Source organism: Pleurodeles waltl, chromosome 8 (genome assembly GCF_031143425.1).
Source record: "Pleurodeles waltl isolate 20211129_DDA chromosome 8, aPleWal1.hap1.20221129, whole genome shotgun sequence".
NCBI classification, from domain to species: Eukaryota; Metazoa; Chordata; class Amphibia; order Caudata; family Salamandridae; genus Pleurodeles; species Pleurodeles waltl.
In genome coordinates, this window is record NC_090447.1 from 566,286,775 (window position 1) to 566,863,490 (window position 576,716).

A 576,716-nucleotide genomic window follows, 5' to 3' on the forward strand; every position below is an offset into this window, starting at 1 on the left:
ACATCAGCCATACACAATGGCATGGGGTATGATTCCGGTAGGCATACACTGACATACATTGGGTGGGGACTCAAGCTCACCTATAAGCCACAATCTGTGCCTCTGTAATAGTGCCATCACCTGTGGAATGCTGCTATTCCTCAAGACATAGGTATTATGCACAGATAGATCCAGGATACTTGGCAGTGACGTGGGAGATGTACTGGTCAGCAAAGCACACCATCTGGACATTGAGAGAGTGGAAACTCATCCTACTCCTGTACACCTGCACATTTGCCCTGGGAGGGACTAAGGCAATATGCGTCCCGTCAATGGCCCCAATCATATATGGTATGTGTCCCATTGTCTAGCCTTCACAGTGGGCACATCTTCACTCTGGGGGAATGAGATGTAGCTGCACATGTGTTTGAGCATGGCAGCCAAAACCCTTCTAAGCACAATCGAGAACATTAGCTGTGACATTCCTGCAGCCAAGCCCACAGTCACCTGGAAAGAACAAGTTGCCAAGAATTGAAGCACTGACAGTACCTGCACAAGACAGAGAATTACTGTGGTGCAACTGATAGAAGGTAGCAGATCAGGCTCCAATTGTGCACACAGCTCTGTGATTGTGGCCCTGTCCAGACGATAGGTGTGTATGATGTGCCGGTCATCCAGTGTAGCCAAGTCCACAAGGAGTCTGTGCACATGTGCTTGCCTCCTCCTCCTCCTCCTATTCCTCCACAGTGGTTGGTATCTAAGTGAGCCAAAAGTAAAATGAGTTTGACAACAGGACCTATGGACACACAGCATCATAGTACATGTAGCATGTATGTATGTAGGACACTAGAATTGTCTAGGTGTGTACATTTGACATCAATGACACACATATGAATTCTAAACATGAGAACTAGCAGTAGGAAATAGCAACTGCCTGTCCTGTATGCAGGGACAGGTGGAAGTGACCTCACTCCGCCGGCATTAGGCATCATAGCGGAAGGCGGTTTGCTCCACCGTGCAATTCCGCATTGGCTAACATGGGACTCTATGGAGTACAGGAACCAATGGTGATCAATGCTGGCAGAGGCGGTGTTCACTGCCGCAGATGTGACCACCATTTTCTTTCTACCACTTCACTTGATTCCTGACTTTCCACTCAACGACATCACCTTTGCATGTGCTGCTGTGACCTGTGTCTGGAACCTGCCATGGCCTGTGCTACAGGGGCAAGGGCCCCAGCCTTCACATCGGCAGAGACTCATGGATGGGATCTTACCCCTGTATGGGAAGTTGTATGGGCCTCCGGACCAACAGGTGAGTACATCATGGGTATGTTGTATGCAACATGGCTGCATGTAGATGTATGTGTGTGCTAGCAGTTTGTCATCTGGGAGTATGGCTGCAGACAATGTGAATGCAGACGTACGGGTCATGCGTGTGCTTGAATAGGCAAAATGCAGTATGTAGGCCATTTGTGTGACAGGCTGGATTGCATGGTTCATGGTGCTGTTCTGTCTGTTTCCTCTGCAGGTCAGTGCCCATCAGAAGAAGGGGTTGTGGTGTGCCATCGCCAAGAACTTGCGGAGCCTGGGAAACCATAGCCTGCAGATCACCCACTGCAGGAAACGGTAGGAGGACCCACGAAGATGGGTCCAGAAGACTGCAGAGGCCAAGATGGGGGTGGCCTCCCAACGAGGGAGGGGTGCCCATTGGAGCCAGACTCCCCCTAATGACCCACATACTGCCAGTGGCCAATCCTGAGTTGGATGGGTACTTGAGGGCAGCATGGCAGCCACTAGGGGGTGAGTACAGACTGTGTGGTATTTTGTATTTGTTGCCTGCCATGGAGTTTGGGTGCAAGGTTCTAGTCAGTGGATAACCCAATATGTCTGTTTGGACATTGCTATGTGGTCCTGCTTAGTTATGTAGGGTGGTATTCATTTTTGGGATTGCTAGGTAGCTTGCATGCCCTTTCAGACAGGGCTTAGTTGGTCCCAGTAGGAGTGCAGATGGTAGTGTTTGGGTTCCTTCCTGCGGTAGTACCTAGGCAATGGTTTGTCACTGTGGTCTATTCTGCGCACTGTAAGTCTCAGGGAGTGATTGTGATGAGTATGCCATCTGTGTTGTTGTTGCTGTAATTGACCCTGTGCTCCCTTTCTTCCCCCCTCTCCTTCTGTCATCCTGTCCATGTGTGCATTAGCATCATCTGGTGAAGGAGCAGGGGCACCGGCAAGTGAGGGAGCTGCAGCCCACAGGACCCAGGAGGCAGAGTCCACTGACACCAAAGGGACCAGTGTGTTGGAGGGTGAGGGGAGCACCACAGGGGAGAGTGGTGCTGATAAAACTGACTCTGATTCCTCCTCCGATGGAAGCTTCCCCAACCTCCGTACCAGCACCGCCCTCCCAGTAGCCCCCCACCCAGTTGCCCATGCCCGCTCACCCAGCAGGGTGAGCGTCTCCTTCGCCCCAGGCACCTCAGGCCCTGCCCCAGTCAGCCCTGCTGCCCTCAGTAAGGAGGCTGCTGACCACCGGAGATCCATCTATGTAGGGCAGTCAACCATAGTGAATACCATCCAGGGGCTGGCATCCCAGATGCAGCAATGCAATGCCTACCTGGAGGGCATTCATGGTGGCTTGGCAGCATTACAGAGATCGTTTCAGGCTGTGGCCTTCTCTCTGACGGCAGCCAATGTCCCTGTTTCTTCCATCCCCCCTCCAACTACCTCTTCCCAGTCCCTGTCTACTCTTCCTCAGCCCATCCCACTCACACATTCTGAAAAGCATGCTCCCTCCCACAACAGACAGGACTCACACAGACAGACACAGCACCACATTTCACTCCACAAGCACACACACAGCCAACACACAGAGATGCACACAACAGCCACTGCCTTCACTGCCTCGCCATCCTCCTCCTCCCTCACAGTCAAATCAGCACTCACACCTGCATGCACTGCATTAACTGTCCCAGATCCTGCCACCTATACAGCCTTGCCCACAGTCACCACAACAGCAGACCTGCAGACCTGCACCCTACACACCACATGCACAATTATCACCACCTCATGCAGCACATCCAACTCACTTGCAGACACCACGTCAAAATACATCCACACATCCTGTTTGTCCTCCCCCACCCTGTCTGCTCCCCTTCAAAGACACATAAACACTCCCACTCACTCCCACAGCCATCCACCTCACACATGCACACTGTCCATGCACCTGCAACCAAATCTAGCACACTTCCTCCTCCAACAACCACTCTCTCTACCTCCAATCCGATTCCTTCTCCCACAACCCATACCATTGGTCTTAAGAAGTTTTTCCTTTCCTGTCTTGACCTCTTCCCTCCCCCACCCCACCCCATCCTGCCTGTAAGAGAAAAGTCCCACCTCCCCAGCCCAGTACCTCCAGCACCAAGTCGACTTCTGTTCCTCCCCCTGAGAGCACTCCTGCCACTAAGGTGCAAAAGAGTGGCACTCTGGTCCCTGGGCCAAGGCCACACCTCCACCCCCAAAACAGAAGGGCAAGGACCCATCCCCTCCCAAACCCAAGCCGAAGAACCCCACTCCCTGGAAGAACCTCCCACCCCCCTGCCCCCTGAGGTGCCTGCCTACCATCCTACTGATTGATGCCCCTGCCCAGTGGAGTGACTGGGCTGTCAGGAGTCAAGTTGGGCCTTGGACGTTGTCCTGTGGCCATTTGCGTACTTTGGACTTGCCATGGCCCTGCATGTAAATATGTTATTTATTATTTATTTGAATTTATGCTTGTTATCCAACATGATTACAGTGGTTAGACCAGAGGTATGTGTCATAGCTTTCTTTGCTCCTGGGTTCTGTTGCTGTTGATTTACTCTGCAAATAGTTCAGAGTGTGTGGCATGTGTGTATGGTGTGTGTTGTGCATGTCTGTGTCAATCTCCCCTCCCTTCCTTGTGTGCTAGGCGGCTGTCTATAGGAGGGATCACTGCCATGGTCATAATTTGGTGGTCATTACCGCCAGCCTGGCAATGGTTCTACTGCCATTGCTGGCATGGCAGTCATCTGACCTCCAATATCATAATGAGGGCCTATATGTATTAGAATGGCTGTAGTCCGTCTTCAGCATCTTTCAGGATCTTCAAACCAGTGCGGGCAGCGGCCCTCTTGGGAGGGAGGGTACTGCAGTGTGCTGGCTGCTTAAATGCAGCTCCTCATAGACATGCCTCTGGCTCTAAAAATGCGTAACTAATACATTTTACGGCGTGTTTCGGACATGAGCACTAAAATGAAATAGTCTACTCCCTGAAGCCTGGTACTTGATAGGGCATTTTCATTTCCCATAAAGAATTACAAATGTTCATTTTTTATTTGTTCATCTTAAAACACTAAAAAAAAGATACTATAAAAGTATTTACCAGTCATAGTTACCATATCAATACTTTCAAATCATGGTATAGTAATTTTGTGAAGACCCTAACAAAAAAAAGTCTAGAAGTTGAGCCTTGGGTGTATAAAGTGAGTGTAATACAGTATATAAACATTTGAATCTCTTAAATTATGAAGAATCAAGATTCTGTTGTGCCACTTACAATATGCTTCGGAAATCACCTATAAATAGTGCAGTTCATTATCAATATTTAGTTCTGGTTCCACTGCTTTCAAGTTCATAATCCAAAGCACTTCATGAGGTTTCAATTTAAGTTTTGGATTCACCCACTGGAGTGAACCAGTCTTGTTTCTAATCCATGAAACTGAAAATTCTAATGCATATCCTCTGCCCAATATTCAAGAATATGCATTGCAATGGGATTTTTAAGCTATCTCTGCCTGACTGTTCACAGGTGTTCCAGAATTCTGTCTCACAAAGGTCTAAATGTACTGCCAATATACGTCCTCTGACACTTACAAATCAGAAAATATCCTACAAAATTTGATCCACAATTAATGCTACCCATCATCTCATAAGTGGACTATTACTACAAAAAAGGTTTTTACCTTGTTTACCACTAGTCTGCGGATGGAACAATTCCACACTTCAAGAAACCTTTTGTTATTGTGGACTACCACGACATGATGGCCCTGGAGCTAATGGTATTTCTTATTGTGGGCTCTTTAAGGTGTGTTGGAAAGTGGTTTATTAGTAGGTGCAGGTAGGCACCTAGAGTTAGTAATAACACCACAATCACAAATAAGATCCATCCAGAGTCTCAAAAAATTAATCCTTTTTCAACCCTTAGTAGCTTGGCTAAGGAGCAGTCAGGCTTAACTTAGAAGACAGGGGTTAAGCATTTAATATCAACAAGACAATAAAAAGGTAAGACACAACACATAATAAAAATCAAACACCAATTTATAAAAATAGAGAATATCTTTAAAATGGCACTAAAACTGCAAAAATCAAATGTAGGGAACCAGAGTAATTAATTACTAAAGATTAAATATAACATTGTGCTTTCTAGCATTAAAAAGTGAAAGCCGGGGCTATCTGGCAGCGCTGCAACGGGACCAAGTCAAAGATATAGGCCGACCGCAGTGGAGCGCGGGTTGGATACAGTGAGTGGTTGGGGCCAGACAAGTTTTTACCTTCATTCACTTTTTTGGAGCCTTTCCTCTTGACGTCAAGTGAGTCTCCTTGGCAGGCAGGGTTTCAGGTCGACGAGAGCAGATTGCTTCAGCGTGAGGCCTCGTGATTCCTGGAGGTTTTGGTTCTCACCGTCGATGGCCAAGAGCTCCAGAGCTTTCAGCAGTGCAAATCTGAATTTCAGACCGAGTCATAGTTTGTGTCACCAACTTGTCTCTCAACCTATGGAGCTTTTTACCAAAAATTCTCCAAATGGTTCCAAACTTCTGGATCTTCTTTGAGAAGCACCTTTTAGGGTTCCAGAGCCTATGAGTTGCTACTGAGAGAGCTCGGACAACAATTCCCACAATGCACCTGGGTAAATACTTAAAAGACCAGTTGAGCTGGTCAGCTGGGCTTGTCCTTGCAGGAGTTGATGTAGGTGACTCATGGTAGCTCTTTTATACATGTTGCTTTCAGGGATTCCACTCCTTAATCCTTTTGAAGCCAGACAAAGTCATCTTTTATTAAATCCAAAGTGTGCATCAGGTGCATTCCTTATGAGTTCAGTCCTCGTGGGGTGCAGATTGGGGGTTCAGCAGGGCAGTCCTTCTTCTCTTCTTCTCTTGATATTTCTAGGCAGGGATCAGAGGCGCTGAACAGCTCTTCCCTATTTATCCAGGTATCTGGGCTGGCAAGCAGGGGACAACCCTGAACAATGGGGTACAGAGAACCACCCTCTGTAAGTACCACTTCCTGAGAAATGTGGCACATTTATTCCCAGAAAGCACTGTTTCTCCAAAATCCAAAATGGAGAACATCTTTCCTGGGCGTTCAGGTCTAGCTAGCCCAACCCACAGGGGTGGCTACATTTTAACTGGACTCCTCTTCTAGCCCCTCTTCTAATCTAATCAGAGAGGCTCCCATCTGACTGGGAGTGCAGGAAGTGGGGGTGGGCCTGGGTCCTGCACTATCTGTCCTTCTCCCCTTGAAGGCCTGTTTGGCTAGCCATGCCCCTTCCTGTCCTGCTATCTGCAGCAGTAGATCTCCTTCCACCAGTTGTTCTTTTGTCTCACCTAGGCCACTTCACACTTCATCAGAGCAGCTTAACGCAGGCTGTGAAAGGCTGACCAATCAGAACAGGCTGTCACAGGGCTGAATTTAGTTAACTTTAAAGAAATAGTTCTTAAACTACTTTCTTGCAATAGTTGTAAAAAATCTAACCTTGGGAAGTTGTTGGATTTATTGTAACTATCATTTTGACACTTTGATAACAAAATGTTATTAACTTCGAACCACCAAATAAAGTGCATTTACATATCCATTTCACAGTCACAGTGTAACATGCTACAACCAAGACATATCTTCATTCCATGGTATGTTTTCCACCTCCCCCATATATTTTGTATTTTTATTGACATCCATGGGCAGTGTAAACAGATTTGAGCCCACTAATTCACTCCACTGCAGTGTAATGTCTCTTTTAGTCACCAATGTGGCTACACCGAGGAACATGCAGTCAGCCCTAGAGCATCCTCATAGATCCACCTCAGGAGTCAGATCAAGATCTCTCTCAAGGACCTCAGAGAGTTCACTGCCCAATTGATGGCAATAGGCAGAAAGGACTGGGCAAGCCCAGGCAAGATGGAAGAAATCTGCTAGCACAGCCGTGCAAAAAAAACAGCTCAGACGGGGGAGCTTACAAGCCTGATTCAGGGGTGTCGAGGTAAGGTAAGTCACATGCAAATAATTTGGTTGGATTGATTTAAGGCAAGTGGAGATAGCCAGCATGCACCGGGTCAATCAGGCCAACCTCTACCCCACTTCACCAAGTTCGTCAACTCACCCCTCCCATTGGATTTGGAGTTTCTTAAGGTCATGTGGAGCATTTGGGATGAGTGAATGGTTAACCTGGAAAATTGGTCCTTTGCCTATGGAAGTGTAGATAATCCTAAATTTATAAAATACTCTTCAGTTATGACACCTTATAAAGACATATCTATTGGAAGATACAATTGGTAAATATTTTTCACAATAAAAAAAAAAACAAAGAATTTTCTCAGCCATCTTGGTCTCTTAAAGAAAACTGTTATGTACAAATAGCTTAGGTCACCCATCTCCACAACAAAGCCTATTCATAAAGAAGTAAAATTCAGATTAGTTAAGCAATATTTGAGCTTCCAGTACAGGTCAAGCGGTTAAAAAGAATAAAATAATATAGCTTTCTTTGTTGAAGTTTACGTCATGCAAAGGCCATGCAAAAGTCACAATGGAAACATTTCTGTTGAGTTAAGACTGATTAGAATTTGTCAAAGTTAGCAATAAAGCAAGTCAAGCGATTGTGGGCCAGGCAAAGTTTACAAAGGAAAGTCCACATTTAAAATGTGGCATTTCATGACAAGTCGTCAATTAAATGGATTTTATTTTTAATTAAAGCTCTTGTAACTTTTTGATTTGATGGTTTGGAACCATCACAAAATTGTGTTCACATATTTATTTGTCAGAGTTCACTTTCATATCCTTCTTCAGTATCTCTTCTTTTCATTTAAAGGGTTTCCTTTCTTTTATTCTCTTATATTCTTCATTAACTCTTTCGCTCAATTGCAAATCTTTCTTCATTTTTTAATTCATGTCTCTACCTCTCTTCTTTATTAACATCATTTTTATTGCCCTATATAATGCTAGTCGAGAAAGGAAGCAAGATACTAATATTAATCCAGGAACTCATATTGTTTTAAGAATCCTTCCTCCTATTGCCTTAAGCCAACCGGCTACTGTGGTAAATCCTATCGCAAAACTTTGAACTCCAGTGTTAGTTTCTAGAGGTTGAAGATCAAGCTTTAGATCAGAAATATTCTTTGCATACTCTACTATCGTTTTAAAATTGTGATGTAGATATATGCACCAATTATCAATTTTCAGCCTCTTGCAGACTCCACCTTTCTCAGCTACTAAGATAAAGAATTCTTAAAGATTGAACCATAGATCCAATTCCTACAAGCTCCTTGCTTTCTCCTAATTAAGCTCCAGAAGTTACTAATCTATGAAGTAGTGTTAAAAGCTTTCTGATTTTCCCATCATTAAAGACCACTCTTACAGCAGATATAATTGTTCCAAGTATGTGTCCAACTAATTGGTTTCCCTCAGTCACACTTCCTGTATATCTTTAATGTGCAGGTGTCATTGTTAATGGATCCAAGCTCTAAATGTGATACATTTTTGGAAAAAGTAAACCTAAATAGCAAATACCTTCCCAGAAAGCAGGCAATCTAAAGTATGCATTCTCTCCAAATATAAAGTACAATACAGCTATCGTAGGATCATCTTCTTGCCATGTTCCTCCAGACAATTCAAACATATGTTTGGAATTACGATTTCCTACTGGTGTCTTTCTCCCACTAATTCTCATTTTACACACACATACTTTCACTTTGTGAAGATTCGTCAAACGATACCAAAGGTATAGGCAAGACAAAAAAACTATTTTTCTATAGAAACATGGTCCTAACTATAACTACCTAATGGTGACCGCCACTAGGTAATATATATATGTGTGTGTGTGTGTGTGCGTATACATGTGTGTATGTGTGTGTGTGTTTGTGTATATATACACACACACATATATTTATATATATATAAATATATATATATATATATATATATATATATATACCCATATGCAAAGGTTACAGAGAAGTTATAGTTAGGTTCAGATATATTACACACAAAAACATAAAAGTTCAGTGATTATAGTTCTACTTAACTCAGCAACAATAACTTATGCCCTTAGGTAACTATAACTTGTGCCCTGGCCCTGCACAGTTTTCTCATCAATACTTTTTAGCAAATGTTGCAGTGATATTATCAATGATGTCATGACTCATGTAATATGTGGTGTAATTAGCAGTGCATGGCGAAGGCACAAGTTATTGTTACTTTAGGGCATGAGTTATAGTTTCTTGAGATAAATAGAACTATAACTGTTGAATTTCTATGGATTTGTGTGTGGAAAATCTGAACCTAACCGTAACGTCCCTGTAATCTTTGGCTTTTACCAACTTTCATGTGGTTTCTTCAATTCTATTTCTTAACTATAATATCCCTATCATCTTTGTTTTTTCTGTGAATTTCAAGGACTTTTTAACATAAAATAATATTAATTTACCATAAGTTAATCCAACTGCCCTTGTGCAGTGCCTTCAGCTGTGTGCAGCGTGAGGTTGGCTGGAGGGCATGCTCTGCAGCTAAGCCCTTTGCCCAACTCCGCATGCAACTAACTCCATGCTGTGGGACGATAAGTGGGTGTGTGTAGTTGTGTGGGTGTATAAGTGTGTGTGTGAGTTTATGAATGTGTGTGTGAGTGGCTGTGTTGGTGTGTGAGTGGTTTTGTGGGTTTCGTAGTAGTGTGTCAGTGACTGTATGGGTGTGTGAATGGGGTATCAGTGGTGGTGTGTGATTGGATGTGTAAGTGGCTGTATAGTCTGTAAGTGGGTGTGTAAGTGGCTGTATGGTTGTGTACATGGTGTGGGAGAGTGTGAGTGGTTGTGTGAGCCTCTGTGTGAGTGGCTGTGTGGGTCTGTGAACAGGTATGCGAGTGGCTGTGTGGGTCTGTGATTGGTTCTTTGGGTGTGTACATAGGTGTGTGTGGGGGGTTATATAAATGAGTATGTAGTGGGTGTGTGAGGTGCATGTGTGACTGAATGGACATGTGAGTGGGTCTGTGAGTCTGTGTGTGGGTGGATCTATGGATGTGTACATTGGTGTGTGAGTAGTTTTCTTGGTCTCTGAGTGTGTGTGTGAGTGACTGTATGGGTGTTTGAGTGGGTGTGTGAGTGGGGTTCTGGGTATTCGAGTGAGTATGTGAGTGGCTGTATGGGTGCTTGTGTGTGGGTATGTGAGTATATGCAGAATGTGTGTATAATTGGCCCTGTGGGTCTGTGAGTGGCTGCATGGGGGTGTACGTGGGTGTGTGAGTGGGTGTGTGAGTGCATGTGTGACTGCGTGATTCTGTGAGTGGGTGTGTGGGTCTGTGAGTGGGTGTGTTAGTAGCTGTATGGGTGTGTGTGTGTGTGAGTGCCTCTGTAGGTCTGTGTGTGGGTATATGAGTGGTTTTCTGGGTGTCTGAGTGGGTGGGTGTGAGTGGCAGTATGGGTGTGTGAGGGCCTGATTGGGTATGTGAATGGGTGCATCAGGGTGTTAGTGGATCTGCAAAGAGGTGCATCAGGGGTTGAGAGGCTCTGTGAATGGATGCATCAGGGTGTGACTGGATCTGCGAATGTGTGCATTAGGGTGTTACTGGCTCTTCGAAAAGGTGGATCAAGGGGTGATTAGGTCTGTGAATGGGTGCTTTACAGTATGATTGAATCTGGGAATGGGTGCCTGAGGTTGTCACTCGGGAGTGCGCATGGGTGCATCAAGGTATGATTGGTTCTGTGAATGGGTATGTTAGGGTGTGATTCTATCTGCAAATGGCTGCATCAGAGTGTTAGTGACTCTGTGAGTGGGTGTCTCAGAGTGTGAATGGATCAGCAAATGGCTGTATCAGGGTATGAATAGATCTCCAATGTATGCATCTGGGGGTGAATGGGTCACTGAATGGGTAAATTAAGTTGTCACTGGGTATGAGAATGGGTGTGCGAATGTTTAACTGGGTCTGTGAATGGGTGCACAATGGTGTGAGTGGGTTTGTGAATGGGGACATGAGAGTGTAAGAGGGTCTGCAAATGGGTGCATCAGGCTATGATTGAGTTTCTGAATGGGTGTGTAAGGCTTTGACAGGCTCTGCAAATCTGAGCGTCACAGCATGAGTGGGTCTTTGAATGGGTGCATTAGGGTTTAACAAGGTCTCTCAATGGGTGCATCACTTTATAACTGGGACTGCGAATGGTAACGTCAGGATGTGACTATGATCTGCAAAAAGGAGCATCAAGGTGTGACTTAATCTCTCAGTGGGTGCATATGGGTCTGAATGGGTCTAAGACTGAGTGCATTAATGTACCATTAGATATGTGACTGGATGCATAAGTTTCTCTATGCTAGCATGACTAAATTAATTATTGCCTAAGGGGCAAAGTTAAGGAAAGTGGCACTGTACCTACTGAAGCACCACTTTACTTGCACCCCTTAGTGCCCCCTACTGCCACCATGTGAGCACCGTATCTAAGATATAGTACACCATGGTGTGTGATTGGATCTATGGGTGTGTACTTGGGTGTGTGAGTAGTTTTCTTCGTCTCTGAGTGTGTGTGTGAGTGACTGTGTGGGTGTTTGTGTGGGTGTGTGAGTGGGGTTCTGTGTCTCTGGGTGGGTATGTGAGTGGCTGTATGTGTGCTTGTGTGTGGGTGTGTGAGTATATGGAGAATGTGTGTGTAATTGGCTGTGTGGGTCTGTGAGTGGCTGTGTGGGTGTGTGAGTGGGTGTGTAAGTGATTTTGTGAGTGTGTGATGGGTGTGTGAGTGCATGTGTGACTATGTGATTCTGTGAGTGGGTGTGTGAGTCTGTGAGAGAGTGTGTTAGTAGGTGTATGGGTGTGGTGTGGGTGTGTGCACGGATGTGTGAGTACCTCTATAGGTCTGTGAGTGGGTGTGTGAGTGTTTTTCTGGGTCTCTATGTGGGTGGGTGTGAGTTGCAGTATGGGTGTGTGAGTGGTGTTCTGAGTCTCTGATTGGGTGTGTGAGTGGGTGTATGAGTGTGTTCATAGATTTATGAGTATGTGAAGAGTGTGTGGGTGTGTGTGAGAGGATGTGTGTATCTGTGAGTGGTTGTGTGAGTGGGTGTGAGGGTCTGTGAGTAGATGTAATGGTGTGTGTGTCAGTGTGTGAGTGGGTGTGTAAGTGAGCATGTGGTAGGTGTGTGAGTACATGTGTGGCTGACTGTGTGGGTCTGTGATTAGGTATGTGAGTGGCTGTGTGAGTCTGTAAGTAGGTGTGTGAGTGACTATATGGGTGTGAATGCAGATGTGTGTGAGTGGGGATGCAAGTACCTCTGTTGGTCTGTGAATGTGTGGGTTAGTAGGTATCTGGGTCTGCAAGTGAATGTGGGAGTTGTATGTGTGTGTGAGTGGGTGTCTGAGTGCCTGTGTGGGTCTGTGAGTGGGTGTGAAAGTCGTTTTGTGGTTCTGGGGTTGGGTGTGTGAGTATCTGTATGAGTGTGTAAGTGGGTATCTGTTGAGTGGGTGTGTGAGTGGCTATTTGGGTGTGGCTATGTAGGTCTGTGGCTGGGTGCACTGGTGGTTCCTTGGGTCTGTGAGGGAGGTTACAAGTGTGTGAGTGGGTATATGAGTGGCTCTGTGGGTCTGTGGGTAGGTGTGCAAGTGGTTTTGCAGGTCTGTGAGTGGGTGTGTAAGTCACTTTATGGGTGTGTGAGTAGGTGTGGTAGTGTTTTTGGGTCTATGAGTGGATGGGTGAGTGTGTGAATTGGTTAGTGGGTCAGTGAGAGGGTGTATTTTTTTAAATTGATATCTGGATCCTTGCATGCCTCAAAAACAAATTTGGGAAATTTCTTGCCATGAGGTGTCCCTCAGAGACACCTCCAACACACCCAGAGGGTAAGGATACCTCTAACCCGACCTCTTCTATCACCAAGTCCTAATACACAAAATGGTAGCCACAATTTTCCTCTCAAGTTGTGGCCAGCTAATCATGGCATTGCTGTTGGCATGTAGATCCACAGATCCCCACAGATGAATTTGCAGTTGATCTGCGCCTCTAGATATACATAATTTTTTGACTTTAAGATCTCTAAAACCACCAAACAGATTTACACCAAGTTACAAAAAGCAGCTTTTCTGGACAAAGATTTAGCTTTCTTCCAAATTTAGTGTAATTCCATTAGCGGTTCAGCCTATAGTTGTGTCTAAAATCCCTATTAGAAATTGCATGGGAAAAACACATTTTGGGGCCCCTCCTTTTTCTCAGCCCTCACTTAGCAGATCACCCCGAAAAAAGTACAGATAGCAGCTAAAGTGACTGCCAAACTAGTTTTGAAAAAATTTTGAACATTTGTCAAACGGTGTCAAAGTTATGAGCAACAAAAAAAAAACTTTTCCTATGGAAATTAGGTCCTAACTATAAGTACCTAATGGTGACAGTATGTGTGTGAGTGTGTGTGTGTATGTAACTCTGTAGTTATAAGTAGGGTTAAAGAGATAGGGATTTTGTAGATTTTTGTCCCTCAATAACTTTTCACCTGTTTGATGAATCTCTGCAAACCTTTGCTGATCTGTTACACCTGTTACATTGCCGGTTGATTAAAAGTTTTGGGGTGTTTGTTCTAGGGGTGCCAAGAAAAAAAGGGGGATCCTAAAATACACTTGAAATCCAATGCATTTTACATGGAATTTTGTATTTCACATAGCAGTAAAATGGCTGGTCGAATTGTAATGACATTTCACAGTAATATACATTACACTATTAAGATGATTCTTTTTGCTATTGCAAGTGATGTTATGACGTGGTTATGAAGTTAAATGGGCCAATAACTTAGTGATATCTTGTTGCACAATATTACAAAAAGTAACAAGGAAGTCCAAAAAATTAACTAGTCTGCTTATGTAAACTTTCAGATTTACTACATGAACAATTTAAAAACCCATTTATGGTCATATGCTAATATAATCCTATAAACAAATACATAACAAATAGAATAAATCTTAATCTACTTAAGTTTTCTTGGCATGTTCTCTGGCTCACCAAATAAAACTGGCCCAACAAGCCAAACAAAGGCTATCTTTCTTATGCACTCCTGTGCAACACAGTGGAAGGGAGACCTAGCAGTGTGCCACACAAACTCCTATTTGGAGGACATGATAATTGTCCATTAGGAAAAAATGATAACCTCAATTTCTTTAACAAATACATTAATTACCTTTCATTCACTTTGGCCTTCACATGTAGCAGAGTCGCAGTATAAGTACAAGGCAGACAAAAAATAAACCAGACTGCATATGTAAAGTTTCTGATTTTCTATATGAACAACTGAAAGACCATTTATGGTCACATGATAATGGAAACCTATAAACAAGTACATAACAGATAGAATAAATCTTCATCTACATGAGTTTTATTTGCATGCTTTCTAACTAAACAAGCCAAACAAAACTATCTTTCTTATGCATCCCCATACAACAAAATGAAAAATTGCCCTAGCAGTGAGCCACACAAACTACTATTTGGAGGACATAATAATTGGCCATAAGAAAAAATGTAGTAATCCTAATTTGTATAACAGCTAGATCTATGACAAGTGTCACAACATGCAACAACATCTGTTGTATCTTTCTTCCACCTGGGACAACAGAGGTTTTGCTGGATTAGGTCAAGTGTTTTAGTTCTCCCTGGATGTTCTGATAGAGATGAGTTGTGACACCATTGCAGCATGGGTTGTTGAATTTCTTTAGTGGGGATTAGCAAGGTATGTCCCTGGAATTGTAATCCTTCCTGGATGGATAGAGTTGCCCAGGTAATGCACAGGAAGTCAGATTTTCATGGATACACAGGTTCTTATTTTATCAAGTTAAACTGTCCACCTTTGTGACCCCGTATGATAGCTTCACTGAAAATTATCATAGGAGGATAATTAGAGTTTGTTGGAGTGGGAGTGTGTTTTTTTACCTAATTTCAAGATAAGGAATCATCTTTTTTATTCTTAACCCCCCAAAATTGCCTAGCACTGGTACAAGCTCAAACTTTAGTCTTCGTACTCGAGACGCTAGCGGCTGATGCATGGGAGAACACAGATGAACACTCAGCCGCACGTTGGCAGCAAGGGTAGGGGCCAGCACCAATCATCATATCGTCAGACCATCGGACCGTCGGAGCAGCTGGGCAGGAGGGCAGGAGGGGGCTGGAGCTTTGGGGTTGGCATTGGACGGCCCCCAGCCCTGGCCCAGCGCCTTAGCTCGGCTGGCTCCAGCCCGCTTCCAGCCCCCCTTCCAAACCCTGGTCACCGGTCTCCTGCAGGACGTTCGCGGGGACGATGGGGCAGAGTTGAGGTCAGTCAGGGGTGCAGTGGATTGCCCCTACTTCCAGCCCACCCAAACTCCCACAAGTGAGCAGTGGTGCACCTGCCTGCCTGCCTCACTGACCACTCCCAGGCTGGAGCCTGCCCACACATTAGCCCACACATCAGCACACCCCTGCAGTCCTCCCCCACTTTTCAACCAACCCTAACTACACCAGACCTCATGCTTACCTACCACCTCCTGGCTATTTACATGGACCTTTGGACCTTGGCTCAACTCTGATGCTAGTTGGCTTGTTTGGTCCCCACTGACTTCATCAGCCTTCTTCAGTGCCAGCCAGCCTCAGCCAGCCCCAGCTCCAGCCCCAGTGCGCTCGTGCCCCTCCCACCCCCTGGCAAGCAAAGGGGAGCCAGGGAAGTGAAGCGGCGCTGGAACAGCCCCGACCAACTGAGAAGCTCACAGGACGTGCCAGTGCACCAAAGGCACTCTAGGGCAACCATAGGGAAGCTCAGAAGATGTCCTAGTGCCCCACCAGGAGGAGAGGCAGCGCTAGGTGCTGCCTGGAACATAAAGGTACACCCGCATCACAATCATAGCAGTATCTGGGAATAGCCCAGACCCTCGCACCCTGGTTCAACACTGTCTCCACTTAGCTTGTTAGCTTGATGGCCCCCACTGAACTCATCAGCCTTCGCCTTTGCCAGTGCCAGCCCCAGCCAGCCCCAGTGCGCTCGTGCCACTCCCACCCCCTCGCGAGGTAAAAGGGGTACCAGTGAGGTGAGACGGCGCGGGAACAGCCCGGACCAACCGGAAGCTGAGACCACAACCACAGAGGCAGCATTTGGGTAGGCTGTACAAAACTGACTTAACCATCTAGTCCCACCAAGCACCTACCTGCAGAGTACCTACTGAGCAGAAGTAACGGAACTTGGAGGCCACAGTCAAAGGTGAAGCAGGAGGGTCTGGGTGGCTTTAGGTCCCCCATAAGTAGGTTGAGCCCCATGCCATGGAAACAGCCAAACTAGGCCTTGGTGCAGCTTGTGACTGGGGGCTCCCCCCCCCCTCTGAGGCTCTCCTCCTCTTCCAATCAACTTTTTCAAAACCTGAAAGGGCGCCAGTTGAACCCTAGAGTCGGGCAATGCAATCTGGCATGAGATCTGGCAAGAACCAACCACTAATTGTTAACAAGCCATGGAAGAAGCCCCCTGTTCTTAGTGAGAGACCACCAGTGAACCACACCACTGAGTTGAAACCTCTGCAGGTGCCAAAATCAAAGCTGTTCCCTTTCCTGAAGGACCCAATGGCTGCAATATATACAAATTCAGACGACACTTACTCCCATCCCAGCCCTATCATTTCAATCAAGAGGAGCTCTGCACCAGAAGTAAGTGGTGTCCGCACCCCACATCAAATGACAGTGTCTACGTTGAAATTTACAAAATGACTAGAAGCCAAACAAGTCCTAAAACTCACCCCGCTCAGTCACGGCACTCCGGTCTTCGCAAAAACCATAGAAACGGTAGCCCAGATCCACCGGTCCTACGCAACTATAAATGACAACCTTCATCTACTGTCATCAACTCACGCTCTGGCACAAACCCCCCATAGCAATCAACCCTTCAGTGGATAACTTAGTAAAGCAGCTTGTGCTCAGCCTCCACACAGACAAACTTTGGTCCTCATCTCTCTCCATCTAAAACAATGCTGAGTTGCTACAGGCATTATAAGTCAAAACCATCCACATTGAGAATGCCAGCACCCTAATCCACCTGGGATGCCATGCTCCACCTGTCACTACTCACACATCGGCGCTTCAACATCAGCGCACGTGAATTCAAAATATCTCCATCATCCCCTGTACGAACCAAAGGGGATCACATGCTGGAAACCTCTCCGGCCAGTCACATGCCGTCACCCATCAATACAATGTCTCCCACAACCTACAATCTAAGGCAGGGCACACCAAGACAAGACAGCAGTGACCCAGACCTACCAGTCTTTCAGCAAACCTCTTCTCCTCTACGGATGCACAACCAAATAACAGGAAAAGCCTCAACACGGTCACTTGATCAAGTAGATAATCAAAAGCCAACCAACCCATTGTGGTGGGACTTTCTACTCGCAGCCTTACAATCATCTATTGAAGTCCAAAACTTTCAGTGGGACAAACTGGATACACAGATCAGCATTACTGTTAGACCTGACAGCCTTAGGGTGGTCATCCCTAACTTTTTGCCTGCCTTCCTCCACTTTTTAGATACTGTTTTTGCTGGTTTTAAGACTCTGCTCACTTTACCACTGCTAACCAGTGCTAAAGTGCATATGCTCTCTCCCTTTAAACATGGTAACACTGGATCATACCCAATTGGACTATTTAATTATTTATAAGTCCCTAGTAGAGTGCACTATATGTGCCAGGGCCTGTAGATTAAATGCTACTAGTGGGCCTGAAGCACTGATTGTGCCACCCACTGAAGTAGCCCCTTAACATTGTCTCAGGCCTGCCATTGCAAGGCCTGTTTGTGCAGTGTCACTGCTAATTCAACTTGGCATTTAAAAGTACTTGCCAAGCCTAAAACTCCCCTTTTTCTACATATAAGACACCCCTAATGTATGCCCTAGGCAACCCATAGGACAGGGTGTTTTGTAGGCAAAAGGCAGGACATGTACCAATGTAGTTTACATGTCCTGGTAGTGTAAAACTCCTAAATTAGTTTTCACACTGCTGTGAGGCCTGCTCCCTTCATAGGCTAACATTGGGGCTGCCCTCATACATTGTTTGAGTGGTAGTTGCTGATCTGAAAGGCGTAGGAAGGTCATATTCAGTATGGCCAGAATGGTGATATAAAATCCTGTTGACTGTTGAAGTTGGATTTAATATACCTATTTTAGAAATGTCACTTTTAGAAGGTGAGCATTTCTCTGCACTTAAATCTTTCTGTGCCTTACAATCCACGTCTGGCTGGGTTTAGTTGACAGCTCCCTTGTGTATTCACTCAGACACACCCCAAACATAGGATACTCAACCTCACTTGCATACATCTGCATTTTGAATAGGTCTTCCTGGGCTTGGAGGGTGGAGGGCCTGCTCTCACACAAAGGACTGCCACACCCCCTACTGGGAACCTGGCAGATAGGATTGAACTGAAAGGGGACCTTGTACACTACTAAGCCAGTCTTTGAAGTCTCCCCCACTTCAAAGGCACATTTGGATATTTGAACAGGGCCTCTGCCCCTACCAACTCAGACACTTCCTGGAGACGAAACTTGAACCAGAACCTGCATCCTGCCAAGAAGAACTGCCTGGCTGCCCAAAGGTTTCACATGTCTGCTTTCTGTGAAGGACTGCTGCCTTGCTGTTGGCCTGTTGCCTTGCTGCTCTCTGGCTGTGGTGAAGAAGTGCTTTCCAAGGGCTTGGATAGAGCTTGCCTCCTGTTCTTTGAAGTCTCAGGACCAAAAAGACTTCATCTCTGCAAGAAGGACTCCTTGTGTGGTAAAATTCGACACACAGCCTGACAGAAATCACGCACTGCCTGCACCGCAGTGAAAATTTCACCGCACGCCGAACCGGAACGACACAGCCCAACTTTGCAACGAGATGATCAACGCAGCACCAGCGTAGCGACCGGAAAGTCAGCGCACGGCCCACTGGATCGACGCACAGCCGAGCCGGAATGATGCAGCCCAACTTCCAGAGAGAAATTGATGCAGCGCATGCCGTAAGATAGTAAATTCAACGCAACGCCAAGCGATCAACGCAGCTCCTGTGACTTTGTCCTGCCAGTGCAGAAAATCCACCCATCATCCCCCGGACGTCTGAAAACCCCGCAACCTGAAGAGGATCCATTACTAAGCACCGGAAATCGACGCACAGCCGCCCCTGCGTGAAAATTAAACAATGCATCGGTGTGTACGGCCCGAGAATTCGACGCACACCTCTTTGTTTCCATGCATCTCCTCCTCTGCGGTTCTTTTCGGATATTTTTCACGCAAACCAGGTACTTTGTGCTTGAAAGAGACTTTTGTTTGCTTTTAAAAGATTTTAAAAGACTTAAGACACTTTGGTGGTCATTCTAACCCTGGCGGTAAAAACCGCCAGGGCGAATGACTACGGGAGCACCGCCAACAGCCTGGCGGTGCCCCTTAGGGCATTCTGACCGCGGCGCTTTGGCCACGGTCAGTGCAGGAAAACCGGCGGTCTCCCGCCGGTTTTCCGCTGCCCGTCAGAATCCTCCAAGGCGGCGCAGCATGCTGCGCCGCCTTGGGGATTCTGACACCCCCTACCGCCATCCTGTTCCTGGCGGTTCGCCCGCCAGGAACAGGATGGCGGTAGGGGGTGTCGCGGGGCCCCTGGGGGCCCCTGCAGTGCCCATGCCAATGGCATGGGCACTGCAGGGGCCCCCGTAAGAGGGCCCCGCTTGTATTTCACTGTCTGCATAGCAGACAGTGAAATACGCGACGGGTGCAGTAGCACCCGTCGCACCTTCCCACTCCGCCGGCTCGATTACGAGCCGGCTTCATGGTGGGAAGGTCGTTTTCCCCTGGGCTGGCGGGCGGCCTTTCGGCGGCCGCCCGCCAGCCCAGGGGAAAACTCAAAATACCCGCCGCGGTCTTCCGACCGCGGTACGGTATTTTGGCGGCTCCCGCCGGGCGCGCGGTGACCGCGTCCGGCGGGAGTCAGAATGACCCCCTTTATATCACTTTTCAGTGACATCTCAACATATACTTATTGCATTTTAATTGTTTTGACCTGCATCTTATCAGATAAATATTATATATTTTTCTAAACACTGTGTAGTGTATTTTTGTGGTGCTATATGGTGTTATTGTATGATTTATTGCACAAATACTTTACACATTGCCTTCTAAGTAAAGCCTGATTGCTCAGTGCCCAGCTACCAGAGGGTGGGCACAGGATAATTTTGATTGTGTGGGACTTACGCTGACTAGAGTGAGAGTCCTTGCTTGGACAGGGGGTAACCTGACTGACAACCAAAGACCTTATTTCTAACAATTATGAACCTAATTACTGAGCGAACTGTGGGAATAAACCAGAAAATGGATATCATCACTTCTCTAATAGTGAAACTAGCAGCAGGCCCTACACCAAACCAAGAGCGTTGTGCCTGCAGACAAATCGTTGCAACCTGCCAGGAATCAAGAAGCAATACTGTCACCCCCTACTGCAAGCCACACCCTAAAACTGGGTACGACCCCTAGCCAACATGAGCCGACCTGTGAACACACCCAGACCACTCCTCAGACTAACCCTGTATCGTAGCTATGCCTTAGGGAAACAGTACCAGACGGGCTTACCTGGCCTAGCAATGAAACAGCACACCCAAAACTAACAAAAAGACAATGTAAACACTTAAGAAAAGCCAGGAGAAGCAATCCGACCATTTTGACAGTCTATACAAAAAAATATTCCCAATCTTTGCTAAACAATCTACCAACGCAGTCCCAAAGATGGCAGACAAAAACACCAGACCACAGCAGCCTATCCATTCAGGCTGATTCATCCCTGCCATCCTCTATGGTAGATGACACTGCCCTCTCCAAAATGACCCACCTAAAGTACCAGAACAAGCCCCAAGAGTGGAGTTTATCAGGCCTGCTAATGGATCAAAATCTATTGACAGCCCACTTCCAACCCCGGGCCCCTCTTCCTGAATCACAAGCCACATCCTCAAATCATAGGATTAGAGCCCCAGACACCACTGATAAGCAACCGCTCCTCACGGTAAAAGGGCTTGACCCCTTCACGCTCTCACTCAGCCCATGGTCCCCCAACAGTATCCAACCATCGGCAGCCTACAGCTGGGTCAAGATTTGCGGCAGCATCAAACTTCACCTCTATCCACCGACCAGGTGCGACGCAACGCACCTATAACAATACCACACAGCCCACTCCCCCGGCAAGGACATGCGACTGTCAAACTCACGCTAGACCAAAAACCCCCAACACACTGGCTCTAGGCCACACACCCGCCCCCCAGCCGCCAAACCGTTAACCTAGAAGCCCAAAGAACCAAGACAGTTAAACAAGCACCCGGCCTCCCCTCAAAAATCAGGCTGACAGTAAACACAGGCCCCCAAGGCCACTCAGTCATGGTAAAACCAACTACTCCATTAAGACGAGGGCCACTCATGCACATCCCCCCACCGGACTCAAAACCTGCCATTTCGAGCTCCAGAAAAATCCAACAGCGCGTGCAATTCAGAAGGCTCCAAACCCCACCCATATTCTCCCGCGTGCCACAGAATTCCTACCACGGTATTTGCACACAACACATCGCCTCGACAATCAGAGCTAGCAATGAAAGAAGAACTCCCCCTCAAGTTGTGATTCCTACCACACTACACCCCCGGGGGAACCACGACATTCTGAACACAGGAAACATCATGAGGCTCCTAAAAGCAGCTCAGCACCCTGTCGTCCGCGGATTTAATATCTGTTGAATTCCAACCTGAAAAGGACAACAACCAAGCAGAAGCCACCTTAACAACCTGGGAAACAAGAGAAATGCCCTCGGAATCTCCTTCTCCTCCTCTGGTAATCAATTCACTCACCTGACTCAAATCCAAAATTCAAGCATCGGAGTCAGTTGGGAGTCACTGTCAACGCCCCACGCCTCGCATGAGAATCACACCCATTACGGGCAGGTCCAGTTCAGAAACATCTAAAATTGCTATCCTGAAACATAGCAGGAACTCAGTCATTGCTGGAAACAGGCTCCTCACCAATAGCCTGGCATAATATGGACGGAATCGCACTTCAGGAAACCTGGTCACAATAGGTCCTCCCACTATCATGTTTCACGTCTTTCCAAATAAATGTAGTCAAGCACAAGCTGCACGGTAGACCAAGTAGTGGCCTAGCAGTGTTCCTCTCATTAACCCTGAAAATAGATATAGAGGTGCTGCCACATGAACTCAAAGACTGCTAATTGCTCAACCTCAGCAATTGGAACTCCTGTGGTAGCACTCCGGTGTTACTGATTAACACCTACGTTCATCCCGCCTCCGCTCGCAAATGTGCTGCAATAACCAGCTTAACTGCCATCATCAGGTACTATTGCCAGTCCCATCCTGACTAGGACATCATCCCGACAGGAGGCCGCCGCCCGCCACGCGGTTACCGCCATATGGCTGCTCCGCGGTCAAAAGACCGCGGCGGCCATTCTGGCTTTCCCGCTGGGCCGGCGGGCGACCGCCAAAAGAGCACCCGCCGGCCCAGCGGGAAAGGCCCTGCAACAAGGAAGCCGGCTCCGAATGGAGCCGGCGGAGTTGCAGGGGTGCGACGGGTGCAGTTGCACCCATCGCGATTTTCACTGTCTGCTAAGCAGACAGTGAAAATCTTTATGGGGCCCTGTTAGGGGGCCCCTGCACTGCCCATGCCAGTGGCATGGGCAGTGCAGGGGCCCCCAGGGGCCCCACGACACCCGTTCCCGTCATCCTGTTCCTGGTGGTAAAAACCGCCAGAAACAGGATGGCGGGAAGGGGGTCGGAATCTCCATGGCGGCGCTGCTTGCAGCGCTGCCATGGAGATTCAGCCCATGCAGGGGAAATCTGGCGGGAAAACCGCCAGATCCCCTTTTCTGACCGCGGCTTTACCGCCGCGGTCAGAATGGGCTGGGAAGCACCGCCAGCCTGTTGGCGGTGCTTCCGTGGTCCCCGGCCCTGGCGGTCTTGGACCGCCAGGGTCGGAATGACCCCCTTTATCTTGAACTTACTTAAGGCTCAAGAGAGAGACGAGATACCAAGCTCCGGCAACTCCTACTGGAACGTCTTAACACAGGTGTCATCAACCTTCACTGGTTGTGACCAGCAGGGAGCACAACTGGTGACATCAGTAGAATATCTCAAACTTAGGGTATTAAACAGGAGATTCGCTGGTGACTCTCCACAAAGTTACACCTTTCATGCCCCTCCTCACGGTCCATCCTACACTACACCCTAGTCACGTTACCTCTGATCCCTTTGGTACAATAATTTCAAATAAAATACACCACTTCCAGTGATCACTCGTACCAAATATTGACCTTAAGGTCCTCTTTACCTGTACACGAACCTGCCCCGGCACAAATAGGGCAAACAAAGTCAACAAGCCTGAAGAGACTGCGTTGGTCATCTGCCACAATAGGAGACTTATCTTTAGCTGCAAAACTACAGATGTTGGAGAGCCTCAAAACCCACAAATACATAGTGGATGTTTGGGAGGACCTCCGAGTAAAAATACTGGACCAGCACTCTCATCACAAACCATCTGCACCATTTTGCTGAATTCCCCTGGCCCGCCTTTCAAAACAAGCCCAGTCTTGAAAAAGGAAGCTTGCTAGACTACTGAATGCCCGCACAGGCAAATGGCTACTCTGGGAACAACTGAAGAACCACAAGAAAGAGTACAAAAGGCAATTACAGAAAGAGAAGGCCGAACAAAAGAGCTCCCTCTGGCTAAAAATAACACATGCTGCAAAAGGGAAAAAAAACAGGGAATTCAGGGGTATTATTAATGACCTAAACACGCGAGGGTGTTCAACCAGCAACTCTAGCATCCTGGAAAATAATTGGGTGGGTCACCTTAATACAATCTTCACAGCAAAGCCCAACACCTGTGGAAATACCCCGCAACTGCCAGCATTGTCCCCCACCACTGGAAGCATTTCACTGGACGATGGGGAAATGACTGACCTCACTCAGTCGATCGATAAGACACACCGAGTACTCCTAAAAGCCTGTCAGGAAGGAGCACCTGGGCAAAATGGCATTCCACAAGCCATCTTTATGGAGGAAGTAGTCTTCTGGTCTGAAGTGCTAACCCCATTATACCAGGAAGCAAGCTTAGGAGGAGATGTTCCTGAGAGTGAGCAAGGCTACATAATCAACCCAATCTTTAAGGGTGGCAATAGAGACAATCCGGCGACTATAAGTAAATTGCTCTCATGGATGTTGAGGCAAAGAACTACGCCTCCCTGCTCCTAGCTGAATTAACAACATGGTCTGAAAAACATAAAATCATAAAATCATCCCACTCAACCACACAGACTTCAGAAAAGGAGTGGGTACTAGGACGAACATCCTAGCTACCTCCCTCCTGATAGAACAGAACAAATGGTGGCACAGGAAACTACATCTTGGTTTCATAGACTTCAAGGTCCCCTTCGACCGTGTGAACCGTTGTTACTCTGGAGCAAGCTAAAGCAACGGGGCCCTCTGGACTCCCCCCTCAACGCAATGGGTACATCAGGGATGACACAAGGCTCTCAAGAAAAATACCCACAACCCTTGGCCTAAAACAAGGCTGCGTACTCGCCCCATACCTGTTCAATCTATTCATGGCTGATCAGACTCCAGCTCTGGATGCTGGCAACACTCACCCCCCCCCCCACTTGGGTGGTCTCCCACTGTCACAACTACTCTATGTGGACAACTTGGTATCATTCAACTGTACCAAAGTTGGGCTACAAAGATCTCTAAACATCCTTGCAGACTACGTCCATTCCAACCAGCTGGAGATCAACGTTGCAAAATCAAAAATAATGCGTGTTGGCTGCAAACCTACCACCAAATCTAGGACGGCCTTAATCAATGTCTTACTAGAGTTGGTGACGTACTACAAGTATTTTGGAGTAATTTAGACACCCAGGGCTCCTTTCACAAACAGAAGAAAAACATTGCACAAAGAGGTCCAGCACTAATCTATACCTTCACCTTACTGGCTAAACTACTACACGGACTGTCACTTCATCCACTGCTAACAGTCATTTCATCCAAACTGATTCCCACCCTAACCTATGCAAGATTTGGAATGCATGGTCAAGATGTGCCCCAGATAGATAAAGTACAGCTCAAAGTATTCAGGCGAGTCCTCAAACTACCAAATTCTGCAACACTGGCACAGCCCTGCCTCGAATTCGGACTTGTTCGGCAAGACCTAGCCGCAAAAGGGGAGGTAGTTAAAACCCGGTGTAAAATCAGTCACTCAGCAGACAGTCTGAGCAAGGCCCTCTTCCAGGCCCTGCAACATGACCAGCACTCAGCCTACCATAAGTATCAACAATCCTCAATCGTCGATTTACAACTTAAGGATTTGTGGGAGGCTGCTCCGACATATAATGCCAGAGGGGCTACCGAGGCCACCAAATTCCTATGAATTATAAAGGACAAAGGTAAATTTAGTGCCCGGGCATATGCATGGATGATCATAAAATACTACACCAAACATGAACCGGCTGTCTACCTCTCTACAACATTCGCACCACACATAAAACATAATCTTATGACAATGCGACTAGGCAACCTGTCAACCCTGCCAATGCCCCGTCCTGGAAGAACACTACCTCGCAGCAGTGCAGGGACTGTGCTCACTAGAAGGAAGCCCTAATACATATAGGCCCTCATTACAACCCTGGCGGTAAATGCCACCTACCACCGTGCTGACGGCCGCCAACATACCGTGACCACGACGGTAATCTGCCACGGGTATTATGAGCCACACATAGAAATCCACCACTATACAGACACCCACACAAGTCCGCCAGAGCAATAGTCAGGGATAAACTGGCGATAGCAAAACCCACACAGTTACGCCAACAGGAATACACCTGCAGAATCACGACCCACGAATCACCGCAGCAGTCTTTCAAATCCGGTAAACCATTGGCGGTACATGCCGCCACGCTCAAAATACACACACTCTTACAAAACTACACCACATTGGACAATTCAAACTACACACACCTGACGCACATACACACACCACACCCACACCACACCCACACCCCCAATCCAATATAAAACACACACCCACATCACCCACAACCCCTTACAGCGAAAAAAAAAGATAGCAAGCAGAGAGAGACAAGCAAGGAGCACCCACTCAATCAGAGGCACAGAACGCCATCACCCATACACCATTCACGCACATCACAGCATACACCACAACACGTCACCCAACATATCACCCCACACATCCTCACACAGATCACTCGCACCACATCCATGGCACCCCAAAGACACCCCAGGTTTCCTGAGGAGGAGCTAAGGGTCATGGTGGAGGAAATCATCCAGGTAGAGCCACAGTTATTCGGATCACAGGTGCAGCAGACGTCCATTGCAAGGAAGATGGAGCTATGGCGGAGAATTGTGGACAGGGTCAACGCCGTGGGACAGCACTCAAGAACCAGGGATGACATCAGGAAGAGGTGGAAAAACCTACAGGGGAAGGTGCGTTCCATGCTGGCAAGACACCAGATTGCTGTATAGAGGACTGGCGGCGGACCCCCACCTCCTACACCACAATTAACAACATGGGAGGAGCAAGTCTTGGCGATCATGCATCTTGACGGCCTTGCAGGAGTAGCAGGAGGACTGGGCTCTGGTAAGTTAAATCTGAACTACTTCATCCCCCCACCCTACCTGCATGCCATCACAAACTCCTACCCTTACCGTTACCCTCATCAATCCAACACCTCACATATACCCCACCATCACAACCCACACATCCCAATACCAAGTCCTGCATGCCACAACAATGCATGGACCCCATCACAGACATGCATGGACACACATCACCCCAGCATGCAGAGTAGAAAGACTCACCTAGCCCACAAAATCACCACTCACACAAGGGCAAGCCGACAGGGACATCACAATCATAGATGGAAACACACCCATGCACAATATGGCCCACGCAGATACATTAACAATGCATTTGCATCCCAACAGGAGCCTTACTCAACATCACCGGAGAGGAGGTGCCAGCTACATCTAGTCACCCCCTGAAGAGGCCCATAGTGATGACAGCAGCTCTGCATGCCTGGATCTGGGTGACCAACCTGGTCCGTCATGGGCCGCTGGACAGTCGGTTCCCCTGCCACATTCCCAACCCACCACAGACCCTCCCCCTTCAGGAAACACCAGCACAGCACCCACCTAGCGGGCCCATGCCACTGTCCCCAGGACACGTAAATCAGCAGTGTGTCCACCACTACAGGGGCCCCAGGCAACCCCACAAACCCAGGACGATCAGGGACCTGGGGTCAGTGGCAGTGGGCACACGGTTCAGGGGATTGAGGCACAGGACAACAGGGAAGCTGGGAGGACTGCTGTGCGACAGGGGAAGGCCAGGCCCAGGAAACATACTATTCACAAGGCACTCTTAAACATCCTGGGAGCAAACCACCATTCCCAGGAGGACATGGGCCAGATACTGGCCAAGTTGCAGGAGACCCAGCAGTTGCAGGAGAGACAGTACCTGGGGATCAGGGATGACCTAACAAAAATATACACCATCCAGGTCACCATTGCAGGGGTGCTGGCTGACATGGGCAAGACCATGAGGGAGGCAGTTGCACAACAAAGGGCGCCTGACACTAGCCAAACCGAGGAACAGCCTTCCACCTCCGCCGGCGCTAGTGGACAGGAGGCCCTGCCACAGGACCTACAGGCCACCAGCACCCCACCCTCTGCAGAAGGAGAACCACCCCGCAAACGGTCCCTGTGATCCAGGCAGAAGACAGAGAACATTGCCAAGACCCCGGCCAGGGAATAGGACTATCCTGATAGTCACCCTTCTGTCCCACTCTGTTACCCTGTCCACTTTGAACTGCCATTGCTCACCTTTCTATGCCCCCTTGGACAATGCACCTGTGATACCAAGAGACTAGACTCTACCCTGGACTTTCCTCCACCATCACCCCAGCCCCTTGCACATACCACTATACTCATTAGCACCTAAATAAACAACCTTGAAACAAATACCAACCTGGAATCAGTCTAATGATTCACAAATGTATTAGTACACCATTATCAAAGCATTGCAACATATATGTACAGTGAAATATACTACAGGATAACCTTTGGTGGGCAGCAGTACATATAGCAGGAGCCAGAATGGGGCACACAGATCTGGAAATAGAGAATCCAAAGGGAACAGTCAGTGGCCATAGACATAGGGTAAGAGGTTGCCTTGTACAATGTCCAACAGATTACTGAAATGGTAAGTGAAGTTACAGTCTGTTACCTGTGTGTCACTGGAAGTGCTGCTGTATTATATTTGTTCTGTTGTCCACATCTTTTTCCTCTGTCTCCTCTTCCTCACTGTCCACAGGCTCCACTGCTGCCACCAGACCATCTCCAGGCACATCCTCCTGCAGAAAAGTCACCTGGCGTCTCAAGGCCAGGTTGTGCAACATGCAGCATGCAACGATGATCTAGCACACCTTCTTGGGTGAGTAGTACGGGGAGCCACCTGTCAGATGGAGGCAGCGGAACTTGGTCTTCAGGAGGCCAAAGGTTCTTTCTATAATCCTCCCTGTATGCCCATGTGCCTCATTATAACGTTCCTCTGCCATTGTCCTGGCATTCCTCACTTGAGTCAGTAGCCATGAGAGGTTGGGGTAACCAGAGTCACCTGTAAATATAGGGTGACAACAATTAGACACACACTAACACTTAGGGGCAATCCCATACCCAGACATCAACATACTGGGTGGGGACCTTTAGCTCACCTGTTAGCCACACCCGGTGCTTCTGGAGTTGGCCCATCACATATGGGATGATGCTATTCCTTAATATAAAGGCGTCATACACAGACCCAGGATATTTGGCATTCACATTGGAGATGGTCTGGTCCACCAAACACACCATCTGCACATTCAACGAGTGATAGCTTTTTCTATTCCTGTAAACCTGTTCATTTCTCCGGGTGGGGGGGGACAAATGCTACATGTGTACCATCAGTGGCACCAATGATGTTGGGGATATGTCCCAGGGCATAAAAGTCAGCCTTCACTGTGGTCAAATCCTCCACCTGGGGGAACACGATGTAGCTCCGTATGTGTTTCATCAGGGCAGACAGCACTCTGGTCAGCACGTTGGAGAACATTGGCTGAGACATCCCTTATGCCATGGCCACTGTTGTTAGGAAGGAACCACTTGCCAGGAAATGGAGCACTGACAGGACCTGCATTAGAGGGGGGATTCCTGTGGGCTGGTGGATAGCTAACATGAAGTCTGGCTCCAATTGGACACACAGTTCTTGGATTGTGGCACAATCAAGTCTGTATGTGATGATAATATGTCTGTCCTCCATTGTCGCAAGGTCCGCCAGGGGTCTGTACACCGAGGGATGCCGCCATCTCATATTCTGCCTCAGCGGTTGAAGCCTATAGAAGAGAACGGTGAGCAGAGGGTCATATTTTCACATCTATTGCACTAATGTTGAATTATTTACTTTACAGAAGCAGTATGTGAACTTGAGAGTCAGTTGATGTGCCAATGTCTGCTGTGACGCAGTTAGGTGCCATGCCCTGTGCCCCCCTGAAATGGCGGCTGCCTGACCTCCAAGGAAGGACAAGTGGAAATGAGGTAATTGCACTGGCATTTTGCGCCGTCGCGGTAGGCAGTCGATGACCATTGCGCAACTTCATATTGGTTATTATTGGGCCCTATGGGTTTCAGAAGCCAATATTGATGTACGCCAGCTGTGACGGAACGCACCGCCACTGACGTAACCGCCATTTTCTAACTATTCACTCACTTGACGTTCAACAGGAGAGGACCTACACTGCAAGTGCTGCTGTGACCTGTGACTGGAAGGGACAACAGCTCATGTGTCTGGGGAAAGGGCCCTTGCCTTCACTGCAAAGGAGTTGGAGAAACTGGTGGATGGGGTCCAACCCCAGCACACATTACTCTACGGTCCTCCAGACAAACAGGTGAGTACACTGTGAGCATGATGCGTGGGCCATGAATGTATGGAGTGCTGTGGATGTAAGCCACATGTTGGGGGTACTGAGGCTTCCTGGCCAGAGTGCAGCATGTAAGGTGGTCAGTGTATGTGCATCAGGGCTTGGGTGGGAACTGGTGGGCAATGAGTATGATGGTCCAGACGGGTAAGTAATTTCCTTTTCTGCTGTCTTTTCCCTCCAGGTCAGCGCCCACCAGAAAAAGGGTATTTGGTGTGCCATCACCAAGGAGGTGAGGACCCTGGGAGTCTTTCACAGGCGGAGCACCCACTGCCACAAGAGATGGGAGGACCTGTGCCGCTGGTGAAGGAAGACGGCGGAGGCCCAGCTTGTGCTGGCCTCCCAATGTGGAAGGGGTGCCCATCGCACCATGACCCTCCTGATGTTCCGCATCTTGGCAGTGGCCTATCCTAAGTGGGATGGGCGCTTGAGGGCATTACAGCAGCCACAAGTTGGTGAGTACAGATTCAGAAAGCAGACTTTGCGCGCAATAGGAGGTACTTTTGTGGGGGATGTGGGCTGTGGGTGCCCGTAGGGCAGGGCGATCATGGCAGCGTAGGTCCCTTGTTGGGCAGGCTCTGGAGCACTCCTACCCCAATGGTGTAAGTGGCCACCTACTACTAGGCAGGGTCCTGTAGGTTTCTGGTGTGCAGATGCTGGCGTAAGCCATTGTACCCCATGGGCTGGTGACTGCTTCAGTAAATGGTTGGGTATGACCTAGTGCATAGGGCTGATCCCTGTGTGTAGTGTACGCCAACAGTGGTGTTGTTGCTGGCATTGACCAAGTGTATTCTCTGTCTTCCCCCCCTTTTTGTTTTGTCACCCTGTCCTTTTGTGCATTAGCATCATCTGGCGAAGGAGCAGAGGCACCGGCGACGGAAGGAGCTGCATCCCACATGGGCCTGGAGGCCGAAACCACCGAGGGTGAGGGCACCAGTGGGACGGAGGGCGAGGGGAGCACCACGACGGGGACAGGAGAGAAGACCACAGATAGCGAATCCTCAACCGATGTCAGCTCCCTGGTGATGGCGGACACCTCTGTGCCCACCACAACAACAGGTACAGCCGCTACCCCCCCTACCAGCACCGCCCTCCCAGCAGCCCTTCAGCATGTTTCCCGTGCCCGCTCACCCAGGAGGGTGGGAATCTCCTTCGCCCCAGGCACCTCAGGCCCTGTCCCAGTCAGCCCTGCTACCCTCAGTGAGGAGGCTATTGACCTCCTGAGATCCCTCACTGTTGGGCAGTCAACCATTCTGAATGCCATCCAGGGTGTTAAGAGGCATTTGCAACTTGAGAGACTGTGGCCTTGCACTCCCCAGGACATTGCTGTGGGCAACCCACCCACTTGAGAGACTGTGGCTTTCCACTCCCCAGGACCAACAGTGGGCAACCCACCCACGTGAGAGACTGTGGCTTTCCACTCCCCAAGACCAAGCAGTGGGCAACCCACCCACTAGAGAGACTGCGGCTTTGCACTCCCCAGGACCAAGCAGTGGGCAAACCACCCACTAGAGAGACTGTGGCTTTGCACTCCCCAGGCCATCGCTGTGGGCATTGAGCCCCGTCCAGGAGCAGTGGCGTAGTACCATCTTCCTGCTGAGGTACCCCCACTTCCTCGTCCCCCTGAGGTGCCTGTGTTTTTTCGACCTGATGCTGCTGCAGTGTTCTCTCCGTATTGAGGCAGGAGTCAAGTGTGGGCTTGGCCCATGATTTTTTGCCCAGAGGGCCATGGACATTTGCAAAGGACAGTGTACAGCCTTCTGTACATATTGTAAATATTTGTATATACTGTTTTTCTATTTGTTAAGTATATCTGCCTATTTCTAATATATCACTGATTTAACTATATTCCTTTTGTCCTTGCGTTCTTCCAGGGGATAACGGTTGTAAATGTAATATTGAGGCATGTGTTTGTGTGTATGGTGTTGTGGGTGGGGGTGGGGGTGTTTGGTGTTGCGTGTGTGTGTGTCACTCTCTTTTTCCTCCCCCCTCCCCTGTGTGCTAGGTGCCGTACTCACTGTGGTCATTGCACTGCCTCTTTTGATATTCCTTGTGTATGAGGAGGTACACCAGCATCGGCAGGACCTGCAGCTCGGGCTCCATGGCGTCCTGGTTCTTCATTGATTGTCGGAAGGTGAGTGGTTCCCTTCCAAATACTGTTTCCGCCGTGCTTGTGATGGCATTGTTACCGCCCTGGAAAAGCTCTCGGATTGGCAGGTTGTAATAGGGTGGGCAGTACATTGTCTTCCGCCTGTCTGTTGGCGGTGACCACTGTGGTGTTTGTTGCTACCGCCGTGGCGGTCGGAGTGTTAAAGTAGCTATCTGTGTTGGCGATTTCTACTGTGGTCGTGATCCAATTTTTTTACCGCCAGCCTGTTGAAGGTATTACCGCCACTTTAACACCAACCGCCAGGGTTGTAATGAGGGCCATAGTCTGCATAGTCGGGCGTGCTAGAACTCCGAAAGAGATTTCTCAAGAGGCTGTTCATTGACAGAGCTATCAGGTCCTGCAGGGGAGCCATTGTAGCTTGCTTTAATCCGCCTGACCCCCAGTTAAACTGCAACCTCGTCAAGTTCCTGAAACACTTAACGCAACAGTTCCCCTCACCTAAACTGTAAGCTAATCAAGTAGCCTCTAACGGCATTCCTTCCCCCACCTCAACCGAACCATCCTTTAATGATTTTTTGTTAATTTTAACCTTCAAATTCTCAACAGTCTTCTAATGTTTTTAACAAGATTTTTTACTGTAACTCTAATCCTTCTTCTTTTTCTTAGATAGTTTTTTACCATGTACCTTGGCAAAATTGTTATGGTTTTTATCAACTGAAACAATAAATGTATCATTATATTGTTCTCAACCCCAAACTCAGCAAAGAACACTGTCCATCATAATTTCCTGGGGGATAAATGCCTTAGCACACCTTAGAAATTGGAGATTTTGGTGGTCGGGTATACAGTGATGAGAAAACATGGTCGCAAGAGGTAAAGGCACAATTTTTGGAATGCTAGCCCCATGGCCAGCAATTACATCTCTGTGGCTGTATAGTTTTATTTGCTAGGAAGGAATTTTTTGTGATGCATCAGGATGGGTTAGGACTGGAGCAGAAGTGAATTCTCTTTTCAGTTTAACAAAGGCTTTTTTCAGTATCATTGGTCCAGCTAAACTTGACATTCTCTTTAACAGTTAGTCACTGGGGAGATCTTGGCTGAAAATTGATCTATAAATTACCTATAAAAAGTAGATAATTATAAGACACCTTGAATGTCTTTTTCATTTTGATGTCGTGGTAGATTCTGAAGGATTGAATCTTGCATTCTCCCATTGTGATTCCCTGAGGTGATAAAATGAACCCTAGGAACTATTTTTGTGTAGAGTAGAGCTCAGGTTTAGTCAGTTACAAAGTAACCCATGATGACATAATGCTTTTAAAACAGTTTCAAAGTGTTTCACATGTTCCTTGAAAGAGTTGGAAACAAGAACAATATTGTTGATGTATAAAATGACAAATGTATTGAGGAATTCATGAAGGACATTAAGACCCTGATTTATACTTTTTTTGTGCTGCATTACTGTCATTTATTGAGGCAAAAGCGGCACAAATTTACAATATACAATTGTATTTTGTAAGTTTGCGCCAATTTTGCGTCAAAAAATGACGATAATGCAGCGCAAAAAAAGTATAAATCAGGGCCTAAATTTCCTCTTGCTCTAGAGTCTACCATGATAACTGCTTCAGCAAACCTCTGTGGGATCCAAAGGGCACCATTGTTTGTTAAATGTTGTACTGAGATTTGTAAGGTATTAGCGAGTAAGTGTTCAGGAGATGGGCTTAAATTGGTGTTTTTCTTGAGCCTCTCAGTTTCCCTTGTTCTAATCAAAAGTGCTGGGGGTTTTAGGACTCATGTTTTTTTACTTGGCTAAGCATTCTTGAATAAAATGACCCATTTTTCCACAATATAGGAATTGCTTATGTTTGAGGCATGGATCTTTCTCCTTCTTGTTTAAGGGACCAACATTCTGCATATTTTTGTAGGTTCTATTGAATCAGCTAGGGTAGATATTTCATTCCAAGGTCTGGAAAAGTGACTAACATCTAGTTTTTACTTACTGTCTTTCTAAAAGACATCAGATAAGCCAGAGGAATGGTTTGAATGATTATGTCAGCACAGGTTGTGGGTTGTGAATATTTCAGGCTATCATATCTTTTAGGTCATCCCTAAGTCCCTGGTAATATAAGGAAACACTTTGACACCAGCATTTGCATTGCTGGGGCTAAGACTACATGCTACATAATTTCCTGAGGCCGGGACTGTTTAAAGGTAGCCGAGGGCTCCCGCAGCTTGGGATGCACTTTGACACCAACCCCTGTTTTGCTGCTTGATGGGGGCTAGGACTGCATACACCATAGCTCCCTAAGGCTAGGAGGGCTTTAAAGGCAACCAGGGACACCTGCAGCATGGGCCCAGGTACATGTCTGGGTGAAGACGAAGCCAAGAGCAGGTCTGTCTGTGCCCATCCACACACTGACAAGTCAGGCCCTCTCTCTTTCACCTCTGCCAGGACACTGTAGCTAATGCAATTTTCTCAAGTGAGCACCTACTAAATTAATTATTAGATCACTAGGGGTAACATAAAGTGACCAGTACAGTAACTGCCCTCTGAAGAGTAACAACAACTGACGGAATGCTGGAAACGGTAGCGGGGGTAATAACCAGTTAAATTGCCTTGACTGAAAGGTGACTGTCATATGACAGCAGCTCAATGGACTCAAGCACCAACAATGCACATGTGGCTTGCTGTGGTCCTGGCATCAGCAATATTGTAGCTTAGGAGCAAATGTTCTCAGAAAGTGGTGACAAAAATTCTGTTGGTACATTTGGTGCTACCAACAGTTTGAGTGTTTCCCCGGGGTCAATAACAGCTCAGTCACCCGGGGAGCCCACAATTGAGCAGGATAAAGAAACATTGCAGCCACACACATTATCAGCCTCAGGCAGAGTATTTAGTATAGATGATCCTGCACCACTTCATATTTCATCATTTGAGTATTATTGTAGCAAATGTTCTGATATACTGCAGGCACAACTTCACCCACTCCTGGACTCATTAAATCGCATTGAAAGCCAGCTAGATAAATTGCACACGGCTCAGCCCAGAGAGTATCGCTCTCCTCCAGCTTTGAGCGTCTGCACACACTGTACTTTAAATGCGTATAACCCTGTAGTGCATGTGGCCACACCTGAAATCTGTGGGAGTATTACTGCTTTAGCTGGCACAATAAACTTTGAACCAACTCCCATGGTTAAGGCCAGTGATTCTACAGAGAAAACTATCTGACAGATCTTAGTGAGAATTGAGAACAAGCTGAAAGTCATCATTGTCAGAACTCAACAACTGCTCATATACAAGGAGGTCCATTCTCCCTGAATCAGACAGTTATGAACCGGCAACCTGCCTCCAGGCCATACGTGGTGGCATTAGCAAAGGTGCCCCCCACCCTCATGTTTGAACCAAACCGAGTCCAGGTTCCAGTTACACAATTAAGTGTTTCACTGGCTTTTTATGAGCACAGGTGATTTGATGTGGTGGATTAAACTAATATTTTAATGGGTCAAAGGGTGGGTTGGTTTGATGCCTCCAAAAAATATTGTTGGGGACTTTATCATAGTGAATTTTAAAAACCTAATGATTAATAGTAACATATTGCAGCCTGGAGCTAGACTTCACCAAGGTTTCCCCCCTATTCTTGGTTTTTTTCCATAAGCCACTGGTGCCTTTCCCACATCATGGCTCCCCACCAATTCCAGAAAGAAGGAATATATATGCTGACTTAGATGATCTTTCGTCTATTGATTTGAGTTCGACCCAACAACGTGGCCAACCCATGTTGTCCCAGAGACTGAGCAACCCATTCATGCCCTTTGAAGCCCAAAACTGAACTCTGAAGATCTTAATTTTCTGTTTACTATCAGGGTCTTAGCTGGAACATAGCAGGCTTTCCCTCCAAAAAGTCCTTGCCAGACTGGCAATCTTTTTGTAAAAGACAATGGGGGTGATTCTGACCCCGGCGGTCACGGACCGCCGGGGCCAGGGTCGGCGGGAGCACCGCCAACAGGCTGGCGGTGCCCCGCAGGGAATTCTGACCGCGGCGGTTTGGCCGCGGTCAGAAAGGGAAAACCGGCGGTCTCCCGCCGGTTTTCCGCTGCCCTATTGAATCCTCCATGGCGACGCAGCTTGCTGCGCCGCCATGGGGATTCTGACACCCCGTACCGCCATCCTGTTCCTGGCGGTTCTCCCGCCAGGAACAGGATGGCGGTATGGGGTGTCGTGGGGCCCCTGGGGGCCCCTGCAGTGCCCATGCCAATGGCATGGGCACTGCAGGGGCCCCCGTAAGAGGGCCCCAAAAAGAATTTCAGTGTCTGCTTTGCAGACACTGAAATTCGCGACGGGTGCAACTGCACCCGTCGCACCTTCCCACTCCGCCGGCTCAATTCTGAGCCGGCGTCCTCGTGGGAAGGGTTTTTTGCACTGGGCTGGCGGGCGGCCTTTTGGCGGTCGCCCGCCAGCCCAGTGCAAAAGCCAAAATACCCTCAGCGGTCTTTCGTCCGCGGAGCAGTATTTTGGAGGGGGGAAGTCTGGCGGGCGGCCTTCGCCGCCCGCCAGACTCAGAATGACCCCCAATATCTTTTTCAAGAAACCCCGTCCCCCGATATTGTGACATATAGTGGTTATAAATGTTTTTGCAAGCTAGCCTTACAATCCAGGCAAGGGCATATCTCAAGGGGCTTGTCAATCTAGACAACTTGCAGCTTAAAATAAAAGCCCAGTTTGTCGTAGCATCTTGCCTGGACTTTCAAATTGGAGGTGTAAGGGGGGATTTTAATTTTTGTATCCATTTGATTAACTTTTATAACAATTATATCTTAGAGACACCATATACCAAATAATGCATTTTATTTGATTTTATTATTTATCAAGTCACAGTGTTGCAATCAGGCCAGGAAATGTAGTTGGTATTAGCAAATGATTTTAATGGTAGACTAGGTGGTGTGTAGCAGAGTCAGCGCCAGAGCCCCATATGGGCTGTACTGATCAGAGAGGCACTGAATTGTCTTTCTTCATTGAATCCCATGACTTGGGTAATGTTATAGATTTAGCAGGGTCTAGCTCAAATATCCTACTTCCATTTGGGGCAGGGGTTGTGCCTCATTGATTGACTATGTGTCAACGCACGACGCTGTTGCTAGTGAGGAGGAGGGGCTGACCCAGGGCCGGGAGCCCTTTAAATCTTACAACTGCGCTCCCGCTCGCGGGACGTACACAACGCACGACGCTGTTGCTGGTGAGGAGGAGGGGCTGACCCAGGGCCGGGAGCCCTTTAAATCTTACAACTGCGCTCCCGCTCGCGGGACGCGCACAACGCACGACGCTGTTGCTGGTGAGGAGGAGGGGCTGACCCAGGGCCGGGAGCCCTTTAAATCTTACAACTGCGCTCCCGCTCGCAGGAGGCGCACAACGCACGACGCTGTTGCTGGTGAGGAGGAGGGGCTGACCCAGGGCCGGGAGTCCTTTAAATTTTACAACTGCGCTCCCGCTCACGGGACGTGCGCAGGACGCACCCGGGCGAAACCCGGGCCAAGGGCGGGCCCGTCCTTGCCCGTCATTGCCAGGAAGAGGCAGGGCAGGGCCCCCCTATATCCCTCTATAGACTTTGGATTAGGCAACCCATAGGCGTCTGGTTGCCTGAAGATACTGTGGGGCAGCTGTGATCGGAGCCGGAGCTGCAAGAGGAGGGGCTGCCACAGGAGACTCTTGCGCTCCCGCTCTTCGGGCCTCCCCCCTGAGTTCCACGGTTCAGGAAGTCCCCGAGTAACCGGCACCCAAGTAAGACTTGCTAATCAAGCAGTTTTTTATTTATATATCTTATACAGCCATACTCTGTTTGTGCACTACTCTCATCGGATTGGATTGGGCCAAATTTTGGTGTTTTGCCCACTATTATTCGAAAGACGATGGGTAAAAGGAAGAACACCACACTTGGGGCTGAAGGACACATGCTGCGCCCGTTCAATCGTCAATAACTAGCTATTTATCCTCAGTTATTGGGGCCATTGAAACTGAAATTGTTCAAGTAGAAGAAAGAATTGGGGTGGTCAATAATTTGACTCAAAGAGCCTTTTTAGAACCTACGACTCATACACAGTCTGTAAACTCTTTAATTACCCCCAATAATTCTGATTCGCTTCTGTCTGAAGACAATGTTAATGTCTTGCACTCCTTACAGTTCTCTAATGTAGTTAACACTGAACATTTAGCTGACATTCCCCCTCCCCCCAAAAAAGGGAAAGCTGGGGGACACCGCAAATGTACTAAGTTGCTAAAACAATCATCGAAGGCTAAGGGACCTATTTCTCCATCATTGGTCGCTCCGGCTGAACTTCTTTCTAAGACAAATCTATCATTTGGTGAATTTGGCTCAGATTGTAGGAATTTAAGAGATAACCATTTGACTAATTTGGACTTAATCCTCAAACCCCTTTTTGTGGCTTTAGAGGAGAAATTAACATTACTAATCAATTCTAAATTTGAGCAGCTACAAGAATCTGTTTTCACATTTTTGTCTCAGCAGTTTACTATAAAAACTGGTACAAATTCTACTTCTTCTACTCGGAAATTGGCGTCTGATTCCAAACCCTCAGAGCAGGCTAATTGTTCAACGAATCATAATCAACTTTTGTCTTACTGCATATCCACTTGTGGCTCTCATGATGATCCATCAATCAATCCCTTGCCCACTTTGACTGGTGGTGTGACTGCCTTATTGAAGCCTGATACAGTTTTCAAGCCTAGACCTTTTTCCAGCACAAAGGAGGTTTTACAGCTTCCACCGGATAGCTTGCCTTATGTTTTAGTTCTAGCTAACGTGCCCCGTCTTGATCGTACCCAGAAGGAAGATACTCATGCTCTAATAAGGAAGTGTGCACACTGGATGAGCCGAAAACTTAGATATCAAGATGATCTAAATAATAGAATAATTATGGCAAGAAGGGTGAAGTGGGTAGGTTTGTCTAAAAAAGTACATGAAGGTGATTGTATAGTGATCAATTTTGCAAATTCTCACTTTGTTAACTATTTGCTGGCGACTCTACCATTGTGTTCGAAAGGGGATGGTGGGATCAAAATTTATTAATTAAACTTTTTTTATGGGCCGACCACTCTATCACTTCCTTTTATGAAGGTTTCCCACGGCCAAAATATAGTTCTGCCAAAGGTACCTTCATGGAACCCCACCGTCGATCCTCAGGGCAACCAAAATCAGTCCTCCCTTGATGCAATTGATTGACAAATGGAGGGGTTGGGGCTTCTAAATGAAACTATACAGGAAAACGAGTTGGTTGGAGGGCATACACTTTTGGAATTGCCTACAGGGTCTGATGAGCCAGTTAGCTTATCACAGAATATAACAGATACGGCCATAATTAAGGGGCCTGGGATAATGTCCCAGCAAAGTAATGACCTTTTATCCTTAATTAGTTGGAACATTGCTGGGCGACGTTCTAAAGTTGAAAACTTAGAATGGTTGGAGTTTGTATCCACATTTGATATCATTTGCCTTCAAGAAACTTGGCATACGGCACCCTTTTATTTAGATGGCTACTATTCTGTGTCCCAGCCAGCCCTTCCATCTAGAGCGGGCAGAGCAAGTGGCGGGCTCCTGGTACTTGTGTCATTATTACTTCCAAAAATCGAGGTTTCCCTGATTTGGTCCTCTGCTTTTTTCTTGGTGGTTTTATTATCAATGACCGGGCGGAAAGACATCTTACTCTTAAATTTGTATAATAACATTTCTAGTACCGCCCTTCCAGGAAGCCTCTAAGAGCTTACAGATTTGTTAGACTCTGCTGGAAAACTCCAGGACAGGGAATTTGATATGATTTGGGTTGGAGATTTTAACTTTCAATTGTGCAATCATGAATTACTTCTTCTGTGTGGTGTCTTCTCAGAAGGCAGAGAGTCACTCACTCATTTTATCCACTCTAATTCAGGTAATGCCTTGAATACCCTTATTTATAAATTTGATCTCGCTTTTGCAAGGGATATGACAAACAGTCGGACAAGGGAAATACCTACCTATACAGGGAGCACGAATGGCAGCATTATTGATTTTATCCTTATCTGTCCTTCACTTTCACGTTCAATGGTGGATTTTAAAATTAAATCTCACTGTGCCAGTGACCATAATCCCTTGAGCATAAAATTAGCTTTTAAAACTAGGGAAATTTTACCTAGGATAGTACATAAAGGTAAAGAGGTATCTAAAAGAAATTCTGGCCCCCGTATGAGATGGGAGAGAGTAAACCCAAACACTTTTCATGAGGTCCTCATAATTCAAAATAAGGTCCACATTAATACTTGTTTGTCCCTGCAATCCACCTGCGACCATTTTATAACTGCTTTTGAGTCTTTAAGCTGTGCCATTTCTGAGGCACTGAAGTATGCCCAATATCCCAAAGGCGTAAAACCTCAACAGTGGTTTAATTCGGCCTGTACGGCTACCCATAGAGATCTAAAGACAGCTATTAAAACTATTCCATTCAGCCGCGATTTAGTTAAACTGGCTAGGGGCCGATACAAGTCAGTTCTTGAGGAAAGAAAGAATGAAATACGCACTAGCGCTTGGGAAGATCTCATGGCAGCCACAGAACTGCGGGACCCTTCTCAATTTTGGAAGGTGGTTAATCATCCATATTTCTCAGGGCAGGTAAATAGGGAGGACGACTGTCTGATACCTGAGGAGGTCTGGGTAGAACATTTTTCAACTGTATTTCAGTCCGTAAATAATCCTAATTATGGTGAGGTGGCATGTGCCCTCCCAACGTTTGGCCAGTCCCATTCCAATTAAGAGTGGTATTTTACTTGAGGCATATGAGATCAGTGCAGCAATAAATAAAATGAAAATAAGGAAAGCCCCCGGCCCCAATGGGGTTCCAGTGGACTTATTTAAATCTCTACCTGATTTGTGGGTCCCACTAATCACAAATGTTTTGAATAGTGCTATTCAAAGTGCTATTCCTTCCTCATGGTTAATGGCAATACTTGTCCCGATATTTAAAAAAGGGTAATAGGCTTGACCCCTTTTGCTATAGACCTATCTCTCTCATTGAGTCCACGGCAAAGATTCTGGGGAGTGTCATTTTGACCCGGCTTGAGGAGTGGGTTGCAAGGACAAACATTCTATCGCCAATTCAATATGGGTTTAGGCCTGGATTAGGCACAGTGGATCAGGCCCTAAATTTACATCTTATTCTTAGCAAATATGTTATTGCAAAAAGGGAATCTATCCACTTAGCCTTTATAGATCTGTCCAGTGCATTTGATATGGTGAACAGAGCAAAATTGTGGGAAATAATGGACACAATGGGGATCGAGCAAGATCTGTTGGATTTGATTAAACGCTTATACTCTGACCTTACTATTATAATTCAGTTTGGACAACATGGCGAAAGATCCCATCCCCTTGCATCCAATCGGGGTGTCAGACAGGGCTGCACTTTGGCACCTTTTTTATTTCTGTTGTTCATAAATGGCTTATATAGTTATTTAGCCCAAAATGGTAAGGATTTCCCAAGGATGAGTTTTAGACAATTGCCGATTTTATTATATGCCGACGACGCCGTTTTAATTGCTCGTACGGCCAATGGCCTACAGACTCTTTTGAATCTTTTTCTAATGCATATAGAAGAGCTTGATTTGAAAGTTAATTTTAAAAAGTCACATGTTATGGTTTGCGGTCCTAAAAACACATGCACTAAGGCCCTCATTCTGACCCTGGCGGTCTTTGACCGCCAGGGCGGAGGACCGCGGGAGCACCGCCGACAGGCCGGCGGTGCTCCAATGGGGATTCCGACCGCGGCGGTAAAGCCGCGGTCGGACCGGCACCACTGGCGGGCTCCCGCCAGTGTACCGCCGCCCCATTGAATCCTCCACGGCGGCGCAGCTTGCTGCACCGCCGCGGGGATTCCGACCCCCCCTACCGCCATCCAGATCCCAGCGGTCCGACCGCTGGGATCCGGATGGCGGTAGGGGGGGTCGCGGGGCCCCTGGGGGCCCCTGCAGTGCCCATGCCACTGGCATGGGCATTGCAGGGGCCCCCGTAAGAGGGCCCCTACATGTATTTCACTGTCTGCTGCGCAGACAGTGAAATACGCGACGGGTGCAACTGCACCCGTCGCACAGCTTCCACTCCGCCGGCTCGATTCCGAGCCGGCTTCATCGTGGAAGCCTCTTTCCCGCTGGGCTGGCGGGCGGTCTGAAGGCGACCGCCCGCCAGCCCAGCGGGAAAGTCAGAATTACCGCCGCGGTCTTTCGACCGCGGAACGGTAATCTGACGGCGGGACTTTGGCGGGCGGCCTCCGCCGCCCGCCAAGGTCAGAATGAGGGCCTAAATGTTTTATAATGGGGGGAAACGCTTTAACAAAGGTAAAAGATTTTTGTTATCTAGGTCTGTACTTAAGTACCACTCTGTCATGGAAATTTCATTTGAATTTTAAGCTCCAACAACTGAAAAGAAATGTTGAAGCAATCTTCCGCTTTGCCCGTAGATTAGGGCATAGACCGGTTCATCAGATTATTACGCTCTATAAATCCAAATGTGTTTCGGCGGCGACTTACGGGAGTGGCCTCTGGGGATATACCAGTTCAAGTGTATTACAACTGGCAGAGAATACATTTCTCCATCGGCTACTCATGGTACCCAAGAACGTAGCAAACATTATATGCCATGAGGAGTTGGGAATCCGTTACATTACAGACTTGATAGATATTGCCCCACTTCTGTTATGGATAAATGTATGGTTAAATCCGACGGCATTCTAACACATGATTGTATGAAAGACTGTATTTCGTTAGCAAACTCTAACAAAATTCCATGGTTAAATTCTGTTCACAATGGCTTTCGAAACTTGGATTTGGAGTTTATGTATTTTAAACCAGAGCTCTTGCCCGCCAATGCAAAGAAATTGTTAAACTTAGACACAAAGAGCACGTTATGAACCTTAGATCAAGTGGCAGAGAAATTGAGTTCTTTTAATTCATATGTACAAATTTCATTTTCAGATTTATTAGAACCTTATTTTGTTTGGTTCCCGATCCCTTCTTTATATTCTTTACTTGCACTTTTTAGATTTAACTTGATCCATTTTAGAGTGGCGTTTCCGACAAAATGCGTGTGGGAATAAATATTACCGCCATGCCCTTGTGATAATTTTTCAAAACAAAGTACTTGTCATTTTATTTTATTTTGTACACTCTACTCAGCTCCTAGGGAAACTTTTTTATTACCTATTTTGCGTAATTTGCACACCCTTTCTTATAAAGAAGGATTGATTGGCATTCAAAGCCTTTCATCCAAACAAATGTGCAGCTCTATTTTAAGTTTTATTAAATACGCTATCACCATTAGGAACCGATATAAATCAGTAACGTGACTATTTATTAAGGGAATCTAGATATCATTTTACTGTTGTATATGATTTTATAAGTATTTATCATTTTATATTGATTAGTAGGCTTAAGTGGTAAACTTAGATTTTATAGACTTGCAGATCAAAGAGACTTGCCTTTGAACTATGTAATAAGTACTGTATTTTATGATGATTTATATGCATGTATGTGTACTTTTATGGCAATATGCTGAATAAAGTTATTTTGACTGACTGACTGACTGACTGACTATGGCCCTCATTCTAAGTCTGGCGGGCGGCGGAGGCCGCCCGCCATACTTCCCTCCTCCAAAATACCGCTCCGCGGTCCAGAAACCGCGGAGGGTATTCCAAGTTTTCCCCTGGGCTGGCGGGCGGCCGCCAAAAGGCCGCCCGCCAGCCCAGGGGAAAACAACCTTCCCACGATGAAGCCGGCTCGTAATCGAGCCGGCGGAGTGGGAAGGTGCGACGGGTGCTACTGCACCCGTCGCGTATTTCACTGTCTGCTATGCAGACAGTGAAATACTAGCGGGGCCCTCTTACGGGGGCCCCTGCAGTGCCCATGCCATTGGCATGGGCACTGCAGGGGCCCCCAGGGGCCCCGCGACACCCCCTACCGCCATCCTGTTCCTGGCGGGCGAACCGCCAGGAACAGGATGGCGGTAGGGGGTGTCAGAATCCCCAAGGCGGCGCAGCATGCTGTGCCGCCTTGGAGGATTCATTTGGGCAGCGGGAAACTGGCGGGAGACCGCCAGTTGTCCCGGTCCGACCGCGGCGTTACCGCCGCGGTCGGAATGCCCAAGGGAGCACCGCCGGCCTGTCGGCGGTGCTCCCGCCCCCGTTGGCCCTGGCGGTTCTGTACCGCCAGGGTCATAATGAGGCCCTATGTGTTTATGTCCAGAGGTCTGAGTAACACTTTTGAAAGAGGTGCAATATTAAAATCAATTTCTTGAGACCACAACCCTTCAGCAGTAGTTTTCTCACTGCCAACATTGTGGGAAGAAAATGTAAGCCCAGATATAGCAGTCCATTGCCCTCTACAAATTGTCTCTAGTTAGTCTGGTGCCTCTAAAATCCCAGTCACTGTCATGACTCACTTATCAAACATAACTATAAAGTATTACTGAACTGTTTTTTGGACACAGGCAATGGATTTGTTACACACTCATTTGTCACCCTTTGTGAGTTTATTAAAAGTGCTCTCTCTAATCCTGTTAGGATCAACCGAATGACACCTAGATGCTTTGACAATTATTGTTCAATCGCTAACAGGCAATTGTGTATGGCTCTCAATGCTGATCCTGTTAACCCTGCTGAAATAGCTGTTCTTTGCAGATAGTATCACAAAGCCATAAAAACAAATATAGACGGAAGTAATCACTCAGCATTTGGAAAAAATGTTTGTGCCACCAATAGTAAAGATTCAATACCCTTCTAGGTAACTGTAATCTCTCTGTGTACCTTAAATTGTCTAATGTTACCCTTTAGCAGCCATATCTCTAGTGCCACTTTTCTGGAATTTATGCCCTGAATTCAATGGCTCACGAATCTTCCCAGCAAATACTAAATTAAGCTTGTCATTTAATCTAAGTGAGTTTGTGGTGTCCATTTGGCACAGTACTAGTGGGGAGGCCCCAGGCCCAGATTGAGACTCAGTGGACTTGGTCAAATGTAATCCTGATCTCTTGGTGCTCTCCCTGAGAAATGTTTTCAATAATCTGATAACATAAGGATGCACTTTGACACCAACTCCTGCTTTGCTGCTTGCTGGGGCTAGGACTACATGTTACATACCTCTCTGAGGTCACGAGTGCTTTCAAGGCAGCCAAGTGCTTCCACAGCGTGGGACGCACTTTGACACCAACCCTTGTTTTGCTGCTTGCTGGGGGCTAGGACTAGATGCCCCATAACTCCCTGAGTCTGGGAGGGCCTCAAAAGCAACCAGGGACTCCTGCAGCATGGGAAATGAGCAGGACAGGCCACTGCACAATTCCGGCTGAAGAGCGAATCAAGAGCAGGCCCGTCTGCACCCATTCGAGCACTCCCAAGACAGGCCCTCTGTCTTTCACCTATGCAGGACGCTGTGACTAACACGATTTTCCCAGGTGAGCACCCACTAAATTGATTGTTAGATTACTATGGGTTAACATAACATGACCAGTGCAGTAACTGGCCTAAGAAAAGTAACAACAATTGACAGAATGCTGGAAAGGTAGGAGGGGGTAATAACTTCTGAAATTGGCTTGACTGAATGGCAATTGTCATTTAACAGTGACTCAGTGCACTCAAGTACAAACAATGCACTTGTGGGTCGCGGTGGTCCTGGCATCAGCGGTAGTGTCACCGAGAACCAAATGTTCTCAGAAAGCGGTGACAACAACTTTGTTGGTGCACTGGGTGTTACCAACAGTTTGAGTGTTTCTCCGAGGTCAGTAGCAGCTCAGCCACCCAGTGAGCTTGCAATTGAGCAGAAAATGGAACATTTAAGCCACCCACGTTAATAGCCTTAGGAGGTGTATTTAATATTGTTTATCCTGCACCATTTCATACTCTATAATTTGAGAAATATTGTAGCAAATTTTCTGATGTTCTGCCGGCACAGCTTCACCCACTACTGGACTGCCGAAATTGCATTAAAAGCCAACTTAATAAATTACACACAGCTCTGTCCAGAGAGTATCACTCTCCTCCAGCTTTGAGCATCTGCGCACACTGTAATTTGAACGCGTATAACCCTGTGGCGTGGATGGCTGCATCTGAAATCTGCTGGAGTAATACTGCTTTAGGAGGCACAATAAATGCGGATCCAACCCCCATGGTTAAGGCCAGTGTTTCCACAGTCAAAACTACCCAACAGATCTTTAGTGAGAGTTGTGAACAATTTAAAACCCAGCATTATCAGAACTCATTAACAGCTCATACACAAGGTGTCCGTTCTCTCTGAAACAGACAGTTATGAACCTGCCCCCAGCATGCATCTGGTGTTATTAGCGGGGGTGTCCCCCTTACATCAGTATCAAACTGGGTCCTGCCTCTAGTGACTAAATTAAGTTGTCCACTAGCTTTATGAGCACAGGAGATTCAATCTGGTTGATTGAAATAATATTTTAATGGTGCAAAGGGTGGATTGGCTTGATGCCTCAAAAGAATATTATGAGGAACTGTATCATAGACAATTTTAAAAACCTAATGATTATTAGGAACATATTGCAGCACCAAGAAAGACTGGAGCTAGACGTTTACCAAGGTTTCCATCCTATTCTTGTTTGTTTTTTCCATAAGCCACTGGTGCCTTTCCCCATTCATGGCTGCCCACCAATTCCAGAGGGAAGGAATCAATTTGCTGTCTTAGATGATCTTTCATCTATTGATTTGACTTTCCTGCACCCACGGGGCCAACTCCTTAGGTCCCAGAGATTGAGCAACCCATTAATTTCCCTGGAAGCCCACAACTGAACTCTAGAGACATTATTTATCTGTCTACTATAAATGTCCTTGCCAGATTGGCAATCTTTATAAGAGGCACTGAAATTATTGTTGTCAAAGAAACTTAGTCCCCGATATTGTGATATATAGTGGGTATTAATGCTTTTGTAGACCAGCCTTACCGTTTGGGAAAGGGCATACCTCTGGAGATTTGTCAAATTGGACCAACTTGCATCTTAAAATAAAAGCCCAGCTTGTAGTATCCTCTTGCTAGGATTTTCAAGTTGTAGCTGTAAGGGGGAATTTGAATTTTTGTATGCGTTTGATTAATTTTTAGAACATAATTTCTTGGAGACAACTAACACCAAATATCCTATTTTATTTGATTTTATGCCTATGCCTAATTTTGATAACTGGCAAATGCACCACTGCTAAGCACTCTCCACTATATCTTGCACTTATGGGCTTGTCCACAGCCTTTGACTGTGTAAATGTCTAAGCTGTAGACGTTTCTTTTAGAGATGGGCTAGGATGAAGAACTTGTACACTTTTTGTCTACTCTACACATGGATATGAGTGACAAATTGGATACGGGGTTAGTGGGGAATTAACCAGAGAATTTAAGGTTTCCTGATACGTCCGGCAGGGGTGTGTGCATTAGCACCTCTGCTATCTATGTTTTATATATTAATAAGCCAAGCCACTATTTAAGTGAAGCCTGTTTAGACATTCCCAAGATTGATGGAGCACCAGAGCCAACTTTACCTTACACTGGTGATGCAGTTTTGCTGGTCTGTACACCAAGGGGTTTATGCTCATTAGTTTCTGCATTCACCGAGTTTGTGACAAATTTAGAACTTAGAATTAATTTTGCAATGTCTTTTTGGGACATGTGGCCCAAAAAGACCTAAAGTCTCCTCAAATTCAGCGGGTAATAAGCATTTGGATAACACCAGTAGTTTTCATAACTTGGGTATCATCTTTGATTCCTCTGTTTTTTGGGCCGCTAATATTGCATCTCAATTGCTGACATTTTATGGGAAGTTGGGTCACTCCTCTGCATTACACATTTATCAGGAGGGAGTTTTCTTTTGCTATTCATGAAAATAAAAAATAAAAAAAAACAATGGGCCTGATTACAACTTTGGCAGGGGGGGTTAATCCGTCACAAATGTGACGGATATCCCGCCCGCCATATTACGAGTCCATTATATCCTATGGAACTCATAATACGGTGGGCGGGATATCCGTCACATTTGGGACAGATTAACCCCCTCCGTCAAAGTTGTAATCCGGCCCAATGTGTCTTAATCATTACATATGGAGCCAAAATCTGGGGTATAGCAAATAGTGCTGTCATCCAGATGGAAGAGAACCAGGTTTGCAGAAAGAATCTGCCATCCCGACTTCCCCTTATTATATATTTTATGAGGAGCTTGGACTCAATTATATAGAAGATTACATTACATTTAGGCCTATTTCTCTATGGATCTCTGGCTGAATAAGGAAGCTGTGTTAAACCAACTTTTCATCAATGATTATCTATCACGTGTCAAGGGCCTTAGCATTACCTGGCTTGTCCGTGTTAAGGAAAACTGTTATGGTTTGGGTAAACTACAATTATTTGTTGACCCTAGTTCTTGTGGGGTATGGATTAAACGATGTTAAGAGGACAGATGTTAACCAGCGCACAGGCTCTGAGATTATCCATTGAAGGCAATCAACCCTCAGTATCCGCCTATCTATATTTGAGGCCATCCCATGTTTTAGAGGATTATTGGGTTTATTCTTATGACAGATGGGAGTGGTCACTTTTATTTCATTTCAGAACTGGTACTGTTGTGGACCTTATGTGTTTTCTGCCTGGCCACCTCAACAAGGCTAAGGCATATCTGTGCAATGGCATGTCTGCTCAGTCTCTGCTACATCTTTTCTTTTTCTACAAGTTCTACCTTAAATTCACTAGGCAGATTCTAATTCCATATATTAAGAAGTATAATATATGACAATGTAGACTAGCTCTGTATTATCTTTGACAGCAGACAGGTGGCAAATCATGAGTATTGTTATTACATTGAATCTTTTCTAAACGTTGCCATTGATTCAAGTAGCACCATGTACTTTGACTGATTATTTTATATAGCTGAGATGTTGTATTGATGTAATGATTTATTGTTTTTGTAATCAAGATTTGTATTTCTTGCATAGACTTAATGGTGCTTTTTGTATCTGAATAAAGTATTTATGATGATATAAGGATGATCTTTTCATTTTTGGTCAGTTTGTTTCAGATATTAGGCAGCTTAATTGTGTTAGGCAAGTAACAAACTCTTTGGACTTAATTCCAGGAGTTCCCTATCAGCTGAATGGGCATCCACACTGCAATTGAACACCTTCTCAAATTCCTTTTTAAAGTGATGCCAGCTATAGATGGTGGGATCATCAGAATTTAGGAGGGCAATGGCCCAATTGGATGCATCGCCAGCCAGCAATGAGATAATAATGCCTATTCTGGATTGGGCATCAGGGAACTTGATTTGTTTCACCATGTAATGTAATTGTTCCTTATTAGAAAGGCTCTCTGGTGGGGCCAAGTGGAACATAGAGACAGTTACAGATCAGTAGTGGGTTGAGCTGTGGAAGTCAAGAGTGTCTGTGCATGCCCAATCCTTCTTGTTGGAGCTGGTAAGTGGCCTTGGAGTTGTGCTATCTGTCTAGTGCTACAGCTTCCAGCAGGGCTGCTGTGAGATCCTTCTGCATGTTAGCAATCACTCTACTTAAGTACTCCAGAGTGACATTTTTGGTGATGCTGCTCAAGAGGAATTTTTTTCTTTGTGGGCTTGTTATTCCATCAGGGTTTGTCAGACTTCCTCAGGAGCAGCACCTTCAAAAGCCCTTCGTCTGTCAGCACCAACTCTGCTACTTAAAAGTTCAGAGTCTCTGAGTGGCCAGGCAAGGGAAGGGAAATCAGTGAGGGAGCTGCAGAGAAGGAGACCTGAAATTAGATAGTATAGTTTATTTGCCCAATGCTATCATTTCCTTAGTGACACTGAATCTAGACACCCTATAGAGATACCCCCTTCCCTGACATGAAAAGATTTTTGGTTTTTCTTTTGTAAAATCGTGGACATCTCTGAATCCTTTTTAACCCTTCTCCAGATCAGGTTCACTCTTTTCAGACTAGGACATTCCAATGTCTTTCTAAGTCTTTTTTCAAAATCACTGTAAGTGCTTCCCAACAAAATATATTTAAAAAGAAAATCAAAAGTCTTGAGCCTGCTTTTTTCAGAACACTCATGTTTTGTTTACTGCCCTGTGAATTTCTTGCAAATAGGCATCTCTTCATCACAAAACATTTTGCCTTTTAAGGATCTGGAGGAGGCTTCCTCACAATCCCACTGTCTGTGCAACATCAACTCAAATCTCTTTAACGCAATATTCTTCAACTGAGAATTTATAGATAAGGGGAATATTTGCAAGGAGATTGCTCCGCCGTGCCGTAATTATTTTTGATGCTCCAGCAGTACAGTCAGTACTCTATATTTACAAGGTGATGCATTTAGGCCAATGCACCACTTTTTGTAGGCTTGTGTCGTAATGTACCTGCACCTGAACTGGCTGCACCTCACAGATCTAAAAAAATGCACAGAAGGCATTCTTTAATAAAAAATTAAAATTGACACAGTGATATTTACGAGTTTAGCTAAAAGGGATGCATCATTGGCAAGCAACAAGTAGAGCCTGAAATGCATCAAAATATCTGCGCTTTGGCAACCCAGGCTTAAGAAATGAAACATTGGCTCTGGTACATTAAAGAACAGACGTAAAGCACTTCCGCAAGCTCAACCACATCATGGAGGTGCTAATACTTCAACAGGTAGTGAGGAGACCAAAACCACCCCCCACCATCATGTAAGCAATGCAGGAGAAGGGAGCATGTGTCTCACCAGAGGACTATCCTTGTTGGCCCTTCGAGCGGAGGAGGTCATCACTTACTACAGACTCAGGTGGGAGTCCATCACACGACGACTGAATCAGATTGCACTAAGGCTGCAGGCAACATCTCAGAGTTCCAACAACATTCCTCTGCAGGTCAAGCTGATGGCAGCCCTCCACATGCTGGCATCTAGGTCATGCCAGACCACCACAGCCAGACTTCCAGGAATCCCAGGTATCTTTTTTGGTCTTTCTACCCACCGTCCTTGATGCAGTCATCAGCCTGACATCCTAGTACCTCATGTTCCTCAAAACACAACAACAACAGCTGGACACAAAGTAAGGCGTTTATGCCATTGCTGGCTTTCTACATGTCTTTGGGAGACTATGGATTGTAGACATGTGCACCTGGTTCCTCCTGCTGCAATATCACGCCTGTTCTGATATCAAAAGCACACATACTCCATCAACATCCAAGCAATTGTGGACTTTCTGGGGATGTTTGCTAATGTGCTGGACAAATATTCTAGAAGTACTTATGAGGCATACATCTTCAGGCACTCCATCATCAAGGAGCACTTCCAGACTGGGAGATTTGGGAATGGCCTACTGGTTGGTAAGTACATCTGAAGTACATAACAGACCTATGAACAGTAAATAATGTATGCCAAAATAACCATCTCTGTGTTTTCCGACTGAGATAGTGCATATGTAGCAGGGATGAGTTTCACACTTGCACCATATATCTTGGCACATGTGCAACGCAAAACCCACACGTCAAACATTTTAAACATTGCAAAGCTACTGTGTCTGCCTTTATATGGTGTAAAGATCCACAGCATTGCAACACTAGGCAAAGGCAGTGTAGTGTCATTAGGTGTAAGGATGGGCTTCCATGGCTGTTGTTTGTGTGTCTACATGCAACTCTAATGGTCAATGAGGCATGTCATGTATACAACGCCAAGTAAACTGTGAATGTATCAAATCAATTGCTCTTCTCAGGTCATGTATCCGATGGAGAAAAATATTAAGTCATCCAACATACTGTTATCTTGCCTCCTATGTGTGAAACATTCTGTGGCACACAGACATATACCATCAGTTTCCCAAGGATTCAGGCTGCGCAGGAAGGCTGTCCCTCACACACAAAGTAACTCACACATGAAATGCAGCCATACAAACACCATGTTGCAAGTGTCCCTGTCTCTCTGCTTTGCAGCCTATTGTGTGCCAGTTCAGATTTAAAAATCAGGAATGTGCTGTAAGTCCAGAATAACATCCTTCACTGCCCTTTCTAAGTAACGCAGTACTGTGCTTATAAGTGATTTTGTGGAGCGTAGAGTGCCACATAAATATCCGGGACCTTGTGTCCTGTCCACATAGAGGGCCCAATGCACTGCCATGATGTTTCAAATTGACATACTCTAGTTAATCTATCAAAGGCAGTAGCTACAGAACATCAGTGTCTACTAATGTGTTGTTTCACTCTCTATGAATGAATGGGACCACATCGCCTGCACGGATTAACAAATTATGAAACAAACATGTGCTAGTCTAGAAAAGCCTATATGAATGACAAGTCAACACAATAGAGAAGTGTGAGATAAGTGTCTCCTCAATGGCATACCTACTCTCTGTATCAGGCACAACTAATTATTTTCAGGGGAATGAGAACATGTAATTGTGTTAATTAGTAACTGTGTCACACATGCCAGTATACTGGTATGTTTATTAAAGTGTAAGGAACAACACAGGTACAATGCTTTTGATTTGCCATGTGTGCCATGCAATGTCAGTGTAAGACCCAGACATTGGAAAATGTCCATACTGAATCACAAAGTGACATCAATAGTACCAACAATGTATTGTGTACAGGCCTGTGGTAGACAGATATGAGTTACAACATCAGTGTGTACCACATAGATATGGCACACATTGCATATCTATGTACCAATCCTAATATAACATGACATATTGACTCATGAAAAGCAGCTGCTGAAGGCTGACAGCAAATCTCACAGCTAACAGCGGAACGTGTTTCAAATGCATCACATGTACTCACCCAAATCACTTGGTAGAGTAAGTGAACAACTTAAATGCTTTGTCATTGACAGGTAGTGCAGCAACAACATCAGTGGTTCCACAGGGACATGTGTGAGTGTGAAACAGGTTGCTACTGGCACAGCCTATCTAGGGATAACCAAAAGCTCAAATTTAGGAACCAACATACTGTCACGTGCAGTGGCAATGGATCTTTCAAAACATCAATCGAAACTAAACTACAGCCCAAGTGTTATTGTCCGATTGTGGCAGTGTCAAAAGTAGGAGGGCATGCATGACTTTTGATGTGACAAAGAGAACTTGAAGAGGCTCTTGGAATAATGTGCAAATCTATATGTCAACAATATTGTCAAATGCTGGTAGAAATGTGTATGAATTATTCAGTACACATGACAGACATATTTGAATATGGGTGTATCAATCACCATAATCACTGACTGATTCTTTTTTTTGTAATTTCAGCTGACCAAGAATATTGTCTGCAGGCATGGTTCATGACCCCATTTGGACACCCCGAGAGAGAGGCTGAACACAACTTCAACGAGGCAGTGGTCAAGACCAGGGGTAATCTTGGGTGGTCTTTCAGGGTCCTGAAGCCTCTCATCAGGTGCTTAGATGTCTCCTGTGGGAGATTGCTATAGCCCCCCTATAGTGTGCAAAAAGATACTAGTCTGTTGTAATGTCCACAACATGTATGAGAGAACAAATTTCCCATGGAAGGTAGCCTCTGAGGAACAAAAAGCACAGGATGAGGGTAGAGGCAAAAATGTCCCAACAATTGCGGGTACCCGGTGACCCAATCACATTATCCAGAATGTTTTCACATAAATGTATGTACATTTATGGCCATAAACATATTGTTGTAAATAACCTTTTGTTTGAAATTGGGTCTCTAGTTGGCATAGGTATGTACCCTGTCCAAGTAGGGACCGCAATCCTAGTCAGGGTAAGGCACAACACATACTAAATTATCCTGTACTCACCCTCTGGTAGCTTGGCACAGAGCAGGCAGGCTTAACTTAGAAGGCAATGTGTAAAGTATTTGTGCAATAACTCATAAAGTAACACAGTGAAAATGCCACACAAATACACCACACCAGTTGAGAGAAAGTACATCGTCTTTATCTGAACAAATAACATCAAAACGATCAAGATCTAATGTACACAAGCAGAGTTGTCACTTTTAGGGAGAGTCAAATAGTCTTAATCTGCAGAAATCTGTGGATGCGTTGGTTTTAGCACAAAATGCCCGTTGTGCATCAAAAATAATGATGCAGAGGGCCACAGATGAAGAGGAGCATTGAAAAACAAAGTAATGCATTGAGCTTTATGGTGCAGTAGAAGCGATGCGTCGATTTTTTACATGTGGCCAGGTGATTCGTCAATTCTTTCCATGCTGCAAGGTGATGCATCGATTTTCCATCACACAGCCTTGAACCTCACTGTGATGCGGAGGTTAGTTTGACACCCACAGGCAAAGAGTCAGAAACCCAGATGTGCTGTGTAGACGAGACAGGCGGTGCAGTGATTTCCCACCTGAGAGACAGGTGCTATGTCAAATTTGGCAGTTGTTGCTTCAATTTTCCAACACTCAGGATTTGGTCCTTGCTGGCCCTGAGACTTCAGAAACAGGAGGAAAGCTCAATCCAAACCCTTGGAGAGCACTTTAGGAGGAAGGCAGAATCCTTCCAGCAGAGCCAGAAGCAGCTTGAAGTGGTGGAAACCTCAAAGAGTAGATTTGAAGTAAACAAGGACCTCTTTGAACCCGGCCTGTTTACCACCATCACTGTGGGGGGTTAGCAGTCCTTTGTGTGCTGTCAGACCACTGACCTTTGAAGTGCAAGTGACAACCCCTCCACCATTCCTGCCCAGGAAGACCTATTCAGCATGCAGATGTGGCTGAGTGTCCTGTGTTTATCGCTGTCTATGAAATGTACAAGGGAAGCGGTCAACTAGCCCAGCCCAGACATGGATTGGAGACAGGCTGTAAGGCACAAAAGGCAGTGAGTACAGTGAAATACCCACTTTCTAAAAGTTGCATTTCTAAAATAGTAATGGTAAATACAACTTCACCAGTAAGCAGGATTTTTCATTACCATTCTGGCCATACCAAACATGACAAAGCCACTCCTTTCAGATCAGAATCTACCACTTAAAATCAAATAAAGGCATTTCCAATACCTCCATATGTGAGGAGTAGGCCTTGCAGTAGTGAAAAAACAACTTTGTGAGTTTTTCAGTACCAGGATATGTAAAACTCACAAGTATTTGTCTTGCCTTTTACTTACATAGCACCCTGCCCTAGGGGTTGCCTAGTGCCTACCTTGGTTGGTGACATATATAGAAAAATAGGTTTTTAAGGCTTGGCAAGTAGGTGTAAATGCGAAGTTGAAGTGGCAGTGAAACTGCACACACAGGCCTTGCAATGGCAGGCCTGAGACATGGTTAATGGCCTATTTATATGGGTGGCACAATTAGTGCTGCAGGCCTACTAGTAGCATTTAATTTGCAGGCCCTGGGCACATCTTGTGCACTTTATGAGGGACTTATATGTAAATTAAATGTGCCAATTGGGTAGGAGCTAATCCTATCTGTTAGACATGGCATCTTTGGCCTGGTCTCCCCTAATTTTCTGCATCTGGTTCCCAGGTGGACTCTGTTTTTGTTACTCTGGGCACTTTACCACTGCTATCCAGTGTAAAGTGCAAGTGCTCCTTTGTAAAATGTATGTGTAATTGACTTTCCATTATTGGCATATTCAGTTTACTAGTAAGTCCCTAAGAAAAACGAATCCCAAACATGGTTGGAATGTGTTGATTCTTTTTGCAGGTCACTGGATGGTGGGGTGAAGGGCAGTAAGGTGACAACATATGAGGGGCTTTACAGTCTAATTGCTTGGGAGCACTTGTACAGTTTATGTTTTCCAGAGCTGCACCAGCAACTAATTGACAGCAAGCTGACTGACCCCAGGAAGCTTGCGCAGGAAGTGGACCACTAGGAGAGCACCAGGGTCCAAAAGAGGCACGGGGGAGATCACACCAAGGATGGGGAGGGTCACTATCAGAAGAAGGGGGGCATGGAGGGTCAACAGGGGGAGGTCTCTAAAGGGACCCAACCTAGTTCCCAGGGAAAGGATTTCCATCACCCCTGTGAAAAGAAGCAATGGTTCTCCAAAGGAAAACCTGTGGAAGGAGTTCCCCCACATAAGTGTTATGCATGTGACCAGCTGGGTCGTGTAAGGGGGAACCCCAAATGTCCCAAGAGTACACCGGCACCCAGTGGTGCGCAGTCCCAGGGTTTGGCTAGTGTAGCGCTTGGGGAGGAGTTGGTTCCAGGTGGGTGGGAGCCAGCTGAGATTACCTTTGTCTCACTAGGGGACAGTGAGATGGTGCAGAGAACCCTAGTGCCTGAGGACACTAAAAAGTACAGGCAGTGGGTGACCATCAATGGACAAAGGGTGGTGGCTCTGAGAGACACAGAGCCAGTGTGACCATAGTGAGGAGTCACCTGGTCTGAAGAGCAGATAGATCCCCGTGTACTTCACCAAGTAGTTGCCATGGACAACTCAGAGCGCAGGTGCAGAGTGGCGCAGGTTCCCTTTGAATGTGGTGGTCTCAGGTTCCTTGAATGTAGCTGTGAGTCCAGCCATGACTGTGGATTGTTTGCTTGGCAATGACCTGGAGGATTCCCCTTGGAAGGAGGTGGAATACAGGTCACACTTGGAGATGTTGGATACACTACCATGTTTTTTAGCACTGGTCAGCAGTGGTAAAGTGTGCAAAGTCCTAAAATCAGCAAAAACAGTGTCAGAAAAATGGAGGGAGGCAGGCAAAAGTTGGGGGATGACCAACCTACGGCTGTCAGGTCTAACACCTTCCAAAATGTAAATACATGGATTAATACTTCATTTGTTTGCGCAGTTTCATTTCACAGTCACTGTAAACATCAAAACACTCACATCTTACCAAATAGAGTTTGTCCCCTCGGAAAGGTCTGTAGCTAGGTGTTAGACTCACCTCAGGACAACATCATGAAGACTTAACATGTGTGCATATCAACAACATGTGCCAAACATGTGCTTTTGGAAGACATATGCCAATCAAAGGTAGCAATGTGGAACAGTGTGCACATGATGTGGCTATGTGTTTTGCTACAGTGTACTAACCGTCAGACATCCTACCACATTCCAAAGGGAGTGTTGATATAAACAGTGTGCATTGACTGAGAGTGTGTATTGTATTTCTTGACATTTTTTCCTGCCTGACACTTGTGGAGGCCAGTATAGTGACCTTATTGTCCTATGGCTGTGAACAGAGGGCCATATTATGTGCATGGGTACACAGTGCAACTCAGATAGTCTCCCTATGTTAGATCAATGTTTGAAAGCACATTGCAAAATCACTTCAGTATCTTACATAACACATATAAATGTTAAGTCTTGAGCTGTGCCGGTGCTGGGTTGGCTACCTAGGCCCAATGCAGGCACACTTACCCCATTAGGCAGGGGTTCAAATGGCACATGCAAGAATAGTTGGGACCATGCTGGTGTGTCCTACTGTTAAACAAACAATGCTGTCAGTCCCACTTCTACAGCTGAATGTGCTGATAAAAACTGGACACAAAGAAAATCAAAGACCAAAAAAGGTGTCAAGGTATAACTGTATGCAATAACATTTCTGTCAAGGTAGCATGTACTGATGCATTCCAGGTTAGAGTGGCATTATCTCTCAGTAAATGCACATATGACCATCTGGTGTGAATGGATATGCACATTCTAAATTCACATAATCCCTCTCTGGTGCCAAATAATTTGATGCATAGAAATGGTAAACATATTACAACTCGGGAGTCATCGCACTTGTTTGGCCTACTCAAGCTAGCCTTGTGATAGTTAAACTATAGCCAACATTTTTAGCAAACACTGTTCCACAGGTTTATTGTGCATGTCTCACACATATTGTACCAGACACCAAGCCTAAATAGCAGATGTGTGTGTACCACAACGTTATATAGTGGTTGTTTAAGTCTGATAAATGATGTTTGCCACACAATAACAGGTGTCATATTGGCCTAGCCACATACCTTTCATATTTATACAGTCAGACTGCTAGCTGGATGAAATATACACTGCAGACTTGCTGAAACAGCCAGTGTTTAATGTTTGCTGAGTGTGTATTGTGTCTGTAACACATCCTCTGGCAGGAATGCAGACAGATAGTGTGGTTTTCTACTGGGTGCATAATCATGTATAGCAATAGGTGTTTAATCTGCATAGGACTGCAATATATGTGAAAGAAAAAATGCTGACTATGCAGCTACCTAAGTTCAACCAATCATAATACAAACTGTAATACATATAAATAACGTAAAGGTCTGCACAATTCATAATATGCACGTGTATGTCACATAAATATATTGTCAGTCATAATGTCCGCACCAAGAATGCAACGAGTCACACATATGTGCACTTTTAACATAGACATGCAACACATCCCAAGTCTTCAAGCACGATGAGCAAGAAAAGTGAGCTCTGGGAGTGTTTACCTGCATTGCACAATTCACCACAGTGTATCAACACAATAGGCTAGTTCTGTTGATCAAAACACACGCATTGGCCATTGGCTCTACACATTGCACCCGGAGCGGCAGACAGAAGTCACACATCAATTCCAATGTGTCAAAAACACAGCATTGTCCATTGGCATGCATTGTGCGTTAATCACACATTGGCTGTATCTCTACTGATGTGACAGAAAAAATGACACATTCATAGAAAACATCTAGTATACACTCAGGAAATGACACAATGGCTCTACCATGCTGCAAACTAGGAAGAGTGAAGTTACTGTCACTTTCTCGTACAGTCTTTTTGTCTGTGCTAGCTGTTGGAGGTGTTTGATGTGTACTCCTGTTCTAAAACATTAATGTTGGTCTTGTCAGTGTTTGTGCTATCCCTGTTGTGTTTAAAATGTATTTGTGTATTGTATTTGTCTTCTGTATTGTTCATGTCACTGTATTGTTGGGTACAAGTCCCTTTAGGGGGTTGGAGTTTTATGGGTAGGGATAAAGGGTTAGTTTTAGTTTAGTTACTGTTAAGGGTGTAGAGTTTAGTTAGGGAAATGTCAGGGAAGGGCAGAACCAAGAACCTGGCCAAGGATAATTTTGGGGGCCTGCTTTATCTGCTGGTATGTCCCCAACATGATATCAATGAGCGTTTGAGTCAGTCAAGGGTACCCTACCAGAGAGCAAAAGGAGAGGTAGGAGAAAGCCCAGTACCGCATGAGAGATGTTTTTGGAGTAGACCGCACTGTCCACTAGTTGAAGCATAGCTGGGCAAATGTGGTGAGCCGTGAGGCTGATCTGATTGATCATCTTTGATCAGAAGTTGATTACCCCATTAGTAAATACATATTCCATAAGCTTGTACCTGTATGTCTTTAACAAAAATCTGGTATTGATTCTTTTACTGGAAGGATCATATATTTTCAGGGGTATAATGTAACAATACAGGCTATGTCAGTTAAATGCAAAAACCACGCACCAGGGGACAGTTCACAGTGGCCTAACAATAGCCCCAACATGCCATACAGTACATGGGAGGCCCAGAGGTACCAGAGGGCCCACATGGCACTGTGCAGGCAGTATTGTCCCCTCACATGCCTTCTCTTTACTGGCTCCAGACCATGGAGGCCATCCACTATGTATATTCCAGGGGAGCACACTCACATTCCATCACACCACAGGCTGGACATGGGTGTTTGGTTCACCCCAATTAATTTCACAAACAAGTAATTGAAAAAATGCTCACAATTTACAAATGAGCCTATACAGGGCGTGAAAGGTTAATGTATATTTACCCTGCACTTGTAACAAGAAAGGAGCTAAGTAAAGAAGAACAATAAGTATGTTGACTGCCTGATGTGTGTTGCATTGTCCAGGGCACATATAGAGTTGAGAATTCCCCAGTGAAATTATTACCTTGCAGAGTGTGGTTTGTTAAATTTGACTGTTCATATAGCCATCAAAGCCATGCACCCCTGCACTATGTAGAAAGGAAGGATGGTTTTGCACATAGTCTGTACTCTTTACACCAGAGACGTGATTTGTTTGCTATTATATTCAAACACTGCAACATGGCATACATATGTTCATCATTAAACCATGCCAACTTTGCCATATGCTACATGTCCAACGTGCAGACAATACCAGACATTTGTGAAGTCAATGCACTGTTCTTTATGTATACACAGTGTACATGTTCAATATTCACAGAGCTAGTTACCATGTTTTTGTCTCGTAGGTGGACCTGCACCATAGACACATGCTGAGGTGGACACCTTCAGCGATCCTAATACAACCCGGGAGTATCACCTGAATGTTTTTACTGATCTGTAAAGATTGTGTGTGGTATCTGATATTGGTAACATTAATATGTGAAGGGGTATTTTCATTCAGCTGTAAACAAGGATCCTTACATGTAAAATGACAAAGGAAGTAGTACAAAGTGGCACGTGCAATAGATAGGGAAAATGTCAATGTGCATGTATTGTCAATGTATGCATGGGCTCACATGATTGATGGCTCATAATCTGCTGTGTTATTTTTGGCCAGCCACAGTGTGGATGCTTATGGCACATGTACCACCACCAGCCTCTATACTTACAGATCGTCATCAGTTAAATTTCCTAGCACCCATACCATTGACAGAAAGTAACAAATATTTCCCAAAAATCTGTGACAGAAAAGTTGCTTGAGATAGGCTTAGGTTTTTGCCAAAGTCCAAATTTGAACATGACACACGTGGGGGTGGGATGTAACACATATCCCACACAACATTGCCAAAAGTCAACATTAGATGTGTATGGAAAACTATACACAGTGAACATCTTTTCAAATTTAATAGTCCTACTATTGTGCGCTCACATCATACTATGCCCGTACATTCAGGTTATGTTTCTCATTGCTGCCACAAATGAAACACTGTGAAAAATGCAAGACATGATCAGACATTCATGCCATTAAAAAAAAAAATATATTATGGGATCCATACATGCACCAGTAGCTAGGCGTTTCGCCAAAATAATGAATCAGGTAAACTTGTGTGACCAGGTGAGCAGGCTAGACATAACTCAACAATATTCCTTCCTAGGAATAGATGCTGCATATGTATTTGTGATGGGGCAAAGTTAACATGTATAATTTATTAGTGCCATCCAATTGGACAAATGTCATATCTCTGTGTGTTGCTGTGAGTGTACAATGTCCATAGTAATCACCATTTAGGCACTATTTAGCATGATGTATGGCAACTGTAATCCAGCCTCTGGGTACCTGAGTATTCCTCTTAGTACTACATATCATTGTCGTGTGACATGGGATGACAGGAGAGCATTTTCTAAAAATATCATGGTGGTTTTAAGGATGTAGGAGAGAAACTCTATTTGATCATGGCTTTGGACTGTTCATCTTCAGTCTGATGCTCATTGCCGGTGTTGTTGTCCACATGGCAATGTATGGACATTTCGCCTGGCCGGTCCTGACAGGATGTGAAGAATACTACCTCAGTGCAGACAGAATAGGTATATGTAGGTGTGGCACATGTCACCGGTCCACACAAGGGAATGCAGTTAAATGCCTACTCATAGCCTCGTATTCCCAATGTCCTATATTAGACACATTATAATACCTTTGTAGTGATTTTTGTTCAAAAGAGGCAATGTGTTAAGAACCACAAGCATGTCTCCACTTTGTTGTCAGCATACAATTAATTACACAGTTCACCTAATGGTGGTATTAGCCCTACTGGCTCCCACCAAACCTGTTACCCTTGATTCATAGTTGGAGAATACCTGCAAAATATAGCACAAGGTACTTATAAATACGTAACATACAGATTGCATGCACAGACTCATTACAAATATATGGTTTTAGGTGATGTGCATCGAGGAAAGAATCCTTGCTGACATGTATGGACAGACACTAGGATATGCAATGGTCCCCATGGTATTGCATGAAATTTGTTATGTGAGCTATGTATTAGGGTTCTTGGTATTTCCATGTGTCAATTTTGGAGAAGTGTCCAAAAGATCTGTTTAATGGGAGGTAGCTAGCCACCCTACATCTATGCGTAACTACCTGGCACAGAATCAGACTATGTAGCAAGGTGTGTGGTCTTGTGTATTTGACATATCAGTTAACCAATGCAGAAGCACAATACCCATACTTACTAGACATTACTCTTTTCATATAGCGTATTGAACATAGAATTTACCTTGTTGCATGCTGCATAACAAACCCCAGGGAGTCCCTAGGTTGACCACACGTACCATTCATTGTGTACACTACAATATAGTTCCTAATCAGTCTCAATATTATGTTCATTTGTGTGGACACTGTCATTTCATATACCTACAATGTCAGCACCTGAGTACATATGCATTGCTATATTAAGAGACGTATATGTATCCAATGAAGATTCGTAATTTCTCATTCAGTAAAAGTTGTTTTAGCTGGAAATGCCACGTGGTGTTTGAAAAAAAATGAAGCCTATTATTGATGACAGCATGTACAAGTTAAGCATTGTCTGATACACATTTCTTTCCTCTCCACCAGAAAACATGACTGTTGAACAAGAGAAGGCCTTCCTAATCATATTGGAGTGGTACTGCTACATCAGGCACGTTGCCAGGCCCTACAGGTGCATGTGGAGAGTATACATGGAAGGGAAGGCAGCCAGGACCAGGAAGGCTGGAAATCAAGGCCAACAAGGACTGGCTAGGGGAAGCACCAGCCAGGATGTGGACATGCACCATGGTGGAAGACCAGTGGCAGTTCTGTCCACATAAACACCTCAGCCAGCCCAGGCACCCCAACCCTTGACCACAACCCCGGGAGAGAGAGCTGACTTTGAGACCCAGGCCCAGAAAGACCTTGTGGACCTCAAGCAGAGAATGGCTGGTATTGAGGTTGAACTTGCAAATATGCATCAGATGATGCAAACATTCTAGCAGTCTGTAGACCATATTGGTGCCCAGATATAGCCCTCGCTATGATAATTAGCCTTTCCCCATTTTTTCAATGTTGGTTTTACAGATTAGTATTTTAGCATAGGTTAAGATAGATTTTAGCATAGGGATAGATTTGGCTAGTATTAGTCATTTTAAGATGTGATTATTGAGTTCTTGTTAGGTGGGGATATAGATGGATAGGTTTTTTAGAATGTGGGGTTGTTGTTTAGGATATAGTTATTAAATGTTTAGCTAGTTTGTGTATAGGTGTGATTTATGTTTGTGTTGTGTGACTTTTTCAAGGGGGTTGGGGGTGGATGTTTAACATGTCTGTTAAGGTTAGGTAGTTTAAGATAGAGTTAAGTTAAGGTAGTCTAGGTTAGTTAGCCTAGGTACGTTTAGTCGTAGTTTAGATATGATAAGTTAGTTAGTATAGGGCAGAAAGTTTTAAATTTGCGTATTTTATAATAATTTGAATAAACAATGTTTTCCACTTCCATGACTGCTTAACGATTTACTTCACATGAGTTGTCATAAATGCTTAGGTTGTTTTAAGCACATGCTGCAGGATTTCCATGCAGTGTTTGTATATATGTGTAACTTGTGAGAGGCCTATGGTCAAGAGTCTGCCTTTTTTTCAATTAAGGGATCTTCAAACATGATGGTGCACAGTATGTGACCTTCTTGCTGTGAATGGACACATAGCACAAAACAGGTAGTCACCTACAGTTGCAATTTGTGTGTAAGTTATGCTACATGTATTTTATGGATGATTGTCCACCCAGAACCAAAAATCAAGGATGTGTAGGTTCACACACTGATACCAGTCTCTTACACACGCACCCTTGCACCATTTTACTGTCACATCAGTGTTGTTTGCTGGCTAGTATCCATGGAAGTGGCCTCCACCTTCCTAGAAATTCAAACACCCTTCCCATTGTGCATTTACTAATTGTGGTGCTTCATGCTTGTAAACTTGGGGAACTACTTGCTAGTTTAGATGAACATAGGGCTCATGTTACCTATTCCCCTTGTCATATGTAGATTTTCCATGGGTCTATGACATACAATTCCCTTTAGATAGTAGGAAGTGTATTTTGGGTCAGCACATCCACCATGTTCTACTTAGTCCAATCAGCAACAAACATACAACACACAGGTTAAAGATAGTGCATTTATTTGAAGGTGTGTAAATAGTGTGAATCATAGCATTAGGTTCTTATTTCAAAACACCAACATTATTTGAGAAGTAAAGGATGTCCAGACAGAGTCCACAGGAGATACATGTCATGTGTAAAAGAGAGGAGTATTCCAATGAGGAGGAGATCAAAATTGCCATTAGAGAAGGTAGACCTTATTGAGTGTGCACAAGTGGATAAGACTAACAGGTGGACAAACACAAAGGAGATAGTACCAAATGACAAAGACAAGGGCATGTTAATCAACACAGGTCCAATGGGAGAATCTGCCCAAAAGGCTCAAACAAATCTTACTGGTCATTTCTCCTCCAGAAATTGGTAAAGTCAACATCTTCCTCCTCTGATGTGTGTTGTGCTTTACCTGAGGGTGATGGTATTTGTACAGAAGGCATCTGAGACACACACACATCAAGGGCTGAAGATTTGACTCCCCTGTCACCAGACACATTTGTCAGTGCCAACAGCACAGTTCTGAGAAGGGTCTGCTGGCTTGTCAGCACAGCAACAATGTTGCAGTGAAAGGCACCCATTGTTGCCATACAGGAGTCCTGCTTCCACTCCATAGATTTGAGGTTAGTGCGTGTAGCCCACAGATGAGTGGCAACCTCACTGTTGTCAAATTGGCAGAGCTTTTGTTGTTGTCTCTGCTTCATGACATTAGCAATGTCAGTCAGGGACTAAACTAATCACTGAAGTGGAGTGTGGGTGCCTCTTATTGCCTCAGAGTTGCCCTTATTGGGACTGATGCACCTACAGACTCCGTGTAGGGTGCTCGCAATAGTCTCCATCCCTGCCTGTACCTAATCTGCTATCTGCCACTGGACTCCTACCACTTGCATTGAAACCCTAACTGGGTGCCCTAGGAGTCCAGAGCTGGCCTGGGGCTTGCAGATGGGGTTGGTCCAGTCTTAGGTGATCCCTCTGAAGACCCATTGATGCTGTCAGCCCCGCCTACAACTGGAGAAGGTGAGACAATATAGTCAAGGATTTGCTGAAATGTGTCCTTATCCCTGGGGAGCAGGATGTCATTGGCAGCAGGTTGTTTAGCCAAGAGAGGCAGCTAGTTAGGAGGATAGTTTCTCCCTCTGCAATAAAAGGGAGTTATGTCAATGGTGATCTTTGCTAGATGTTGACATATATATTCTGGGTGATTACAGGATGTATCCTCATTCACTTTAACTTCAAAATTGATGTGTAGTACCTATGTGACTTGAATGTATTGAGGCCAAGTGTTACTGTAGTTGCCTTTCAGACAGCAGCATCTGTGCATTGTTCACACACCACTGTGTGAATGGTGATTATTTGTGTCATACCACATATTGCAACACAGTTACACAGTTTGCTGCTCTGCTAGTGTGGGTAAGTTGAGGTAAGAACAACATCTGCCTTGAAGATTGACATTCTTTTTTTATGATGGCTATACTTAATGTGTTTTCATGTATTGACAGCACTACTGTGAGCACTGCAGCAAGTCACCAGGGTGCCATGCATTCCCTCTGGCCCCTACTCAAGGCACAGCATCTGTGAAAGTGAAGTAGGTTTGGTGATGTATTTAATTGGATCCTGCTGTCAACCTTACACACATTACATTACAACAGTCTACCTTGTTGTGCTGTCTTGCATGCACATTGTGAATTCATGTGGGCAAGAATCATATTGATCATGCATTCACACTACTCAACACAGCTGGAAAGCTTGCTACACTGCAGGAATATGTAAGTGCATGCCCTACCACGGTTGTGCTATCTTCGAAAACAGTGGCCAGTGTGTGCTAACTCCGAGGGTATAGGCCCAGTCAAACTAGGTAGGTTGCGGGCACTGATGCTCACCCCATTTCATCATTGCCAGATTTGGTTATCTGCAGAGTATCACACATTGTTTGACTCTGCTCCACTTACTTATACGTGTACATGGCATCTCTGGCAATTCTCACTTAGGTTCAGGGACTCCACTTACTGTCACACACAGATATAAGCCTGATCATACATTGACTCTCTTATGACGTCGAACCCTACAATAAGATTCACCACTTCCAATTTCCCAAAATGGCTGCCTGTATTCGAGGGATATGTATCAAACTGTATCCACACATAATAGTAGTTTTTATATCCTTTGACACGTACCTACCCTGCTAAGCCACACAACTAGATCCATACTTCTCAGCCTACAACAATCATAGAATCATGCACATGGTCGTGGTAACCTGGATCATGCAGTTACTTCAAAGTTCCTTTTTTCACATCCTCCTGCTTTCACATATGTAGGCTGATACGAGATTTGTTCTTCCGTCTCCCTCATGACAAATCTTACATCTTCCATCTGGTCCACATAACATGTAACTGCAACAGAATTATTAATTAGGCTACTTTGCAGTCCACATGCCATTTCTCACCTCCTTGCTGTGCAATGTGCCTCCATTATAACACAATGCCAGTTCAATGTGCTCAGCCACACCTACATTGAACAGCACTACCAGAGGCCCACTAGTCTCACACACCATCTATTGTTTGAACAAAAACACATGATCACATGTTATACATCACTTGCATGCCAATAAGTTTTTTGTATGTAACAGGAGTTTTGGTGTTGGTTACCATGGCAGGCTACACTTGTGTGCTTACACCCCACACATCAGGGCAGATGTGTACAATGTGGTTTCATACTAGTGACTATGGATGTGGCTCTTCACATGCTCCTATGTGGTGGTACTTTACATGCCCAACACACGACTCCCATCTCAGGTGAGGAGTTTATCCTCCGACAACCTAATTCCACTAGATTGCTTTGCATTCCAGATTTTGATGCATAGATCCAAGAAGAAAAAAAAACACTAGCCTCATGGTGCAAGCGGCATGCTTTATCCAAGTCAGGGTGTTCAGGGTTCCTGTATCCTGCCATATTGTGTTGTTCCAGTCTAGGTAGCATATTTATAAACCCCATGCACCCCCAGTGTGTCAGTTGTTTTGATGCTCCAGTGCCCCTAGCACCCACTGTGCATCAATTTTTTTGATGCTCCAGTAGCGCAGAGTACATAACCATATCTACGAGGACATTGCCTCATAGATATGGGGTAAAGCAAGGCAGCGCTAGTTGCTGCGTTGCCTCACTCTGCATCGGGGGGCATTTCATGGGTGTTGTGGTGGGTTTTCCCATGCAACATCAATGGGTTTTGACACATTCCCAGATTTACAAGGACATGTAAATCTGTGAAGGCATCAAAACCGTACACCTCCCCAGGGGAAGCATAACGAAGAGACGTATTTTCATTTCACCTCATTTCCTACACTTTCCATGTATGCTGCATTCTTTTGCACACATATTCAGAGAAAAATGCCTCCATGAATTGTTGTTGTGCAGGAAGGTGTCCCTTCCTGCCCAAACACACTCCTGCATGTAACACAGGCACCTTTGCACCATGATGCAAGGGTGTCTGCATTGGCCCTTGGGAGCCAATTGTGCCCCAGCACTAGGGCAAGGGCCAAAATGCACTATACTATGTAAGTACAATGAATTCCTTCCCTTTCACTGCAGCACAGGGCAGGACCACATTGTTGTGAATATGCCTACAGACCTTTTGTTTGGTATCGTGGTACTTGTGGTCTTGCTCACTAATGTTATACAATGCCCAACTGGTCCCATTATACAAAGGTAGACCTGGACTGGTGCTGTACATCACACATGGACTGAACTAACTTGAGAGAGATGGACTGGGCTGCGCAACATGTGACAGGTTGCCACTTACCCTGTAGGTCTTGTTAGATCTCATAGGTTGCATTGTCGGGTCCTTCCACTCCTGTGACTAGCTTTGCTGAGATGACTGCTTCCATCTGCTCCTCCAAGGACGTCAGCTCCTCCGGGACCTCGGGTCCTCCTCCTCCAGTCTACATGGCTGCCTTCAGGTTGCTCACCAGTTTCTCTTTGGTCCTGCACTTGTAATCGTGCCAGCAGTTCTTGCAAGCTGTCACTGTCCTTTTGACTTGCCCTACACTGTTGATTTTATCCACTATGGACTTCCAAAGAAAATGGGATCTTCCTTCCCTAATGGCAATAATTTTGAGGTGACAGAGAGTTGATGTTCATACTTTTTCACCTCTGTTATGAGTATTTGATCCTCCTCATCACTCAAATTACTCTTTCTTTTCCCCTGGACTTCTGTCTGGACATCCTGGCAGGTGCTGGAGTTTTTGTAAATGTTGCCCTGTCTGCGGGTGTCTGCTCTATTTCTCCCAGTAGACGTATGGAGAAAAGTATTTTTTTGTGAAATGAGTTACTTTTTGTAGGATTTCTGATGCATTACACACTCAACAGTGATGCAAGGCTGATTTGCCTTGCTTTACGATCTGCAAAGCAGTGATGCGTCACTTTTGCAGCACATGAGCCAGATTTTTCTAAGACATCCCTCCCATGGATGTGTAATTTTTTTTACGCACCATGGGACCTAATGAATGATGGACTGTCTCGACAATAGGACGCATTCTTGGTGTTAGGAACTGTCATTCTGAAGCAAAAGTCTTTCTGATGCATCGCTGTGGTGATGCAGCAATGCATCAGTTCTTGTAAATATGCCCCAAGGTCTTACCAGAGTTCTGTCAGGAAGATGGCTAGTTTTGTTCTTACTGTGGATTAAGTGAGGGGCTGTGGAATTTCCAAACCCTTGAGGTTCCAGGAGATTCTGGAGGATCTGCTATCTTTTTCAGTATCGAACAAGCTGGAATAACAAGCCTCATTTCATATAGGACTTCTCCTTATGTAGGAGCTTACAGTCCATGATGCCCACTGTGGTTTGTCTTTTGTGAGCTCACATGACATCTGTGAAATCTCACCTCCCACAAGAGTACCTCTCAAATAAATAGTAAATGATTAGGTGCATAGGACATAACAATGTGAACACTCCATTTATGTTAAACATCAGGAACGGCACCCCAGAACCTGAGAGACATATTGACACTGTCTGACACTACATATTTTGAGGTGAGAGGGGAAATGAGTGATGAGCGAGAGCTGCACTTTTTCCTTATGCTGCATCTGTTGCATCCTGAAAACAACTTTGCAGATTTCTATTTGGGACTTGAAAGGACCAAGAACTAATAAATTACCATCAGGTGATACTAGTCCCCATGACAATCAATTATCTTGAAGGCACACGCAAGCACCATACTTATAGGTAACCTACTCACATCCTCAACTGCAGCAAACTCATGTACATCACACTCATGAGCTCATAAAGCCATTAGACTGCACGTCACTGTGTGTGCAATAGCTCATATTTCTCCATAAACCATAGAGGAAACATCTTAGACAAGCGGATTTTAGATTAAATATTCATCTTCCAACTTTACAAACATTTCATACGTACTTTTCTCCAGAGGCTCCTGAACACACCACTGTAACTAAAAATGTAATTTCAGTGGCGGCCTTATGATCATCTATAAGTCCTCCGGAGAATCCACAACTTCAAATACACTACAATTAACTCCATTCACCTCTTTAACTGCCACTTCCCCCTTTTAGCTTTGCAGATGCCAATCTTACACCTGATTCACTGAGTATATGGTTCGGGTTGAATCTTAAATGTGGAAATCATGGACCTGATCCAATAACCACTCAAAAATCTATTACTGGAAAAACGCAACTTCTCAATACATGTTGTTAACAAGATCATGAAGGAAGAGATATTTCATCTACTCAGCAATTAGCATCACCCCAATGACCAAAACTTTATGAAAGCCAATAACTTCACCATGGGCTTCACCACCATAACGTCCTAAAACCTCATCAAATTATTTTCCACAGATCTTGCAGAACTTGCAAGATCTACCTTCCACTGATCAGAGGCAGAAACAATATGTTTATTTATTTTTAAAACCAGAAAAATAACGAAAAATGTTGCTTCTTATGAGTGATTCTCCATGCTATCTTCTGTGAATTCTGGGACAACAGCTGAGTGGACAGACAGCATGGGAAGTTAAAAAAACAGGTTGAGATGTCCCTAAATACAGGCATGCGTTAAAATATATTTGTACTATAATGCTGGTATTTACCTGTAAATGTAGTGGTTTTCTGTATTTGGCTGCTTAATTTCCTAAAATGTGACACGCATCAAAGTATTACCACATGCTTATCAGTTAAATAAATGTGGAAATATATCATTTTGTGACTCTATTTGTTCTCAAAACACAAAAAAATATGGATGAATACCAATAAGAAGGCTAAAAAATAAATATGGATAAATACAGACGGAAATGCTAAAATAATAAATATCATGAAACCAGGAACCCCAATCATAACCAACCAAAAGCAAAAAAACAAGAGAAAAGCTCTTGTGAGACTGTTCACATCAATTGTATTTAACATAACTTCATCACTCTGGTGACCCAAATTGACTTCATAACTTGGTCTCACCACTACCTCATTTAGTTAGTCAGCTCATAAAAACCAATATTAAAACTTACACCCCTTAAGCACTGTTTTGTGAATCCAAAACCCTTTCACACCATGGCAAACTCAAGAACTCACCAACTGCAAATGAGCAATCCATCTGCAAGAAAATAAATAATGCAAAACCCAACTCAAATGTAACCTGACAATCTTGAAGCTTTGCCACTTATAAGAAGTCAATTGTTGCATTTCACAGCTATCTTCACAGCCATCAACCATGTATGAATCTCATCCCAGATTTCCAATGAGCATTCATCCAACAGGTACACTGCTGTCAACCAACTGCACCATTCAAGCTACCACTGTCATTCCTACCCATTGGCAGAGCATACCGTAGTAGGCTTTCTTCAACATGTACCAATACAGCCATTGTTTATATTTGCACTTCACTAAGCACCCTTACATCTTTCAGTCCATCATCATGAAATCCATCTACAGAGAAATGCCTGCACTCATTCTCAGGACTATCAACTCATTCCTTCCACAAGACATTTGCTATTTAATGAAAGTTGTACATTTCTCACTTGTCAAAAAAGCAATCCAGTACCCTAATGTGTTTCTCAGAAAGAGTTTTGAAATAATCAAGATAGCAGTTTCTACCCTACTCCACATTTACATTAATTTTGTACCATCTGACTACCAGTCTGGCTCAAACCGTGCAGGGGTAATGATTCAGAAACCACCGGATTGGTATTACCCTTCTAATCACAGGCATTGGTCCATGACATATGGTTCTTCTGGATATTTTTACCATTTTCAATAATGTTGAACATCAGGCACTTACTAGCCTCATGACAATACATATATGATTCAATAATCTATGACTTCAATTGGCCTGGGCAGTAGCTCTCCAACCAGTAAGAATTCATCCAGATAGACAGACCTCTGATGACACAAAACTCCACCTGAATGCATCAGAAGCAAGGACTTTGATTAATTGAACATTTCCCTCTCGGTCATCCAAAACTGGTATCAAATGCTTAGGTAAAGCTGAACTCAACAGAAACCTTCTAGCCTACATTGCCAACAGCACCAAGAACCCTAATCCAGGACTTTTTCTTCTGCATAAAGCTGGATGGATCTATACTCAGACTTTCTGAAATAGCAAAGTGGTAGGCTTCATTACTGAAAATAATCACTTGTTTTGAGCCTACAGTGTTGGAAAAGCTTGATCAGCCTGCTACAAAGAATTACATACCCTCCGAGTGAATCAATACCTTTTTGTAGTAAACGTATAGATCACCTTTGAGACCCCGGTCGTTTCCAATCTCTATGATGGCAATAGCCTACCTGCTGGCTTTTATTGGTCCCGCTGAAAAAAATCCTGAATACTACTGTTTGAATATTCAAAGCACTAAACAATTGCTAATAATTCAACCCTCTAACAAGAATTTATGTCCCCTCCGGAGGTCTGTGTTAACTTCAGGTTCTGCTGCGTTTACCAGTAGGGCATCTTACTAACCACAGAGGGTAACCCAAGAAAATGCAGTTAAAGAAGTAATATAAAATAGCCTGTTGGTTATTCCTTTAACCACATTGAATCACAATATTATTTCACAAATGGAATTATATGCCAAATTATGTCCTTCTCAAAAATAAACGAAATCCAGGCCAGAGCATCATTGTCTAAATTTGTTTAATGGGAAATCTATTATCTTCTATTTCTTTCTTAATCACGAGCACTTGATCTGATTTACTTTGCTCTGTCCTTTTTTTTGTTTTGTTTTGGTGATACGATGGGGGACTGTATAGATTGTATATATATGAAGAAAGAATATATGTTGTATTTGTAATAAAGGATGTTCTCCTTAATTAATGAATGGTAATGCTGTATGGTTGGGTATGAGGGGTGAGGTGATTGTGTTTGCAATCAGTTCCAAGGGGTTTAATGTTGTTTTACCAGTAGAGCAGCAGAACTCGCCAAGCGAGACACCTGATGAAACACATTAACCCAGGACACTGTCAGGCCTAAAATGTGAAAAGGAAAAAAAAAACACCCAGGAATGTGAACATCCCATTTACAATACAGGTTCACTCATTCTTCTTAACTTCAAAGAGGACCTAAGAATTTATATACTCGAGGAACCCTGTCTGTCACCAACTATACTCTCAGCTTCTTTGCCCACCGGGTTGAACGATAAGGAATAATCTCCACCCCCTCATCAAATTTTCATACATGTTCTTGAATAGTTCTCTTCCTTCGATGCTATGTAAAGTACAGCATGCTGATCTTGTTTTATATGATTTCCTATACATGCATTCTTGCATACATCTAGCTCCAGAGTGCTTTCCACTTGTGGCACACTTCTGAGATCACACAGTATCCTTCGGACACCTCACACTTGCCGTATTTATACTTTTTTTGCGCCGCATTTGCGTCGTTTTTTGACGCAAAAACGGCGCAAACTTGCAAAATACCATTGTATTTTGTAGGTTTACGCCGTTTTGCGTCAAAAAGCGGCGCAAATGCGGCGCTAAAAAAAGTATAAATACGGGAAAGCCATGAAGTTTGCAAAAATCCCAACTTGTTCTTTTTATCTTAAATCTTTGTTAAAATCCTTTTGGTCCCTCTCAGACACCTGAAAAGATGGTTTCCTGAAAAGGTGTTAGTACTGGAGCGTGCATTGCTTATGATCCACTTGAAAATGTAAGACCTTAACTTGACATTAAAGGAACATTTTTCTGTAGATCTTTAAGTAGAATGCCAATTATCGATGCTGATAAATTATAGAAGAAACGAGATATCATTTAACCAGAGAAAGAGTAAATAGCCCAGGTATTTGATTTTTTTTTTATAGTGTTTTACTTCAGAGCTGACTGAGCTCAAATAGGTAGTTTAACTCAAATCCACATAATTCATGCCGTTCTGACACATATCAAGGGGGGAATCAAACTCTGATCCAGAAGAGGCCCCTTAAGGTGAACCTACAGTTTACCAATTAATAGTGACCTGTAGTAAAGCCAAGCCAGCACGCTTAAGGCTTCAAAATTCGTCAAACGCCGTCTTGATGGTAAGGATCAGATAAATTCGCGCGCTTTGTTGAAAAAAAAAACACCTCATGCAAGGTCTCACCACACAGTGTATTCATTACACAGTTAGGAATTCTCAGAACGCAGCGAGCAGGGTATTAGCTAAATCTGTAGGCCTAACACTTTGATCCCACTTCAGCTAAGGTTTCAAAAAAATATAACCTCACGCTGCAATAAAAAGAGCAGGCAGGATTCATTACGTTTTCAGGATTTGAAAGTTTTGTACAGTTGCTATTAAATATAATAGACTATATATGAGTATCTGCTGGTACCTCAGGAAAAGTAATTAACCTCTGAATGTTTTGGAGCTTCATTAAAATGCACGAGTGTCTCAGACAGTATTCCGTAGAAAGTGTTCCCTCAACCAGCGTAACAAGCAAGGCTACTTTGAGATAATTTGTATTGCTATACTCCAGCCTCGTGACCAATGTTATTAAACAACAAAATGAGAAATTAAATATGTATAAGATTCATTTTGTCTAACACAGCGCGGGAAATCACACTGTAACATCCTATTGCCCTAAGCTCTGCTGGAGGGCAATGCCAAAATAAATACATTCAGTAATAAAAACGAGGAGGCTCGCACTTCCTGAAGGCGGTGGTAATGGTGATCATTTTCAATAGTTTTAATGTCATTTTAAAGGATGGATAAGTACAGTCCTGTGTTTTTATGTCAGAATGCTCTAAAACCTTTTGTTAGTTACAATGGAGGCATGTCACTAATTTGTTTTTATAACTTTGAAGTTGCCTTACACTTTTTTCCTGCTAACGTTTTTCCTTGTTCGGTGGTTTACTCACTCCTTTTTGTGTAGGAGCAATAAAGGACAACCCTGCCCCAAGAGTGTGGGGAGGAAACAGTGGATGTGCTCCTGCAGCAGGAGGAGAATTTAAGCTCACTCCAAGCAGGAGCACATTTACTGTTGCTGGATCCCACCCGCACCCAGGATGGGTGCTGGCTGGGGAATCAGCAGGACTGCGGGTCTCTCTCCATGCCCCTTGGTGATGAAAAGCTGCAGGTGCCCTGGGTGGGACCGGGACACCAAGAAAAAAAGCAAAAACGATAAAAATTGCAGGGTAGCACAGAAGTGGTTCCACAAACTGTCATACAAAAAAATAGGCTATGGATGCCAGAGTTTGGACCGGGGCATCCATATAATAAAAAACATAAGGTGAATCAACACTGAAGTGGGATCTCTGAGGGGCCAAGAAATAAAAAACTAAAGTAAAAAAATGTCTGTGGGCTCCCCGAGCCACCCCTCCCCCCCCCAAAAAAAAAGAGTAAGTCCCCTTCAGCCCCTAACAAAAAAAAAACTGTGGATGTCCTGGGTGTGACTGGTGCACCCACAAATTAAAATAATAATAAAAAATACAATAGGGAAAGAATGCATTATTTTTCACTGCTCCCGGGAAGGAGTGCCTTTAAATGGCCTTTGTGGGATAATTTAAATATATTTTGGTGCATGGTGGTGCCCCAGTCAGTGTAGGGACACCACCAGCATATTTCTAAATCTTGTGGGGGCTGGATATAGTATGGCAGCACCCGGAAATACCTAAAAATTAACTCGACATTTTTTGGGGTCTATAGAACATGACTCCATGAACATTTTATGATATTTTTAAGCATTTCGAGAGCTGGAGCTTCTGCTCTTCAGCTTTGGAATGCAGGGACCCCTTGTGGTTGATCCTATGGCTGTAATATGTGCTGTAAGGAGTGTAAAATAAATAATTTGACACTTGTTTAATTTTAATGGTGGTTTGACTACAATTGCTTAATTTAAATGTTTATTGACAGACATTGCAATGACCACTTGACACAAACCAATAGTTCTGGCTTTTATACGTAAACAAAAGCCCCAGCAATTCATTGAAAAAAACAAAGGTTGAAGTGACAATTATAGCAAGGTATTCAAACAAACTTTAGAAATTCACTGACAAAACCAATATAGTTAGGTGACAATATCTGTTGCAACTTCATATTTTAAACTAAAAAAAAAGAAATTCCCCATTTGTAGTTAACTGAAACTATAACTCGAGCCCTGAAGAAAGTATAAATTGAGCTCTGTAATAACTATAACTCATGCCCTAGTGACACACTGCTTACACCCTCACATATTAGATCACTCATGACATGCTCAATTACAACATCAATAACATCACTAGTGACATCGAAATTACCCCTGTTGGACCTAGACGTCTCTGCATGGTCACTCCCAAACCTTTTTCACTTTTCCACTGGTAACCAGGGGTAAAGTGGATGTGCTCTCTCCTTTGACCATGTGAACATTGGCTTCTACCCAATTCATACATTTGATTACTTATACGTTCCTAGTTAAGCTGTACTACATGTACCTACAACCTTTAATTAAATGCTACTAATGGGCCTGCAGCATTCATTGGGCCACCCAGTTAAGAGGCCCTTTGCCTACCATTGTAGCTTGTAGTGCAGTTTTAAAACTGCTAATTCAATCTGGCAAAATAGACCTTTTGCCAAGCCTACATTTCTTTGTTTAATACATATAAGTCAACCCTTAAGTAGGCCATAAATAGCCTATAGGGCAGACTGAATTGTATTTAATGGATATGCAAGACACATATGCTTTTCCATTTTACATGTCCTGGTAGTAAAAACTCCAAAATCAGTTTTTCACTACTACAGGGTCTACCTCTCCAATAGAATAACTTTGTGTTCCCTTATTACATTTAATAAGTGCTAACTTTTCATTGAAAACAAGTATCAATATGTCTGGTCTCAAATGAATTGCAATTTGAAATCCGCTTCAACTGTAAAGTCAGATTATAAGGGACAATTCTGAAAATGCCACTTTTAGAAAGTTGGCATTTTCTTGTCTTAAGCATTTGGCCCCTGCAGCCTGTGTCCTGGGTCATATGATTGTGAATAGCTTGGTAGATTGGCCTTTGTGTATTACATCCAGACAGTGAGTCAAAGGGGGTCTACGTGTTGGCAGGATGGGCCATCCTTCTGGGATGGGTGGGGAGAGCTATTCCCTGCTCCACATACATTTTAAAGGGCTACCTCCAGCACACTCACACCAGAACGTCACACCAGTCATTGTTACCCTAAGTCACTTGAAGTCTGGCAGGGTAAGAAAAACACTTTCCAGACCCAGATGCAGGGTTAGCCCAGAAGTATCTTCCACTTCAAAGGCTGACACCAGGCATAATTATTGGTCTCACAGACCAACTCTTCAGTTTACTCCTGTACCTGTCGAACACCCTCAGAAAGACTGGCTTGTACTTCAGAGGACTTCCCTGATGCCTGAGGCCTGATTCATACCTATTGCTACCAGAGGACTGCCTTGTTGCTTGATGTTTGCCTTGTACCCTCAGAGGGCTGCCCTACTGATTGAAGCATGCCTTGGTATTTCATTCCAGGACTACCACAGTGCCCTGGAAGGCTAGTTGGCTGGCTTCCTGTGTGAGCTACAGGGACATAAAAAGCTACAGACTTCTTGAAACCGGCCAGGCCCCTCAAGTTGTGCTCAGCCAGTCCTGGACTCTTGGAAGTGATACTAAAGGAGCCCCTCATGCCAAAACGTGAAACTTGGGGGCTTAGAACATTTTACACTAAAATGGGGCATAAGAAATGACAGGAGAACGGGGCCAATCTGCTTGCTAATCCACCAGTTGACCTGACCTTGGGGTAGCTCCCGCTATGTTCTTCTCTGCAGCAGCAAATCCTGTACTGCAGCAGAAACTATAGCCTGCATTGAGGGGCCTTTAGGGGCTCTCATTGGCTACAGCCTGCAGCTTAATTCCACTGGAGAGTTAGGATTTCCAAAATAGTAGCAAAGTCCAAATATAGAAATATTCACTGGAACTCTGTCCTGCAGTTCCCCTGTGATGACGCTTCCTCCTCAGAAACCACCAGCTGCCTTTCCCTGCTGAACTTCACCTTCTCAGAAACTTTTCTTTGACATTTCGTCTTAGCTAGAACGTATGCTGAGACAGGGCTCCATCACGGTAAGCTGTAACTTTTGACTTTTCTCCGGTCTTGAACATGTGGTTGGCGCTTTGATCTTTTGGGCACTTTTTTCTTTTAAAACTTTAAAAATTCATAACTTTAGTTCTACTGATTGGATTAATTCCATTTGGGTGTCATTTTAGTTATTAAATGTTCTCTACTTTTCTAAATTGGTTTGGGATTTTTCTTGTGTTCTGTTTTTACTTTTTTACTATTTGGGTTTTGCATAAATAATTTACACATTGCCTTTAAGTAAAGCCTGACTGCCATTGTGCCAAGCTACCAGAGAGGTAAGCACAGGTTATGTAGTGTCTTTTGGTGTTCACTCTGACAAAGATTGTGGTTGTTGCTTGATAACGGCCTCACCTCCTCAATCAAAATGACAGTTTCCTACATTATTTATGACAACATTGCGCATGGCGGGGCCACAAGTTATAGTTACTTCAAGCCTTGAGTTAAAGTTACTTCAGTTAATGATATCTGGGGAATTTCAGTGTTTTTTTGTTTACATTATTTTTAGAGCGCACTACTCACCCATAGAGTCTCAAGGCGCTGAGGGGTGTGTCCTCAGAGATCAGTTGTAAAGCCAGGTCTTAGGTCCTTCCTGAACTGAGGCAGCGATGGCGTCTGTCTGAGGTGAGAAGGTAAGGTGTTCCAACCTTTTGCTGCCTGGTATGAGAAAGATCTTCCTCCAGCCGAGGACTTCTTTATGAGGGTTGGCAAGTGACTTCTGGGACAAGCTGAGAGGTCTGGAAGGGGAGTACCACATGAGTACCAGGTGATGCTGTGGTTGAGGTAGCTGGGTCACCTGTCATGGAGGGCTCTGTAGGCATATACGAGGAGATTGAAGTGGATCCTCTTCTCGAGGGTAAGCCAGTGGAGGTTTTTCAGGTGTTCTGTGATGTGTTCTCGGGCATATTTAAGATGAGTCTGGTGGCGGCATTCTGAATTTGTTGCATCTTGTTCAGGTTCTTCTTTGGGGTTCCGGCATAGAGGGCATTGCTGTAGTCCAGTCTGCTCATGATTAGGCTGTGTGTCATAGTTCCTACGGCAGTCGATTGGTATCCTCTGAAGATCTTCTGTAGGAGTCGGAGGACGTGGAAGTAGGTGGAGGCAACAGAGTTGACCTGTCTGGTTATGGTGAGCATTAAATCGAGGATGATGCTGAGGTTTTGTGCATGATCTGTAGGGGTTAGGGGGCCTGCTGAGTGTTGAGGGCCACTAGGAGTCATACCAGGCTGATGAGGAGGGTCCCAGGATGAGGATCTCTGTTTTGACGGGGTTCAGCTTAAGGCAGCTCTCTCTCATCCAGGTGCCGACTGCTTTTATTCCATCCCTGAAGTTCTTCTTGGCTGTGGAGGGGTTTTTGGTCAGGGAAATGATCAGCTGGGTGTCATCAGCTTAGGAGACGATATTCATACCATAGTTCTTGACCATGGGGGCGAGTGGGATCATGTAGATGTTGAACAGCGAGGGGCTCAGTGATGATCCTTAGGGTGCTACACAGCTGGTTTCAGTGGGTTCTGACATGTGTGACGGAAGTCTGACTTTTTGTGTTCTGCCTGTCAGGAAGGAATGTATCCATCGAAGAGCTTTGTCATGAATGCCTGCTGCGTGGAGTCTCATGCATAGTGTGCGGTGAGACACTGTATCAAAGATCGCTGAAAGATAAAGTGGGATGAGGGCTGCTGTTTGTCTGAGGTTGAGGAGCGAGCGGATGTCATCTATGGCATCGAGCAGGGCAGTTTCGGTACTGTGGTTAGTTCTGAATCCTGACGGGAGATGTCCAGGATGTTGTTGTCCTCGATGCATTGGCATAGCTGAGTGTTGATTGCTTTCTCGGCGACCTTAGCTGGGAAAGGCAGCCGGGAGATGGGATGGTAGTTCTTGAGGTCCGTTGAGTCGGCTGTAGGTACCTTCAGAAGTGGGCCGATCTAAGCATGCTTCCAGTCTTCTGGGTAGGTTGCGGACTGTAAGAAGCAGTTGACGGTGTTGCAGAGTTCAGGCATGATTGAGTCACTTGCCTTGTTTAAGATGTAGTGTGGTCAGGGGATGGTCAGGGCTCCAGTGTGGATTCGGCTCATGATGGAGTGGGTCTTGTCCATCACGAGGGGGGGTCCAGGTGTGCAGGAGTCACAGGGGTTCAGAGGATCTTGGCAGGGGTGTTTGCTGGTGATCTCAGAGTCTTGGGGTCCGAAACTGTCATAGATGTCTTTGATCTTTGATGGAAGAAGGTGGCCAGTCTGTTGCAAAGATCCTGAGATGAAGGGATGTTAGTGGTCTCCGCTTGTGGTTGGGCAAATTCTTTGATGACATTGAAGAGTTCTTTAGTGTTGTGTGTGGTAGAGTTGATGAGGTCCTGTAGGGCGGATTTCCTGGTGGACCTGATACGGATGTGGTGGATTTGAAGGTTGCAAGGTCTTCCGGCGATTTGCAGTTCCTCCACTTCTTCTCCAGCCTCCTGAATAAATGATTTGATTCCTGGAGTGCTGGGGTAAACCAACTGCCTTTTTTAGAGGAGTGTTTCCCCGTGGTCATCTGGAGAGGAGCTGGGTGTCGGCACAGTCGGTGATCCATTTGTGGAGGTTGCAAGCTGAGATGTTGGCATCTGTTGTGTTGGGGGGTGGTGAGTTGCTGAGGGTGTTGAGGAGTTGCTCCTCTGAGGTCTGGTTCCATTTTCTGTAGGCTGGGCACATTGAGTGAGAATGCGTTGTGGGCGTGGAGATGGAAAAGTGGGTGCAGTGGTGGTTGGTCCAGTGTAGCTGGGTTGAGTGGACAATAGTGACATTGCAGATGGTGGAGAAAATAGAGTTGAGAGTGTTTCCGGTAGTATGTGTTGGTGAGGTGACCAGTTATTTGAGGCCGATTATGTCTAGATTCTCAAGTAGTGTTGGGGTGTTGTGGTCACTGAGATTGTTGAAGTGGAAGCTGAGGTCACCGAGGAGAATGTAGTTGCTGGAGGCAAGTGCATGGGCGGGCTATAAAGTTGACAATAGTGTTGCTGAACACTGGGCGTGGCCCGGGTGGTCTCATGGGTGGTGTGCACTTGGAAGTTGAGGTGCTCCATGATGGGGGTGAATTCCTGTGTGTTGATCGGCAGTCGGAGGGTGGTCTTGAGGGCGATAGCTATGCCACTTCCTTTTCTGGATGGGTGGTCCTTGCATACCAACTTGTAGTCTCTGGGGATGGAGACAGCGACGTCCAGTCCAGATGTTGTGTTAGTCCATGTCTCAGTGAATAAAGCTTGGTGAGTGGTGTCTATCCGTCCCAAATCTCCATGGCATGTTTGTGTAGGGAGTAGATTCTGAGGAGGATACACTTAAGGTGGTCTGGAGGCAGTTCTGGCACCGTGAGGTCTGGAGTTTGGCATGCAGGGAAAGTGAACTAGAAGAGGTGGCAGGAGAAAGGTCAGTGGGTGTCCTTGGGGGAAGCAGGGTGACAGGTGCTCTGACATCCAGGGTTCAGTGTGTGGGGGGTCCCTATGTCATATCGGTGGGTTGTGTGAGATCCATGGTCCATGGTGCTGGGCACGGTCTGGGCACAGACGGGCGCAGACAGGTTTGCCATCGGAGTGTCCACTGTTTGGCCACACAGTGGCCACCCTTAAGACGGGGAGATGGAATTGGGCAGCTGGGAGCCCAGAGGGTGGGAATCACTATGGCGACAGGGCCACAGGTTCAGCAGTGGCAGGGAGTGGGGAAAGAACAGGAGCAGAGAAAGAGTAAAAGGAGAGAAAAAGAGAGAAAAAAGGGCAAGTACAGAAAAAAGAATGAAAGAGATAGAAGGCAGGCAGACCTGACAGATGCAGATAGACACTAGCCCACCAGGGATGAGGCATAGGAAGGAGCTTGCAGGTGGAGGCGGGACTTGAACATAGAGCCGACAGGCTCTGTGAGGAGACAGCAGCAACAATGGCCATGCATGAGGGAGCGACAGACACTGGCCGAAAGGTCAGTGGACTCACCCCTCACTGCGCAGCGGCCACCCTTAAGAAGGAACTGGTGAGTGAAGGTTAGAAAATCATTTTTTGATTTTTTGTGTTCGTGGCAGAAGCTATGCTTAATTAGTTACAATGACAAGGCAAATGTCTTTAATAGCTTGAAATATTATTCATTGTTAGCTTTCCTCAAACCAAATATTTGTATTGCCTATAATTCCCAAAGAATTTAAATTTAGTTTTTCAAACTTTTGTTCAAAATTGATTGATTGTTTGCTGGTGTTAGTTGTAATAAGTATCCAAACACAATGACATGTTTGCATCCAAACAGCTCATCATATTTTTAAGTACTTTTGGCATGTATCAGTACTTAACTTTAAGTACTCGGTTTGTTATCAAGCTCCACATGTAGTAACAGTGGATTATGTAAAGTAATTCCTTTTAATGATTTGTGCTGCTAAGCCAGTAGGAACAATAACTACACAAAAGATAAGAGCTAGTAACTTTATATACCTAAACAGTAATTACTTTAAAAATAAAATTGTTCCCTGTGCCTACTTGTCCACTAACATATTGTAAAGTAGATTCATATGTAGTAGATTCACACATTACGTTTTCATGTTGAAGTCCATGATCAACTGATTCTGAAATTCTGGTAACACAAAGGGATTTTTTTTAACATTAAGTATATCTTCATAGCATTGAAGGGGACCAATAAGTTCTTATTCGTGCCATGGTTTTAGTAGTTGATGAAGTGCTAAATAGTCAAATTTGTAGTTTTCTCCTATGTCACAACATAATTTACAATGATCAATAAGAACACATTTTCTAGGGTGTATTAAACAACCATTGGTACCTTCTATTCGAAATTTTCCAGTGCTGATGTCTCCTGTCTCATTGTTTCTATATAAACATAACTGATCAAGTTCATAGAGGCATAGTTTTTCGAGCAATGGAGTCTGGTTGGGTAGTATGTGTCCAACATAATTTCAAAATATCCTTGTTTGTGGGATCAAAATGTGCAAAGGATTCAATTTCAGATAGGATTTTCAGCACTCTGCGACGTGGTAATGAAAAGATTAAACTAAGCCCCATGATTGCCTTTGGTTTACCATATAAGCCTAGGGAACCTAAGCAATCAAATGCTTCATAACAACTAACCTTGTGGTCGAAAGAACATTTGTAGACTACATCTGTAAAATCTTTTACTTCAGGAATGTTCAGCACATATTTCTTTCCGTAGTTCCCTCATATCTGTTATTTCTGCCTTTGCAATGTAGGAAGTAATATAGTGTTAACTGTTTTTGAGTTATCAGCAAAAAATTGTATATCCATGTTAGCATACCACAAATGTAGAATTAATGGGTTGCACTCACCGATCCGTTGTGATGTTAGTGATCTTCCAAGATTGTGCTTGTTCTACAGTGATTTGGTGGTAACTACAAGTCTTACAAGTGACATTAAATTGTTGAGTCTTCCTTTTTTGTACAATTGGTTTGTGGAAATCCAAAGCAACATTTTAAGTAGTATTTACATTTTCATAAATATTTTCATAAAAAGTATTTACCAGACTTATGTGATTGTAAGCAAAAAACTTGCTCACATAATTTCTTGATGTTTATTGGGATGTCACAAGTCACATAATGCTCAATAAAATGTAGAACTGGATCACAAGAGTTGTATTCAAACTTAGGTGCATCTTTGATTGTCAGAAGCATATGATTGTTTGTTGCGCTCGTGCTTGATACCCCTTTTGCCATAACCTCTGAAAGGATTATTCTTTTTGTTGGCTAAATAGTGAAGCATAGTTTGACATTTGTGATTGAAATATCTACAGACACTGGCAGGATTCAAAGAACATATTTCTTCATGTGTTTTGCAGTTAATGTCCAGAATATTAGCATTAGCTTGGAGAAGAAATTGATACAAATTGTCCCATCCATAATGAGCACAGCTTAAAGTTGTAAATCAAGAAGTGGGTCCTAAATTTCTGAACATACATTTCACTTCTCTGTGTCTTCGAAACCAGTTTTTATTTGCCCCCATTGACATGCCATAATGTTAAGTTATTGTTAATATTTTATACTTTGCTCAATTAAAATATAACCATAAAACATATATATATTATCAACTAAAACCATAACACTGTATACAATACAATGAAAAAAGTTAATGTAAATTAAAGAAAAACCGTAAAAACATACAAGCATATATAAAAACACATGTCCAAAAAACTTTGGTGAGCACATAGGGGCATATTTATACTCCGTTTGCGCCGAACTTGCTTTGTTTTTTTCGATGCAAATTCGACGCAAAACTAACTCCATATTTATACTTTGGCGTTAGATGCGTCTAGCGCCAAAGTTCATGGAGTTAGCGTCATTTTTTTGCGTGAACACCTTCCTTGCGTTAATGATATGCAAGGCAGGCGTTCCCGTCTTAAAAAATGACTCCGATGCTATTGCGTCGGATTTATACTCCTGGGCAAAAATGACGCCCGGGAGTGGGCGGGTCTAAAAAACCCACATTAGCGCCGGATTTTAGCGCCTGGGTCAGGGCAGGCGTTAAGGGACCTGTGGGCTCAGAATGAGCCCAGAGGTGCCCTCCCCTGCCCCCAGGGACCCCCCCTGCCACCCTTGCCCACCCCAGGAGGACACCCAAGGCTGGAGGGACCCACCCCAGGGACATTAAGGTAAGTCCAGGTAGGTATTTTTTTAAAAAAAATGTTGTGGCATAGGGGGGCCTGATTTGTGCCCCCCTACATGCCACTATGCCCAATGACCATGCCCAGGGGACAGAAGTCCCCTGGGCATGGCCATTGGGCAAGGGGGCATGACTCCTGTCTTTGCTAAGACAGGAGTCATTTCAATGGGGGATGGGCGTCGTAAAAAAATTGCGCAAATCGGGTTGAGGCGATTTTTTTGCCTCAGCCTGACTTGCACCATTTCTGGACGCCCATACGCCATTTTCCCCCTACGCCGGCGCTGCCTGGTGTACGTTGTTTTTTTTAACGCACACCAGACAGCGCCGGCGGCTAACGCCGGCTAACGTCATTCAATAAATACGGCGCCCGCATGGTGCTTCAGAATGGCGTTAGCCGGCGCAAATTTTTTTGACGCAAAACTGCGTTGGCGCAGTTTTGCGTCAAAAAGTATAAATATGGGCCATAGTGTGAAGTCCAACCTACATTTGGGGCTTTACAACAGAAATTGCAATACAGATTTCAACATAAAATAAAACCTCAAATATTCCAGGCAGTGTAAAAACCTCATCTTAGTCCACTATGCTCTTTCTAAAAAACAATGAAATGATGCCTGCTAAAAGACCACAACACATAGAGGTCTGAGGGGCATCACCGGAAAAATGGCTGTAGATGGGCAAAACATTTTATTCAGCCTGTCAAACCACCACCTCAGGCTCATGGTAGAATAAAATCCACACTTCCCAAAGCTTAATTTCACTGCTCAAAAGTTGTCTATGCACACGGAAGTATATACATCCTTGAGCATTAGAAGGTGTAGCATAGTCACCCTCACTTTTAATTTTAAATCTTTTAAAAAAGGCATTATAAATATGTTTCTAGGCCAGATAAAATACAAACAAAAGAATGAAAAATTTACAATAGTCTGGGGTGATAATTTATCACACTCACAGGGGCCCAGAGAACCCTGAGCAAACCAGCACTTAGGGAAGCTGATTATTTGTACAAACATATTCAACCTAAACCTTGTTAATAACTGATGGCCATATCCAATAGTCACCCATGTCAGATATAATTCAGTTGAAGGTACAGTTTTTATTAAACAGTAGGCATATGCAGCAGTTTTCTGTAGTTCGTTACCTTCCCATAAAGCAGCAACGAGAATGTCAAAATTATTTTTCATCCACTCGTAGCCTGATTTATTAATCTTTTCAGGGCATTAATATAAGTCTGGGTGATCCAAAATAGTGGGTTCAGATTATATATTCAGAGCCATGAAATTGCTCTAACATTATCCAGGGTAGGACAATCCCTAATAATCGCTCTGTTCAGAGTTGACTTGCTCTTATACCATGCAGATATTCACCATAGCAATGATTTTAATGCAATGGTATCCAAGATATATGCAAAATCAAACTCTTCATGAACAACAAAGATAGAAATACTTTGTGGGACAGCCAGTAAATGTCTGGCAAACATGTTCTCTTCAACTTGGATAACACTACAAACCTGAAACCCCCAGATATCACTACCATAAGATGTAATGGGCACACATTTACCATTATAAACTTGGAGAAGGACTGTAATTAGCCTACCACTACATATGATTTTGTGAGATTAATGGAAAGATCTACATGATGCATGAAATCTGCAACAGTGTCAAGTAATTGTTGCCTTCCCATGGCCATCCTCGACATGAGTATGGCATCACCTGCATAAAGCAACACTGGTGTCGGGCAAGGGGCACACATGATGAATATCACATTTCTTGTCCTTCAGTACCAATTCTAGGTGGTTGATATGAATATTGCCTGATTCCATGGGTTACTGGAAAAGATCTAGTACAACAACCATCCCGTCCATACCTGACAGACGTATACCTGTCCCTATGTTGGTCCACCAAAAAGGACACCTGTGTAGGATCTACTCAATTGACAACAGCATGGCCCAACGTTTTGTACAGTTTACCCAGTCAAATGCTGAGGTAAGGTCCATACAACTCAAGAAAATGGTGCCTTTCTTAGCCACAGTATAGGTTGAGGCACTTAAGCCTTAACATCTTGGATCGGCTTGTTCACCCTGTTTAAAAATGGGAACAATAATGGATTGGACCCACAAACTGGGGGAACCTAATATCACAGCAGTATTTAATACCTTAGATAGCAGGGAAGCCAAAATAAGGGGATCACTCCTTATCACTGCTGAAAACATCTGCTAGAACTCAGTGAGGACCCGGGGACTTATTTGCAGATTCTCTCATGATGGATTTGAATTTCTCAACTGTTCTACCATGGTGGAATGTGATGGAGAATCTGTCCATAGCTCAAGTGAGTATATATGAGAGAAATGGTCAAACTATTTATCTTCTGCTATCACTGAGGTCAGATTTGGAACATCCTAAGCTATTAGCAATGCATGATTAAGAACCTTTCAAAAGGTGGCACTATCGTTAATAGAGCAGGCACTCAATAACTGGTCCCATCCTTCATTCTTAAGGGACTCTTTTATTTCTTAATGGCCTTTTAAAAAGACTGTGTACAAGTTTCACTTCCTCTTTATTCCTGTGTGAACATTTGAGGGCCTCCATTAGATCACATTGGGCCTTGAAGCTAGCTTGGTCAAACCAGCGTTCTATTCTGGTAACAGTATGGCCTCTACTATTAACAGTGAGGGTGTCTCTCACACTGACAGAGAGTACAGAAAAGGCATTTAAGAAATTTTTGGGCTCAGAGTGAATGCTTAGATAGCATTAAATCTTGCTGCTCCTTTGACAAAATAAATGTCCACAAAACTCCTCTGGTATCACTTTTATACATTGTAGGCACCTACCGTGATCTGTAGGAGCTAGTTATTTAGCGACAGGGGCCTGCAGAGACAGTTTCTGTGGTGTATACTTTAGCAACAATACCAGTGGACTGCGGTCGCTCCATCAGACCATCAAATCCTATAGTCAATTAAAAAGTAAAATAGGAATGAGGAGATTAAAATGCAATCCACAATTGTTTTACATCCCCAACTGACATAACTTGGATCCCTAAGGAGCTTGGTATGACCAGGTTTAGAGACTGAATTAAAAAGTCTGTCTGTTCCCCTTGGGCAGTGTTTTCAAAATGAACTCTTGAGAGTCCACCCCTAAGGTGATATCCTGAAAAATCTGACAAATCTTTTGACAAAGATAAATATTAAAGTCACCCATTGCCACTACTGAAATACAAGGGGTGGGACATGAGCTGGACCCTAGAGAATGTGTCTTAAATTTCTCAATGACCATACTCATTGAGGCAATAACATTGGAGTGAGGAGATTGGTCATTTGTATTATAAGTGATTAAAATCAGAAGATGTGTTTTATTAGGGAAGGTGAGAAAGACCACTTCTAAATTTGAAGAGTTTGTCTCCAGCTCTTCCATCAGATAATTTATGGTCAGTGTCTACCTCAGCAGACAAAATGGACAAAGCCATGTAGGAAGTGTGTGTTTCTGAATGACCTAGTTTCTTGAAAGGCACATATGCTGTTTGCCAAATGAAATCTAGCCAGTTCTGATCATTGACCTCCTCCTAAGCCCTCCTATGACAAAAAACTAAGCTGATCAAAATCAGCCCCTATAAAGGGAGGACCAACCCTCGTGCAAGATATTAACAACATTGCAATTAATTGGGTTTAGTCAATCCACCTCCTTAAGCATATTAAGAACATTAACTCTATTTGAAAGGGGGAGGAGAGTGACAATTTCCTTGACAGGCCTAGAGTAGACTCCATGATGTCTTTGGTTTAGCAATGGTGGAATAAGCCTTGATGGGTTTAGATTATGCACAGAGCCCGGTCTATAGAAAAATCCCAATTGGAATAACCCAATACTCACAAAGGAGACAAGAATTCTACCTGCAGCCCGACTTTTGCTAAAATTAATCATTACACAGTCACCATAGAAAGATTTGGGGTTGCGCCCATTTCACCTTACTCTGCACACCGTATTGATTTGGGTATGGATGCTTACGTCAGACCCTGCCCTTGTAGTCAGCCAATGTGTCACTTTATATCTTCACTGTGCATAATATATACTGACTTTTGACTTAAGCAGAGGCACATTTACCAAAACAGCCACATAGGGTGTACAACGGGGTAGGAGATCCAATTGGTCAGCATTGGGTGAGTGTGCACGTTAGCCCGATTGAGAAAATCACAGATTGGCCCAAACGTAGAGTATCTGGGGCAGAGGTACAAATCCGGGGCAGATTCATGAGTGAGGAATGCTTTAACCTTTGTTACTGTCTGTAAATTAACAGGTGTAGCATTCTTCGCTACACCAGCACTCCCATGACCTGAATAGTTATTATCAATGATATCTCTAGATAAGGGAGTTGGTGGGAGTGAAAGTCAAATGGCTAATCCCTGTAGCACAGTTACCCTGAGATACTCTAACCAGGTTAGGTAGACTGGAAAGGCAAATGGGCTGTTCTAGCTGACAAACTGGATGACTGCAAATCTGGTGTGACAGAGGTTTCTTAGTCAAACTACTATTGGATTAAAAAGAAAAGAATTCACTTCATGTTCAGAACAAAATTAGTGTCTTTTATGATGTTAAATTCCTTCCTCAAGCTACCAACAATAGCTTTAATATTGACCAAATATGAAGTATTTGATACTAGATCGGAGATAGAATCCCGTTCCATTACTCTGTGTTAGCGAGGTGTGACAATTAGAAGAAATTACAGAAGTTAAATTAGTAAGTTGATCGGCCATTGAAGCTTCCAGTTGTGGCTGACCATTAGTAGAAGCTACCTGTGCAACATGTGGAAAAATAGAAGTCAAGGCGCTTACCTCCTCTGCTTTATGTAGGTTTGCAGAGGAGGAAGTTGTGGCACTAGGATGAACAACATTGAATTCCTTTTGTAAAATTGGGTTATCTTAGTTTTTAAACCCTTTGGAGCCTGCACTACAGGAGAGTTTCACCCTTTATTGATGATATCCTCTACTTCCACTATTAAAATGCTGATGTCCTGTAAAGTGCAATTTTCAGCCACAGTTCTCAGAGCGGTCTTAGGCTCCTTCCTAACACCTGAAGGATGTTTGTTTGCCGCTTATCTTGCCCATAATAAAATCCTGTCTTTGAAAACTGTGAGGTAAAGGCAAAATTAGCCACAGTCTATGTTGAAACTTAGCACGTTTAAAAGAAGAGCAGAGGGGCACTCTTTAAGGCCAATAACATAGCTTAGGTAACAGGCCCACCAAACGTCCTACTAACAATAACCAAACATTGTCCGGCACAGGACCAAGGTGTGGGCCCTGCCTTGCCTCTTCCTGCCAGTGATGGGCAAGTATGGGCCCACCCTTGGCCCTGGTATCGCCAAGGCGCAGCCTGCATGTATCCCACATAGCGGGGTATATAAGTGCTTAATAATGCTGAAGGTGTCAGGCTCCTCCTCCCCTCCTTGAAGCCTGGTGGGGACACTCTCAAGTGTGGTGGTTTCTGGGGCTTGGAGTCCCCCCCAGCATAGTAATGTTATCCCATGCAGCGGGAAAACCACTAAAGGTTCTTCAATTTTGCATTCAATTCCAAGAGTGGTTATGTTTTTGTTGAAATCTAATGGGAAAAAATGACTTTTCCTTTCAGTGCGCATACTAATTCATGTAGTTGAGATTTTAGCTACTTTCTAACTGTGGTTTGAAAAAGATGCATTGTTTGAGTTAAAATGCTCTGATATAATACCAGTTGGATTAATTTGTTATGAATTCCACGTGAAGACATAAAGTTATGGTCTTGCTTATCAAGGAAATAGTTGCAGATTATGTAGATTACAGAGGCCCTCATTATAACCCTGGCAGTCGATGATAAAGTGGCGGTAATACCGCCAACAGGCCGGCAGTAATAACTGTGAAATTATGACCACGGCGGTAACAGCTCAGACAGACAGCCACTTTGACACACCGACTGCCAGGGCAGAATCAACAGGCACCACGGCGGTAACCGCCTACAGTCAGGCGGAAGACAATATTCCGCCCACTGTATTATGATACACCAATCTGCCACCTTTTCTGGGGCGGTACCAACAACATCAAAAGCCTGGCAGAAACACTGCACAGAAGGGAAACCACTCACCTGTAGAGACTCTGGGAAGAGCCACGCCGCCATGGAGCCCCAGTTGCATGTCTTCCCCATGCTCTTCTATGTGTTGCTCCACTACGAACACCAAAAACGGAGAAGATGACCACGGTGAGTTCTGCAGCCTATCACACAGGGGATGGTGGTATAAGAAGAAAGTGACACACACACGCAACGCCCCCACCGCCAATACCATACACACAAGCAAATGCAGTAAAATAACACATTGACACCATACCCCTCAGGAATAATGCAAGGTCAACTACAATAGAGTAAAAAGAGTGTAATAAGATAAATATAGCTGTAAAACATGCATCCAAATCAAAAAGTATATATATTTTACAAATCAAGGGACACTGCCCAGTCTTCAATGTTCCTGGGCCACAGGGCTACATCACAAAGTCCAAGGCCCCACCTCACTCCTGCAACAACACGGAGAGAGCAGTGCAGGGGCATCAGGTTGAAAATAGCCAGGTACCTCAGGGGGATGGGGAACGGGGGGCACCTCAGCTGGAAGATGGTACAACTCCTCCACTGGTCCTGGAGGGTGCAACATGCCCATTGTTCTGTCCTGGGGAGTGCAAGGCCACAGTCTCTCAAGTGTGTGACGTGCCCACTGGCTCTGGAGGGGGCAACATACCCTGTGCCTTGTCCTGGGGAGTGCAAGGCCACAGTCTCTCAAGTGGTGACTTGCCCACTGGCTCTGGAGGGGGCAACATGCCCACTGCTCTGTCCTGGGGAGTGCAAGGCCACAGTCTCTCAAGTGGGTGACTTACCCACTGGCTCTGGAGGGGGCAACCTGCCCTGTGCTTGATCCTGGGGAGTGCAAGGCCACAGTCTCTCAAGTGGGGACTTGCCCACTGCTTGGTCCTGGGGAGTGCAAGGCCACATTCTCTCAAGTGGGTGACTTGCCCACTGGCTCTAGAGGGGGCAACATGCCCTGTGAGCTTCATCCTGGGGAGGATGGGGTGAGTGGATGGCTTCTCCACTAGTTCATGAGGGGCCATCGTGCACAGTGAGCTTCATCCTGGGAAAGATGGGGTGAGTGGATGGCTTCTCCACTGGTTCTGGAGGGGGCATCGTGCCCAGTTATCTTCAACCTGGGCAGGATGGGGTGAGTAGATGGCTTCTCCACTGGCTCTGGAGGGGGCATCGTGCCCAGTGAGCTTCATTTTGTGGAGGATCGGGTGAGTGGATAGCTTCTCCACTGGTTCTGGATGGGGCAGTGTGCCCTGTGATGCAGGCCTTTGGGGAGTGCAAGGTCACAGTCGCTCAGCTGGGTGTCATACCCACAAGATTTGCTGGGGCCAGGCCGCACAACAGTCCATGGATGCCGGACTACACACTGTCCGCCGGCGGTGACGGCTGTTCAGTGGTGGCAGCGGTGGTGGTGCTGTTGCTGCTGGTAGTGGTGGGGGGAGGCTCCAGCCCATCCCCTGCAGCCTCGGACAGCTGCCCACTGGGGCAGGTGATGGTGATGTTAGTGGTGGGGGGAGACTCCAGCCCATCCCTAGCAGCCTCGTATGGCTGCCCTCTGGGGGAGGTAGTGGTGCTGGTGGCAGTGCTGCTGGTGGAGTTGGTAATGGTGGGGGGAGGCTCCAGCCCATCCCCTGCAGCCTTGGAGGGCTTCACCACCATGGTTGGTGGTGGGGGCTCTGACTGAGTTCCAGCACCAGGCTCCTTGCCCTTCCTTCCTGCAGCTGGGGCTGGCTCCTTGCCCTTCCTTCCTGTATCTGGGTCTGGCTCCTTGCCCTTCCATGAAGCACTTGGGGCACACACCCTTTCAGTCTGGCTGCTGGTGGCCGGGATCCTTTCCCACTAGGAGTTGCAGGGGACACTACTGCGCCTATGGACTAAGGTGCTTGCCTGGGTTATTGACCACCCTCGCCTGACGTGAGGGATGGGGGAGGGCTTGGGAAGAGGTCAATGGTGGCGAGGAAAAGCTTCTTAGGGACATTGGGGTGGGAAGAGGGAGATGGTTTGGGAGTGGAGGAAGAGGGAGTGGTGGTAGGAGGTGTCAGTCTGCTGTGTTTGGGTGCATGAGCATGGGCTCGATGCTGTCGTGAGGTGGATGGCTGTTGGGTGTCTGAGTGCTTGCATTTGCCTACTTTGGGAGTAGGGGCACAGACACAGTAGGAGAGGACTCGAGGGACATGTGCATGGATATGGGGGTGGTGACGTTACTGGGAGGTAGGTGGACAACGAGGAGGAGGGGGCGATAGTATGGGCAGTGGATGGTGGTATGTCTGCTTCTGGATGGTGTTTGTGTGAGTGCCTGTGGGATGAAGTGTGGTGCTTGTGTTTGCCATGTCCACCCTTGTGTGTTGTCCGGGGTGTCTGCTCGTCTGACTGTGTGCTTAGGATAGGTTGGGGTTGAGGGGAATGGGATTGGGAAGAGGATGTTTTGAGGGGGAGGGTGGAAACAGGGACAATGGCTGCCATGAGAGAGGAGGCCAGAGCATGGATTGATCTCTGTTGAGCCACCAAGCCAGTGTGAATGACCTCCAGAAATACATTGGACTGTTGCATTTGGGCTGCCAGCCTCTAGATGGCATTCACAATGGTTGACTGCCCAACAGAGATGAATCACAGGAGGTCAATAGCCTCCTCAGTCAGGGCAGCAGGGCTTACTGGGGCAGAGCCTGAGGTGCCTGGGGCAAAGGAGATGCCCACCCTCCTAGGTGAGTGGGCTGCTGGAAGGGCGGTGCTGGTACGGGAGTGGCGGCTGTACCTGTAGCTGGGGTTGGGCATGGAGGTGTCCTCCACCACCAGGGAGCTTCCATCGGAGGAGGTATCTGTGTCCGAACTGTCCCCTCCAGTCTCCGCCGTGGTGCTCCCCTCGCCCTCTGTCCCTCATGTGCCCTTACCGTCGGTGAATTCGGCCTCCTGGGTCCTGTGGGATGGACCTCCCTCCGTTGCCGGTGCCTCTGCTCCTCCGCCAGATGATGCTAATACACATAAGGACAGGGTGACAAAACAAAAAGGGGGGGAAGAGACAAAGGATACACTGGGTCAATAGCAGCACCAACACCACCGTTGGAGTACACAACTCACTCACCACAGGGATCAGCCCTACGCATTAGGCAATGCACTACTAGTCACAATGCTAGTCACCAGCCCATGGATAAGGACACAAATTGCAGCATACCTGAGACCCACAGACCCCTGCCCAGTAGTGGATGCCTACTAGCTTGGTTGGAGGACTTTCACATCAGAACCCTGCCCCACATGGGACCTACTCTGCAATGCCAGGCTGGCCTAGGGGCACCCACAGGGCCTACACACTCCACTGGTTCTGGATGGGGCAGTGTGCCCTGTGATGCAGGCCTTTGGGGAGTGCAAGGTCACAGTCTCTCAGCTGGGTGTCATACCCACAAGGTTTGCTGGGGCCAGGCCGCACAACAGTCCATGGATGCCGGACTACACACTGTCCGCCGGTGGTGACGGCTGTTCAGTGGTGGCAGCGGTGGTGGTGCTGTTGCTGCTGGTAGTGGTGGGGGGAGGCTCCAGCCCATCCCCTGCAGCCTCGGACAGCTGCCCACTGGGGCAGGTGATGGTGATGTTAGTGGTGGGGGGAGACTCCAGCCCATCCCTAGCAGCCTCGTATGGCTGCCCTCTGGGGGAGGTAGTGGTGCTGGTGGCAGTGCTGCTGGTGGAGTTGGTAATGGTGGGGGGAGGCTCCAGCCCATCCCCTGCAGCCTTGGAGGGCTTCACCACCATGGTTGGTGGTGGGGGCTCTGACTGAGTTCCAGCACCAGGCCCCTTGCCCTTCCTTCCTGCAGCTGGGGCTGGCTCCTTGCCCTTCCTTCCTGCAGCTGGGACTGGCTCCTTGCCCTTCCTTCCTGTATCTGGGTCTGGCTCCTTGCCCTTCCATGAAGCACTTGGGGCACACACCCTTTCAGTCTGGCTGCTGGTGGCCGGGATCCTTTCCCACTAGGAGTTGCAGGGGACACTACTGCGCCTATGGACTAAGGTGCTTGCCTGGGTTATTGACCACCCTCGCCTGACGTGAGGGATGGGGGAGGGCTTGGGAAGAGGTAAATGGTGGCGAGGAAAAGCTTCTTAGGGACATTGGGGTGGGAAGAGGGAGATGGTTTGGGAGTGGAGGAAGAGGGAGTGGTGGTACGAGGTGTCAGTCTGCTGTGTTTGGGTGCATGAGCATGGGCTCGATGCTGTCGTGAGGTGGATGGCTGTTGGGTGTCTGAGTGCTTGCATTTGCCTACTTTGGGAGTAGGGGCACAGACACAGTAGGAGAGGACTCGAGGGACATGTGCATGGATATGGGGGTGGTGACGTTACTGGGAGGTAGGTGGACAACGAGGAGGAGGGGGCGATAGTATGGGCAGTGGATGGTGGTATGTCTGCTTCTGGATGGTGTTTGTGTGAGTGCCTGTGGGATGAAGTGTGGTGCTTGTGTTTGCCATGTCCACCCTTGTGTGTTGTCCGGGGTGTCTGCTCGTCTGACTGTGTGCTTAGGATAGGTTGGGGTTGAGGGGAATGGGATTGGGAAGAGGATGTTTTGAGGGGGAGGGTGGAAACAGGGACAATGGCTGCCATGAGAGAGGAGGCCAGAGCATGGATTGATCTCTGTTGAGCCACCAAGCCAGTGTGAATGACCTCCAGAAATACATTGGACTGTTGCATTTGGGCTGCCAGCCTCTAGATGGCATTCACAATGGTTGACTGCCCAACAGAGATGAATCACAGGAGGTCAATAGCCTCCTCAGTCAGGGCAGCAGGGCTTACTGGGGCAGAGCCTGAGGTGCCTGGGGCAAAGGAGATGCCCACCCTCCTAGGTGAGTGGGCTGCTGGAAGGGCGGTGCTGGTATGGGAGTGGCGACTGTACCTGTAGCTGGGGTGGGCATGGAGGTGTCCTCCACCACCAGGGAGCTTCCATCGGAGGAGGTATCTGTGTCCGAACTGTCCCCTCCAGTCTCCGCCGTGGTGCTCCCCTCGCCCTCTGTCCCTCATGTGCCCTTACCGTCGGTGAATTCGGCCTCCTGGGTCCTTTGGGATGGACCTCCCTCCGTTGCCGGTGCCTCTGCTCCTCCGCCAGATGATGCTAATACACATAAGGACAGGGTGACAAAACAAAAAGGGGGGGAAGAGACAAAGGATACACTGGGTCAATAGCAGCACCAACACCACCGTTGGAGTACACAACTCACTCACCACAGGGATCAGCCCTACGCATTAGGCAATGCACTAATAGTCACAATGCTAGTCACCAGCCCATGGATAAGGACACAAATTGCAGCATACCTGAGACCCACAGACCCCTGCCCAGTAGTGGATGCCTACTAGCTTGGTTGGAGGACTTTCACATCAGAACCCTGCCCCACATGGGACCTACTCTGCAATGCCAGGCTGGCCTAGGGGCACCCACAGGGCCTACACACCCACCCCAATACTACCCCACCTGGTTTAAGTTGTAATGTAGGGCACTGTACTCACCCCCTTGTTGCTGCTGTGTTGCCCCCAAGTGCCCATCCAGCTCCAGGTAGGCCACCACCAGTATGAGGGCCATCAGGGGGGTTAGGGTTCGATGGGCACCCCCTTCCTCGTTGGGAAGCCATCCCCAGCTGGGCCTCCGTCGTCTTCTGTGCCCAGCATCTCAGGTCCTCCCACCATTTGCGAAAGTGGGTGCTCCGCCTGCCGTAGACCCCCAGGGTCCGCACGTCCTTGGCAATGGCACTCCATATACCCTTCTTTTGATGGATGCTGACCTGCAGGGAAAGAGACACAGGGAAAGGTATTAGTCCGACAGTCCTGGCTGTTACACTTATGGCCCACCATGCCCCTTCCTATCCCTATTAGCACAGACATGGCCCATCATACATGCTGCATGCTGCCCAGGGCCCATCTACCAACTCCCCCCTACATGAGGCCTTCACACACAGCACTCTATGCACTCACGCCCCATTCATCGTATTCACGGTGTACTCACCTGTTGGTCTGGAGGCCCATACAGCAGTCGGTACTAGGATAGGACCCCATCCACTAGTCGCTCCAACTCCGCCAAGGTGGAGGCAGGTGTCCTTTCCCCAGTAACACGAACCATGGTCGGTTCCAGACACAGGTCACAGCAGCACATGAAATCTAGGTCCTCTCCTGTTGAAGATCAGTTAGTAAGTGAGTCAACAGATAGAAAATGGTGGTCACATCCGCGGCGGTGCGTACCATCACTGCCAGCATACATCACCATTGGCCACTGTACCCCATAGGGCCCAATTATAACCAAAGATGAGTTGCATGGCGGTTCTCAACCACCTCCCGCAACGTCGCACAACGTCAGCGGAATTACCTCATTTCCACCTATCCCTTCACACAGGACAGGCGGATGCCATTTCAGGGGAGTTTGCAGGCCATGGATCCTAACTGCGTCACAGTACACAAATTTACATTTTGCACATATCCCACCAAAATAATGTTACAGTCACAACATGCATTGAACTGTAGTGGTTAGAATGTACAGATAATGACCAGACGGTCATTCTTTTGCCCCATAGATTGCAACCACTGCAGATGAATAGGAGATGGAGACATCCCCCAGTGTACAGACCCCTGGTGGACTTGGCAACAATGGAGGACCTGCACATAATCCTTACCTATATACTTGACAGAGCCACAATCACTGAGCTGTGTCCAATTGGAGCCTGACCTAATATCTGCTATCCATCACCCCACCGGGGTCCCCCCTCTTGTGCAAGTCCTATCAGTGCTCTATTTCCTGGCAACTGGTTCTTTTCAAGTGACAGTGGGCTTGGCAGCAGGAATGTCACTGCCAATGTTCTCAATAGTGCTGACCAGAGTGTTGGCTGCCCCGATTAAACACATGTGCAGCTACATCGTTTTCCCCCAGGTGGAGGATTTGGCCACAGTGAAAGCTGACTTCTATGCATGGGACATATCTGCGGCCTCATTGGGGCAATAGATGGAACACATCTTGCATTGCCCCCTCCCCGATCAAATGAACAGGTGTTCAGAAATCAAAAAAGGTTTCACTCCATGAATGTCCAGTTGGTGTGCCTGGCGGACCAGTACATCTCCCACGTCAATGCTAAGTATCCTGGCTCTGTGCATGATGCCTTTATCCTGAGGAATAGCAGCATCCCTAGTATGATGGCCCAACTCCAGAGGCACAGGGTGTGGCTAATAGGTAAGCCCTGGTTCCCACCCAGTGGATGTTGGTGTATGGGTATGTTGTGGGCCCTAAGGGTGAGTGTGTGGCTAACAGTTGTCACATGATATTTGCAGGTGACTCTGGTTACCCCAACCTCTCATGACTAATGACCCCTGTGAGGAATGCCAGGACAAGGGCAGAGGAATGTTACAATGAGGCACATGGGCAAACAAGGACTATAAAGAGGACCTTCGGCCTCCTGAAGGCCAGATTTCGGTGCCTCCATCTAACACCCAAGAAGGTCTACCTGATCATCGTGGCATGCTGTATGCTGCACAACCTTGCCTTTTCGCTCCATATGCCTTTTCTGCAGGAGGAGGAGGCTGGAGGTGGCCGTGTGGCAGCAGTGGACCCTGTGGACAGTGAAGATGAGGAGCTAGAGGATGAGGATGAGGACAACAGAAGTGCAGTTATTCGTCAATACTTCCAATGGTGTCACACATGTGATTTCTCAAACAACCTAAAGAATGCTCTTGGAGGTTAGAAGTTGTCCGAAACTGCAAGCCTTAAAAAAGGCTTGTAAGTGGCTTGAATGCTTGTGGTGGAGAAGTTATGGGGTGGAAGGCAGAATCCACTGTCTAAGGGCCCTGAAAGAGTATTACAAACATATTAGAGTTTCCCGTAGCCTCTTTCACATCCAAAAAATTAATCAAGCACACAATCTGGTTGTGAGATCTTCTATATAGTACAATCATTACCCTCATTGGAGTGTGTCTCTCCCCCCAACATCCCATCACAAGAGAACTGCAACCAAATTGCACAATTTTTGCAGATAAAGTGGCCAAGATCTACCCCTCCTTCCCACAGGAATGTAGGGAAGCAGAATGTTGGGGCTCATGGTTTGCCTCCAGAGAGGTGGATGGGTGCCTCTCTAAGTTCAAAACTATGTCTGTGTCAGACCTATGGCGCATCCTGCCTAAGGTAAAGTCAGGGGGACCTTTGGTTCTGGCTCCCCCCAGGATCCTGGCAAGCAGCATAGATGTAATTGCTCCAGGCCTCCATGACCTAGTTAATCTGTTTTTTTTTACACTGGAAAGATTCCTTCAAAGTGAAAACATGCCACTGTGGTCCCACTGCTGAAGAAACCTTAATTAGGTTCTTCCAAACTAGAAAATGTTAGGCTCATCTCTTTTCTTCCTTTCTTTGCCAAGATTGCAGAACAATTTGTCAATCAGCAATTTGTACATTTTATTGAGACAAACAATCTTCTACACAAAACTCAGACAGGCTTCAGCACATATCATAGCACAGAGTCTTTGCTTCTGTTAGCATCTGAGTCTCTCTGACATTTTGCAGATGAAGGTAACTCCACAGTGTTGATTATGCTTGACTTAAGCTCAGCATTTAATACAGTCTCACACGGTTTGTTACTGGAGAGATTATGGTCCTCTTGGATAGGGGGATCAGTGCTGAGATGGCTAGCCCTCCTTCCTAATGAGCCACACTTTTCAAAAACCATACACCTCAAAGATCTTCCTGTTGCAGCAGGGGGCTTGAGGAATATCAGCCGAAAAGAAATCTTAGATCTGTTGATGCAGCCCTGAAAGCACTGCCCAGAAAAAGGAAGGCACAGATAGGTGGTCATTCAATCAAATTCTCAGCCCCCAACTTATGGAACTCTATGTCCCTTGCCCTGAGACACAAGAAACAGGAAGCCATGTTCTGAAAGATGCTAAAAACTTGGCTCTTCCAGGCAAAGGATGTGTAGAGTTATGAGGCGTGGTCTGTGTTGAGGAATCTTTTAGCGTGGGGGCACTCTGGTCTGGAGTGACCAGGTGTTCTATAAACCTCTTAACATAACATAACAAATGCACAGATGTCTTAGTTTTGGAGAAGTTTGATTTTTCAAGTAGTGATGCCATTTTATAGGTCATTAGAAACATCCTTAGCTTCATAATTAATGTGCCTCTGATATTACAAATAGAAGTGCAATTCCATTCATTCATATGTGGATTTCTGTGTTTTCTTTAGCAAATCTTCACTACATATTTTGTCTTTGACTTTTTTTTCTTTACCTACTACAGTTTCTTGTAAGACTTTATAACACTGACCCTCATGTGTTACTGTAAGCACACAATTATTCTGTTGATGGTAACTGTCTCCAGTAAAGTATGGGTCAGTGCTTTACATATGTCTCCTTATACTCTGAAAAATGTTACAGAGGTTTAGTCTTGTTAGCTGTTTCTTCTGTAGATGAAGGGCCTCGTTTACAAGGCTCTATCAGCACACTACGCCACCAGAGCATAATTTTCTTTATGCTCCAATGGCACAGTGTGTCCACCCATATTTACAAGGCCATGCAAAGCCAACTTGCGTGGCTTTCATGGCCTTGTAAATATAGGTTTCTTTCACGCATAAAATTGCATAAAATTGCATAAAAGGGGTGTTCCACAGGCTTTGCTGAGGGTGTTCCCACACAACAACCACAGTATGCTAAGGAATGTGATGCATTTCCAGATTTACATGTCAGATTTCTATGTCACCTTAGAGGTGCCCTATAAGTGACACAACAGAGAGAAATATCTTTATTTTTTCCTGTTGTTTCCTCTTTCTATATGTGCTGCATCCTGCAGCACTCATAGAAAGAGGAAAACACCTCTCTTGATTGTTTTTGTGAAGGAAGGGGCTCATTCCTGCACAAAAATGTCATCCCCACAGCGCAGGCATCCTTGCACAATGGTGAAAGGGTGCATGCATTGGCACTAATCAGCAATTTGTGTACCAGTGCATATCATGTAGATATGGCACATTTATGCCCTTTCCTGGTGGCAGAGCAAGACACTTGCTGCACCGCCCTGTGCCACAGCTTGTAAATATTTATAGGTTGAACTTAAAAAGTCTAGGGCTTTGATGTGATTCATTATAAAAATTGAGTTTTCTTTCACATGAAATGCATTTTCAACAATTTGTTGAACATATTCTTTTTGTAAGAGTGTCTTAGTCTTTTTCCTTATGAAAGGAATTGAATGCAGCTGATTTCCGAGGACATACGTTTTACAATGCTTTGCATATATTTTTTGAATAGGCAGAATTTTGTGTCTTGGAATAGCTAACTGTTAAGGGTGGTACCTTTGCTATTTGTCTCGCAATAACCTTTTTACTTTTAAGGGTAGGGTATGTAGAAACATTAGACAAATTGTTAGTACCTACCTGTACGATTGATTGTTTTTCTGTATGTGCCCTCCTTCTGTCTGTTCAATTATTGTTTCTCTTCTCTCTGAAGTACAATTTAATTTTTGCTTTTCTAGGTTTTGTTTTGAAGGCATTTGTGTTCAATATGGGCAAATCCATTTTTAAAAAGATATAAAGAAGCAATGATGACACTAGTAATTGTCTTAATAATAGGCCTGCATTTTTTTGGAAACAGTAGTCCATAAAGAAATGCACCTGAGACATAATTTACAATCTCTCTGTAATGTATGTAAAGACAAAGTAGTGTTGTACTGCTTTCCAACAGTCCAATTCCATAATGTTTTACTTATTAATTGTATTTCTTATCTATTTTTCTTTGGGGCATATTCTCATGGATCAGAAAGGTGATGTGTGTTTCAAATGCCCTTGTAATATTTGCTAAACATCACTGCTACAGACTAGTTTGTTGTCGTAGCTCATTTTGTTTTTGGTAGTATTGTACTGCATTAGTAGCCAGAACTGTATTTCAGACAGTATTTGCCCTCCTGTCTTTTCAAAGCTAAAACCTTGGCCTGCCAAACATATTTAAATAAGTTTAGTAAAAGAAAAACAAAAAGGCTCTTTTAAGAAGCACCCTATATTATGCTTAATTGTATTTTGTCACACCTAAATACTTTTCTTTTATATCACTAGGTACCATGGTACCTTTCTAAAAACTTTCACAAGAGTACTACAGTACATCACAAATTTTGTTTAAAAAAAATTATAAAATTACCTTTACCTGCCTATAAATTGTTTGCTAAATTGACTTGTGTATTTGCATACATTACCTAAACAGTGATAATCTATATTTCACATAAAAATGCGGAACAAAGGCACAGTGCAGTCTAAACAATACAGTAGCCTTTTTCACTTTGCAAGGGCTTTCATTAACCAATTATATTCTGTTACATCACTGCCAGGTACCGCAGAATTCTGTGAAAGTATTGCAGTATACTGTGGTCCAATATATCAATAGGATTTTGTCCTTTTGACTTAAATACTGAAGTACCAATTTACATGTACTACCAAAAATTAATATTTTCATACCATAATCTATATTCCTGCCAAATTTCATCAAAATCCATTCAGACATTTTCATGCTACATCCGTCTGAAAGGTCTACAGAAAATGCATTGTGGAAAATGTGTTTTAAATTCAAATATCAAAGCAAACTTCAAACCCATAATGGTCTCAAGACGCAAGAGGAGGGGTTAGTACTCTGAACTTCAGTTGAAGGTCCAGGCTTTAAGGTCCTTCCTGAATTGAGTCAGCAATGGTGACTGCCTGAGATGCAGGGTACCCCAGCTCTTTGCTGCCAGGTAGGCAAAAGATCTTCCACCTGCCAAGGCCTTCCTTTTGTGGGGTACAGTGGCTAGTGCTTGTTGAGCAGAGCCAAGAGGACTGATGGGGGAGAAGGAAGTAATTATTTTCTCAATAGGAAGCCAGAGGAGGTCTTTTAGGTGGTTGGAGATATGTTTGTCATGGGGAATGTCCAGGATAAGTCTGACAGAGGAAGTTTAGATATGCTATAATTTCTTCAGGTTCTTTTGGGTGGTACCAGGGCAGAGGGTATTGTCATAGTTGACTATGCTAGTGAACAGAGCATGGGTTAAGGTTTTGCGGCAGTCCTTTGTGATCCATTTGTAGATCATCTGGGAGAAGTTGGAGTGTGTGAAAGCAGGAGGATGCGACTGAGTTGACCTGGTTGGTCATGGTGAGTGATGACTCTATGATGAAGCTGAGGTTGCAAGCGTGGTTAGTTGGGATAGGGGGTTGCCGAGGGTCGATGACCACCAGGAATCATCCAAGACTGAAGTGGATGTTCCCAGGATGAGGATCTTGGTCTTGTCGGAGTTGAGCTTGAGGTAGGTGTCCTTCATCCTGGCGGTGACGGCTTCCATCCAATTGTGGGAATTTTTCTTCGCAGTAGTGGGGTTTTCAGCCAGTGAGATGATCAGCTGGGTATCGTATGTTTTGTGCCCCCCCTTTTTCTTTGCACTCATGAAAGCTGGTGTCATCAGTGTATGTAAAAAAATTGAATATGCCTGCAAAGGTTTGTGGAGACACTTCAAACGCTAGCAAAACTATTAGCAATCAAATATCTGAGGTATTCCTATCTATCAGGATCCTAGCTACAACATATATATATATATACCTACATATATATCCATATAAGTGAACAAGACTGTGATAGTCGAAACGCGTTGGTGATGAACATGGTTGTTCTGAAGAAGAATAAATATTGATACCTATTCAATACCACATAAGGTGCACACCAGGATAGATTTACTGTGGGGTACTCAGGAAATCTGCACAATAACCAGCAGGATTGAATACCTAGCTAAGACACTATCGGACCATTCACCGCTTAAAATAACTCTGGACTGGGGAGGAAGCGCCAAGCGATCCCAACATGGAGGCTACAAGTGGAAGCCCTACATGACCCAGCATTCACAGACACACTGAGAACAGCACTAAAACAGTACTGGGAATTAAACACTGGCACCACAAATTTAAGAGCAGTGGAGTGGGACGCACACAAGGTAGTGATAAGTGGTCACTGTATCTCTACTACATGGGGGGTGAGACGTACACTCCATGCAGAGGTCAGTAAGCTGGAGAAGAAACTAAGAGCACTAGAAAATGCAGTAGCCCGCAACGAAACACCATACACGACATTAAAAGATGCACACACAGACTACGCTACCGCCAACACCACATTACGCCTCCACGATTACAAATACCACTTGACCCGTCTACAAATGGAAGGCGACAGATCGGGTAGGCTACACGCATGGCTCCTGTGTGAGGACCGGTAGCACCCCCCAATCGGAGCAATAGGGATAGGCACAGGCGTACTGGCAACCACACAGGAAGAAATAAACGATGCGTTCAGGGAATATTATACAAAATTATACGCTAAACGTACATCATGCATTTCCCAACAACTCAGGTCCTTCCAGGCGGACTCCTCCCTGCCCCAACTTACACAAACTGACAGAGAGATACTAGAGGCACACCTGTCATTAGTAGAACTCAACAAGGCCCTTGAACAACTACCTAGGAATAAAGCTCAAGGTGCGGACGGCCTGCCATCAGAATACTATTCTACCTTTGCGACACACCTTAACGCACATCTCCTGAAAGTGTTTGAAGAGGCAGGGGTCAACGGGACTCTACCCCCCACAATGAGGGGGGCAATGATAGTGGTCCTCCTGAAGCAGGGGCATGACCCCACTGACGTTAAATCCTACAGACCCCCGCCATTGCTAAACCTAGACTGTAAAATACTTGGTAAAATTCTGGCCAATAGGTTAGCTCCCTACATGCACATTCTGGTACACGAAGACCAGAACGGCTTCATCCCAAAGCGCAACACCTTCCTCAACATTCGGAGGCTGCTAAGCGTAATGGGCGACACTCCCCTGAACGCATCTGAGGAAGCAGTGATTTCACTTGACATCGAAAAAGCGTTCGATACACTAGAATGGGATTATCTGTTTGCCACCATGCAGCTAATGGGTATTGGCCCAAAATTTACACGCTGGGTACACATACTGTACACTGACCCACAGGCCAGGGTGAAAACAGGTGGAGTCATATCAGGGAGCTTCTCCATCAGCAGGGGTACAAGACAGTGATGCCCCCTATCCCCCCTCTTGTTCGCCCTAGCGATGGAACCACTGGCCGCACGCGTTCGTGCAAAAAAAGAAGAATGGGGAGTAGCAAGGAGCAGCACCTTCCACGCCATATCACTGTACTCAGACGATGCCTTGATATACATACGCAGCGGGGAGGAGGTGTTGCCCCCGGTGATGTCGCTGCTGTCTGAGTTTGGAGGGATCTCCGGCCTAGTAGTCAACTGGGGAAAATCCTGTATATTACCGCTAGCCAGTTGGCCCTCAGTGAAACAAGAGAATGCCCCGTCAGGCCACCTAAAATGGTGCTTCGACACATTCAAATACCTAGGGGTCAACATCTACCACAGAGCAGAAGACCTCAGGGATGGTAATCTGGGGAGAGCGGTGACCTCTATGAAGGGCTCAATGCGATTCTGGAATAAACTACCACTTTCACCATTGGGCAAGGTCGCCTTAGCAAACATGCTGATACTACCTAGATTGTTGTATCACTTTGCGGCCTTGCCAATCATTATTCCCAAAAGCTTTTTCAACAGCCTGAACACTATCCTATTGCAACTTGTGAGGGGAGAGGGCAGAAGGCGGTCACACTCACCACGCTACATTATCCGGTGGCTGCGGGAGGGCTGGGCGCTCCAAACTTTGAGCTCTATTCCGCGGCCGCACAGTTGCAGTGGATATTGAATTGGATCCATAGACCCAGCTCAGCGGAATCTATTTGGCTGAAATCCCGACTTCAGGGAGTCCCCCTGCTCGTATGGCTTACGAACAAGCAAACCAAAAGCACATGCAAAAACCCACTGATGGCAGCGGCACACGCATGCTGGAAGAGGTATATTCAAAAAGACGCAAAAGAACTTCCATACTCACCGCTTCTGCCGCTAGAACGGCTTCCCGGGTGGGCGGAAACTGGATCACATTCGCTCACAACCTGGATAGATGCGGGCATAAACACAGTGGGAGACTGCTTCGAGGAAGGAAAATTAATGTCCTTTGAATCCATGCAGGCCCTCACAGAGGTCAGCCCAGGGCAATTCCTGGCCTACCACGCTATATGCCATGCCATTAGAAAAACATGGGCGTCTGGAGATCTAGAGCCAGACACCTCAGCTACCCTGCATCATATGCTGAGCTGCGATATCCAAGCAAAAGCAGTCTCAAATTCATATAAACTTCTGAACAAGCCTCCGGAATCCAATTTGCAAAAAGCTTAGGAGAGGTGGAACGCCGTACTGCCTACCCCGATCTCAAGGGCAGAATGGCCAAAAGCCCTGAGCCACACCTGTGAGGTCTCAAGAAACCCCAGATTCCGATACACACAGTTTAATTACATACATCAGACATATTTGGCGCGAGCCAGGATCAAACGTATGTTTCCCGGGACGGACCCGGCCTGCCCTAGATGCAAAGCAGCAGTAGCACAGTTTTACCACATGGTCTGGGAGTGCCCGCGAATACAAGGGGAATGGGCTGGGGTGGTTAAAGCATTAACAGAAATGACGGGTCTCGACCTGGACGCGAGTCCCAAGTCCTGCCTACTTGGCCTCAGGACAAGGACGAAAAAAAACAACACTTACACAGGTTTGTAGACCTAGCTTATGCAATGTACAAAAGACTGATAGCCATGAACTGGAAGGCCCCCAATGCACACGACCTGAAAGCCTGGCTCACCCTCACGCTGCGTGCTGAGTACCAGGTACTAATGAACCTAGCGCGAGGGGGACTGCCACAAGCGGGCTGCGAAACTTGGAGCACGTTAGTTTCTAGGCTAGAGGCAAAAAACGATGAAAGACCCCCTTGAACTGTGGACAGCCGCGATCACCTAGACGGTCGCGGGCTCGGATCCGGCTACAATGCAGCACTCTGTCAGGGGATGCACACACACTTGTCAACAACGCCTCGACCTTACTGATAATATACCAAATCCCCAAGCGCACACACGCCAAGTAGTACCCACAGGCCAGTACGCCTAATCAATAGACACCAGCACCCCGGCGTTCCGCGCCCCCCCCCCCCCCTTTTCCTACTCCCCCCTACCCCCCCACGCGAAGATTGGGGCCCCATCTTAAGCGTCGTTGGAGCCCCCCCACAATAGAAAGCGCCAAGCACTCGCGTCGGCAAGACCCAAAAATACTGATTAGATTGTGCAGACCTGGAAGTGTACGAATGTCATCAGTTGTTTGTTAACCTTAATCTGTGAGAACCTAATGATTTACTGAAACCATTAACATCCTGTCATTGACAACACCTGTATGTAATATAATGTATGGTTCTCTTGAAAAATCAATAAAAACATGTTAAAAAATAAATAAATAAATAAATATTGATACAAAGTCTTTTGGAGTGCTGAAAATTACTTTTGGAAGGATATATATATATATATATATATATATATATATGTATATATATATATATATATATATATATATATATATATATTCACTTAAAAAAACAAAGAAAATTACTTTATTTGAAAAAACCATAGAAATTCACTGAAAAAACCCAAAGGTTATACGGACGTTTTAGTTAGAAAATACAATGTAAAAAACATAGATTACAGGGACCTTATAGTTCGGCTCCCATTTTAAATGTACAAAACCATAGAAATGCATCTTTTGTAGTTAGAGTTATCTCAAGTAACTATAACTTATTCCCTAAGGTAACTATAACTCATGCCCCCAGCTATGCACAGTGGGGATTGACCTCAGGGACATGCCAGCTGCAGCGACTGGCCTGTTGCCAGTCCCTCAAACAAACCCATATAACAACTCAATCCTGCAGGCCCCTTTCAGGCTGATATCAGCACTGGGGACCCCATCCCCTTGGGCCTAGCGTAAACATTAATTTTAGGGATGGGCACCATACGACATAGCAGGAGCTGGCCCTGGGGATGACATTCTCAAACGCCATCAGTGGCTCCTTGAGGGGAGCCACGCATCCCCCTTCCAATGAACTTAGCCCCAGGGAGCTGGTGGTCCCCGGGGCTGTAGAGGGTTAGATTCAGACACACTTTCTATTTTTTACAGTTGCCCCAGGGAGGTGGTGGCCCCTGGGGCTGCAGGGGGGCATGCAGCCCCCCTTGCACAGAAAATCATCATAGTACTAAAGAAGTGAGGGTCCCCATGACTGCTGGGCCACACCACCCCCTGCACCAAATTTAGTAAGTGTCCCAGATTGCCCTCCCGGATGAGTTTTCATTTGTGCCCTGGGGAGGTGTCAGGCCTGAGGCTGCAGAGTGGCCAGGAGACCTCCCTGCATTACTTTTTCATACTGCCCCGGAAAGCAGGGGGGCCACTGGCCAGAGTAGGGGCCCGGAGGCCACCCATTTAAAAAAAAAAAAACAATGCCCTAGGGACCCGACACACCAGGGTCTAATTAAGAAACAAAAACAGGAGGCCACATTTGTTTTTTTAAAAATAATTTTCCAACATATTTGCTTTCTTGCTCTGGTTGGGTCCTTGTGTGGCCCCCAGCACCAGAAATAAGGGATCAGGGTGTCTCTACCCTGGCACCATTTTCTTTTTTTACACTTTTTATGAGATTCGTCTCAAGCTGAGCCCCAAGATGGCTGCCAATACTTCCTGGTATGAAGTGTTGGCAACCAATCAGAGCTATGCATTTCCCTGAACAAGCTTGTCTGTTTTTTGGCAAATCACTGTGAAGGATCTACGTCCCTAGATTTACACATTTATTTTCCCTTTAGTTTCTCAAAAACTACTGAACAGATTTACACTAAATGAGTGAAAGCATAATCTGTGTACTGAAAGCAGGCTTTCTGCCAAATTTGGAGTAATTCTTTCCAGCAGTTCGGTCTGTAGTCATGTCTAAAGGTCCTTTTGGAATTAACGTGGGAAAGGCAACTTTTTGACCTCCTCCGTTTTTTACTCCCACTCTTTGACAGATCACCCCAAAACTTACTGTGCACAACAAGAATCACCAGGCCACTTTCATTGGGAGAATTCGTGCAGTTTCGTCAACCGGTTTCAAAGATAAAGGCAAGTCAAAAAACGCTTTTCCTATGGAAACATGGTCATAACTATAACTACTTAGTGACAATCACCATTAGGTTTGATATATATATATATATATATATATATATATATATATAGCTCAGAAATACGTAGCTCCCAAATGAGTAGAGATTTTTCTGCCATTCTGAATTAATAAATGCACGCTGAGAAATATGAGCTGTGGTTCATCGCCTACTATTCAAGATATGTTGAGTGAGTAGGCACTGAGTTTGCTGGAATATTTGGGGTTCGCCACCCCACCAGGAGTTCACCGCATTCAAAGTGGCTATGATACGGCGAAGCTAGACGGAGTTGCAATATTTGGATATCGCCAGCCCGCACCCATGACGCTTCATTTGCAAATTGAGAAACGCTGAAGGCATTGCAGTATTGACAGAGGCACGTCGATAATTGGTGAGTGCAGATCCGAGGTCAGAGGACGCCGGACTGCATTCAGGTCATTTTGTGAGGTGAGTGTGGCCTTGATATTAGAGTCATAATTACTGCTTGGATTCCAGACAAATAAGGAAGCAAGTGGTGTGGCAAGCGGCAAATGACTTCTGTGTTTTGAAGTCAGAGGTTACATTGTTTTGCATTACAAGTTAACTAATACAGATTACATCAGAGATCAAATGGCAGCTTTGAGAGAAAATAAAAGGACTGAAGCAGTGAGAAAATGATTTGTAAACTCAATTAATAAGCATTTATCTGATGTGGGAATTGGTCAAAAGGAGGAATTGGCTAAAAAACAATTATGGGACAATTTATGGAAGATATCTAAACGGGAACGGGCGAAATGGTGGGAAGCCACCACACTTCAGAAGTATGTAGAGTGTAATAGAATTCCCAGAGGACTAAGGATTTTTACTTTACCTAATACAGCTAATGCTGATCCTGACATGATTGAAGAATGGATGACTAATAATCATAACTGTGCTGTGGTGATGTTAAAGATATTAATAAAGTACGCTCGGAAAGAAGTGGAGAAATTAGCACAACAAATAGACAAATGTATGGAGATGTTAAAAGACAAGTGCACTCCTGATGAATTTGAGAAAGAAACAACAAGATTGAATGAACGCTTAAATAAATTGGAAGGGGAAATCCTGGCTAAAAAACAATGCAAATTTCATAGAGATGAAGTTGATTATGAGATGGGTCGAATTTTGACCTTTGGGTGGAAATTTGACCATTTAAGGAGTAGCAGTATGTTACAAGATGTGAGGCAGCCAATAACTCAAAAGCACATTATAACAACTGATGTCTCACAGGTAGCAATCAGTGGAACATAAATACAAGAAGGACCTACTGGGAGTTACACAGGTGAAAGTGATGTTTCCAATCAATCTGATGTGGAATCAGTAAAATCCAAAATTTTAAAGGAATTCAACCTTAGTGCGCAAGGGAGAATGAAAACCCAAAGAGTTCAATGAGCGCAAGGTTACAAAGGTTGAGGAAGAGGAGGAAGAGGAGGCAGCAAAAGAGATGGAAAGAAACAAGGAGATATTGAGAATTCTATGGGCAATCGCACAAGGGGGCAGAATGCATCCAGTCAAGGAACAGATTGACAGTAGTTAATTTATCAGATATAGTCCTGACTAAAAACCAAGAAGAAGTCTTGTCTCTGGGCCTTTCGTTTTGTCCAACAGCATCTTTTGACTATACACATAGTAGAATTGATTTATTTCACTTTGTGAGAAAATTGAAGTTAAGATACTGGCTTGCCACTAAGTCACCGAGAGAGTTGGTAAACCGCAATAGTTCTCGTCAAATTTATTATTACGTGATTTAGATGTGTTACAAACAATGGGAGAGTTGGTGGGTGACTGTGGGTGGGCTGAGGACCCTGTTAAGAACCTTTATAGTGAAGGCCTGAGGACAGACTTACGGTGTGTAACAGCACGCAATTTTAGACCAAAATCGACTTTTGTCCTCAGGTATAAAAGGATCTATTTATACTTTTGAAAAATGTATGTTACAAGAATTTCATAGGAGTGACAAAAAGAAGTAATTCACACATATCAATTTAAAAAAGGATCAAATACAAGCTATTAATGAGTTAAAGAGCAAGCGGAATATTGTTATAAAACAATCAGATAAAGGAGGCAATGTGGTAATCTGGCCCCTAGATAAGTATTTACAGGAAGGTTTAAGGCAATTAAATGACCTTAGTCAATACGAGGTAACAACTAGACAGAAATTTGTGCAAGCTAGATTATAAGGAACATTTATATAACTATATGCTTGGAAAGAGGAGGCATTAATTGATAATGATGAATATTCCTTTCTAAAATGTGATTCTCCAAAATTACCAGTACTCTAGTTACTGCCAAAATTACATAAAGTTCCCATTAATCCACCAGGGAGACAGATTGTCTCATCAAGAGATAGTGCTCTAGAGAATACTTCTAGATATGTAGATTACTTTCTTTGCCCATTTGTACAGTCTTTACCATCATATATCCGGGATACAAGTGATTTGTTTACCAGAATTGATGGCATAACATGGGAAAGGCAATATTTATTAGTGTGTTTGGATGTAGAGAGCCTATATACTTCTATTCCACATGAGTTTGGCATCATAACCAGCAAACATTTTTTGAGAGCCAGATCATTATCTTATTTACAACCCACTGAAATTATACTGAGTATGATGAACATCTGCTTGACTAATAATTTCTTCATTTTTAACAGGAAGATCTATAGACAAACCCAAGGGACAGCAATGGGAACCTGTTTCGCTCCCATCTATGCAGGTTTGTACCTAGGCTGGTGGGAGGAACAAGTGCTGTATAACATCCGTCAATTTGACGAATATGTTGTCCTTTGGGTACGCTTTATTGATGATATCTTCTGCATATGGGATGGTAGTGAGGCGCACACCTTGGCATTCATTAAAGTGTTGAATGAAAATCATTTAAATTTAAGATTTACAGCCCATATTCATGCTTCTCAGATATAATACTTTGTTCTAAAACTAGAAGTTCGGGGTTCCAACTTGGTGAGTGCATGGTTTCGTAAAAAAACAGCAGGCAACAGCTTATTATATGCAAAAAGTTGTCATCCAAAAAAGCTCATAGAAAGTATTCCATATGGTGAGCTACTTAGAGCAAGAAGAAACTGCAGTGAGGATGAGGAATTCCTTCGGGAAATGGAAGCCATGAGAAGCAGGTTTTTGGAAAGAGGTTATTCTGGTAAAACTATTGATAGTGCTTGTAAAAAGGTGTTATCAATTAACCGAGAGGAAGCGTTAATTCCCCATTGGAGAAAGAGCACCGATACTCAACAACCTGTTAGATTTATTACTAATTTTCATAATCAATCATGGGAAGTAAGATGATGTCTGAATAAATATTGGAAAGTATTAAGAATAGATGAACAAGTCAGGAATTTTGTTGAGGAAAAACCACAAATTACCTTTAAAAGGAGTTCTTCATTGAAAGATCAATTATGTGTTAATTTGGTACAGTCTCCAGCAAGGAATCCACAAACATCCATACAGCGTTTTTTTACCTGTGGCACATGTAAAGCTTGTAAATTTAGCATCAGTTGTTGGGAGGTATTGTTGCCCAAAGAAATGAAACCTTTTATAATAAAGAAACATTTAACGTGTAACACAGAATTTTCAGTATATGCATTGTATTGTCCATGCAATAAATTTTACATCTGCAGTACAATCCATAAAGCAAAAAAATGGATATTAGAACATTTTAGAGCAGTCAAAAATGAGGACAAACAATATCCGGTAGCAAGACATTTTGTAAGCCATCATCAAAAGAATACAAATTTGTTGAAATTCTGTGTATTGGACAGCATCCCTGTGAACATAAGAGGGGACGATAGAGAACAAGAACTACAAAGGTTGGAATCTAAATTGATGATAAAATTTAGGACTCTTCCACCGAAAGGATTGAATATGGATGAAGAACTTTCAGTACATTTGGGTTGACATATCAATATATAGTGAAAGTAGTTTAATTGTTAAGCAAATAATAATCAATTTGATTTTCTATCTTAAGTTCCATGTCCATTTCGCACAAGGTTTATGATTGGCATTAATGTTATATACATTATTGCTATTACAATGTATACTGCATCACAATATATACCTAGGGGCTTGATTTAGATATTGGGAATTGGGTTACTCCTTCACAACGGGTGATGGATAATTTATCTACCCAAATCAAAATCCCATAGAATATAATGGGATTTAAATTTTGGTAGCCGGATTATCCGTCATCATTAGACAGAGTAACCAATCAGTTAATATCTAAATCAGGCCCTAAATATTTTAACAAATATAATTTTAACTACAGAGAATTCCATTTACACCTCATAATCTATATTCCTGCCACATTACATCTGCATCCATTCACGCCTGTTTTAATTATCACACTTCAATCTATGCCTCTTCACTCTATGCCACTCCACTCTACACCACTCCACTTAATTTTATTACAATCTATGCCACTCAACTATATGTAACTCCATTATAGCCCTTTCCATCCTATGCTAATCTATTATATGCTACTCCACTCTACCGTACTCCACTGAATGGCACTCCACTCCAGACCATTCCACTGTATGCTATATCACTCCATTCTATGACAATCGTGTTTAGCCACTCCACTGTATACCCATCCTCTTGATCACACTCCTCTGTACACTACTCCCTGTATATAACTCCACCCTACAACAATACACTGTTATTCCACTCTGTGCCACTCCACTATACACCACTTCAGTGTACACCACTGCATTGGATGGTATTCAACTGTAAGCCACTCCACTCTACGCATGTCCATTCTCCACTAGTCCATTGTATGACATTCAACTCTACGCTACTCCAACTACTCTTTTCCAGTATATGGGCCTCCACTCTATGTTACTACACTGTGTGCCACTACACTCAATGTAATTCCACTCTAAAATGCTCTAATATATGCTACTCCACTGTATGCCTCTCAACTATACGCTACTCCACTCTGTGCCACTCCACTATATGCTATTACACTACACACCACTAGAGTTATCCCACTATACTGTACCCCACTGTACTCTACAACAACCCACTGTATGTCTCTCTACTCTATGACACTCTACTCTACACCATTCCATTCTATGCAACTCCACTCTATGCCACTCCTCTCTACCATGCTCCAGTATATGGTATTCCACTGTATGCCACTAAAACTGTACCTTACTCTACTCTATGCCACTCCACTCTATGCTATTCCTCCCTCTGCAACTCCACTCTACACCACTCCACTCTGTGCCACTCCACTCTACCCCACTCCAATGTATGCTATTCAACTGTACGCTACCCACTTTAGACAGTCCACTATGTTATTCCTCTGTATGCCATTACTCTGTACCTCCCTCCAATTTACACCATTCCAGGGTACACCACTCCATGCTATCCACTGCATGCCACTCCACTCTATGTCACTCCAGTGTACGCTATTTCACTGTATAATACTCCACTCTGCCACATGTCACTCTATGCCAATGCAATCTACACCACTCTACTGGACGCTTTTCCACTGTATGGCACTCTACTCTACACCACTCCAGTCTACTCCATTCCACTATACACTACTACACTGCACACTTGTCCACTGAGTGAACCTCCAATCTGTGATATTTTACTCTATGTCACTCCACTCTGTGCCTCTCCACTGTATACCAATCTGCTATATGCTTTTCCACTGTACATCACTTCCCTATATGCCACTCCATGACATGCCACTCTACACCACTCCACTCTACTTCATTCCTCAGTACGCTCTTCCACTTTATCCCATTCTACTCCATGGTATTCCACTTTACACCAATCCACTCTGTACCACACCAGTGTACGGCACTACACTCTAAACCATGCCAATGTATGAAACGCCACTGTACTCTACTACTCTCTATGCTACTCCACTTTATGCTTCTCAACGCAACTCCACTCTATGCCACTACATTCTATACCACTCTACTGTACACCACTCCTGTATGCTCTTCTACACTAAGCCACTCCATGCCATTCCACTCTATGCCACTCTACCCTGCACCACTACACTCCATGCTAATTCACTCTTTGCTACTCGACTGTACCACACTCCATTGTATGCCATTCCACTCTATATCACTCCACTGTATACACTTTACACCACTTCATACTAGGTCAATCCAATCAAGCTACTCTGCTGTATGCCCTTTCACTCTGCGCTACTCCATTTTATGCCACTCCCTTGTATGCTATTTCACTACATACAACTCCACTCTGTGACATTCCACTCTATGCTACTTCAGTGTACACCACAATACTGTATGCTTTTCCACTATACACCATTGCACTTTACATCCCTCCACTTTATGCCACTCCACCATACACCACTCCACTCAATAATAATGCACTTCTTTGGAATGTTTTGTGGAGATTCTTCAAACGGAGTCAAAGTTATTAGCAACACAAAAATGCACTTCCTATGGATATGCAGTCCTATCTATAGCTACCCAGTGGTGAGCGCCACTACGTTATATATATGTATATGTTAAAAACTATAACTCATAACCTATAGATACTTAATGGCACAAGTTATAGTTTCTTCAGATAAGTATAACTATCAGTATAATTATAACTACTGAATTTCTATGGTTTTGTATGGGTAAAACCTCAAACTAACTACAATGCCCCATAATCTTTGCTTTTCTCAGCAAATTTCTATTTTTTTTAAGTAAAGTGATATCAAGTTACTGCATCACCAGCGGCCAACGCCCACATGCACCCAACCCAACACCACACACAGTCTTTGGTCTTGTACAGCTGGTTTTGGTGTGTTATTGTTTTTTTATTCGTTTTTTCCATGATCCATGGATCCTTCGCAGGTTTTCACTTTGGAGGGTTGTACTGAGCAGTGCAGGGGATCCACAGATCCACAATTTGACTGCATTTGTTTTTTTCATGAGAGATCCCTCAGGGACCCCTCCATCCTTCTTATGAGGTCAAGATACCTCTAATCTGAACCCTTAAATATGTTTTTCAATGATTTTTGCTTGCAGAGCACAATGTGACAAACAAAATGGTGGATGCAATTTTCTTCTCTGGTTGGGGCCAGCCAATCAGGGCCTTGCTTTTCCACAGGGTCCACGGATCCCCCACAGGTGGATTAACAAAGGATATGCATCCCTAGATATACACATTTCTTTTTTTATTTAATTAATCTAAAACTAATGAATGGATTTACACCAAATCACAAAATGATATGTTTCTGGACCAAGGCCTAGCACTCTCCCAAATTTGGTGGGATGCCATTCTGCAGTTCAGGCTGTAATCGTATTCAAAATACCGACAGGAATTCGCCTAGGGAAAAGCCACTTGGGGATCCCTTTTCCTCGATCCCCACTTGATAACTCACCACAAAATCTTCAAGATGGCAGCTGAACTAATCAGCGTACTGCTTTTGAAAATTTCATGAAGATTCGTCAAACAGCACCAAAGTTACTGCAAAAAAAACCTGCTTTTGTCTATGAGAGTTCCATCCTAGAACTACCAGTAGTTTTTGTTATTTGTCTCTCATACATGGGAACTATGCCTCCCTGTTTATGTTTGCTTCTTGATTTGCTGTTTTTTTAATTAAGGTACATTACTTCTTGGGATGGATCACTTTGGACAAAAAAGCAAAAATGGGTCACTTAGCCATAGATATTTATTATGTATTGTTAAGGTTCAATGATGCATGTTTGGTGACGGTTGTGAGTTGAATTTTAATGGCTTTATATTACAGTATGTACACATTATTATGAAATTGTACAGAGAACATAATGGTAACTTGCCCATCATTTATTCATTGAAAATATGTTGTTTGTTTGTGCATATTTTAGCCTCAAATGACTTAGGAGAGTATGCATTGTTATACATTAATTTACATAGTAGCAACTGTTTTCTTACATGAGACTGTTTTCCCCCAGTTGACAGAATGGATAGTTTGTTTTCTCTTTTCTTTATGCACCTACAATTTTAAGGCGAGTGGCATGTTCCTTAAAACATGGCTGTGATGAAAATTGGATAAATTGACGCACACTCCCAATAAAATAAATTAGGTCCTCATTAGGACCTTGGCGGCAAAAGCTGCCTACCGCCATGGCGTCAACCGCCAACATACCATTGCTGCGGCTACCGACCGTCCATGGCATTATGACCATAGATGGAATACCGCCAGAAGGCTAGCGGTATTCCGTCTATGGTCATGGCGGCGGACGGCGGTAAGGTGGCCAGCAAAACACCGCCTACTGTATCATGTTCCATGATACGGCCTGGCGGTGTTTTGCTGGCAGCAGCGCCGCGTCCCGTCTCCTGCCAAAGGACCCCCTACAAGCAAGCAAGTCGGGTTCTCTGACAGGAGAGGGGGTAAGGGGGTGTTGTGTGCATGAGTGGGGGTGTGTGTGACTGTGTGTGAATGCGTGCATGTGTGTGTAATGCGTGTGTGCATGAGTGGGTGTGAGTGTACGTGCATGTTGTGTTGTGAGATTGAGTGTGTGCCTGGATATATATTCGTGCATGTTGCTGTGAGTGTGTATGAATGTATGAGTGCGTGGGTGAATGTGTGTATGTGTGTGTATATGGGTGTGTATGTATGTGCGTGTATGTTTGTAAATGTGCGGGGGTCGGAGGAGGGAGGGGGAGGGTGGGGAGGAGACCCCTATCAGTGCCAGGGAAGGAATCAGTGGCTGTACAGAAACCACTGAAACCATAGCGGTGGATGGGGTCATAATGCCATGGGAGGCCTAGTGACGTCCGCCAGGCTGGAGACTGAAGTCTGAGGTCGGTGTGGTACATTGCCGCTTTGGGCAATGTCATAATAGTGAAGGTAGGTACCGCCAGCCTGTTGGAGGCAATACCTCCACTATACCACCGACCACCGGGGTCGTAATGACCCCCATAGTTTCTTAAATTCACTTGTCCTGGAGTGCTCTTTAAGTTTCCATATATGAGTGAAGCTGTTGCTTTGTAATATTGGTTGGTTTCCAGCTTCCCGCATAGCGCACAGGCCTCGTTTGGTAGATGTGACCGGCCTCAGCTGTAGTTTGTATTTTGATATATATATCTATATGAATAATTATAATGCGGGTGTCGTTCACCCCCTCCGCTGCCCCGGTGATCACCGCCTCCTCAGGGCATGAGTAATTATAATGTGGGTGCTCCATGCCCCCCTCTGCCCCAGGGATCACCACTTCCCCAGGGTATGTGTAACTATTCTGCAGGGTGGTGCATCCCCTGCTGCCCTGGGATCACCACCTCCCTGGGGCAAATAGTTAAGTAAAGAAAGGGGGTCTGTTTCAGACCCCCTTAGCCCCGAGGCTCACCACCTCCCTGGGGCTTCCTTCACATTGGAGGGGGGGCCACATTGCCCCACTCAAGGAGCCACTGATGGCCTTGGGGGCCGCCAGCCCCCAGGGCTGGCTCCTGCTATGTCCCGGGTTGACCATCCCCGGGACATAGCTATTTGCTCTGGCTTGGCTGCAGCTATGCAGCTGCAGCCAAGTCACAGAAAAAACTTTGGGTTTTGACAGCGGGACCTGTCAAGCAGGTCCCGCCGTCAAACTCCAAAGCTTTCATCTCTGTCCCCTGCACGTGTGCAGGGAACAGAGATGAAATGCTTCAGCACGCAGGGAGCTGCTGTTAAAGCATCTCCCTCTTTGCCAAAGCAATAACACACCACAAGGGAGACTTGAGGCTTCCCTCGCAGTGCCAGACAGCTTGTAAAAGGCATTTTGTAACTTAAAAAACAAATAAATAAGTTCATTTGTAGGGACTGTGGAGGAGCCCTTGAAGGCCACGAAAGCTCATAAAGGAAAAATGAAACCTATAGCTCAGTGTGAATGTCGAAGCCCTTCACACTAAACCCTCAGGGTTCAAGTCCAGCCTGATGCACTTCTCTCCTTTAAAAAAAAAAAAAGTACAAATTATTTTAATTTTTAAATAAGAGAGACACATTTTTTATTTAAAATTGTACAAAAATATCTCATTCTTAATATATCATACATCAAAGCCTAAAATACTCTCTATGACTCTCCCTCTTACTTTCTTTCTCTCTCTTTTGCTCTTTCAATCAATTTGACCCACTCACACACCTACTCAGACATGTATACACCCACTCACAGACCCACTCAGACACTCACATGCCCACTCACAGATCCACTCAGAGCCTCGTACACCCACTCACAGCCCCAGTCGCACACTCACACACCCACTCACAGACCCACTGGGACAGTTAAGCACCCACCCCCAAACCCACTCAGATTCTCACAAACCTACTGACATTGTCATGCACCCACTCACAGACCCACGCACACACTGACTCATCCACTAAAACATTCTTGCACCCACAGAGACACTCTCACAGCCACTTTCACATCTAAATACACTCTCTCATGCCAATTCTGACACCCAGAGTGGCCACTGCAATTTTCCACCATGCATGGCCAAAGGGCCATGCACAACATAGGGTTGGGTGGTTAGTAGGGGTTGGCTGCAGGGTCTAGCTGTGGGCCAGGTCTCACAGGCAAACTCTGCTGTGCTTGGCCGATGGCAGTGCATGGTGCAAGGTTGGGTGATTATAGGGGATTGCCTTAATTAATTTCAGGCACTCGTCCAGCTAATATCTCACAACTAGTATGCTGTGCAATTCATATTCCTTATTTATTATTTACACTCATTAATTCTTCACACATCTTCTGAAGTACAAATTACAATATTTTGATGTAGATATTCTCTCCTATAATATCGTCAGCAACTTTGATCCTATTACAATTATTGTTCTGGTCCTTTAATAGTCCATATAAAACAGTTTCATAGTGTTCACAAAGATCCTTAAAGTTTCCCTTGAACAAGCGTACTCGCAGGAAGAATGCTGCTGATTACAGGGTATTTTTGGAGGTGTTCACCCTGTTCAGTGCACCGTCTGGGCTAGTAGTTTGGCTGATCAAGGGCAGGTAGTGCCATTTACTCTATGAAAACTTCCTATTTTTTATTAGAGATTATATGGGTTGGCCTCAGGACCCAAGGCCCTGCGCGGTCGTGGTTGGTTAACATATAGTACTAAACATTAATATATGATAAGAAAAAACAAAGGTTACAGGGACATTATAGTTTGGAAATGGTAGTAAAAAAGACATAGGAATTCACTTTAAAAGCAAATGTTACAAGGACGTTATGGTTAGGCTCACATTTTGAACATATGAAACCATAAAAATTCACCAGTTATAGTTATCTCAAGTAACTATATCTCATGCCCTAAGGTAACTATAACTCACGCCCTCGCCATGCGCTACTAATGACCCCACAAATTACAGCACTCATACTATCTCTGATAACAGAATTGATAATATCAATGTAATATTTGCAGTAAAAATTTTCACGAAAAGACTGTGCATGGAGGAGGTGCAAGACCTTATGTTTAGAAATACCTTTAATATATCAAGAATATCGTAATTGATTCCAAAGTTCCCTCTCGCATGCTCTCACATGCACTTCAAAATATAAAACTAGGTCCTCCAGTCTTAGCAGGCTATTCCCTTATGCACACACAAATAATTTAAACCAACCTGAATCACTTGCTCTATTAAACCATTTGGTTAGGCAGTATAGCCATCTGATGCAGTTTGTTATGTGTACGTGAACGAGTGCCTCAGCAAAGGCTCTTCAAGCTGGGCTGGTCCTGCAATTATTCCAATTAATATTAATGACATTATGGGCAAAATCCCTACAGATCAGGATGAAATTCTGTTTTAGATTAGACAAAAAACAAAGCAGCTTGAAGCAGTATTTCCCCTTGTTCACTAAGTATGGCACAAATACTCAGATCTCTTCTTCTGAACAAGTTGTTGGAGAACTCTTCTCTACAGTGCAGTAGAAGTCACACAAGTTTGTCATATTCAAGAGTTTCTGGTGGCAAGACCAAATAATGTCTATATGCCGGTTAAAACTCCAGATCAGTGGCTACACCCTCCTGATAGACTTTTATAAATTGAGGGTGACATACTGTGCACTATTAAAGTAATTTTCTGGTCAAATTTAACTAATAAATATGACACTCTTTTGGCTGAGGTAAATTGGCTGACAGAGTTTGTTAGGAAAGTCCCACAAGGGGAGGATGTAATCCTACCTTCCCTTTCTGTTTTTGTTCCTGAAGAAGCTAAAGAAGCACATACTTCAGAATGGGCTCTGCACAGGCCCCAGCATTATATCGCAATCAGGCAGGTTGGGATTAAGACTCACTTTATAATGTTATTCCTAAAAGGTCCAGCACACAAGTGCAACAGCAATATCTTACTAAACATAAATCAAAACATCCTGGTAGGGAGATTCTATTACAATTAGAATATCAAGGTATGACTGAAACTCGTGTCTCCCCTACGAATAATCAATTATTCCCTTTGATTAAGCCTGATCATTCCTAACGTATAGTCTTGGACTATAGACATTTCAACAGTCACACAGACGTTTGCTATACCACATTTTCATAGCATGGCCTTAATAAATAACATTGCCCGTAAACAACTACATTGGACATTTCCAATGGCTTTTTCTGTCACTGTATAGCACCTAAAAATCACAATTAAACAGCATTCACAGTGCTAGGAATTCAATGAAAGTTCTGTAGGTTCCCATAAGGGTGTAAGACCAGTACGGGCTAAAACTGCCTTTCTCAGTGTCCTGATTTTGGGAAATGATTTATCAGATGAAGGTAGAAGCCTGGCATCACATTTGTTAGTGACATTTACTCTTTTGAAACCCCCAAATACCTTAAAAAAGCTTAAATCACTTTTGGGCTTTCTAAATGTTGGAAGAACAAACATACTGGATTACGTCCAGCAGGTTAAACCGTTGCATGGTTTAATTTACCCTGATTTTTTCTAATAACCATTGCATTACTGAACATTCTACTTTTCTCGGAAACTTACAAACAGAAATGCTTGAGTCTCCACACGTACATATTAGTGTTAATACTACAAATGTAGTGATCAGCATAACGGTGGGTCTAATGGTTACACATATGTTTTATTTAATGAAGGTGAAACAGTGCCGATTTATTCTAAATTGAATTTATATTCCAATGTGGAAATGCGTTTTGCATCGACAGAAAACTTTTGACTGCAGTTCAAACAACTATTCTAAAGGAATGTCCATTTGCTCAGTAGAAATGCATAATTGTAATGTCTCCTGTTCGGACCTTAGGGGCTATCACTAAGGCCAGCGTTCTTAACGAGAAAGCATTACATTCGAGATGGATCGAGTGGGTAACTTCCTTAATTACTGATTTAGAATATGTTTTTCCCCCAATATTGAGAACACAGGTAGATCTCCAGTATAAATAAGAATTCCCAGTCCCTGGTGAAAATCTGCCTCTAGATCAGTATACTTACATTATCTATACTGCTGCTTCAGCCCAGTCCATGGCTGGTACTAAGCATTAGTACTAGGCTGCATGCACTGCAGTAAAAGCTATCATGAAAGTTAGTGTATTTCAGTCACAGAAAGTATTTACAGAAATTTTGGGTGACTGTACCACTCAGCTAGCTGAGGTGAAAGCTTTGGTTCTGGCACTTCAGAATACTGATCCAAAATTCTCCACACTTATATTGTGTGATTCCTATTACTGCATCCAGTCCTTTAATGATAATTTACCTTATTGGCGCTTGAATGGATTCAGAGATTCTAAAGGTAACACTATCAAGCATAGCCTTCTCTGGGGGAAGGTGGCAGGTCTGAAAGATGGTTTGCCATGGACTCAGGTAATTCAAAGACTAAGTCATCAGCATGTTTGCATACACATTACAGGCAATTTGATAGCTGATGAATCTAGTAAGGCAGCTTTTTAGACTGTAATAGTAGCTGCGAATACTCTTTCACTTAGGAGGATAGATGTTGACATCATGGCTACTGTCACAGCTTCAGCTAGTTCTGAGCCCATACCTAAAGTCTATTCAGCAAACAACTCCTATCTTTTGAGTCCTCAAAATATTCCCTTTGCCTGCATTCCTGGTGTGGGTGATAGAGTGATACCCAACTGGGACCTCTGGTTAGAGTTAATAATAGCTGCTCATTAGGGATTGGCGTCTTCCCATGGCTGGTTATAGTGTCTTTATTTCAGAAATGCTACTGGTGGCAAGGTCTTTATAAACCGACTACAAATGTGTCCTTTGTTGTGACATTCCTCAACAAATTATAAGCTCTACAGTTGCATGCTCACCACAGACACGTCCTTAAGTTTCAAATAAGCTGTTACATTGTGTCTATTTAGATCATTGTGGACTACTCCATGTGGATGGTAAATTTTAATTTATCTTATTAGCTTTTGATTCTTTTTATCAATTTCTATGGGTGTGGCCACAGTGCTTGTCTGGCACTGAACTGTTATTAAAGATTTGCAAATCTTTATTGGTACATACGCACTGGTGGCATTCCACATGGAACAGGGACCAGCTTTTGCCTCTAAGACTTAACGGGATACTATGGACACCCTGGGTGTTGCTGTTCATTATTCCACCCCCTAGCATCCTCAGGGAAATTTGACAGTTGAACAGATAAATTGTGACCTAAAGCAGTCCTTAACCACTAGAGTTTTAGGATTGGGTCGTAGATGAATCCATAACCTGTATGGAGTCCAGATAGCGTTAAGCATTCTGGCTAGGCAGTCGTTGGGTGATCAGACCCCCTATGAAGTGCTATTTAGGGTCCAGATGTATGTTCCAGATCATGGTGACACTGGCATATTGGTGGCAGATGCACCCTTTGACATCAATGAACATTTTGCTGTCTTACAGGAATTACAAGACTTCTGAGATGAGCAGTCAAATGTATATTCTAAACATTCTGCCATTGATAAAGTGAAGAAGCAACCAGCAGCTTTTGGATATATACCTAAAGTGTTTGATCTAGTCCAAGAGAAGACTGCATAAAAAAGAGTTTGGCCCATCCTACAGTGCTCCGGTGACTGTCCCTGCTGTTCAAGGTACGTGAATGGTGATTCTACCTCTGCTTGCTGGTTGTAAACAGAAGCAACAAGTTTCCATTGATGTGATCAAGTTATAGGATATGGCCAGTTTTCCACAGGAGGTCAAAAGAGTATCTTCCCTACAGTAAATCCTTCTGAATACATTAAGTAGTCCTGATCTTTCTACTACCCGGCTAGGGACATCAGATGTTTTACTTTCAATGGTACCTGTTACTGATACCAACACAGGATGTGTTCCTAATGTGAGTTTGCCATTTTCTACTGCTGCTCCTGGTGCTGGTGATGAAATTGAATGCTATCAACTACCTTTGGAGGTGCCTACATACTCTATTTTGCCTAATGAGGTTAATGTTTTCACTCAGGATGCCTCAGGTTACTTTATTGACATTGATAATTTTTCTCCAAGTTCTTTGCATACCTCCTTGCGTGATATGCGTGCACTATTCTTTTGGCTGAAACAGACTTAACTGATTCCTCCATGGTCCTACCTTTGGATTTTTCCTTAATTATTTTTTCTCCTATTCTGGATTTGATTTCTTACAATTTTCTTTCTGCCTTTAAATGGACACTATCTCTGTGATCACTGTTCTCCAGAATTGGTAGCTGAGATGCTTACATCCCATACTTCTTCACATAGGATCCAAAGAGAGTTGCGTTTGTGAACTTAACAGCATTTCCTGTCAAAGAAGGTATAATTTGGAATACAGTTGTTGCAAATTCCATATGTCTTTAAAATTGCTATGGATGATGTTATTATCATAGGTACCATTTCTGATGAATGGGAATTTGACTGTCTGAATAGGAATTGTACACCGTATTTGAAAATGAGGATTTGCATTTGAATTCTGCAAAATATGATAAAATGTGTTGCTACCTGTATTATGCACATCGCTATTTACACAGACCCAGTTCTCCACTTGCTAGGAAGCATATAACATTGGGGCAGCAGGTGCTGTACAATAAAAATTAATCAAAGAATGTGTTACTACCATTGGTATAAATATAATGTGCTCACTTACTGCATATTCTAGTCTCTCCTCCTCTAATAAACCTTTAAGTGCCATCTTTGGGGACAGAGGAATGTCCAAATTCATTATCATTCCTACTTTCATGAACACCCCTTTCAAAAGATCTTGAGAAGATAGCACAGTAAAAACATATATAGTAAACCACCCCTCTTCTTGATCACAACTTGGGGAGTTATTAGAGGCTGGAGGAAAAACAATGTTTAAAAAAATGAGGATTGAAATACAACATCCAGCTGGCCGTATGGAGGAAATTAGCCCCTCAGAGACTAAAGTAACTAAACTCAAAGTATTTTCCCCATCGTTTTTTTTGTCTTAACTCCTGTATCCTATTTCAATTTTGCACTCAACTTGCCAATTATCTCCACTGAGCCAATGTGCAACTTTCCACAACGATTGCTCAGAGATGTATTCACCACCTCATCGCTAAACATTTGCCTGACTAAAACTCGAGAAGCGTCAATCTTCCCCAAGGATCATCCCTCAGCTCTATGCTTTTTAACGCATATGTGACCTGGTAACAAACATTGTCAGATCCCACGGCTTCAACATAATCTCCTACGTAGATGACACCCAACTCATCCTCTTGCTTACTGACGACCAGACCACCACTAAAACTAACTTCCACAGGTGCATGAAAAGCATCGCAGACTGGTGCTTGTCCCTGCTGTTCAATGTACTTGAACTAGAATGAAAGAAAACTGCCTGCAGCTAAACACAGACAAGACAGAAGTTCTGATCTGTGGCAAGACCAGCAACATATGGAACGACTCCTGGTGGCCTTCACAACTAGGACCTGCACCCACTCCCTCTGAACATGCCAGAAACCTTGGTATCATCATTGATCAGGCTCATCATGGAATCACAGATTAACACTGTCTCCTCGGCCTTCTTCTTCACTCTGCACATGCTATGTAAGATCTTCAAGCGGCTGCCCACGTGCATGAGAAGCATCATGACACAGTTGACTGGACTATAGTAATGCCCTCTTCGCAGGAATCATCTTGCAACTCCCACAAAGACTTCAGACCATACAGAATGCTACAGTCTGACTCACTCTTGTCCTTCCCCAATGATCATATCACACCACACCTCAGGCAACTCCACTGGCTCCCCATGGAAAAGAGGTGTGTAATCAAGCTGCTGACACATGTACACAAAGCTCTACACAACTAAGGACCACCTACTTTAACCACTGCCTGAACTTTTACCAACCGTCAAGAAGACTATGCTCTGCCTCAGAAATGCTTGCCCAGATACCACATATTCTCCAACATAGAAGTGCAGGATGTAGTTTCTTCCATACAGCAGCAAAAACCTGGAACAGCCTCAACACGCATCTCCAAACTATCACCTCTCCTCCATTATTCTGCAAAGCCCTCAAGACCTAGCTATATGAATGAGCCACTGAGAACTACAAGCTAATGTATACCATTGAGGGGGATTAGCTGCACTTTACAAATCATGTTTAACTGATATGATTAATTGAATCTCCGGCCCGACAGATTGCAACAAATAGACTTCATTTGAATGTATAAAAAATGTGTGAACATTTGTGAGGGTTTGTGCCTGAAAACTGGACTTGTGGGGGTTAGAATACTTTTCTGATATACAAATCACCTACTTTGTGGACCGATAAATCTGCCCATTTTCTTATAATCTCATTGGTCAAACTGGGAGAAAGAAACTTGCAATATCCCAATTGGGTCTCTGCATTTACTCTAGGGATTGCATGTTTTCAAAATAATTTATCCTTTAAATGGCCCATGAGGTCTAAAAATCTATATCTGACTATTTTTGGTGATAGGGGGATTACACTGGGCCAACCTACCCTAACCAACTTCCAATCTCTTCAACATTAGTTGTAAAAGCACATTATTAAACACAGAGGTACGCGCAGAGAATCTACAGAGTTGCAGAGCAAATTAAGCCATATAACATTTTTGAAAATCCGGAAGACCTATGCCACCCTCACACATATACAATTGCAAAACTCAGATTTTGACCAGAGGCAGTTTCTGGTTCCATATAAAAAATGATATTACTTGCTCTAGTCTTTAAAAAAAAGAGCTTCCAACTTACAGAGGACTGCTAAAAATAAAAATAAGGGTAGATGACATCTTAATAATGCAATACAGCCCACAAACAACAGGGTTAAGCTTTCCCAGACCTCGTAATTTTAGTCATCATAAGCTTAAAATTATTTTTAAACATTTCCATCTGTTCCACCGAATAGTAGACCCGCAGATAACTTTTTGGGCCTAAACTATATTTTGCCCTGAAGGTCGGAAGAAAATCTCTATCATGGTATTAAAAAGGAGACACTCTGATTTTGTCTTGTTAATTTTATAGCCCACCCCCCACATTCATAAAAGTAGTTATCACATGCAAATCACTCTTGATACTATCCAAAGTTGGGGCTATTAAAAGAGCCAAATCATCTGCATATAATTTAATTTTTGACTCAGAAGGTAGCGGCAGGACTATAGCTGAGGTGGAGCAAACATATTGTGCCAATGGCTCAATAAAATGGGCAAACAGCAAGGGGGAGAGGTTACATCCTTGCTGAGGGCCACATTTGAAACTAATCTGCCCTACAGGGGAATAATTAAGAACTAGGGGCCAGATGTACGAAAAAACCAAATTGCGATTTGCAATTTGCGAGTCTCTGCGACTCGCAAATTGCAAGTCGCAATTTGGGATGCAGAAAGGTGTCTCAGACACCTTCTGCAAGTCGCTATGGGGTCGCAAAGACCCACCTCATTAATATTAATGAGGTGGGTCTCAAATTGCGGCCCCATAGCGACTGTGGGCACTCGCTAACATGGAGGCCTGCTGACGTCAGCAGGCCTCCATGTTAGCGACCTGCTGCTCAATAAAGCAGGTTTTTTTTTTTTTTAAATGTAGCCCGTTTTCCCTAAGGGAAAACGAGCTGCATTTTAAAAAAATCCGAAACCTTTTGTTTCGGTTTTTTCAGGGCAGGGAGTGGTCCCTTGGACCACTCCCTGCCCTGAAAAACTATTTTTGGGTGCAATCACAAACTGGAAGGGGTCCCATGGGGACCTCTTCCAATTTGCGATTGTGTTACCATCCACTTGAAGTGGATGGTAACTGCGATGCCATTTGCGACCGCATATGCGGTCGCAAATGGTATTGCATACCATTGCGAGTCGCAAATAGGAAGGGAACACCCCTTCCTATTTGCGAGTCGCACATGCATATTGCGAGTCGGTAACGACTCGCAATATGCATTTGTGCATTGCAAACCCACGTTTGCGAGTCGCAGACGGCGATTTTCGCCGTTTGCGACTCGCAAAAGGGTTGCTACATCTGGCCCTAACTGAGCTAAGGCTTCTTGATACAATAGTCCTTGTAAACTTAATAGGAAACCGAAATTCATCTAAAATTTTGAAAAAACATCTCCAGTCAATAAGGTCGAAAGGCTCCTCTGCATCAATCAACAAGGTAGCATTGGCCGTTACCATATTGATGAATTCATTCGTAAAGTGTGTATTATTATAAAGACTTTACCCACTGATAAAACCATTCTGGTTACTAGCTATGAAAAGGGAGCAATCTTATCAATCCTATTAGCGTAGATTTTTGTTTACATTTTATAGTCATAATTAAATATGGTTATTCGTCTATGTAGTGGTTCCCAACCTGTGGTCTGGGGACCCCTGGGGGGTCCATGAAACCCACTCATGGGGTCCATGACTGCTTAGAAAATTAAATAATATTAACTGAATAGGTCCCCAGCTTTCGGTAATGATTCAGTTGGGGGTCCCTGGAGTTGAATTGATTCAGTGGGGGTCCTCGAGTTCCAGTAATGATAAAGTGGGAGTCCACAGAAGTCAAAAGGTTGGGAACCACTGGTCAATGCAATCCTGGACCTGTTGGTGATTTGCCAGTGTCAAAATATTCACCAGGAGCCCCCTACAGAAAGAATCCTGGACCCATCCAACTTGTAACAAATGGTTAAAAAAATAGCTAAAGGAGATCTAAGAGTCACAGCAAAAATCTTTTCAAATTTGGGGCCAAATCGATCTTCCCCTGAGATTTTACCATTAGGGCGTTCCTTTAAGGTGTCTTCCACCTTCACCTTTGTTATTGATCTCAATAAGATTGAGGTCACTTCTTCCATCAAGGGAGGCACTTGCACATCCCAAGAAACTGCCACCCACAGTTCAAGTGAATGGCATCCTGTTTGTTCACCTTCATAAAATCTAGAATAGTCAAGGAAGACGCATTTGATTCAGTATATTGTCAAGCCTGGGCAACTCATATTTAAGAGATCAGATTTTGGTTAGTCTTCTCTTTAGCCCACTGAGTTAAAAAGTGACCTGTAGATTCCCCTTCCTCATACACCTATTGTTGGAAGGTCCCATCTTTGACTTTTTCACTTTGGAGATAGTAACCCCTGATTTTCTCCTTGGCATTACAACACCTCTCATATATGACTTCAAAACTGTCCAGTCCTAATGCCTGATGAGCCTTATCAACTTCCTCCTTTAGGGCATTCAACTCCTCTCTCCATTTCTTCCCCTTACATGCACATAAGGAAATCATTACCCACCCCCTTTATGGTGCATTTAAATGCCTTCCAAACCACTGAAATTTTGGCAGAAAGCTCGTTGGTGGTAAAAATGTTATTTATTTCCAAATTGATGACAGCAATAACCTCTGGTTCTCCACAATTGTTTTATCCATCACTCTCCTCTGAATATTTGGGGATAGAGGGAATCACACTTTAAAAGCTCCTCTGATGAGTCATCATTCTGCTAGCATAATGGGAGATATCCAGGATTGAGAGAACAGGGTTCATAAAAACAAAACTATCCTAGAAGCAGATTTCTACTGCTTTGAGTAAAAAGTATATCGCCTTCCTGTCTCATTCTTTCTCCTCCACATATCCTTCAGTCCCAAAAGGAAGGCAGAGATCTTTGAAAATGTTATCTGTTCTTTTCTTCCCATGCTGCCACCACGGATTTAAGGAGTCCAAGCTTACACTTGGGACATAATTAAAATCTCCCCCAATCAAAATATCTCATTGTAAAGTTCTTAGTGCCCATCCTAGTTTTTGTAGATGACTTAGATCATCACTTATTGGACCATAATAAGAAACTAGATTAATGTTCCTGCCAATAATCTCTGTAAGAATGTATATCTATTATCCTTCCTCATCTTCAATTGGGGGGGAACATTTTCTTTCAGGTCCCTTTCCTGAGCTGAATAGCCACCCCCCTTTGTGCAGTCATGGGCTAAACGTCCTACATCAGGTAAATATGACCTCTTTCTTCACCTCACTGTTTAGTCTGTTGCCATTGCGGGTAATTACAGACAAGCTTCCCATTATAACACTTGTCGACTATCAGGGTGTGTTTGGCCTTTTGCCGTTCTGTTGAGTCATTCATCCTATAGCTCTTCTGATCCCTTATATTTTTGATCATCAATAACTTTCCAGCAAAAAAAACAGCATCCTTCCTTTTCAAACCCACTTACCTTCCCCACAACTTTCCCTGTGAGTACCTATCACCCCCTTCCTACCCCTTCCTGATATGCCCTACCTAGTGCTCCCTTTAGTCCTGCCTCTTCCAGTGACTCTCGTGACTCATCTTCTCCTGTCCCATCACCCCCATGAAGTGCCCTGTCCCTGACTGCAAGGCACTCAACCCTCCTGCATATAATAGGTGCTATAATTTTGACACCGATGGAACTCCTATGGCGTCTTCAGCTTGCTCCCCTCCCCTCTATTTCATTTCATTTTATCTAAAATTCCATAAAGGTAATGGCACCTCATCTGCCCTCCCACAAAATGTTTAACCTTGCAGGTTAGATCAGCTGGGTTTGCATTCCTTAAGCGTTAAAGTCACTTAGCCTTTATTTGAATTCCCATTACTTACAGGAAGTTTCAAAGGACATATCAGGGTACTATTAGAAGGAAAGTCTTGCTCCACATGTGTAGACTTAAGCTGAAGAAGCCTTCTGCAAGACTCGCTCATGTATCCTGTGATCTAGAAATGTAATAACATTGTCCAAGGCCTATTTCAGTCACTCGATGGCATACCAAGAGGTACTCTATGTGCTCTAGTGATTGACAAGTCTAAAGCTGGTTAATTGAGTACAGAGTCAGGTTTGTGGCTGTCTCTACCATTTCTGAGTATGCTTTCCAGTTCTCAGGCACTCCATCTACATGCAGGTTGGACCTGCAAGAATGAGTCTCTTAATCTTCTAGCTTCACATTCATGCTCTGCATTTCCTCCAGTATTGTTTGGATCCATTTATCCTGTTTGAAGGCCATATCCTCCAGATCTGACACCATATGCTCGGCTGTTTTTTGGCAGGTGCCTAAATACGAGATTCTGTGTTCCACAGCCTCTAGCCTTGCTTCAAATTTACTTACACGATCAAGCTTGGGATATTTTAATATTCTGTACTTATCTCAAAAACAAATGGGGCAGGGCTACAATTCTTTTCTCTTCCTGTACTCCTGAATCTTCAAAACTACCATATTGTGAAAGCCTGAGGAGTGGGAAGAGGTAGTGGTGACAGTGGTGACAGTGCTAGTCTGTTTGGCTCAATTATCTACATTAGAAGTTGTAGACATATTAGTCTGCTGTGCACTACTCACCCTCCCCTCCTCTGTGATTTTAGTCTGATGTTGACTATAGCGAGTGGAGGGAGGTTTCTTTCCTTCTTCAGAGCTAACTCATTGCTATTAGACTTGAGCTAATCCTGTTTTGACTTTTCAGCATAGGACCCCTGAGCAGGATGAGATTGTTGTAGTGGGTATAATGCAAGTCCCTTCCCCCTGCATCAGCTTTTGAAAAAGTGTGTTTTGAATCGCTGTCTACAGGACAGGCAGCCTAGCTTTATGATTTTCCTTAGAGGAGAACAGTGAGAAGTCACTCTTGGTATCACTCTTGGTATCATGCAGAATTTGGTTCTCCCTCCCTGTCCACTGTGCATCTCTATCATTGAGCAGATCCCCCTTTTCCAATGCCTCGGTGTTAATTTCTGCATTTTTATGTGCCCCAGCAAGAGGCTGAAGAACATCCAATGCCACGTGTGCCAGTTGCTGAATGTCAGTCTTCTCTATTAAAGTTTGCCTCTCTCCTTTTCTCCCCTTATCTGGATTCCTATTGCCAGTCTCCATCATCTTTGAATCCACAGAACGGTGCAGTTTAATATTTCCTGCAAACATTGAGACCTGATTGCCTGACTGATTTACCTCCAGCACATATTGACTTTTCACTTTGGAAAGGGAGCCGGCTTGATATGGCTTCATTTTTTCATGGAGGGCATCCTCGTCAGCGCATCTACCACTCACTCTGCTCGAACTTAAGATAATGATGATTATATTAGGCTGCTTTATGTGACTTCTATATTGGATCAAAGCTGAGTAAGTCTCCCTTAGCTGCTGTTGACTCCTTAGGAGATAGGGAAATAAATAAACAGGTTGAGCAGGTGCAAGTGTTCACATGCAGCCACAATATTTACAACAGAGGGATAAACCAGAAAAGCATCCAAACTGGACCTGCAAAAAAATCTGAAGCCCAAAAATCCAGTAGCAGTAACAGTCCTGCTATCTGGTCCATCTATGAATAATTTTTAAACACTTAAAGTCAGGCAAATCTCACACTTGAACAATTCTCTCATAGCTTTTTAACAATAAAAAAAAAAGTGTGAGCAAGGGTTTTCCTTCTGCTGCGCTGCTGTCTGCAATTACTGTTCAATTCACCCTCTCTTCTTCACTCGTCTTCCCTCTCTAGCTGGTCTTCAGTTGCCACAGCCATTACTAACTTCTAACAGCACCGCCATGTCTGTCTACCATGTCCTTTGCCAACTTCCACCTCTTCCCCACCAGCTGATTGTTGAACTTCAAGTTGTGTATCTAGCCGCTGAGTCTGTTGAGTACTTCCATACTGCTTATCTTCTCATTGGCATACAACCTCTCTAAACACCAGTTGGGCTGCCACTGCTGCCAATGATACTACTGCCAATGCTGTGGCTGGCGCCCAGTTCGACATAGCGACAGACACTGTTATTCCTCATCTGCGAAGAGAAACACGCACACTGGAGCCTCCATGAAGGGAGTCTATTCAGGTGCACAGCCTGCTGAGAGCTTCACAGCCTGTCTGGAGCTATAATAATTTACAGGTACTGCGTAACTTATAAATCAAAGGTATGAATAGTTTAGAATTCTAAAGTTTGTGTAGTTTAAGTTTGGCTCATAGGTATAGAATAAATGAACTCACATTAATTTAAAGGTAGTGCGTACATTTAAAATTTAAGGTTTAACTATAATGTTAGAATGTGTAATATTTGGGTATTTTAAATTTTTGCTTGGATAGAAAGAATAAATAATTTTTTTAACTATATACAAAGGGCAAAGTAATAGCAAGTTGTAGTAAAGAGATACAATTTCTCAATCACAACTTTAACACCATCAATGTTTTCATTTGAGATGTCATCAATGATGTCAGAAATGATGTCATAGAAAATGTCATGTGTGACGTCTTATGTGAGGTCATAAGCAGTGCATAGTGGGGACAGAAGGTATAATTAGTGCTGCTAACCATAGCAGCTTAATTTCTGTGTTTTATCTTATTTCAAAACGTTAATGTTGTCCCTGGGAAATTCACCTAACTATGTTACTTTAATCTTTGTTTTTTCAGTAAATTTGTACGTGTTTTTTTAAACAAAAACAGATCCTTGTATTACACTTAACTCTAATGTTATTTAAATATTTGTTTTTTTCAGTGAATTTCTTTTTTATGAGTGTGTATATAACAGAATGACTGTATAATAAATCACCTGTGCACAGATTATTTTGAATCAGATTTTTTTTTAATTGTAACATAACAGGAACTTTTTACAGTTTGTAGAACGTTTCTAAAAAATGATTAAGTATTAAACAGATTAATATTGCACTATTTCAGTAGACATGTATTTTCTCAGTTCTTGTAATTCTCATATTTAGGCACATTATCATCAATCTATTTTTGAGGTGTCATAACTCTCAGGAAAGGCTTGCAAGCCACTCACAGAACAATCATGAGATCATAGAGTTCTAAATTTTATTGCAATGTATTGTACGTAGATTTTTATCATGTTTCCAGTTATCATTTAGTGCTAATCTATAATAGAATAGTCATTAAAATATGGTGGGTTATTTATTTATTTTTTTAAAAAGGTTATAGCTCTTACAAGGCGCTCACAGTAGCCAGTCGCACAAACCCCTGCATGGACCCTGAGGGGGCTGTACTTCCTGTTTGGCTCTCGCAAACCACTCGCAAGATCGTATATTTGGAACTAAGAACCTGATTTAAGAAAAATGACACACAACTGCACTAGCACAGTTGTGCATTTAAAATATTACCGCAGGCCATCACCATTCCTTTCGCCAACCATGCGCTGTATTTAAAAAATGACACACCATGGCGCTAAGGAAAGGTTAGTGTACCAAAATTACGCTAACCATTGCGACATGCTGGAAAGAAAAATTACGCTAATGCTGTAAAAGTGGCGTTAGAACGTTTTGTGGCATTTGTTTTACACTAAACATGTTAGCCATATTTGACAGCACTAGCGTGAAAAAAATATGCGAGAGCAAGAAAAGAATATGGAGAAAAGATGGAGAATGCAGACCAGGAGCGTCCCCAGAGAGATCCCAATGAGCCTAGTACCAGCCAGGAGGGAACAGCAAGTCCCAGGAGAAAGAGAAGGAGAACAAGAAGTGGAAGTATTGCTTTAGTGAGGAGGAGAATGACATCTTGAGCAGAGAGGTGACAGAGCACTAACAACAGCTTTTCGTCACCTCCAAATTGCCAATAGGTGGGAGAGAGGCTAAATGGCAGGCAATAGTAGATAAAGTCAACAGCCTGGGAGAAGTGAAGAGGACTGTCACTTACTGTGGCTTAACACCAGCACGTAAATATAGCCCCTACACACGCAGCACCTTTCCTGGAAGGGGTGTGCAATCAATGTGGCTGTGACTGTGCCACAACAACACCCATTGCATATTGTTGCCTCAGATTCAAGACTACGTGTTAACCTGAGGCTGTGCCTAAAGTCAATACCACCCCAGGGGTGATGTTAAGATGGGGAAACAAGGAGAAATGCTTTCCTTCCTCCTCATGTCATTGCCCTTCTTATGTGTGCTGCATCTTGCAGCACACATAGAAATGCCAAATTACCATAATAGATTGTTTATGTGAAGGAAGGGACAACTTTCTGCACATTAACAATCTATCCCCTCAACGAAGGCACCCTTGCACTATAGTGCAAGGATGCCTGCATTGGTGTAGGGAGCTTAATTCTGTGCAGACTCAGGGGGAAACGCAGGGTTGTCTCATATTCCTAAAAGTACGGCCCATCCCTGCATTTCAAAAGTGGAGCACTGTGGTGCACTATCCCATTGCAGAGGATGACGTCTTACCTCCTGCTGACCTGTCTGTCCTGGATTTCACAGATGACATGGACGATCAGCTGCCGACATTCAATGAAGAGACTCTCCAGGATGTCCTGGGTTCCTTCCAGACACCACCTCCAGTAACAGGGAGGACACACAGCAATGCAGGGTCTCCACATGAACCACCCAACTACCAACACACAGCACCAACCGGTCCTGCCACAGCCCTGGACTCTGCGGACACAGACACCACCTTTCAGAGGATAGTGGTAGGAGTCCAGTGGGAGCTGGCCAAGAAGGTGTGGGTTGGGATGGAGGCCATGGCAGGCAGCCTAGAGGGCATGCAGAAATTCCTCAGTCCGAATAAGAACAACTCGGCTGCCATCAGAGGCACCCACTCCCCACTATGTGGACTCTAGAAGTCCCTGGCTGACATAGCTGCTGTCATGAGGCAAATGCATCAACAATTGCCCTCCCAAAGTGACAGCCGCATGATAGATAACAGGCTGGGGGTTATACAAAATGCCCTGGACTCCATGCAACGGGACGTGGCCTCCTTCAGGGAAAACATGGCTGCCTACCACACTAATGTAGCTGCTGTGTTGAAAAATCAGCAGTTCCTCCTTGCTGCAATGATGCCTTATGTGTTCCCACAAATGGCAACTGCGGGACCTTCGATTCCACAGCTCTACCCCCTGATATGTGTGTGGCCCCCTTAAATTCAACAGCTGCACCACCCATGGCACAGGAGGCACCACATACATCAGAGGATGAAGATGTGGAAAGAACAAGATTCACACGTAAAACCACCCGGTAGCACCAGTCGGTGCCACATGGACAGTATCGCCTTAGTTCTGTGCTTACGATCATCATGCCAGTGTTGTGACAGCTAGCAACGTGCCCTCTTCACTCAATTACTTTTGACATATGCTATGGACTCAATTCCTACCTATTGTCAATTTGGACATCTCCTCACTAATGCACACTTTTCCTACCCATGTCTCATGACATGGCCTTCACCCTTGGACTCTGAATGTACATCAAATGACTCAGGATATCTCATGGGGGGTCAGCAAACTGGGCATTGTACTGCATTGGAAAATAAACTTGCACATGTAAATAAATCACCATAATCACATGTATCAAGTCTGTGTTGTGTGAAGCAATGTCAATGAGAAAAGAACTAAAAGACCTGTGTGGCTTACTGTCAGACATAAAAGCCCATTCTAGGACTCAAACATGATAAAGCTGACCAATAGTGTTGTGGACTACAAACACCGTACTGAGCCTTACAAGCATGTATTGAACATATTTCCATGCAAGTTGACATAAGGCATGAATGGTTCAGATTTCAAGTGTCAGGAAATTTCCCTGACAAATGTACTAATACAACTAATATGTGAGGAACTGAAAAGCATATTTAAATCTGTGACAGGAAGCTGTCAGTTTGTCAGTTTAAATACCACAAAAAAGGTGGAGTATAATGTGCAAAACTTTTCTAAAAAAGACAGTGACAGATCTTAGCAATGACAATTTATGTAGCATCATTATATGTCAAATATATTGTATCCATACACAATCAGAGTGTCAGAAACTGTGCTGAAAACTGTCTTGAGTAGCTGATGTCATAGGGCTGCCAATTAGGTAGGGCCTTGGACACTGGGGATACACATAGTTATACATGTAAATTAATACTGAATGCTGACTCTAAGGCAGTTCCCCAACTTGGCCAGTGCAGACATGAGAACACCCAGTCAATCATCATGGACATCTAATTGACTGAAATATAACAGGATTTAGTGGTCCCAAAAATACAAGCTATTAAAATCCTAACCTACTCACTAACCTACACTAAGCTAATCTATATTAATTTATCTTATCTTAATCGTACAGCTATGTATCCTGTTCTAAACTTAACTTATACACATAATGCACTCAATAAACATTGCCTCCTACCCCCTTATAAGATAATAGACGTGTAGGACAACATGAACTAATCCTATGTTCTAAACAAAAATATATTTTTCGTATTTTTAAAAACATATATATATATTATTTTTTTTTGGCACATATACCCCTACACATAACCCCCACCCAACTACACCAAAACAAAAAACAATACTTAAATCCCTCCCACCAAACTATACTAACTATATCCTACAACTGACCTACACTATCCAACCTAACCTATGTCTAAGCCCCTTAAACCCACTAAAACTTTGAATGATGCACAAGGGAAGGGAAGGCCCAGGTTGTCAAGCACTAAGCCAACAACAAGGGTAAGACCCAAAACCATACAAATCTACCTAGCAAGCATCTACTGTATTTGGTACATGTCACAGGGATATAGGATATCCAGAGTTGCACACTAGGGCCAAAATGTAGGAGGGTCTAGGATCTCCTTCCACCACATTGCCGTCATAAGCAATACGACTCAAATAAGACACAACAAGGCCAAATGGTCAGCAGAATCTCAACAAAGTTGTGCAATACCTGCATTTTGCCAATTTTTCACCCTTTGCCCCACATTAGGCCTGTGCCAGGCATGATGTATGCAAGGTATGTGTTACCCAGTAGGGTGACTGCCAAAATGCAATCTAAGAGATTCAACTGCCTCAGTTTTTATTCATAGTTTTAATGCCAGCTCAGAGCTGGAACTAAAAGGGGGCACACCATTGGTCACAATAGTCCCCTACGTACAGTCTGGGGTTAGCATAAGATTCTCTTGCACTAACCATGAATGGTGCATCATGTCCATCAAGATGTTAACAACATTTGGCACATACCCAGCACCATGGTGTGCTGTATATCATATACAGCACACACATAGCAGTGGATATGGGGGAGCTAAGGACCGTAAGAGAAGTGGTGCAGCCCTGGGTGCAGTGCCAGTTTATCTGTATCTGCCTCTATTGTACACAAACTTGATACACCTCCTAACTACCAGGTACACACTTACCATGCACATTTCATACACACCTGATGTGATAGTGCTTGCTAATGATGACTAAAACCTGTTGTTTCATCTGCACACATCTTGTTCGCCACAATCGATGGACTTGTCCCACATCCATCTAGAGAAGAGCGCAAATCTCAATGTGTTCTCAACTGATTGTCAATCTCAACAGAGCTCCTTGTACTTCCGGTGCCTTCCTTCATTATTGAAGAGAAGTGAAGCACTAGGAGTGCAAGTGTCTCCTTGCAAAAGGCCCTTGGAGAGCTGTACCCAGGTACATAAATTTTACCATGTACTGACTAAATTTGTGCAACGTGTGGAACATAGTGCTGGAGCAGTTGCTGTGAAACCATATGTTTGCTACATTCATGCATTGCAGAGAGCCAGCACCTCTGCCACATATCAAGTCTGACATCAGTGTGCTTGTGGACATACAAAACATTTCCTGAGACCCACTAATCTATGACTTCACACGTTGGCACCTGTGCAACATTCTATAAATTCCACATCCTCAGCATACCATCAGATATGATGTTGATACCTAAGGATAGATGATGTTGAAATTGAGGCACATGATATGTGTACATGGCTTGATACACATCAAAACCTCTCAGACACAACACTGTATGTACATATGTGGCATACAAGGTGACACTTATTGGTTGAATCAGGGTCTTGAAAAGTGGAAACCTCTCCTATGGTGTAGTTTGGAGGTCCGCATGCAAGACATGACAGGAAAACATAGCTTGAAGATTTGTGAACAAAGATTAACATAAACAACTGTTGCACATTACACTAGTTTAGCTGAGTGACCTAGTCAACTTGGCCCCAATTTTACCGCCGGCTAACGCCATTCCAAAACACCATGCGGGCGCCTTATTTAATGAATGACGTTAGCCAGCGCTGCGGACTAGTGTGCGTCAAAATAAATGACTCACACCAGGCTGCGCCGGCCTAGGGGAAAATGGAGCTTGGGCATCAAAAAATGGGGCAAGTCAGGTCTGAGGCAAAATTCAGGCCTCAACCCGATTTGCGCCATTTTTTTTTACGCCCAACCCCCATTGAAATGACTCCTGTCTTAGCAAAGACAGGAGTCATGCCCCCTTGCCCAATGGCCATGCCCAGGGGACTTATGTCCCCTGGGCATGGTCATTGGGCATAGTGGCATGTAGGGGGGCACAAATCAGGCCCCCCATGCCACAAAAAAAATACAGAAAAAGAAACTTACCTGAACTTACCATAACTTCCCTGGGATGGGTCCCTCCATCCTTGGCTGTCCTCCTGGGGTGGGCAAGGGTGGCAGGGGGTGTCCCTGGGGGCATGGGAGGGCACCTCTGGGCTCCTTCTGAGCCCACAGGTCCCTTAACGCCTGCCCTGACCCAGGCGTTAAAAAACGGCGCCCATCAAGCTGGGCGCCGTTTTTTAAGGCCTGCCCCCTCCTGTGCGTCAAAATGACGTCACAGTATAAATAAGGCGCACAGGCCTTAAAGTCATTTTTTGGAAGGGAACGCCTACCTTGCATATAATTAACGCAAGGCTGGTTCCCCCTTCCAAAAAATGACGCACATGGTGGAACTTTGACGCCCGCTGGGTCGGACGTCAAAGTATAAATATGGGGCAGGGTTTGCGCCGATAGTGCGTCAAGAATTTTGACGCACATTCGGCGCAAAGAGAGTATAAATATGCCCCTTAGTGTTCGGAATGACCTACTGCTATCAACAACATGTCAGTCACACAGACATAGGTAGCACCAAAAAATATATATATTAATGTGACTCACCCATACATATATGTCTCTGATTCATACATCACACTTAATGGGGGACAGGACACTGTTAATTGTGCAACACTTAGGGGCAGATAGCAGGGAAGTTTTGCTGGACCCAGTGCAGTGCCACTTTCCTTGTGCCCCTTAGCACTCCCTACTGCCACCATGTGTGTGCCATGTCTTAGATACAGCGCACGCATGCTGGTGGTGGGGGGGTGCTAAGAGGTGCACGGAAAGTGGCGCTGCACTGGGTGTAGCAAACACTTTCCTTTCATCTGCCCCTTGATGTCCTCACCTTTCTCATGAAATGCTATCTTTTTCCTTATGCCCTACTGTCATACACATGCAAAGGTGGATGTAGCAATGTTACAGGATTACTTACCAACAGATCTGCCAACCCGAACCACCAGGTGATCAAGGAGATTGCCTTCCCTGTCAGTGAGGTCTGCCCACCGGTGCTTGATCTGGTGGTCTGTGTGATCCACTTTGAAGATCCTGCCCAGCTGGAACAGGACCTTCCCCCAACAAAGCTTCCTGGTCTCTGTAGGATAGCCCATGATCACAGGGCCACCCATTCTCAACATGTTGGAGAGGTAGTGGCACACTAACCAAATGAACCGTCACAGTTCATCAGGACTCATGCGCTGGGCTGTTTCCTTGCCAGACATTCTGCTGTCTCCCTCCGCAGCAACCAATGTCTCAAAAAAATATAAAATGAGCCCACCTAACCCCAAATACGCCAATAAACTACACCACCCTAAGACGAACACCTGACAATATTAATGCAATGACAGGACAATTACACTACTCAAAATCACAAATACAACAAAAAGGACTGAATAGCAACAGGACAGAGCACAGAACTCTCACTAACCACCACTCCTCAACCAGCTCCACACAACCTCACTCATCCACAGACAGAATAGACTGTAAACTAAAAGTGAAAGTAAATTCACTTAAATATGTGTGCAGCAAGGAAGTGCTGTTACATCACATCCGGGGTGTCTGCATTGTGTTTCCTCATATGCGCCTTTTTTTGACCCATGATAATCATGCATGGATTTTTACCACGAAGGCTGATGAGGCCTGTTGGATTGCAATTGGCACGCAGAGGCGAGGTGTAATTTTTCAGGTTGAGCACAGAAAGCGCTCTGTCCCTATTGTAATTTCTCTACGGGCTTGCAACCAAACCCATGTCACGCCCATAAGTTTGATTGGTTCATGGGCTTTCATTTTAAAATTTGCTTAATTTGACAAGTGAAAGGCATGCATACTTCATGCCTTTTCCGGAGTTTAGCCCTCCTCAAGCGTACCGGCCAACTACTGAAAACATACGAAGCTTTATGTTTTCTGTCTGGTTTCTGGACTAATTGTTCCTCTTTATTTCATAGGCAGTGTGATCTCGCTGGGCAGTTATGGCGTGCTTTGCATAACATCGACCCTGTTACATAGATAATTGCACTTTTGCTGGTAACATGGATAATTGCACATTTGCCCAGACATTTCACAGCAAGCAAATTTCTGTTTCCTTTTACTTCGCACTTATGTCGGCCGTTGGCTCAGTTATGTGAAACTGTTTATCTTTTCATTTTCTATTTATGTGGCAAGAAAAGTCTGGTTAGGAGTTGAAGGAGGCTGGACTGGCTTGTAGTGAGTACCAAGGGGTACTTGCACCTTGCACCAGGCCCAGTTATCCCTTATTAGTGTATAGGGTGTCTAGCAGCTTAGGCTGATAGATAATGGTAGCTTAGCAGAGCAGCTTAGGCTGAACTAGGAGACGTGTGAAGCTACTACAGTACCACTTAGTGTCATATGCACAATATCATAAGAAAACACAATACACAGTTATACTAAAAATAAAGGTACTTTATTTTTATGACAATATGCCAAAGTATCTTAGAGTGTACCCTCAGTGAGAGGATAGGAAATATACACAAGATATATATACACAATAGCAAAAATATGCAGTATAGTCTTAGAAAACAGTGCAAACAATGTATAGTTACAATAGGATGCAATGGGGAAACATAGGGATAGGGGCAACACAAACCATATACTCCAAAAGTGGAATGCGAACCACAAATGGACCCCAAACCTATGTGACCTTGTAGAGGGTCGCTGGGACTATTAGAAAATAGTGAGAGTTAGAAAAATAACCCTCCCCAAGACCCTGAAAAGTGAGTGCAAAGTGCACTAAAGTTCCCCTAAGGACAAAGAAGTCGTGTGAGAGGAATAATGCAGGAAAGACACAAACCAGCAATGCAACAACTGTGGATTTCCAATCTAGGGTACCTGTGGAACAAGGGGACCAAGTCCAAAAGTCACAAGCAAGTCGGAGATGGGCAGATGCCCAGGAAATGCCAGCTGCGGGTGCAAAGAAGCTTCGACTGGACAGAAGAAGCTGAGGTTTCTGCAGGAACGAAAAGGGCTAGAGACTTTCCCTTTGGTGGACGGATCCCTCTTGCCTTGGAGAGTTGTGTAGAAGTGTTTTCTCGTCGGAAGGACGCCAACAAACCTTGCTATACGCAAATCGTGCGTTTGGCGTTTTTGGACGCTGCTGGGGCCCAGGAGGGACCAGGAGGTCGCAAATTGGACCTGAAGAGAGAGGGGACGTCGAGCAAAACAAAGAGCCCTCACTGAAGCAGGTAGTACCCGGAGAAGTGCCAGAAACAGGCACTACGAGGATGCGTGAAACGGTGCTCGCCGAAGTTGCACAAAGGAGTCCCACGTCGCCGGAGACCAACTTAGAAAGTCGTGCAATGCAGGTTAGAGTGCCGTGGACCCAGGCTTGGCTGTGCACAAAGGATTTCCACCGGAAGTGCACAGGAGCCGGAGTAGCTGCAAAGTCGCGGTTCCCAGCAATGCAGCCCAGCGAGGTGAGGCAAGGACTTACCTCCACCAAACTTGGACTGAAGAGTCACTGGACTGTGGGGGTCACTTGGACAGAGTCGCTGGATTCGAGGGACCTCGCTCGTCGTGCTGAGAGGAGACCCAAGGGACCGGTAATGCAGCTTTTTGGTGCCTGCGGTTGCAGGGGGAAGATTCCGTCGACCCACGGGAGATTTCTTCGGAGCTTCTGATGCAGAGAGGAGGCAGGCTACCCCCACAGCATGCACAAGCAGGAAAACAGTCGAGAAGGTGGCAGGATCAGCGTTACAGAGTTGCAGTAGTCGTCTTTGCTACTATGTTGCAGGTTTGCAGGCTTCCAGCGCGGTCAGCGGTCGTTTCCCTATCAGAAGGTGAAGAGAGAGATGCAGAGGAACTCGGATGAGCTCTTGCATTCGTTATCTAAAGTTTCCCCAGAGACAGAGACCCTAAATAGCCAGAAAAGAGGGTTTGGCTACCTAGGAGAGAGGAAAGGCTACCAACACCTGAAGGAGCCTATCACAAGGAGTCTCTGACGTCACCTGGTGGCACTGGCCACTCAGAGCAGTCCAGTGTGCCAGCAGCACCTCTGTTTCCAAGATGGCAGAGGTCTGGAGCACACTGGAGGAGCTCTGGACACCTCCCAGGGGAGGTGCAGGTCAGGGGAGTGGTCACTCCCCTTTCCTTTGTCCAGTTTCGCGCCAGAGCAGGGGCTAAGGGGTCCCTGAACCGGTGTAGACTGGCTTATGCAGAATTGGGCACATCTGTGCCCAACAAAGCATTTCCAGAGGCTGGGGGAGGCTACTCCTCCCCTGCCTTCACACCATTTTCCAAAGGGAGAGGGTGTCACACCCTCTCTCAGAGGAAGTTCTTTGTTCTGCCATCCTGGGCCAGGCCTGGCTGGACCCCAGGAGGGCAGCTGCCTGTCTGAGGGGTTGGCAGCAGCAGCAGCTGCAGTGAAACCCCAGGAAGGGCAGTTTGGCAGTACCAGGGTCTGTGCTACAGGCCACTGGGATCATGGGATTGTGCCAACTATGCCAGGATGGTATAGAGGGGGCAATTCCATGATCATAGACATGTTACATGGCAATATTCGGAGTTACCATGGTGAAGCTACATATAGGTAGTGACCTATATGTAGTACACGCGTGTAATGGTGTCCCTGCACTCACAAAGTTCAGGGAATTGGCTCTGAACAATGTGGGGGCACCTTGGCTAGTGCCAGGGTGCCCTCACACTAAGTAACTTTGCACCTAACCTTTACCAGGTAAAGGTTAGACATATAGGTGACTTATAAGTTACTTAAGTGCAGTGTAAAATGGCTGTGAAATAACGTGGACGTTATTTCACTCAGGCTGCAGTGGCAGGCCTGTGTAAGAATTGTCAGAGCTCCCTATGGGTGGCAAAAGAAATGCTGCAGCCCATAGGGATCTCCTGGAACCCCAATACCCTGGGTACCTCAGTACCATATACTAGGGAATTATAAGGGTGTTCCAGTAAGCCAATGTAAATTGGTAAAAATGGTCACTAGCCTGTTAGTGACAATTTGGAAAGAAATGAGAGAGCATAACCACTGAGGTTCTGATTAGCAGAGCCTCAGTGAGACAGTTAGTCACTACACAGGTAACACATTCAGGCACACTTATGAGCACTGGGGCCCTGGGTTACCAGGGTCCCAGTGACACATACAACTAAAACAACATATATACAGTGAAAAATGGGGGTAACATGCCAGGCAAGATGGTACTTTTTTACACAACCCCCCCCCAAACGAAGGAAAATAAGACTAGCCATGACCTGATGAGTCTTCATTGTCTAGGTGGAAATATCTGGAGAGTCCATCTGCATTGGAGTGGCTACTCCCAGGTCTATGTTCCACTGTATAGTCCATTCCCTGTAGGGATATGGACCACCTCAACAATTTAGGATTTTCACCTTTCATTTGTTTTAGCCAAAGTAGAGGTTTGTGGTCTGTCTGAACAATGAAGTGAGTGCCAATCAACTTCTTCAGAGCCCAGACCACAGCAAAGGCCTCCCTCTCAATGGCAGACCAACGCTTTTCTCTAGGGGTCAACCTCCTACTAATAAAAGCAACAGGTTGATCCTGGCCCTCAGAATTAAGTTGTGATAGGACTGCCCCTACTCCTAATTCAGATGCATCAGTTTGGACATAGAATTTTTTAGAGTAACAAGGGCTTTTCAGGACAGGTGCAGAGCACATGGCCTGCTTCAGCTCCTCAAAAGCTTTCTGACAGTTTGCTGTCCATAATACCTTTTTAGGCATTTTCTTGGATGTGAGGTCATTAAGAGGGGCTGCAATGGAGCCATAGTTCTTAATGAACCTCCTGTAATACCCAGTGAGGCCTAGGAAGGCTCTCACCTGAGTCTGAGTGGTAGGGGGAACCCAATCAATAATAGTTTGGATTTTCCCCTGAAGTGGTGCAATCTGTTCCCCACCAACAAGGTGTCCCAGATAAACCACCTTACCCTGCCCTATCTGGCACTTTGAAGCCTTGATAGTGAGGCCTGCCTTTTGCAGAGCCTCCAAAACTTTCCATAGGTGGACCAGGTGATCATCCCAGCTGGAGCTAAAGACAGCTATATCGTCCAAATATGCTGCACTGAAAGCTTCCAGCCCTTGCAGGACTGTGTTCACCAACCTCTGAAAAGTGGCAGGTGCATTTTTCAAACCAAAAGGCATTACAGTAAACTGGTAATGTCCTCCAATGGTAGAAAATGCAGTCTTAGGTTTAGCATCTTCTGACAATTTGATCTGCCAATACCCTGCAGTCAAATCAAAAGTGCTTAGATACTTGGCAGATGCCAGTGTATCTATAAGCTCATCTGCCCTGGGTATAGGGTGAGCATCAGTTTTGGTTACCAAGTTGAGACCTCTATAGTCTACACAAAACCGCATTTCTTTCTTTCCATCTTTAGAATTGGGTTTTGGTACCAGTACCACAGGAGAAGCCCATGGACTGTCAGAGTGCTCAACCACTCCTAGTTCCAACATTTTCTGAACTTCTTGCTTTATGCAGTCCCTGACATGGTCAGGCTGCCTATAGATCTTACTTTTGACAGGTAAACTGTCTCCAGTATCTATAGTGTGCTCACACCAAGAAGTGGTGCCTGGCACAGTAGAGAAGAGTTCTGAAAATTGTCCTAGGAGATTTATGCAATGGTCTTTCTGCTCAGCAGTAAGACAATCTGCCAAAACTACACCTTCCACAAGAGCATCTTGTTCTGTGGAAGAGAAGAGATCAGGTAGAGGATCACTGTCTTCTTCCTGTCCCTCATCAGTTGCCATGAGCAGGGTGAGATCAGCCCTGTCATAGTAGGGTTTCAGGCGGTTGACATGGAGCACCCTAAGGGGACTCCTGGCAGTGCCTAAGTCAACCAAGTAGGTGACTTCACCCTTCTTTTCAACAATTGTGTGTGGTCCACTCCATTTATCTTGGAGTGCTCTTGGGGCCACAGGCTCCAAGACCCACACTTTCTGCCCTGGTTGGTACTGAACCAAAACAGCCTTCTGATCATGCCATTGCTTCTGGAGCTCTTGGCTGGCCTGAAGGTTTTTACTGGCCTTTTTCATGTACTCAGCCATCCTTGATCTGAGGCCAAGTACATAATCCACAATATCCTGCTTAGGAGCTTTTAAAGGTTGTTCCCAACCCTCCTTTACAAGTGTGAGTGGACCCCTAACAGGGTGTCCAAAAAGAAGTTCAAAGGGGCTGAAGCCCACTCCTTTCTGGGGTACCTCCCTGTAGGCAAAAAGGAGGCATGGTAGAAGGATATCCCATCTCCTGCGGAGTTTTTCAGGGAGACCCATAATCATGCCTTTGAGAGTTTTATTAAATCTCTCCACCAGTCCATTTGTTTGTGGATGATAGGGTGTTGTGAACTTGTACGTTACACCACACTCCTTCCACATGGCCTTTAAGTATGCAGACATGAAATTGCTTCCCCTGTCTGATACCACTTCCTTTGGGAAGCCCACTCTGGAAAATATTCCCAGGAGGGCCTTTGCCACTGCAGGAGCTGTAGTGGTCCTTAAAGGAATAGCTTCAGGATATCTTGTGGCATGGTCCACTACCACCAAGATAAACCTATTGCCTGAAGCGGTAGGAGGGTCAAGGGGGCCAACTATGTCAACCCCTACCCTTTCAAAGGGAACCCCAACCACAGGCAGTGGGATAAGGGGTGCCTTTGGAGTGCCACCTGTCTTGCCACTGGCTTGACAGGTTTCACAGGACTTACAAAATTCCTTTGTGTCTTCAGACATCCTAGGCCAATGAAACAATGGTACCAATCTGTCCCAAGTTTTCATTTGACCCAGGTGCCCAGCTAGGGGAATGTCATGTGCCAGTGTTAGGAGGAACTTTCTGTACTCCTGAGGAATCACTACTCTCCTGGCAGCTCCAGGTTTAGGATCCCTATGCTCAGTGTACAAGAGGTTGTCCTCCCAGTAAACTCTGTGAGAGTCACTGACATCCCCATTAGCCTGTTTGACAGCTTGCTGTCTGAGACCCTCTAATGTGGGACAGGTTTGCTGTGCCACACTCAGCCCCTCTCTGGCAGGCCCCCCTTCACCCAAAAGCTCAGCAGTGTCTGCTTCCAGCTCCTCTGGTGTAGGTTCTGCACAGGGAGGGAATTCTTCTTCCTCAGAAGTAGAATCCACTGTAGAGGGAGGGATAGTAGGAAGTGGTTTGCTTCTACTAGCCCTAGCTTTAGGGAGCACTTGGTCCATTGTTCCAGGATCCAAGCTTCCCTGTCCTTTTTGCTTTTTGGCCTGAGCCCTTGTCAAAGCAAAAATATGCCCTGGGATGCCCAGCATTGCTGCATGGGCCTCCAACTCCACATCTGACCAAGCTGATGTCTCCAAATCATTCCCTAATAGACAGTCTACAGGTAAATCTGAAGCTACCACAACTTTCTTTGGACCAGATACCCCCCCCAGTTGAGATTTACAACAGCCATGGGGTGGCTTTGTGTTATGTTGTGAGCATCGGTTACTTGGTACTGGTGTCCAAGTATGTGTTGTTCAGGGTGCACCAGTTTCTCAATCACCATTGTGACACTGGCACCTGTGTCCCTGTAGGCCTGGACCTCAACACCATTTATTAGGGTTAGTTGCTTGTACTTCTCCAAGTTATGGGGGCAAGCAACCAAAGTGGCTAAATCAATAGCCCCTTCAGAGACTAAAGTAGCCTCTGTGGTCTCCCTAATCAGACCAACCCCAACTAAATTACCAAAAGTGAGCCCAGCTACTCCCTTGGATTGGCTATTAGTAGGTTTGCTCCCACCACCACTGCTATTAGTAGGGACACTAGGTGTAGCAGTAGGGGTTGTAGTGGTAGGAGCTGTGGTGCCTTTCTTTGGACAACTGGGATCTGTTGTCCAATGGCCTTTTATTTTACATAAATAGCACCATGGTTTCTTTTCCTTGTTCTGATTAAAGGAGGATTTGGACCCACCACCCCCACCAGAGTGTTTTTGTGGGCCTGATGAAGACTCATTTTTAGATTTGTCCCCACCCTTGTCTGAAGACTTACCATCCTTCTTTTTGTTGCCATCTTTGTCACCCCCTGTATGAACTTTTCTGTTCACTCTTGTTCTGACCCATTTGTCTGCCTTCTTTCCCAATTCTTGGGGAGAGGTCAGATCAGAGTCCACCAAGTACTGGTGCAACAAATCAGACACACAATTATTAAGAATATGCTCTCTCAGGATCAAGTTATACAGGCTGTCATAATCAGTAACTTTACTGCCAAATTAACCACTCCTCCAAGGCCTTCACTGCCTGGTCAATGAAATCAACCCAGTCTTGTGAAGACTCCTTTTTGGTCTCTCTGAACTTTATCCTGTACTGTTCAGTGGTTAAGCCATAACCATCCAGGAGTGCATTCTTAAGAACTTGGAAATTATTAGCATCATTTTCTTTCACAGTAAGGAGCCTATCCCTACCTTTTCCACTAAATGATAGCCATAGGATAGCAGCCCACTGCCTTTGAGGGACATCCTGTACAACACAGGCCCTCTCAAGTGCAGCAAACCACTTGTTAATGTCATCCCCCTCCTTATAAGGGGGAACTATCTTGTGCAGATTCCTGGAATCATGCTCTTTTGCAGGATGACTTTGGGGAATACTGCTGCTGCCACCATGGGTATCTAAACCCAACTTCTGTCTTTCCTTCTCTAATTCAAAAGACTGTCTATCCAAATCCAGCTGTTGCTTTTTAAGCTTCAGTCTGGTTTGTTCCACCCTCAACTTATTGAGTTCCCTCTCTAACATTCTGTCATCAGGGTTGGTGGGAGGGACATTTCTAGAAACAGAGCTATGATGGGAATGAACAGAAGGAGACCTGTCCCTTACAGAAGCCAACTTAACAGCTTGGTTTACAGAAACATTACTACCAGTATGGTGAGAATACATGCTTTTGCTATGATGTGAGACAACACTATTTCTATGGTGTGGCTCATCATCATTACCATCTATGCTAGATTGTCTAGTAATGGGCAGGCTAGGAAGTTTCTTTCCTGAATCTTTTCCTGGGGGAGTCCCTGAATCAGATTGGGAACTATTAGGTACTTTTTCAACATATGGGGCACCTATGGCCTTATCCTGTTCTCTAAGCATGTTAATTAACAGTTCCAAGGCAGGATTCTTCCCTACACTCAAACCTCTCTCTATACAGAGACTCCTTGCTCTTTTCCAGCTAAGGTTGTCATATGCAAGTTTGGACAGATCAACACTTTGGCCTGTGCCAGACATTTTTTAGAGAGAGTTAAAGTGATAGAGAAAGAGACAAAAGTTTTCAGAACTTTTTGGAAAGACAGAAAAAAAAACTTTTTAAACTTTTAAGAACTTTTTGAAAGTTTAGGAGTACTTTTCAACACTTTAGAAAAGAGTGAAAAGAGGAAATGCAAAACTTTTTGGCTATGTGTATATACACTGACCTTGTTTTGTATATTTTTCTCTTATGAAAAGTACAATGACAAGAGTGGTAAGTAGTCTCAAGCACTTATCCCACCACTGCACAACCAATGTAGGAGGCTGGACTGGCTTGTAGTGAGTACCAAGGGGTACTTGCACCTTGCACCAGGCCCAGTTATCCCTTATTAGTGTATAGGGTGTCTAGCAGCTTAGGCTGATAGATAATGGTAGCTTAGCAGAGCAGCTTAGGCTGAACTAGGAGACGTGTGAAGCTACTACAGTACCACTTAGTGTCATATGCACAATATCATAAGAAAACACAATACACAGTTATACTAAAAATAAAGGTACTTTATTTTTATGACAATATGCCAAAGTATCTTAGAGTGTACCCTCAGTGAGAGGATAGGAAATATACACAAGATATATATACACAATAGCAAAAATATGCAGTATAGTCTTAGAAAACAGTGCAAACAATGTATAGTTACAATAGGATGCAATGGGGAAACATAGGAATAGGGGCAACACAAACCATATACTCCAAAAGTGGAATGCGAACCACGAATGGACCCCAAACCTATGTGACCTTGTAGAGGGTCGCTGGGACTATTAGAAAATAGTGAGAGTTAGAAAAATAACCCTCCCCAAGACCCTGAAAAGTGAGTGCAAAGTGCACTAAAGTTCCCCTAAAGACAAAGAAGTCGTGTTAGAGGAATAATGCAGGAAAGACACAAACCAGCAATGCAACAACTGTGGATTTCCAATCTAGGGTACCTGTGGAACAAGGGGAATAAGTCCAAAAGTCACAAGCAAGTCGGAGATGGGCAGATGCCCAGGAAATGCCAGCTGCGGGTGCAAAGAAGCTTCGACTGGACAGAAGAAGCTGAGGTTTCTGCAGGAACGAAAAGGGCTAGAGACTTCCCCTTTGGTGGACGGATCCCTCTCGCCTTGGAAAGTCGTGTAGAAGTGTTTTCCCGCCGGAAGGACGCCAACAAGCCTTGCTACACGCAAATCGTGCGTTTGGCGTTTTTGGACGCTGCTGGGGCCCAGGAGGGACCAGGAGGTCGCAAATTGGACCTGAAGAGAGAGGGGACGTCGAGCAAAACAAAGAGCCCTCACTGAAGCAGGTAGTACCCGGAGAAGTGCCAGAAACAGGCACTACGAGGATGCGTGAAACGGTGCTCGCCGAAGTTGCACAAAGGAGTCCCACGTCGCCGGAGACCAACTTAGAAAGTCGTGCAATGCAGGTTAGAGTGCCGTGGACCCAGGCTTGGCTGTGCACAAAGGATTTCTGCCGGAAGTGCACAGGGGCCGGAGTAGCTGCAAAGTCGCGGTTCCCAGCAATGCAGCCCAGCGAGGTGAGGCAAGGACTTACCTCCACCAAACTTGGACTGAAGAGTCACTGGACTGTGGGGGTCACTTGGACAGAGACGCTGGATTCGAGGGACCTCGCTCGTCGTGCTGAGAGGAGACCCAAGGGACCGGTAATGCAGCTTTTTGGTGCCTGCGGTTGCAGGGGGAAGATTCCGTCGACCCACGGGAGATTTCTTCGGAGCTTCTGGTGCAGAGAGGAGGCAGGCTACCCCCACAGCATGCACAAGCAGGAAAACAGTCGAGAAGGCGGCAGGATCAGCGTTACAGAGTTGCAGTAGTCGTCTTTGCTACTATGTTGCAGGTTTGCAGGCTTCCAGCGCGGTCAGCGGTCGTTTCCTTATCAGAAGGTGAAGAGAGAGATGCAGAGGAACTCGGATGAGCTCTTGCATTCGTTATCTAAAGTTTCCCCAGAGACAGAGACCCTAAATAGCCAGAAAAGAGGGTTTGGCTACCTAGGAGAGAGGAAAGGCTACCAACACCTGAAGGAGCCTATCACAAGGAGTCTCTGACGTCACCTGGTGGCACTGGCCACTCAGAGCAGTCCAGTGTGCCAGCAGCACCTCTGTTTCCAAGATGGCAGAGGTCTGGAGCACACTGGAGGAGCTCTGGACACCTCCCAGGGGAGGTGCAGGTCAGGGGAGTGGTCACTCCCCTTTCCTTTGTCCAGTTTCGCGCCAGAGCAGGGGCTAAGGGGTCCCTGAACCAGTGTAGACTGGCTTATGCAGAATTGGGCACATCTGTGCCCAACAAAGCATTTCCAGAGGCTGGGGGAGGCTACTCCTCCCCTGCCTTCACACCATTTTCCAAAGGGAGAGGGTGTCACACCCTCCGTCAGAGGAAGTTCTTTGTTCTGCCATCCTGGGCCAGGCCTGGCTGGACCCCAGGAGGGCAGCTGCCTGTCTGAGGGGTTGGCAGCAGCAGCAGCTGCAGTGAAACCCCAGGAAGGGCAGTTTGGCAGTACCAGGGTCTGTGCTACAGGCCACTGGGATCATGGGATTGTGCCAACTATGCCAGGATGGTATAGAGGGGGCAATTCCATGATCATAGACATGTTACATGGCCATATTCGGAGTTACCATGGTGAAGCTACATATAGGTAGTGACCTATATGTAGTGCACGCGTGTAATGGTGTCCCCGCACTCACAAAGTTCAGGGAATTGGCTCTGAACAATGTGGGGGCACCTTGGCTAGTGCCAGGGTGCCCTCACACTAAGTAACTTTGCACCTAACCTTTACCAGGTAAAGGTTAGACATATAGGTGACTTATAAGTTACTTAAGTGCAGTGTAAAATGGCTGTGAAATAACGTGGACGTTATTTCACTCAGGCTGCAGTGGCAGGCCTGTGTAAGAATTGTCAGAGCTCCCTATGGGTGGCAAAAGAAATGCTGCAGCCCATAGGGATCTCCTGGAACCCCAATACCCTGGGTACCTCAGTACCATATACTAGGGAATTATAAGGGTGTTCCATTAAGCCAATGTAAATTGGTAAAAATGGTCACTAGCCTGTTAGTGACAATTTGGAAAGAAATGAGAGAGCATAACCACTGAGGTTCTGATTAGCAGAGCCTCAGTGAGACAGTTAGTCACTACACAGGTAACACATTCAGGCACACTTATGAGCACTGGGGCCCTGGGTTACCAGGGTCCCAGTGACACATACAACTAAAACAACATATATACAGTGAAAAATGGGGGTAACATGCCAGGCAAGATGGTACTTTCCTACAGGAGTTTACAATGCTAATAGCTCTAACTTGAGCTAACGGGAGGCCCGTTGCATTGCAAATGCTTATTTTAATTTACGATGTTTGTAGGACAATGGTATTTTTCAATTTTTTTGATGCATACCGGGCATGCGTGGATTTGTGAGGGAAGGCTGAGACACCAAGTCAATTCAGATGCGCAAGGTCCCAGGGGTCATTTTAGTCATTTATGCTGTATGGAGATGTACCATTTGCATTAACATTTCTGACGCATAACGTCCATGCGTGAATTTAGGTGGAAAGGCTGACAGTGCATCCACATTTTTTGTTACAGGGACTATGCATCTATGTATTTTGTCTGGTATGGCTACATGTGTGTGTGTGTAGGAGGCTGGCCTGGCTTGTAGTGGGTACCAAGGGGTACCTACACTCTGTACCAGGTCAAGTTATCCCTTATTAGTGTAGAAGAGGTGTTTCTAGCTGCTTAGGCTGATAGAAGGTAGCTATAGCAGAGCAGCTTAGGCTGAACTAGGAGACATGCAAAGCTCCTACTATACCACTGGTGTCATATGCACAATATCATAAGAAAACACAATACACAGATATACTAAAAATAAAGGTACTTTATTTTTATGGCAATATGCCAAAAGTATCTCAGTGAGTACCCTCAGTATGTGGATGCCAAATATACACAAGATATATGTACACAATACCAAAAATATGCAGTAATAGCAAAAGGAAGTAATGCAAGCAATGTAAAGTTACAGTAGATTGCAATAGGAGCACATAGGTATAGGGGCAACACAAACCATATACTCCAAAAGTGGAACGCAAACCACGAATGGACCCCAAACCTATGTGAGCTTGTAGAGGGTCGCTGGGACTGTCAGAAAACAGTGAGGGTTAGAAAAATAGCCCACCCCAAGACCCTGAAAAGTAGGTGTAAAATGTACCTATACCCCCCAGAGAGCACAGAAGTCGTGTTAGGGGGTTTCTGCACCAGACCAACACCAGCAAAGCAACAACAGCGGATTTCCAGACCTGAGTACCTGTGAAACAAGGGGACTAAGTCCAAGAGTCGCGACAATGTCGAGAGTGGGCAGATGCCCAGGAAATGCCAGCTGAGAGTGCAAAGAAGCTGCCACCGGATGGTAGAAGCTGTGGATTCTGCAAGGACGAAGAGGACTAGGAGCTTCCCCTTTTGAGGATGGATGTCCCACGTCGTGAAGAAGCTTGCAGAGGTGTTCCCACGCAGAAAGACAGCAAACAAGCCTTGCTAGCTGCAGGGGTCGAGGTAAGGGTTTTTGGATGCTGCTGTGGCCCAGGAGGGACAAGGATGTCGCCACTTGGATGAGGAGACAGAGGGGGCGCCCAGCAAGTCAGGGAGCCCTCACAGAAGCAGGCAGCACCCGCAGAAGTACCAGAGCAGGCACTTGGAAGAGGAGTGAACCGGAGTCCACCCGAAGACACAAAAGGGAGTCCCACGACGCCGGAGGACAACTCAGAAGGTTGTGCACTGCAGGTTAGAGTGTTGGGAACCCAGGATTGGCTGTGCATGAAGGAAATCCTGGAAGAGTGCACAGGAGCAGGAGCAGGAGCAGCTGCAAATCACGCGGTACCCAGCAATGCAGTCTAGCGTGGGGAGGCAAGGACTTACCTCCACCAACTTTAGAGTCACTGGACTGTGGGAGTCACTTGGACAGAGTTGCTGAGTTCCAGGGACCACGCTCGTCATGCTGAGAGGGGACCCAGAGGACCGGTGATGCAGTCTTTTGTTGCCTGCGGTTGCAGGGGGAAGATTCCGTTGACCCACAGGAGATTTCTTCAGAGCTCCTGGTGCAAGAAGGAGGCAGGCTACCCCCAGAGCATGCACCACCAGGAAACAGTCGAGAAGGCGACAGGATAAGCAATACAAGGTTGCAGTAGTCGCCTTTGCTACTTTGTTGCGGTTTTGCAGGCGTCCTGAGCAGTCAGCGGTCGATCCTTTGGCAGAAGGTGAAGAGAGAGATGCAGAGGAACTCTGGTGAGCTCTTGCATTCGGTATCTGAAGAATTCGCCAAAGCAGAGACAATAAATAGCCAGAAAAGGAGGTTTGGCTACTTAGGAAGGAGGATAGGTTAGTAACACAGGTAAGAGCCTATCAGAAGGAGTCTCCGATGTCACCTGCTGGCCCTGGCCACTCAGAGCAGTCCAGTGTGCCAGCACACCTCTGCATCCAAGATGGCAGAGGTCTGGGGCACGCTGGAGGAGCTCTGGGAACCTCCCCTGGGAGGTGCAGGTCAGGGGAGTGGTCACTCCCCTTTCCTTTGTCCAGTTTCGTGCCAGAGCAGGGCTGGGGGATCCCTGAACCGGTGTAAACTGGCTTATGCAGAGATGGGCACCATTTGTGCCCATCAAAGCATTTCCAGAGGCTGGGGGAGGCTACTCCTCCCCAGCCCTGACACCTTTTTCGAAAGGGAGAGGGTGTAACACCCTCTCTATGAGGAAGTCCTTCGTTCTGCCTTCCTGGGCCAGGCCTGGCTGGACCCCAGGATGGCAGAAACCTGTCTGAGGGGTTGGCAGCAGCTGCAGTGAAACCCCAGGAAAGGTAGTTTGGCAGTACCCGGGTCTGTGCTAGAGACTCGGGGGATCATGGAATTGTCTCCCCAATGCCAGAATGGCATTGGGGTGACAATTCCATGATCTTAGACATGTTACGTGGCCATGTTCGGAGTTACCATTGTGACGCTATACATAGGTAGTGACCTATGTATAGTGTACGCGCGAAATGGTGTCCCCGCACTCACAAAGTCCGGGGAATTTGCCCTGAACGATGTGGGGGCACCTTGGCTAGTGCCAGGGTGCCCACACACTAAGTAACTTTGCACCCAACCTTCAGCAGGTGAAGGTTAGACATATAGGTGACTTATAAGTTACTTAAGTGCAGTGGTAAATGGCTGTGAAATAACGTGGACGTTATTTCACTCAGGCTGCAGTGGCAGGCCTGTGTAAGAATTGTCAGAGCTCCCTATGGGTGGTAAAAGAAATACTGCAGCCCATAGGGATCTCCTGGAACCCCAATACCCTGGCTACCTCAGTACCATATACTAGGGAATTATAAGGGTGTTCCAGTATGCCAATGTGAATTGGTGAAATTGGTCACTAGCCTGTTAGTGACAATTTGGAAAGCAGAGAGAGCCTAACCACTGAGGTTCTGGTTAGCAGAGCCTCAGTGAGACAGTTAGTCATCACACAGGGAACACATACAGGGCACACTTATGAGCACTGGGGCCCTGGCTGGCAGGGTCCCAGTGACACATACACTAAAACAACATATATACAGTGAAATATGGGGGTAACATGCCAGGCAAGATGGTACTTTCCTACAGTGTGCATGTGCATTTTATTATGTATGCGTGTGTGATGCATGTGAGGACTGATACATTGTGCAAATGTGCCCGTGTATGAAGATTCTTAGCCACATACATATCTACACATGTGCACTGAGTGTAGATATGGGATGCTATTCATGTTGTTGGTCTACCACATTGTCATGTTAGAATTCTTTCTGTACGTTACTATACCCAACCTAAGATGGGAAGGTCCATGTGCAATGCATGTTCCCCTTAACAAATCTTTCGCTAAGGATTCTGTCGACTAAGGCCGGCATAAGATCATGTCAGCCATTTCAATGTGAGTGCACATATGTGCACACTCAGGTGTGTTGTATGGAGCAGAGTTAATGATGCAGAGTAACACATGTAACGTATGGTTCCTGATGCATGTAAAATGTTAGTGTGCTGACATGTGTCATTGTAGCTAAATATATGTGACATGTACTATGTGTGATAATATAGATGTGCTGCATGATACAGTGGTCTATTTAGGGATTGGACACATACCAAATCTTGTATACAGCTATCTTACATGTAGGCCCTTGTTCCAAAGCTGTGTACTCATATCTGTGTAACACATGCTTCATAATGGGGGGACATTTGTACTGGTCATGATCAGTTTTAAGTAATCATTGGACATGTACACTTATAATGATGTTAATTGTACAAATTTGTCCATTTGCAAATTGACAACAACAAGCCTGGTCCACATAGATGGGACATGTGTGGATACATTTAGGCATGTTGAGTTAAAAACATAAATTTTCTAAGTTCAAATACTCAAACATATATGATGTTGGCAGATTGATGAAATTGAATACAGTCTGTACGGCATGGGTGCTCTCATGCAGTGATGGCACCCTAGTCATCAATTTGCAGTTTGAATGGCCATATAGGGCCATTGTTACAAGTATGACTACTGGTTGACTGTGGTCACCTCAGCTCAATTCACTGTGTCAAGGATCAATGTAGCCTGCTCAGGATTTTGAGTGGGCATTGGTTAGTGATCTCACATCCTCATAATGGATCATCTGCACTGCAATACACAGTTCCTTGCAGTCATACACCTCCACATTTGTGATCCCATGGCCAAGTATGTGTAGTTGCCTTTGAGGGATTTTATGTCAGACTTGCCCTATCATATACTGGGAAATGGCAGCTTGTTTGTTTAGGAGATGACTCATCAGTTCCCATTGTTTCACATGATTTGACAAGAATCGGTGTGGTTATTCTTTGGATGCCTGGTTAGGCCACTAATATTTTTTGAACAGTGTCTTGTCTGTAGAACTAGGGTACAGATACTGTCCTCCCTGGGCTTCCCATCTTTGTGGATGACTACTATGGAAGCCTGGCACTGGTCTAACAGTAGTACTCACCCTTTTTGGCTCTTCTCATACATCTGCTTCAGATATGAATCAAGCTAAGTGACTGTCAACCTATATGGTTTCATTGTTACCCCGTTGGGTCCTGATGCTTTGATGGGCTTCACATCCCTGATGCCTCTTACAATTGTCTCCAGGGAAATTGCTTCTTCTAAGACTTCCTTATCCTCTGTTGCAAGGCTTGGGTGAGACATGTCACCCAGGAGCTCGCATGCTTTGTTTTTGGTGGCAGAATACCTTGCATAATCGATTTTTACACAGTAGTGACCAGACATTTGGGCTACGGTTTGTCCACTACTAGCAAGTTACCCTGACTCCTTCTGGATCCCAGGTACCCATCTACCCACTGCCTCATACCTGTCCAGCCAGGCCAACATTTTTCCTGTTGTGTTTCCCATTACATTGATGTTGTGCTGTGTTGCTCTGTGGTATATATTTGCAGCTTCCTGGGCCAAGTCTCAGTAATGATTTTGCTTCAGTGCTAGAATGTGGCCTCCCTCTCATCCTTCCTCATCAGGTATGCCAGCCTCAGGGGACAAAAAGTAATGTTCAAATGTTTAGTTGATTTCCTTGCGCCATCATGGTGAGACCCACCCCCTTGCCTACTAGCACATAGGCCACCTACAATGTGAGTGGAGAATCAACTGATTTGCTGTTTCCCTGTAAAGGATGGTCTTTTGTGTCTAACATCTATTCTCAACTTTTTGGCTCTTTACAGTACCAAGGCCTCAATATGATGCAGGTAGTTTTTGTCTTCTCTGCCCTATCCTACACCAGCAATGGGGGAGAATAGTTAGAAATACCCCTGGTAAAGTTAGTGACCTCACTGACTTTTAACAGCTGGTGAGTTGGCATGAGAAAGTGATCAATTCAGGAAATACTATCATGCACCCCCATGTATAAAGATGAAGTACTGGCTTGCTGGGTTAAGGGTAAACCATACATATGCCAGTCCCTGGGCAGTGAGAAAGTCTGCTAATGATCGTTTTGACTGTGTCCAGGGGCCTGGGGGGACATCACTCGGCATTGCGTTGAGCTCCCCTCACATGATCACTTTCCCAACTGGAAGACTGTGTAGCAGAGTGGTCAGGGCTGGTAGGACGGAGCCGTTAAATCATGTTGTGATATCTACTGAAGATATGTTTAAGATGCCCCCTCCCAGGTCCCAGAGACATTCACATAGGGGCCCAGCGGATCGGGCCATATTTGACAAGTTACCAGGGGCAGCGTTCTCCTCACAAACATTGATACTCCTCTAGAGGTGGTGGTATGGTCCACATTAGCAGCCTTATTATTTCCCCAATGGTGAAGGGCATTACAGCTATAGTCTAGGAGGTGATTCTCTTGTAGGAGAACCATCTGAGGGGAATCTGTTATGATGACTGGGGCACCACTCCCAGTTTGACTTTGTCGGTTTGCCCATTGACATTCCAGGATACTATCCTTAGGATTAACGTTCAGTTCAGTTCAGCTTTATTTCGGCAAAAATACCATAAAAGCATGTTTGCTTGGATTCTTAAGTTTAAAAAAAACATTTAAGAAGATCAGTTACATTCAAATGCATCTTAATAAAACTCAGATCCAAAAAACTCCAAATCTCCCCAAAACCATGTGATGCCAGATATCAGTAATGTAAATAGTATAAAAGTTTATGATACACATCGCCATAAAAATATTAATACATAACTATGAATATAAATCTTTGTGCAGAGAGCAATAATGACATATAAATTCACATGATGTATAAAGTACTTTGTGTCCTTTTCCCATCTGCACAAATACGATTCCCATTCTATTGTCTCGCTAAAAATTGCAAATAATTACATCTATCAAATAAGTTCTCTTATTCCCTAGAACTGTGTGTGTGCCAAGAATAATATCCATAGTAAAATAGTAAAATGAACATATTAATATTGGACATCCTACTGTATGGTTAAAGGAACACACACATGGGGTGCCAGCCCTAAGCTGTTTGGGGTTTGAAATGTGAGAGTGATTATCCTGTGTATGTCTCAGCAATGATGACAGGTGGTATGTATCTTGCTTGAACATCCCCTACAACAACTATCCAATCAACCCTCTGCAATCATCAGTCCCCCCTCCCTCCTACACTGCGCTGCAGATTCCTAACTAGCCACCTCCCCAAATGTGCATAGTGACTGTTGGCCCAAACAAACATGCTGCTAACTAATATGCATCACTACCGCCTTCTGACCCCCCACCCAGCCCCTTACTGAAATATCTTTACCAAGTTGGTGTCTCATTGCTCTGTATCAATCTTGCTGCCAGTTTCCAATTTAGGACCATTGCAGCCTGCTCCAGCCCATCCACAAGACACTTTGGGTGCATATTCAGTGCCACATTTACGATCCTACAAGTCCCTCTCATCTCCACATGGGTCACAAGATCTGATTGGGTGATCTGGACGATGCCCCAGGCTAGGCATTATGGCCCTCATTACAACCCTGGCGGTCGATGGTAAAGTGGTGGTAACACCGCCAACAGGCCGGCAGTAAAAAAAATGGAATCATGACCACGGTGGAAACCGCCAACACAGACAGCCACTTTAACACTCTGACCGCCACGGCGGAAGACAATGTACCGCCCACTGTATTATGAGAGGGTAATCCGCCACCTTTTCCCGGGTGGTACCAACGCCATCAAAAGCACAGCGGAAACAGTGTTCTGAAGGGAATCGACTCACCTTTCAACACTCAAGGAAGAACCAGGAGACCATGGAGCCAGAGCTGCACGTCTCTCCCATGCCGGTTATCTGCTCATATACCAGGAGTACCAACGCCTGCGATGATGACCACTGTGAGTACTGCACCTAGCACACAGGGGAGGGTGGGAGGAAAAAGATAGCGACACACACATGCAACACGCAACACCCCCACCCGAGCCTCACCCCCAACACCATACACACAAACAGAGGCAATAACATTACATATTCACCCCTCAACCCTCAGGAATAACGGAAGGACAAAAGGAATTGAGTCAAATAAGTGTTATATTAGAAATAGTTATAAATTTGTTTAGAACGCAAAAACAGTACTTACAAAATATACAATATTTACAAAAGGTGGTATAATGTCCACTCAAAATGTCCGTGGCCCACTGGGCCAAAGCACACAGGCCAAGCCCACACTTGACTCCTGTCTCAATGTGGAGAGAACACTGCAGGGGCATCAGGTCGAAAACAGACAAGCACCTCAGGGGGACGGGGAAGGGGGGGCACCTTAGCTGGAACATGGGACAACGCCACTGCTCCTGGAGGGGTCTCCATGCCCAATACTTGCTCATGGGGAGTGGAAGGCCACAGTCTCTCAAGTGCATGGTTTGCCCATTGCGTGGTCCTGGAGACTGCAAAGCCACAGTCTCTCAAGTGGGTGGTTTGCCCACTGCTTGGTCCTGGGGAGTGCAAAGCCATAGAGGGTCATTCTGACCCTGGCGGCCGGTGGCCGCCAGGGCCACCGACCACGGGAGCACCGCCGACAGGCTGGCGGTGCTCCAATGAGCATTCTGACCGCGGCGGTTTAGCCGCGGTCAGAAGCGGAAAGTCAGCGGTCTCCCGCTGACTTTCCGCTGCTCATTGGAATCCTCCATGGCTGCGGAGCGCGCTCCGCAGCCATGAGGATTCTGACCCCCCCTACCGCCATCCAGTTCATGGCGGGAAAGCCGCCATGAACAGGATGGCGGTAGGGGGGGTCGCGGGGCCCCTGGGGGCCCCTGCCGTGCCCATGCCAATGGCATGGGCACGGCAGGGGCCCCCGTAAGAGGGCCCCAAAATGTATTTCACTGTCTGCCTTGCAGACAGTGAAATACGCGACGGGTGCAGTAGCACCCGTCGCACCTTCCCACTCCGCCGGCTCGATTACGAGCCGGCATCCTCGTGGGAAGGTCGTTTTCCCCTGGGCTGGCGGGCGGTTTAACTGGAACCGCCCGCCAGCCCAGGGGAAAACTCGTAATACCCGCCGCGGTCTTTTGACCGCGGCGCGGTAATTTGGAGGGCGGGATCCTGGCGGGCGGCCTCCGCCGCCCGCCAGGGTCATAATGAGGCCCATAGTCTCTTAAGTCAGTGGCTCCTACACTGGTTCTGGAGGGGGCTTTGTGCCCAGTGTGCTTCATCCTGCCAAGGATAGGGTGAGTGGATGCCTTCTTCCACTGGTTCTGGAGGGGGCTTTGTGCCCAGTGTGCTTCATCCTGCCAAGGATAGGGTGAGTGGATGCCTTCTTCCACTGGTTCTGGGGGGGGCTTGGTGCCCAGTGTGCTTCATCCTGCCAAGGATAGGGTGAGTGGATATCTTCGTCCACTGGTTCTCGAGGGGGCTTTGTGCCCAGTGATGCAGGACTTGGGGTGTGCCAGGTCACAGTCCCCCATCTGGGTGTCAGAGCCACGAGATTTGTAGTGGCTGTATTGCTACATGCACTGCGTGCAAGGTAAACAGTGGTGCAGGGTGTGGACCATTGGCCTCTGCTTCCATTGGCTTTCGCTTCCATTTTGGTTCACGACTCCATTTTGTCGAGTCTGGTTCTGTGCGTAAAGCACTGTTCTGTGTTTTTCCACAAGCTTCGGCAAGCTACAGGGTGGGGTGTTTTTCTGCTCAACTTTGCTGCATCTGCCTGATACGAAGGGCGCTATTTACATTCCACGAGCTATCAGTTAGGACAACAGGGGGATGCGCCTGTACTCAAGGAGGAATGCAAACTTCACCTTGGAGCCCTCTCCTGGGAACTTGGCCCGTTCTGAGGAGGCGTCTCGAAGGGTGAACAAGGTACCGCCGATTGCACAATTTGTAAAGGAGGGGGTCTTTTTCTAGAAAAGACTCCTGGGCGTTAGTAAATACTATAAAGGTTGGGGGCCTGGATGGACTGGTTTAGGAACTCTCTTCTGGGTTGGACGCAACGCCAGGAGGACTGATTGTCCCGAAAGAGGCTCCCTGTGCCAGCTGATTTGGGTTCCCCGGCTTTGTGTACGGCGGAGGGATGCAGACGCTCTTTTCGGTGAAGCTTTTCAATTTATAAGCATTGAAGTATATTGTGTGTGCGTGCGTAATATGCACTTATTCTTGCAGTCATTTTCATGCTATTAAGCATTGAAGTATATTGTGTGCTATTCTTCATGATATCACAGAGTGTTTATATTCTCACCATTATTCTCATGTTATTCTCTTGATATATATATATATATTAGTGTGGTTAGTTTTGCCATATGAGAACTTGCCCCTTAAATAAACTTGATTATTTTACTCACTAAGGTGTCTGAGAGTGATTGCTTTATATTGTGCCTTAAAATATCCTGAAGTGTATAGTTTTGATATTCTGAAGAGTAAAGCAACACAAATTTGCGTAGTCGTTTGCAGGATTCGAAAAATAAAAAAAAGGAAAATGCTTAATAAGATCAAAGCGAGCTCAAAAGCAAGTTCTCATGTAGCAAATCCGGACATAGAAATACCGGGGTGGGAAACTGCCCCGTATAAACTTTTAGCTCAGGAATGGTCACTTTGTGCTGGTTTGTGTGAAAATTGGAATGCGTGTATGTTAAATGCAGAACCTGAAGATGTTCTTACATGTTTACAAAAAGTGTCAATTGACAAGGGAAGGGAGATTTGTGCGTTGGGGAGGCGAGGCTGGATCTTGCTTTCTGCGTACCGAAAGTTGTATGAAAAATGTTTACAGTTACAAAAAGACCACGAGCAGCTGGAGAAGGAGTTATTAGGAGCCCGAAATTCCTCTACCATGCTAGCTTGTCAAAATAAATTATTAAGTGATAAGCTTGAAATGTACCAGTTGGTTGCAGAGAGAACGGCCGTTAGAGTCGCTCAATATAAACACAAGAAACGAAGAGGGAAAGTTAATAAAAAGAAGGTGCATTTAGCTATCTCTCAGGCAGGATTAGCCTTTGACCCTGAATTTTGGGATGGAGACATCTGGGATACGTCTGATTTTTCAGATGAGTCCGGGGGTGATAACTGTCAAGATGTTAGTCAGGAAAAGACAGAGCGCAGGAATGTTGTCTGTGCGCAGCCCATATATCGGGGAAAGTTACAGCATAGCCCAGCTAACCCTGGAGGGGTGATGTTGGATGCCCTGGAGGATTATACACAGCAAGAACTAAGTGATGTGATAGACAGATTGCGACAGAGGTCTGGGGAAACATTGCTTACGTGGATGGTGCGGGTGCATGATATGGGGGGTCAGGGGGTCCAATTGGATCACGGCGACGCCCCGAGGCTTTGTATGTTAAGTACAGACCCGGTTATCCAAAATGAGTTTAGAACTTATCCAGGGAATGGTCCCATGACCAATTTGTTAGAGTTAGCTGCTCAAGGGTGTGCTCAGAAGTATCCAACCGAGTCAGACTGGCCGCCTAATGATAAACTTTGGTATACTTTGAGAGATGCAGTACAGAGATTGAAGGAAGAAGGGATGAAAACAGCTATCTTTATGGGTAATGCTCATGATTTGATGAATGGAATTTTAAGTGTGTCTGTGCGAAACCGGTTGATTAGGGCCGCTCCTCCTGCATATAAGCATGTCATCATGACTTTGTTAATCAATCAGACGGGTAACCCATTGTCCCAGGTGGTAGAAGCGGTGCGTGAGTTAAGTGATTTAGGAGAATGGGCTAAGCCAGAGAGGAATTCACGGTCTGAGAATCGTACTGATAACAACAGGGTGACAAGGCGGGACATGTTTCAGGCCTTGCTGCGAGATGGGGTGACCAGGGATGAAATTGATGGGATAACCACCAAGGACATGTGGGAAATGTACCGCAAACGCGGCTTGGATAAAAAGGAGGGGAGCAGGAAAGGGAACAAGAAGGATAACAAAGTGGTGAACCAGAGAAAGGCAGGAGGGGAGGAGCGTGAGGGTGAAAAGGGAGAGAGAGGGAGAGAGCCCCACAGTAGAGAGAGATCCCCAGATGATGGAGATTGGGAGGAAGAGCACCGAAGCTCAGAGGGAACCCGGAGCAGGGAGAGAGACCGGGAACTGCGAGGTTCTGGGAAAACTCGAGGAAGAGAGTGGGAGAGGGAGCTGGTAAGCTCAGAGAGGTTGCGAAGCAGAGACAGGGAGGAGGAGTTCCCTGAGAATTACCGCAAACTGTATCCAGATCTGACTTGGGCAGACTCTGATGTGCGCAGAGTGAAAATCGATTAGGAAACATGTCAAACTCTGGTGCAGGGATGGGCTCGCAAAGATAACAGACCTCATGTCAAAGTAGAAATTTATTGGAAACGTGGAAATGTTCAAAAAGTTCGAGCCCTCGTTGACACCGGAGCGGAGGCCTCTTTGATTCATTGCAACCCAAGAAAATTCAGGGGACAGTACTTCACCATCACGGGATTGGGCGGAAAAGAAACCCCGGCAGTGCAGATAGTGGTTCCCATGAAAATAGGGGCACTTCCAAAGAGAGAATACACTGTCTTGATTGTGCCCATTCCCGAGTACATTATTGGAATTGACATTTTGAAAGGGATGACCCTACATTTGGAAGATGGATGTTATCAATTTGGTTCCAAAAGATTTATATCAATAGCCGCCGCAAGGGTGGGGCTGTTGAAGGTTCCTCCGGTAACACTTCCCCAAGCTACTAAGGTGATTCAGATGAAACAGTACAGAATACCGGGAGGACATGAGGAGATTAGCCAGACTATACATGACTTACTGGAGGCCGGGGTAATAGTTCCCATCACCACTGCGAGGAATAATGCCCTCTGGCCTGTTCGTAAAAGTGATAACAGTTGGAGGATTTGCATTGATTATCGCCAATTGAATAAACATACACCTCCTCTGACTGCAGCGGTCCCAGACACGATTACCTTGATTGAGAACATACAGAAACACAGTGGGACTTGGTATGCCACCATTGACATTGCCAATGCATTCTTTACGATACCAATAGCTACTGAGAGCCAGCCTCAGCTGTCATTCCAGTGGGCGGGCGTCAGTACACCTTCTGTAGATTGCCCATGGGGTATTTACACAGCCCCACTATCTGCCACCGGCTGGTGGCAGAGCATTTGGATGAAGTACCAGTGGTTCCCGGAGTGCAAATCTCTCATTATATAGATGACGTGATGATGCAGGGAGAAACACAAGAACAGGTGCAGATTCAGCTAGACAGGGTGGTGGAACATTTGCAGAATAAAGGGTGGGAGATTAACCCAGAGAAAGTGCAGGGACCGTCTGAAATTTTTGGGCATTCAGTGGAATCAGGGACACAGAGAAGTGTTGCCAAAAGTGAAACAAAAGATTAAGGAATTTGCAGTGCCGCGAAATCGGAAGGAAGCCCAGAGTTTTATTGGACTATTCGGGTATTGGAGACAGCATATACCCCATTTGTCTCAGATTTTGGCCCCATTGTACAAAGTTACCCGAAAGAAGAATGCGTTTGAATGGGGAGAGCAGGAGCAGCGCGCGTTTGAATTGGCGAAAGACGCCATTCAGCATGCTTTGGATTTGTGGCCGATTCGGGAGGGAGACATTGAGTTGAATGTGACAGTCCAGGGGCAGCATGCCAATTGGAGTTTATGGCAAAAACAAGGAAGAAAGAGGGTGCCCCTGGGATTTTGGACAAAGAAGTTACCCGAGGCAGGAGAGCGGTATACTCCCTTTGAATAGCAGCTGCTGGCCTGCTATTGGGCCCTGGTTGATATTGAGCAAATTACACTGGGACACAATGTGATTTTAAGACCTGAAATTCCCATCATGCAGTGGGTGATGAGTTCCCCTAAGACTCATAGAATTGGACATGCACAGGAAGCCAGCATTATAAAATGGAAATGGTATGTCCAGGACAGGGCACGAGCGGGTCCAAAAGGAACTGCCGTTTTGCATGAGCAGGTAGCGCAGGCTCCAGTGGAGAATTCTGAAATGTTGCATGATGTACCTTCAGTGTGTGAATCCCCAGTAGGGTGGGGCCAGCCGTTCTCAGACTTGTCTGCAGATGACAAAAAACATGTGTGTTTCACAGATGGCTCAGCAAAATATGTTGGAGCGAAAAGGCACTGGAAGGCAGTGTCCTATAATCCTGTCACAAAGAAGCTTTTGACAACTACAGGACAGGGAAGAAGTAGACAGTTTGCAGAGCTTTATGCTGTGTATCAGGCTTTAAAACAAGAGCTACCCGGAAAATGTCACATTTATACAGATTCCTGGTCTACCGCCAATGGGTTAGCTACTTGGCTTCCCACGTGGCATGCACATCAGTACAAAATCCATAACAAAGAGGTATGGGGGAAGGAGTTATGGCAGGAGATCTGGGAAATGTTACCTCAAAGCACTGTGACTGTCTATCATGTGGACGCTCACTGTCCAACTGATTCATTAGACCGATGGTTCAATTGTCTTGCAGACGATCAAGCCAAGATTCAAGAGGCTGAAGTGGAGGCGCAGAATTCCGATTTGGTGGGAATGGTTAAATGGGCACACCAGAAATGCGGACATCTTGGAGAAAAGGCTACTCACAGGTGGGCCGAGATTAGAGGGATGCATCTTCCCCTAGATTTGATTAAAACAGCAATCATTGAATGTCCCATTTGTCAGCATGCACAGCACAGACCGGTCCCACAGGTGGTGAGAGGCCAGCTAGGCAGAGGTAAATTGCCAGGGCAGATATGGCAGATTGATTACATTGGACCAATGCCAGTGAGCAGAGGGTGTCAGTATGCCTGCACCGTGGTAGACACTTACTCTGGTTATCTCATAGCCTTTCCCTGCAAGCGCGCAACCCAGCAGAGCACCCTGAAAACATTAGATCTGTTGATTCTGTACTATGGGGTGCCACTCCAGATTCAAAGTGACAACGCCAGCCACTTCAAGGGCAGACTAGTGCAGGACTATTGTGCACAACACAATATTGAGTGGATTTTTCACATACCTTACTACCCACAAGCAGCGGGACTGATTGAGAGAATGAATGGGTTGTTGAAAGAACAATTGCGTAAACTGTCTGATGGGACACTGAAGGGGTGGAGGGATAATTTGTACGATGCTTTGCAAATTTTGAACAACCGACCCCTTACAAATGCCGAGACACCTCTCATGAGAATGCTCACACCTGCTTTACAGATTAATCCGTTTACAGCGAGCAATACCATTGTGTATTGGGAAACAGCTCCAGGAGCTTTGGCCCCATATCGAGCTACACCAGAATCTGCAGGACTTGACTTGCATGCTTTACACATGCATCGATTGAAGCCTAGAGACATCACTCTGATTGAAACTGGGGTGGGAATTCAGATTCCCCCTGAGCATTACGGTCTGATCGCCCCTCGATCTGGGCTTGCCCTGAGAGGCATCCAAGTCTTAGGAGGCGTGATAGATGCAGACTACCAAGGCGAGTTAAAAGTAATTCTCTTGAACAGTGGTGACGCAGACCTAGTGGTGCAACCTGGTGATCGCGTTGCCCAAATTGTCATCATGCCGGTTTATGGAGGTGTTGTTAAGAAGGGGAGCACCCCAGCTCTTCTCACTGTAAGAGGCAAAGGAGGGTTCGCATCTACTGACAAGAACCCAGGGGCCAAAGTGTGGATTGAATCCCCAAATAACCCTCCTCAACCCGCTGATGTCATCGCCACTGGACCAGACAATGTCCTGGTAGTTATGCGACCTGGTCAAGACAAATGGGAACATGTTCCCGCTGACAAATGCTATTTGCGAGAATGATAATACGTGTTTTGTCCTTTGTTCTTTTCAGATCATCCTGTGGAGTGCCTGTGCCATGAGTGTGGTGTATGGAGCTCGTTCAGGAGACTCCACCGGGGAGCGGGAGGGGCTCATAGCCCAAAAATTCAACCGTCAGCCGCAGATGCCGACGCTACTGCATCAACCGAACAATGTTTGGATTCATCTAGCGCAGGAAATGCTGAATATATCTCACTTCTGTATGAGTAACATGCAAAGCGTTCAAGATCTGATTACCACTTGTCTAGTGGCAGTGCCCACTCCTGCTGCTGTATTATTGCACATCTTTAACAATACAAACCAGGATGGAATGGTGGATGTGAGTGACGTTCACTCCCATCTGTCACTCTATGAGTACTGCCGTCATTGCCCGGAGGTGGGCAGGCGGTTGTGGAGGAACATGACATCTATACTCACGTTTAACATCTCAAATGGGGATGTGTGCTATTCGTTGACCTGTGATCCTATGAAAATAGGTAAATGTGCTCAGCTCAAATTGGAGAAAAGAGACAAAAACTTAACTGCTGCACAACGGACGTTGTGCCACTCATGGAATGACCTGACCTGTTTGAATGTAAATAATTCGATGTTTTGCCAGCATGTGGTGCCTGCTGCCAGCCACATTCAAAATGTTAAGATGCCTAAAGGTTGGCTCTTTTCTTGTGGTAACCTTTCTTTTACTTATATTCCAGCCAATCTAACTGGAGGGCCTTGTGCCTGGTCACGCTTAGGCTTTCTCATGTTTCCTATGGATACTGCTCTACACCCTCGCTATACCAGAGACACTATTCAATTACCTACAGACTGTGATTCTGAAATTTCATTGCTTTCTAAAACAGAATATGTTAGTTTAGCTGGTTCTATCGTAGGGGTGCAAAGGAATCGCAGTATATAATACCAGAGTTATTAATAAACTTGCATGTTTAGTAGTCAAGAATATTAATTATACATCAGCTGCTTTAGCTGAGCTGTTATTAGATGTACAGGGAACCAGAAAAGCTGCTTTGCAGAATCGCGCTGCTATTGATTATTTACTGCTTAAACACAACCATGGTTGCAGTGATTTTGAAGGGTTGTGTTGCTTCAATTTATCCGACCACTCCATATCAATCAACTCCCATATAGAGGCCCTGCATAAGTTAGTGAAGGGGGTGCAGCAGGATGTTGACAAGGGGTGGTGGGATTGGGCTTTTGGATGGCTGCCTAATTTAGGCCAACTGCGTTATATCCTTGGTGTAATCATTATCATAACAGTTATTTTAATTTCGTTATGTTGTTGTATTCAGTGTGTGCCTAACCTTCTATCTCAGTGTCGCCCAAGAGCATTGCCATTTCAGCTTATAGGATATACTTAGTTGTAAGTTGGCCAAATGGTCCAAGGGTGGAAATGTATTGCTACATGCACTGCGTGCAAGGTAAACAGTGGTGCAGGGTGTGGACCATTGGCCTCTGCTTCCATTGGCCTTTGCTTCCATTTTGGTTCACGACTCCATTTTGTCGAGTCTGGTTCTGTGCGTAAGGCACTGTTCTTTGTTTTTCCACAAGCTTCGGCAAGCTACAGGGTGGGGTGTTTTTCTGCTCAACTTCGCTCCATCTGCCTGATACGAAGGGCGCTATTTACATTCCACGAGCTATCAGTTAGGACAACAGGGGGATGCCCCTGTACTCAAGGAGGAATGCAAACTTCACCTTGGAGCCCTCTCCTGGGAACTTGGCCCGTTCTGAGGAGACGTCTCGAAGGGTGAACAAGGTACCGCCGATTGCACAATTTGTAAAGGAGGGGGTCTTTTTCTAGAAAAGACTCCTGGGCGTTAGTAAATACTATAAAGGTTGGGGGCCTGGATGTACTGGTTTAGGAACTCTCTTCTGGGTTGGACGCAACGCCAGGAGGACTGATTGTCCCGAAAGAGGCTCCCTGTGCCAGCTGATTTGGGTTCCCCGGCTTTGTGTAAGGCGGTGGGATGCAGACGCTCTTTTCAGTGAAGCTTTTCAATTTATAAGCATTGAAGTATATTGTGTGCGCGTGCGTAATATGCACTTATTCTTGCAGTCATTTTCATGCTATTAAGCATTGAAGTATATTGTGTGCGCGTGTATTATATGCACTTACTCTTGCAGTTATTTTCATGCTATTCTTCATGATATCACAGAGTGCTTATATTCTCACCATTATTCTCATGTTATTCTCTTGATATATATATATATATTAGTGTGGTTAGTTTTGCCATATGAGAACTTGCCCCTTAAATAAACTTGATTATTTTACTCACTAAGGTGTCTGAGAGTGATTGCTTTACATTGTGCCTTAAAATATCCTGAAGTGCATAGTTTTGATATTCTGAAGAGTAAAGCAACACAGTGGTCAGGATGCATGATACTCCATGGAGGCAGGACTACAGTCCATCCGCCGGCGGCTATGGCTGCACAGTGGTGGTAGTGCCAGTGCTGGCGAGGGTTCTGCTAGTGGTGGGCGGAGGCTCCAGCCCTTCCCCTGGAGCCTCGGACGGCTGCCCACTGGGGCTGCTGCTGGCAGTGGTGCTACTTTCAGCGATGCAGGTGGCAGTGCTTGCGGTGGTGATGGTGGTGGAGCTGGCGGCGGTGCAGATGCCGTGCTGAAAGTGGTGAGGGGAGGCTCCAGCCCTTCCCCTGCAGCCTCAGACTGCTGCCCACTGGGGCTGCTGCTGCTGACAGTAGTGTTACTTTCAGCTGTACTGGTGGCGGTGCTTGTGGTGGTGCAGATGGTGGTGCAGGTGGTGGTGCAGGTGGCAGTGCAGGTGGTGGTGCTTGCGGCGGTGTTTGCGGCAGTGCAGGTGGTGGTTCTGGCCACTGTGCAGGTGGCGGTGCTGGCGGTTGTGCTGGTAGCCACCAGGCCTTCACCTGCAGGCTCGGAAGGCTGAAGTGCCATGGCTGGTGTTCTCTGCCCCTTCCTGCCCTTGGCAGATGGTGGTGTCACCTTGGGTCTGGCAGCTGAAGTCTTTGACGTGGCCGTGATTGGTGGTTGTGGCTCCTTCTCCTTGCTGGATGCTGTCCCATTCTTGACCTTGCCATTTGGCAGAATCTTCTTGGCCTTGGCATGGGTTGGTGGCACACTTGCTGGCATGACGGGTGCCCCCTTACAGCCTCTGACAGCTGCATAAACCACAGCGGACGTGGACTTGGTGGTTGAGGTGCTGGGTTGGGTTCTGGCCACCCTGACCTGAGGTGAAGGACGGGGGGAGGGGTAGGGAACAGGTCAATGTTGGCTAGGAAAAGCTTCTTAGGGACATTGGGGAGGGAAGAGGTTGAAGGTTTGGGAGTGAAGGAAGAGGGAGTGGTTGTAGGAGTTGTCAGTCTAGTGTGTTTGGGTACAGGTGCAGGAGCATGAGCTGGATGCTGTTGTGATGTGGATGGCTGTTGGATGGGTGTGTGCTTGCGTTTGTGTACTTTGGGAGGAGGGGTCACAAACACAGTGGGAGAGGACACAGGGGACATGTGCATGGATGTAGGGGTGGTGACTACCAGTGAGGGGTGTGTAGCGATAGGCGTGCTGGTGATGGAGGTAGTGGATAAGGATGTAGTGCATGCAGATGTGAGTGGAGACGCTACTGGGAGGGAGGTGGAGCGGGGGGGACACAGTGGAGGCAGTGGATGTTGGTGTGTCTGCATGGGGATGGTGCGTGTGTGAGTGCCTGTGAGATGAAGTGTGGTGCTTGTGTTTGCCTGTTGATTTGGGTGATTGCTGGTCTGAAGGTGTGCTTGGATAGGCTGGGGTTGAGGGGATTGGGACTGGGTAGAGGAAGTTGGAGGGGGGAGGTTGGAGACAGGAACAATGGCTGCCATCAGTGCGGAGGCCAGAGCCTGAAATACTCTCTGTTGGGCCGTCACGTCAGAGTGAATCCCCTCCAGGTATGCATTTGTTTGTTGCAAATGCCTCTCGACACCCTGGATGGCATTCAGTATGGTTGACTGCCCAACAGTGAGGGATCTCAGGAGGTCAATAGCCTCCTCACTGAGAGCAGCAGGGCTGACTGGGGCAGGGCCTGAGGTGCCTGGGACGAAGGAGATGCCCACCCTCCTGGGTGAGTGGGCACGGGAAACACGCTGAGGGGCTGCTGGGAGGACGGTGCTGGTACGGGGGTGGCGGCTGCACCTGTTGTTGGGGTGGGCACAGAGGTGTCCGCCACTGCCAGGGAGCTTCCATCGGAGGATGAGTCGCTGTCTGTAGTGTCCCCTCCTGTCTCCATCGTGGTGCTCCCCTCGCCCTCCATCACACTGGTGCCCTCACTGTCGGTGGATTCGGCCTCCAGGCCCATGTGGGATGCAGCTCCCTCCGTTGCTGGTGCCTCTGCTCCTCCACCAGATGATGCTAATGCACTTAAGGACAGGGTGACAAAACAAAAAGGGGGGGAGAGACAGAGGATACACTTGGTCAATGCTAGCAACACCACTACTGTTGGCATACACAACACACAGGGAGCAGCCCCATGCACTAGGCCATGCACTACCAGTTACACAGCTAGTCACCAGCCCATGGGGTACAATGCCTAACTCCATTAGCTGCACACCTGAAACCCACAGGACCCTGCCCCGTACTAGATGGCCACTAACACTGTTGGGGTTGGAGTGCTTCAGAGCCTGCCCAACAAGGGACCTACACTGCCATGTTCGCTCCTGGCCTAGGCACACCCATAGCCCACATCCCCCACCCAGGTAAAACCTTAACACGCACAAAGTCAGGAATCTGAATCTGTACTCACCACCCTGTGGCTGCTGTGATGCCTTCAAGCGCCCATCCAACTCCGGATAGGCCACCGCAAGGTTGCGGAACATCAGGGGGATCAGGGCACGACGGGCACCCCTTCCTTGTTGGTAGGCCAGCCCCAGCTGGGCCTCTGCCATCTTCCTTGCCCAGCGGCGCAGGTCCTCCCACCGTTTGCAGCAGTGGGTGCTCCGCTTGTCAAAGACCCCCAGGGTCCGCACCTCCTTGACGATGGCATGCCAAATACCCTTTTTCTGATGAGCTCTGACCTGCAGGGAAAAGACAGCAGAAAAAGGATTAGTCATACCGTCTGGACCGTCATACTCATGGCCCACCATACCCCTCCCATCCCCGTACTCACAGATATTGACCACAATAAATGCAGCACTCTGCCCAGGACCCCTCAGCCCCCTCCCACATAAGGCTGACACACACAGCACTCCAAACATTCATGGCCCACGCATCATGCTCACAGTGTACCCACCTGTTTGTCTGGAGGACCATAGAGTAAAGTGTACTGGGGTAGGACCCCATCCACCAGTCTCTCCAATTCTTCCAAAGTGAAGGCAGGGGCCCTTTCCCAGACACTCGAGCCATTGTCACCTCCAGACACAGGTCATAGCAACACCTGCAGTGAAGGTCCTCTCCTGTTGAAGGTCAGGTAGCAAGTGAGTGAAAAGATAGAAAATGGCGGTCACATCCGCGGCGGTGCGTACCGTCACTGTCAGCTTGCATCGCCTTTGGCTCCTGGAACCCATAGGGCCCCATGTAAACCAATGCGAAGTAGCGCGGCGGTCGTCAACCGCCGACCGCTACAGCACACAACGCCAGCGGAATTATCTCATTTCCTCTTGTTTCTCCACACAGGTCAGGCAGCCACCATTTCAGGGGGGCACTGGGCATGGCACCTAACTGCATCACAACAGACAGTGGCACATCAGCTGACTCTCAAATTCACATACTGTTTCTGTAAAGGAAGAGATGCATCATTAGAATCACAGTTTTTCTCCCTAGACTTCAACCGAGGAGGAGGAATATGAGATGGAGACATCCTCCTGTGTACAGACCCCTGGTGGTCCTGCCAACAATGAAAGACAGACACATTATCCTAACCTAAAGACTTGATAGGGCCACAATCCAAGAACTGTGTGCCCAATTGGAGCCAAACCTGATTTTGGCTATCTGCCAGCCCACAGGTATCCCCCCTCTAGTGCAGGTCCTGTCAGTGCTCCATTTCCTGGCAAATGGTTCCTTCCAAGCAACAGTGGCCATGGCATCAGGGATGTCACAGCCTATGTTCTCAAACGTGTTGACCAGAGTGTTGTCTGTCCTGCTGAAACACATGCGCAACTACATCGTATTCCCCCAGGTGGAGGATTCGGCCACAGTGAAAGCTGACTTCTATGCCCTGGGACATATCCCCAACATCATTGGTGCCATTGATGGTATACATATAGCATTGTCCGCCCCAGGAGGAATGAACAAGTGTTCAGGAATAGAAAAAGCTTTCACTCTCTGAATGTGCAGATGGTGTGTTTGGCGGACCAGTGCATCTCCCATGTGAATGCCAAGTATCCTGGCTCTGTGCATGATGCCTTTATCTTGAGGAATAGCAGCATTCCATATGTGAGTGTATGTCTAACAGGTATCCCTCGAATATTTGTAGGTGACTCTGGTTACCCCAACCTCTCATGGCTACTGACCCCGTGAGGAATCCCTGGACAAGGGCAGAGGAACGTTACAATGAGGCACATGGGCGAACAAGGAGGATCATTGAAAGAACCTTTGGCCTCCTGAAGGCCAGGTTCCGGTGCCTCCATCTGATAGGTGGATCCCTGCACTACTCACCCATGAAGGTCTGCCAGATCATCGTTACATGTTGCACAACCTGGCCTTGAGACGCCAGGTGCCTTTTCTGCAGGAAGTTGAGCCTGGAGATGGTCTTGTGGCAGCGGTGGAGCCAGTGGACAGAGAGGTGGAGGGGGATGTGCAATGGGCTGGGATGATGGTGGAGGAATGTCCAGATAGAGTCCAGTCTCTTTGTATCACAGGTGCATTGTCCAACGGGGCATAGGAAGTGGAGCAATGGCAGTTCAAGGTGGACAGGGTGACAGAGTAAGACACAAGGGTGACATTCCGGGGAGTCTTATTTCCTGGCGGGGTTCTTGGCAATGTTCTCTGGCTTCTGCCTGGATCACAGGGACCTTTTGCGTGGTGGTCCTCCTTCTGCAGGGGGTGGGGTGCTGGTGGCCTGTTTGTCCTGTGGCAGGGCCTCCTGCCCACTTGTGCCGGCAGAGGTGGAGGGTTGTTCTTTGGTGTTGCTAGTGTCAGGGGCCCATTGATGTGCTACTGCCTCCCTCATGGTGTTGTCCATGTCAGCCAGCACGCCTGCAATGGTGTCCAGAATGGTGTGGATGTGTTTGAGGTCCTCCCTGATCCCCAGGTACGGTCCCTCCTGCAGCTGCTTCGTCTTCTGCAACGTGACCAGTATCTGGCCCAAGGTCTCCTGGGAATGTTTGTATGCTCACATGATCCCTGCAAGTGCCTCGTGGGGAGTGTATTCCCTGGGCCTGTCCTCCCCCTGGTGCACAGCAGTCCTCCCAATTTCCCTGTTGTCCTGTGCCTCTTTCCCCTGATCTGTGTGCCCACTGACACTGACCCCAGGTCCCTGATTGTCTTGGGTTTGTCTTGGGTTTGTGGGGTTGCCTGGGGTCCCTGTAGTGGTGGACACTCTGCTGATTGACATGTCCTGGGACAGAGGTATGGGCCCGCTGGGTGGGTGCTGTGCTGGTGTTTCCTGAGGGGGGAGGGTCTGTGGTGGTTTGGGACTGTGGCAGGATAACCGACTGTCCAGAGGTCCCTGATGGGCCAGGTTGGTCATCGTGATCCAGGCGTGCAGAGCTGCTGTCATCACTGTGGGCCTCTTCTGGGGCAGGGGACTAGATGTTGGTGGCACCTCCTCCCCGGTGACGTTGAGAGGGGTCCTCTGGGGATGTAAATGCAGTGTTATTTTATCTGCATGTGCCATCTTGTGCATGGGTGTGTTTCCCTGTATGGTTGCGATTGTCCTGTCAGCTTTGCCTTGTGTGAGTGGTGATTTTGTGGGCTAGTGATTCTCTCTAATGTGCATGCTTTAGTGATGGGTGTCCATGCAGGTCTGTGATGGGTGTCCATGCATTGGTGTGGCATGCAGGGCTTGGTTTTGTGATGGGTGGATTGTGATAGTGGAGTATATGTGAGGTGGTGGAGTGATGGGGGTGAGGGTAAGGGTAGGAGTCTGTGATGGCATGCAGGTAGTGTGGGGAATTTAATAGTAAAGATTTGACTTACCATAGTCCATTCCTCCTGCTACTCCTGCGAGGCCCTCAGTATGCATGATCACCAAGACTTGCTCCTTCCATGTTGTTAGTTGTGGGGGAGGAGGTGGGGGTCCACTGCCAGTCCTCTGTGGTGTCTTGCAACCACGGAATGCACCTTCCCCTGTAAGTCGTTCCACCTCTTCCTGATGTCATCCCTTGTTCTGGGGTGCTGTCCCACGGCGTTGACCCTATCCACGACTCTCCGCCATAGCTCCATCTTCCTTGCAATGGACGTCTGCTGCACCTGTGATCCGAATAGCTCTGGCTCTACCCAGATGATTTCCTCCACCATGACCCTTAGCTCCTCCTCTGAAAACCTGAGGTGTCTTTGGGGTGCCATGGATGTGGTGTGAGTGGTATGTGTGAGGGTGTGTGGGGTGCTGTGTTGGGGTGTGTGCTATGAGATGTGTGGATGGTGTATTTGTGATGGTGTTCTGTGGCTCAGATTGAGTGGGTGCTCCTGGCTTGTCTCTCTCTCAGTTGACAATCTTTTTTTTTTGTGAACAGTGTTGTGGGTAATAGTGTGTGTGTGTGTTTTATAGTGGTGTGGGTGTGGTGTGTGTATGTGTGTCAGGTATGTGTTGTTTGAATTGTCCAATGTTAGTGTGTGTGTATTTTGAGCGCCGTGGTGTGTACCTCCAATGGTTTACCGCAGTTGAAAGACTTGTGTGTGTGTCTGTATAGTGGCGGATTTCTATGTGTGGGTCATAATACCCGTAGCAGTATACCGCCATGGTCACGGTATGTTGGCGGCCGTCAGCACGGCAGTAGGTGGCATTTACTGCCAATGTTGTAATGAGGGCCTATATGTTTTGACATGCACCTCCACTTCAAGTGTTTCACTATACTCCTTTGCCATGCCGCCACCCCGGCGCCACTCAGAGGGCAGTTGCAGTGTCTTTACCCTCCTGGCAGCTGACATTCAATCCAGCAAATCACAACCAGCTTCTGGGCTTGCTAAAAGTGAGTTTTGCATGCTGCGACTAAAGAAAGGCCAGAAAGGCATTGTATACTTATACTCCTGTTCCCTCAGAGCCTTCTTCAGTTAGAGGACACTGTGATGCAGCCTCTGGATCAAAAGACAGAAATTGTGGACAAAGGTAACTCAAGCTTTACCTGTATGCAAGGGAGGGGCACTGCAAGCTGCTTAGTAATTCATGTCCCGTATCGGATGTTTATGAGTCTTGCTATGATGGGCCAAGGGTGTGCTCAGGGCTTTCATGGTGCACCTGGGATGCGTTGGGCTCCCTCCACTGAAAAGATTTTTGGGAGTTCACCTGTTTGCATCTGTATCAGGATGAGATCTTCCACAAACATGTCCATGGCTAGACCCTCGGTATTTTTAGGTACCACTAGTTTCAATAGATCATTTTAGCAGGACCAGCCCTACAAGTCTTCCAACTTCTCACACAACTGTTGAACTGTGGCTTCACATCATTTTTCATATATGGCCAAATGCTTACATTTGCTTTCCACAAGCTATGTAACATTCACAATGAGTATATTTTGGTACTGTGACTACTCATGTCAATTTTGAGTAGAGGGAATGACATAATAAAGCTTTCTATGTCATTCTTCACACATACAATTTGGCAAGGGTCTGTGATGTGTTAGTACTTTGCTTGACTTACATGCATATTCTGAGATAATTGGGTGTAATACACCTAGACATCTGTGTGTATTGGTCCCCGTATGTCAATCTCTTGCTAATACATGCGAGTGGCACTGAGAAGTTTGTTCTTAGTACTCACGTGCGATGTTGTCATTCAGACTTAGCTAGGTTACCTAGCAGACACAAACCTGCCATTGTAGGTACTTGCTAGCTTTTTCCTACCTAGTCCATACTACAGAACAGCAGTCTTCATGTATATTTCCTGGATTGTTACAGGCATATGTCAAGGCAGCACACTTGTGTGATATGTGTGTGACAATGTAAATTGTATTAGCTCGAGACAATGCCTATTTTCCATCAACACATTCATGGTGGTGAAATATTTAGGAGATGTTTATTGTTCCTGCCCATGAGGCAGATTAAAGTAAAGAGGTGCAGGAACCAGTGCAGGGCCACTTTTCTTTCCACCCTTAGCAGCCCCCTACAACAACCATGTGTGTGCCGTATTTTACAGACTCCACAACATAGGGCAGGGTAGGGGACAATAGCATGTGAGGCACTTGATGCACTTGATGTAGTGTTCAGGCTCTGAGATAAGATTTAGGCCCTAACCATGAACAGTACTCAGGGTCCCACTAGTACCAATGGTGTGCCCCCTTTAAACAACTGCTCTGAGCAGGTGTCAACAGTAGCAGCAATATATGGCACATTAGTTTTTGTTAGATTCCACAGTACCATTTTTGTTCCCCCCACCAGCTGTACATCCCCTGTGTATAATTAATGCTTGTCGCAGGCATTTTGTGGCACAAGGTCTTACAAAGTGGCACAATGCCTGACTTGTGCCACTATGAGTTTCTGCTGCTTAGACATTTGCATCATTGGTCCACATTAGCATAAGATGTTTGACAATAATATACAAGGATACACTAGGTCCTCTTAAATCAGAGCCTATGTCCCAAAGTTGTTTACAAACTGATGTGGTGTAGTCATGCTCTCTGAGACATGTGCATGTTACAATTGGTATGTGATGGTGTCGAAGAGTATGCTATGTACCTTCTGAGTGTTTGTGATTTTATTTGATTATCTACATGGCAATTCTTGGAGTACAGTTCTATGTGAAAATGTTTTGCACTATTAGTTCTCTTCTGCGTACTCCAGCAGCAGTATTTTGTTGTTCCCCCTCCTCTAGTTGCACACCATTGTTGTCATCCTCCTCATTGGGGACATCTACTTGGTCATCCCAGAGGACATGTGTGCGTTCATAAATGTTGTGCAAAATGGCACACACAAGAATGATTTTTCACTCAAGGGGTGGTGCATATAACTGTCCTCATCCTGTAAGATATAGGCACCTGAACCTTGATTTCAGGATACCAAATGTCCTCTCCACAACATTTCTGGTCCTTATGTGGGCTTAATTGTAGGCCCACTGTGCTGGATACCGTAACCTTGTTCAGCTGCAAAGGAATGTGAGAACATGTATCAGTTATGCACATTAGTCAATTGCTAAGTGCCATGGTCCATATTTATTTTGAATGGAGTGGTGTATTAGACTGATATCTATTACTGTGTGTATTCCTGTTTGGATGTATGGTTGCATTGGTCTGTGGTGGTGCACTTTCAGGCCATGGATTGTGGCTCAGGTACATGGTGATTGTAATTTGAACTTTTGTCTGACAGTTCACCCATGTTAAATGTGTGCCGTGTTCTCTATATTTGAGCCACGGGATCAAAATTACAAGGCCCTGGAATCTCCTTGCACCACATTAGCCTCATTTTTGTAGGCACTATTGTGGGCCAACTAGGCAAATAATCGCAGTGCCATGTTTAGAAAGTACCACTACCCATGCTGTGCAACACTTAGGTGGTCATTATGACATTGGTGGTGACTGTTAAAGTGGCGGTAATACCACCACCAGGCTGGCGATAATTACTGCCAAATTATGACCATGGCAGTGAGAACTCCTATAGACAGCGAATGTATCAGACCATCCGCCAGGGCATTAAAACCACGCACCATGGCGGTAGCCATCAACAGCCAGGTGGAAGACAAGGTACCTCCCACCATATTATGACACAGCACAACGCCATGATTTCCGGGGTTGTACCAACGCCATCAAAAGCCTGGCGGAAACACATCACAGAAGCCCAAAGAATCACCAACAAAGACACAGAGAAGCTCAACACTGCCATGGAATTGGAACTTCATGTCTTCCCAAAGCTCTTGTACGCCATGCTCCACCTGGAACACCAATGCTGACGAAGACGACAACGGTGAGTACAGCTGCCTAGCACACAAGGAAGGAAGGGAGCAAAAGGAGAGTGACACATACACACATGACACACACCATTCACACACACACACACACCATACACACAACCAGCTGCAGATGTAAACCAATGGCACATGACACATGGCATAATAATACAAGGACTAGAGGTCGGCAGTACGGAAATTGTAATTGCAAGGCAAAAGCCACTATATGAACCAATTTTAGAACAGAGATACAGAAACAATTGTCCAGAAAGGGGCAAGGCCCAGTCCAAAGTCCAGAAGGCTCACATGGCCACAGGGCACAGTCCAAGCCCCAACTTGATCCAGACTACTACGCACAAAACTGTGCAGGGGTAACATCACAGAAGAGGACAGGCACCTCAGGGGGAAGGGGGTGGGGGGCACCTCAGCTGAAGTTGGGAACTTGCCCACTGGTTCAGGAGGGGGCTCCATGCCCATTTCCCAATGCTGGGGAGTGCAAGGTTACAGTCTTTGAGGTGGGGAACTTACCCACTGGTTCAAGAGGGGGCTCCAAGCCCATTTCCCAATACTGGGGAGTGCAAGGTTACAGTCTCTGAGGATGGGAACTTGCCCAATGATCATGGAGGGGGCTCCATGCCCATTTCCCAATGCTGGGGAGTGCAAGGTCACAGTCTCTGAGGTGGGGAACTTGCCCACTGGCTCAGGAGGGGGCTCCATGCCCATTTCCCAATGCTGGGGAGCGCAAGGTCACCGTCTCTGAGGTTGGGAACTTGCCCACTGATCCTGGAGGGGGCTCCTTGTACAACAGTACCTGGAGGGTGGCCTACATGCCCTCTGCTGGAGGTGAGGGCTGCTGTGTCTCAGCTGGAGGTGAGGACTACATTGTCTCTGTTACAGGAGGAGTCTCCTCAGCAGCCTCTGCTGGAGGTGAGGGCTTTTTGCCTGTCATTTGTGGTTGAGTGGGAAACTTTTCTTGCATTGGTGGTTGAGTGGGAACCTTTTCTTGCATTGGTGGTTGAGTGGTAACCTTACCCCTCTTGGCTGGTGAAGTGGGATCCTTCCCTTTCCTGGATGGTGGAGTGAGATCCTTCCCTTTCCTGGCTGGTGGAGTGGGATCCTTCCCTTTCCTGGCTGGTGCAGTGGGATCCTTCCCTTTCCTGGCTGGTGGAGTGGGATCCTTCCCTTTCCTTGCTGATGGAGTGGGTTCCTTCATTGTCTTGCCTCCACGACTAGGAGGTGCCTCCACTGTCCTTGTGGACTGTTTGGCTGAGGTGCTGGGCTGGGTCATTGGGACCCTGCTCTTACAGGCAGGACGGGGGTAGGGGCAGGGAACAGGTCAAGACGTGCAAGGAAAAGCTTCTTTGGGGTATAGGGGCCAGATGTGAGAGGAGGGATGGGAGCAGGTTGAGGGAGTGGTTGTTGGAAGAGTACGTCTGCTGGACTTGGGTGCAGGTGCAGGGGCAGTGTGCTGATGTAAGGTGGATGGCTGTTGGGTGTCTGAGTGCCTGCGTTTGTGTCCTTTAGGAAGGAGGACAGACAAGGTGAGAGGGGACACAGGGGACGCATGGATGGGTGTTGTGGAGGTGTCTACTAGCGAGGTGTGTGTGCTGCTTGGGTTGGTGATGCTGGTGGTGGCTTTTGAAGCAGTGCATGCAAGTGTGAGTGTGGACGTGACTGTGAAGGAGGTGGAGAAGGAGGAGGAGGGGAAGACAGTGGAGGCAGTGGATGTGGATGTGTGTGCAACTGTCTAGTGTTTGTGTGAATGCTTGTGGACTGAAGTGTGGTGCGTGTATTTGACTGTGCAACTCTTCTGTGATGTCTTGTGTGCATGCTCGTCTGAATGTGTACATTGGATGGGTTGGGGTTGAGGAGAGTGAGACTGGAAAGTGGTAGTTGGAGGGGGGACGGTAGAAACAGGGACAATGGCTGCCATCAGAAGGGAGGCCAGAGACTGACTCGATCTACGTTGGGCCACCAATCCACTGTGAATGCCCTCCAGGAATGTATTGCATTGCTGCATCTGGGATGACAGCCCCTGGATGGCATTCACAATGGTTGACTGCCCTACAGAGATGGATCTCAGGAGGTCAATAGCCTCCTCACTCAGGGCAGCATGGCTCACTGGGGCAGGGCCTGAGGTGCCTGGGGCGAAGGGGATGCCCACCCTCCTGGGTGAGTGGGCACCGGCAACTCCGTGAGGGGCTACTAGGAGGGTGGTGCTGGTACGGGCAGTGGCGGCTGTACCTGCAGCTGGGGTGGTCACCGAGCTGTCTGCCACCACCAGGTAGCTTCCATCGGAGGAGGTATCTGAGTCAGTATTGTTACCACCTGTCACCGCCGTGGTGCTCCCGTCGCCCCCCATCCCACTGGTTCCCTCAGAGTTGGTGGACTCTGCCTCCTGGGTCCTGTGGGATGCAGCTCCCTCTGTCACTGGTGCCCCTGCTCCTCTGCCAGATGATGCTAATGCACAAATGAACAGGATGACAGAAGGAGAAAGGGGGGAAGGAGAGAAAGGGAGTACTGGGTCAATTACAGCGTTAACACAACAATTGGCATACACAGTACCGTCACACACAGGGATCAGCAATGAGCACTGTGCATTGCACTGGCATTCAATTGGCTAGATGCCACAGCAAGATGAGGGCAAACCACTGCTAACTGCACCCCTCCTGGGACCCACAAAGCTCTGACTGACATGGAATACAACCAAGCTAGGTTACCTGCATTTGCCCTACACCCATTACCCTTGAGCTGGATCACGCTGCAAACTCTGACCTGGCATTTGAGGGGCACCCACTAACTCACACCCACCACCCAGATCCCATGCCACCTACCAATTATTGTTGTAACGCCCACTGTACTAACCCCCTTTGGCTGCTGTCATGTCCTCAAGTGCCCATCCTGCCTTGGTTAGGCCACCACCAGTATGCAGTCCCTCAGTGAGGTCAGGTTCCGATGGGCACCCCTTCTTTGTTGGGAGGCCATCCCCAGCTGGGCCTCTGTGGTTTTCCGTGCCCAGCGTCTCAGGTTCTCCCACCGTTTCCTGCAGCTTGTTCTCTGCCTGCTGTAGACCCCCAGGGTCTGCACGTCCTTGGCGATGGCACACCACAATCCCTTTTTTTGATGGGAGGTGACCTGCAGAGGTAATACAGATAGGAGGACAGCATGTCACACAAATGGCCCACAAATCCCGTTTCCAACTCCATTAGCACACACATCGCCATGTACACTACCAGCAGACACCCCCGAAAATGACACAATGCCTGCACACACACCTCCATGTAATTTTCCCACATGCTTCGAGCCCAAGGTGTACTCACCTGTTGGTCTGGAGGCCCATACAGCTGTCCATACTTTTGTAGAATCACATCAGACAAGTGCTCCAACTCCTCCGAAGTGAAGGCATGGGCCCTTTCCCCAGTCACACGGGCCATGGTAGGTTCCAGACACAGGTCACAGCAGCACACGCACTGTAGGTGTTCTGCTGTGGAAAGTCCGGAATCAAGTGAGGTCATAGACAAAAAATGGCAGTCACGTCCGCAGCAGTGTACACCGTCACCGCTGATACCCATTGGCCACTTTACCCCATAGAGCCCCATATTAGCCACTGAGGAATTGCACTGCCAACATGATGGCAAACGTCAGCGGAGTTACCTCACTTCCACCTGTCCATAGATTCAGGACAGGCGGTTGCCATTTCATGGTGGTGGAGTACATACAGATCTTCCATAACTGCGTCATTGCCGAAAATTGCACCTACATTGCCATTCCCATCTATCACATCATATTAATGCCGTATGAACACTGGGGTGGTGGTTCCATTGTTCAAATAGTGATGGCCTAATCACTCTTGTGTCCCTTAGATACCTACCACTGCGGATGACTAGTAGGAGGAGACAAACCCCGTGTACAGACCTCTTGTGGACTATACTGGAGGACAGGCACATTAGATTCACCTATAGACTGGACAGGACCACAATCACAGACCTGTGTGCCCAATTAGAGCCTGACCTGATATGAGCTATCTGTCATCCCACTGGGATCCTCCCTCTTGTGCAGGTTCTATCAGTGCTCCATTTCCTGGCAACTGTTAATTCCAAGTGACAGTGGGCTTGGCAGCAAGAATGTCACAGCCAATGTTCTCAATCGTGCTGGCAAGGGTATTGTCTGCCTTGGTGAAACACATGTGCGGCTACAATTCTTTTGGCCACTGTGAAGGCAAGTTTCTATGCAATGGGACATATACCCAATATTGTTGGGGCGATTGACGGTACACATATTGCTTTTGTTCCCCCCGCTTGAATGAACAGGTGTTCAGGAATCGGAAGAGTTTCCACTCACAGAATGTGCAAATGGTGTGCTGTCAGACGATTATATGACGGAACACCGAATTAAAAACAACTACTAACCTTAACAACGAGGTCGGAACACCGACCTCGTCCTTACTACTAATGATTTTACCACAAATGCCTTAACAACGATATTTAGTTGTAAAGGCATTCCTGATAAAATCATTAGCAATAGGCGCCATTCACCCTACATCCCTCATCCCACCCCCCCAACCCCACCCCAAAACCTAAAACCCGCTGACCCCCCACCCACTCCCCAAAACCAAAAACGCCCCACCCCCCAACCCCACCCTAAAACCTAAAACCCCCTGACCCCCCACCCACTCCCCAAAACCAAAAACGCCCCACCCCAAAACCTAAAACCCCCTGACCCCCCACCCACTCCCCAAAACCAAAAACGCCCTACCCCCCAACCCCACCCCAAAACCTAAAAAACCCTGACCCCCCACCCCAAAACCAAAAATGCCCCACCCCCCCAACCCCACCCCAAAACCTAAAACCACCTGACCCCCCACCTCCACCCCAAAACCTAAACCCACCACTTACCTTCGCCAACTCCCTTCTTTGTACCTTAACCACGCATGTTCGTTGTTCAGAACATACGTAGTTAAGGCACAAAAATACGAAGTCGTGGTTAAAAAAAGCGTTGTTACGCTTTCGTTAACCACGACTTTCGTAATTAAAAAGTCGTAAAAAAGGATGTTTCCCCTGTCAGACCAGTACATCACATCTGCCACGTCGCTGCCAAGTATCCTGGGTCGGTGCATGATGCCTTCGTTCTGAGGAATAGCAGCATCCCAAATATGATGGCCCAAATACAGAGGCACAGGGTGTGGCTAATAGGTGAGCCAGAGTCCCCAGCCGCTGTATGACAGTGAATGCCTTCAAGTGTTATCCCCAGAGGATTGTGTAAGGCTAAAGTTTGTCCCTCACTATTTGCAGATGACTCTGGCTACTCAAACCTAACGTGGCTCCTGACCCCTGTGAGGAATGCCAGGACAGGGGCTGAGAATGCTTATAATGATGCACATGAGCGAACCAGGAGAATAATCGAGAGGACCTTCGGCCGCCTGAAGGCCAGGTTCAGATGCCTGCATCGAACAGGTGGATCCCTGTGCTACTCACCCAAGAAGGTCTGCTAGATAGTAGTGGCATGCTGCATGTTGCACAACCTGGCCCTCAGACGACATGTGCCTTTTCTGCAGGAGGAGGGGACTGGAGATGCCCCTGTGGCAGCAGTGGACCCTGAGAACAGTGAGGATGAGGAGGCAGAGGATGAGGATGTGGACAACAGAACATCAGTTATACGTCAATACTTCTAATGACACACAAGTGAGACAGTGCAACTGACCATTACTCTGACCATTGATGTTTTCTCTGTGGCTGTAGCATGAAGACATTCACTTCCTTTGCATCTCAACTTACTGTCAACTATGGCTTGTCCTTTTACAGATTTTGGTGATATGACAACGGTGTCCTGATGTGTTTACTGCAGACAGCTACGGGTCATTATTTATACGTTACCACAGTGTCCAGATCATTTGACCCTCCCCACTCCGCCTTCCGCACCACCTCCTTGCCCGTTCCCCCTTTGCTTTTGTCCCCGCTGCTGCGTCCCTTGCGGCCCCTCCCGCCTCTCCCCTCCCTTCTCTCACTGTTTTTCGTTCCCTTTCCCGCCGCTGCGTCCCCTGCGGCCCCTCCCGCCTCCCCCCTCCTTCTCTCACCGTTTTTCGTTCCTTTGTCCCTGCCGCTGCATCCCTTGCGGCCCCTCCCGCCTCCCCCCTCCTTCTCTCACTGTTTTTCGTTCCTTTGTCCCCGCCGCTGCGTCTCTTGCGGCCTCTCCCGCCTCCCCCTCCTTCTCTCACTGTTTTTCGTTCCCTTTCCCGCCGCTGCATCCCTTGCGGCCCCACCCGCCTCCCCCTCCTTCTTTCACCGTTTTTCATTCCTTTGTCCCCGCCGCTGCGTCCCTTGCGGCCCCTCCCACCTCCCCCCTCCTTCTCTCACCGTTTTTCATTCCTTTGTCCCTGGCGCTGCGTCCGTTGCGGCCCCTCCCGCCTCCCCCCTCCTTTTCTCACCGTTTTTCGTTCCTTTGTCCCCGCTGCTGCGTCCCTTGCGGCCCCTCCCGCCTCCCCCCTCCTTCTCTCACCGTTTTTTGTTCCCTTTCCCGCCGCAGCGTCCCTTGCGGCCCCTCCCGCCTCCCCCCCTTCTCTCACCGTTTTTCGTTCCTTTGTCCCTGCTGCTGCGTCCCTTGCGGCCCCTCCCGCCTCCCCCTCCTTCTCTCACCATTTTTTGTTCCTTTGTCCCCACCGCTGCGTCCCTTGCGGCCCCTCCCACCTCCCCTCTCCTTCTCTCACTGTTTTTCGTTCCCTTTCCTGCCGCTGCGTCCCCTGCGGCACCACCCCCCCAGCCCTCTCATAGGACAAGCCCTGCCGCCTCCCAGCTGCCATTCCCACCCTCCCCTCCTCTTATGGCAGCCGCAGCGCGGCCGCACAGCGGGCACGTGCAGTGGCCATGCCGCTGGCGCGCCAAAGGTGTGCCAAAGGCAAGCCCGTCTGTCCCTGTCCACGCCTCGATCTCGCCCATCGCCACCCCCCTTGGTCCGCAAGACCCCTGCACCTCCAGACACCGCTATACGGCCGACCAACTCAACGCTCCAATCCCGGCCGCATCACAGCATGCTCCCAGTCCTCACCAAGGAACACCCACGGACCCTTTGCATGCCGCACCTGCAGATTCACCTGCAACAGAACAACGAAATCAACAAAGACCGAAACAAATCACCTCCACTGCATACTCCTCAACACCCGCTCCGCACGCAAGCACGCCATTGAGCTCTGGGACCTGCTCGACTCCACCGCCCCAGATGTAGCCTTCCTGACCGAAACCTGGTGGAGCGACTCCTCGGCACCCGACATCGCAATAGACATCCCGGACGGCCACAAGATCATCCGTAGGGACCGCAACCACGGAATCGGAGGAGGCATAGCCATCGCCCACAAATCCTCCCTCAAGGTCGACACCCACACTGACGACTCCCTCAAGACCGCCGAACACCTACACTTCCGCATCCACACCGACCCCAACACCACTCTCAGAGGAATGCTCATCTACAGACCCCCGGACCACGAGCACCATTCAGCGAATCCCTCGCCGACCTCACCAGCACCCACGCACTCAACGGGGACCTAAATTTACACCTGGAGAACAACAACAACACCAACTCCACTACTCTGATCGACAACCTCACCAACCACGGCCTCAGACAACTCATCAACACACCAACCCACATCGCCGGCCATACGCTTGATCCCATCTTCTCCTCAAGCGCCCACGTCACCTTCAACCATACCACCGTACTCCACTGGACCGACCACCACTGCATCCACTTCACCTACAAGAAACATACTGAGCACCATCGCACCCAACAACCACCCCGCCGATGCTGGAGCAAAGTTGCGGAAGACCAGCTTACCAACGTCCTCGCCCAGAACCCACCCCCCGACTCCACCGACCCAGACACCGCCACCCACAACCTCACCCTGTGGATCAACGACTGCGCCAACACCCTCGCGCCACTCAAAAAACCCACTGACAACCAAGCCAGAAGAAAAGCCACCTGGTTCAACGACGAGCTCCTAAACTCCAAACGTGACTGCCGGAAGCTAAAAAAGGAATGGCTCCTCAAACGCACACCTGACAGCCTCACAGCCCACAAGGACGCCACCCGCAAGCACCACCAACTCATCAGACAAGCCAAACGATCCCACTTCAAAGACTGCCTGGACAACAACGCTCACGACAGCAAAGAGCTCTTCAGCATCGTGAAAGAACTCTCCAACCCCAGCGCCAACGTCAATGACATCCCTCCATCCCAAGAACTCTGCAATGCACTGTCCACCTTCTTCCACCGGAAGATCACCGACATCCACGACATCTTCTACGCCACTCCCACGCCAGACTCCACCCCCGAACACTCCACCTGTGCAAACCACCTGACCTCCTGGACCAACGTGAACGACACAGAGACACGCAAGATCATGAACTCCATCCACTCAGGATCTCTGTCAGACCCCTGCCCCCACCACGTATACAACAAAGCCGACTCCACTATCGCCCCCCAACTACGGAAGGTCATCAACATCTCCTTCGAAACAGCGACTTTCCCTGAAAAATTGAAACACAGCAAAATCTGCGCCCTCCTCAAGAAGCCCAAAGCAGACCCCAACGACCTCAAGAACTTCCGACCCATCTCCCTGCTCCCTTTCCCAGCAAAGGTGATTGAAAAAATCGTCAACACACAACTAACCAGCCACCTCGAAGACAATGGCATCCTAGACCCCTCCCAGTCCGGCTTCAGACGAAACCACAGCACTGAAACCTCCTTTCTCACCGCCACAGACGACATCAGACGCCAAATGGACAATGGCGAAGCATCAGCCCTCATCCTCCTGGACCTATCTGCCGCCTTCGACACAGTCTGCCAACGCACCCTGAAATCACGCCTCCACGAAACCGGAATTCAAATAAAAGCCCTCGACTGGATCGTCTCATTCCTCTCCGGTAGAACCCAGAGAGTCCGCCTCTCCCCCTTCCGCTCCAAAGCCACCGACATCATCTGCGGCGTCCCATAAGGCTCATCCCTCAGCCCGACGCTGTTCAACATCTACATGGCCCCCCTCGCACAAGTGGCCCGACAACACAACCTCAACATTCTCACCTACGCCGACGACACCCAGCTCATCCTCTCACTCACCAAAGACCCACGCTCCACCAAAACCAACCTCCACACGGGAATGAAATCCATTGCCGAATGGATGAGAAACAGCCGTCTGAAATTGAACTCGGACAAGACGGAGGTCCTCATCCTCGGACCCACCCCCTCTGCCTGGGACGACTCCTGGCGGCCCACCGCACTAGGAACCCCACCGACACCATCCGACCATGCTCGCAACCTGGGCTTCATCCTCGACTCCTCCCAACACACTCCGCATGCTCCGCAGAATCTTCAAGTGGATCCTGACAGAAACAAGAACAGTGACACAGGCCTTCGTCAGCAGCAGGCAACGCACTCTACACAGGCATCCCAGCAAAAGACATACTACACCTCCAACGCATCCAAAATGCCTCGGCCCGGCTGATCCTCAACGTACCCCGCCACAGCCACATCTCCCACCACCTGAGAAACCTTCACTGGCTCCCCGTGGATAAAAGGATCACTTTCAAGCTTCTTACCCACGCTCACAAAGCGCTCCACAACAGCGGACCAGCCTACCTAAACAACAGACTCAGCTTCTACACCCCCACCCGTCAGCTCCGCTCCACTAACCTCGCCCTCGCCGTCGTCCTCCGCATCCGAAGAAAGACCTCCGGCAGCAGATCCTTCTCATACCTCGCCGCCAAAACCAGGAACACCCTCCCCACCAACCTGCAACAGACTCAAGACCTACTCACCTTCAGAAGACTCCTCAAGACCTGGCTCTTCGACCAGTAACAACAGCTCCCCCCCAGTGCCTTGAAACCCTCACGGGTACGTAGTGCGCTTTATAAATCCAATGATTGATTGATTTGCACTAGATGCAACTGTTCCCATCAATGCACATTTTCAACACATAAAACGGTGTCAGTCAAATTGTGTTCAAGGGTATTTATTGTAGTACAAATAATTGACTGTAAAGTGCAATGGAATGGGGTGATGGTAGAAGAAAGTCCAGAGTTTTGTTCCAGTCTGTGGCACAGGTCCAGTGTACAAGGGATCATGGGAAGGGGAGCAAAGGCAGTTCAAAGTGGACAAGGTGACAGGGTGGGACACAAGGGGGACAATCAGGAGAGTCTCATTTCCTGGAAGTGGTCTTGGTATTGGCAAGTGTTGCTGGCTTCTGTCTGGGTTGCAGGGAACGTTTGCGGGGCGTTTCACCTTCTGCAGGGGGAGGGGTGCTGGTGGCCTGTGGGTCCTGTGGCAGGGACTCCTGCCCATTAGCTGCAGCAGAAGGGGAGGGCTGGTCAATAGACGGGCTAGTGTTAGGGGCCCGCTGTTGTGCTGACCATTCCCTCATCATGTAGGCCATGTCTGCCAGTACCCCTGCTTTGGAGATCATGGTGGTGTTGAGATCCTGCAAGTCCTCCCTGATCTCCTGATGGTGTTCCTCCTGCAACCACCTGTTCTCCTGCATGTTGTTAAGGATCTAGCCCATCATGTCCTGGGATTGGTGGTAGGCCCCCAGGATATTGGTGAGTGCCTCCTGGAGAGTCGGTTCCCTGGGACTGTCCTCCCCCTGGCACACAGCGATCCTCCCAGTGTCCCTGTTGCCCTGTGTCCTCTGAATGGTGTGCTACTGACCCCAGGGCCCTGATTGTCTTGGGCGTGAGGTGTGGACTGGAGTCCCTGAACAGGTGGGCACACTGCTGATTGACGTATCCTGGGGACAGAGGTGTGGGTATGCTGGGTGGGTGCTGTAGTGTTAATTACTGTTGGGGGGAGGCACTGTGGTTGACTGGGACTGGGCTGGGGAGACCGACTGACCAGTGGTCCCTGATGGGCCAGGTAGTTCAACCAGATCCTGTAGTCCAGAGTTACGGTCATCACTGAGGATATCTTATGTTGGCGGACTGGTTATTCGTGGCACCTCCTCTCCGCTGATATTGGCTGGGGCACCTGTGGGGATGTATTATGCTTCATGTCTGTGACTATTTGAACATCCCTAGCTTCCCCTCTATTGTTGATGTTGCCTTGCCATCTTTGTTTGTCTATGGTGTTGTATTGTGGGATTGTAAGCTCTCCATGCTGTGCATGCTTTTGTGATGGGTTTCCATGCAAGGCTGGGAGTGCTGTCCATGCGTTGGTATGGCATGCATGGCTTGGCATTATGGGTTAGTCATATGTGTAGGGGCAGTGTGTGGGATGGAGTGAAGTGATGGGAGTGAGGGTGAGGCAGTGTGATAGCATGCAGGTATGGGGGGTGATAAGTAGTCCGGCAACTCCAGTGAGTCCCTCAGGATACAGTAATGCCAAGACTTGCTCCTCCCATGCTTTGAGCTGTGGGGGAGGAGGTGGGGTTCCACTGCCAGTCCTCTGTTTGACGAGTGGGTGCCTTGCTGCCACAGAGCATACCTTCCCCCGTAGGTCATACCACATCTTCCTGATGTCGTCCCTTGTTTTTGGAGGCTGTCCCACGGCGTTCACCCAGTCCACAATTCTTCGCCATAGCTCCATCTTCCTGGCAATGGACATTTTGCTGTACCTGTGCTTCAAACAGCTGGGGCTCTACCTTGACTATTTCCTCCACCATGACCCACAACTCCTCATCTGTGAAACAGTGGTGTCTTTGTGGGTACATTGGTGTTCTGTGGTGTGTGTAAGTGTGTGGGTGTTGGGTACTGTGGTTGGGTGTATGAAGTGGGGTGCGTGAGGGATGTATGGGTGCATGTGGTGTGTGTGTCCAGTTGTTGCAATGGTCTTGATGTCCGTGACCAAGCATTACAATTTTAATGCTAATCAGACTCAGCATCATTTTTTTGGAGTCGTCCTTTGCTGGCTTCGTTTTTCCATCAGGTTGTAAATTTGGTGCTAGCGGCCAAGCATAATTTTTCAGGAGGGATTGCCTACCTTGCATATCATTGTCATTAAACAACGCAAGGTGAGGTGGCGCTTCCAAAACATTATGCTAAGCTCTAGCATCAAAATCTAAATATCCCATTAAATTAGCACAGCTTTTGAGTAAAGAAAATGGCACAACCGCTGTACTAACTTTTCTTCAATCTGGTCCTAAGTTCATAACAGTGTTTTCTTGTAATTCCAAACACAGTCAGACATTAGAGATATTCATTAACTTAGAAAAAGTGATTATGTTTTGTTCCTATCATGATATAAAGCAAGTATTTTTTATGGTCTTGCAAGTCACTTGCGAGACACTTGTGAGAGGTGCTTAAGAGCAAACACACCCCAAGGAAGGATTGCGATTGATTCATATGGATGTCTATATTTAGAAAAATGAGAATACATCGTTTTTGCTTTATTTCTCTATTAGATTTTTGGCAAGGGAAAAGATTTCTGGCTAGCCCTCTTTACCTGTCTGACTTCCAACATAAATATGTCTTCATCATATTCTGATGAGTAGCTGGGGGCAGTTTCACCAGTTCAGCCATTGCATCCTCCAAAGGAAGCCTTTGAGTGGTAGTTCTTCAACATATGATCAGGTGGCACAAAAGTTTCTGTGAAGTACATCTCCTGTAAACTTTGCAAGAAGTAGTTAAACCAGGGTAGCAGAAATAAACAGAATAAACAGTATAAAGGCATGTAGGGGCACCCCACATCTATGTGTCCATACACGCTCTCTCAAGCAGAGTTAGCTCATTCAGTGAAACTAGACAACTCTCCAGGAGCTTTCACATCATTTGTTCCTGGAGATACCGTGCCAGCGCAGGTACTAAGTGCAGAGGCAGACACTAACCCTGCCTATCTAAGTAAAGCACAATTTTGCTGCTTGTGTAAAAAGATCATTTTTGTATGAGAGCCATCAGGTCTGCACAGGACAAGCTTGTCCAAGATCACAAATGCTCCCCTAGGCAGTAATTTGTCTGTTTTTTAATAGATTTTTCTAAATGTTTCTCCTTTTGTTGCTGTTGTTTGTTCCCATCCCAAGCCGCATGTTTTTGCACTACACTATTAAAGAATTTTTAAATACAAACAAAATGTAAACATTTTTAGAAAACACAAAAAAATGAAATTTGTTGGAAACTGTTGACAAAAACGGATTTTGTCTGAGCTACCCCATAGTTTCATGATCTATGTTGTTTGTATTATGCTTTTTTCCCTTCTTAAAAACTCTCACGAGACTCTTGCAAGAGCCAGAAAAGCACATCATAAGCCTCTAGCAGAAAGTTGCAAGAGCTCAAGTTAGCCAGGTACACAGTCCCTTGCAGTCCGAGAGTCCAGTACTTCCTTGTTTGCCCTTGCGAGCCTCTCGTGAGAGTGTACTTTTTATAACTAAGTTTTCATTTTTCACTGAACATATCCTGATGTAATATGTATGATTTATACACACCAGAGCACTAAGGTGCTCATTTTGATATTGGCGGTAAAAAAGGCCTACCGCTGTGGTGACGGCCTCCAAAATACCGCCACTGCGGCTACCATCCGTCAGCCATATTATGGGCACTGCCGGACTTCCGCCTCAAGAAGGGCGGAAATCTGGCAGTGTTCATGGTGGTGGGCATTGGTAAGCTGGCGCTGCTACCACCAGCACCGCCATGCCAGCAGAACTCCGCCAGCTGCACTATGACAATTCATACGGCCTGGCAGTGTTCTGCTGGCAGGGCGCTGCTGGTGGTAGCAGTGCCCCTTCCCATTTCCTGCCAGAAGGCCTCCTCAACAAAGGTGTTAGGCTTCCGACGGTGAAGGGGGTGAGAGTTTGAGGGGTGCTGTTTGAGTGTCTGCATGAATGTGTGAGTGAGTGTTTGAATGCATCTGTGTGTGTTGTGTTGTTTGCGTAGTTGTATGTGTGTGAGTGAATTAATGCGTGTAAGAAAGGTGAAGTGAGTGCGTGTCTGCATGTCAGAGTTATTGTGTGTACGATTGTGTGCGAGCATGTCTGTAAGTATGCATGTATGAATGCGTGTATGCCAGTGTGAGTGATTGGGTGTGAGTGTGAGTGATTGGGTGTATTCGTTGTGCGTGTCTGTGGGATGGGGTATAGGGTGGGGGTAGGGGGTGAGTGAGAAGATCGGAGGGGGTGAGGGTGTGTGTTTGGAATGGGGTGGGGGGTGAGTGAGAGGATCGGAAGGGGTGGGGGTGTTTGGATCAGGGGTTGGAGGGTGTATTTGAATGTCGAGGGTGGGGGAATTAGTGTGTGTAGGGGGTGGAGGGGCTTTGGATGGAGGGGGCGTCTGGTGTGTGTTGAGGGTGGGGGAGCCACCTACCGGTGACAGGGACGGAATTCCCTGTCACTGGTAGGGCCTACCGCCATGGTTTTCGTGGCTTAGCTAACGCCACGAAAACCATGGTGCTAGACAGGCTTATATTGCCGCTGGCGGTACTGTGTCAGCCACCGGGCTGGAGATTGACTTCTCCAGCCCGGCAGCTGATACCGCCATGGCGGTATGAGTGGAGAAGTGTCGGGTTGGCTGCAGCCAACCCACCATTCTCATAATGTGGTGGTATGTACGGCCAGCTTGTTGGCAGTACTACCACCACATTAACACTCACCACCGGGGTCATAATGACCCCCTAACAGTGAGTTTATTTTAATGAAATACAATTCATCATATGATTGTAGAGAAAAATAAATCACTTAGATTTATTTTAAAAAAATAGGTTTTGTGTGCATGAGACCAACATTAGTACATAGCACGCATTGCTACTCATTTATTTTTTTAAGTCCATTTATTAATAATAGAATTTTTTTTATCATTATACAGTTGTCATCCTTGGTAGGCCACATAACAGCAATGAATATGAACTTTAATGATTTTTCTCTGTTTATATCTATATAGAAGTTTGTAAATATGATTTACTCCAGAACTTTGGATGTGGAAAGATAAAATAGGAATTTGGAAGTTCCATGGGTACCTACGCTTAACTGTAAGAGAAACATCATCACATTCAGTTCAGCTAGTTGAATTCTTAAGGTAGACGGTGTGGTGACCAGAGTTAACTGAGTGTCCATCATGCAAAAACATAACCAGAGCAGTGTATGTTTTCTTTTGAATTGATATCTGACCAGCTTTAAAGTTGGTTATATCAGTACTGATTTTGCTACTATCAACTCTGTCTTCTTGTAGCATGAGAATGAGATATTTTGAACTATGTCTTATAACTAATTTAGACAACAGTGCTGATGTGGGGACTGAACAGAAGTTCTTCTGTAGAGCTTTTACAGATAGTTTTTCAAACGCCACTGACTTGTAACCTGGTACTGTAATTACTGATTGAATGTCTGTTCTGCCTGAATAGCGTCAACTGACACATTCATGGTTCTATGAATAGTTTGTTGTAAAGAAGTCAATAATTGCAGTGCCCTTATTTTCTGACACATTTAGCATTACCTCTTAAAACGTTGATGCATCTTGTTGCACATTCAAAGTGAACTCTGTAACACCATTACAGTGATCAGTCATATTATGTATAAATAAATACAGTTGAGTTATATGTGTACTTTGAGTATGTACTAAATCAAACAGAGTTGTTAAAGCTCGACATGAAGGTTTCTCTTTGTTTTGCACAATGTTTTCAACCACCAGCTGTAGGTGGGTTGGAACATTAAGTAATTCAGTACAGTAACATGAAAATCCTGAAGTGTTAGAAAATGGAAAACCTATTACATTTCTGACTTCATTATTTTTTAGCTTTTTCAAAGTCTTTGTGGATGTTTTACTTAGTTTTGAAGCTTTTGAGAAATCTACAATTTCGAACTTTTTTGATTTCTATAACTTAGATGCTTGTCAACAATGAGATATCAACTGAGATGAAGAGCATAGACCCTTGATAACGATTGTACTCTATCATACATGATGAGTCAGCATTGACTTCACTCTCATCAGTAACGAGAAGGTGCAACCCTGACAATTACCACACCCATGATAAAGCAGCATAAGATATTCACCAAAGACTGTGTAACCTATATTTATCATAGCTGCATCCAAACGTAATCCTTAAGATTAGTGAATGAGCGCAGCAAATGCCAAACTCGGAGGAAACTGTTGTCTTTTTACATACAGACCCTTTACCAGAAGAAACCTGGCAGTGTACCTTCCTATTAATGTTTCCTTCCTCAATGTGACCAAATTTTATCAGAATAAATTAATATTTTGTTCTGTTTGGTATTATAATGACATGTATCACATTCCCCATTGAATCATTCACTTATCCCTCCTCAACATTCCGATTTCATCGCAAAATTATTTTGCAGTTTTTACAGAGGTTTAGAGTATTTTCTAAACCAGCAGTATGTGAAGCTGTTTCCTCTAGTGACTCCAGTTTCTTTACCACTAATTGACATATGGTAAGTTTAACCTTGATGTTCCGTTTTCTTCTTACTAGTAAGAGACCCGATCTCCTATTTTTCTAACTGAAGCATTTCCAAGTTAAATTGTGCACACTCGTCCAATGTTGGCATTAGTCACAAAATCTGTTTCTGAGTTTTCAGAATGTGTTGGATTATAGACGCTGGTGATTTCCAGTATGGTAATAGAGATCTATCTTATCACAAAGCAGTGTTAGAGGAATATAAAGACCTGCAGGGATTGGTTCCCCATCAATTACTATTTACCGCTATAATCCTCCAGGTCTGTCACAGAAGGAAAGAAAGCAGAGCAAAGAACAGAAAGGCAGGGGTCCTATTAAAATTTTTCAAGGAAGATTTCCCTCACCCAACCAAAGGTGGCATGCTTTATCATTGGGAACCTCCTTGCACCATGATGTCTAGTTACAGTGTGGACTACAACCGCCTCACTAAGAGGGAGGAGCTCCACAGATGTTTTAGAGGTAGGATCAGCCTAAAATGATGAGCAGAATGTGGTGAAGAAGGCAGAGTGTGAAAAAAAAAGAAAGTGAAGTAAAACTGACTCCAGAGTATGCTGGTAGCATCTCCGGGCCAGGGTTAAAAACTAGGACAGTTTCAGGAGAGAGGGGTTATTTTTCTTATAGGTGTAAACAGTCAAAATTGTTTTTATTAATGACAACATAGCCTCATAGCAGGAAAACGCTTTGTTGGAAAATGGGTTATTGGTAAGGGCAGGTAGGTACCTACACCTAGCAACAAGCCACTAACCTCCACTTAGGTCCAGTTAGGTCTCAGTAAATTAACCCCAGCTCAACCCTTGGTAGCTTGGCAACGAGCGTCAAGGCTTAACTTAGGAGACAGTGTGTAAAGCATTCAAATATCACAAAACAGTAATTAAATAAAACACAGGAAACAGTTTAAAAATCCAAAACCAATTTATACAAATAGTTTATATTTTTATCTTTAAAATGACACCAAAACGAATAATATCGGATAAAGGGAACCGGAGATATGAATTTTTAAAGAATTATTATTTTTCTAGCGCTTAGAAACAAAAAGCGCCAATCGGGTCATCTGGTTGCACCTCGACCGGGGCAAAGTCAAAGTTTCAGGCCGACCGCGAAAGAGCCCTACTCGGCTACAGGTCGCGGGAGGCCTCGGTTAAAAAGTTACCTTCTGACTTAGGGGGTCATTCCGACCAGGGATGCGGGAGCACCGCCAACAGGCTGGCAGTGCTCCTCAGGACATTCTGACCGCGGCGGTTCAGCCGCGGTCAGAACAGGAAAACCGGCGGTCTCCCGCCGGTTTTCCGCTGTCCTGCAGAATCCAAGCTGCGCCGCCATGGGGATTCTGACATCCCATACCGCCATCCTGTTCCTGGCGGGTCGCCTGCCAGGAACAGGATGGCGGTATGGAGTGTTGTGGGGCCCCTGGGGGCCCCTGCAGTGCCCATGCCAATGGCATGGGCACTGCAGGGGCCCCCGTAAGAGGGCCCCACTTTGTATTTCAGTGTCTGCTTTGCAGACACTGAAATACGCGACGGCTGCCACTGCACCCGTCGCACATACCCACTCCGCCGGCTCCATTCGGAGCCGGCTTCCTCGTGGGGAGGGGTTTCCCGCTGGGCTGGCGGGCGGCCTTCTGGCGTTCGCCCGCCAGCCCAGCGGGAAAGCCAGAATGGCCTCCGCGGTCTTTCGACCGCGGAGCGGCCATATGGCGGCTCCCTCCAGGCGGGCGGCTCCCGCCGCCCGCGGGGGTCAGAATGACCCCCTTAGTCTTTATTTTGAAGATTTTCTTCAGCGGGACGAACCTGCCAGTCCTATCCGACCTCCTGGAGCCCTTCTCCGGATACGCGATGCTGGATTCCTCGGTGGAGATTTTTACCTTCGGACTTAGTCGTTTTTTCGAGGTGAAAATCCTTCGACCGGGGTAAACCTGGATCTTGATCCGCCGTCCATGGAGCCCTTCTCGGATACGATGGCTGGGAGGTCCCGGTCAACTTGTTACCTTCCGACTTAGTCTCTTTTTCTGAGATTTTTCTTTACCGGGACGAACCACCAAATCAGGCCGGGTCGCAGTTGAGGCAAGCCGGCTAGAATTTCCGCAGCGGGTCGGTCCCTCTATGGAGCTTTTTTACAAAAATTCTCAAATCTTCTCCAAACTTCTGGGGCTTCACCCAGATGTTCTTTTAAGGTTCTTTTGGGGTCCACAGCTCACCTCAAGGGTCCAGAAGTTCTGAGATGGTCATTGGGGGTGCGGACTACCACTCCCAGAATGCACCTGGCGCAAACTCCTTTTTGGCCACTGGACAGTGGTCAGCTGGTCACTTTCTTCAGGAGTTGGTGCAGGGGACTCTGGATAGCAATTTTTCACCTGTAGCAAACAGGGAGTCCCTCCTTGAACCAGTAGAAGCCAGGCAAAGTCCTTCTTGTGGTGAAGCCCAAGTGTGCAGCTGGTGCAGTCCTTCTGAGTGCAGGTTCCAGGTGCAGGCCAGGGATCCAGCAGGGCAGTCCTTCTTCTCCTTTAGTTCTTTTCTTGTTGAAATCTGGTGGGGATCTGAGGTGTCAGTGCAGGTCTTCCAGTTTTATCCTTGCTCCTGGGTGAAAAGCAGGGGGGTCCTGGTTCTCCAATCAGGTACAGGGTCGTCCCCCTGTGATGACCACTTCCTGGGAAGTGTGGCAAAAATCCATCCCAGAAGGCAACATTCTCTAAAAATCCAACATGGCTGAATCTGATTTTTGGAGGTTACATCTGGCTGAGCCCACCCACTGGTGTGGCTAAAAATCATAAACACACCCCTCTACTGCCCTCTCCTAATCTAATCAAGGGGGCACCTAGTTGTCTGGGGTTGCAGGATGTGGGGGTGTTGCTGGTTGCTCCAAATGTCTTTCTCTGCCTTTGAAGACCAGTTTGGCAGCCCTCCCCCTTCCTGCCTCACCATCTGCTGAGGGGAGATTCTCTCCCACAAGCACATTCCTTTGTGTGAAGCCAGGCCACTTCACACCTCATCAAGGCAGCATGGCTAAGCTGCTGCAGGCTGGCCAATCAGAGCACAGCAGCAAAAACAATGCAGGGCTGAAATTGGCAACCTTTTTAGGTAAAGTCTAAAACTTTTTACCTGAACAAGTTATATTAAATCCAACAACTGGAAGTTGTGGGATTTATTACAACAATTAATTTGATACCAAATTCTTGGTAAGCATCTTTTAAGGAGACTTTAAAATTTAAAACAAAGTCTCCCCATTCTAGCCTATGAAGGCCATTTACTACAATGAGGGAAAAACGAATTTGGCTGTTTTTACCTCACCAGGGCTTATAAAACTATTTTTATAAAGTCCCTGCTTATAGTTACATGGCACCCAGCCCTAGGGGCACATAGGGCACACCTTAGGGGTGACTTATATGTAAAAATAGGGTAGTTTAAGACTTTGGAACTACTTTTAATTCCAAAGTCGAATTTGCATATAACTTTAATTTAAAAGCAGCCAGCAAGGCAGGCCTGCCTTTAAGATGACACTGGGTACCTCAGCAGTGCACCTATGGGTGCACTACCTATGCTGTGGTCCCTAAACCTACATGCCCTATCATATACTAGGGACTTATAGGTAGGTTAACTTAGCCAATTATAATTAGCCTAATTTGCATATTGATTTTACACAGAGCACAGGCCCTGGGACTGGTTAGCAGTACCCAGGGCACCATCAGAGTCAGGAAAACACCAGCATAAAGTGGAAAATAGGGGCAAAAAGTTAGGGGGCCTCTGCAATCAGCCCTGTTTTCTCACACGCTTTACAAAACAAAATGGCCTCTCTTCTGAGACCTCTGCACATGTTAAATGTTACGTGCAAAACACTCGTCTATAACTTAAACAGTAACAGAAACCACTTTTCTAACAAAATGACCTCTCTACTGAAACCTCTTCACATATTAAATGCTGCCTGCAAAACAGTTTTGTTAGAAAGACATCCCTCTACAGAGACTTTTCTGTCAGAGAACCGCATGTATAATTGTTTATGAAACAGAAGCCTCTATAATTGCAGCACAGGACACAATAAATGACAATTGGATAAAACCTTCAATGCAAATTATTCCCCTTCACGTATGAATGCTTCAGGTTAATGTTAACATTCACTCTGTACAAAACACCTTTGTGTAGGGTTAAACCTCAGCGATAAACACTTTAGAAAGTAATTCATTCCTTGTGCAAACATATTTTCTTTGAGTGAGTACTATTTATGATTCAATTCACTCAGTCTACTCTCTGTAGTGCAAAAACACTCTAGCATATGTTTAACGTTGTTTAGCACACTATATTTTCAACTACCTTAAAATTAAGTTATATCTTGAAGGTAGCTGAATACAGCATCCACTTTCAATCAAAAGTCAAATGACCTCTGCTGAGAACAAGTCAAAGAGATTACAATTGCTTCATCTCCAGACCACCAAGAACAATCTCAGGTGTCTGTAGTTATGGAACACATATAGTACAGTTATCTAGCCAACAGAGTGTTTGTAGAGTGAGTTCCAAACTTTATACGACAACCACAGTGGACTTCGATGGAGTGTTTCTGATGCCAAGAGATGCTGGCTTAATGATGCTCAATGGATATTCCTGATGCTGTGCAGTCTATGTGGTTGAATTACGATTGAGTCCTCCGTTTAAATGTGAGTTCGGATTACACCAGCCATGGATCTCAGGGTCCCATGAAATCCTCTTTGTAATGGTCCAAGTGCAGCTGATGTAGACCTTTTGTTTTTGCATCACAACCGTCATGGTACAAACCCTTGGAACACGCTAATGTCCCTTGGGGTGAACAAATCTGGTCACAATCAACACCCACGGGTCCAACAGACTCAGGTGCAACTTCTAGTTCTTTCCAAATTGTCCACTGAAGTGCCCAGCACCCAGTAGCAGCAAAAAATCTATAGAGGCTTCCAGAGTTGAGGTTTGGGCTCTTCCAGCTTTAATGTCTACATTGTCATTGTGGGCATTGTGGGGGACCTGCCAACTGACCCTTTCAGTCTCCGCTTTGGATTGAGGATCAACTTTTCCCTGAGCCAGGCATGAAGAACAAGGTCCAAAGTGCAGCAGGTGCAATCGCTCCAGTGTTGGCCTTCCAACGGGTATAAGGTGATCTTCTTCTCATCCGTGGTTCAGTACCAGCAAGTACTGAAGTCTTGGGTGCCAGATGTGCCGATTATATCCCATTAAAGTGCCCCGAGGGGACAATGCAGTCACTAGCCAATGGGCTTGAAGGTTCCCTCTGATCTGCTGACACTGTTCCATAGATGTGTGTCATATCCCATATTGCACCCTGCATGTCACAAACAACATGACGGAAGTCTTCCTCTAGTGTAAGGACCTTGGTAGCCCACTCCTAGGGGTTCTGACTACCATGGGCTGGACGCCCATGGAAAACTGGTTCTGAAACCCTTCCTTGGCCCTGGCTCTACACTGTCTAGGGCAAACAAAAGGTTTCCTGCGTGGAAGTGTGGTCACAGTGGCACTTCAAAGGTGGCATCACCTTTGATGCCTGTCTTTTGGGCTAACACCCTTGCAGCCCATCCTGTGGGAGGTCACACCTACAGTTTAGCAACAGCCTTCGTTCCTGCTCTGGGAGACTTTCACCTAGTGCCCTGGGAGGACAGGACTCTGTCTCAGCCCCAGTGCCTATGTAAAGTCACTTGATCAGCTGGATCAAATGTGAGGCATTTTTTGCAAAAGTGTCCAGCATTAACATTTGCATTAATGTCAACTTCACCACTGAGTCACATATAACATCCCCTTTAATTTTATACCTTACTTGCCATAGTTAGGTAGCCTCTGTCAGGAATTAGACACATGGGGGTGCCAACCATCAACCCTTCAATTACCTTATAAGGCTACCTAGCTGTCCTCAGCAAACCCCAACACTTTAGGGTTTTGCTGTACAGACATGCTAAAAACGCATGTCATCTTACCAATATACAGCTTCTTACCATTGAGCTTCATAGGTCTACCTTAGAGGAGACTGATATATATAGTTAAGGGATTAATGCACTTTGACATTAGGGGTAATGGCAAAGTTGTGTGTGCTGTGCATGCACAGCTTCTTCACTCCGCAATGGCAGCTGAAAATCATGTTCACACTTTGTCACACAAAGTGTGGCACAACCAGTGCTACAGCTCTTGTGTGCCCATCTTACCTATCTTGTCTGTCTTACAGGCCCTGGATACCTGAATACCATATAATAGTTACTTATAAGTAAGTCAGTTTATGCCAATTGGGGGCACAAAATTAAATGTACCACTTTGAAAAGGAAAGAACACTGTCCCTCAGGTCTGGACAGCAGGCCTCATTGCACTCTCAACGTCAGAATGTAATAGTCCTTAATGGGGCAAATAATGGGGGACACCTTCTAACAACACTCTTTTCTCTCCTTGTACAATTCAACTTGTAGAAAAAGGCTGTGTGCACCTCTTGCAAGAGTCTCAAGGGATCTTGTGAGGCCCCCTAACATCAAGCTTCACCTGCAGAAGCTTGTAAATTACTCTTTAGAGTCTTTTGTGGGATCAGACCAAAACTCGAAACTCACCCAATAGAAAAGCCAATACTGTTATTCAAGTAACATGTTCACCATATAAACAACAGTTGGTCACAACCTAACCTACTACTGTAACTGCCAAAAATCTACTAGTTACATTTATAATTTTGCCACCCTCCTATTATTCTCTCCTGACATAACTCTATCTTGCTCCTGGAGCTTACTCATCCTGCTGACCACTCTTTTTGTCACTGATATTTCCACACTGCACCATGGTTTGCCTCTAAATTTTGGGTCACAGCTTCACCCGCAGAGCTAGCGTAAATGCTGTTAAGTGTGGTATTGACAAGAATCTTGGATTTCCAAACTTGGGGCCCGATTTAGATTGGCAGTCACACCACCTTATCGCATCAATGGGAATCAGAAAGGGATCTTAACCCCCAAACAGCTATAGTACAGAGTAAAGTATGCAAACAGGAAGAAACAATATTCCTCAAAGGAGCGCTCCGCACTGAAAACTTAAAGCGATTGAAATTGAGCTCTCACTCAGTTAAAGCCCAAGCAGAAGAATCGGTCACTGCCCTGGAAAGCATGGCCAGTGAATCCACAAACGTGATCTTGGTGTGGGAGTCATTTAAACAAATCTTACTTGTTAAGGTTCTGCAAAAGGAATGAATAAGGGAGCACATCTGGGGCACCGTAACTACATATCTATGCCACAAGCAGTATGGATGGGGAGATCAGTGGTAGGCAGGCTTTTGAGACATCTGCGGAAAAATTTGGAAGATGAAAAACTCCAAAAAAAAACTCCAGAAGGAAAGGAAAAACCTAAAAAGGGAAATCTGGTCCCTTAAAAAATTAAAGCAGGAAACTCTATGGGCTAAACTGCAGCACGCATTGGCATCCCCGGATTCAAGATACTTCTGGAGATTGGTTAACAACATTGAAAAATGCCCAAGGGCTGCCAATAACGCAAACATGAGCGAGGCATCATAGGTGGGATACTTGAAATCCCATTTTAAAGAAACACCTCTGGCAGACGTTGGCCCAGCTCAATGGGAGAAGAGCGCCACCGGTCCCAAGGCCCAGAAGTCTATTATGTTTACTTCTTTTGAAATAACTAAGATTATTGAAAAATCACACTCCGACTGCGCCCCTGGACCTATTGGGTTACCTCAAGCCTTGTTCAAACAGGTAACGACAAGACGGGCGGCCTTTTTTGCAGCAATGCTCTTTCACATCTTGTGAACAGTAACTGTAAAGGAGAGCTGGAAGGGCTCTGTTAGACTTTCCATCCTTGGTGTGGTTTCCCCTAATTGTTTGCCTCTGTTTCCCAGGTTGTTGATGTGTGCTGGACTCTGTTTTTGCTGTTTGTGCTACTTTGGGCACTTTACCACCACTATCTAGTGATAAAGTGCAAGTGCTCCTGTACAAAATGTGTATGTAATTGGTTATCCATGATTGGCATATGTGATTTACTGGTAAGTCCCTAGTACAGTGCACTAGAGGTGCCCAGGGCCTGTGAGTCAAATGCTACTAGTGAGCCTGCAGCACTGGTTGTGCCACCCACATTGGTAGCTCTATAAAAATGGCTCAGATCTGCCACTGCAGTGTCTGTGTGTGCAGTTTTAAACTGCCAGTTCGACTTGGCAAGTGTACCCACTTGCCAGGCCAAAACCTTCCCTTTTCTTACATGTACGACACCCCTAAGGTAGGCCCTAGGTAGCATTTTTTTGCTTAAACCATTCTGTGACTCTGTCTGTTTGTGGGTTCCCTGTCTGGGTCAGTTTGACAGTTGGGCTGTTTGCACCTCTCTCTAGACAGTGACACAAAGGGACCTGGGGTACAGTCTGCATTTCCTGATGAGCCATCTGTGCTCAGAGGGAGGGCAGGAGTGGTCACTTACACCTGAAAGGCCTGTGTCTGCCCTCACACAATGCAGTCTCCAAACCCCTGGTGTGTGTCTGGGGCCTGACCTGGGCAAGGCAGGATTTCACAAACAAGAGAGACTTTTCTTTGAAGTAAGCCTACTTCAAAGGCCAAAAAGGGAATAAGAAGGGCACCCAAAACCACAGACTTTAGATCACTTCCGGACATCAAGAGGAACCTATGCCTGGAGAGGAGCTGAAGAGCTGAGGAGAAGTGCTGCCCTGCCTGAGACTGTGCTTTTTGAAGCTATCCTGCAGTTGCTGCTTCTGCCTGTGCAAGAGGACAAAGACTGGACTTTGTGTGCCTTCCTGCTTGTGAAGAAATCTTCAAGGGCTTGTCCTGAGCTCGCCTCCTGTTGTTGAAGTCCCAGGGACATCAAAGACTTCTCCTGCAGGCACCTGGACTCTCTGCTGAGACTCCTGCCCTGCCCAGTGGTACCCTATCCAGTTCCTGGGGCCTTGGAAGGTGAAGCTGGCAGACCAAGACTGAAAATCCACGCACAGACCACCGTGAGGGGAAATATTTGAAGCACCTTCTGAGCCGCGGCTGAAAAACGACACGCCGCTGGCTTCACGGCAGAAATCGATACGCCGCTGGCTTCGCGGCAGAAATCGATACGCCGCTGGCTTCGCAGCAGAAATCGATGCTCTACTGGCATGGCGGCTGGAAAATCCATGCACGGAGCGGGAAGAATGATGCTTACACCTTCTGACGGAGGCTGTTAACGTCGCAACCCACATTGCGCGGTTTTGCTGAGACCATGCAGCAGGATTTTCTACGCAAACCTTGCTGGGGTGTGGAAAAATGATGCAACACCTGCCCAGACCTGAGTGCTGCCTGGATCGACGCATCGCTCCCCTGCGGAGAAGAAAAACGGTGCACGCCGACCCGACCGGAGAAGGAGAAACGATGTCCGAGCTTGCTTGCAGGTGAGAAATCGACGCCTCGCTTACCTTTTTCGATGCACATTTGCCTGTGTGGATTGTTTTGAAGCGACCCAGGTACATTTTCACGCTAACAGCGTTAGCGTTGTGTTTAAAAGAACATGAAGACTATTTTTGCTTTTTAATCAATACCTTGACTTGTGTGTGTTGGATTTTTGTCGTTTTGGTCTTGTTTGGTTCAGATAAATATTTTCTATTTTTCTAAACCTGTGTTGTGTCATTTTGTAGTGTTTTAGTTGAGTTACTGTATGTGTTGGTACAAATACTTTACACCTAGCACTCTGAAGTTAAGCCTGCCTGCTCGTGCCAAGCTACCAGGGGGGTGAGCGGGGGGGTAGCTGAGGGTGATTCTCCTTTATCCTGACTTGAGTGAAGGTCCTTGCTTGGACAGGGGGTAACCTGGTTGCCAACCAAAGACCCCATTTCTAACAGGCTCAATAATTCATCCTATTTTCAAAGGAGGGAAGGCCTCCCTACCATCCAATTATCGACTAAGTGCCCTTCTGGATGTGGACCTCAAATATTTTTCTATAGGCCTTTTGCAGCATCTAGAATCGCGGGCTGTGGATAATGGCAGGCTTCCCATTAAGCAGACCGGCTTTATTAAGAAACAGGGTACCTTAACCAACCTTATAGCACTGAGTTTGATAATCAATAGAGCAAAGGCCACAGGGGAGCCTGTTTATATGTGTTTTGTAGATTTTAAAGCTGCATTTCACTGTGTTTTCGTGATAAACTGTGGGCAAAATTACAGCAATGGGGTTTGCCGCCAAACCTATTGAATGCCATCATTATGCTCTAATCTGACACATGGGTAAAAATTAAGCTTGGGGATGGTCCCTCTTTATCTAGGCCTGCGAAGTCTACAAACCGTTTGAAGTAGGGCTGGGTGGTGGCAACACTTCTTTTTAACCCCTATATAGCAGACCTATCCTTAGTATTAGATAATCAGCCAGCTCACCCCCCTCCTCTTGGTGGTCACCAATTATCCAACTTACTTTATGCAGAATACCTGTTGCTCTTAGCAACACTAGAGTAGGTTTACAGAGACTTTTGAATAGTTCAGTAGGGTATACGCAGGCTAACGACCTGGAAAAAAATCTAAGTAAACTAAAATATTCACCCTTCACCTTCTTCACAACATAAGTGGTACTTGAACGGACAGACTATTGAGAAAGTGCAACCTATACATATTTGGGGATTAGGATTGACTCAGGATGTTTGTTTGCAGGTCATAAGGAGGTAATAAGGGAGAAGCAGCACCCCCCCCCCGAGGCCTGATGTAGCCAGAGCTGGGGGGCAGGTTTTCAGGGTGGTAGCAGGGGGCAGGAGGTGGTAGGGGGGTGTGGAACAGGCCAGGAACTACCAGTATACTCTCAGGAGTGGGGTGAGAGCGCTGCACATTGCTCCCCCCAACACTTCCATCTCTGTCTGCTGTGCTCCTTCCTGGGTTCTTATCCAAGTTCACTTACTACTTGTCCCACCTCGCCCCTCCCCTGCCTCACCCCAGCTGGACTCAGCTGGTACGTCAGCACCATACTTCCAGCACTTCAGGTGGCGTGCTTGTGCCCCTCAACTATCGCCATTGTTTATCCAGTGTTAGCCTAGTGCCAGCCTAGTGCTAGCTACAACTCATAGGCGCTGTACAGTTATAGCCTACAGCCTGCAGCATACAGCTATAGCCTACAGCCCACAGCCTACAGTCGATTGTGTGGAGGAGAGGCGGAACCCTGAACACAAGCTGGCCTGCTGCACCAAGTATTTGTAGCCCTCCGGGCAGCATGCTCGTGCCCCTCCACTGCCCCCACTTCCTCCATTATTCATCCAGTGCCAGCCTAGTGCTATCTACAGCTTATAGGCACTTATAGGTGTGGAGGAGAGGCAGCGCCCAGAATATATAACTAGATTGGACAAAGCACCCGGTCCACCAAGCACCTGGAGCACAGGTGCAACACACACAGCGGGACGAGTTGGAAGGCTGTCCAGTGGGTTAAAGGTATCCACTCCATTTTAGTCGGACATTGTTGCCATCACTGCCCACTGGATTAGGAATATCCCCTTACTTTCATCCCTTTTTTATTTGACTCCACTGTAGTGTGGATGTTATCAGAACCAAGTGAATCAATAGCATCACTAGCAGAAGGGGTAGTGTCTCACTCAGCATATGAGTCTGGTACAGGTGGTAGGACGAGCACAGTGGCTGTAGGTAGCCGCTGCTGATTGTTGAGCCCTGCGGGTTCACAGAAGTGGCCCAACTTGGTATTGGTGCAGCTTGTGAACTCGTTAGCGTGACCCGCTTGTTCCCGCATCTAGAGTGAACCCCTGAGACTTCTGCCTTCTTCAAGTAAGCCGGGAAACCTTGTTAGTAAGGTTGCAGAATCTAATCACCGCATTACATCAAGAGCTAGTGCCAAGTAGCACGTCAAATAGTGAACCGTTGATTGTTGGAGAAATAAGGACTAACTTGAACAAATCCCACCATTGATTGCTGTCCCTTTCATTGTTAATAAGTAAGCTAGTATAATGCGTTCCGGCAAGCTTCTGGTGGATCCCGATGGTGGGAGACCGAGACCCCAAAAAAGAGCAAGACATTGCCACACAGTGAGATCCCCAGTAGTATGTTTATATACCTCTGGAATTAAAGGGATACAGTCCACTGAACAGGGGAAACCCAATTCAGAATCATCTTTAATGCCATCAGCAAAAAAAGTGGAGTACAAAATCACAGACTTTTTTACTACTGGGCGTTCAGATTCGCAGGAAAATAAAGTATCGACAGAGCTAGCAGATGCGTTAGCAGTTGTCGTAACCGGGATCAATTCTGAGAAAGATCTCCTTCCAGGAGATCATTCTTTCACTCCGGAAGAGCCTGAAAGGTGGGACTTTAGTAAGGAGAGATCAAAAGTCGAAACTGACGGACCAGATTGTTCAGGGTAAATTCTAGACCTGGATTTCAGTATCTGGGAGGATCCACCTCCAAGCCCTCAGATAAGGAAGGAGTCGGACTTGCCGGCCTTGGGTAGGTTTTCTGACCATCCCCTGATAGAACTAGTCGATATGGACTCCCTTGAGGGTGATACTAGTACGGTACAAGGGAAAACTGTTCCTCCTCATGATTCCAGCCAAAAGCACGAAGAAGACATTTTGCGTACCACCATTTCCCTTAGTCCATTTCAGGATAGTACCAGCAATTCCCAATCACAATCGGACGTTCCAGTCAACACGTGGGGCTCACTCCTGTTGACATTGGACGTCATGGCAACCACAATAAAGCATCAGGCAGACAAGCAAGATATTCAAGTCGACTTACTCAACATCATGGCTAAATATATCAGAGGTATTGATTCAAAGCTACAAGCCCTCAATGATTTGATCCAGAGAGCTCAAAAACAGAATTATGTACAACAAATAGTGTTTGGCAGTGCTGTCTCAGGGAATAATCCTCAAATCATTGTCCCCATATTAAATGATATATTAGTGGAAGTCAGAGCGCAGGCCCTAAGTACAAGGGAAAGACTCCATGTTTTAGAACTTGACGAATCAGGAAAACGTGAAGAATAAAACAGTGCCATGGAAAATCTGTCAAAGAGAACTCTTCAGTGCATCTTCCCCACAAGCTACAACACAAATAGTGTCCGGAAACTCACTTAGCAGTTTACAGGAAGGGGTCCACCACATAGGGAGCCAATGGAAGTTTTTAAGTACTATTGGGAAAGTTGAGGTGAATGCTTCCTATAGTGCCTCACAAAGCCCAGTACATTTAGGGTCAAAAAGGGAAAAGAAGAAGAAACAGAAAGCAAGGAAAAAAGTAAGATCAGTTCACCAGAAAAGTATTTGTCATTTTTTTACGCATCATAAGCAGCAAGCCGTTAGGAATGCTAATGCTAATACTTTATTGCCATTTGACATCAAACTATCCACAACGGTTGAGGAATGTCCTAGTTCAGACCCAGATTCACAAAGTGCTTCTGTACCCCCAGCCACAACTGTGGAGGAATGTTCTAGTTCAGGCCCTAATTCTCAAAGTGCCTCTGTACCTCCAGCAACAGAGGGCCAAAGATACAAGGAACAAAGCCCTCTCTTCAGTCAATCAATGGCAGGAAAAAATAATATGGCAAAAGTGTCATATTCAATTAGTAAGTCGATCAATAAAAGACCAGGGTATGTACGCCAGTGAATTCTTCATTAGTCACGGAGTCTCATGACATAGTGGATTATCAGCATTTAATAACAGAGAATATCAATCAGGATTATGAGAAGGTAGGGAATGCCCAAAGATGGAATGAAAGGAGTTCATCCAGCCCGAGCACGCAGTCAAACTATCTGCTGCTGCATCGACCGGATACAGGTTTTAAGCGCTCGATCCAGAGCAATGAAGCATTTACAAATGTCTCATTGGCGGCGACGCACATAGAGGCGCATAAACTACTTCTCATTCCCCATTTTAAATCAGAGGGAAATTTTGACACCCTGAATAGAGGAAACTGATCAGGTAAATAAGAGGCCTATCCCAGATCACCTTGGTGGATCTGCTCTCTGTTGAATTTAAAATCCATCCACTTGGGAGTGATCGAGAGGCCACACTCACCACTTGGTCTACAGCAGGCCATGTGCAGCAACTAATATCATACTCCAACACCTTTTTATCATGGGGCAAAGAACTATGCCAAATAGACCGTCCTCGCTACCCAGGTCTATTGCGGGCCCCCAGGAGCTGTCATAAATAAGTGTTAAGAGGGGCGATATGGGCAGACACAATCCCATTGGCAAGGGGAAACTTAGCAGTTGTGAAACTTGATGGCAATACAGGAATAGGCCACATATTTGGGGTCTCCAAAGAATCTCTCCCTTCTATTTTGCAAAAATGTCCCTGACAGCAGTCAAAAAGTCAGGAACCAGGGTGCAGTCAGACCATATGTCAAAATGTGTTCATGGAACATCCATAGCATTCAAACGCTTTTACATGATCAAAAAGTACAGTCCTTTTTCCAGGAATACAATATTATCCTACGCCAAGAAACTTGGTACACAGAGCTGATTGCGGTGTCCAGGTACAACGCCTCAAACATTTCAGCAAGATCCAATAGCAAATATGGCCATGCAAAGGGAGGCTTGGTGAACCTGATTCCCACGTCCCTCATATACCACAAAACCTCAATCGATATAGAGTCAAACTAGATCCAGGCAACTAAGATCACATTAGGCAGACCACAGTGCAGCCAACTAGATCTAATCCTCATAAATGTGTACATTCACCAGAAAAAAGTTCTTAAGGTGGGGAAATTGGAAACTCTGGGTGAGTTTGTCAAAACAATATTGAGACAATACCAGGAGTCCACACTCATCATTAGTGGAGATTTCAATCATAATCTATTGCCCCCAAAAGGAAGAAATGCAAAGAACCAAGGTGCAAGCACCCACAGACATCGGTTAGAGAAACTAGGTCCATCCTTACTAAATGGAAACAGCGAAAAGGACTTTCCGGCTTCTATTACCTTTGTAAGTGGGAAAAAAAAGTTCAACAATCGATTACTCCTTCATAAATTCCTCTGCTAGGGCCCTGGTAAGGAATTTTCAAATTAAATGCAGAGCGGAAAACGATCACTTTCCACAAACATTGAAACTAGCATGTAAACCTGTGTTGCTACAGCCCTTGAATGATTTAATTAAGGAATCTAGCATATGACAAAATCCCCAGACCATGAGGAAGCAGTAGTGCTCTCCTGGATGGCAAGATGGCATTCAACAGTATAGAATGGCCGTATCTATTTGTGGTGCTGGCTAGGATGGGATTCGGCCCCAGGTACTGCAAATGAATACAACTCCTATACCAGTCCCCCCTGGTGAGAGTGATCGTGAATGGGGCACTTTCCTGCCCATTTGCTCTACACAGGGGTAAGAGGCAGGGGTGCCCCCTGCCCCCCATGATTTTTGCATTGGCACCGGAGCTCCTGGCAGCTTTGATACAGCTAAAAAGGGATGGGAGGAACAAATCTCCCTGTACGCAGATGATACGCAGACGATATATCCTGATGTACATTACACAAAACCTGGCACCACAGTGGATAGGCTACTTCACATCTTTCAAATCTTTGGTAGCTACTCTGAGTACCAGATTAACTGGGACATGTCCTTGGTCTATCCTCTGACAGGGGCACCCTTGTGTTGCCCCTGTGGTGCATTGCCCCAGTGGCGACGGAGGTGTTCCGATATCTTGGAATGTACGTCACACGCAATGTGACTAGATTGATAGAATTAAACTTGATTTCGCAGCTGCTACAACTCCTGGCTGATGTCTTCCATTGGAGGGGACTCCTGGTGTCCCTGATGGGACGTGGTGTGCTCACCAAGATGATGGCTCTTCCACGGCTACTATATGGTCTCCAAAATACCCCTTACAGGGTGCCATCTGGGGTGTTTCACAAAATTAATAGTGAGTTAAGGAAACTTCTGTAGGACGGGGGTTAGTTCGTGTACCTCTCTGGCTAAACGCCAAAGGAGTGTGTATGAAGGAGGACTGGCAGTCCCGGACATACAAACTTACTATTGGGCATCACAGCTGTGCATGATTAATGACTGGGTGTTCGTGGCAGGAGATGAACCTGCATTATGTGTGAACAGAGAGGCAATGGTAGACTGGGGTTACCCAGCACTATTATACTGCGGACAGAGGTTGGACAAGCTGCTGTTCCATACACAGTAGGTGGTGAGAGCATGGAGGAAGGCCAAAAGATTTGTGGGCTAAGAGGCTAAGCTTACAAACTGAACCCTAATTTGGGACAGTAAATTGCTGCAAGAGGTCAGGAAACTCAAAGGATTCAGGAAATGGGAGCTGATTGGGATAGAACACCTTGGGGATGTATGAGGGGAGGGGTACTACTGGCTTTTGAGGACCTGGAGAGGGAGTGCAAGATGGGACAGTCTGAACCCTATGGATTCTTACAGCTTGGGTACGCGTTGTGCAGGCAGATACTGGAAGGGAAACAGCTGCCAGAGTCGTCTCCACTGGAGGATAGACTGCTGTCAGAACCCATGATGAATAAGGCCCTCTCCCTGACGTACAGGAAAATTATGAACAACTCCCAGACCCTAAGAGGACATTGCTGGCGGCGACCTCAGAACAATCAAAGATGAGGATTGGGCGGAGGTGGTTCAGAGCCCCTAGGAGGTAGCTTTAAGGATCCACTTTCGACTCATACAACTTAGGGTCTACACAGAGCATATTATTCTAGATTGATGTTTCATAGAATGGAATGTAGCAACTCCAACCTGTGTATACAGGGCTGCGGGGAAGTAGGATCCTTTTTTCATATCTTATGAGAATGTCTGGTGGTTCAGGGGTTCTGGGGAAAGGTGGTAGAAATCATGAGTAAAGTAACTTGGCTGCACATACCACTGGAGGTGAGATGGCTGATCCTGGGCATTATGGGGGACGAGGGATGGCCCAGGTATATGAAGATCTGGTTGCAACTGGCAGCCGGGGTTGCCAAGCAAAATATTACAAGGGGGTGGAGGGCAAGTGATCCCTCTGGGATATCGGACTGGGAACGGGACCTGGACTGGTGCCAGCAAGCTGAACAGGTGGTTTACAAAAGCAGGGGCTGCATGAAGAAATATGAGGAAAAATAGTCTAAGTGGGTTTCCTACAGAGACACGGTGGGATATGCAGGGATGGAGCGTGAGTGAGGGTGGGGTAGCAAGGAAGGGTCTGTAGTGTTAGACATATGGGAAGGTGAACATAAGGTGGTCACGTAAAGCTGGCTATTTTATTGATGCTATTGTGTACCTCGCACATGATGTTTTTGAATGTGATCATGACATGTGTCAAGAATGTACGCTGAGCACGGTTTGAAATAAAAAGATGTTTAAAAAAAAAATGAAAGTGGATTATCTGGCAACCTGGAACGAATGTAGGGCCCTTAAGGCAAGGGAGATGACATGTAGGAGTAGTCTGGCAATTGAGTTTTGAATGCGTTGTAGTTTTTATAGTAGTTAGAGAGGATCCATGGTAGAGGAAATTGGCCTGATCCAGTTTAAATAGTAAAAGAAAGATAGTAGCCTGCACCTTGTGTGGAAATCCCAGGTGGGGAAAGATGCATTGCAGAGTTTTCATGGTGATAAAGCTTGATCTTGCTAACTTGTCCACTCCTTTGAACATTCATTGTTAACTTAGAGTCCATGGTAATTCCAAGGTTTCTTACTTCCTTAGATACTTTAGGAGGTGTCCCAAGCTATCAGGTCAGGTGCAGAGTGGGTCATAATTGTTCCAATCACCACATGTGAGTATTTCATTTTTGAAAGCATTCAGTATGAGTTGGCTCCATGTCACCCACTGATCAACGACTCTGAACAAACTGAAGATCTGAGAGTTTCCAATGTCTTTGGCGCATTCCAGTTTAAGGAGTATTTGTGTGACATCTGCATAATTGTAGCATGTGAGTTGAAAATCATTGATCAATGCTGGTAATTATATCATATAGATGTTGAAAAGCATGGGAGAGATGATTGAGCCATGAGGGATCCCTGCTTTTGTGAAGTAGGGTTTAGATGAGAAAGGGGAGTATGGATGACATTGGTTCTGTTCTGTAGGTAGGATGAGATCCAGTTGAGAGCAGTCCCCTCTATGCAAGCTTCAAAGAGTCTTTGTTTTAGGGTGTCATGATCAATTGTGTCGAAGACAGCTGAGAGATCCACGAGAAGTAGTGCGGCATCTCCTCTGTGGTCTATTGTGTTTTTAAGATCACCCCAGATGGTGATGAGGGCAGATTCAGTGCCTCTTCCTGTGCGGAATCCAGTTTGGTAGTCTGAAAGTATGAAGTTATTTTCAATAAATTGTGACAAATGGGTGAAAACTGCTCTTTCTACCAGTTTGCCCAGGAAAGGTCTATTTGTAATAGGTCTATAGTTGTTGGGGTCATACGGGTCTAGGTTTGTTTTCTTTAATAATGGGTGTATGTATGTCTTTTTAAGGTCTTCAGGAACAATTCCCATAGTTAAAGGATTATTGGTGATTCTTGTTACTGGTGTGGCAGCAGAGGTAGATAAAAGAATGTTATTGAAGATGTGTGGTTGACAAGGGTCAGAAGGGCAGCCGGAGAGCCTGCTTGCTTTGACCAGATCCATAAATTCACTTTGTGATATTTGTTTGAAAAATTGCACATGCTGGATTGGTTGACTCTTGGAGGGGATTTTTGGAAACAGGTTGGTGCTGGTGGTTTTCATTTGTTTTTATACAGGAGTCCAATGTGTTTGCCTTGGTTGTGTAATGATTTGCCACATTGTGTAATCTTGAGTAATGGGATGAGTTCCTTTCATGCATTTAGGTTTTCAAAATTCGTTGAGAATTTTATAAAATTCTTTATTTGGAGATATTGTTTTTTTTTATTCTGTCTGAGTAGTACCTTTTTTAGCTTTTTTTGATTAATGATTTGTAGATTCTGTTAAGTTTGCATAGCTGAAGTTTGTCTTCAATGCTGTTTGTGTTGAGTCAGGTTCGTTGCAGCCTTCTGATTAACTGTTTTATCTTTTTTAGTTCTGTATTTCTTCAAGGTGCTTGTTTTCTTTTGCCCTGTTTTGTTTTACTGAGTGATATTAGGATATTGAAATTGTCCTGTAGCCACTCATTAAGTTTGTCAACAGTATGTATCATGTCTAGATCTGTGTAGGCTGGTAATTGTGTTTCTAAGTATTCAAAATTGAGTTTGTTCAATGGTTGATAGGTGGATGTATGTAAGGTGGTCTTAGATGTGTTGATTTGTGCTGTTTTAGATTAGAAAGTAACCGGATGGTAGTCTGACCATGTGAATGGTGTGATGCTTTGAATGGTAACAAGTTCTGGGTTTATGACATCTAGGATGTATCTAACAATGTGTATGGGATTGTGTACAATATGATGTAGGTTTAATTTGGCTGGGCAAGTGATGATAGCTTCTTGGTGGGGCATACTGGGTTTGTCAAACCAAATGATGAGGTCCCAAGAATGCATAGTTTAGAGTATAGTGTTATAAGGTTTGAATCTGTCTCTAGAAATGTGTCTGGGAATATTGAATTGGTATGTAGTATTCTGTAAAGGAGGAGAAAGTTACAGGAGGAAGTTGGTGTAGAGTTGCATCTAGTGATGAGGGCCTCACAACCTTGTATGGAGATGCTGTCTGTTTTGCTGAGATTTATTGCTTGTTTGAATATAACAGCTAGTCCACCTCCTCTTTTACTTATACAGTTTTTTGTGATGGTTTAATAGCGTGGCGAAACGGTTTCATGCAACACTGGGGCCATGTCATCTCCCAATCTTGATTCAGTTATGAAGCGTAAGTCAGGTTGCATGTCAGTGAGTGGGTCGTAGATGTGGTGCTTGTTTTGAGAGAGCTATTGAGTATTTATGAGTAGGCAGTTTAGAGATTGTGTATTGGTGGTGCTGTAATTTTGTTTGATAGAAGAGTGATCAGTTTATTTTGAACTTACAGTAAGTGTGTTATAACCACTGATATTAACTGTATGAGGATCATAATAGTGTTTTTATCTATATTGTGTTACTCATCCAGCAGGCTTAGACAGGATGACAGACATATGTAGTAGTAGTAGTATGTATGGAAACACTGTCCTCTCCACTAACACCTATCTCCTGGACAACATGGATGTGCAGTACAGTCTAGACAAGGAGTGGGCTCTCCTAATAAATGCTCAAAGAAAAGGGGTGGCCCAACCCTTGGGACCAGGGCAAGACAATATATAAAGGAAAGCAATGGTCCCTGTGGAGGAAGTATAAACCTCAAACTTACGTGGCAACCATACAAAAACCATCAATAAATTAGTTTACTCAGGAATCAATACAAGATTTTTTTAGTTCATGTTAAAAACACATATGTTTAAAGATATCATTTCTTTAATGTAACATGTTATTTCAGCACAAGGTGCTTCAAAGACTAATATGGTACAGTGAAGTTCGAAAAGGGTGAATTTGAGGTGCGCAAATGCTACACAGAAACCATACATACAAGTGATTGATATGGATACATTCGGTGGTACAGGCCACTCTATCTCAGAGTGTCATAATACAAATCAAATTGAAAGACTGTTCTGTATTACAGTTGTTGATGTTTCAACCACATAGACATTATTCACATAAGGATAATCATCAGGATGGAAAAGATTTAATGGAAGTACCTGAAAGGGAAACAATCACATTTCCATACATTGTACTATAAATGAGAGCTTGACTGTCATTCGGTTTATATATTCATACTTTAAATATACCAAAAGGTTGTGGTAATGGCTAGCACAAATAAATCCTGTGGCGATGTGGGGAATAACTCATGATTATGGTCACTGGCGCCTGCTAAACCAATGTTAAACTGTTTCTCGGATAAACTGATAATAGGTCAGTAATCATGAGTCAAAAACTAGTGTTAAATTGTTTTGGCAATACTTTAAAGGAACTCACCAAAAAGGAGTAATTAATTAGACCAACCCAAAGACCGTCAAAGTGAGTTTAGGAACTCATCAAGGGAAAAATCCTTCGTTGAAAGTTGAAAACAGGAAACAATTTTAAAGGATTTATGAACGGTGGCGCTGCACCTAGTGCAGTGCCACATTTCTTGCACCCCTTAGTGCCCCCCCAACGCCACCATGTGTGCGCTGTATGTAATATAAGGTGTACCATGGCGGTAGTTAGGGAACTAGTGGCAGAAATTTTGATGCTAGTTCGGCACTTTGCAGGATGAGTGTAAAAAAATGTAAAGCTAATTCTGCAAAGCACCCAGAGGCCATGCACAATTGTTTTGCACACCTAACGGGGGAACGCCCCTTTTGCATACATTATGCCTGACGCAGTCCAATTTGTAAATGTGGTGTGGCGTTTTTTGGCATCTAACACCACATTGGCATAAAAAATTACGCTAATGTGTCATTAGACGGTGCTAGGCCCTCTTAAATCTGGGAAAATGTATCTGCATTCAGGGAAAGACAAAGGAACAATGATAAGAAAATTCAGGCAAAAATGGGCATCACTCACCAGGTTAACAAAAAGACACTATCATGTAATTTGTGTTACTGTGAAGAAAAATACAAGCAGAAAATCAGTGATAGTTTTAAGTATGTGAATATCTGTGATAATTCAAGCCATAATGGCAGACTGCCATCACGTGGAAGCAGATTAAGCTTACTTCAGAACGCGCCCTGCTTGGCTGTCTTGAGTCTTGTCTTTGAGCGTGCGACTGCACTTGAAATGCTTCAAATATCACGTTCCAGAGGGAAGATGTGCAAATGGACTAATAAACTCAACAGCTTGTTTCACAACTCCCCACTGTTGGGAAAATTTAATGCAATTAAAGCTACATTAAAAACAATAAGAGTGATAATTAGTTAGATGCAATGTTAGAAGCGTTAATCCATTTACAGTAAAGGAATACAATAGAAATAGCAAAGATCCTCATGTGTTATTCCATTTAAATTGAAATATACAACACACTAGTGAGTATCCTGTCTGCTCGGAAAGATGTCTTTAACAGGACAACTGGTGTGCATATTTGAATGTGAGGACATACCCATCTCTCCCTCACAAATTTCCCTATGATGACAAGCATGTATAGTAGGGTGTAGATAGAGTCCTACCAGTCTTTTTAAATGTATCTCTAAACTCATAAGCATAAATAGTAACATTCGAAAAATAACTGCCCACTCCAACACATTTAGGAGTGCATTGCATAGTATGGAAATGTGCTGCCTCTGTGTCAAGACCTCTCTCTTGTATGACATATCTTTATACTACAGTGTGGACAAGAAGTGATCTCTCTACTGAGACCATTATCAAGTCTCTGTAGCATAAAATATTTACATAGAACCGTAGAGATACATATACATGCAGGAGCACTTCTGTAGTCCCTCAATATGAAGCTGCCAGTTTTAGTCAACATTACTATTAATCAAAACAATCAATAGTAACGTTAAACTTTCATGTGACTCTGATGAGCAACCACCAATGCCTCCAAACTTTTTACTTCATTTCTTTAATGTATTTTAATTAGGGTAGGCCTTCTTTCCTTCCTCTCGTTCAGCCACCTTACCCTGTCACAGAATCTTTAGTTTCTCATTTTTGTGTATATCAGACTAGGCGGCAACGTAGCCTCAGCAAAGCTCCTCATCTCAAAACTTTGTAAAATCTTTCTCTACAGTTTTTTAAAAAGAGTTCACAAAGCATAGCTTGTGTAGAGTTAGCTTATGCTACTGAAGTAGATACCTCTTCAGGTGCTTCCATGTCCTTTGAACCAACATACACTGTGCCTGACGAAGTACTTATTGGTGAACAATGCAAATATCCTACTTATCTTAACAAGCCTCTTTTTTGCTACTTACAGAAGCAGATAATTATTTCCTCAAAGACAAGTAGACCTACACTGGAGAAGTTTCTTTAAGATCATAAATGTCCTCCTGTGCCATACACACATTATTACTTCTCCAAATATTAGTGTTGTCTCATGACTTTTCACAGAGTTATCATCTCCTGTTTTTTTAAAGGTGAACAAATCTTATTTTTCTCCACCATGTATTTTCTCACATGGTGGTTTTCTTTTTCACAACTTCTGTTTTCCACTTTCCTCCTAAAAAGACAAAGGGGGTCATTATGGACACAGCGGTTAACATCGCTGTGTTCATGCTGGCGGTCTTTCTATTGACCGCCAGCCCCCCTGGGATCCCTCCGGATGTATTATGAACATTCAGCTGGGCCGGCCGCCGGCCCAGCAGAATGCCTGGCCGGGACATTGCCAGTGGCTCCACATGGAGCCGCTGTCAATGCCTCTGTGCGGCGAGTGCAGCTGCACCCGTCGCGCAGATCACTGCCCGTAAATCGGGCAGTGACCTGCGTGATGGAGCACTGCACAGGGGCCCCTGCACTGCCCATGCCCCAGGGGGGGGCCCAGAGCAGCCCTTCCACCAGCCTTTCCGTGGCGGGGAAACCCGCCAAGGAAAGGCTGGTGGAATTGGGATCATTATTCAAGGGGCAGCAGCGCTGCCCTGTCGGATAATGATGCTGTCCACCGTCATGCTGCCTTTCGGAGGCAGCCTGGTGGTGGGTGTGGGCCGCCGATCCTGACCCTCCATGTCTTCATTTTGTGGCGGCCTGGGCCACCATGCCGGATGGCGGGATTTCCCACCACCGCAGGCATGGCGGCCCAGACCGCCTAGTTCATAATGAGGGCTAAAATAATCAAAACATTTAAAGTTACATACTAGGCAATGAATGATACCAGTGATTCTTCAGTCTGGCAATATATATTAGCACAGCACTCTTTATGTGTTTTCCTCTGTTACATCCTTAGTTCAACACCTTTTATACGTCCATAGACACACTCTCATATATGTTGCATTTAAATTCTTGTGATTCATTTAGAAGCATCACTATGCAAATTTACTTCAGACTTTCAGATGAGTGTTACTTCTTCTTGCAGGATCCGAATTTTAAAGACATTTACACATCATATTCTTTTAGTTATTAGTCCATCCACTAATTTCAGGTACAATTATTTGCGAAACATTTTTGTAGACATATAGAGTGTTTTGCTCATATATGTACTGTCTGACATTTACTGGCCTGTGTTTCACCAGGTTCCAGCCTTACACATCTTGGCAAAAGGTTTGCTTTAGTGTTCAAGCACCGTATTTGGCATTAACATACAATGTTAAATTGTAAGGGATGTGCAACTGAGGAATCACTGTTGCCATTTTATGTTTGAAGATTCTTCACTCTGGGCTTGATTAAGATCCCGGCAGATGGAATACTCCATCACAAATGTGAGGGATATCTAGTCTGCCATATTATGATCTCTCTGGGATAATATGGGATCATAATACAGCAGACGGGATTTCCATCACATGTGTGACAGATTATTTCACTCCACCAAGATCTTAATCAGGCCCTCTATTCTGTAAAATGACATTTTCACTCACAATCACATATTTATATCTAGTACACTACTAGTCTGGTATTCCTTTCTCCTGAGAAATTCCACACCCTCACTCAGTGCATTATTTTCACAAATAAATTATAACATGGCATCAAACTTGATTTCATAAATGTTAATAAAGTGAAAAATTCCTTTATAAACATGCTTTTGCTAACACTGAGCACAGCGTTTCACTATAGAAATAGCATTATCACAAGTGAAATATCTCGTAGGGCTCATGTGTGTATACAGTGTTATTCATAAAAACAGGGCTTCTATTAACACATTTCATGCTTCTATTAACACATTTCATGTTCTTTGTTTTATATTTTGAGAAAGTCTACCTCTTTACCTTGCAAGTACATACAGTTTGAACACAATCTGCAATGCTTGCTGATATGTCTATACATTCTAATGTATACCTCTCAAAACTTACATTAAAAGCCTACACCTCTAACAGCTGTTAACCCAGAAAACCTTCCATAGAATAAGTTTATCAACAGTAGTACAACAGTAGTGCACTTACTTCTCAACAAAGTTCAAAAAGTATATTATTAAATACCCGAACTTGGAGCTCTTTCTTAAATGTGGCTAAGGACACCACTCTCTTCAAATTTCAAGTTAAGTCACATTTGCTGAACACAGCTCGAAGAGACTGCTTTCTCTTCCAAAATAATGAGGACAATTTGAGCTAGTTTGGGTCCTGCACCCACTCACAACACAACTTTTTTCACCCATGTAAGAAGAATGTTAACTATTGGTTGAGCCTTGGCCTTTTTTCCTACTTCTCCCCACGCAATCTTACAATACTCTTGCAGGATCGTAAATCACCTTGTGGCAGGCCAAGTAATTTTCCATGCTGGTCTCATGAGACACTCGCAAGACTATAAAACATCTTTTCGCAGGCTCCGAAATTTTCCATACCAGTCTTGCGGGATCGAAAGATCCCCAGCCAGCAAGCTTCACTCTTTGAAGTTTGCACACTGCTCTTGTGAGACTCTTGTGGGATCACAACAGAAATTTAGGGAAATAGTAGTAGAAGGAAGGGACTAGCCTCTCTACTGAGAACCCTCTCATTGATAATGGGTGCCTACACTAGGGTGTAAGAAGGGTGTATTGGAGCGACTTCTCTCTCCTTTCAGACCTCTCTATTAGATGATGTGTGTGTTTAGTAGGGTATGAGGGGTAAAAGGCCTCTCATTTCAGTCCTCTCTCTCAAAGAACAGTTGTGTGTAGTAGTCTGTTGGGAGGAACTATTATCTCCTGTCAGACCTCTCTCTCAGATGTGCATAGTGGGGGGTGTGCATGAACTGGTCTTTCCTTCAGAACTCTCTGTTAGCTGAAGGGTATGCATAGTAGTGTTTATGGAGTGAAAGCCTCTCCTTTCAGACCTCTCTCTCAGATGACTGGTGTGCGTAGTAGGGTGTGTGGATGGACTGGCTTCTCCTCTCACACCTCTCACTTAGATGATGGGTGTGTATAGTAGCGTGTGAGGAGTGACAGGCCTCTCCTGTCAGACCATTCTGTCAGATGACAGGTGTGTGTATTAGAATACGTGGATGGACTGGCCTCTCCTTTCACACCTTTCTCCCAGATGATGGCCATGCGTATAAGTATGTGGGGAGGGACTGCCCTCTACTGTCACATTTCTTGCAGATGACAGGTGTGCATAGTAGAGTATGGAAAATGACAGGCCTCGCATTTCAGAACTCTCTCTTAGATGATGGGTGTGCATAGTAGAGTGTGTGGATGGACTGCTGTCAACTTTCAGACTTCTCTCTAAGATGACGGGTATGCATAGTAGTGTGTGAGGAGGGACTGCCTTCTCCTGTCAGACCTCTCTCTCAGATGACAGGTGTGCATAGTAGGATATGTGGGTGGACTGGACTCTCTTTTCACACCTCTCTCCCAGATGATGGCCATGCGTATAAGTATGTGGGGAGGGACTGCCCTTTCCTGTCACATTTCTCTCAGATGACAGGTGTGCATAGTAGACTATAGAGAATGGCAGGCCTCACATTTCAGAACTCTCTCTCAGATGACAGGTGTGCATAGTAGAGTGTATGGATAGACTGCTGTCTACTTTCAGACCTCTCTCTCAGATGACGGGTGTGCATAGTAGTGTGTGAGGAACGACTGTCTTCTCCTGTCAGACCTCTCTCTCAGATGACAGGTATGCATAGTGTCAGCGAGACCGGATCCTCGGGGTTTGCGCCTGTTCCCAATATGTCCACCTCTTGGCAGCTCCAAACTCTACTACCCATTATAGCACAGAGTTAAAGAATGGCCAAGCGGGGATGGGGTTTAGGTTGGGAACAGTGGGGAAGGAGACCTGCGGAAACAAGAGTTAAGAACACTATAGCAAAGTTATTCACATTAATCTTCATGAACTTTGTTATAATTATCTATACTCTGATAACATGAGAGATCAAGAGTTTTTCAATAACATGACTTTTTAGTTCTGGATACCTAGAAGTAAAAGAAGGATTACGCAGACTTTCATATAAGTGTTTCCAGAATAACATCTTATGCACTGAACATGGAACTCTCTCAAGTTAGTTCTTGGAATAGCAACTACTTCATAACAAGAATCAATCAACATATTAATTCCCAAAAAAAGGAACTGCGAAAGACTCATCAATGATACTGTAAAATCACACTCTGTTTTGATTTGAGTTTCAGGATTCAATTGCCCACAAATTATTATGCATCTTATTGCCAAACTGTACACCAAGATTCCAATACATGAAATGATCGCGCGACTCTGCCGATCTGAACTTCAAGGGTTAATTGCCAAGAATGAACGGCGCACACTGCTGCCGATTCAACCATCAAGAATCAAATGTCAGGGAATGATCGCGCACTCTGCCGATCTGAACTGCAAGGATTAATTGCCAAGAATGAATTGCGCACACTGCTGCCGATTCAACCATTAAGATTCAAATGCCAGGAAATGAGCGCGCACCCTGCCGGTCTGAACTGCAAGGGTTAATTGCCAAGAATGAATTGCGCACACTGCTGCTGATTTAACCATCAAGATTCAAATGCCAGGAAATGATTGCGCACTCTGCCGATCTGAACTGCAAGGGTTAATTACCAAGAATGAATCATGCTCACTGCTGTCGATTCAACCATCAAGATTCAAATGCCAGGAAATTATTGCGCACTCTGCCAATCTGAACTGCAAGGGTTAATTGCCAAGAATAAATTGCGCTCACTGCTGCCAATTCAACCATCATGATTCAAATGGCAGGAAATGATCGCGCACTCTGCCGATCTGAACTGCAAGCGCCAATTGCCAAGAAACAATCGCACACGCAATTTAATCAAAAGACCAAAACTCAAAAATCTCTGGAAACGGAGTCGGGGGCCTACCCCGACCTCTGCCTTACCACCCTGCTTGAGGATCACCAAGGTAATGAGGACAGGGCCTGGAAATGTCCAAGTAGGCCTCCGGAACAGGAGCCCTGGAAAATGCTGCTGCTATGCACCGGGACCTCTGAATAGTGAGCACGTGGAGTTGGTCTGGGTTCCTTAATAGACTCAAGCCCCGCCCACCTGCCACACCCAGCCACACCCAGCCAGGTTGCAGGAAAGGCTTGAAAATGAACAATACATTGCAAACAGTATTAAAGACATTTCAAGATAAATACCTGCAATGCAAAAGGTTAATATGTAATATCAGCACACAATGCATGAATTATAACATTGCACAAAGTTTGCCTCGTTGCATTATGTTGCCCGTAGAGCGCGCAGTGTCCTGGTGTTGACACATAGTAGGGTATGTGGGTGGACTGTCTTCTCTTTTCAGAACTCTCAGAGTATGGGTGAGCAGAGTAGTGTGTGGAAATGGACTGCATTCTTCTGTCAGACCTCTCTCTTAGATGACAGGTGTGCATAGTTGGGAGTGTGGATAGACTGGCCTCTCCTTCAATACCTCTTGCTTAGATGGCAGGTGTGTACAGTAGTGTGTGGAAAGTGACACACCACTCTTGCCAGACCTCTCTTTCAGATGATTTGTGTGCATAGTAGAGTGTGTGGATGGACTGGCCTCTCCTTTTATACCTCTTTCTCAGATGACGAGTGTGCGTAGTAGTATTTGGAGATGGACTGCCCCCTCGAGGCAGACATCTCTCTCAGATGACAAGTGTGCATAGTAGAGTGTGTTATTGGACTGGCCTCTACCTTCAGACCTCTCTCTCAGATGACAGATGTGTGTAGTAGTGTGTGAGGAGGGGCTGCCCTCTCCTGTCAGATGTTTCTCTCTCAGATGATGGGTCTACGTATTAGTGTGTGGGGAGGGACTGCCCTATCCTTTCAGAGCTCTCAGGTGACAGATGTGTGTGGAAATGTGTGGGGAGGGACAGCCCTCTCCTGTTGGACCTCTTTCTTTCTAAAATGACAGGTGTGTGTAATAGGGTGTGTGGATGGAGTGGCCTCTCCTTTCAGACCTCTCTCTCAGAAGACAGATGTGCATAATAGTGTGTGGGGAGGGACTGCCCTCTCCTGTTAGACGTCTCTGTCAGATGACGGATGAGTGTAGTAGGGTGTTTGGATGGACTGCCCTTTCTTATCAGGCCTCTCTCTCAGATGATGGGTGAACCTAGCAGTGCGTGGGGAGTGACAGACCTGTCCTATCAGACCTCTCTCCAAGATGACAGGTGTACATAGTAATGTGTGGGAGGTGACTACCCTCTTTTGTCAGATGTCTATCAGATGATGTTTGTGCACTAGGGAGAGTAGAATGTCTGCCCTCTGCTTTCATACCGCTCTCTCAGATCACGGGTGTGCGTAGTAAGGTGTGTGGATGGATGGGCCTCTCCTTTAATACCTCGCTCTCTAATGATGGGTGTGCACAGAAGTGTGTGGGAAAGGACTGCCCTCTCCTTTCAGACCTTTCCCCACAGATGACAGGTGTGTAAAGCAGGGTGTATGGATGTACTGCCCTCTCATTTTCAGACCACTCTTTCAGATGAGGGGATTGTGTGTAGTAGAGTGTGAGGAATCAAATTCCATTCCTGTCAGATCTCTCTCTGAGATAACAGATATGAATAGTAGGGTATGGGGTGGCACTAGCCGCTCCTTTGAGACCTCTCTCTGAGATGATGGGTGTGCATAGCAGTATGTGATGAGGGACTGCCCTCTCCTGTCACACCTGTCTCTCAGATGATGGGTGTTATAAGAAAGGGCCTCTTTTTGCATGTTGGTCCCCTACTTTTACCTGGATAATTATGTGGTTTTATAATTGTAAGTGCACTGGCCCCTGCTAAATAGGGATCCAGGGCCAGATCTCTTTCCCTAAAACTGTACTATGTATTGGCATTTCAGCCCCCTTTTAAGTGCCTAGTAAATGGTACCACTGGTACCCAAGGCATGGGTACTGATGAGGGCCCCAGAGCTGTAGCACCAATTGTGCTACTCTAAGAGGCCCTACCCCAGCCTCATGCAGACTGCCATTGCAAGTGCACTGCAAGGTGTATTAAAAAAGTTGCAGGTTCAACATGGCACTCACCAACATTGCCCTGTTCACTAACACTGCATGCACTATAGGTAAGTCCTCTGGGAGTCCGTACAGCCCTAAGGCAGGGTGCACTGTAATGCATGTGAGGGCATATGTTTGCATGGGCAGATGTACCTCTAATATGTCTTTACAAACCCTTGAGACATAGTAAGTGTGTAGGGAAGAAATGGCAAATACACATGCTGGACACTGGTCATTACGAGTTCCCCAGCTATGTGATGGACTCTCTGAATACAGGGTTGTTTGTGTCAACATCAGAACAGTGCGCGCTCTACGGGCGACGATAATGCAAAAACCCAGCCTTTATGCAAGAGCATAATTCATGCATTGTGTTCACATGCAGTTTGTTAACCTTTTGCATTGCAAACTTTAACCTTGAAAAACACTATTAATGATGTTTGCAATAACTGTTCAATAGCAAGGTATTGCTGCAGACGTATTGAGTGTGTTAGGGTGTGGTCCCTTTCTAGGACCTTCTAGAAAATTTCTCTGCAGCATGACTGGGTGTGCTCTGTGGGCTGGGCCAGACTCTATATAAGGGAGCCAGCCCAGCTCCACGTGCTCACTATTCAGAGGTCCCGGTACAGAGCAGCAGCAATTTCCTGAGCTCCTGTTCCGGAGGCCTACCTTGAAGTTCCAGGCCTGCACGGCATTATCTTGGTAATCCTGAAGCAGGGTGGTAAGAATTGTCAAGCTTGGCCCCTGACCCCGCTCTAAAAAGTCCTTTGAATTTTTGGGCCTATTCTTGAAAATTTCAGGGTACGTGAAGCATTGCTCTGATGTTAATCTTGGTGTTCGGATCGGCAAAAGTTTGCACAATCATTTCATGGCATTTGCATACTCTTGTTAGAATCGGCTGTGTGCGATTAATTTCCTGCATGACAGTCTTGGTGTTCGAATCAGCAAAGGTTTGCGCAATCGTTTCATGGCATTTACATACTCTTGTTAGAATCGGCTGTGTGCGCAATTCATTTCCTGCATGACAATCTTGGTGTTCGGATCGGCAAAGGTTTGCGCGATCAATTCATGGCATTTACATATTCCTGTTGGAATCGACTGTGTGCGCAATTCATTTCCTGCATGACAATCTTGGTGTTCGGATCGGCAAAGGTTAGCGCGATCATTTCATGGCATTTGTATACTCTTGTTAGAATCGGCTGTGCATGCGATTCATTTCCTGCATGACAAACTTGGGGTTCAGATTGGCAAAGGCTTGCGCGATCATTTCAAAGCATTTACCTCTTCCCTCTCTACTGAGAACCCTCTCATTGATAATGGGTGCCTACACTAGGGTGTAAGAAGGGTGTATTGGAGCGACTTCTCTCTCCTTTCAGACCTCTCTATTAGATGATGTGTGTGTTTAGTAGGGTATGAGGGGTAAAAGGCCTCTCATTTCAGTCCCCTCTCTCAAAGAACAGGTGTGTGTAGTAGTCTGTTGGGAGGAACTACTATCTTCTGTCAGACCTCTCTCTCAGATGTGCATAGTGGGGTGTGTACATTAACTGGCCTTTCCTTCAGAACTCTCCATTAGATGAAGGGTATGCATAGTAGTGTGTATGGAATGAAAGCTTCTCCTTTCAGACCTCTCTCTCAGATGACTCGGTGCGTAGTATGGTGTGTGGATGGACTGGCTTCTCCTCTCACACCTCTCACTTAGATGATGGGTGTGTATAGTAGCGTGTGAGGAGTGACAGGCCTCTCCTGTCAGACCATTCTGTCAGATGACAGGTGTGCATATTAGAATATGTGGATGGACTGGCCTCTCCTTTCACACCTTTCTCCCAGACGATGGCCTTGCGTATAAGCATGTGGGGAGGGACTGCCCTCTCCTGTCACATTTCTCGCAGATGACAGGTGTGCATAGTAGAGTATGGAAAATGACAGGCCTCGCATTTCAGAACTCTCTGTTAGATGATGGGTGTGCATAGTAGAGTGTGTGGATGGACTGCTGTCTACTTTCAGACTTCTCTCTAAGATGACGGGTGTGCATAGTAGTGTGTGAGGAGGAACTGCCTTCTCCTGTCAGACCTCTCTCTCAGATGACAGGTGTGTATAGTAGGATATGTGGGTGGACTGGCCTCTCTTTTCACACCTCTCTCCCAGATGATGGCCATGCGTATAAGTATGTGGGGAGGGACTGCCCTTTCCTGTCACATTTCTCTCAGATGACAGGTGTGCATAGTAGACTATAGAGAATGGCAGGTCTCACATTTCAGAACTCTCTCTCAGTTGATGGGTGTGCATAGTAGAGTATATGGATGGACTGCTGTCTACTTTCAGACTTCTCTCTCAGATGACGGGTGTGCATATTAGTGTGTGAGGAGCGACTGTCTTCTCCTGTCAGACCTCTCTCTCAGATGACAGGTATGCATAGTGTCAGCGAGACCGGATCCTCGGGGTTTGCGCCTGTTCCCAATATGTCCACCTCTTGGCAGCTCCAAACTCTACTAGCCGTTATAGCACAGAGTTAAAGAATGGCCAAGCAGGGGCTGGGGTTTTGGTTGGGAACAGTGGGGAAGGAGACCTGTGGAAACAAGAGTTAAGAACACAATAGCAAAGTTATTCACATTAATCTTCATGAACTTTGTTATAATTATCTATACTCTGATAACATGAGAAATCAAGAGTTTTTCAATAACATGACTTTTTAGTTCTGGATACCTAGAAGTAAAAGAAGGATTACGCAGACTTTCATATAAGCGTTTCCAGAATAACATCTTATGCACTGAACATGGAACTCTCTCAAGTTAGTTCTTAGAATAGCAACTACTGCATAACAAGAATCAATTAACATATTAATTCCCAAAACATGAACTGCGAAAGACTCATGAATGATACTGCAAAATCACACTCTGTTTTGATTTGAGTTTCAGAATTCAATTGCCCACAAATTACTATGCATCTTATTGCCAAACTGTACATCAAGATTCCAATACTTGAAATGATCGCACAACTCTGCCGATCTGAACTTCAAGGGTTAATTGCCAAGAAGGAACGGCGCACACTGCTGCCGATTCAACCATCAAGATTCAAATGTCAGGGAATGATCACGCACTCTGCCGATCTGAACTGCAAGGATTAATTGCCAAGAATGAATCGCGCACACTGCTGCCGATTCAACCATCAAGATTCAAATGCCAGGAAATGATCGCACCCTCTGCCGATCTGAACTGCAAGGGTTAATTGCCAAGAATGAATCGCACACACTGCTGCTGATTCAACCATTAAGATTCAAATGCCAGGAAATGAGCACGCACTCTGCCGATCTGAACTGCAAGGGTTAATTGCCAAGAATGAATCGCACACACTGCTGCTGATTCAACCATCAAGATTCAAATGCCAGGAAATGATTGCGCACTCTGCCGATCCGAACTGCAAGGGTTAACTACCAAGAATGAATCATGCTCACTGCTGTCGATTCAACCATCAAGATTCAAATGCCAGGAAATTATTGCGGACTCTGCCGATCTGAACTGCAAGGGTTAATTGCCAAGAATAAATTGCGCTCACTGCTGCCAATTCAACCATCAAGATTCAAATGCCAGGAAATAATCGCGCACTCTGCCGGTCTGAACTGCAAGTGCCAATTGCCAAGAAACAATCGCACACGCAATTTAATCAAAAGACCAAAACTCACAAATCTCTGGAAACGGAGTCGGGGGGCCTACCCTGACCTCCGCCTTATCATCCTGCTTGAGGATCACCAAGGTAATGAGGACAGGGCCTGGAAATGTCCAAGTAGGCCTCCGGAACAGGAGCCCTGGAAAATGCTGCTGCTCTGCACCGGGACCTCTGAATAGTGAGCACGTGGAGTTGGGCTGGGTTCCTTAATAGACTCAAGCCCCGCCCACCTGCCACACCCAGCCACACCCAGCCATGTTGCAGGAAAGGCTTGAAAATGAACAATACATTGCAAACAGTATTAAAGACATTTCAAGATAAATACCTGCAATGCAAAAGGTTAATATGTAATATCAGCACACAATGCATGAATTATAACATTGCACAAAGTTTGCTTCTTTGCATTATGTTGCCCGTAGAGCGCGCACTGTCCTGGTGTTGACACATAGTAGGGAATGTGGGTGGACTGCCTTCTCTTTTCAGAGCTCTCAGAGGATGGGTGTGCAGAGTAGTGTGTGGAAATGGACTGCATTCTTCTGTCAGACCTCTCTCTCAGATGACAGGTGTGCATAGTTGGGAGTGTGGATGGACTGGCCTCTCCTTCAATACCTCTTGCTTAGATGGCAGGTGTGTATAGTAGTGTGTGGAGAGTGACACACCGCACTTGCCAGACCTCTCTTTCAGATGATTTGTGTGCATAGTAGAGTGTGTGGATGGACTGGCCTCTCCTTTCATACCTCTTTCTCAGATGATGAGTGTGTGTAGTAGTATTTGGAGATGGACTGCCCCCTCGAGGCAGACATCTCTCTCAGATGACAAGTGTGCATAGTAGAGTGTGTTATTGGACTGGCCTCTACCTTCAGACCTCTCTCTCAGATGGCAGATGTGTGTAGTAGTGTGTGAGGAGGGGCTGCCCTCTCCTGTCAGATGTTTCTCTCTCAGATGATGGGTCTCCGTATTAGTGTGTGGGGAGGGACTGCCCTCTCCTTTCAGAACTCTCAGATGACAGATGGGTGTGGAAATGTGTGGGGAGGGACAGCCCTCTCCTGTTGGACTTCTTTCTTTCTAAAATGACAGGTGTGTGTAATAGGGTGTGTGGATGGAGTGGCCTTTCCTTGCAGACCTCTCTCTCAGAAGACAGATGTGCATAATAGTGTGTGGGGAGGGACTGCCCTCTCCTGTCAGACGCCTCTGTCAGATGATGGATGTGTGTAGTAGGGTGTTTGGATGGACTGCCCTTTCTTATCAGGCCTCTCTCTCAGATGATGGGTGCACCTAGCAGTGCGTGGGGAGTGACATACCTGTCCTATCAGACCTCTCTCCAAGATGACAGGTGTACATAGTAATGTGTGGGAGGTGACTGCCCTCTTTTGTCAGATGTCTATCAGATGATGTTTGTGCACTAGGGAGATTAAAATGTCTGCCCTCTGCTTTCATACCTCTCTCTCAGATCACGGGTGTGCGTAGTAAGGTGTGTGGATGGATGGGCCTCTCCTTTAATACATCTCTCTCTAATGATGGGTGTGCATAGAAGTGTGTGGGAAAGGACTGCCCTCTCCTTTCAGACCTTTCCCCACAGATGACAGGTGTGTAAAGCAGGGTGTATGGATGTACTGCCCTCTCATTTTCAGACCACTCTTTCAGATGAGGGGGTTGTGTGTAGTAGTGTGTGAGGAATGACATTCCATTCCTGTCAGATCTCTCTCTGAGATAACAGATATGAATAGTAGGGTATGGGGTGGCACTAGCCGCTCCTTTGAGACCTCTCTCTGAGATGATGGGTGTGCATAGTAGTATGTGATGAGGGACTGTCCTCTCCTGTCACACCTCTCTCTGATGATGGGTGTGCATAGAAGTGTGTGGGAAAGGACTGCCCTCTCCTTTCAGACCTTTCCCCACAGATGACAGGTGTGTGAAGCAGGGCGTATGGATGTACTGCCCTCTCATTTCAGACCACTCTTTCATATGAAAGGGTTGTGTGTAGTAGTGTGTGAGGAATGACATTCCTTTCCTGTCAGAACTCTCTCTGAGATGACAGGCATGCATAGTAGGTTATGGGGTGGGACTAGCTGCTCCTTTGAGACCTCTCTCTGAGATGATGGGTGTGCATAGAAGTATGTGATGAGGGACTGCCTTCTCCTGTCACACGTGTCTCTCAGATGATGGGTGTTGTAAGAAAGGGCCTCTTTTTGCATGTTAGTCCCCTACTTTTACCTGGATAATTATATGTTTTTTTTAATTGTAAGTGCACTGGCCCCTGCTAAATAGGTATCCAGGGCCAGATCTCTTTCCCTAAAACTGTACTATGTATTGGCATTTCAGCCCCTTGTGAGTGCCTAGTAAATGGTACCACTGGTACCCAAGGCATGGGTACTGAAGAGGGCCCCAGAGCTGTAGCACCAATTGTGCTACTCTAAGAGGCCTTACCCCAGCCTCATGCAGACTGCCATTGCAAGTGCACTGCAAGGTGTATTACAAAAGTTGCAAGTTCAACATGGCACTCACCAACACTGCCCTGTTCACTAACACTGCATGCACTATAGGTAAGTCCTCTGGGAGTCCGTACAGCCCTAAGGCAGGGTGCACTATAATGCATGTGAGGGCATATGTTTGCATGGGCAGATATACCTCTAATATATCTTTACAAACCCTTGAGACATAGTAAGTGTGTAGGGAAGAAATGGCAAATACACATGCTGGACACTGGTCATTACGAGTTCCCCAGCTATGTGATGGACTCTCTGAATACAGGGTTGTTTGTGTCAACATCAGAACAGTGCGCGCTCTACGGGCGACGATAATGCAAAAACCCAGCCTTTATGCAAGAGCATAATTCATGCATTGTGTTCACATGCAGTTTGTTAACCTTTTGCATTGCAGACTTTAAGCTTGAAAAAACTATTAATTATGTTTGCAATAACTGTTCAATAGCAAGGTATTGCTGCAGACTTATTGAGTGTGTTAGGGTGTGGTCCCTTTCTAGGACCTTCTAGAAGTTTTCTCTGCAGCATGACTGGGTGTGCTCTGTGGGCTGGGCCAGACTCTATATAAGGGAGCCAGCCCAGCTCCACATGCTCACTATTCAGAGGTCCCGGTACAGAGCAGCAGCAATTTCCTGAGCTCCTGTTCCAGAGGCCTACCTTGAAGTTCCAGGCCTGCACAGCATTATCTTGGTGATCCTGGAGCAGGGTGGTAAGAATGGTCGGGCTGGGCCCCCGACCCCGCTCTAAAAAGACCCTTGAATTTTTGGGCCTATTCTTGAAAATTTCAGAGTACGCGAAGCATTGCTCTGATGTTAATCTTGGTGTTCAGATCGGCAAAGGTTTGCACAATCATTTCATGGCATTTGCATACTCTTGTTAGAATCGGCTGTGTGCGATTCATTTCCTGCATGACAGTCTTGGTGTTCGGATTGGCAAAGGTTTGCGCAATCGTTTCATGGCATTTACATACTCTTGTTAGAATCGGCTGTGTGCGATTCATTTCCTGCATGACTGTCTTGGTGTTCGGATTGGCAAAGGTTTGCGCAATCGTTTCATGGCATTTACATACTCTTGTTAGAATCAGCTGTGTGCGCAATTCATTTCCTGCATGACAATCTTGGTGTTCGGATCGGCAAAGGTTTGTGCAATCATTTCATGGCATTTACATAATCCTGTTGGAATCGACTGTGTGCGCAATTCATTTCCTGCATGACAATCTTGGTGTTCGGATCGGCAAAGGTTAGCGCGATCATTTCATGGCATTTGCATATTCCTGTTGGAATTGACAGTGTGCGCGATTCATTTCCCACACGTTAGACTTGGTGTTCAGATCGGCAAAGGCTTGCACGATCATTTCAAGACATTTACATATTCCTGTTGGAACCAGCAGAGTGCACAATGCATTTCCCTCATGTAAAACTTGATTCCCAGATCGTTAACAGTGTGTGCAATCACTTCATCGCCATACAAAAAACTTTGAAATTTAATGTTATTTAATGTGCACATATTTATTTTGTGAAGATGACAAATCCTAAATGTGATGCTCTTTGTGCATATTAAGTTCCTAGTGTTTTTCAGGGATGGTTTTCAGACAGCCTTTAGTCCTTATGTTGAAAAGGCAGTGTTTGTTCTGAAGCAGTATTCTAGAAGGTTCTTGTATTTCTAGACATTATGTGACATGTTATGAAAAGCTTTTATGAAACATTGCATTAATCATCCTTGATTTATTCCAGGTATCCAGAGTTCTTGAGGTCTAGTTAAAGTCACTTCTTAGAGTATCCATGGTAACAGTAAGACAATACTAAGAACCATAATCTAGTGAAAGTCAATGTGATTTTATTATGATGTTGTGTTGTTTAACCTTTTTCTTCCTACAGGTCTCCTTCCCAGCTGTTCCCTACCTAATCCCCTTTTCCCCACTTGGACTCTCTTAGACTCTGTGACATTCTAATCAGAGTAATGGAGCTGTCTTGTGGTGGTCATGTTGGGAACGTGTGCAGACCTGAGGATTTGGTGACTCTGAAAGTTTGGTATCAAACACCTCAGAATAATAAATACACACTGTTGCCAGTGTTGGCTTTATTATAACATGTACCTAAAGGGCACCTTTGAGGTGACCCCTGAAAAAGCCCTGGCAAGGTTGCTGTCTGGATTTTACCAGCCTGACACCACCAGACACAGATCTGGACTCCTGGGGTGAGGGCCTTTTGCTCTCAGGAGCCAGAACACAAAGACTTTCCTGGGTGGAGGTGTTACATCTTCTCCCCCAGATAGGCACACAGGCCAGGCCATCAGCTTCAAAGGCTCTACCACCTTTGAAATCTGACCTTCGACTCTGCTGTGAGCAGCAGATGGCAGCCCCGTCGTTTTCCCCCACTTTGAGTACGAAAACCACTGGGAACACCTAGTCAGATTAGGAGGAGAGGACCCCATCAGCCTGTACCCCACCCCAGGTGTGGTAGGCGAGATGACCACTCCATTTACTATTCCTCCATCTTAGATGGCAGGAAAATAGCCTATCAGAGTTAGGGATGTGACCTGTTCCCACAGGAAGTGGTCACATAGTGTGTGTAGCCACTCTAAGGTAAGTGGTCCATTGGCCACTAAAAGGTACTCCCCTAAATGCCCACTAAGTACAGTATTTTGTGGGCATCCCTAGACCTGCAGATCAGATTTGATGGACACAGGAAGACCAGCGTCAAAGAAGACCCAAGGCTCAAGAAATCCTACTGCAGGAAGAAAAAGGTACCAAACCCTGGCTGTTGCACCCAGGACTCAACAATTGCCGCTGAGAGGTTGACTGCACATTGGACACACTCTAAGAAGCCCCAGAAGTCCTCCAATCTTTTCAAACTTTTAAAGAACTTACTTTGGCCCCCAAACTGATACTTCTATAGAGGCATCTACCAAATACAGTAATCTGTTAGCTGCACATTTTCAGGACAAAATCATTAAGATATATTCTGCATTTCCCCCTTCTTCACTATTAGAACCCCTGGATTGTCAGTCCATCAATCCTTTTCTCTCAGGGGTTTCATTGACTGCCTTCCAACCTCTTATAGACGCCTTGGTCACTAACTTTCTTCTTCATATTATATCAGGAGTAGTTTGGCATCCTTGCAGTAGCCTGCTACTTACCTCCTCAATAGGCTGCCTGATATTCCACCTCCGGGGGACCCTCCATGCAAAATGCCAACACTGGGGCACCCCTAATGCTGAGAAGTATGGGCAGGAACCTGTGCTGGCAAGCCCTGCTCCGGCAAACCACAGCGGACACCATGAGGTACCTTCCCAATATTGCAAGCGGCAGCTGTGCCCTGTCGCCATCCATGGATCCCCAGAATCTAGGGAGGCTACTCCAGACTGATGGTATGGGGCAGTGCAGGAGGATTATTGTAGGTATGTCAGTGACTGTGGGAGCTCGCTCACGATGCGGTTACCATGTTCGGCTGCTAGGTCACGTGCCATCATTATATAGCTTTTTACTTCATTTCCAGAACACCTCTAATTTTTCACAGGAATCACTAATGGCAGCCATTTCATTTAGAAAATTCCAACAGCCAGTCAATCAAAATGGGGCTCACGGGAAAAACAGGCCTTTCGAACAATCACAGGGCTCCATTTTTTACTTTGAGCTCCTGTGTAGCGCCTTTTTTAGCGGAGATTTGCAAATGGTGCCAAAGTTCTAGAAAAAACACTTTGATGTCATCAGTTATATCATCAATAATATCACTTGAGAAGTCATCAATGATGCCATACATGATGTCATAGAGCATGTCATGAGTGATGTAATATGTGAGATCATAAGCAGTGCATAGCGGAGGAGCAAGTTTAAGTTAGCTATGTTATCTATAGCTGGTGAAAGTCTGTTTATTTTAGTTTAAAACATTAACTTTGTCACCTATGTTCCCTTTTGGCTGCGTGCGCGCGTGCAGCCTTGCCGCTCCATGCACCCAGGCTGTCTCTGGGAGTGCCCTGGCCACTTCCAGGACCAAAAGACATAGTAAAAAGACATTTCTTCGACGTGCAGCAGGTGTAAAAATCCTGTTTTGTGTGTGGCAGGCTGCATTGTAGGAGGCCCAGGAGGTGCACCAAAGACAAAGGGCTGCTACTTCCATTAATTCAATAATGGAGCTTTCAGGTTGCCGATCCGGGGCAGTGTGAAATAAACGCCTTGAACTTTATTTTGTTTAATGACTTGGCAAATACTTTTTTTACTGAGCCTCCCTTTCATTTATTATCACACACTAGAGCTCCTTCAAATAGGTGAATTCAGGATGCCTCTGGTGCAGGGCTGGTTTTAGGGTTGTGCTCTGTGTTCAACAGTAAAAGTGTTGAGATAACTGGTGATTAATAGGCCTGCTAGAGAGAGATCGGAGTTTTGTCTAGAGGCAGTTTTGACATCTAAGGTAGTGCTGAGGGTTAATATGCCTGCTGCAAAGAAAGTGCACCATTCAAACAGAACTGCATTTATGTGGATAGCTAAGTGAGTTACTGCTTTCATCACAGAGATTCTTTTACTACTTGAAATTCATAATTTACAATCCTAATATAGCACAGTGACCTGTGAATTGTTACCAAAGCTGCTTGTAAACTGCTAGGTAACCCCTTTCTCCCACAGCCAGCAGCATCTAGCTCATAGACTATCTTCCCTCCACTCCATGGAGTCGTCTTACTTAAGGGCATCATAGAAGGGGCAGGGAGAGGATACATGTGTGTGGTCTTGGGAAGAGTTTCAGTGTCTTGTGGCAGCACCAAACCCGCAGAGGGCAGGTTGAGGAGAACTCTATTTTTGGAATAGTGAGCCGGATTAAGGAGAATATTGGGCTTGGTTTGTAAGGTAAGTCTTTCATCCGAGGTCAATAGATTGAGCACCAATGATTTGGGTAACAGTTCCTCAAGGTATGGCATTTGGCTGTACGCTTCTGTTAGTGCAAATGAGAATGAGAAGCCTGGCATACAATAATCCTTACTCATGTGAAATAGAGTTCAAATAATCAGTATGCTCTCACTAGAGGGCAGGAGCCAGCACAGGAGGTAGAGTTTGGAAGGCTGAGGGTCAGAGAGGGTGATGTAAGCACAGGGGTATGATGGACTTATAGATTGGCTTGCAGGGATTGCGGGGAAGAAGCATGTCAGTACTGGGGAGAACTCGGAGTGAATTCGGACATCAGCATTGGGCTCTGGACAGCCCAGTGAAGGAACCTTAGCATAACTGGATAGAGTTAGAACTCTGTGAAGAGGGGGGGCTCAGCACATGGGACTTGAAGGCTGATTTGCACTCCTGCACACATGTTCCATCTGGTGGAATGCAGGGCATGCATATGCGCACAGTGAGGGTTACTTGGATAGAGGTACCGTCCGAGGCCTGGTACAGGCTTAGGTTACCCACAGATGCATTGTGGCAACAGGAGCCAGCTTGCAACCTAGGCCCCATATACTTACAATGGTTGGAGGCTGGGAAAATGGGGTGAGGAGGTGTAAGAGTCTGGACTATGCCACGTAAGAGCCAGCGGCTACTCAGAATGGGGGAGGTGATCAGTGACGAGGGTTCTCACCTTGAGTGCACAGGCCAGATGTTCATTTACTGGGTTTGTGGAAAAGCTTGCCTTAAGGAAGGAAAAATAGGACAAGGGGACAGAGTGGAAATTAATAGAGAAGGTGAAAAGGCAATGGAAATGAAGAAAAACAGAAAGTTGGAATGTAGTAGAGCTGGATTGAAAGATATTGGGAGGAGGAGTGGGCAACTATTGAGGAGTGATATTGAAGAAGGAAATAAAGGAGGGACACAGAAGGGTACAGTGAGAATGGGATATGGAGTAGAGAGAATAAAAACAGGAAATTCCCAATGTTGGAAAATGGACAAAGAATGTAGGAAGGACAGAATTAGGATAAAGATGGGAGAGTGAAGAAAAGGAGAAAAGATAGGACCGGGGACTGGAAAAAAAGAAAAGGTGCAGGATAGGAAAGCAGAATAATAGGAAGGCCATAAAAAATAGAAAGTTGGGGGAGGTAAGAAGATTTGGAGAAGAGGATAAAGGAAACAGGGATTTGGATGTAGAGGCAAAAGGGGGCATGTGTGGAGAGGATGACCTATGGGATTGAGACAGTAAAAAGGAAGTTCTGAATAAGCAAGAATAGCTGAGAAAAAGAAAGGGCTGTGAAACATAGAAATGAGAGAAAAGGGAAATAAGAAGGAAGGACGATAAGAACAAACAAAAGGTGATAGGTAACCAGAGGGGAGGCAAAAGATTAAAAGGGACATTTATAAGACTATAAGGGCAACACCCGCGCACTAGTTCAATAGGTTAATCTCATATGTAATGAAATTCGTTAGTACAGTAGTTTAGTGGTTTAGTGGTTTTGCACAAGGTTGCTGCTTAGGAGCTTTCATCCAAGGGGGCATTTTGTAGTTGTGTTCTTCTAGTGTAACAAATGGAAAACTTGAATAAAACAGATTTTCAAAAAAAGGAGATAGGTAAACAAAGATGACAACCAAGGACATCAGAGTTTGGGGAAGAGAGGATGGTAAGATGTAGACTAGAAGAGAGAGGAGGCAGGTTGAGGGAGACATAGAGGAGAGTGGAAAGGGAGAAAGAAAAGTAGGGAAGATAAGGAGGCGCAAGGAGACAAGACAAAAACTTTAGAAAAAGAGAGAAACAAGGTAAGGACAAGCGAGAGAGAAGTGGATAGAGATAAGAAAATTTGCAAGGAGGAGATGAGATTCATGACAATAGTGAAGAGACAAGAATCGTACGTAGAACGATTAGGGACACAAGATTCAGGGGGTCATTCCGACCCCGGCGGTGAAGGACCGCCGGGGCCGGGGATGTGGGAGCACCGCCAACAGGCTGGCGTTCCCCCCAGGGCATTCTGACCGCGGCGGTTTGGCCACGGTCAGACAAGGAAAACCGGCGGTCTCCCGCCGGTTTTCCGCTGCCCTGGGAATCCCCCATGGCGGCGCAGCTTGCTGCGCCGCCATGGGGGATTCTGACACCCCATACCGCCATCCTGTTTGTCGCCCGCCAGGAACAGGATGGCGGTATGGGGTGTTGTGGGGCCCCTGGGGGCCCCTGCAGTGCCCATGCCAATGGCATGGGCACTGCAGGGGCCCCCGTAAGAGGGCCCCACTTTGTATTTCAGTGTCTGCTTTGCAGACACTGAAATACGCGACGGGTGCCACTGCACCCGTCGCACATACCCACTCCGCCGGCTCCATTCGGAGCTGGCTTCCTCGTGGGGAGGGGCTTCCCGCTGGGCTGGCGGGCGGCCTTCTGGCGGTCGCCCGCCAGCCCAGCGGGAAAGCCAGAATGTCCTCCGCGGTCTTTCGACCGCGGAGCGGCCACATGGCGGCTCCCTCCACGCAGGCGGCGACCGCCGCCCGCGGGGGTCAGAATGACCCCCTCAGTGTCACTGGTGCTCAGAGGTGCAAGGCTCTCACTGTGACCCTGTAATGGGTCTCTTTTAATACCAAGCCAAAGGTGAGAGTAGGTAAATTTTTGTCTGGTTTAAATGAAGGATGATGGTACTCTTGCTGTGCCACCGAATTCGGTAGCTTGCAAGCTGCACATGCTTACATATTAAGTTGTTGCTTGTCTTCAGTGCACACTGCCTTGACTGTAGTGTACGAAGCGCCTTTATTTCCGCACATATAGGAAACAAATTAGAGGGAACATTGTTTGTCACTGACATTTTCACCTGACTATAATGTTACTTTTACCTTTGTTTTTTCACTGAAGTCCTAAGGTCTTTTTTTAACACAAAACTAGAAGTTTTCATGATACATATGTATAGCATTTCTTTGAACTTTTTTATGCAAAGTCAATCCCCCACCGACCCCGTCCCCAAGCCTTATTAAGCCCCGGAAACCCCAACCCCTGTGGTCAAATATAATAAAAATAGGGGATGGGGTTCCATGCAGCCCACTTCCCCTAGCTTCATGAGGCCCTGAAGATGCCACCTCAATAAAAAAATGTTAAAGGGGGCCATATGTTCCTTCTCCCCGAGCTATCAAAGGCCCTGGGGACCCCGTACCTGGGCCATTTTTTGTTTAAAAGGGGAGGGGTTATATGGTCCCCCTTTCTGAGTCTTTTTGGCCCTGTGATCCTATCCCATGGCCATATTTAATAAAAAGGGGACAGTGTAGGAAAATACCATCTTGCCTGGCATGTTACCCCCAATTTTTACTTGTATGTATGTTTGTTTTTGCCTGTGTCACTGGGATCCTGCTAGCCAGGACCCCAGTGCTCATAAAGTGTGCCCTGTATGTGTTCCCTGTGTGGTGCCTAACTGTATCACTGAGGCTCTTCTAACCAGAACCTCAGTGTTTATGCTCTCTCTGCTTTTAAAATTGTCACTGCAGGCTAGTGACTAATTTTACCAATTCTGATTGGCACACTAGAACACCCTTATAATTCCCTAGTATATGGTACCTAGGTACCCGGGGAATTGGTGTTCCAGGAGATCGCTATGGGCTGCAGCATTTCTTTTGCCACCCATAGGGAGCTCAGACAAATCTTACACAGGGCTGCCACTGCAGCCTGAGTGAAATAACGTCCACATTATTTCACAGCCATTTTACACTGCACTTAAGTAACTTATAATTCACCTATATGTCTAACCCTCACTTAGTGAAGGTTAGGTTCAAAGTTACTAAGTGTGAGGGCACCCTGGCACTAGCCAAGGTGCCCCCACATTAATCAGGGCAATTTTCCCGGACTTTGTGAGTGCGGGGACACCATTACATGCATGAACTACATATAGGTCAATACCTATGTGTAGCTTCACAATGGTAACTCCGAACATGGCCATGTAACATGTCTAGGATCATGGAATTGTCACCCAATACCATTCTGATATTGGGGGGACAATTCCATGCATCCCCAGGGCTCCAACATGGACCCCGAGTACTGTCAAACTAGGTCTCTGGGGTTTTCTATGCAGCTACCGCTGCTGCCAACCCTCAGACTGCTTTCTGCCCTCCTGGGGTCTGGGCAGCCCATTCCCAGGAGGGCAGAACAAAGGATTTCCTCTGAGAGAGAGTGTTACACAATCTCCCTTTGGAAATAGGTGTTAAGGGCTGGAGAGGAGTAGCCTCCCCCAGCCTCTGGAAATACTTTGTAGGGCATAGATGGTGCCCTCCTTGCATAAGCCAGTCTACACCAGTTCAGGGAGCCCCCAGCCCCTGCTCTGGCACGAAACTGGACAAAGGAAAGGGGAGTGACCCCTCCCCTGTCCCTCACCACCCCAGGGGTGGTGCCCAGAGCTCCTCCAGTATGTCCCAGACCTCTGCCATCTTGAATGCAGAGGTGTGAGGGCACAATGGAGACCTCTGAGTGGCCAGTGACAGCAGGTGACATCAGAGACCCCTCCTGTTAGGCTCTTACCTGGTTAGGTAGCCAATCCTCCTCCTCTGAGGGCTATTTACGGTCTCTCCTGTGGGTTTCTCGTCAGATAACGAATGCAAGAGCTCACCAGAGTTCCTCTGCACTTCTCTCTTTGACTTCTGCCAAGGATTGACTGCTGACTGCTCCATGACGCCTGCAAAACAGCAACAAAGTAGCAAGAAGACTACCAGAAACATTGTAGCGCCTAATACTGCTGGCTTTCTCAACTGTTTCCTGGTGGTGCATGCTCTGAGGGCTGTCTGCCTTCACCCTGCACTGGAAGCCAAGAAGAAATATCCTGTGGGTCGACGGAATCTTCCCCCTGCTAACACAGGCACCAAACTTCTGCATCACCGGTCCTCTGGGTCCCCTCTCATCCTGACGAGCTTGGTCCCTGGAACACAGGAGCTGGATTTAAGTGTCCCCGACAGTCCAATGGCTCTTCTGTCCAAATTTGGAGGAGGTAAGTCCTTGCCTCCCCACGCCAGACAGTAATCCTGTGTACTGCGTTAACAGCACCTGCTCGGGCTCCTGTGCACTTTTGCAAGACTTCCTTCATGCACAGCACAGCCCAGGTCCCCAGCACTCCGTCCTGCATTGCCCATCTCGCTGAATTGGACTCCGGCTTCGTGGGACCCTCTTTTGTTGTTCTGAGTCGACTGTTGTCCTCAGATCTTTTAAGTGCCTGTTCAGGTGCTTCTGGGGGTGCTGCCTGCTTCTGTGTGGGCTCTTTGTATTGCTGAGCAACCCCTCTGTCTCCTCCTCCAAGGGTCGACCTTGTGGCCCTTCCTGGGCCCTGGCAGCACCCAAAATCCTCATCCACGACTCTTTCAGCTAGCAAGGCTTGTTTGCAGTCTTTCTGTGTGGAAACAACTCTGCATCCTCCAGCACGCCGTGTGACATCTTCTGACCAAAGGAGAAGTTCCTGGCACCTTTTGTTGTAGCAGAATGTTTGGCTTCTTCCACACAGAGGCAGCCCTTTTGCACCTTCATCCGGGGTTTAGTGGGCTCCTGCCCCCATGGACATTTGCGTGACTCTTGGACTTGGCCCCCTTCATTTACAGGTCCTCAGGTCCAGGAATCCGTCTTCAGTGCTTTGCAGTCAGTTGTTGTCTTTGCAGAATCCCCTATCTCGACTTTATTGTCTTTCTGGGGTAGTAGGGTAACATTACTCCTACTTTTCAGGGTCTTGGGGTGGGGTATCTTGGACACCCTTAGCATTTCCTTACACTCCCAGTGACCCTCTACACACTACACTAGGCCTGGGGTCCATTTGTGGTTCACATTCCACTTTTGGAGCATATGGTTTGTGTTGCCCCTAGGCCTCTTGTCTCCTATTGCATTCTATTGTGTTCTACAGTGTTTGCACTACTTTTCTAATTGTTTACTTACCTGATTTTAGTTTGTGTGTATAATTTGTGTATATTACTTACCTCCTAAGGGAGTATATCCTCTGAGATACGTTTGCCATATTGTCACTAAAATAAAGTACCTTTATTTTTGGTAACTCTGAGTATTTAGTTTCTTATGATATACACTGAGTGATACACGTGGTAAAGTAGGAGCTTTGCATGTCTCCTAGTTCAGCCTAAGCTGCCCTGTTATAGCTACCTCTATCAGCCTAAGCTGCTAGAACACTACTAATCTACTAATAAGGGACAACTGGACCTGGCACAAAGTGCACGTACCACAAGGTACCCACTATAAGCCAGGCCAGCCTCCTACATTGGTGGTGCAGCAGTGGGATAAGTACTTGTAACTGCTTTACCACTTTGTCATTGCTGCTTTTCATAAGAAAAACATATTCCAAATAATTCAGAATATACACAGTAACCTAAACAGTTTAACTTATCTTCTCTAAAACTTTCTAAAACGTTTCTGAAAAGTTTCTGAAATTTTCAAAAGTTTTCAATTTGAAAAAGTTTTTCTCTCTTTTTTAAAAAGTTTTTAAAACTTTTTTCTCTCTCTGTCCTAAACCTTTTCTGTCATGTCTGCAGTAGAGCGTACTCCCACAGTTGTCCAGGCAACATATGGGAATCTAAACTTTAAGAGTTTGAGGGGTCTCTGCATTGAAAGAGGTTTACCAATTGGTAAGAATCCTACAAAAGATCTTCTCCTTAGCCTTCTCCTAGAAAGTGACCAGAACCAGTCTGGCCCATCCCAGGATCAGGAGGCAGAGGAGGGGGGTACCCAGCCAGACTCAGAGGAGTCCGCTGAGGAAGCTGGGGAGGGTTCTTTCAAGGACCTGTCAGCTAACAGACCATCTAGTGACACTGGTAGTGGGAGGGGGTCACACACTAGTAGGGTACCTTTCACTCCTAAAGGCCAGGTTACTAGAGTCCAGTCAGTTAGGGACAGGTCCAACTCTGCCAATTCCCACATTTCTTCTGTGTCTTACAATTCCCAAGCCTCCCACCCTGAGGATAACTTAATGAAAAGGGACATTAGAAAGCTCAGGTTGGAAGAGGCCAGGCTGAAGCTTAAACAGCAGCAGCTGGCCTTAGACAGGGAATCTCTGGATGTGGAAAGGGAAAGACAGAGGTTGGAGTTAGTTCCCCATAGGGGCAGCAGCAGTGTTTTTAATAGCAATCTTGTTAGAGAGCAAGATTCCAAAACCCTGCATAAGATAGTCCCCCCTTACAAGGAAGGGGATGACACTAACAAGTGGTTTGCTACACTTGAGAGGGCCTGTATGGTACAGTTGGTCCCTCAAAGGCAGTGGGCTGCTATCTTGTGGCTATCTTTCACTGGTAAGGGTAGGGATAGGCTCCTTACAGTCAGGGAAAGTGATGCTAATAACTACAAAGTTTTGAAGGATGCAATCTTGGATGGATTTGGCTTAACCACTGAACAATACAGGATTAAGTTCAGAGACACCAGAAAAGAGTTCTCTCAAGACTGGACAGACTTTGTAGACTGTTCAGTGAAGGCCTTGGAGGGTTGGTTACATGGCAGTAAGGTGACTGACTATGAAAGCCTATATAATCTAATCTGAGATAGCATATTTTGAACAATTGTGTGTCTGATTTGTTGCTCCAGTACTTGGTAGACTCACATCTGACCTCTCCCCAAGAATTGGGAAAGAAGGCAGTCAAATGGTTCAGAACAAGAGTGAACAGAAAAGTTCATACAGGGGGTGACAAGGATGGCAAGAAGAAGGATGGTAAGTCTTCTGACAAGGGTGGGGACAAAGATAAAAAACATTCTGAGTCTTCATCAGGCCCACAAAAATCCTCTGAGGGTGGCGGGTCCAAATCCTCTTCTCACAATCAGAAAAAGCCATGGTGTTATTTATGTAAAGTAAAAGGCCACTAGGCAAGTGATTCCACTTGTCCAAAGAAAAACACCAAGGCTCCGACTATCACCACCCCAACTGCAACCTCTAGTGCCCCTAGTAATAGCAGTGGTGGTGGGAAGTCTACTACAAATAGCCAATCCAAGGGTGTAGGTGGGCTCACTATTGGCAGGGTAGTTGGGGTTGGTCTTGTTAGGGAGACCACAGAGGCTGTTTTAGTCTCTGATGGTGGCATTGACTTTGCCACCTTGGTTGCTTGTCCCCTTAATATGGGTAAGTACAGGCAACTAACTCCCTAATTAATGGTGTTGAGGTTGAGGCCTACAGGGACACAGGAGCCAGTGTAACTATGGTTATAGAGGAACTGGTTCACCCTGATCAACACCTACTTGGTCAGCAGTACCAAGTGACTGATGTTCAAAATAACACACTTAGCCACCCCATGGCTGTTGTGAATCTCAACTGGGGGGGTTACTGGTCCAAAGAAAGTTGTGGTAGCCACTGAATTACCTGTAGATTGCTTACTAGGCAATGATTTGGAGACATCAGCTTGGGCTGAAGTGGAGTTGGAGGCTCATGCAGCAATGCTGGGCATTCCTGGGCATAATTTTGCTTTAACAAGGGCGCAGGCCAAAAAGCAAAAAGGACAGTGAAACTTGGATCCTGGAACAATCGACCAAGTGTTCCCAAAAACAAGGGGTAGGAAGGATAAATCATTGCCCACTATCCCTCCCTCACCAGAAGATTCCTCTTTTGAGGAAGAGTAATCCTCTCCCTGTGCAGAACCTACACCAGATGAGCTGGCAGCAGACACTGCTGAGCTTTTGGGTGCAGGGGGCCTGCTAGGGAAGAGCTGAGTGTGGCACAGCAAACCTGTCCCACACTAGAGGGTTTGAGATAGCAAGCTGTCAAACAGCAGAATGGGGATGTCAGTGATAGCCATAAGGTGTATTTGGAAGACAACCTCTTGTATACTGAATCAAGGAAACCTAAACCTTGAGCTGCCAGGAGACTGGTCATCCCTTTGCAATACAGAGAGTTTCGTCTTACCTTGGCACATGACATTCCTTTGGCTGGGCATTTGGGCCAAAGTAAAACTTGGGACAGACGTGTTCCCCTGTTTTACTGGTCTCATATGTCAGAGGACACCAAAGAGTTTTGTTGTTCTTGTGTGACCTGGAAAGCCAGTGCAAGACTGGTGGCACTCCAAAGGCCCCCTTAATTCCACTTCCTGTGGTTGAGGTACCGTTTGAAAGGATAGGGGTTGACATAGTTGGCCCCTTGGCCCTCCAACGGCTTCAGGCAATAGGTTTATCCTTGTGGTAGTGGACCATGCCACCAGGTACCCTGAAGCCATCCCCATAAGGACCACTACAGCTCCTGCAGTGGCAAAGGCCCTCCTGGGAATTTTTTCCAGGGTGGGTTTCCCTAAGGAAGTGGTGTCAGACAGAGGTAGTAACTTCATGTCTGCATACCTCAAAGCAATGTGGAAGGAGTGTGGTGTAACATACAAGTTCACTACTCCTTATCATCCACAAATTGTCTGGTTGAGAAGTTGAATAAAACTCTCAAAGGTATGATAATGAGACTCCCTGAAAAACTCAGAAGGAGATGGGATGTCCTGTTACCTTGCCTCCTTCTTGCTTACAGGGAGGTACCCCAAAAAGGAATGGGCTTTAGCCCCTTTTAACTCCTCTTTGGGCACCCTGTAAGAGGTCCCCTTGCACTTGTGAAGGAGGTTTGGGAACAACCTTTAAAAGCTCCTAAGCAAGACATTGTGGATTATGTACTTGGCCTAAGATCAAGAATGGCTGAGTACATGAAAAAGGCCAGTAAAAACCTTCAGACCAGCCAGGAGCTGCAAAAGCAAAGGCATGACCAGAAGGCTGTCCTGACCCAGTACCACCAAGGACAGAAGGTGTGGGTATTGGACCCTGTGGCCCCAAGAGCACTCCAGGACAAATGGAGTGGACCTCATATAATTGTTGAGAAAAAGGGTGAGGTTACCTACTTGGTAGACCTGGGCACTGCCAGGAGTCCCCTTAGGGTGCTCCATGTCAACCACCTAAAACCCTACTGTGACAGGGCTGATCTCACTCTGCTCATGGCAACTGATGAGGGACAGGAAGAAGAAAGTGACCTTCTCCCTGATCTCTTCTCCACCACTGAAGCTGATGGCTTAGTGGAGGGAGTAGTGCTGGCAGATTGCCTTACTGCTGAGCAGAAAGATAACTGTGTAAATATTTTAAGTCAGTTTTCCGAACCCTCTCACTGATACCAGGTATCACTACTTGGTGTGAGCATACAATCAATACTGGAGACAGTTTACCTGTCAAAAGTAAGATTTATATAGGCAGCCTGACCATGTCAGGGACTGCATTAAACAAGAGGTTCAGAAAATGTTAGACTTAGGAGTGATTGAGCCTTCAGAAAGCCCATGGGCTAGCCCAGTGGTGCTTGTTCCTAAACCTCACAGTAAGGATGGTAAAAGAGAAATGAGGTTTTGTGTTGACTATAGAGGGCTCAACCAAGTAACCAAGACAGATGCTAACCCTATACCCAGGGCAGATGAGCTGATAGATACACTGCCTTCTGTCAAGTATTTAAGCACTTTTGATTTAACTGCAGGGTATTGGCAGAGTAAGTTATCAGAAGATGCTAAACCCAAAACTGCATTTTCAACCAATGGAGGGCACTATCAATTCACTGTGATGCCCTTTGGTCTGAAGAATGCACCTGCCACTTTTCAAAGGTTTGTGCACAAAGTCCTGCAAGGGTTGGAAGCTTTTAGTGCAGCATATCTGGATGATATAGCTGTCTTTAGCTCCACCTGGGTTGATCACCTGGTCCCCCTGTGGAAAGTTTTGGAGGCCCTGCAAAAGGCAGGCCTCGCTATCAAGGCCTCAATGTGCTAGATAGGGAGGGGAAAGTGGTTTATCGGGGCCACCTGGTAGTTGGGGAACAGATTGCACCGCTGCAGGGGAAGATCCAGACCATTATGGAATGGACTCCCCCTACAACTCAAACCCAGTTGAGAGCCTTTTTAGGCCTCACAGGGTACTACAGGAGGTTTAATAAGAATTATGGCTCCATTGTAGCTCCTCTTAATGACCTCACTAGTAAGAAGATGCCTAAAAAGCTATTGTGGACAGCCAGCTGTCAAAAATCTTTTGATGAGATCAAACAGGCCGTGTGCTCTGCACCTGTCCTAAAAAGCCCTTGCTACTCCAAAAAGTTCATAGTCCAGACTGATGCTTCTGAATTGGGGGTTGGGGCAGTGGTATCATAGCTTAATACTGAGGGCCAGGATCAACTTGTTGCTTTTACCAGCAGGTGGTTTACACATAGAGAAAAGTGTTGGTCTGCCATAGAGAGGGTGGCCTTTGCTGTGGTCTGGGCACTGAAAAAGTTGAGACCATACCTGTTTGGTACTCAATTTATTGTTCAGACAGACCATAAACCTCTGCTTTGGCTAAAACAAATGAAAGGTGAAAACCCTCAATTGTTGAGGTGGTCCATCTCTCTACAGGGAATAGACTATAGAGTGGAACGTAGACCTGGGAGTACCCACTCCAGTGCAGATGGACTCTCCAGATATTTCCACTTAGACAATGAAGACTCATCTGGGCAAGGTTAGCCTTATTGTCCCTCGTTGGGGGAGGGGGGGTTGTGTAGGAAAGTACCATCTTGCCTGGCATGTTACCCCCAATTTTTACTTGTATGTATGTTTGTTTTTGCCTGTGTCACTGGGATCCTGCTAGCCAGGACCCCAGTGCTCATAATGTGTTCCCTGTGTGGTGCCTAACTGTATCACTGAGGCTCTGCTAACCAGAAACTCAGTGTTTATGCTCTCTCTGCTTTTAAAATTGTCTTGTAAGGGGAAGAGGGGTCATGTAGCCCCTTCTCTTTGAGCTTCATTAGACCCTGGGAGCACCATCACCTTGGGACATATTTATTTCAATGGGAGGGAGACAAGTGGCTCCCTCCCTGAGCCTCATTATGCCCTAGGGACCCCAACCACCAGGGATGTATTTGTTGTAAAGGGGACAGGGCCAGCGTCACCCTTTCCTGACTCGTCATAGTCCTTGGGGTCCCCATCCCGTGGTACAGTAACTTATTGTAAAGGGGAGGGGGCCACGCAGCCCCCTCCCGAAGCCTCATTAGGCAAGGGTACCCAACACCAGAGTGGTATTTTTAAAAGGAAAGCGGCTGCACTGCCCCCCTTCTCTGACCTATTGCGGCTCCGGGGACCACAACCCCGGGGGTCTCCATTTTAAATACGGGGGTACCCTGATGTCCATCCAGGGCACCCACCATGCACACATTGGATGCTTCAGGAGGTGACCCAGGGCTCCTGTTGGCAAAGCCGGTTCCCCGTATGGTGCAGGAGCCAGCATGCTTCAGTTTATAGGGAGCAGTCATTTATGCTGTTCCTCTTAGGAGAGAGCAATCTGTTGGTCTGTTTCTCTGCCAAAATCAGGGCAGGCAGGGAAACAAAATACATGAATACAACACCCTCCCGCCACTAAATGCATTAGACACCGGGGGAAGGAGTCCTCATGGCAAACATGGCTCGGAGAGGCAGCTGCATGTCTCCTTTCCTAAAAAATGAAACTTGTCCATAGGTAATGAGGTCTCTGGGGGCTGGAAATGGCTCAGGTAAGCCCCCTCCCCTTAATGACAAGATTGGGCCCCAGAGGATGGGGTCTCTGGGAGAGGGCCACATGCCCCTTCCCCTAAGGGGTTCCCCCTTCCATGGGGTTTAGTGGGGCTGGGTATCCCAACCCTGCCCTGTTGCATTTTTTTTTTTTTACTTCAGGACAGGGGACTAAGGCCCTCATTTGGACCTCAGCGGTCTTTTTGCAATACCGCCGAGGTTCCGCCGGGCCGAAGACCGCCAGTGCAGGCGGACTCCCACCAACCGTATTATGACTGCTAGCGGCCCTCCGCCCTTTTTCAGACGGAGAGCCACCAGCAGCCATACTGGTAGTCGGTGCTGAAGTGGAGGCTGCTCCACCTCCACCACCATGTCATCAGAATACCGCCCACCGAATCACAACCCAAGTTTCGGCGTGGCGGTGTTCTGGTGAGGGGGTACTGGCAGCGGAGCAGCCCCCATGGATCCCGTTCCCTCCCAGAGGATCACCAGAACAGGTAAGGTGATCGTCCGCTTGGGGAGGGGGGTGGGTGGGTGTTGTGTGCGTGCATGGGGGTGTGCTTGTGAGTGTGTAGAGGGGTTGTGTGAGTGTGTGTATGCATGCAGTGGGTGTATTGTGTGTATGGGAAATGTGACGAATATGTCTATGTGCATGTATGTGTGTATGTGTGCATGTATGTGTATGAGTGGTGTGAGCGTGCGTGTAGGGGGCGTGGTGTGTGTGTGTATCTGGTGGGGGGCGGGGGGTCCTACCACCTTTTGGGGTTGGTAGGGGGGTCGTGGGTGATGGGGGAGGACTCAGGGGAGGAGGAGACCCTGATAGTGCCTACCGTCATGGATTTTGTGGCGGTACAAAACCCCATGAAATCCCTGGCAGTATGCGAGGTCCTGATACTGCCGGCGGTCTAGTGACGGCCGCCGGGATGGAGACCGAAGTCTCCAGCCAAGCGGTCGTTACCACCCTGGTGGTCAGAGTGTAGAAGTGGTGGTTTGGCATGGCGGTAACCACCATGGCTGCAATTCCATTTTTTTCTGCCAGCCTTTTGGCGGTATTGCCGCCACTTTTACTCCGACCTCCAGTGTTGTAATGAGGGCCTAAGTCCCCAAATCCTGTAAGGGCTGACAGCAACATTTTTCTTATGTTGCTGGCAGCCAATCAGAGTCACACTTCTATATGAGCAAGATGACCTAAGGGTAAAAAAAGCTCCTTGGGCCAATCAAAACACTTTAATGTTAAATTAGTTTACATGCAAGACTCTAGAGACACTCTTGCAGACCAAACTGTCCAGATATGTAATTATTTTAAAACCTTAATTTCTCAAGAACTACAAAACAGTTCACACTAAATTACAAAAAATGTCAATGTCCTTACCAAGATATAGCTTCTAGACAAATTTGGTGTAATCCTGTTCAGCAGTTTTTGTGGTAGAGCTTCTAGAAGAAGTCTATGATAAATGTATGTGGATTTTGTGTTTTGGGACCCCATTTTTTCAATGTACCAGAAAGATTCTAGATTTCCTCTTTCTAAGGAGTGTAAAAAATAAACATGTTCTCTCCGCTTGTCATTGTAAGCTAGAAAAATAGAGCAGAAGAAAGAAAAAACAATGTTCTACTGAGCTTGACTGTAATAACTTTTAATGGTCAATTTCTGGCATCTTTTCTTTATAATCGGTTACCGGGTGCTGCATTAGTCACCAATTATGAAGAAATTAGAGACTGATGTTTATACAGGAATTAGAGAATCCAATGTAATCCAGTAATCATTCTGTAGCCATAGTTAGGATTCCCAGAGATAGAAATTCCTCTAATTTATGCTTGCTGGTAACTTTGGCCTGTTTGACGAATCTCCACAAAGCTTTACTGACGTACTTCTCTTTTTACATTGGAAGATGATGCAAAGTTTTCTTATTATTAGTTAAGGGGGTGCAAACAAAAAAGGGTGTGCCAACACACATCTTTGAACCAATGTGTTTTTTCATAGACTTTTTAGACAGGCAGAGCACATAGATGGACAGTCTGATTTTTATGAAACATGTCACAAATATAGAATATGGTTAAAAAGGATTCTTTCTGATACTAGATGTAATTTGATTAAGTAGTTTTAAAGATAAAGGCCGCCCGCCAAAGTTCCCCTGCCAGAAGACCACACCGCGGTCAAATGACCGCGGCGGTCATTCTGACTTTCCCGCTGGGCGGGCGGGCGACCGCCAAAAGGCCGCCCGCCCGCCCAGCGGGAAAGACCCAGCAACGATGAAGCCGGCTCCGAATGGAGCCAGCGGAGTTGCTGGGGTGCGACGGGTGCAGTGGCACCCGTCGCGATTTTCAGTGTCTGCTAAGCAGACACTGAAAATCATTATGGGGCCCTGTTAGGGGGCCCCTGCACTGCCCATGCCAGTGGCATGGGCCCCCAGGGGCCCCACGACACCCGTTCCCGCCATCCCGTTCCTGCCGGTAAAAACCGCCAGGAACAGGATGGCGGGAAGGGGGTCGGAATCCCCATGGCGGCGCTGCAAGCAGCGCCGCCATGGAGGATTCCTATGGCCAGGGGAAAACCGGCGGGAAACCGGTTTCCCTTTTCTGACCGCGGCTTTACCACCGCGGTCAGAATTGGCCAGGAAGCACCGCCAGCCTGTTGGCGGTGCTTCCGCGGTCGTTGGCCCTGGCGGTCCATGACCGCCAGGGTCAGAATGACCCCCAAAGTGCTAATGAGCAGGGCAAAATATTTATATTTTTCTATATATTTTTTTTTAAAGTAATGGAGTACTCTGGTACCACCTTAAAAGTACTGCAGTGCATAAAAAAAAGTTTATAATGTAACATGTAAAAAATTTTTTAGAACTAGTACAATATATTTAAGGGGCAATATCGTTCTGTGCAGTATTTTTTCTGACATTTTATATAATTAAGTTTTTTTTTCTTAAACTGCATTCTGGGTGTTAAACTTAAATATATTGTAGTACAGTGTACTTAAAAAAACATTAAAACAATGTAACAAATTAATAATGCACTGTACTACACTATATTTCCTCTTAAAACCCAGAAGCAGACTAAGGCCCTCATTATGAACACAGCGGTCCAAACTGCTTAGCCGGCGGTGGCGGTAAAAACCACCAACAGAGGAGCGGTCTGGACCACCAAATAAAGAACCAACTGAAACACAGGCATCCTGAAAACCTCCCACCGCCAGTAGAGGAGTGCCACCGACGACGGCAGAGTCCACCCACAGGCCGATGGAAAGGCCCAACCTGCCCATCAAATAATTAACCACTAGACCGCCTTCAGATTCGGGGCGGGAACCACCGCCACGTAAAGCCAGGTGGAAACGAACCTAATATAAGGAAACACTCACCAGAGGCCCACACAATGCGTCGAAGCAGACATGGCTCGAGAGCTGCAGATCATGCCAGCCCTGCCCCTTGCCATGTACCTCCACGACCAAGACCGCCGACGAAGACGACGACGGTAAGTACCGCAACCTACAACACAAGGGAGGAAAGGGCACAGTTAGATACCCAACCATTCCACCCACCCTGCAACGCTCCCACAACCCTTCACAGCAACACAACCCATACACCCCACAGCAAGAGGTACTTACCCGACACAAGGCAAATCCAACCTTGCCATAGTACATACAAATGCTGCACACCCACAAACAATGAAACAAGAGACCAGGGTACAGGAGTGTGCCGCCAAAACACAGGGCACACATAAATATTTATTTAAGCTCACAGAGCCAACTATACACAACAAGGCCAAAGGCCAGTCTATAGTGCCAGTCTTGTATGGGCCACAATGGCCCCAACCTAACTCCCAAAAGTGCACGGTACTCCACCTAATGGGGCAACAATGGTCATCCAGGCACCTCAGGGAACAGAGGCATGGGGTAGTGGGGGTGGGTCTTGGACTTGCGCTCAGAAGGTGGAGGGGGCTTGGGTTTGGCTTTGGAAGCTGGGGGGTGTGCTTCGACCGGGTGGAGCCAGATGTAATTGGCTTAGCAGGGGGCTTCTTCCTCTCTGGAGAAGGGGCACAGGAATGTGAAGGGCAGACTTGGGCTGGCTGTGAAGTGAAGGAGTGGAAAAGGCAAGGAGGTGCGCACGCTTAGGGATAAGACGTGGTGGGCCAGTACGTTGGAAGAGGTCAGCATGGGAGAAGAAAAGTTTCTTGGGTGCAATTGGGTTGGGCCTGGAGGAGGGCGTGGGAGTGGAGGTAGAGGGTGTGGTCGTAAGTGGTGTAGGTGTGCGTGTCGTGGGTACAGGTGACTGGACAGTATGCTGAGGTGTGGTGGATGTGTGATGGGTGGGTGTCTTGGTGTGTTTGTGTGTTTTTGAAGGAGGGGGTGGACACAGTGGGAGAAGACAGGCTGCCAGTGTGGATGTATGTTGTGTGGGTGTCTGCAAGTCTGGTGAGTGTGCTGCATGTGTTAACTACAGTAGTTGTGGTGAGTGCAGGTGTGGTGTCTGGGGTGCATGTCTGGATGTCTGCTATTGTGGTGAGCGCAGGAATAGGCTCAGCAACAGTGACTGAAGGTGCAGTGCTTGTGGGTGTGCATGTACAGGGGACAGACAGGGAGGTCGAAGAGGTGGGCACACTAGGGGAAGTGGATGTTGCTGTGCGTGCATGTGAATGTTGGCTGTGTGAATGCTTGTGGTGGGAGGTGTGGTGCTTGTGTTTAGAAGTGTGCTTCTTGTTTACTGAGGTGCTTTACTGAGTGTCAGATTGTGTGCTTTGGACGGGTGAAGGGAGTGGGGTGCTGGGAGGGGTAGAGGAGGTGGGAGGGGGGACGGAAAGACGAGGGAAACTGGCTGCCGTCAAAGAGGAGGCCAGAGCCTGAAAAGATCTCTGTAGGCCAGACACGGCACTGTGAATGCCATCCAGATAGGCATTTGTCTCCTGCATCTCTAATGCTAGCCCCTGGATGGCATTGACGATGGTTGTCAGCCCTACAGAGATGGTTCTCAGGAGGTCAATAGCCTCCTGTGTGAGGGCAGCAGGGCTGACTGGGCCAGAGGAGGAGGTGCCTGGGGCGAAGGAGGCGCCCACCCTTCTGGGTGAGCGGGCACAGGCAACTCGGTGGGAGCAAAAGGGAGGGCGGTGATAGCATGAGGAGTGGCGGAAGATGTTACTGTAGGGGTGTGCCCACTAGTGTCCGCCACCGCCAGGGAGCCCCCATCAGAGGAGGTATCTGAGTCACTACCTCCAGTGGTTGTTGCCTCCCCCGTGGTACTCCCCTCGCCCTCCAAACCACTGGTCCCCTTGGAGTTGGATGACTCTGGCTCCAAGGATCCGTGGGCCGCTGCATCCCCACTTGCCGGTGCCTCAGTTTCCTCGCCAGATGATGCTGATGTACACAGACAACACAATAGAACAGGGATGGGGAGACCAAACAGGAGAGACAGTAGTAAATATCTGAAAGGAGTGAACATAGTGGCCAGACAAACACCCACCCAGAAGACCCCCCCAAAAGGCAGCCCCTTCCACTATGCCCATGGCCATGCCCTTGACTAGTGAGCAGAGCCCTGCTCTACACCCATCCCCTGAACTACCTAAGGACCTGACCTGTAGGAGACCTGACCAAAACACCCCTACACCTTATGGGGGGCATCATGTAGATAGAATTCAGTGAGAGTCCCTGCAACTAAGCAGCATAAACCCTAATGCACACACAGACGTCCATCAAGGGTTAAGATCGTGACGTGGTACTCACCCCCTTGTGACTGCTGTGCAGCCTTCAAGCGCCCATCCAGGTCTGGGTACGCCACTGCCAGGATGCATAGCATGAGGAGGGTCAGTGCCCGACGGGCACCCCTTCCACGTTGGGAGGACTTCCCCATCTGGGACTCACAGATTTTTCGTGCCCAGCGCTGCAGGTCCTCCCACCTCTTCCTGCAGTGGGTGCTCCGCCGGTTGTAGACCCCCAGAGTCCGCACCTCCTTGGCTATGGCATGCCAAAGTGCCCTCTTCTGGTGGGCGCTGACCTATAAGGGAGACACAGAAATGTAACACAGAGATCAGGACCATGGAAAATATGTACACTATGGGACAGACAGTACTGACAGACTTACAGGACATACGCACACAGCATGGCATGAACGATGGGCCATGCAGGCTCAGAAGTGCACACATGTGTACTTACAACACCATCCATTACACCCAAATAGTGCCCCCAAAACCCCGACTCACCTGTACCTCTGGCCGTCCGTAGAGCTTGGCGTACAGGGGCAGGGCCCCATCCACTAGCCTCTCCAATTCCACCTGGGTGAAGGCCGGGCCCTTTTCCCTGCAACAGGAGCCACTTCCATGACCAGAAGTAGGACACACCAGTACACTCAGTGGAGTACCTGCTCGCACGAGATCAGGTAGTCAAGTGAACTTGGGGTGACAAATTAGCATACATACAGTGGTGATGTGGACCGTCACCACTGTCGGCGATCATAATACGTCAGGATTCCCCATTGCCATTCATGTTAACCAATGATGGTGCGAACGGCTTAAACACTGCCTTACGCTGCTTTGTCAACCGCTAGTGGTACGAGGTCACAATGACAGTTCTGGATTACAGGGGGCAGACATTTTTGCCAAAACTACATATTAATAAAAATTATATATGAACAATGCGGGCCCAATTGTTCACCTAACACACCTATGCATGTGACCATTAACAATACCACACATATCAAACCCTGTTCTCTCATTGAGGTCTAGATGAAAATCTGTCAAGAACGTTTGACTTTTGAGTCCCTACAATCAAGTAAGCAGTGCACAATGAATGACAATGTGTGCCTATGTCTGTGTGTTCCTCACACGTGTTTCAAATCCCTCCTAGGTACCGACCCTTCTGGTGAGGAAGGGCCCCATCAGTGTACAGACCACTTGTTGATTTGCAGACCATGGTGCAGCATCACGTCATAATCAATTACAGACTCACCCGTGCAACTATTCTCCAACTTTGTGCATTACTGGATCCGGCACTGTGACCGGCAAATCATAATCTGCATGCCATCCCGACTAAAGTGCAAGTGCTCTCTGCACTCCATTTCCTGGCCACGGGCTAATTTCAAGTGACAGTGGGCATGGGTGCAGGATTTTCACAGCCGATGTTCAGCATGATACTGACAAGATTTCTAAATGCATTTGTACAACACCTGCAGTCCTATGTGAGGTTTCCCCAAAGGTCTGAACTTCCTGCCCTCAAATCTGACTTATATGTGTTTGCAAACATACCCCATGTGATCGGTGCCATTGATGGCACCCGCATACCTATAATACCCCCAAGAGTCAGTGAACAGGTGCACAGAAACAGAAAGAACTTTCACTCCATGAACATCCAATTGGTATGTACTGCAGACCAGTACATCTCACATGTGAATGCCATGTTCCCCGGTTCAGTCCATGATTCCTTTGTGCTGAGGAACAGTAGTGTGCCACAGAAAATGGAACAACTACAAGAGGATAGAGAGTGGATCATAGGTAGGTGTTTCTGTCAGTAGCTACCACCCTGCAGACAGCCAGTCTGTCTGACTCAGAGGCTTGACTCTGACTGCTCTGTTTTGCACATTTGTCTGGGTATTTCTGGCTATCCCAACTCGCGTTGGCTCCTGACATCAGTGAGGAATCCTGGGACAGATGCAGATAGTAATTACAATGAGGTCCGTGGACGTACTAGGAGGGTGATAGGGTGCACAATAGGTCTGCTGAAGGCTAGATTTTGTTGTCTACATATCTCTGGGGGTTCCCGGGCATATGGGCCTGAAAAGGTGTGTAGAATAGTGGTGGCCTGCTGCATGCTGCACAACGTGGCAGTGAGAAATTCTATACCCCTCTTGGATGTGGATGGTGCTGTAAATCCTGACCAGCTTCCTCAGATAGGGGAGGAGAGAGATGGTGGTGATGAGGAAGGGGAAGATGTCAATTCCAGGACCCAACTGATACAACTCTACTTCCAGTAACTATATGAGACTAAGGGCTGACATTGGTGTTTGTGACACACACTGTCAGTGTGCTTTGTCATCTGGGGGGGGTTGAATCTACTATTTGAAACTGGGTCCAGGGGTGCACGGTACCAAACACAATTTAGTTTATTCCTTTTTTTCCACAACATTTAGGCACACAGGTGTACTTTCATGCTACGCATTCCCAATAAAGTAGTTATCAGCCACTTGCATCCACACTTCACATGTTCTCACATTATGATAGGGGGCAGTGTTACAGGTGTGATATGTGTTTTATTTGTGGCAGGGATTGAATAGTGCTATTTACAGTGATGGCAGCTGGTCATGGGTGGTTGTCCTCAATGCCAACATGGTGGCAGCCTTGTCGTTGGCATTGATGGGTCCATCAATGCTTACATGAGTTCTTATTGATTGTTAGCACTGTTTGGTGGTTTGATTGTGTGGGATGGTTGGTGGGCAGATTGTAACAGTTACTTTTTGGAGGGGGCTTGTTTTTGGCAGGGATTCCAGTCCCATATCTTGGCCTGAGGGTCAGTTTGGGCACCTGCTATTGACCTAGAGGGGATGACATGTTTGTACCTTGTGTTTCCTCTGAGGGTAGTTTGTGGAATAATGCTGCTGTTGCTGTCATTGTCCGGTCTGTCTCCTGTGCTGTAGTGGGGGCCTCCTGTCTTGTGTGGGTCTCATACTGTGTTTGTATCAGCTTCAGCAGTGCTCCTGCTATGCTGGCCATTGTGGTGTTGTGCTGTTTCGACTGCTCCATGGCCTGTTGGTGGTGTTCCTGCTGCATCCTCTGACTCTGCTCCAGGGTGGATACGATCTGTGCCAATCTGTCATGGGTATGCTGGTAGGCCCCCAGGACCTCAGAGATCACGTCCTGGTTCTGCAGCATCCATCCTGTGGCCTCCCCCCTGGGCCACTGAGGCCCTCCCACTGGGCCTAGCCCCTTGTGCCTGTGTCCCCTGCACAGGTCTGGTGGTACCACTTGTACTGGGGCCATCGTTTTCCTGCCTGTTGGTAAGGGGTGACTGTGGCTTCTGTACCTGTGTTCCACCAGTCTGTGGCCTAGATACACAGGTGTGGGGACGGTTGCCCTGGGCTGATGTTGTTGGCTGGGTGGTAGGGGTGTCAGTGGTATCCTGGGTAGGGCTGCTGGACTGTGACAGTCCAGGACTGTGTGAGGGGCCAGCCTTCTCATCAGTGTCCAGGGATCCATCCCCAGTGTCCTCTAAGGTGCCTCTGTCTCCCTGGAGGGCACTGCCACTCCTTGTCCTGTCTGTCAGGGTAGCATGAGTGGTGGTGCCTGTTGGGGGAAATGTACATGTCTGTTACAAATGCATGATTGGATGGGGTGCAAAGGGCTGGGCTGTTTTGTGCAGGTGTACATTTTTGGGGCCATGCAGGGTGCCTTTGGAGGTTTGCACTGCATTTTGTTTCGGATGTGGAGTAGCATTGTGGGTGGGCTAGTGCCATTGTGAATCCTTGTAGGGGTACGTGGCTGTGCACAGGGGGAGGGATGAGGACCTGTTAGTGGGTTTGTGGGCAAGCAGGGGGAGTAGATTCAGGGGCTGTGGGCTGGGTGGGGTAGTGGTCCTGGTGGGTGTTGGTGGGGTGGGGTGGTGCATGCATTCCAGGTATGATGTGTATGAGGTAATTGTAGATGACTTACCCGAGTCCATTCTTCCAGTGAGTCCAGTGAGTCCCTCAGGGTGCAGGATGGCCAGTACCTTTTCCTCCCAGTCGGTGTATTTGGGTGGTGTTGGTTTTGGTTCTCCTCCAGTCTTCTGGACTGCAATATGATGCCTTAATGCCATGCCACTGACCTTCCCCCGCAGGTCATTCCATCTCTTGCGGATGTCATCCCTGGTGCGTGGATGGTGTCCCACTGCATTGACCCTGTTGACAATGGTCTGCCATAGCTCCATCTTTCTGGCGATGGGTGTGTGCTGCACCTGTTCCCCGAATGTTTGTGGCTCCATCTTCAGGATCTCATCCACCATGGTCCTTAGCTCCCTTTCTGTGAAGCATGGATGTTTGGGAGGTGACATGGTGAGTGTGGTGAATGGTGTCCAGGGTGGAACTGCGGTGAGGGTGCTCTTCTGTGTGTCTGTGTGAGTCTTGTGTATAGTGGCGTTCGGTGTCTGCTTCTGCTGCTCTCTGTCTTCTTTGTCCTGGTTTTGTTGCAAAGGTTTGTGGGATGTGTATGTGGGTGTTTTATGGTGTTGTGGATGTGTGTCAGGTGTGTGGGTTTCAAGCTTATCCAATGTGTGCAGTTCTTGCTGTTGGGTCCACTTGCCGCCCATGGCGGGCAGCACCGCCAATGGTTGTTCGACTTCCACTGACCGCCAAGGTGATTTGTGCATCATTATTTGGAGAGCGGGATGTGGGTGTGCTCGGAGGTGGCGGGGTGGAAGGTCCAGCATTTCTGCCAACAGGGACCTTGCGGTGACTGGTGGGCTGGTGATTTTTGGCAGGTTTGGGATTTTGGTTCATTATATGGAGGGTTTCTATTCACCGCCAACGGCGGTCTTCTGTTCACCACCGCCATGGCGGTCGGCGCTGTTTGCCGCATTGTTCATAATGACCGCCTAACTGTGGTTTAAACTATATTATAAACTAAATAACGGCCCTTCAGTTTTTGAAGGGCGAAATATTGTTTACACTACACTTAGGACCTGATTTAGGTCTTGGCAGAGGGGAATACTGCGTCACAAACGTGACAGACATCCTGTCCACTGTATTATGATCCAAATTATATCCTATGGAGATCATAATACGTCAGCTGGATAAACATCACGTTTGTGATTGAGTATTCCCTCCACCAAGATCTAAATCAGGCCCTAAGTATGCATTCTAGGTTTTATTGGGAAATATAAAACAAAATTGTTAAAAAATGTAAAAAAAACAATGCGTTGCACTATATGTTCCCTTAAAGCTCTGAATGCAGACTAAGGTCCATATTTATACTTTTTCACGCAAAACCGCATTAGCGGAGTTTTGCGTGAAAAAGTATAGCGCCGGCTAGCACCATTCCAAGACGCAGGCCGGCGCCATATTTATGGAATGGCTTTAGCCAGCACTAATGCCCTGTTAGCATCCCTGTAAGGGACGCAAACAGGGTGGGTGAGGCGTAGGGGAAACCAGAGCTTGTGCCTCAAAGCAGTGAAGCGCTATTTTCTGGCACACAACCCTCTTGGACATGGCTCCTGTATGAGTAAAGACAGGCGCCATGCCCACCACCCCAATGGCCATGCCCAGGGGACAAATGTCCCCTGGGCATGGCCATTGGGGCCTGTGCCATACAAGGGGCACAAGTCAGGGCCCCTGAGTGTGAAAAAAAAAATACTTACAGGACTTATCTGGGATAGGTCCCCCATCTTGTGGTGTCCCTCTCGTGTGGGTGGGGGTGGGAGTGAGTAGGGGTGTCCCTAGTGCCAGGGAAAGGCACCTGGGGCTCTTTCCATGGTCTCTGACCATGGAAATATGCCTACAGGTCCCCTAACACCTGCCCGAACCCATGCTTTAAATAGTGGCGCTAAACAAGCTTAGCGCCATTATTTAAGGCCCCCATTCTCCTGTGCTGGATTTTAGCATGGGGGTATAAATATGGCGCTAAGGCCATATCCTCTTTTACTGGACGGAACGCCTACCTTGCATCTCATTGACGCAAGGTAGGTTTTCACGTCCAGAAAATGATGTTGCCTTCATAACTTTGGCAGTAGACGTGTCTAGCGCCAAAGTATAATTATGGAGTTAGGTTAGCGCTGAATTAGCGTAAAAAAATGACACTTATTCAGCGCAGAGTATAAATATGTGCCTCCGGGTTTCATTACAATTGTGGTGGTCCGAGGAATGCCAAACTCGCGGTGACAGTCAGATTTTCACACTCAGTCAGTCCGACTGCCACATTATGACCCTGACGGGCGGGCCTGCTTGAAGACCGCCATCCCCACCAGGAACGTGGTTCCTGATGTGGTGTCGGCAGTCAGGGTTGTACTCAGCCAGGGCGAAACTGAACTCAGCACAGCCTTGCTGATTACAACCCCACTTTCGGCATTCCCCTCCATGAAAAGGCTGGCGGGAGCCAGTGCTGGGGGGCACAGAGGGGAAGGGCAGTGCAGGGCCCCCCTAGCCCAGCACCTTTGGAATGTGCACTGTCTGCTTTGCCGACAGTGCTCATTCTGAGGGTGCTGGTCAGCCCCCTCTACGCTACTGTATAGGACCGAGTCCTTTATTGTAGCACTGTTCCTGACAGACTGCCCAGCAGGAACATTGTAATATGCTCGAGAGGACGTCACTACCATGGCAGTGACATCCTCTCCATGAATTTGGTGGTCCTATGGTGGGATCGCAAAACTCATGATGAGGCCCTAAGTGTAGTCTAAAATATATTTTACACTTTCAAGGTTTGAGGGGTGAACTATTGTCTGCACCAAACTTAGGTTCATATTTATGAGAGCTTGCCACCGTTGAATCACTTTTAGGCAGTGCAAACCGCTTAGCCTTTTCTATGAGGCCAAGCAAAGCCACTTTGCATGGCTTTGAATGGCCTAATAGACATGGAGTAAGGCAAGGCAGCACAAATCGTTGCATTGACCTACTCTCCACCAGGGAGGCAGTGGGTTTTTCCACAGTGTTGGTGCATGACTGTCCAAACACCACCAGCACATGGGGAAAGGACAGAAATGTGCTGAATGCTATAGTTATGCCAAATTCCTGCACTTTCCCTGTGATGCAAGACAATACAAGGTAATACTTCACACATATTCTTGGAAGATGTCACTTTCAAATGAGAGTGGTCCTAGGTGGCCTGGAAATGTGAGAGGGATTGGCTGATCCTAATTATAAATACAACCAAATGCCTCAGAAAAGCTCTCATAATCCACATTGATATGGCTGAAAACACTTTGAAAACTTAGATCCTGATTTCCAATCATTAGTCTAAACTTGCAGAGATCAATAATGAAATAACAGAGCACAAAAACTACTTGAGGAAACAAAAGATCACAAAACTTCAAAAAGATGTAAAAAAATGTGATTAAGAAAAAGTTTACTCTTATTTTAGAGAGGATTATCACATAACAGGAAGAGAGACCTCATTGGGTTAAAGTAGTGTCTCATGAAAGAAAAACACTTCTTTCAGCAGCACCTCAAGCAATATCAGCTGGAGAAGTAATGAGAATAGGGGAGTCCCATCACCTCCACTATTAGGATTCAGGATGGTACCTTATCAGGAATCTCCACCAGTTTGATCAGCACACTACCCTATGTTCCCCCCCAAAGCCCCCATCATACCTTCCCACAATCCCTTAACCCCACCTCTTTAGGCAGAGTTTGGAGCAGAGGGAGAGGAAGAATAAGAGGGAGCCAGAAATGTGTACAACGGCAGGAACCACCACCACAGATGCAAACAAGAGTAAAACCAAGAAAAAATAATTGTAAATCTTTCATGGAGGCCTCTATCTACAATTGAGACAGGGTTTCCACAAAAACAAACACTTAGGATTTTTCCCCATCCCTAAGGGTGACAAATTCCACTCCAATTGTGAACTCCATAGTTTTTTTCACAGTTTTTCAAGAGAAACCTCCGATAGAGGTTGATGATTCAGGTCTATGGAATCTGTATGGGTTTAGTCCTTCACCAGGCATGATATCTAATGAGTTACTGACCTTTGAGCAGTCAGTCATCAAGAAAGTAGTTAAATGTACCCCCAAATTCACCTTTCAAAACATATCAAACCTTGAGTTGGCAGCTATCAAATCCCTTACAAATGATGCACAGATTACAATCAAACAAGTAGACAGCAGACGGGCTATTGTAATCATGGCAACTGTAGACTATGACAGGGAATGTCTCTATCATCTTGCTGACCAGAGATATTGCAACCCCCACACGCAAGACCCTACAGGGAGATTAAGCACTTAGATCATCGCTTTAGTCTTTTCTGTTGAAACGCAAGGGTGGATGAGGTGGATTTTTTGATGAATAAGCAACCAACAAACCCCTTTTTTATATACTCCTGAAAATACACAAGGCAGACGAACTATGTAAGCAATTGGCTCTCTACTTGAAGCGTTATCTAAATTTTGTGATCATCTTTTTCTACATTCTTTGGTCACCAAAACACTGGCTTTCTTAAAGATACTAGGGATGTATTAAATCTCATTGAAGAAACCAACAATACAAACCAAATTGATATTCTGGTGACCCTTGATGTAGAGGCCCGCTACACTAACATCCTCCAAGATTCCAGTTTGGAAGAGATAGAGACAACTCTCCTGTCTGAAAATTGGTCATCACCAACCCCGGTGGATTTCATCATTGAATGTGCCACACTGGCCCTGAAAGATATTTTCTTTCAATATGGAAACCAACATTACCATCAGGATTGCATTTATATGGCTAACTTCGAGAAAGAGAATATCTTGAGTGACAACAACACACACTACTCACATTTTGCTTTGACATTCTTCTATTGATGGGATATTAATCTTCTGGAAAGAAAACAGGAGTGAATGTGACAATTCATGTGATTGTATCAACACAATCAATCCTTTCCTAAAGTTCACAAGCAATATCTCTGATGAAATACTGCCTTTCCTTGATTTATTGATCTCCCTTACAGAAGCAAACTGATGACAACAACTTACAAAAAGCCAACAAACGTCAATAGTCTGTTTCTGTATGATAGTCACCATCCCAAATCTCTCTGGGATAATCTTCTCTATGGTCAGTTCTTAAAGCTTCACTACAATTGCAGCACTACTAAGGGTTTCTTACCAACAGGAGGAACAACTTACATCCAACATAGAGGCACGTCACTACCCTCCCCTATGTGTCAAGGTAGCATGCAAAAGGGCAAGAAACAATAACAGAGGACACTATTGGGACATTGCAATCGAGCACAGGAGGACACCATCACCTGTGTTACCACTTTTACACCCAATTTCAATAAGATACAAAACATAATTAGAAGACACATCGTACAGACAGGCTCTTTAACCTTCCCAGCCCCATGTTTTGCCTGCAAATACACAAATATCATCAAAGATATGATTGTGCACACAAGACCACGCGGCACTGCAACTCCCAAACTACCGCTATTATGGGCTCTCCCCCGTGAAAGAACATTTTCCATGTGGCTCTTGTTGCATATGCATAATCACTAAACCCTCAAGAGTAGTAAACCATGATGAGATCTTGAGATCAAAGAACTCATACAAATGGCAACAAAAAGAATTGCATATACAAGATCACTTGCCCATGCCGACAACGTTACATTGGAATGATGACGAGACCAGTGAAAGTTAGAATGATGAAACATTGCACAGGGAAATGCTGTAAGAAAGTCACTACTAAGATAAATTTTCTTTATCTGAGTCAGCATCACACAACTAAAGATATACATTGGACCATCTTTGAAGCACGCCCACACCTGGATAAGAAAACTTTTTTCTGAGGGGAACAAAACTGGATATTCCGTCTGGTAACTCACACAACAGGCTTGAACGATGATATCATGTGGAGTAAAACGGATCAATGAGCTCCCTCTTCTGTATCTATACCTAATTGTTAACCACAAGACAATATGTTAGTGGCTTTTGGAAAGCTACATTAAGCTATAGACCAGCTTTGCCACTGTCTCTGATGACATCTACTTCCCTAAACATGCCAGTTTATGTTGTTCAGCATCTTTTGGCTCCTTGTATATAGCAGTGGTCGGTACACTAGTCCCATTTTAACAGTCCCTATTCCTGCACTACGAAAGCTGCTCTTGTTTATACTCATCCATAATGATGGCCACTGTTAGCTATATCGGACTACAAGTCTTATCAAGTATCACCTACCTTTGCCAACTACCTAAATAGCATTTTGAGAGCTTTTTTTGATTTATTGTATAATGGGAAATAGAGCACTCAGCTAAAATGATGCCTATTGTAAGAAATGTCTGGACGACACGTCCTCTTAAGTAATGTCCACGTTTTCTACTTTCCCAAAATTAAGTTTGGCCTCTTCAAGGCTGCTCAGCATGCTGCCAAATGAAATGGCATTGTGAGAGCTTTTTTCAATTTATTTTATAATGGGAAATAGTACACTCAGGCAAAACGATGCCACTGCAAGTGATTTCTGGATAACACGTCCTCTTAAGTATCGTCTACCTTTTCCACTTTTCCAAAACTTTATTTTGGCATCTTCAAGGCTCCTCAGCATGCTAACAAATGGTACCTTGACTCCAGGTTGAGGCCCCTGCAATCATGATGTAAACGCACGATCCTTTACCAGCCCATGCTACTTTTTGTGGCTGCTGGCGCATACACACAACATGGATCCCTAATTCAGCCACAGCTAAGTATATTGAGCAGTCCATGGCTCATTTTTCCAATGTCCAATTAGACCTCCATAAGGGACCCCATGTGATCATATAGCATTTTGATTTTTGGCCAGGCCACTTTGACAATATTTTGAGAACATTCACCTTTACCAGTACACACTACTTTTGGAGGCGGCCGGCACATACACCTAACATGGCTACCAAATCCGGCCATAGTTAGGTTTGTTGGACTGCCCGCTGTGGTTGATATTGGCAACCAAGTTCCCCACACCTGGGCCGTTGAGCCAATTAACTCTGATATCTAATGCCACTCCCTTCCCACTGCTCACTACTGTGATGGTAGAGACATGGGGTAGGTTGTAGCTCAATTGGGGTCTGGAAACTGTGAATATCGAGCTTCTGCTTGCTTCCCCTTTTTCATGTCATCTTTGATACTCTTTCTCAGCTGGCTTTATTAGATTCCCTTGTTTAATTTTTCATTTAATTAATTAGCACAGCCTCTGCCACAAATGTATGGGGTCCATGCCTAACCTCAATTAGGTAAGATACCTCATCTGCCAGTCAGTATTTGTTTTAACCTCTTTCTTACCCTGATTGTTGTAATGTTTAAAGTGGGCCTTACACTTCTGTGTCACATACACACCTGTGTGTCCTGCCTCTTTGTTTAATGCTATCTGATATTGCACCTTCACCACTAAGGGCTGACCTGTCGTAGTATGCGATTGACATAAGTATGTTATTCATATCTTGTTTATTTTATTATTTATTGATTATGGGTAGGACTTATTTCCTGTATTTTTTCCCTATTTTTCTTTCATAGTTTGGTTTCTAGTGAAACTAAGGTATGTTTGGTACACTTAGGTTCATCTATGTGTTTGTGATTGGGCACTCACATACACCATAACTCTGTACAAACCAATCCTGAGTAGATTAGGTCATCGATCACAAAGAATTGCCTAGATCGACAACGACTATAATATGGCAAGAAACATGTTGACCTCTTTTTAATAGCTGGATCAGACTATTATATCCATATCCAGATCACACTGCTTTTTACTAAAACAAGGGTACCACTATATTAAAATTAATTTAGGTACTACTTAGTTTATTTTAATTTACTTCACACCAATCTACACCTATTCACACACAGAGCATTGCTTCTCATACTTCACATATGGCATAAAAATCAAAAGACCTCAGGCAAATAGCCACCCCCTTGGGGTCCGTTGGGCATTGTAGCACCAGCCCAACGAGGAGCTGCCCTATGATGAAGCATGACACCCATCTGGGTGTGTGAGGGCTATTGCTCCTGAGCAATTGGACTCCCTTGATCTGATACCTATGTATATTTTGTTTGCTTCATTACTCTTTCTTATAGGACTGTATACTCTTTGCAGTTTACCAGTAATTAATTCGGCAACTGTGTTGGACCTATTTGCTCTCCTAGACCCTCCCCTTCTAGAAAGACCTTTAATTTTAGACCTGGGTTCTATTTTCGGCACTGGTAAAATTAGTGTGATTCTAGACAAATTACTTCATGTCCCTTTACAATAACATTTTAAAATGTACATTGTGAAAGCAAAATGCAGAGTGTGCAGTTTAGTACGGTTCCAATTACATGTTCCAAAATCCCAGCAACGTCTCAGTTTCTATAATCCAGTCTCAAATGGACCTTGTTCGCCATCTTGTTCTTTACAAAGGAAGTAATATTCACAGCGATCCTTTACAAATATTCTCTGCAAATCTGTGTGTGCTCCCTGGAGTCGGATTAGTGCTATATCATATCCCACAAACAACATAAGTAAATCATGCTTCAGCATATTTTTTTTAAACAGTGTAAACACGTGTATCACACAAATGGGTTTTCCTACAGCCTGCTGTAAAGGTGCAAAAAAATGAACATTTGCAAATTAATAAAGAACAATGACGGTCATTACAACATTGGCGGTAAAAGCCGCTTACCATCGTGCAGAACACCGCCAACACACCGCCGTGCCTGCGGAAATCCGCCACAGCTATTATGACCCAAAGCACGGAACCCACCAAAATTCAGACACCCACACAAGTCCACCACACCAAAGGTCAGTGATAAACTGGCGAAAACAAAACCTCCACCGTCACACCAACAGAAATACGCCCACACTATCATGACCCACAAATCCACGTGGCGGTCTTTCTACTGTGGTATTCCATTGGCGGTACATACCGCTGCGCTCAAAATACACACACATTTACAAAACACAACCACATTGGACAAATCGAAATACTCACACCTGATACACATACACACACCACTCCCACACACCCAATACTATATAAAACACACACCCACATCACCCACAAACCCCTACGACCAGAATCACAGAGAGAAGGCCAGAGAGAGATACCACCATCAACAAACTAGCATCCACAGGCACACAACACCATCACCCACACAACTTCCACGCACCTCACACTACACACCACTACATATCAGCACACTTCTCACCACACACACCACCCCACAGATCACCTACACCACCCCATGGCACGGCAAAGACACCCCAGGTTCTCGGAGGACGAGCTCAAGGTCATGGTGGAGGAAATCGTCCGGGTAGAGCCACAGCTATTCGGATCACAGGTCAGCACACCTCCATTGCTAGGAAGATGGAGCTATGGCGAAGAATAGTGGACAGGGTCAACGCAGTGGGACAGCACCCAAGAAATAGGGATGACATCAGGAAGAGGTGGAATGACCTACGGGGGAAGGTGCGTTCTGTGGTGGACCCCCACCTCCTCCCCCACAACTAACAACATGGGAGGAGCAGGTCTTGGTGATTCTGCATCCTAAGGGCCTCGCAGGAGTAATGGACTCTGATAAGTAAAATCTCTCACTATTTCTTCCCCCACCCAACCTGCATGCCATCACGTACCCCCACCCTCAACCCCATCACTCCAACTCCTCACAAATGTCCCAATATCACAAACCACACATCCCAACACCAAGCCCTGCATGCAACAACAAAACATGGACAACCAACACCAAAGCATGCCCACTGCACAAACCCATACACCCCCCTAAACCATCTTCACACAAGGTCCCACACAGGAATGCAAGCACTGGGGTACACGGTCAACCACCCTTTGCACACCATGGCACACACAGATGCAATAATCATGCTTTTACACCCCTGCAGGACCCCTACCCAATGTCACCGCACAGGAGGGTCCAGACATGTCCACACCACCAACAGAAGAGGCCCACAGTGATGACAGCAGCTCTGTCCAACTGGATCTAGATGACCAACCCGGCCCATCGGGGACCTCAGGACAGTCGGTTCCCCTGACACAGTCACAGGCCACTACAGAGCTTCCCCCATCTGGAAACACCAGCACAGCACCCACCCAGAGGGCCCATACCTCTGTCCCCAGGACACATCAAGAAGCAGTGTGTCCACCACTACAGGGAACCCAGGCTAACCCACCACCCCAACAACAGCAGGGACCTGGGGGCCGTGGGCACTCCGTTCAGGGGAAAGAGGCCCAGGAACACAGGGGAACTGGGAGCGCTGCTGTGCGACAGGGGGAGGACCGGCCAAGGGAACCCACTCTCCATGAGGCCCTCTACAACATCATGGGAACCTACCTCCACTCCAAGGAGACAATGGCAACGGTACTGGCCAAGTTTCAGGACACCCAGCGGCTGCAGGAGGAACAGTATCTGGGCTTCAGGGAGGAACTCAGAGCCATCAATTCCACCCTGGGCACCATCGTAGGGGTGCTGAAGGAAGTACTCAACACCAGGAGGGACACTGTGGAACAAGAAGGTGCCCCTGACACTAGCCTGGACGATGAACTGCCCACCACCTCTGCCGGCGCTAGTGGACAGGAGGCACCGCCACAGGACCACCACACCAGCACCCCACCCCCTGCAGAGGGAGAAACACCCCGCAAACGGTCCCTGAGATCCAGGACAAAGACAGAGAACGATGCCAAGACCCCCACCAAGAAATGAGACCACCCAGAATGTCATCTTTTTGTCCCACTTTGTCACCCTGTCCATCCTCAAGCTGCCCCAGCTCCACTTCCTCTGCCCATTTGGGCAATGCACCTGTGAGACCATTAGACTGACTCAGGACTCTGCCATGGACATACCTCCACCATCACCCCTCCCCATTTTGCAACCCCCTCCAATATTGAGCACTTAAATAAACACCCTTGAAGCACAAAACAATCTGGAGTAAGTCTGTGATTTCGAATTAGTGTATTGTCAATTACTGTGGCAAAAAGTTCTTACAATTGTAATGTCAACATACTTATGTCACACAGCTCTAGTTCATGAAGAATCAAAGTAGATGTCACACAGTGGGACCCACATCTGTGAAATCGTAAGGGAAAGTGACAACTCAGTGACCCTACACTGGGTGAAAACGACAGACAGTAGAGAGGTAGTAATGTTAAAGTACATGTAATAGGCAGGTTTGTATTCTTACCTGTGTCTCACTGGAAATATTGCAGGATCACCAAGTCCCTGTTGTGGCTGTCCTTTTCTACTGCTTCCTCGTCTTCGCTGTCCACAGGCTCCACAGCTGCAACAACACTGCCATCTGGACCAGCCTCCTGCAGAAAAGGCACCTGTCGTCGCAAAGCCAAGTTGTGCAGCATGCAGCAGGCCACGATGATCTGGCACACCTTCTTTGGTGAGTAGAATAGGGATACACCTGTCATATGGAGGCACCGGAACCTGGCCTTCAGGAGGCCGAAGGTCCGCTCGATTATCCGCCGTGTTCGCCCATGGGCCTCATTGTAGCGTTCCACTGCCCTTGTCCTGGGATTCCTCACTGGGGTCAGTAGCCATGACAGGTTGGGGTAACCAGAGTCACCTGCAAATGGCGAGGGACAACTGTTAGACACACACTAACCTGTAAGGATATCCCCAGACCCAGACAACCATTCCCACTGACTTGCTTCCAGGTGCTCACCTAATAGCCACACACGGTGCCTCTGGAGTTGAACCATCACATAAGGGATGCTGCTATTCCGCAGGATGTAGGCGTCATGCACTGAGCCAGGGAACTTGGCATTCACATGGGAGATGTACTGTCCGGCCAAATATACCATCTGCACATTCATGGAATGATAACTCCTCCGGTTTCTGTACACCTGTTCACTCCTGAGGGGGGGACCAAAGCCACATGTGTCCCATCAATGGCACCTATGATGTTGGGGATATGTCCCAGGACATAGAAGTCACCTTTCACTGTAGGCAAATCCTCCACTTGAGGGAAAACGATGTAGCTCCGCATGTGTTTCACCAGGGCAGACAACACTCTGGACAACACAGTGGAAAACATAGGCTGGGACATCCCTGATGCTATGGCCACTGTTGTTTGAAATGACCCACTTGCAAGGAAATGGAGCACTGACAGCACCTGCACTCGAGGGGGTATTCTTGTGGGATGGCGGATAGCTGACATCAGGTCTGGCTCCAGCTGGGTACACAGTTCATGGATTGTGGCACGGTCAAGCCTGTATGTGATGATCAAATGTCTTTCCTCCATTGTCGATAGGTCCTCCAGCGGTCTGTACACCTGAGGATGCCGCCATCTCCTCACATGTCCCAGCGGACGGTGCCTATGAAGGACAACAGCGAGCACAGTGTCAACCAACTCAGAGGTACGTACCCACAGCTTACACAGAACACGAATCATAATCCGAAAAGTGGCCTGTATGTGTGTAGAGTCTAGGCCTAGGTATGTGTGACGCAGTTACAAATAAAGCCATGTGGGCCCCTGAAATGGCGGCTGCCTGACCTCTAAAGTGGGACAATGGGATGTGAGGTAACTGCGCTGGCGTTGTACACCGTTGCGGTAGGCGGTCGAAGACCGCGGCACAATGCTGCATTGGTTAACATTGGACCCTATGGGTCCCAGGAGCCAATGACAATGTACGCCGGCAGTGACGGTACGCACCGCTGCAGACGTGACCGCCATTTTCTATCTGTTCAATCACTCGATACCTGATCTTCGACAGGAGAGGACCTACACTGCAAGTGCTGCTGTGACCTCGGTCTGGAAGAGACAATGGCTCGAGTGTCTGTGGAAAGGGTTTCACATCGGAGGAGTTGGAGAAACTCGTGGATGGGGTCCTCCCCCAGAACACACTACTCTACGGTCCTCCAGACAAACAGGTAAGTACACTGGGAGCATTCTGTATGGGCTATGCCTGTGTGGAGAGGTGTGGATGTAAGAAGGAAGGGGGGAGAGTGCGGCGTGCATGAAACCACGGTGAGTGCATGTGCCACATGCCAAGGGTAGGGATGGGGGCCAATGACTGTGACGGTGCAGTTGGTAATAAGTTTCTCTTCCCCCTGTACAAATCATGTAGGTCAGTGCCCACCAGAAAAAAGATATTTGGCGTGCCATCGCCAAGGGCGTCCGGACCCTGGGGGTCTACCACAGACGGAGCACCCACTGCTGGAAAAGATGGGACGACATTCGCCGCTGGAGCAAGAATACGGCGGAGGCTCACCTGGGGATGGCCTCCTAACGCAGGAGGGGTGCACCATGACCCCCATGATGTTCAGGATCCTGGCGGTGGCGTACCTGGAGTTGGATGGGCGCTTGAGGGCATCACAGCAGCCACAAGGGGGTAAGTACACTCTCATACTGCTGATTTAGCGCGCAGTGGAGGTGTCTGGGTGGGGGGAGGTGGGCTGTGGGTTTCCCTAGGCCAGGGCGGGTTTAGTAGGCAAGGTCCCTCCGTAAGGCAGGCCATGTGGCACCCCACCCCACCTCTGTAGAGTGCCAAGTACACCTAGTCATGCCCCTGTGTCATCCATGTGTACAGATGTCATCCATAGCCTAGTAGGCTATGTCCCAGGGATTGCACAGTGGAGCCCAAGAGTGCGGCGTAGTGCAGGGGGCTTCTGTGTCTGTCGTGTCCGCCAATGGTAGCGGTAATGCATGCAATCAACATGTCTTTCTTCTGTCGTCCCCCCCTTTTTGTGGTCTCCCTGTTCTTGTGTGCATTAGCATCATCAGGCGGAGGAGCAGTGGCACCGGAGCACGAGTGAGCTGCATCCCACATGTCCATGGAAGGTGAAACTACGGACTCGGAGTTCACCAGTGGGACAGAGGGCGAGCGGAGCTCCACGGCGGGGACAGGACCTCACACCAGTGACACGGACTCGTCCTCTGATGGAAGCTCCCTTGTGGTGGTGGCAACATCTGTGCCCCCCGCATCTACTGGTACAGCCGCCACCCCCCCTACCAGCACCGCCCTCCCAGCAGCCCCTCAGCCTTTGCCCTGTGCCCACTCACCCAGGATGGTGGGCATTACCTTCGCCCCAGGCACCTCAGGCCCTGCCCCAGTCACCCCTGCTGCCCTCAGTGAGGAGGCCATTGACCTCCTCAGGTCCCTCACTGTTGGGCAGTCTACCATTTTGAATGCCATCCAGGGTGTAGAAAGGCAGTTGCAACAAACAAATGCATTCCTGGAGGGCATTCATACTGGTCAGGCGGCCCTTCAACGAGCTTTTCAGACTCTGGCCTCAGCACTGATGGAAGCCATTGTCCCCGTTTCTAGCCTCCCCCCTCCAACTTCCTCCACCCAGACCCATTCCCCTGTACCCCAGCCTATCCCAAGCACACCTTCAGACCAGCATGCACACACCTCAACACACAAGGGAAGCTCAGGCAGACATAAGCACCACACATCCCACAGGCACTCACGCAAGCATCACACATATGCAGACACACCAACATCTACTGCCTCCACTGTGTCCCCCTCCTCCTCGTCTCCCTCCTCCCTCCCAGTCTCGTCTACACTCACACCTGCATACACTACATCTACAGCCACTACTGCCATCACCAACACACACACCACCACACCCCGCTCATGTGCAGTCACCACCCCCACTACCATCCACACGTCCCTTGTGTCCTCTCCCAGTGTGTCTGTGACACCACCTCCCAAGATACACAAACGCACACACCCACCCAACAGCCATCCACCTCACGACAGGCTCCAACGCATGCACCTTCACCCAAAGCCACCAAACGAACACCTCCTACAACCACAACCTCTTCCTCCACTCCCAAATCCCCTCCAGCTACCCGTCCCAGTGTCTCCAAAAAACTTTTCCTGTCCAACCTTGAACTCTTTCCCACACCTCTCCCACCCCATCCGTCTCCTAGGTCCCGACTCTCCAGGTCCCAACCTAGCACCTCAGCCACAACATTTCCGGGACCAGTGGTGCCTGTAGTCATCGGAATCTGGAGTGCACCGGCCACCAGGGCAGCCAGTGTGACACGGAGCCACAGCACGGACAGTCCACCACCTGTCAAGCATCAGAAGTTGGCCAGTGCCCAGCGGGAGAGGGGGAAAACTCCAGCCACCAATGCCGCTCCCAGGGGTCCCGGTGGGAGTGTGGAGTCAGCTGCAACACCTTCAAAGGTGGGGAAGCGCCACAAGAAACCCGGCAAGTCTGGGAAGAGCAGCACGGCGGAGGAGACCTCCATCATCCCCGCTGCCCAGGAGGCCACCGCCATTATCCCCACTGCCCAGGAGGCCACCGCCATCATCCCCGCTGCCCAGGAGGCCACCACCATCAACCCCGCTGGGACAGAGAGGACCGCCAGCACAAGCCCCGCTGGGCTAGAGAGGACCGCCAGCACAAGCCCCGCTGGGCTAGAGAGGACCGCCAGCACAAGCCCCGCTGGGACAGTGAGGACCGCCAGCAGCTGAGTAGCTGCAAATGAGCCCGCCGCCTCAAGCACCGCTGAACAGGGCACCGCCGCCTCAAGCATCGCTGAACAGGGCACCGCCGCCTCAAGCACCACTGAACAGGGCACCGCCGCCACAGGCACCGCTGCCCATGAACGCCAAGGGCACTGACGCTACTGAGTCATTCACGAGCAGGATGAAGCACTCTGGGCACCAGGCCCCCTCCAGAACCAGTTGAGAATCACATCCACTAACTCTGTCCTTAGCAGGATGAAGCACTCTGGGCACCAGGCCCCCTCCAGAACCAGTGGAGTATCACATCCACTACCTCTGTCCTTAGCAGGATGGAGCACTCTGGGCACCAGGCCCCCTCCAGAACCAGTGGAGACTTTTATCCACTTGAGAGACTGTGGCTTTGCATTCCCCAGGATGCAGCAGTGGGCAACCCACCCACTGTAGTGACCTGAGAGATTGTGGCTTTGCACTCCCCAGGATGCAGCAGTGGGCAACCCAACCACTGTAGTGACTTGAGAGACTGTGGCTTTGCACTCCCCAGGATGCAGCAGTGGGCAACCCACCCACTGTAGAGACTTGAGAGACTGTGGCTTTGCACTCCCCAGGATGGAACAGTGGGCAACCCACCCACTGTAGTGACTTGAGAGACTGTGGCTTTGCACTCCCCAGGATAAAGCAGTGGGCAACCCACCCACGGTAGAGACTTGAGAGACTGTGGCTTTGCACTCCCCAGGATTGAACAGTGGGCATGTAACCCCTCGTGGATTTGGCGTCGTGCACTCAACCGGCTGAGGTGCCCCCCCTTTCCCTCCCCCTGAGGTGCCTGTTATCTTACTCTCTGATGCCCCTGCAGTGTTCTCTCTGTCATGGTCGGGGATCTTGTGTGGGCCTCGCCCATACCGTGTGGGCCCAGTGTTCCACGGACTTCATTGGAGCACTACCTGGACTACTAAGATTGGTGTATATTTTGTTTATGGTGTATATATATTTTTTTGCGTACTTGATTTTAATACATTACAATGGTTACACTCATTTCCTTTTGTCTTTGCATTCTTCCGGCGGGGTTAGGGGTTGTAACTACAATGTATAAATATGTATTTGTGTGTGTGTTGTAGTGGGTGAGGGTGCGGGTGGGGGTGTTGTGTGTGTGTGTCCCTGTTTTTTCCCTCCCCCCTCCCCTGTCTCGTAGGTGCAGTACTCACCATTGTCTTCGCCGCCAGCATTCATGCTCCTGGTAGAGGAGCAAGAAGATGAGGGCTGAAAAAATGTGCAGCTCTGGTTCCATGGCGTCCGGATTCCTTTTGGGGTGTGCAGAGGTGAGCGTTTTCCCTTCAAAGTCCTGTTTCCGCCCCGGAAAAGGTGGCGGATTGGTAGGTTGTGATATTGTGGGCGGTACATTGACTTCCGCCTGTCTGTTGGCGGTGACCGACAAGCTGTTTGTCTGAACCGCAGTGGCGGTCGGAGTGTTAAAGTGGCTGTCTTTGTTGGCGGTTTACGCCACGTTCGTAATTCCAATTTTTTTACCGCTGGCCTGTTGGCGGTCTTAGCACTGCTTTAACACCGTCCGCCAGGGTTGTAATGGCCACCAATATCACAAGGGACACAAAAGTTGACACAAATATCCGACCCATCAACCTGAGTACAAATCACCTGTCAGAGACGACTGCCTGTATTGCAATGTTATTTTTCTTAACATTTAATTACAGGCCATTACAGACTGCCGTAAATTGTATCACATTACAGTGCCCAACGGAAACAGGCAAACATTGGATTATGACGTATTTGAAAAATCCCGTTGTGCCTTAAGGAAGTCGAAGCCAGAAATATTCATGGCAGTACATATGCTATACATTTAGAGTGGAAAGGCAACAGTCAGATATAAGAGAAAAGCACAGAGAGAGAAAGAGGCATGCAGCCTCAATATAAAGTGCATGGGTTTCTCCTAGACAAATGTGATGAACACGTGCGGACATTAAGATGAACTTGAAACCACATATTATTATAACAACTTAAATACCCACAATAAAAGACTGCAGTCCGTCTTGTATGTTTTGTACCAGAGCATGGCATTTAACTCCCTTCTCCCAGTGCGTTAGGTAAATGTGCGATAAAAGTAGGTGGGCGATGACCAAAAAACGTAAGAGGGCTTATTGTTCGAAGTCACGAGGGATAATGTCAGGCACGCTCATGTTGGTTCTTACTGCGTAAAGGATACACAGGGGCATATTTATACTCCGTTTGCGCCGAAATTGCGTCGTTTTTTTTGACGCAATTTCGACGTAAAACTAACTCCATATTTATACTTTGGCGTTAGACGCGTCTAGCGGCAAAGTCCATGGAGTTAGCGTCATTTTTTAGCGTGGACACCTACTTTGCGTTAATTATATGCAAGGTAGGCGTTCCCGTCTAAAAAATCGACTCCGAGGCATGTGCGTGGGATTTATACTCCCGGGCAAAAATCACGCCCGGGAGTGGGCGGGTCAAAAAAAATGACGTACGCCCGCTTTTGCGCCGTTTTTTAGCTCCTGCAAAAGGCAGGCGTTAAGGGATCTGTGGGCTCTGAAGGAGCCCAAAGGTGCCCCCCCATTCCCCCAGGGACACCCCCTGTCACCCATGCCCACCCCAGGAGGACACCCAAGGCTGGAGGGACCCATCCCAGGGACATTAAGGTAAGTTCAGGTAAGTGTTTTCTATTTTTTTATTTTTGTGGCATAGGGGGGCCTGATTTGTGCCCCCCTACATGCCACTATGCCCAATGACCATGCCCAGGGGACAGAAGTCCCCTGGGCATGGCCATTGGGCAAGGGGGCATGACTCCTGTCTTTGCTAAGACAGGAGTCATTTCTATGGGGGTTGGGAGTGAAAAAAAATGGCGCAAATCGGGTTGAGGCGAAAAAATTGCCTCAACCTGACTTGCCCCATTTCTTGACGCCCAAGCCCCATGTCCCCCTACGCTGATGCTGCCTGGTGTACGTCGTTTTTTTTAACGCACACCAGACGGCGCCGGCGGCTAACGCCGGCTAACGTCATTCAATAAATACGCCGCCCGCATGGCGCTTCAGAATGGCGTTAGCCGGCGCTAATTTTTTTGACGCAAAACTGTGTTGGCGCAGTTTTGCGGCAAAAAGTATAAATATGGGCCACAGTTTGTTAAAGAGCGAGCATCTACCCGTGCTTCCTAAAGGGCCACTTGTGTGTCATTTAGGTGAGATAACACGGGCTGTTTGTGTCCATAAGTGGCATCAAGTCATACCCATACCAATGCTCTTCAAATAGTACCATCCACACATAGATGGTTTACTAATTACTTAGGTCTGTCTTTGGCCTGAAGGTTGTTGATAGCTTGATTTGGGTTAGGAGCCCAAGTTGTTTTACTATCTCCTTAGACGGAGTTACGGTGAAAGTGTGGCAATAGTGTTTCATCCTCCTAACTTTATGTGCTGTGTTTTGGATACAATTGGGAGCTTCATTGCATAGAGCTGTTTTAGCACTATGGTTTCAGGTTTGGTGCTAACAACAAAAGACCGATAAGACGTCTGCCCCAAGCCCCAGGCGTGCCTTATATGTCAGCTATTGTGATAATACTTCTCTGCTTGAACCTGCAGTTGAAAGTGGCAGTGGCCAGTTAAGCGCTTAAAAGAAGAGGCTGAAGCGGGAAATCACTCACTCATATGACCGAAGGAGGATGCAACCTCCGCAGTGGGCACAGCTGCCAGGTCGAGGTTTTATAACCAACAGAAGAGATCAAAATAGGTAGTCCCCGACCACACACACGTTGAGGTATTCTTTTGCAAATGGAGGCATGAGTGGGATGAAGACCATTTGACATAAGTACATGTGTATTAGAACTGACGTCGAAGACAAGAATATCCGATAACCTCCAATGGGAAGACCTTTCATGATCTGATGTGGCAACAGACACAGACCCATAACATTTCTCACCCCCATGGAATCTCTTGTCCTGACAATTAGTGATACTTGCTTGGACAAGCCATATTGTTTTCTTTGGGAATGAAAACGTTTTTTTATGTAATTAATTGGTCCCTCAATAAAAGATAGAAGACGGGCGAAAATGGAATCTAGCAAGGTGGAAAGTGAAGGATGTATTAATTTCTAAATCTAGTGCTAACTCCAGTGGACTATGGAAGAAAAGTGAGGCGAGTAAGAAACTTGTGACTCCCTCTTTGCTAGGTTCATTTTTGTCTACAAGTGCAACTGTTCATTGACAATACAATGACAGAGGTTGCTTTAAGCATTCTGCAAGTAACAAAAGCAATATACCCCCTTTACCATCCTTAAGGAATTACAATCATCAACACTAAATGAAATGGAGGACCCCACAGGTGAAAGTATATTTGAGGGAACTCCTATTTACAAGTTAGCCAGGGGATAATACCCAAGTGCTGTGCAACTGTTTCTTAGAAGGAACAGCACACAGAAACTGACACTGAATGTTGCATTACATTAGCAAGAGCTGTTGTCTACGATGAGCTTTCAACACAGTTGAAGAGGCAAAATGGTGGCTGTTAAACTTTTTTTGCTTATGCAGGGTCATCCCCAATCAGATCCCCAAATCTCCTATTTGTTTTGACCTGTTGCTGTTGGCTTTTGAACTCTGAGCACTTTAGCACTGCTAACCAGTGCTAAAGTGCATATGCTCTCTGTGTAAATTGTATTGTTGATTGGTTTATCCATGATTGGCATATTTGATTTACTAGTAAGTCCCCAGTAAAGTGCACTAGAGGTGCTCAGGGCTTGTAAATCAAATGCTACTAGTGGGCCTGCAGCACTGGTTGTGCCACCCACATAAGTAGCTCTGTAATCATGTCTCAGACCTCCCACTGCAGTGTCTGTGTGTGCAGTTTTTAACTGTAAATTCGACTTGGCAAGTGTACTCACTTGCCAGGCCTAAACCTTCCCTTTTCTTACATGTCAGAAACCCCTAAGGTAGGCTCTAGGTGGCCCCAAGGGCAAGGTGCAGTGTGTGGGTAAGGTAGGACATATAGGGGGTCATTATGACCTTGGCGGGCGGCATCAGCTGCCCGCCAAGATCTGACCGCCATGCGGCCGCCAATGCGGCCGCACCCCCGCCGTGGCCATTTAGAGATCCCCGCTGGGCCGGCGGGTGGAAACCTGGTTTCCACCCGCCAGCCCAGCGGGGATCACGGCCACAACATAGGAGCCGGCCCCAAATGGAGCCGGCGGTGTTGCGGCCGTGCGACGGGTGCAGTTGCACCCATCGCGCTTTTCACTGTCTGCATAGCAGACAGTGAAAAGCTGCATGGGCCCCTGTCAGGGGGCCCCTGCACTGCCGATGCCAGTGGCATGGGCATTGCAGTGGCCCCCAGCGGCCCCACGACTCCCCGTTCCGCCAGCCTTTTCCTGGCGGTGCAAACCGCCAGAAAAAGGCTGGTGGTTGGTGACTCGTAATCCCCTGGGCAGCGCTGCAAGCAGCGCTGCCCAGGCGGATTATCACCGCCAGGGCAAAAGTGGTGGAATACCGCCGGCCCCGGCTGTACGACCGCAGCCTGGAAGCACCGCCAGCCTGTTGGCGGTTCTTCCGTCGTTTTAGCCCTGGCGGTCCCGTACCGTCAGGGTCAAAATGACCCCCATAGTGATGTGTTTTATATGCCCTGACAGTGAAATATTGCTAAATTCGTTTTTCACTGTTGCAAGGCCTGTCCCTCACATAGGTTAATATGGGGGCTACCTTTAAATCTGATTAAAGTGTAGATTCCCTTTGGGAGCGGGTGGACACATAGAGTTTGGGGTCTCTTAGCTTACAATTTAAAAATACATATTTTAGTAAAGTTGATTTTACGATTGTGTGTTTGAAAATGCCACTTTTAGAAAGTGAGCATTTTCTTCCTTTTGTACCATTTTTGTGACTCTGCCTGTTTGTGGATTCCCTGTCTGGGTCAGTTTGACAGTTGGGCTGGTTGCACCTCACACTAGACAGTGACACAAAGGGAGCTGAGGTGTAGTCTGCATTTCCTGATGAACCATCTCTGCTAGGAGGGAGGAGAGGAGTGGTCACTTACACCTGAAAGGGCTGTGCCTGTCCTCACACAATGCAGTCTCTGACCTCCTGGTGAGTGTCTGGAGCCTGGCCTGGGCAAGGCAGGATTTCACATTCAAAAGAGACATTACATTCAAGTAGGCCTACTTCAAAGGAGAAATTGGGTGTAAGAAGGGCACCAAAAACTAACAGACTTTAGAACACTTCTGGAAACAAGAGGAATCTCTGCATGGAGAGGAGCTGAAGAGCTGAGGAAGAAGAGCTGCCCTGCCTGTGACTGTGCTTTGTGGAGCTATCCTGCAGTTGCTGCTTCTGCCAGAGTAAGAGGGCAAAGACTGGACTTTGTGTGCCTTCTATCTTGAGAAGAAATCTCCAAGGGCTTGATCTAGAGCTTGCCTCCTGTTGTTTGAAGTCTCAGGGACAGCAAATACTTCTCTCTGCCAGCTCCTGGAGTTTCTGGAGTGACTCCTGCCCTGACAAGTGGTGCCCTATCCAGTGCCTGGGCCCTTGAAAGGAAAAGCTGGTGAAAAGTCAAGAAAATCAACTTCCGCCGACTCCGGACTGACGCCGCTGCTGAATCCGGTGACTCCATTAGATAAATATTTCCTATTTTTCTAAACTGGTGTTATGTCATTTTGAAGTATTTTCATTAAGTTACTGTGTGTGTTGGTACAAATACTTTACACCTAGCACTCTGAAGTTAAGCCTACTGCTCTGCCAAGCTACCAAGGCGGTAAGCAGGGGTTAGCTGAGGGTGATTCTCTTTTACCCTGTCTAGAGTGGGGGTCCTTGCTTAAACAGGGGGCAACCTGACTGTCAACCAAAGACCCCATTTCTAACAGTGGCACAACCCAGAACTTGCCAAATCTAGTGCCAATGAGCCAATCCCATATAATGGTCAGAGAAGGCTGTAATAGAGCTTATTCTGTGTCCATCATCCTTAGTCAGGATTCCATGGCTATAGGACATCACCAAGGGCCTGATTTAGAACTTGGGCAAGAGGTTAGTCTGTCACAACGGTGATGGATATCCCATTCAACAAAATCTGAGTCCCATTATGTCCTATGGGATTTATATTTCGATGGAAGAAATATCTGTCATCGTTGTGGAACAGTAACCCGTCCACCAATTCTAAATCAGGCCTTAAGTCACTGACAATAAGACTGATGACACTTAGGCATCTACAAGGAATGATCTTAACCTACGCAGTCTTTGGGTGTTAAATTCTGTGGGCATTCAACTCCAAAACCTCCAGGACTTCAACAGAACAAGTAAAAAGAGAGGCTCTCCCAGAAGAGGCGATAACATGATCTCCGATCTTCAAGATAAACATCACATCTCAGAAGCTGGCAGTGTAAGCAGCCGAAACTTTAAGAATTCAGAACAGGGAGCAAAAGTAGGAGATTCTGTCTTCAAGAACACAGAGGAAAAGACATTAGGCGTGCTTTAGATCTTGATGGTGTTACCGTCAATCTGCAGCAGCAGCAGACTCGCGTACTCCATCAAGCAGATGGTGTTCTAACTGCCATATTTAGATGCATTGCAGCTGAGATGGAGACCACCACAACAGAGTGCTGTTCCTAGCCATCAGGCTGATGGGTTCCACCGAACATATTTAGATGTCACAGTCCTACATGTGGTGTACTGCCAGTGGATTGTATATGGAGGAAGGCTGTTGCTGGACCCAATGGACATTTTACAATTGCAGTGAAAATGGAATAGAGGTAAGTCACACACACACTGTACTGTGGTCATATGTGTCCACCTGCACAGCACACAACACAGCACACCACATACACACCATTACCCAGTGCCATGTACATGCTGAAAACACACATTGCCACACATCAATGATAAAACACACACACACTACTGACACTGCACCCACACACAACACAGTGTTAAACAACCAACGCTGCTACACACTCATCTACACAAACACACTCACACAAAGGCACAACTACACACATCATGTCAACAACTGCCACCCAACAACAACACTCACCATAATGTTGCACACAGCAACAGACCACACAAGCCAACACACACAATCACATCAGACCTACCTGTAAGGGGCACACATACTGGCACAACCACATCACCCACTCCAGCTCCCACACCTCACCCAATCAATCCACATACAAGTACTGACTCACATACACAACTGGAAGGGCAATATCACAGGTACAGGTCCCCTTTCAATGTGCCGCATGGACATAGTTGACAAGTGGGACTGTAATGTCATTGTAGTGCCAGCATTCATTTGGCAGTGAATACTGTCACCAGAAATGACATTTGTGTATATGTGTGATATATGTATTGTACCAGTGTGTCCCCATCTATGTCTGACACAATCGTGTTCCTGACATATGCATATCATAGTAATTAAATAAAAATACTGTGATATGTTGCGGTCCTGAGCACGTATACAGTGACCATACAACGTACACTGGCAATGTGGATTCCCTACCTTCGAGTCCGGTGACGTGGGGGAGTTGTGTTGTCTCTGTGGTCCAATGGCAGCAGTGACAGAAAGTGTTGTCCAGTCATGTCCAGTCGAAAAAAGAAGTGGATTCAAGAGATGAGGTAGGTTTTTACTTAATTTCTCCTCCAATCTGCCAACTCAGCTGTGTAGGGCAGACCACCACAGATGGCTTGGCGGTAAGGCACATCAAAATCTTATCAAAGATAAGTGTGGCTGGAGTTCCGCCAGGAGCCACTATTTCCTATCGGCACGAGTGGAGTTCCTTGCAGAGACGGTGGGGCTCATGTGGGCTACTGCCTATGGAGCCGTCAACAGTCTAAATCAGGAGGGCGTACCGCTAAGCCGGGGGAAGTGTTTTCAGTCGGAAAACTGCAGGACTGTTATTACAAAGATCTAAATCAAGCCCATTGTCTCTCCTGGACTGGCCAAAAATAGGGTATGGATCGTCAAGAGATAACCTGAATGGAGCCTTCCCTTATTGTTACATCATAATATGCAGAAAAGCAGGCATCTGAAAACACAAAAGTTGGATTCTTTGCTGAAGGCTCTAGAGACACTTGCCCATGCCAAGGTACGGGACAAAGAGGCCATCATAGTCAAAAACAGGAAGCACTGAATGAGAGACACTTACTCCATGGTATAGTCTGCACACTTTCTGTGGGAAGGTTCCCACAATCACATTGTATTAGTCAGCAGATACCATCGAGACAATTCACCTCAAGGAATCAAGTGCTGGAATCACTATTGTTGTAATGTATAAAAAAACAAAGGGGGTCATTACAACCCTGGCGGAAGACGGAGAACCGGCGGTAAGATCGCCAACATGCTGGTGGTCTTACTCTGTGAAATCATGACCATGGCGGTTACCGTCATGGTCATCCGCCGGTTCTCCGTTCCGCCTGCCAGGGAGGAGACGACCGCTGGGCTGGAGACCTGGGTCTCCAGCCCGGCGGCCGTCACTATACCTCTGGCGGTATTTGGACCCGGCTTACCGCTGTGGATTTCCAGCGGTTTGAACCACCATGAAATCCATGGCGGTAAGCACTATCAGTGCCAGGGAAATCCTTCCCTGGCACTGATAGGGGTCTCCCCCACCCCAACTCCCTCCCCTACCCCCCACCACTCCTGCCACCCCCCAAAAGTGCCAGGGCCCCCCTCCCCACCCCGACCCCCAACATCACTTCACCCATACCCACACAACACACACGCAGGCACCACCTACATACTTACACGCACACACGCCAACATACATGCCTACATCCACACACACAGTCAGACACGCACACCCACATTCAAACATACACGCACACATCCATACAGACATACCCACAGACATACACGCACTCATTCCCATACACACAACACCCCCGCAGGCATACACATATATATATATATATGTATATCAAACCAAGACCCTTTCAGGGTTAGAGTGACACATAAATTATGCAAAAAAACAAAGGATAACTCTGGGAAGTTCCCAATTTAGGTGGAGAGCTGCTCTGGTAAGGAGCACTCTGCAACACCAGCGACACTATAGATTTGCTCACCTCAAATGTCTGCTTATCTAGCAAAGTTTTTAAGCATAGGATCAGCACAGTGCTATCCTCGCCGAGCAAGATAGTGACAATGGCCCTCATTCTGACCCTGGCGGTCTTTGACCGCCAGGGCGGAGGACCGCGGGAGCACCGCCGACAAGCCGGCGGTGCTTCAATGGGGATTCCGACCGCGGCGGTAAAGCCGCGGTCGGACCGGCACCACTGGCGGGGTCCCGCCAGTGTACCGCGGGCCCATTGAATCCTCTGCGGCGGCGCAGCTTGCTGCACCGCCGCGGGGATTCTGACCCCCCCTACCGCCATCCAGATCCCGGCGGTCGGACCGCCGAGATCCGGATGGCGGTAGGGGGGGTCGCGGGGCCCCTGGGGGCCCCTGCAGTGCCCATGCCACTGGCATGGGCATTGCAGGGGCCCCCGTAAGAGGGCCCCTACATGTATTTCACTGTCTGCTGCGCAGACAGTGAAATACGCGACGGGTGCAACTGCACCCGTCGCACAGCTTCCACTCCGCCGGCTCGATTCCGAGCCGGCTTCATCGTGGAAGCCTCTTTCCCGCTGGGCTGGCTGGCGGTCTGAAGGAGACCGCCCGCCAGCCCAGCGGGAAAGTCAGAATTACCGCCGCGGTCTTTCGACCGCGGAACGGTAACCTGACGGCGGGACTTTGGCGGGCGGCCTCCGCCGCCCGCCAAGGTCAGAATGAGGGCCAAAGTCTTTTGCCATTTGTACAGCAAAATCTTTAAGCATAGGATTAACATAGTGCCATCCTTGCCGAGCTGTAAAATTGCAAAAGCCATTTACCACTCCAGGCACAGTATTACAGCTTTGGACTGGTCAAATACCATCCAAACCAACCTGGAATGAGTAAAGCAACCCCTGACACGTGTTTCGCTCTCATTAGAGCTCTGCAGAGGGGTATAGCTTTGTCCAGACACAAGGGAGCACCCAGGATAAGTCAAACCAAGGCCCTTTCAGGGTTAGAGTGATGCATAAATTATGCAAAAAACAAAGGAGAACTCTGGGAAGTTCCCAATTTAGGTGGAGAGATATTTTGTTTGCATAATTTATGCATCACTCTAACCCTGAAAGGGCCTTGGTTTGACTTATACTGGGTGCTCCCTTGTGTCTGGACAAAGCTATACCCCTCTGAAGAGCTCTAATGAGAGTGAAACGCGTGTCAGGGGTTGCTTTACTCATTCCAGGTTGGCTTGGATGGTATTTTACCAGTCCAAAGCTGTAATACTGTGCCTGGAGTAGTAAATGGCTTTTGTAATTTTACAGCTCGGCGAGGATGACACTATGTGTCAGGATACTTCAATTCGATTTCCTCAGAAGCAGAAGATAACTACTCAGTCCCGACCCGAGCTACTCACAACAAATATTAATCCTTCGTGCTAAGTACCCCGGAGGGGGAAAGGGGAATGGGATGGTAGAGAGACTGCCACAGAGATGATGAACGCCAGTACTCAGTCTGCCTCTTCACATCTAAGATTGGATATAGCACCTGCAAGAGTCACAGTCGCAATTACTAGGGACATACAACATCAGTTTTTCACTTTCTACTCTCAACACTTAATTCTCTTTAATTCTATTATTTCTTCACTCACCCTGAGTTCTCTGTAGCCTTGCTTCTCTCTATAAATGATAGCTCTTCTTAAAAAATGCTTATTACTGATTCTGGAAGAACTTCTCAACCTTTGTTAGAGATTGGTTTTATGTTGCTATATATATATAGTTGGTGATAATGCGTTCTTCAAATCAGCTGATGTTATTTAATTTCTCCTGTCTTATTGTGATTTCTGTCAATACTTGTATTTGTAAATGCTTGTTTATTAAAGTTAGTTTCTCCTTCCTTACTTCAACATCTGTCGATAACTTGTAGTTGTAAATGCTTGTTTATTTAAGTTTGTTATTCTTTTAAACTCTATTTTGGTTTATTACCATTGAATTTGTAAATGCTTATTTGTTATCAGTTCGTTTCTCCTTTAAACTTGGCCTTTGTTTATAACCTTGACATTTGTAGATACTTGCTCTTTTAAAGTTTGTTTTTTCTTTGACTTTAATATCTTAAACAAGAACCTTGTAAACATAAGGTTAATTCATACATTAACTCTGTAGCCTTGCCGACTTCCACGGGAACGGTCTACTATCAAACTCTTCGAATAAACCTTGACAATATTCATCCGTTTTCTGTAATATAATCTTCAAATGTAATTTTACCTCACAGGAGTTTCTGTTCTGAAGCGCGCTCTCTCTCCACACAGCTGATTCCTGTCAGACCTCAGTTGAAGTGCAAGGCTTCCAGCTGGAGAGCTCGTAACCTAGCAACCAACCGATTGCAAGACTAGAACTGTAACTAACCTTCAGGACTCACAGCGGCCATCTTGGATCTTCTCTTCTTGATTCTTCCTTTGAAATAAGCGCAAGATTACTCTGCAAACCTTCTTCCAGTTTGGGCTTTGCTGTCTCCACTGAGGATATCTCTTTGCTTTTCTCATGCACTTCTTTGATTTGACTTGGCAAGTTTGTGTGGTCATGACACTATGTTAATCCTATGCTTAAAGATTTTGCTGTACAAATGGCAAAAGACTTTGGGGGTCATTCCAACTTCGGCGGTCGGCGGAGGCCGCCCGCCAAAGTTCGCCCGCCAGAAGACCGAACCACGGTCAAATGACCACGGCGGTCATTCTGACTTTCCCGCTGGGCGGGCGGGTGACCGCCAAAAGGCCGCCCGCCCGCCTAGCGGGAAAGACCCAGCAACGATGAAGCCGGCTCCGAATGGAGCCGGCGGAGTTGCTGGGGTGCGACGGGTGCAGTGGCACCCGTTGCGATTTTCAGTGTCTGCTAAGCAGACACTGAAAATCATTATGGGGCCCTGTTAGGGGGCCCCTGTACTGCCCATGCCAGTGGCATGGGCAGTGCAGGGGCCCCCAGGGGCCCCACGACACCCGTTCCCGCCATCCTGTTCCTGGCGGTAAGAACCGCCAGGAACAGGATGGCGGGAAGGGGGTCGGAATCCCCATGGCGGCGCTGCTTGCAGCGCCGCCATGGAGGATTCCTATGGCCAGGGGAAAACCGGCAGGAAACCGCCGGTTTCCCTTTTCTGACCGCGACTTTACCGCCGCGGTCAGAATTGGCCAGGAAGCACCGCCAGCCTGTTGGCGGTGCTTCCGCGGTCGTTGACCCTGGCAGTCCATGACCGCCAGGGTCAGAATGACCCCCTTTGTCACTATCTAGCTCGGCGGGGTTAGCACTGTGCTGATCCTATGCTTAAAAACTTTGCTAGATAAGCAGACATTTGAGGTGAGCAAATCTAGAGTGTCGCTGGTGTTGCAGAGTGCTCCTTACTAGAGCAGCTCTCCACCTAAATTGGGAACTTCCCAGAGTTCTCCTTTGTTTTTTTGCATAATTTATCCATTACTCTAACCCTGAAAGGACCTTGGTTTGACTTATACTGGGTGCTCCCTTGTGTCTGAACAAAGCTATACCCCTCTGAAGAGCTCTAATGAGAGCGAAACACGTGTCAGGGGTTGCTTTACTCATTCCAGGTTTGCTTGGATGGTATTTGACCAGTCCAAAGCTGTAATACTGTGCCTGGAGTGGTAAATGGCTTTTGTCATTTTACAGCTCGGCGAGGATGGCACTATGTTAATCCTATGCTTAAAGATTTTGCTGTACAAATGGCAAAAGACTTTGTCACCATCTAGCTCGGCGAGGATAGCACTGTGCTGATCCTATGCTTAAAAACTTTGCTAGATAAGCAGACATTTGAGGTGAGCAAATCTAGAGTTTCGCTGGTGTTGCAGAGTGCTCCTTACCAGAGCAGCTCTCCACCTAAATTGGGAACTTCCCAGAGTTCTCCTTTGTTTTTTTGCATAATTTATGTGTCACTCTAACCCTGGAAGGGCCTTGGTTTGACTTATACTGGGTGCTCCCTTGTGTCTGATATATATATATATATATATATATATATATATATATATATATATATATATATATATATACATATATATATATATATGTAAATATATATATATATATATATATACATATACATATATATATCAGCTAACCTCTTTGCAAACACTTTACTGAAAACTATCTGAAGCAAAGTAACAGAAATCACATTTTCACGCAATGCAAATATTGCTAATGTGGCAAATCTTAATTGCAAGAGAGATTAACTATCTAAAATGGTAGGCCCTTTTGCTGAAGCAGCCTGTAAATCGGAAGAAAAATGGAGGAAAGCATATCAAAGTTAGACACATCAGGCATACAGAAACTGCTCAACAACAGAAGGCTCAAATGACTCTCAAACTGGCCTAGTAGATATTAAAAAAACACACGGCTTGCTGAGCTGCTGAGAGAAAATGGATTAAGAGATGAAAAATTACTATTTCCATATTAACTCATTATTGCAAGGCTCCATCAGAAATCTATACCCCTAGAAATCTGCACCAATCCTTCATTAGAAACTTTCTGAAGAGAACAAAAATCCTTCTTGATCCAGAAATACCTTATGCACTAAGCTGCATATCGCACTACTGTGCATCTTTTAAAGCATCCTATTTTTTTGCCCAACAGAAGGCGGTTTTCTATGATTTGCTTTAATTCTATTGTTGAATGTATGATGTACACAACTAGTTGTTGACACTTAGGGCCGTATTTATACTCCGTTTGCGCCGAATTTGCGTCGTTTTTTTCGACGCAAATTCGACGCTAAACTAACGGCAACTAACGCCATATTTATACTATGGCGTTAGAGGCGAATAGCGCCAAAGTTCCCGGAATGTGCGTCATTTTTTAGCGTGAACCCCTTCCTTGCGTTAATGATATGCAAGGGAGGCGTTCCCGTCTAAAAAATTACTCCCAGGCCTTTACGTGGTATTTATACTCCCGGGCAAAAGAGACGCCCGGGAGTGGGCGTGGCTAAAAACGGCGCATTTGTGCCGCTTTTTAACGCCTGGGTCAGGCATGGCGTTAAGGGACAAGTGGGCTCAAAATGAGCCCAGAGTGCCCTCCCCTGCCCCCAGGGACCCCCCCTGCCACCCTTGCCCACCCCAGGAGGACACCCAAGGCTGGAGGGACCCACCCCAGGGACATTCAGGTAAGTTTTTTTTTATTCTTTTTTAATAATTTTTTTTGGCATAGGGGGGCCTGATTTGTGCCCCCCTACATGCCACTATGCCCAATGACCATGCCCAGGGGACAGAAGTCCCCTGGGCATGGCCATTGGGCAAGGGGGCATGACTCCTATCTTTACAATGATAGGAGTCATGTTGATGGGGGATGGGCGTCGAAAATAAATGGCGCAAGTCGGGTTACGACGATTTTTTCGACGTAACCTGACTTGCCCCATTTTAAGACGCCCATGCGCCATTTTCCCCCTACGCCGGCGCTGCCTGGTGTACGTGGTTTTTCTCGCGCACACCAGGCAGCGCCGGTCTGCTTGCGCCGGCTAACGCCATTCAATAAATACGGCGCCCGCATGGCGCTTCAGAATGGCGTTAGCCGGCGCAAAACTTTTTGACGCTAAACTGCGTTAGCGCAGTTTAGCGTCAAAAAGTATAAATATGGGCCTTAGGCCTTCATTACGAGTTGCATGGAGCAGTATCCCCGGGGGATTCGACTTGGGCAACAACACGTTTTCCAATGTCACCAGAACCAGCACTATCGGATCATCAGTCTCTGGACCTAACAATACCCTGCATTGAGACACCTTACCTAGAGACTTCAGAAGATCTGCAGTGCAGGCATCTGCTGTGCCTAGTACCTGCCCACAGTAATACTTCGCCTGAGGGAGTAGAGAAAATGTTCCCCAGCTAAATACAATTATATCAGTCCCTAATGCCCCTAGACCACCACCCTTGGCTGCGAAAAATATTGCTACAGTATTTACTACTTGCTCCAAGCAAGTGGTAAACATTTGCAGATTTTGTCCAGTTATTTTTCCCAGAAGGAGAAAACATGTGTAATTGGACTCAATATTACCAGAAATGCATGTTATTCATCATTCTGGAGGAAAACATCCTATCCCAGTTATATGATGGAGCAACACCAGATAACACTGTTAAATCCAAATCCGTTATCTCCTCACAGAGATAACACAGAACTCATAATAGGGGCTATACTCTCGTAGCTCTTGCTTTAGCCCCGTCAATAGTAATTTTTATTTCTGACATTTTTGCTATTTGATGTATTGGTGGAGCATTTTAGTATGTTCTAAAATGAGTTTGACAAATCTTTTCATTCCAGCAGGGGGTAAGAGCAATTAAAATGTCATCCGTCAGCAGTTAATTAACAGTATGACCAATTTGGCCACACAATGAAAACCCTAATTGGAATTAAAGCTAAAGGGTTTTATTACAAATGAATGCTCAGGTTAATGTAAACAACTCTCAAAAACAGACTGTATGGGTACAGTAACATCATTGGGTGTCTGAACCTCTGAAAGAAATGCAATCTAATAAACATTAGGCAAACTAAACACTCGATCACAGCTATGCAAATTAACAACAACAACAACACTTGGTGCTCAGTAAATAAATGTTGTCCAACTCGTCTAAACATTATTGCAAAATAGAATCATCTGAATAGCTGGCTAAAGCTAAGGGAATCTTCCAAAGTCAGCATGTCACTAATTGGCATCTGCAGTGCAACAAAACATAAGAACAAAAAAGTAGGATGGAAATAAAGGACAAAGGAAAGTTGAAAAAGGAACATCTGGGTCAAAACGAAGCTAACAAAAGTTGGCAAAAACTAAGTAAAAAGGGAAAGCGTCAGCATGTCAGAAGCTCTGTCAAGGGTCCTCCCATGGGTCGAAGAAAAGTCTAAGTTCTCTCAGCAGGCATTGGGAAAGTGCAGAGAAAGGGCAAAGTGGTCTGCACCTATGAAAGGCCAAGAAAATCTCCACCTGCAACTAACTTAAAACAATTAATTAAAGTCCAAAGTAAATGATGATTAACAATTGGTAACACCTAAGGATCAGAAGATTTAATTCCCCAATACCCTTGCATGATACAACAAACATCTGTAATGTTCTTGTGAGATCCCAAGTCCTTGGTGTTCTGTACAACTTTGCAACAATATGAATAGGGCTAGTCATTACATTCTCAGTCTCTCTGTGTATGGTCCTCAAGGGTACTTTCTCACATTCTGTATGAGCAAAACAACAACACATGTATTTTGAATCTAACATTTCATGCAAAAGGCATCTGAAAGAACTGCCACATTAGCAGTAATGAAAAAATGTTTCTCACATTTAAGAGACTGGGGTCTAGCAGTCCTAACATGGCTGAACTCAGACAGAATTAAAATTGCACATGTTATTCAGATTAATCATAACATATAAAACCTTGGCAATTATAAAATTGTCAGTAAATAGTTCTCATTTAGCCTTCATGTTACAGTAGATGCAAAACGAAATACCTTGTCAGCACATGTAAGTAAATATGATGAAGAACTATAATTTTGACATTAGCCTATAATGTTTAATGCACATTGGTTATGAAATTAACTATCATTTCAATGGTAAATACTCTCTGTTAATATCAGAATTAATATAAAATCATAATCAATGGTTACATTTAAATTAATATGGTTAAACCACACGTTTTTTTACTACACTACAGTGAACTCAACTTGTAGTGCACCACTTTACAGTTCTCCTGTTATAAATTAACACATTATAATGATAATCTGGTGATGTATAGATCAACATTGTGATGTCAAAGGTAACAGCCAATCTCCGCTCCACCAGTAATGAACTTTTATCAGCTCTAAATAGCTCACAAACTCTTGGGTCTAGTTTGTGATATATAAAGTTACTAAATAAATACAAAAAATATATAAAAAAATGAGTCCAATTTAAAAAAGCTAGGGACACCTTCAACTGTAATGACTTTGCCAGACCTGAAAGTGCCTTGTGCAGGATCATTTCATATTTTTCATGCACTAGAGAAGACTCACAGCTTTCTCACATTCATAAATCTAAGTAACTCAGTCTAAAAAGTCTAGTCCGAACAGGTTTATTCTGTTTGCACAGTATATAGAAACAGATTATGGAATGTCTGACATGAAGATGGTTACAGTAATACTGAGCCTAAACTATTCATTTTATTATTTGTTTCTTTTCCTTCTTGTGCTCACAGTTAGATGCGTCAGGGTTGGAGATTTGCATCTGTAGCACAATCTTCCTGTTGGGATATTACTCTGTGCATTGCTATGTGGATGGGCTAAAGTGAGGGTGCATGGGAATTGAGTTTAATCAAATTCCATTCACTAACTGGGAAGAGTGGGTGGAGAGGAAGGTAGGCTATAACTGGTGGGTAGTAAGTGGTTGAGGGAAGGAAAAAAAGAGTCAAGAAGCATTTGCATCAACTGTAACAATAAGGCCATATATAAAACCATGGAGCAAATCTTGACATTGAACAAGAATGGCTAACCCTAGAAAGTATCACTCCGTATTTCAGGATAGTCAGTATCTCGAAAATACAAGGGATCAGGTTATAATGATTCAGAAAACCCACATACCAAAGAAAGAACAAGTTGGTATCAATAATTTATTTAGATAAAAGAAATTCTTCTGGCATGTGCAACAGTCTTCAATCATGGTACAGTTGGTATTTTCTAGGTATTTAAAGATTGTTAATGATCATGAATGAGTGTGACATCAGGGCTAGATGGACTGTAGCTGAGATCCATATATTGGGTGAACATCTAACATTTATATCATATTATGGGCCCACATGGGATGCCATAAAGCATTAACTCACTTAAAACGTTTGCCTGCCACTTCTCTTTTTTGTGCAATTTTTGGAAGGGGAGTTTAACATATCTATAATGCATATAGAAACATCTGATTAGTAAGGTTGAGCTGGATCATCCAGGTAATTACCTAAGAGACATCTACTTGAATTAATGGCAGGATATACAGTAGGTTGAATGACATTTGTAAGACCATCATCCAAAGAAACACCAATAAACTTATCAAAGGGCCATATTTACAACATCTGGCAGATTTGATATCTTTCTTACATTTGCTGAAATACATGTGACAGAGAACAAGATCATGTAGGCAGAGTTCTCCACTGCAGCATAGTCATGCAAATCAAGTCTTCGGCTTGTGTCCATAAGGTTTTGGGCAAATATTTTTTATATCTTTGGAGATTTAAAGTCTCCCTGCTAGATAAATTGGGATGTTCTGATCATATTAATAAGAGTATAGAAACATATTTCTCATCAAATTGAAAGAGTGCTAAAATTGAAGATATCTTGACTATTTTTAGCAATACTCTTTGGCAGATATATCTTATGGAAAGAGATCAGAAGGCCCTAAACATCAGGAGTACGTTGATTAACTGCTGAAATGATTATCAAGGGCCACCTCAGCATTAGAAACAAACCAAACCAGAGAAGACATCAGGACAATCCATGAAAAAAGAGTAGATTATGTATGCAACTAATTATTATCATTGTTCATAAAAAGAGGGGAGCATTATCGGAAGACTCCTACCCTGGCAGGCTAAAAATAATGAAAATGAAGAAATGAAATATATTAAGGAGTTCAAAGATGAAAGAAAAGTTCAAGGGCAGGTCAAATATGCATCAGTATTCTATCAATATTTCACAAAACTATGTATGCAGAATCTAACTCTCACGACTGAGGACACTGACCTTTTCCTACAAGACATCCCTATTCCTCATTTTAATATAGAATAGAATAAGACCGTAGAATCTTGTGCAGGTCATGAAAGATCTACCAGTGGGCAAGGCACCTGGAGCTGATGGTTTCAGAAATGAGTTCTTCAAAGCCTTTCTAGATATATTGCTTACACACTTACAAAGCTCTGTTTGATCTTATTTGGAACACTGTTAAAATCCCTGTTAATTTCAAAGATGGACAAATCTATTTTTTGTACATGTAAAATGTCCCTGCCATGTCATTTTTTACCATCCACTATACCCCTAATCACTGATTATAAAAGTGTTATGAAAATGTCAACAAATCTGGGTCAAATATTTGGAAGCCTGGTTGGTACTCCCTAAACTGACTTTGCCCCTTGTTGAAAGCTATGTACCCAGACACACTTCTTTGTTGAAAACCATTCCTATCTCTCAGATTGGGGACCACGAGGTTTAATTGTTTTCTTAGTCATAAAAAATGTCTTTGCCGGGGGGGTGGGTTTGGCGACACCTAAGAAGGCTGGCTTACCTGTGAGTTCCGCAGCAGCAAGAGCAATTGTCACTACATTTGCAGCATGCGACCAGGGAGAAGGTGAAAAAGGGATTCCTCTTTCTGTCTCCAATTCTACTGGGGAGTACCTTAACTGAGTTACAGGATTTAGCGCTGCCATTTTCCTGTGTTCCTTTGATGTGGCCGCAAGTACCCGGTGAAGTCGCATCTGCTATTTTATATTACGATGCTTCATTGGAGTTACAGGCTGATGGGCAGATTTAAGGAAAGTGGTGCTGCTATTTTTCTTGTGACCCTTAGCGCCCCCTAAAGCCACCATGCATGCGCCGTATCTAAGATATGGCGCACCATGGCGCAGGGTAGAGAGCAACACCGTCCACATTTTTGACGCTATTGATGTACTGTTCAGGGTTAGCTCCACAATTTTGGCACTAACCCTGAACGGTACATAGGGGCCCATTGTAAACAATGGTGTGCCCCCTTTTTACCCCTGCTTTGAGCAGGCGATAAAAGTGCTGAAAAAAATTATACAAAAAAATCTTTTGGCCCCCCCAATGGTGCATGCATAATGCAAAGCAAATGGTTAAATTGCACCACTTTGTAAATATGGCACAGGAAAAGGACATCTTAGCACTGTCTTATAATAAAAAAAGGACGCTAAGGCAGCACTAAAGTGGTGCTAGGCCCTCTTAAATCAGGTCCTGAGTGCGCACACTGACTCGCTAGCACTGAGGCAGCATTCAATGTCTATTTAAAGATATCAACTTATACTTGGAACACTACAATGCTTGAAATTGTGAGCAATAAACATCTTTCGATCTCATACAGTTTTTAATGCTGTTCTGGAAGACTTGTCCCAATAAGCCTTTTTCTCCTGAACAATGTTGGGAGGACTTTTATTAGGTAATATGCAACTAACTCGGTTTTGAATCCCTCGCCTTTACCTGTGGCTACATATTTATAAATTCTATCACAGATTAATGCTAATTCTACTGGCTGATTTCAACTGCCTTACAGCCTGCCATTCCATGACGTTCTGACTGGCATGGAAAGCCTGGCGGTGAGGGTGTGCTGGGGGCCACAGGGGTGCCCGTGCCCAGCACCATCGAAATGTGCACTGTCTGCTTTGCAGCCAGTGCATATTCCGAGGGTGCTGGTCGGCCCCCTCTGTGCTACAAGATAGCACTTGGCTCCTTTAAGGGAGCCAAGTATAATCCTGTAGCACTGTTCCTGCTGGTCTGACCAGTGGGCATGCTCTATTGCAATGTTTCTGCCGGTCAGACCAGGGGAAAGATTGTAATAGGGCAGGGGGACCCCACCGCCATGGCGATGGCATCCTCCCGGTGAGTTTGGCGGTCCCACAGTAGGACCGCCAAACTCTTAATGAGGCCCTTAGACTAGTAATAAGATTTTTATTTTGCTGGATGTCTCTAATGCCACAGCCAATAGGAGAAAGAAATTTCTTGCTCTTCGTCCATCGCTAAGAACTTTGGGTCCTCACTATGGACTATTCCATCCATGTATCTTCAAAGTCACATATCAAAATAAGACACAACCAGCTGAACTCAAGAAATTCATTGACTCTCACTTGTTAATAAATATGGACATAACTGGCCCTTCTTCATGTTAACCCCTTGGGTGCCGCGGACGAGACCACCTCGTCCGGCTATGGGCACCCGGGGGAAGCACTAGTGCTCCCCCCGATGGCCGAGCACCCCCTCCCCTGGGCAGAGATGGAAGGGGAATCGCTTCCCCTTCCACCCCCGCCCCCCGTAACCCCCCTGTGGCGTCTGATGACATCAGCAAGCTTTTGCACACTGACCTCATCAGAGGCCTTCCCCCCGGCCTTCCCCTCCCCAGCGCCGATCGAAGGAGAAATGCAAACCATTTCTCCTCCGATCACGTGTAGTGGGCAGAGAGGCATGAAAGGAGAGGAAAGGTCTTTCCTCTCCTTTCATGTCTCCCTGAGCATTTCTGCTGCCCGATCGCATGTTATTTGAAATAAGCGGAGTGGCCCCTAATAATAAAATTATTAGGCCGATCGTTCCACTTGGAATGATGAGGGCTGCACATTTATTTTACTTTGGGAAGCACATCTGAAAACTAAACATCTAGTTGATTCCAGGGTGGTGTGCTTCACATGCACCCTGCACCATTTCCTTACCCAAGATGCCCTGCAAACCTGCAACTTTGCTGGAAAGCACACATTTTTCCCACATTTTTGTGATGGAACCTTCCAGAATCTTCAGGAATACACAAAATTCCTACCACCCAGAATTGTCTCATCTACACCAATAAAACTTCTGCTGCACTTGTCAGCCTAAAAACTTTTTTTTTCAAACTGCCCTTTTGGACCTACTTTGGTTCCCCCTCAATTCCGACATGTTTTTGGCTCTTTCCTGTCACAAACACTTGGCCCACCCACACAAGTGAGGTATCATTTTTATTGGGAGACTTGGGGCAACACTGGGTGGAAGGAAATTTGTGGCTCCTCTCGGATTCCAGAACTTTCTGTCACCGAAATGAGAGGAAAAAGTATTTTTGTGGCCAGATTTTGAGGTTTGCAAAGGATTCTGGGTAACAGAACCTGGTCAGAGCCCCACAAGTCACCCCATCTTGGATTCCCCTAGGTGTCTAGTTTTCAAAAATGCACTGGTTTGCTAGGTTGCCCCAGGTGGCGGCTGAGCTAGAGGCCAAAATCCACAGGTAGGCAGTTTGTAAAAAACACCTCTGTTTTCTGTGGAAAAATGTGATGTGTCCACGTTGTATTTTGGGGCATTTCCTTTTGCGGGCGCTAGGCCTACCCACACAAGTGAGGTACCATTTTTATTGGGAGACTTGGGGGAACGCTGAGGGGAAGGAAATTCGTGGCTCCGCTCAGATTCAACAACTTTCTGTCACCGAAATATGAGGAAAAAGTATTTTTTTAGCCACATTTTGAGGTTTGCAAAGGATTCTGGGTAACAGAACCTGGTAAAAGCCCCACAAGTCACCCCATCTTGGATTCCCCTAGGTTTGTAGTTTTAAAAAATGCACAGGTTTGGTAGGTTTCCTTAGGTGGCGGCTGAGCTACAGGCCAAAATCCACAGGTATGCACTTTGCAAAAAACACCTCTGTTTTCTTTGAGAAAATGTGATGTGTCCACTTTGTATTTTGGGGCATTTCCTGTCACGGGCACTAGGCCTACCTACACAAGTGAGGTACCATTTTTATCGGGAGACGTGAGGGAACATAGAATAATAAAACAAGTGTTATTGCTCCTTGTCTTTCTCTACATGTTTTCCTTCTAAATATAAGACAGTGTGTAAAAAAAGACGTCTATTTGGGAAATGCCCTGTAATTCACATGCTAGTGTGGGCACCCCAGAATTCAGAGATGTGCAAATAACCACTGCTACTCAACACCTTATCTTGTGCCCATTTTAGAAATACAAAGGTTTTCTTTATACCTATTTTTGACTCTTTATATTTCAGCAAATTAATTGCTGTATATCCGGTATAGAAAACCCACTGCAAGGTGCAGCTCATTTATTGGCTCTGGGTACCTAGGGTTCTTGATGAACCTACAAGTCCTATATATCCCCGCAACCAGAAGAGTCCAGCAGATGTAACTGTGTATTGCTTTTTAAAAAATCTGACATCGCAGGAAAAAGTTAAGAGTAAAATGTAGAGAAAAATGGCTGTTTTTTTCACCTCAATTTAAATATATATTTTTTTCAGTTGTTATTTTGTGTAGGAAACCCTTGTAGGAGCTACACAAATTACCCATTGCTGAATTCAGAATTTTTTCTACTTCTGAGAAATGTTTAGGTTTCTGGGATCCAGCATTGGTTTCACACCCATTTCTGTCACTGACTGGAAGGAGGCTGAATGCAGAAAAATCTTAAAAATGGGGTATGTGCCAGTGTCACGTAGGCTCTCATTATTCTAATGAGACTACTGGATTTTTGGGCAGCAAGATCGTTCACAGTGTGGGGGACTAAGTCTGACCCACAGTGAAGGACCCTTGTCACCCCAAACCCAGTTTTTGCTCCCGCTAACTAGCAGTGCCTCATCTCTCCCGAAGGGAAGAGACAATTGGGCAGCCGAGCGCATGACATCTTAGTACTTCCCAGGGAAGTCGTGGTCACTCAGGTCACAACCGGTTCTCTCGTAAACAGTGCGGTCTCTTATATAAATGACAAAGGCAGTTTGAGTTTTAAAGATTGGTTTAATGAAACAACTGCATGTTAGATAACAAAGCGTGAGCTGCAATAACCAGAACTATACAACACAGTAGGATTTAAATAGTAACGAGGAGAGTGAAGCACAAGAATAAGGCTATCATAGTGCAACTAAATTATGTTCTCTCTAAGTTATATTGTGAGCACAGCCTGTGAAGCTCTAAGCCTGCCTTCCAGGTTCCCCCGGGAGGACATCAACCCTCATACCTGAGCAAAGGCCTGTAATCTGCATCAGCATCTGCAACAGGGCAGTCAGCATCTAGTTGTGGGTTCCTGGTCGGAATCTCCCTCTTACTTGTACTAGTACTAGAAAGTGTTTTTATAACTAAAACGCTGATGTTCTAAGAAACGTCCCTACGTAAGGATGTGTACTTTCTACGAACCCTAAAGACTAAACTTCTACCACGTCTATCAGCAATGTACCAGACTGTATCCTTGACTGAAGCACAGAGCGAGCAGGAATGTATTGTTTGAGAACACAGTGCTGAAGTAAGCTAAACAGTGTGATAGAATGAAATAAAAACAAGACCGTGAAACTGGTTATTGTAAAATAACAGTGCAAGGTTGAATAAAACGCGTCTAGGGCAAAGTCCACAGAGGCCTAATACGTTAAGCAAACGCGCATAAAGCTACATTAAAAAGGCTACACTACACCCTCCCCTTGTCGGTAGAAAGTGGTTTAAGTCGAAACAAAAAAATGCCCTAGTCCAAAATATTATTAAAACCCTATCAAATTTCAACAAGTTAAGAGGACACCAAAGCATATTAATCCTCAATTTAAAAAAAGAATGAGCAAGCGGCAAAATGCCGAATTTGAATCACAATGTCAATTTAAAATAAATCCAAATCAAACAGTGGTCATGGAAAGCAGGAGATTCTCCACTTCGGCAGATGACAAAACCGGAAAATCCAGGCCAAAGACTACCAAGGAGCAGGTGTGTTCCAAAGCCCCAGTGTCAACCAAGGCGGCATCCCGTGTAGAGCCTGTAAACGAGTCAATATCAACTTCCTCCAGGAAGGGTATCTCGTAAGTAGCCTCTCAAAGCAAACGCAGCCGCAGCGTGCATGTCTGGTAATTAGCCCTCATCAGGAACATCAACAGATCAGCATCAACCACTGGGGGGCGTTGCTGTGAGAGACAGACGTCTAGTGCATGTTCAAAAGAGCACCAACGGCACCGAAACACGGGCTGCACACAATCCAAAATCGGTCTGAATGACAGAGACCAGTCACACTCCAAATATTCCAGGAGTGTTGCTCCAAAGTGCTGCATCATGCGTTCACGACACAGCTGCGCTGATGGGAGCGCCCTAATTTGTCCTTGTTGCGGCGGGACAGCCATTGCGGAAAAACAACAGCAACAGTAAAATGCTGCTAATAAAGCCAAAGTTATCGGAAATCCCCCAAAAATGTTTCCGAAAATTGAATGAATAGCCGAAGGTATTAAACCGAATACGGAAGAGAAGGTGTGAACGAAACCAACACCAACGGCTTTGAAAAAATCTGCTAATCCAGCTGTGCTGGACGCATTAAATATACATCCCACGAGTTCACCAAAGTGGCTCGGAAAGTTGGTATTTAACAGGGACTGTATTTCCACCGATGACCTTCACACCTGAAGTGCGTAGGTCTCGATTGCAGATGTAAGGGCCACATGCTTCTGAAACAATAAAGCCTTTAGTCTACTTAACTTGTCGAAATTCACCTTGGAAGTAGCAATGTGAGGCCAAATATCCGCTACCTCCCTCAATTTATTGGGGGGAAACAACACACTCCCGCAGCAAGTAACGACCTTAGTGACCGAAACAACGTAAACTATTCCGGCCCGCATGCCACAACAGTCTTCACTATTGAGGAGGACGTAGCTGCCGTTTGAAAGCACCTGGAATGTGCGTTTAATCAAGGGGACTGGAACTTCCTTCAGATAGCAAGCCAAGTTTGCAACCGAGGTATTACACGCCCCATGCAAGGACAGCTGTTTTCAAATCATGGAATGGCTGAATTAAGTCTTGCATTCACTACCGCTAAGAAAGACCTCTTTGATGCCATTCATGCATTTGTACAAGAAGGGAAGCTCCCACACCTCATGGATGTAACTATCTCCCAACTTTTCATATCTGCCTACTGCAACATGTTTCAAACAAGAAGTGAATTGTGACGTAGAAATAGGCAGATTAATAACCCCATGTATTAACCACTCTGCAGAGGGGATCTCCGCCACGGTAAAAGGCAATCTTTCTAACTTTCAGTGTTGAGCATGACATAAGTCTCCTCCTTCTTAGCCATTAGTTGTTGTTGTTGCGTTAAATTAAAGGAAACTAATATTTCCCTGGCACTGATATGCTGCCACGGAACGCGACCCGCCTTCAAAGTCTGAAGCGTCCAACCCAGCTGCATAATGGACCTAGTCTGGCTCTGTCCATGATATAAAGAAGACATATCAGATTGTATAATGTCTATAGCAGAAGAAACAATGTTGTTAATTGTATATATCCGGTCGGACAAGGTGTGAATTCCATTATCCACAACAGCTAATGCCTTTTACAAATTTTCCTGATCAATCTGCCTTAACCGGGCTGTAGCCTCTTGTTGGGAAAGTTTCCATATTTCATTGTATACTTCATACAAGAAACGCTTCCTACGTGGCGTCTTCGGGCCTGACAAAAAATCTTGTAAGTCAGTGTTATTAGACAGGAGAGTGAGATGTGTCTTAACTGCATCCAGCGAGGATGATTTTAACCATTGCTGGCACAATTTTCCCACAGGGCATGTAGTAATTATTTCAGCATGTTCTGGTGATATATAGCGAGGGTCTGACCTACTCGTCCGGAAACCCCCCGAGGAGGTGACAAAACGTTGATGACACCCGTTGGTGTCTACTGGCCGCAATAACCACCCACCTGGACGTGTCAATGAAGTGTTAAATTTACCATTCTGGACCCATTCAGTAAGCTCACTAAAGATGGCATTTATGTATTTCTGCCAATTATTAATTTTTGCAGGGGCAGGTATACTAGGCATGTTCAATTTTCTGATTGTGGCTAAGCCTAAACAGCTAGTCTGTTGTACTGTTTCATTTAAAAAAATCATTTGAACGGGAATGAGACATGCTCTAAACAATGTTTCTCTACCCTTGGTTTGCAAATTTTTTGTTCCCCAAACACTTTTCAAATCAACATTTTTTGCCCAACATTCATAACCTTTAATTGACAATCGGGAAACAAAGGAATCCGAATATATGAATTTCGTGTTGGTCAACAACATTTGTTTATCTTTAGTCGGAGTTAACCTAAAATAATATGACTTAGCATTCTTTTGATGATGCCCAGAAAAATACGTAAATTTATCAAAATAAGTTTTGGAACTCCCTTGCGGGGGAGTTGGGCAATGTTCTCATCGCGTATAGTCAAATATCGTTTAGGACTACTTGCTTTGTGTATGAAGTGGTGCCCATAATAATTATAGCAAAACATGTCACCATAATTCTCTTTAAACTGGTAAACGTATTCATTTTCAAAGACAGTGTAATAATGTAATTCTGTCATCATTGAATCAACAGTCTTCACATCCCAATCATCAGATACAATGCCTGGTATTACTATATCATTCATAGATAACTTTAGTACATATGGTATTTGAATTATTTCAGTGGGACCGTATATATCAAACATTACTTTATCCCACACAATCCCATCCGGAATTGGCACTGCAGAAATGTTCACAAAGGACAAGTCTCTTCGAACCCTTGTGATGAAAAATGTGGTTTCAACACCTCCTCCACCTGTTCAACCGCTGATCTCTCAGGAAGTAAATGACCATATATCAATAGAAAAAAGGTGATGACAAACCCAATCCAAAGAAAAAATGCTATCATTGTCAAAAAAAAGCCACAGATAGCTCCATGGAAAAACAAAATACGTATTTTTAAGCCAACACATCAGCTTACGTGGACCTGACAGGTCAGTAGTCGAAATGCAAACGAGTCCGATAGACCATCGTTGTTGTCAGCAAAGTAACCAGAGGTAGTTCGTGCAAAAGGCGTCGCCGTAGTCAATGAAGGAGTTGGTGTTTCTCGCACTGGTACACTGTAGATAGCACCATCCATCATGTCTGTATTCATGGTGACTTGATCAAATGTTTCTAAATTAGTCGTTATTAGTGGATCTAATGCGAGATCATAATCCACCCTAACCAAGCTTGGAGAGGCAACAGTGTTGGTATAGATAACTTGAAGCAGAACTTCTTCTCCAGTAGTGAGAGGGATTCGGGAACTACTGGAAGTCCCTCTTGGCAGGCTGTGTAGAATTGGCCACATGTTGTAACTTGAAATTGTCAATAGAAACAAAACGATTTTCTTTGGCACCTGGCAACGGGGGTAGAATAACAGTTCTCGTTCCGTGTATCCCCAACACAGGGACTGGTGCACGATAAGAAGGGACAAATTATTTTTTTACTGCAACCTTTTCACGCACAAGATCCCCAACCCCTGGAATCCAGCCGGTAGGTGTTACTGGCGTATCCTTAATTCCTGTGGAGGCGGCACTTTTAGAATAGTTATCTTCACGGAACTGCTGTAATTCCTGTAAAACAGTGACACAATCATTTATGTCAAAAGGTGTTTCTGCCACCTCCACACCAGGATCATCAAGATCCGGAACAAACATTCGTGTTCCGAACAGGTACTCATATGAAGTACTAACCTCCAGGGACCTTCTAGGCAGGTTATTTTGTGCTCTCTGAACTCCATACAGGTGGGTTAGCCAACTACGATCCGTACCTGAGACTCTGGCTGTTAAGGATTGCTTTAAATCGCGGTTTAATCGCTCCACAACAGAATTTCCCTCTGGATGAAATGGAGACGACTACTGGAGCTGGACCCCCAACAAAGCCGTGGTGTCCCTGAATGCCATTGAGGCAAAAGCAGGGCCCTGGTCCGAATGGAATGCCGCAACTGCATATGTACCGACAAAGACTCGCAAATCTTTAATAACAGTCTGACCGTCAGCCGAGCGCTGTGGCCACACCCACACAAATCTGGAGCAAGAATCTACAGCGACTAGTATATATTTGTATGCACTATCTGGTGTTAGTGGACCGAAATCATCCAAGTACACACATTGAAATGGTCTATTAGATATTAAGAGGGGTGTCTGCGGCGGGTGCTTAGCTGTTGAAACTTTAATTTGTTGACAGATATCACAACAAAGGACGTACTGCTTAGTCTTTTTATAGAGACCAGGCCACCAGTAACGGGCCTGCAATAACGAAATTGTAGCTGCCAAGCCAGCATGTGCAGATGCCACTCCCTCATGCGCTGCTTTAATCAATTGTGGTCTTACATTTTTATTGGGGATGTCGCGTACGCCCACGCTAGGAATTTTAACTTCAGCGTTCAGCATGCTTCCCATGAAGTATTGATATTTATTTGGAAACCCTTACGGATAAGGCATGCCATCAACCATAGCTTTTATGGCAGCCATAATCTCTGTGTCTGGTTTGGAACTCGAACGAGTCACTGCAGCTACAGTGGCAACTGCCACTGCCGACTTTGCAGCTTCATCAGCCAAAGTATTTCCAGCAATGTGTATTCCAATGCGCTAGTGTCCAAGTGTATGCACAATATGGACTTTGGGTAGCGTCTCTTTCAGGTCTGCTACCTTCCCCCACAGTAGCCTGTGTTTTATGGTGTTGCCTTTTGAATCTCTGAACCCATTCAAGCGCCAGTAATGTAGGTATTCATTAAAAGACTGGACACAATAATACGAATCACAAACAATCAGTGTGAACTGCGTCGGATTTATGTTCTAGTGCCATCAGTAGAGCCTTTAGCTCAGCCATTTGTGCCGTACAATCCCCTAAAGTTTGCATATAGGTATGTTGGGGGCAGAATTTCTCCCCCTCCATATAGCCGCTCACTACCGCACATGCAGCAGAATATTGGTGTTTTGTTCCAATCGCCGGTTGCGCAGAGCCATCGGTGTACATGACTACTTGATATTGATCAATCAGTAATGTGTCGGCAGGGACTGGATATTCAACTTCATATTGCAGAAATTCCTGAGTTTGTAACTTTGGGTCAAAAATGTATTCTATGTCAGTGGCTGTTAAAGACGTAGCCCATTGTATCCATCGCGGGTAAAGTGCTTTTGCGTTCGGGACGCTAGCTTTTGTAACAGCCTCGAGGGCCGGAATAGGAGAAACGACAATAATGCGTTTCCCCTGGGCAAGAGGTCTTTCTTTAAAAACAGTCATCTGTACAGCAGTGAGAATTTTCTCTGTGGGTGCAAATCGTTGTTCAGCAGCAGAATACAAGTGTGACTTGTATCCTATTGGCACTGTCTCACTCTCGTTAAATGTGACATATGTAAACCCAATGGCCCCAGCTGTCACCCTGATGACCAAATGCGTCTTATTGTCCCGTGTGTGTAAATGTCTCGCTGCTAGCAGATCTGCTTGTAACTCCCGAAGGGTATGTGTATGTTCAATTGTCCAGAATTTGCTTGAAAAATCAGGACGTATCAATTCATATAAAGGTTTTATGCGTGTAGCATAATCAGGAATGTATGTTCTGCCAAAATTTAGAAATCCCAAAGACGATTGAAGTTTCTTAATCGTATTTGGTGGTTGCAATTGTGCACATTTTCCTAAGAATTGTGGCGCTAGGCTCTTACCTTCATTTGACAGCTCATATCCCGGGAATATGTCGCTGAAGAAGGCAATTTTTGATTTTTTGAAGTAAAATTTGTAGCTGACTTTGGAAAACCCCACAACAATGCGGGCTACCCGTCTTAAATGTTGTAGTAACTCGTCATCCGTGAGATATATATGATCCACATATGACAACGCTTCAGGGACTAACTCGTGTAAAATAGCCGTCACACGAGCCGGGAACAGTCCTGGGCTGTTCTTATACCCTTGGGGCAAACAACAGAGTTTTTTCTGGGAGCCTCGGGCCACATGTAGCAACCCGTTTGTGAGTCGCAAACGGCGGTTTGGCATGCAGAAACGCATATTGCGAGTCGTTACCTACTCGCAATATGCATTTGCGACTCGCAACCCCTTCCTATTTGCGAGTCGCTGTGGGATGCAATACCATTTGCGACCGTGTACGCGGTCGCAAATGGCATCGCAGTTACCATCCACTTCAAGTGGATGGTAACCCACTCGCAAATTGGAAGGGGTCCCCATGGGACCCCTTCCAGTTTGTGACTGGACCCCAAAATATTTTTTCAGGGCAGGGAGTGGTCCAAGGGACCACTCCCTGCCCTGAAAAAATACCGAAACAAAAGGTTTCATTTTTTTTGCAGTGCAGCTCGTTTTCCTGTCAGGAAAACGGGCTACACTTAAAAAAAAAAAAACTGCTTTATTTAAAAGCAGGTCGCGAACATGGAGGTCTGCTGACGTCAGCAGGCCTCCATGTTAGCGAGTGCCTATACTCGCAATGGGGCCGCAATTTGCGACCCACCTCATGAATATTCATGAGGTGGGTCATTGCGACCCCATTGCGAGTCGCAGTCGGTGTCTGAGACACCGTACTGCATAGCAAATTGCGACTTGCAATTTGCGAGTCGGATGGACTCGCAAATTGCAAGTCGCAATTTTGCTTTTTGCTACATCTGGCCCCTAGTGCGCTAAAGCTTGTTAGATCTCGACTTTCAGGATCTATATTCTGGCAGAAGAATCCATTCGAGATATCCAAAGTTGTTTTATATTTTTTCCGCACAATGTTGCTCATTAGTGCAGCCCTATGCAAGTTCTGTATAGCATATGTACGGGTATGTCCGTTCAAATGTCTGTAGTCTAAGACTATTCTATAAGAATGGTCCGGTTTAGCTACAGGGAATAAGGGATTATTTATAGGTGAGACACAGGGTTCAATTACCCCCTGGTATTCCAATTGTGTAAGTATTTCTCTCACCCGTGCCCTTGCTTCATGTTTTATTGGATACTGCGGTTGTGGCTGAGGATCACCTTTAATGGGAATTACATGATATGGAGAATCCCTGTCCCACCCTACGTGATTTCTATATAAGGCAGGTGCTTGTGCAAGAGCCCATTTTATCGAATAAGACTCTGCGAGTTCCTCTGGAACAAGGGGCGAGAAAGAAGGTTTAATAACCTCCTCCCCCGCTGGGCAGGTGCAGACAAAATCAGGCGGCCAATCTTGTTCGGCCAGCAAGATGTCATATATCTTAACTACACGATCCCAAAAGATTGCGTGTATAGTGCGATCAATGTCTCCTTCCAATTGTAAAGTCACTGTGTACACCCTATCGGGTTCGGAGACACGCATATCTGCTGTTTCTACTTGTATGAAGTCATCAGTTGCTTTCACCTCCAGATGCTCTTGAAGATTCCGGCGAACTATTGTGACCTCTGCCGCGCTGTCTAGCAGTGCTAGAGCCCATGTTTTGTTCTTCAAGAGAACCCTCTTCCTGTGTGGCATGTCTAACTGAGACTGCTGCCACCTTTTTCTTTTTAAACTGTTGTTTTTGTTGTATTGGTTTCTCTTCCTTCTTGACAGAAACCTCAGAAGAGCGTTGTGATTCCTGTCTCGGTTTCACGTACTCTGTTCTCCGCTCTGACCGCCCACCTCTCTCATTTCTCCTTTCCCATGAGTCCTGGAAGGAACAAGATTGGCGTGTATCAGTATATTGATATCTATCAGATGTTTTTATATTATCTCTACATCTGAGATTATATCTATTCTGTGGGGTCTCCGTACGTGGAGATTTTCCCCTTTCTTTTTTGGGTGTTTGTTGTTTTTTCTCCCAGCGCTTCTTATTACCCTCAGGTTGCTGTTTAGTATTATCTTTATACATTTTTCCCTGAAATTGAGGTTTTTGTGGTGTAGCCCCTAGGCTATCGCAACCGATACTGGAATATGTTTCCGCTATTATTTTAGGCAGTTCTCGCTCCTGATCTTGTTGCGGGACGTCACGAAGATGCATGCGCACTGCAAGTGCAACTGCTTCCTCTTTAAGATTGCTTAGGATTATTGAAGAAACCATGGCAAAGTTGCCCATTAGTTGCATTCCCAAATCTAAGGCCAGGGCAGCCCCATAATCATCTTGGTTTTGTTTAAGCACTTCTGGTAGGTTGGCTAATGTCGGTGTACCGTGTGCCATTGTATAGAGCGCGGCAAACACCGTGCCCCATGTATTACAATGTTCCACTGTGGGAACCATCCCAAAGGGTAAACACATAGTTAGTATTCTATGTTTGTCCTGAGGTCCCGTGTGGGGAAATACTGCTTCCAGCGTATTAATTTTCTGCGCTAGCCAAAATGGAGTCTCCTCCCGTTTTGCTGGTACTTTACCCATAATAGAGTGTACAGTCACCGGATTTATACCTGGTGTTACTGCATGTGGTTGTGCTGGAGCAGCACGCGCTGCGTTTGTATTTAGTGTATGCATCACAAATTGTACTAATCCTCTATATATTGCTGTTAGTTCAGTATATAAGGGTCGAACCTCAGCCACCTCTATATTAGCAGCCGCAGGATGTTGTGTATATGTGGCCACTAAAGGCCAGGTAGGACCATCATTGCTTAGTGGACCTAACCTTACTGGTAATATTGTATGGGGTAGGGCGCCATCAAGCCAATTATTATGTTCTTGATAAGATAGAGGTATCTCTAAGTATGCGTACGCCCTGTATTGTCCAGGCGCGTTCGCTTCTGTGTATGTATGGAATGTATTTGTGTTCCCATCAACTGCTGGAAATGTGACCCAAGAGTAAAAAAGTTCTGTTCTATAGGCTGCATGGGCATTCACCACAAACGTGACTGGACCACCCTGGACTATAAGGCCATGTGCTAGCAAATGTGCTGTGAGCGGTTGCCTCATGTTAAGAGCTATTTGTACAACCTAGTATTCGTCATTATAAAACCACCAGAATTCAGAGAAGGCAGACCAAGACGTTTTTTTTTCCTTTTAAGGTTCAAGCTTGAACAACCACCCGCTGTAAATAGGGTTACCTACACGGAGGTGGTGGAAATCCTCAGTGCCACGACGTCTCCACTGAAGGAACTGAGGGATCATTATATTATATGAGACCAAGATAAACCGGTGGACCCGAAAATTAGAGCCAGACCAAACGTTGGCGGCGCCATGTCGCGTAGGCTCTCATTATCCTAATGAGACTACTGGATTTTTAGGCAGCAAGATCGTCTATCAGCAATGTACCAGACTGTGGGGGTCATTCCGGACCCTGGCGGTTGACTACCGCCAGGGCCGGGGACCGCGGATGCACCGCCAACAGGCTGGCGGTGCATCCATGGGCATTCTGACTGCGGCGGTACAGCTGCGGTCAGAAACGGGAAACCGGCGGTGTCCCGCCGGTTTCCCGCTGCCCTAGGGAATCCTCCATGGCGGCGCTGCAGGCAACGCCGCCATGGGGATTCCAACCCCCTTACCGCCAGCCTGGTTCTGGCGGTTTTGACCGCCAGAACCTGGCTGGCGGTAACGGGTGTCGTGGGGCCCCTAGGGGCCCCTGCAGTGCCCATGCCAATGGCATGGGCACTGCAGGGGCCCCCTAACAGGGCCCCACCAAGATTTTCAGTGTCTGCCAAGCAGACACTGAAAATCGCGACGGGTGCAACTGCACCCGTCGCACCCCTTCCACTCCGCCGGCTCCATTCGGAGCCGGCATCCTCATGGAAGGGGGTTTCCCGCTGGGCTGGCGGGCGGCCTTCTGGTGGTCGCCCGCCAGCCCAGCGGGAAACTCAGAATTACCGCGGCAGTCTTTTGACCGCGCAGCGGTATTCTGACGGCGGGACTTTGGCGGGCGGCCTCCGCCGCCCGCCAAAGTCAGAATGACCCCCTGTATCCTTGACTGAAGCACAGAGCGAGCAAGAATGTATTGTTTGAGAACACAGTGCTGAAGTAAGCTAATCAGTGTGATAGAATGAAATATAAACAAGAATGTGAAACGGTTATTGTAAAATAACAGTGCGAGGTTGAATAAAATGCATCTAGGGCAAAGTGCACAGAGGCCTAATACGTTAAGCAAACGCGCATAAATCTACATTAAAAATGGCTACACTACACCAGTAAAATGCAAAAAGTGGGTTGAAAAATTGGGTTTTCTGATTCAAGACTGCCTTTCCTGAAAGCTGGGAAGCTGGCGATTTTACCACTGCAAACCTTTTGTTGATGCCAATTTCAGGGAAAAAAAACACAAGCCTTCTGCAGCCCTTTTTTAAAATTATTTTTCAAAAAACGAGATTTTCACTGTATTTTGGCTTATTTTCTTGGTCTCCCTCAGGGGAACCCACAAAGTCTGGGTACCTCTAGAATCCCTAGGATGTTGGAAAAAAAGGACGCAAATTTGGCATGGGTAGCTAATGTGGACAAAAAGTTATGAGGGCCTAAGCGCTCCCTGCCCCAAAGAGCCAAAAAAAGGCCTGGCACCTGAGAAGGAAAAGGCCTGGCAGCGAAGGGGTTAAAAGCCAATGCATTATACTATTTGCTCTTCATGTTGCTGAATATGTATATTTGTTTATGTAGTATGGTAATATTTATCTCTTAATATTTTTTCTTCTCTACTTACAGATTCATAACACTTGTTACCCTGTGTGTTCCCCTTTTTCTGATGCCTGGTTCGATTGTGGTGAAAAAAAAAACCTTGTTAGATGTGCCATCATCATCTGTGTTGTCGTCACCCTTATATCTCTTACATTAATTATTTAGGTATGTACGGCCAGTTGTCAATTTTTGACAAGTGCTGTCTTCTTTCATTATTGCTTTTTTTCCTTTTCTTCCCCTATCCTATCACACTCCACTGTATAACTTAACAGTTATTTTCTATTCATTCTTTTCTATTCCCCTCTTTTTTCATGTCTCAATACAGTTTGTTTCATATTTGTCCAATACATAACAGTGCTCATGATTTATAAATGTATTCATAGTCATAAAAGTCAGAGTAATTTCATGGAATGTAAAAGACTTTACTAATCCTATTAAAAGACACAGAGGCCCTTAATACGATTTACAAACTTTCAACGTGGAGGTTGCTGCCATTGTGACTGCTTCCCCTCCAGGCTCATTATGAGTTTCTGGCTGGGTCATCAGGCGGAAACCTCAGTTTAGGATCGCCACCACCGCCAGACTGCTGAGACGACTAATCCTGGTGGTGCTGGCGGTCCAACTGTGGCACAACCCGCCATGGTCATAATATGGCGCTTAGACCGCTGCATTGGTGACGGTCCGACCATCACTGTGAACCTGACCGTCATGAGGCTGCCAGGTTTGAAATGAGGCCCAGCGTGTTATCTCACTTAGCCAAGTAAAATCCAGAGATAGTTCTGTTACAAGAAGCACATGTTAATGAGTCTGAAGCTTTAAAGCTTAAGTGTAGTTGGGTTGGTCATGTATTTGTATCCCTCACTAATAATAAGAAAATAGTGTTATTATTCCATGTAAAAAATACTAAACTTTGTGGTTCTTTCACAAAAAATGGACAAAAAGAGTAGCTTCCTTAAACATTTAATTAATAATATCCCTCTATCTATTTTTCATATTTATGAAATTATTTTGAATTCTGGTCTACAATTCCTCAAAAATGTATTCACTGTAATGGTACTTATATGATTTTAGGTGGAGGTTGTTAAAAATTATGGACCCTTTATTAGACAAGCAATCCTTGGTTCAATTTTCTCCCAATAAAATGCCCCAAACAATTTCACTCTAGTATCTTACTATACTCTTTTTACAGATATTTGAAAATTGCTAATCCCACTTCTTGTTAGTATACTTTTTATTTAGCTACCCAAACTACCCTAAGAAGGTTAGACCATATTTTTATATCTAAACCTTTGACACAATATATATAGGAAACCTTCATCGGACGTTTAGTGCTTTTGGATCATGCCACGGTGGTTACAAATTTGGATTTGGTTCCCCCACAATCTGAGTCCCAAAGATGGAGATTTAATAATTGTTTGTTAAAAAATAAACACACGTCTCTAAATCATTGACTTCATTTGCGTCTGAATTTGTATTGATTAATGATTCTCCCGCAAAAAATTGGTTATTGCTTACATGAGGATATCGAGGCATCTACGCTACTAAGATGTTTTAGTATAATTGCTGCTTGTATACAGGAGCTCCTGACCCATAACTCACAATGTAGACAGCCTGTGTATAAAAAGGGGTGGTTCAACCCTGCCGGCACAAAAGCCCGGGGGAATCTTAAATTAGCTCTGCAGACAACTCCTTGAGACTTGATAGTAATTAAGTCACTCTGAGTAGAATATAAAAATGCACAGGAACAAAGGAAAAAAGAACTAAGGGAAGAGGCATGGTCTAAACTAGCCCTGGCGACCGATACTAACAACGTTAAATTGTTTTGGGAAACAATTAATGCCCCCTTCCTATCAGAATGGGTGCCATCAGATTTGGGTTCAAGCGTAGACTGTACAACATGGGTGGCCCACTGCTCAGAGGTCTTTAAGGAAGTGACTAGGTAAGTAGATCTAATCAGGCAGATTAAGCTGGGGCAATCCAGTTATCCACCGATTACTATGGATGAGGTTTATTCTGCCATTTTAGCTAGCACTGAGGGTAAGGTCCCAGGACCTGATAGGGTACCAATGGATGTTTTTAAACATAATACCAATTTCTGGGTACCAATTCTGACTAGACTATTCAATTTAGCCATATCTGGTGACATACCATTGTCCTGGTACACCTCCATTATTATACCAATACGTAAGACCCAAAGAATTATCGACCAATTTCATTGCTGAAATCTTCTCTGAAAACATTTAGTAGAATCATTCTGGAAAAGATTAAACGACTGGGTCTTGGAAAACAACATCCTCTCCCCAGCACAGTTTGGCTTTAGGAAAGGATTAGGTACCATAGACCAATGTGTTAACCTAGACCTAATTATAGGGAAGTACACCAAGGCCAAAAAATGTGCTTTATATTTATGTTTTGCAGACCTCAGTAGTGCTTTCGATCTTGTGGAACATGGCCTGCTATGGCCTACATTATTAGAGATGGGTGCCTCAAGGTTTATCATCAATTTTTTGGCTCTCCCATATAGAGATTTGACATGCCAAGTTTGTTTCAGCCAACTAGGAGTATACACCACCTCTTTCAGGATAGGGAGAGGTATCCGCCAAGGTTATGTCCTTGCCCCGTTATTGTGCTCCCTATTTATCAATGGGATAGATAAACATTTGCAGGGACTACAGGCTGATCCCCCGTATGTGGCCGGCCGCCCTGTGCCTGCCTTACTTTCTGCAGATGACTTTGTCCTGATTTCAAGAACACCCATGGGGTTCCAGAAGCTAATGTGCGGATTTGAACAGTTGATGTCAGCAAGGCGTATGATAATTAACAAATCCAAAACATTTACAATGGCTTGTGGCAAGAAAGTAAAGAAATGCAGAAGTTTCTACATTGCAAACATGAAAATCAGTACTGTCAATTACTTTAATTATCTGGGGGTATTGTTCTCTAGTAACGGGCAGTGGGACCAGCTGGTTTGTTCAGACAGGAACAAACTAAGAAGAAATTCTTGTGCTATATTCAGATTTACTAGTAGACTAGGGAGTCACCCCATAGGCACTATGTTGAACATTTACAGGGCCTGAGTTTTATCTACGGTAGCATATGATGCAGGGGTGTGGGGTTACACTAAGAGCACTCCCCTACAGATAGAGGAGAACTGTTTTCTAAAACGCATGCTATGTTTACCCACCTCAGCCTCTATCTGGATCACACATCAAGAAATGGGCATGCAATATTTGGAAGATGTGCTACAGGTGAGACCTCTGCTCCTATGGCAAAGCATATGGTCTAAGGAAGCCACTAGTTTTACAAAAGATCTCATATTAAATTGTATGAAATTGGATAATGCCATGTGTTTACGATGGCTGGCTTTTATTGATTCCTCTTTTAAATCTGTTTTTAATAGAGCTATAAAACCTAAACCAGATGACGTGCTGTCCCTATCTAGAAAATGTATAAAGGACACTTTTATGCAATACAAGGCGGTCGATAGGAAGCTAATTGAATCTATTAAAACCATTGTTTTCCTTTACTTGTCTTACTCATTAGATGCAAGTAGGTTTGGCTATCTCTCCATAGTCACCAACATGCAACACCGGTTTGTTTTAACTAGACTAGGACTGGACATTGCGCACAACCTAGTAACATTTCTTCAAACCTGGCATTGCCCACAAGAGTCTGTTAGATACCCTTGCGATGGAGTTAGTAAACATTGCACATTGCATTTTGTCTTATTCTGCAAATTCTATGAACATCTTAGAACCTTTTACCTCAAAGCGCTTTTTATTCAACTCATTATAACAACTTTTGTCTTTTGTAAATGGTGACAGAATGCAGCTCGATAAGTTATTTATTTTCTGATCTTAAATATTTATGAGTCTTATTGATTTATTGTATTATATTGTTTATGCTTGGGTGGTGGGTAGGTGTAGTGGGAAGGCAGGGCAGGCATGTCACATACAGGTGACAGGAATGATTATTCCTGTCACCCGTATGCATTCCACCAGGGATTCCCTGGCGGGGTCATTCACCAGGGAATCCTTGGTGGAATAGGGATCGTAATCCCACCACCTGTCCTGCCTCCACCGACGGGCCGAATGTGCTCACACTCGGCTCAGCAGTGGACTTTGGCTTGGCGGTGGATGGTAGTGAACTGGCTGCTTTGTAGCCAGGTCACTACTATGATCAGAATATGGTGGTCTGGGCCGTCATGCCATTGGCGGTAATGACAGCCACCGCCGGTGTGGTGGTCCAGACCACCATGTTCATAATGGCCACCTATGTTTCTAAGAAAGAGAATGTTCAAAATAAAGAATACACATTTTCTGTCTTTTATGAAGAATTTGGAAATAAATGTATTACTTCTAATTCTAATACTTATCTTACTAATTTGCTCAAGGCCAAATTTTAGTTTAGTACTCTCTCAACTAATGAGGCTTCCTCCATTTTTTTTAAAAAGCAATGCACGTTATTATGGTGGTCAGATTAAAATTGGCAAATTACTAGCTGATTATTTTAACAGTACAAAAACAATGCTTTCAGATAGATTCATAAACTAATTCATATGGCATTTTATTAAATAAGCATGAATATATAGTGAGTTAATTTGTTAATTTCTATAAAACATTATATACCACTCAAACTCAAGTGCAACAATCTCACAATGAAAAATATCTTCATCAAACAAATAATTATATTTCTCTGATCTAGATTTTTGCCTCTTTGGAGACAAATATTAATGATAAGGAAATATCACAAGGCCTAAATTCATTAAAAAAAAGGCAAGACACCTGGTCCAGATGGCTTCACTGCAGACATTTATTTACATTTTCCCCACATTCTAATTTCTAGCATGCTATCTTTATTTACTCCATAATATGTCTAATCCATAAGGAAGGGAAAAATCCCATGATAGATAAATATTATAGACCTATCTCCTTGATATAAGTAGATTATTAAATATTTTCAAAGCTCTTACCACTACGGCTAGAAACCTTTCTTCCTCATCTTATAGGGAAAGAACAGTCAGGCTTCGTAAAAGGTAGATTGGCATCTGATAACACCAGACTATTTCTTAATGTACTTTGCAAAGCCTGTTTTGGATACTGGTAGAGTGTCTTCATATTTTCCTCTATAAAGTGGTGTTCAACAGGGATGCACATTTTCACCATTGTGATTTTTTCTAGCTCTTAAACCCTTTGTGTCCCGTATTTGTCTAAACACTAACATTCATCAATTGTCAATATGGAGATGAACATCTAAAATTAGCGGCTTATGCAGATGATGTTGTTCTCATTATCTCATCCCCAAAAACTCCCTACCTGATTTATTAAATTAAATAACCCTCTTTTTTAAGGTTTCAGGTTATAAAGTCGAAAAAAGGCAAAACAGAGGGTTTTTCTACTAAATATATACATGTAAACAACCCTTTGACGAAACTGGTTTTCAGTGAGCATCTTTCTCTAAGATCAAACATTTAGATATTTGGTTAACAGGCTCAATACAAGAATCTATTGATGTTAACTTTAAAGACTTTTCTCTAAAATTGACAAATTACTTTTGTCACGAAATCCTTTATATTTACCCTGGTGAGGTTGTATGGTCTATATTAAAAGTATGGTCAATCATAACTTCACGTTCATTTGTGTGGGGAAAAAAAGTTGAGTTAATCAGAAGAAATTATGTGAAACTTTACTACAGGGCGGCTGGGCACCATCATATATTTAATGGTGTTATATTTCAGCTTCCTTAGGATACCTTTGTTGGCTAATTAACCCAAATTGGGTAAGCAATATGGACAACCACCTGTTAATGATTCTAGTCAATCTCATGGGCTCAAAGGTTACCTGCTTAAGTTTCAACAGCCTAAATTCTTCAAGAAAAACAAGATATAAGATTCTACATATCCACATTGGCATCTAGTATGAACTGGCTAAGTATTAAAAAATACCTCCATATAAACAACTTTACCTAAATTTGGGATAATCTGGTTGCTTGTAGCAAAATAGCAGATGAAAGTGTCTTTTTGATTGGAGATTTAGGCTCTTATTAGGCTCTTATTATGAACACTGCAGTCTGGGCCGCCATGCCGGCAGTGGCAGTAATTACCGTCACCGGCATGGTGCCCAGACCGCCATATAATACATGTGGCAGAACCGCCACTGGAGTAACTCCACCACCGTCTGGCTTCAGCCTCCAGGCAGCCTGACGATGGCAGAGTTACATATCTGACAGGGCAGCACTGCAAGCAGCGCTGCCCCCGAATAATGTACCTGATTCCACCAGCCTTTCCCTTGTGGTTTACCACGCCAGAGTGAGGCTGGCGGAATGGGTGCCTCGGGCCCCCCTGTGGGCCCCTGCACTGCCCATGCACTTGACATGGGCATTGAAGGGGCCCCCGTGCACAGCCCAGTCTCAAATGTCACTGCCTGATTTATGGGCAGTGACATGCGCAATGGGTGCTGCTGCACCCGCCGCACTGCTACATTGCCGCCAGTTGTATCCTGGGGCACAGCTTGATTTGCCATCAACAGGTACATGTTTTAAATATCTGCAGCTGAGAAATTGGATATTGAGAAATGTGAAATGGGCGAGAGCAGTGTTAACACATACAGATCATGAGATAACTAAAAGATGCAAATTGAGGCATATACATTTTAGAGGCTCGAACAGCCTTATGTTCATTTTGTTATACTTTCTTTCAACAGCACTAATCCTCTCTGAAATTCACTCCTGGTTTTTCAAGGCAAGTCAAATTTGATGTAAAAGAAGATAGGGTCTTTGTGAGGCCTGACTGCGTTAGGGTGGTTATCCCCAAAATTTCTACCTCCTTATGCTTTTCTGACACTGTTTTTGCTGGTTTTAGGACTCTGCACACGTTACTATTGCTATCCAGTGCTAAAGTGCATATGCTCTCTCCTTTTAACATGGTAATATTGGTTCATTCCCAATTGGCAAATTTAATTTACTTGTAAGTCCCTAGTAAAGTGCACTACATGTGCCTGTAAATTAAATGCTACTCGTGGGCCTTCAGCACTGATTGTGCCACCCCCATAAGTAGCCCCTTAACCATGTCTCAAGCGTGCCATTGCAAAGCCTGTGTGTGGAGTCATCCAGGTAGGTCACCCAGATCCTGAAGACCAGAGTTGCTGTCATCACAGTGGGCCTCCTCAGTTGGGGGATTGGATAGTGCTGACACCTCCTCTCCGCTGACATTGGCTGGGGTACCTGTGGGGCTGTAAATGAGGTGTTATGGTTTCTGTGTCTGACACATTGTACATCCCTGGCTTCCCCTCTATGGTTGGATTTGTCCTGGCAGCTTTCACTTGTGTATGTTAGTGTATAGTGGGATCGTTAGTTCTCTATGGTGTGCATGCTTTAGTAATGAGTGTCCATGTATGGCTATGAGGGTTGTCCATGCATTGGTACAGCAGGAAGGTGGCAGTACCTGGGGTACGGGGAGTCGTGCATGCTCCCCCCCACATTTATTTATTGAGATTTACCCAGGGGAGATGGTGGTCCCTGGGACTACAATCAGGCCGAGAAGCAAGGAGGAGGGCCCTGTGCCCATCCCTCCTTTTTTTTAGCCCCCCAATGTCTCTCACATCTGGCTGGGGCAAACGAAAGGAATGGTGCAGGAGCCTGCACTTTAAAAAAAATCTCAAAACAGTCAGCAGATCCAGCTGTGGATTTTTCATAGATTTAAAAAAAAATGGTTTTAAGCTCTGCCGGTGTTTCTAGGGGACCCCTACGGGTAGGGGCTCATGGTGTCCCTAGCCTGGTCCGTTTTCTTTTTTACCTGAAGCTGAGTCCCAAAATGTCTGCCAATACTTCCTGGTTGAAGTGTTGACAGCCAGCTGGATATCAGCCCAGCCACGGTTGGATTCAATGAGGATCCGCGTTCCTAGATTTCTATATTTTTAAACTCTAATATCTCTAAAACTACTGAACAGATTTACACCAAATCACAAAAAACACACTTTCTACACTAAGAGTTAGCCTTCTGCCAAATTTAGTATATTTCTATCCAGTGATTCAGGCTGGAGTCATGTTGAAAATTCTTATGGGAAAATGCATGGGGAAAATGCATTTTGGGGCCCTTCTTTTTTTGGCCCTCGCTTGATGGATCACCCTGAAACATTCAGGTCAGCAGCTGAAAATGTTGTGAAGATTCATCAAGCAGTGCCAAAGTTATTGGCAAAACAACAAAAAAACGTTCCCTATAGACAATAGGTCCTAACTATAACTACCTATGTAGTTAATATAGATAGATAGATAGATAGATAGATAGATAGATAGATAGATAGATAGATAGATAGATAGATAGATAGATAGATAGATGTGTATGTATCCTATATTACATTTTGTATACATAGAGGGATGTTCTAATCATATTGATCTTCATCACTGAAATAATACTTCTAATGTGAGCATTTAGAATATTTATGTATATGCTTCTCTACCACGCAACAAAAAAATATTGACTGGGAGTACAACAACAACCATGAGAGAATCTGTGAAGCTGTTACCTAATGTCTTCAAGGCTGGTCATTAGACACTTAGGCCCATATTTATACATTTTTTGTGCCGCATTTGCATCACTATTTTGTTAGTTTGCGCAGCTTTTGTGTCAAAAAATTACACAAATGCGACGCAAAAAAATTATAAATGTGGGCCTTAAACTCTTAAAATGTGATGGAAAAATGCTTGCAATAAGTCTACTCACTAGCAATTGCTTGGGGTAGCATTCCAGCCCATTTTTCTTTTGTCCATCATACCATCTCAATTTGGACCCAGTCATATGCAAATTAGTATTGCCATGCTCCCATAGCAACAGTCTGTAGGAGGCTGGCCTGGTTTCTAGTGGGTACCTAAGTTACTTACACCTTATACCAGGTCCAGTTATCACTTATTAGTGAAATGTATCCAGTGTCTAGAAGCCAGGCTGTCTAGAGGTAGCTGTAGGCAGAGCAAGGGTGAACTAGGAGACATGCAAAGCTCTTGCAGTACCCCTGAAGTCACACAGTACTTGTACACAAGAAAGACAATACTCAGTGTTACAAAAAATAAAGGTACTTTATTTTGGTGACACAAGGCCAAAAATATCTTAGAGGCTATACTCCCTTAGGAGGTAAGTAAAACACATGCAATATACACTAGTAACCAAAATCAGGTAAGTACACAGTCACAAAATAATGCAAATAGTGAAAATCACCATAGGCTAGAATGGGTCTAGGGGAAACACAAACGATGTACTAAAATAGTGGAATGCGAAAGTTGGTTCCCCACCTATGCAGAAGTAGTGTGTATAGGGGTGCTGGAAGGGTAAGAAAGCACCACAGGTAAGTAAAGTACCCCATCCCAGAGCCCAGGAAAACAGGATTAAAGTACATCAAGTTTCCTCAGAGCACACTAGGAGTTGTGGTAAAGGATTATGCAAAAACTAAGCATGACTGCAAGACACTAACAATGGATTCCTGGACCTGAAGGCCTGTGGATAGAGGAGACCAAGTAGAAGAATAAATGAAGAGTCCAGGAAGAACAAGAGCCCCTGCTAACCCGGATGAAGATGCAAAAGTGGACTCTCTGGTTGGAAGAAAAAGTTGGATGCAGGCTGGTTTTCATCATTGGATTCGGCCAACGAGCTTGGCTAATGCAAATGTTGCAGTTGGTAGGAAAAGGTGCTACCTGGGCCCAGGAGTGACCTGGGGATCTCAACTCAGACTGAGGAGACAGATGGGGCTCTCAGCACTTAAGTTAGCCCTCAGAAGACCAGGAAGCACCCACAGGAGTCCCAGGACATGGGACAAAGGAGTTTCAAATCACGGTCATTGCAGCACTACACAAAGGGATCCCACGCTGCCGGAGAACAACTCAGGGATATGAGCGTCACAGGGGACCTGGGCTACGCTGTGCACATAGTATTTCTTGGAGAAGTGCACAGAAGCCCTAGGAGCTGCAAAACATGCGGTTCACAGGGCTACTGTCTGGCTTGGTGAGGCAAGCCCTTACCTCCACCAAATTTGGACAGCTGGACCTTTGGACAGTCAGGGTCACTTTGGTCCACCACCTGTGTTCCAGGGATCACGCTCGTTGACAGGAGAGGAGTCCCAGAGTACCAGTTGTCGCTGCAGAGAGGTGTCTGCTGAAGCTCTGTCACTCCACTGAGGCTTCCTTCTGTCCTTCTAGTGCAGGATGAAGACAGGCAGTCCTCAGAGCGTGCACAAACTGGAAACTGTTGTAGTTGCTGGCAGGAGCTGAAGTTAAAGTTCTTGCAGTTGTAGAGTTCTTGAAGCAGTTCTGCGATTGATCCGTCAGTAGAAGGTGAAGCAGAGGTTGCAGAGGAGTCCTGCTGGAATCTTGCAAAACCGAATCTGAGGAAACACCCACAGGAGAGACCCTAAATAGCCCTGAGAGGGGGATTGGTCACCTAACCAGGTATGGACCTATCAGGAGGGGTCCCTGATGTCCCCAGCTGGCATCGGCCACCAGATGCTCCCAGAGTTCCCTGACCATCCTGAAAACAAGATGGCAGAACCCAGGGACACTCTGGAGGAGCTCTGGGCACCACCCCTGGGGTGGTAATGGACAGGGGAGTGGTCACTCCCCTTTCCTTTGTCCAGTTTCGTGCCAGAGCAGGGAGTGGGGTAGACTGGATTATGGAAGGAGGGCATCATATGTGCCCTTCAAAGCATTTCCAGAAGCTCGGGGAAGAAACCCATCCCATGCCTATTTCCACAGGGAGAGGGTATAACACCCCTCTCCTAAAGGAAATGCATTGTTCTGCTTTCCTGGGATTGAGCTGCTCAGGCCCCAGGCGGGCAAAAGCCTGTCCATGAGGGGGCAGCAGCTGGGGCTGCAGCGAAAACCTCAGAAGTCTGGTATGGCAGTACTGAGGGTCAAAGGAATTGGTCCCCCAATAGTAGAATCAGATTGGAGGTACAATTTCTCAATCCTAGACACCTCACATGGCCATATTCGAAGTTACCATTGTGAAGCTAGATGCATGTATTGACCTATATGTAGTGCACACTGATAATGGCATTCCCGCACTCACGAAGTCCTGGAAATTGGTCCTGGACAATGTCGGGGACCTCTGCCAGTGCAAGGGTGCCCTCACACACAGTAACTTTGCACCTAGCCTTCAGTAACTGAAGGTTAGACATATAGGTGACTTATAAGTTACCTGGTGCAGTGAAAATTGCTGTGAAATAGTGCTGGAACTATTTCAGTCAGGCTGCAATGGCAGTCCTGAGAAGTGTATGTATGAGCTCCCTATGGGTGGCAAAAGAAATGCTGCAGCCATTGGCTACTAACCCCCCAGAGCTAAACACACCCCTAAATTGAGTATTTAGGGGCTCCCAGAACCTAGCAAGATAGATTCCTGCAACCTGAAGACGAAGGAGGACTGCTGACCTGAAAGCCCTGCACAGAAGACGGAGACACCAACTGCTTTGGCCCCAGCCCTACCGGCCTGTCTCCCCACTTCAAGAAAAACTGCAACAGCGACACGTTCCCCAGGGTCCAGCGACCTCTGAAGCCTCAGAGGACTCCCCTGCATCTAAAAGGACCAAGAACTCCCGAGGACAGCGGCTCTGCTCCAAAGAAGAAACAACTTTGCAACAAACAAACAAACTTTAAAGGACTGCACGTTTCCCGCCGGAAGCGTGAGACTTTCCACTCTGCACCCAACGCCCCCGGCTCGACCTGCGGAGAAACAACACTACAGGGAGGACTCACTAGCGACTGCGACCTTGTGAGTAGCCAGAGTTGACCCCCCTTAGCCCCCCCAGGGACGCCTGCAGAGGGAATCCAGAGGCTCCCCCTGACCGCGACTGCCTGCTTCTAAGAACCCGACGCCTGGTAAAGACACTGCACCCGCAGCACCCAGGACCTGAAGGATCCGACCTCCAGTGCAGGAGCGACCCCCAGGTGGCCCTCTCCCTTGCCCAGGTGGTGGCTACCCCGAGAAGCCCCCCCCTTGCCTGCCTGCTTCGCTGAAGAGACCCCTGGGTCTCCCATTGAAACCAATTGCAAACCTGACGCCTGTTTGCACTCTGCACCCGGCCGCCCCAGAGCCGCTGAGGGTTTACTTTTTGTGCTGACTTGTGTCCCCCCCGGTGCCCTACAAAACCCTCCTGGTCTTCCCTCCGAAGACGCGTGTACCTACCTGCTGGCAGACTGGAACCGGGGCACCCCCTTCTCCATTGAAGCCTATGTGTTTTGGGCACCACTTTGACCTCTGCACCTGACCGGCCCTGAGCTGCTGGTGTGGTAACTTTGGGGTTGCCCTGAACCCCCAACAGTGGGCTACCTTGGACCCAACTTTGAACCCTGTAGGTGGTTTACTTACTTGCAAAACTAACAAACACTTACCTCCCCCAGGAACTGTTGAAATTTGCACTGTCTAGTTTTAAAATAGCTTATTGACATTTTCGTGAAAACTGTACATGCTATTTTGCTGATTCAGAGTTCCTAAGATACCTAAGTGAAGTACCTTTCATTTGAAGTATTGATTGTAATTCTTGATCCTGTGGTTCTTAAAATAAACTAAGAAAAGATATTTGTCTATACAAAAACCTATTGGCCTGGAATTGTCTTTGAGTGTGTGTTCCTCATTTATTGCCTGTGTGTGTACAAAAATGCTTAACACTACCCTCTGATAAGCCTACTGCTCGACCACACTACCACAAAATAGAGCATTAGAATTATCTTTTTTTGCCACTATTTTACCTCTAAGGGGAACCCTTGGACTCTGTGCATGCTATTTCTTACTTTGAAATAGTACATACAGAGCCAACTCGCTACAGGGACATAACAGTTTCTTTCTCATTACCAGGACCACCGGACAAACACACAAGAAATGTAAAATACTTTCAGTCGACAAACCACAAAGGCAGCAAGAAGGGTCTGGCCAGGTTTGCTTCCACGATGGAATCAAGTCCTTGGACGGTCAAACACCCAAATGGATTTGAAGAAGAGAGTGTTGGATAGAGGCGGCTGGATGAGTCGTAAGGTAGAGCTTGGAGTGCCAGGCAGTGTAAGTGTGCAAGACACGCCAGCCATGATGTTGGCTCAACACATCTGCGTTGTCAGTTGCCCAAGAATTAAGTTTGGAAGCCTTGTTAATAATCTTTTTTTAGTAGAGACAAGGTGGACTTGAAGGTTTGCCGGAGTTCAGATGACCAGCATGAGCTATTGTCAGGTTGCAGCCCCATTCCCTTCCAGCATAGGGTGGCCATTGTCTCAGTGGGGGCAGCTCTTAATTTCCAGCACACTTTTATTATTGCCCCCCAAAGGATTGGAACTTGATGGAACAATCCTAATGCCAACCTCACCTGAGCTTGCGATGAATGCTTTGGTTGATGGAAAAGGTATTTTAACAAGATTGACTGTAGGCGGTTAAGGGGGGGGGGTGTCATGCCCTTTGAGTAGCTCCCATCCATAGGTTAGCGATGGAAGGAGTTTTGCTCTGATTACCTGCAAAAGATAGCTCTGCGATGTACTACCCAGCTTTTTTTGTAACTGTGTGAAAGCAAAACATAGTTTGTGAGCCACCCCATTTATTTGCAATAAATGTTCTTTGTAAGTTAAAGATTCATTCAGCATTACGCCAAGGTATTTATAGTGTTTGATCAGGGCTATGTGTTTGCCAGTGGCCACCCATTTCTATTTGATACGACTGATGTTGTGTGTGCCCGAGAAACAGATCACTTTGGTCTTGTGATTTAGCTCAAGACCCCACATGGTCAGATATGCCACCGGATCGGTAATTGAAGGCTGGAGGCCCAACTGTGTCTAGCTGAAGAGCACAATGTCATCTGTGTATTGTAGGATGCACACCTGTTTGTCTGCTAGTTTAGGGAGGTCGCTTGCCACTACTGCTAATCTGGAGTCATGATCTGCCATGTAGATGTTAAATAAGACCAGAGCGAGCACACACCCCTGTTTTAGTCCATTACACATAGGTTTCTGATTGCATCTAGCAGGTTTGGTAGTATACCCCAGCTGGCTATTTTTGATCATAGTTTCTGGCACAGCACCTCATCAAAGGCGGCCTTTAAGTCAACAAAACAGGCAGAAAGTGGCATGTGTTTTCTCTTTGCTTTTCAGCAAGAAGTGAGACCGCTAAAAGATTGATCAAGGTAATCATTCCTGCCCTAAAACCCGTCTGTGTTTTTGGGAAGCTATTGGAACCGGAAGTCCACACTTCCAAGTCCAATAGTAAGGTAAAGGCAAAGATCTTGGCTTCCACATCTATCAGGGCAATTAAGCAATAGTTTGTTGGGTCTGATCTCGAACCAGCTTTGCGTACGTGATGCAAAATGCTGCCTCTCCATGACGGTGGTACAATGTTGGCGGAAAAAGCCTGATTGAACAATGGGATAAGGATTGATGCCCAGAAGGGTTGGGCTTCCTTGAATAAATGGTTAGGAAGACCTTTCGGGCCAGGACCCCAGTCTGATCTCAAATTCTTGAGGGTTAACTGCAGTTGTACCTTGGGCAGCCAATGTCTTTCTGATGGGGATTGAGATTGGCGAGTTGAAGAAGTACGTTCCACACTAGGTGGGGCGGGCAGCATGTTCCTTACTTCCTGGTCCCCTGAGAATACTGCCTTAATAAAAGCTGACCATTCAGCTTCCATAATTCTTGCATTATGATGGGTGGTTCTCCCGTTTGCAAGGAAATTGATTTCAGCCCAAAGCGGTGGCTATTCTTTGTTTTGCATGCGTAAAGAAGCTTCATCCAAATTTGGGTCTGGTAAGACCGATTAGCAGACCAAATATTGTTCTTATATTGTAGGTTTAGGGCAACAATATGTTGTCTGGAATCGTAGCCGACAGTTGGGTCATGTTGCTGAAGCTTTCTGATGGCCTTGCTTAGTTTTCTTTTTTCCAGCCGAAGGGCATTGGTAAACAATGTGGCTCCTCCCTTGGTGGTTTTGCGATTTTCTGTCCTGGTTGCTGCAAAGCAACTCTAGACGGTCGTAATTAAGGCTTCCCTGTAGTATATCAAATGCGGATCATAAACGGGGTGATACTGTTGTACAAAGTTGAATTATGAAATGAATTAAGGACTCAGTATCTACTTTTTCAATGTCAAATGCCTTAGATTGTAGGCACCTGGGGGGGTCAAAAGATCGTTAGCATGAGATGCTTCGGGATTTAACAGGGTGTTGCCATAATAGATGTGATTTAACCCATGTTGACATTCCACCTGCTGCTATGCCTGCCTTTGTTAGTTTCTTGACAGCTAGGTGATATTCCTTAAAGCCTGTGATGGGAGTGGGCTGCTCCGACCATGTTTCATGCAACAGCACTATGTCGTATTTTAACAGATGGTTAATGAAATCTTCCTCTTCCATCTTATTGTTTAGGCCATTTATGTTCCAAGAGCACAGGGTTCATTAGCTGGGGTTGCGGCTGCTTGAGATTCATCCTGCCATCTTGTCCCCTCCCAAGCAAGTGGTCTCTAGCAGAAGATACTAGTCTCATGTAATTGGGTGTACCTGGAGCCGCTGTTTGTTGAATCATAAAATTCAAGGGAGTATTAGAAGATGGTCCAAAATGGCCATTGCTCCCCTTAGCATCCTGGTGCTCTGGTTGTTACTTCTCATGAATGGACTCTGTTTTGGATGAAGGGAACTCAGATGGGGCTCTGATACAGTCCTTGACATTTCGATGCTGCATCTTAAAAAAACATAATTGCCTTTAATTGAATATGCTCAATGTGAGCTGATTGAAGGTAGCTGAGATTAGCACTGGCCCGGACCAGCTTTAAGATGGCCGTCCTATTTAAGATGTCGTGCCCTTCTCTGGAATTATAGTGGGGAATCATCTTGGTCCTCAGTGTTTCTGTCTCCAAACTGCCTCTGTACCATTGATGGTCCTGGTGGCTGTAAGCAGGATTCCATGGGGGAGGGTTACGTGGGTGATAAGAAAGTTGTTCCGGGCCGTTGTTCAATAACAAGTCACAAGGATGTTCAGAAATGGACGCCTGGGTTAAATGGATTGCCCAAACTTTGTGGCAGAGAAAATTTGTGTGCTGCTGGACACGGCTGAGGTTAGAGAGCTGGTTGTTGGCCAAAGCAGAAGGCTGAATATCTGAGGAAACTGACATGTACATTGGATTGGCGGCTCCGTGCCATTGTTTACTAACAGGTCTTGAGTGAATTAAGAAGTGACTACTTCAGTTGAGTGGCCTACCATGGCTGCATGGTGTGGGGAATAGGTTGATGTTGAATTTGGCTGGGGTTACAAGACTGAACATAGGCTGGGCCGGAGGGCTGGATTGTTACTTGAACCTGAGAAAAGGGGACCTGCCTTAGGTTAAGGGCCATTTGTTGGTTGCCCTGGTCATTTGAGGCACCTTACTCTGTTCCTCTAGATTTATGGTCTTGGATGCCAGTGGAACTGTGTCTACTGGCCAGTCTGTACTGTCTGGGGCTGCATTAGTCATTTCTGACCTTTCCATTTGGATGGGCTGCGGTGATGAGAGCTCTTTAGATTTAAAGAGATTGTGTGGTTCTTTTTGTTAGAAGAGCAGGTAGAGTGGCCGTAATTTCAGTAGGTGATTGTGATCCTTTGAAGACTGTGAGTGTCCTAGGAGCGACAGTATAGGAGCTATTTCTTTATTCTGCTTGTTGTTCCTGGCTTTCCTGAGGCATTTGCGTTCTCTATTGGTCATAGGTGGTTTTGCTTTTTGGGTGGTTCTATAATGGGACCTCGAAAGGGAGCTCTGTGAAAAGCTATAGTCCAGAGATTCCAATGGAATCTCAGTGTTTCCTTGCTTAGGAGACCCATCACCTTCTTTTCCTGCATCCAGAACTACAACATGGCAGGACTCAAGAGTTAATTTCTGATCAGAAATTTCCTGCACCCTCCCGTGTTGACTTGCTCCATAGTTTGCCTGCTTAAGGTTCTTACTGTCAGATTTTGTGAGAGGGTCTGGTGCCAAAAGAGGATTTTGAGAGCTTGATGGGCGACCAAGAGTTCAGTCAGAACAGACGGCAACGTTTTTAAATGACATAAAAAAGAGGAACAATGGCAAGAATGGTATGCTGTGTCAGGGTCTTTCTGCATCCGTTTGATAAGGTTGTTAAGATCATGCAATTTTTTATCAATGCTGACAACAAGAGTGGCCAGGGAGTTGAGGATGTCGACTTGGAGGTCAAGTATTTCTGAGTGGTTGGAAAGGGCCGAGGAGGACACCTCCATTGAATTTAACAAAGGTGCCCATAGAGGCGGTGGCACTAATGCCTTGTGCCCCATGTAATTTCAGGCCCCCTGGTCATTGGGCATCATCCTAACATACTTTGAGGGGGCCTGCTGAGGTCCCCATCTTGCTGCAAAGTTCGAGGAGAGACATCTCATTGCTATGCTCCTTATGGGGAGATGAGTCTGTGATAAGCTATAGGCTACCTTTAAAATTTACACTCCCTGGAAACAAAAATTCAATTGGGCAGGTTCATTTGGCCATAGGATTTTTACTGGAGAAAGCAGGACATTATAATTGTGTTTGGGCCCTGAAATTATAGTCATGTCCTGCTGCACAATGGGTCCTTCTTGGCTGTGCTCGAATGGGTTCAGTAAGACCTCTTGCCATATGGCAGAGGAATAAAGAGATGTTCTTGTGGAGGAGTTCGCTTGGAATGGTTCACATCAGAAATTAAGAGATCTCTGTGGGGAGACATGTTGGAGGATTATATTGTTGCCCTTCAATTGCGCTGGAGGGTGTCCCCATCGAGCACAGATCTTTGTCAGATATGTGCACATCAACAAGGATTTCCAGTTGCTTTGTCCTTTTTAGGATCAAAGGTGCCTTTTCTGGTGACGTAGGGCAAATCTCAGCCAACACACTGACTGATGAGCAGCCATGCGCAGGGGCAGAAGTTCCTGTAGGAGCTTTAAGGAAGTCTTCTGTTTTTTGGGCACTAGCCTGAAAGTGGCTGATGTGCACTTGCTAGGGCCTTTAATGAGTGTGGGAATGGCCTTTACCTCTGGCCCATGCTTTTTAGCAGGTTTCGAAGCACTGCTCACCTTGCCAAACCTCACTGCGCATAATAAGAGACGATGGACAAAAGCAGCAGCAAATTGGTTTGATCTGTCCCTCAGGGCCTTTTTGTTGAACTGATGAATGACTGGGGGAGTGATGCAACTTTACTAACTGACCGCTCAGAGTAGTGGCAAGTAGACTGTGAGTGTTAGATCATTTTAGTAACATAGGGGCACATTTACACTTTGCTTGAATCATTTTAGGATAAATAATTTTGATGCTAAAAGGCGCTGAGCCAACTCCATATTTAGATTTTGATGCTAGACCCATCTAGTATCAAAATATTGGAATTAGCATCAAGTTGTGGATGCAGCAAACTACCTTGCGCTAATTAGATGCAAGGTAGGCGTGCCCGCCCACAACATGACGCTAACCCCCACTGCTTTATTTATACTCCAGTACAGAAACGACACGTACGGAGTAGGCGGACCCAAATAAGTCTGCTTAGCGCCATTATTTAACTCCTGGGTCAGACCAGGTGTTAGGGTATCTGTGGACCCATTTCCATGGCCAAACACCATGGAATGTGCCCACAGACACCCACCCCAAACCCAAGGAACACCCACACCCATAACAGAGGGGCATCGCAAGATGGGGACCCCATCTTGGGTAAGTATTGGTAAGTATATACTTTTTAAATTTTTAGGTGTGCCATTGGGGGCCCCTGACATGGGGCACCCAGCCTGGCACTGGGTCTTATGGCCTTGCCCAAGGGACACTGGTCCCCTTGGACTGCTATTGGGGTGGTGGGCATGACTCCTGTCTTTATTAAGACAGAAGTCATATTTGGGTGCCACTGCGTCAGGAAATGACGCTAGGCTGGTTAGCAGCATATTTAGGGGCATATTTATACTTTGCTTGCACAGTTTTAGTGTCAATAATTTTGACACTAAAACAGCGCTGAGCCAACTCCATATTTATATTTTGATGCTAGACATGTCTAGCATCAGAATATTAGAGTCAGTGTCAGGTTTGGATGCAAGAAACTATCTTGCACCAATTAGATGCAAGGTAGGTATTCCCATCCACAACATGACGCTAACCCCCACTTCCTTATTTATACTCCAGCCCAGAAACCACGCGCACGGAGTAGGCGGACCCAAAAAATGTAGCTATGCCTGCTTAGCGGCATTATTTAATGCTTGAATCAGATGAGGCATTAGGGTACCTGTGGACCCATTTCCTTGGCCAAACACCATGGAATGGGCCAACAGATGCCCACCCCAAACCCCAGTAACACCCCCACCCACACCAGAGGGACACCACAGAATGGGGAACTCCATCCTGGGTAAGTATTAGTAAGTTTTTATTTTTATTTTTGGGTGTGCCATTGGGGGCCCCTCACATTGGCCCACTGCCTGGCATTTGGTCTCATGGCCTTGCCCAGGGGACACTGGTCCCCTGTGCTGGCCAATGGGATGGTGTGCATGACTCCTTTCTTTATTAAGACATGATCCATATCCCCCCCAGGTAGCGTCTTTTTCTTATACGCGAGCCATTCCTTAGTGCCTGCCTGTGCCATTCCATAGATATGGTGCCCAGCAGCCGCTATGGAATGGCGCTAGCAGGTGCTATGGATTTTGAGGTAAAACTGCATTAACGCACTTTTGTGTTAAAAACCATAAAAATGCCCCTTAGTCCTCCCACCACTCTTGTGTTATACTGGAAGGAAAAGGAATGCTGTTGCAAATAGTCCCACACAAGCGCAGCCATGCCCCACCTGTACCGTGGTGGGGGACTCGAGCGCACCACAGATTTTATTATGGATGTCGCCTCACTTCACCTTTTGCCTAAGGTGGGGGGCATGAGCATGCCCTTAACACATTGCTGGTGGCATCGGTATGATGGTTTGAAGAAAAATAAATAGCGAGGGGGCACTACAGGATTCCTACAAGCCGCAGCCAGACTAGTTGGGCCGCTTCTGCTGTAGGTCCGGGGACACACTCAGCAGAACTCTGCTATGGCCTCTGCGCTCGCATCAGAGGCACAATTTGAATCTCCCTAAGGGCAGCCGGTCATAAAATCAGAGGTAGATGTAAAGTCAGGGGCTGGACATGGAGGCTTAGCTGCACTGTAATGGCCAAAATAGGATGAATTTGCCTTGAGTAGGGGCAGGATGCAGGTTAGAACCTCCAGAGACACCAGGGCTGCCAAAGCTGTGTATTCACAGGTGTTCACAGTGTGCTCATGGTGAATTCCCAGTTTGCTATTCTCAATAGCCTCCTCACCTCCCCTCCTCGCCTGCTCTTCACCTGATCTGCTCTACTACCACAGTCCTCAGTCATTACGGGTACTTGGGGCTGAATGGAGGCACTCTGCGAGATCAGCGGGGTGGTGGTGTGCAAGTATCGGTGAAGGCAGAGGCGGCAAAAAGGATGTCGGGGGCCTCGGGACCACTCAAGGCTGTTCGGGAAGGCCCCCTCACTACCTGCACAACTGCACTGTTGCCTTCTGTGCCTTCCGCGCTCCCGGGCTTCTTCTGTGCTCCTTTTGGGCTAATGTGCTGTCTGGCTGTGTAGAAGTGGAAGGTGACAGCCAAAGGTCCGCGAGATCTGGCTTCCAGCATCCTCACAGCATTCCTTGCATATGTGACCAGGCAGGGGATTAGACAATTGTAAGCCATTTTATTCCAACACTGATGGAACAACAGCTGCTTCTGCATGCCAGGCTCCTCTTCAAAACCAGCTGAATCGCCTTTATGGTCATCTGAAACCCCAATGCATAAGTTAACTGGAATCGTCGGTGGTATTTCAATAGACCCGAAAAAATGCTATGGTGGTCATTACAACCCTGGCGGTCGGTGTTAAAGCAGCGTTAAGACTGCCAACAGGCCGGCGGTAAACAATTTGCAATTACGACCGTGGCGGAAACCGCCAACAAAGACAGCCACTTTAACACTCCGACCGCCACGGCGGTACAAACAGCGCGGCGGTCCCGCCAACAGACAGGCGGAGGACAAAGTACCGCCCACAGTATCACAACAGGCCAATCCGCCACCTTTTCGGAGCGGATTCACCGCAGATAAAAACACAGCGGAAACAGGATTTCAAAGGGAAAACGCTCACTTCTACACACCCCACGAGGACCATGGAGCCGGATCTCCAAATTCTCCCAGCGATAGTCTTCCTGCTCCTCTACCAGGAGCACGAACGCTGGCGGCGAAGACCACGGTGTGTACTGCACCTACGACACAGGGGAGGGGGGAGGGAAAAAACAGGGACACACACACGCAACACCCCCACCCCCACCCTCACCCACTATAACACACACACTAATACATATTAATACATGATAGTCACACCCTCCAACCACCCCGGAAGAATGTAAAGACAAAAGGAAATTAGTAGAACCATTGTAATATATGAAAATCAAGTAGGCAAAAATATATATCTACACCATAAACAAAATATACACCAAGCATAGTAGTCCAGGTAGTGCTCCAATTAAGTCAGTGGAACACTGGGCCCACACGGTATGGGCGAGGCCCACACAAGATCCCGGACCATGATGGAGAGAACACTGCAGGGGCATCAGAGAGCAAGAAAACAGGCACCTCAGGGGGAGGGAAAGGGGGGGCACCTCAGCCGGTTGAGTGCACAACACCAAATCCACGAGGGGGTCCAATGCTCACTGTTCAATCCTGGGGAGTGCAAAGCCACAGTCTCTCAAGTCTCTACAGTGGGTGGGTTGCCCACTGTTCAATCCTGGGGAGTGCAAAGCCACAGTCTCTCAAGTCTCTACAGTGGGTGGGTTGCCCACTGTACCATCCTGGGGAGTGCAAAGCCACAGTCTCTCAAGTGGATAACAGTCTCCACTGGTTCTGGAGGAGGCATTGTGCCCAGAGTGCTTCATCCTGCTAAGGACTGAGGTAGTGGATGTATCTATCCACTGGTTCTGGAGGGGGCTTTGTGCCCAGAGTACTTCATCCTGCTAAGGACAGAGGTACTGGTTGTATCTCTCCACTGGTTCTGGAGGGGGCTTTGTGCCCAGAGTGCTTCATCCTGCTAAGGACAGAGGTAGTGGATGTATCTCTCCACTGGTTCTGGAGGGGGCATTGTGCCCAGGGTGCTTCATCCTGCTAAGGACTGAGGTAGTGGATGTATCTCTCCACTGGTTCTGGAGGGGGATTTGTGCCCAGAGTGCTTCATCCTGCTAAGGACAGAGGTAGTGGATGTATCTCTCCACTGGTTCTGGCGGGGGCTTTGTGCCCAGAGTGCTTCATCCTGCCTGTGACGGACTCAGTAGCGTCAGTGCCCTTGGCGCTCATGGGCCAGCGGTGCTTGAGGTGGCGGTGCCCTGTTCAGCGGTGCTTGAGGCGGCGGTACCCTGTTCAGCGGTGCTTGAGGCGGCAGTGCCCTGTTCATTGGTGCTTGTGGCGGCGGTGCCCTGTTCAGTGGTGCTTGAGGCGGCGGTGCCCTGTTCAGCGGTGCTTGAGGCGGCGGTGCCCTGTTCAGCGGTGCTTGAGGCGGTGGCGCCCTGTTCAGCTGTGCTTGAGGCGGCGGTGTCCTTGGCAGCGGTGCTGGTAGCGGCGGTGCCCTGTGAGGCGGCGGTGCCCTGTTCAGCGGTGCTTGAGGTGGCGGTGCCCTGTTCAGCGGTGCTTGAGGCGGCAGTGTCCTTGGCAGCGGTGCTTGAGGCAGCGGTGCCCTGTTCAGCGGTGCTTGGAGCAGCGGTGCCCTGTTCAGCGGTGCTTGAGGTGGCGGTGTCCTGTTCAGCGGTGCTTGGAGCGGCGGGCTCCTTTGCAGTGACTCAGCTGCTGGCGGTCTTCTCTAGCCCAGCAGGGCTTGTGCTGGCGGTCCTCTCTAGCCCAGCGGGGTTTGTGCTGGCGGTCTCCTCTGCCGTGCTGCTCTTCCCAGACTTTCCAGGTTTCTTGTGGCCCTTCCCCACTTTGGAAGGTGTCGCAGCTGACTCCAAACTCCCACCGGGACCCCTGAGAGCGGCTTTGGTGGCTGGGGTCTTCCCCCTCTTCCGCCGGGCACTGGCCAACCTTTGATGTTTCACAGGTGGGGGACTGTCTGTGCTGTGGCTCCGTGCCACACTGGCTGCCCTGGTGACCGGTGCACTCCATATTCCGGTAACTACAGGCACCACTGGTCCCGGAGATGTTGTGGCTGAGGTGCTAGTTCGGGACCTAGGAGACGGACGGGGAGGGGGAGGTGTGGGAAAGAGGTCAAGGTTGGACAGGAAAAGTTTTTGGGAGACACTCGGACGGGTAGCTGGAGGGGGTTTTGGAGTGGAGGAAGAGGTTGTGGTTGTAGGAGATGTTCGTTTGCTGACTTTGGGTGAAGGTGCATGCGCTGGAGGTTGTCGTGAGGTGGATTGCTGTTGGGTGGGTGTGTGCCTGCGTTTGTGTATCTTGGAAGGTGGCGTCACAGACACACTGGGAGAGGACACAGGGGATGTGTGAATGGTAGTGGGGGTGGTGACTGAACGTGAGCTGGGTGTGGTGGTGTGTGTGCTGGTGATGGCAGTAGTGGCTGTTGATGTAGTGCATGCAGGTGTGAGTGGAGACGAGACTGGGAGGGAGGAAGGAGACGAGGAGGAGGGGGACACAGTGGAGGCAGTGGATGTTGGTGTGTCTGCATGTGTCAGATGCTTGCGTGAGTGCCTGTGGGATGTGTGGTGCGTATGTCTGCCTGAGCTTCCCTTGTGTGTTGTGGTGTGTGCATGCTGGTCTGAAGGTGTGCTTGGGATAGGCTGGGGTACAGGGGATTGGGTCTGGGTGGAGGAAGTTGGAGGGGGGGTCTAGAGACGGGGACAATGGCTGCCATCAGTGCTGAGGCTAGAGTCTGAAAAGCTCGCTGAAGGGCTGCCTGACCAGAATGAATGCCCTCCAGGAATTAATTTGTTTGTTGCAACTGCCTTTCTACACCTTGGATGGCATTCAAAATGGTAGACTGCTCAACAGTGAGGGACCTGAGGAGGTCAATGGCCTCCTCACTGAGGGCAGCAGGGGTGACTGGGGCAGGGCCTGAGGTGCCTGGGGCCTGGGCCTGGGTGAGCGGGCACGGGGCTAAGGCTGAGGGGCTGCTGGGAGGGTGGTGCTGGTAGAGGGGGTGGTGGGTGTACCTGTAGATGCGGGGGGCAGGGATGTTGCCGCGACCACAAGGGAGCTCCCATCAGATGACAAGTCTGTGTCGCTGGTGTCAGTTCCTGTCCCCGCCGTGGAGCTCCCCTCGCCCTCTGTCCCACTGGTGAACTCCGAGTCCGTAGTTTCGCCCTCCAGGGCCATGTGGGATGCAGCTCCCTCGTGCTCCGGTGCCACTGCTCCTCCGCCTGATGATGCTAATGCACACAAGAACAGGGAGACCACAAAAAGGGGGGGGACGACAGAAAAAAGACATGTTGAGTGCATGCATGACCGCTACTGTTGGCGGACACGACAAACACAGAAGCCCCCTGCACTACGCCGCACTCTTGGGCTCCACTGTTCAATTCCTGGCAAATGGCCTACTAGGCTATGGACGACATCTGCACACATGGATGACACAGGGGCATGACTAGGTGTACTTGGCACTCTACAGAGGCGGGGTGGGGTGCCACATGGCCTGCCTACGGAGGGACCTTGCCTACTAAGCTTGCCCTGGCCTAGGGAAACCCAGAGACACCCACACCGCGTGCTAAATCAGCAGGATGAGAGTGTACTCACCCCCTTATGGCTGCCGTCATGCTCTCAAGCGCCCATCCAACTCTAGGTACGCCACCGCCAGGATCCTGAACATCAGGGGGGTCATGGTACGACGGGCACCCCTCCCATGTTGGGAGGCCATCCCCAGCTGAGCCTCCGCCGTCTTGTTGCTCCAGCAGCGAATGTCCTCCCATCTTTTCCGGCAGTGGGTGCTCCGTCTGTGGTAGACCCTCAGGGTCCGGACGTCCTCGGCGATGGCACGCCAAATATATTTTTTCTGGTGGGCGCTGACCTACATGATTTGTACAGGGGAAAGAGAAACTTATTACCAACTGCACCGTCACAGTCATTGGCCCCCATCCCTACCCTTGGCATGTGGCACATGCACTCACCGTTGTTTCATGCGTGCCGCACTCTCCCCCCTTCCTTCTTACATCCACCCCTCTTCACACAGGCATAGCCCATACAGCATGCTCCCAGAGTACTTACCTGTTTGTCTGGAGGACCGTAGAGTAGCGTTTACTGGGGGAGGACCCCTTCCACGAGTTTCTCCAACTCCTCCGATGTGAAGGCAGGGGCCCTTTCCCAAGACACTTGAGCCATTGTCTCTTCCAGACCGAGGTCACAGCAGCACTTGCAGTGTAGGTCCTCTCCTGTCGAAGATCAGGTATCGAGTGATTGAACAGATAGAAAATGGGGGTCACGTCCGCGGCGATGCGTTCCGTCACCGCCGGTGTACATCGTTATTGGCTCCTGGGACCCATAGGGTCCAATTTTAACCAATGCAGCATTAACCAATGCAGCACTGTGCCGCGGTCTATGACCGCCTACTGCGACAGTGTACAACGCCAGCGCAGTTATCTCACATCCTATTGTCCCACTTTAGAGGTCAGGCAGCCGCCATTTCAGGGGCCCACATGGCTTCATTTTTAACTGCGTCACACATACCTAGGCCTAGACTCAACACACATACAGGCCTCTTTTTGGATTATGATTTGTGTTCTGTGTAAGCTGTGGGTACGTACCTCTGAGTTGTTTGACTCTGTGCTCGCAGTTGTCCTTCATAGCAATCGTCCGCTGGGACATGTGAGGAGATGGCGGCATCCTCCGGTGTACAGACCACTGTTGGACCTGTCGACAATGGAGGAAAGACATGTGATCATCACCTACAGGCTTGACCGTGCCACAATCCAGGAACTGTGTACCCAGCTGGAGCCAGACCTGATGTCAGTTATCCGCCATCCCACAGGAATCCCCCATCAAGTGCAGGTGCTGTCAGTGCTCCATTTCCTTGCAAGTGGGTCTTTTCAAACAACAGTGGCCATAGCACCAGGGATGTCCCAGCCTATGTTTTCCAACGTGTTGTCCAGAGCGTTGTCTGCCCTGCTGAAACACATGCAGAGCTACATCATTTTCCCTCAGGTGGAGGATTTGCCTACAGTGAAAGGTGATTTCTATGCCCTGGGATATATTCCCAACATCATAGGTGCCATTGATGGGACACATGTGACCTTGGTCCCCCCCACAGGAGTGAACAGGTGTACAGAAACCGGAAGAGTTATCATTCGATGAATGTACAGATGGTATGTTTGGCTGACCAGTACATCTCCCATGTGAATGTCAAGTTCCCTGGCTCAGTGCATGACGCCTACATCCTGTGGAATAGCAGCATCCCTTATGTGATGGGTCAACTCCAGAGGCACAGTGTGTGGCTATTAGGTGAGCACCTGGAACCCAATCAGTGGGAATGGTTGTCTGGGGATTTCTCTACAGGTTAGAGTGTGTCTAACAGTTGTCCCTCGCCATTTGCAGGTGACTCTGCTTACCCCATCCTGTCATGGCTACTGACCCCAGTGAGGAACCCCAGGACAAGGCAGAGGAACACTACAATGAGGCCCATGGGTGAACTAGGAGGGTGATCGAACAGATCTTCGGCCTCCTGAAGGCCAGGTGCCTCCATATGACAGGTAGATCCCTATTCTACTCACCAAAGAAGGTGTGCCAGATCATCTTGGCCTGCTGTAAGCTTCACAACTTGGCTTTGCGACGACAGGTGCCCTTTCTGCAGGAGGATGGTCCAGATGGCGGTGTTATTGCAGCTGTGGAGCCTGTGGACAGTGAAGACGAGGAAGCAGAAGAAGAAGACATGGACAACAGGGACTCAGTAATCAAGCAATATTTCCAGTGAAACACAGGTAAGAATACAAACCTGCCTACTACATGTACTTTGACACTACTACCTCTTTACTATCTGTCGTTTTCTCCCAGTGTATGGTCACTGAGTTGCCACTTTCTTTTACGATTTCACAGATGTGGACCCAATGTGTGACATCTGCTTTGATTCCTCATGGACTACAGCTGTGTGACATAGGTATGTTGACATTACAAATGAAATAGCTTTTTGCCACAGTAATTGCTAATACACTATTTTGAAATCACAGACTAACTCCAGATTGTTTTGTGCTTTAAGGGTGTTTATTTTAGTGCTCAGTATTGGAGGGGGTAGCAAAATGGTGAGGGGTGATGGCGGAGGAATGTCCATGGCAGAGTCCAGTCTATCAGTCTCACAGGTGCATTGCCGAAATGGGCATAGGAAGTGGAGCTGGGGCAGTTTAAGGATGGACAGGGTGGCAAAGTGGGACAGAAGGATGACATTTAGGGTGGTCTCATTTCTTGGCGGGGGTCTTGGCATTGTTCTCTGTCTTTGTCCTGGATCTCAGGGACTGTTTGCAAGGTGGTTCTCCATCTGCAGGGGGTGGGGTGCTGGTGTGGTGGTCCTGTGGCGGTGCCTCCTGTCCACTAGCGCAGGCAGAGGTGGTGGGCAGTTCATCGTCCTGGCTAGTGTCAGGGGCCCCTTGTAGTGCCACAGTGTTCCTCCTGGTGTTGAGTACTTCCTTCAGCACCCCTACGATGGTGCCCAGGGTGGAATTGATGGCTCTGAGTTCCTCCCTGAAGCCCAAATACTTTTCCTCCTGCAGGCGCTGGGTCTCCTGAAACTTGGCCAGTACCGTTGCCATCGTCTCCTGGGAGTGGTGGTAGGCTCCCATGATGTTGGAGAGGGCCTCGTGGAGAGTGGGTTCTTTTGGCCTGTCCTCCCCCTGTCGCACAGCAGCCCTCCCAGTTCCCCTGTGTTCCTGAGCCTCCGTCCCCTGGACTGTGTGCCCACTACTACTGCTCCCAGGTCCCTGTTGTTGTTGGGGTGGTGGGTTAGCCTGTTTTCCCTGTAGTGGTGGACACACTGCTGATTTACGTGTCCTGGGGACGGAGGTATGGGCCCGCTGGGTGGGTGCTGTGCTGGTGTTTCCAGAGGGGGGAAGCTCTGTGGTGACCTGTGCCAGTGTGAGGGGAACCGACTGTCCCGAGGTCCCCGATGGGCCGGGCTGGTCATCTAGATCCAGTTGGACAGAGCTGCTGTCATCACTGTGGGCCTCTTCTGTTGGTGGTGTGGACATGTGTGGACCCTCCTGTCCGGTGACGTTGGGTAGGGGTCCTGCAGGGGTATAAAAGGATGTTTATTGCATCTGTGTGTGCCATGGTGTGGAATGGGTGGGTGACCGTGTACCCCAGTGCTTGCATTCCTGTGTGGGACCTTGTGTGATGATGGTTTACGGGGGTGTATGGGTATGTGCAGGGGCCAGGCTTTAGTGATGGGTGTCCATGCTTTGTTGTTGCATGCAGGGCTTGGTGTTAGGATGTGTGGTTTGTGATGTTGGGACATTTGTGAGGAGTTAGAGTGATGGGGGTGAGGGTGAGGGTAGGGGTATGTGCTGGCATGCAGGTAGGGTGGGGGATATAATAGTTAAGATTTGACTTACCAGAGTCCCTTCCTCCACCTACTCCTGCGAGGACTTCAGGATGCAGAATCGCCAAGACCTGCTCCTCCCATGTTGTTAGTTGTGGGGGAGGAGGTGGGAGTCCGCCGCCAGTCCACTGAACCGCAAGGTGGTGTCTTGAGACCACGGAACGCACCTTCCCCCGTAGGTCGTTCCACCTCTTCCTGATGTCCTCCCGATTTCTTGGGTGCTGTTCCACTGCGTTGACCCTGTCCACTATTCTTCACCATAGCTCCATCTTCCTTGCAATGGAGGTGTGCTGCACCTGTGGTCCGATTAGCTGTGGCTCTACCCGTACGATTTCCTCCACCATGACCCTGAGCTCCTCCTCCGAGAACCTGGGGTGTCTTTGCCGTTCCATGGGGTGGTGTAGGTGATGTGTGGGGTGGTGTGTGGGCTGATAAGTGTGCTGATATGTAGTGGTGTGTAGTGTGAGGTGCGTAGTTATGTGAGTGATGGTGTTGTGTGCCTGTGGATGCTAGTATTGTTGATGGTGGTGTCTCTCTTTGGCCTTCTCTCAGTAATTGTGGTTGTAAGGGTTTGTGGGTGATGTGTGTGTGTGTTTTATATAGTATTGGGTGTGTATGAGTGGTGTGTGTATGCGTATCAGGTGTGTGTATTTCGATTTGTCCAATGTGGCTGTGTTTTGGAGATGTGTGTGTATTTTGAGCGCGGCGGTGTGTACAGCCAATGGAATACCGAGGTTGAAAGACCGCCGCGTGGATTCGTGGGTCGTGATGGTGTGGGTGTATTTCTGTTGGCATGACAGTGGAGGTTTTGTTTTCGCCAGTTTATCACTGACCTTTGGTGTGGCGGACTTGTGTAGGTGTCTGAATATTGGAGGATTACGTGTTGTGGGTCATAATAGCTGTGGCGGATTTCCGCGGCGGTGTGTTGGAGGTCTTCTGCACGGCGGTAAGCAGCTTTTACCACCAATGTTGTAATGACCACCTATGTCTTTAAATTCCACAATGGATGTTCATATCCTGGCTTTGGAAAGTAAAGGTTGTGCCTAATGGCAGTGCCATGACATAACTCCATCAATACACTGTGCAGACTCAACATCGGATATTGGTTACAATCCCTGGACAATTACTGAAGGTCTATAGTTATCTATGATGTCCCACCCTTGTTACACATATACTGTGCAGGCAAAGCTCCAATCACCATGAGTTGGGACAGTGTTCTGTTCCAACATTACTTAATATCCATTTGTTGACAGCCCCTACCTTATGTGTGCCCCCTTGCATACATCGTGTTAGGCATGGTGTTGTTGTTTTGAATGGGCTAGGTTTTAGCACGTTGCCCACTTGACTGCACAATAGATGTAGTGGTGCATGAATCTAGGCCTTCAGTAGTCACATGCCCGTGAATTGCATGTCACTGATATGTGAAATGGAGGCATTAGACCCTCTTACATCACAAACGATGTTGGTACCATACTTGTCACCTTTGTGTTTCTCACCTGCTCCTTGAGGTTCAAGTCACATCCCAATGGTATATGTAGTGGAGAATGAGTAAACCAAGGAGAATCAGGTTTAAAGTATTTTATGTGTGCTATTTACAATGTGATTTTTTAAGTCCAGTGACTATGTATAGAAGTTCTCTACAAAGTGGAGTCCCCTGTGAACTCCTGCAGCAGTTCTGTTGTTCACCCTCCAAATTATCTGCTCCATCATCATCCTCCTCCTTGCTGGGGTCATCAACCTGGTCATCCCAGGGGAAATTTGTTCTGACACAGATGTTGTGGAGGATTGCACATGCCAGTATTATTTTGCATACAAGTGGTCAGCATACAAAAGGCTTGCTCCTGTCAGGGCCAGGCACTAGAGGGCTAACGTCATATTTTGGTAGGGAACACCTAATTGGATCTCATTGTCCCAATGAGATGCAAGGTGGATTAGCACTCCCTAAAAATGGCGCTAACTCCTAGATTTAACACTAGACAGGTCTAGCGTCATAATATTAATATGGCGTTACGTTTGCGCCACTTTAGCATAAAAAAATGACACTAAGGTGGCGCAAATATTTCAGAGATATGGGCCTAAGTCCTTTGGTAAGATTAAAAACAAGGGGAACTGCGCTGTACTGCCTGACAAACTATACAGCCAATGCCCAGAGCACATCACAAGTGATCATTTTGTTCTAAAAGCCTCCCCTTGAATATATTCTTGCTTAGAAAAAAACCTCCATTTTGTTTAATTTCTACTTCTTCATAGAAGCGCTGGACAAGAACTATCTGACTGCATTGCTCATAATGCCAATAATCGTATATAACAGCAGGATGTTGAAGAGCTGAAGCTGCCTTTGAAATAAAACAATGAGAACATTTCAAGCTCTGCTGCTCCAGCATACTCTGACATTTTATAATTGACTTTTCTGTTTGTCGCTTTGTATACAGTGATAAAAGGCCTGGTTCAATCTAAAAAAATATGCTGATGGAACTGAAATTAGAATCCCACAGCAGAATAAAACAATTTAAAATGCCTTCTTTTTGTTTTTTTTCTGCCAGATGTAAATAGTGATTGTCGTAAAGCAAACATCTACAAGACATAAATACGAAGATGCAACTTAATCACAACGAAATAACCTAAATCCACCATAAGCACCTGCCAGACTGTGATTCATTATGGTCATAAAAGGAAGGCACAATCACATTTCTTGAAAGTTTATTTTATAGTTCCAGGCCTAATATTTTTCTTACTCATATGTGCTAAATGTGGGTGCGAAACAATGGCGGTAATATCGCTCAAATATAAGGACTGTGTTAAGCATGTAAACTGCTCTTTTACTTCATGCTTACTAATTTTCACCAAATTGCTATTTAACAGAGTATTTCGTACGTTAATGTCCTGTTGTCTTTTTGTGGTTGTCAGTTCCATTGTCTGTTCAAACAACATCGAAAGATGATTGACATTGTTTCAAAAAAGCACTAACATCCACATAAAATAATTTAGCACATTATCAGACGCTTCTCCTCATTGTAGTGATCCCCCACCTGAGGCGTACCTTTTGGGGGCGGGGGGGCGTTGAGCGTGACATTCCACCACAAATAAGTGCATTATTGGCTTTGGATCTGGACCCCAGAATGGGGTCTACTACGCATGAGTTGGTTTTCCCACTTGTTTAGTTGCGACATGTGAGATTCACTCTTCCTAAATCTCACTGACTATGCTACACACCTCTCCTCCACCACTACATTCCCTTGATTCCACCTGTACTTGTAACGTCACCATGCTCAATTATGGCAAACACTGGTGGTCATCTCAAGAGTAAGCTTTTCCATTTTGCTGCACACACACAAGTGGCATACAATATACCAATCAACTATGGCAGTCTAGTTTTCTCGACCTCCATGCCCATGGGCTGTCAACCTCTGTAGAGTATCATCTTGACACCTGCTACATTCAGTGTGGTAGGCTATTGGCCAGCCACCCCTTGCCATTCTCCACAGAAAATAAACATGCTGAAAAAAGGCTACAAATGAAAAAGAAAGAATATTAAGATTTTTGTACCTACTGGACAGGTTGAGAAAAACCCATATTAGGGCATCGACCTGTAAAGAACAACTCTTCATTCTTCATCTCTTATTAGAAAGCAGCAATCTGCTGTTGACCCACCCTCTTACCACAGATGTTCTTACCAGGCCACTGCTGATAACATTGTTATTAATGGAACTCCCCACCAATTTCCCACACATTTTCAGGGATTGGGTAATAGGCTTTTGACTGAGTCTATCAAATCACTGGAGACCTTTGTTGAGTTGCTCCTAGCCCACATGCCTCCTGCTTGGCTGTCCTCCCTAGAGGATTCCCTATCCCCCTTGTACCCTGCCCCTTCACAGCCTTCAGATCAATAACAGTACTCTGAGGCATCAGGATATGTGGGGAAAGAGACGTTCACAAATATGTCACAGGATAGCTTCAGTGGCAGTGCTCTCTGCTCCGCTCCATAAAAGCACACTAAGCCCACCCCTACTAAGGGTTGTGTTAGGGAGGCTTTTTTGGTGATGATGCAAAGATTGCTTCCTTTCCTCTGACTACAGATGAGGAAGCAGATTTATACATGGATATTGATGAGGAGCATTCTGATGGCATACTCTTACCACTTTCCTTAATATGCACTAACGCCCAATAGACTTCCCTTGCTTTCAAAGATTCTGCCTTCCTCAATCTTAAATACAACCCCCTCTAATTTCATTGAGATTTGTCTCTCCGAGTCACAAATTTGGCCATGTGTTCCAGGCCTCACACCCAAAGCTGATTGCAATGAGGTGTCTTTCTTCTTCATTCTGGCACCTATTCATGATCAAGAAAATATTTTTCAGGAGGCATTTTTAGATTGACTAGTGACAGACAAGGATCCCCCAATGGCTGCAGGACCTGTTCTCACACCAGTTTCTTTCTCCCTAAACTGTGCCAGCTCAATCCCTTACCTTTATCTTGGACGTCTCTAAGACAGGTGAGGTAGTTCCCAGAGGAGAAGCTGAGCAGAGGCACACATTTGCTGAGCAAATTTCAGAAACATTTCAGGTAAGCAGTCCCTTTTCTTTCCTCCCATTTCCAAGTCCATCATGGGGGTAGGGAGGTTCATGGTCCAGTTTCTACATCACTGGAAAAAAATACATTGGAACCCTAAATAGTCCAAGTCATTTAAGTTTAACTTGTACATTTTGTACAGACCTTATTTCATATTTTTCACCCTTCTTCACTCTTTCCCTCAGGAGGCATCTGGAGGAATCAGATCTGGTCAACAAATTTATATGGAAAGTTGTTATTGCCCCAGTCTCTCTCCAAGAGGAATTCCTCTAGATAATCTTCCTTTATGCCTTTATGCAAGAGCATAATTCATGCATTGTGTTTATATACAGTATGTTATTGTGTTTATATACAGTATGTTAACCTTTTGCATTGCAGACTTTAACCTTGAAAAACACTATTAATGATGTTTGCAATAACTGTTCATTTGCAAGGTATTGCTGCAGACTTACTGAGTGTGTTAGGGTGTGGTCCCTTTCTAGGACCTTCTAGAAGCTTTCTCTGCAGCATGACTGGGTGTGGTTTGTGGGCTGGGCCAGACTCTGTATAAGGAGCCAGCTCAGTTCCACGTGCTCACTATTCAGAGGTCCTGGTGCAGAGCAGCAGCAATCTCCTGAGCTCCTGTTCCGGAGGCCTACCTTGATGTTCCAGGCCTGCTCTGCATTATTTTGGTGATCCTTGAACAGGGTGGTAAGGCGGAGGTCGGGCTGGGCTCCCGACCCCGTTCTCAAAGACTCTTAAGTTTTGGGCCTACGCAAATCATTGCTCTCATGTAAAACTTGGTGTTCAGATCGGTAACAGCTTGAGCGATCATTTCATGGCATGTGCATATTCTTGTTCGAATCGGCAGTGTCCGCGATTCATTTACCGCATGTAAAACTTGGTGTTCAGATCGGCAACAGCTTGCGCGATCATTTCATGGCATTTGCATATTCTTGTTCGAATCGGCAGTGTGTGTGATTCATTTACCGCATGTAAAACTTGGTGTTCAGATCGGCAACAGTGTGCGCAATCATTTCATGGCACTTGCATATTCTTATTCGAATCGGCAGTGTGCGTGATTCATTTCCCGCATGTAAAACTTGATGTTCAGATCGGCAACAATGTGCACGATAATTTCATGGCATTTGCATATTCTTGTTAGAATCGGCAGTGTGCGCGATTCATTTACCGCATGTAAAACTTGGTGTTCAGATCAGCAACATCTTGCGCGATCATTTCATGGCATTTGCATATTCTTGTTAGAATCGGCAATGTGCGCGATTCATTTCCCGCATGTAAAACTTGATGTTCAGATCGGCAACAGCTTGCGCTATCATTTCATGGCATTTGCATATTCTTGTTAGAATCGGCAGTGTATGCGATTCATTTCCTGCATGTAAAACTTGATGTTCAGATCGGCAACAGCTTGTGCGATCCTTTCATGGCATTTGCATATTCTTGTTAGAATCGGCAGTGTGCGCGATTCATTTCCTGCATGTAAAACTTGATGTTCAGATCAGCAACAGCTTGCGCGATCATTTCATGGCATTTGCATATTCTTTTTAGAATCAACAGTGTGCGCGATTCATTTCCAGCATGTAAAACTTGAAGTTCAGATCGGCAACAGTGTGTGTGATCATTTCATGGCATTTGCATATTCTTGTTAGAATCAACAGTGTGCGCGATTCATTCCCAGCATGTAAAACTTGATGTTCAGATCGGCAACAGTGTGCGCAATCATTTCATGGCATTTGCATATTCTTGTTAGAATCGATAATGTGTGCGATGCATTTCCAACATGTAAAACTTGATGTTCAGATCGGACACTATTGCGCGATAATTTCTTGGCAATTAAAACTTTGATGTGTAATGTTTGTTGAAGTGCACACATTTATTCTGGGCCTTTGAATTTTCTGTGAAGATGCTAAATTCAAAATGTGACATTCTTTGTGTATATTAAGTCCCTAGTACAACTCCTATTGTTTTCCAGGGAATGTTTCAGATGGTCTTTTGTCCTCATGTAAAGATGCAATGTTTGTTCTGAAACATTATTCTAAAAGGTTCTTGTATTCCTAGACATTATGTGACATTTCATAACAAGCTCATATGAAACATTGTACTAATCATTCTTGTTTTTTTCCAGGTACCCAGAGTTCTTGAGGTCTAGTTAAAGTCACTTCTTAGGTTATCCATGGTTACAGTAAGATAACGCTTAGAACCATAGTCTAGTGAAAGTCAATGTGATTATAACTTGATATTGTGTTGTTTAACCTTTTGCTTCCTACAGGTCTCCTTCCCAGCTGTTCCCTACCTAATCCCCATTTCCCACACTTGGACTCTCTCAGGCTCTGTGATATTTCTATCAGAGTTTTGGAGCTGTCTAGTGGTGGACATGTTGGGAGCATGCGCAGGCCCCGAGGATCTGGTCTCCCTGGCAGAATAGTGAGCCCACAAATTTATTATCCTCCTGGTTTGCATGTGTTCTCAACATGGCCACATTGGACGAGCTCGTCAAGGTTATCACGCTGCTCCAAGCAGAGGTAGTGTCATCAAAGGATATAGCAGCCAGCTTAGCTCAGAGAGTGAGTCAGCTGCAGGAAAGGGTAGAAAAGAAGGAACAAAGCCCTTTGGGTGTGTTTTGGCCTGGTCCACCTTCTCAAGCTTCTGAAGGTAATCCTCCTACAAACATTTCCTTCAACGTTCCTTCAGCTATTCCCCTAGCTCCTCCAGAACGTTTTGCAGACAACCCGCTGAAAGAGAAATCTTTCTTGGTTCAAGTGGAATTACATTTTACCTGCCGACCAAACACTTTCCCTGATGCCCAATCCAGGGTGGCCTTCTTGTTATCTTACCTGACTGGGGATGCAGCCACCTGGGCAATCCCTCTTGAGCGTAAAGACAGTCCTCTGCTTTACAATTGGGGAAATTTTGTTTGTGAGTTTGAGCGAGTGTTTGATCGAAGAACAGTGACATTGTAGGCAGATCTTGAACTATTAGACTTGCGACAAGGTAACCAGGATCTAGTTTCTTACTTAGCTAATCTTAATCAGCTGGTAGCCGAGACATCCTGGCCTGAAGAAAAGCAAGCGGTCTTGTTTTACAAAGGACTCAAGGACGAGTTAAAGGACATTCTTGCCCAGATAGACCCGTAGCCTACAGATTGTCAAGATCTAATAAACCTTGTTTTGAGATTGGATCATCGTCTAGCAGAACAAAGGGGTACGCGCAAAAGTACTGAGAAATATTCCTGGCGTGTTCATGATCATAGAGAATCAAGAACCCCGAAAGGGAGAACGCCGGAACCTATGGAAATCAGAACTATCAGGAGACCTTTGACCAAAGTCGAAAAGGACCTACTTAGAAAGAGTGGACAATGTCTTTATTGAGGGTGCAAGGGTCATTTTGCCAAAGATTGTCCAATCAAACCAAAGAGCAAACGAGGTCCTGTCCAGAAACTTGCAGCCAATGTACAAGTCGAGCCGGAAAACTAAAACACCCAAGATGTAAAGAAGGGTTGCTCTTGGGTGTCACCGTGGACCCTTCACAGTCTAGACATCTCAAGCTGGGCACAAAAGTTCAAGTAAAGAAAAATAACTATTTCAAGAAGGCCCTCGTAGATTCTGGGGCTACCGGGAACTTTGTTGATGCCCAATGCACCAAGAAGAAGACTCCAGAGATAATACAAGCGTAGATGGAAAACTCTTGACTGGAGGCCCAGGAACTCTTCAGAATGTCCCCTTGTCGGTGATCTGTGATGGGTGAAATCACGGAAGTGTGTTAGGGTGTGGTCCCTTTCTAGGACAATATAGAAGCTTTCTCTGCAGCATGACTGGGTGTGGTTTGTGGGCTGGGCCAGACTCTATATAAGGGAGCCAGCCCAGCTCCACGTGCTCACTATTCAGAGTTCCCGGTGCAGAGCAGTAGCAATCTCCAGAGCTCCTGTTCCGGAGGCCTACCTTGATGTTCTAGGCCTGCCCCGCATTATTTTGGAGATCATTGAGCAGGCTGGTAAGGCGGAGGTCGGGCTGGGCCCCGACCTCGTTCTAAAGACTCTTGCGTTTTGGGCCTACTCGTGAAACTTTCAGAGTACACTAATCATTGATCTAATGTAAATGTTCAGATCGGCAACAGCTTGCACGATCATTTCATGGCATTTGCATATTCTTGTTCGAATCGGCAGTGTGCGCGATTCATTTCCCGCATGTAAAACTTGGTGTTCAGATCGGCAACAGCTTGAGCGATCATTTAATGGCATTTGCATATTCTTGTTCAAATCAGCAGTGTGTGCAATTCATTTACCGCATGTAATCCTTGGTGTTCAGATCGGCAACAGTGTGCGTGATCATCTCATGGCATTTGCATATTCTTGTTCGAATCAGCAGTGTGCGCAATTCATTTCTCGCATGTAAAACTTTGTGTTTAGATTGGCAACAGCTTGCAGGATCATTTCATGGCATTTGCATATCCTATCGGCAGTGTGCGTGATTCATTTACCGAATGTAAAACTTGGTGTTCAGATCGGCAACAGCTTGCGCGATCATTTCATGGCATTTGCTTTTTCTTGTTCTAATCGGCAGTGTGCGCGATTCATTTCCCGCATGTAAAACTTGATGTTCAGATCGGCAACAGTGTGCGCGATCATTTCATGGCATTTGCATATTCTTGTTCGAATCGGCAGTGTGGGCGATTCATTTCCCGCATGTCAATGTGATTATATCTTGATATTGTGTTGTTTAACCTTTTGCTTCCTACAGGTCTCCTTCCCAGCTGTCCCTACCTAATCCCCTTTTCCCCCACTTGTACTTTCTCAGGCTCTGTGATATTTCTATCAGAGTTTTGGAGCTGTCTAGTGGTGGACATGTTGGGAGCGTGCGCAGGCTCCGAGGATCTGGTCTCCCTGACAAGCATCATGCTAAAAGACATCATTACATGCACCCACCCTTTCAGCCACGACAGGGCAGAAAGCTGTGTAACTACCTTGCAATGTGTGCAATAAAAACACAAATGACCCCCTTGTCACACAGTGGTTATGTGAACAATGTAGTAAATACATAGCAAAACTTTGCTTCCATCAATCTTAGTAACACATGTCCAACACATCTGTGTGTAACGTAAAGTGAATGTTGAATGTTAATAAAGTCTGTCATCAAAAATACTACTGGCAACATCTATTATAGATCGTTAATTTTTCTAATATGAATAATCTGACCACAGAGCTTCCTATACCTCTGATTTGGTCAGATCATCTAGCTGTTCCAGTCACAATTTGGATCTCTAGTGATTGAGATCCAGGACCTCATCTGAACTGGATGTCCCGGCATTAAACTCACAACTTTTTCAAACTCAACCTCTTCTAACAAAGAATATGGAGATGGATCAAGGTTTATTAAATCGTTGGATGTTATTCTGGCACCTTCTGTGTTTTATTCTAGAAGATCTTTTTTAGCTGCTCCCTGGTTCGATGAATCACTCTGATTTGAAAGAAAGCACTGTAAAAGACTTGAAAGACTTTGAAAAAAATCTTACAAAGAGGAGCCAAACTAGCCATGAAAAGATATCATGTATTGTGTAGAACAGCTTGCGCTACATTCTATTCTGATAAAATCATGAATGCGCAAAACTGTCCTTGGATGCTTTTTAAGGTGGTTAGAGATCTTTCTCATTCTCGCATTATGTCCCCTATGCCTTTGCTCTCTCAGTCTCAATACGAGGAGATTGCCCAGCTTTTGATTAAAAAGATGGCAGATATCCATCTTCATCTTTCTAAAGCCGTTATGGACATGACTTGAGTGAGTGATACTCCTGCTAAGACTTTTTGCTTAAGTACCTTAGTACAACGTCCTATTGACAGAATGAGAAACTCTGACCCTGTGTCGGATATGTCATCTTGTCCCCCTCTTGATTTGCCCACTTTTTCCAATATTTTGCAATCCATCAAGCCAGGTTCTCCAGTGTACCCCTCGCCTCCTTCTAAGCCTCACTTGTTAGATCTGATATTATTACAGGTGGTAAGGCTTTGTTCCATCAACTTGGGAGCACGCTCTGGTTCTTCCACTCTAAAAAAAGCCTAACCTAGACCTATCAATGTGGTCAAATTTTCGGCCAATTTCTCTGCTGCCTGCAGAGAAATTTTGGAGAAACATGGAAACATTTCTCTCACATCTTATGTTGAGACCCAAGAGTTTTTCCATCGTTCACATTTGAGCTTCAGAGCTGGATACAGTACGCAATCTGCCCTCATTGGAGTCACTGAACACCTTAGTGAACTCCTAGATGGCAATGGCATGGTTACACTTATTTTGTCAGATCTTAGTGCAGCCTTTGATACTGTATCCCATCCCATCTTGCTAGTAAGTCTGTTATCACTGGGTTTGGAGGGTAAAGCCCTGGCTTGGTTAACATCCTTTCTTTAGGACCATACATTTCAAGTCTTCTTTGGTAACATCAGTTCTAAGCCGTGGGCCTTAACTTTTGGGGGCCCTTAAAGCTCGTTGCTAGGTCCTCTGTGGTTTAACATTTACACCCACCATTTGGCAGATGTGGTGGAGAGTTGTGGTCTGAATATATAATCCTACCAGATGGCTCCCAAATTATTTTTTCTTTGACATCTGCACGAGACAATGGACCTTCTGATCTGAGTCAGGGCTTGAGTTGATTGGCTGTCTGATGAATGATAACTCACTCAAGCTTAATGGTGATAAGACAGAGGTCATGGATAAGTGTGCCAAATTTTGGAGCCCTCAACATTGGCCAGATTCATTGGGACCTCTCCCCATCTTGTCTGTTAAGGTGAATAACCTGGACTTTATTCTCAACGACAAGTATCAATGAAGGATCAGGGGTCTAAGGTGACCTCCTCCTGTTCTACCGTGCTAAAATGGGTGAGGAAGACCATTTGGATGATCTCTCAATCTGTTCAGAGCATCCTAGTTCAGGCCCCAATTCTCTCACGTCTAGATTACAGTAATTTTTTTTACTTGGGAATGGATCATGCTTCTGTCAGACATCAGCAGATGGTTCAGAATTCAGCTCCTAGGCTGCTCTTTTGGCTGCCTAACTATGCTTCAGTTTCTCAACTTCTTTTAGAGTTACATTACGAGTTCAATTTAAGGCCCTTTGCTATTTGTTTAAGGCCAAAGCCAAAAAAGATCCTCATTACCTGTAAGATCTTGTGACACCTTACAATCGGCTGCATTCTTTGAGGTCTTCCAATCTGGTTCTTTTCACTGTACCTAGGTTTCATTTGGTCCAGATGGGAGTATGCTCATTTGCAGTGCTGGGTCCACAACTATGGGATTCCCTCTCCAAGTCTCTTAGGGACTGCACCTCATTGCTTGCTTTTCGCAAAGGCCTGAAGACATGGCCATTTTGATTTGACAACTTGGCTGTAGGTCATGCTTAGCACCGGGCACCCTTTCTTGGGTAGCTGCGCCCTTTACAAAACTATAGAAGAAATACATCATCATAAAAATTTAAATTATTGATTGCAGATGGACAAATATTACCTCTAGTGCAGCAGCCTGTACTAGATGACCAACCTTTTTGTGATGAGCTCCTGCCCCCCATAGGCGATAACACCTTACAGCAGCTTCTTGATTCCATAGAATCTCCCACTCTGGGCCTGTCAATGGGATGACAGCATTGAAGGGTCTTCAAATGAACCGTCACCCAGAGAAAACGCCTCATCTGCCAGTCCAAGTCCAGCTGTGGGCTCAAGAAAGAGTCTTCTATATTATAGACATATTAGAAGAGAAAACATCCTAGATCATAAACACAATGCATATCGTGCTATTGCTTAGTAATATTACTTATTGTCCTGTCTGTGCAGGCATCAAAATGACATCACAGTGTACCACACCTACATTCACCAGTGTCATCACAACAGATAAATCTTCGCATGTCACCACACATGCTGAGTTGGTAATGTATTAGAGGTCACAATCATAATTACGTGGCACATTACACAGGAATCCTGACCAGTCTGGTAACTCCCTGTTGCCCTTGACAATGCAGGGTACCAATAACCTATACGATTAAGTACTCTGTAAATGGGGATGACTTGGGGGGAAGGTGCATAGGTGACAGAACTACTTGGACTATATAAACAGTTTCGGAAGGCAAGCAAAAGAAAAGTTTTATGGAAGGGCAACTGGGGTATAAACCCAATAGCAGCAATGCAACACCTACTTTAGAAAGTGCCTGCATTATGACTTTGGATCGAGGCCAGAATCATGCCTCCTAAACCTGGGTGACCCCAGAGCCCTCCATGGCCGCTAGCTTGTGTCCCTTTGGCAGTAGTGTAGGGCTATCTATGTGACCAGGGCAGGGTGACATTGTGATTCCCCCAGGACTCAGCAGTATCTCAGAATGCTCCCTGGCACAGAGGGCGTACATGCCACAGACTCCAGTGGGAAGGCCTTGTTCAGTCCTCTGCAGCCGGGTGAACACAAAGCAGCTGCCCACGTACCCACAGTGCAGCAATTACCAGTATCTCTGGGAACTTGGGCCCACATTTATGGTGGCCTAGCAGCATTCCAACACCACATTAGCATCATTTTATTTACTCTTCTGTTGCATTGCAATGCTTGCAACCCCTTTGTAATCTATGAGATCCCTATGCACAATTTTTATCAGCATTTTTTAACACCTGCTATGTGCAGGCACTAAAAAGAGGCTCCCATTGGGTTCAACGGGCCTCTGTGTGCTTTGCAGGATTAGTGTAAAAACTTTTGATGCTAGTCCTACAAAGCACCGGGCCAGTGTCAAACATTATGACACTAATCCTCCGACTACCTCATGGTGTGCTGTATTTTAAATATGGCGCACACATGGTGGCGTTAGGGGGTCCCTAAGGGGTGCAAGAAAAGTGGCGCTGCACTAGGTGCAGTGCCACTTTTCATAAATCTGGGCATTGGTCTTTTACAAAGTTGGAGCACCTGCGTAGGAGCGCGACTCGGCAGTGTATCCACAACGGCCCATTCAGCCATGTAGTGCAGCTTCTGAGACCTCACGGATCTGTTGCACACAGTACCTTCCGTAGTGCTGCGGCTCCTCTTTGTAGATGAAGGTGGGGCCTGGGGTAGTCCGAGACACCCTGCTCCAGGAATGTGGCATAGCCATCACATGTCAATTGTCAAGGCAACACGGTGGGGCCTGGCTTCAGCGGGGAGGTCTGCTCAAGTTGCTTCAGCCAGTTGACTCTTACAATTGCACTTTCTCTCTCATAGCCTGTAACTCAGAGGGCTCCGGCCTTTTTAGATGCTCTACTGGCCACAAGGTAATGTGTCTGTTCTTCTGCAGCTCATATAAAGGATATGCCTATCCTTAAGCACTCAACATGCACTGATGCATCATGGGTGCCCACACCTGGACCCTTGTATCCTGGGGCAACTCTCGGGGCGACTTCAGAGACCGCTTGGCCAACATCTGTTGCCCTCTCCAGTGCCTGCTGCCTCTGCCTCTGCCTCAGGGAACAAACTGAGAGTCTGGCTGACTCTAAGTTCAAAACCATCCTCCACCCGCAGGCTCCTGCCTGCACCTCATCCCTGGTGGCCTACTGGCCATCCACAAGTATCTTCCGTCTCTTTCTGTCTCTTCTTACTCCTGCGTTTTACTTCTGCCTTTTGCCTCTGCTTTTTACTTTGTTTTTTCTTTTTTCTGTCTTTTCTCTTATTTTTTGGCTTTCTGCCCCCTCTCCCTCTTGCGCCGCTGCTGCCCCTGCGGCCCTGCCCCACTGCCACCTGCGAAGCACTTTTCCTGCCCTCCCATCTCCCATTTGACCAGAACTCCACCTCCCTCCCCTTCTTAATGGCGGCTGCAGCACTGTGAGAGGGCGACTCCAGTGACCTCCTCCCCAGCGTCTGCTGCCCTCCCCAGCTCCTCCAGCTGCTGCTTCCTCTGCCTCCGGGAATGAACTTAAAGTCTGCCTGACTCTCTGATTCGAGGCCCTCTTCCACCCACAGGCTCCTGCCTGCAACTCATTCCTGGCCATCCACAAGTAAGTATCTTCAGTCTCACTCTGTCTCTTCTTACTCCTGCTTTTTACTTCTGACTTTTACCTCTCTTTTTTACTTCATTTTTTTTCTTTTTTCTGTCTCTTCTCTTATTTATCTGTCTTTCTACCCCCTCTCCCTCCCTCTGCTGGCATTGTGGCCCTGCCCCCCTGCCCCTCGACAAAGCGATTTTCCTGCCCTCCCTCCTCCAAGTTGACCAGACCCTCCCACCTCCCTCCCCTTCTTAATGGTGGCTGTAGCACTGTGAGAGGGCAACTCCACTGATCTCCTGGCCAGTGTCTGCTGCCCTCCCCAGCTCATCTTGTTGCTGCTGCTGCTGGCTCTCCCTCAGGGATCGAACTGAGAGTCTGCCTGACTCTCAGTTTGAGTCCCTCTTCCACCCGCAGGCTTGTGCCTGTGCCTTTTCCAGGTGGCCTAGTGGCCATCCAGAATGAAGTATATTCAGTCTCTCTCTGTCTCTCCTTACTCCTGCGTTTTACTTCTGCCTTTTACCTCTTGTTTTTTCTTACATTTTTTCTTTTGCTTTTTTTCTGTCTCTTCTCTTATTTTCCTAACTTTTTGCCCCTCTCCCTCCTGCACCGCTGCTGCCCTTGCAGTCCCACGTAGTGCTTTTCCCATCCTCCCACCAACCAGCTGACCAGTCCCTCACCTCCCTCCCCTTCTTAATGGCAGCTGCTGTGCAGCCACTCCACTGGCGCGCCAAAAGCAAGCCTGTCTGTGCCCATCTGCGCCGGGACCGTGCCTAGCGCTAGAAACCCTGGATCTCCGACAAGCCATTCCCTGGTCCCCCTCCATTACGATGCCAAGACCCTCCACCACTTTAACACCAGACGTCTCAGGTCCTGCTGAGCCGCACCTCCTTAGGACACCCACTGACCTTTTTCCTACCAGAACTGCAACCTCAGTTTCAGCCACACCAGACAACCGGAACACTCCAAACCCGAAACCACTGACGCCCGCCACAAGCACACCATCAAACTCTGGGACCTGATCAACTCCACCCGTCCAGACATCGCCTTCCTAACCGGGCTAGTGTCAAAAATAATGACACTAATCCCCCTGACTACCTCCATGGTGTGCTGTATTTTAAATACGGCGCACACATGGTGGTGTTAGGGGGACGCTAAGGGGCGGAAGAAAAGCAGCGCTGCACTAGGTGCAGCAACATTTTTCATAAATCTGGGAATTGGTCTTTTACAAAGTTGGAGCACCTGCTTTTCACGTCTGCCTTTTACCTCCTGTTTTTTCTTACATTTTTTCTTTTTCTTTTTTCTGTCTCTTCTCTTATTTTTGTATCTTTTTGGTCCTCTCCCTCCTGCACTGCCTCATTAACGGACTCCTTCTGAATACATGCTCCCTCCACAAGCAAACCATCAAACTCTGGGACCTGATCAACTCCACCTGTCCAGACATCGCCTTCCTAACCGAGACCTGGTCCAACCCTACCTCTGGACCGGACATCGCCATCGCAGTCCTAGATGGCCACAACTTTCTAAGGAACGACCGGCCCTTCCGTCCACGTGGAGGACAGGCCATCGTACACAAGTCCTCACTCCGCATCACAGTCAACACGGAGGAACACTGCACCACAATGGAATACCTACACTTCCTGATCCACACCACTCTCAACTCCTCCCTCCACGGCACCCCAGTCTACAGACCGCCTGGGTTCTGCCCAGCCTTCATCAACACCACTTTAGACATCGCCAGCCCCCATGCCTTGGCGTAAACCGAATACCTCCTCCTGGGCGACTTGAATTTCCACCTCAAAGACAGCAACGGCTGAAACACCATTTCCCTACTCGACAATCTCGCCACCCTTGGCCTTAAGCAACTGATCACCATGCCCACGCACACCACAGGACACACACTAGACCCCATTTTTACATCAAGCTACGGGATCACCTTCAAAAATACCTCCACTCCAGACTGGACCGACCATCACTGCATACACTTTGCTATCACCGCACCCAATAGCTGTCTCCACGTCTCCAGGGCCCCCCACAGGAAATGGAATGGAATCACTGATGAGCAAATCACCACAATCCTCACCAAATCACCCTCACCGATGACACCAACCCCGCAGCATTCAACCTCAACACCTGGATCATCGAATGCGCCAACTCCTTAGCACCCCTCCGATAAACTTCAGTCAAGCGCATCCAAAAAAAGCCAGCTGGTTCAAAGATGAACTCCAAGAATCCAAACAAACCTGCAGGTGCCCCAGAAAGAAAAGGAGAAACAGCAAAACCACCGAAGACCTTGCCTCTTCAGAGCCACCACTGCCACCTATCACCTCGCACAACACAAGAGAACACTTCATGGTAATCAACAAATTCACCAATCCTCCCTCCAAAGCCACCAGCTTCCCCCATCGCAAGACGTCTGCAACAAACTGCCCACTTTCTCCTACTACAAGATTAGGGACATCTATGACAGCTTCCTCCTGCAGAACCCACCCAGCGTCAGAACCTGCGATCAACCCAGCCACCCAGTACCCACCCAAATCATCCACAGCTGGTCCACATTCACCACAGAAGAGACTGAAATCATCATGAACAGCGTTCACTCTGGAGCTCCAACCGATCCCTGTCCTCACCACATCTACAACAGAGCCAGTGCATCCATCGCACCCGAAAGCCCACAAGACTCTAAATTGCTCCATCAAAACAGCCACCTTCCCCAAAGATTGGAAACGCACTGAAGTCTGCCCCCTCCTGAAGAAACCCTTAGCTGACCCATAAGGGCTCAAGAACCTCCGACCCATCTTGCTGCTACTCTACCCAACCAAAGTTCTGGAAAAAGCCATAAACTTGCAGCTGTGATAATTCCTTGAGGACAACAACTCTCTGGATACCTCTCAGTCTGGATTCCGCAGCAACCACAGCATGGAGACAGCTCTTCCTGCAACCACCACTGACATCCGCACACTCCTCGACCGTGGACACTTCGCAGCACTCATACTCCTTGACCTCTCAGCAGCCTTCGACATGGTCTCCCCAAACACCTTATGCACCAGACTCCATGTCGCAGAAATCCGCAGGAAAAGCCTTGTAATGGATCCACTCCTTTCTCACCAGAAGAACACAGGAAGTCAGGCTCCACCCTTCATACCCAAACCAACAGAAGTCAGCTGCGGAGTCCCTCAGGGATCCTCTCTGAGCCCAACGCTCTTCAACATGGCCCCACTGGCAGTCATCGTCAGAGACCATGAAATGAACATCGTGCCACATGCCGATGACACACAACTCATCATATCCCTCACTGAAGACCTGGACAAAGCTAAGAGGAACTTTCATAATGGGATGAAAGCTGTCGCCACCTGGATGAGGGAGAGCTGCCTCAAACTCAATTCAGACAAGACCGAGCTCATAATCTTCGGAAGCTCCACCTCAGGTTTGGATGACTCCTGGTGGCCCACATCGCTCAGCCAACCACCTACTCCTACTGACTACACCAGCAATCTAAGAATCATCCTCGACTTCTCCCTATCTATGACACAGTAGGTAAATGCAGTTACCTTGCCCTGCTGGCACACCCTCTGCCAACTCCACAAAATCTTCAAATGGATCCCGGTTGACTGCCGCAAAATAATCACACACGCCCTAGGCACTAGCAAGCTCGACTACAGCAACACACTCTACTCCCACACCACAACAAAGAACATCAGAAACTACAACTCATCCAAAACACCACTGCAAGACTCGTCCTGAAGCTCCACATCTCTCAAAACCTGAGGATCCTCAATTGGCTCCCAGTAGAGAAGCGAATGAACTTCAAGCTACTCACCCACACCTACAAGGCCCTGCACAACATTGGGCCGGCCTACCTGAACCATTGCATCTCCATCCATAACCTCACCATACCCCTCCGCTCCACCCAGCAGGAGCTAGCTACCATCCCACACATCCAGAAAACCACCTCTGAAGGAAGATCTTTCCTATACCTTGCAGCTAAAAGCTGGAACAATCTGTCCACACACCTCAGAGAAAGGCCATCTCTCACCATTTTCAGTAAGAACCTCAAAACATGGTTCTTCAAATGAGGCCCAGACCCACCACTGCCTCCTTGAGACTCTTACGGGCGAGTAGTTGCGCTTTAAAACAACGGATTGATTGAATGTAAAGTGCTCCTCACACACTACTTATAAAGAATTCAGGAACAGTATAACACTCTTACTAAGTGCTAGGGGCAAAACTAAGTGAAAATATGAAGCACTCACCATTTACTAGTTAGGAGATGGCTAGGGAGCTGGAAAACAGCACCCTCTCTGTGCTGGGCTACCTTGGGCGCACTCATGTAGGGCACAACAGGGGCAGACAGACCAGCTACGCTAAATGGGTGGAAGTTTCTCCTGGCAGTCCTGGCATGCCTGGATCATCCAAAGTCAGGGAGCAGCAGGTCAACTAACAGAAAAGCAGCCCAGTGAGTCCTTTATGCTACCTGGCAGTGGTAAGCAGCAGGGCAACAACAGAAGAGTAGTCTAGACAAGTCCTTTTGCAGCTCAGCAGTCCTTCTGCCAGTGTTTATGTCCCAGTTCCCAAAAGTGCTCTAAAAATCAGGAAGCCAAAGCCCCTGTGCCTACACCCTGATGCCCTGCTTCTAGAAAGTGGGAGAGGTTTCCAGCAAGGTCTGGTCAGTTCCAGGTGTTTCTATCCTCACCTACTATGGTTCCAGACATTAGTAGGGGATAAACTAGTCCTTTGTATGAGAGCAAGATGCAGTCTACACAAGTGTAAAGTGTGAACTCCTTCTGTCTCTCCCAGCTCAGAAAGATCATAAATATGTAGATGAATACAGATGCAACCGTCACACCTAACCCTCCCTGATTGATGGTTGTCTGGAGAGTATGTGCAAAGTGGAGCTATCATCCTGCCCCAGAGGTGGATTGGTGGCAGGTTGCAAAGCACTAGAGTTATAAGCACAGAGAAATGCCCACTTTCTAAAAATGGCATTTCTAAAATAGTAATGTAACATCTGCCTACACCAGTAAGCAGGATTTCTCTCTACTATTCCACACGTACCAAACATGCCCAGGCTACTCCTCATGGATCTGAAATGACCACTTGGACATATACAAGGGAATTCCCAATGAAACTCTATGAGAGGAGCAGCACTCATGGTAGTGAAAAACAAAATAAGCTGTTTGTCACTACTAAGACAAATAACACATACAAATAAATGTCCTACAATTTACATACACAGTGCCCTGCCCATAGGGTTATCTAGGGCCTACCTTAGGGGTGACGTAGGTGTAGTTAAAAGGGAGTTTAGGCCATGGCAAGTAGGTTGGCTTGCCAAGTCGAAGTGGCAGTAAACAGCACACACAGGCCCTGTAGTGGCAGGCCTGAGACAAGTTTGAAAGGCAACCTCTGTGGGTGACACAATCAGTGCTGCAGGACCACTAGTAGCAATTAAATTACAGCCCCTGGGTATATGGTAAACACATTTGCAAGGGACTTACAGATAAATTAAATGCACCAAACAGGTGTACGCCCATTATACCAAGTTTTAGGGGAGATACCACATGCATGTTAGCACTGAGTAGCAGTGATAAAGTGCCCAGAGCCCTAAACCCAACAAAAACAGGGTCAGCAAAATAGGGTCAGAAAGTCTAAAAGTTTGGGGATAACCCTGCAGAAAGGGCCACTCTCAACAAGTGCTGCCTTTCTTGCTGGCACAGACAGATGCTACCAGGGACAAGGGATCCACATATTTGGTCCCTGATGTGTTTTTGCCTTAGATGTCTCTCACACAACAACACCAAGTGCAAGTGAGGCACAACACCCATCAGAAGAGGAAGATGTGGACTTCTCCAATTTCCGTCGAAGAACTGCCAAGTAAAGTTTGTCTCTGCCCCCTGCACAATTCCCAAGTGGTCCTGTGTCCATCATCATGCCACCTCTTTTGTCATCCAGAATTGCTACTTTGTATATGTGCACCTGTTAATCTGAACCACCTGTGGACTTGTGAAGTGGCCTACCTTCCTTATTTGCAATTTGTATGTCCTTACTAAAATTATCATCACCTCTACATGTCGCATGACATGACTCTCAAATGGACTCTGTCTGGACATCCTTTACTCACTTTCAGATTTGGTGTTGTTGGCTCAAACACATAAAAAATGCTTATGGTGACCACCCAACACCTTTAAATAAATCGACATCTATAAACCTGAGTGTTGTGTGTCTGTTTCAGAAAAGAAAACTTATATCATGTTTTATGTGTACATACAGAACCTCCTAATTTTGCATCTCAAAGGGATGGAGCAGAAGTGACCATCACCTGCTGTTGTTGTATATGCACAAAGATTCTGTACATCCACTGCCATAGCATTATGCGTAATGTCTTGTCTATCAACTGATAGATCAACTGATTGTCATGATGTGACAATAAGCTTCAGTTACTGGACTGGCGTATAATGGAAAACTAAACACAAATGTGTCTATCTGCTCAAAATGGGGCCTGCAAGGCATGTAAGCCAATAACAATGTTTCATTCATCCATAATTTTGTTGCTCAGTGAACATGATACGGTGATCGAGCACATACCATAGCCTCAATGCATACACTGAACAGACCCTAAAATATTAAAATAGTGCTTGCACTGATATTATGTGGGTACCCATGTCCAGACTTGTTCTGAACTAGCATCATACGTATGCTGCACAATGCTGTACAAGGTCAGTCCAATACCTTGTATATCAGTATGCATGAAATCTAACAACCTATTATTTCTGGTCCAGTTTCAAATGATAAATGATGTATTAGGGCCCACTGCGATATGTAAGATAAATGTGTTCCTCTGCCCTTGAATGACCTCACATGTATTGAGATCGAGTTTACCAACATATTACATCTATTGTACAATATACACATATATATCACTGATTAGGCACCAGAGTACAAAACCATGATCAAAGCTTCACCTCCCTAGGTGAAAAGTACATTGGAGAAATATGTGTTTCAAACTGTGATAGTACTATAACAAAGTAACATACATGAAGTGTCACATGTAGGACACACTCAATGTCAATGATGATGGAGGTTCTTTAAGAAGGTGTGGACACAATCTTGATTTTTAACAAGCCAAGTACAATGTTCCACTTAGACAATGTGCAAGGGTGAGCGGGATAGAGGCAGGAACAAGTGTGTATCCCTACACAACCACAACTCTGTAATCTATACTGACAAACACATTCCAAATATACCTGCTCTGTCCCACTGTGTGCAACAATAGTATGCTACCTTTGTTGTGTTGGGAGTAACAATACAAAATGGTGCCCACTGACAGTGCCGATTATAGGAACATGCACCACACTTGACTCAGATATAAGGTAGATGAATATCTCTCCATAGGCATCCGACAAAGCATCATTTAACTACAAAGACCACAATTCAAATAGCTGCATCAGGTTCTAAACTCTACTCACTCTACACTTGTGTCGGAAATGGCCCTTTTTGCACGGTTATCCGCAAACATTTTGCCTTCTTTATCTTCTTTTTTCTGATGTGTTTTTGCTGGTTTTTGATACTCTGGGCACTTTACCATTGATGACCATTGCTAAAGTGCAAATGCTCTCTCTGTAAATTGTGATTGGTTATCCCTGATCGGCATATCTGATTTACTAGTAAGTCCCTAAGAAAGTGCACTGGGCCTGTAAATCACATGCTACAAGTGGGCCTGCAACACTGATTGTGCCACCCACATGAGCAGCCCAGTAAACATGTCTCAGACCTGCCACTGCAGTGTCTGTATGTGTCTTTTGGCACTACCAATTCGACCTGACAAGTATACCCACTTGCCAGGCCCCAATCCTTCCCTTTTACTACATGTAAGTCTCCGCTAAGGTAGGCCTTAGGTAGCCCCATGGGCAGGGTGCAGTGTATTTAAAAGGTAGGACATGAATGGTGTGTGTGATATGTTCTAATAGTGAAATACTGACAAATTTGTTTTTCATTATTGCAAGGCCTATCTCTCCCATAGGTTTACATGGGGATTACCTTTAAATACCTTTACATATCTTAAGTGCAGTTTTCCATTGTGGGCAGATAGAGAAAGGGAGTTTGGGGTCTCTAAACTCACAATTAAAAAATACATCTCTTGGTAAAGTTGGTTTTGATTGTTTGTTTGAAAATGTCATTTTTATAAATTGGGCATTTTCTTGCTTAACTATTCTGTGCCTCTGCCTGGCTCCTGAATTTACGTCAGAGTCAGACTGACAGTTGGACTGTTTGTGAATTCACTCTAGACAGTAACACAAAGGGAGCTGAGGTGTGGCTTGCATATCCTGATGAGTCTTCCTGGGCTAGAGTGGGAGGGAGGAGCTGACACTCACACTTGAAAGGGCTGTGCCTGACCTCACACAATACAGACTCCAACCCCCTAGTATGTGTCTGAGGCAGGCAAGGAAGAGGCAGGGTCATGTGCACTACAAAGACTTTCTTTTGAAGTTTGTCTACTTCAAAGGCAGAATCGAGTATAAGTATTAGACTGCTGACCCCACAACTGTAGAACACTTCTGGATCAAGAGGAAACTCTGCCAAGGAGAAGAGCTGAAGAGCTGTGAGGAGGAGTACTGCCCCTTTGCTCTATGTGGTTCGCTGGGTTGTCCTGCAGTTGCTACTGATGCCTTAGAGAGGGCAAAGACTGAACTTTTGCTGTGTATCCTGCTTGTGAATACTTTCCAAGGGCTTGAACTGAGCTTGCATCACGTTAAGAAGTCTCAGGGACATCAAAGACTTCATCTACCAGCACCTGGGCTCTCTTGCAGACTTCCTTACTTGCCAAGTGGTGCCGCATCCAGTCCCAGAGCCCCTGGAAGGAGGAGCTGGCAGTACCGGAGTACAAATCCACACACCTGTGCCGAGTGGCGGAAAAATCGACGCAGCACCTGCATCGCACCTGCAAAATCAATGCAGTGACGTTGAAATCGATGCTCAGCGTGGATTCATCGCTGCTGTGCGTCTGGATTTTCCGTGCATCATCCCTGGGCGTCTAAATCTTCAACATTATTGCATCGACCCAAGGCTGCTTGTCTGGAACCTGCACATTGCTTACCCGGCGGGGAAATAATCGGCACCCGGCCTCATTTGCAAGTAAGGAATCAATGCATTGCTTTCTTTTCTGACACATGCTTACCCGTGTGGCTTTTTTTTTACATATACCAGGTACTTTGTGCTAAAACAATGCTTCCATTGATTTCTATGGATTACGGGTATTTTTACTTGAAAAAATCATATCTTTGCTTTGGCTATTTCTCTAAACTTGTGTGGGGTCTTTTCTGGTGTTTTCACAGTGTTACTGTGTGTGATTGTACAAATACTTAACTCATTGCCTCTGAGATACTATCTAAACATATATTCCCAAACAAAAACAAAAAATTGTATTTGTTTACATTTATATTTTTTAAAACACACTATACATTAATCCCCACTCATTGAAAAAGGGAATACCATAAAATACACTTAAATATAGCTACCTGATAACATATCTCAAACCGATCACTTTAATACACTCAACCTATGCTAAATCCTAACAACACTATGCCTCTATTTTTAAAATTAATTAAAAAAAACAGCTTTACAACAGGGAAAGGGGATTGGGCAAGGATAGTTATTAAATTTGAGCACATATGTGGCCCTCAGTTTTCCTAATTTGCACAAGCATGACAGGCAGAATTTTCTGTTTATTTTCTATTACCTGCATACGCATTTTAAGTTCCAACCTGGATCTGGAACGTTGAGTATTTCCACGTGTCATCTGCATTAGCTGAATGGCTGCCACATAAGATCCAGTAGATGTTCCTGGAATCAGTTGGCTAGTGTCCAGTTGCTGTTGGGCTCCCACCAGTTGTGCAGGGCCACTGGATCCACCTGTGTGTGCTCGCCTTCCTGCATGCATGGTACACACAGACTTTGCATTCTCATATCTTGCACCCATTATGTAAAATGCCTTGCCAACACGCCTGATGTGGCGGTAGTGCTCATGTCCAAGGCAGTATTCCTTTTCCTCCTCTGCTGTCATGTTATCTATAGAGGTAAAGGCAAAACGTATCAGTTGAAAAGTTACATGATGTGTGCATGACTGTCATACAATCATATATGGCAGCCCAGACCAACCATAAATATGGTAAAAGGGATCTAGTCAATGTACTGTCTTAACAAATACATCTAAAATTCAAACAACACAAATTGATTCAAGTGCTAGCAGTGTAGGGATGTGAAATAGATATAGTTGCACAATTTTACAATTGTGTATCATTCATTACAGTGATTAGCAATCATGATGATGTGTACATATGGAATAGAACACTTAGGCCTTCATTAAAACCGTGGCAGTATATGGCACCTACTGCCGTGCTGATGGCCGCCAACATACCATGCCTGTGGGGGTATTCCATCACCAGTATTATGACCCACACTGAGAATTCTGCCACTATACAGACACCCACACAAGTCCGCCACACCAAAGGTCAGTGATAAACTGGCAATAGCAAAACCCGCACCGATACGGCAACAGGAATACGCTCATAGTATCACAACCCACGAATCACCACGGTGGTCTTTCAACTGTGGTAAACCATTGGCGGTACACACCGCTGCGCTCAAAATACACACACACTTATAAAACTACACCACATTGGACAATTCAAAATACACCCACCTGACACACATACGCACACCACACCCACACACCTAATCCAATATAAAACACATGCCCACATAACCCACAACCCCTTACAGCAAAAAAAAAGATAGCAAAAAGAGAGAAACAAGCCAGGAGCACCCATTCAATCAGAGCCCCAGAACACCATCACCCATACACCATTCACGCACATCATAGCATACACCCCAACACATCACCCCACACATCCTCAGACATATCACTCGCACCACATCCATGGCACCCCAAAGACACCCCAGGTTTTCTGAGGAGGAGCTAAGGGTCATGGTGGAGGAAATCATCTGGGTAGAGCCACAGCTATTCGGATCACATGTGCAGCAGACGTCCATTGCAAGGAAGATGGAGCCATGGTGGAGAATCGTGGACAGGGTCAACGCTGTGGGACAGCACCCAAGAACCAGGGATGATATCAGGAAGAGGTGGAATGACCTACGGGGGAAGGTGCGTTCCGTGGTAGCAAGATACCAGGTAGCAGTACAGAGGACTGGCGGTGGACCCCCACCTCCTCCCCCACAACTAACAACATGGGAGGAGCAAGTCTTGGCGATCATGCATCCTTAGGGCCTCGCAGGAGTAGCAGGAGTACTGGATTCTGCTAGGTCAAATCTCAACTACTTTATCCCCCCACCCTACCTGCATGCCATCACAAACTCATACCCCTCCCCTCACCCCCATCACTCCACCACCTCACATATACCCCACTAACACAACCCACCCATCCCAATCCCAAGCCCTGCATGCAACAACAATGCATGGACACCGATCACAGACATGCATGGACACCCATCACCACAGCATGCCCAGCACAGAGACTCACCCAGCCCACAAAATCACCACTCGCACAAGGCCAAGCTGACAGGGAAATCACAATCATACAATGAACACACCCATGCACAAGATGGCACATGCAGTCACATGAACAATGCATTTGCATTCCCACAGGACCCATACTCGACGTCAAAGGAGAAGAGGTGCCAGCCACATCCAGTCCCCCACCTGAAGAGGCCCACAGTGACAACAGCAGCTCTGCACGCCTGGATAAGGATGACCAACCTGGCCCATCCAGAACCTCCAGACAGTTGGTTCCCCTGCCACAGTCCCAACCCACCACAGAGCCTCCCCCTCAGGAAACACCAGCACAGCACCCACGCAGCAGGCCCATGCCACTGTTCCCAGGACACATAAATCAGCAGTGTGTCTACCACTACAGGGACCCCAGGCCACCCCACAAACCCAAGACAATAAGGGACCTGCGGTCAGTGGCAGTGGGAACACGGTTCAGGAGACAGAGGCACAGGACAACAGGGAAGTAGGGAGGACTGCTGTGCAACAGGGGGAGGACAGGCCCAGGGAACCCACTCCCAGGAGACCATGGGTCAGATACTGGCCAAGTTGCAGGAGACCCAGTGGTTGCAGGAGGGACACTACCTGGGGATCAGGAGGACCGAACAAACATATACACCACCCTGGTCACCACTGCAGCGGTGCTGGCTGATATGGGCAAGACCATGAGGGAGGCAGTGGCACAACAATGGGCTGGGCGCCTGACACTAGCCAAACTGAGGAACAGCCTTCCACCTTTGCCGGCGCGAGTGGACAGGAGGCCCGCCACTGAAACAACAGGCCACCAGCACCCCACCCCCTGCAGAAGGAGAACCACCCCGCAAACGGTCTCTGCGATCCAGGCAGAAGCCAGAGAACAGTGCCAAGACCCCCGCTAGGAAATAAGACTCTCCTGATTGTCATCCTTCTGTCCCACTCTGTCACCCTGTCCACAGTGAACTGCCATTACTCCCCTTCATTTGCCCCATTGGACAATGTACCTGTGATATCAAGAGACTGGACTCTACCCTGGACTTTCCTCCACCATCACTCCAGCCCCCTGCACATCCCACTCTACTTATGAGCTCTTAAATAAACACCCTTGGAATAAATAACAATCTGGAGTCTGTCAAATGATTCACAAATGTATTAGTACAACATTATCAAAGCATTGCAACTCAAAGGCACAGTGAAATATACTTTAGGATGACCTTTGGTGGACAGGCAGTACACATAGCAGGAGCCAGAGTGGGGCACAGAGGTCAGAAAATAGAGATTCCAAAGGGAACAGTCAGTGGCCGTAGACATAGGGAAAGAGGCTGCCTTGTACAATGTCCAACAGATAACTGAAATGTAAAGTGGAGTTACAGTGTCTTACCTGTGTGTCATTGGAAGTACTGCAGAATTATATTGGTTCTGTTGTCCACATCTTCTTCCTCTGCCTCCTCTTCCTCATGGTCCACAGGCTCCACCGCTGCCACAAGACCATCTCCAGGCACATCCTCCTGCAGAAAAGGCACCTGGCGTCTCAGGCCAGGTTGTGCAACATGCAACATTGATCTGGCACACCTTCTTGGGTGAGTAGTACAGGGATCCACCTGTCAGATGGAGGCACCGGAACCTGGCCTTCAGGAGGCCGAATGTCCTTTCTATAATCCTCCTTTTACGCCCATGTGCCTCATTGTAACGTTCCTCTGCCCTTGTCCTGGCCTTCCTCACTGGGATCAGAAGCCATGAGAGGTTGGGGTAACCAGAGTCACCTGCAAATATTGAGGGATACCTGTTAACCACACACTCACCCTTAGGGACAACCCCATACCCATACACCAATTCATACTGGGTGGGGACCTTAGGCTCACCTATTAGCCACACCCGGTGCCTCTGGAGTTGGCCCATCACACATGGGATGCTGCTATTCCTCAAGATAAAGGCGTCATGAACAGAGCCAGGATATTTGGCATTCACATGGGAGATGTACTGGTCCGCCAAACACACCATCTGCACATTCAGAGAGTGATAGCTTTTTTTATTCCTGTAAACCTGTTCATTTCTCCGGGGGGGGGGGGGTGGTGGACAAATGCCACATCAATGGCACCAATGATGTTGGGAATATGTCCCAGGGCATAGAAGTCAGCCTTCACTGTGGACAAATCCTCCACCTGGGGGAACACGATGTAGCTGCGCATGTGTCTCAGCAGGGCAGACAACACTCTGGTCAACACATTAGAAAACATTGGCTGAGACATCCCTGATGCCATGGCCACTGTTACCCCTATCTTCACTGTTGTTTGGAAGGAACCACTTGCCAGGAAATGGAGCACTGTCAGGACATGCACTAGAGGGGGGATTCCTGTGGGCTTGCGGATAGCTGACATCAGGTCTGGCTCCAATTGTGCACACAGTTCTTGGATTGTGGCACGATCAAGTCTGTAGGTAATGATAATGTGTCTGTCCTCCATAGTCGCAAGGTCCACCAGGGGTCTGTGCACCAGAGGATGACGCCATTTCATATTCTGCCTCAGCAGTTGAAGCCTGTGGAAAAGAACGGTGATCAGAGGGTCATATTCACACATCTCTGGAACTAATGATGATTTGTTTACTTTACAGAAACAGTATGTGAACTTGAGAGTCAGTTGATGTGCCAATGTCTGTGCCCCCCTGAAATGGCGGCTGCCTGACCTGTGAGGAGGGACAAGTGGAAATGAGGTAATTGCACTTGCGTTGTGCGCCGTCGCAGTAGGCTGTCGATGACCACAGCGCAAAATCCTATTGGTTATCATTGGGCCCTATGGGTTCCAGGAGCCAATGGCGATGTACACCGGCGGTGAGGGTACGCACCGCCACAGACGTCACCGCAATTTTCTATCTATTCACTCACTTGCTACCTGACCTTCAACAGGAGAGGACCTACACTGCAAGTGCTGGTGTGACCTGTGTCTGGAAGCGACCATGGCTCATGTGTCTGGGGAAAGGGCACCTGCCTTCACTGCGGAGGAGTTGGAGAAACTGGTGGATGGGGTCCTACCCCAGTACACATTACTCTACGGTCCTCCTGACAAACAGGTGAGTACACTGTGAGCATGACGCGTGGGCCATGAATGTATGGATTGCTGTGTGTGTAAGCCACATGTGGTGGGGTGCTGAGGCGTCCTGGCCAGAGTGCAGCAGATAAGGTGGTCAATGTATGTGCATCAGGGCATGGGTGGGATCTGGTAGGCAATGAGTCTGATGGTCTGGATGGGTGAATAATTTCCTTTTCTGCTATCTTTTCCCTCCAGGTCAGCGCCCACCAGAAAAAGGGTATTTGGTGTGCCATCGCCAAGGAGGTGTGGACCCTGGGGGTCTTTGACAGGCACAGCACCCACTGCTGCAGGAGATGGGAGGACCTGCGCCGCTGGGCAAAGAAAACAGCAGAGACCCAGCTGGGGCTGGCCTCCCAACGAGGAAGGGGTGCCCGTCGCACCATGACCCCACTGATGTTCCGCAACCTGGCGGTGGCCTATCCGGAGTTAGATGGGCGCTTTAAGGCATCACAGCAGCCACGAGGGGGGTGAGTACAGAATCTGAAACCTGACTTTGCGCGCTTTATGAGGTACCTGGGTAGGGGTTGTGGGCTGTGGATGCCCTAGGCCAGGGCCAACATGGCAGGGTAGGTCCCTTGTTGGGCAGGCTCTGGAGCACTCCAACCCCAATAGTGTAAGTGGGCATCTACTACTGGGCAAGATCCTGTGGGTTTCTGATGTGCAGATGCTGGCATTAGGCATTGTACCCTATGGGCTGGTGACTGTCTTAGTAAATGGTTGGGCATGGCCTAGTGCATAGGGCTGCTCCCTGTAGTTGTGTATGCCAGTGGTGGTGGTGTTGCTGGCATTGACCAAGTGTTTCCTCTGTCTCTACCCCCCCCCCTTTTTGATTTGTCACCTTGCCCTTATGTACATTAGCATCATCTGGTGGAGGAGCAGAGGCACCGGCGACAGAGGGAGCTGCATCCCACATGGGCCTGGAGGCCGAATCCACCGAGGGTGAGGGCACCAGTGGGACGGAGGGCGAGGGGAGCACCACGACGGGGACAGGAGGGGAGACCACAGACAGCGACTCCTCCTCCGTTGGACCCCCCCTGGCGGTGTCAGACACCTCTGTGCCCACCCCAACAACAGGTACAGCTGCCACCCCAGCTACCAGTACCGTCCTCCCAGCAGCTCCTCAGTTTCTTTCCCGTACCCGCTCACCCAGGAGGGTGGGCATCTCATTCACCCCAGGCACCTCAGACCCTGCCCCAGTCAGCCCTGCTGCCCTCAGTGAGGAGCCTATTGACCTCCTGAGATCCCTCACTCACCATACTGAATGCCATCCAGGGTGTCGAGAGGCATTTGCAACAAACAAATGCAGACCTGGAGGGCATTCACTCTGGCGTGGCGGCCCAACAGAGAGCATTTCAGGCTCTGGCCTCAGCACTGAATGCCAGCTCTTAAAGTTGGAGAGGGTTTGGGAGTGGAGGAAGAGAAAGTGGTTGTAGGAGGTGTCTGTCTGCCTAGTTTGGGTGGGGGTGCGTGGGCTGGATACTGTTCTGAGGTGGATGGCTGTTGGGTGGGTGGGTGCATGCGTTTATGTACTTTGGGAGGAGGGCTCACAGACACACTGGGAGAGGATACAGGGGACGTGTGCATGGTTGTGGGGGTCGTGACTACTCATGAGGGATGTGTTGTGATGGGCGTGCTGGTGATGGAGGTAGTGGAGGAAGATGTAGTGCATGCAGGCATGAGTGTAGACGCTACTGGTAGGGAGGTGGATGACGAGGAGGAGGGGGACACAGTGGAGGCAGTGGATGTTGGTATGTCTGCATCTGGATGGTGTTTTGTGAGTGCCTATGGAATGATGTGTGGTGCTTGTGTTTGCCTGAACCAATCCTCTGTGTTGTCCTGGGTGCATGCTGGTCTGCCTGTGTGCTTGGGATAGGTTGGGGTTGAGGGGAATGGGAATGGGTAGAGGAAGTTGGAAGGGGAAGCTAGAAACAGGGACAATGGCTGCCTTCAGAGAGGAGGTCAGAGCCTAGATTGATCTCTGTTGGGCCACCATGCCAGAGTGAATGCCCTCCAGGAGTGCATCTATTTATTGCAAATGGCCTGCCAGTCCCTGAATGGCATTCACAATGGTTGACTGCCCAACAGAGATGGGTTGCAGGAGGTAAATAGCCTCCTCACTCAGGGCAGCAGGGCTAACTGGGGCAGGGCCTGAGGTGCCTGGGGCTAAGGATATGCCTACCCACCTGTGTGAGCAGGCACGGGAAACTCGCTGAGGGGCTGCTGGGAGGGCGGTGCTGGTATGGGAGTGGAGGTTGTACCTGTAGTTGGGGTGGGCACAGAGGTGTCTGCCACCACCAGGGAGCTTCCATTGGAGGAGGTAGCACTGTCCGAAATGTCCCCTCCTGTCTATGCCATGGTGCTATCCTCGTCCTCCATCCCACTGGTGCCCTCACCGTTGGTGGATTCGGCCTCCTGGGCCCTGTTGGATGCAGCTCCCTCCATCGCCGGGACCTAATTTCCTCCGCCAGATGATGCTAATGCACAGAAGGACAGGGTGACAAAATAAAAAGGGGCGGGAAGAGACAAAGGATACACTGGGTCAATGGCTGCTCCAACACCACTGTTGGTGTACACGACACACACACACACACACACACACACACAGGTAACAGCCCTTCACATTAGGCAATGCACTACTAATCACAATGTTAGTCACCAGTCCATGGACAGCAATACCTAATGCCACTAACAGCATATCAGAGACCCACAGACCCCTGCCCAGTAGTGGATGCCTACTAGCTTGGTTGGAGGTGGTTCACATCATACCCTGCCCAACATGGGACCTACCCTACACTGTACGGCCTGGCCTAGGGGCACCCACAGGCCCACATCCCCCACCATGAGCAAGTAGTATATTAGGAAACTGTACTCACCCTTTGTGGCTGCTGTGATGCCCTCAAGCGTCAATCCAGCTCCAGATAGGCCACTGCCAGTATGCCCAGGACCATTCCACCAACCCCCCCACACGAGGCCCTCACACACAGCATTCCATGCATTCATGACCCATGCATCGTGTTCACAGTGTACTCACCTGTTGGTCTGGGGGCCCATACTGCATTTGGTACTGGGGTAGGACCTCATCCACCAGTCTCTCCAACTCCGCAGTGGTGAAGGCAGGGGCCCTTTTCCCAGTGACAAGAGCAATGGTAAGTTCCAGACACAGGTCACAGCAGCGCTTGCAGTGTAGGTCCTCTCCTGTAGAAGTTGAGGTAGCAAGTGTGTGAACAGATAGAAAATGGCGGTCACGTCCATGGTGGTGCATACCGTCAGTGCCGACGTACATCACCATTGGCCACTGTAACCCATAGGGCCCAATGGGATCCAATGAGGAGTTGCAAGGTGGTTATCGACCGCCTCCCGCATTGGCACACAACATCAGCAGAATTACCTCATTTCCACGTCACTCCATGCAGGACAGGCAGACACCATTTCAGGGGGGAGGGCAGGCCATGGCACCTAACTGCATCACAGTACACATGTGCACCATTTGGGCCTATACAACAATCTTGTGTTACAGTCACAACATGCAATGCAGTGTAGTGTTTTGAAATATGGGATACTGACCAGCTCGTCACAGTTTGCCCCCTAGATTGCAACCACTGCGGATGAATCGGAGATGGAGGCATCCCCCCTGGTACAGGCCCATGGTGGACTTGGCAACAATGGAGGACTGGCATATTATCCTCACCCATAGACTGGACAGGGCCGCAATCACAGAGCTATGTACCCTATTGGAACCTGACCTGATTTCTGCTATCTGTCAGCCCACAGGGATCTACCCTCTTGTGCAAGTCCTATCTGTGCTCCATTTCCTGGCAAGTGGCTCCTTCCAAGTGACAGTGTGCATGGCAGCAGGAATGTCTCAGCCAGTGCTCTCATTAGTGCTGACCAGAGTGTTGTCTGCCCTGATTAAACACATGCACAACTATATCGTTTTCCCCCAGGTGGAGGATTTGGCCTCAGTGAAAGCAGATTTCTATGCAATGGGGACATATCCCCCACAATATTGGGGCTATTGATGGTACACATATTGGATTTTACCCCCCCAAAGAAAAGAACAGGTGTTCAGAAATCAAAAGTGCTTTTACTCCATGAATGTGCAGATTGTGCGCCTGGCGGACCTGTACATTTCCCATGTCAACGCAAAGTATCCTGGGTCAGCACATGATGCCTTTATCCATAGGAATAGCAGCATCCCGTGAGGCACAGGGTGTGGCTAATAGGTGAGCCCTGGTTCACGCTGAGTAGATGTTGGTGTATGGGTATGGTGTTGGCCCTAAGGGTTAGTGTGTGTCTAACAGTTGTCCCTTGATATTTGCTTGTGACTCTGATTATACAACCTCTCATGGCTACTGACCCCTGTGAGGAATCCCAGAACAAGGGCAGAGGAATGTTACAATGAAACACATGGGCGAACAAGAATGATAATAGAAAGGATATTCGGCCTCTTGAGGGCCAGGTTTAGTTGCCTCCATCTAACAGGTGGATCCCTGTACTACTCACCCAAGAATGTGTGCCAGATCATGGTGGCATGCTGTGTGTTACACAACCTTGCCTTACGTCGCCATGTGCCTTTTCTGCAGGAGGATGACGCCGGAGGTGGACGTGTGGCAGCAGTGGACCCTGTGGACAGTGAAGATGAGTAGGCAGAGGATAAGGATGAGGACAGCAGAAGTGCTATTATAAGACAGTACTTCCAATCACACACATGCAATTACACTTTACATTGACAGTTTTGTATATGACATTGTCACTGGCAGACTGATTTTCCAACTTCTATGGCCACTTACTGTACCCTTTGGCATCTCTATTTTCAGATATTTGTGTCCCACTATTGCTCCTGGTGTGCTGACTGCAGCCAACTACAGGTCATTCCTATTTATACAATACTGTACAGTTGCATTGCAGGGTTTAAAGCTTGTTAAACGAAGACATAGTTAAATGATTTGACAGACTCCATACATGTATTTTTTCAAATGGTGTTCATTTAAGTGCTAATGATTAGGGGGGGATGTGCAATGGGCTGGGGTGATGATGGAGGAAAGTCCAGGTTGTAGTCCAGTTTACTTGTATCACAGGTGCATTGTCCAAGGGGGCATAGGAAGGGGAGCAATGGCAGTTCAAGGTGGACATGGTGACAGAGTGGGACACAAGGGTGACATCCAGGTGAGTCGTATTTCCTGGCGGGGGTCTTGGCAATGTTCTCTTGCATCTGCCTGGATCATAGGGACCGTTTATGGGGTGGTTCTCCTTCTGCAGGGGGTGGGGTGCTGGTGGCCTGTTGGTCCTGTGGCAGGCCTGCTGTCCACTAGCTGCAGAGGAGTTGGAGGGCTGTTCATCAGTTTGGCTAGTGTCAGGGGCCCGGTGGTGTGCCACTGCCTTCCTCATGGTGTTGGCAATGTCAACCAGCACCCCTGCAATTGTGACCAGGGTGGTGTTTATGTCCTTCAAGTCCTCCCTGAACCCCAGGTACTGTCCCTCCTGCAGCCGCTGGATCTCCTGCAACTTGTCCAATATCTGGCCCATCGTCTCTTGGGAATGGTGGTATGCTCCCAGGATGTTGGTAAGTGCCTCGTGGGGAGTTGGTTCCCTGGGCCTGTCCTCCCCCTGTCACACAGCAGTCCCCCCAGCTTCCCTGTTGTCCTGTGCCTTTGTCCCCTGAACCGTGTGCCCACTGCCACTGACCCTAGGTCTCTGTCTATCCCGTGTTTGTGGGGTGGCCTGGGGTCCCGGTAGTGGTGGACACACTGCTCATTGACGTGTCCTGGGGACAGAGGTATGGACCTGCTGGGTGGGTACTGTGGTGGTGTTTCCTGAGGGGGGAGGCTTTGTGGTGGTATGGGACTGTGTCTGGGTAACTGACTGTCCGGAGAACCTTAATGGGCCAAGTTGGTTATCCCGATCCAGGCATCCAGAGCTGCTGTCATCACTGTGGGCCTCTTCTGGGGGGGACTGGATGTTGATGGGTGTCCAGGCAGGTCTGTGAGGGATGTCCATTCATTGGTGTTGCATGCAGGGTTTGGTATTGGGATGAGTGTGTTGTGATGATGGGGTATTTTGGAGGTGGGGAAGTGATGGGAGTGAGGGTAGGGGTGGGGGTTTGTGATGGCATGCAGGTAGGGGGGGAGATAGCAGTATAGAGTTGACTTACCAGAGTCCAGTCCTCCTCCTACTCCTGCCAGGCCCTCAGGATGGATGATCACCAAGACTTGTTCCTCCCATGTGTTCATGGTGTATAGGTGATGGTGGGGTGTGTCTGTGGTCTTGTCTGTGGTCTTGCTTGCTATCTCTATTGTGGTACTTGTTTGTAATGGTAAAGGGTTCTGGGTGATATGGGTGTGTGTTTTATAGTAGTGTGGGTGCGTGGGTGTGGTGTGTGTATGTGTCTCAGGTGTGTGTTATTCAAATTGTCCAATGTGGTGTTGTTTTGTTAGTATGTGTGTATTTTGAGCACGGCGGTATGTACCGCCAATGGTTTAGCGCCATTGAATGTCCGCTGCGGTGAATCATGGGTCATAATGCTGTGGGCGTAGTTCTGTTGGCGTAATAGTGTGGGTTTTGGTACCACCAAATTATCACTGACCTTTGGTCTGGCTGACTTGTGTGTGTGGCTGTATAGTGATGGATTACTATGTGTGGGTCATAATATGGGTGGTGGTAATCCGCTGCGGTGGCGGTATATTGGCGGCAGACATCATGGCGGTAAGTGGGATTTACCACCAAGGTCATAATGAGGGCCTATGTTTTTTCAGCAGGAAACCCCCAATTGTAGGAAACCACACAAAAACAGTGACATGATTAAAACAGGAAATAACAATTTGCACAAACTGGTCAGCCACCAAGGGAACCAGGCGAACCTGTTTGTGAACCAGTCTTGCTCAGGGGCACCTCCCTCTTCACACATGTCCTTCTTTAGTTGATGCAATGCTTGAAAGAAAGTAGCAGAGTTCCATTGCCTATTTTATTGCCAGGTATGAAAAAGCAGAAGGATGCACAGATCTTTACACACACCCCACCCTCCATTGCAGTCATCAAGTCCAAGGCATACCGATGTTGCATCACCATGAGTCAGAGGCTCTCATTTCTTCCTTGATTGCATATAGGCTGAGTTCAGTACTATTCATCATTTTGAGCATTTCCCACTGGGTGATTTGAGCATTTCCCACTGGGTGATTTGTAACCAGTGGGAATTTGCTTTTTCTGCAAGATCAAGAAGGGTGTGAACTCTCCCGCCGATAACTGGGTGTTGGGGAACAGTCTAAACTCCTCGGGAATATCCTTGAACTGAGCCCAGACAAACTAATCAGCAGCTCTTCTCTTTCAAGCCTGGTACAACAGTGTTGTTTTCTTCCTCAGCAGGAATACAGAATAGCACTCATAACGTGAAACTAAAACATCTTCCTAATTAAATTAATGTGCTAAAACAGAGCAAGCTAAGTAGGTTAAAAGTCACTGGGTGATGGAGGCACAGGCTGGCAAACCAGATGGCTAAGCTAACTCCTGATTCCCATTAAAACTAAATAGGATCCACTACACCCTTCCCATTGCCGGAACAAGTATGACACCAGACTAAGGACGCCAGAGAGAGTGAATGAACCCAAGCTAAAAATGCTCTGGACTAAAGACAAGCCAGAATCATATTAAAATATAACTACATATGCCCTCATTATGACATTGGTGGTCTTTTCATAAGGCTGCCGTTGTGACGTCTGCCAACAGACCACTGTGGAGGCAGCAATCTGTCCCCCAGATTATGACATACAAACACAAAACTGACAGAAATCATCCACAACAACAATTCCGCCAGGCCCAACGGAGGCGAAGAACTGTCAGACCCACCACCCTCCCCGCTATACCTGCAACACACTGCCCTCCAAATTATGAACCACAACCCACCGCAACACACCACACCACAGCGGACACTCAACGGTGGTCAGCCATTGGGGGTGCAGACCGCCGTGGTAGAATTGGCCACCCCATACCAACAGAAGCCAACATTGGTGAGATTGAAAAACCCATACCTGACATATATGCACACACCGTACAAACCCACCAACAGCACTATAAAACACCCCCCCACAAAACCCACAATTCTTTGCAAACTCGAAAATCTAGGTACACCTTGGCAGACCAAACATTTATAGAACTGCACACACAAACCACAACCACCTATACACCCATCACGCATCACACACCACACATTATACCTCAACACCTAACACCATCTCTACAACACACACACTACACTACACAATAGGCATGTCCCCAAAAAAGAACCCCTGATTCACTGATGAGGAGTTGCGGGTGTTGATGGAAGAAATTGTGAGGGTCGAGCCACCGCTGTTCGGTGCACTGGTCCAGCAGATATGCATTGCCAGGAAGATGGAGCTATGGCAGAGGATCGTGGACAAGGTGCACTCCGTGGAAACCCATCTACGCACAAGGGAGGACATTTGCAAAAGGTGGAACGACCTACGTGGGAAGGTGCGTGCAGTAGCCTCCAGGTACCACGTTGCCATCATGAAGACTGGCGATGGACCCTTACCTCCTCCCCCACAGATGACAGCATGGGAGGAGCAAGTTTTGGCTATCCTGCATCCAGAGAGCCTCACTGGAATCACTGGAGGGCTGGACACTGGTCAGTCACCATTACTACCCCACCACTACCGATAGCTGCATGGCATGTCACCCCTTCACCCTGACCCTGACGTCCTTCACCACACTCCATCCCATACAGAGAACCCCCCCATTACCACCCTCAACTGTGTACCCCTGCATGCCTTACCCACTGCAAGCACACCCCTCCCAGCTCTGCGTGCACACACAACAGTAATGTATGGGCAGCATGTAGCACTACACATCCCACAATCCATCACCATACACCAACCAAAGGTGGAAGGAAAACACCCATCCCATAGGGAAAGCCAGAAATGCAGAATATGTAACTGACAATGACTGTAACAAATTGTTTACATGTCCACAGGTACCCTCCACGGCAACCCAGTCTTCCACCAGAAGAAGTCCTCAGTGATGACACCAACTCTGGAAGTCTCAATTTGGATGATCTCCCTCACCCATCTGGGACCACTGGTCATTTGGGTACCACAGCCAACATCCAGTCTACTACTGTGCCCCCTCCCATCCAACTCCAATACCACATTAGCCACCCAACATCCCAAAACCTCTCTCCCCAGGACACAACAATCAACAGTGTGCCCACCTGTACAGGGACCTGAGTCGGCACCACACACGCAAGACAATTGAGGTCCTGTGGTAGTGGGAGTGGGCACACCTTTCAGGGGATATAGGCACAGGGGCCAGGGCCAGTGGGACGTTAGCTGTGCGCCAAGGGGAGGCCCAACCTGGGGTACTGACTGCCCAGGGGGCTTTCACACATGTCCTGGAAGCCTACCAGTAATCCCAGGACAGGATGGGCCAGGGGATTAGCATCTTGCAGGAGAACGAGCAGCTGCAGGGGAAAAGCCACCTGAAAGTCATGCAGCAGTTGCAGGCCTTCAATGCCAACATGGCCTCCATTGCAGGGATACTGGGTAACATGGCCAACATAATGCATGAGTACACAGCACACCAGTGGGCCCCTTCCACTAGCCAGTGTACTCACCAGCCTTCAACATCTGCTGCAGCTAGTGGAGAAGGACCTGCCACAAGACTTGCAGGCCACCAGCACCCCTCCCACTGCAGCAGGAGAACCACCCCGCAAACATACCCTGCAACACAGACAGACACCAGAAACTGTAGCCTAGACCCAAACCACTGCAGGAAATGCACTTTTCCTGAATTTCCCCCTTGTGTGCCACTGAGACACCTTGTTCACTTTTGACTGACATTGTTCCTTTTCCTGGGGCCCACTTGGATACAGGACCTGTGCTACGAACCAACTGGGCCACCACACTGAAGATTTCGTCCACCATCAACCCACTCTATTGCACTATCCCTTCCTTTTTGTCACTTCAATAAACACCCTTGAACACAACTGAATTTTTTGTGCTTTATTTACAACAAATGCAATGTCTTGACCTACATCATCCTGTGCAAATGTCCTGTAAAGTGTAAATCCATCCACCAAATATGTGAAAGCAGTCTGTAGTCATCACATTAGTTCATAGTTGTGACCACACCAACATCTGCAAAAAGGGAAAACATTAGTGACAGTCAATTGAGAAGTAAGGGTAGTAGAGCAACATGAGTCCCTGTAAAATAACAGCCTACATTCAGCTGGTCACTTCTACTCAGTAATTTGCACAGCAATTGACTCAAAACAGCATAAGCGAGGAGAACCATCCATTTCAGGCCCTCACACAGGTTGCCACAGTATAAGTTATGCCATGTTGTCAGCATGCCAATCCCTTCTCTGTACCACCTAGTCTGGGCCACACTGTCAGGGAAATTGAAGTCACACAGAGATTGTGTAAGCACGTTGTAAGTCGAATGACATTCCTAGTAACACATGCTAAGTACTATATGGGATTAGGACACAGTTTGCAGTGGGTATGTATCTGAAAAAGGTAAACTACTGACACATTGCTTGGGCTGAATAAGCTTGTTCACGATCATAACACTGGCCTGACTGACCACAGATGGAAGGGTCAGGTCACATAATTCACACGTGTGCTTGCTACAACTCTGCAGCCACACAGCACTTAACTGTAATGGAGGTATGAACAGAAGTTCAGTCTTACCTGAGTATCAATGGAAGCACTGCTTTATTAGCTGTGTCCCGTTGTGCACATCCTTCTCCTCCTCATCCTCATCACTGTCTTCAGTGTCCTCTGCTGCCATAGGTGCATTGTCTCCCGCCTCCTCCAGCAGTAATGGCACATGGCGTCTGAGGGCCAAATTGTGCAGCATGTAGCAAGCCACTACTATCTGGGAGACCCCCCCAAGGGCATAGAGTAAGGATCTACCAGTGAAATGGAGGCACCAGAACTTGTCTTTCAGTAGCCCAAAAGTACATTCAATTATCCTCCTGGTACGGCCATGTGCTTCATTGTACAGATTTTCTGCCCCTGTCCTCAGATTCCTCACCGGTGTCAACAGCCAGGATAGGTTTGGATAGCCGGAGTCACCTGGAAGTAGTGAGAGACACACATTACTCATGTACAGTGGCACAGAGTACAACTTCAGGTGGCATACAGTGACATACATTGGGTGAAACCTCAAGCTTACCTATGAGCCACACTCTCTCCCTTTGAGTTGTGCCATCACCTGTGGGACACTGCTATTCCTCAACACGTATGCATCATGCACAGATCCAGGAAACTTGGCAGTAAAGTGGGAGATGTGTTTATCTGCAAGGCACACCATCTGTACATTTATTGAGTGGTAACTCTTCCTATTCCTGTAGACCTGCTCATTTGTCCTGGGAGGTACCAAGGCAATATGAGACCCGTCAATGGCCCCAATCAACTGTGGTAAGTGTCCCATGGTGTAGAATGCAGCCTTCACAGTGGGCAAATCTTCACTCTGGGGGAATGAGATATAGCTGCTCATTTGTTTCAGCAAGGCAGACAAAAATCTTTTAAGCACTTTTGAAAACATTGGCTGTGACATTACTGCAGCCAAGCCCACAGTCACCTGGAAAGAACCACTGGCCAGGAAGTGGAGCACTGACAGTACCTTTACTGCAGGGGGTAGTGCTGTAGTGATACAGACACCATGAATCAGATCTGGCTCCAACTGTTGACACAGTTCAATAATTGTGGCCCTGTCCAGACGTTGGTCATTATGATGTGCTGTTCCTCCAGTGTAGCCAAGTCCACTAGGAGTCTATACACAGGTGTTTGCCTCCTCTTCCTTCTCCGCAGTGGTTGGTATTCAAGTAAACCAAACATGAGAAGTGTGTGACTACAGGAAGGATGGACACACAATATCACAGCACACAGAGCAGTCACATCCGATATACTTCAACAATGATTGTAAATTGCACTGGTGTCCTCTACATGCAAACAGACGTCCTAAAAAATACCAATACTTTTCATTAGCCATTGTGTCTCACAGATGTAGTCGGAGTCGTGTGTCGTGATTATTAGCATCCCATTTTAAATGTTGTGTCAACTACTCATCTGCAAGCAGTGCACTGGTATGAGATCTAATTTGAGTGCCAGAGTCTACAAGCAAACCAAAGTACGTAGCAGACTGGAATTGCCTTGGTGTCTACCATCGGTACCTATGACACACATTAGATTGACCGCCAAGGGAACCAGCATTAGGAATTGGCAACCGCCTGTCCTGTATGCAGGAACAGGTGGAAGTGACCTCACTCCGGCGCCATTTGGCATCATGGCAGAAGGCAGTGTGCACCACTGTGCAACTCCTCATTGGTTAACATGGAAGTCTATGGAGGACAGGAACCAATGATGATCACCACCAGCGGTGACGGTGTACACCGCCGCGGAGGTGACCACCATTTTCACTATCCCACTTCACTTGATTCCAGACTCTCAACACATCAACACCTCCACTGCCTGTGCTGCTGTGTCCTGTGTCTGGAACCTGCGATGGCCCGTGCTACAGGGGATAAGGCCCCAGCCTTCACATCGGAGGAATTGGAGAAGCTTGTGGATGGGGTCCTACCCTTGTATGGGAAGTTGTATGGACCTCCAGATCAACAGGTGAGCCCCTTTTGGGTTCTTTGGATGCAACATGGCTGTATGGAGATGCATGTGTGTGTGCTGGCAGTGTGTGATTTGGTGAGTGTATTTTTGCTGCATGCAATGTCTACGCAGAGAAACGAGTCATGTGTGAGGTTGATGAAGGACTTGCATATCCTGGGGGTACATATCCGGAGGAGCACCCACTGCAGAAAGAGGTGGTAGGACCTACGATGCTGGGCCCAGAAGACTGTGGAGACCCAGCTGGGGACATCCTCCCCAAGAGGGAGGGGTGCCCATCGGGCCCTGACCCCCCTAATGGCCCACATACCGGCAGTGGTCAATCTGGAGTTGGATGGGCGCTTGAGGGCAGCACAGCAGTCACAAGGGTGTGAGTACACACTGTGTGGAAATCTTTATGGATGCCTGCCATGGTGTATAGGTGCAAGGTTCTAGTCAGTGGATGACCCAATATGCCAATTTACCTATTCTTGTAGAGTCCTGCTTGGCAATGAAGAGTGGTACATACATTTGGTATTGACAGGTAGCTGGCATACCATGGCAGACATGGCTTAGGGAGTCCCAGTAGGTGTGCAGATGGTAGTTTTTTAGTTCATTTCTGCTGTTGTTCCCAGGCAATAGTTTGGTATTGTGGTTCATACTGCACAGTGTTAGTCCCAGTGAGTCATTGAGATGTGCATGCTATATGTTCTGTTGTTACTCTAATTGTCCCCCACCCTCTTTCCTTTTCTCATCCTGTCCTTGTGCATCAGCATCATCTGGCAAAGGAGCAGGGGAACCAACGAGTGGGGGAGCAGCAGCCCACGGGACCAAGGAGGCAGAGTCTACCGTCGTCAAGGGGACCAGTGGGTTGGAAGGCAAGAGGAGCACCACGGGGAGACAGGAGCTACAACATCAGACTCTGATTCCTCCTCCAACGGAAGCTCCCTGTTGGTGGTGGATCCCACTGGGACTACCCCAGCTACATCATCTTCCACCACCCCCGTCTGACCTGCTGCCCTCACCAAGGAGGCTATTGACCTCTTGAGATCCATCTCTGTAGGGCAGCCAACCATAGTGAATGCCATCCAGAGGTGGCATCCCAGATGCAGCAATGCAATGCCTACCTGGAGGGCATTCAGGGTGGCTTGGCTGCCCTAAAGAGATAATTTCAGGCTCTGGCCTCCTCTTTGACAGCATCCAGTGTTCCTGGTTTTTCCATCCCCCTTCCAACTACCTGGTCCCAGTCCCAAAGCCCTCTCCCTTCACCCATCCCAAGAACATAATCAGAACAGCATGCATTCAAGACAACAGACAGGACTCAAACAGACAAGCAAAGGCACCACAGATCACACCACAAGCATACACACAGCCACAACATAGAAGCACACACTACAACAGTCACTGGTTTCACTGTCTCTCTCTTCTACTACTCCCTCTCAGTCACATCAGCACTCATACCTGCAAACACTGCATCCTCAGTCCCAGATCCTGCCACGTGTACAGACTTGCTCACAGTAACCACACCAGCAGATAAGCAGATTAGAACCTCAAACCCCACATGCGCAGTCACCACAGTACAACCACATGCAGTACACCCACTGCACTTGCAGACACCACCACAGCATATATGTACATGACCTATTTGTCCTCTCCCACCCTGTCTGCCCACCTCATCCAAAAACACATAAACGCTCACACTCAGACACTCAACAGCCATCCACCTCACACAAGCACACTATACATGCACCTGCATTCCAGTCCAGCACACCTACCCCTCCTACGACCACTCCCTCTACCTCCACTCCCAAACCTGCTCCCATAACCCACCCCATTGGACTAAAGAAACTTTTCCTTGCCCACACTGACCTCTTCCCTCCACCTCCCCCACCCCGTCCTGCCCAGAAAATGAAAGTTCTGCTCCCCCAATCCAGTAACTCCAGATCAAAGTCCTCTCATGTCCCTCCTCCTGCAGCAAAACCTACCACTAAGGGGCAAAAAACTGCCACTCTGACCTCCCCGCTCCAAGCCCACTCCTCCACACCTAAACAAAAGAGCAAGGACCCGCCACCTCCCAAACCCAAGTCCAAGAACCCCCGCCGAAGAAACCCAGCTTGAGGTGCCCTCCTTCCATCATGATGTACCTGCCCAGTGGGTGACTTGGGCTGTCAGGAGTCAAGTCAGGCCTTGTATGTTGCCCTGTGGGTTGAACAGAACATTGGACTGGCAAAGGGCCCTTTGTGTGTATAGTTATTTTAATGTGCTCACTATTCCCACCGGAATACAGTGTATGTGTTCTGGCTTTCTTTACTTCTGGCTTATGTTGTTGTTGGATTTCCCTGCAGATTATTCTCAATGTGTGTTATTTGTGTATGGTTGGTGTTGTGCGTGTGGGTGTGTCTCTCTCCCCTCCCTCCCTTGTTTTCTACGTGGCTAGACTCACTGTTGTCATTGCCGTTGCTGCTCCTGGACTGCCATCGCGTGGTACAGCATCAGCAGGGCTTCAGGTTTGGGTTCCACGGTGGCCACGGACTCCTCTGTGTCCTTAGAAGTGAGTGCTGTCTTTATATGATTCGTTTCCACCAGGCATTTCGTGGCGGTGGTCCCGCCCCGGAAATCCTGGCGGTCTGCTATGTCATAATATGGTGGGTGGAGAATGGTGTTCTGACAGCTTGTGGATGGCAACCGCCATGGTCCGTGGCCGACTGCACTGGCGGTTCACATGGTACTTTGGCTGTCTATGGAATGGATCACCCCCATGGTCATAATTTGATGGTCTTCACCGCCAGCCTGGCAACGGTACTACAGCCATCACCGGCATGGCAGTCAGCTGACCACCAATGTCATACTGAGGGCCATAGAGTCGACCATGACAAGCAAAGCAGGACAAAGTGAAAGACCATGTTGGCAAATGTTGAACTTTAGTATAAGCTAATGATCAAATTTATTTAACAGTAGTCGTGATCTTGAAGAATGTCCTCTAAGCCATAAAAGGGAAAGGCATTCAAGAAGGAAGCAACATCGTTGGATGTTTGATCGATAACAGGATTGGCAGACGGAACCTCAGAGCAGCAGTGATCAACAGTCTCAGATGCAGGATCTCTCACGACGGCAGAACCATCCAAAGTGCTCAAAGGAGCCAAACAATCCACCAAGGGCAGCTCGTGAGTGGCCTTGTGAATCAGCCACAATCCCATGGGGCATGACCGTGAATGAAGCTTCATCTGGAACATCAACAGTTTCTTGTCCACAGGAGGCACAGGCAAAACAGCAAGACACACCAAAGGTAAGTGCTCAAAGAGGCACCAGGTGCAGTGAAATACAGGTTGCACACACTAAAGAACTGATCAGAATCACAATGGCCAATCATGCTCCAATTCTTCCAGCAACAGAGCACCAAAAAAACTGTACCATGCGATCACGGCACTGTTGGGCTGGCGGTAGTAGCTCCATCACTCCACTTAGCTGGAAAGGTACAACCACTGTGTATCAGGAACAACAGCAGTAGTGTCCCGCCCATTAATGGCAAAGTCAAAGGAAGCCGCCAAACACACTGGAAAAGAGTGAATGGATGACTGGAGGAATGACTCCAAAGACAGTCTGGAAGATGGACACAAATCCAGACCGACAGCCTTAAAGAAATGAACAACCCCGTAGTGCTCGAAGCATTAAAAATTCTGGATACCAGCTCTCCAAAATGCTTGGGGAAGAAGGTATTTAATAGGGATTGTATATCGGCTGATGATGTTGCTATCTGGAGAGCACACGTCTCTCTAGGTGATGTTAACGCAACTTGTTTCTGGAACAGTAGTGCCTTTAGTATGCTCAGCTTGTCGTAGTTTACATTAGTAGTATCAATGTGAGGCCACATTTCTGCTACTCTTAACTTTCGTGTGGGAGAAAATAAAACATGCTCACTACACGTAAAGACCTTAGAGACTGAAATTGCATAGGCAATTCCTGGTTGCATGCCACAACAGCTTTGGTCATTCAGCACCACATAACTTCCATTTAAAAGCACATGAAATGCTGGTTGAATCAAAGGGACGGGAGTACCCTTCAGAAAACAGGCCAAGTTTGCGACCTCTGCATTGCAAAGGCCATGAATGGACACCTGTTTGGAAATCATTGAATGACTAACAGTAGTCTCACATTTGCCTCTGTCTCGCAGTTCAGACATTCATATTCAAAGAGAACTCTCATTCTTTCTTACTATAGCTATCGCCTAGCTGCTCATATCTTCCCACAGCAAGATGTTTCAGGCATTTCGAAAAACGAAAGGTGAAAATGTACAGATTTATGATGCCATGTATTGGCCATACTGTTGATGGACTTTCAACAACTGTGAAAGGCAACTTTTTCAGCTTTTCTATGTGAAGTATGGGGAAACTTGCCTCCCTTTAAGCCATTGTCTGTTGTTCCCTGGACAAATTAAAAGCAGCAAACAAGTCACTACCGTTAATATACTTTCATGGAACACAGCTGTTTTTCAGAATCTGTAATGTCCAAACTAACTGCATCATGGAACACAGCTGACTTTGTCCATAATGTAAAAGGGACATCTTCCTTAAATGCACAGCAGCTCATATTTGAGAAAGTTTCCAGATCTCATTGTATATGGCATAGATGAATCTTTTAGAGCGTGGCTTTCTTGGACCCAACAAGAAGTCCTGCAAGTCTTTATCTTTAGAGTTTTTAACAGTTCCTTAACTGCTGTTAAGGTGTTAGTCTCTAACCATTGTTGGCACAGTTTACCCACACTGTATATAATAACTGTACCCGAATGTTGACCCGAGGCAAAGGGAGGGTCTGGCCGGCTAATCTTGAAACCCCATGAGGAATTCACAAAACGTACCTGACACCAATTCATGTCCACTGGCCACAATAACAACCTGCTGGGACTGGAAAGTGAAGCATTATAGGAACCAGTCTGAACCTTTACATCCAGTTCTTTCTCAGTGACGTTCAGAAAGGATTGTTTTTGCTGGTGTGGGGATACTGGGTGCATTCCTTTCTTTCATTTTTGCTAGACAGGAAGTCTGCTGAATTGTATCATTTAAAAAGATCATTTGCAAAGGAATAAGGCACGCTCTAAATAAAGCTTCCCTACCCTGTATTTGCCAATCTTGTGGTCCCCATACACTCTTTACATCAATAGTGTTCTTCCAGTATTCATAACCTCCTACTGCACGACGATAAACAAAGGAATCTGAATAAATCAATTTTGTGTTAGGTAGCAACATTTTCCCAATTTGAGACAGAGGTAACTTGAAATAATATGACTCTGCATCTTTAATGTCATGCCGAAGAAAGTATGTGAACTTTTCTGAATAATGTTCGTACTGGAGAAATTCTTGTGTCTGAAGTTTTGGATCAAAGAAGTAATCAACATCGATGGCAGTCAGGGAAGTTGCCTATTGAATCCAAAGTGGATGTAATGCTTTTGCTTTGGTGACGGCCTCTAAGGCTGCCACCCGGGTAGCTACAATAATGCTTTTTCCCTTGGGCAAGTGGTCTATCCTTAATGACAGCCATCTGAACTGCAGTTTGATTTTTTTCTGTGGGCGCAAAGTGTTGTTCTGCATTGGAGTATAGATGATATTTTATGCTATGGGTATTGTGTCGCCTTTATTAAAGGTGACATAGATGAACCCAATGGCACTAGCTATTATTCTGATGACCAAATTTGTTTTGTTGTCACAGGTGTGTAAGTGTTTTGCTTCTTGCATGTCCTGTTGTAGTCCTCTAAGGATGCTTGTAGCATGTCCTGTTGTAGTCCTGTATGGATGCGTGTATGTTCTTCTGTCCAGTGTCTGATAGAAAAATCAGGGCGTATTAAGTCATAGAGTGGCTTGTTACATTGTACATAGTCAGGAATGTAAGTTCTGCTAAAGCTAAAGAAAACAAGAAGAGACAGTAGATTTGTGATTGTATTTGGTGGTTGGAGTTGAGCACATTTCTCTAAAAAGTGCAGGGCCAGGCTCTTGCCCTCGTTTGACAGCTCGTATCCCAGAAATAATACACTGAGAAAGGCTATTTTAGTTTTCCTAAAATTAAATTTGTAGCCAAAGGTTGCGAATCCTAAAACGATCCGATCGACGCTGTGAGATAGATGTCATCCACTTCGGACAACGCCTCAGGATAACTTTGTTGCAATATTTATGTTATACAAGCTGAGAACAGCCCTGGGCTGTTTTTGTAGTCTTGGGGCAAACAGCAGAAACGTTTTTGTGAGCCAAATGAGAATGCACTCAGGTCCCAACTTTCATGTGCTAAATTTTGGCCCCAAAAAAGTTGGAGAAATCCAACGTTGGTTTGTATTTTTTGCTCACTATGGAGAAGATTTATACTTTTTTGACGCAAACCTGCATTAGCGCAGGTTTGCATCAAAAAGTATGGCGCCGGCTAGCGCCATTCCATGACGCCGGACGGGTGCCATATTTATGGAATGGCACTAGCCAGCACTAAGGCCCTGTTAGCATCCTTGGAAAGGATGCTAACATGCTGGAGAGGCATTGGGGGAACCAGGGCTTGTTCGCCAAATTATGGCGCTACCCTGTTTAGAGGAAAATAAATTGCTTCTAAGCAGTGTAGCTCCATTTTTGGGCGCACAACCCCCATGAACATGGCTCCTGTCTTCTTAAATGCCCACCACCCCAATATGTCCCCTAGACATGGCCATTGGGACCAGTGCCATGCAGGGGGCCCCAAGTCAGCACCCCCGGCAGTTTTTGAAAAAAACAATACTGACGCTGACTTACCTGGGATGGGTCCTCAATTCGTAGGTGACCTCCTGGTGTGGGTGGGGGTGTCCCTGGGGCCATGGAAGGGCAACTGTGGGCAATTTCCATGGTCTCTGACCATGGAAATCTGCCTACAGGTCCCCTCACGCCTGCCCAGACCCAGGCATTAAATAATGGCGCTAAGCAAGCTTAGCACCATTATTTAAAGCCTCCATTCCCCTGTGCTGGATTTTAGCACGGGGATAAATATGGCACAAAGGCCATATTGTCCTTTTCTAGACTGGAATACCTACCTTGCATCTCATTGAAGCAAGGTAGGTTTTCCCCTCCAGAAAACTACGTAAACTCCATAACTTTGGCACTAAACATGTCTAGCGCCAAAGTATAATAATGGAGTTAGGTTGGCGCTGAATTAGCGTAAAACAAAATTACACTAATTCAGCGCAAACCAACTATAAATGGGCCTATGTTGTTGATTAGTGCTGTGCTATGTGAATTTTGTGTAGCGTATGTGCAAGTATGGCTGTTTAAGTGTCTGTAATCTAAGACTATTCTGTACGAATGGTCGAGTTTTGCAACAGGGAATAATGCGTTATTCATTGCTGAGACACAGGGCTCAATTACACCGTGGTACTCAAGCTGAGTGACGATCTCCCTCACTGGAGCTTTAGCTTTGTGGTTAACAGGATACTGTGGCTGGAGTGTAAACCTAATAGGTATTACATGACAAGGAGAATCCTTGTCCCAACCTACATGATTGCGGTATAATGCAGGTGCCTGCGCTAAAGCCCAATTGACAGAGTAGGCTTGTTTTACTGCTTCTGGAACAAGATCAGAGAAGGAAGGCAAAATTACATCTTCTCCATTTGGCGCTTACAGACGTGCTCAGGTGGCCAGTCCCTATCAGCCAGCAGAATATCACACTAATGGAATGCTCTACGTCTCCCTCAATTTGGATAGTTAAATCATAAACCCTGTTGGGTGGGAAAACGTACTCGTCCGCTGTTTAGACTGCAATAAAGTCTCTAGTTGCTGTCACATCCAGATGATGTTTCAGACTCTGGTGACATATTATGAATTCTGCTGCACTGTCTAGCAGTGTTACTGCCCATGTATTATTCTTCAGCAATGCTCTCAAGTGTACTGACATTTTTAATTGACAGTGCTGCCACCTTTTTCTTTTTAAACTCTGGCTTTTGTTGTGGGAACTTATCTTCTTTTTGTCTGAAGACTGTGGTGAGTCTTTCTTCTGTTTCACGTAGTCAGGACATCGCTCTGACCGGCCCACTCTCTCGCTGCATCTATCCGGTGCAACCTAAAAGGAACGAGAAGGACGTGAATCAGTATATCTGTCAGGAGCTTTTATATTTGCTCTATTTCTGAGATTATATCACCTGTCAGAGTTCTTCGGGTGTGGAGAATCTGTTCTCTGACTTTGTCTGTCTTTAAATTGCTTTTGACTATCCCAGGACTTTTTATAACCCTCCTGTGCTTGTATACTACCCTCCTTAGGGGTGGTACTTTGAATTTCAATCTTTTTCGCTTGGCTCCCAAACTATCTCGTCCTATGTGGGTATAGGTGTTGGAAATTATTTTTGGTAGCTGTTTCTCCTGTTCCAGGTGTGGAATCTCTCAGAGGCACTGGCGTATAGCAAGCGCTACCACTTCCCATTTAATGTTGCTGAGCTTTTTTAAGGAGGCTGCGTTGAAGTCACGCATCCATTTCATCCCCAAATCTAGGGTGAGGTGCAGCCCCGTACTCATTCTGAATTTGTTTTAATACTTCCGACAAATTGGCAAGTGTTGGGTTACCATGTTTGGTAGTATAAATTGCAGCGAAGACTATACCCCATGTGGCTCAGTCATCCACCGAGGGAACCATCCCGAAGGGCAAGCACATTGTAAGAATTTAATGTTTTTTCTGTGGTCCCGTATGCGGAAACACTGCTTCCAGCTGATTTGTTTTCTGGGATATTCAGAATGGAATTTCACTGATTCCGTGGGCACTTTGCCTATCATAGAATGTAATGGTTGTAGATTAATCCCAGTAGTAGCCAATTGGTATCCACCTGGTGGTGCTGTACGCGCTGGTGTAGTGTTCAGAGTATGCATTACGAACTGAACAAGTCGTCTATATAGTGTTACTAGCTCAATGTATAAATTGCGCAGATCAGCTGCCTGCATGTTTTGTATACCTGTGTGAGGTGTGTATGTGGCAAACATAGGCCACATTGGACTTTCATTGCCTAAATGACCTAATCTCATGGGTTGTATTACGTGTGGTATGGCGCCATTAAACCAGTTCTGATGTTCTTGATCGTAATCGGATTTTCAAGATACTGGTATGCTTGGTACGGTTGAGGTACGTTTGCAGTTCTGTATGTGTGGAATGTGAATGATCTTTGGTCTTCAACAGGAAAGGTGACCCAAGAGTATAATGTTTCTGTGTGGTAAGCCTCACTAGCTTCTACTATGAATGTGACATCCCCGCCCTCATCTGTTAAGCCATGCACTTCTAGGTGCAGTGTTACTGCTTATCTAGCATTCTCAGGGATGTCTATGACATTAGCCATATTGTATAATGGGTAAAGAGATGGAACACCTAGTGGGGAGAAAGTCATTTTAACGGTTCGAGCTCGAACAACCTAAAGCCTAATTAGGTGCTCCCTGTTCAGCTGAGGAGGCTCTTCCCCAAGACCACAGACGTCTTCGTATAATTGTGCTTAGAGTACCTGTTGTATGTGAGACAGTGATAGTCAGGGTACCCGTAAATTAGTGCCTAATAACCATTGTTCGTGGCACCATGTTGTAGTTTGACTCTTGCTCTAGGCAAGACTGCTGGTTTAAAGATGACAGTACTTATGTTTGTAGGTGACTAGGCCAATCCTACAACAAGTCACAACTGTCGTCCCAACCATCCTGGCTCACAAGCAGTACTTGACCAAAAACCCAGACTGTAAAAGGAGATTTGTGGCAGCCTTTATGCATTGGACTCAAGAGTGCGACATCTCAGGGAGGTCGTGGTTAAACGGGGATTACCCTTCTCTCACATGAACAACATGTCTCAATCAAACACAGGCAATGAAAGAGATGCAATGAAGTTTTCAATAGGTTTTATTAACAAGGCTGCAATCTATGATGTTATGTAGCCATTTTAGTTATAACTCCATGCAGGTTATTTTAGCACACTAGGCCTGCCGCTGTGCACCTTAACATAGATATAGTTTATTCAGCTTTGTTTATTATTTTAGCTATAGCCACATTTGCGGTCTTGTTTTATTTATCTCTTTCTAGCTTTTCTTTGCCTAGGCCAGCACTGCGTTTTTAAACAAAACATTTCTTTCACTCTGTGCTTTTCTCAAGGCTACAGTAAGATAGGTTGCTGGTAAATGTGGTAACACTTTGTCTCTGGTATTCCTAGAAACATACACATCCTTACAATGGGACATTTTCTCAAAACTTCAGCTGTTTTAATATAAAAACACTTCTCTGTCCCATATACATTAGAGGGAGGTTCCAGCCAGATGACCACGACGGTATGCTGATTGCTGAACGCTTCGCAACAGCTGCTTCTGTAGGCTACAGGCCTCTTGCTCAGGTATGGGGATGATGTCTTCCCAAGGAACCTGAAGGGCAGAACTAGAGCTTCATATGCCGTGCTCTAGTATAGCCTAGGTAGGAATTATATTAGTGACTCTATTGACAATATGGTAGCATTATTTTCATGCTTCACTCTCCTTGTCACAATATTAATCCTGTCATGCTTCATCGTCCTGGTTATTGCAGTACTTGCTTTGGTATCTAAGATGCAGTTGCTTCATTAAAACCTTATTGAAACATATGCTGCCTCTGAATGTCCTTGCATATGTGAGACTAATGTAACTGTGAGAGAAACGGATGCGATCTGAGTGACCACAATTTCCCTGAGGAGTCAATTGTGTCATGCGCTCAGCTGCCCGATCATCCCTGCCCTTGGGTGGAGATAAGGCACTGCTGGTCAGCCGGAGCAAAACCCGGATTAGGCCGACAGGTGTCACCTGTAGTGAGTTAGACTCAGTCCCCCACGATTCGGCCGCTCAAATCCAGTAGACATGGCGCTGCCAACGTTTAGTCAGGCTCTAATTTTTCTGGTCCTCCTGAGTATCTCTGTCTCACTACATACAAAGACACCTCCCTACTACATACGGAGATGTCCGTCGTATTGAGGATTTCCTCCTCAGCTAAGTAGGGAGTACGTAACTAATGCTTTAGGTTATTCAAGCTTGAACTCTAAAAGTATAATCCCTATTTGGTGTGCTTATCTCTGAACGAAAACGTACCATTCTTTATGACAAATCCACAACAGGTAGCAATTGGAGTCAATATACAACCACCCCTTACTGCACTTTTACTGGCACATGGCCTAACGGCCCGGGGGGTCCAGTCACATTTGTTGTTGAGGCTTACCCAGCCTATAGAACAGAATTTCTTTATTCTTGGGTCACATTTCCAGCAGCTGATGGGAACAAAAATACATTTCATCTGTATACACCTGCAAACGCAACTGCACAATACAGAGCATATGCATATCTAGAAATACCTCTATCTTATCAAGAAAATAATAATTGGCTTGATGGCGACCTACCCCACACAATTTTACAGGTTAGGTTAGGTCCTCTAAGTAATTATGGTTCTACCTTGGCTTTATTGGCCACTTATACATCTCACCCTGCTGCAGCAAACTTAACTGCAGCCGAATTCCGCAACTTATATGCTGAGATGACAATATATAGACAATTAGTACAGTTTGTAATTCAAACATTAAATACAAACCCAGCACATGCTGCTGCGGCCCAACCACATTCAGTAACGCCAGGCATTAATCCTGCAACTGTACATTCCATCATGGGTAAGGAACCCGCCAAACGAGAAGAAATTACGTTTTGGTTAGCTCAAAAAATAAATGCACTGAAAGCAGTATTTCCCTTTACGGGATCGCAGGATAAACATAGAATATTAATTATGCACCTGCGATTTGGGATGGTCCCCAAAATAGATAACTGTAATACTTGGGGCACAGTATTTGCCACATTCTATACTACCACACACGGTACACCGTCACTTGCCAACTTACTGGTATTGTTGAAACAAATTCAAGATGAATACGGGGCTGCCCCGGCCCTGGACTTGGGGATGCAACTAATGGAAAACTTTGCCACAGTATCCTCAATTATATTAACTAACCTTAAAGGGGAAGCAGTCGCACTAGTGGTGTGCATGCGGCTCCGGGACGTTCCTCCACAGGATCAAGAACGTGAGCTGCCAAACATTATCGCGGAGACCTACTCTAACATTGGTCGAGATAGTCTGGGTGCCAAACCCACAAAACCACAACTACAGGGTAAATCTAATAAAGATTCTACCAAGCAAGCTCCTGAGGGTACAAAGAAAAATGCTGGGACAAAAAACAACAAACACTTAAGAAAGAAAGAGGAGAATCTCTGCATACGGAGACCCCACAGAAATAGATATAATATAAAAACGCCTGACAGATATCAATATGCTGATACACGCCAATCTCGTTCCTTTCAGGACTCACCGGAAAAACGCACTGAGAGAGGTGGGTTGTCAGAGCGAAGAACTGAGTACATGAAACCAACACAGGAATCACAACGCTCAACAGGAGTCTGTTAAAAAGGAGGAGAAACTTCCCCAACAAAAACCCCAATTCAAAAAGAAAAAGGTGGCAGCAGTTGCAGTTCGACATGACACTCAAGAAGAGGGCTCTATTGAAGAACAAGAAGTGGGAACTAGCGCTATTAGATAGCGCGGCAGAGGTCACAATAGTTTGCCGGAACCTTCTAGAGCATCAGGAGGTTAAAGCAACTGATGACTTCCTACATGCTTGTCTCCATGCCTGACAGGGTAAACAAAGTAACGTTACAGTTAGAAGGAGACATTGAACGCACAATTGAGGCAATCTTTTGGGAACGTGTCGTAAACATATATGATTTACCTGGCCTAAAGGGATTGTCCATCTGAATTTGTCTGTACCTGCCCATATGGGGAAAATGTTATTAAACCTTCTTTCTTGCTACTTGTTCCCGAGTAGCTCACAGAATCCTACGGCATTGATTGGGCATTGGCAAAGACACCTGATTTATAACGCAACCACGAAGGGTGGGATAAAGTCTCCCCCATCACATAATTCCTATTGAAAATCAACCTCAACCATAACCCCAGTATCCAATAAAACATGATGCTAAAGCACCCGTGAGGGAAATACTGTGGATTACCAGGGCCTAATCGAACCCTGTGTCTTACCAATGAAAAATCTCTTATTGCCAGTAGCTAAACCAGACCATTCGTACCGAATAGTCTTAGACTACAGACATTTAAACAGTCATACACGCACATACGCTATACAAAACTCACATAGCACAGCACTAATGAAAAACAGTGCTTAAAAAACACAAAACAACACTGGACATTTCCAATGGTTTCTCCTGCCAAAATATAGCGCCTGAGAGTAGAGACTTAACAAGTTTCAGCGCACTAGGCTGTCAGAAAAATTCTGTTGTTTGCCCCAGGGGTACAAGAACAGTCTAGGACTGTTGCAGCTTGAGTGACATCAATATTGCACGACACAGTTCCTGAAGCATTGTCCTATGTAGATAATATTTGTCTCACAGATGATGAATTACTGCAACATTTAAGATGGGTAGCCCACATTGTTGTGGGATTTGCGATTTTGGCTACAAATTTAATTTAAAAAAAACAAAAATAGCCTTCCTTAGCGTCCTGTTTCTGGGAAAAAGGAAAGAGCCTAGGGCCACAATTCTTGGAAAAATGCATACCGTTACAACCTTCAAATACAATTAAAAACCTCCAATCCCTATTGGGTTTTCTAAATTTTGGCAGAACCTACATTCTAGATTATGCATTACGCATAAAACCTTTATATGACTTAATACGTCCTGACTTTTCAAGTAAATTTTGGACAGTCGAACACACACACATTCTCAGAGCTTTGCAAACAGACATGCTTACAGCACAACATTTACACACAAGGGACAACAAAAAACGTTTGGTCATCAGAGTAATTGCTGGTGCCATTGGTTTCACTTATGTAACTTTCAATGAGGGTGACAGTCCCGATTTTATACAAATCACATTTGTATTCAGCAGCAGAACAACTCTTTGTTCCCACTGAGAAAAGTCTCACTGCTGTTCACATGGCCGTCATTAAAGAAACACAATTAGCCCAAGGCAATCGCTTTATTGTAATGTCTCCAATTCCAGCCCTTGAGGCTGTTACCAAAGCCAGTGTTCCAAATGCTAAAGCATTACATCCACCTTAATTTCAATGGGCAACGTCTTTGACAGCCACTGATGATGACTACATTTTTTACCCAAAATTACAAACTCAAGAATGTTTGCAATATGAACTAGAATACCCAGTTCCAGCAAATACATTGTCTATTGATCAATATCAGAGTCATGTACACCGATGGCATAGCCTAACCTACAATAGGCGCAAAACATCAATACTCCATGCTTGCTCATTCGTAAGTGGCTACATGGAGGATAATAAATGTTGTCCCCAACACACATATACAAACCCTAGTGGATTGCACAGCACAACTAGCAAAGCTAAGGGCTCTGGTGATGGCACTGGAACATACAGACCCTGCACAGTTAACACTGATTGTTTGTGATTCGTACTACTGTGTTCAGTCCTTCAATTATTACCTGCATTACTGGCCCCAGAATGGGTTCAGGGATTCTAAAGGCAACACCATCAAACACAGACTTCAGTGGGGGAAGTAGCAGCTCTGAAGGAAATGCTACCAAACGTCCACATTGTACATACACTTGAACACCAGTGCATTGGAATACACGTTGCTGGAAATACACTGGCTGATGAAGCCGCCAAATCTACAGTAGCTACGGCTGCTGTTGCTGCAGTAACCAGTTCTGGAACGAAACCGGACGATGACATGTGGGCTGCCGTGAAAGCCACAGCTGAAGGCATGCCCTATCCAAAAACATTTCCTGCTAATATTCCTACCAAATGGGAGGCTGCCTTGAAGCCACAGTAAAAATATCAGCTGTGAGGGTTCGAGTTATTCCCAACAAAGGCATGAGATCATAGTTGATTAAAGCAGTGCATGAGGCGGTAGCATCTGCCCATGCTGGTGTGGCAGCTACAATAACATTATTGCAAGCACATTATTGGTGGCCAGGTCTATACAAGCAGGCCAAGCAGTATGTCCTTTGTTGTGACATCTGCCAACAAATTTGGGTTTCCACCGTTAAACACCCACCACAGACACCCCTCCTAATTTCCAACAAACCATTACAATGTGTGTACTTGGACCTTTGTGGTCCCCTAACACCGGACAGTACATACAAATACATCCTAGTTGCTGTTGAATCTTGCTCCAGATTTTTATGGGTGTGGCCACAATGCTCGGCTGACGCTCAGACTGTTATTAAAGATTTGCCAGTCTTTATCGGTACAAATGCAGTTGCGGCTTTCCACTCAGACCAGGGCCCTGCTTTCGCCTCAAGGGCATTCAGGGACGGCATAGCTTCGGTAGGGGTCCAACTCCATTACTTGTCTCCATTTCATCCCAAGGGAAATAGTGTTGTGGAGTGACGAAACAGTGATTTAAAGCAGTCCTTAACAGCCAGAGTCTTAGGTACGGGTTGTAGGTGGCTTAATCACCTGTATGGAGTCCAAAGAGTACTTAACAATCTGCCTAGAAGGTCCTTGGGGGGGTTTTACTTCATACAAGTGCCTGTTCAGAACTCAAATGTATTTTCCAGATCTTGATCTACCTGGTGTGGAGGCGGCAGAACCACCTTTAGCCATAAATGAACATGTCACTATCTTGCAGGAATTACAACAGTTCTGTGACGACAACGCTTCTGCCAGTGCTGCCTCCACAGGAATAAAGGATGTACCAATAACACCTACCAGCTGGATTCCTAAAGTTGGGGATCTAGTACATGCAAAGATTGCTGTGAAAAAGGAGTTTGGTCCTTCTTATTGTGCACCGGTCCCAGTCTGGGGAATACACGGTACCAGAACTGCCATTCTACCACTGTTGGCTGGTGCTAAAGAAAATCGCTTTATATCTATCGACAATGTCAAGTCACACCATGTGGCCAGTCTTGCACAGCAGACGAAGAGGAGCAGCCAGTAGTTCCCAAAAGCCTCTCACTACTGGTCAAGAAGTCCCTCTACAGGTTTTGCGCAGCAACGCTGACACCTCTCTGAGCTTGTGGAAGGTGGAAAATGATTTTGCATTAGTTCAACTAACATCTGTTACAACAAACAATACTGAAAGTACTGATCGATTTGACACAACTTCAACACAGAAGGATGGCATCATTTAATATGAACCATCGCGGGAGACCCTTACCAGTTCTCCTCCTACAAATACAGCTCCATCTTTTGCTCAAACTGCTTCTGGATACTTTGCTGATGTCAACGACACTTTCTCTGAGTAATTTACCTCTTCTACATCTGAACTGCCAAAAACACGTAAGCTGATAAACTGGCTTAAAACAAATTATTTTATATTACCATGGAACTATCTGTGGCTTTCTTTGACTGCATTAGCTTTCTTCCTATGGATTGGCTTTGTTATAACGTTCATTTTATTAATACATTTGCATTTTCTTCCTGAAAGATCAACAGTTGAACTGGTGAATGAGGTCCTGAAACCCAATTTTTCTTCTCACAAAGACTGCAGGGACGTGTCTTTTGTGAACATTTCTGCTATACCAATTCCTGATGGGAATGTTTGGGATAAAATCACATTTGATATATACAGCCCCATGGAGGTAATTAAAAACCATATGTGTTTTAAACTTTCAATGAACAATGTATGATACACGGAGTTGTTTCTGATGACTGGGCTGAGAAAACAGTTGATTCAATGATGACCCAATTGCAGTATTTCATTGTATTGGAAAGTGAGGATGTTTATCAATCTAAAGAGAATTATGGTGATATGTTTTGCCATAATTATTATCGGCACCATTTCATTCACAGAGCAAGTACCCCAAAGAGTATTTTTAATTACACGGAATAGGAACATTGTCCAACTCCACCAAAAGGGAGTTCTAAAAAATATTCTGAAAAGTTTGCATATTTTTCAGGGCATAATGTTAAACATGCTGAGTCATATTATTTTAGATTACCATAAATGGAAAATGTACATATATTATTGACTGATACGAAATTAATTTATTCGGATTCCTTTGTTTCCCGGTTGGCTATAGAAGGCTATGAAAATTGGCTAAAGTTGATTGATATAAAAAGTGTGAGGGGAACACGAAATTGGCAAATAAGGGGGACCGAAGCTTTATTTAAAGCATGCTTGATACCTGTTCAAATTATATTCTTAACTGAAACTGTACAACAAACTAGTTGTTTAGGCTTAGCAAAAATTCAGGATTTGAATGCGCCCAGTATTCCTGCCCCTGTATAATTTTACAAATGGCAAAAATATATAAATGCAACTGAAGATCAGCTTGATGAATGGGTCCAAAATGGCACGTTTAATGCTTCACTGTTATGTCCTGGCGGGTGGTTATTGTGGCCAATCGATACCAATGGATGTCATAAACATTTTATAAACTCCACTGGGGGGCCAGACCTTCGCTATGTGTCATCCGAACATGCAGGTATAGTAACAACATACAGTGTAGGGAAACTATGCCAGCAATGGTTGAAGAGTTTCTCACTAGATGCTGTTAGAAAACACCTCAGTCTCCTGTCTGATAACACTGACTTACAGGATTTCCTGTTAGACCCCAGAAAACAACACTGAAAGTGCTTCTTATCTGCAGTATATAATGAATTTTGGAAGCTTTCCCAACAAGGAGCTGCTTCCCGGTTAAGGCAAATAGACCAGGAAAGCTTACAAAAGGTATTAGCTGTTGTAGATAATGGAATTAATACCCTGTCTGACTGGATATACACCTTAAACAACATCATCTCTTCTGCAATAGACATATTACAAAATGATAAGTCTTCTTTACACCATGGACAGAGTCAACTACGGTCCAATATGCAGTTGGGTTGGACACTTCAAACATTGAACGCAGGTCACGTTCCCTGGCAACACGTTAGCGCAAGGGACATATTTTCTACATTTCATTTAACATGACAACAACAACTAATGGCTGAGAAAGAAGCAACTTATGTTATGTTAAGTATTGAAAATTTAGAAAACTTGCCTTCTACAGTGGCTGAAATACCATCTGCTGAGTGAATAATACATGGGACCATTAATCTGCCTATTTAACACTACAATTCACTTCTTGTTTAAAACACATTCCAGTAGGCAGATATGAAAGGCTGGGAGATAGTTACATTCATGAGGTGAGGGAGCTGCCCTTCTCATACAAATGTCTCAGTGGCATGAAAGAGGTCTTTCTTAGCGGCAGTGAATGCAAGACTTCTGTCAGACATTCAATGGTTTGTAAACAGCTGCCCTTACATGGGGAGTTGTTAGAAATTGGGTTTTTGGTTGGCAGTCTGGTTACCCTCTGTCCAAGCAAGAACCCTCACTCTAGTCTGGGTAAGTCACACACAATCCAAAATTATCCTGTGCCCACCCTCTGGTAGCTTGGCACGAGCAGTCAGGCTTAACTTAGAAGGCAATGTGTAAAGTATTTGTGCAATAAATCATACAATAACATAATATAGCACCACAAAAATACACCACACAGTGTTTAGAAAAATATATAATATTTATCTGGGTATTTGCAGGTCAAAACGATCAAAGATGCAATATGAATTTGTGAAGATATCACTAAAAAGTGATATGAAGTGTCTTAAGTCTTTAAAAAGCAAACAAAGTCTCTTTCAAGCACAAAGTACCTGGTTTGTGGTGGAAAATATCCGCAGTGGGCCGCAGAAGAGGAGATGCGTGGAAAAATGGTGTGTGCGTCGGTTACGCCCCTTCACACACTGACTTGCGTCGTTATTTTTCACGCGGGGAGACGTGCGTCGTTTTACGGGAGGAAAAATGGTGTGTGCGTCAGTTGCGCCCCTTCACACACTGACTTGCGTCGTTATTTTTCACTTGGGGAAGACGTGCAGCGTTTTCCGGCACGCGGACCGTCTCCTCTTATGGATCGCGGGATTACCAGATGTCCCAGGGTCTGTGCGTGGATTCTTTGGCTTGTTTTCCGGCTGCGTGTCGTTCCGCGAGGCTGTGCGTGGAATTTTCTTTCTCACGGCAGGCATCACGTCGATTTCCCCTCTGGAAGTCGGGCGGCGTTGTCCATGCGAGGCCGTGCATCAAAGTTCCGGCCGCCCCGTAGTCGTCACATCGAGCAGCGTCGGCGTGCAGCGATTTTCTCGCCGCGGAGCAAGCTGTGCGTCGAAATTTTTGGTGCACGAAGAGAGAACTTCAGGGAACAGGAGGCAAGCTCTATCCAAGCCCTTGGAGAGCACTTTTACAGCCAGACAAGAGTTCAGCAAGGCAGCAGGCCAACAGCAAGGCAGCAGTCCTTTGTAGAAAGCAGACAGGTGAGCCTTTGAGCAGCCAGGCAGTTCTTCTTGGCAGGATGTAGTTTCTGGTTCAGGTTTCTTCTCCAGCAAGTGTCTGATGAGGTAGGGCGGAGGCCCTGTTTTATACTAAATTGTGCCTTTGAAGTGGGGGTGGCTTCAAAGAGTGGCTAAGAAATGCACCAGGTCCCCTTTCAGTTCAATCCTGTCTGCCAGGGTCCCAGTAGGGGGTGTGGCAGTCCTTTGTGTGAGGGCAGGCCCTCCACCCTCCCAGCCCAGGAAGACCCATTCAAAATGCAGATGTATGCAAGTGAGGCTGAGTACCCTGTGTTTGGGGTGTGTCTGAGTGAATGCACAAGGAGCTGTCAACTAAACCTAGCCAAACGTGGATTGTAAGGCACAGAAAGATTTAAGTGCAAAGAAATGCTCACTTTCTAAAAGTGGCATTTCTAGAATAGTAATATTAAATCCGACTTCACCAGTCAGCAGGATTTTGTATTACCATTCTGGCCATACTAAATATGACGTTCCTGCTCCTTTCAGATCAGCAGCTGCCACTTCAACAATGTATGAGGGCAGCCCCAATGTTAGCCTATGAAGGGAGCAGGCCTCACAGTAGTGTAAAAATGAATTTAGGAGTTTTACACTACCAGGACATATAAACTACACAGGTACATGTCCTGCCTTTTACCCACACAGCACCCTGCTCTAGGGGTTACCTAGGGCACACATTAGGGGTGACTTATATGTGGAAAAGGGGGAGTTTTAGGCTTGGCAAGTACTTTTAAATGCCAAGTCGAAGTGGCAGTGAAACTGCACACACAAGCCTTGCAATGGCAGGCCTGAGACAAGGTTAAGGGGCTACTGAAGTGGGTGGCACAACCAATGCTGCAGGCCCACTAGTAGCATTTAATCTACAGGCCCTAGGCACATATAGTGCATTCTACTAGGGTCTTACAAGTAAATCAAATAGCCAATCATGGATAAACCAATCAACAGTACAATTTACACAGAGAGCAAATGCAATTTAGCACTGGTTAGCAGTGGTAAAGTGCCCAGAGTTCAAAAGCCAACAACAACAGGTCAGAAAAAATAGGAGGAAGGAGGCAAAAAGTTTGGGGATGACCCTGTCAAAAAGCCAGGTCCAACAGGAGTGTAATGCTTCGGCAGCAAACTTGGCTTGTTATCTGAAGGAAGTTCCACCCCCCTTGATTAGACCTGTGCTTTTAAATGGTAGCTATGTTCTCCTCAATAGTGAAAACTGTTGTGGGATGCGAGCCAGAATAGTTTATGCTGTTTCGGTCTCTAAGATTGTTACATGCTGCAGGAACGTACTTTTTCCTGCTACAAGACAAAGGGAAGTAGCTGAGATTTGGCCTCATATTGCTACTTCCATTGTGAAATTTGACAAGTTGATCAGACCCAAGGCTTTATTGTTCGAAAAACATGTGGCGCTCACATCAGCATGTGGGACCTACGCACTTTAGGTGGCAAGGTCATCAGCAGAGATACAGTCCCTTTTAAGTACTAATTTTCTGAGACACTTTGGTGAGCTTGTGGGACGGATATTTAATGCATCCAGTACTACTGGAATCGCAAATTTCTTTTAGCCTGTTCGTTCTGGTTTCGTTCACACCTTCTCCTCTATATTCAGTTTAATACCATCAGCCATCCAATCAATAGTCTCTAGTATTTTGGTGGGGGATTTCCGATAACTTTGGCTATAATAAGTGGAATTTTGCTATTGCTACTTTTTCTGCACAATGGTTGTCCGGCTGCAACAAGGAGGAATGAAAGCGCTCCCACCAGCACAGCAGTATCATGAACGCATGATGCAGTACTTTGGAGCAACACTCCTGGAGCAATTGGAGTGTGACTGGTCTTTGTCATTCAGACCGGTTTTGCATTGTTTGCAGCCCGTGTTTAGGTGCCTCTGGTGCTCATTCGAACATGCACTGAAAGTCTGTATTTCTACTCACCGCTTGCTTTCATTGGACGCTGATCTGTTGATGTTCTCGCTGAGGGCTCATTACCAGAAATGCGCATAGAGGGTGCATTTGCTATGGGAAGCTGCTTACGAGTTGCCCTTCATGGAGGATGCAGCTCTGAACTCATTATTGGGCACACCCCGGAATGCTGCTGCCTTCGCTGACATTCAGGCTTTGGAACACGAATGCTCCTTGTTTCTTCTTGGCGATGAGTTTCTTACTTTACCACCTGCCGAAGTGAAAGATTTCCTGTCTTCAATTATCCCGGATTCGATTGGCAACTTCCAAAATGACTCTGACTCTTGAAATTCAGCCTTTTTTACACCACAAGTTAAAATGTCCAATTTTTCCTTTTGTATGCTCAAGTGTCTTTTAACTTGTCATTATTGACATTCTTATATCTGTATCTTATGTTGAATTTTAGTAGCTTTCATACATAATTAGGCTTTTGAACCACCTTTGAACCAACAAGGGGAGAGCGTTGTGTCGCCATTTTAGTTATAGCTCTATGTGCGTTATTTTTGTACATGGGGGATGATGTCTTCCCAGGGGAATCTGCAGGGCAGAACTAGAACTTAATATGCCGTGCTCTAATATAGCCTAGGTAGGAATTATATTAGTGACTCTATTGACAATATGGTAGCGTTCATTCTATGCTTCACTCTCCTTGTCACAATTTTAATCCTGTCATGCTTCATCGTCCTGGTTATTGCAGTACATGCTTTATTATCTAAGATGTAGTTGCTTCATTAAAACCTCATTGAAACATATACTGCCTATGACTGTCCTTGCATATGTGAGACTAATGTAACTGAGAGAAACGGAGGCGATCTGAGTGACCACGATTTCCCTGAGGAGTCAATTGTGTTATGTGCTCGGCTGCCCAATTATCCCTGCCCTTGGGTGGAGATGAGGCACTGCTAGTTAGCTGGAACAAAACCTGGATTAGGCTGACAGGTGTTACAATAGTGGGTTAGACTCAGTCCCCCACACCGTAGGCGATTCTGCCGCTCAAATCCAGTAGTCTCATTAGAATAATGAGAGCCTACGTGACAATGATAAGTTGCATCGGCTGCAATGATTATGATTATGAATAATGCAAGGAACACAGTGGTAAAAACAAGAGTCATGAATATAAAAGACCTCCATCATCTTGCAATAACATGAAATGTGAAGCAGGTGTTGTATAGACTCTAATACCCTAGCATGATGAACCTAATCTCTAACCTAAAGAAAGCTAGGTATGTTAAACCTAATCTGCCAGTACCATGTCCATGAGAAGAGCCCCCCAACCCTTGCTACCTTGGAATGAAGTGTCTATATCAGACTCCATGGAGACACGAAGACTGGGTCAGCATCTAGGCAATGTGTGACATAGATAGTGTTGACGGCATCTGATAGGAATCCCTCTGATTGTCTTGTCTGTGTGAGATGTATTTATACAGCTCTGGTAGGACCCCTGACGCAGGTATGTTCCCAAACAATAGATAAGAAAGCATGGGAGGCAATTATATCAACAATTCCCTGAAAAGATACATTATGTTACTGGCACACAAAAGTGGGAAAGTATATAATGTGACAACCTATGTATCTCAATTATATTTGACGCTGATAGTGACGCCTTTATAGAATGGCACTGATAACGTGAAACTAAAACATCTCCCTAACTATAAACATGGGAGCCATTTTGGAAGAATTAATTAAATAAATGTGCTAAAACAGACCAAGCTAAGTAGGTTAAAAGTCACTGGGTGACAGTGGCACAGGCCTAGAAGCCAGAAAGTTAAGCTAACTCCTGATTCCCATTAAAACTAAATAGGATTCACTAATATCTCCTCCTCCATGCCGGATGCAGTCTTCTGCAGTCGCTATGTCCTCAGGTTCAAAGGATCCCTGTTCCATCCAGGGCCTATCATATTGATCACTTCTCTCAGTTTAGCAGGCTAGCAGATGAGAAAAAGTCGGGTGAGGATTTCACCTTCCTCCTGAGCTACTAGGCCCCTTTGGGTTGGTGTAACCATCCTGTGCACTCGGGGGGAGCAGCGGAAGTCTTAATTGCTGCTCTCCTTGTGCACAAGCAGAGGTGCCATCTTGGTCCTCGAGTATCTAACCTGGATTTGCACTGTTGTAGGACTTCCATTATTATGAGATGCAATTATTAGGGCAATGAGACATAAAATTTAATGGTGGTGACCAGCGAGAAGAAAGTAAAGAGTCACAATATATTGAATACCAGGCAAAGATGAATTCTACCTAACACTTAACTCTTAAATGAGAGCATAGCTGTAACAGCCCAATCTGCCCGAACTTGGGCCCATATTTCGACTTTTTTAGTGCTGCATTTGCATCATTTTTTCTACACAAAAGCGGCGCAAACTTAAAAAAATTCAATTGTATTTTGTAAGTTTGTGCCGCTTTTGTGTCAAAAAGCGGTGCAAATGCAGCGCTAAAAAAGTATAAATATGGGCTTTACTCTATGAGAGGAGTACCCACCCCCATTACCTGGAAGATAGACGTTTGCCTGCTGTCTCCTGGGTTGGTGCCAGAAAAAAGGGTCAAAATCAGCAATGAAAATGACATGCAGCGTAGACTGAATCCTGCCTGGAATTACCTCCCTGTTGTCCCTTGGCATGTACAGTCTTTTAATTAGAAACGTATTTTCATTCTGTGAAAATGGTAAATGTGCCTAAGTGTCCAACTGTTTACTTACTCTTGTGGCAACAATTGCTAGCTGAATTATCATGTACTGTTCTTGTCAGTCTTGGATAGGGGTACATGCTGAAATGTTGTGCACAGAATAATAGTAACAATGCTTTCCCAGAATCGCAAAGTTGCAGCTGATTAGAAAATAAAAACTTCCCTGCTGAAAGCAGGCTAACTAAAAATAAATAAAACTGAATAATTTAAATCAGAGCATATACAGAGGTGAAATGTCACAGGCCGTAGGCCTAAGTTAAGCTAAAATATGTGTGCCCAAGGAGAGTTTAAAATAAACCCACAACAGCACCAGGCTGCCTTGGCCCTAATTTCCTGGTCAGCCCCTCTTATTTGCTGGTGCTCAGGTGAGGTACGGACCCCAGTCAAAAGCTTCCCTTCTGACTCTTTCTCAAATTCTTCCATCAACGGGGCTCTGTACCTACCCCCACCCTCCCCAGGTGGAGGATGTTCTATACTACTCTCTCATTGGGCTTCCAGGGTGCAAGCTCTCTCTCTCCCACCTCAAAGAGCACCTTTCCTCCTTTGGTTGGAGGTATGCTTTGTCCTTCTAAGCCAGGACCTTCTCTCATGCTTGCACTCCATGGTTTCCTCAGCTTACTGAGTGTACCCTGTGGCTCCCTCCTCACTGTCAGATCTTTGAGGAGTGGGACCTCTTCTCTCACTCTCACTAGTGGTCTCTCTGTATAAGACTGCTATGAATCTCCTTTTCACTTGGGTTGGCTCCCTGGAACCAGCGGGATTTGATGTTCTTCATATAGCTGGGATTCAGTCTGCTGAACGCGATGGACAGGGGGCTGAGCTTCACTGTGCCCTAGTGCTGGACTGGGGTGGTACAGGGAGTGCCAGGCTTGTTGGTCTGGCATGCCTAAACCTAACAGCCTGCTGTTTGGTAGGGGTCCCTTAAGCTGCCTAAACTGGCAGATTAGCGTATCGTAATGTGGGCATAGCAGGCATTGGTCTGAGGACTTCCATACCTACACATAGTGGGGGAGGTGCAGAGGCCTTGCCTGCCAATGGTGGGTCAATGCTATTGGCCTGTTCTTCCTCAAATATGGCCCATAGTTCTAGAAACACTTCCCATTTGTCCTTCTTTTGCCCTGTGTATTTTGTTTGTACGTATTTTCTTATGTGTTCAATTATATTAGTGTTGAAGGTTCCCTCTTTTGGCCAGGGGAGCATGTGTGTCTTGGTGTGTACGTGTAACTCATGGTAGAACTTGCTAAGCTTTTTGGTGTGAGTGGGGAACTTACTGTGCATGTGTTCCAAAGGAGATTCCCTGGTGGAATATGGGAAGTCTATTAGGGGGTAGTTACTCTTTTAGCTTTATGGGGCATATTTAAGAGCCCCAAGTGCCACTTTAGAGTCATTTGGTTTTTCTGTACGCTAATGTGGCCCGAGGCCAAAATCCCAGCACCATCTTTACAAAGCGGTGCAATGCATGCATTGCACCACTTTGTAACCCTTTGTGTTACATTATGCCTGTGTCAGGCATAATGTATGCAAAGGAGGCATTCCCCTGTTAGGGTGGCCGAAAAAATGGGGCAAAGAAATTTAACAGATTTCTTTGTGTAATTCTTTTGCACTTTTAACACCTGCTCTGAGCAAGCACTGAAGGAGGCACACTATTGACTACAATGGGCCTCAATGAGCTTTCAGGGTTAGAGTCAAGATTTTTTATGCTAATCCTGCAAAGCTCTGGACTGGCTTAAAAAATTCTGATGCTAGTCCCCTAACTACCGCCATGGTGTGCCGCATTTTAAATACAGTGCATTCATGGTGGCATTAGGGGTGGCGCTAAGGGGTGCAAGAAAAGTGGCGCTGTACTTTGTGCATCACAACTTTTCTTAAATATGACCCTTTGTTTCTTAGTGTTTTTTTAAGATATGTGCATTCAAACCTTCTATTTTTATAGGATTTTCTTTTCTAAGTTGCTAAATTTTCTGCTTCTAGAGATTTCTAAATTTTACTCTGGTGACGGGGCGATATGTACAAGTGTAATACTGGATCTACTCAGGTAGTGGGAAATATATACAGAAAGTGTTTACCAAATCTAACCTGGTGGGGGAGGGTACACACACAGCGATACATGGATCCAATTAGCTCAACGGTATTCAGCGATGCATCAAAATAAACATTTAACAAACAAATGTGTGAAAACTCAAAATCTTAGGAAAAAGTACAATTGTTAACTCACAGCAATTTGAAATTTGGTGACAAAATAGCAATCTTTACTTTAGCATCAAACTTTGACATCAAACAACACTTTATGTGAATCAGCACCATCTTCATTTTACATTAAAACATCAACAAAAACACAACATTCAACATTGAAGACAAACACAGTCACATTGATCTACTAGAATCATAATATCAAAACAACATCATTTCAACTGTTGGCGGAGAAGCTGACTAGGCCCCAAAGAATAAGGGGAATGGCCTGCCCACAATACCTTAGCCCTGCCCACCCCTAGCATACGTTATGCCGTACCAAGGGAAGCTGTGCACTGCACAGGACTAGGAGAAGCATGATAATCTGTTTGACACCAGCTCAAGGGAAAAGATTGCAACAATTTATGTCGAAGAAGAAATGCCTTACTTCAATGACCACAGATCCATCTTTGGCAAGAACACAAGTTATGCATGAGCTCTTGAATTCCAATTGTTCTAGTACCATATTGTCTGAATCCCCCTTGGTCACACATAAGGGTTTTGCGTACTATTTGTGTCATGCCCAGCGAACCAAGCGAAGCACATTTCTCACTTCTTTCAAATACCACCAATGTTAAGGGTGGCACTGAGAAAACCAGGATAGCTTAATAAGATCGAAATGTGGGCCCTATATCACACTCAGAGTCCGTGCATACCATCTGCATCACACCCAGCGGTCCTGTGCATACTGTCTGCATCACGCCCAGCGGTCCAAGCGAAAGCACCTCTTAAAACAGAGAGCTGGCACTACATCACACCCAAAGCCTTATGTGTACCATCTGTGTCACGCCCAGGAGTCCAAGGGGCCATCAACCCAAAAAACTCTGTATCACACCCAAGGGTCAACCGTACCATCTGTGTCATGCCCTTTGGTCCAAGCGATCACCCTTTCCAACGTTAACAATCAAGAAAGTGACTTCTGCAGATTGTGCTTTTTCCAAGTTTGCCACATGCCAAATGCTAGGACTCTGATGCAGTATCTTACCCATGTGATGGTGGGCCAGGATGGACCTCCGCCCCCTGGATTCCTCAGAAATTCCAGTCAATTGCAATGCCTGCTCATCTTTCTTGTTGTGCAAATGTGAATCCATCCATGCGGGGTCCCCTTCCTTTGGTCCCAGTTGGGTCTGAAAAAACAATCAGCTCCTAACTGGCTCACCAAAATGTTGCCCAAATGAGAATTTACCTTAAAAAACAAAAGACAAGATGTGTCTGGGAAAAATTGAAATAGTTTGTATAAATAATAATGACATTCGGGAGATCAGTTACAATTCAGGGATCTGAGGACTGTATCACTCTGTATGTGAATTGGAGCGAGTTTTACACATTTTTATCAATGTAATAAAACCTTAAATATATAAACAGTTGTCATGGAGTCATAGGTACAATTCCAGATAGGGAATGAGGGTGAGCCTCAACCTGACATGGACACAATGTGGGCCAGCGAGTATGTGCCCAGATGTCTAGCCTTGAGGGGTGCATGGTAACTGCGTGTGCTCTGACCTGATTGGCTAAGTGTACCTAAATACATGTGGCATCTAACTTTATGGTGTATTGAAAATGTACGGATCTCTCTGGCCATTTATGCTTTAATGGGGACAATCTCTGGGGATCATTGTAGTGGTGCTGCCTATATGTGGGATCTGATCTAAGTTTTCCTGTTTGTCCGTTTGGCTGCTGGCTAAGTGTTACCCCACCTGTGACTTGTCAGTCATTAACCTTCAGGCCTGGGTCTCAGAGCCTGCTTGACCATGCACCTACATGTTGGAGTTGACGGTGTGTTCACAATGGGGGAATCTTACAGTGGTAATAAGACTTTATTCATTAATTAAAATGTATTGTTCATGTATAAAAATGCCTTGTTGTTGTACGCATCGTCAGTGATCAAAATCCACTATCAACATATAGATGTAGGGAGGCTTGCTACCTCCTGCAAGACATACCTGTAGTACATAACAAAAAATGAGCCTCAGCCTAATCCCAGCGGATTTATACTGTTGTAGTAATGCCATGATGAGTGAAACCTTTACAAACATTCTGTGAACACATTCTCCCAAGGTTGCCTTCCACCCGACACATTTTTGTTTTCTCAAAGCATTTCTGAAGTATGTGCATATGTATACTGGCGTACCCACCTGTGAAAGAAGAATCTAGAGTATGATGCAGGCAACCATGCACCATGAGGCAAGGCCGATTGTGTTGTTGCTAGCCAGTACAAGTTTCCAGACTAGTTTTTGAGCAATGTAATAGACTGTATGCTGCTGATTCAGGGCATCACTGCATGTGAATTTTTACATTGTGCATCAACATCGCTACATACCTTGCATGAGATAAATGCCTTTGGGAAATGGACATGGGGGGCTTATTTAAGACATGGTGCAGGGCAGTGCCGCAAAGCTCCTTTCTGCACTGCCCTGCATCAAAATATGGGCTGGAATGCACCATATATATTTGAGATACAGCACAGTCCTGTCCTCATCCACTGTGCTGGCACATAATTGGCTACCTAGTGCCACTATGGTGCAAGGGTGTCTGTGTTGTAGGAATGATTGTTTTTGTGCAGATAGGGACACCTTCCTGCGCATAACCAATCTATGGAGATATTTTCCTCCTTCTATTTTTGCTTCATGTGGCAGCACACATAGAAAGAGGAAAAAACAAGGAGAAATAAAGATATTTCTCCTTGTCTGCCTCCTCTGGGGATGCATAGGCTTTTGAAGCATTCCCAGGTTTACAAATTCATGTAAATATGGATACGCATCAAAATCCATGGGTGATAAGTGGATACACCCACTGCAGCGCGTGTGGAACGCCTCTTTGATGCAGAGTAAGGCAATGAAGCAACCTGCACTGCATTGCCTTACTCCATATCTACTAGGCCATGAAATGCCATGCAAAGTGGCTTTATGCGGCCTTTTAGATATGGGTCTGCAGCCTGAACCAGTGTGTCACAAAAAGTAACGCATCGGTGGCGCGAGCCACATTTAAATATGCCCCGGGCATATAAGGCCATGATTTAGCCTACTCAAAGTAAATCCATGTGCAGTCCTGTCACTTTTGCCCACTGCAACCCATATTATTCTGGTTGTACTGACGTAAAAAATCTGACCTCCTCACATGACCTGGCAAGCCACATGTCCATAACCCACCAATCTGGACGTCTACCCTCACAATACAAATCAGTCAGGCAATGCGGTAATGTTTTGTCCAACACCATGGTCAATAACAGTTGCAGTCCTATATCCTTCGAGCCTCCAGTACTTCTGTGTTACTGTTCCTCTGTCTCTCCTATTCGCACAACAATGACATGTATGGCTCTGAGGGGTGGTCAGGTTCCCATGAGGCTGCCTTACAGCACCCATATTTCTGGTTTAGTAAATGATGTGCCCATTATACTACTCATAATGTACTCACACCCTTACAGACACACATGTTGAGATGTCTTATATCCTCTGTCATTATTCAAATCCACTATTATGAACAAGTGTGGCCTAGCACAACAATATCTGTTACATCTCTCATTGTAATACTGGATTGCTTATGATGACTAGCCTGCTGACATGGTAATACAAGAGTGTACACATTGTAATATTGTGAGAGAACAGGGCTGATTGCAGAGGCCACCTAACTTTTTGCCCCCATTTACCACTTTTTGCTGGTGTTTTCCTGACTCTAATGATGCCCTGGGTACTGCTAAACAGTCTGTGCTCTGTATAAAATCAGTATACAAATTAGGCTAATTATAATTGGCTCAGTCAACCTACCTATAAGTCCCTAGTATATGGTAGGGCATGTAGGCTAGAGGACCACAGCATAGGTAGTGCACCTATAGGTGCACTGCTGAGGTACCCATTGTCATTTTAAAGGCAGGCCTGCCTTGCGGGCTGCTTTTAAATTAAAGTTATATGCAAATTCGACTTTGGAATTAAAGGTAGTTCCACAGTCTTAAACTACCTTATTATTACATATACGTCACCCCTAAGGTGTGCCCTATGTGCCCCTAGGGCTGGGTGCCATGTAATTATACGCAGGGACCTTTAAAAAAAAGCTTTATAAGCCTTGGTGAAGTAAAACAGCCAAATTTGTTTTCCCTCATTGTAGTGAATGGCCTCCATAGGCTAGAATGGGGAGACTTTATATTAATTTCAAAAGTCCCCTAAAGTAACAGATACCAAAAGTTTGGTATCAAATTAATTGTTATAATAAATCCCACAACTTCCAGTTGAAAGAGTTGTTCAAGTAAAGAGTTTAAAACTTTCCATGAAAAGTTGCCAACTTCAACCCTGCAGTGTTTTTGCTGCTGTGCTCTGATTGGCCAGCCTCTGGCAGCCTGGTGAGGTGTGAAGTGGCCGGGCTCCACACAAAGAGATGTGCCTGGGGGAGGAGGTCTTCCCTCAGCAAATGGTGAGGCAGAGAAGGACATTTGGAGCAACCAAGCAACACCCTCATATCCTGCAAACCCAGACAATTAGGTGCCCCCTTGATCAGATTAGGAGAGGTCAGGAGAGGGGTGTGTTTAGGATTTTTTGCCACACCAGTGGGTGGACCCAGCCAGATGTTACCTACAAAACTCACTTTCAGTCATGATGGATTTTTGAGGAATGTTGCTTCCTGGGATTGATTTTTGCCACACTTCCCAGGAAGTGGTCCTCACAGGGGGAGAACCAGGGCCCCCTGTTTTTCACCCAGGAGCAAGGATACAACTGGCAGACCTGCACCCACACCTCAGTTCCCTACTGGATCCCTACTAAGAAGAACTACAGAAGAAGAAGGACTGCCCTGCTGGATCCCTGGCCTGCACCTGAACCCTGCACTCTGAAGGACTGCACCAGCTGCACACTTGGGCTTCACCACAAGGACTTTGCCTGGCTGCAACTGGTTCAAGGAGGGACTCCCTGTTTCCTATAGGTGAAAAATTGCTAACCAGAGTCCCGTGCACCAACTCCTGAAGAAACCAACCAGCTGACCACTGCCCAGTGGCCAAAAAGGAGTTTGCGCCAGGTGCATTTTGGGAGTTGTAGTGCACATCCCCAAGGAGCATCTCAGAGCTTTTGGAACCTTGGGGTGAGCTGTGGACCTCAAAAGAACCTTAAAAGAACATCTGGAAGAAGATCCAGAAGTTTGGAGAAGTTTTGAAAAAAAGCTCCATAGAGGGACCGACCCGCCGCAGCAACTCTAGCCGGGCTTGTCTCAACTGCGACCAGGCCTGACTTGCAGGTTCGTCCCGGTTAAGAAAATCTCCAAAAAAGAGACTAAGGGGGTCATTTCGACCTCAGCGGTCTTTTGACAAGACCGCCGAGGGACCGCCGTGCTGAAGACCGCCAGTGGTGGCGGTTTTCCGCTCAGCGTATTATGACTGCTGGCAGCCCTCCATCCTTTTCCAGACGGAGAGCCGCCAGCAGCCATACTGGCGGTCGGCGGGGAAGTGGAGGCTGTTCCACCTCCACCGCCACATCAACAGAACACCGCCCACTGAATCACGTTCCGTGATTCGGCATGGCGGTGTTCTGTTGACGGTGTGGTGGCAGCAGAGCAACCCCCATGGATCCCGTCCCCTCCCGGACCAGGTAAGTTGATCGTCCATTAGGGGAGGGGGTTGGGGGGGTGTTGTGTGTTGTGTGCGTGCATGGGGGTGTGCATGTGTGTATGTAGAGGGGGTGTGTGAGTGCGTGTATGCATGCGGGGGTGTTGTGTGTTTGGTAATGAGTGCGTGTCTGTATGTATGTCTGTATGAATGTGTGCGTGTATGTCTGAATGTGGGTGTGTGCGTTTGACTGTGTGTGTGTCTGTTGGCATGTATGTTGGTGTGTGTGCGGGTATGTGTGTTGGTGGTGCAAGCGTGCGTGTCGGGTGTGTATGTGTAATGTAATGTTGGGCGTAGGGGTGGGCAGGGGGTGTAGGGGAAGGACTCAGGGTGGGGGTGGGGGGTGGGGGAGACCCCTATCAGTGCCAGGGAAGGAATTCCCTGGCACTGATAGTGCTCACTGCCATGGATTACATTGCGGTTCCAAACTGCATGAAATCCATGGCGGTCAGCCGGGTCATGATACCGTCGGCGGTATTGTGACGACCGCCGGGCTGGAGACCCAGGTCTCCAGCCCAGCGGTCATCTCCGCCCTGGCGGTCGGATCGGAGAAGTGGGGGATGACCATGGCGGTAACCACCATGGTCATAATTCAATTTTTTTTACCGCCAGCCTGTTGGCGGTAAGACCGCCACTTCTCCGCCGACCGCCAGGGTTGTAATGAGGGCCTAAGTCCGAATGTAGGAACTTGACCGGGACCTCCCAGCCAGAGTATCCGAGGAGGGCTCCAAGGACGTCGGATCAAGATTCAGGTTTGCCCCGGTCGAAGGATTTTCACCTCAAAAAAATGACTAAGTCCGAAGGTAAAAACTCCAGTGAGGGCTCCCGCGACGCGTATCCGAAGAAGAGTTCCAGGAGGTCGGATTGGACTGGCAGGTTCGTCCCGCTGAAGAAAATCTTCAGAAAAATGACTAAGTCCTAAGGTAAACTTTTGACCGAGGCCTCCCGTGGCCTGTAGCTGAGTCGGGCTCCATTGCGGTCGGCCTTAAACTTTGACTTTGCCCAGGTCGAGGTGCGACCAGATGAACAGATTGGCGCTTTTTGTTTCTATGCACTAGAAAGCAATAATTATTTAAAAAATCATATCTCCGGTTCCCCTTATCCGATTTTGTTCTTTTTTGTGTCATTTTAAAGATAAAAATATAATCTATTTTTATGAATTGATTTTGGACTTTTAAACTGTTTCCTGTGTTTTATTTAATTACTGTTTTGTGATATTTGAATGCTTTACACTCTTTCTCCTAAGTTAAGTCTTGTCGCTCATTGCCAAGCTACCAAGGGTTGAGCTGGGTTCAATTTACTGAGACCTAACTGGAGGTTAGTGGCATATTGCTAAGTGTAGGCACTTACCTGCCCTTACCAATAACCCATTTTCCAACAAATATTATTCTACACACATATGCACAAACAGGTATGTTTTACCAGACATTTTTAGTGGTTTTCAGCCTAAATCCCTGACCATAAATGTATTCATCCATAATGAAGGATAGATGTAATAACTGCAGCATGTATGTGCATAGTACAATGGAAAAAGACACAATATATGTGGCATTTGGACACACATTTGTGTGAATCATCTATCATGAGACAAGATTCTTTAACACTTGGTAACGCTGTCTGGGTATTGAGTTATACCTCCTCAGCACATGTGTCATACTCAAACATGGATGCAGGTTGCCAAAACCTGATCAGGCAAACTTAGCTTATCTCTTTCTCGTTTTATACAACACCTGTTGTAACACTGTATGTAAGGTATATGCCATGTGTCTGCAGTTAAATGCAGATTGTGTTGACCATATACTAATTAAGGGCCAGATGATGGACATGTGCCAAAAGCATCAAAAATCTATTAAAGGAAACATCACCACAGCTGTTAAAGATGGATGCTACCTATGTGCCTGCAAACATTGCCCCTACAAGCACATTGCCATCTGTCCTTGGCCTTTTACCGTTAATGTGGGTACAGGGTCAGTTCTTTTGGTACACTGAGTGTAAATATTTGGCAGGAGATTAATAACGCCACTTACACATCACAATGTTATCACTATCATGGATCACACATAAATCTTACAAAGCAATAACCATGTACATATCTCACTTACCGGTAGCGGTGGCATCCTGGAAGGTTTCAACCTCAGCTCTTGTGTTGTAAAAAGTGTAATTATACACAGTGTGCATTCAATTAGCAGTACTATCATATCCCATTGAACAGGAAGATTCAACAGGTTGGACACACATTTGTATATGTCTGAATAGGGGATATAGCTATTCACCCTTCATGGCAGAGGTAGCTGGATGTTGAGGCTCAGATACAGCTAACATCATATGCCTGAAGCATGCCTCAGACTTGATGTTATGTGCACTGGTGGGCAGCATCACATCAGGCCCCCTTGCACCATGACACATGGGGAAAATACTTGCTTTATGAACACAAAAGTAGTGCAGCAGGGGAAAAAACAGATTGACACCATATGTACATGATAAGGACCATATCAGACTACTAATGGCCCTAGTGCACAGTGTGCTGACTTGCAGCAAATCCTGCTGCCTAGAAACAAGGTTCAGGCGTGCATGGTGTGGAATAACATGCACAATTATCCTGAGGTGTCTTGGTGCTAGCTCGATAGGAAACCTGAGACCCAAAGCACAAACAGAGTGACCTATTAACAGAGCTCAAACAGAGTGGCCTAATAATAGAATGGAAATGGAAAATGCCCTATTCCAAAGTTCATAGTGAACTGAATAACCAAGTTTTTAAGGCTTTCCTAAAGGCAATCAGATTGTTCATAGATTTTAGAGGAAGTGGCAGGGTATTCCAGGTTTGTGATGCCTCTCCATGAGCTAAGTCTGACTTTTGGGACTGTTGCGTTCTTGACTGTGGATAACCACAATGTTCTTGCTGGCCTGTACCATTGAAATTTGTTCTTTAGGAAATCAGGTTCAATGCTATGGCATTAAACCTTAAAGCTTAAATAAATTATCTACCTTATCGGCAACTGATACAACAGTTTTAATGTCATGGAGGCAGATTTGAGTTTAGGAATTCCTGTTAAGAGCTGTGTTGCTGCATTCTGCAGAACCTGTTGTATATGAATATATAGACCATTACAATAGTCTAGTTTGGAAATAATCATGGAGGTAACTACTGTTTTCTGCAGATTGGGAAGGAAGAAGGGTAAGATCTTTTTGATTGACCTAAGGGTGTAAAAGGTAGTCAAAGTGACCAAGTTCACATGATCACTGTAAGTATGTTTATCATCAATGATCACTCTGGGGTTCCAGGCTTTCCTGATTGGGGTCTGAAGGGTTGCTAACTCTACTCTTGTGGCCACTAGAAATTAGACCAAAAAGATGTTGGATTCCCAAAGAAGATGACCTCTGTCTTCCTTGAATTTAATTTCAAGCAGTTGATGGCCATCCAGTCATTCACTGCCCACATGCAGTCATGGAATCTCAAGTCTGTGTCAAGCTTGTTTTTAGTTAAAGAGACAACAATTTGTGGGCCATCGGCGTACAATGTAAGTGAGAGTCCAAACCGTCTGATCAACATGGCCAGATAGGACACATAAACGTTGAACAGAGTTGGACTCAATGAAGACCGTTGCAGCATTCCAGAAGGAAGACAAAAAGGGATCTGAGGTGTATTCGTCTAAGGATACGGCATGTTTTCAATCAGACATAAAAGCATTTAGGAGGACAAGGGATGCTCCTTTATTACTGATGTTATGTAGTTGGCCTATCAACAGCTCATGATTGACAGTGTCAAAAGCTGCTGATAGGACGAGTAGGATCAGGGCAGCTTTACATCCATGGTCCAAAGCATCTCTGATCTCCTCTGTTGACTTTATCAAGGATGTCTTAGTGATGTGTCCGCTTCTGAGAGCATACTGTGTAAAGCCAGAAGATGTTTGTCCTATATAAAGGTGAGAATTCATAATCTTCTCCACAATCTTTTCTGGAAAAGGCAGGCAAGGAATGGGCCTGTAACTGTTTGGATCACAGGGGCTAAGAGAGTGTTTTTTTATGATGGGCAGCACTGAGGCTATCTTCTACTGAATAGGAAAATATCCAGTAGCAAACACAAAGTGGAAGATGGACGTGAAACTTCTAGCTACATGACCAATTACAATAGGCTGATGCATTTGTATCTGTCTACGTCAGATGAACAATGCAGCACACATGTGAAAAATTCACATTGGAGGTGAATGAACATTACATTCATCATTTCACATCACATGTTTTGGCTTACAAAATGTTTGGTTCATGCTCTGCACAAACATGTGTGTGACTTCTGATAAAGTATATAAATACATGCATGATAAATCCAAGAAACACATTCAAAACCATTGAACAGGACTCTGGGCCAGGATTTTGCAATTGTGTAGCATTACAATTGAATATTTTAATTAATGCAATAAATGATCTGCCCCTTACATGCTTACACAATTTTAAAAGTGATCACACACCAACAATGCCAATAGTATACCAAAACCAATAGTTCTCCAACAACACCTCCTACATCTAGCACAGACTAACAGAGAGTAAGAGACAGTGAAAGTAACTTCATACTTCCTAGTATGCAGCCCGCCACACCTATTACATCACCTAATGGGTGTATCTCAGCCATTTTCCATGTTAGTGCTTTTTTTGGGAGGCATTGCTACTGAATTGTCCAATGCGTGATGAATCCAAAATGCATTAGAGCACTTCTGCAGTGACTTCCATGCATTGGCATGAATGCTCGGGTCATAGGTGTTGCAACTAGCCAATTGCATCATGAAAATGGTACATTGCATGGGTTCTGACCCATACAAGTGCCCTAATGTGTGGGATCCACTGTAGAGAAATTGCAATGCAGGAAAACACACCATGGGCACACATTGTTCCAGGATTTTTAGCTGACAAGTAATCAATTTCCTGATGTTTGACCTTTCTTTAGTCATAGTGTGCTTATGTGTAACATTTTACATTCTTAGGTGTGACATATTTAGTCACAATTTATTGTAAGGGGAACCAAGTAAATATTGTAATATTTTGCGACATATTCCAATGTATCTTCATTTTGTGTGTTTTAGTATGTTTGGGTGGACATAGATAGCTGCTGTGATGAAAACATTAGGTCATATCTATGCGTTACTTTGCCTATGTGCAATGCTATTGAATCCCCTATTCTGCCTAATATCTTTATTCAGCCAAACTGTCAGAATTTATGCCATTAGATGTGTTATGGATGCAACACACACTTAGGGGAGCACAGAGACAGGCTTGATCACCCATTCTACAGTGTATGTTCAAGGCAGCTTACAGATTTACAGCATTTTTCAAGAAAAATATGATGTTATTCCAATTTGGCATATGTGACCGTTAGGCAGCCATGCATTTGCAGACAAAGCAAGTCAAGTTCCATCAGGTAATTTGTTTATTTAGACACGTCTGCATTCAGGGATATATGTCTGTACCATTATGTGTGTGATTTGCACTATACACCAAGGTAAATGCGTTTTGCAAATCTTGTTTGAGGCTAAAAAAGGCAGCTTGAGTAGTCAAGACAAGTATCATTAATTACAAGTGTCACAATATATTGTAAAACACTGCAGGCCCAATTCACAAAGCTAAACTTAGACCAAAAGCCTACGTTTATGACTTTGGGTATTCACAAAGGTAAGTTCTAAGTAGCATCTTTACACCCGCATTCGGGTGGAATCTCCCCACTTGGGGTGTAATCTCCATCTCTAGTGCAGACATTCCACTCCGCACCCAGAGTGGAAGCTCTTCACTGGGATTAGAAACTACGCACTTGGATGGAATCTCCACAGTCAGGGCGGATATCTGCCTAGTGCGGTTGGAAAGATACTATTCATAACTTACCTTTGTGAATATCAAAAAGTAGTAAAGTTAGAATTACGGTCTCAACTTAGACCAAAAGTCTAAATTTACCTTTGTGAATCAGGCCCTCTGTTGGCCTACTCTGTACCAGACAGAGGTTACTTAACCACTGCATGTGGGTAACTATTCACATCAGATGTTAATATACATATTTACAAACAGACGACACCAGGAAAACCTGCTGATGTGTCATTAAGAAGACCTTCCCAGGAGTGACATTATGTGACATTAGACCTTAACATCTCCTTGTTATTGCATTTTTCTTTGTGTCCTGTGTACAGCAGCACAAATAGATTGAGCACTATGTCTCACAGGATTTATACTTGAATCCTTGCCCCATGGTGCAATGCCATTGGGCCTGCTTTGGGCCTAGGTAGCCAATACAGCAGCTGCACAGGGGAAAAGGCAGGATGTTTTAGTGTAATATTCTTGCAATTTGCTTTCATACATAGCTGTGGCATAAGGAAACTATCTGTGCTGCACTGTGTGGGCATGCCCCATTACATGCTCCTCAGTTTACAGTGAGGGATGTTAGGGAAACTATACTATGAGCTACATATGTAAGACAGAAACAAACATCATAAAATGCAGCACACAGACCCAATCATCACACACTGTTTAGAACTATACTCCCTTTTGACTGTGCTACAGGGTCTGAAGGTGAACACACTATAGCAGCACACTCTCAGCATGTGCACACTGTTCAACATTGCAACCTTTCTGTTGTGTATGCACAGACACGTGTTCTGCATATGATGTCATCATGCACACATATTTCAGAAAACATGATGTTGATCAGGGGGTGAGTGCATCACACAGCAACAGACCTTTGCAATAGGCGAGTGAACCATTAGGCATCACTGTAATGAAACATGGTCAAATAAAATATTTAATTAGTGTTTTTCTGGTAACATGATGTGGCCAAACACACATAGGGCCATATTTATACTCCGTTTGCGCCGAAATTGCGTCGTTTTTTTTGACGCAATTTCGACGCAAAACTAACGCCAACTAACGCCATATTTATACTATGGCGTTAGAGGCGAATAGCGCCAAAGTTCCCGGAATGTGCGTCATTTTTTAGCGTGAACCCCTTCCTTGCGTTAATGATATGCAAGGGAGGCGTTCCCGTCTAAAAAATGACTCCCAGGCCTTTACGTGGTATTTATACTCCCGGGCAAAAGAGACGCCCGGGAGTTGGCGTGGCTAAAAACGGCGCATTTGCGCCACTTTTTAACGCCTGCTCAGGGCAGGCGTTAAGGGGCCTGTGGGCTCAAAATGAGCCCACAGGTGCCCTCCCATGCCCCCAGGGACCCCCCCTGCCACCCTTGCCCACCCCAGGAGGACCCCCAAGGATGGAGGGACCCACCCCAGGGACATTCAGGTAAGTTCAGGTAAGTTTTATTTTTTATTTTTTATATTTTATTTTGGTGGCATAGGGGGGCCTTATTTGTGCCCCCCTACATGCCACTATGCCCAATGACCATGCCCAGGGGACAGAAGTCCCCTGGGCATGGCCATTGGGCAAGGGGGCATGACTCCTATCTTTCCAATGATAGGAGTCATGTTGATGGGGGATGGGCGTCGTTAAAAAATGGCGCAAGTCGGGTTAAGACGATTTTTTCGACGTAACCTGACTTGCCCCATTTTAAGACGCCCATGCGCCATTTTCCCCCTACGCCGGCGCTGTCTGGTCTACGTGGTTTCTTCCCACGCAAACCAGGCAGCGCCGGTCTGATTGCGCCGTCTAACGCCATTCCATAAATACGGCGCCCGCATGGCGCTTCAGAATGGCGTTAGACGGCGCAAAACTTTTTGACGCTAAACTGCGTTAGCGCAGTTTAGCGTCAAAAAGTATAAATATGGGCCATAATCTCTGTCTTACGCCTGTCAGTATTAGTAGCAGTATATCTACTCTGAGGGCAGGCCTTCGTGTGTGCCTCCTGGTCCGAGGATACTGCATTCCCTGACACAGGCATATGTAATGGCACACACTCAACTTACATTTCATTTTTGTGATGATATCAGATTTGTGATCCCTTCAACTATGCACTTGTACACTCAAGTCAAAGGTAATCAGCTCTTGCCATGCAAAGGTAAGTTTATACCCAAATTTCTCCATCTGACCATGTGCAATGAGTTAAGCAAAATACAAACGCTGTGGGATAGCGTAACTAGATGGACGAAATGCGGAACCAATCAAACATTCACCCCCAGTCACAGATCTGGGTTTAATCCATCCATTATTTTGCTCACCATGCCACCCCAGTTTGAACCCAGCCATATGCAAATCAGTCTTGACCCTGTTCCACATGGGAACAGTCCAGCCCGAACTGCCAGGCCAGGTTCTCCCTGGACCGGAAACAAGCATCCTGGGACCGGTTTCAGGGTTTCACCCCTCCTCAGCCAGGCTAGCTTGAATCCAGTGGCACAGTGAGCCCGGGACCCACGTCTGGGCATACCCGGCGCACTTAGGGCGGCAAAAGCAAAGCAAAATACAAACGCTGTGGGATAGTGTAACTGGATGGACGGAATGCGGAACCAATCAAACATTCACCCCCAGTCACAGATCTGGGTTTAATCCATCCATTATTTTGCTCACCATGCCACCCCAGTTTGAACCCAGCCATATGCAAATCAGTCTTGACCCTGTTCCACATGGGAACAGTCCAGCCCGAACTGCCAGGCCAGGTTCTCCCTGGACCGGAAACAAGCATCCTGGGACCGGTTTCAGGGTTTCACCCCTCCTCAGCCAGGCTAGTTTGAATCCAGTGGCACAGTGAGCCCGGGACCCACGTCTGGGCATACCCGGCGCACTTAGGGCGGCAAAAGCAAAGCAAAATACAAACGCTGTGGGATAGCGTAACTGGATGGACGGAATGCGGAACCAATCAAACATTCACCCCCAGTCACAGATCTGGGTTTAATCCATCCATTATTTTGCTCACCATGCCACCCCAGTTTGAACCCAGCCATATGCAAATCAGTCTTGACCCTGTTCCACATGGGAACAGTCCAGCCCGAACTGCCAGACCAGGTTCTCCCTGGACCGGAAACAAGCATCCTGGGATGGATTTAGGCCCAGATCACTGTACTGGGGGTGAGTGTTTGACAATGTTCAGCATTCCGTCCATCACTTGTTGTTTTTGCTTTTGCCGCCCTAAGTGCGCCGGGTATGCCCAGACGTGGGTCCCGGGCTCACTGTGCCACTGGATTCAAGCTAGCCTGGCTGAGGAGGGGTGAAACCCCGAAACCGGTCCCAGGATGCTTGTTTCCAGTCCAGGGAAAACCTGGCCTAGCAGTTCGGGCTGGACTGTTCCCATGGGGAACAGGGTCAAGACTGATTTGCATATGGCTGGATCCAAACTGGAATGGCATGGGCAGCAAAAAAACGATGGATTTAGGCCCAGATCACTGTACTGGGGGTGAATGTTTGACAATGTTCAGCATTCCGTCCATCACTTGTTGTTTATGAGTTAGTGTGTATGCACACACAGTTTGGTCCAACTTTTTAAATGGTGAAATCAGACTCGACATTTCTGTGTTTTTCAGGTGTTCAGATGTTTGCATAAACATAAACAATGGCTATTTACTCATTGTACAATGTCATCTGCTCAAATTGTTGTTTTACAAGCCTTTGTTCCTCATTGCGTTGCTGTGCAATGCATGGGAAATGTGTCATTTATGTACTGTAGCATGATGTGGTATATGTGAAAATGGACCCAGGAATTGGGTCACATGCATCTATGCATTCTTTACAAATGACAGATTTTATATGTTCACATGACACTGGCCCTATTTCCACAACAACTGTCCCTCGTTAGCTCTGATTGCATCTGCAATGACATTAGTTCCTGGAAACTGGCCATTCTGCATGCTACCACATTGATGAGACACACTACAATGTGAGGTTTGTCTCAGGTATGGTAGTGTTGGTTTGTGTTCCAAACCTCCGTAAGTGCCATCTGTAAAACACTTTGCTGCTGCAGAACACAGCAAGACTGCAAGCTGTGCAACTCTGCACTGCTCAAGTGTGTGAGGAAAGTAATGATCAATTTGGAATTTGAAATTTTGCATGCCTGGTCTGTCCCTTTAATGCAGTACACTGCATTATATTGCATTTCTGTATAGGTGGAATTGATTAATGGGAGGCATGGCCCCATGTTGCTCAAGGGGTCTGACCGGCATGATTTAGATGCTGGCAGAGGGGTTACTCCATCATAAACGGGTATCCCGTCCACCGTATTACGATCCCAACAGCCTATAATGGGATTGTGATATAACCTTTGTGACTGAGTAACCCCACCTCCTTCAGGATCTAAATGAGGCCCTGATGACATGATTGTTAGAAGTTGAGGCTTCATTCTAGTTGACGAGAGGTGGATGACTTGATATTTACTGTGACTGTAACATAAAAGCCAACACAATGAATGGATTCAAACATTTATTTTTATGTTGAACACATATTATTTTCAGAAATTGTGTCCATCAAAGTACAAGTATTTTATTAAATAAATTTGCACAATGTGGGTGCTTCGTCGACTACCAGCCACTCTGTGTTGGATCTCCCCTTCATTGTCCTCTTCCTCCTTTATTGGGTCCTGCTCATCATGGTCCACGTCCCATGGAACATTTGTACGTACACAGGTGTGGTAGAGGATGGCACATACTAGGATCATCTTACAGACCATAGGCGGTAAGTATAGCAACCTGCCCCCTGAAATATCCAGGCATCTGAACTGGGACTTCAGTACATCAAAAGTTCACTCAATGATATTCCAGTGCCTGGTTGTACTGTCGTTCTGGCTCAGTCTGGAAATCTGCAATTGGGGTCATGACCCATGGCTGGAGACCAAATCCTTGGTCAACTGAAAGTTCAAAATAAATTACAACTGTCAATGATTTTCTTTGTTTCAGCTGCATTCCTGTTTGTGTGTGTTATGTGTACTGAATAACTCATACACATTTTCTACAGCATTTCACAATATGTGTTAAATATACAGTTAGCCATACGTTTACACATCTCTTCCAGTTCTCTGTATAATAGGAAATGATGAGCATGGCCTGATACTTTAGACACTTCAACATCCTGACTTTCATGTTTATCCAGGAGCTTACTGTGATGAGTATTTAGAGATGTTCTTGATCACTCTGGGGGTCATTCTGACTCCCACCGGCGGCGGTAACCGCACGCCCGGCGGGAGCCGCCGAATGACTACACCGCGGTCAAATGACCGCAGCGGCCATTCTGGCTTTCCCGCTGGGCTGGCGGGCGACCGCCAGAAGGCCGCCCGCCGGCCCAGCGGGAAAGCGCCTTCAACGAGGAAGCCGGCTCCGAATGGAGCCGGCGGAGTTGAAGGCGTGCGACGGGTGCAGTGGCACCCGTCGCGATTTTCAGTGTCTGCTTGGCAGACACTGAAAATCAATGTGGGGCCCTGTTAGGGGGCCCCTGCAGTGCCCATGCCATTGGCATGGGCACTGCAGGGGCCCCCAGGGGCCCCACGACACCCGTTACTGCCATCCTGTTCCCGGCGGTGAAAACCGCCAGGAACAGGATGGCGGTAAGGGGGTCGAAATCCCCATGGCGGCGCTGCAAGCAGCGCCGCCGTGGAGGATTCCCTGGGGCAGCGGGAAACCGGCGGGACACCGCCGGTTTCCCGTTTCTGACCGCGGCTGTACCGCCGCGGTCAGAATGCCCATGGAAGCACCGCCAGCCTGTTGGCGGTGCTTCCGCGGTCGTTGGCCCTGTCGGTCGGTGACCGCCAGGGTCAGAATGACCCCCTCTAAGTTATGTGTATTTACTACATGTGCAAAGTGACAGATTATTGATCAGGTTTCTGATCAGTTGGTCCTCCCCAGGTAGGCAGTGACACTGCATACATGTTTAAGCTCACACATACATATGTCTATGTGAAACCACTGATGTTCTGGTGGCCTAGCCTACATGACATTGACACAGCTGTTTAATAGTTCACTTACTTTAGCATGTGATTTTGGTGCATACATGTGGTGAGGTTCAAACATGGAACAGTGATTGTTATACAATTTATTGTCAGCCTTCAGCCATTGTTTTTGACAGAGATGTTTCATGGTGCACTTTGATTGACATGTATGTCTTTCAATGTCGGCCATCTTTGTGTGGGACAAACTGATGTTGTTACAAGTAGCTCTCTACTACAAAACTAGACACAATACTTTTGTTTTTATCATGTATGTGTATGACTTTCACTCGCAGGGGATTCTATGGGGGTCATTACAACCCTGGCGGACGGTGTTAAAGCAGCGGAAATACCGCAAACAGGCCGGCGGACAAAAAAAGGGAATTATGACTCTGGCGGAAACCGCCAACAAAGACAGCCACTTTAACACTTCGCCCGCCACGGCGGTACAGACAAGCAGCGCGGCAGTCACCGCCAACAGACAGGCGGAAGACAATGTACCGCCCACAGTATTACAACCCGCCAATCCGACACCTTTTCCGGGGCGGATTCACCGTGGATAAAAACACGGCGGAAACAGCTTTTGCTATGGGAAAACACTCACCTGAATATATCCCACGAGGAACGAGGAATCCATGGAGCCGGAACTCCAAATGCTCCCTGCCCTTGTGTTTCTGCTCCTCTACGACCAACAGCTACGCAGGCACCGCAGACAACGGTGAGTACTGCACCTACGACATGGGGGAGGGGGGAGGCAAAAATTAGGGGGACACCCACCAAACACCCCCACCCTCACATATTTCAACATACACACCAATGCATTCTCAAAAAATCACAGAAACAACCCACAATCCCCCCGGAAGAATGAATACACAAAGCGAAAATCGGTCAAACAATGTAATGTGCCAATATACATGTCATACAAAAATATACAGATATATATATGAAAATCAGTCATAATTATATACAATACGAGAAGTAGTGCAGATATGTACATAACAATGTCCGTGCACCAACAGTCCAAAAATGCATGGGCGAGGCCCACTAACGATACCTGACCACAAACGGAGAGAACACTGCCGGGGCATCAGATAGAAATACTACAGGCACCTCAGGGGGAAGGGAAGGGGGGGCACCTCAGCCGGATGACTGCCAAACCATATCCACGACGGGGCTCCATGCCCATTTATGCCATCCTGGGAAGTGCAAAGCCACAGTCTCTCAAGTCTATACAGTGGGTGGTTTGCCCACTCTGCCATCCTGGGGAGTGCAAAGCCACAGTCTCTCAAGTCTATACAGTGGGTGGTTTGCCCACTGTGCCATCCTGGGAGTGCAAAGCCACAGTCTCTCAAGTCTATACAGTGGGTGGTTTGCCCACTGTTCAATCCTGGCGAGTGCAAAGCCACAGTCTCTCAAGTCTATACAGTGGGTGGGTTGCCCACTGTTCAATCCTGGCGAGTGCAAAGCCACAGTCTCTCAAGTTGATGCAGGTCTCTACTGGTACTGGGGAGGACTGGTGCCCAGACTGGATGAGTCTCCCCGTGTCACTGTCCCAGCTGCACATGGGATAAGGATGCCTGATCTGGCAGTCCTTTCATTCCTACCCGGTGCATTGCCCTGTTCAGCTGTGCTTTGCCATGGCGGTTCAGGACTGTTCAGCAGTGCTTTGCCATGGCGGTCTTTGCCCTGTTCAGCGGTGCTTTGCCATGGCGGTCTTTGCCCTGTTCAGCGGTGCTTTGCCATGGCGGTCTTTGCCCTGTTCAGCGGTGCTTTGCCATGGCGGTTCAGGTTTGTTCAGCGGTGCTTTGCCATGGCGGTCTCTGGACTGTTCAGCGGTGCTTTGCCATGGCGGTCTCTGGACTGTTCAGCGGTGCTTTGCCATGGCGGTTCAGGACTGTTCAGCTGTGCTTTGCCATGGCGGTCTTTGTCCTGTTCAGCGGTGCTTTGCCATGGCGGTCTTTGCCCTGTTCAGCGGTGCTTTGCCATGGCGGTTCAGGACTGTTCAGCAGTGCTTTGCCATGGCGGTCTCTGGACTGTTCAGCAGTGCTTTGCCATGGCGGTTCTGATAAGGACATTGGTGTGTGGCATGACGTTCTCTACACTGGACATTGGTGTGTGGTATGACGTCTTCTACACTGGACATTGGTGTGTGGCATGACGTTTCATCATTGCCCACCGGGGCTGTGGCAGCCGGGGCCCTCCAGGGCACTGACTCCGGCGGTGGTCTCCTGACCAGTGACGATACTTGGGCCCTCCTGGGCTGTGACTCTGGCGGTGGTCTCCTGACCAGTGACGATACTTGGGCCCTCCTGGGCTGTGACTCCGGCGGTGGTCTCCTGACCAGTGACGATACTTGGGCCCTCCTGGGCTGTGACTCCGGCGGTGGTCTCCTGACCAGTGACGATACTTGGACCCTCCTGGGCTGTGACTCCGGTGGTGTTCTCCTGACCAGTGACGATACTTGTGCCCTCCTGAGCTGTGACTCCGGCGGTGGTCTCCTGACCAGTGACGATACTTGGGCCCTCCTTGGCTGTGACTCCGGCGGTGGTCTTCTGACCAGTGACGATACTTGGGCCCTCCTGGGCTGTGACTCCGGCGGTGGTCTCCTGACCAGTGACGATACTTGGGCCCTCCTTGGCTGTGACTCCGGCGGTGGTCTCTTGACCAGTGACGATACTTGGGCCCTCCTGGGCTGTGACTCCGGCGGTGGTCTCCTGACCAGTGACGATACTTGGGCCCTCCTGGGCAATGACTCCGGCGGTGGCGGTGGTCTCCTGACCAGTGACGATACTTGGGCCCTCCTGGGCAATGACTCCGGCGGTGGCGGTGGTCTCCTGACCAGTGACGATACTTGGGCCCTCCTGGGCTGTGAATCTGGCAATGGTCTCTGGACCAGTAACGACGGTGCTGGCGGTTGTGTCTCGACCGCCGGAAATGATGGCGCTCTTCTCCGCCGTGACACTCACAACAGGCTGGGGAGACTTCCTCTGGCCCTTCCCCACCTTTGGTGGAGTTACAGCTGACTCTCCAATCCCCTTGGAGCACATGTCAGTTGCTTTCCCACCAGGAGTCTTACCACGGTCCCACTCTCCCACTCTCCAATTTTAGAGCCTTTACAGGGGGTGGGCTGCCAGTGCCTTGGCTCCGGGTCCTACTGCCTGCCCTGGTGGCCAGTGCACTCCAAAAACCTTGAACAGGCACCAGTGGTATTGGAGGCTTTTTGGCTGAGGCGCTACGACGGGACTGATGAATGCTGAGGGGCTGCTGGGAGGGCGGTGCTGGTAGGGGAGGTGGCGGCTGTACCTGTAGAGGTGGGGGGCACAGATGGTGCCGCCACCACAAGGGAGCCCACATCGTCAAATGAAGCGTGAAGCTCCCCTCGCCCTCCGTCCCACTGGTGCATTCAGAGTCCGTGGTGTGGCCCTCCATGGCCATGTGGGATGCAGCTCCCTCGTGCTCCGGTGCCACTGTTCCTCCGCCTGTTGATGCGGATGTACAAAAGGACAGGGAGAGCAAAAAAAGAGGGGGAAACAAAAGAAAGAGGGTTTTAGTGCATGGCATACCACTACCGTTGGCAGACAAAACAAACACAGCTGCCCCCTGCATTACGCCGTGCTCCTGCCCTCTGCACATGCAATTTCTGGGATATGGCCTATATGGCAATGGTGGACATCTGCGCACATTGATGCCACAGGGGCAATTATACCTCGACTTGGCACTCTGCTGAGGTGGGGTAGAGTGCCACATGGCTTACATTACGGAGGGGCCTTGCCTACCTAACTCGCCCTGGCCTAGGGACACCTACAGCCCACCTCCCCCACCCAGACACCTCCACTGCACGCAAAGTCAGCAGAATGAGGTTGTACTCACCCCCTTGTGTCTGCTGTGATGCCCTCAAGCGCCCATCCAACTCCGGGTAGGCCACCGCCAGGATCCGGAACATCAGGGGGGTCATGGTGCGACGGGCACCCCTCCCATGTTGGGAGGCCATCCCCAGCAGAGCCTCCGTCGTCTTCTTGCTGCAGCAGCGAATGTCCTCCCATCTCTTACGGCAGTGGGTGCCCCGTCTCTGGTGGACCCCCAGGGTCCAGACCTCCTTGGCGATGGCACGCCAAATGTCCCTCTTCTGGTGGGCGCTGACCTATATGACATGCACAAGGAAAGAGGAACAGTCATTACCAAATGCACCGTCGTTGTGAGTGGCCCCCTCCCTACTCTGGCCATGTGGCCCATTCATTCCCATGCATTAATGTTCTATGAACTCTGCCCCCTTCCCTCTTCCAACCAGCCCTCTCCACCAAGGACTAGCCCATACAACGTGTTCCCTGTGTACTAACCTGTTGGTCTGGAGGACCGTACAGTAGTGTGTACTGGGGGAGGACCCCGTCTACCAGTTTCTCCAACTCCTGTGCAGTGAAGGCAGGGGCCCTTTCCCCAGATGCAGCAGCCATCGTCGCTTCCAGACCGAGGTCACAGCAGCACTTGCAGTGTAGGTCCTCTCCTGTCGAAGGTCAGGTATCTAGTGATTGAAGAGATAGAAAATGGCGGTGACGTCCGAAGCGGTGACGTCCGCGGCGGTGCGCATCATCACCGCCAGCGCACCTGTTCATTGGCTCCTGGGACCCATAGGGTCCAATGTTAACCAATGCAGCATTGCGCCGCGGTCTACGACCGCCTACCGCGATGGTGTGCAACGCCAGCGCACTTACCCCACAATCCCATTGTCACACTTTAGAGGTCAGGCAGCCGCCATTTCAGGGGCCCACATGGCTTCATTTCCTACTGCGACACACATAGCTATGCCTACACTCAACACACATACAGGAAGGGTTTTGTGAGTGGTGTCGTCTTGTGTGTGACTGTGGGTACATACCTGGAGGAATAATGATTGGTTCTTCGCTGTTGTCCTTCGTAGGCACTGTCTGCTGGGACATATGAGAAAATGGGGGAATCCTCCGGTGTATCGACTGCTGGTGGACCTGTTGACAATGGAAGAGCGACATGTCATCGTAACCTACAGGTTTGACTGTGCCACAATCCAGGAACTATGTACCCAGTTGGAGCCAGACCTGATGTCACCAATCCGCCATCCGACTGGAATCCCCCCTGACGTGCAGGTGCTGTCATTGCTCCATTTCCTTGCAAGTGGGTCTTTTCAGACAACTGTGGCCATGGCATCAGGGATGTCCCTGCCTATGTTTTCCAACGTGTTGCCCAGAGTGTTGTCTGCCCTGCTGAAACACGTAAGGAGATACATCATTTTCCCTGAGGTGGAGGATTTGTCTACAGTGAAAGGTGACTTCTATGCCCTTGGACATATCCCCAACGTCATAGGTGCTATTGATGGGACCCATGTAGCTCTGGGCCCCCCCCACAGGAGTGAACAGGTGTACAGGAACAGGAAGAGTTATCATTCCATGAATGTACAGATGGTCTGTTTGGCAGACCAGTACATCTCGCAGGTAAATGCTATGTTTCCTGGCTCAGTGCATGACGCCTACATCCAGCGGAATAGCAGCATCCCTGATATGATGAGTCAACTCCAGAGGCACCGTGTATGGCTATTGGGGGACTCTGGTTACCCCAACCTGTCCTGGCTATTGACCCCAGTGAGGAATCCCAGGACCAGGGCAGAGGAACGGTACAATGAGGCCCATGGGCGGACTAGGAGGGTGATCGAATGCACCTTCGGCCTCCTGAAGGCCAGGTTCAGGTGCCTCCATATGACAGGTGGATCCCTATTCTACTCACTGAAGAAGGTGTGCGACATCATCATCGCCTGCTCCATGCTCCATAATTTGGCTTTGCAACGCCAGGTGCCTTTTCTGCAGGGGATGATCCCGATGACGGTGTTGTAGCAGCTGTGGAGCCTGTGGAGCCTGTGGACAGTGATGAGGATGAAGCTGATGAAGAAGACAACGACAACAGGGAGTCAGTCATACAGCAATATTTCCAGTGAGACACAGGTGAGAACATTTTCATTTTTAGCATTACATTAACTTTCACACGTCTACCTCTATCCTGTTTTTCGATTTAAATCACTATTTGGTAACTGAGTTGTACCCTCCCATTACGGTTTCACAGGTGTGGTTACCTACGTGTCAACTGCTTGCATCCTTCAAGGGCTTGTGATGTGTGACATAGGTATGTTAGCTTTACAATGGTACACCCATTATGACACTGTCATTGATAATACATTTTTACTAAATCACAGACTGACTCCAGATTGTTTTGTGTTTCAAGGGTGTTTATTGAAGTGCTCAGAAATGGGAGGGGGTTGTAAAATGAGGATGGGTGATGGCGGAGGAATGTCCATGGCAGAGTCCAGTCTATTAGTCTCACAGGTGCACTGCCCATCTGGGCATAGGAAGTGGAGCTGGGGCAGTTTAAGTATGGACAGTGTTACAAAGTGGGACAGTGGGGTGACAATCAGGGTGGTCTCATTTCCTGGAGGTTGTCTTGCCATCTTGGTCTGTCCTGTTCCTGGATCTCAGGGACCGCTTGCGTGGTGGTTGTCTGTCTGCAGGGGGTGGGGTGCTGGTGTGTTGGTCCTGTGGCTGGGCGTCCTGTCCACTAGCGCCGGCGGAGGTGGTGGGCAGTTCATCGTCCATGCTAGTGTCAGGGTCCCCTTGGAGTGCCACGGTGTCCCTCAAGGTCTACTGTATGTCCTTCAGCACCCCTACGATGGTGCCCAGGGCGGAGCTGATGGTCCTGAGCTCCTCCCTGAACCCCAAATACAGTTCATCCTGCAGGCACAGGGTCTCCTGCAACTTGTCCAGGACCGTCGCCATCGTCTCCAGGGAGTGGTGGTATGCTCCCATGATGGAGGAGAGGGCCTCGTGGAGAGTGGGTTCCCTTGGCCTGTCCGCCCCCTGTCGCACAGCAGCCCTTCCAGTTCCCCTGTGTTCCTGTGGCTCCGTCCCCTGGACCGTGTGCCCACTACCACTGCCCCCAGGTCCCTGTTGTTGTTGGGGTGGTGGGTTACCCTGGGTGCCCTCTAGTGGTGGACACACCGCTGATTGACCTGTCCTGGGTTGGGAGGTTTGGGCCTGCTGGGTGGGTGCTGTGCTGGTGTTACCAGAGGGTGGAGGGTCGGTGTTAGGCTGTGCCTGTGCAAGGGGAACCGACTGTCCCGAGGCCCACGATGGTCCGGGCTGGTCATCAGGATTCAGTAGGGCAGAGCTGCTCTCGTCACTGTGGGCCTCTTCTGGGGGTGGAGTGGTGTTGTCTGGACCCTCTGGTGTGGTGATGGTCCTTCGGGTTCCTGCAGGGGCATCAGAGCATGATTATTGCATGTGTGTGTGTAATGGTGTGCAATGGGTGGGTGTTTGTGTACCCCAGTCCAAATATTCCTGTGTGTGGGTTTGTGTGGTGATGGGTGGGGGGTGTACTGGGTATGTGCAGTGGGCATGCTTTAGTGATGGGTGTCCATGCTTAGTTGTGTCATTCAGGGCTTGGTGTTGGGATGGGTGGTTGGTGTCATGGGTAGATTAGTGAGGAGTTGTAGTGATAGGGGAGGGGGTGAGGGAGGGGATGTGTGATAGCATGCAGGTAGGGTGGGGGATATGATAGTTAAGATTTGACTTACCAGTGTCCCATCCTCCACCGACTCCTCCGAGGCCCTCAGGATGCAAGATGGTCAAGACTTGCTCCTCCCATGATGTTAGTTGTGGGGGAGGAGGTGGGGGTCCGCTGCCAGTCCGCTGTACCGCGATGTTGTGCCTGGAGACCGTTGAACGCACCTTCCCCCGTAGGTCGTTCCACCTCTTCCTGATGTCCTCCCTATTTCTTGGGTGCTGTTCCACGGCGTTCACCCTTTCCACTATTTTGCGCCATAACTCCATCTTCCTGGCTATTGATGTGTGCTGTACCTGTGAGCCAAATAGCTGTGGCTCTACCCGGACGATTTCCTCCACCATGACCCTGAGCTCCTCCTCGGAGAAGCGGGGGTGTCTTTGGCGTGCCATGGGGTGGTGTGGGTGATGTGTGGGGTGGTGTATGTGGTGATGGTTGTGGTGAGTGTAGTGGTGTGTGGTGTTTTGTGCGTCGATGTTGTGTGGGTGATGGTGTTGTGTGCCTCTGTGTAGTGGGGTTGTCTATTCTGTGCTCTCTCTCTGTCGCCTTCGTCTCTAATTTTTGGTAGTAGGGGTTTGTGGGTGATGTGGGTGTGTGTTTTATATTGTATTGGGTGTGTGGGAGTGGTGTTTGTATGTGTGTCAGGTGTGTGTATTTGGAATTGTCCAATGTGGCAGTGTTTTGGAGATGTGTGTGTATTTTGAGCGCGGCGGTGTGTACCGCCAATGGAATACTGCGGTTGAAAGACCGCCGCGTGGATTCGTGGGTCGTAATAGCATGGGCGTGTTTCTGTTGGCGTGGAGGTGGAGGATTTGTTTCTGCCAGTTTACCACTGACCTTTGGTGTGGCGGTGTTGTGTGGGTGTCTGAATTTCGGCGGATTCCAAGATGTGTGTCATAATGGATGTGGTGGAATTCTACGGCTGCGGCTGTGTATTGGCGGTCTTCTGCACGGCAGTAAGCGCCTTTTACCGCCAATGTTGTAATGACCCCCAATGTTTTTATGACTTAAGTCTGTCATCATTGCTATGTCTACTAAATGTTGACATTGGTATCCTGAGTACACTGTAATGCCTTTACAGTTTGCATTTTATTCTATATTCATGACTGATACTGATGTATGACATATTTGAGAACACTGTGCTAGTCGCTGTGAGCTTCACATTGCTGGATTGATATGTATTTAATTTGGGCAACTTACACCACAAAACTGGTGAACTATCATGTTGCTTACATATGTCAAGGTGGCTTAGTGCCTATGTATATATGTGTACCTGATTGTCAGTATGGGTAAGACATACGTGTGTTTTGTACTGTCAATATCACAGCGTTGCACAACATTAAAATTTAAACAATTCTGGGATCTATACGTACATTGAATGCAATGCATGATGGACTTTGCATATACTTCTTCTAGTTTTGCCCATTAAACTTTGGACAACATACAAGTATACTGCCATGTGTGACACACTTATTCATTCCCACCTTATTTGTTATCACACCATTAAATTTGTGGAGCTTTGACTGAGGGTAGGTGTACCATTGAGGTGACACTCAACTCACACATATCTATTGTGTAGCCTTTGTACTCATGTGGACTTGTCTGGCATATACATGTTTTTTTCAATGATCCTTTTACCAGTGCGGATGATGTGGTTCAGTTCATTCACACAGAGTGGAGTGAAACATTATTGTTCACAGATGTTCTGTAGCTACTTATATTGACAGATTAGTGAAGGAATGTCAGTATGTGAAATCAGCTACATGTTGCTGTGTGTTGTTCCCACCATGTGCACATGACACTAGGGGCCAGATATTTAGGATGGTGGCACAGTGCAGTGCATCAAGTCACCTATCTATACAGCACTGCGTCACAGGAAAAGGGCAGTAGTGTACAATATTTTGGCCAAACAGTGCATTCCTGTCCTTTCGCCCTGCACTGGCACACAATGGGCTGCCTAGCACATATGTAGTCACCTTTGCAAAATGTTGCAAGGGTGCCTGTGTAGAAGGCAAAATTGTCTTTGTGCAAGAAGGCACATGTTCCTGCACATAAATAACCCTTAGAGGCATAGTCAACTATGCATGTGTGCCACTGAATGCAGCATACATAAGAAGTGGAAGTGATTTCAGCAATTACAGGTATTTATCCTTCTTACAAATCAGCTGGGATACACTGTTTTATGGACACATTTACAAGTTTCACTTGTGTGCTATACATGACATATGTCCCCAACCCTAAATATGTAATGGAAACACCCACATGGAACATCTTATTTGCACACAGTGATGCAACACAGCATTTTTCACAGGGCTACATTAGTCCTAAATATTTTTATATTGAAACCACACAATGTTGCTTTGTGTGCCTTGACATCTCAGACTTAGGGATTTGCATGAGATATGTATACCATGATGCATGATGCAAGTTTCAGGCACGCCCCTCACACAGATGCCCTAGCTCCATCAGCAGACACAGAGATGGCTATTCTGTCATACATTTCTACATTTTAGTTGGTGTATAGTGTAATTCAGATTTAATAAACAACAAGTAGTCCATTTCCAATTGCCCATTTCTGGAGGCACTCATTTATGATGCTGTGCCTGAAGATGTATGCATCATGTGCGCTACCTGGGTATTTTGCAAGCACATTGGTGAACCTCTACAGATGATTCAAGATGGCCTGGATGCTGATGGAGTATGTGTGTTTTCTATTATGTAACAGATGTGCTGTTTCAGCTGGAGAAACCAAATTGCACTAGTGAAATCCATAGCACCCAAATCATGTGGAAACCCTGCAATGGCATAGAAGCCTTGTTTGATCTCTATCTGTTATTTTTGTGTGGGGAGAAGAGGTACTGTGGTGTTAGGCAAATTAGGGCATCCAGGATAGTGGGTAATAAGCAGCAAAAAAATCCCTGGGATATTCCTACCATTCTTACTTTGAGATCTGGAATAACCCAGTGGCCAGAATGTGTAGCACAGCCATTAGTTTCACCTGGGGAGGAATGTTGGTGAGCCTGGTAGTTGGTGGTAATAGACTTGGTCCAATCTTCTGCAGCAATTTTATAATGGACTATCTCCTTAGACTAGATAATTTTATCATTGCATCCTCCCTGAGGTTGATGACGGAGATGTGCTGGCAGAACACATGTCCCCTCCTCCTTTGCTGCCTGGGTGGTGGACTTCTCATTACTTGTTGTTACAGAATGACAACCTCCATGGTGTAGTTGAGCTTGACAACGTGTATTTGGATACTCAGGTTAATATATCACTGCCACTGTATCACTTCCTATTCCTGGGTTACCAATGCACAGAAATCTTGATGCTTTTCAGGCTTTGTGTGCCACATCCATATAATGCGTCACATATTACCAAATCCATAAATATCACTGTGTCAGTTTTCTGTGACACTTGTGGGGTAATGCCTCACTTGCCTATATTAACTTCTGCATGGAGCAGCTGGTTTAGGCACAGCTTTTGTACAATGCAAATCTAATAAAAGATACATAGATTTGAAGTAGTGCTTGCACTCCTAATGCATAGAAAACCTTGGCAGAATGGCGATGCAAGTCTCTCATAAATATGCCCCCAAATCCCCAGCTTACAATTTACAGAAACATTTAGTAAAAATCTCTGTGCAGTAAAGACTTTTTGAATGGAATTGAATATAACTACTATGGTGAGTCATAACCCAGCTAGCAGATAAGAGAGACATTGACTGTACAGGACTAATAATGTGTATGTTGTTTCTAATATTGTTGATGCAGGGCATAGAATTAAGTCCATAGTCAAAAACGTTTAACAAATAGAGAGTTGCTTTCTGATCAAGAACAGTTTGGCTTGTGATGCATGTAATAAGAGGTGGATGGTAGTGATGAGACATTAAACAAATAAGAACCTTCTACAGCCAATTTATGATCTTACTTCTATTTAGGAATTGAAGTGACTGGAGAATCAGACGTGATAGAAGAGGTGAAGCTGGCAGAATGCAAAGTGAAAGAACATGGTCCATACCAGACTTTTTTCTTTTCTTTTTCTTATTCCTTTTCGCCCTTGAGGTATCACTCAAGACACTGTTTGTATTGTCAGTTTCTGGGACAGTTTCAGATACTAGGAACACCATTGTTGCTCCTACTGCAACTTTGTGGGCTGCAGATTTGTGTTTTAAACCTACATTCTGTCACTATGCCTCTAAAGAGGCCTCTCAAACTCATCCAATGTAGTCCAGACTTTAGACTGCTGGAAGTAGGTACATTAGTGGCTGGCCAACATAGATGCTTGGAATATTAAAGTCACTTTCTGTCCCACCTATGATCTTATGTTTGAGTTGGATATGAGCAACAATGGCTGAAGGGCCAAACATTCATGATCTGTCCACTAGAGACTCTGGGGCTGATTATGAGTTTGGCAGACGGTTGACACTGTCCGCCGGGCTTCCGACAGGGAGGTTGCTGCCATACAGGCTACCTCCCCGCCGGGCCCCATTACGAGTTTCCCTCTAGGTCAGGGGCCGGAAACCTGAGTTTCTGTCCGCTGGCTGAGCAGGAAACAGCCTACATTATTGTCTTCGGCTCGTAATCGAGCTGGCGGCAATGCTGTAGAGCGCAGGGTGCACCATCACAGTTCAGTGAACATTGCGATGGTGCTGGCCAGGGGGGGGCCTGCACTGCCCAGGCCAAGCGCATGGGCAGCACAAGGTCCGTCCTGGGGCCCCCTGCACCAATTTACCGTCTGCATTTTTGTGGTGGTGGTACCGGCATGAAACTGCTGGCAGAGAAGGGGGTCGTAATCCCCATGGCAGTGCTGCTTGCAATGCTGCCCTGGTGGATTAGGACGGCAGCCACCTCCAGACTGCTGGGATCTGCAATCCCGGTGGAGCTGGAGGTTACCTGGTGGCCCGACCGGGAGGGTTGTAATGTAGTGGTCGGACCACTGTATTGGCGGCGGTTTGACCGCCATCTGCAAGTCTGGCAGTCTAGTGACCCCCAGACTCGTAATGAGGCCCTCTGTGTCTCAGGAACAGACTACACCCTGTATGAACTATCAAGAGATTATTGCTGGGACCTTGGGCAATAAGTGCTTCTTCAAGTCTGGTTGTTGTGTACTGCTTCGATTGGATAGAATCTCAGCAATTTGATATGTGAACAGTTTTGAACCTGTAGAGCTTCTTTGCTGAGAGGAATGTCACAATCAAGGCACAGTGCAATCCTGCTAGTGATTTAAATTCAGTGATGGATTGGCTTTCTGCTGACCTCCACCTTCAGGTTTTCAAAGATTAGATTGTAGATCATCAAATCTTCTTGCTGTTCTATCCTCTCTGGGATCAAGTAGAGGAAAGCAGTTTACCTCCCATCTCAAGAGGCAGCTGGAAAGATTTGTGAACCGCCACCATGACCCAGATGCAACGGAAGTGGACTCTTCTCTCAATGACTGGAGTCTTCCTCTGCGCAAATTTTTTTCTCCTTCCCTATAATGCTTCATAATCACTGTTGCAGTCTGCTGGGACAGAAGATTCCTCTGCATGGTTGGAGATGTGTACCCCTTCCCTGAGTGCCCAACTGTACTATTCCCTAATGCTGATTTTTGTCATAGGAAAACACGGATCATGCATGTGCACTATGACATAGGCCTGTCTCAAGGATTGCTGTCTTGTTGGACTAAGAGGGCACCCAAAGTGCTACAGTTATAGTGGTGAAATACTACCAACTTCACAAGAAGCTGAGCAGCATGGGCACGGTAGTGCCAGCATACTAAGTAGTGATCAGTGGTAGTCCTTTTTGGCAGGTGTCACTGGAATGAGACCTACAGGCTCATTCACCTTTTTAAAAGTTCAGTTGCTGTGTGCTTAACGTACCCTTAGCCTACATCAGATACATGTGGAGTGCTGAGCAGGGCAGGAGTAGTGACTGTGCTAGATGTATGTGGGGCTTGGAAAGGTTTTGTGCATCTACTGGGTGTATGTATGCCTATGAGGATTACATTACATGAGAGATGTAGTGCTGTGCAGTGTGTTCATGATGAAAGCATGTGCTGAGTGTATGTGTATTTGTGTGAAGTGCAATACATAAAGGGTGAAGTGCTTAGCAGTTTGCACATGGTGAGTGAATGTGCTGGCATAGTGTGTATTTGCAAATAGCACACCTTTGTACAATACAGAGAAGCTGCAGTACTAAACAGTGCTCACACACTGAATGTGTATTCTGAATGTATGCGTGTCTGTAGTGGCACAATGCATGGAGGTGACAGTACTAGATAACATGTGTGCTATGAAACTACACTGAGTACAAGTCTGACTGCAATCGTACATTACATGGAGGACCCTGAGTTCCATTTTGGGAATCCCAGGCCTCTCTGGTTAAGATATGAGACATAAAGAACCCCTTCCCTCCCAGAAATATTTGTGTATTGCTGCATTCCTGTGAGCTGTCTGGGATACACTCTAGAGGAAGAGAGAAAGGGAATTTCCCTTTACTCTTCAAAAGTTTGAACTTTGATTCAGTGATACATCACAAGGAAGGGGGCCTGATAAAGAAACCATAAAGAGTAGATATGGAATACTAGGATTAACCTTTTGAAGCACATACCACCGTGACTAACAGCCAGGTGTGAAGTCTGCTCACACCCATGAACTGTGTTGTGAGACAATGAGCTTTGGAGTCTTCCCTGCTATGACAGACAGTCTTTCAAGAGGAAAGTAGAGAAGGAAAATGTGCACTTCAAAAGAAGCAGAAAACCAACATAAAACTTTAAAGACTCATACCCTAAATCCCATTTAGGCCCATATTTATACTTTTTGACGCACAACTGCGCCAACGCAGTTGTGCGTCAAAAATTGTACCGCCGGCTAACGCCATTCCAAAGCGCCATGCGGGCGCCTTATTTATTGAATGACGTTAGCCGGCGCTGCGGACTGGTGTGCGTCAAAAAAAATGACTCACACCAGGCAGCGCCGGCGTAGGGGAAAATGGAGGTTGGGCGTCAAAAAATGGGGCAAGTCAGGTCTGAGGCAAAAATCAGGCCTCAACCCGATTTGCGCCATTTTTTTTGACGCCCAACCTCCATTGACATGACTCCTGTCTTAGCAAAGACAGGAGTCATGCCCCCTTGCCCAATGGCCATGCCCAGGGGACTTATGTCCCCTGGGCATGGTCATTGGGCATAGTGGCATGTAGGGGGGCCCAAATCAGGCCCCCCATGCCACAAAAAAAAATGAAAAAAAATACTTACCCCAACTTACCTCAACTTCCCTGGGATGGGTCCCTCCATCCTTGGGTGTCCTCCTGGGGTGGTCAAGGGTGGCAGGGGGTGTCCCTGGGGCATGGGAGGGTACCTCTTGGCTCCTTCTGAGCCCACAGGTCCCTTAACGCCTGCCCTGACCCAGGCGTTGAAAAACGGCGCCCATCAGGCTTTGCGCCATTTTTTAAGGCCTGCCCCCTCCTGTGCGTCAAAATGACGTCAGAGTATAAATATGGGGCACAGGCCTTAAAGTCATTTTTTGGAAGGGAACACCTACCTTGCATATAATTAACGCAAGGCTGTTTCCCCCTTCCAAAAAATGATGCACATGGTGGAACTTTGACGCCCGTGGGGTCGGACGTCAAAGTATAAATATGGGGCAAGGTTTGCGCCGATTGTGCGTCAAAAATTTTGACGCACATTCGGCGCAAACAGAGTATAAATATGCGCCTTAGTGTCTGGAAAAGGACTATAGAAAGGGAAGATTGAGACCCCAAAGTTGCCATACGCCAAGCAGCTAGATGGACAGTGTGAGAAGGGGAAGCTCTGCAAGACGTCTGCCTGTGACCAGGACTGGGGGCCAAGGCCTGCTAGTCTCCCTGCTGCATAAGGGGACATCACCCAGGTAAACCAAGACCACCTGCCCTGGAGCATGGGGAACCAGTGTCTGACTGCTTGCCAATACCAGTGTGTACTGAGAGGAAGAGGAGAGTGTTTAGGGGGGTACTGAGGTCCAGAGGGGAGTCTTACTGAGAGGACTCCTTGTACGAGGTGTGAGGAGAATGGATAAGCTCTAATAGTATTGTTGTCCATGCGCAGGAACAGTCCCGTAACCGCTGTATGACAAGAGGGCTGCTGCTATCTGAGCAATGAAAAGAGCAGCATTCGGGAAGTGCTAGGCCCGCACCTCCTACGTCCGCAACCCCAAATGCCAGGAGGGGCTGCTGTGGTGAGGACGATCGCAGTGGAAGATCTGCGAAAGACTGTGAATACCACTACAACCCTGTATTCCAGGAGGGGCTGCTGGTACTAATGTGGCCAAGGGTTCAGGTCATTGTCTCAACAGAAGGACTGCAGCTGTGACTGGAGAGTCCTGCCCGCACACTGACACCTGTCCCAGACTGATTTCCCTTGCATTGCTCCAGTTGGGAGTCAAAAGATGGAAGTACCCCCCACATGAAGGGAGGGGGGACTTACCTTGTATTTGCAGAGCAGGAGTAACTCCAATTACTGGAAGGAATGGGCAGTACTGCTCGAAGGAGAGTGCCTTCGCCTAGCGGGTGATACTGATTGTACGACAAGCAGCTGGACTTCAATGAACAGGATCAGGACTCTGGAGCACCAGCAGAAAGGGGACTCACTGCACCACTGAATGCTTCGATATTGCAACATCAGTTAGGACAGGAACTTTGCTTTTGAGGCCAGAGGGGACTCACTGCTAACAGTGTTTAGGCACCATAGACACTTTTGAATAATTACTAAGAGAGTCAAAGGTGAACTCTTGAGTACGACCTACTAGTAAGCAATCCCTGGATGTGGCCATGGGGGAATAACCCCAATTACGATATAAGAAGGAGGATGGGACAGGGATATTTCTGACAATGTCTAGTGCCCCAGTCTCAAGTAGATTGTATTTTATAGTATTAATGGGTGAACGTAAGGAGTATATGGCGCTGCCTGTCAATTATCAACTGATATCCAATTGATGCTGATGGTGCACTTAAAAGATGATCCCCCTTTGCTCCTTGCGCTCAGTGATAAGAATCACTGAAAACAGTATTACTTTATATAAGGCACACATCAAACATAGAGTCCATTCGAAAACAAAATTTGTGTCTTTTATTCTTCATATCTTGAATTTCCACTCTAGAGTTCAATCGTCACTTGTCAGTTGCCACCAGACACCCCCAGAAACCCCCAGAAACCCAATACATGTTTCGTCAGAGATGTACCCCATGACTTCATCAGAGCTGCAATTACTTAACACATTGTCTGTATAATCCTCAGAAGTACAAAATCATTGAAAACATATAATTTTATACATTTCTCATGCAAAGAACGGGATATTACTGTAATTAATAATTTATACCAACTACCAAAATAAGTGAAATAAGATCTACACTCTAAGAGATAAATTGTTAAATGATTGTTAACCATCACAAGTAGGTGGGAAACGAAGAACAAAAGAAAAAAAGAGAACATTGGTGCGTAAAAGACTAAGTACTAGTGTTCTAGTGCAATTCATAAATTGTATTCACTTGAATATGATTTTACCCATGATTGATTCATTATTAAAGTTTCATTCCAAATCAATTTCCCCAATGTGCAAGCATACACCTGTGTGGTCATGACCATATTTGAGTGTGTCATAAGTTAAAAGCAACAAAAAAGAGTACCCGTCACCTAGTAACAATACCTGTTGACTCTTCCTATTGGTTTTCATATATCCCTTATTTATTATTGTCTATAATGGCTACTGTAGTGAAACCAATAAGAGTAAATAACATTGTATACCCTGAGAACTGAGTATGATTATCGAAGCGAATAAAGCGCTGTTAACCTATCGATTGATATAATAACGATCCAAATTGGACTGTACTTAAAGATTAGGCTCAGATCAGCGAATCATCAGAAATGTTTGCAGTAAATTGTTAAATAGTGACATCCTTATTATAACTAATTCAATCATATTGTGCTTGACCAGAGGTAACATTTAATAAATATTCTTGCATAGGTATGGCTATACGAGTTTCCACATTAAAAATCACATCATCGAGTAGATGCGATTTAACTCACGCCGCAAATATGCTTCCAAGAAACAACAAAGTCTGAAGCTGGAGATCGCGTAACTGTTTCGTTCTTAAAGTGTATCCGTAATACCTCTCTCATGGGCACTCAATAAATAAATAACATGTGCGCCACGTCGCGTTAAGTAGATGCGTTTTAACTCACGCCACAAGTATGCTTCCAGAAAAGCAACTAAATCTGAAAGCTAGGGGTCGCGTAACAATTTTGTTCTTAAAGTCTATCTATAATGCATCCCTCATAGGCGTTCAATGAATAAATAACATGTGCGCCACGCTGCTTTGTCAAGAATATCAAATTCTCCTTACCACATTAATGTGTCTCCGTGCTTCACCGCGAGTGTGCTATCTCGTAATCCGTTGTCAATTATCACTATAAAAATTCTCAGCTATCCATGGAAGTAGAAATAGTACTTATTCAGATCATCCAAGCATCGTCTTTGCTGTGTTTGTAGTCCCATGCTTACTAATTAACTATCTCGTAACATTAGCACTCCTGTGAGAAAACCCACATTGATTACAATATGACAAACATCATAATACGCATCACTTAATTATCTGATTGTTTCTTATTAAAGTGTTACCCGACCTTTCTGAAAAATAAAATAAAACTAAAATGAGTTTTGATCGGAAAAGATATCCTCAGTGTAGCATCTAAAATAGCACAACAATATCCTAATATAAATGTACAATGAACTTCCCATCATAAAATAAATTAAATAAGTATGCAAATGTGTTTGCTTGCACATTGGTACTAAGGACAACCAATAATCCATGATACAAATAATAAATTCTAAAATGTTAAAATGTTTGGCTAAATGTAATCATACATGCACACTACTATGTAAACCTTCATATGTAACAATCAACATTAAGTACCCAAGAAATATTCCACTTCTGAGTCAGTGTTAAGACCTTTTTCTACCGCCCGTAATTTCATGATCCACATTAATTCTCTCTCCTCAATTGCAGTTCTCTGTTGCCTCCCCTAGGCTCAACATGTACGTGTTCAATGCCAAAAAAATTGAAGTTTCTCTTTGCATTAGATCTTTCACACAATTTTAAATGTTGCACTATAGGATATCTCTCATCCTCCTGTTTAATGGCCCTCAGATGTTCCCCAATTCTGACTTTCAAAGGACGAATCGTGCTCCCCACGTATATCCGCTCACATTTACATAGTATTATATAGATCACATACGGTGTCAAACATATGATATTTGATTGTATTTGAAACTGATGACCATCATGATCCGTAAACTCCTTCTTTGCATGCCAAGCCCTATTACAGACCCCACATTGACCACATTTAAAAAATCCCCTGCTTCGTTCTGTTAACCAGTTATCTCTGTTTCCATGACTGGGGTACCTAGCACATAGAAAATTCATTAATGATCTCCCTGTGCGATATGTTATCTCTGGCCTATTTGATATGTAGCCCGCCAATGTCTCATCCTGTCTTAGGATACCCCAATGCCGGGTCAATGACCTCCTCAGCATATTAGAGGATACCGAAAAATCCGTAACCATAGTAACCATGTCTCTATGTTTATCCTTAATTTTCCGTAATGTCTCATCCCTACTTATTTGTCTAACTTGTCATTTAGCTCTCTCAATCACCCTAGTATGGTAGCCTCTTTGTACAAAACGTTGTCCCATGTCATGTATACATATATCAAAATCTTCAGTTCTGCTACAGTTCCGTCTTGCCCTTGCCATTTCACCATATGGGATTGCATTTATTTGATGTTTCGGATGTGCACTCGAGGCATGAAGTATAGCTTTGCACGAGGTTGGTTTTCTGTATAATTTACTCTGGATTTTATTAACTAAAATGAACAATTCAACATCCAGAAATTCAATTTTTTCCATACTGTACTGGTAAGTAAATTTGATATGGGCATCATTGCCGTTGAGGTAATTGCAGAATTCCTCCAACTGTATCGTAGTTCCCGTCCAAATCATGAGGCAATCATCAATGTACCTACCCCAGTACAAAATGTGAGTCTGCCATTTTGCCACCCCTGGTCCCCAGACCCACTTCTCCTCTAACCATCCCATAAAGAGATTTGCGTACGAGGGAGAGAACCTGGAGCCCATGGCTACCCCTTGCTTTTGTCTATACCATTTATCATTAAATAGGAAACAATTATGATTCAAAATCAATTCAATCATATCCAAAATCATGTCTGTATGTTCTAGTAAGCTCGCCGATCTTCTGTAAAGCATGTGTTTTAATGCTCGTATGCCTACTGCATGTTCTATACTGGTGTATAATGCTACCACATCAAGGGTGACCAAAATCATGCCACATTCCCATTGTATATCAGTCAACAGGCTTAAGATGTGTTTTGTGTCTTTGATGAACGATGGTAGGTTATTCACCAAAGGTTGTAAAAAAGCATCAATGAATTCTGATGACTTTTCTGTTGGTCCTCCTATCCCAGAAACTATTGGTCTAACCGGGGGAAAGTCAAGGCTTTTATGTATTTTCGTAAGCATATATAGACATGGGAATCTTGGTCGGTCGACTTTTAAATAAGTGTGCTCATCATCATCTAGTAAACCTTGTGAATACCATGTTTTCAAACAGTTACTGATTTTATTAGTTAGATCCTTGATGGGATTCCATGTAAGGGCCTCATAGCAATCCCCATCATTTAACTGTCTATACACTTCATTATCATAATCTCGTTTGTTCATTATCACAATGTTTCCACCCTTATCTGCTTGTTTAATAACAATGCTATTGTCTCTCTGTAATGTTTTCAATGCCTGCCTTTCACCACTTGTTAAATTACTTCTTGCCTGGATATTAGTCTTTTTATACAACTGTTTATCTAAGTCTTTGCACACTAATCTTTAAAACATCTCAGTATTAGTATCACTACTCATACTTGGTATCCATTTGGATTTGGTCTTCAGACCACTTGTTTCATGTACATCTGATGCTATATTCAGGTCCATAAGCACCTTTGTAGTCATGTTCAGAAGGTCCTCGTAATCTGCAATAGACAGTAATGCTGCAGTATCTTGTATATTTTGTATGGAAAAGTTACTTTTTTCATATCTCTCCTTTGTGGTTACCACTTCTCATTCAATAAATCTATTTTGTATCTGCATATATCACCTCTACTGTTTGGGCAAAAACCTAACCCTTTACTAAGTAATGATACCATATATGCTGATAAGGTTTTATCAGATATATTTGTCACATTCAACCCCAGATCAACTAGTGTACTCAGACTCTTCTGTCCCACGATCTTGTTCTTACGCCCCCCCCGGAATGATGAGTCATGTTCACTTACCTGTATCTCTACTTCCTTCCCTGCCCTGAGGGATCCTTTGCCTACTGGTCCACAGCTACCACTGAGAGTAAAGTGGAGACACAGTACTTGGCCCAGTTGCTCAGGATCCATAGCATGTCTCGCCCCAGAACGTCAGGAGTAAAAGGCCCCAACCACCACGGTTGGGACCAGTAGCCCCTGCGTGCCCCATGGCCCTTTGAAAGGGGTTTAGACACATTCACTTTATGTTAATAGACTTTTGATCCTCTCATGCTTGGTATTCCCCCTTCTAAAATATGCAATGGACCTTCCTTGTCTCCTACCATCCTTACTGGACATTCTACTACGCACTTGGGACAACTGCAGCAATCTAGCCCTGGACAATCATCTGACTCTTCCAGCTAGATAGGTGTCCAGTGCAACGGTGTAATGAAGCACAGAGCAGTGTAACACAGAAAGATTCTTGCCTAATTGAAGACACTTGAGTGCCTGGAACCAAGATAGTCTGCCAGTCAAATTGTGCTTTCTAGGTTTATTGGTACATGGACTTGGATCCCCTTTGTACCTCTGCTGTTGCCCTAACCAACTTCTTTGGTATATTGTTCAAGTAGGGGCTTTCATGTATTTGTTTTTTAATTTTAATTTGTAACATTTGTAATGGCAAGAAAAAGCCATGGGTGCAGTTTCTAGGTGCAGCATGTATTTGTGACAGAGAAAGCAATTTCTTATAGTTGTAAGGTAAAGATTGATATTATTATTATTATTAGTAGTAGTAGTAGTAGTAGTAGTAGTAGTAGTAGTTGTTGTTCTAGTAGTAGCACAAGTATTATTATTATTATTGTTATTGTTATTATTATTATTATTTTTATTATATTTTTTATTTCAGATAAGAAATATCCTTAAAAGCACATCATCATATTATAATCAGTTTTAAAAAACAAAGTGCAATCTTCATCTAATAGTGCAAGAAAATCTTACAACAATCAGCAATAATACACTTAAATAATTTATAAAAAACAATTAATTCATCATTCGCCTTTTCAATATGTTAAACTGTAACACAAATTTCCATTCTTCACATCTCATATGAATATTTTAAAATACACCCAATCAATTCATCAGTTCACCATCAGGTTACATTGTGGTGTATCACAAAATGTCCTTCTCAGAATCCATGCAGAAGTAAAAAATGTTGCTACACTATAGATAAGTACTTCATCAGTACTAGTTCTTAAAATTCTCAGGGCTTCTGCATACCCTCTGTACTCTTGTATATGGCACGAAGGTAAAATCAATTTTCTAGGTTGAACAACATATGCATTACAGAAAAAACAAATGTGCAAACGACTCAACCTCAATTGTGCAAGCTGGTCATCTATTATTAGCCCAATATTTCCTGCCCCATGCTATATAGAAGCTATTACTGGGTAGGATATCTGAATTTAGAAAATAATTGCCTGGCTATGGGGCATGCTATGATCAAAGGATGGCTCAAACACCCTTTGCGTTGAGGCCGACCTGCAGGGTTGGGGGCCCCTGATAGAGAACTTTGAAGGATTTTCATATTGAAATACAGGGGCACAACCCGCTGGCCTCTGAACAAGCTAGGCATTTATCCTGTAATATATGAAGACGGAGGTGAGAAAGGGATGAGAGAAAGGTATTTGACCTCTCTTTCAGCAGTTACAGACTTCCTTGTGTTTGAAAATAGACTGTTGGCAGCAGCTTTGATGGAATGATGGCTTTAATAAGCAAACAAATTACATTGGAAAAAACATGGCTAGTTTACTACGATATTTTGTGCACTGCAAATATGAATGTGAACTACGAGTGTCGAGTCCTTTTAACGCTGCCCAGCATGATTATGACAAAACTCTGCAACATGATAAGGAAATACTAACAGTGCATTATGGGAGATGTATGCTATAATGTGAAAGTCACGTGACATACAACTTAAAAGCATTTGATTTGAGAGCATTTGAAACCACCTGTCTATGATTAAGGCATGTTGCCGAAACGCGTCAGTAGTTTGGTGGTGCTGCTGTTTTATTCTGAGTAAAACCTCGGAAGTTAAGTGGAACTGGGCCTCGGCATCTTGCTTTTGATTTTATATATATATATATATATATATATATATATATATATATATATATAAGGGACACAGTAGGGATAACATGCCCCTCCTAGCCTCTGTTGAGGTGGGTCCCAGAAACACTCTGTGTCACACCTAGAAAGACCTAGAAAGAGAAATATGCCGCTAAGGATTGTTTTGCACAGAAAAGTGTCCTTTCCTGCACAAAAACAATCCTGCCTGTGACACCGGCACCTTTTCACTATGATTAAAGGGTGCCTGCATTGGCTCTAGGTGGTACACAGTGTGCTAGCACTGGGAGAGAACAGCAATGCTCTATACCATAGTAAATATGGAGGATTTCTGCTCTCCATCATCATGCAACGAGGAGTAGCAAGTTCCCTTGCTCCACTGTGTTGTGTGAAAAAATTGGGAAATTGCGCCAAAGATCTTTGCTCAAAGAGAATGAATTCATGGATGTTTCTTGGTGGATACAGGCAAGTGAAACACATTAAAAATAGAGACTGATCAACCCAAAACGGAGACTAACCCTGAAACCCTGAAAGTGGCTGGATAAAATCTCATGAGCATCTACTGATAGACATTAGGTCATTGAATGGCCACTAATTCTTCAAAAGCTCTCATCATTACTACCTTAGAAGACCAAATAACTCTGTATAGCCTTTCTGCATCCTTAAATACACTTGTATGCTAGTGTAAGTGTTTCTGCTTGACCAACACGGTCATTTCAACTTCCATCTAACAACCATTACTATCTCACATTCACCTCTCCTGTCAGTATGTCTCAACTCCCCCAATGTCTATAAGCACCACCAGATTACACCTTCTCTATCCTTGCTCACTAGTCTTTAAACAGATTATCACACTGATACTTGCATTATTTGCTATTGTCAATACTCACCAATTTAGGCTTGCCCCAAGTTGCACATATTGTTAAATTAAGACCACTCTTGTAATGGCACAGATTGTGGCAAACAGAGGAAATGTTGAACTCAAGCCACCTAAACATTTCATGAGAAGCAAACGTTACAGTTGAGCTATATCTTTTAAGATTGGCTGCCCTTTGGGAGAATCCTGCTGGTGCTCCCTAGGTGTCCAAGACAGTCACCAAAGAATAATTGTGGTCATTTTTATGGGAAGAATAGCTGTGCAAATGCATACCTGACAATTTGGCCGACATGTTTCTAGATCATTATTGCAAATCATTATCAGTACGATATTGATCACCAAAAGCAAGATGCTGAGGCCCAGTTCCACTTAACTTGAGAGCATTTGAAACCACCTGTCTATGATTAAGGCATGTTGCCAAAATGCGTCAGTATTTTGGTGGTGCTGCTGTTTTATTCTGAACAAAACCTCGGACGTTAAGTGGAACTGGGCCTCAGCATCTTGCTTTTGGTGATCAATATTGTACTGGGGTTCTCCACCCTTTGCGTTGAGGCCGCCCTGCAGGGTTGGAGGATCCTGATGGAGAACTTTGGAGGATTTTCATATTGAAATACAGGGGTACAACTCTCTGGCCTCTGTACAAGCTAGGCATTTATCCTGTAATATATGAAGACGGAGGTGAGAAAGGGACGAGAGAGAGGTATTTGACCTCTCTTTCAGCAGTTACAGACCTCCTTGTATTTGAAAATAGACTGTTGGCAGCAGCTTTGATGGAACAATGGCTTTAATAAGCATACAAATAACATTGGAAAAAACGTGGCTAGTTTACTATGATATTTTGTGCACTGCAAATATGAATGTGAACTACGAGTGTGGAGTCCTTTTAACCCCTTCTGTGCCGCGGACGTAGTGGTTACGTCCCGCGGCACAGTGCTGCTGTGCCGAGGACGTAACCACTACGTCCTCGGCACACAGCCCAGAGGGAGCGCTCTCGCTCCCTCTGTGTGCTTCCCCCCACCCCCCCAAAGTCAGGGATGGAAGGGGAAGCCCTTCCCCTTCCACCCCCGACCCCCCCACCCCCCCATAATGACGTCAGCGCGCGATCGCGCGCTGACTTCATTATGGGGATTTCGCCGCACAGGAAGCCATTTGCTTCCTGTGCGGCGACGAGGAAAGAGGTGAGTTCCTCTTCCCGGTGGGTGAGGGGTTTGGGCTAAAGAGGCACCGGGGGAAAGGAAAGGCTTTTCCTTTCCCCCGGTGTCTCTTTGAGCATTCCTGCTGCCCGATCGCATTGCGATCGGGCAGCAGGAATGCCCACTAGACACCAGGGATTTTTTTTTTTTGTTGTTTGCTCGTGTTTCTTGCTGGCGGGGAGCGGCCCCTTGGGCAAGGGTCGCTCCCCTTGTGGGGGCAATTAGTTACGGCCATTTCTGCCCCCCTTGGGGGCAGATTGGCCTACTTTTTAGGCGGATCTGCCCCCAAGGGGGGCAGAAACCACTGGATCACCAGGGAATTATATTTTCTGTGCAGGTATGTTGGGAGGGGGTGCCCCCTTGGGCAAGGGGCGCCCCCCCCAAGGGGGCAGAGAACTGTTGGCCATTTCTGCCCCCCTTGGGGGCAGATCGGCCTATTTTTTTTAGGTCCATCTGCCCCCAAGGGGGGCAGAAGCCACTTAGGCACCAGGGATTGTGTGTGTAGTGGATGGGGGGGCGCCCCCTTGGGCAAGGGTCGCTCCCCTTTGGGGGGCATGTCTTTTAGGGCCATTTCTGCCCCCCTTGAGGGCAGATCAGCCTATTATTTTTAGGTTGATCTGCCCCAAGGGGGGCAGAAACCACTAGAACGCGAGGGATGTTTTTTTATGTGTTTATTTTTGTGGGGGGGCGTCCCCTTGGGCACGGGGCGCCCCCCCAAGGGGGGCATTGACCTGTTGGCCATTTCTGCCCCCCCTGGGGGCAGATGGGCCTATTTTTCTAGACCCACCTGCCCCCAAGGGGGGCAGAAGCCACGTAGACACCAGGGATAGTGTGTGTGTGTGTGTGTGTTAGTGGATGGGGGGGGGCTTGGGCAAGGGTCGCCCCCCACTTTGAGGGCACATGTACCCAGGCCATTTCTGCACCCCTTGGAGACAGATCAGCCTATTATTTTTAGGCTGATCTGCCCCCAAGGGGGGCAGAAACCACTAGAACGCCAGGGATTTTTTTTTATGTGTTTATTTTTGTGGGGGGGTGTCCCCTTGGGCACGGGGCGCCCCCCCAAGGGGGGCATTGACCTGTTGGCCATTTCTGCCCCCCCTGGGGGCAGATGGGCCTATTTTTCTAGACCCACCTGCCCCCAAGGGGGGCAGAAGCCACGTAGACACCAGGGATAGTGTGTGTGTGTGTGTGTGTTAGTGGATGGGGGGGGGCTTGGGCAAGGGTCGCCCCCCACTTTGGGGGCACATGTACCCAGGCCATTTCTGCACCCCTTGGAGACAGATCAGCCTATTATTTTTAGGCTGATCTGCCCCCAAGGGGGGCAGAAACCACTAGAACGCCAGGGTTTTTTTTTAATGTGTTTATTTTTGTGGGGGGGCGTCCCCTTGGGCACGGGGCGCCCCCCCAAGGGGGGCATTGACCTGTTGGCCATTTCTGCCCCCCCTGGGGGCAGATGGGCCTATTTTTCTAGACCCACCTGCCCCCAAGGGGGGCAGAAGCCACGTAGACACCAGGGATAGTGTGTGTGTGTGTGTGTGTTAGTGGATGGGGGGGGGCTTGGGCAAGGGTCGCCCCCCACTTTGGGGGCACATGTACCCAGGCCATTTCTGCACCCCTTGGAGACAGATCAGCCTATTATTTTTAGGCTGATCTGCCCCCAAGGGGGGCAGAAACCACTAGAACGCCAGGGATTTTTTTTTATGTGTTTATTTTTGTGGGGGGGCGTCCCCTCGGGCACGGGGCGCCCCCCCAATGGGGGCATTGACCTGTTGGCCATTTCTGCCCCCCCTGGGGGCAGATGGGCCTATTTTTCTAGACCCACCTGCCCCCAAGGGGGGCAGAAGCCACGTAGACACCAGGGATAGTGTGTGTGTGTGTGTGTGTGTTAGTGGATGGGGGGGGGGCTTGGGCAAGGGTCGCCCCCCACTTTGGGGGCACATGTACCCAGGCCATTTCTGCACCCCTTGGAGACAGATCAGCCTATTATTTTTAGGCTGATCTGCCCCCAAGGGGGGCAGAAACCACTAGAACGCCAGGGTTTTTTTTTTATGTGTTTATTTTTGGGGGGGGCGTCCCCTTGGGCACGGGGCGCCCCCCCAAGGGGGGCATTGACCTGTTGGCCATTTCTGCCCCCCCTGGGGGCAGATGGGCCTATTTTTCTAGACCCACCTGCCCCCAAGGGGGGCAGAAGCCACGTAGACACCAGGGATAGTGTGTGTGTGTGTGTGTGTTAGTGGATGGGGGGGGGTTTGGGCAAGGGTCGCCCCCCACTTTGGGGGCACATGTACCCAGGCCATTTCTGCACCCCTTGGAGACAGATCAGCCTATTATTTTTAGGCTGATCTGCCCCCAAGGGGGGCAGAAACCACTAGAACGCCAGGGATTTTTTTTTATGTGTTTATTTTTGTGGGGGGGCGTCCCCTCGGGCACGGGGCGCCCCCCCAAGGGGGGCATTGACCTGTTGGCCATTTCTGCCCCCCCTGGGGGCAGATGGGCCTATTTTTCTAGACCCACCTGCCCCCAAGGGGGGCAGAAGCCACGTAGACACTAGGGATAGTGTGTGTGTGTGTGTGTGTTAGTGGATGGGGGGGGGCTTGGGCAAGGGTCGCCCCCCACTTTGGGGGCACATGTACCCAGGCCATTTCTGCACCCCTTGGAGACAGATCAGCCTATTATTTTTAGGCTGATCTGCCCCCAAGGGGGGCAGAAACCACTAGAACGCCAGGGATTTTTTTTTATGTGTTTATTTTTGTGGGGGGGCGTCCCCTTGGTCACGGGGCGCCCCCCCAAGGGGGGCATTGACCTGTTGGCCATTTCTACACCCCCTGGGGGCAGATGGGCCTATTTTCTTAGGCCCACCTGCCCCCAAGGGGGCAGAAGCCACTTAGGCACCAGGGATAGTGTTGTGTGTGTTTTTTTTGTTTTTTTTTGTTTGAGGGCTGTCCCCTTTGGCAAGGGTCGCTCTCCATGGGGACACAGTACTAAAGGTATTTTCTGGCTTCCTTGGGGCAGACAGGCCTATTTTTTTAGTAGGCCCATCTGCCCCTATGACAGAATCCACTTAGGCACCAATTTCTAAAATGTTTGATGGTGGGGTGTTTGTCAACTGAAGAAGTCTTTGCATTTGTGATAAAAAAAAAATTCCTCCTTTTTGTTCTAGTTCAAAGCTTTTGCTTTATTTGCTGTGGCTCCTTGCGGTTTTGGCGGTGGTTGACCTGCAGTTTGCACAGTTGCATGTTTTAGGTAAGTAAAAACTATTTACTCCAAAGGAGTATTGTTGCCATGCATGAATGACATGTTTGTAGGGGGTGTACTAAATGCAGGATTGTGTGTGAAATTGTCCTTAGGTTTGTGCACAATGATATTTGTTGTGTCTTATTTCTAATTTGCCTTTCTTTCTTTCTTTTTAGTGGGATATCATTGGTGATTGCTGTGTAGTTGCTGGTGAATCAAGCTTTTTCAGGCAAGTGAGCGGTATAGTTTTTGAGTTTGTAACTCTTACTAACAAAGCTACACTTTGTTACTTGTCTTACACAGTGCTGGTTGTTGGTGGTGAATTTGTCCAGTTAATTTTAGCAGGAGAGATCATGGCTAGCCGCAGGATGACCGCTCAGCAGGTGGTTGGTATGCTTTTTGAGTCACAGTCTGATCATGACTATGAGACGGACTCTGCATCTGAGGCAGAGGAGGAAGTCAGAGATTCTGGCAGTGATGTTTCTGTTGGAGGGGAATCTTCTGATGATGAAGCCACACTCAGTGCAGATGAAGGTTCTGTTTTAGAGGAGGACATTGATGTGCCAATAGTGCAGCAACCTTGGGCTGAAAGGTTTCCCGTTAGAAGACCTGATGTCTGGGTTGCCCCAAACATGGAGCAGCCAGAGTTGCCTGCCTTTACTGGTCTCCCGGGGTGTAACGCCAATACAGAGAACTTTATGCCTATCAATTTCTTTGAGTTATTCATGGATGATGTGTTTTTGGAAGAGATTGTTGAGCAGACTAATTTGTATGTGGAGCAGCATTTGAGGGACAACGCTGCTAGACTTAGGCCACACTCTAGAGCTGCCCAGTGGATTCCCACAAATTTGGAGGAGCTAAAAAAGTTTTTGGGTTTGACTTTTTTGATGGGGTTGATAAGGAAGCCGTCACTGGCTTCTTATTGGTCTACTAGTCCCTTGATGGCAACAGCCATATTTCCAGCTACCATGAGTCGTAATCGGTATTTGCTTCTTCTTAGGATGCTGCATTTTGTTGACAATGCATTAGCCTTGCCACGAGATCACCCAGATTCTGACCGTCTTTTTAAGATTAGGCCTGTCCTTGATCATTTTGTAGATCGGTTTTCGGAGGTCTATGTTCCAGGCAAAGAGATAAGTGTGGACGAGTCTTTGGTCCTCTTCAAGGGTCGTTTGGTTTTTAGGCAGTACATTCCTAGCAAAAGGGCACGATATGGAATTAAATTGTATATGCTGTCTGAAAGTAGGACAGGATATGTGTATAGTTTCCGTGTGTACACTGGTAGGGATTCCAATATTGACCCCCCTGGTTGTCCTCCCACTTTTGGAGTTACTGAGAAAATAGTGTGGGATCTTGGTAGACGACTGTTCAACAAAGGTCACCATTTGTATGTAGATAACTTCTACACTGGTGTGCAGTTGTTCAAGGAATTGTTTAGAGTGGACACAGTTGCTTGTGGCACAATCCGTTCTAACCGGAAAGGCTATCCAAGGGAGCTTGTCTGTAAAAAACTTGAGAGGGGACAGTGCTGTGCCTTGCGGAACGAGGAGCTGCTAGCTTTGAAATTTTCAGACAAGAGGGATGTCTACATGCTAAGTACCATCCATGATGAGAGTACTTCCCCTGTGACTGTTTGGGGCCAGGTTGCTGAAGTGCGCAAACCTGTGTGCATTTTAGATTATAATAAGCACATGGGAGGTGTAGATAGAGTTGACCAGAGGTTGGAACCTTATACTGCTATTCGTAAGTCTTATGTTTGGTATAAGAAGTTAGCACTTCACCTCTTCCACTTAGCAACCTTCAATGCTTTTATTGTGTTTAGGGATAGGTCTCCAGACTCAAAGATGACATTTGTGAAATTTCAGGAGTCAGTGATAGAGAGCCTTATTGTGGTGGAACAGGCCAGAGTTCCTAGAGAAGCAGTGGTGGAGGATGTGGCTAGATTGAAAGATCGCCACTTTGCTGAGCACATTCCTCCCACACCCAAAAAAGACTTTCCAGCTAAGAAATATAGAGTGTGTTTTCGAAGAGGTATCCGGAGGGAGACTCGAATGTACTGCCCAGATTGTCCTTCAAAGCCTGGGCTGTGTGTCGGTGCTTGTTTTAAGAATTACCACACCCAGAAGAATTTCTGGGAACAACCATGAGTGTAAACTCATGTCTGTTTTGTATTTTCATGTGTTTAGTTTCATGGTTAGCATTTCTGTCATGTTGTTAGTTAGAGCTTTTGTGTTTGTTGTTTTGTAATTCTTTCTACTTAGTTAGGGGTTCCTCTGTTAAAAAAAAAAAAAATATGATGCCATTGTGTGTGGAGTGGAGCTTGGCTGAGACTGTACATATTGACTTGATGTTGGCTACTGCAACACACTGCAAGCCAAACACCAGTCCACACACTCCCATCAGCTGGTGTGATTGTTGTATCAGGCATGTGGGCGTATGTAAGTGATGGGCCCTTGAGTGGCGCTGTCTGTCGATGTGAGTGTTGTAATGTGCTGGGCCCGTGGCTGGCGGTGTGAATGGCCTTGTGTGTGTCATGTATGAAAGTTGTGTGAATGGACTGTAAAGCGGTTGGTGCCTTGTCGCGGCTTTACAGCTCACGAGCTGTGCTTTTCATTTTTGTGAAAGCTCTTGTTAGTAAAATTTGATCCACTGAACCATCACTCACCCTCGTGCCAAATCCAACCAGTATGTGTGGTAAAAATGACCAAACCTGCTCCGCTGTAATCAGGCGTCGCAGCACACCTATGACACGCTAGGTGCCTCAGGTGGGACCCCGATGATGAAGCATGCCACCAACTTGGTTGGTGGGTGAGGGGTCTTTTTCACATAACCTAAGTGTGTTTCTTTTCAAAATTTTAGTGTTTGGCACATCACGGACGTATGTGGGCACATCAAAACGATATATTACAAAACTACCTGTGTTTGGGGGGGGAGAGGGCACCTATGTTTTTGGTCCTGTGTGCGGCCTTCATCTAGGGAAACCTACCAAACCCAGACATTTTTTAAAACTAGACACCCCAAGGAGTCTAGGGAGGAGTGGCTCGCGTGGATCCCCCAACATTTTCTTACCCAGACTCCTCTGTAAACCTCAAAATGTGCTTAAAAAAAGCATATTTTCCTGACTTTTCTTCGTACGATCACCACTCCAGCACAAAATTCCTACTCCCCAGTGTTCCCCTCAGTCTCCCAAATAAAATGACACCTCACGTATGTGGGTCCCCAAAGCAGAGTCAGTCTAAAGATGTATAAAAGAATATGTCCTTATAAACTCGCAGTACTATCCCCTGTATCTCTACAAGTTTTGGGCCTTATTCTGTTGGAGGCACCTGGCCCACCCACACAACTGAGGTATCATTTTTATCGGGAGACTTGGGGGAACGCTGGGTGGAAGGAAATTTGTGGCTCCACTCAGATTCCAGAACTTTCTGTCACCGAAATGTGTGAAAAATGCGTTTTTTTAGCCAATATTTGAGGTTTGGAAAGGATTCTGGGTAACAGAACCTGGTCAGAGCCCCTCAAGTCACCCCATCTTGGATTCCCCTAGGTCTCTAGTTTTCAGAAATGCACAGGTTTGGTAGGTTTCCCTAGGTGCTGGCTGAGCTACAGGCCAAAAACTACAGGTAGGCACTGTTTTCAATGAAAAAATGTGATGTGTCCACGCTGCGCTTTGGGGCGTTTCCTGTCGCGGGCGCTAGGCCTACCCACACAAGTGAGGTATCATTTTTATCGGGAGACGTGGGGGAACGCTGGGTGGAAGGAAATTTGTGGCCCCTCTCAGATTCCAGAACTTTCTGCCACAGAAATGTGAGGAACATGTGTTTTTTTAGCCAATTTTTGAGCTTTGCAAAGGATTCTGGGTAACAGAACCTGGTCCGAGCCCCGCCAGTCACCCCTCCTTGGATTCCCCTAGGTCTCTAGTTTTCAGAAATGCACAGGTTTGGTAGGTTTCCCTAGGTGGCGGCTGAGCTACAGGCCAAAATCTACAGGTAGGCACTTTGCTAAAAACAGGTCTGTTTTCTGTGATGTGTCCACGTTGCGCTTTGGGGCGTTTCCTGTCGCGGGCGCTAGGCCTACCCACACAAGTGAGGTATAATTTTTATCGGGAGACGTGGGGGAACGCTGGGTGGAAGGAAATTTGTGGCTCCTCTCAGATTCCAGAACTTTCTGCCACAGAAATGTGAGGAACATGTGTTTTTTTAGCCAATTTTTGAGATTTGCAAAGGATTCTGGGTAACAGAACCTGGTCCGAGCCCCGCCAGTCACCCCTCCTTGGATTCCCCTAGGTCTCTAGTTTTCAGAAATGCACAGGTTTGGTAGGTTTCCCTAGGTGGCGGCTGAGCTACAGGCTAAAATCGACAGGTAGGCACTTCGCTAAAAACAGGTCTGTTTTCTTCCAAAATTTTGGTGGTGTCCACGTTGCGCTTTGGGGCGTTTCCTGTCGCGGGCGCTAGGCCTACCCACGCAAGTGAGGTATCATTTTTATCGGGAGACTTGGGGGAACGCTGGGTGGAAGGAAATTTGTGGCTCCTCCCAGATTCCAGAACTTTCTACCACAGAAATGTGAGGAACATGTGTTTTTTTAGCCAATTTTTGAGCTTTGCAAAGGATTCTGGGTAACAGAACCTGGTCCGAGCCCCGCCAGTCACCCCTCCTTGGATTCCCCTAGGTCTCTAGTTTTCAGAAATGCACAGGTTTGGTAGGTTTCCCTAGGTGGCGGCTGAGCTACAGGCCAAAATCTACAGGTAGGCACTTTGCTAAAAACAGGTCTGTTTTCTGTGATGTGTCCACGTTGCGCTTTGGGGCGTTTCCTGTCGCGGGCGCTAGGCCTACCCACACAAGTGAGGTATCATTTTTATCGGGAGACGTGGGGGAACGCTGGGTGGAAGGAAATTTGTGGCTCCTCTCAGATTCCAGAACTTTCTGCCACAGAAATGTGAGGAACATGTGTTTTTTTAGCCAATTTTTGAGCTTTGCAAAGGATTCTGGGTAACAGAACCTGGTCCGAGCCCCGCCAGTCACCCCTCCTTGGATTCCCCTAGGTCTCTAGTTTTCAGAAATGCACAGGTTTGGTAGGTTTCCCTAGGTGGCGGCTGAGCTACAGGCCAAAATCTACAGGTAGGCACTTCGCTAAAAACAGGTCTGTTTTCTTCCAAAATTTTGGTGGTGTCCACGTTGCGCTTTGGGGCGTTTCCTGTCGCGGGCGCTAGGCCTACCCACGCAAGTGAGGTATCATTTTTATCGGGAGACTTGGGGGAACGCTGGGTGGAAGGAAATTTGTGGCTCCTCCCAGATTCCAGAACTTTCTGCCACAGAAATGTGAGGAACATGTGTTTTTTTAGCCAATTTTTGAGCTTTGCAAAGGATTCTGGGTAACAGAACCTGGTCCGAGCCCCGCCAGTCACCCCTCCTTGGATTCCCCTAGGTCTCTAGTTTTCAGAAATGCACAGGTTTGGTAGGTTTCCCTAGGTGGCGGCTGAGCTACAGGCCAAAATCTACAGGTAGGCACTTTGCTAAAAACAGGTCTGTTTTCTGTGATGTGTCCACGTTGCGCTTTGGGGCGTTTCCTGTCGCGGGCGCTAGGCCTACCCACACAAGTGAGGTATCATTTTTATCGGGAGACGTGGGGGAACGCTGGGTGGAAGGAAATTTGTGGCTCCTCTCAGATTCCAGAACTTTCTGCCACAGAAATGTGAGGAACATGTGTTTTTTTAGCCAATTTTTGAGCTTTGCAAAGGATTCTGGGTAACAGAACCTGGTCCGAGCCCCGCCAGTCACCCCTCCTTGGATTCCCCTAGGTCTCTAGTTTTCAGAAATGCACAGGTTTGGTAGGTTTCCCTAGGTGGCGGCTGAGCTACAGGCCAAAATCTACAGGTAGGCACTTCGCTAAAAACAGGTCTGTTTTCTTCCAAAATTTTGGTGGTGTCCACGTTGCGCTTTGGGGCGTTTCCTGTCGCGGGCGCTAGGCCTACCCACGCAAGTGAGGTATCATTTTTATCGGGAGACTTGGGGGAACGCTGGGTGGAAGGAAATTTGTGGCTCCTCCCAGATTCCAGAACTTTCTGCCACAGAAATGTGAGGAACATGTGTTTTTTTAGCCAATTTTTGAGCTTTGCAAAGGATTCTGGGTAACAGAACCTGGTCCGAGCCCCGCCAGTCACCCCTCCTTGGATTCCCCTAGGTCTCTAGTTTTCAGAAATGCACAGGTTTGGTAGGTTTCCCTAGGTGGCGGCTGAGCTACAGGCCAAAATCTACAGGTAGGCACTTTGCTAAAAACAGGTCTGTTTTCTGTGATGTGTCCACGTTGCGCTTTGGGGCGTTTCCTGTCGCGGGCGCTAGGCCTACCCACACAAGTGAGGTATCATTTTTATCGGGAGACGTGGGGGAACGCTGGGTGGAAGGAAATTTGTGGCTCCTCTCAGACTCCAGAACTTTCTGCCACAGAAATGTGAGGAACATGTGTTTTTTTAGCCAATTTTTGAGCTTTGCAAAGGATTCTGGGTAACAGAACCTGGTCTGAGCCCCGCCAGTCACCCCTCCTTGGATTCCCCTAGGTCTCTAGTTTTCAGAAATGCACAGGTTTGGTAGGTTTCCCTAGGTGGCGGCTGAGCTACAGGCCAAAATCTACAGGTAGGCACTTTGCTAAAAACAGGTCTGTTTTCTGTGATGTGTCCACGTTGCGCTTTGGGGCGTTTCCTGTCGCGGGCGCTAGGCCTACCCACACAAGTGAGGTATCATTTTTATCGGGAGACGTGGGGGAACGCTGGGTGGAAGGGAATTTGTGGCTCCTCTCAGATTCCAGAACTTTCTGCCACAGAAATGTGAGGAACATGTGTTTTTTTAGCCAATTTTTGAGCTTTGCAAAGGATTCTGGGTAACAGAACCTGGTCCGAGCCCCGCCAGTCACCCCTCCTTGGATTCCCCTAGGTCTCTAGTTTTCAGAAATGCACAGGTTTGGTAGGTTTCCCTAGGTGGCGGCTGAGCTACAGGCCAAAATCTACAGGTAGGCACTTCGCTAAAAACAGGTCTGTTTTCTTCCAAAATTTTGGTGGTGTCCACGTTGCGCTTTGGGGCGTTTCCTGTCGCGGGCGCTAGGCCTACCCACGCAAGTGAGGTATCATTTTTATCGGGAGACTTGGGGGAACGCTGGGTGGAAGGAAATTTGTGGCTCCTCCCAGATTCCAGAACTTTCTGCCACAGAAATGTGAGGAACATGTGTTTTTTTAGCCAATTTTTGAGCTTTGCAAAGGATTCTGGGTAACAGAACCTGGTCCGAGCCCCGCCAGTCACCCCTCCTTGGATTCCCCTAGGTCTCTCGTTTTCAGAAATGCACAGGTTTGGTAGGTTTCCCTAGGTGGCGGCTGAGCTAGAGGCCAAAATCTACAGGTAGGCACTTTGCTAAAAACAGGTCTGTTTTCTGTGATGTGTCCACCTTGCGCTTTGGGGCGTTTCCTGTCGCGGGCGCTAGGCCTACCCACACAAGTGAGGTATCATTTTTATCGGGGAGACGTGGGGGAACGCTGGGTGGAAGGAAATTTGTGGCTCCTCTCAGATTCCAGAACTTTCTGCCACAGAAATGTGAGGAACATGTGTTTTTTTAGCCAATTTTTGAGCTTTGCTAAGGATTCTGGGTAACAGAACCTGGTCCGAGCCCCGCCAGTCACCCCTCCTTGGATTCCCCTAGGTCTCTAGTTTTCAGAAATGTACAGGTTTGGTAGGTTTCCCTAGGTGCCGGCTGAGCTAGAGGCCAAAATCTGCAGGTAGTCACTTCGCAAAAAACACCTCTGTTTTCTTCCAAAATTTTGGTGGTGTCCACGTTGCGCTTTGGGGCGTTTCCTGTCGCGGGCGCTAGGCCTACCCACGCAAGTGAGGTATCATTTTTATCGGGAGACTTGGGGGAACGCTGGGTGGAAGGAAATTTGTGGCTCCTCTCAGATTCCAGAACTTTCTGCCACAGAAATGTGAGGAACATGTGTTTTTTTAGCCAATTTTTGAGCTTTGCAAAGGATTCTGGGTAACAGAACCTGGTCCGAGCCACACAAATCACCCCATCTTGGATTCCCCTAGGTCTCTAGTTTTCAGAAATGCACAGGTTTGGTAGGTTTCCCTAGGTGGCGGCTGAGCTAGAGGCCAAAATCTACAGGTAGGCACTTTGCTAAAAACAGGTCTGTTTTCTGTGATGTGTCCACGTTGCGCTTTGGGGCGTTTCCTGTCGCGGGCGCTAGGCCTACCCACACAAGTGAGGTATCATTTTTATCGGGAGACGTGGGGGAACGCTGGGTGGAAGGAAATTTGTGGCTCCTCTCAGATTCCAGAACTTTCTGCCACAGAAATGTGAGGAACATGTGTTTTTTTAGCCAATTTTTGAGCTTTGCAAAGGATTCTGGGTAACAGAACCTGGTCCGAGCCACACAAATCACCCCATCTTGGATTCCCCTAGGTCTCTAGTTTTCAGAAATGCACAGGTTTGGTAGGTTTCCCTAGGTGGCGGCTGAGCTAGAGGCCAAAATCTACAGGTAGGCACTTTGCTAAAAACAGGTCTGTTTTCTGTGATGTGTCCACGTTGCGCTTTGGGGCGTTTCCTGTCGCGGGCGCTAGGCCTACCCACACAAGTGAGGTATCATTTTTATCGGGAGACGTGGGGGAACGCTGGGTGGAAGGACATTTGTGGCTCCTCTCAGATTCCAGCACTTTCTGCCACAGAAATGTGAGGAACATGTGTTTTTTTAGCCAATTTTTGAGCTTTGCAAAGGATTCTGGGTAACAGAACCTGGTCCGAGCCACACAAATCACCCCATCTTGGATTCCCCTAGGTCTCTAGTTTTCAGAAATGCACAGGTTTGGTAGGTTTCCCTAGGTGGCGGCTGAGCTAGAGGCCAAAATCTACAGGTAGGCACTTTGCTAAAAACAGGTCTGTTTTCTGTGATGTGTCCACATTGCGCTTTGGGGTGTTTCCTGTCGCGGGCGCTAGGCCTACCCACACAAGTGAGGTATCATTTTTATCGGGAGACGTGGGGGAACGCTGGGTGGAAGGAAATTTGTGGCTCCTCTCAGATTCCAGAACTTTCTGCCACAGAAATGTGAGGAACATGTGTTTTTTTAGCCAAATTTTGAGGTTTGCAAAGGATTCTGGGTAACAGAACCTGGTCCGAGCCACACAAATCACCCCATCTTGGATTCCCCTAGGTCTCTAGTTTTCAGAAATGCACAGGTTTGGTAGGTTTCCCTAGGTGGCGGCTGAGCTAGAGGCCAAAATCTACAGGTAGGCACTTTGCTAAAAACAGGTCTGTTTTCTGTGATGTGTTCACGTTGCGCTTTGGTGCGTTTCCTGTCGCGGGCGCTAGGCCTACCCACACAAGTGAGGTATCATTTTTATCGGGAGACTTGGGGGAACATAGAATAGCAAAACAAGTGTTATTGCCCCTTGTCTTTCTCTACATTTTTCCCTTCCAAATGTAAGACAGTGTGTAAAAAAGACGTCTATTTGAGAAATGCCCGGTAATTCACATGCTAGTATGGGCAGCCCGGAATTCAGAGATGTGCAAATAACCACTGCTTCTCAACACCTTATCTTGTGCCCATTTTGGAAATACAAAGGTTTTCTTGATAGCTATTTTTTACTCTTTATATTTCAGCAAATGAATTGCTGTATACCCGGCATAGAATGAAAACCCACTGCAGGGTGCAGGTCATTTATTGGCTCTGGGTACCTAGAGTTCTTGATGAACCTACAAGCCCTATATATCCCCGCAACCAGAAGAGTCCAGCAGACGTAACGGTATATTGCTTTCGAAAATCTGACATTGCAGGAAAAAGTTACAGAGTAAAACTTAGAGAAAAATTGATGTTTTTTTTCACCTCAATTTCAATATTTTTCTTTTTCAGTTGCTATTTTCTGTAGGAAACCCTTGTAGGATCTACACAAATTACCCCTTGCTGAATTCAGAATTTTGTCTACTTTTCAGAAATGTTGCGGTTTATGGGATCCAGCATTGGTTTCATGCCCATTTCTGTCACTGACTGGAAGGAGGCTGAAAGCACAAAAAATCGTAAAAATGGGGTATGTCCCAGTAAAATGCCAAAATTGGGTTGAAAAATTGGGTTTTCTGATTCAAGTCTGCCTGTTCCTGAAAGCTGGGAAGCTGGTGATTTTATCACCGCAAACCCTTTGTTGATGCCCTTTTCAGGGAAAAAACCACAAGCCTTCTTCTGCAGCCCATTTTTCCAATTTTTTTTAAAAAAATGAAATTTTCACTGTTTTTTGGCTAATTTCTTGGCCTCCTTCTGGGGAACCCACAAAGTCTGGGTACCTCTAGAATCCCTAGGATGTTGGAAAAAAAGGACGCAAATTTGGCATGGGTAGCTTATGTGAACAAAAAGTTATGAGGGCCTAAGCGCGAACTGCTCCAAATAGCCAAAAAAAGGCTCGGCACAGGAGGGGGAAAAGGCCTGGCAGCGAAGGGGTTAATGCAGTCTAGCATGATAATGACAAAACTCTGCAACATGATAAGAAAATACTAACAGTGCATTATGGGAGATGTATGCTATAATGTGAAAGTCAGGTGACACACAACTTAAAAGCATTTGATTTGAGAGCATTTGAAACCACCTGTCTATGATTAAGGCATGTTGCCGAAACGCATCAGTATTTTGGTGGTGCTGCTGTTTTATTCTGAATAAAACCTCAGAAGTTAAGTGGGACTGGGCCTCGGCATCTTGCTTTGGGTGATCAATAACGTGCTGGCGTTCTCCACTCTTTGCGTTGAGGCCGCCCTGCAGGGTTGGGGGCCCCTGATAGAGAACTTTGAAGGATTTTCATATATATATATATATAGATAGATAGATAGATAGATAGATAGATAGATAGATAGATAGATAGATAGATAGATAGATAGATAGATAGATAGATAGATAGATAGATAGATAGATAGATATGTTTTTATTGTTTAACCTTAGAGGAGCAGGGGACTAAATCCTTGAGTCTTGTAATGGCTGCCTGCAACAGGGGAAGTGAGTTGGCACAAGGAAAAAAAAGACCCCTAGGCTAATCAGAACGTGCTGTGATTTTTTAAACTGGACTTGAGGGACTCTCACGAGAGCCCCTGGAACCCAAACATCCAGATGTACACATATTTTTAAACCTTTTGAATATTTCTGAAAGCATGCTTTCTGGACCAAGATCTTGTTTCCTGCAAAATTCCATTCAGCAGATTTTGCAGTATTGTATTCCCAAAAAGTCAATGGAAAATGCATGGTGAAATTTGGATTCTATCCCCCCTCTTTTGTCACTCCCTCCCCCACATGCACACTCACACATATACACACACACACTTCAAGGATCACCCCATTTCCAGGAAGGAGCTGAGCTGAATGACATTTTATTTGGGAAATGTTTTGTGAAGATTTGTCACATGCCCCCCAAATACATTTCTCCTATGGAAACACATACCTAACTATAATTACCAAATAGCAAGTACATTCAGAACTTAACTAAAACATCCCTGTACCCTTTGGATTTTTAAGTGAATCTATCTATCTATCTATCTATCTATCTATCTATCTATCTATCTATCTATCTATCTATCTATCTATCTATCTATCTATTTGTCTATCTATCTAGATATTCACAGAAAACAACAGATAATGTGAAGTTATAGTTAGATGTTGGAATTATTTGAATGAGACAGACATGAGCTAACATTAAAAAAACAAAACTACCTAAATACACCGTTATAATTTAGTCACAAAGGTTCCGCCCCTATCATTCACTGCTTATGACCTCATATGTTATATCACTTATGACATTAATTTTTCTTTAAAAAAAGGAACAAGAATGTGAGGTGGGCATTTGCACAGGGATAGATGTAGGGCCTGGCAATAGGCCAATGCTTAATGGTGGTGGAACTAAACTTTCTTGACTAATTTATAACTATTCCATTTGAGTGTTTTTTTTCAACATTAGGTCATGCCCCATTCCAGCAGCTAACTATCATGTCACTTAAAATTAAGTTTTTTTCAGTGAATTTCAGTTCTTTACATAATATAAATTGAGGATCTAGAACCTATATATATATATATACATATATATATATTCATATACATATATACGTGGGGCAGGTTTGGAGTCAGAAGGCTACATCAACATGTGGAGGACTCAGTACTAAGCATCCACTCACTATAATGGAAAAATAATCGAGATTGCCTTGTCAAAGATGTGGCCGCAGTTGACACATTGAGTCTTATTACTAAAACACCAGATAAGCCCTATATATCTATATCTATATATATCTGGACCCACGCTATACCACACTTTCCCCAAAAACCAGGGCGAATCACTCGTGGGGTAATCTCAATCAAATTTAATAGCAAGTAACGCACTTCAGAATTTGCCTTCTTGAGACTTGCTACAATGAAGCAAAAAACACACACAATGTCATTTAAATTACGAATGATCTACTCCCAGTGGAGAATACAGTCACTGCAGGAGCTGAGAGGACTGGTTTCACCTATTTTATTTTCACTGTCCATAGCAGCCCTATCAGTGTAGCCCAATAAAAAAAATAAAAAATTACAGTCCTATGACAAATACGTGTTTTCATCCTCTAATGCCCAGCGTCAAAGTACTTGTGGTTAAATCTCACCAATTATGGACAATTCTCTCTCCTCAAAACACATTATTTCTGCCACATTGCTTTACTGATGGTCTTCTTGTCAAAATTTTACCTCACCACAGCTGTAGTATGAAAAGTCACTAACCCGTAGGAGTTGGTCAAATGGCCATAATTACAGTGGTTTAGATAAGTGTTGATTCAAATTGACGGGGTGCCAAAATTCCTCTTGGCAGTGCAGCATTTGGCAGGAATGTCCATCTCCTTTATCCAACTTTCCCCAAGCTGCACTCAGGAGGGGTGATCTCACTGGGTGGGGGTGGACCCACGCTATGTATTCCACACATTCCCCCAAAAACATTATATTACGGCTATAGTAGGGTGATAACTCGTATTTGTCAGATGACTGTAATAACAGTAATTGAAACAGCGGGCAAGCTACTGTGTGGATATATTTAGTGAACTGCACTTACGTGGTCTATAGCTTTAGCAACCCCTCTCTGTGACAGAAATGCAGCCCCCACAGGAGGTGGGGAGCCAGCTGGGACCACAAGGGACTTCAGTTTCCCCCCCGTGGTCCCCAACACTGTCTCTGGGTGCCCTAGGGGGGCACCAGGTCAGATGGCCAGGACACAGGGAATGGGGTTCCAGGGGCCAAGATCAACCACCAAAAAAAAAAATATGCTTAGGCTGGGCCCCAGGAGACGGGATCACTGGGGCTGAGATCAGCCAGCGAGGGAGGCCACGTGGCCCCTCTCACCCAAATAAATATATTAGTGGTGGGCCCTGGGGGATGGGCTTCCCGGGGCCAAAATCAGCCAGGGAGTGGGGCTGTGTGCCCCCCTCTCCAAAATCAAAAACGTGTTTGAAGGCTGAGTCGCAGGGGATGGGGTCCCTGGGGCTGAAATCGGCCAGAGGAGGGTGATACACATGGACCTGGGGCCAACTCCAGCTGCGCATGCCTGATGGGGACTTGGCCGCAGGGGCCAAAGGCTGTGCACAGTGCAAGGTTGGCTGGTTACAGGGGGTTGGCCACAGGGCCTGGCACAGGCCAGGCTTGCGTCTAACCACCACTGCACACAACCGAAAGCCATGTGAGGTTAGATTAACGTATAGTAATGAAAATTACTTTGCATTAAAAAACATAGACATTCATTCAAAAAAACAAAGGTTACAGGGACGTTATAGTTAGGCTCACATTTTAAACATACAATACCAGGGATATTCACCTGTTATAGTCAGAGTTATCTCAAGTAAATATAACTTGTTCCCTAAGGTAACTATAACTCACGCCCTCACCATGGACTGCTAATAGCTGCACAAATTATGACACTCATGACATTTTTGATATGATCTTTGATAATACCGTCGTAATATTTGCAGTAACATGTTTGACAAAAAACTGTGCATGGCGAACGCTGCATGATTAATATCCACTGAGGAAACATCAATCTTTGTATTATCTTAAAAGCGCTTACAAATTCTATCAAAGTGATGAACTGATGCATAATAAAACTAGACTCACTGTGATGGCAGTAGCCAAATTATTCAAATTTGTGAAGTAAGCGCAGTCCCCTTTCAGTGCCCATCAGATATTGTCCAATGAGCATGATAATGAGTATGTTTAATGAGTTGCGAACTGATACCTGTTTTTTTTACCAGGATTGAAAAAGGCCGATGCGCTGAAACGCGTCTTCTCCATGTAATAAAATTACAACTGGATAACGAGATTGCTCCTTGTCCTTTGTAGATGTTTGTTTTCCAATTAATTGGCGTGACGCCTTGGCCACAGGAGGGACCTATCCCTATAAGCGTTTGAAGGCATTGTGTGGCTTTTTTTTGGTACTTGACTCAACCGTCAGGACTGCAGCAAATGATGAACATTAGAGCACACCTGCCAACAAGAGTTGGGACATTACAAAATTTTAAGTGGCGGTTACTAAACCTACACCTACAGGTATATGCGGTATAACAATATTCAACAAGCGGCTGGACGAGGACTGCAATTAAGTACAGGCTCGTTCTTACTGGATGATGGCAAAGTGACGACTGGTACCTCACAGTGTGTGTAGCCTGTGAAAAAGCGCTGTGTGATTAATATCCACTGAGGAACCATCAATCTTTGTATGTTCTTAAAAGCACTTGCAACTTATATCAAAGTGATGAACTGATACGTGATAAGATACACTGTGATGGCGGAATCCAAATTGTTCAAATTTGTGAAGTAAGCGCAATCCCCTTTTAGCGGCCTTCAAATACTATCCAATGACCAGGATAAAGCGTCTATTTAATGCGTTACGAACTGATACCTGTTTTTTTACCAGGATTGAAAAAGGCCGATGCACCGAAACGCGTCTTCTGGATATAATAAAATTACAATTGGAACCTACTAGTGCTCCTTGTTCATTGTGGATGTTTGTTTGCAATTAATTGACATGAGGCCACGCTTAGGGAAGGAGGAACCCATCGCTCAAGTGTTCAACGGCATTGTGTGCCTTCGTTCTTTGGTGCTTGAATCAACATTCAAAACCACCGCAAATGATAAACATTATGGCACGCCTGGCAACAGAGGTTGGGACATTACGAATATCAAATCAAGGACTAGTCAAGGTGTGTGTAGCCTGTTAAAAAGCGCTGTGTGATTATTAGCCACTGAGGAACCATCAATCTCTGTATGATCTTAAAAGCGCTTACAAATTCTATAAAAATTATGAACTGATACGTAATAAGACACATTGTGATGGCGGAAGCCAAATTATTCAAATGTATGAAGAAAGTGCAGTCCCTTTTCAGTGGCCATCAGATACTGTCCAATGAGCAGGATAATGTGTCAATTTAACCCCTTAGCTGCTGGGCCTTCTCCCCATCCCCCACCACCCTGAGTGCTGAGCCCTTTTTTGGCAGTTTGGGATAGTTCGCACTTGGGCCTTCATAACGTTTTGTCCACATAAGCTATCCACGCCAAATTTGCGTCCTTTGTTTCCAACATCCTCAGAATTCTAAAGGTACCCAGAGTTTGTGGGTTCCCCTGGAGGAGACCAAGAAATTAGCCAAAATACTGTACAGCGAAAATGTCATTAAAATAAAAATGGGAAAAAAGGGCTGCCGAAGAAGGCTTGTGTTTTTTTCCCTGAAGATGGCATCAACAAAGGGTTTGCGGTGCTAAAATCACCATCTTCCCAGCTTTCAGGAACAGGCAGACTTGAATCAGAAAACCATATTTTTCAACACAATTTTGGCATTTTACTGGGACATACTTATTTTTACAATGTTTTGTGCTTTCAGCCTCCTTCCAGTTAGTGACAGGAAGGGGTGTGAAACAAATGCTGGATCCGGGAAAGCTAAACATTTCTGAAAAGTAGACAAAATTCTGAATTGAGCAAGGAGTCATTTGTGTAGATCCTACAAGGTTTTCCTACAGAAAATAACAGCTGAGATAAAAAAATATTGAAATTGAGGTGCAAAAAACAGCCATTTTTCTCCATGTTTTAATCTATAACTTTTTCCTGCTATGTCAGATTTTTGAAAAACAATATACTATTATGTCTGCTGGACTCTTCTCATTGCAGGGATATATAGGGCTTGTGGGTTCATCAAGAACACTAGGTACCCAGAGCCAATGAATGAGCTGCACCTTGCAATGGGTTTTCATTCTATACCAGGTATTCAGCAATTCGTTTGCTGAAATATAAAGAGTGAAAAATAGGTATCAAGAAAGCCTTTGTATTTACAAAATGAGCACAAGATAAGGTGTTGAGAAGCAGTGGTTATTTGCACATCTTTGAATTCCAGGGTGCCCAGACTAGCATGTGAATTACAGGGCATTTCTCGAATAGACGTCTTTTTGAAACACTGGCTTACATTTGGAAGGCAAAAATTCTAGAGAAAAAAAGGGGCAATAACACCTGTTCTGCTATTCTGTGTTCCCCCAAGTCTCCCGGCAAAAATGGTACCTCACTTGCGTGGGTAGGCATAATGCCTGTGACAGGAAATGAAACATGGACACATCACATTTTTACATTGAAAACTGACGTGTTTTTTGGAAAGTGCCTAGCTGTGGAGTTGGGCCTCTAGCTCAGGCAGCACCTAAGAAAACCTACCAAACCTGTGCATTTATGAAAACTAGACACCTAGGGGAATCCAAGATGGGGTGGCTTGTGGGGCTCTCACCACATTCTGGTACCCAGAATCCCTTGCAAACCTCAAAATTTGGGCAAAAAGCATTTTTTCCTCACATTTCGGTGACAGAAAGTTCTGGAATCAGAGACAAGCCACAAATTTCCTTCCACCTAATGTTCCCCCAAGTCTCCCGATAAAAATGGTACCTCACTTGTGTGGGCAGGCCTAGTGCCCGCAACAGGAAATGCCCCAAAACACAACGTGAACACATTACATTTTCCCAAAGAAAACAGAGCTGCTTTTTGCAAGTGCCTAGCTGTGGATTTTGTCCTCTAGCTCAGCCGGCACCTAAGGATACCTACCAAACCTGTGCATTTTTTAAAACTAGACACCTAGGGGAATCCAAGATGAGCTGACTTGTGGGGCTCTCACCAGGTTCTGTTACCCAGGATCCTTGGCAAACCTCAATATTTGGCAAAAAGAACCTTTTTCCTCACAGTTCGGTGACAGAAAGTTCTGGAATCTGAGAGGAGCCACAAATTTCCTTCCACCCAGCATTCCCCCAAGTCTCCCAATAAAAATGGTGCCTCACTTTTGTGGGAAGGCATAGTGCCAGCAACAGGAATAGATCACACAACGGTCAATGTTGGTCCTTACATGAGGGCAACTGTTGACACTGGGTGATCCATTCCTGACACAGGCACTAGGTACAGGCACTCAAGTGGGGTCGTTTTTTATCAGGACATGTGGGGAAACACTGGGTGGTAGGAATTTTGTGGATCCCAGCATATTCCTGTAGTTTGTGTGACAGAAATGCAAGGAAACATAGAGTTTTTATTCAACATTTCAGCTGTGCAGGGTATTCTTTGTAAGAAAACTTTCAGGAATCCACACAAGACACACCTCTGTAGACTTCTCCTGATGTCTAGTTTCCAGAAATGTCTGGGTTTGGTATGTTTCCCTTTATGGCCGCCGAGCCCAGGACCAAAAACACAGATGCCTGCCTTACAAAACCAGTTTGTTTTGTGATAGATAATTTTGATGTCTCCACAATATGATTTGGGTGGTGGAATTTGGGGCTGAACTAAGTTGGGGAGCTCCCAAGAAAGCACTCTCTCTGTGCATGCTGCCGCATGCACCTGCTCTCTGGGTTGGGCTTACCCGCTACTGTCCTGATGCACAGACTGCTTGCGAAGGGACAGCGGGACTGTCCTCATCACCTCCCTCATAATCACTGAAAGGGGAGTTATTGAATGGGGCTCTTCTGAATGAAAAATCACTCCCAGAGTCTGTGCCATTGTCCTATCCCTCAAATGCTGTCTTAGTATCTGCTATCTCAGTCTATGATCCTATTCCAGAGCTGGCCTCTGTAACCCGAGTGAGGACTTGAGCAGCAGTCATCCAACGAGATGACATCTCTGCTACTGGCTAAACCATTGCTCTAAAACACTAGCCTACGTAGACAGTCACAAAATTGCTGGTGTGTGTGTGTGAGATACGTGCAACAGTAGAGGTCACCTTAACTTCGCTTCTTCCCTCAATCAGCACGCTCTTTCAAGACACTCAAAAAAAGACACACTATTACTTCACCTTGTCACATACCAATCGTCACAGTCTTTAGCACTTTTAGCGCCCAGTCCAACAATCATTATTGGTGCTCCCACTCCCATGACCTCCTCCTCGGATTCCCACACTACCACCAATCAAAAGTGCCCTTCATCTCTCCATAGCCCCCCACACATACATTTCATTTGTATTACAGATAATGGCTATCTTTACTAATGTACTCAGCTATTTACATAAAATACAGACTTGATCTTTGCAGTAGGCATATAAACCTTCTGAACTACTTTATGGCATCAAAACTGCCAATAGAGAAAAGTCTGATACTTTTGTAGCAGAAACATAATCACAAGACTTACCTGACTTTTTTATTGCTTCCTACAAGCTACAGTCTTTAATGATGGAAAATCCGAAGTTGTGATTGTAGGTAATGGCCCTCCTGCTTTTCCTCTATTTTCTTATTCAGAGGCTTTCAGTAGCCTCCCTCCTCCTAAGACTCATATGAAGAGCCTTGGTTTTTGGCTTGAGCCCCGTCTCACTATGGAAATTCAGTCTAAAAAGGTCTCGTCTACGTGCTTTGGCCTTTTGAGATCTTTTAGGAAGATTTTGAATCTTCTTCCACCCAGAGCTAAAAGAATCCTCGTTCAGGCACTGATTCTTTCCCGCCTTGACTATGGCAATTCTTTGTTCCTTAGTTCTCCAGACTACGTGATAAGGAAACTTCAAGTTGTGCAGAATGCCGCAGCTAGACTGCTTACGAATCTATCTAGGCATCTGTCCGCCAAACCAGCACTTGCAACACATCATTGGTTGCCTATAAAACAACATATTCAATTTAAATCCTTATGCCTGCTCCATAAAGCCCTACATGACAGGGGTCCTTTTTTTTCTTAGACATACTCTCTCCATCTATGCTCCTGCCAGACTTCTGCATTCATCTACCTCCCGACAAGTCTGCATAGCACGATTTAGGAGATCTTGGGGAGGTAACTCCTTCACTGTGAAAGCTGCTCGGCTATGGAACTCCATTCCTCTGGAGCTTACAAGTCTTCCGAGCGCTTATTTAGGAAGAAGTTAAAAACAATTATTTTTGCTGTCAACTCTTTGACTTAATTCTCTTTTTTCTTTTCTGTCCATCTTGGGAGCCTTCAGGTATCTCAGTGCTTTGACGCCCTAGGGTAGCTACACGCTTTACAAACTCATAAATTCAAACTCAGTTGAATCACGTCAGTTGAAGTATGTGCATTGCTTTGAAGATGCAAGCTGCAACTGCAAGACAACTGGTGGCGAATATGTATACATTTATGCATGTATGTGTGTATATATATATATATATATATATATATATATATATATATATATACACATACATGTATAAATGTATACATATTCGCCACCAGTTGTCTTGCATATATATATATATATATATCACTTTCATATGTGGGCCAATCACAACCCCCAGGGAAACCACACACGCATTGACAAAGTGACATATATATTTATATATATATATATATATATATATATATATACATATATATTTTAGTAGCTTTATGGTTTCCTTGGGGGCTATAGTGGCCCCCAGGGAAACCATACAACTACTAAAACAAATTATTGCCCCCCCTCAGGGGGTTGCCCAGCTCACGGGTGACCCCCCTGTCAATTTCTTTAAAAAATAAATAAAAAATTTAGCCACTGGGGAGCGCGATCAGATGTGATTGGCCCAATCGGGGACACCTATCTTTAAAAAAAATATATATGCCCGTTTGCCGAGGGGGCCAACCCCCTAAGTGAAATCCCTGGTGTCTAGTGGGGTTTCTTGGCCCTGCTGCGCTGTGCTTGAGGGCCAGGAAACAGATCAGGAAGGTCTCCCCTTTCAAACAAGGCCTTCCTGAAAGTCGGTAAGACCGTGTGGGGCAGTTTTCCCCATTTGAGCAGGAGGTAGCCACAAGGCCACTTCCTGCTCCGATGGAGAAAACAAAACAGTGACGTCAGCGTGCTTCGCGGTGTGCTGACGTCACAAAGGGGCGGATGGGGCTGCGGGGGGAGACACAGAAGATCTTCTGTGTCTCCCGGGGTACTTTTTGTATTAAAAAAGTTTTTTAACACTTTCCCTGGTGTCGGCCACTGGTCGTGACCCGCACCAGGGAGGTAGTGTGGGCGTCAACCAGTGGCCGACGCCGGCACTAAAGAGGTTAATGAGTTGCAAATTGTTACAGATGTTATAGTTAGGTTCTGAATCTACTCGTACAAAACCTTAGAAATTCAGCAGTTATAATTAAAGTTATTTCAAGCAACGGTAGCTTGTGCACTGAGGTAACTATAACTCGACCCCCCCACCATGTAGTTTTTTCTTCATTAATTTGACTACTAATACTTAATTTATATTTTTAATAATGTTATAGAAGTTATCATGTGACTTGTAATATCTGAGGTAATTAGCAGTTCATGGGAAGGGCGCAAGTTATAATTACCTTAGGGGGAATCAACAAAGGCCATGTGCGGTGGAGGTTGGCCACAGGGCCAATCCCCTATAACCACCCAACCCCGCACATGATCAAAGGCCAGTATTGTTTGCAGGGCTTGTCTCTCTGGGTCAGAGAATATGTGTGAGAGGATGTCTCTGGGTGTGGAAGTGGGTGTGACAGTGACTACCTGGGTGTGAGAGTGAGTGTGAAAGAGTCTATGTGGGTGTGAGATTGGTGTGACAGTGTTTGCCATGGTGTGAGAGTCTCTAGGTGGGTGTAAGAGTAGGTGTGAGAGTGTCTATCTGGGTGTGAGAGTAGGTGTGAGAGAGAGCCTCTGGGTGTGAAAGCAGGTGTGAGAGTGTATCTGAGAGTGGGTGTGTGACTGTCTGTGTGGGTCTGTGAGTAGGTGTGTGAGAGTCTGAATGGGATCTGTGAGTGGGTGTGTTAATGTCTGAGTGGGTCTGTGAGTGGGTGCATGAGTGTCTGAGGGGGTCTGTCAGTGAGTGTGTGAGTCTCTGAGTGGGTCTGTGAGTGGGTGCATGAGTCTCTGACTGGGCCTTTGAGTGTGTGAGTGAGTGTCTAAGTGTGTCTGTGAGTGGGTACATGAGTCCCTGAGTGCATCTGTTAGTGAGTGCATGAGTTTCTGAGTGCATCTGTGAGTGAGTGCATGAGTCTCTGAGTGTATATGTGAGTGAGTGCATGAGTGCATGAGTGGGTCTGCGATTGAGTGCATAAGTCTCTGAGAGGGTTTGTGAGCTGGTATGTGAGCCTGAGTGGGCCCGTGTGTGTCTGCGTGGGTGTGTCAGTAGCTGCATGAGTGACTCAGCCACAAAGGAAATGCACCTGCCCGTTTATCCAACAAGATTCCACAGTTTTGCACAAAATGTCTACCCAACTGAACTACTTTCTACTGGTTTGTTAGTAAGTGCTACCTCGGTAGGTAAATGTTCACTGTGTATTGTACACGATAGCTGCGTAATGGACGATGAGGAAATGTCCTCAGGTGACCTTGTATGTGTTAAGAAATGTGATTGTTCCTTGTGCGTCTTTGTCTAGAATTCTGTGCTACCATGAATGCTGCTATTGAGAGGCCAATGAGACTACAAAGACGTAAATCTCCAACAAACCAGGGCCCTCCTCTTATCTATTTAACGTACATACTTCCTTTTTTTGTAGAGAAGTCCTCATATTCCTCTGCATCAAGAACTCACCACCAAAATTGGTGGGAAATGCACTGAGGGGACCTCTTGTTAAGCTGCACATCTTCCTGGTTAAAGGCAGGAAGGCCTTTGCATACTACTAAGGTGGACAGTGCAGGGCCAAGCGGGTGGAGCTTTCAGGTGATTTACACATTTGCATAGTTGAAGTCATTTAAAGGGAGACCCATTGACTCTAGGAGAGGGGGCCCAGTGGCCCCCCTCCCGGGGCCGATTTTAGGCCAGGAGACCCCATCCCCTAGTGCCTGGTCATTTCTCCTGGGTGGCCCTTAGGGCACCCAGTGTGCAATGAGACCACGGGCAAAGCCTCAAGACCTGTGTGTTCCCAGCTGACTTCCCACCTCCTGCGGGAGCCAGCTTTGCTATTGCACAGAGGGAGCTGTTAACCATGCAGCTCCCTGTCTGCAAAAGCAATATTTTCAGGCCGGGAAAGAGATGAAATCTCTGCTTCCAGCGGGCGAGAGCACTTTGACGGTTCTTGTTTTCTGGAAGCTGAGTGTCTGCTCTGACTTGGCAAAGCTCCGCCAAGTCAGAGCAAACAGCTATGTCAGACAGAACAAGAGCCTGGCCTGGGGGGGTCCCCAGGGCCATTAGTGGCTCCACTGAGGGGCTGTGCGGCCCCCCTCCAACTTTTTAACATAGCCCCAGAGAAGTGGTGGTCAGCAGGGAGGTGGTTCTGCAAAAGGCATCATTCATTATTATGCTTTTCAGCCCCAGGGAGGTTCCTGGGGCTCTGAGAGAGCTGCGTGGGCCCCCCTGCATACATTTCAGATTCAAACCCGGGAGGTGGCAGTCCCCGGTGCTGTGGGGGAGCCCACACAGGCCCCCCCCACATAATTTCATATTCAGCCTGGGGAGGTGGCGTTCCCGAGGCAGTAGGGAAGGCCGTATGGGCCTCCTCCATTTCAACTTGCCATTCTGTCCTGGGGAGGTGGTGGTCCCCAGGGCCCTTGGGGTGGTCATGTGCGCACCATGCATTCATTTCTTATTAAGCTCCGGGGAGGTGGCAGTCCCCAGGGCTATGGGGTTGGCCATATGGGCCTCCCCCAATCCAAATAACGATTTTGCCAATGGACGGTAATGGTACCCAGGCTGCGAGGGGCCCCCACGGCCCCCTAAGATATTTTGGCATAATCACCACAGTGAGGTGGTAGGCCCCGGGGCTCAATGAGCCTTAGGAGCGGACCCTGTGCATACCCTCCTCTTTAAAACAAAATGCCCACCCAGGGAATTCATTTAAAATAGAAACAGGAGCTGCCCATGTTTAAATGTTTGCAGGAGTCACGGATCCGCCACAACTTTCAGTAACATTTGTTTTTTAAATCATGCTTTTTGCCCTGGTGGATCCATCTGGGACCCAAACAACAGAGCTGTGAGGTCAGGGTGTCCTTACCCGGAACTCTTTTCTTTTTTATTTACGTTTCTTCTGGGAAACTCTGCTGTAGCTGATTCCCAAAATGGCTGCCAACACTTGCTGGTTAAAATGCTGGCAACCAATCGGACCTCAGCACAAGATCAGGAGTATTCACAAAGCATTCACGTCTCTGGATATCTATATTTCTTTTTTTCTTGTAATATCTCTAATACCACTGAACTGATTTACACTAAACAACAAATAGGCATTTTTCTTGACCAAAAGCTACCTTTCTCCAAAATTTGGTGTAGTTCCATCCAGCAGTTCGGGCTATAGTAGTGTTCAAATTCCCTATGGGAATTATAATGGGAAACAATACACTTGTTTTTTACCCTCCTTTTCCTCAGCCCTCGCTTGACGGATCATCTCAAAACTTCAAATGTACAACAAGTTTCTCAGAAACACTTATTTTAAAGAAAAGTTTGTGAAGATTTGTCAAACAGCACCAAAGATAGAGGCAAGTAATAAATCGCTTTTTCTAACTACCTAAGGGTGGTTCGTAGTAGGTAGCTATAGTTAGGAGTTAGGACCTAATTCCTATAGACAAAGTGTTGTTTTTTCCCAGTAACTTTGGCAACATTTGAGGAATCAGCACAAAATTTTCAAAACTCCTATGTTTTTTTCGTTCAGCTGCTGTCTTGAAAGTTTTAGGGTGATCCGTCAAGCTAGGCAGAGAAAAGAGGGGGTCACAGAATACATTATCTCCATGCAAATTCCCATAAATAATTATTTTGAGAAGGGGGCAAATGCTGCCCCCCCCCCCCCCCATGGCCGATATTGGTCAACGGTCTGCTACCTTATCAGGGGAAGGCCCCAAAAAAAAAAAAATTCAAGGCAGTGGGGCTGTGCAGATGCCCCTCTAGGGCTCTTTGCAGCCCCGGGGACCACCACCTCCACAGGGTCAGGCCGGTTGATCAAAAAGGGGTAGGGGCCATGTGGCCCCCTTCCAGCCTATTTATGAACCTGGTGACCACTACCTTCCTGGGGCAGGCCTTGCAATAACAAAGGAGGGGGGCTGCACACACCCACTCCTAAAACCATTAATGGCACTGGGGACCACAACTTTCCAGGGTCCGCTCCCTATATCCTGAGGTGCCCACTCTTGGGACATAGTTGTTTGCTGTCGCTTGGTGAGAGCTGTGACAACTCCTACCAAGTGAGAGCGAACAGGAAGTCTGCTCCCAGCAGGTGGGACCAGGAAGATTGCTCCTACTGTAGTCAGAAAGCCAGCAGGGACTGTGGAGATTTGAGGCTCCCACACGGTCCCCAAAACTGCACATTCGGTGCAGTGTGAGGGGCCCACAAGTGGCTGGGTCCTGGGGGATGGGGAGTGTGGCTCTCTCCTCTTTGATTCATTGGCCAGGCAATGGAGCAGTCCTGTGGGATAGGGTCCCCATGGCCAAAATCAGCCCAGGCAGAGTGGCCATGTGGCCCCTACCCAGTTTTAATAATTGCCAGGGCCCAGTGGGATTAGGTCCCCGGGTCCAAAATCAGCCCGGGATAGGGGCAGTGTGGCCCTCACCTCTTTTATTAATTGGCCAGGCAATGGGGGATGGAGTACAGGGTGAAAAATGACACAGGGAGGGAGGCGTAGGGACCCCTACCTATTTTAGTAATGACCTGGGATCTAGGGGATGAAGTTCTCTGGGGCAAAATCTGCCTGGGAATAGGTGCAGTTCAGACCCCCTCCATTTATATTAATTGAGTGACCCAGGGGGATGTGGTCCCAGGGACCGTAATTGGCCCTAGAATGTGGGCTGCTTGTTTCCCTCTTTGGTTGCCTACGTATGGGGAGTGGTCCACAGGGCCTGTCCCCATGTGCAGGTGGGTTTCTGTGGGAGATTGGCTGCAGGGCCTGAGTACAGGGACGTTATTGTTAGGTTAAAATTTTACATGCTAAAACCATACAAATTCAGCAGTTATAGTTATATTTATCTCAAGAAATTATAACTTTTGCCCCAAGGTAACTATAACCCGCACCCTCTCCATGCACTGCTACTTACACCACACCTTACATCACGCATGACATCTTTTATAACATCCTTGATATTATCAATGTAACACTTGTAGTGAAATTATTGATGCTACGCAGCCCCCCTCCCTCTTTCAATAACTGACTGGGCCCCAGAGATATGAGGGTCAAATTAGGCATGGAAGGGGCTCTTTGAGATATTGGCCACAGGGCTTGGCCACAGGCTAGACCCTGTGGCCAACACCCGCCACGTACGGCCTTGAGATAACCATAACTTTAGCTGCTGAATTTCTGTGGATTTTTGCAAGTAAAATAAGAACCTAACCATAACGTCCATATAACCTTTGGGTTATTAAGTGAATTTTTATGTTTTTTCAAATTCTATTTCCTAACTATAATGTCCCTGTTACCTTTGTTTTTTTCAAAGAATTTCTATGTTTTTTTAACGTTATGTAACATTTAATTACTTTACATTAATCCAACCACTACGTGCATGGCAGAAGGTCAGGCCCTGTGACAAACCGCCTATAAGCTCCCAGTCCCATGCCATCCAGAGCCTTTGGCTGTGCACACGGGGGTTGACCACAGGCCAGGCCCTGCAACTAAAACCCGATGAGCACCCAACCCCAGCACCATGCATGGCCTTCAGCCGTGTGCACTGGGGGTTGGCGAAAGGGCCTGGTCTGTGGCCAGGCCCCACAGTCTACATCCTATAAGTACCAGCCGTGTGCCACGCATGGCCTTTGTGGGGGTTGGCTGCTGTGCCTCGGCTGTGACCAAGCCCTGCAGTCAACCTCTCCCTGCTTGATTTGGGCCCCAGGGCCCTCATTCCCTTCAGCCCAGATAGTTACTTAAAGAGGGATCTCCGCAGGCAGGGAATCAGAGGAAACCTCTGTTGAGTTTTTGCTCTGACTTGGTGGGTGCTGTCAAAGCTCCCACCAAGTCAGAGCAAACAGCTATGTCTCAGGGGTGGGGACCCAGGGACATACCAGGAGCCTAACACAGACAACACACTAAACACGTGGGACAAAAAATACATACACCACACTACACACACATGGACAGGGAAGCGCAGATGTTTAGACAACAACACACATGCCACATGCTTCACTACACCCCATTCAATGCACATCACCCTCACATACGGCCACATGTACAAGTTCTTAGCACCACCGGACTGACACTTTTAATGATGCACTGGTAGAGCAATAGCCCCTCAGCATTAAAAAGCTGGAGTCAAACCATAACATGTGTCCACATGCTAATTACAAAATAAGGAGCCTTCACACATAACAGTTAGCATGGAATAGCTCAGCTATGTGTATGGCATTAGCCATGCCACCGTCAAACAATACACATATTGGCACTGCCACACATTTACCATGATGTAGAAACCTGAGGCAGCACCAACAATTAATGCCACCCTCGTGGTGGCATCACCGTTTACATAGCATCAAAAATTCCTGATATTCTCCTGTCGCGTAGGTTCTCATTATCCTAATGAGACTACTGACTTTGGGTGGCAGAATCACCTGTACTGTGGGGGACTGAGCCTGATCTTGCACCATGTGACACCTGTCAGCCTAATCCGGGTTTGTTCCGACTAACTAACAGTACCTCATCTCCACCCGAGAGCAGGGATGACTGGGGCAACCGGGCGCATGACATGCATGACTCCTCAGGGCAATTGTGGTCACTCAGGTCTCATCCGTTTCTCTAAGTTACATTAGTCTCACGTATGCAAGGGCAATCAGAGGCAGATTAAAGTTCAATAAGGTTTCATTGAAGTAACTGCATCTTAGATAACAAAGCATGTATTGCAATAAGTAGGACAATGAAGCACAATAAGATTAAAATTGTGACAAGGAGAGTAAAATACAAGAATAACAATACCATATTCTCACCAAGGTGTGTAGGGATAATTCCTACCTAGCTAAGTTAGAGCACAGCATGTTAAGCTCTACTTCTGCCCTTCAGGTTCCCCCTGGGAAGACATCAACCCTCTTACCTGAGCAAGAGGCCTGTAGTCTTTATAAGCAGCTGTGGCGAAGCGATCAGCAATCAGCATACATTTGTGGTCATCTGGCTGGAATCTCCCTCTAACGTACATGGGTCAAAGTAGTGTTTTTATAATAAAACAACTGATGTTCCAAGAAAGGATCCCCACGTAAGAGTGTGTATGCTTCTGTGAACATTGGAGACAAAGGGGGTTATTCTGACCCTGGCGCTAAAATCCGCCAGGGCCAACGACCGCGGGAGCACCGCCAACAGGCTGGCGGTGCTCCCATGGGCATTCTGACCGCGACGGTACAGCCGCGGTCAGAAACGGAAAACCGGCGGTGTACCGCCGGTTTCCCGCTGCCCTGGGGAATCCTCCTGCGCCGCCATGGGGATTCCGACCCCCATACCCCCATCCTGTTCCTGGCGGTTTTGGCCGCCAGGAAGAGAATGGCGGTATGGGGTGTCGTGGGGCCCCTGGGGGCCCCTGCAGTGCCCATGCCAATGGCATGGGCACTGCAGGGGCCCACGTAACAGGGTCCCACAAAGATTTTCAGTGTCTGCCCTGCAGACACTGAAAATCGCGACAGGTGCAACTGCACCCGTCGCACCCCGAAGACCGCGGCGGCCATTCCGGCTTTCCCGCAGGGCCGGCGGGCGACCGCCAGAAGACCGCCGGCCGGCCCAGCGGAACAGCCCCTTCAACAATGAAGCCGGCTCGGAATGGAGCCGGCGGAGTTGAAGGGGTGCGACAGGTGCAGTGGCACCCATCACGATTTTCACTGTCTGCTAAGCAGACAGTGAAAATCTCTGTGGGGCCCTGTTAGGGGGCCCCTGCACTGCCCATGCCAGTGGCATGGGCAGTGCAGGGGCCCCCAGGGGCCCCACGGCACCCGTTCCCACCATCCTGGTTCTGGCGGTGGACACCGCCAGAAACAGGCTGGCGGGAAGGGGGTCGGAATCCCCATGGCGGTGCTGCAAGCAGCGCCGCCATGGCGGGTTCCCTGGGCCAGCGGGAAACCGGCGGGAAACCGCCGGCTCCCCTTTTCCGACTGCGGCTTTACCGCCGCGTCAGAATCGCCCAGGAAGCACCGCCAGCCTGTTGGCGGTGCTTCCGCCGCACTCCGCCATGGCGGTCATGGACGCCAAGGTCAGAATGACCCCCATAGTCAGGAACAGAAAACAAATACAAACAATGGACTACCACATGAATGTATGGGTGAAATGTAGACATAGGGGGTCATTACAACCTTGGCGTTAAAAGGCGGATACCGCTGTCAGAAGACCGCCAACATACCGCTGCGGCCGCGGTAAACCGCGACGGTCATTCTGACCCACAACACGCAAACCGCCAAAATACAGACATCCACAAAAGTCCGCCACACCAAAGGCCAGCGAGAAACTGGCGATAACCAAACCGACACCGTCACGCCAACAGAAATACGCCCACACTATCATGACACACGAATCCAAGCGGCGGTCTTTCAACCGCGGTATTCTATTGGCGGTACACACTGCCACGCTCAAAATACACACACATTTACAAACACAGCCACATTGGACAATTCAAAATACACACACCTGATACACATACAAACACCACTCCCACACACCCAATTAAATATAAAACACACACCCACATCACCCACAAACCTCCACTCCTAGAGAATCGGGACCACGCACAGAGAAATAGAGATCCGAGCACCCAGACGCGCATATTACCATCACCCAGCAATATTACCACGCACTTCACACAACACACCAATACACATCACCACACTCAGCACCACACAATCCACCCCACACATCACCCACACCACCCCATGGTACCGCAAAGACACCCCAGGTTTTCTGAGGATGAACTCAGGGTCATGGTGGAGGAAATCGTACGGGTAGAGCCACAGCTCTTCGGAACACAGGTGCAGCACACCTCCATTGCCAGGAAGATGGAGCTATGGAGCAGAATAGTCGACAGGGTCAACGCGGTGGGACAGCACCCAAGAAATAGGGATGACATCAGGAAGCGGTGGAACGACCTACGGGGGAAGGTGCGTTCAACGGTATCCAGGTACAACATTGCGGTTCAGCGGACTGGCGGCGGACCACCACCTCCTCCCCCAGAATTTACAACATGGGAGAAGGAGGTCTTGGCGATCCTGCATCCTGAGGGCCTCGCAGGAGTATCTGGAGGAATGGACTCTGGTAAGTCTCATCTTCACTACTTCATCCCCCCCACCCCACCAGCATGCCAACTCATACCCCCACTCTCACCCTCACCCCCATCACACCTACTCCTTGCAAATGTCTCACCATCACAACCCACCCATCCCAACCCCAAGCCCTGCATGCGACCACAAAGCATGGACACCCATCACCAAAGCATGCCCACTGCACATCCCCATCCCCCCCCAAACCACCATCACAAAAGCCCCCACACAGGAATAATCGCACTGGGGTACACGGGCACCCACCCATTGCACTCTATGGCACACACAGATGCAATAATCATGGTTTTATACCCCTGCAGGACCCGAACGCCACATCACCGCACAGGAGGGTCCACAAATGTCCACTCCACCCCCAGAAGAGGCCCACAGTGATGACAGCACCTCTGTCGACCTGGATCTAGATGACCAGCCCGGCCCATCGGGGACCTCGGGACAGTCGGTTCCCCTCAGACAGCCACAGGCCACCACAGACCTTCCCCCCTCTGGGAACACCAGCACAGCACCCACCCAGCGGGCCCATCCCTCTGTCCCCAGGACACGTAAATCAGCGGTGTGTCCACCACTACAGGGCACCCAGGTTAACCCACCACCCCAACAACAACAGGGACCTGGGGGCAGTGGTAGTGGGCACACGGTCCAGGGGACAGAGGCCCAGGGAAACAGGGGAACTGGGAGGGCTGCTGTGTGACAGGGGGGGACAGGCCCAGGGAACCCACTCTCCACGAGGCCCTCTCCTCCATCATGGGAGCCTACCATCATTCCCAGGAGACGATGGCGACGGTACTGGCCAGGTTTCAGGAGATCCAGCTCCTGCAGGAGGAACAGTATTTGGGGTTCAGGGAGGAACTACGAACCATTAGTTCCGCCCTGGGCACCATTGTAGGGGCTCTGAATCTGGTAGTCACCACATTGCGGGAGACTGTGGCACCACAAAGGGCCCCTGACACTAGCATGGACCAAGAACTGCCTACCACCTCTGCCGGCGCTAGTGGACAGGAGGCCCCGCCACAGGACCAACAGGCCACAAGCACCCCACCCCCTGCAGAAGGAGAACAACCCCGCAAGCGGGCCCTGAGATCCAGGAAGAAGACAGAGTAAGATGCCAAGACCCCTGCCAGGAAAGGATACCTCCCTGATTGTCATCCCACTGTCCCACATTGTCACCCTGTCCATCCTTAAACTGCCCCTGCTCCACTTTCCACAGGCATTTGGACAATGCACCTGTGATACAAATAGTCTGGACTCTGCCATGGACATTCCTCCACCATCACCCCTCACCGATTTGCAACCACCCACCAATATAGAGCACTGTAATAAACACAGTTATTGCACAAAACAATCAGGAGTCTGGCTGTGATTTTGAACAAATGTATTAGATATTACCGTGCCAAAATGCTTATTTACATTGTGATGCCAACATACCAATGTCACACAGCTGTTGTCCATGGGGAAACAAAGCAGATGTCACACAGTGGGGCCCACATCTCTGAAATCGGAAGGGACAGTCACAACTCAGTTACCATACACTGGGTGAAAAGGACAGACAGTAGAGAGGTAGTAGTGTTTAAGTATATGTAATATGCCAGTGTGTATTCTTACCTGTGTGTCATTGGAAATACTGCTGTATTACTGTGTTCCTGTTGTCTATGTCGTCTTCTTCGGCTTCCTCGTCTTCACTCTCCACAGGCTCCACAGCTGCTACACCACCACCATCTGGACCATCCTCCTGCAGAAAAGGCACCTGTCGTCGCAAAGCCAGGTTGTGAAGCATACAGCAGGCCACGATGATCTGGCACACCTTCTTTGGGAGTAGAATAGGGATCCACCTGTCATATGGAGGCAGCGGAACCTGGCCTTCAGGAGGCCGAAGGTCCGCTCGATCACCCTCCTAGTTCGCCCATGGGCCTCATTGTAGCGTTCCTCTGCTCTTGTCCTGGGATTCCTCACTGGGGTCAGTAGCCATGACAGGTTGGGGTAACCAGAGTCACCAATTAGCCACACACGGTGCCTCTGGAGTTGAGCCATCACGTAAGGGATGCTGCTATTTCGCATGATGTACGCGTCATGCACTGAGCCAGGGAACTTGGCATTAACATGGGAGATGTACTGGTCTGCCAAACACACCATCTGCACATTCATTGAATGATAACTCTTCCTGTTTCTTTACACCTGTTCACTCCTGTGGGGGGGAACCAAAGCCACATGGGTCCCATCAATGGCACCTATGATGTTGGGGATATGTCCAAGGGCATAGAAATCACCCTTCACTGTAGGCAAATCCCCCACCTGAGGGAAAACGATGTAGCTGCGCATGTGTTTCAGCAGGGCAGACAACACTCTGGACAACACCTTGGAAAACATAGGCTGGGACATCCCTGATGATATGGCCACTGTTGTTTGAAATGACCCACTTGCTAGGAAATGGAGCACTGACAGCACCTGCACTAGAGGGGGGATCCCTGTGGGTTGGCGGATTGGTGACATCAGGTCTGGCTCCAGCTGGGCAAACAGTTCATGAATAGTGGCTCGGTCAAGCCTGTATGTCAGTATGACATGTCTTTCCTCCATTGTCGACAGGTCCACCAGCGGTCTGTACACCTGAGGATTCCTCCATCTCCTCGCATGTCCCAGCGGACGGTGCCTATGAAGGACAACAGCGAGCACAGAGTCAATCAACCCACAGGTACGTAACCACAGCTTGCACATAACACGATTCTCAATCCATTGAATGGTTTGTATGGGTGTTGATGCAAGGCCTAGATATGTGTGACGCAGTAAAAATTAAGCCATGTGGGCCCCTGAAATGGCGGCTGCCTGACCTGTGAAGTGCGACAATGGGATGTGAGGTAAATGCGCTGGCGTGGCACACCGTGGCGATAGGCGGTCGAAGACCGCGGCGCAAAGCAGCATTGGTTAACATTGAACCCTATGGGTCTCAGGAGCCAATGACGATGTGCGCCGGCGGTCGCGGTACGCACCGCCGCGGTACGCACCGCCGTGGGCGTGACCGCCATTTTCTATCTGCTGAATCACTCGATACCTGATCTTCGACAGGAGAGGACCTACACTGCAAGTGCTGCTGTGACATCGGTCTGGAAGAGACAATGGCTCATGCGACTGGGGAAAGGGCCCCTGCCTTCACTGCTCAGGAGTTGGATAAACCTGTGGATGGGGTCCTCCCCCAGTACGCGCTACTCTACGGTCCTCCAGACAAACAGGTAAATACACTGGGAGCATGCTTTTTGGGCTATGCCTGTGTTGAGTGGGGTGGATGAAAGATGGTGGAGGGGAGCGATTGAGGCATGCATCAAAAGACGGTGAGAGCATGTGCCACATGGCAAGGGTAGGGATGGGGGGCCAGTCACATTGAGGGTGCAGAAGGTGATGACTATTCTTCTCCCCCTGTACATTTCACATAGGTCAGCGCCCACCAGAAGATCGATATTTGGCGTGCCATCGCCAAGGACGTCCGGACCCTGGGGGTCCACCACAGACGGGGCACCCACTGCCGGAAGAGATGGGAGGACATCCGCCGCTGGAGCAGGAAGACGGCGGAGGCTCAGCTGGGGATGGTCTCCCAACGTGGGAGGGGTGCCAGTCGGACTTTGACCCCCCTGATGTCCCGGATCCTGGCGGTGGCCTACCCCGATTTGGATGGGCGCGTGAGGACATCACAGCAGACACAAGGGGGTGAGTACACTCTCATTCTGTTGACTTTGCGCGCAGTGGAGGTATCTGTGTGGGGGATGAGGGCTGTGGGTATCCCTAGGCCAGGGCGATTTCTGTAGACTAGGCCCCTCCGTAAGGCATGGCCCTGTGCCCCCGCCCCCCACCTCTGTAGGGTGCCAAGTACAGCTATTCATGGCCCTGTGTCATCTATGTGTGCAGATGTCGTCCATAGGCTTGTAGGCCATGTCCCACTTATTGAGTAGTCGACCCCAAGTGCGCGGCGTAGTGCAGGGGGCTTCTGTGTCTGTCCTGTCCGCCAACGGTGTCGCCAATGCATGCACTCAACATGTCTTTATTCTCCCCCCCCTTTTTTGTGGTCTTCCTGTTCATGTGTGCATTAGCATCATCAGGCGGAGGAGAAGTGGCATCGGAGCACGAGGGAGCTGCATCCCACATGGCCATGGAGGGCCACGCAACGGACTCCGAATTCACCAGTGGGACGGAGGGCGAGGTGAGCTCCACAGCGGGGGCTCGGGCAGACATCAGTGACACCGACTCGTCCTCTGAAGGGAGCTCCCTTGTGGTGGCGGCAACATCTGTGCCCCCCGCAACAACAGGTACAGCCGCCACCCACCGCACCAGCACCGCCCTCCCAGCAGCCCCTCAGCGTTTGGCCCGTGCCCGCTCACCCAGGAAGGTGGGCATCTCCTTCGCCCCAGGCACCTCAGGCCCTGCCCCAGTCACCCCTGCTGCCCTCAGTGAGGAGGTCATTGACCTCCTGAGGACGCTCACTGTTGGGCAGTCTAACATTTTGAATGCCATCCAGGGTGTTGAAAGGGAGGTGCACCAGAGTAATGCATACCTGGAGGGCATTCATTCTGGTCAGGCTGCCCTTCAGCGATCGTTCCAGACTCTGGCCTCAGCACTGATGGCAGCCATTGTCCCTGTCTCTAGCCTCCCCCCTCAAACTTCCTCCACCCATACCCTATCACCTGTACCTCTGCCTATCCCAGACACACCATCAGACCAGCCTGCACACACCTCAACACCCAAGGGAAGCTCAGCCAGACATAAGCACCACACATCACACAGGCATTCACACAAGCAACATCCACATACAGACATACCAACACCCACTGCCTCCACTGTGTCCCCCTCCTCGTCTCCCTCCTCCCTCCCTGTCACATCTCCACTCACACCTGCATGCACAACATCTTCAGCCACTACGTCCCTCAGCAGCACACACACCAGAACCCTCCGCACACGTGCAGTCACCACCCCTACTGCCATTTACACGTCCCCTGTGTCCTCTCCCAGTGTGTCTGTGACCCCCTCTTCCAAGATACACAAACGCAGGCAGCCACCCACACAACAGCCATCCACCTCACAACGGCCTCCAGCCCAAGCACCTGCACCCAAAGACACCAGACTTACAACTCCTACAACCACAACATCTTCCTCCACTCCCATACCCACTACACCTACCTGTCCCACTGCTCCTAAAAAGCTTTTCCTGTCTAAACTCAACCTCTTTCCACCAACTCCCCCACCCCGTCCATGTCATAGGACTACAGTCAGCACCTCAGCCACGACAAAACCGGCCCCTGTCATCACAGTCTGCCATGGACTGTGGAGTGCCCCACCCTCCAGGGCAGCAAGTTTGGTGAGAAGCCAAGGCACAGGCAGCCCACCCCCGGAGAAACATCCCAAGATAGGCAGTGGCCGGCGCGAGAGGGTCAAAACACCAGGGACTAAAACCCCTACCATGGCTCCGGCAGGAAGTGTAGAGACAGCTGGCACACCGCCCAAGGTGGGGAAGGGCCACAGGCGATCAGGGAAGGCTGGGAAGGGCAGCACGCCCGACATCACCGCCATCAGCCCAGCTGGCCAGGAGGGCCCCGCCAGCCCCATCCCAGGTGGGCAGGAGGCCACCAACAGGCCCGGCACAGCTGCCCAGGAGGGCTCCGCCAGCCACAGGACAGATGGCCAGGAGGGCCCCGCCAGCCACAGGACAGGTGACAAATGACCTCCCCGCCATGGCCGGAACCGCTGAACTGGGCCCTTCATCTCAAGTACCGCTGAACTGGGCACCACCGTCACAAGCACTGCTGCACTGGGCCCTTCATCTCAAGTACCGCTGAACTGGGCCCTTCATCTCAAGCACCGCTGCACTGGGCCCTTCATCTCAAGCACCGCTGAACTGGGCCCTTCATCTCATGCACCGCTGAACTGGGCACCGCCGTCACAAGCACCGCTGCACTGGGCCCTTCATCTCAAGTACCGCTGAACTGGGCACCGCCGTCACAAGCACAGCTGCACTGGGCCCTTCATCTCAAGTACTGCTGATCTGGGCCCTTCATCTCAAGCACCGCTGCACTGGGCCCTTCATCTCAAGCACCGCTGCACTGGGCCCTTCATCTCAAGTACCGCTGAACTGGGCCCTTCATCTCAAGCACCGCTGCACTGGGCACCGCCGTCTCAAGTACCGCTGAACTGGGCACTTCATCTCAAGTACCGCTGCACTGGGCACCGCCGTCTCAAGTACCGCTGAACTGGGCCCTTCATCTCAAGCACCGCTGCACTGGGCCCTTCATCTCAAGTACTGCTGAACTGGGCCCTTCATCTCAAGCATTGCTGCACTGGGCACCGATGTCTCAAGCACCGCTGCACTGGGCACCGCCGTCTCAAGTACCGCTGAACTGGGCACTTCATCTCAAGTACCGCTGCACTGGGCACCGCCGTCTCAAGTACCGCTGCACTGGGCCCTTCATCTCAAGCACCGCTGCACTGGGCCCTTCATCTCAAGTACCGCTGAACTGGGCCCTTCATCTCAAGTACCGCTGAACTGGGCCCTTCATCTCAAGCACCGCTGCACTGGGCCCCGCCGTCTCAAGTACTGCTGAACTGGGCCCTTCATCTCAAGCACCGCTGCACTGGGCCCTTCATCTCAAGTACAGCTGAACTGGGCCCTTCATCTCAAGTACCGCTGCACTGGGCACTGCCGTCTCAAGTACCGCTGAACTGGGCACTTCATCTCAAGTACCGCTGCACTGGGCACCGCCGTCTCAAGTACCGCTGAACTGGGCCCTTCATCTCAAGCACCGCTGCACTGGGCCCTTCATCTCAAGTACCGCTGAACTGGGCCCTTCATCTCAAGCACCGCTGAACTGGGCCCTTCATCTCAAGTACCGCTGCACTGGGCACCGCCGTCTCAAGCACCGCTGCACTGGGCACTGCCGTATCAAGTACCGCTGAACTGGGCCCTTCATCTCAAGCACTGCTGCACTGGGCCCTTCATCTCAAGCACCGCTGCACTGGGCACCGCCGTCTCAAGCACCGCTGCACTGGGCCCTTCATCTCATGCACCGCTGAACTGGGCACCGCCGTCACAAGCACCGCTGCACTGGGCACCGCCGTCTCAAGTACCGCTGAACTGGGCACTTCATCTCAAGTACCGCTGCACTGGGCACTGCCGTCTCAAGTACCGCTGAACTGGGTACTTCATCTCAAGTACCGCTGCACTGGGCACCGCCGTCTCAAGTACCGCTGAACTGGGCCCTTCATCTCAAGCACCACTGCACTGGGCCCTTCATCTCAAGTACCGCTGAACTGGGCCCTTCATCTCAAGTACCGCTGCACTGGGCACTGCTGTCTCAAGTACCGCTGAACTGGGAACTTCATCTCAAGTACCGCTGCACTGGGCACCGCCGTCTCAAGCACCGCTGCACTGGGCACCGCCGTCTCAAGTACCGCTGAACTGGGCCCTTCATCTCAAGCACCGCTGCACTGGGCCCTTCATCTCAAGCACCGCTGCACTGGGCACCGCCGTCTCAAGCACCGCTGCACTGGGCCCTTCATCTCATGCACCGCTGAACTGGGCCCTTCATCTCAAGTACCGCTGCACTGGGCACCGCCGTCTCAAGCACTGCTGCACTGGGCCCTTCATCTCAAGCACCGCTGAACTGGGCCCTTCATCTCAAGTACCCCTGCACTGGGCACTGCCGTCTCAAGCACTGCTGCACTGGGCACCGCTGTCTCAAGTACCGCTGAACTGGGCCCTTCATCTCAAGCACCGCTGCACTGGGCCCTTCATCTCAAGCACTGCTGCACTGGGCACCGCCGTCTCAAGCACTGCTGCACTGGGCCCTTCATCTCATGCACCGCTGGACTGGGCACCGCCATCACAAGCACCGCTGCACTGGGCACCGCCGTCTCAAGTACCGCTGAACTGGACAATTCATCTCAAGTACTGCTGCACTGGGCACCGGCGTCTCAAGTACCGCTGAACTGGGCCCTTCATCTCAAGCACCGCTGCACTGGGCCCTTCATCTCATGCACCGCTGAACTGGGCCCTTCATCTCAAGTACCGCTGCACTGGGCACCGCCGTCTCAAGCACTGCTGCACTGGGCCCTTCATCTCAAGCACCGCTGAACTGGGCCCTTCATCTCAAGTACCGCTGCACTGGGCACTGCCGTCTCAAGCACTGCTGCACTGGGCACCGCTGTCTCAAGTACCGCTGAACTGGGCCCTTCATCTCAAGCACCGCTGCACTGGGCCCCGCCGTCTCAAGTACCGCTGAACTGGGCCCTTCATCTCAAGCACCGCTGCACTGGGCCCTTCATCTCAAGTACAGCTGAACTGGGCCCTTCATCTCAAGTACCGCTGCACTGGGCACTGCCGTCTCAAGTACCGCTGAACTGGGCACTTCATCTCAAGTACCGCTGCACTGGGCACCGCCGTCTCAAGTACCGCTGAACTGGGCCCTTCATCTCAAGCACCGCTGCACTGGGCCCTTCATCTCAAGTACCGCTGCACTGGGCACTGCCGTCTCAAGTACCGCTGAACTGGGCACTTCATCTCAAGTACCGCTGCACTGGGCACCGCTGTCTCAAGTACCGCTGAACTGGGCCCTTCATCTCAAGCACCGCTGCACTGGGCCCTTCATCTCAAGCACTGCTGTACTGGGCACCGCCGTCTCAAGCACTGCTGCACTGGGCCCTTCATCTCATGCACCGCTGAACTGGGCACCGCCGTCACAAGTACCGCTGAACTGGGCAATTCATCTCAAGTACCGCTGCACTGGGCACCGGCGTCTCAAGTACCGCTGAACTGGGCCCTTCATCTCAAGCACCGCTGCACTGGGCCCTTCATCTCAAGTACCGCTGAACTGGGCCCTTCATCTCAAGCACCGCTGCACTGGGCACCACCGTCTCAAGCACCGCTGCACTGGGCACCGGCATCTCAAGTACCGCTGAACTAGGCCCTTCATCTCAAGCACCGCTGCACTGGGCTCCGCCGTCTCAAGTACCGCTGAACTGGGCACTTCATCTCAAGTACCGCTGCACTGGGCCCCGCCGTCTCAAGTACCGCTGAACTGGGCCCTTCATCTCAAGCACCGCTGCACTGGGCCCTTCATCTCAAGTACAGCTGAACTGGGCCCTTCATCTCAAGCACCGCTGCACTGGGCACCGCCGTCTCAAGCACCGCTGCACTGGGCACCGCCGTCTCAAGTACCGCTGAACTGGGCCCTTCATCTCAAGCACCGCTGCACTGGGCCCTTCATCTCAAGTACCGCTGAACTGGGCCCTTCATCTCAAGCAGCGCTGAACTGGGCCCTTCATCTCAAGTACCGCTGCACTGGGCACCGCCGTCTCAAGCACCGCTGCACTGGGCACCGCCGTCTCAAGTACCGCTGAACTGGGCCCTTCATCTCAAACACCGCTGCACTGGGCCCTTCATCTCAAGTACCGCTGAACTGGGCCCTTCATCTCAAGCACCGCTGCACTGGGCACCGCCGTCTCAAGTACCGCTGAACTGGGCACTTCATCTCAAGTACCGCTGCACTGGGCCCCGCCGTCTCAAGTACCGCTGAACTGGGCCCTTCATCTCAAGTACCGCTGCACTGGGCCCTTCATCTCAAGTACAGCTGAACTGGGCCCTTCATCTCAAGCACCGCTGCACTGGGCACCGCCGTCTCAAGCACCGCTGCACTGGGCACCGCCGTCTCAAGTACCGCTGAACTGGGCCCTTCATCTCAAGCACCGCTGCACTGGGCCCTTCATCTCAAGTACCGCTGAACTGGGCCCTTCATCTCAAGCACCGCTGAACTGGGCCCTTCATCTCAAGTACCGCTGCACTGGGCACCGCCGTCTCAAGCACCGCTGCACTGGGCACCGCCGTCTCAAGTACCGCTGAACTGGGCCCTTCATATCAAGCACTCCTGCACTGGGCCCTTCATCTCAAGCACCGCTGCACTGGGCACCGCCGTCTCAAGCACCGCTGCACTGGGCCCTTCATCTCGTGCACCGCTGAACTGGGCACCGCCGTCACAAGCACCGCTGCACTGGGCACCGCCGTCTCAAGTACCGCTGAACTGGGCACTTCATCTCAAGTACCGCTGCACTGGGCACTGCCGTCTCAAGTACCGCTGAACTGGGTACTTCATCTCAAGTACCGCTGCACTGGGCACCGCCATCTCAAGTACCGCTGAACTGGGCCCTTTATCTCAAGCACCGCTGCACTGGGCCCTTCATCTCAAGTACCGCTGAACTGGGCCCTTCATCTCAAGTACCGCTGCACTGGGCACTGCCGTCTCAAGTACCGCTGAACTGGGCACTTCATCTCAAGTACCGCTACACTGGGCACCGCCGTCTCAAGCACCGCTGCACTGGGCACCGCCGTCTCAAGTACCGCTGAACTGGGCCCTTCATCTCAAGCACCGCTGCACTGGGCCCTTCATCTCAAGCACCGCTGCACTGGGCACCGCCGTCTCAAGCACCGCTGCACTGGGCCCTTCATCTCATGCACCGCTGAACTGGGCCCTTCATCTCAAGTACCGCTGCACTGGGCACCGCCGTCTCAAGCACTGCTGCACTGGGCCCTTCATCTCAAGCACCGCTGAACTGGGCCCTTCATCTCAAGTACCGCTGCACTGGGCACTGCCGTCTCAAGCACTGCTGCACTGGGCACCGCTGTCTCAAGTACCGCTGAACTGGGCCCTTCATCTCAAGTACCGCTGAACTGGGCCCTTCATCTCAAGCACTGCTGCACTGGGCCCTTCATCTCAAGTACCGCTGAACTGGGCCCTTCATCTCAATCACCGCTGCACTGGGCACCGCCGTCTCAAGCACCGCTACACTGGGCACCGCCATCTCAAGTACCACTGAACTGGGCCCTTCATCTCAAGCACCGCTGCACTGGGCCCTTCATCTCAAGTACCGCTGAATTGGGCCCTTCATCTCAAGTACCGCTGCACTGGGCACCGCCGTCTCAAGCACCGCTGCACTGGGCACCGCCGTCTCAAGTACCGCTGAACTGGGCCCTTCATCTCAAGTACCGCTGAACTGGGCCCTTCATCTCAAGTACTGCTGAACTGGGCCCTTCATCTCAAGCACCGCTGCACTGGGCACCGCCGTCTCAAATACCGCTGAACTGGGCACTTCATCTCAAGTACCGCTGCACTGGGCACCGCAGTCTCAAGTACCGCTGAACTGGGCCCTTCATCTCAAGCACCGCTGCACTGGGCCCTTCATCTCAAGTACCGCTGAACTGGGCCCTTCATCTCAAGCACCGCTGCACTGGGCACCGCCGTCTCAAGCACCGCTGCACTGGGCACCGCTGTCTCAAGTACCGCTGAACTGGGCCCTTCATCTCAAGCACCGCTGCACTGGGCCCTTCATCTCAAGTACCGCTGAATTGGGCCCTTCATCTCAAGTACCGCTGCACTGGGCACCGCCGTCTCAAGCACCGCTGCACTGGGCACCGCCGTCTCAAGTACCGCTGAACTGGGCCCTTCATCTCAAGTACCGCTGAACTGGGCCCTTCATCTCAAGTACCGCTGAACTGGGCCCTTCATCTCAAGTACCGCTGAACTGGGCCCTTCATTTCAAGTACCGCTGCACTGGGCACCGCCGTCTCAAGTACTGCTGCACTGGGCACTTCATCTCAAGTACCGCTGCACTGGGCACCGCCGTCTCAAGTACCGCTGCACTGGGCCCTTCATCTCAAGCACCGCTGGCCCATGAGCGGCAGGGGCTGGTCCGCATCTGTGTCGGGCAGGGCTGCACAAGGCACTCTGGGCACCAGGCCCCCTCCAGAACCAGTGGAAACTGTTATCCACTTGAGAGACTGTGGCTTTGCACTCCCCAGGATGTAACAGTGGGCAGCCCACCCACTGTCTGGACTTGTGAGACTGTGGCTTTGCACTCCCCAGGATGTAACAGTGGGCATCCCACCCACTGTCTGGACTTGAGAGACTGTGGCTTTGCACTCCCCAGGATTGAACAGTGGCCATGGAGGCCCCTTGTGGATCTGGCGTTGTGCACTCATCTGGCTGAGGTACCCCCCTTCCCTTCCCCCTGAGGTGCCTGTAGTTTTCCTATGTGATGCCCCTGCAGTGTTCTCTCCGTTGGAGTCAGGTATCCTGTTTGGGCTTTGCTCATGTGATTTGGGCCCAGTGGTCCACGAACAATGCCTGCTACAATGCTCGGACTTGTACATTTATGTATATAAGAGTTTTTGATGTGTATATATATATTTTTGGCAGTAATACAATATATTCCAATGTTTAGAATCATTTACTTTTGTATTTGCATTCTTCCGGGGGGCTTGGGGGGTGTCACTCTGATGTGTTGCTATACATTGATGTGTGTGTTGTAGTGGGTGAGGGTGAGGGTGGGTGTGTCGCGTATGTGTGTACCCGTAATAGTTTCCCCTCCACCCTCCCCTGTGTCATAGGTGCAGTACTCACCGTTGTCTTCTGCGCCGGCCTTCGTGCTCCTGGTAGAGGAGCAGGAAGACTATCGCTGGGAGTATGTGGAGTTCGGGTTCCATGCTGTCCTGATTTCTCGTGGGGTGTATGGAGGTGAGCTTTTTCCCTTCGAAATGGCTGTTTCTGCCGTGTTTTTATCGGCGGGGCTACCGCCCCGGAAAACGTGGCGGATTGGTAGGTTGTGATACAGTGGGCGGTACATTGTCTCCCACCTGTCTGTTGGCGGTGACCGTCGCGCTGTTTATTTGTACCGCCGTAGCGGGCGGTGTGTTGATGTGGCGGTCTCTGTTGGTGGTTTCCGCCAGGGTCGGAATTCCATTTTTTTTCCCGCCAGCCTGTTGGCGGTTTTGCTGCCGCTTTAACACCGAACGCCAGGGTTGGAATGACCCCCATAGTCTGCAGCACTAACAAATTATATTGTCAGACACCTATCACACAAGTTTGTTGGGTTGACATATGCCTGCCGCAATCCAGGAAATACATGTGAAGACTGCTGCACCAATGTCTGGCCTAGGTAGGAGATGAGTAGTACTTACCTACAATGGTAGGTTTGTGTCTGCTATGTAACCAAGCAATGTCTGAATGTCACAATCACAGTTGATAACTGAAAACATACTCCCCAGTGTGAGTCACATATTTGACCAAGAGAGTGAAATACAAAGACCGAAACTCCTAAATGTCTAGGTCCATCACACTCAATTCCGTTTGGAATGTGCATGTAAGTCAAGCAATGTCTAAACAAGTCACAAATCCTTGCCAAATTGTACGTGCAATGAAGGACATAGATATGTTGAATGTTGCATCTTCTCTATTCATAGCTGTCATGAGTAATCACACAATCTGAATACACGCATAGTGAATGTGACAAAGGTTGTAGAGTGCAGATGTGTGTGAGTGCCCATGTCAAATATATTATGTGGAAGGGCAGCTGAGAGTCTCCCTTAATTTACTTTGAGATCCAATATGTGGAGGTCACTCAGACACTACGCAAGTGCTGTGGTTGGTGTTCAGTGATGTGTGGGGGTCAGTCATGTGATCTTGCAAAGCCTGGAAATGACATGGCAAATATTGCTTAACCTGTAGAAGAAGCTATGCCCATCTACCCCCTCCATTTATAGTATAGTATAGGGTAATCTGCAGAAAGTATTCCAGCAATGTTGAAGTAGAAGCATACCTCACAAAAAATGCCCTCAATGCGTGTGAAGGAACACACATAAACTAATACTCACTGTACAACACAACAGTTTTTCCATCTAACACAGACACATATTCATAGAGATTGTGTAGGTCTGTACATATTCCAGTCACATTCGAAACAACTACAACTATGTGCTTGGCCAGCACAAACAAGTGTGACAGAAGCAAATGACAAATGACAGTATCTGTACCCTGGTTCTGCAGATATGACCTAGTGTCACAATCTATCAATGGCCTAATTAAGCATAATAGAAAATAATCTCACCTATGTATGAATAGTCATTTAAAACCCTAGCAAATTATGAGACATGTACAACACAAACAAGCTGTAAGTCTGTAGTAAATAATAGGGCAAGCCTGACATCAACAACCTCAGAGTCTACAAAACATAGTTGGCCTTAGGACTACAATTAAGTGTATGTCTGCAGGTGACTGTGCATTGCAATGCCAATGATTAATCTTGAGGATGGCAAACTTCTCCATCCCCCCCATAATCCCCAGAGGGGGCCTCATCGACTCTTGACACAATCAGGGGCTTGCTGCCTATGCACAGTGAACTGTGCTGAGGTGAACACAGTCAACTTGTGTCAATACATGCAACAATGGGCCTTTGTGGGCACACAAAGTGCCACTGTATCACTGATGACTAGGCTGCCATCACTGCCTGAGAGCGGCCCTGCCAAACAAATTGGTGGTCATTATGACATTGGCAGTAAATGACGCTTACCGCCGCAGTGACGGCGCCAACATACTGCTGCCGTGGCAAATATCCGCATGCCATATTATGAAACACACACACCAAACCGACAGAATACTGCTACATAGACAAATCTGCCAGCCCAAATGTCAGTGGTAAAGTGTTGGTACGAACACCCATACCTTTATGCCAACAAAACAACGCCCACCACAATATGACCCACGAATCACCACAGCGGACATTCAATGGTGATAAACCATTGGTGGTACACACTGGCCACCCAAATACAAAACAACACAACATTGGCCCAAATGAAAATCACATACCTGACACACATACACACACCACACCCACACACCAACAGCACTATAAAACACACACCCACATTACACACAACCCTTTATGTATATAATGGGTGCTACAAGACTAACACAAAGACAACTGAGACAACTACACACACACACACACCACAAACACCCATGCATCCGTCAAACACCTCACATCCCACACCCCACCATATCACTTAATACCCTCTGTACAACACACAAAACACAACACCCATGTCCCCACTAAGACACCCATTTTCACTGATGAGGAGTTGTGGGTCATGGATTAGGACATAGTCAGGGTAGAGCCATAGTTGTTGGAGCACAGGTACAGCAAACATCCATTGCCAGGAACATTGAGCTATGGCGGGAAATCGTGGACAGGGTGAATGTCGTAGGACAGCATCCAAGAACAAGGGACGACATCAGGAAGAGGTGGAACAACCTACGGGGGAAGGTACGTTCCGTGACAGCAAGGCACCAGCCCACCATCTAAAGGACTGGCGGTGGACCCCACCTCCTCCCCCATAGCTCACATCTTGGGAGGAGGAAGTTTTGGCAATACTGCATCCTGAGGGACTCACTGGAATAGCTGGAGGACTGGACACTGGTGAGTCAAGATTTACTACTTATTACCCCTCATACCTGTCTGCCATCTCACCCCCTCACCCTCACTCCCATCACTCCACTCCATCCAACACACTGCACCTACACATCTGACTAACCCCAGTGCCAAGCCCTGCATGCCATACCGATGCATGGACAGCCCTCCCAGCCCTCCATGGACACCCATCACCAAAGCATGCACAGCATGGAGAACTAACAAGCACACAATCCATCGCCATACACAAACAAAGGCGGCAGGGCAACAGCAATAATAGAGGGGAAGCAATGGATGATCAATATGTCACAGACCCTGAAGTATAATATATCACTTACATCCCCACAGGTGCCTCAGCCACTCTCAGCGGCGAGGAGGTGCCATGACTAACCAGTCCCCCAACTAAAGACACCCCCAGTGATGACAATAACTCTGGACTTCAGGATCTGGATAAACTACTTGGTCCATCAGGGACCGCTGGTCAGTCGGCCACCACAGTCCACTCACAGTCCACTGCAGAGCCTCCCCCATGAGTATCCAACACCACAGCACCCACCCAATGTCCCCACATTTCTGTCCCCAGGACACGTTAATCAGCAGTGCCCACCTGTACAGGGACCCCAGTTTACACCTCACACCCAAGACAATCAGGGACCCATGGGTTAGTGGCAGTAGGCCCACCATTCAGGGAACAGAGGCACAGGGGAGCAGGGACACTGGGTGGACTGCTGTGCACCAGGGGGAGGACAGGCCCACGGGACTGACTCTCCAGGAGGCACTCACTAATGTCCTGGGGGCTTACCAACAAGCCCAGGACAAGATGGGTCAGATCCTTACCAACATGCAGGAGTACAAGTGGCTGCAGGAGGTACACCATCAGGAGATCAGGGAGGATATGAAGGCCCTCAACACCACAATGGTCTCCATAGCAGGGGTGCTGGCAGACATGGCCAACATCATGAGGGAATGGATAGCACACCAGCGGTCCCCTACCACTAGCCAGTCTACTGACCAGCCCACCACTTCTGCTGCAGCTAGTGGGCAGAAGGACCTGCCACAGGACCCACCAGCCACCAGCACCCCCTCCTGCAGACGATGAACCACCCCACAAACTTTCCCTGCGACCCAGACAGATGCCAGAGACACTTGCCAAGACCAAGACCACCCGGCAAGAAATGAGACCCTCCTGAATGCCCCCCTTGTGTCCCACCTTGTCACCTTGTCAATTTTGAACTGCCTTTGCTCCCCTTCCTATGGCCCCTTGGACACTGGACCTGTGCTAGAAACAGACTGGAACAATACCCTGGACTTTCCTCAACCATCACCCCCTTCCATTGCACTTTTCTATCAATTATTTGCACTACAATAAACACCCTTGAACATAACCTAAGTGAAAATGTTTTATGTGATGAAAATGTGCTTACATGGAAACAGTCACTTCATGTGCAAATGTTCTGAACACTGTGATAGCATACATTTTAAGACCTGTATCTGTCTGTAGTCATCACATCAGTACACTGTTGACATATCACCAACATCTGCAAAATGAGAAGCCATAGGTGACAGTAAGTAGAGACGCAAATGAAGTGAATGCCATCCTGCTACAGCCACACAGAAAACATCAATAATCAGTGGAATGGTCAGTTCCACTGTCTCACCTGTGTGTCACTGGAATTATTGACATATAACTGAGGTTCTGTTGTCCACATCCTCATCCTCTGCCTCCTCATCCTCACTGACCTCAGGGTCCACTGCTGCCACAGGGACATTTCTGGTCTCCTCCTCCTGCAGATAAGGCAAATGTTGTCTGAGGGCCAGGTTGTGCAAACTGCAGCATACCACTACTATCTGGCAGACCTTCTCGGGTGAGTAGCAAAGGGATCCACCTGTCAGATGGAGGCATCTGAACCTGCCTTTCAGGAGGCCGATGGTCCTTTCAATAAATCTCCTCGTTCGCCCATGTGCATCACTATAACGATTCTCAGCCCCTGTCCTAGCATTCCTCACAGGGGGCAGGGGCCATGATACGTTTGGGTAGCCAGAGTCACCTGCAAGTATTAAGAGACAAACATTAGCCTTATACAATAGTACGGGGTCAACACCAGAAGGTAGATACTGACATACATTGGGTGGGGAGTCAGGCTCACCAATTAACCACACCCTGTGCCTCTATAATTGTGCCATCACATTTGGGATGCTGCCATTTCTCAGGACAAAGGCATCATGCACCGACCCAGGATACTTGGCAGTGACGTGGGAAATGTACTGGTCAGCCAGGCACACCATTTGCACATTCAGTGAGTGGAAACTCTTCCGATTCCTGAACACTTGTTCATTCTGGTGGGGGAGGGGGCAAACGCAACATGTGTACCGTCAATCGCCCCAATAATGTTGGGTATATGTCCCATTGCATAGAATCCTGCCTTTACAGTAGCCAAATCTTTAACCTGGGGGAAAGCAATGTAGCTGCACATGTGTTTCACCAGGGCAGACAAAACCCTTGACAGTACGATTGAGAACATTAGCTGTGACATTCCTGCTGCCAAGCCCACTGTCACTTGGAAAGAACCAGTTGCCAGGAAATGGAGAACTGACAGAACCCGCACCAGGGGGGGATCTCAGTGGGATGACAGATAGCTGATATCAGATCAGGCTCCAATTGAGCACACAGCTCTGTGACTGTGGCCCTGTCCAGTCTATAGGTTAGTATTATGTGCCTGTCTTCCAGTGTAGCCAAGTCGACAAGGGATCTGTACACGGGGTCTTGCTTCCTCCTCCAATTCCTCTGCAGTGGTAGGTATCTAAGGGACACAAGAATGAGTAGGCTGTCACAATTTGAACAATGGAAACACCACCTCAGTGTACATAGAGCAGTAACGTGATGAGACATTGGTAATGGCAATGTATGTGCAAATAATGGAAATGATGCAGTTCTTGATTATCTGAATATTGTCCACCACCATAAAATGGTGACCGCCTGTCCTGTATGTAGTGACAGGTGGAAGTGAGGTAACTCATCATGGCGGAAGGCAGACTTGGACCACAGTGTTATTCCTCATTGGATAACATGGGGCTCTAAGGAGTACAGTGGCCAATGGGGATCACCGGCAGCGGTGACGGTGTACACCGCTGCATATGTGACCGCCATTTTCTGCCTATAACCTCACTTGATTCCTTACTTTCCACAGGACAACACCTACACTGCATGTGCTGCTGTGACCTGTGTCTGGATCCTGCTATGGCTCATGTGACCGGGTAAAGGGCACCTGCCTTCACTTTGGAGGAGTTGGAGCTTGGTGGATGGGGTCCTACTCCAGTGTAGGCAGCTGTATCGGCCTCCAGACCAACAGGTGAGTACACCTTGGTGACAAGCCATGTAACAAGGTTGCATGGAAATGTGTGTAATTTGGGGGGTGTTGTATGTCTGGTGTTAGTGTACATGGTGGGCACTGGGTGATGTGTGTGCCCATGAGGATGGAAGGGGATTTATGGGCCATACTTGTGACAGGCTGGATTGTATGTGTAATGGTGTCTTCCTGTCTGTGTTTCCTCTGCATGTCAGCACCCATCAGAAGAAGGGATTGTGGCATACCATCACCAAGGACGTGCGGACCCTAGGGGTCTACAGCAGGCGGAGCCCCCACTGTGGAAAGAGGTGGGAGGACCTGAGACGCTGGTCCCGGAAGACCGTAAAGGCCCAGCTGGGTATGGCCTCCCAATGAGAGCAGTGTGCCCGTCGGAACCTGACCCCCCTGATGGCCCGCCTACCCAGAGCTGGATGGGGACTTGAGTGCATCACAGCAGCCACAAGGGGGTGAGTAAAGTGTGCGTTACAACTATGATTGGTAGGTGGCATTGGAACCTGGTGGTGGGTGTCAGTTAGTGGGTGCCCCTTAATGCCAGTTCAGAGAAGGGAGTGGGATCCAGCTCAAGGGTAATGGTTGTATTGCTAAATCTGGTAACCTAGCTAGGTTGTATTCCATGTTAGACAGGGCTTAGTGACTCCCAGGAGGTATGCATATGGCGGGAGCTGGCTCACATCTTGCTGTGGTATCTAACCAATGTAATGCCAGTGCAATGCATGGTGTTCAATCCTGATCCTTATGTGTGACAGTAATGTGTACGCCATCTGTGGTGTTGGTGCTGCATTTGACCCAGTGCTCCCTTTCTCTCTCTCCTCCCTTTTTTCTTCTATCATCCTGTCCATATGTGCATTAGCATCATCTGTCGGAGGAGCAGGGGCACCAGCGACAGAGGGAGCTGCATCCCACAGGACCCAGGAGGCAGAGTCCATTGATGCCGAGGGAACCACTGGGACAGAGGTTGAGGGGCGCACCATGGCAGAGACAGGAGGTAACAACACTGACTTGTTCCCTGGTGGTGGCGGACACCTCTGGGACCACCCCAGCTACAGGTACAGCCACCACCCCCGTACCAGCACCACCCTCCCAGTAGCCCCTTACCAAGTTGCCTGTGCCCGCTCACCCAGGAGGGTGGGCATCTCCTTCACCCCAGGCACATCATGCCCTGCCCCAATCAGCCCTGCTGCCCTGAGTGAGCAGGCTATTTACCTCCTGAGATCCAACTCTGCAGGGCAGTCAACCATTGTGAATGCCATCCAGGGGCTAGCATCCCAGATGCAGCAATGCAATGCCTTCATGGAGGGCATTCACTGTGGCTTGGTGGCCCTACAGAGATTGTTTCAGGATCTGGCCTCTTCACTGACGGCAGCCAGTGTCCTTGTTCCTACCGTCCCCCCTCCAACTACCACTTCCAAGTCCCAATCTCCTCAACCCCAACCAATCCCATGCACACATACAAACAAGCATGCACACAAAACATCACACAAGAGTTGAACAGGCAATCACAGGCAGCACACGTCGGGCCACAAGCACTCACACAAACAACAGACAGTTACACACACAAAAACATCCACTGCCTCCACTGTCTCCCCCTCCTCCTCCTCCACCCTCACTGTCACATCCACACTCACACCTGCATGCACTGCATCAACAGCCACCACCATCACCACACCATGCAGTACACACACCTTACTTGCAGACACCTCCACAACCTCCATCAACATGTCCCCTGTGTCTTCTCATACCCTGTCTTCCCCCCTCCTAAAAGACACAAATACACGCACTCGGAAACTCAACAGCCATCCACCTCACATCAGCACACTGCCCATGCACCTGCACCCAAGTCCAGCAGACATACACCTCCAACAACCACTCCCTCAACCTCCACTCCCATCGCTCCTCCCTCTTTCCTACCACATCGTCCCTAAGAAGTTTTTCCTTGCTTAACTTGATCCCTACCATCCCTACCATCCCCCTCAACCCCGTCTTGCCTGTAAGAGTAGGGTCACAATGACCCAGACCAGCACCTCAGCCAGACAGTCCACAGGGAGAGTGGAGGCATCTCCTAGTCATGGTGGCAAGAAAGGAAAGGATCCCACTGCATCACCCAAGAGGGGTAATAATCCCACTGTCGCGTAGGCTCTCATTAATCTAATGGGACTACTGGATTTGGATGGCAGAATCACTTGTGCTGTGGAGAAGTGAGTCTAACCCACTACAGGTGACCCCTGTTGGCCTAATCCGGGTTTTGCTACGGCTAACTAGCAGTGCCTCATCTCCACCCAAGAGCAGGGATGATTGGGCAGACTCAGGAAAATCGTGGTCACTCAGATCGCATCCATTTCTCTCATTTACATTAGTCTCACATATACAAGGTCAATCAGAGGCAGTATATGTTTCAATGAGGTTTTAATAAAGCAACTGCATCTTAGATAATATAGCATGTACTGCAATAACCAGGATGATAAAGCATGACAGGGTTAAAATTGTGACAAGGAGAGTGAAGCATAAACATAACGCTACCATATTGTCACTAACATCATTACATTAATTCCTACCTGGGCTATGTTAGAGCACAGCATATTAAGCTCTAGTTCTGCCCTTCAGGTTCCTCCTGGGAAGACACCATCCCTCATAACTGAGCAAGAGGCCTGTAGTCTACATAAGCAGCTGTAGTGAAGCACTCAGCAATCAGCATACAGTCGTGGTCATCTGGCTGGAATCTCCCTCTAAAGTGTATGGGAAAGAGAAGTGTTTTTATAATAAAACAGCTGATGTTCTGAGAAAATGTCACTATGTAAGGATGTGTATGTTTCTATGAACACTAGAGGAAAAGCCTTACCACATTTACCGGCAACCTATCTTACTTCAGCCTTGAGAAAAGCACAAAGTGAAAGACATGTCTTGTTTAAGAACACAGTGCTGACCTAAGCAAAGAACAGCTAGATAGAGATAAATAAAACAAGACCACAAGTGTGGCTATTGTTAAAATAATAAACAAAGCTGAATAAAATATATCTAGGTTAAAGGGCACAGCAGCAGGCATAGCTTTGCTAAAATAATGTGTATGGAGCTATAACTAAAATGGCTACACAACACCACTCCACCACCCAAGAGAGGGAAGGATCCCACTCCACCACCCAAGAGAGGGAAGGATCCCAAGACACCACTCAGGAAAGGGAAGGTTCCCACTCAACCAACTAAGAGAGGCAAGAGGCCCCCTCCAACAGCAGTGGGCAAGGAGCCCTCATCTCCAGCAGAGGCCGACAGGCTTTCTCCTCCAACAGCAGTGGGAAAGGAGCTGTTACCTCCAGCAGAGGCTGGCAGGGTTTCCCCTCTATCAGCAGTGGGCAAGGAACCCTCACCTCCAGTTGGGACACAGCAGCCCTCACCTCCAGCCAGGACACAGGAGCCCTCACCTCAAGTTGGGACACAACAGCCCTCACCCCAAGTTGGAACACAACAGCCCTCACCTCCAGTTGGGATACAGCAGCCCTCATCTCCAGCTGGGACTCAACAGTCCTCACCTTCAGTTGGGGCACAGCAGCCCTCACCTCCAGCTGGGACACAGCAGCCCTCCCCTCCAGGTGGGGCACAACAGCCCTCACCTCCAGCAGAGGACATGTAGGCCACCCTCCAGGGACTGTTGTACAAGGAACTCCCCTCCAGAACCAGTGGGCTAATTCCTCAACTCAGAGACTGTGACCTTGCACTCCCCAGATAATTGAAATGGGCATGGAGCTCCCCCTCCTGAAACAGTGGGCAAGTTCCCCAACCAGGGCCTGTGACCTTACACTCCCCAGCAAAGGGAAATGGGAATGGATCCCCCTCTAGAACCAGTGGGAAAGTTCCCCAACTCAGAGACTGTGACCTTGCACTCCCCAGCAAAGGGAAATGGGCATGAAGCCCCCTCCAGAACCATTGGGCCAGTTTTCCACTTCAGCTGAGGTGCCCCACTTCCCCCTGAGGTGCCTGGTCATTCCCAACATGATGCCCCTGCACAGCGTAGTGCGGATTACATCAAGGAATGAGTTGGGCCTTGGACTGTGGCCATGTGGGCCTTTTGTACTTTGGACAGGCCATTGGCCCTTTCGAACAGTGACTCATGTATTTCTTTTCATATAGACAATATGGTGGCTGTTTGCATAAAATTATACTATCAGTTTTGGAAAATGTAGTGCATTATTATGACCTGGGTCCTGTGACATTGGTTTTCCTCAGCAGCTGGTTGTGTGTATGGTGTGCGTTGTGCGCATGTATGTCACGCTCCTTTTCCTCCCTTCCTCCCTTGTGTGTTATGCGGCTGTACTTACTGTCATCTTTGTCAGTGTTGGTGTTCCAGGTGGAGCATGGCATAGAGGAGCATCGGGAAAACGTGAAGTTCCGGTTCCACAGTGGTGTTGATCTTCTCTGTGTCTCTGTTGGTGAGTCTTTTGTCCGTCTTCTGTGTTCTGTTTCTGCCAGGGTTTTGATGGCATCGGTACCGCCCAGGAAATCGTAGCGGTTTGCTATGTCTTAATATGGTGGGCGGTACTTTGTCTTCTGCCTGGCTGTTGATGGCTACCACCGTGGTCAGTGGTATTAACACCCTGGCAGTTGGTGTGGTACATTGGCTGTCTATGGGAGTTATCACTGCCATGGTCATAATTTGGCGGTAACTACCGCCAGCCTGTTGGCAGTCTTACCGCCACTTTAACAGTGACCGCCAATGTCATAATGAGGGTCATTGTTTGCAAAAACGGCAATCTGGCAAAAAAAGGGAGAGTCATTCTACATTCCAACTCCATGTGCTAGTCATATAATCCCTAATGTCCCTCCTACGTGAACCAGGCTTGGTGCAGTCTATTGGTGTATAGGCAAAAGAGAACAATGTACATTTGGAAATGTGTAGGTTTAAAATATTTACTTACAAACTTTATTGAACAGTACATATGTTTCTACATAGGGAAACATAGTAAACACATATATAAGTACACAGCTTTGCTACAAGTATCCACATGTATCCATGCTGGAATAGAGAACTGATACTTGTCATAACCCAAAACACAATGCTGTAGTGTGCATTGCTTATCACACATGAAAAATATCTTTTCACACACAAACATGTCACATACATAACAACCATGACACATGTCAGCACACCATCTTCAAGAATTAGCATGCATGGGGAACTATATGTTACATGTGTTGCATTACATCATGAAGTGTGTCCTTTAGAACACACCAGAGTGTGTCACACACTTGCACTTACATTGTTATGGGTTACCGGATCATAACCCAGCCTTAGTCAACAGCATCCTTACTTAAACATTTGTCAAGGGTATAATATGCATGAACATGTTTCGCACATGGCCCACCTCTCTAATTCTGTGTTGTGAAACGAACAGTGGGAATCCTAACATAACAATGTGTTAGACCTACAATATGAGTTCCATCACATATGTACACTCACAGTACACGCATTGTATATATGTGGGAACATGTATGCGGAAAAAGTCGACATACACATGCACATTTGCAAACAGTATCTGTCTTCCCATGCATCACACACACATATGGAAACACATTCCTATGTCACCAGTACACAGTGAAATACACATGCATACATATGTTGCCCTAGCATACAGACAATAAAGATGCATAGCACCTGTAATTTAAAATGTGATTCTGGGTGCCCAGTCAGCCTTCCCTCTAAAATCCACATATGTCCATCTTGCATAAAAAAACCTGACGCATATAATATTTTACAAACATTGTAAATACTAAAATTCACATCTCACATCTGCAGGTCTAAACTAAAATGTTATGCCTTGTCAGCCTTCAGACAAAATATCATGCATGGTCTTCATGCGTCAAAAAAACTGACGCGTATCTGAAAACATGACACATATGCCCAGAAAGTGATGTAACAGGACTTCCTTGCTGCACTCATGAAAAAGTGAACTTACTTTCACTTTTACTTTACAGTCTTGTAGTCTGTGCTTGTGAGAGGTTGTGTGGTGCTTGTACTGGTATGAGGAGTGGTGGATTTGAAGTCTTTTGTGCTGTGTGCTGTCTCTGTGTCGATCATTTAGTCATTTTTGTCATTGTATTTGTAATTTTTGTGCTAGTATTGTGTCATTATTATCAGGTGTTTATCTTAGGGGTAGATACGTTTGTTGGGGTAGTTTGGGAATACTATATTTGTTTTTTGGGGGGGTATTTAGGTTGCAGAGGAAGGATACTGCATCATGTCAAGGAAGGGATGGGCAAAGCGAATGACTGGCAATGAAATGGGAGGCTTTATCTGGTTGGTCTGGCACGTCCTCCCTGTTTTGCTTTACCTTTAACTGAGCCAAAATACACACACTGAAAGGAGTCAAAAAGATTCTCTGGAATGAACTCCTTAATCTGAAGAAGATATTTATTATAGCTTTTCGCAAGGCTCGTGAAGGAAGGCTTGAATAGCCAAAAGTGTACTTTTAAAATGTGCAACAATGAAGTAGGACCATATACAAAGAATCTTCAATCTATAAACAGCAAATATATACATGCAAGGATACAAATACTTATATTGTTATATGTATATGTATTCATACACAATGCAAAACAGATAATTAATAAAAATGCATCACGGTATGGCCTGTCTGGTGCTTCATCTTTCTCCTGCCAGCAAGCCGATGACCCCTAAGCCGTTCCCTGCTGTACCATAAACATCGGTCTAGTACACCGTTATCGTGTTGAATGACTGACTCCTCCATATTATGTTCTAGCTCTTCGGTGAGAAATGAGAAAAGAACACGCAAAATAGAAAACACGATGCATAACATGTTTTGTATGGAAAACTACTCGTACCTTTAACGTGGCAGTGAAGCTAAGGCTAAGCTGAATACAAAATGGAGTCTGTAACTGATGATCACTAATTTTACAGTGGACAACTAAGCCAAATGCAAAGTGTTGCGACACAAATTCAGTGGTCAAAATACAAATATCTCTACACTCCCTGACACTGTGACCATTGGTGGCCATGTGATAATGGACTACCGGACAGAGGCACATAAGCTGCACTGGGGCAAGGTGCGGTACCAGAAGTCACACATCTTCTCTGTCCAGCGCACAGACCACCAATTGAAGCACTGGTGGGCAGATCTCATCTCATGCAAACAGGATCTCCTGGATCACCTGGTAATTCGGGTCGGTGAAACTGTTGGTAAGTACTCCTTAAATGTAGCTACATCCTTATTTGCATTTGCATGACAGTAGGACATAAGGATTACTTCAGCATGTCATGACAAAAGGTGAGGACAGCAAGTTCTGTGTCTCAGCCAACCTGCATTCATGAGAGGTCAACAATGCAAAGGGTGCTGTTAATTAGCATATTCCTCTCTTTGTACCCTGTGCATCGCATATATATATATGTGTGTGTTCCTTGAGTCATGTATATGCAGAGCGACACAAAAAGCGCCCAAATGTAAGGAGGGCTTAGCGGCTCCTACTGCAACATTAGCATCATATTTTTGAAGGTAATGTGGCTGATGGAGGCAAGTATTGCCAGACCATCATGGGGGTCATTACAACCCTGGTGGACGGCGGTAAAGAGGCGGTAAGACCGCAAACAGACCAGCGGAAAAAAAAGGGAATTATGACCGTGGCGGAAACCGCCAACATAGACAGCCACTTTAACACTCCGACCGCAATGGCGGTACAGACAAACAGCGCGGCGGTCACCGCCAACAGACAGGCGGAAGACAAAGTACCGCCCACAGTATTACAACAGGCCAATCCGCCACCTTTTCCGGGGCGGATTCACCGTGGATAAAAACACGGCGGACGCAGACATTTCAATGGGAAAACGCTCACCTCTACACACTCCACGAGGAAGGAGGACACCATGGAGCCGGAACTCAAAATACTCCCTGCAATAGTGTTCCTGCTCCTCTACGAACATCAGCAACGGCGGTGCAGAAGACAACGGTGAGTACTGCACCTACAACATAGGGGAGGCAAAAGTCAGGGACACACACACGCAACACCCCCACCCCGACCCTCGCACATTACAACACACACACCAATGCATTTCCAAACATCACAGTAACAAGCCCCAACCCCCCCGGAAGAATGCAAAGACAAAAGGAAATTAGTACAATCATTGTAATGTATCACAATACAGTAAGCTAATATGTACAGAAATATATACAAATGCCAAAATATATACATCATGATCAGTAGTGCAGGTATGCACCATTCAATGTCCGTGGACCACTGGGCCCAAAATGCATGGGCGAGGCCCACACTAGATACCTGTCCAAAAACGGAGAGAACACTGCAGGGGCATCAGATAGAAATACAACAGGCACCTCAGGGGGAAGGGAAGGGGGGGCACCTCAGCCGGATGACAGCACCACGCCAGATCCACGACGGGGCTCCATGCCCATTGATGTATCCTGGGGAGTGCAAAGCCACAGTCTCACAAGTCTCTACAGTGGGTGGGTTGCCCACTGGACCATCCTGGGGAGTGCAATGCACAGTCTCACAAGTCATTTCAGTGGGTGGTTTGCCCACTGTACCATCCTGGGGAGTGCAAAGCCACAGTCTCTCAAGTCTCTACAGTGGGTGGGTTGGCCACTGCCATATCCTGGGGAGTGCAAAGCCACAGTCTCACAAGTCTTTTCAGTGGGTGGGTTGCCCACTGTACCATCCTGGGGAGTGCAAAGCCACAGTCTCACAAGTCATTTCAGTGGGTGGTTTGCCCACTGTACCATCCTGGGGAGTGCAAAGCCACAGTCTCTCAAGTCTCTACAGTGGGTGGGTTGGCCACTGCCATATCCTGGGGAGTGCAAAGCCACAGTCTCACAAGTCTTTTCAGTGGGTGGGTTGCCCACTGTATCATCCTGGGGAGTGCAAAGCCACAGTCTCTCAAGTCACTACAGTGGGTGGGTTGGCCACTGCCATATCCTGGGGAGTGCAAAGCCACAGTCTCACAAGTCTCTACAGTGGGTGTGTTGCCCACTGCCATATCCTGGGGAGTGCAAAGCCACAGTCTCACAAGTCTCTACAGTGGGTGGGTTGCCCACTGCCATATCCTGGGGAGTGCAAAGCCACAGACTCTCAAGTCGATAACAGTCACCACTGGTTCTGGAGGGGGACTGGTGCCCAGAGTGCTTCATCCTGTTAAGGACTGAGGTAGTGGATGCCGTTCTCCACTGGTTCTGGAGGGGGACTGGTACCCAGAGTGCATCACTCTCCCCGTGATGGTCCCAGTTCCGTCACTGCCCCTGCCGCACATGGGCTAGCGATGCTTGAGTTGGCAGTGCTTGCCCTGTTCAGCGGTGCTTCCCCTGTTCAGCGGTGCTTGCCATGGCGGTCTTTGCCCTGTTCAGCGGTGCTTCCCCTGTTCAGCGGTGCTTGCCATGGCGGTCTTTGCCCTGTTCAGCGGTGCTTCCCCTGTTCAGCGGTGCATGCCATGGCGGTTTCTGCCCTGTTCAGCGGTGCTTTACTTTGCTGTCTCTGACCTGTGCAGCAGTGTGTGCCATGGCGATCCCTCATTGCCCAGTGGGGCTGTGGCTGCCGGGGCCCTCCAGGGCACTGACTCTGGCGGTGGTCTCTTGACCAGTGACGATAGTGCTGCCTTCCAGGGCACTGACTCTGGTGGTGGTCTCCTGACCAGTGACGATAGTGCTGTCCTCCAGGGCACTGACTCTGACGGTGGTCTCCTGACCAGTGACGATAGTGCTGCCCTCCAGGGCACTGACTCTGGCGGTGGTCTCCTGACCAGTGACGATAGTGCTGGTGGTGGCGTCCTGGGCAGCGGGGATGATGGCGGCCTTCTTCGCCGTGCTGCTCCTCCCAGACTTTGGCGCGTTCTTCTGCCCCTTCCCCACCTTGGGAGGAGTCACAGCTGACTCGACACTCCCCCCAGGACCCTTGTGAGCGGCTTTGCCGGCAGGAGTCTTCACCCTCTCCCGTCGGGCACTGTCCAACTTCTGGTGCTTCATGGGGGGACTGGCTGTGCTTTGGCTCTGTGTCACACTGGCTGACCTGGTGCCCGATGCACTCCACATACCTCTAACAGGCACCACTGGTACCGGACTTTTTTGGGCTGAGGTACTACTACGGGACCTATGAATAGGAGGGGGAGGGGTGGTGGGAAAGAGGTCAAAGTTGCTCAGGAAAAGTTTCTGACGAACACTGGGACGGGTAGCTGGACGGGGTCTGGGAGTGGAGGAAGAGGAGGTGGTTGTAGGAGGTGTAACTTTAGGTGATTTGGGTGCAGGTTCATGTTCTGGAGGCTGTCGTGAGGTGGATGGATGTTGGGTGTGTGTGTGCCCGTGTTTGTGTACTTTTGGAGGGGGCATCACAGACACACTGGGAGAGGACACAGGGGAGGTGTAAATGGTAGTGGGGGTGGTGAGTGCAGGTGAGCGGGGTGTGGTGCTGGGTGTTCTGGTGCGAGTCCTAGTGGCTGTAGTGGTAGTGCATGCAGGTGAGAGTGTAGACGACACTGGGAGGGAGGAGGGAGACGATGAGGAGGGGGACACAGTGGAGCCAGTCGATGTTGCTGTGTCGGTATGTGGGTGATGCTTGTGTGAGTGCCTGTGTAATGTGTGGTGCCTATGTTTGCCTGAGCTGCCCTTCTGTGTTGAGGTGTGTGCAGGCTGGTCTGATGGTGTGCTTGGGATAGGCTGAGGTACAGGGGATTGGGTCTGGGTGGAGGAAGTTGGAGGGGGGAGGCTAGACATAGGGACAATGGCTGCCATCAGTGCTGAGGCCAGAGATTGCAGGGTTCGATGATGGGCAGCCTGACCAGAATGAATGCCCTCCAGGAATGCATTAGTGTGTTGCAACTCCCTTTCTACACCCTGGATGGCATTCACAATGGTAGACTGCCCAACAGTGAGTGACCTGAGGAGGTCAATGGCCTCCTCACTGAGGGCAGCAGGGGTGACAGGGGCAGGGGCTGAGGTGCCTGGGGCAAAGGTGATGCCCACCCTCCTAGGTGAGCGGGCCGAAGGCTGAGGGGCTGCTGGCAGGGCGGTGCTGGTAGGGGGGGTGGCGGCTGTACCTGTTGAAGTGGGGGGCACAGATGGTGCCGCCACCACAAGGGAGCTCCCATCGGAGGACGAGTCCGTGTCACTGTTTGCTGATCCGGTGACCGCCGTGAAGCTCCCCTCGCCCTCCATCCCACTGGTGTACTCAGAGTCCGTGGTGTGGCCCTCCATGGCCATGTGAGATGCAGCCCCCTCGTGCTCCGGCACCACTGTACCTCTGCCTGATGATGCTGATGCACAAAAGAACAGGGAGAGCACAAAAAGGGGGGGGGGGGGGCAACAGAAGAAAGACAGGTTGAGTGCATGGCTTACCGCTACCGTTGGCGGACAATACAGACACAGCAGCCCCCTGCACTACGACGCGCTCTTGGCCTCTACAGATGCAGTTCCTGGGATATGGCCTACATGGCTATGGCCGACATCTGCACACATAGATGACACAGGGGCATGAATACCTGTACTTGGCACTCTACAGAGGTGGGGTGGGGTGCCACATGGCCTGCATTACGGAGGGGCCTAGCCTACGGAACTCGCCCTGGCCTAGGGAAACCCACAGCCCTCCTCCCCCACCCAGACACCTCCACTGCGCGCAAAGTCAGCAGAATGAGAGTGTACTCACCCCCTTGCGTCTGCTGTGATGCCCTTATGTGCCCATCCAACTCAGGGTAGGCCACCGCCAGGATCCGGAACATCAGGGGGGTCATGGTGCGACGGGCACCCTTCCCACGTTGGGAGGCCATCCCCAGCTGAGCCTCCACCGTCTTCTTGCTCCAGCTGCGAATGTCCTCCCATCTTTTACGGCAGTGGGTGCTCCGTCTCTGGTAGACCCCCAGGGTCCGGACATCCTTGGCGATGGCACGCCAAATATCCTTCTTCTGGTGGGCGCTGACCTACATGACATGGACAGGGGAAGAAGAGAAGTCATTAACAACTGCACCGTCGAAGTGAGTGGCCCACAACCCTGCCCTTGCCATGTGGCACATGAATTCACACTCATTCATGCTCGCTGAACTGTGCCCCCTTCCTTCTTACATCCAGCCCTCTCCACCCAGGCATAGCCCATACAACTTGCACCCTATATACTCACCTGTTGGTCTGGAGGTCCGTAGAGTAGCGTGTACTGGGGGAGGACCCGGTCCACGAGCTTCTCCAACTCCTGTGCAGTGAAGGAAGGGGCCCTTTCCCCAGACGCACGTGCCATTGTCTCTTCCAGACCGAGGTCACAGCAGCACTTGCAGTATAGGTCCTCTCCTGTCGAAGATCAGGTATCGAGTGATTGAACAGATAGAAAATGGCGGTCACGTCCACGGCGGTGATGTCCGCGGCGGTGCGTATCATCACCGCCGGCGCACTTCGTCATTGGCTCCTGGGATCCATAGGGTCCAATGTTAACCAATGCAGCATTGCGCCGCGGTCTATGACCGCCTACCGCGACGGTGTACAACGCCAGCGCAGTTACCTCACATCCCATTGTCCCAGTTTAGAGGTCAGGCATCCGCCTTTTCAGGGGCCCACATGGCTTCATTTTCAACTGCGTCACACATACTGAGGCCTGGACTCAACACACATACAGACAACTCTTTTGGAATTTTTTTCGTGTTCTGTGTAGCTGTGGGTACATACCTCTGAATTGCTTGACTCTGCGGTCGCTGTTATCCTTCCTAGGCACCGTCAGCTGGGACATGTGAGGAGATGGTGGAATCCTCCGGTGTACCGACCGCTGGTGGAGCTGTTGACAATGGAGGAGCGACATTTAATCATCACCTAGAAGTTTGACGGTGCCACAATCCAGGAACTGTGTATCCAGTTGGAGCCAGACCTGATGTCACCAATCCGCCATCCCACAGGAATCCCCCCTCAAGTGCAGGTGCTATCAGTGCTCATTTCCTAGCAAGTGGGTCATTTCAAACAACTGAGGCCATGGCATCAGGGATGTCCCAGCCTATGTTTTCCAACGTGTTGTCCAGAGTGTTGTCTGCCCTGCTGAAACACTTCAGGAGCTACATCGTTTTCCGTCAGGTGGAGAATTTGGCTAGTGTTAAAGGTGACTTCTATGCCCTGGGACATATCCCTAACATCATAGGTGCCATTGATGGGACCCATGTAGCTCTGGTCCCCCCCCACAGGAGTGAACAGGTGTACAGGTACCGGAAGAGTTATCATTCCATGAATGTACAGATGGTATGTTTGGCAGACCAGTACATCTCGCAGGTAAATTTCATGTTCCCTGGCTCAGTGCATTACGCCTACATCCTGCGGAATAGCAGCATCCCTTATGTGATGGGTCAACTCCAGAGGCACCGGGTGTGGCTATTAGGGGACTCTGGTTACCCCAACCTGTCATGGCTACTGACCCCAGTGAGGAATCCCAGGACCAGGGCAGAGGAACGCTACAATGAGGCTCATGGGCGGACTAGGAGGGTGATCGAACGCACCTTCGGCCTCCTGAAGGCCAGGTTCAAGTGCCTCCATATGACAGGTGGTTCCCTATTCTACTCACCAAGGAAGGTGTGCCAGATCATCATCGCCTGCTCCATGCTTCACAATCTTGCTTTGCGACTCCAGGTGCCTTTTCTGCAGGAGGATGGTCCAGATGACGGTGTTGTGGCAGCTGTGGAGCCTGTGGACAGTGATGAGGAGGAAGCAGAGGAAGAAGACATTGACAACAGGGACTCAGTCATACAGCAATTTTTCCAGTGACACACAGGTGAGAACACTTTCTTTACTAATACTTTTACTTTCACACTTCTACCTCTATCCTGTCTGTAAATTTCAAGCAGTGTTTGGTAACTGAGTTGTACATTTCCATTATGGTTTCACAGGTGTGGTTACCAACGTGTGTCATCTGCTTGCATCCTTCATGGACTTATGATGTGTGACATAGGTATGTTGACATTACTATTGCGAACTGATTTTGTCATTGTTATAGCTAATACACATTTTCAATATCCCAGACTGACTCCAGATTGTTTTGTGGTTCAAGGGTGTTTATTGCAGTGCAAAATATTGGAGGGGGGTGGTAAAATGGTGATGGTGGAGGAATGTCCATGGCAGAGTCCAGTCTATTCGTCTCACAGGTGCACTGCCCATATAGGCATAGGAAGTGGAGCTGGGGCAGTTCCAATATGGACAGTGTTACAAAGTGGGACAGTGGGATGACAATCAGGGTGGTCTCATTTCTTGGCGGGGTCTTGCCATCGTGCTCTGTCCTGTACCTGGATCTCAGGGACCGCTTGCGGGGTGGTTGTCCATCTGCAGGGGGTGGGGTGCTGGTGTGGTGGTCCTGTGGCAGGGCGTCCTGTCCACTAGCGCCGGCGGAGGTGGTGGGCAGTTCATCGTCCATGCTAGTGTCAGGGGCCCTTTGGAGTGCCACGGTGTCCCTCATGGTGTTCTGTATGTCCTTCAGCACCCCTACGATGGTGCCCAGGGCGGAGCTTATGGTTCTGAGTTCCTCCCTGAAGCCCAAATACTGTTCCTCCTGCAGGCGCTGGGTCTCCTGAAACTTGGCCAGGACCGTAGCCATCATCTCCTGGGAGTGGTGGTATGCTCCCATGATGGAGGAAAGGGCCTCGTGGAGAGTGGGTTCCCTTGGCCTGTCTGCCCCCTGTTGCACAGCAGCCCTCCCAGTTCCCCTGTGTTCCTGTGCCTCCGTCCCCTGGACCATGTGCCCACTACCACTGCCCCCAGGTCCCTGTTGTTGTTGGGGTGGTACGGAGGTATGTGCCCGCTGGGTGGGTGCTGTACTGGTGTTTCCAGAGGGTGGAAGGTCAGTGTTGACCTGTGCCTGTGCGAGGGAACCGACTGTCCCGAGGCCCACGATGGTCCGGGCTGGTCATCTGGATCCAGTTGGCCAGAGCTGCTGTCATCACTGTGGGCCTCTTCTGTGGGTGGGGTAGAGATGTCTGGAACCTCCTGTCTGGTGACGTTAGGTAGTGGTCCTGCAGGGGTATAAAAGCATGATTATTGCATGTATGTGTGTCATGGTGTGCAATGGGTGGGTGAGCGTGTACCCCAGTGCTAGCATTCCTGTGTGGGGGCTTGTGTGATGATGGTTAGGGGTTGTTATGGGTATGTGCAGTGGGCATGCTTTAGTGATGGGTGTCCATGCTTTGTTGTGTCATGCAGGGCTTGGTGTTGGGATGGGTGGTTTGTGTTATTAGTACATTAGTAAGGAGTTGGAGTGATAGGGGATGGGGCGAGGGTGGGGGGGGTGTGATAGCATGCAGGTAGGGTAGGGGATATGATAGTTAAGATTAGACTTACCAGTGTCCATTCTTCCACCGACTCCTCCGAGGCCCTCAGGATGCATGATGGCCAAGACCTGCTCCTCCCAGGTTGTTAGTTGTGGGGGAGGAGGTGGGGGTCTACCGCCAGTCCGCTGTACAGCTACCTAGTGTCTGGAGACCACGGAAAGCACCTTCCCCCGTAGGTTGTTCCACCTCTTCCTGATGTCCTCCCGATTTCTTGGGTGTTGTCCCACTGCATTGACCCTGTAGACTATTCTTCGCCATAGCTCCATCTTCCTAGCTATAGAGGTGTGCTGCACCTGTGATTCAAATAGCTGTGGCTCTACCCGTACGATTTCCTCCACCATGACCCTTAGCTCCTCCTACAAAAACCTGGGGTGTCTTTGGCGTGCCATTGGGTGGTGTAGGTGATGTGTGTGGGGTGGTGTATGTGGTGATGAGTGTGGTGATGTGTAGTGGTGTGTGGTGTTTTGTGCGTGGATGTTGTGTGGGTGATGGTGTCGTGTACCTCTGTGTGGTGGGGTTGTCTATTGCTGTGCTCACTCTCTGGCCTTCGTCTACAATTTTTGGTCGTAGGGGTTTGTGGGTGATGTGGGTGTGTGTTTTATATGGTGTTGGGTGTGTGGGAGTGGTGTTTGTATGTGTATCAGGTGTGTGTAATTCAAATTGTCCAATGTGGCGGTGTTTTGGAGATGTGTGTGTATTTTGAGCGTGGCGGTGTGTACCGCCAATGGAATACCGCGGTTGAAAGACCGCCGCGTGGATTCGTGGGTCGTAATAGCATGGGCGTGTTTCTGTTGGTGTGACGGTGGAGGATTTGTTTTTGCCAGTTTATCACTGACCTTTGGTGTGGCGGACTTGTGTGGGTGTCTGAATTTCGCGGTTTCCGAGATGTGGGTCATAATAGCTGTGGCGGAATTCCGCGGCAGCGGCGGTATGTTGGCGGTCTTCTGCAAAGCAGTAAGCGGCTTTTACCCCCAATGTTGTAATGACCCCCCATATGTCAAAAGTTGAGCAATGCAAGCATTGTACCACTTTTAACCCCTGGCTCCACATAATGCCTGTGCCAGGCATGATGGATGCAAGAGGTGTGTTCCAGCAGTCGGAGGCATAAATAAATTGAGCAGTTAAATCTAGTAGATTTCACTGAGCGAGTTTTAGAGTTAAATTGAATGTGTGCCTAAGGGAAGTTGTTAAAATGACACTCCCACTGTTTTCAATGCACCTAAATTCACTTAGCAAGTTTGGCACCTTCATCTATGGTGCCAATCATGCAAAGTGCCACAGTAATGTCACAGTTGACAATGCTAGTGTCCTAACATGCACCATTGTGCGCCGTGTGTCAAATATGGCACACACATGGTTGAGTTAGGTGATGTAAGGGGGCCACAGAAAAAGTGGAGCATCTGAGTTGATGTTCCATTTTTACATAGATTTTCATCAGTGTCCTAAGATTCAGACAAATGACAGTGTACTGCCCCAAATAAACTGTTACATATGAATTTGAGACATGTACGTATGGGTGAATCCTAGTTGGTTATTCCTAAACCTTAGTTAACTAGGTCAATCAGCTAAACAAGTGGAATATGTTACATTTGCCCATGCTTTTCTGTGTTCAACATTCACAAAGCTATGCTTTCCTGTCCTGTCTTGCAGGTGGACCTGCACCCTACACCATTAGAGAGATTTCATGATTTGAAGACCCCGATGCTACCAGTAAGTGTTACCTTTCTATGTCAAATGTGTAGAACAAGGGTTGTGTGTGAGGTAGAATGATGTGTGTAATGCCATATTAAAATAGCATGTGTGCCAACTAAGACACCATAAAATATCCTTGGGTATTGACAATATGTCTGACAAAATGATGTACAGGTGCCAACGTGTGCTGCAATCGATTTTTAAGTCTTTGGTAAAGGTAAATATGGGCACAAACAGAGTGATGTCAGTCAAGATATGTGTCAGAGGTACTGGGTTTCAGAAATGTATGGGTGTTGGAAACATATTTGTCACAGCACATGTTACTGTACTGTGTGCCACGCGTAGCACAAAGTAACTCTGGGCATGGTACAATTAATAACCATGAGAAGAGGTCTCCAAGAGGCTTAGCAATGAGCCACTTGCATCTCCAGTGATTCACTTCTCTTCAGAAATTAAATTATGCACTGGCCAGGAAAGGAACTTTTTGAGAAGGCCACAGTTAGTTGAGTCCACATTGAGATTTCAGCTCTTGTTCTGATGAGTATGGTACATGTCTATGGTTTAAAGCAAAAAGGTGTGTGCAGAGGTACCTACATGATCTACCCATCATGATGAGTGCGAACGAGCATGGTCACATAACATGTGTATGAGATGTGCATGGTGAGTGTTTACTTGGTACCTAGGAGATGTTACAAGCTTGGGCAGTACCTAGGAGCTGTTACAAGCTTGTGCACTGATAATGTGTCTATATCCCTGCAACATGAACAATATATTTTAGATGCTTGGGAGGCAGATTGGCATAGACTTTGGGTTTGACGTTGTTTTATGAGTTCTGGTGGACAAAATTTGTCAACTGAAGATGCTGTTTCCATTGCATACTTGTTCTTCCTCTGCCCAACACAGTTGTTGATCCCATGCTCCCCTCATGTTTTAGCTGCCTCAATGACTCCAGCACAGAAGCATGTGTTTGACAAATGGACGTAGAGATTCTGGCACATCTGTGCAGTTCAGAAAGGATACAGCAGGATAGTCAGGCGATACAAAGTCAAAAAAGCATTGGGGTCATGGCCGGCATTTCCTCATGGAGGACCGGCCAAACAACTTGCAACCAGCACACACATACAAGTGGAACCTCAACACAGAAGGTCAAGGGTGGGTCTGCATGTTCTGCCCCCTCAACATTAATGGCCCCTACTACAACACCATCCCATCCACCGCCAAGACCAGCTTCCACTGCCACCAAATTTGAGGAAGAAATGCAGAAGGACATGGCTGAAATTTAGTTGAGGTTGGCCAAATTGGAGGAGGCAAAAGAAAGAGATTGCAAACTTTTAAAGTACATTAAAAAACGATGAAGAGGCACTGACTTTGGACCCTTTCCTCTTCACAGTACCTTCCCTTTCCCTTGTTTAAATTGCCAATAGTTTTAGTGTGTTTTAGATGGGCAGGCATGGGAAAGGTGGCACAGAGTAGGCTAGTTTTAGGACATAGTTGGTATAGTTAGTCGTGATGAAATTTAGGATTTGTTTGCTTTTGGGAGGTTTTGGGGGATTATGTATTGGGGTATATGTTAAAAAAAAAAAAAAACTCAAAACCCCAAAAATATATACTTGTTTATGCAATAGGTTTAGTTAGTCTATGTTTAGCTTTAGTTAATCTTTTTCTTCTCCTCTATTGTCTCTTAAGGGGGATGGAGGGTAAATGTTTATCATGTTGCATTACATGTATAAGATACATTTAGTTAGCTGTAGGGATAAGTTAATATTAGTTAGCATAGGTGAGGTTAGTGAAGGTTAAATTGTAGTTTAAGTTTTTGATAGGTAGAAAGTTTTAGTATACCTAAATCATGTTAGTTTCCTACAATATAGTGTCCATAGTGATTAACTTTCTGGGTGTTATCATGTCTGCACTGGGCACATTAGACAAATGCATTTGGATGTGCATTCTGTATTGATTTACATGTGTGACTATGTTTACCTCCTATGCCCAAGTACCTGTCTGATTGCCAGCGGTATTACATCAGCTACTCAATACACTATTCAGCGCTGTTCCTGACACTCTGATTGTGCATGGATAATCAGACACCATCTATTGGTTTTGGTAAGTAATGCAACATCCATTGTTTAAATGTTTAGAACATTGCACTCCACCTTGTTTGGGACATAGAAACTGGCACACTAATGGCTGCCCCTCACAGTCTTAAATATGCTCATTGTGTTTGTCACATCAATGTTGTACTGGTACAATCATCAGAGATATTTCCAGACACTTGTGTTATGAAGCAAACATGCCATATGTAAATGTGCATGTATCTGTTTAATCCATGCTTGGAAGTCTGAAACATTTTGTGGGAGTCCACAATGCTATCAGTCACCTTAATTATGTTTGAGTCTGTGTGTGGCTTTGTGTCTGACAGAAAGCCACACTTGTCTTTTTGTTCAGTACTCATTGGCATAGCTTCACACAGTGCATACATTTGAAACAGTTAATGGATTCCTGAAAAAGCAGAAAATATGTGACTATGGTAATTTATTTACATGTGCAGGTTTTGTTTCAGATGATGTACAATGTACAGTATATTGACTCCTTGAGAGATCCTAAGCCATTGAATGTCAAGTCAGAGTCCAAAGGGTAAGGACATGTCATGAGAAATGTGTAGGAGAGGTGTACGTCAGTGAGGAAGTGTCCAAGTTGATGATAGGTAGGAATTGAGACTATGGTAGTCCATGCATGATAAGTCAACAGTGGTAGAGTGAAGAGGGCAAGTTGTCAGCTGATACTACACTGGCATGATCTTAAGCACAGAACTAAAGAAATACTGTCCATGTGCCACGGACTGTAGCTACCGGCTTTGTTTTCTGGTGAATGATGTTCCTTACACATCTTCATCCTCTGATGTGTGGGGTTCCTCCTGTGCCATGGGTGGTGCTGGTGTTGAAGTTGAGGGGGGCACACACACATCAGGGGATAGAGATGTGCGATCAAAGGTCCCGACAGCTGCCATTTATGGGAAAGTGAAAGGCATCACTGCAGCAAACAGGAACTGCTGGTTTCACAGCACAGCAGATACATCATGATTGTATGCAGCCAGGTTTTCAAAGAGGGAGGCCAGAATCCCCTGCATGGACTCCAGGATATTTTGAATAGCCCTCAGCCTGTTGTCAATCATTCTGCTGTCACTTTAGAAGGCAATTGTTCCTGCCTCTGCCTCAGGTCAGCAGCTTTGTCAGCCAGGGACTGCTGGAGTCCACATAGCGGAGAGTTGGTGCCTCTGATGGCAGAAACGTTGTCCTTATTCAGACTGAGGCATCTCTGCACTCCCTTTAGATTGCCCCCATGGTCTCCACCCCACCTGCACCTGCTGTGCCAGCTCCCGATGGACTCCTACCGCTGTCTTCTGAAAGGTAATATCTGGGTCCTCAGATTCCAAGGCTGTGGCTATACTGGTCAGTGCTGTGTGTTGGTTGTTGGGTGGTGCATGCGGAGACCCTGCACTGCTGGGTGTCCTCCCTGTGAATGAAGATGGTGTCTGGAAGGAACGTAGATCATCCTGGAGAGTGTCATCATTGATGGTCGGCAGCTGATCATCCAAATCATCAGAGAAACACAGGACAGGCAGCTCCGGAGAAGGTAAGGCATCACCAGCTACAATGGGATAGTGAAATGTCAATCTTGAATTGTGGTGGCTGTTGACATGAGTCGTCATTTATGTGCTACTGGTGGCTTAGTGACATGGTACAGACCCACACATCAGGGCACACATTTATGGACTCCTGGTGGCACACTGTGCCACCTGAGCATCATTTCTATGGAGTCACCATTGACACAATATGCCAGTCCACATTTTGCAGTGTGTTACACCCACCTTGAATGACTTATCATTGTCTTATGTATATGCACCTCTTTCATCCATTTGACTGTGTTACATATGCATGCCCTGGGCATTGCTAGGGATTTGTGCACATACCACAAATGGAGATATACAGAATAATTTGCATTTGATTTTACAGACATTTGTGTAAGTAACTGACTCCTCTGCAACCCCACCTGTGTTGTTAGAGTGATGGAATGGTATGAGCTGTCCACATGCATCCTCCTAGCCACTTTGAGTCATGTGTTCAGCATGTGTGGCATGAGGAGCTGACACATTTTGAGGCTTGTTGATGTGTGGATGTATCATGTTGGGACACTACATCAGGGGTGGCATTGTAGTAGTGGTACTAAGGACAAACATTGTTGTAGTCCTGTTGTTGACTACTTTCAATGTATGTTGCAATCATCATCAATCATTTTAAGTAGCAGACAACATTTCCTGTTAGTTGAATTAGCAGGATGTTCACCTTCCTGCACATGTGCATTTGAACCGGCAAGAGGTGCACTCCCACACCATGAAGTTTGTGTGGCAATGTTGGTATTGTTCGTCATTTATTTGCCCATAACCAAAGTTAATAGTGGGATACATTGACTATCTGTGACAACTACACATCCCTGCACATTGGAAATGATGCTGCACAGCATAGCAAGCTGAGCTGTTGCACTGCATCTTTAATTATAAATGGGTAAATATGTGCCACAATACCCAGACATCATAGTGCTTTACCAATGCATATATTTTTTACCTTACACTCACTCGAGAGTAGTTGCTCATAATTACCATGCCAAGATAAGGCACCTTGCATACCTTATCCTGGCCTAGTTCTTATCAGCCCCTCTCACACCTGACACTGCATTTAGTTGGCATTCCATGTGTATAGATAGGATCTTCCCACGCAACATGTGTGACCCACCCAGCTTCTGATGCCTTCAAAAATCTACACATATTTGTTTGGTTCAGTGTAGTCCGAGAACTCAAGGGTAGCGTGGGAGTGACAAGTGGCTGTGTGACACATTTGTATTTCCAAATAATTTACTTGTTCAGTGTGTGGTGCTTTGTGCATCACACATAGGACAAACTTTCTATGTATATGGTGCATTGATCCCATTTTCCTTGCAGCACCCTTGCCCCAGCCAACGACACCATAGAAGTGCTTTATTTACATTACTGGTCACCATGGTGGACATTTCCAAAGTAGCCTCATGAGTTTTGACACTAGTGTGGTGCTCTACTACATTGGTCCATAAATGATGCCACTAGTGCAGCAAAGCAAAGGGTGGTCAATCGCTTACAATGCTTGTGTGACTTTAACATGTGCCTTTGGCAGGCCTCACAAATAAGGTTAAAAAACTTGCACAGTGCAATCTTTATGGACTGTCAGCCCCATTTATTCTTCCCTCCCTGCTCCATATCTGGCACTGGCATATTGTGGTGCAACGATGTACAAAACAGATCTATACATGCTTTGTTAATGTAGCACAAGGGGAATGGGCAGTTTAAGTCCACATTGGCATCAATCAATATGGGGATAATGTTGCAGTAAGGGCTTGTAAATATGGGCCCCTAGTGAGACAGTGAGAACACTTGTAGCTGATGTTATGCATGAAGGTGCCCCTTTGTGTGCACGACACCAACCATCCCCACTACACAAGCAACCTTGCTACATGGTGACATGGAAGCTACTTACACAGCAGCTCAGATGCCGATCACAGACATGCCCCATATGTTGTATATGATCACTGGTGTGCCCATTCCTAATGGTGTACAGAGGCATATTAAAGTTCGTGTTGGCCCATCCTGTGCAACAAACATATTACATGTTGCCCAATGAGCTTTGCACAGTTGCAACATTGAAGTGATTGATGCGAGGGTAGAGAAATGGTCTGTGCCTAAAGCGGGGGAAGGTGAAAGCACATTAGAAGTGTATAGTAATTATTTTGTCCCCATGCAACCCTTTTGCATGGATTCAGCGTGTCCTATGAGCCTCCCCCTTCTGCTATCTGTTAGTTTCAAGATTGCCCCCTACTGCAACTTACCCTGTATTTGTAGTAGGTCTTTGAAGTCTGCACTGTCCTATCCTGAGACATCGGCGACCAGCTCCTCCGGTATGACTGCTGCCACCATCTCCTCCAGCTAATCCAGGTCTTTCTGGGGTGCTGGACTTCCACATCCAGGCTGCAGTGCTGCCTTTCAGTTTCTGGTCATTTTCTTTTTAGTGCAATGGAGCTAGTGCTTCTAAAATTCAATAACAACCCTCTTTATTGCCAATTTACTCTCATGTGGCCTCCTTCCTACCTATTGGCAATTTAGAAGTGACAAATAACTGATGTTGGTGCTCTGTCACCTCTCTGACCAAGATGGTATTCTCCTACACCCTGAAGTGACACTTCCACTTCCTTTTCCCCTTCTCCTGTGATTTTGTTTGTCCATCTTGGCTTTTATTGGGCTGATTGGGGTCTCTCTGGAGTCTCTCCTGTCCTGCACTCTCCAACTTGGGTCCTTATGGGTTGTTTGGCATTTTCACTGTCTTTATTTACACTTTTGAAGCAAAAATGATGCTAGCACAATTAGTGTAAAAAACTGTAACGCTAATCATGCTAAAGCCACTTTTACAGCATTAGCCTAATTTTTCTTTACAACCTGTTGCAATGGTTAGCATAATTCTTTTGCACAATGATGAGCTGTTTTATAAATAGGGCACATGGGTGGGGCTATGGAAGGTCATTTATGCTGAATTAAAAATGTGACACAGCTTTTTCTTAAATTTAGGCCTAAGTAAGCCTCATCGGCTCCGGTGCAAAGATAACAACAATTTATGTAGAGAACAAAAGGAATAACTCACCAACGACAGGCCCTTCTTGGTTAAACACAAGCTGCATCTAATCTCCCAGATCGCAATCTTTTCTTCCCTAAAGTCAGAATCACACCCAATATCACACCCAGAGGTCATGAGTACCATTTGTGTCAGGCCCAGTAGCCCAAGCAAACAACCCCTCTAACTGCTTTCAGATACCAACAGTGTTAAGAAACTGAGAGCACTGAGAAACCCTTTTAGAATAAAAATAAGATTGAGATGCAGGCTATAAATAACACCCAGAGCCTATTCATACAATCTGTGACTTGCTCAATGGTGCAAGTGATAGACATCCCAAAATTGAGATGGCAGCCATTTATCACACCCAGTACCAATGGGTACCATCTGTGTCAGGCTCAAAGGCCCAAGCGATGACGCCTCAAACCTGTATCACACCCAGGGAATAGGTGTACCCCCTAGCTGCCCAAGCGATCAACCATGTGTGACGCCCAGGGGACAAGTAGACCATTTGTGTCATGCCTAGCGGTCCAAGCAAAAAAAATAAACAAACAAACAATATTAACCTTTCCTAGTATACTCACTATCAAAAAAGGACTTTCATAAATTACGCTTTTTCCTTGTTTGCCATATGCCAAATGCTAGGACTAAGGCTCTGATGTAGTTTCTTACCCTTTCAACAGCGGCTTCAAGATGGACCTTTTCCCCGTGGATTCAGCAGAACTCCCAATCAATTGCGCTGTCTGCTTACCTTTACTTGTTGCGCAAATGTGAATCAATCCAGGCATGGTCCTTCCTTTGGCCGTAGTTGGGTCCGAAAACCTAATCAGCTTCTGGCTAGCCCACTAAAATGTTGCTCGAATGTGAATTTACCTTGGAAAATAAAACTCAAGAGGCATTGGACAAAACAGGAACGGTTTGTTTAGTTAAACATTGAGGCCGGGAGAACAGTTACAGAACCAGGGTCTGAGGACTGTCTCAAAATACATGTGTTCTCCGGCTGTTTTATGCATTTCTATGAGTACAATAAAACAATTACAGCATTCTTTTTAGGGTGAAGAATGTGAACATTTGTCAAGGAGTTATGAATAAGGTCCTGATAACATATGTAGGTGGGTCTCGACCTTGCCTGGACACAATGTGGGCCAGCCGGTAACGTGTCCAGATGTCCAGTCTGGTGGGTGCATGATTGCAGTATGTTACTGTGAGTTCTGTGTTCTGATTGGCTGTTTGTTCCTAACTTCATGTAACATCTGACTTTTTGGTGTTTGGGAATGCGTGCACCCCTCCAGCCATGTGTGTTTTATGAGGGTCAGTCTCCTGGGGCCATTGGAGTGTCACTGCTTATCAGTGATCTGAGTTTTCCTGTACACGCATTTGTCTGCCTGCTATGTGCTGCCTCACCTGTGTCCTGTCAGTCAGTAATCTCAGGCCTAAGTCTCAGAGCCTGCATAACCAAGTATCCCGGAGTCAGGGTTGATGGAGAGCTCATGTCAGGTGATTAGCTAATAGTGATGAGATTTCTTTGGTATATGTGATTGTGTCATGGTGCACAGTGACACTGACTTTCCCAATATTAACAAAACAGCTGTCATGACCACACAAACTTGCCAAGTCAAATCAAAGAAGTGCATGAGAAAAGCAAAGAGATATCCTCAGTGGAGACAGCAAAGCCCAAACTAGAAGAAGGTTTGCAGAGTAATCTTGCGCTTATTTCAAAGGAAGAATCAAGAAGAGAAGATCCAAGATGGCCGGTGTGAGTCCTGAAGGTTAGTTACAGTTCTAGTCTTGCAATCGGTTGGTTGCTAGGTTACGAGCTCTCCAGCTGGAAGCCTTGCACTTCAACTGAGGTCTGACAGGAATCAGCTGTGTGGAGAGAGAGCGCGCTTCAGAACAGAAACTCCTGTGAGGTAAAATTACATTTGAAGATTATATTACAGAAAACAGATAAATATTGTCAAGGTTTATTCGAAGAGTTTGATAGTAGACCGTTCCAGTGGAAGTCGGCAAGGCTACAGAGTTAATGTATGAATTAACCTTATGTTTACAAGGTTCTTGTTTAAGATATTAAAGTCAAAGAAAAAACGAACTTTAAAAGAGCAAGTATCTACAAATGTCAAGGTTATAAACAAAGGCCAAGTTTAAAGGAGAAACGAACTGTTAACAAATAAGCATTTACAAATTCAATGGTAATAAACCAAAATAGAGTTTAAAAGAGAAACAAACTTAAATAAACAAGCATTTATAACTACAAGTTATCAACAAATGTCGAAGTAAGAAAGGAGAAACGAAGTTTAATAAACAAGCATTTACAAATACAAGTATTGACAGAAGTCACAATAAGACAGGAGAAATTAAATAACATCAGCTGATTTGAAGAACGCATTATCACCAACTATATATATATATATATATAGCAACATAAAACCAATCTCTAACAAAGGTTGAGAAGTTCTTCCAGAATCAGTAATAAGCATTTTTTTAAGAAGAGCTATCATTTATAGAGAGAAGCAAGGCTACAGAGAACTCAGGGTGATTGAAGAAATAATAGAATTAAAGAGAATTAAGTGTTGAGAGTAGAAAGTGAAAAACTGATGTTGTATGTCCCTAGTAATTGCGACTGTGACTCTTGCAGGTGCTGTATCCAATCTTATATGTGAAGAGGCAGACTGAGTACTGGCGTTCATCATCTCTGTGGCAGTCTCTCTACCATCCCATTCCCCTTTCCCCCTCCGGGGTACTCAGCACATAGGATTAATATTCGTTGTGAGTAGCTCGGGTCGGGACTGAGGAGTTATCTTCTGCTTCTGAGGAAATCGAATTGAAGTATCCTGACAACAGCAGACCTAACAATTCCAGTTTTGTTTTTAAAACAGATGCAGATGCTGCAGAGGTTGTCTCAGTTTCTCCTTTATTGTTTGCACTAGACTGCAATGGTGCATTTCGGTTGTTCAACCCAGCCTTATTCACATACAGAGGTGCCATACTGAAAGCATATATATAATGCACAGCATAAAAGAAACTCTTCATTATAGTCCATAATACTCTGTGATAAAGAGCGAAAAAAAATATTTTAAAAATTCGTAACAAAACCTATTTAAAGTGTGTCCCCACTCTTAAACTTGATGGTTTGCATACTTTGTATTGAACATTGTGATACTGACATTGCAATTAATCAAGATTCCTTATAGAAATATAATAGTTTTAGCATTGTCTAAATCAATACATGTCTCATCACTAATCTTGCCCACCACAAAGGTACACCACACCAGTTTAGAAAAAAAGATAGGTGGTCATTATGACTTTGGCGGTCTTTTTCCAAGACTGTCGAAGCTGCTGCCTCCAACAGACTGCCAGTGCTGGCGGACGGAAGACTGCCATATTTTGAGTTAGGAAGGATTTCCGCCCGTTTACAAGAGGAAATTAGACCCCGTCTGCCTGGCCGATGGAGGAAGAGTGGCGGTTCCACCACCAGCACTGCCACACCAACAAGACTCTGCCCGCGGTTTTAGGATACGTAGTGTGGTGTGGCGGAGTCCTGTCTGTGGGCGGTGCCGGAGGTGGAAAACGCGTGGACCCATCCCCTCCCGGATGACCACCTCACTGGAAAAGGTAAGTTGATCGTCCGAAGGGAGGGAAATGGGGGTGTTGGGTGCATGTGTGTGGTCTGGGTGCGTGTATGTGTGAGAATGCGGGTGTCTGGGTGCGTGAATGTGTACGAATTGGGCGTCTGGGTACGTGAATGTGTGCAAATAGGGGTGTCTGGGTGCATGAAAGGATGCAATGTCTGGGTGTGTGCATGAGAATGTGGGGGTGTGTGTGCATTTGTGCAGAGAGGGAGAGTGCGTGTGCATGAATGTGGAGAGGGGAGTGCGTGCATGGATGCAGTTGGGGTGTGAATGATTGTGGAAGGGGTTGCGTATGTATGAGTGTGAGGTGTATATGGTTGTGTTCGGTTTGGTAGGGAGGGTGCATGCATGTGAATGGAAGTGAGGGGAGGGTGTTTGCATTTGTATGGAAGTGGGGGAGGGTGTTTGCATGTGAGTGGAAGTGAGGGAGGTTGCGTGCATGTGTGTGGACATGGGGGAGGAGGTGGCCAGCAGTAGGAATGGAGCTTCCTGTCACCGGGTGTGTTACCACCAGGTTTTTCATGGCAATGCGACTGCCACAGAAAGCCTGGCGATCTGTCAGGTCATAATACTGCCGGAAGTCTCACCACTGACGCTGGGCCAAAGAGACTCTCCTTAGGCCCGGCAGTCTGACTGCCCTGACAGTACTGGCGGCATTGTGGCAGTTTGGCTGCAGCCAAACTGCCTATCTCATAATGTGGCGGTCTTCACTGCTGGGTCCGCAGAGGGGAGACCGCCAGCCTTGTAATGACCACCATAATCGTTATCTGAATAAAATAAGATCACAACAATTAGGATCTAATAAGCACAAGTTGAGATGTCACTTTTTAAAGATTTCATAGACAGTTTTGGAGAAATGGTGGTTGTATCCTGGTAACACACAGTACATGGGATGTGTAAAAAATAATGACGCACGGGGACAGCAGAGGAGGAGATGCATTCAAAAATAGAGTGTTGCGTCATATTTTCTGGCGCTGCGCAGACGATGCATTGTTTCTTTCCACACTGCAGGGTGATGCGTCAAATTTCAGGAGCGCAGCCTTGGTTCTTCACTACAATGTGGGAATATTTTGCTGCCCATGGTGGAAGCAAGGAAATCCTTCATGCGCTGGTGGAAATGAGCAGGTGCTACGTCGATCTGATAGGTGATGCAGTGAGCTTTCAGCCACGAGGCAGGTGCTGCTTTGGATTTCCAGTTGCAAAGCCGGAGCTGAGTCATTCCTGTTGGCAGAGTAGCAACTTTCCAGCCATTATGCAGGTGCTGCACAAATTTCCTCAGGTGTTGCATTGATGTCCCGATGCACAAAGGTTTCCCGGAACAGGTGAAGTCTTTGTTGGCCCTGAGACTTCAGAAACAGGAAGCAAGCTCAATCCATGCCTTGGAGAGCACTTGTGGGGAAGGCAGAGTCCTTCCAGCAGAGTCAGGCGCCAGCAGGCAGCAGGCAGCAGAGCAACAAGCAGGGCAGCAGTCCTTCCCAGCAAATCAGCCCAGATGTGTCATTTGGGCAGCCAGGAAGTCCCTCTAACAGAGTCCAGTTGCAGGTCCAGAAGTGTCTGATTTGTTGGGGTTATTGACCTAGTATATATCTTCCTGATAATATAGTACATTTATTACAATGGTTGCACGAGAATACATATGCCCAGGTGAGATGGGGTAGCCAGGGAGAGTTAACCAATTATATAGCCATCCGGCGGGGGGTTCGCCAGGGATGTGTCCTTGCACCAACCCTTTTTACTTTGTTTATTAATGAGGTGGTGCATGCTGTGTCTTCTTGTCAAAATGATGTTCCCTCACTGAATGTGCAAAAAATTCCTATTTTATTATTTGCAGACGATTCTCTTTTGATTTCTAAAACCCCCATGAGTCTTCAGATCCTGGTTGACAGGTTCAGTGCTTTTTGTGCGGACCATGGCCTGGAACTTAATGCCAGCAAAACTAAATTAATGATATTAGGCACAGGTTCTGCTAGGAGATGCACTATTACCTTAGATGGGGCTCCCTTAAGTAAGGTACGCTCAGTAGACTATTTGGGAGTAAGAATTACAAACAACATGCAGTGGGAGGACCAGATTGGTAAGAGTATTTCACTCCTCCAGCAGAGGTCAGGTGCCACTCTGCGTTTTTACAATACCATCACTGCGAAAGCTGTTTCTTTGGCTATTGATTTATTTGGCAAAGGCGCAGGGTGCAGCGACTTATGGCGCCGAGGTGTGGGGTCCTTCTAATACTAACAAACTCTCTGTAGGCGAAAATAATTTTGCAAGAGCTCTTCTAGCATGTCCTCACAGTACACCATTGATCCCCGTTTTCGTGGACCTCGGGTTTTCTCACATTTCTGATGTGATAGCTCTAAGAGCTTTACTCTTCTGGCTACAAATTTGGACCACTCCAGAGCTCACGGTTTATAGGGACTCCCTTCTAGATATTCTAGATAGACCTAATGCAGCTTCTATTCCTTGGCTCAAGCATGTTCTGAAGTGGTTTGACATCTTGGGACTTGGGGATTTTTGGAAGAATCCCCACAATTTGGGGAGGTCTTAAAAACAACATTTGAAATCTGTTTACTCGTCCTATGTTAGGAACAACCATCTCTTAGGTACATCTCATGGTCGTTTGACAACACAATTTCTTGATTTTAAATGGTATCCTCAGTTTGAGCCTTACTTGGATTCAATCCCCGACTGTAAGAGCTTGTATGCCTGTTTTAGATTTGGGTGTTTACCCTTAAAGTCCCTTACCAGTAGCTGGCGATTATCACCAATACTTGACTCATGTCCTAGTTATAAGTGTGTATCTGAATCTGTAGCACATTTTTGGCCCTCATTACAACCCTGGCGGTAAAGTCTGCTGACTGCTGTGCTGACGGCTGCCAACATACTGTGTCCGTGGCAGAAATCTGCTACGGGTATTATGACCTACACTTAGAAACACCCACACAAGTCCACCACATCAAAGATCAGTGATAAACTGGTGGTACCAAAACCCACACAGTTACTACAACAGGAATACACCCACACTATCACGACCCATGAATTGACGCAGCGGTCTTTCAATGGCGGTAATCCATTGGCGGTACACACCGCCACGCTCAAAGTACACACACACTAACACAACACAACCACATTGGACAATTCAAAATACACACATCTGATATACATACACACACCACACCCACACACTTACACCACTATAAAACACACCCCCACATCACCCACAAACCCTTACTACCAGAATTCTGATACCACGCCCGAGAGGGAAGCCACCATCAACAACACCAGCATCCATAGACACACAACACCATCACTTACACAACATGGCACCTCAACGACACCCCAGGTTCTCTGAGGAGGAGCTCTGGGTCATGGTGGTGGAAATCGTCTGGGTAGAGCCACAGTTATTCGAATCACAGGTGCTGCACACCTCCATTGCAAGGAAGATGGAGCTATGGCAGAGAATAGTCGACAGGGTCAACGCAGTGGGACAGCATCCAAGAACACGGGATGGCATCAGGAAGAGGTGGAACGACCTATGGGGGAAGGTACGTTCCGTGGTATCCAGACACTAGGTAGCTGTACAGTGGACTGGCGGTGGACCCCCATCTCCTTACCCACAACTAACAACATGGGAGGAGCAAGTCTTGGCGATCATGCATCCTGAGCGCCTTGCAGGAGTAGCAGGAGGACTGGACTCTGGTAAGTCATATCTTTACTACTATATCCCCCACCCTACCTGCATGCCATTACAAACCTCTACCCCTACCCTCACACCCATCACCCCAACACCTCACAGATGCCCCACTATCACAACCCACACATCCCAATACCAAGCCCTGCATGTGACAACAATGCATGGACACCCATCACAGACCTGCATGGACACCCATCACCACAGCATGTCCAAGGGAGAGACTCAGCCAGGGCACACAATCACCACTCACACAAGGGCCAAGGTGATAATGCAAGCACAGGAGTAGAGGGAAGCACACCCATTGCACAAGATGGCACACACAGACACATTAACAATGCATTTGCATTCCCACAGGACCCATATTCCACGTCACCGGAAAAGAGGTGCCAGCCACATCCAGTCCCCCACCAGAAGTGGCCCACAGTGACAACAGCAGCTCTGCACACCTGGATCAAGATGACCAGCCCGACCCATCAGGGACCTCTGGACAGTCGGTTCCCTTGCCACAGTCCCAAACCACCACTGAACCCCTCCTCAGGAAACACCACCACAGCACCCACCCAGCAGGCCAATGCCACTGTCCCCAGGACACGTCAATCAGCAGTGTGTCCACCACTACAGGGACCCCAGGCAACCCCACTAACACAGGATGATTAGGGACCTGGGGTCAGTGGCATTGGGCACACGGTTCAGGGGACAGAGGCACACGACAACAGGGAAACTGGGAGGACTGCTGTGTGACAGGGGGAGGACAGGCCCAGAGAACCTGCTCTCCACAAGGCACTCTCAAACATCATGGGAGCATACCACCATTCCCATGAGACCATGGGCACGGTACTGGCCAAGTTTCAGGAGACCCAGCGGCTGCAGGAGGAACAGTACCTGGGGATCAGGGAGGACTTGAAGTCCATTGACACCACCCTGGTCACCATTGCAGGGGTGCTGGCAGACATGGCCAACACCATGAGGGAAGCAGCAGCACATTGCCGGGCCCCTGACACCAGCCCAAACAATGAACAGCCTTCCACGTCCGTCGGCTCTAGTGGACAGGAGGTCCCGCCACAGGACTAACAGCCCACCAGCACCCCACCCCCTGCAGAAGGAGAACCACCCCACAAACGGTCCCTGCAATCCAGGCACAAGACAGAGAACATTGCCAGGATCCCCCACCAGGAAAGAAGACTCTCCTGATTGTCACCCTTCTGTCCCACTATGTCCCCCTGACCACCTTAAACTGACATTGCTCCACTTCCTATGCCCCATTGGACAATGCACCTGTAATACAAAGAGACTGGACTCTACCATGGATATTCCTCCACCATCACCCCAGCCCATTGCACATCCCCCTCTACTTATTAGCACTTAAATAAACACCCTTGAATCACAAAACAATCTGGGGTCAGTCTGTACTTTCACAAATTTATGATTACAACATCTTAGACAAATATCAAAGGCAATGTTCATTTGCACATACCAAAGTATGACAGTTGTTGTGCCACAGTAAACATAGCAGAAGGCAGAATGAGGTACCCAGATCTGTGAAAAGGAAAGCCAAAGTGAACTGTCAGGGTCCATACATAGAGGTTAAAAGGCTGACTTATACAATGTCCTACAGTAGTCAGATATGAGATGAGCAGTGCCAGTCTCTTACCTGTGTCTCACTGGAAGTACTGCATGATGATGTTGTTTCGGTTGTCAAGATCTTCTTACTCTGCCTCCTCTTCCTCACTGTCCACAGGCTCCACAGCTGCTACAAGACCAACACAAGGCACATCCTCCTGCAGAAAAGGCACCTGGCGTCGCAAAGCCAGGTTGTGCAACCTACAGCATGCCACGATGATCTGGCACACCTTCTTGGGTGAGTAGAATAGGGAGTCAACTGTTAGATGGAGGCACCGGAATCTGGCCTTCAGGAGGCTGAAAGTCCGCTCAATAATCCTCCTAGTTCTCCCATGTGCCTCATTGTAACGTTCCCCTGCCCTTGTCCTGGCATTCCTCACTGGGGTCAGTAGCCATGAGAGGCTGGGGTAACCAGAGTCACCTGTAAATGTTGAGGGATATCTGTTAGACATACACCAACCCTTAGGGACTACCCCATACCCAGACACCTATTCATACTGTGTGAGGACCTTGGGCTCACCTATTAGCCACACCCGGTGCCTCTGGAGTTGCCCCATCACATAAGGGATGCTGCTATTCTTTAAAATGTAAGCGTCATGCACAGAGACAGGATACTTGGCATTCACATGAGAGATGTACTGGTCTGCCAAACACACCATCTGCACATTCATTGAATGGTAGCTTTTACGGTTTCTGTACACCTGTTCAATCCTGCAGGGGAGACAAATGCCACATGTGTTCCATCAATGGTACCAATTATGTTGGGGATATGTCCCAGAGCATAGAAGTCAGCTTTCACTGTGGCCAAATCCTCCACCTGGGGGAAAACGATGTAGCTGCGCATGTGTTTCAGCAGGGCAGATAGCACTCTGGACAACATGTTAGTGAACATTGGCTGAGACATCCCTGATGCCATGGCCACTGTTGTTTGAAAGGAACCACTGGCCAGGAAATGGAGCACTGACAGGACCTGCACTAGAGGGGGGATACCTTTGGGATGGCAGATAGCTGACATCATGTCTGGCTCCAATTGGGCACACAGTTCTTGGATTGTGGCACAATCAAGTCTGTGGGTGATAATGATGTGTCTGTCTTCCATTGTCGACAGGCCCACCAAGGGTCTGTACACCGGAGGATGACGCCATCTCATCATCTGCCCCAGCGGATGTGCCCTCTGGAGGAGAATGGTGAGCAGAGGGTCATGTACCACAAAGGTTGCACAAGTGTTTTTGCACTAATGTGAGTAAATCCGTGTGTGGCGTTGTCTGTCCGTATTTCTGCCCAAATGTGCTGTGACCCAGTTAGGTGCCCTGCCATGTGCCACCCTGAAATGGCGGCTGCCTGACCTGTAAGGAGGGACAAGGGTAAATGAGGTAACTGCGCTGGCGTTGTGCAGCGTCGCAGTAGGTGGTCGAAGACCACCACGCAATTCAGCATTGGTTATTATTGGGCCCTATGGGTTCCAGGAGCCAATGACGATGTATGCCGGCAGTGACTGTACGCACCACCGCGGACGTGACCGCCATTTTCTTTCTGTTCACTCACTTGATTCCTGACCTTCAACAGGAGAGGACCTACACTGCAAGTGCTGCTGTGACCTGTGTCTGGAAGCGACAAAGGGATCGGGTGTCTGGGGAAAGAGCCCCTGCCTTCACTTCGGAGGAGTTGGAGAGACTATTGGATGGGGTCCTCCCCCAGTACACGCTACTCTACGGTCCTGCAGACAAACAGGTGAGTAAACTGTGAGCATGATGCGTGGTACATGAATGTATGGAGTAGTGTGGATGGAAGATAGATGTGGGGGGGCTGAGGCCTGCATGTGAGGATGGTGAGTGTATATGTGTCACAGCATTGGTGGGAACCGCTGGGCAATGAGTATGATGAACCGGACAAGGGAGTAATTTCCTTTCATCCAGTACCTTTCCTCTAGGTCAGCGCCCACCAGAAGGGTATTTGGCGTGCCATCGGCAAGGAAGTGTGGACACTGGGGGGCTATCATAGACGGAGCACCTACTGCCGCAAGAGATGGGAGGACCTGCGCCGCTGGAGCAAGAAGATGGCGGAGGCCCAGCTGGGGATGAACTCCCAATGTGGAAGGGGTGCCCGTCACGCCATGACCCCCCTGATGTTCAGGATCCTGGTGGTGGCCTATCCGGAGTTGGATGGGCGCTTGAGGGCATCACAGCAGCCACAAGGGGGTGAATACAGTCCCATTCAGCTGACTCAGCGTGCTTTATGAGGTGTCTGGGTGGGGGATGTGAGCTATGGGTTCCCCTAGGCCAGGGCGAACTTGGTAGGGTAGGTCCCTTGTTAGGCAGGCTCTGTGGCACTCCAACCCCAATAGTGTTAGTGGCCACCTACATCTTGTCGGCCTCCTGTGGGTTCCAGGTATGCAGCAAATGAGGTAAGGCATAGTCCCCCACGGGCAGGTGATTTTCCTACTAACTTCTAGTGCATGGCCTAGTGCATAGGGCTGCTCCCTGTGTGTTGTGTACACCAACGGTAGTGGTGTTGCTGGCATTGACCATGTGTCTCCTCTGTCTTTCCCCTTCTTTTTGTTGTCATCCTGTCCTTGTGTGCTGTAGCATCATCTGGTGGAGGAGCAGAGGCACCTGAGACGGAGGGAGCTGCATCCCACATGGCCCAGGAGGGTGAATGTACGGAGTCTGAAGGCACCAGTGGGACGGAGGGCGAGGGGAGCTCCACGACGGGGACAGGAGGAGACACCAGCGACTGCGACTCCTCCACTGATGGGAGCTCCCTAGCGGTGGCAGGCACCTCTGTGCCCACCGCAACAACAGGTACAGCCACCACCACCCCTACCAGCACAGCCCTCCCAGCAGCCCCTCAGCGTGTTTCCCGTGCCCGCTCACCCAGGAGGGTGGGAATCTCCTTCCCCCCCCTGGCACCTCAGGACCTGCCCCAGTCAGCCCTGCTGCCCTCAGTGAGGAGGCTATTGACCTCCTGAGATCCCTCACTGTTGGGCAGTCAACCATTCTGAATGCCATCCAGGGTCTCGAGTGGCATTTGCAGCAAACAAATGCATTCATTCTGGCATGGCGGCCCAACAAAGAGCATTTCAGGCTCTGGCCTCAGCACTGATGGCAGCCATTGTCCCTGTGCCCAGCCTCCCCCTCCAACTTCTACTACCCAGACCCTATCCCCTCTACCTCAGCCTATCCCAAGCACATCATCCAACCAGCATGCACACACATCAACACACAAAAGTGGCTCAGGCAAACATAAGCACCACACATCCCACAGGCACTCACACAAGCACCATACCCATGCAGACACACCAACCTCCACTGCGTCCCCCTCCTCCACGTCCTCCACCTCCTCTCGTCTCAACTCACACCTGCATGCACTACATCCTCAGCCACTACCTCCATCACCAGCACGCCCATCACTACACACGGCTCACGTGCAATCACCACCCCACTACCATTCACACGTCCCCTGTGTCCTCTCCCAGTGTGTCTGTGAGCCCTCCTCCCAAAGTACACAAACGCAGGCACACACCACTCCACAGCCATCCACCTCACAACAGCCTCCGGCCCATGCAGCTTCACCCTAACTCAGCAGACGTACACCTCCTACAACCACTACCTCTTCCTCCACTCCCAAACCCCCTCCATCTTCCCATCCCAGTGTGTCTAAAGAACATTTCCTGGCTAACATTGACCTCTTCCCTACACCTCCCCCCGTCCTTCCCCTAGGGCCAGGATCTCTAGTGCCCTTACCAGCACCTCAGCCACCAAATCGTTGTCCACTGTGGTCCCTGCAAGTCTGGGAGCATCAAAAGGGGCACCCATTAGGGCTGCCAGTTTGCCACCTACTGAAGCCAAGGACCACCTGATTCCGCCACCTGCCAAGGTAATGAAGGGGCCAGCATGCAGAAGAGAAAAGCCGCACCACCCACCCAGCAAGGCCTCATCCAAAACCAAAGAGGACAGTGCCACGGTCCCTGCAGCCACTACCAAGGCGGGGAAGGGACACAAAAGCAAAGGAAAGTCACCTCAGGGCACGGAGCCTCCGGGTGAGGGACTGGTGACCCCCACTTCTCAGAACAGTCCAGCAACCTGTACAACGGTGAGCACCGCCACCTGCACCGCCACCTGCACAGCCACCTGCACAGCCTCCTGCACAGCAGCTGCCACAACTACAGTCAGCAGCAGCATCCACAGTGGGCAGCCATCTGAGGCTGCTGGAGACGGCCTGGTGTCTCCCTCCACTAGTACAGACACCTGCACCACGGGCAGCACCGCCAGCATCTCCGCCGCTGACACCACCGCAGCCGCCGCCACCTGCCCCACGACATGCCCAGCCAGTGCCACTACAGCGGACATCAGCAGCATCCCCAGTGGGCAGCCGTCCGAGGCTGCAGGAGACATCCTGGACCCTGCACACACTACATGAGGCACAACCACCAGCACTGGCACTACCAACAGTTTGCAGCCTAAGTCGTCGCAAGGTGGAGTGTGGCTCTGCCTCCATGGAGTATCATGCTTCCTGTTCCCTGAAAATCTCGTGGCTCAGACACGCAGGTGAGGGAATGGGAACTGCCACACCCTAGGTACAGCATCACTGAGCACCATGCCCCCTCCAGAACCAGTGGAGAAAAGCATCCACTAACACAGTCCTTGACAGGATGGAGCACTGTTGGCACCAAGCCCCCTCCAGAACCAGTGGAGAAAAACATCCACTAACACAGTCCTTGGCAGGATGAAGCACTCTGGCCACCAAGCCGCCTCCAGAGCCAGAGGAGAAAAACATCCACTAACACAGTCCTTGGCAAGATGAAGCACTCTGGACACCAAGCTCCCTCCAGTACCAGTGGAACATGTCACCGACTTGAGAGACTGTGGCTTTGTGGCTTTGCACTCCCCAGGACCAAGCAGTGGGCAAGCCACCCACTTGAGAGACTTGGGAGACTGTGGCTTTGCACTCCCCAGGACCAAGCAGTGGGCAAGCCACCCACTTGAGAGACTTGAGAGACTTGAGAGACTGTGGCTTTGCACTCCCCATGACCAAGCAGTGGACATGGAGCCCCCTCGAGGGGCAGTGGCGTCGTCCCATCATCCGGCTGAGGTGCCCCCTCCCCTTCCCCCTGAGGTGCCTGTGTTTTTTCGACCTGATGCCCCTGCAGTGTTCTCTCCGTTTTGATTCAGTTGTCATGTGTGGGCTTTGCCCATGCTTTTTGGGACCATTGGTCCACGGACATTTGATGGGACAGTGTACGGACTTGTGCACTTGCTGTAAATATTTATATATACGGATTATTTACTGTTATCCTGGGCTCTCTGATTGTTCGAATATTTCACTCATTAAACTCATTTTGTTTGGTCCTTGCGTTCTTCCGGGGGTGATGGGGTGTATCTGTGATGTGATTGGATATGTGTGTGTGTTGTTGTGGGTGGGGGTGTTGCGTGTGTGTGTCACTCTTTTTTCCCTCCTCCCCTCCCCTGTGTGCTAGGTGCAGTACTCACCGTGGTCATCACCACCGTCCTTCATACTCCTGGTAGATGAGAAGATACACCAACATTTGTAACACCTGTAGTTCAGGCTCCATGGCGTCCTGGTTCCTCGTTGGGTGTCAAGAGGTGAGTGGATTCCCTTCTGTGTACTGTTTCCGCCGTGCCTTTGATGGCGTTGATACCGCCCCGGAAAAGCTGACGGATTGGTGCCTTGTAATAGTGTGGGCGGTACATTGTCTTCCACCTGTCTGTTGGCGGTTACCACTGCGGTGTTTGTTTCTACCGCCGTGGCGGTCGGAGTGTTAAAGTGGCTGTCTGCGTTGGTGGTTTCCACCATGGTCAAAATTGCTATTTTTTTACCGCCGGCCTGTTGGCGGTATTACCGCCACTTTATCACCTACCGCCAGGGTTGTAATGAGGGCCTAACTTTGGACTCTTCGAGCCTGCCCAAATGTGGATAACAATGGATTGTAAATCCAAGGACATTTTTGAGCCTACGGACATGTGCTCCTTCTTGGACGGCCTTTCTGTCCAACCCATGGACCAATAGCCCACAGACCTGACGTCAAGTCCCTCCACGCTAAATGACCCTACCCTACACAAAGACACTGAACCTGGCGCCCTTTGTAATCACTCTGCAGCACAGATAAGAGGCAGGTTTTTTGACTGCCCTCCGAGATCTCAAGACGGCAGAGACATTGCCCTTGAAGCGGTGGCAGCCACCACTCAGGAGTTGCACAGAGACAAATCAAGGTCCCCTTTAAGGTCTCTGCCACATGCTTATTGACTTGCATGTTTCCTGGGGGCAATTTCTGGATCACCTGATGGCCACCTGTGGACAACCAGACTGTCCATTCGCTGAATGCTAAGCACCCTGCATATACTTCTTCGCTGCCACATTATTGTTATTATTGTTATTACTGTTGTTACTGTTACGTCAATTACCCTGTTGAGAGTATCCCCCTGCCCCATTTCTGGACAGTCATAGGACCAGCTCATAGCAGCCATAGTTAACCTATCATTCGGTTTGACTCAGGTCTAATGCCTATTGCACTGATATCCCATGAGTAATATATGCTCATGTGGTCAGGGTTCTGTACCCATGTAAGGAATGGTGGTCATTAACCCATTAGCTCCTGCTGGGCTCTTTATCCCCAAGTCCTGTCCGACTGGAGATCACAAGGAGCTCTCCTATGTTCTTGAGATTTTGTTTCTACTTATTCGTCTGTATACATATATTCATTAGTCTATGTTTGTAAGGGCATTTCGACTGCCCGGAGATAACCCTAAGTGGCACACCCTTCTACCTTTGGACTGACATAACTCCTATTACCACCAAGACATTGGGAACCGTATGTGACTGACATGGGCCACCCCCACCTCCTCTTCCCCTCTCCCTCCCCCCAGCCCACCTCCCCATCCCTTCCACTTCACCCGACAGTATCACTCACCTCTCATCCCACCACTGCTCCTCCTCGCCTGTGTTTTCCTATAGTCACACCTTTCTGCTCCTTTCTTAAGCTGGACTCAAATCTCCGACCTGGGACCAACTCACCTCTTGCACAACCCTTCAGGACATCCAATAACACCCGGTTGCCCTCCTGGAGGATATCCCGTGCGACTCTACGGAAACTTGAGACCCTGTAATTCCTAGGCTCTTCGACTTTATGGCTACCGACACCATGTACCTCCCCTCAGTAGATCCGGGTAGGAGTATAATGAAGGTTCTACTGTTGCCATGTCGTTAGGACCACCTGTCAATCTATATCCCTAGCCAGTGTCAGTAGGCTGCAGGTTTATATCTATATCATTTCATAATTGTCTGCCCCTTGCGGATGGTGCTGCTATTCATGTGAGAGCTTGGTAGCAGTTCCTTTACCCTTAAGACCCACCCCATCCACCTCCCCACCCTGCTGGCTCTCCCCCCCTGCTGACTCATAGCATTCCCACTGATCTGTCCTAGTTTTTTCTTCCCATCGGCTACCCTCCCACCCCGTGCACATCCGGGCAGTGGGATTCACAGGATTAGACCCACAGATCAACAGGGTTTAGCTCACATGAGGTACCGCTCCAGATTCCGAAGCAGACCTAGGTTACCTCCCCCTTTCTTTCTGTGAGCCTCATTACTTCCTCTTCTTCTCTCTCTGCTTATTTCTTAATTCTTTCCTCCTCCCCTCTCTTTTCTTATTTTTTCTGACTGGTCTGTCTCTCCGCAGTGCGACCGTGGAATCCCTCCTGCTTCCCCCCTTTTTTTTGCTTCCCTCTTTGCCCCTTACTCCAACCTAGATAGTCCAAGTCACCACTCCATGCCTCATAGACCCGACTATGCCTACATGACTGACAACAAGGGCTCAGTCTCTTCCCCTCTGGTTCTGTGGGCTGCAGCAAAGGCGACAATATGGGGACAGCTCATGAGGGATGCCGCTGTCGCTGGATGGGAGAGGAAACAGTGGACTCCTTATATAAAGCCATCCAGGCAGCAGAAAGTACAGGCTCCTTGAGCCCTATTTCTAATAGGGCGTCCATAGCGGTTTTACCGAAACCAGGGAAGGACCCATTACTGTGCAGCAGCTATCGTCCTATTTCCCTCCTCAACGGGGATGTCAAGATATTGGCTGGAGTCTTGGCAGCCTGCCTCAAAAAAGTTATGGCTTCCCTTATCCACCACACCCAGGTGGGATTTGTACCCGGGCAGTCCTCTAGGAACCATCTTCATACCCTAGCACACGCATTCTGGACAACCAGATACTCCAGGGATGAGGCCCTGGCTCTCTCCCTTGATGCTGTGAAAGCCTTCGATAGGATTGAATGGTAGTATCTGTTTGAGACCCTGGAAAACTTCAGTTTAGGTGATGGGTTCATTAACAAAGTCTGTTGGCTATATGACTCGCCCACAGCAAAAGTCAATTGTGGTGAATTCCTCTCAGACATGCTTTCCATTAAACAAGGTTGCCCACTGTCACCACTGCTATTCCTCTTGGCAGTTAAGCCTCTGGCAGCTCTCATTTGAGAGTCACCCTCATTGCCGGCGTCCCCATACCAGGAGGCTGCGCAACAATCTACTTATATGCAGACTACATATTGCTCATATTCACAGACCTTACACGCTCTCTCCCAGCACTATGAGTTATCCAGGTGGAATTTGAAGCAATATCAGGGTATAAAATCAATTGGGATAAAAGTGAAGCAGTTCCCCTGTTTACTGTAACAATGTGCGCAGCTCTAGCGGCATTTCCAATTTCCTGGGAACAATCACGCCTTAAATTCTTAGGCATCTACTTTAATAGAGGCTTAGATCAGATTGTGCAGGATAATCTGGAACCACTTCTAGCAACCACCAAACGAGATTTTGAGAAATGGTCCCATGTGGGGTTCTCCCTTTGGGGGAGGGTGCAGGCCGTACGCATGGTAACCTTACCACGATACACCTATGTCCTTGGGATGTTGCCACTACAAGTACCTCTGCCAACACTCAGAGCAGTAGATAGTTGTATACGTGAATTTGCATGGGTTTCAATGAGACCATGGCTCTCCAGAGCTAAACTCATTGCTTGCCAGGAATGCGGAGGACTGGGATTCCCTTCTGTGGAACACTACGCTCTGGTGCCACATCTTTCTCAACTGGCCCTCATGATTCTGGGTATTCCAGACCCCCCACTGTGGGCCAAGGCAGAATGCACTCTATCATGTATGCCACTAGGACTACATGTGCTTTATGGCACCAGAGGTCCCCCATCCTGACCAGCTCACCCATTGATGCAGGCCATGTTGCACTCCTGGCATCAGGCTCACCACCTGATAGGAGTGGACCCTCGGATTTCTACTCATGCGCCAATCTGGGGCAATGCCTGTTTACTAATTGGGGGAAGTGGCTGATTGGGAGGACTGGTGATCTAAAGGCATCTTATATATCAATCAACTCCTGGATAATGGGATGCTGAAGCCGTTCCCGGCGTTACAAGTTGAAGTTGAGCAACCCAGCCACTGTTCCTGGCAATACCGGCAGCTCTCACACTGCCGTCATAGCTGTATGGGGACCCGCCCATAGACCTTACAGCATTCCCTGGTGCTCGATTATTTGGAAACCTGGGGCCCTTCCCTGGAGTGACATTGGGTCTGCATAACCTGATAAACAAGCACTTATTCTCTTTGCCCCTTCTAACCACCCTCAAGGCCAAATGGCAGGCTCAATTACAGGTAGACTATGATATGGAAGACTGGACTTCCCTATTGGAAGCGTGGGAACAGGGTGCTAAGGAAGCTCAAATTAAATTCTGTCTTTTTAAAACTCTACATGAACGGTACTGGACTCCCCAGAAACTTAGAGCAGCAGAACTATTGCCCCATGCAAACTGCTGGTGCTGCCCCCACTCGCATTGCAACCTACTACATATACTCTGCGACTGTCCAAATATACAACTATAATGGGAAGCATGTGGGGTTATGCTGTGAGGATCCTTCCCACTCCTGCCTTCTTTTCCGAAACCTCTGCTCCTTTGCTCCTTTTGCAAGACACAGGTGAAATTCAGGGCCTGTCTGGCCCACAACTCCACCTCCTGCATACAGCACTGGCTACAGCTAAACTTTATATTCTCTGACACTGGCGAGCAACAATGGCCCCCTCACACGACAAATGGCTGGTGGCAATGTTCCAAAAAGCTACCCATGAATAAATTATTATTATCCTACATGATAGGACAGAGGTATTTTTGCAAACATGGGCCCCCTTCCTCTGAATCGTTGATGCTGAGCCCCCCATTCATTCTTCTCTACCTTCCTTCCTCTTCCTCGCCTCTCTTCCACTCCCCTCCCTTCTTCCCCTTTCCCTCCCCACAACTACCGCTGGTCGCTCTCTTCATTTCCTTCTCTCTTTCTCTTTTTTCCTCCTCCTTTCTCTTTTCTTTTTCTCTTTCCCTGCTCTTTCTGCTCTTTTCTCACCTCCCCTTCTTCATCCCTTTTCTTCTTCTTTTCCTTTCTCTTCTTTGCCTTTCTCTCTTCCCTGACCCTCCTCTCTCCTACCTTTTCTTCCTTTTCCAGGTATCTGATCCTACCCTCATCCCTCTCCTCTCTTCATTCGCTGCATACCCACTTCCTCTTTTTCCATAATAAGATAGTAGCTCCCAATGATAGATACAGTCCTTTTACCCCACCCACCCATTCCGTTGCACCGGTGTGACCCGGCTGCGATTACCACTTGCCAATGGCCCCAGATCTGCAAGGACCCTCCCCTGGGTCAGCAAAATAGAGATCTCTTGGGTTTGCTGAAGATACAAATCCTAGCGTTGTTCCTCGTCCTACCTCTCCGTCTGTGGCCTGCACTGACACCTTATGGTAACTTACCTTTCCCCTGATTAACGTTTGCCTAGGGCCCTGTATACGTACATGCACATGCCCACCCCGTTATGTTTTTAAATTTGGGGCATTGGATTTCACTGCTGAGGTTTATGGATATTGCTAATGCTTTGGGTGTACTAGTGGAGAGCGCTCATTATGTTCAACTATATTGTTAATGTTATATGTGATGCTATTTCCATACTTACAATTTTCAATAAAGAATTGAGAAACAAAACAAAAAAACCAGGCCCCACGCCACCCACTGCTGAGAGGAGGCCCTAAGTGGGGCCATTGGATAAGCTTCTCCTACAGCCTTGGGACTGGCAAGGAGTTCCCTATGGGCTCCTGAAGTTTCCCTGACCTCTGAGGTATTTGAGAGTGGGGGCAGTAGCCACAGGGCTCTTGCACCCTACTACCACTCTACTTCCCTCCAGTTCTGGGGTTGTATTCTGACACTGGTCAACCAACCGAGGGTCTGTACCCTGAGACTAAACAGGGGATAGAGGTAAGTCCTCCCTCACCTTGCCCCTACATCTGGACTCCCGTACCCTCCTCTGGGGAGTAGTACTTCTAGACAACTGAGCTGTCAGGGCACCCTTAAGAGTCACCCCCCAGTTCTCCTGCCACTAGGGATAACTCATTTCGCAGAATACAGTCTATGGGCATTTGGGGATTATTTATGACCCTCCTCTGGGTCACCTCCCCATCCCACTCCAGTGATACCAGGCCATAGGGCAGAAAAAACCCTCCCCATGGGCTGGAATTACCCCACACACCTGGCTGGGATACTGCTCTGGGAAAACTAGTCTCTCCACCATCATGGTAGGACTAGCCCCAGAGTCCCTCAGAGCAGTGGCTGGGACCACATTAACTTTCCCATGATGGAAGTGATGACTCCCACCCTTGGGGATCACCAGCTCACCCTCTGAGTCTATCTCCCAACTGAAGGAGATTATGGTATGGTCTATGACCTGCCCCTGGGGACTACTTTCCCCTAAGGCTACATTGGCCACCCCTGTAGAGGTCCCACCAGGGGGTGGTTTCTTTGGACAGACAGAGTTCTCCTGCTTGTGTCCTAACTTGGAGAACTCAAAGCAGCAGGGTTGGAAATAGGGTACCCTGGGCCACTGCCCACCAGAACCACCCCCGACATCACCCTCACTCTGCTGGAGAGAATTTGAACCACTCTTCTTGGTATCACTCCCAGGTACCTTTTTGGACACTCTAGTGCTAGCCCAGAGGTCTGTATTCTCAGCACGTTTCCTGGGGTCAGTCAGCTTACTGTCAACTTGGTGCTGGCGCAACTCTGTAAAACCGATACTGTGCAGGTGCTCTTTAATGATTAAATTGTATAAGCTAACATATCCATTAACTGTTCTGCCCCACACCCAGCCATTCAGTGCCATACTGGAGTATTCAATGAAAGCGTAGGGTGCTTGTGGCTGTCCCTGAATCTTTGGCGACACTTCTCATTGGTCAGTCCACATTTGGCAATTAAAGTGGCTTTCATGGGAGTATTCTTGGTCTGGTCCCGAACCTCCAATGTCAGAAGTGTGTCCTTCCCAAGTTTTGGCATATGTTTCCACAGGCCCATCCCCAGTGCTCTTCAGGAACCCCATGTGCACTCAGTGCAACTTCATGAGCAGAAAACCACTTGCCATTGTCATCTCCCACCCCATCCCTGGGCACCAAGTCCTTGGGTATAAGAACCTTCTTGTCTCCATCAGGTACTGTATGTATGCTGCTACCATCATGGCTGGATTCAGACTGCCTAGCCTTGAGCTCCAGCTCTCTTAGACTCAGTTCATGAGCCCATAGAAGTTTCTTCTCATCTCAGGCCCTTTCAGCCTTGGCTTTCCTCTCCTCTGCTTCCAGTTTTAATTTTGCCAACTGCAGCCTAAATTCTCTCTCCTCCCTCCTTTCCTCTGCAGTCAGGCCATGACTTGAAACACTGCTTCCTGCCCTCACAGGAGGCACAAATCCAGGGGTGTCATCCCCTACTGATGTTGGCAGCTCCTCTGGAGAGACATTTCCTTGCTCTCCCAACTCATGCTCTTGGGAGCTGGATTCTCCCCAGGCATTCAGCGCTTTTTGATACTCCTCCTTCTTTGAGGCTCCACTGGTAGGTACCCTCATCCCTTCGCAAAAGCCCTTCAGCTGGGTAACTATTTACACCTCCAGCTTAGCCAGGTGAACCTCCCCAGCTCCACTTGTGCACCCAGCCAGAGACATGATGTATAGGATGCAAAAGAAAACTGTAGAGCAGGGAAAATTGCAGAAAAGGAAAACAAATTGAAATGATCTTTACCTGTGGGTGGGTAGAGTATACTTAGCTATTGTGTTGCACTGCACAGACACAAGTCCTATCCTCACCACTGATCACCAATGTCAAAAATTGGATCTATAGTTGGGAGAGGTATGCACACTGTCCAAGTAGGGACCACAATTCTAGTCATGATAAATCACACACACTGTAAATTATCCTGTGCTCACCCTCTGGTAGCTTGGCACAAAGCAGGCAGGCTCAACTTAGAAGGCACTGTGTTCAGTATTTGTGCAATAAATCATACAGTGACAGTGAAAACACCACAAACATATACTACACCAGTTTATATAAATAGATAATCTTTACCTGAATAAAATAAGATCACTACGAGTAAGATCCAATAAGCACAAGTTGAGATGTCACTTTTTAGAGATTTCAAAGAGTCTCATTTCCTAAGAAGTAGCAGTTGTATCCTTGTAACACACAGTACATGGGATGTGTCAAAAATAACAACGCATGGGGACCACAGAGGAGGAGATCAATTGAAAGACAGGGTGTTACGTCAGATTTTCGGCACTGTACAGATGATGCGTAATTTCTTTCCACGCTGCAAGGTGATGCGTTGAATTTCAGGAGTGCAGCCTTGGTTCCTCACTGTGATTCAGGGATATTTTGGGCCCATGAACGATGCGTGGAAATCCTTGATGCGCTGGTAGAAAAGAGCAGGTGCTTTGTCAATCCGGTAGGCAATTCTGTAATTTTTCAGCAGAGAGGCAGATGCTGCATCAGATTTCTAGCTGCGAGGCTGGCGCTGCATCATTCCAGTCAGCGGTGTGGTGATTTACCAGCCAGATGCAGGTGTTGTATCAATTTCTGCAGGCGTTGTGTCAGTTTTCTGATGCACAAGGGTTTCCTGGAACAGGTGAAGTCTTTGTTAGCCCTGAGACTTCAGAAACAGGAGGAAAGCTCAATCCAAGCCCTTGGAGAGGACTTGTGGGAAAGGCAGAGTCCTTCCAGTAGAGTCAGAGGCCAGCAAGCAGCAGGGCAACACGAAGCAAAGCAGTCCAAATTAGTCCTTTGAGCAGCCAGGCAGAGTCCAGTTGCAGGTCCAGAAGTGCCTGACTTGGTGGGGTCACTGACCCAGTATATTTACCCAAAACTGCCTTTAAAGTAGAGGAAACTTCAAAGAGTGTTTTTGAGTGTGCAAGGTCCCCTTTCAATCCAGTTCTGTTTGCGAGTATCCCTGGAGTGGGGTCATAAGTACTTTGTGTGGGGTCAGGCCACTGGCCTTTGAAGTGCAAGTGAGAGCCCCTTCAACCCTTCCTGCCCAGGGAGACTGGTTCATTATGCGGATGAAGGCAAATGTGAATGAGTGTCCTGTGTTTATGGCTGCCTGGGTGGAATTCCCAAGGGGAGCTGTCAACCCGCACAGTCCAGACGTTGATTGGAGACAGGCTGCAAGGCACAGATGGTAGTAAGTGCAGAGAAATGCCCACTTTCTAAAAGTGACATTTCTAAGATAGTAATATTAAATCTAACTTCACCAGTAAGCAGGATTTTCTATTACCATTCTGCCCATGCTAAACATAACAGGGATACTCCTTTCAGATCAGAATCTACCACTTCAACGTATATAAGGGCAGGTCTGATGCTGGGGTCTGAGAGGAGCAGGCCTCACAGTAGTGAAAAATGAATTGTGAGTTTTTCACTACCAGGGCATGTAAAACACATAAGTACATATCCTGCCTTTTAGTTTCATAGCAACCTGCTGCAAGGGTTACATAGGGCCTATCTTAGGGGTGACTTATATTTAAGAAAAGGGGAATTTAAGGCTTGGCCAGTTCTTTTAAATTCCAAGTCGAAGTGGCAGTGATACTGCACACACAGGCCTTGCAATGGCAAGCCTGAGACATGGTTAAGGGGCTCCTTAAACAGGTGGCACAATCAGGGATTCACGCCCACTAGTAGCATTTAATTTACAGGCCCTGGGTACATGTAGTGCACGTGACTAGGGACTTACAAGTAAATTAAATTGGCCAATTTGGTATGAGCCAATGTACCCATGTGTTAGGGAGAGAGCACAAGCATTTTATCAAAGGTTAGCAGTGGTAAAGTGCCCACAGTCCTAAAGCCAACAAAAACAAGGTTAGAAAAAGAGGAGGAAGGAGAAACGTTAGGGAGGACCATTCCGAGAGGGTAATTTTCCATCAATGTTGCTCAAAATATTGAGCAACTGGGTAACTCTTATTGTTCTTTTTAATGATGTCGGATTCTTTTATAACCCTGCAGGACTGCACTGTCTACGTATGTCAAATTGCAAGGGCAGCTCATGGCATAACTGCATGATCTGTTTTACAATAGACACACCCTTCATTTGTTTCAGTTTTTTTTTAAACCGTGTTATTTATTCTCTTTCATTAGTGCCATATTGGCACATTTTACACACGCTACATTTCTGGAAGCTCTTACTTTTTCCCGACCAGTTGTTGCTTTCAATCAGTTAGGGACCGCTTTTAACCAATTCATCTCTCATTATTCTGGCTCATCTAAAGGTGATTATTGATCTATCTAAAATCTTCTTCCCTATGACTGAGTCATTTTTAATTAAATACAATTGTTTCTGTATTATTTTTCTGGTCACCCTTTTGTCTTTTCTTGATGTTGTGATCAGTCTCACCAGATGAGCTTTGGATGTGTTCTTGTTGCGGTGTCTGTTGAATAGAAATCCTTCCCTATACTTTTGATTGGCGTTGTTGATGCCTCTTTTTATGATTTCTTTCTGGTACCCTCTGTTTAAATCCCTAGGCCATCTCTGACTGTGCCCTTGCTAGTTATTCTGCCTCCTTCTCAATTTCTACGCAGACAAAGGCTTTCCTCTTATGGGATGATAGTTGTATTGTTGTCAGGATGGAACCTACCCACATGTCAAGCACTATTTCCCAATGCTATTTTCCGGGACAGTTTAGTTTCAATCTTTCCATTTTTTTTATAGAAACAGTGAGATTCAAGTAGCCCACTTCTGATTTGCTGATAGTGCTGGAAAAAATGTAAATTGAAACTATTGACATTAATCTTGTGAACAAACGCAGCAGCACTTTCAAACGGTCCTTTCCAAATGATAAAAAAGCTATGTACCTCAAACAGACAAGAACATGTTGCTGTCATACTCTGCTTATAGCACCCGCTCCTCCCACAAGCCTATATGCAACTGAGAATCATAAGATGTCTATTATACATGTACATTACCCAGTGGCAGTTGCCAAAGGGCGGTTATAGTTAGGACCACGTTTCCATAGGAATTTGATTCTTTGGTTTGCCAATAACTTTGGCACTATTTCTTCTCAAAATCTTTCATAAAAAGGTCCCATTGCCTCAGCTTGGGGATGATACAAGCAGGGACCAAGGAAAATGGGGCTTCCAAAACAGACTTGAACAGCGATACCACAAAAATGGCTGAACAGAAGTACACCAAATTTTTCAGAACACTAGATTTCAGATACTGATCCAGAAAGCATACTTTTTGTGATTTGGTGTGAATCCATTCAGTAGTTTTGGAATAATTAAGGCTCCAATTTATGTATATAGGCACACTTGACCACAAGGCAGTGAATGCACTGTAATTTTCCCTCTATGTACAACTAACTGGAATCTAGTGAAGGTGTACCATTTGGTATGTTTTCTGTTTGGTAGTCTAGTAGTCTGTTCTTCAATTTCACCAATAAACGGAGGAAGAGGTTAGGGTGATGCCATCACAAAAACGTTGTTAATGTTTGCTTGTTGCCTGGATTCCGATAAAAGGAATACGTACCACATGGATTCTGCCCTCTTGTTATGTTTAACATATATGTTTCCATTGTGCACTTAGGAAAATTCTAATTTTTGTCAGTGGTATAGGCCGACTCGCTCAAACAACTTTGTGCTGGCGGTATTTGAATATTGTTGCTGGTCATTTGCACAATGTAATGTATTATTAATTGCACTCGTTTTTCAATAGTTGCTTCCAATATTTCTGAAAGGTTTCTCTTCACATGCATTTTAATGCCAACCAGTCCAGACAAATTTGTTAACTAGCTCTGTCCCCAAATGTCCATATTGTAAAATCAACAGTTTAGTCATAACCACCCATCTGTGCAAATTATGGATGCAAGCTAGTGCACTTTCAAGTTAGAATGAGGAAATTATTTCTAAACGGCTTTCCAGTCACTGATAGTTAATTACGTTTCGGGCTTTCAGTCAGCTCTGCCCGATTCCGAGGATCACTGGGTGTGGGAACTCACCCGATGAAAGCCATTGCTTTACTACGAATAATTTCCACCTTCTGAAAAGATTTTGTGCTGTAAAGGGCCAGGATCCTGTGAACCATCTGAGGGAAAAGGCCTGAAATTTACAGAATCCGAGCATCTTGTAACGAGGCGCTCAGACTGTCTTCTTTGCTTTTAAGTTACCTGTAAAAATCAGAGTTTTCAAAATATTGTTGACTCAGATGTCATTTAAAAATGTTTCACAGCAGTTTTCTTCAGTAATAATCTTTGTCTATTGCTTTTATCTCTACCCCTGTGCTAAAACCGGAGTTTACTCCTACTAGATTTAGAGTAAGTGCTAAAAATAGCGGGGCAGATTTACTTACAAGACAGGGCATCAAACAAAGTGGCTGGGCTGTGCTGTGTGAAAGGGAGACAGAAAAATGCACCATTTCCACTAAGATTTAACGCATTTCTGCTGTTTCCTAGCTCTAGTGCCCTTTGTGCTGCCTCATGCCAACTCCCCCACCCTGGCACCAACTACCTGCCCAAAAACAATACTTGAAGGCATTTTCCTCTATGTGTCCTGAAGAATGCAACACACACAAAAAGAGGAAGTAAGAAAGAGAACTAAACATATTTCGCCTTGTTATGCTTGGCTCAGGGTAGCTATTTGGCATATTCCCAGTTTAGTAGATATGGGAATGTGCCAAAATGCATGGGAGCATGCATGAGAACATCCATGTTCCACCGATAGAACGCCTCTTTAGCGCAAATTAATGTACGGCAGTGCTATGCGCTGCCATGCATTACTATTTGGGGCAAAATCCCATGCAAAGCCACGCAAATATGATTTGCATGGCTTTGTAAATCTCAGATAACATTTTGGCCCATATTTATACTTTTTGACGCAAAACTGCGCTAACGCAGTTTTGCGTCAAAAAAATTAGCGCCGGCTAACGCCATTCTGAAGCGCCATGCGGGCGCCGTATTTATTGAATGACGTTAGCCGGCGTTAGCCGCCGTCGCCGTCTGGTGTACGTTAAAAAAAACGACATACACCAGGCAGCGCCGGTGTAGGGGGATATGGGGCTTGGGCGTCAAGAAATGGGGCAAGTCAGGTTGAGGCAATTTTTTCGCCTCAACCCGATTTGCGCCATTTTTTTTCACTCCCAACCCCCATAGAAATGACTCCTGTCTTAGCAAAGACAGGAGTCATGCCCCCTTGCCCAATGGCCATGCCCAGGGGACTTATGTCCCCTGGGCATGGTCATTGGGCATAGTGGCATGTAGGGGGGCACAAATCAGGCCCCCCTATGCCACAAAAAAAAATAAAAAAAAACACTTACCTGAACTTACCTTAATGTCCCTGGGATGGGTCCCTCCAGCCTTGGGTGTCCTCCTGGGGTGGGCAAGGGTGACAGGGGGTGTCCCTGGGTGCATGGGAGGGCACCTCTGGGCTCCTTCAGAGCCCACAGGTCCCTTAACGCCTGCCTTATGCAGGCGCTAAAAAACGGCACAAAAGCGGCCGTATGTCATTTTTTTTGACCCACCCACTCCCGGGCGTGAATTTTGCCTGGGAGTATAAATCCGACGCAAATGCCTCGGAGTCGATTTTTTAGACGGGAACGCCTACCTTGCATATAATTAACGCAAAGTAGGTGTCCACGCTAAGAAATGACGCTAACTCCATGGACTTTGGCGCTAGACGCGTCTAACGCCAAAGTATAAATATGGAGGTTTTTTTGCGTCGAAATTGCGTCAAAAAAAACGACGCAATTCCGGCGCAAACGGAGTATAAATATGCCCCTTTGCATCTTGGCTGCTCCACAAAGTGGTGGATCCATGACGCAAAATGTTAGTAAATATGCCCCAACTTACCTGCCTGGTTTAGTACTTTCTCTTATGCGGAGATGTGTATAAGTTGCACTTGCATGGGTTTTTGCACAGTCATTTTCCAGAACATAATAATTTTCTTGTCAAAAGAGTGTGAAAAGGGCAATAATACAGCTAATAACAAAACTAGTGGTTCATTGCATTTCTTATACCATACCATGAACGTCATGATAAGATGCAGAAAAGGCGGGATATGGAATACTAATTTTACACTAGTGTTTTTCAACATATTATTATGGCATGTGACTAAATAACCCTGCATGGCTTATAAACACTTTCAAGGACTGAAAGGAAAAAGGAGCAAGCACTGGCAAAGCAAATATATCTGAATTTAGCAAGCCAGATGAAAACAAATGGTTGAAGTGGGCTGATCCACTGCCCCTTTCTATATAGTGAGGTCGCTGGAACCAAATGTGAACGACACTTGAACAGATAGATCTATGGAGAAAGAGGGCTGCCTGGACGCCCTTATAGCTGTAAATATATACATGTGTTTTTATTTTTAGCTTTTGGAAAACTAGTGTCTGGCAATACAGATGAAGCTGCCTTTCGTCTAGTCCTAAAAAAAGGCAGCCCTTTCACTTCAAAAAATATTGCTGCTCCGAGCTCAGGTTGCCAGCACCACTTGTCTTAGACATAAGAAGTACATCAGTGACATGAACTATGTTATTAGATTTTCAAAAAGTATGTCGTTCTCCCCGCAGACTAAAGTACTTTAATCAAGCAATTTAGAAAGGAAACATCTCAGACAAGGCAATTGTTAGAAGAAGTCTATCAGTGGTACATCTAGTTCTGCCTGTAATGCGCTGACCACTTCAGTTGGGAATGCATAGCATCTCGTTCCTCATCTCCTCAGGAAATGACACTTGATTTTGTTAAAAAAAAACGTATTGTATCGCTAATGCGGGTTATTGGTTTGCTTAAAAGCGGCAATATATTTTCAGCGTGTAAACCCATACATATCGAAGTCTTAAGGTCCCGTGAAGTTTGTCTTTCCGTTATAGAACTTCTGGGCAGTGAATCATTGCATAATATACATTGTATTGTTTTCCAGAGACAGGAAAATGGCTAAGTGCCAGTGCCAGTTTACTTATGCAGTAGAATGACAGTATCCTTTACCGCCCTTGCCTTGGTGCAGTAGCCGCAAAGAATATTATTGGGCAACCTCAACAATATTAGGAAGGGGGGATTGGGAAGGAAACTTTGAGGATTCGATCCTGCAGTATGGAGACAATGGCTATTCCATCTGTTCACTCAATAAAGCAATTCACAGTGGACTATAAATATTTGGAAAGTACTCCTACCAGGGCTTTTGAATATACTAACTTGCATCCTTTCTATTTTCTCTGAAGTTTGGTGGCTACCAACCAGTATGGGTCTGGTTATGCCCCCACCCCAACTGAAGGGGGTAACAGTCTTTCAGCTTTCCCCCGCACACTAAAACATCTTATCCCATGGCAAGCAAGAGGAGATTTGATTATTTGGGGTTTTGGTTTTATATTTGGCCCATGGGAGCCTGGCTAACTCTCAAAATCGTCCCACTTGGAATGGTGAGGGCTGCACTTTTTGGACTTTGGGACGTTTCCATATAGAAAAATCCACAAGACCTAGACATATCTGAAAACTTACCATCTGGGTGAGTCCAGGGTGGTGTGCTTTACATGCACCCCACAACATTTTCTTACCCGCAATGCCTTGCAAACCTCTAACTTTGCTGGAAATCACACATTTTATCCCCATTTTTGTGATGGAACCTTCCAGAATCTGCAGGAATCCACAAAATTCCTAACACACAGCATTGTCTCATCTGTACTGATAAAAATTCTGCCCCACTTGTCAGCCTAAAAATGTATTTTTTTTCCAACTGCCCATTTGAACCCCCTTTAGTTCCCCCTCACCTACACAAGAGCAGTATAATTTTTACCGGGAGACTGAGAGGAACGTTGGGTGGTAGTAAACTTGTCCCGGTGTGGTGATCCCACACAGAAATGTGGGGGAAATGTGACATGGAGTGTCTAGTTTTCAGAAATGTCCGGGTTTGATAGGTTTCCGTATATGGCTGCTGAGCCCAGGACCAAAAACACAGTTGACCCCCACAAAAACAGGTAGTTTTGTATTTGATAATTTTGATGTGTCCAGATAGTGTTTTGGGGCATATCCTTTCGTGGGCATTAGGCCTTCCACACAAGTGAAGTACCATTTTTATCAGGAGACTTTGGGGAATGCTGGGTGGAAGGAAATTTGCAGCTCCTTTCAGATTCCAGAACTTTCTGTCACTAAAATGTGAGGGAAAAGTGTTTTTTTGTCCAAATGTTGAGGTTTGCAATGGATTCTGGGTAACAGACCCTGGTGGGAGCCCCACACGTCACCCCATCCTGGATTCCCCTAGATGTCTAGTTTTCAATAATGTATAGGTTTGGTAGGTTTCCATAGGTGCCGGCTGAGCTAGAGGCCAGAATCTACAGCTAGGAACTTTAAAAAAACACATCAGATTTCAATGTAAAAATATGATGTGTCTATGTTGCATTTCCTGTCACGAGCATTAGGCCTACCCACGCAAGTGAAGTACCATTTTCATCGGGAGACTAGGGGGAACACAGAATAGCTAAACAAGTGTTATTTCAGCTTGTTTTTCTCAACATTTTTTCCTTCCAAATGTAAGACAGTGTGTAAAAGTGATGTCTATTTGAGAAATGTCCTGTAATTCACATGCTAGTATGGGCACCCCGGAATTCAGAGATGTGCAAATAACCACTTCTTCTCTACACCTTATCTTGTGCCCATTTTGGAAATACAAAGGTTTTATTGATACCTATTTTTCACTCTTTATATGTCAGCAAATTAATTGCTGTATACCCGATGCAGAATAAAATACCATTGCAAGGCACAGCTCATTTATTGGCTCTAGGTACCTGGGGTTCTTGATGAACCTACAAGCCCTATATATCCCCGCAAACAGAAGGGTCCAGCAGACTTAACGGTATATTACTTTAAAAAATCTGACATTGCAGGAAAAAGTTACAGAGTAATACATGGAGAAAAATGGCTGTTTTGTTTCACCACAATTTCAATTTTTGTTTATGTCAGCTGTTATTTTCTGTAGGAAACCCTTGTAGGATCTACACAAATTACCCCTTGTTGAATTTAGAATTTTGTCAACTTTTTAAAAATATGTAGCTTTCTGGGATCCAGCATAGGTTTCACACCAATTTCTGTCACTAACTGGAAGGAGGCTGAAAGCACAAAAAATAGTAAAAATGGGGTATGTCCCAGTAAAATGCCAAAATTATGTTGAAAAATGGGGTTTTCTGATTCAAGTCTTCCTGTTCCTGAAAGCTGGGAAGATGGTGATTTTAGCACCACAAACCCTATGTCAATGCCATTTCCGGGGGAAAAAACACAAGCCTTCTTCTATAGCCCTTATTCCCATTTCTTTTTAAAAAAAATGAAATTTTTGCTGTATTTTGGCTAATATCTTAGGCCCTCATTACAAACCTGGAGGTCCAAGGAGAAATGGCGGTAATACAGCAAACAGGCCTGTGGTAAAAAAAATGAAATTACAAGCATGGCGGTGACCACCATGCCAAACCGCCACTTCTCCACTTCGACTGCCAGGGTGGTAAGGACCGCTGGGCTGGAGACTTCGGTCCCCAGCCCGGCAGCCGTCAATACACCGCAGGCGGCATCACGATCCCGCATACCGCCATGGATTTTTTGGGGTTCTGTACCGCCAAAAAAGCCATGGTGTTAGGCACTATCCGTGCCAGAGAATTCGTTCCCTGGCACTGATAGGGTCTACCGCACCCCTCTCCCCCTCCCCAGAGGCCTCCCCCAAACCCACAACCCCCTCCTCCCCCAAACATTGACCCCCACACGCACACTCACACAACTACTACACATGCACGCACACATACATGCACACATAGACACAGACATACACGCACACATACACACAGACATACACGCACATATACACACAGACATAAAAGCACACATACACACAGACATACATGCACACATACACACAGACATACACACAGACATAAATGCACACATTTCCCATACACACAACACCCTCCGCATGCATACACGCACTCACACACCCCTGAGGCAGTGCCAAAATCTAACGCCACCCCGAGAATGGCGGTAGCAAGGCGCAACGAGGAGGAATACTTTTATTTCTCCTCGTTTTTTGTTTTTTTCTATGTGTGCAGCATTCTGCAGCACGCATAGAAAGAGCAAAATGAAAGGAATTATTGTTTATGGGCGGGAAGGTGTCCCTTCCTGCACATAAACTAGAATTTCAAAATGACTCTTTGCCACTCTGTGTGTGCTGCATTCTGCAGTACACACAGAAGTCCCAAATTGCCATTAGTGAATGTTTATGTGCAGGAAGGGACACCTTCCCGCACACATAAACAATCAAACCCCTCAACGCAGACATCCTTGCACGATGGTGCAAGGATGCCTATGTTGGCGCTAGGCAGCTAAATTTAGTGCCAGCGCAGGGGGAATTGCAGGGGTGGGCCGTATTCTATTAAATACAGCACATTGCTGCATTTTCAAAGTAACGCAGCTGCACTTCTTAGTAAATCTGGCCCCTAAGTTTAGAAATACTGTCTTATGCAACTGTCATGTGTGGCTTCCGACAATCTGTCTTTGGTATTCAGGATGATTTGCTCTGTCACATTTTACATCTGCACCATGGTGAATGCAGTTTAATTGCATTCATGATTACACATGTAAATCTTATTTACACTAATAAATTACTCAAAATACATGTAGAAAATACATACAAAAAGTGATCTTACACTTGTAAATTTGTTTCTTTATATGTAATATCAACCCCACCATGGTGGGATACTGCATGTAAGGGTGGGAGTAGGAATTCCAGGGAGGGGCTTCCACAAAACAATTTGAAGAACCTGGAGCGTGTCAATATTCTGAGGGTCCTCTATACCCCAATTTCCCTGTGTTAGTGATTGGAGATTTACTGCTGGCAAGGACAGGAGGAAATTTCTTTCTTGGGCGGGCAGAGGGAGAGAATTCTCAGTGCCTAATTTGTAACAGCATCAGTGTCGGTGCCCAAACCTCTGCTCAGAAACCAGTGACTCGTGCAATTAAATGTTGGTGAACCAAACACCAAGGATGCATTATCTTGAATCAACCTCATGCCTCCTCCATCCACTATCAGAAACTCCTTGACCATGTATTTCACTCATGCAGGTCCCTGCTTTCTCGCTTTGCAACTTTTTTTCAGTCTTCCTCTTGTTACTGTCCCCTTTATGGGTTTTTCTCTTTCTTGTTCGTGATCAATGTCTGATGAGGAAAAATAAGTGCTGATCCCCAAAAGTGAGTGCTGGTGGTCCCCATTTGCAACCACTGTCTCAAATTAAGCAATAAGAATACTTCTAAAGTTGTTTGGGGTTTATGGCAAATGAGCTCTTCACTGGGGAAATGTTTTCATCATGGAGAACAAGCATTTCCAATGCAATAGGTCTCTCATTAATTGAGTTAGAGCTATTGGCATTGTGAATTCATAACTGGACTTTTCTTGCCAAATAAATTGGTCAACCCTGCTTCATAATTTATCTTCTTCTTCTATCTGCAGCCAAAAATGAAAATGTTGCTATTTAGCACCCTAATTTAAATCGGCCATGCTAAATCCCATAGAATACAACTTTCACCACCCTACCATCAGAGTTTCTGGCTAGCTAACACAATTCCTAAAACAAGACAGTCACAGAGGATTAATGTGAGAAATAAACTAGAAGGGTCACCCAAACATATCAGCCTTGTTTAATAAGGATGTTAAGTTGGCCTGAATCATGGTCATAATTGCAATAAGGAGAGATTAATAATAAAACATATACTGTTATCATATAAACCCAATAAAAACCTTTATCAAAAATAACTGTTTGGCATATAACTGTAAAGCTCAGAAAAGCCCCTAGAGGACACAACAATGAAAACAGCATTTGTGAGAAACATGGACAAGTTACCATATAATTAACGCTTAGAAGACATAACCACATGAAAAAGAAAATGATAGATAGTATTGCAGCATAACCATATATTTAGCCCTTAAGGAGCATAGGGCATTATGGCCCTCATTACAACCCTGGTGGTAAATGCTGCTTACTGCCGTGCAGAAGACCGCCAACATACCGCTGTGCCCGCGGAATTCCGGTACAGCTATTACGACCCACAGCTCAGAATCTGCCATAATACAGACCCCCACCTCCTCCCCCACAACTAACAACATGCGAGGCGCAGGTCTTGGCAATAGTGCATCCTGAGGGCCTCGCAGGAGTAGCAGGAGTATTCGACTCTGGTAAGTCAAAGCTTTACTATTATATCCCCCACCCTACCTGCATGCCATCACATACTCCCACCCTCATCCCTATCACTCCAACACCTCACATATGCCCCACTATCACAACCCACCCAGCCCAACACCAAGCCCTGCATGCAACACCAAAGCATGGACACCCATCACCAAAGCATGGACACTACAGATACCCACACAGACCCCAACCCAAATATCACACAAGGACCAAGACAAGAATGCAAGCACTGGAGTACAGGGTCACTCACCCATTGCGCACAATGGCACACACAGATGCAATAATCATGCCTTTACACCCCAGCAGGACCCCAACCCAACATCACCGGACAGGAGGTACCAGACATGTCCAGTCGCCCCACAGAAGAGACCCACAGTGATGACAGCAACTCTGCACAACTGGATCAAGATGACCAGCCCGGCCCATCAGGGACCTCGGGACAGTCGGTTCCCCTGACACTGGCACAAGCCACCCCAGAGCCTCCCCCCTCAGGAAACACCAGCACAGCACCCACCCAGCGGGCCCATCCCTCTGTCACCAGGACACGTCAATCAGCAGTGTGTCCACCACTACAGGGAACCCAGGCAAACCCACTAACCCAAGACAATCAGGGACCTGGGGGCAGTGGCAGTGGGCACACAGTTCAGGGGACAGAGGCTCAGGAAAACCAGGAAACTGGGAGGACTGCTGTGCAACAGGGGGAGGACAGGCCCAGGGAACTCACTCTCCACGAGGCTCTCTCCAACATCATGGGAGCTTACCATAATTCCCAGGAGACGATAGCAACGGTACTGGCCAAGTTTCAGGAGACCCAGCGGCTGAAGGAGGAACACTACTTTGGGATCAGCGAGGACCTAAAGTCCATTAACAACACCCTGGTCACCATTGTAGGGGTGCTGCAAGACCTTGTCAACACCAGGAGGGACACTGTGGCACAACAAGGGGCCCCTGACACTAGCCTGGATGATGAACAGCCCTCCACCTCCGCTGGCGCTAGTGGACAGGAGGCACCGCCACAGGAACACGACACCAGCACCCAACCCCCTGCAGATGGAGAACCACCCCGCAAACGGTCCCTGAGATCCAGAAACAAGACAGAGAACATTACCAAGACCCCCGCCAGGAAATGAGACCCCCCTGAATGTCACCCTTCTGTCCCACTTTGTCACCCTGTCCTTCCTTCAACAGCCATTGCTCCATTTCCTATGCCCCTTTGAACAATGCACCTGTGAAACAAATAGACTGGACTCTGACATGGACATTCCTCCACCACCCCCCCTGCCCATTTTACAACCCCCTCCACTTATTTGCAGAGAAATAAACACGGTCGAATCAAAAAAACAATCTGGAGTTAGTCTGTGCTTTCACAAACGTGTAATTACAATAACCATGGAATATAGCAATGTCAATTTAATTGTTCACATTCCGATGTAACACAGCTTTAGGGCTGGAGGAAATATAGCAGAGGGCACAAAATGGGACCCACATCTGTGAAATGGAAAGCCAAAGTGACATGTCAGGGTCCATACACTGAGTGAAAATGACAGACTTATGCTAGCTCCAACAATAGCATGAGATGTGGGAGGCAGTGGCATCTTCTTACCTGTGACTCACTGGAAGTATTGCATGATTATGTTGTTTCTGTTGTCAATATCCTCTTCTTCTGCCGACTCTTCTTCATTGTCTACTGGCTCCACAGCTGCCACAAGACCTCCAGCTGGACCATCCTCCTGCAGAAAAGGCATCTGCCGTCGCAAAGCCAGGTTGTGAAACATACAGCAGGGCACGATGATCCGGCACACCTTCTTTGGTGAGCAGTAGAGAGAACCACCTGTCATATGGAGGCAGTGGAACCTGGCCTTCAGGAGGCCGAAGGTGCGTTCAATCACTCTCCTAGTTTGCCCATGTGCCTCATTGTAGCGTTCCTCTGCCCTTGTCCTGGGATTTCTCACTCTGGTCAGTAGCCATGACAGGTTGGGGTAACCAGAGTCACCTGTAAATATTGAGGGACAACTGTTAGACACACACTAACCCGTAGGGACAACCCCATACCCAGAAAACTATTCACACTGTGTAGGGTCCTTGTCCTCACCTATTAGCCACACACGGTGCCTCTGGAGTTGCCCCATCACATAAGGGATACTGCTATTCCTCAGAATGTAAGTGTCATGCACTGAGCCAGGAAATTTGGCATTCACATGGGAGATATACTGGTCGGCCAAACACACCATCTGCACATTCATCGAATGGTAGCTCTACCAGTTTCTGTACACCTGTTCACTCCTTTGGGGGTACCAAGGCCACATGTGTCCCATCAATGGCACCTATGATGTTGGGGATATGTCCCAGGGCATAGAAGTCACCGTTCACTGTGGGCAAATCCTCCACCTGAGGGAACACAATGTAGCTGCGCATGTGTTTCAGCAGGGCAGACAACACTCTGGACAACACGTTAGAGAACATTGGCTGGTACATCCCTGATGCAATGGCCATTGTAGTTTGAAAGGAACCACTTGCCAGGAAATGGAGTACTGACAGGACCTGCACTAGAGGGGGGATTCCTTTGGGATGGCAGATAACTGACATCAGGTCTGGCTCCAACTGGGCACACATTTCATGGATTGTTGCACGATCAAGTCTGTAGGTGACTATTACGTGTCTCTCTTCCATTGTCGACAGGTCCACCAGCAGTCTTTACACCAGAGGATGCCGCCATCTCATCACCTGCCCCAGCAGACGCGCACTATAGAGGAGAACAGCGAGCAGAGAGTCAGCCAACACTGAGGTATCACAAATGTCATTTGCACACATTTATTAATCCGCAATGTGCCAGTTACTGTGTGTATTTAAGTCCTACATTGGTGTGACGCAGTTAGATTAATGCAATGTGGCCCCCTGAAATGGTGGCTGCCTGACCTGTAAGGTGGGACAAGGGGATATGAGGTAACTGCGCTGGCGTTGTACACCGTCGCGGTAGGCGGTCGAAGACTGCAGCGCAATCCTGCATTGGTTAACATTGGACCCTATGGGTCTGAGGAGCCAATGACGATGTACGACAGCAGTGATGGTACGCACCGCCGCGGATGTGACCACCATTTTCCATCTGTTCCCTCACTTGATACCTGACCTTCAACAGGAGAGGACCTACAAGTGCTGCTGTTACCTCAGTCTGAAAGCGACGATGGCTCATGTGTCTGGGGAAAGGGCCCCTGCCTCCACTTCAGAGGAGTTGGAGAAACTAGTGAATGGGGTCCTCCCCCAGTAAACACAACTGTACGGTCCTCCAGACAAACAGGTGAGTACACTGTGATCATGCTGCATAGGCAATGCCTGTATGGAGTGGTGTGAATGGAAGATAAATGTGGGGGGACTGAGGCCTGCATGTGCTGATGGTGAGTGTATGTGCGTCAGGGCAAGGGTGGGAATGTGGGCCAATGAGTATGATGGTCCAGACGGGTAAAGATTTTCCTTTTCCCCTGTACTATTCTTCTAGGTCAGCGCCCACCAGAAGAAGGCTTTTTGGCGTGCCATCGTCAAGGACGCCCGGACCCTGGGGGTCCACCACAGACGCAGCACCCACTGTCGGAAAAGATGGGAGGACCTTCACCGCTGGAGCAAGAAGACGGCGGAGGCCCAGCTGGGGATGGCCTCCCAACGTGGGAGGGGTGCCGGTCGCACCATGACCCCCCTGATGTTCCGGATCCTGGCTGTGGCGTATCTGAAGTTGGATGGGCGATTGAGGGCATCACAGCAGCCACAAGGGGGTGAGTACACTCTCATTCAGCTGACTCTGCGCACATTATGAGGTGTCTGGGCGGGGGAGGTGGGCAGTGGGTTCCCCTAGGCCAGGGCGAGCTTGGTAGGCAAGGTTCCTTGTGAGGCAGCTCAGTGACATCCCAACCCCACTAGTGGTTAGTGCCATCTACACCTAGTCAGGCTCCTGTGACTCCATGTGTGCAGCAATCGGGCTTAGGCCTTGTACCCCATGGGTATTTGATTATTCTAGGAACTATAAGTGCATGGAGTAGTGCAGAGGGATGCTGTATCTGTAGTGTCCGCCAACGGTAGTGGTGTTGCATGCACTGAACATGTCTTTCCCCCCCTTTTTTGTGGTTTCCCCGTTCTTGTGTGCAATAGCATCATCAGGTGGAGGAGCATTGGCACTGGAGCAGGAGGGAGCTGCATCCCACTTGGCCCTGGAGGGCGGAACAACGGAGTCTGAAGCCACCAGTGGGACGGAGGGCGAGGGGAGCTCCACGGCAGGGACAGGAGCAGACAGCAGTAACAGCGACTCCTCCTCTGATGGGAGCTCCCTTGTGGTGGCCGGCCCCTTTGTGCCCCCGCATCAACAGGTACAGCCGCCATTCCACCTACCAGCACCGCCCTCCCAGCAGCCCCTCAGTGTGTGTCCCGTGCCCGCTCACCCAGGAGGGTGGACATCTCCTTCGCCCCAGGCACCTCAGGCCCTGCCCCAGTCTGCCCTGCTGCCCTCAGTGAGGAGGCTATTGACCTCCTGAGGTCCCTCACTGTTGGGCAGTCTACCATTCTGAATGCCATCCAGGGTGTTGAGAGGCATTTGCAACAAACAAATGCATACCTGGAGGGCATTCATTCTGGCCAGGCAGCCCAACAGAGAGCATTTCAGGCTCTGGCCTCAGCACTGACCGCAGCCATTGTCCCTGTGTTCAGCCTTCCCCCTCCAACTTCCTCCACCCAGACCCAATCCCCTGTACCTCAGCCTATCCCAAGCACACCATCAGACCAGCATGCACACACCTCAACACACAAGGGTGGCTCAGGCAAACATAAGCACCACACATCCCACAGGCACACACACAAGCATCATACCCATGTACACATACCAACATCCACTGCCTCCAATGTGTCCCCCTCCTCCACGTCTCCCTCCTCCCTCCCAGTCTCGTCTCCACCCACACCTGCATGCACTACATCCTCAGCCACTACCTCCATCACCAGCATGCCTATCACCACACACCGCTCACGTGCACTCACCACCCCCACTACCATTCACACATCCTCTGTGTCCTCTCCCAGTGTGTCTGTGAGCCCTCCTCCCAAAGTACACAAAGGCAGGCACACACCCACCCAACAGCCATCCACCTCACAACAGCCTCCAGCCCATGCACCTTCACCCAAATTCAGCAGATGTACACCTCCTACAACCACTATCTCTACCTCCACTCCCAAACCCCCTCCATCTACCCATCACAGTGTGTCTAAAAAACTTTTCCTGGCTAATATTGACCTCTTCCCTACACCTCCCCCCATCCTTCCCCTAGTTCCAGGCTTTCCAGGTCTCAGCCCAGCACCTCAGCCACCACATCCCCAGGCACAGTGGTGCCAGCAACAGGGGGTCATGGAGTGCGCCAACCATCAGGGCTGCAAGTGTGCCATGGAGCGAGGGCAAGGACATTTCACCACCTGCCAAGGTGCAAAAGGTGCCCACATCCCAGAAGAAGAAGCCGAAAACACCTGCCACCAAGGAGTCACGGAAAACAAAAGGGGATAGTGGCAAGACAGCTGCGCCACCATCAAAGGTGGGGAAGGGCCAAAAACTGAAGGGCAGGTCAGGAGAGGACATGGTGGCACCGACTGAGGGACTAGTGTCACACCTTCTGTCCACGTCAACCTGTATGGCGTAGACCACCGCCACCTGCCACCTGCACCGCCACCTGCACCGCTACAGACCACGCCCCCAGCACAGCCGCCACAGACCCCTCCGCCAGCACCGCCAGCACCACCAGCATCGCCACTACAGAGCCCGCAGCCAGCACTGCCACCACAGAGCCAGCAGCCAGCTCTGCTGCCACAGAGCCCGCAGCTAGTACCGCCGCCACAGAGCCCGCAGCCAGCACCGCCGCGAATGCCACTGCCGCGACTGTCACTGCCGCAAGCACTGCCAGCGCCCCCACGACATTATCAGCCAGTGGCAACACCGCAAACATGGCTACCATCCCCAGTGGTCAGTCGTGCAAGGCTGGTGGTGAGTTCCAGAACCCTGGGCAGCTTCCATGAAGCATCACTCTCATCACAGTTGTCACCTGCATATGGAATGCAAAGCTGCAGCAGTGTGGGGTATGTCGCTGCCTCCACGGCGTATCATGCTACCTGTACCTCGGCAATCTCGTGGCACACACACCCAGGTGAGGGAATTGTACCGGCCACACTGCACATGCAGTGCTCTGGGCACCAGGCCCCCTCCAGAACCAGTGGAGAATGACATCCACTACCTCAGTCCTTGGCAGGATGAAGCACTCTGGGCACAAAGCCCCCTCCAGAACCAGTGGAGAGATTCATCCACTACCTCAGTCCTTGGCAGGATGAAGCACTCTGGGCACAAAGCCCCCTCCAGAACTAGTGGAGAATGACATCCACTACCTCAGTCCTTGGCAGGGTGAAGGACTCTGGGCACAAATCGCCCTCCAGAACCAGTGGAGAATGACATCTACTACCTCAGTCCTTGGCAGGATGAAGCACTCTGGGCACAAAGCCCCCTCCAGAACCAGTGCACTCCCCAGGATAAAGCAGTGGACAAACCACCCACTTGAGAGACTGTGGCTTTGCACTCCCCAGGATAAAGCAGTGGGCAAACCACCCACTGAAAAGACTTGAGAGACTGTGGCTTTTTACTCCCCAGGATACATCAATGGGCATGGAGCCCCCTCGTGGAGCAGTGACGTTGTGCGTTCATCAGGCTGAGGTGCCCCCCTCCCCCTCCCCCTGAGGTGCCTGTGTATTTTCTATGTGATGCCCCTCCAGTGTTCTCTCCGTTTGGAGTCAGGTATCATGTGTGGACCTCGCCCATGCATTTTGGGCCCAGTGGTCCACGGACAATGATTGGTGCACTATCCAGACTTGTGTAGTTGGTGTACATATTTGTATATACTGGATTTGACTAATGGATTTTTATTGATTACACTCATCACAATCATTTCCTTTTGTCCTTGCGTTCTTCCGGGGGACGGGGGGGGCATATGTGTTATGTTGCAGCATGTGTTTGTGTGTATGGTGTTGTGGGTGAGGGTGGGGGATGGGGGTGTTGCGTGTTGCGTGTGTGTGTCACTCTCTTTTCCCTCCCCCCTCCCCTGTGTTGTAGGTGTGGTACTCACCGTGGTCGTCGCCGCCGTCATTGGAGCTCCTGATAGTGGAGCAGGAAGACCATCGCCAGCAGGATCTGCAATTCGGGCTCCATGGCGTCCTGGTTCCTCGTGGGGTGTGGAGAGGTGAGTGTTTTCCCTTCTGTGTACTGTCGTGTTTTTATTTGCGTTGGTTCTGCCCCGGAAAAGGTGGCGGATAGAAGTGTTGTGATAGGGTGGGCAGTACATTGTCTCCCGCCTGTCTGTTGTCACTGTTTGTTTGTACCGCCGTGGCGGTCAGAGTGTTAAAGTGGCTGTCTAAGTTAGCGGTTTCCGCCATGGTCGTAATCCCATTTTTTTGCCGCCGGCCTGCTGGCGGTATTACCGCTGTTTTAACACCGACCGCCAGGGTTGTAATGAGGGCCTATATATTTTCAGAGCAAACAGGCCTAATGCAAGGACATTACAAATTAGACCCTTAAAACAGAAACTACATTAAACATAAAACAAACATTTCAGCCAAGAGAAAGATTAAAAATACACAGATTATTTTTGGGTACTCACTAACCTAGTGTGGGGACCCAGCAATGATCGAGAAGGAAAGAGCAGGTTGAGATGAGCGTTTTGAAGGCGGTCCCATTGTCCTAAGACCCATAAAGCCTGAGTTATGAGCATAAATGGTTTGTAAAAGAATTCCCTGCAAAGTATTATTGGGCACAGAGTGCAGCAAATATTGTAGTATGTTGATTGTAATGCTCAAAACATCCCCTAGAAAACACCGCAATAAATATTTCATTTGTAAGAAACATGGTCATGTAACCATATAATTAGCTCCTAGAGAGTATAGCCACATGACAATACAATGGCACAAAGTATTGTAGTGCATTATTTATGTAATCCCCACAGGATCCATGTTTTTAGGCCTTCTTAAATACTAAGGGCCAGATGTAGGTACGTGCAAGTGCAATTTGCTATGCAGAAAGGTGTCTCAGACACCTTCTGCAACTCACAATGGGGTCGCAAAGACCCACCTCATTAATATTAATGAGGTGGGTCGCAGTTTGCGACCCCATTGCGAGTATGGGCACTCACGGGGATGGTGGCCTGCTGGAGATAGCAGACCACCATGTTCGTGACTGCTTTTTAATAAAGCAGTTTTTTTTTTTTCCCATCTGCAGTCCGTTTTCCTTAAAGGAAAATGAGCTGAACTTGGAAAAAAATACCGAAACCTTTAGTTTTTTTTTTTTTCAGAGCAGGCAGTGGTCTATTGGACCACTGCCTGCTCTGAACAAATATTTTTGTTTCCATTCACAAATAAAATTGCATAGCGTTGCGAGTCGCAAATAGGAAGGGAACACCCCTTCCTATTTGCGAGTTGGAGATGCATTTTGCGAGTCGGATCCGACTCGCAAAATGCATTTCTGCTTCGCGGAGAGGCTTTTGCGCCTCGCAAACGGCGTTTTTCACCGTTTGCGAGGTGCAAATCCTTTCCTACATCTGTCCCTAAGGCCCTTAAAACACAAACTACTAAAAGCTATAAAACAAAAGTTTCGGCTATAAATAAATAAATAAATAATAATATATAAAAAAATAAAGCTTGAAAAGGGACTGAAAGGTGAGAGGGATTAATATTTTGGGGTCTCCACTAATCTAGTGTAGGGACCCAGAGATGACCTAATCAGAAAGAGTTTGTTATGTTGAAAGTTCTGGTAGTGATCCCATTGTCCTGGGACCACTACAGGCTGAGTCATGGGCAAAAATGGTTTAAAAAAGAATGCTTACCAAGCAGTATGGGGCAGCTTTTCTAGAATGCAGTGAATATTGTAGTATCAGTCCTCCCCCTGTGCTGGGAAATCTGCATTCCGGATTTCTGTGTTTTTTAGTAAAGCATTTATAACAATTATATTTGTTTTTGGGAAAGCTATGGAGCCTGAAGGGGAGAGTCAAAAGAAATGAGTCTGATTAGGTAACTGTGAACAATGTGACCAGCGCTTCAATACTGCCAATGGAGTTTGGCTGTTGGCACTGTTCACGCTGTGAGTCCTGTAAGGGCCATGGCTGCCATGGAGCACCAAGGGGAGAGATAAAAGAAAAAACTAGTTCACCCACATTGAAATATACTGTATTGGCAATCGTGCAATTATCCATGTAACAGGGTCAGTCTGCAAGGCAGTAAGAAGCCCCCCCCAATGTGGGACAAATGTAAAGCAATTACCTATGACATCAAGGGATTTTTGAAAGGCAATCCCACAAAGAAGTGAATATGATGGGTGTGAGTTGGGTGTGGTTACAGCAGGTCAAAGCTCTTGCATGCTCAACCTAAAAAAAGGAAGGAAATATGTGTCATTGTAAAAAGGCAGTGGATTTTCATCACAATCAACTGTACATAATTGTGCATGAAGAAATGTCAATGCTAGAGGGCTTCATACTGTGGAGCGGGCTGTGCATGACTTTTGGGGGGGCTTCACTAATCTTAAGGCTCTAGTCAAAAGGAACATTATTAAGCCCCTTTGCAACGGTGATAGGCACAATGTATTTCTGATAGAGACTTCTAGCTGCAGATTCCTTACCAATACCCTTGAGCGTCAGTAGGTGGTGTTGGTTGACTCCGCTAGAGTCGTTGGCGTCATAGTCACCATGATGACTTCGGGAGTAGCACATAGATGCCACCTCAGCGCAGTGATGTCAGTTCTTTTCTTTCCGTGCCACGTGCTGACCTGTAGAGAGCTACCATAGGTAAATGTTTGACTGACCTCAACTCTTTTGGTGAGTTTTTTGGTGAAGTTTTTGATGCATCGAGGGCGTCCCTGAAGACCAGCTTCAAACCCTGCGATGACTGTCACTGCATGATGTAAGTGACGGATCCACATCAGGTCTGTTTGTGGTGCCTGGAGCATGACCACAACCTGAAGTCATTGCTCCGAGTACTGGACCATGCACCCAAAGGCCTTGAGAGTGTGGTCCCTCAAGCTTACGGAGGTCTTGCGCTTGACTCTGCATAGGTCTCTGTCTCACTCAAGAGGAAGGTCTTGAGACCATTTGTGGAGCCACCACGACTCGTCTTCCTCAAAGACTTTGGGTCAAGGTAAGAAGAATTCAAAGAAATCTCATCATCTTTTGACTTCACCCCGTCACTCAGCTGATGCAGGAGGAGCGTCAACGCACCAGTCCGCCATTCTAGGAGCCTGCTTTTGGGTCCGCTCTGTGCCTCCCCAAGCTTCCGGGAGCCAGGTTGACCCCTGCCCAATTAAAGGAACTCTATGAGGCCATGCGCCTAATTTTTGGGCATTCCAACCCCGCTACGACACATTCGGGCCCAGGGGTTTGGTTGGAGGGTCTTTGGGTTCCGCGCCGGCGGCTCTGGCCACCGAAGTCCCCTCTAGATCCGCTCTTGGATCCGTACTAACACCACTCGTACCATTGATACCTTTCCCGGCGCTGGTTCGAATGTCACTGCTCCCGATGTCGGTGGTGCCCACTATCGACTTCAACTCGATCCTGATCCCCAATGACTCGGAGTCAGAACGGCTGACACTGCTTCCTTCTTCGATGGGGCCTATTCACCACAGGTTGGATTCCGACCCTTATTCTTATGGATTTGAATTCGGGGAAGAATTGGTGGGGTCCCTGGACCCTTAAGAATACCAGGATGATCCTAACATGGACTGGGCACAGGAGTTGGGTCAGGCCTGTGGTCTGGATACCTCTCCAGATGCTGGAATGCTGTCTCCTCCTACCATAGCTATGGCGGACAGAGCTACTTATTCCATGGTGGTCAGTAGGGCGGCTGAGGTCCTCGGTCTTGAGCTGCCTACTGTTCAGGTCAGGTCTAATCACCTGATGGAGGTGCTTCAACTAAGGGCTTCCACCTCTGAGCCTCTTCTTCCATTCAATGAAGCCCAGACTGATGTCCTTTTGGGTACTTGGTCCAGACCCAACACATGGGCTCCTGTGAAAAGGACAATCACACGCTGTCATCGGCCTGCCCTGAACGACCCTAAATTCCTGTCCCAACACCCCACCCCTGAGAGTCTTGTTATCTAGGCTTCCTCATCCTCTGGTGCATTCCCTTCCTCACCTCCGGATAGGGCATCAAAAAAGCTGAAACAATTTGGGAAGAAGTTGTTTTCTTCCTCCAGTCTAGCACTGCAGTCAGTGAACATCGCATACCTTTTGGGCCGTTATACTCTCTCTCTGTGGGATACGGTTGATAGTTCGGCTGCAGATACCCATGCTATCGTCTCCCAAGCAGGCACCGATGGGAGAGACGTGGCAAAGTTCACTATATGATGTGGGCTGGAGACAACCGACTTTCTGGGTAGATTGGTTGTGACGACAGTGGCCTTGAGGCACCACGGCTAGTTGTGTATATCTGTTTTTTCAGGAGATGTCCAGCAGACCCTTATGGACATGCCATTTGATGGCTCCCATTTCTTTGGAGATAAGGCGGACTCAGCACTGGAGAGGTTCAAGGACTCTTGGGCTACGGCTCAGTCCCTCAGCCTTTCCATTGGCCCCAACAGTCCCCAACAGTCCAACCTTCACCCCTTTTGTGGCCATAGAAGGGGCTCCCTGTCATGTCCCTTTCCCAGCCCCCGTGCTACCCATGCTGTTCAGCCACTGTGTAGCCGGGGTTGCAGAATCCCACGTAGTCATAGGACAGGGAACAAGAAGTCTGCCCAGTCCACCCCTGCCCCTACTGTAGCCTCCAAATCCTACTAGTCCGTCACCTCACTCTGGTCCAGTTGGCAGCAGGATTCGCCATCCACTGCCCCACTGGGAATCCATCACTATGGACAGGTGGGTTTTGCAGATCGTTCTGAGGGGCTACTCCCTCCCCTTCAAGTCTGCCCCACAAGCCATGCCTCCATCATTCAGCAGTATACCAGAGGATCATTTGGCACTTCTCCACCAGGAAGTCACTGTTCTCTTGGCCAAGGGAGCCATAGAGAGAGCCGGAAGTAGGTTGTGGTTGTTATTCCTGCTACTTTCTGGTACCCAAAAAAGACAAGGGCTTATGTCGTATCCTAGACCTTCAGGCCCCCAATCTCTTCCTCCAGAAGGAGAAATTAAAAATGCTCACCCTGGCTCAGGTCTTGTCTGCCCTGCACCCAGGAGACTGGATGGTAGCTTGGGACTTGCAGGAGGCTTTTTTCATATTCCCATCCTGCCTGCCCATAGACGTTACCTACGATTTGTGGTAGGTCACGAGCACTTTCAATTTACAGTGCGCCCCTCCAGCCTCACCAGCGCCCCTTGAGTGTTCACAAAAGTGAAGGCGTGGTGGCAGCCCATCTGCGCAGGTTGTGGGTTTCAGTCTTCCCCTACCTCGACTACTGGCTTAGGAAAGCAGACTCTCCGCAGAAAGTCGTCTCCCACCTTCAGACTATGGCATACCTCCTGCACATGCTGGGGTTTACTATAAACGTGCTGAAGTCACACGTGACTCCCTCTCAGATGTTCCCTTTCATTTGAGCTGGTCTAGACATTGCAGTTATGGGCCTATCCTCCCAAAAAGCAAGTCCAGGATATTCAGGCTCTGATTCAGATCTTTGAGCTTCTATCTTGGGTTTCGGTGAGACTGACTTTGAGGCTGCTGGGCCTTATGACCTCCTGCATCCTGCTAGTGACACATGCCAGATGGCATATGTGGGCTCTGCCGTGGGACTTAAAGTTCAAGTTGGCACATCATCAGGGAAATCTCACCGACATGGTCCAGATCTCAGAGGGAACTGCGAAAGACCTGCAGTGGTGGCTTTCGAATTGGCATTGGGTCAACAGGAGATCCCTCTCCCTTCCCAAACCAGATCTATCCATTGTGACGGACATGTCACATCTGGGATGGGGCAGCCACCTGGAAGAATCGGAGATCAGAGGCCTCTGGTGTCCTGCGGAGTCTGGATCCATATCAATCCTCTGGAGCTCCAGGCGATCAGGGTTGCAATAAAAGCATTTCTTCCCTCTCTCAAAGGGAAAGTAATGCAAGTGTTCATCTGTTGATCCCCTCTGTGCTCCTGTTTCTGAGGTTCTTTTGTTCATTCTTTCTTTAGCCCAGCAGGGCTCTTCTTTGGGCACCATTTAAGGCTATTTAACGTCTATCTCAGTCTTTCTTAGGTTGCCTGATCAGCCTTCACTCTTTAAGTCTCCTACTGTTAGTAGATTCCTTAAGGGCCTCACCCATTTGTTTCCTCCCACTCCATTTATCATGCCTCAGTGGGACCTCAATTGTGTAGTTACTTACTTAATGTGTGCTCCTTTTTGAGCCGATGCACAATTGTCCCTTACAGCTCCTTACTTTCAAAACTGTTTTTCTTGTTGCCATCACTTCTGCTTGCAGAGTGAGTGAGCTTCAGGCTCTATCTTCTAAGCTCCCATTTTTGTCTGTGCATCTTAACAAAGTGGTGTCACGCACTAAGGATTCCTTCCTTCCCAAAGTCATTACACCTTTTCAAGTAGGCCAGTCCATCACTTTGCCTACTTTTTACGCACCTCCACATCCTTGTCATGAGGAGAGACTTTACCGCCTGGATCTAAAAAGAGCATTGGCGTTCTATAAAGAATTCCGGGTGAATGATCAACTCTTTGTTGGATATGTGAATGTGAAGAAAGGAAAGGCGTTGCAAAAATGTACCATCTCACTGCTTCTTTGCATCAAAATGTGCTACGCTTTGGCAAGGAAGCAACCCCTGGAGGGCTTGTGAGCTCATTTCACCAGAGCAACTGCAGTTTCCATGGCGTTAGCACGTGGAGTTTCTGTCCTGGATATCTGACAGGCAGCTATGTGGGCATCCTTCCACATGCTTACTAAACATTACATCCTGGTCAGTCAGGTCCGTAGGGATGGCTACTTTGGTTGTTCGGTTCTGCAGCACTTTCTAGTATGACCTTGTTTTTCAGCCCACTTCCGAGGATGGCATTGCTTCGGCATCTATTCTAAGGTAGGGAATCTGCAACCAGAAGTCTTTATCAGATGTACAAGTTACTTAACTTCGGTAACAATATATCTGGTAGAGACATATTCTAGTTGCAGATTCCTTACCGACCCACTCATCCTCCCTGCTTGCAACCTGATTTCTAGGGACAGGACTTCCCCATTTAGGGCATTAGCTCTGGTGCACCAATTTCAGTGTTCTTCGTGGCTCTGCACTTTGGCTTGGAAAGTTGTGAAAATAAACTGACATCACTGCACTGAGGCAGCGTCTATGTACTACTCCCGAGATCATCACGGTGACTATGATGCCAACGATGACCGCGGAGTCGACCGACGCCACCAACCTGTTGTGTACCCATTTTAGAAATAGCTCAATGGACATTAGTTTGACACGTTAGGCTGCTGTGCACTTTAACCTAGATATATTTTATTCGGCTTTGCATTGTTATTTTTACAATAACCAGTTTTACGGTCTTGTTTTATTTTCATCTATCTAACTGTTTTTGCTTAGTTCAGCACTGTATTCTCAAATAAGACATTCTTGATCACTCTGTGCTTTACATTGCCGGTGAACGTGGTAGAAGTTTAGTCTCCGACATTCGTAGAAAATACACATCCTTACGTAGGAACATTTTCTTACAACATCAGCTGTGTTATTATAAAACACTTCCTAGTCCCATTACACGTTAAGAGGGAGATTCCAGCCAGGGAACCACGACTGTATGCTGATTGCTGAATGCTTCGCTACAGATGCTAACGCAGACTATAGGCTTTTACTCAGGTCTGAGGGTTGATGTCCTCCCGGAGGAACTTAAAAGGCAGAATTAGAGCTTAACATGCTGTGCTCAGATTGTGGCTTAGATGGGAAAAAATCCATCGATCATAGTGACAATATGATAGCGTTATTCTTACGTTTCACTCTTCTCGTCATCATTTTAATACTGTCATGTTGTGACGTCCTGGTTATTGCAGCTCACGCTTTGCTATCTAAGATGCAGTTGTTTTATTAAACCAATCATTGAAACATATACTGCTTCTGTCTGTCATTTATATATGAGACTGTATTGTGAATGTGAAAACCGGATGTGACCTGAGTGACCACGACTTCTCTGAGAAGCCTAATATGTTGTGCGCTCGGCTGCCCAATCATCCCTTTCTTCTGGTAGAGATGAGGCACTGCTAGTTAGCTGGAGCAAAACCCGGATTTGGAGCGACAGGTGTCACCCACCGTGGGTCGGACTCAGTGTCCCACACCGTGGACGATCTTGCTGCTCAAAATCCAGTAGTCTCATTAGAATTACCTGTTGCCTGCTAGGAGAGAACTTAAATCTCCCACTTTTTTCAGTTGGCTACCGGTCCCTCCTACCAGGGCCTTAGCCCATTTGTGTTCAAAACCTTTAGCACATATACATGTGACTCACAGTTATGCATGAAGTTGTGACGCCGCGAGGACCTGTGGCACCCCACTTGGGGACCGCGGTCAGATCGGTGGTCTGTGTCCTGGACGGCCGTGTCTGCCAGGGGTCGTGTTTTGAGCCGCGTGTCGGGCCGCTGCTTATTTTTTGGTCCACAACGCGACCGGTACATCTTTCTTTGGGCTCTGCTTCGTTCTGTGCCCGCCTTTTGCCCTTATAACCTTTCTTACCTATTTCTTCTGTCTTTTTTATTTTTACTTGATTTATCTTTCTTTGTGGTTTCTCTCGTAGCCATGTTTTCTTCTTCCCAGAAGTCTGTGTTTCCTTCTCTGCATGCTTTGCTTCCTCTTTTACATCATTGCTATTTTTCCATTCACTCTAATCTGGCTTTTCCCAATTTGAGATGGTTTCTTTGGAACTTCCTTTGTGTCACTTCCTGTTTGTCAGTATATAAGCTCAGTTGGTCTTCTGTTCCTTGCGTTGCAAACACTTCCGTTCTGGTGGTGCTCCTCGCTCCTGTATCCGTGATTTTTTGGACTTCTCCTGTTTTTCTTGTCTGCAGTTTTTGCTGTTTCCAGTTCATATTATGCTTCTCTTTTTTCTTACCTCTTTTTTCGGAGTTCCGTGCTTCTGAGATTTTTCCCAGGATTGGGTTTTTTCCTCTGGGATGCCTTCTGGAGGTCACGGTCTGGCTGGTGTTACTCTATCAGCAGCACCGTATCTACTGGAAAGGGTTGCCCTTACCTTGGTCAGTCCAGAACCATCAAGAGACCAGGTGGTGCCTCTAGATTGACAGATAACCGTGGTAAGAAGTATTCAGATTGTGACAGAAGCAGGTGTGCACATATGGCCATGGTCACACTAGCATCCACTCTGAAAGTGGTCAATTTTAGTGGTACCTAAGATGGCTGGTGAGGGAAGGAGCCAAAATAAATGATGTGAATTGGAGGGTCCTTTTAGACATTCCAGGGATTCTTGTGGAGGGCAGGCTGAAGAATATTTTGTAAAGAAGACACTGCGTCTCTTAGGAGTCAGGAAGCTTCATTCTGCCCATTCCTGAATCTTTGCTCTCTGTGAGGTGATTATGAATTGGTTGACATGTAGATAAGGGAGACAGCCCACATAACTTTAAAGGTCTTATTTTAGTTTTCCATTGAGAAGAGACTCTCAGCTTCTCTCCACATTCGTGCTTGCACTTTTCTCAAAGACCATGACCGGACCAGTCTGCATGCAAATCACAAAGATGTTGAACCTCTCGAACCAGTCACAGAACTAAAACTAATGGAATACACAAAGTGACATGCTTACATTAGGTATAAAGAAGTGACAGAAACGTCCAGTAGGTGTGTCAAGATTTCCTTTCCAGAACACTGGGGTTTGACACCAGTGGCCATTAGGGGGTTATTTTGAGTTCAGAGGTTCTGGTAATGGCTTAACAATTCCCATGCCAGGTTCAGAACCTGAACCTGGGGAAGATCTGAATAGCCCACAAAGATGCACTGCCTGCATCCAACTGCAAGGGAGAAAGCTAAATGACAGCTCAGGAAGAGCATTGGAGGTGTCCCTCCAAAAAGAAGACATTCCTCAAAAGCTAGGAAATGAGGACTGTGAAGAGCTCAAGCATTGTGAGCGAGCAACTTTCTTGCAACATGGTTCTCATCAACCACTAACATATAGGGCCTCATTCTGACCCTGGCGGCTGGTGACCGCCAGGGTCACCGGCCACGGGAGCACCGCCGACAGGCTGGCGGTGCTCCGAAGGGCATTCTGACCGCGGTGGTTCAGCCGCGGTCAGAAAGGGTAAACCGGCGGTCACCCGCCGGTTTACCGCTGCCCTTCTGAATCCTCCATGGCGGCGGAGCGCGCTCCGCCGCCATGGGGATTCAGACACCCCCTACCGCCATCCTGTTCATGGCGGGAAACCCGCCATGAACAGGATGGCGGTAGGGGGTGCCACGGGGCCCCTGGGGGCCCCTGCAGTGCCCATGCCGTAAGAGGGCCTCGCAAAGTATTTCAGTGTCTGCTATGCAGACACTGAAATACGCGACGGGTGCCACTGCACCCGTCGCACCTTCCCACTTCAATTCTGAGCCGGCGTCCTCGTGGGAAGGTTGATTTGCC